Source organism: Melanostigma gelatinosum (assembly GCF_949748355.1).
Source record: "Melanostigma gelatinosum genome assembly, chromosome: 24".
NCBI lineage: Eukaryota > Metazoa > Chordata > Actinopteri > Perciformes > Zoarcidae > Melanostigma > Melanostigma gelatinosum.
The window spans coordinates 9,686,818-10,260,211 of NC_136657.1; the positions used below are offsets into that span (position 1 = coordinate 9,686,818).

At 44.9% G+C, this 573,394-nt stretch overlaps 25 protein-coding genes and 6 long non-coding RNA genes across 66 annotated transcripts; 14 read left to right on the forward strand and 17 right to left on the reverse strand.

Moving 5' to 3' along the window:
* Positions 1-90,815: 90,815 nt before the first annotated feature.
* LOC306797241 (protein NLRC3-like) lies at positions 90,816-103,596 on the reverse strand. Of its 2 annotated transcripts, XM_079296506.1 has the most exons (7): positions 103,462-103,596; positions 98,297-98,579; positions 96,006-97,803; positions 95,742-95,915; positions 95,023-95,196; positions 91,997-92,187; positions 90,816-91,859 (listed from the first exon to the last, which is right to left on the reverse strand). In XM_079296506.1, exons 1-7 carry the CDS (start codon positions 103,495-103,497, stop codon positions 91,276-91,278), a joined length of 3,240 nt encoding a protein of 1,079 aa, XP_079152632.1. In that variant the 5' UTR covers positions 103,498-103,596; the 3' UTR covers positions 90,816-91,275. The 2 variants fall into 2 exon arrangements, with proteins under 2 accessions (XP_079152632.1, XP_079152633.1); XM_079296507.1 differs by lacking the exon at positions 95,742-95,915.
* Positions 103,597-110,894: 7,298 nt separating this feature from the next.
* LOC306797487 (uncharacterized protein) lies at positions 110,895-119,358 on the reverse strand (the record flags this gene model as incomplete). Its single annotated transcript, XM_079296852.1, has 6 exons — positions 119,275-119,358; positions 117,711-117,841; positions 117,483-117,605; positions 116,401-116,511; positions 111,835-111,966; positions 110,895-111,009 (listed from the first exon to the last, which is right to left on the reverse strand). The coding sequence occupies exons 2-6, from the start codon at positions 117,728-117,730 to the stop codon at positions 110,895-110,897; spliced, it is 501 nt and encodes a 166-aa protein (XP_079152978.1). The 5' UTR covers positions 117,731-117,841; positions 119,275-119,358.
* Positions 119,359-122,520: 3,162 nt separating this feature from the next.
* LOC306797488 (von Willebrand factor D and EGF domain-containing protein-like) lies at positions 122,521-141,505 on the forward strand. Its single transcript, XM_079296853.1, has 33 exons — positions 122,521-122,719; positions 125,359-125,543; positions 125,721-125,949; positions 126,146-126,211; positions 126,557-126,789; positions 127,521-127,610; positions 127,716-127,857; positions 128,156-128,373; positions 129,010-129,083; positions 129,173-129,449; positions 129,659-129,852; positions 129,972-130,864; positions 130,995-131,131; positions 131,209-131,370; positions 131,452-131,556; positions 131,969-132,083; positions 133,294-133,556; positions 133,754-133,973; positions 134,048-134,185; positions 135,084-135,524; positions 135,681-135,851; positions 136,273-136,643; positions 136,715-136,765; positions 136,797-137,061; positions 137,138-137,233; positions 137,317-137,412; positions 137,685-137,780; positions 137,872-137,967; positions 138,096-138,191; positions 138,303-138,398; positions 138,616-138,711; positions 139,437-139,532; positions 139,647-141,505. Exons 1-33 carry the CDS (start codon positions 122,620-122,622, stop codon positions 139,763-139,765), a joined length of 6,027 nt encoding a protein of 2,008 aa, XP_079152979.1. The 5' UTR covers positions 122,521-122,619; the 3' UTR covers positions 139,766-141,505.
* A 16,542-nt stretch (positions 141,506-158,047) lies between these two features.
* On the reverse strand, positions 158,048-410,080 carry LOC306797239 (uncharacterized protein). Of its 15 annotated transcripts, XM_079296490.1 has the most exons (25): positions 409,982-410,080; positions 408,433-408,551; positions 408,205-408,327; positions 407,176-407,238; positions 375,435-375,482; positions 373,405-373,536; positions 316,936-317,046; positions 315,835-315,945; positions 314,570-314,701; positions 225,168-225,278; positions 223,920-224,051; positions 222,962-223,093; positions 179,583-179,693; positions 178,408-178,518; positions 177,307-177,417; positions 176,207-176,317; positions 174,934-175,065; positions 169,134-169,244; positions 165,585-165,663; positions 165,201-165,429; positions 163,236-165,039; positions 162,972-163,145; positions 162,252-162,425; positions 159,226-159,416; positions 158,048-159,088 (listed from the first exon to the last, which is right to left on the reverse strand). In XM_079296490.1, exons 2-25 carry the CDS (start codon positions 408,450-408,452, stop codon positions 158,508-158,510), a joined length of 5,034 nt encoding a protein of 1,677 aa, XP_079152616.1. In that variant the 5' UTR covers positions 408,453-408,551; positions 409,982-410,080; the 3' UTR covers positions 158,048-158,507. The 15 variants fall into 15 exon arrangements, with proteins under 15 accessions (XP_079152616.1, XP_079152626.1, XP_079152627.1 ...); XM_079296500.1 differs by lacking the exon at positions 315,835-315,945; XM_079296501.1 differs by lacking the exon at positions 179,583-179,693.
* On the forward strand, positions 186,304-205,450 carry LOC306797237 (von Willebrand factor D and EGF domain-containing protein-like). The gene is given in 33 exon segments (XM_079296484.1): positions 186,304-186,502; positions 189,377-189,561; positions 189,739-189,967; positions 190,164-190,229; positions 190,575-190,807; positions 191,556-191,645; positions 191,751-191,892; positions 192,191-192,408; positions 193,045-193,118; positions 193,208-193,484; positions 193,591-193,784; positions 193,904-194,796; positions 194,927-195,063; positions 195,141-195,302; positions 195,384-195,488; positions 195,900-196,014; positions 197,025-197,287; positions 197,485-197,704; positions 197,779-197,916; positions 198,815-199,255; positions 199,412-199,582; positions 200,007-200,155; positions 200,159-200,377; positions 200,449-200,932; positions 201,014-201,109; positions 201,193-201,288; positions 201,561-201,656; positions 201,748-201,843; positions 202,016-202,111; positions 202,223-202,318; positions 202,536-202,631; positions 203,357-203,452; positions 203,567-205,450. Coding segments are annotated over 33 exon segments (6,192 nt in total). The 5' UTR covers positions 186,304-186,402; the 3' UTR covers positions 203,686-205,450.
* LOC306797246 lies at positions 191,177-197,599 on the reverse strand. Its single transcript, XR_013773108.1, has 5 exons — positions 197,452-197,599; positions 196,990-197,279; positions 195,881-196,002; positions 191,720-191,899; positions 191,177-191,250 (listed from the first exon to the last, which is right to left on the reverse strand). It is a non-coding gene; the product is annotated as an uncharacterized lncRNA (long non-coding RNA).
* LOC306797249 lies at positions 197,775-206,111 on the reverse strand. The gene is made up of 3 exons (XR_013773111.1): positions 206,087-206,111; positions 205,529-205,555; positions 197,775-197,891 (listed from the first exon to the last, which is right to left on the reverse strand). It is a non-coding gene; the product is annotated as an uncharacterized lncRNA (long non-coding RNA).
* Positions 232,573-251,726, forward strand: LOC306797238 (von Willebrand factor D and EGF domain-containing protein-like). 5 transcript variants are annotated; one of them, XM_079296487.1, is made up of 33 exons: positions 232,573-232,749; positions 235,631-235,815; positions 235,993-236,221; positions 236,418-236,483; positions 236,829-237,061; positions 237,833-237,922; positions 238,027-238,168; positions 238,377-238,594; positions 239,231-239,304; positions 239,394-239,670; positions 239,880-240,073; positions 240,193-241,085; positions 241,216-241,352; positions 241,430-241,591; positions 241,673-241,777; positions 242,189-242,303; positions 243,314-243,576; positions 243,773-243,992; positions 244,067-244,204; positions 245,103-245,274; positions 245,320-245,534; positions 245,691-245,861; positions 246,292-246,662; positions 246,734-247,217; positions 247,299-247,394; positions 247,478-247,573; positions 247,846-247,941; positions 248,033-248,128; positions 248,221-248,316; positions 248,428-248,523; positions 248,741-248,836; positions 249,561-249,656; positions 249,771-251,726. In XM_079296487.1, exons 1-33 carry the CDS (start codon positions 232,650-232,652, stop codon positions 249,887-249,889), a joined length of 6,141 nt encoding a protein of 2,046 aa, XP_079152613.1. In that variant the 5' UTR covers positions 232,573-232,649; the 3' UTR covers positions 249,890-251,726. The 5 variants fall into 5 exon arrangements, with proteins under 5 accessions (XP_079152613.1, XP_079152611.1, XP_079152612.1 ...); XM_079296485.1 differs by having other exon boundaries at positions 245,103-245,534; XM_079296486.1 differs by having other exon boundaries at positions 245,103-245,534; positions 246,737-247,217.
* On the reverse strand, positions 237,454-243,863 carry LOC306797247. The gene is made up of 5 exons (XR_013773109.1): positions 243,740-243,863; positions 243,279-243,568; positions 242,170-242,291; positions 237,996-238,175; positions 237,454-237,527 (listed from the first exon to the last, which is right to left on the reverse strand). It is a non-coding gene; the product is annotated as an uncharacterized lncRNA (long non-coding RNA).
* Positions 244,033-252,304, reverse strand: LOC306797250. The gene is made up of 3 exons (XR_013773112.1): positions 252,280-252,304; positions 251,733-251,759; positions 244,033-244,179 (listed from the first exon to the last, which is right to left on the reverse strand). It is a non-coding gene; the product is annotated as an uncharacterized lncRNA (long non-coding RNA).
* On the reverse strand, positions 257,155-268,323 carry LOC306797242 (protein NLRC3-like). Of its 2 annotated transcripts, XM_079296508.1 has the most exons (7): positions 268,264-268,323; positions 264,652-264,934; positions 262,361-264,158; positions 262,097-262,270; positions 261,377-261,550; positions 258,351-258,541; positions 257,155-258,213 (listed from the first exon to the last, which is right to left on the reverse strand). In XM_079296508.1, the coding sequence occupies exons 2-7, from the start codon at positions 264,923-264,925 to the stop codon at positions 257,615-257,617; spliced, it is 3,210 nt and encodes a 1,069-aa protein (XP_079152634.1). In that variant the 5' UTR covers positions 264,926-264,934; positions 268,264-268,323; the 3' UTR covers positions 257,155-257,614. The 2 variants fall into 2 exon arrangements, with proteins under 2 accessions (XP_079152634.1, XP_079152635.1); XM_079296509.1 differs by lacking the exon at positions 262,097-262,270.
* LOC306797301 (uncharacterized protein) lies at positions 271,186-287,984 on the forward strand. The gene is made up of 28 exons (XM_079296587.1): positions 271,186-271,360; positions 274,030-274,214; positions 274,392-274,620; positions 274,817-274,882; positions 275,228-275,460; positions 276,210-276,299; positions 276,405-276,546; positions 276,845-277,062; positions 277,699-277,772; positions 277,862-278,138; positions 278,348-278,541; positions 278,661-278,752; positions 279,216-279,478; positions 279,675-279,894; positions 279,969-280,106; positions 281,427-281,858; positions 282,015-282,185; positions 282,615-282,985; positions 283,057-283,540; positions 283,622-283,717; positions 283,801-283,896; positions 284,169-284,264; positions 284,356-284,451; positions 284,542-284,637; positions 284,749-284,844; positions 285,056-285,151; positions 285,875-285,970; positions 286,085-287,984. The coding sequence occupies exons 1-28, from the start codon at positions 271,261-271,263 to the stop codon at positions 286,201-286,203; spliced, it is 4,866 nt and encodes a 1,621-aa protein (XP_079152713.1). The 5' UTR covers positions 271,186-271,260; the 3' UTR covers positions 286,204-287,984.
* LOC306797433 (stonustoxin subunit beta-like) lies at positions 294,755-296,950 on the reverse strand (the record flags this gene model as incomplete). The annotated part of the gene is made up of 4 exons (XM_079296799.1): positions 294,755-295,762; positions 295,900-296,148; positions 296,624-296,700; positions 296,799-296,950. The coding sequence occupies 4 exons, from the start codon at positions 296,948-296,950 to the stop codon at positions 295,215-295,217; spliced, it is 1,026 nt and encodes a 341-aa protein (XP_079152925.1). The 3' UTR covers positions 294,755-295,214.
* LOC306797245 (von Willebrand factor D and EGF domain-containing protein-like) lies at positions 323,760-353,995 on the forward strand. The gene is made up of 33 exons (XM_079296512.1): positions 323,760-324,219; positions 326,778-326,962; positions 327,140-327,368; positions 327,565-327,630; positions 327,976-328,208; positions 329,012-329,101; positions 329,207-329,348; positions 329,667-329,884; positions 330,521-330,594; positions 330,684-330,960; positions 331,170-331,363; positions 331,483-331,866; positions 343,832-344,340; positions 344,471-344,607; positions 344,685-344,846; positions 344,928-345,032; positions 345,462-345,576; positions 346,695-346,957; positions 347,154-347,373; positions 347,448-347,585; positions 348,907-349,338; positions 349,495-349,665; positions 350,090-350,460; positions 350,535-351,015; positions 351,097-351,192; positions 351,276-351,371; positions 351,644-351,739; positions 351,831-351,926; positions 352,103-352,198; positions 352,310-352,405; positions 352,617-352,712; positions 353,436-353,531; positions 353,646-353,995. Exons 1-33 carry the CDS (start codon positions 324,120-324,122, stop codon positions 353,762-353,764), a joined length of 6,183 nt encoding a protein of 2,060 aa, XP_079152638.1. The 5' UTR covers positions 323,760-324,119; the 3' UTR covers positions 353,765-353,995.
* Positions 328,633-347,244, reverse strand: LOC306797248. Its single transcript, XR_013773110.1, has 5 exons — positions 347,121-347,244; positions 346,660-346,949; positions 345,443-345,564; positions 329,176-329,355; positions 328,633-328,706 (listed from the first exon to the last, which is right to left on the reverse strand). It is a non-coding gene; the product is annotated as an uncharacterized lncRNA (long non-coding RNA).
* On the reverse strand, positions 347,444-356,181 carry LOC306797251. Its single transcript, XR_013773113.1, has 3 exons — positions 356,157-356,181; positions 355,608-355,634; positions 347,444-347,560 (listed from the first exon to the last, which is right to left on the reverse strand). It is a non-coding gene; the product is annotated as an uncharacterized lncRNA (long non-coding RNA).
* Positions 358,254-364,191, reverse strand: LOC306797434 (neoverrucotoxin subunit beta-like; the record flags this gene model as incomplete). The annotated part of the gene is made up of 4 exons (XM_079296800.1): positions 358,254-359,267; positions 359,405-359,653; positions 360,129-360,205; positions 364,082-364,191. 4 exons carry the CDS (start codon positions 364,189-364,191, stop codon positions 358,714-358,716), a joined length of 990 nt encoding a protein of 329 aa, XP_079152926.1. The 3' UTR covers positions 358,254-358,713.
* On the forward strand, positions 380,701-388,394 carry LOC306797435 (uncharacterized protein; the record flags this gene model as incomplete). The annotated part of the gene is made up of 14 exons (XM_079296801.1): positions 380,701-380,800; positions 383,463-383,647; positions 383,825-384,053; positions 384,250-384,315; positions 384,661-384,921; positions 385,469-385,839; positions 385,911-386,394; positions 386,476-386,571; positions 386,655-386,750; positions 387,023-387,118; positions 387,210-387,305; positions 387,412-387,507; positions 387,619-387,714; positions 388,354-388,394. 14 exons carry the CDS (start codon positions 380,701-380,703, stop codon positions 388,392-388,394), a joined length of 2,313 nt encoding a protein of 770 aa, XP_079152927.1.
* Positions 392,952-399,962, reverse strand: LOC306797244 (protein NLRC3-like). The gene is made up of 5 exons (XM_079296511.1): positions 398,118-399,962; positions 397,854-398,027; positions 397,134-397,307; positions 394,108-394,298; positions 392,952-393,970 (listed from the first exon to the last, which is right to left on the reverse strand). Exons 1-5 carry the CDS (start codon positions 399,809-399,811, stop codon positions 393,420-393,422), a joined length of 2,784 nt encoding a protein of 927 aa, XP_079152637.1. The 5' UTR covers positions 399,812-399,962; the 3' UTR covers positions 392,952-393,419.
* Positions 410,081-413,404: 3,324 nt separating the features above from the next.
* Positions 413,405-432,609, forward strand: LOC306797323 (von Willebrand factor D and EGF domain-containing protein-like). Of its 13 annotated transcripts, none has more exons than XR_013773115.1 (33): positions 413,405-413,619; positions 416,257-416,441; positions 416,619-416,847; positions 417,044-417,109; positions 417,455-417,687; positions 418,465-418,554; positions 418,660-418,801; positions 419,100-419,317; positions 419,954-420,027; positions 420,117-420,393; positions 420,500-420,693; positions 420,813-421,705; positions 421,836-421,972; positions 422,050-422,211; positions 422,293-422,397; positions 422,827-422,941; positions 424,152-424,414; positions 424,611-424,830; positions 424,905-425,042; positions 426,332-426,763; positions 426,920-427,090; positions 427,517-427,887; positions 427,959-428,442; positions 428,524-428,619; positions 428,703-428,798; positions 429,071-429,166; positions 429,258-429,353; positions 429,518-429,613; positions 429,725-429,820; positions 430,032-430,127; positions 430,784-430,946; positions 431,061-431,149; positions 431,427-431,477. XR_013773115.1 is itself a non-coding variant. In XM_079296634.1 (33 exons), exons 1-33 carry the CDS (start codon positions 413,520-413,522, stop codon positions 431,486-431,488), a joined length of 6,237 nt encoding a protein of 2,078 aa, XP_079152760.1. In that variant the 5' UTR covers positions 413,405-413,519; the 3' UTR covers positions 431,489-432,609. The 13 variants fall into 13 exon arrangements, 11 of the variants coding, with proteins under 11 accessions (XP_079152760.1, XP_079152766.1, XP_079152765.1 ...); XR_013773116.1 differs by having other exon boundaries at positions 431,408-431,454; XM_079296634.1 differs by having other exon boundaries at positions 430,851-430,946; positions 431,408-432,609.
* Positions 432,610-434,291: 1,682 nt separating this feature from the next.
* Positions 434,292-436,721, forward strand: LOC306797325 (uncharacterized protein). Its single transcript, XM_079296645.1, has 2 exons — positions 434,292-435,049; positions 435,627-436,721. The coding sequence occupies exons 1-2, from the start codon at positions 434,351-434,353 to the stop codon at positions 435,660-435,662; spliced, it is 735 nt and encodes a 244-aa protein (XP_079152771.1). The 5' UTR covers positions 434,292-434,350; the 3' UTR covers positions 435,663-436,721.
* A 285-nt stretch (positions 436,722-437,006) lies between these two features.
* On the reverse strand, positions 437,007-441,701 carry LOC306797380 (eIF5-mimic protein 2-A). 2 transcript variants are annotated; one of them, XM_079296719.1, is made up of 12 exons: positions 441,606-441,701; positions 440,529-440,602; positions 440,271-440,447; positions 439,999-440,093; positions 439,835-439,900; positions 439,575-439,710; positions 439,345-439,454; positions 439,074-439,244; positions 438,660-438,806; positions 438,210-438,348; positions 437,997-438,119; positions 437,007-437,667 (listed from the first exon to the last, which is right to left on the reverse strand). In XM_079296719.1, the coding sequence occupies exons 2-12, from the start codon at positions 440,590-440,592 to the stop codon at positions 437,636-437,638; spliced, it is 1,260 nt and encodes a 419-aa protein (XP_079152845.1). In that variant the 5' UTR covers positions 440,593-440,602; positions 441,606-441,701; the 3' UTR covers positions 437,007-437,635. The 2 variants fall into 2 exon arrangements, with proteins under 2 accessions (XP_079152845.1, XP_079152846.1); XM_079296720.1 differs by lacking the exon at positions 441,606-441,701 and having other exon boundaries at positions 440,529-441,557.
* A 587-nt stretch (positions 441,702-442,288) lies between these two features.
* On the reverse strand, positions 442,289-453,263 carry aox6 (aldehyde oxidase 6). Its single transcript, XM_079296167.1, has 35 exons — positions 453,175-453,263; positions 451,182-451,239; positions 450,986-451,082; positions 450,422-450,530; positions 449,961-450,087; positions 449,789-449,850; positions 449,615-449,692; positions 449,447-449,521; positions 449,232-449,376; positions 448,917-449,009; positions 448,678-448,829; positions 448,512-448,605; positions 448,321-448,430; positions 448,037-448,221; positions 447,621-447,783; positions 447,443-447,526; positions 447,177-447,346; positions 446,964-447,090; positions 446,650-446,772; positions 446,406-446,502; positions 446,101-446,225; positions 445,879-446,012; positions 445,584-445,671; positions 445,429-445,515; positions 445,170-445,361; positions 444,872-445,099; positions 444,678-444,773; positions 444,389-444,517; positions 444,221-444,295; positions 444,055-444,107; positions 443,863-443,977; positions 443,706-443,771; positions 443,215-443,403; positions 442,938-443,105; positions 442,289-442,697 (listed from the first exon to the last, which is right to left on the reverse strand). Exons 1-35 carry the CDS (start codon positions 453,235-453,237, stop codon positions 442,647-442,649), a joined length of 4,008 nt encoding a protein of 1,335 aa, XP_079152293.1. The 5' UTR covers positions 453,238-453,263; the 3' UTR covers positions 442,289-442,646.
* Positions 453,264-458,340: 5,077 nt separating this feature from the next.
* On the forward strand, positions 458,341-461,773 carry kynu (kynureninase; the record flags this gene model as incomplete). The annotated part of the gene is made up of 13 exons (XM_079296854.1): positions 458,341-458,512; positions 458,593-458,713; positions 458,797-458,879; positions 459,037-459,098; positions 459,206-459,277; positions 459,346-459,420; positions 459,536-459,682; positions 460,103-460,201; positions 460,278-460,351; positions 460,812-460,864; positions 461,034-461,119; positions 461,212-461,442; positions 461,654-461,773. Exons 1-13 carry the CDS (start codon positions 458,344-458,346, stop codon positions 461,771-461,773), a joined length of 1,392 nt encoding a protein of 463 aa, XP_079152980.1. The 5' UTR covers positions 458,341-458,343.
* A 3,021-nt stretch (positions 461,774-464,794) lies between these two features.
* Positions 464,795-465,379, reverse strand: LOC306797287 (ADP-ribosylation factor-like protein 4C; the record flags this gene model as incomplete). The annotated part of the gene is made up of 1 exon (XM_079296566.1): positions 464,795-465,379. The coding sequence occupies one exon, from the start codon at positions 465,377-465,379 to the stop codon at positions 464,795-464,797; it is 585 nt and encodes a 194-aa protein (XP_079152692.1).
* Positions 465,380-468,470: 3,091 nt separating this feature from the next.
* Positions 468,471-478,872, reverse strand: LOC306797346 (SH3 domain-binding protein 4-A-like). Of its 2 annotated transcripts, XR_013773118.1 has the most exons (6): positions 478,765-478,872; positions 476,800-476,966; positions 473,876-476,229; positions 469,071-469,259; positions 468,632-468,977; positions 468,471-468,483 (listed from the first exon to the last, which is right to left on the reverse strand). XR_013773118.1 is itself a non-coding variant. In XM_079296670.1 (5 exons), exons 2-5 carry the CDS (start codon positions 476,921-476,923, stop codon positions 468,753-468,755), a joined length of 2,892 nt encoding a protein of 963 aa, XP_079152796.1. In that variant the 5' UTR covers positions 476,924-476,966; positions 478,765-478,872; the 3' UTR covers positions 468,538-468,752. The 2 variants fall into 2 exon arrangements, 1 of the variants encoding a protein (XP_079152796.1); XM_079296670.1 differs by lacking the exon at positions 468,471-468,483 and having other exon boundaries at positions 468,538-468,977.
* A 10,949-nt stretch (positions 478,873-489,821) lies between these two features.
* s100b (S100 calcium binding protein, beta (neural)) lies at positions 489,822-491,913 on the forward strand. Its single transcript, XM_079296790.1, has 3 exons — positions 489,822-489,952; positions 490,434-490,591; positions 490,999-491,913. Exons 2-3 carry the CDS (start codon positions 490,454-490,456, stop codon positions 491,143-491,145), a joined length of 285 nt encoding a protein of 94 aa, XP_079152916.1. The 5' UTR covers positions 489,822-489,952; positions 490,434-490,453; the 3' UTR covers positions 491,146-491,913.
* A 7,588-nt stretch (positions 491,914-499,501) lies between these two features.
* ahr2 (aryl hydrocarbon receptor 2) lies at positions 499,502-536,553 on the forward strand. Of its 2 annotated transcripts, none has more exons than XM_079296649.1 (11): positions 499,502-499,947; positions 505,217-505,404; positions 528,416-528,579; positions 528,667-528,756; positions 529,774-529,900; positions 530,313-530,452; positions 530,536-530,738; positions 530,863-530,972; positions 531,205-531,346; positions 531,423-533,157; positions 533,295-536,553. In XM_079296649.1, exons 1-11 carry the CDS (start codon positions 499,889-499,891, stop codon positions 533,379-533,381), a joined length of 3,045 nt encoding a protein of 1,014 aa, XP_079152775.1. In that variant the 5' UTR covers positions 499,502-499,888; the 3' UTR covers positions 533,382-536,553. The 2 variants fall into 2 exon arrangements, with proteins under 2 accessions (XP_079152775.1, XP_079152774.1); XM_079296648.1 differs by lacking the exon at positions 499,502-499,947 and adding an exon at positions 504,741-504,858.
* Positions 536,554-537,855: 1,302 nt separating this feature from the next.
* Positions 537,856-545,563, forward strand: LOC306797490 (aryl hydrocarbon receptor-like; the record flags this gene model as incomplete). Its single annotated transcript, XM_079296855.1, has 10 exons — positions 537,856-537,896; positions 538,424-538,611; positions 540,211-540,320; positions 541,448-541,537; positions 541,620-541,722; positions 541,795-541,931; positions 543,351-543,556; positions 543,637-543,746; positions 544,060-544,201; positions 544,273-545,563. 10 exons carry the CDS (start codon positions 537,856-537,858, stop codon positions 545,561-545,563), a joined length of 2,418 nt encoding a protein of 805 aa, XP_079152981.1.
* An 11,759-nt stretch (positions 545,564-557,322) lies between these two features.
* On the forward strand, positions 557,323-558,453 carry LOC306797491 (uncharacterized protein; the record flags this gene model as incomplete). Its single annotated transcript, XM_079296856.1, has 1 exon — positions 557,323-558,453. One exon carries the CDS (start codon positions 557,323-557,325, stop codon positions 558,451-558,453), a length of 1,131 nt encoding a protein of 376 aa, XP_079152982.1.
* Positions 558,454-559,536: 1,083 nt separating this feature from the next.
* Positions 559,537-566,586, forward strand: LOC306797021 (major facilitator superfamily domain-containing protein 6-A-like). The gene is made up of 7 exons (XM_079296179.1): positions 559,537-559,696; positions 560,331-562,146; positions 562,841-562,938; positions 564,266-564,427; positions 564,520-564,618; positions 564,710-565,002; positions 565,719-566,586. Exons 2-7 carry the CDS (start codon positions 560,333-560,335, stop codon positions 565,824-565,826), a joined length of 2,574 nt encoding a protein of 857 aa, XP_079152305.1. The 5' UTR covers positions 559,537-559,696; positions 560,331-560,332; the 3' UTR covers positions 565,827-566,586.
* The last annotated feature ends 6,808 nt before the right edge of the window (positions 566,587-573,394 follow it).

A 573,394-nucleotide genomic window follows, 5' to 3' on the forward strand; every position in this document is an offset into this window, starting at 1 on the left:
TTCTACATCCTGCTCCAGAAATACTGTTTCAGGGTGAAACGAGTGACCGTTGTATCTGACTTTCATTCAAATCATTGTGAGGATTATCACCTAATTGAAAACTAAAAATAGATATTTAAATTTAGCTTATGGCTCAATGTTTTTTTTTTGGGGGGGGGGCTGATTGAGTCCAAAGATGAGGAACTTTTAAAACGTAACATTTGTTCATGGAGGCTGACCTGAGAGGAGCCGGTCACAGGTTTATATATTTATACATACAGAGCTCATTCTGTGGTGAAATACAACTCACTGTGTCACACACACGCACACACACACACACACGCCCTAACAGCTTCATAATTTAAATGTTAATGACATCACAGGTCTCACTTCTGCAGCTTTAGGAAGAGACGTTTGCGTGCCGACTGGCAGATACCAAACGCTAAACGAGTGGAACTCCCCTTTAAAATGCAAATGAGGGCCTGCTGAACTGTGTGTGTGTGTGTGTGTGTGTGTGTGTGTGTGTGTGTGTGTGTGTGTGTGTGTGTGTGTGTGTGTGTGTGTGTGTGTGTGTGTGTGTGTGTATTTGCAGCTTGTAAATGAACTCCCAGCTTTCAATACGATTACGCTATGTGACCTTTTAGAGGAACTGACACAATATGCAGGATTTAGTTCATTATTGTGCAACTCAGGCTTTTATTTTTAAACGAGTGGGATCACAATAAAGCTGGGAGAGGAGGTTTGACTGTCACATTTGTCTCACATGTTTATTATTAAAAACCAGCATAAGTTTTATTCTGCCAAAACGGTCTTTTTGATAATAAAGCCTTTTGTTTTCCGTCGGTTTCTCACAAATCGTTAATATGTCAGCCGATGTCCCCGCCGCCCGCCCACCCCCCTCGTGTTGGTTTGTCTCTGCATATGGCCGAAGTGGCCGCCGCCCACCGCTGACAGCCTCCCCGGCTTCCCAGAGAGCAGGCAAACATCTTGAGCGGGCACAAACGTGAAGCGACCCTCCCTTTGGCTGACGTCCAAACTCCGTCTCGCGTCTTCTGGGAGAACAAGAGGAGAAATGGAACAACTGGTTTTAATGAAACAATTACAAGACACTAATTATTATGTTAATGTTTTGCTACTATCATCAGCCACCGCTAACAGCCTCCTGCACCTAGAGGTTCAGAGCCTGCCGTGTGTGCGCTCCTGTGTGTCTTTTCTTTTCAGCTAGGTGGGAAGATGGACGTTGTTCAATAGGCAGCCGTGTGCACGGCAGGAATGTGTTGAAATGTAAAAAGGGCCACAAAGCGCCGGCTGCTGTCATTGAATGTCAGGTACATTAATTCCCATAATGCTCAGCGCAAATAAATTAGCAGCAGGGTTGCCAGTGAGTCAAAGCCATCAGTTTTAGGTGTGTGTGTGGGGGGGGGGGGGGCTCAGGAGACATGCCTGGAGGCGAGAACACACACACACACACACACGCAAATAAACACATGCATCACAGCCTCGCTGTGCCTCCACACACACACACACACGTGAAGCAGCAGTGTGTGTGGAGGCCATTGTTAATGGAGCAGCAGTTGTACATGTGTTGTGCATTAAAGGATAATTCCACTTCCTGCAGCGTGTGGACGCTCCAGGTACGACGACGTCCAGTAAACACAACAACAACGCGACCGAGCTTCTGAAGGAACCTCACGAGTTGTGTTTATCTCAGCGCTCGATGATTCGGGAACCAGGACAAGGAGCTCCAGGAGATTCTGAAACTAGATTCAGTAAGAACGTCAAGTGAAGGATTTATCAGCCGTGTGGTTGCAAATGTGCAGAGCTGTCGAGCTAAACATCCTCTGGTTGCAGCTTCTCCGTTTCCTGTTTTCTCACATTTAAAACACATCGATGGATAAACATCATCATTCTGTGCTTCTTGCGTTCTTCGTGCATTGAAAACAAGACTTTAAGAACTCCGATTGAGCCGATTTCATGCACAGAGCTCAGCAGGGACGTTGCTTGTTTCTGGAGAGATCTAAAATAATAATCCGTGCAGTTTGTCAGTTGGCTAATATTTGTAAGACTTCAAATGAAATCATGAAAAAGTGAAGTAAAACCAGGACTTTGTTTGTGGAACCGCATGATGCTGTTTCAGTTGTTTTTTGCAGAACAAACGCGCGTCTGTTCACCTCCGTTGCTGGTGTTGTGGTGGCGGCAGATCAAACAGGAATACTCTGCATGGCTTGCACCAACAGAAGGCATTGGAAAGCTATTCTTCAGTTTTGGTGAATTGACCCTTTAGTCACCTCCTTTGCTTCCGCTTGACTTTGAAGACGTCGCGTTTGTTGCCGTGGGCTGTTTGTTGGTGCGGCGGTCTCGGCCAGGTTTGTGAGTCTCAGTGGGACTACCTGGCTGAATGACGGCTCGATGAAAGGAGGAACAAAGTCCCAGACTGTCTGCCACAAGTCAGTGAAAGAGGTGATTCATGAACAGTGGGCACTAGGTCTTGGCTCTCACTCTTTGATTGAAACCTGTTTAGCAACAACTGCTAATTTCATTACATGGTGTCAGCGCACACTGAGCGGCTCCTCGAGGGCCCGCTTTGAACTCTCGGGTCCCAAACAATGACACGGGGCAGTCGGGGGGCCTGATGGGAGTGTGACGGGTCGGCGGTGGGAGGAAAAACAAAAACCTCCCCCTTCAAAAAAAAAGGGGGGGGGACGGCGTTTTTTCATAATGCTGAAGTCTGTCAAATATTTTGATATGTCCCACACACCATGGCGAGGCTCCTCCTGGGCTTTTTGCCTTTCAGCGGGGAAACAATTGACTTTCTTCACGATCAAGTCGTTCGCCTCCCCGCCTCCAGGCAAAAGCTTTCATGAGGAGCCACGGCTCGCCGCTGCAGCTGTTCCGCTGGGGTTCTTCCCATGGACACCGGGGATAAGATGTCTTTGAGGAAGCCACTTCAGTTGTGCGGCCTCGCAGGTTTCTCTTCTTTTCTTTTCTCGCTCGACCAAAACTTGGCTCACGAGAAACTTTTTGGTTGTTTTCTCTTTGTCGGACCGGGTTTGATCTTTTTGGTCTTTGTTAGCGATGATGATTAACCGGCGCAATCGCTGCTGGTGCGGTCGGCTCGTCGTCTTTGTGCGCTCTAGTTCTGGATACGCTGACAGTGTGGAAAGAGATCGAATTTGCGGTGGCAACACTATTTAATACACGAGTTCATAAGGCCTCTACATCATCAATAATTACCTGAAACCTCTTTACTACCCACATGTTATTCCCCTCTAGTGGATCATCAGTACAATGCAGGAAGCGTAGACGTCGCTTATTTAACAAATTCAAGATGGCTACCACTGTTACGATTCACGTCACATGTCTGTTAAGTATGAGGATTCAAACCTGTATTTTTACTTGCATCTTAAGATGGATTGCTGAATTTAAGCAGTATATTATCACCAAACACTGTGCGCTTTATTCACAATATGTTGAAAATGTAAATTGTTGTTTTTAATGACAATAATTAAGACATTTAAAGAAGAAAACGGGGTGTTTCTATGTTTCTATTGCTGGAGATATGTATAATATAAATGTAATTTAAGTACAGTATATGCATGAGAATAATATAATATTTGATATAAAATTTGAAAATTATAAATAAATAAATGCGTCCTGAAGTTCACATTTTTGCTTCTGACAAAACTGCAGTTAAGACCAATAAATTGCCATTAAAACGCCAAATGTATCCGTATTTGAAACAAACAAAAAATCAAACATGCTAACTTGAATAGCATATTATAATAATATACAGAATAATAAGTTATTTCATGCGTCAGGCTTCACAGGGTTGAAACGAGCCTGCTGCTCTAGTTTCCAGTAAAAACTAAATGACTTGGTGACACATCTTTTGCAGCGGTCCAATTTTTTACAGCGAGTGAACATCCTCTGTAACGGGGAAAGAGCAGCAGACTTCCAGAACATGCACCATGAAGGTAACTTTGTAAAGTTCACTGCGGATAGAGAAGCCGTATGAATATTCATGAAGAATTACCCGAGCTCGCTGTGCCTGATAGCGGGCCCTTTTCCTGCCGCGGTATTAGGCCTGTAAAAGAGATGAAAGGCTTGTGAACCATCCCCACTTCTTGGCCTTATACTGGGACACAATGGCCAACCAGCCGCTCAATTAGTCTGCCATCTTAGACCGACTGTTTGACAGGTCTAGCTAATTGTTAATCCCGCCATAACTGTTGCTCAGAGTAATTAATCATGTAACAAAAGGGCTCTCAGTGAGGCAACCCCACCAGTGCGGATGTGTGTCAACCCAGCGAGCGAGAGCTGAGACGGGGGGGAAAGAAGCTGCAGTAAAGGTTGTCCAATTTACAGCGGAGGTTGATCAACAAATACGTAATCTTCATTTGCGGCACCTTTTGCGGTGGACGAGCGTAAACAAGTGCGTGCGTGAGATCTCCCGGCGTATGTGAATGCGTCTCTGTGTGAGCGGGTTCCAGGGGTCAAGCGCCATTCATCACCAGACGGAGTGTAATTTTCTCCACTTCATACGCAGGCAGCTGCTGAAGGGGAGGAAGAGAAAAGGAGGTATTCTTTGAGGGGGAGAAAGAAAAGGCAGAGCCAAAGCACAATACCGGCTTCAGAGGGGAGACGGCGGGTGAATGAGGAACACAAGGTGCCACTGTGTCAGAATTCAAATGCGAGCACCACCGGTGATGTCATTCACCTCGCCAACCCCACCTCGAGTCACAAGACAAGCCGCATTCCTGGGAACAGGAAATGGACACAAAGAGCCACCGTGTTTTGCAAAACACTGACTCATTTCGCTGTGACCCGTACGTTATTTTTTCCTTTTTTCCCTCGGTGTGTCCAAATGATGATTAATATCTGTTTTCTATCTCTGTGCTGAATGGTCGCAGCGGCAAACAAGAGCACCTCTTGTTCGGATGAAAAAGGAATTCAAGGCTCCCGGGCTATGGGATCTCATAAAGGCCAAATTGGATAATTTGAGGGAAAATAGACAGAGGTCATAACTCATTTCCATCTTTCTTTCTTTTTAGATTTAAAGATAGTCACGCAAGTCTGTTGGTGTTTATGGGAGGCTCAAAGACCTTTCAGGGCTGCCAAGGATTTGTTTTTGCTTGATGCTCCTTCACAATGACGGCTCAAACTGCTGGAACAAAAGAGGAATAAGAAGTCGGGGCTGATGGCTCACCTCATCAACCGTCATAATCCTCATTGTACCAAACATTTCCCTCCACGAGTAACAATCGGAGCTTTGTTACGCCACGCCGATAAATGGAGAAAAACAGGATTCGAGCAACAACACAAATCCTCCGGGGAGCCACTGGCTGTCCCGCCGGTCGACCCACCTCCACCACCACCGAGCAGGACCGAAGCACAATGCCACACAAAACCTGCAGACAATAAACAGCAACAGTAGGAATCCTTCCCTAATTTGACTTGCTCCACAGGTGGTCACCAGCTGCTTGCGAACAGGTTACTGGGGGCCCCGACGGAGGAGAGGGGATTCTCATTTTAAGCGGAACAATAGGCAACCGCTCAGGTCCCAAAACCAGGAGGTCGTTTCTTTCTCCTTTTTTTTTATTTGGCAGTGCCTGGAGGTAAGTCGCAGCAGACAGTGAGGTATTTTGTCTCCACGTCTGTGCACCAAGATGGGGGCTATCAGAAATTCCCCCTGTCTTAGTTCACATGATTCAATGAGAGCCCTGTGTGTCAGTCTGATGGCTGTTCTTTTCTTGTCTATTCATGTCGTACACCGAAGGGGGAAAGACCCGGCTACGCTTAGGGCTGGAGGCCTGCTTTTACTCAGCCAATGAGAATACAAACTGCGGAATTCATTTAACTCATAATTACATGGCTTCTCATGTATCCGAGTCCAGATTCCTCGACCCAGAGATATTTAGAGCTGGTTTTGTCTGAATCCACAGTGAAAACTGGACTCCAGGACATTAAACTCTACTGGCGACCACTGGGATTGCAACACCATCTCTGGCACGTGGACTACAGTGAACAACAATTTGTTTTATGCAAACATAATGTTTTATGATATTGTCCAAAATTACAGGGAGAATTGTTGAAATTGTCATCGAAATAGCGTTGGAAAGAAACAGTTCTTCTTGGCAAAAGCAGAAACGGTGGTTGCTGGCACACGTTGGCCTCCACTAATGTCCGTTCTGTTTGGTTTAGAACAGAGTTTCTGTCTAATCCAACCAGACGGCTTCCAAAAGCGAATTAGACCAAAAGTGAAGAAAAAGAAGAATGACTCGGTCTTTCTCCGAGTCACTTCATTTATCTGCAGCAGCGCCACAAGAACAAACATTTACTGTTTGGCACCTTGGACATTGGAGGCCACTACGACCTTAAAATGGTTTTTCAATTTGAATTGTTTTTTATGGAAATTCTAAACCAAGTTTTCAAAATGGTGCAAGACTTGTTTTTCAGATCAATGTAAAAATTAATATTTTAGAAATATTCTTTCTATTTCTCACCATTGGAAAAGTAAAAAAGTTTACATTTCTATCGATGCTGCGAGTTGGAAACCTCTTAAAGTCTAAAATATTTGATATCTTGAGAACTTCAAAGACTATAGTAAAACTAAATGTAAAATAATTCTAAATACTCTTGTTGCCTGTAAACGCTGAAGTTCTACCACCTTTTAATTGATGTATTTTTGATATTTTTCATCCTTCCTTCACAGTTCATTCAGGGCTGCGCTTGATGAGCTGTGGCGGCGTCGCGCTGTCCCTCGGGGTCACCTTAAACCGCGGTCGGGGCGCTCGGCTTCTCCTCTCGCAGCCGAAAATAAAACGTTCATCTCCCTCGCCATCGCATCCTGAACTTGCCCCCGCGTCCCTTCATTTAAATTCACACAGCTGATGTTTGTTGTGAACAGGCGCTGTCAGAGAGGATAAAGAAAGGTTACCTGGTGGCTGAGCGCGAGACGCTGCACACCAGCAGATTTATCCACACTGATGTTTTGATGTCACCACCGGCTCCTCCGGGCGCTTTGCTGTTGTAACGAACCAAACCCCAATCAAATCTTTGAAGTAGTCATGTATGCATAAGCGCCGTCTACCTTAATGCTAAATAATTAGCAACGCGAGCGAGCGGCTCACTGGGATCGTTACCTCAGGGCTAAACTTGCTTTTCCTACTTTGATCATTACGTTAATTAAATCTGGCTCCCTTGACAGGTCGGGGGCTAAAAAACAGGTAGGTGTCATAGCACCTCGGCGGAGACGGAAGCACCTGGTGTGTGTGAGCGCTGCAGCTGTCAGCGGCGATGCCTTAAGAGTCAGGCGGCGGTGGCGTTAATTCGAACCGATGTCCCAAAAGGGGAGGGGAGGGGAACGACTCAATTGTAAGACAACCCGATTCTCCGGGTCTGGAGGCGGGCGAGGCTGCAGCTTCACGGCAGCTTCGGCCGGAGGAGGAAAGAAGTCATGTTGTCAGACCTCAGTGTCAGCTCGCGTCATAACCAGCGCCTCAGGGACAAATTAGAAGTGTTTCGAGAGATGTGTCAAAAGTGTTCTCGGTCCACATCACAGCAGAGAAAACTGTGCAAAGAGGGACCCAAACCAAAGTCAAATGCCAAGGGCAGCCCGAGCAGGGACTCACCTATGATTTATTTAAATCAAGATGGCTCCCAACGATGAATAATTACACAAGTGTGCATCCGTGTGCAGTCTTCTAATGTCATTATTCATGTATGGCTTGTACAGGCTGTCAACAGAAGACTGTAAACACCTCATGGAAAAAGAACTGTCGCTAATCATCGGTGTCGAAAGGTCCCAGTGTGTGAAGGGGCTCGATGAAGTCATGGGTCCCTCAACCATTTTCTGCATTAACATGTATTTTCGTTGCATACCTCAAGGCACATTTATTAATACGTTCGGAATTATTTCTAAGACACCAAAAGGGCCGGAACCCAACGAATCCCAACCACTGATGAGGCGTTGCAAAAGAATTGAAGGCAACGGAGATGAATGTATCTGCATATCTGCACTTCTATCTATTCTGGTCTGTTAGAAGGCACATGAGACGACTGAAGGATCCTCTGTACTCCAGGTGCATCGGTCCAAAAATCACTCCGATTGTTAATATTTCAAGTCTTTCCTTAATGCTCATGCTCTGGCTGGAAGAAAGTCTCTGCTCCGCAGAAGCTGACACAGGCTGCAGGGCAGAAAAATCTTCCCGTCCGTGATGAAAATAAGGAAAATTACATTAATTTCATATGAAATAATCTAGATTGTGTTTGTTGGATCAGCTCGAATTCAAAAAAACGACTTTCTGCCTGAGCCCAGCGGCCTTTCCTCCACATCTTCATCCAGCGCCCCGCACCACAGAGCGTTCAGTGGTAATTAGCGTCTTCAAGATGTTGAACCATCCCACATACCTGTGTAATCAAACCGTTTTCTGGGCATGTATTCAACCTTCAAAGGCAGCGTTTGAAAAGGACTCGGCAAACACGAAAGCGAGTCGTCTGTGAAGCTCCTTTTGATCTAGATCATTAACGTTTGGAATCAGAAGTTGACATAAGGCCCGGTTTCGTTGCCGCACTCCTGGATCCGTTTCTGTGCGGTGGAAGTTGAAGATGTTTGGAAAATTGCTCCGATTATAGTGTTCATGTGCCATTTGATACCGGCTCCAAGAACAAGGGGAGCTGCAGCCAAACCAGACTACACCAATAAGAGCTGGCGGAACTGGCCGCGCTTTCATAGACCACATGGTCTCTTCACCGACTGGACACGTTTTATTATCATGGTAATCGACTTTGTAATTTCGGTGTGAACAGCCCCACCCTGCTCCGGTTACAATGGAGAGATCTCAACACCAATTACAGCCAAGTGTATCAAGGAACAACAGTTCACTAGAAAGGACAAATGAACTGGACCCTGGCTATTTCAAAGGCGACAACTCTGTCACTGTCCATCAAAAACGTCTCGTGTCAGAGTCCATTAATCAACAGTTGTTGTTTACCGTCCTGAACGGCTCATTACAGCTCCGATAAAACCTTCACCGTAGTTGTAGACATGCCTGCCGTCAACATGCATCAGCTCAAGGTTTTGGCTCTTTACATCAAGGGTGGATTCCATCGCGGAAAAGTTGTCGCATCAAGGGATGCGTTCAAAGCAAGCCGATGGCCGTTCTTCATCGCGCTCCAACAGGAACATCAAACGACAACGCAATACAAAGACGGACGGGCCTCCCACACTGAAGCTCGCTCCATCTCCAGGCCTTTTCAACACGAGCCCGTCCTTGTCCTACCTTCTTTGAGACCGATCCTCTTTGCAGCATTGGAAACCAGAATAAGCGCTCATCGCCATCCACTGACTCTCCGGGTCTATTTCTGTCCTGCTCCTCCAGCCTTGAAGCGGCGGCGCCTGCGCCCGCGGGCAGCGTTTCTGAAAAATCACAAGAAATTCATTTCCTCCCTGGATGGAAAATAACAAAGGCATTCCTCATGACAGGCTCCTCTTCCTGTCATCTGCAGACCACAAGTCAACTCATCTATGAATAGAAACCCCCTCCTCTTTGCTTCTTTATCGAAACCAGACTGCAGAACTCTCATCAGGTGATTTGATTAACAATTTACAGACGGGCAGGAAGTCTGTGAGGAGTTTAGGCAAAGGTACAAACAGAGAGATACTCTACACTGTGGGTTTTTGGGGGGAATACAGCGTTAAATATTCATTTAGTACTTCCTCCGTAGTAGATTTCTGACCTAGTTCACAGTAATTAGGTTACGCTGTTCAGCCACTTTAGTAAACAAGGGTGTTTTCCTGGTGAGATAACTTCGCGCTCTGTGTGTTGGTGCAGAGACTCGGCAGGGATTATCTTCCATCTGAAGGAGGTACCGATCTGTTCTGTTGATGGTTCTGCTTCAACGCCGTCTCGCTGTCCCACCGGAAGAAGCACAGAGCGGCTTCTAGTCTCTGCATTGTCACTCGGAACAGAAACCCAAGTGACATAGATCGTGCTGTTTTATTGGGACAGGTTCTGAGATGTTGAAGACGTATCTGGACAATAAATAACAGCATTTATAGTTTGGGTGAACGACCTTTTAACCAATCAAATGATGCTCTGATCGTGTCAAAAGCATGTTAACGAGCCAAACAAGCTCAGCAGAGTGTGTGCACGTTTCAAACTCCTGCACTGAAATAATAAATGACAATCTGTCTTTCTCATTCACGTCGATACGAGTTCTTTCTCAGTTCAGTTTGAAAGTAAATCGTGCACATTGTTTGCATGTAGGTGTCTCGTCACCTTCAAATGTAAACACACGTGAACATGACGGAGTCTGTGCCGCCAGACGCTCCAGAACGTCCGTCACCCGTCGGCAAACTGACGGCCGTTCGGTCCGTCACAGCAGTCGATCGTACATTAATATCTCGGGGCATCGGCAGCTTTTCCAGAAGCAGAACTAACAAGTTAAGCCCAAACATTGGGTTTGCGTGGCAGTGGGGGGGCAGGGGGGGGCATGCATACATCAAACGGAGACGGTCGGTCAATATTGGGGGATGGAGAATCAACACGCTCTTTAAAAGGAGAGGCTTATGCTCAAACATCACAGTGCCGGTTGCCGGGCCTGATCATTTCCTGAGGCCCGGATCGCCATTTCTCATTTGTTGCATTAGCAGGAAAGACGGCGTCCAAATAAAATTTCCCAGAGCGAGAGAGGTGTCTCTGCATACAGAACAAGGCTGTGTGTAATTGTCAACGGGGCGAGAGGGCAAACGAAAGTGCACGGGGGGGGGGGGGGGGGGGGTGGGATATATGCGCTGCGGACGCAGTCGGCAAAACACATTTAGGAGATTAGCATTTTTGAAATAGTGCGTTTTAAGAACCAAGCTGTCTGAGGGTTAGAGGTTGGCGTTAGACATGAAGGTGGAATTTGGCACATAATGTGATTATTTGGTTGGTTTTCATTTACCTCTCTGGGTGTGAGTTCACCTGGAGGCACTTCTCTTTCCTCGCTTGCACAGAAAAGCTTCAATTTGATCCTTTTTGCCTCTTTAACTCACCTGAACTGAATGTTTTCATGGACATTTATGTATGAAGTGAGTCATTTGGTGTAAATGTGGCAGCGTGCACAGCTGCTTGTGCCATTCGGTTTCAAGAAGAAGTAATTTCTCCCCCAAAACAGACTCTCCTTTTGCTCACACTTCATTTTTAGAAGCCCAATTGAGCTTTATTGGCCATTCTCCGAAGCGCAAACACACGCAAACAGCCATTCCTCTTCAAAATATTAGAGTCTGCACTGATTGCCACCACCTGCGTTATCACACAGGCTACTAAACAGACGCAGGAGAACGACTCCGCTGTGGAAAGCACAGCTGAGACAAATCTGGCAAAGTGCAACCTGTTAGATCAGAAGCACAGAGAAGAAATCGGCTCCGTCTCCCAGAGAAAGACGTGGAAAAATATCCAGGCCCCGCCCACAATGGACGGTCGGGCCACAAAGTAGTTCACTGCTGGTCAAATACAGTGCAGTAGCTGCAGACCGGGACGAAACGGGGTTCAACACATCACAGATGCTTTCCTCATGCAAGAACACAAAATCCCACATTTCAAATCAAGTTGACACAAACCCACGGCTTGCTGCTTAAACAGCATTTCAACGGCTATGTTTAATATGTCGGCCCCTCCCTGCAGCCCACTTCCCCGATCTCATTCATTGCCATTCTCCTCCTGTCCACCAGATGCCCTCTGAGGCCAAATCCCCAATGTCCCCCCTGAGGCTTTCATCCCTGAACCCTCAGAGACGTGGTCCAGACGTCACGTTTGTACTGGCCAAGTCAGAAGATATGGTTGATGAATAAACCAGGGCTGTAAGATATCGTCAACGCTTGCATTCCTCTGATTTCATGTGTTTGTGTACCATCTTAATCCTCAATGTTTCTGTCTAAATTTAATTTAGATGTTTACGGGCTTCACAGTGAAAGAAGCTTGACCAAACATTCCTTTTTTTCCTCCAAATGAATTCTTACTGATCTCGGTCGTGAGCTCGTTTCATCTTTTTCATGCGTTTTAATTTATAGCTGATAAGAGATGAAACACAAATCCTTTTCTCTCACGTCTTTTACGAGACTCGTCGCTTTGCATTCAGGTGTGCAAGACAATAAAAGAGAGTGAGTGACTTCTGCAGATTCAGGCCGGTTGGAGCTTCGCTGCCCGTTGGAACGGCGACACGCTGCCGTCGATGAAACACTCTCCCTCCACCGCCAAATTGTGTTTTACAGCATCTGTTCATTATAGATGGCCGACATGATGGATATGGTCATAATATTAATGTAAGACTGACACAGCAGAGACATGAATCATGGCCGACTTTATTTCAAAGCCGGCGTTTCATTGGCCCGCCACTAAAAAGTGATATATAAATGTCAGCGAATGGCAGCCGTAAAGCATTATGAAGTACATTTGATGGTGCATTTTCACCGTTATCAACCCGCTGTTATTTACTCGTGTGTCTTCTTCATCCGACAGCCGCTGTGGAGGTCCGTGTCAGTGGACTGAGAGACTCCACCTTTTGTCTCTTCCAGGTGCTGCTTCAGCAGTGAGAAGGTGACGAAGGTAAGAACAAGCAGACAGAAGGATGTTCTCGTATGCGGTGTGCGCCGTTGGGTACGGAAGTCCAGGAGGGACTTTAAATTGAAAGCGTTCAATCAAATTGAAATGTAATTTCCCATATGTGTATAGGATGTATGACAAGCGGTCGTTATTCATTTCAAACCATGGATTCATTGTTTATTTTTGTTGTCAAAAGCAGGTTTGAAAACGTAGAAAAAATCAAGTTAAGGAACACTTTATTTTATCTATCAATAAAGTGGAAAAAACATCATACACACATATAAATATATATTAATATATATATATATTTATATATATATATATATATATTAAAAAAGTTACATGGTGCTCCTTACATCTGTCTAAATTAATTAATCTATTTTTTTTTATTTGAACTTTGGCAGCCACCATGTTTTTTTCCAACATGGAGTGCAGGACGTTCATCTAGTCGAGCGTCATGCATTTACATCCTAAATGAAATCAGTTGAATGTAATGATGCGAGTTGGCTCACGGCTCCTCTGGACTTCCATATTCCACAAGCTGTCAGCCAATGATGGAATAACATCAGCGTCACATCGAGTTCCTACACGACTGAAGACGCTGGTGCTTTAAGTCCTGCAGGATTAAAAGTTAGAAGACACAGATTGTTTGTTTTGGGGCCGTGAGAGTCGGTTTTAACTTTCCATGAACATCGAGCGTCAGAATATCGTGTGTGTTTCTGCTCAGAGATGCTTCGACAGCTTCCGTCCCAATATTTGGCACAAACTTCTCAAAACCACTTGAAGTTGAACCCTTTCTCTGCCTGAATGAGTGATTCCTGAACTACTGGAACATGTGATCACCAAACAGCATTTAAATGCATCTTTTTTCTTATTTTCTGTCATTTTATCAACGAACCAATACTGGATTCCGGACTAGTACTGTAGTTGCAGCTTCACCGTTAACCCTTCAGAGTTTTCAACAATCTGGAGTTGAGTTCTTTGAGGTTTTAGTGACAGCGTGGTGACTCTCTCATATAATCACAGGTCTGTCAGATTGAAGCCATATGGATCTCCCAAAAGTATTTTCCTTTCTTGACTCTGGAAACGGAGCATGTATGTATTTTATCTGCACGTGGAAATAATGCGACAAATCACCTTTGAAGCAAAGACACCACAAAGTGTTCTGTTTTCTATCTAATGAAGACCGTGAGAAGTGGATGAAAGCTCTGGGGAAATAAACGGAGTGACGGGACCTTTTGTTTTAGCTTTTTTATCTTTTGGTCAAACAAAAACTACAAATGAACTTTTAAGATTACAAAACCGACATCAGAAAGACACAAATACACGATTTTAAAGCAGCGGCTGAAGAAACGTTCTGATCTGATCGGCCGCTTGTCTGCGACTGTGAATTGGCGGAAGGTTCATGTCAGTTCATGGCATCATCACTGCAACTTAAGTGGTCGAGTGGCCTGTCGGGTGTGTGTGTGTGTGTGAACAAATTCCCATCCTGCATCCTGGATTAAAAACAATCATCTGATATTTTTCCGTGACGTGGAGTAACGTAAATGACGGCGGGGTGTTGGTGTGTAGTCTGTAATTACGCGTCCCTCCCTCCTCCTCCTCCTCCTCCTCCTCGTCCTCTTCCTCGCAGAGCGTGAGCGGTTCTTGCGTTGAGGCCTGGACTTTCCTCCTCCAGCTCTCCTCTCCGCTCGGCTCGGCTCTGCGGCTGCTTCCAGCTCGTCCTGTTTGGAAGACGACTGCTGCACCCTACAGTTTGAAACCCTTCTCTCCGTGTTCGCTCAGCTCCCCCTCTCCTCTCCTCTCCTCGCGCTGACAACTCACCGTTGTGGATTATTTGTAACATCCGATACTAAGGAGGCTTTTCTGGCATCGCAGCAACACAGAAACAGTAAACTTACATTTTATTTGAATTGAGTAATGAATGAATAAAGAGCTCTACTGTTGTGCTGCAGCTTTAAAGTGCGTCCAACTCTTAAATAATTTCACCGGTCTGGTTTCAGTGTCCTGATGGTCTCAATGAAATATCAAAGGCTCTTCTTCCTTAATGAGGAGAATATTCTGGGGATAGAAACTGTGAATATTTGATCAACTTTAACAAAAATATTTTATTTTGCACTTAAAAATCTCCTTTTGGTTTAAATCTAAAATATAGATGTTGTGCTTTTACTCCATTTATTTAAGGTTTCACGCTCTTGTGTCAAATATCCATGAATTCTGTTCTCTAATACATTTTCTATTTTCTAAATCAAACCAGATATTATGCACAAACAGACTGTATTCACAGCCATAAATTCACATTAATCCACACATAGGAATGTCATAATATTTTTCACAAAATGGGACGACGTCACACACAAATACACGTTCTCAGATGATTTCATATTCACACATTCACAATCACTTGCATGGAGAATATGTTCTAAAGTAGGTCTTCGCAGCGATCACATCAGAATTAAAGTCCTTAAAGTATTAAAGTATATTTTCATTGTGTTTTCATGCTACATAATTTATTTATTCTCTTTATTCCGCCCATTTTTATATGATAGCTTTCGTTGGAAACTGCTTTGATTCCTTATTTTGGAAATATTTTTTAAATCGGTCCAAACGTCAATATCATCTCTGGAGCTTTCTGATGCTTTGAATGAGAGAAGTTATTTCATCTTCATCATTCTCTTCATCATATAAAATATTATCATCTGGAGCTTTTGTGTAACGTGATGCAGCTGAAATATTTCTCTTGAATGCTGAATTACAGTTTTGGTTTTATACGTTGTAAAATATCGCCACATTCGGTCAAATAATTGCGTTGTGTTCATATTTAGTGTTTTGACCCGGCACTGTTAGAGGCACCTGTGGGTCTGATTTGAGTTCAAGTGATGAATGAATGCTGCTCGCTTCTGGGTCGATAGCTTCTCCATCACTCCCGTTTTAGGATTGAAGATGTTGACGATCAGTATTTAGCAGCGCTCTTACGTTATTATTCAAACCATCAAATCCATCATGTGACCTATTTTACATTGTCCCAATATCAGCTAAGTGACAGACTCATCCGAAGCCAACTGAGTCACTCGACAGTCCACAATAACAGGGTTTAGCATGAACATTCAAATTGCGTCTTTGTGCTGACACATCAAATAACAATCGGTCACTGTTTCATCGGAGAAGATATTTCCACATTCGTTTTATTTAAATATTTTATCATTTAAACTTTAATTTTAGTTTTGTGCATGATTCTGCACATCGTATATACAGGAAACACAATATTCACGGTGCAGAACAATAATATCTGAGTCATGCAACATACATATTTATAACATACGGTTCCTATAATTTATCAAACATACAAACATTCTGTGAGTTTTATTTATTGACATCTCTACAATCAATCTATTTAAATCACAGATCAACACTCTCGTCAACGGATCATTATCATATATATATTATTAATGATGTAGTAATGACTGTTATATACACACATAATCACAATACACAGTTTATTACGTATAACTACAGTTTAAAGCCACATACTAAATGGTGACATGAACAATAAAAGTCTCTAATTATTCTGTATTATATTTTTAGAAATACCAAATATACCTGAGAAACAGGACGTCAAATCTCATCATTTCATCCCAGTGATATTGTTGAAGAAGAACACGTTCAGCTTCTTACCTGAAGTCCAGTTTACAGCAGAAGTGAAACTGGGACCAGAACAGACGGCGAGCGAGCCGGAATGGAGCGGTGCCACGAACAGAGACGACAACACGGGCGCATCAAAGCTTCTCATTTATTCTGCCAGCAAGCAAAAGTGAAATGACGTCTTCAAAGAAGCAATTGACGGCATGAAATATAACTTTTCTTTAAACAAAACAATCTGCAGATTGTTATCTTTAAAATCAGCGCAGCCGTCGTCACCTTGTTCTCCTGCAGTATAGAGACCGTTTGCATGTCTGGAGGTCAAAACTAGTCAAAAACGTTCATCTTCCATTGTCACTTATTTTTCCAAAATGCAGAAATGCATCTGTGTAAATATTTAGCTTTTGTCCTGAATCAGAACTTAAGATGTTGTTGTTTTTCTTTTCTGAAGGAATATACTCCTTTTTGGTCCTTGCGGGTTCCCGTAGTGTCAGAAGGAAGCGCAGGTGTGTGTAGTTCTGGTTTCACATCTCAGAAGACTTCATGTGCAGCATTTTGCTGCTAAAATGACAAAATAATCTGGCTAGTTTCCTAAAAACAACAACATATGACACAACAGTCCAAGACATAGAACAGCTCATGTTAGGATGCAAACATCTTTTAAATAAAGGCTCAAATCTTAATAATCTTTTTGGATGCGATCCCTGCAGATTATCTCCTAACGTGCTCTTTGAGAGCGACTTAACTTGAGCAATGATCCTTCATTTGTCTCCGTGCATGTGTTCGAAATAGTTCCCTGTCACTTGTGACAGTGGTTGAAGTTTCAGATTAAAAGCCGGGGCTCACAAGAATATCTGATTGTGCTCAAGTTTGAACTTAATCCAAGCTTTAGTGTCTGAGCACGACTGTGCAAACCCCCAATCTGCCCAAGGGAAGGGGGGGGGGGGTGAGAGTTGAAGATGGAGACGCTTTGACTTGACTTTTCTCTGGCTGCCTGAAGTGATCGCCGCAGCAAATAGAAAACGGCGATTGTCTCGCTCTGCCTCCCTCTCCGTAATCTGATTGGGCACGTTCCCCCGAATCGAGGGCGACGCCAAAACAAAAGATCACCAATCAGATAGAAGGGGCTCCCACTGAAGCTCTTGGCATGCTATGAATGCTTTGCCCTCTCATGTGCGCTAGTATCTAGCAGCGAGATTCCCCGTGTCGCTTTTATGTGTTAATCGTCACCGCTCAGTGAGACTATTGTGCTGTCTGCATCGCCGGGGGAGGAAACCGCAAAAAAGAAAGGGGGGGGGGGGGTGCTGGTTATATGGGGAATGAATGTGAGCGGCGGAGACTGCCAGCACCGTTTCACACGAGCTGAGAGTCGCCTCATCGCCCCGTTGACGGAGGTCCAAGAGTGCAATGTGGTGCTCTGCCTCCACAGACTTCTCTAATTGGTGGGAAAAGAAAACGGAGTTCAATTATCACCTGAAGTTCCTTTTCTACACATCTTCTAAGATACAGAAGAGCCAGGTGTTAGGAGCTGTGACTGGGTTTACCTGAGGTCCCGCCATCACCTTCAACCGTCTGCGTTTAATCACAAGCTGTATGGGGCATTTGTGGAAACACGATGCGTTTAATGTATATAAAGTATCTATAAAGTCACATAAAAGTGATACTTTTAGTCCCGTCGTTACTTCGTCACACGTTGCATGTTTAAGGAGAAGTGTACGGTTATCTAGAGGAACTCAAATGCCTGAACTTTACTCTGTAGTTTGTGATCTTAACGTCTTTAGCGTCGTTCCATCTGAAGAAATTAATATTGCGCAAACACAAAGTTTCCAAAAATACCAGATATGTCAGTTTGAAATGAATTGAATGAAATATTGCAGAAGGTGTCGAATATTTATATTTGATGTGATGATGCGCCATTAACAACATGCAGTCGCCCTGAATATAATTACCACGTGTTGTTTAACAGTTACTAAATGGTCCAAATTCATTTTAGTCCGTAGTGTGGGTCAGCCTCTAAAAACACCGGATCCTACATTTCCCACAATGCAAGTCGACAGCGTCTTTTCATACGACGAGTGTGTGGTTTCAAGCCCACACTGAGATGACGTTTTTTCGTGACAAATGAAACAAAAAAACAGAGAGAGCCCCTGAACATGTATGCTTCAATCAGCTTCAGACCTCACACATATAACACAGTAACACAGATGCATGGAATGGATTTCAATTTGTGACAAATATAATTATGATGAGCTTTATATTTTATATTTTAAAGAGCTTATTGTTACAAGGTGCTTCAGGAACTACTGCACCGTATTATGTCGGTGCACAGATAGCGAAGCATACAACAAAATAAAAATCAAACACGGAGAGATAAAACTAAATACGAAAGAAAAGAGAAAAGTCATGACATGAATGGCGTCCGTACAGGTGGAGCTACAATAGTAAGAGCTGATGTGAAAGGTTTAAATGTAAAGCGGAGCCAGACCCTGCAGGGATTCAACAATCAATAGAATCTTAAATGTAATGAATGAGGAGCCGGTTTAATGATTGAAGTCTTATGTATTCATATGTTGTCTTTGCTCATTAGTAACGGCCATTCATTCATTTGATTCTACTTTTATTTATATACAAACTACTGTATCCTGCATGACAACCTGAGGATGCTGAAGTGTATGCAGGTCAGTACAGATGTTTAACAGCTGCATCGTTGTTTCAGATGTAAAATTAAGATGAATCGAGACCTCGTTCTACACTTTTCTTAGCCGTGTATTTAGTTGTTTTCTTTTGGAAACTTTAGCATCAAATAAAGATGTAGAAGTTTGAGCAGCATGAGATTATACCGACGGAGGCAAAGAGGTTAAGAGGAACTTAAAGAGTCAAGTTAACTGAGGTTGCTCCCTTGCTGCTTAAAAAAATGAACAAATGCAGAGAGAAGCTGCTCAGTTGCAGCTCCGCTCTGAATACTAATATCTCAGCCGTGTGTGTGTGTGTGTGTGTGTGTGTGTGTGTGTGTGTGTGTGTAAAGCAGATGCCATTCTGCTGATCTCAGTCCACATCCATCCGTCTGCAACCCAAATCGTCCCGAAGGCCACCGGGACGAGCCGTCCTCTTCGCAGCCTTTCCCTCCGCGGGTCAGGCGGCATCCAAACTGTCTCGCAGGTCGACCGGCGCCTGACGGGGAACATCTGCCCGCCAAAACACTCACAAGCTGCCACGGAGACGACGTCAACAGTCGGTTTGTGTTTCTGCTGCCGCGCGGTGTCGTCGACAGTGTTGAATGGTGACGCATCTGCTGTGCTGCCGAGTTCGCTGCGTTTCAACACGTTCCCGTGTCTTCAGGGACTCAAACAACAACACAGGATATAAAATATAAAACTCTTCCATTGAACATGTAGACATCAGGTTGCAGTATAAATATGAATATATGGCAAATAGGACACTGACAAAATATAAGGTCCATAATTGTAGATATTATATGGAAAATATATTAAAAATAAGAACATATAAATTACAAATAAAATATTGATCAACAAAAAAATGATGTATTATAAAAATTTAAACTAATATAAAAAAGAAATACTTAAATAATTGTCTCATTTGGACCTGTACTTTGGCAGGTTTTTTTTCCACATTAAATAAAACTTTCTTCAACAAAAGAGCACTTTAACCCCGATCCGTTGTATGTGCTAAACCGAATAAACTTTTGGTTTTCCGAAAACACCATCCTGTTTTTGAAATGAGCTCTAAAAGTTGGTGTGCAGCAGCCGCACAAAAGGCAAGCTTGGAGAGGTTTAGAGGTTGCGTGGACTGTGTGGACGTGCAGCTCGTTATGACTCAAACTGCGAGTGCTCTCGTTTGCAGAAAGGAGTGTGCAGGAGGTTTAAAGGTCGCATACATTCAGCAGAAATGCAGCAAAAACGTTTGACTTTCCTGGAAAAGTACAGTCAATATTGTGGGAGGCTTTAATGGTCAAACATATGCATATTTTCTGCTCGAGTCCTCCCGCTTTGATAAAGCTCAAACACATTCGGTATCATCGATCAAACACGGAGGGAGGGAGGCGGCGGGGGGTGAAGCGGGGCGGCTGGAGAACAGAAGTTAGGTTGTGCCACGGTACCGAGCAGTTATTTTATTGACGTGGGAAGACACAGGAAACGAGCTGCTTTCACTCTCGCATGTCGAGTCCTTCTGTTGGCGCGCAAATCCAAAACAATTTCAGATTTTGAGAAATACGGGGGCAGCTGGCGTTCCCACAGCCGTGCCGGAATTAGCCGTTTACGCGCTGCAACCCTATCTGCTCTGCACCTGGGCGGCTAGCGTGGCAGCCCTGCACCTTTGACGTGGGCACACAGGCCACCGCTGCAGTGTGTGTGTGTGAGTGAGAGAGAGTGACTTTCTGGACCGGATTCCTGGATGTTTGACATTTTCTCTCTGTGAGCTGCATGTTTGCGTAGTGTGAGGCGTCATTGCAAGTCACAGAGGAATTTCAAGTTCTCAGTTGAACTTTGAGCTGAGATTTGTTTGTCTGAGGAACCTGAGAGCACCTACTCACAAAGAAGTGAGGATTTTAATGTACTGTATCGTTTGAAATAAGGAGACAACGAAACAAATCTGCATTAACGTTAACAAAGGGGAAAATGTTCAAAACGAGGGCAACAAAAAACTGAATATACAGTCCAAAATGTGCAGTTATTGAATTTTAACTGACGCTCTACTTATTAGCTTTCTCTCAAGCTTTTAACTGCTTCTTCATCTGTGGATGTCAGTTAAAATGACTGATGAGAAAGAGCAGGTTATGTGTGTTGGAAGGATCCTGCAACGAGTTGGTGTTTAATTAGCACGACTTCATTCGTTTTCTGTCGTAAACGCAGTTTGCGAGGCTTCTCCAGCGAAGTCGGCGTGAGCTCAGTGTCTGCTGAGACCTGTGCGAGCCGGACCTGACGGCCAGGCGTGGGGAACAGCGGCGAGGGGCGAACATGTTGTCGCTCGTGTCGAACATCTGACCTGGCTGGAACCTGCGGCGAGCGGCGCAGCTGAACAGGAGGCCGTCTGGATGGGAGAGGAAAGGGGGGAGGGAGGGGGAGGCTTGGCTGTACATGCTTGGCTCCTTGCCCCGGTCCCATTGACCAGACAGCTGAACTAGCGAGGGAGGGAGAGAGGGAAGGAGAAGAGGATGGATGGAGCCTCCGTTTTTCATGCATTACAAAATAATAATCAGCACAGTTCTCCATCATTCGACCTCCATCGCTGCTGATCAGCGCTCATGTATTTACTGCTCACACTCGGGGTGAAAAGATTAACGGACACATATCGAGAAACAAATAAGAATCGGAGATAAACAAGATGCAAAACACATTTTTGCGCACATCGCATCATCAAACATGCACCGAGCACCTCACACCTTGCTGCTAAGTAGGTGCTAGCATTAGCATTGGTACCAAGTCTATTTGACTCGCATTGTATCATATCGTTACAAATGTATCTGTTCGCGATGAACCGATATCGGGCCGATACAGACTCATTAATCTGTTTACTGGGGCACGATTTAATATGAAATATCAGAGAATCATCTGAGTCACTTCCACACAGTGAGGCATACAGCTCATTGACTATGTGTTGATTGTGCATCGTTAAAAAAGTTAGTTTATTGACTGAAACATGTTCATACATTGTCATGTGCAACACTTTGTTTTCTACATGCAAACATACAGAAACGTTTTCATTCACTTGTGTGTATTTGTGCGTCCGTGCTCGTGTGTGTACAGTACGTCTGTGTGCATGTCCGCATGTGACCGCCTCCGCTGGGTCCCGGTGGGTTGGGGGGTGCTGCGAGTGGCCCCGCCCACCCAAGGCCGGTTCCAGCCAATCAGGTGCTCATGTGCGGGAACAGGAGAGGGCTGCGCTGACAGATGGCGGGCTGACCTGGAAAACCTGCCCCCTTTTCAGGGTTCAGCAGTCGGCAGATGACAGGTATTATTTCATAACCCGGAGACCGGAGAGGGTCCGCTCACTGCTGTCCTGTTCACTTCTGTTCACTTTCACAAGTTAATCGAGCAGCTTCTAGCTCCGCTTCTTTTTTAGCATCACAGGCGAAGCACACGCTGGACATGAGCCTCACTTTTTACATTTTAAATTCATCTAACCCACGATTACCTCCATAGAGAGATGAGCACCAATAGTTAGCAACTGATCTAGAATCTTAATGTTGGAAAAAACATTTATAGCACATTCTAATCCAACCTGATGCACTTAAACATCATTTCTGTTAATTATTAACATCACTGTTTGTTTTATTTCGCCATTTATTTCCTTTATTGTGCTGTTATAGTTCACCAAACTCTTTAGAAAGCAACACACACAGTGCACACGTTACACACTGGTGTACAGTACACATCATTTCACACACACACATTTATCTGAGGCTCCAACCAGCCATGTAGCTCTGATGTCGGGGCGAATCTGTCTGGCAGAAAGTGCTTTTTGATGAAGTTGTTCATAAATTTTAATACAACATGTCAGCTAACATGATGTATAGACCGGCCGCTCATTCATATTTCACACAGCAGGCTGTACCTTGCGCTACCTTAGAGTGCTGTGTGGTTACGGCTGTCGGAGCGCGAGCAGAGAAACGCTGCTAGCTGTTTCACTTTTCATTCTTAGGACCTTATTGCAAATCAACCGTGTCCGGCTGCATCGCGGAGCCGCATTGGATAAGTTCTACTGCTCAATGAGACAAAAATATGATCCGTTTGGTCATGAAAAATACTTTTTTTTTGGTATGATTAATTTGTTTGTGCTTAAGAATTTAATAATTTTAAAAGCTCGAAATGTTTACAAAATATTTCACACAATGCTAGCTGAAGCTAGCCTCCACATGCTAGCTAGTGTCGTCATTAGATTGTGATTATTGATCCTAAAACAGCTGAGCACATCATATTCCTTATTTATCATATGTTACTTAATCAAGAGGAAGTAGTGCGTTTGTTGGGGACTATTTTCAGCGGCGGATTAATCTGCATTGGGTGCTCTAGTGAGTATTTTTGGCAGCAGGACGGTGTGAGTCAAAATAAAGTGTCTCAGTTGTTTTTGGTCTCTCAGTTGTTGTTTTGTGTCTGTTTGTGTTTGTTTTGCTCCTTTTCATAGTCCTGAATCTCTCTGCAGATGTTTTGCATCATTTTCGTGTCTTTGTGGTCATTTTGAGCTTCTTCCTGGTTGGTACGCGTGTCTTTGAGTGATGTGAAGTAGAAATAAGAGCAGACAAAAAGCAGCTGAGCATCATATCGAGTTCCCCTTCACGTAACTCCGTGTGATTCTCGCCCCGCTCAAAGGTAGCCGATATCTGATTTTTCCCAAACCGAAGACTCTCGCCTGGTATGAAAATGAGACGCATTACCGCTCCATTCATTGATCCGGCGCCGCTTTGAAATGTGGGCGTCCCTGAGAATCGTGAATTAGGGCCGACTCCGGGGCCAATTAGGCGAGCCTTCGCCGACGCGTCTCAATCAATCCGTTCCGTCCGCAGGTGAAATGCCAGACGCGGTCGCCGGCCGTCGTGGTGAATGCTAAAGTTATAATGCTATTCGTGTTTAAATCATGCCGTGCATACAGCACAGAGGCTAATAGTCTCTCATCGGCTGGTTTTACCTTTCATGATCCTCATGATGCTCTTCACTCAATATGTGAAACCAGCTTTCACCTTCCCCTGGTTCGTCTCTGCCAATAACAGCAATGAATAGCAAAGAAGAAGAGATGGGGAGCGAATTACCCCCGGCTAAAAGATCAACAGATAAACGTCTGTTTGCTCAACCTATGGAGAAGTCTCTGCTACTTTCAACGAAGCATGCAAGGTGTGAAATGCTGCAGGAATGTGTTCAAATAGTGTAGGAGTGAGTGGGAGTGCTGACATGAATATTCCTCTTCTTGAGATATAAAGGGAACACTGGGTGTTAAAGGATTAATTCAACTGTTTGAAGAAAAGGGTCAAGGGTCAAATTTGTTTCCAAAAGACTCGTTTTCTGTGCGGTTGCAAGAATGAGGCAATATTTAGAAAAAGAGACGGGTCATTGCACTCTATATATTGCAATTTTATTTTCAGACCCACAAAAGAAATGTTAGCATAATACGAAACACACTGAGATAATACTTAAAATTAAAAATATTAACATTATAATAAAAAATACGCTGTATTAAATATTTAGAAATATATTTTAAACTATTTTGACTTTTAATCAGTCCATTGTATTAATGTAATTGTATTTATTCCTTTACTTTTGTTGTAGGGTCAGTTAGCACCCTACAACAAAAGTAAAGGAATAAATACAATTACATTAATACAATGGACTGATTAAAAGTCAAAATAGTTAAAAATATATTACTAAATATACATTTGTATAGTGCTGTAGTGTGGATACTGATTATGACTCCCTGAGTGTCTCGTGTCAGCCACACATCATCTCTGGGAGCTGACAGTCTGTGTTCAGATGTGTCCTGCCTCTTTAAGCCCTGTTGTAATCCCGCTCAGCCAGCGTGAGCCTTAATTGAAATAATCCCTGCCGACGAGCCGGAGCCAGTGTCGTGATGGGTCCAGTTTAACCCACTGTGTGACTCTGACCTTTCCCTCGCTGCTCGCTGGGACCATCTGAACCCGACCCAGTGAGGACATCTGGTCGGATACTGGGGGGGTCGTTTCATTCGCCTGGCTGGTCCCAGAGGCCTCAGACTTACTGTACAGCGACAGCGGCACACTTCACTGTCAGTAACACCTTCTGACTCGTGCAGCCTACATTTAGAGAGAAAACCATCACATTTCAAATGTGAACAAAGGGCTCGCTCTCTCTCTCTCGCGCTCTTTTTGCGTGCTAGCCTTTAAATGTAGTTAGCAAGAAGCTAACAGCAAGAAAGAAAACAAGGAAAGTTATTAATCACGTTTTGAATGAAATGTGATGAATGAAATTGCTCCTGTGGGTTGGGAGGATATCCACGCGTGCCAAAAATAATAATAATCATTTATTGTATTTTGTTTAACTTTTGCAAAAGCAAGATGGAAACACTCGATATAGCAGGATATTTTAAAACCGTCATCAAGTTAAGACTGTTATTTTAGAGGAAAATCTGATGTTTTTTTAAGAATTAACTCAAGACACAACATTGATGAATGGTTAAAGCAAAATACCCCAAAACTGCATTCAAATATCTAGTAATTACTCAACTCAAGTCTCAGCATCAAATGTATATAAAAGATGCTTTTCTGCAGAATATACTGTCATTCTCCTATAAACATCAATAAAACTCTCAACTCTCTGTTTAATTCAGGCACAGGACACCTGTGACACACGGGCAACAGACGCAATGGAAAACTGCATATTTTATTTATTTAATATGAATGAAGGCCACCACTTTGAGATCCAAACGTCCTGACAGAAAGCCTCGTCTGACTCTGGATGTTTGAACACACAGATCTGTGAGACAGAAGTAAAAGCTGCACAAGATTTTAAACATGCCACCGTGTTTAAAGAGCACTGTTGATAATGCATCACCTCTGAATTATTATCCGCCGCGTGTTCTCCGCTAATGCATGCGTTTCTCTCTGTATTTAGTTATTCTGCGTCTGAATGGGTCCGTCTCTGCCTCTTTTTCCTGCCACTGTATCTAAAACAGTGCATTAACATCTGCAGCCCATTTAGTGCTGCTGACACCAGGCGTGTGTGCGTGCGTGTGCGTGTGTGCGTGTGCGTGTGTGTGTGTGTGTGTGTGAGCGCGTAGCTTAAGCAGCAGCCAGCTAGCACAGCTGAGAGGTGTCACCGAGGCTCCTACGCCTCCTCTAACAGTTACTGGTTCGGGGGCGCTTGCTTTTTCTTCTTCTGTTTTTTTGTCTGCGGCTTCAAGCTACCAGCTTTAAAGGAACATTCAGCAGAAATACTGTATGTGTTCGACATCCAGTTGGTTGTTACCAGACGTAATCAAACGCCTCAGAAGGCCGACGACGGCAACACCTGAGGGACTACTTCTTCGTATTTAAAAGCGGGAGTGACGAGGCGTGGCTGTTCAATACCTAAATAACAATCGCCCTCACCCCTCCCTCATTCTCCGCATTGTTATTTGTCCGTTTGACAATTATTGATCTTTTACAAATATTTTTCAAGGTATCTTAATTACCCGCAAAAGAAGCGGCGCCTTGGCCGTCGGACAACACAAATAAGTTAATTTGCATTTCTGTGTTGTGAGTGTTTTGGCAGCCGCCGTGCCGGTCCAGATTGTAACCCCTATTTCTGCCTCCAAAAACCTGCCTTGGAGGAGCGTCCACGGAGGGATTAGGGATTTAGTGGGGAAGGTAAGTGTGACTACAAGCTTTGGCTCGCCATCTGCTCCCCAGCAGAGTTGAGGCCAACCTGTGCAGCCTGCAGCAAAGACCTGGGCACTGTGCTAACTCTGGTTTGAGCCAACCTGGCGCCCGCGGCCCCAATCACCAACAGTCTGCTGATTAGTTGTAAGAAGCACTCCATATGTAGCAAAGTTTTTTTCCCCTCCCTCTGTCTGTCTCCTTCCCTTCCTTCCTCTCCTCCTTATGTATTCCCTCGCCGCATTAAATAAATATGGATGTATGGAATCTTCTTTTTTTTTTAGCAAATGGCGGATCGCCTTGGGTTGTCTGGCAGGGAGAAATGGAGCCTGTTCTTCGAGCTCTTTCTCCCTCTCACCTCTGACAGAATACCAAGCCAGGGAAGGGAAAAAAGATGAAGAAGAAGAAATCCTGGCTGTCCTCCTCTTCTTCTCCTTCCCTCCCTTGCTCTCTTTTGCCTGGCAGCGCCGGGAGACAGATGACAAGGGTTTGTGGCCGCCTGATCACCCCTGGGTGGGTATTTTCTAATTTATTTAACGGCAGCTTATTAAAGAAAAAACAAGATGAAGAGGAGGAGGAAGAATAGAGAACACAGGCGGAAGGCAGGTCTCTCGCCCCAGTGGCCAGGGGAGTCGACCCAGCCAAGGAGAAGGACCAACGAAGAAGAGGATGCACGACTCCCCTGGTAGAGATATCGGAGAAGATCAAACGACACCGGAGGAGGAGGAGAAAAAACACAAGAAACATAATGCTCATTATTTAATTGCAGCCATTCCTGTTGCCAGGAACCTATTTCTCAGTATTAATTATTCATATTTTATTTCAGTAATCCAATACTCAGGTGAGAGCGGCTGCTCTTGATAGAACATGTAATTTGGAAGCTTAATGGCAGCCGGGCGGCCTGAGCAAAGGAGTATAGGAACAGTATAAATCACTAATGGCTGCGCGGATGTACGGCGGCTTGAATCCGTCTTGCTTTGTGTTTACTTGTTTTATTGCGCTACGTTGCTCCGAGGGAAACACTTTGCCGTGACCTTTTCTCCACAAAGAGAGAGAGAGAGAGAGAGGGTGGGATAACAATGTGAAAATATCATGCTTTCCAGGCAAAAATAAGGCGGTGTAATGTCCTGATTTGTCTAAACAAAGAGTTCATCAGCATCTTTCTCTGGCTGACAGTGAATATACAAAAGCAGAGAGCAGAGGAGGCCTGACATGTTTGCAAATGCACACATGGCCTGATTCATACAAATTATGTTTTTCAAGCAGAATAGCACCATCACTTACTTTTGATCCGATTAGCTTCATTCTCTCGTCTCCCGGTTTTCCTCCTGCTGCATGAAATGCATCTCATCGTCTCCCCGGCACCTCCATTTGTCTGTTTGATGAAACACTTCACCATAATAACAATTTATGGACCTGCAGGAATTTGGGGAAGATTATAAACATGCAGCGTGTTTTGTCAGCTGACTGTGAAGCCCGAGGCCGTGCCTTTTTTTAATTTTATGCTCCGACATAAATGTCTCCGTCACCTCCTCATCGCTCAGACAGGCTGACATGTTCTCTGCTGAAATGTTTATTTTGATGCAAAAACAGATGATATAGTATCCCTGCTTGTTACAATAAGAACTGTTTCATCATATTTACTTGAGAAGGTTTTTCTAACCCTTGGACACGAGCTAGGCTAGCCGTTTCCCCTCGTTTCCATGCTTTATGCTAAGCTAAGCTAACGGAGCTCTCGGAAAGAAAGCAAATAAGCATATTTTTTTCGGAAAGGCGATGCTCGGCATCCTTATTTAACAAGTCACTCTGGCTAAAAACACCTCAGCCAACAGGAAGTGATGGAAGTGACGTCATCATTTTACATGTGTTGTCCAATAACACAACTGTTTATTTCAAACACTCACTCTTTCGATATTTTGATCTCCTGCCTCTCAGAAATAGAGGAGCAACCTCCGGCCTCCTCTGGTGTGAACCTCCTGTCCATGTAGTGACGGCTCTACTTTATCTTTACAGTGCACACGTGATGAGCATGTTTTTTTGACTTGTGGAGACAAGGCGCTGTGCAGCATTCAGCCAATGAGGTCATAGAGTATGCACACATCATGCATGCTCTCTGGTCTCCCGCAATTTGGGCAAAGAAAAAAAGTAAAGGTCAGCCACGTTAGTCGGATTGCGCTCGACAAATTCTAAAAAGGCTCAGTGGTCACGCCGAATGTATTCCCTGCAACATAATTAGCCCCCTCAATTCCCCGTCGTGCCAGGCTACCGGGTGTCTCAAATGCCCCGCCCCTTCCCCCAAAATGCCTTTCACCTCTGCCTGCTCTGCGGCGATGCCCCCCTCCCCCTCTCCGCTCCATCACACATTGTTGCTACCCTAAACTTGCTGCAGATGCGGTCGGCTGATGCATAAATTAGTCATCAACATTAGCATTAGCCGGCGCGTGGCACCCGGTGCCAACTGCTCTCCGAACGGCCATAAAAGGTCATGTTTTGATGACTGAATGCCACACAGGCACCTTGGCTCCCCGGAGGAGGGTTCCCCAGGTGCACGTGAAAGGTTAAAAATTACCTACCCGCCGCCGCCTGTCTCTGGCGAAGGAAATAATTAGGGGGTTTTTAGGGAGCGGCAGAATGCCTCGCTGTCAGATGACAGAGCGTTACCTAATGGTCGTATCTGGGGAAGAGTCAACCGGCCTGTCATTCTCTTGACAGGACAAATGAGCATAATGGTGGCAGGGAAATGGGCGCCTGTTCCCCCTTTTTTTCAGCCAGGGAGGTGGGGAGGAGGAGGAGGGGGGAGAAATGGCAGCGCCTGAGCAGAATAACACAAGGACGTTAACCTTTTCCATAAATCTGTTAACACGTGTATGAGTGCGGTTTAAAAGTGAGGCTTGATGCTCTCCTCCTCTGAGCCCGTTGGAGTTTTTTCACTCCTGTTTTCTGCTTCAATTACTCCGAGTATATTTTGATGTTATTGCTGCACCAAACTAGACTCCTGTCATGTAAACTTAGATTTGTCCTGGAGCTGCAAGAGAGCAGAAAAACCAGCACAAGTGCAACCGGAGCACGACGAAATACATTCTCTGTTTCCACTGACTTTCCAAACACAACACTTCCTGTAGATCCCTCGTAATAAATGATGAGTTTTAGTTTGAAGCTATTTTAGAAACTGTTGAGGTGACGAACATGGGAAGTCTGGGATTCAGGGCTGTGAAGTGCATGCAGCCGGTTTGTCCTCGTTGTATTTGGCCAGAGAGGATTGATTGTTCAACCCTCCGAGGCAGAAGGGGGCAGTAGTGCACCTCAATGTTGTTGCAGTTGGAGAAGAGCAGAAGAAGAAGAAGTGGTGAAGCACTCCTGTTGGTCGTTGCAGTAGATGAGCTCAGATGGACCTTTTTCCACTGCGGCGGTTTGTGGTTCACTTCCTGTTTGAGTGAAGCACAAAGAAGAAACACCTTCCACCTGCACAAACACTCCTCGAACTAGAACCCTACATGCTGTATGTACAGCTGTGTGATATCTGAAGGTGTCAGAGCGCCCACTGATGCAACTTATGAAGCATTTTAGACTTGAACTCACTTGTTTAAACTAACGGAAGTGAACAGAATGTAGATTTATGTTCTTTAACAAAAGTTTTGGAGCACTCGTGAACAAGCTTTCCAATCAAAGATTTCACTGCAACACTAAACGACACGATCTTATGAAAGCGATGACTTGATGCGATCCATGATCAAAGTTAGTGGTTTAAAGATGGCTCACAGTTTATAACATCACACCCTGTAGTAGTTTGGAAATCCCATAATCCTTTGCACTTTTAACTGAGAAAAAACCTGCAGATCATTTCCATGTTGAAGCGACGTTTATGAAACCGAATCATCTCTGAGGTCTAGATCTGAAACCGGGATCATGTTGTGGCCTGGATGAGGACTCAGGTGGATCTGGATTAGGCCCAGCTGTGCTGGTCTCGTCTCGACTGATCTCCTGTCAGCTCTTCACACCTCTGATCAGCCTCGGAGGTGCAGTTTAATCCTCCCTGTGCCACATCCTGCATGCTAACAGAGGGGTTATTAACATAACAAACTTAAATGCCCTATATAAATAATATGTTCGCAGAAATGCAAACCGGCTCAGCTGACACTGTTTAGGCAGCGCCTCCAACATCTGTTTATGAGCACTTTGCCTAATGATATCATCCGATATCATTAACTGTGGCAGTGCGCGCCGCAGCAGCAGGTGCAGCTGTTTGTGCCCCCCCAACACCTCCCCAGCACACACACACACACACACACACACACACACACACACACACACACACACACACACACACACTTGAAGAGAAAAGACTTTCACAGTCTCCTCCAGCACCAACCCTTCCCTCCCCTCCACCCCACCAATCGCCAAACCGCTCATTAGGACAATTTTCCTCAACAAAAAAGCGGCCCCTATGATTTCAATCTGTATATCACCTGTAATTGTAGTTTTTAGCGAGAGCCTGATTCCATACATTTAGCGGGAGTAAACTGCGACTGCGGATGCGAGCGCTGAAATGCGGCCGCCAGCTGCAGAAGCTGTTTTTAGATGGCAGCCGCTCTCACAGGCCTCGGTGTGTGTGTGTGTGTGTGCGCGTGTGTGTTTTCCTGGGGGAGGCGGAGCTTGGCGGGCCCCAGCTTTGTTTCCTGACTCGGTATTCGCTCTGTTTAGATGCTGGAAATTATAGAAAATTATTGAAATCATCATTTCTGGCAGCAACAATGAGGCGGCTTCCTCTTCCTGACCGGAAGGCCACGTTCAGGGTGTTCGCAGGTTCTCTGGAGCCCAGTTCGATCGTACACCGCTGTAATTAGTCAGATGGTCCATTCAGATGTTGTGCGACACAGAGCTATCTGTTGCATTAGCACTGCACCCGAGGCGAATGCAGTATTGTTATGTCCAAAACAAACAATGCAGTTCAGGGAAGGAACCAAAATAAGAGCTCTCTGCTGACTGGTTTATTTTAACCCTTTGTGCTAACTGATTGCAATGTGTTTCTTTCATTCTACAAAGGTCTGGTGGGGTGCAGGTCTGTGTGTCGTAGTTCAGCTGGTGCATCTTAAGTTCAGCATACATGACGTGCATTGTTCCTCTGCTGGATGGTGGAGCATCGTGCTGCTCTCGGTGTTCTCTCGTGCTTCGGATCGGCTGCATTTGTTCTGAGGATCTTTAAATGGATGCTTGTTGGGTTTTATGAGAATGAGCAGTGAAAGCTGTGACTAAGGGCCCAAAAGTTGCAAAAAATCCTGGTATGCTCCTTTTAAAAGGAGCTCATACAAATGGTGCTGATTTAAAATCCAACGTAAACGTAATGACAGGCTGTGATTTCCACTTATTCTTTGATACTTTGAAACTGTAAATATCAACATCCGTCTTGAGCGTTTCTTCTCTTGCAAATGTGAAATTCCTCGCTGTGACAGTTCAGCCCAAAGTGTGCATGTTGGCACCCAGAGGAGGAGGCAGAGACCCCGACACTGAACCCTCTGAGCGCTGAGGGCCAGCAGGGAATACACACCGACCACACACACTCACATCGACGCTAACGCTGCAGAGGCCGTTAACACGAGCACACACATACGAGAGATCAGATGTATCCGAACGTGAGAAAACACGCATCTACACACACACACACACACTCCTCCTCCTTCCAGCTGTTCTCTAAATGTTGATTACACGAGACACCGGGGGGGAGCTGCCTCCTCCTTCTCCTTCCTCCCTCCTCCTCAATCCGGTAGCCGGGCGATTCCCCCACGAGGAGGCCGAGCGGGACCGGCTGACCCGAGGTGTTCAGTGACCCGGGGTTGGGGGGTCCAGAGAGGGCCACGGCCCTGGGGCCTCTTGGCTGGGCTCTCCTTCCCCCTTTTCCTTCCTTGCCTCAGCTCTGTGAGCAGCACATCTCAGGACGGGAGACACGGGAGAGGCAGACAAACGGCCCGGGGAGCAAAAAACAAACGATTTAAATCATGAAAGTCGTCCTCTGTCGAGATGCTCGGGTAACTTTGTGTCAAGAGAAACGGAGACGGGGAGTGAAGTGAGATGATTAATATCTAATGTGAATGTTCTCAGCCGTTGGAGGCATTTATCCAGCAGGAGAACAAGATTAAACTGCACGAGGCAACATACTTTTCATCAGTCCAAATCACCAAGTGGAGATTTCACTCTTTGGACTCAAGTTACCTGCGACCTCATTGGCGACAACGAGCTGCAGCAACTTTATTTATTTCGGTGGAGTTGTAAAACGAGATGAAGGATTGTTACCTTACTGTGTGTGTGCACAGAGACGTCTTCTGATGAGAGAAGTTCAATCTGAAGCAATGCGGCGATGAAGGTTCCTGCAGGATGAGTCGTTTCTGTCCCCTTGCAGAAATGAACACGTTTTATTCAAAATACTTCCAGAATAAGAAGTCAAACTTTTATCTTCTGTGGTACAAGGGGAAAAGAAATGTGAAACCTTGTTTTGAGCAGACAGAATTAGCATCTACGTTCACTCAGCATTCAGTTCCTGCATCAGCGGTCTGTTGGCCTGAACTTGCTGCTGCTTAATGTATGCTCACTGTGCGTCTGCACGACCTGTCTGAAGAGATTCCTGACGGCCTTGTTTAATTAGCCGCGCGCGTGTGTACTTTTATACATATTCATCGGCTGCAGATTTCAACCCGATTGATGTTGTAATTGATTCAGAAGGTTTTATAATTCCCACAAAAGCAGACCAAGAATTTCAATGACTTTGCAATTTGGGGAGTGGGGGGGGGGGGGGGGGATCTGAGGGCGCTGCGTCGCCACCTGAGGACGGTGTGAATTCTATCGTTTTACAGAGGAAAAGAGGGCGAGAGGGGAATGTCAGCTGCTTTGTTCCTGTTTCACGAGTAAATTACACATTTAGGATTTATTAAGGCACGAAACGTGTTCCGATAGCTCGTTACTCTGTAGCCTCGGGCCATGTTCGCCGCCTCCAATGCATCCTCTGTCTCCCCTCTTCCCCTCCGTCTGTCTGTGCTTCGGCCTGATGCCGTAATGTCACAGCGGTTTGTTCAAAGCTGCGGCGATGATTTGGGCTCCCAGCAGGTGCCGCCCCGATGTCTGTTCAATTATTAAAGCGGGGGCCACGTGGATGCATTACAGCCGCCGCACCCATTAGATAAAAAGACGACGGCTTTTGACACGGCGCATATTTCCTCTCTGCCCACAAAGACGCCGCCGCCGCCGCCGCTGCAGCCCTTTCTTGTTGCTTCTTTTTGTTTTATTCATCACTGTTTCTTTTTTTCCTTTTTAGTATGCATGGAAATATTAAAGAGCCATTTGTTCCCTTTCAGTGTTGTGGGCACAAGAGCTATCGTGATCTTTTTGATTCCCTCTCGTCAAGCTGAGGTCATTTATGCTCCTTGTAGCTGCCTCTCCTCCTTTTAACTTCCCAGCAGCCCCCCCGTCGCCCCAATCTAACCATGAAAACGGCCGGCGTGTTGATAAATAAATCATGTGGTGGACACAAAGTTAAACCTCGACACAATCGCTTCCAGCAGCCGCCTTCCTTCCCTTTCTCCTCGTCCTCAGAAGTCCTCACTTTGTTCAGCAGTGATTGGTCATTACAGCGTCATCAAAGTCCTCGTGGCCGCATGAGCTCGAGACTAAAAGACGTAACCTATGAATTCTTTATCTGTTATTTCTTCTTCTTTACTCTTTCAAACTTTACTTTCCTTCTGTCAAAGTCCCAGATAAAATCCCAGAGAGTACCAAGTCTGGAAACATCTCCGGTAAAACCGTTCGGCCAATCACCGCCAGCGTTCTTGGATTTAATGTGACATGTGATTGGCCCACTTCAGCATATGTGGAATTTCAGACGGGCAGGTTCACTTCAAAATTAAACAAAAGTCAAATTTCTTATAAGTAATAAAAGTAGAGTAGAATCAGGCCACAGATGCATCTCTCAGCCCCCACACCAACACACCCCAACCTCTCTTCCTCTTCCTCCTCCTCCTCCTCGTTTGATTCTTCGCTGTGTGTTCCGTACATGCCAACAAATCCTAATTGCACCCCACACTCTTTTCTTCCCATCGATGCTGCGCGATTCGTGCCACCAAATTCCTTGTGTGCTAATTAGGCACGCAACCGCGGTGGATACACTCCTGACAGGTGCTGCTGGCCTGCCGGGGTCACACACACACACACACACACACACACACACACACACACACACACAGGGCGAGAGACAGTCGGAGAGAACGAGAGACGCTCATGCTCACGGCATTAAAAATAAATGGAGAGAGGAGAATAACAAGAGGCAAAACGTGTTAATTTCTAGCTTCCATCTGTTATTACATAAGCACTGCCAACAACGACGCATCTCTGGAAGAACAGCGACAGAGAAAGAGAGGAAGACGAGAGCTGGAGAAGCAAAGCAGCCATAGCTGGAGTCCTCCTGCATGGAAGAAGAATTCCTCAGGGATGAGTACAAATCAGATTGATCGAGCAAATGCACACTTGAAGATTCATTTGAAGGTTTCGCTTCCAAAACGGTTTGAACACACAACCTGGTGTTCCACGCTCCAAATGAGACGAAAGAAGAAGCGCCGTCTGAAATGATAAAGTTGAGGCCTCCAGAGAGACGGTGTCCTCACTCATGCTTCAAAGTGAGTTCTCAACAAGTTTGTAAAGAGAGAAAGAAAGAACAAGTCGTTTATGGATCCGCTTCTCATGTCTGTAAATGTGCAGCTGGTTTGGTTAGCTTAGCATAAAGACTGGAAACAGCTAGCACTGGACCTACATATTCATGTTCAGTGTTATTTCAGTTCGACACTGATCCACCTCTGCTGTGTTGAACCTTTTCCACCAGCTCTTTCCAGCTCCAGCTGTCCTGTAACAACAAATGCAGCGACAGAGAAGCCGTACCGTTCGTCATCGAACAAAAACAATCACCCGTCTGAAGGAACAATGGGACGAGCCGAGGAACAAAAGAGCTCCGCGGAGTGACGAGCACCCCAAAGGGCCGGGCCGGGTCTCTGCTGCCTGTTTTGGGTCGGGGATCTTTTTCCACCCCCGAGGCGCTGAGGCCCGAGACGCGTTGACGTCCTGAGGTGGCGTTGGTTTCCCGTCACGAGGTGCAGCAGACGGGAACGCTGTCTCTTTTTGTTGTTTTTTCTGGAAGGAAAGACACCAGGAGAGGCTGTGAATGTCTCGCATGTTTGCAGGGCAGATTCTTTCCCAGGACGGAGGGACGCTCGCTGCCAGAATCCACACACGAGTCGTAGATCTCTGCAGCATTTCAACACTCCTCCGGTGATATATTTGGGCTGCCTGTAGCTCTAACCGGCAGTGTGGGAACACATTATAATTGTTTGTTCAATTATTTTTCTTGGATGCCGCACCTGCACTTCACCAAGTGAACTCCTGAGACCGGAGCGCAATTAAGGCGCTCAGAGCGGCGCTGACGCCGGTTTAAGCGGCGGGGAGGGAGTCTGATAAATACCTTTTTAGTGCTCAAGGTAACAAGCAAAGGGTGACAGTGAGGAGGCTCGCCGGGAGCAATTTCCTATTTATTTGTCTTGTGATTTGACCTCTCGCTTGACAAGGTTCCAGAGCTTATTACCGCGTCCGTCCTGCGCTCTCATCGAGGCCCATTACAAATGCTCAGCAGGCTGGAAGTGCCAGATGTGGGCGAGGGATGAAGGAGGCAGCTCGTTGTGCTGACCGGCGTTGGCCTCCTCTGAATTGCATCGTGAGGTTGGAAATTTCACGGATAAGTAGCTCAGATGTTTGCAGGAATTGTAAATCGTGTGTCCTGACCTCCGCTGGTGGTTTTTAATGAGAGGTTGTGCAGAGGTGTGAAGTTGTTTCAGAGGGAGGAGAAGTCCTGCCGAGCTGAAAGTGGTTCGTGTTGCATCTTTTATCTCCGGCTGCAACTAACGAAGGTTTTTACCGTCAATGAATCTGTTTGTTCTTGATTGATGGATTAGTGTTTCCTAAAGACCAAGAGGACGTCCTCAAAGTCCAGAACATCTTCACCTTTTTTAAGAAGATGGAATTAATCAATCCGGTGAATCAATTATCAAAATCGTTGTCAACTGATGGAGCTCGTCTTTTATTAGTTGAAGTCAGAAGATGAATCCTTCAACATCGTGTTGTTCCAGAGGATTTGCTGCTTTTCTGTGATTCACATCATTGTGATGATTATAATAATTAGATCGTTTTGGCTTTTAGCCGGTTAATCAGACAAAATAAGCACATTTTTAAAAAACGTTTTCACTTTTAAGCTCCACAATCATTCAGTTAATTACACACACATTTCCTTCGTTTTCGACCTCCTGCTCCACAAACAGTCACTTCCTCTTTACTCTGGCGATCGTTCACGTCGAGTTCAACTCCGTGTCTCTGTTGGTGTGTTTGGGAATGACCGTTTACGTTGGCGCTCAGCTCCTGCACAGAGATGCCAGTCAGTGTTCCTCTGCCTTCAGTCACACAGCTATCACCGCAGCCATGCGTACCTCCCTCTATGCTCTCCATGCTCAGCGCCTGCATGCATTATTCACAGCCAAATTAAAATACCGGGCCGAGAGCGAGAGTTGCATGTTAAGGCAGCTGAATCGAGGAGGTGCCGTCACAACAGCTGAAAGTGTCTGTCACAGAGTTATAACTTCTTCTTTTTTTCCCATAGTTCCCGGCAGTGCAGCTGCCGAAATGAGAGGGATTAAGTTAACTCCCTGCTCAGAGGAAGAGCAGGCCCTGGATTAGGGCACTGGGCATGGACACAGAGAGCATTCAAGCAAGAGCCCCAGCTTTTTAAAGAAGAGACGAGGGGGAGAGAGGAGGCGGCGGTGCACGGCCCTCGCAGGCACCGGCGGCCGCGTCGCTCGAACAAATACATCGACATGTGCGACGTGTGTCGGAGCAAAGAGGGGGAACACTGTTCGACACGCCGACAATCACTTCTCTTTTGTACTTCTTCCACTTTACGAGAGCTCTCCTCCGTCTCCTGTCATAACCTGAGACAGGCTCTCCTAGAAGCACGTCCTCGCCTACAGCCGGGCAGCAATAGATGTTCTGCAGATCAATACGGCAGCATTCCTCCCGTTTCAAGCTTCTCATTTACAATCCTCAGTTTTTATCATCAGATTAGAGTGTACAGGTCATTGAATGCATCACAGCATCCCGTGTTATATTTAGGTTTTTTCAGCAAATACTCCAAGAGTGAAACTAGAAGTGCTTCCTGCATGTTTTTGTAAAATCAGGACCGAAATATCTTCCTCTCCAAAGCTGTATTCGTCGAGACTTTTACTTTTTGAACTCGTCCTTCTGTTGCTGTTCAACAACCGATCAACGGTCAAAGACCTTGTGCTAATTCAGATAAAAATAAATGTATGCACCTGATAGAGTATTAATCCAAGCTGCATGTTTGCGCACTCTGCTCTCTGACGAACCCTTCACGGAGAGGAAAAAAAAAAAAAAAACCTGGGAAGGAGTGGAGATGAGAACAGGTGGTGACACAGTGTGAGAAACGCGAGGGAGAAAAACAACAGACACCTGCTCATGAAACCCAACCTGGTTCCTCCATCACATTCCAGCAGAGTTGAGCTGAGACGATCCACTCGATCTCCTCCACTAAATCATACGGCTGACGGTGTGAACTCACCAGGCAGACGGACGCAACTCTTTCTTATACAGACCCTTTAGATAAGTACGCTCGGGTTAAAGTGGCCTGACTCCAAATGTAATGCTAGCTGTGTGGCTATCCCCATTCCATACAGTATGTATAAGCACATGTAATATATAAGTGTATCATTGTCATCCATGTCTCCTGTGTTTGGTGTTTGAGGGAGTCGTCGCTCTGTTTGTCGTACTATTTTAGGTGATGTGAAACCAACTTAATGAAACTTCTGTTTCAAGACTACGTTTAAACGACTGGTGTTGAAATGGACAAGTGGATGATTTTCACTTTCCCAGAAAGCTGCCATGTAGATTCAGAGTCGGTGGCATCAAGCCGGACATTTGAGTAAATAATATTCTTCTTCTCTTGTCGTCTTCTGGCTGCAGGGAGACGAACCTCGGTCACGTCGGCTCCGTGACATCGAAGCGACCGCGACGCCGCAGCAAACCGGCGGTGACGGACGCCTTTTTGTCTTCTGCGGTCGGGCCGGAGCGGCTGGCCCGCGGGCGACTGTAATTGCACCGACAGGTGACACGTATGTGGAAACCAGAAGATGATGTGGGAGACTCCTTGAATCACGTGACCTGCACCTCACATGCCTCCTCGGAGTACCGTAAGTGTCCAAAGAGCTCCGCTGTGACATTAGATGACATGTAGGAAAGGAAATGGAGACGCTGCTGCGGTTTGCACAAAAACGCTGCACATTGAAGACACGTAGGATGATAATCAAGGACAAATTCCTTCCATTTCTAAAGATGAAACACCTCAGCAGAATCAATGACAACATCAGTGTCATTTTGTGACTTTTGTAGCTCTGAAACTAGCAACTTTGAGCCATCAAGCCGATTTATTTTGAAATCTAAAGTGGATTACAAAGTAAAGGGACAAGCGCCTGGAGAGGCAGTGTTCATTGTGTATCGTAGTGAATGGGTTAAAGATCCTTCCATTCAGGATTAGTTTTAACACACGGCTTCAATACAAACTGTAAACACAGTAAATAGTTCACTTTACAAACTGATAGCGTTGAAATAATCAGTATGTATTTGAACTTGACCTATTTCCTCCTGTTTGGCATCACTTACTCCCTTGAAATATCACATTTTCATGTCTTGGTTCAACAATCGTCGTCGGCTTATTATGACCACTTCCCCTTGAATTGTCCTCTGAACCTTGACAGCAAAGTGCAGCGTTTGAAGCACACGCGTGTCGTTTGCTCGACAAGCTTCAGAGGAACTTTTGTCGAGCTCTTCGTCATCCGAGGACCAATTAGCAAACAAATGTCCCAGCAAACGAAAGAGAGAGAGAGCACATATGCTCGTGTAGGTAGATCATTAGAATCCCCATCGCACCCCGACTGTTTCAAGGAGCTGGTTTTGTGCAGTCGAATCCCCTCGTTGTTTATTAGTCGAATCTCATATCTTCGCCCCAGCGTCTGTCTCAAACACATCTAAGCTGGCGGAGCTTGTGATCGCCCTCTCCTCCTCCAAACAGAGCGAAGGACCCGCAGGCCGACGATGGGGATGCAGCTCGGTCTGAGCCCAGGGGAGGCGGGATCCGCTCGTATCCGTCACAGCTTTTGCATCGTCACTTTTCATCGGAGTGGGGGGGGGGGGGGCCGTCTTCCTGCCTGCATGAGTGTTTTCTGTTTGGCTGCTGTCACTGAGAAAAGACACATAAGCACTCGCCCCGCATCTTTTCACACACACTTTCTCTCTGAAACACACGATGTGCTCTCCAGGGCTGAGGGTTCTCGCCTCTCTGTCTTTATCTGCTGGTAAATGTTGACGGGCCACTGAGCCCTGATGTCGGACTGTGACAGGCTTGGCTGTTTGATTCTCCTTTTTTCTCAGCCCCACACTTGACAAAGGGGCCTCTGGTGTGGTGGTTAGCCATCATGGCTGCTCAGCTCGCAGCGAGAGGACCTCTAGGAGGCGAGCGCTCGGCTGCGCCCGGGTCGGCCGGCTCGCAGACCATTAGGGAAATGGCTGAAGGGGTTTCTGGTGTTTCAAACCCGGCTGCACTGGTCACATTAATGAGGGGATCGTCAGCATATCAGAGCCGATGGGTGTGACGAGCGAGGCCCCAGTACGGTCCCGAAAACAGGACAGAACTCACTTCAGTGGAAAGCTGGAGGGACTGCGGTCTTTGGCCAAGTTTGTGCTGCTGCTGTAAACTTAAGTTTTCAGATGTGCATGCAGATGAATGACCTCCATCACATCGTACCACCGGACTGTGATTCAGGACCACGAGAAAGTCAACGAAGGATCAGAAATGTCGGTAATTTATCGCTATCTCGTTTATTCTTCAGGTCCTGACAGACGCATGTACGCGTGTTCTGTCATGTTCCTTAAATGAATATAACAGAATAAATATATGTGGCACTTGGCGGCTCACGTTACTGCAGTGTTTAACGGGGACATCTGTGTTGTGAGATTGATCCAACCTTGCAAAGTGAAGCGTTGTTCTTTGACAAAATGTACTTTTCCGGTTTTTTTCCTTGTACATTCATGACTTTATAATCTCAGAGAATATAAGTTTTTTTACAGTAACTTATAATAATATTACCCCTTTATTTGTGGCGTCCCCTGGCTTCATAACATGCATATATATCTATATATTTTTAACACGATTTCCCTGATACACCGTCGTCTGTTGGAGACTCTCGCTTCGCTGCAGTTATGCTGGACGTGTGGCGGCGCTCGCCTCTCCTCCTTTCTGCTTCCCCTCATCTTTTCCCCCTCCTGACTTCCTGTGGGAACTGCGTTTGTTGAGCGGTCACGTCTGAACAACCCGCCGATGCGACGGTCCATAAAAGACACAAAGACACAAAGGTGAGGACAGACAATGAGGTTGCGTCGCTCGCGGGGTCTCGACCCGCCGGGGGCCACCGAGCGTTGACGGTGACGGCGTCTTCCATGGAGGATGTCGCCCGACACATCGGGAGAAACAATGGAGGCCGGGAGGATGCAACTAAGCAGATTAAATGGGAGTCATCGGGGTTCCTTTGAAAGGAGATGAAAACATGTCGCACACCTCTGTGTTGCAGCTCTGTGGCATTAAGTCGGCCTACAGGGACGCAGGAGCGAAGATTGGATTTCAGACCGGAGGAGAATTTGAATGGCGTCCTCTGTGTCCGTCCCTGGTGACGTGCCCTTGAGCAAGACCCTGCCTGCTTGAGCTTTTTGGTTCAAGAAAAAACAACCACTTCAAGTGAATTAAACAAAGTGACTTATCTGCTGCTCTTCGGCTCTGAGAGGACAGCGAGTCTAGGACCCGAGCTTCTCTTACTGTCTTCAGTGTAAATGCTTCTTCAATACTCTCTTTTATTTTTCTAATTAAGTTTGAATAATCAGTATCTAATCCAAACCATGGTCTTTGTGGATCAGTTTTGTTTCCTAAATCTAAAGTGTAAACGAAGACATTTCGAGACGTCGTGGTCGTTCCACGTGAGCTTTTTCTGTGAGATCACGTCGCAGTGGACAGAAAGTTGATCGTAGTGGAATAAAACTAAGGTCCTAGAGATCTTTTTGCATGAAGAAAATATTCCTTATTTTACCAACTTGACATGCACACGCGTGCTTCTTTCCTCTCGTCATCTACGACCTGCCGTCTTCACTGTCTTTCTGCACTTTGCTGTAGTTTGCATGATCAGAAGTTTGCGGCTGATTTTGCGCCAGGATGTTGACATACTTTACAGTCTTCTAATAAGACAAAGACACCTGTGTCCACCTGCAGTTACGGTTCCATGTTTTCAAAGTTATGTATTGGAGCAGAGATAACAGGAAGTGAGCATGTGCAACACATCTAAAGAGTGCTGTGTGTGCGTAAAGCCAGCTGATTAGAGACGGGGGGATGCAGAGTTAAATGTAAAGACTCCTGACCTGAGCTCATCGTTTCCTCTCCTCGTCCTCTCACACGTTTCCAGGCCCGTCCACTTGTTTCTCTCTCTCTCTCTCGCTCTCTCTCTCTCGCTCTCCTCCCCCCCCCCCTCTTCTCAGGGAGTTCACTTCACTTTAATTGTTTGACAGTCTTTTCCTGACTTTATGCCGCGGCCGCAGAAGGTGCCGAGGATTTTTCCCTGCTTTTTGAGGCATTAATAACATTCCGCTCCACTGATTCCCCAGGGCACCACCTCATTATGGCTTACAGGCAGAAGAAATAAACTGTCTGCACCGCCTGGCAGCTTTTTTTCTCCTCCTCTTCTCAGAGAAACGAGGAGTCGGTGTAAAGTGCCCGCTTATGAAACGGTGTTCTTGTTGCTAACTGAAACACATGTCCAGGGTGTTATATCTGTTTCCGTGGCAGGAAGTGACTGCCGGCTGCTGTTGACGGCGGCCTGCACTGGGTGGCAGCACTTCATTTACCCCCCGTCCCCTATTTAGCATTCATAAGCATTATAACAGTAATAAATGCTTTATAACAACCCACTTAAAATAGTCGTGGAGCTTGGGAACAGATTCCTGATTATGGTGCGATTTGGTCGAAAGCTCTGGGAAAAGTGGATCTTGAGCTCGTGTTGTTTTGTCAAACTGGTGTTTAGACGATTATTTTAAGCTAAAGAAATGTATCACTCGAGTTCAAAACCTCTCTTTGTTTGTGTGTTTCTTTATTAATCTCGAAGATGCAAGAAGTATTTAGTTTGAAGTGAGAAACAAGTTGAATCCAAACTTCTCTAAGTTTGTTTAGTCAATCATCTGAGGGTTGAGAGAGCACATCAGTATTTTCATCTCTTATTTATTTATCTAAACTGGAAGCCGGCCAGTCGTCTTCTGCTGCTGGACACCCAGCAGCCCGGGGTCAAGTGCCTTGCCCAAGGGCAGCAGGTCGAGTCAGAGAGTACGTCTTCACTGACACAGACGTGCGGCTTTAACAGCAGCAAGGCCAGATGTGCAGACGGCTTTGAATTGTACAAGTGACGTCACCTCTGTGACTTTACAGACGTGAAGACTTTCACATGAGAGCAACTTCATGAAAGAAGGTTTTATCAGAGACGAGACCCTCAGGCTGCAGCAACACAGAGAAGACTCAAGTAACACCTGAGATACTCTGTTCATGACAAGCTAACATCCATTTAAACTCTTTCAAAATGAATAAAATGTTATTGTGCATAAAGTATTAATCGAGTTGTGAATGGGAAAGTCCCTGTTTCAGAGAGATGTGATCTAATGGTCCATAGAAACAACACAAGAAGTAGAACATCGACGGTTACAGCCCTTTATGATAATGCAGCTTGATATTTTGTGACGTCTCGGCACTAACACGGAATGACTGATCCTCTGCAACGCATTAAAGTCTGAACTCTCTCCTCCTCCGCAGCAGCCACAATGTGCTGCTGCCTGAATGCACACAGTGATGGAATATTCAATATAAAAGAGCAGATTTATCATATATATTCATATATATATATATAAATAAGCACGCTATGTGAGTCATGTGCAGTCTGTCTTCTTGTCTCAGTCGTCAGCGTCTCTGCTGCACAAACCCGGCGACACTAAAGGCAGGTTCTGTTGATAAAAGCCTTTCCTTGCTCTCACTTTGTATTCATTCAGTTCAACCTCAGGGTTTGGTGTGTTGCTGAGGAGTCAACACGACATCCAGGCGAGGTCCGCATCAAATCCCACCAATGTGGCTCCCGACCAGATTTCAGCGTTGGCGTTATTGAGTGAAAGGTTGTAATTAAAGGCGGGTTCACGTCGATGAATGTGGGTTATTTAGCTCAAAAGATCATTTCTGGTGATGCTTAACATAATCCTTAAGATACACAAGGAAGCCCTGCTCTTGAGGAATAAATATAAATGAATGGAAAGCTAATGGACATGTTGATGGCATTTCGGTAAACCTAATAAGAATTGATTCTCGGTTGTGAGAACATTCTCATCCCCCCCCGCTTTACATGTGTAATGAACCTGCCGGAGCATTGATCAAAAACAAAAATTGGACGAGTAAATCTGCTTAAAAAGCCCCCCCCCCCCCCCTCGTCTGCCTGCTTTGTCTTGGCAGCGGCTGGCCAGCACTTACAGAGGTGCTATATGTCTCTTAAATGACTAAATTGCCTTCTGGCCCCCGTGCTTTATTTTTCTTTCCCCTCACGATGGTTTGCGGGCATTAGTCGAAAGTTTTTCCCGCAAATATTTAATCCTTGCCGTGACTGACAATGTTGTCAGACCTCTGGACGGTTTTACGCCGTTATTACAAGCGCTGCTCCGTCCGTGGCACTTTGGATTATTCAAGATTATGTTGTAATCCCTTTAATCCTCATTGCATTAAGATTTCAGTCAAAATACGGCAACAGTAAAGTACCACTCGGAAGCAATGAGGTCTTAAGCAGGCGTGATGATTGGGCAGCCGCCTTCATTTCCTCCCTTTTCTCTCGTTATTCATTCTCCGGTCTCTCCACGTTGTCAATAAACTGAGCAACAGATACGTATTTGCTTTTGGAGAAGCCGCGATGATTTATTCCTGGCGGTGAAACCCATCTCCAATCACCGCAGAGGAAAACACATATTTACCAGCTCGCAGTGTCGCGGCGAGGCGAAGACAAACTGAGGCCGGGGTGCGTTCACAGGCGGCCTGTCTGGGAACTTTGCTGATGAAATATTTGCCTCCGCCTGGTTCCTGCTCAACTAGTTTCCTTCCAACTGATGTTCTCCTGCTGCCCCGTACAGCCCTTATCTCGCCACGCTTGACTTGCCGCCATGCCGGAGAGCTTCCGGCAGACTCCTGCATGAATAAAACAACCTCCAGCTTTGAAACCACGGCTTCTTCTTCTCTGTATCTATAAAAACCAAATCGGCACCGTGCAGCTGCGCGAGTCTTGACTGAGCTGCAGCCACTTCATTTACAAATCAATACTTTCCACCGAGGAACTTTGAGTTACTCTTTAGCACCTTTTAACCGTTTGGACGATTGTTTGTGGTGAATTGGTACCCGACGTTTTACTCCTGTAAATGGAAAACCCTTCTCGTGAAAAGTTACGGAATTTAAAAAGTGAGAAATGTAAGTAAAAGCTACTCGTTTGCGTTTTTAAAAATACTTTTTAATTCAAACAAGATTTAAATTTGAAAGGTGAAGATCACTCGTCAGTTTCTGAGGCACGTATAGAAGATGTTCTTATCCGCACTGACGTGTTTCTACCGGTATAGAAGAGCTCCAAGGCCAGAGGAAAGAGGGCGATCGGGTTTTAACAGCATCATCCTCAATGTGATCGCTGACGCTCCACTGATCCTCACCAACCACAAGAAGAAAGCGTTCCTGCCTCCTGGAGATGTTCTGTGCTTGTCTTTTTCCTTCCCGCTTGATCTGGAAGATGCCAGACGATGTTGTTGCGTTTGTTTCTGGAGGCAGAAACGCTGGGAGGTGGAGGGAGAAGTTCTCGACTTCAAACCCGATAAGATCTCCGAACGCGCCTCAGAGTCAAACTTCAAACCGGCAGCGAGTCGCAGAGACGAGACGGGCCGGATGATCCTGAGTGGAGCAGATCTGGTGCTCGGTGCTACAGGCCAGCCGTGTGTGTGTGTGTGTGTGTGTGTGTGTGTGTGTGTTTGCTGCTCTGAGCTTGGGGGGGGGGGGCAGCACGCAGAACAGAAACAGAACAACCTCGTCTCCAATACAATGTTTTTTTTGTGCTTCTAATTCTTTGCTTTGGAAGAAAGGTAATGGCTGCGAGGACTTCTTCCTCCATGCAGGTGTGACGATGTTGTAGCGCGCGGTTAGTTCATATCACCGACACGTTAATATTCACTGTTTGTTGATAAAAACAATGTGTCTTATGAAACTTATTTACTGTTTGTTGTGTATGCACGAACAGACATCACCATGAAAATTCCCCAGTTGATGACTTACATTCAGACAATTATTTATATTTCATGTTTTCTGAAATTGATGTCTAAATATGCAAAAAGGGCATTATGTTATTAAATATGATCTAATTTGCATTCATTTCCAGAACTTAAATCTGAACATTGTCAGGTTCAAAAGTCTTGTTCCAGTTTGTTGACATGTTGGACTCAAAGGTTTTTGTATTACTCCAAATACATTTGCAAAGATGCAAATATAAAAACGAAACGCCGACATTCACGTGTCGAACGTTTTCTTTCCTCTCGTCTGAATCGGTTCTTGAACCGGTTCGTGAGAAACTGGACTTTGTGTCTCACTGGTTCTGCTTGAATCAAGTTCATTTCTGCAGCGTCTGGTGAAAGATGTAATCACGTTGCATTGTGGGAAGTGTAGGATCCAGTCTTCTTGGAGCTTGACCCTCTTACAGCCACTCTGATTTGAACACTTCTTTCTTTCTAAACACGGACATTTTAAACTGAAATCTGCGGTTTAACACCATCTCATCATCGTGGTGTATATAAAATGTATACTTTAGCTGCAGTTCTGCAAATGACAGTAACACTGCAGGGCTGAGGGATCGGAGACGCCCACACTGGAACCAACGGCACTCTGGGAACTCTGAGGCACTTTTGTTAGATGCCCCAAAGTTTGTGGTGAACTACCTCTTCTCTCTTGTGGCCTTTTGACTTTGCAAACAGACCGACAAGAGTGGACTCCGTGGCTGGATGTCTGAGTGGCTCACTGTAGAGTGTGTGTGGGGGGGGGGGGAAAGTAGGTTACAGTTTGCTTTTAGGACATGTAGCTCACCCCCTGACCCTGGCTTGGATCCCGCTCCCAGACCCCTTCAGCAGCAACAAACGCTGACTTCTCCCTGTCGGTCGGGGCCTCCGGGACTTGGCTACCGGTGTCAAAGTGCACCGGCAGCCCGGAGAAGCTTTCACATAGTGGCAACGCTCAAACCGCCGCCCGTCCCTTCTTCCTCTCCTTCCAACCGCCACCCTGCACATGTGGGTTTCTATTTATTTCTTCCACGGCTTGTCGCCGTATCGACCGTCCTCGCGCTCTCCGCCGGTTGAGGCTGAAGCGGTTTGAGTGTCGTTGAGTCGGAGCTGCGGCGAAGCCTCCGATGCCCCTGACGTTTGGCCCGTGGACAACCCGCATCGTGTTGACAAAAACAACCTCGGAGACCCACAAGTCACTCCGGGACGTCCCCGCGATGATCTGAAGGGTTAAACTGACATGAAGACTATCACGGAGTGTGTGTGTCACTGTGCCAGCTTCCATGAACTCTTCTGTCGTCAAACTAAAACTTTATTATCCTGCTCAGGTTGTGAGGGCCGAGCACGGTTTAGTTTCAGAGAGAATTGTACACATTTAATGAGCGTTTATACGTTTAGCTGTGAACAGATCGTCTGCGTTGACGTTTGCAGCCAGCAGATGCATACAGAATAAATTGGCCTTTTATTCTTTCTTGATTTAAGGAAGGGACACTTATTGTTAGAAATGTTGTGGAGCAAGTTGACATCTAGAGGAGTGATCGTTTCTCTGGAGAAAATAACGTTTTTACAAAAGATTTAACGAGATGGAAGTGTTTTATTAGTCAGTAAATCTCAATCAAACTGCTGCTAGTCCGGCTTCATGCGTTTCTCCTTTAATATGATGCTGTATGATCAGATGTATGATCAGATGTATGATCAGATGTATGATCAGATGTATGATCAGATGTATGATGTATGTATGATCAGATGAGGCATTGTAATCTTTTTTTTATAATTTTCTGCAAGTTTTAAACACTGAAAAAAGGGTGAAACATCTTTACAGGTCATTTTGGATGATCTAAAATCAAGTTATAGTTTTCTAGTGAAGTGACTTCTTCAGACACTAAAGTCTTGAAGCCGATGATCCGCATCGGATAACGGTTTCAATATTCTTCTATATTACGTTTTAAGAAACACGGCGATAGATTGTCCTTGAGGTTTCTTCCAGATTCTCCTTCATCCTCGTGCTTGGGAGAAGTGCAGCAGTAGGTTTGGACTCGAGCTGAGACTCTCTGCATGTCTGAGGTTTTACTCTGAAGGGTTTCTAAGTCCGGAGATCCGGAGATCTTTCTAGGGAGCACTTGCATGAAATGGCCGAGATGTTCCCGGCAGCACACTCGTGATTCTTTTCCAGTTTATACGAGTCGCAGTATACACATGCCATAACACAGGAATATTTTGTCAATAGGCATATACAAAGCACTCGTCGGGCCACAGGAGAGCCATGAGAGAGTGTCCAATGTTTTTAAGAGGTCGATTCTGTGTTAAAAACAATGGGCAGTAAAACAAAAATCCCCTCGCCGGAGGAAAACAGCCACTTTCACCGCAGCTCCCAGGACGAGTGTTTACACATGCTCAGCTGGATCCGTCGGACCCCACCTCGCTGCCGACCTGCGCCGCCGCGCAAATAAACAGGAAGGCCGCAGGCACTTGGATGAAGGCCACACTCATAAGTCACCAAAAGCAGTATATTTTACAGGACCGGGCCGCTTTGGTGTGGCTCCAGCAAAAGGAATAAACTGTTAATCCATAAAAAGGCACGTTGGTTATGCGATACAGCACTTAGGTGCCATCTGAAAGCTCCACATCCTTTTAGCGCTGGGCCTGGATGAAGGCTAACGGAGAACTGTTAACAGTGGGGATCGTATAACGTGGATGTTTGGTAGAAGCGTGTTAATGTGGGGGAGCGCTGCAGTTATCAAGGAAAGCTGGACACTTTATTGCCGGGTTCAGAAGATGTAAAACAGTCCAAAACAGCTGGCAGTCACTACTTTGTCCGACCGCTGACTGTTACCGCGGGTAATTTAGCACCATGTTGAAATCTGACACCTTCTGAAGAAGCTCTGATTGACAGGAAGTGTTTATCTCGTTAGCGTTAAACAATAGCGGGAAATTGCCTCTAAAGCCGCCGTTTTCAGACGCTTCAAGTTGTCTCGGAGTGACTTCTTCTCTTTTTTTCTTCCTCCTCAATTTAAGAAGCCGAACTGCGCCACAAAAGAGAAAACCGTCCAGATCTCCTCCGCTACACTTAGACAAACGTAGCGAACATGAAAAGCAATCTTCAAAAGCTATCTTTATCCCTCTGCAGTTTGAAGTGCTGAAATTAAAGTTGCATATGGATGCCATCGAGACGCGAGCCACTCGGGGAGATTAACGACAACGCGAGGCATCTGTGCGTCCTGGTAGTATCCACACGCAGCTGACAGCGGCACAGATCAGGACGTGATCTTCTGAAATTGCTTCTTTTCAAAGAAGTCCAGGCCGTGTTACTGCAGGAAGTCATGTTGGTCAATGTAGCACGGAAGCGCTCTGGATTATCCCGCCAATCAGCATCAAGAGCAACTCCGACTGAATAAAGTAAAGTCCAGCCAAGTAGAACTTAAGAAGCGCCGTGATGAGGATAAACCGGCTTTTCACAAAAGCGCCAACGCTGAAAAATCCCATCTCTGCACACCTGATGTGCATCGGCGAGCAGCAATACATGCCTTGCTTAGTGCTGGTTTATTTCATCCATTTTGAATGCAGCATTTCAATCTAAATGACTTTCTTTGGATGCATGAGCAATATTACAAGCTGCTAAATTGATCTAATCAGACATGAGCTCAATTGGTGCTTGAAAAGAGCTCGAGCTGTCGTCTAATATATTTTACTGAAATAGCACAAAATAACAAATTTGGATAAGCTCCAAAAAAATAAAACTTTCACAGAAAGGTGAAGACCGTCACAGGTCCAACTCGCTGTGCACAACCAGAACAGGACTCACTGGATATGAAAGTTGGCATCGCCCACGTCACAAAATCGTGAAAACGTTGGCGCTGAACTGAGTCCAGAATCCTTTAATATCGATGTTGTTGACAGACGATGGAGTCAAAGGTGTTATTAGGAGTTGAGGGGTTCTGTGGAGACCGCCACCTCGAGGAACCCGAAAATAATACGTCCAAAATACATTTTTTGTTTGTTTATGTAATCCATAAAGCACCCCACTGTCAGAGGACACCAGTGGTCATAAATGGTGGTCAATAAATCCATAATTAATGACTGATCAACCCTTCATAGAGAGCGCCCTGTTAAAGTGGGACCAAATGTTCTGACATGTGAATCCACAGCTCAAGGTGCATTCTGGGATATATGAGGCCCGACAGGACACACCGGCAGCAGGAAAATATTTCCCAATGAAAAGTACAGCACTATGGGGAGAGAGGCTTACAGAATACACCTCTTTTGCAATGTAAACAGGATTTTCATCTAAATTGTGTACACAGCCGCAGCAGCTCAGCTGGAGCGCCTCAGGTCTTAGCTCACTAATATGGCAAACGGCATCAATGCGGAGATCACTCACGCGGACCCCAAAGTAAATACAACCCGGCCATTCGTCCAAGGTAACAATTGAGGTTGTGTACGATATGATGGAATGCACAAACCCCCCCCCCCATTAAACGCTAGTTCAAATATTTATATTTCTTTTTGGTATAAATATAACAGAAAGTTTCACAGCTCTGGCATTGTTTGGAAGGCCGAGCAACCCGCTCGTGTTATAAATGAGAGCTCGGTGACAGGTGGCCACGCAAAAATGAAGAGCGTCGGGCCTGAAGGTAAACACGGCGCTGGAACAATACGGACTGATGTGTTTGGAGGCGGAGCGGCGAGGCAGCACATTTCACCAGTCCGAGGTTTATCGCCTCCGTCAGGCTGTGAAGGAGCCTCAGAGACGGCTCCTCCGGCCTGGATGGAGTTTCTCTTTTCTCCTCCACGGCCGCAGATTTAAACGCTTCTAAAGGGAGACGTGTGTGTGTGTGTGTGTGTGTGTGTGTGAGATGCTTCTCTTAAAGAAGTGCACACACACGTCTCAGGAATCTTAAAACACCACATTTGTGTCTCTTTGCGGTTGCTTTTGTGAGGCTCTTCTGAGTTGGTTCGCGTCTCTTTGAGGGACACTTGTAGGTGAAGGCCAGAGTGCTTTTGGCCGCTGGGCCTGTTCAGTAATCCATCCTTGATTAGTTTGAGTTAACTAAACCTAATCAACAAAACGAGCAGATTTTTGTAGCAGATTTTAGTGTTCAACCTGAAATCAAATCCTTACAAATCCCCTTAAAAACACGAACTGTCCAAATCCTTTCGCCTCCTCACCTTCCTATTCTTGTGAGAATGTTATGATCTTTAGAAATACAAACACAATCACATCTGTTTAAAGCTGCAGAGCAACACCAGCTCAAATGAGCTCAGACGACGGCCGACACCCTGACATGCGTTTCCACGATGCCGAGTCCGCGTAATGAACCGGAGCTATAAAAAAAAAAAGACTTAAAATCCGTCTGGCCGACCTCGAACGAAGCGGAGATCAATAGGAGGCCGCTTTGATAATTGCTCAGCGCTTCATTAAAAGCTCGGCGAGGATGCCCCCCCCCCCCCCCTTCTCCACGTCACATCAGAGGCAGATTAAAAAGCCAGAAACACACGTTTAAACGTCTTCCCTTCTGTGGCCGTGATGGTAAACATGCTCTGATTGGCTTTAGGAGGAGATGAGCGAGCTATCAAAGCCAGTTCATTTGGCCTGTTAGGAAAATCTGTCAGCTCTTAGAAAACCTTGAGGAGGAAGACGGCGTCGGCTTAAATACGACGCGACGCGTCCAAAAGCCATGAGCGACCATCTCCATCTGGTAGAGCAGCAGAAAAGGTCTTTCTGTGCTGCAGAATCACGTTAATCAGCGACGCTTTCTCTTGAATTCTTTGAAAATTAGATTTCATTTGCTTAAAAAAAGAAGAAAACTCATTCAGGTTCATTCAGGTTTTGATGTGACCTCATTGGTAATGCAGAACTTGAACACTGGCGACTGAAGAGGCTTGACGTGCCGAGGTGTCATGTCAGCTATCGATTGGTCGGCGGTCGGGTGTCTCCGCGTCGGGCCCCATTGACATTCTCTCATCTTACGACGGAGGGAACCTGTTATATCTGTTTATGTGCCAGGAACTCGTCGCTCGTCTTCTTCTCCTCTTCTTCTGGGAAGGAATCGTAACAGATCTTCCGGCGTGTTAGCCGCGGCTCGGGCTGTTGACTGTAAGTGCAAAGGCAATTGATCACCACACACACACACACACATGCAACATACATGCAAACACACACAGTGAGGTTCTCCCATATCCCCATCAGTAGTTGTGTAATGATTGAACATTAATGCATCAGATATTGTTTAACAAACGAGCACCTGAACCTGCCCCCCCCCCTCTGTACAGGAATAAACACACACAGAGAGGTGGCGGGTGTCTGCAGCCCCCCCCGGTCCATCGCTCTCAGCAGGGGTTATTGATTGTGACGTGCGCTCGCAGTGCACCTTCCCAGTCGCCTGTCAGCCAGATGCATGCTGGCAGGTCCGGTCCTCCTCCCCCCCCCCCTCCCCCGTGACAGCTCCCGCGCGGCGGGGAGGTTGTTGGGGAGGCGATGGTGTTGGAGGGGGGAGGCGTTTGTCAGAGAGCCAAACGGAGGGAGAAAGACAGCTGGCCCTCGCTTTCTCCCCGAGCCTGCTGAAGGTGAACCTCGACCTCTCGGCCTCTGCTCTTGTTTGCGGCGGCGGCGCTACGAGGTGAGTGGAGCTGCCGGGGCGGGTTAGCTTCTGTGTGAGGGGACCCGGGTCTGTCGCAGTGCGTTTTTGCTGGGTTTTCACCCCCAAAGAGCCCCTCTGGATGAGGATGAACCGTTTCAGTCTGTTCTCCGCATTACTGTCGCTTTTCACCGCCACGTTTAGTACGACAAACCCTCCCCCTCCTTTTGCTGCCCTTCCTCTAACAACCTGCCAACCCCCCCCCCCCCCCCCCCCCCCCACCTGCGCAGCTTGTTTAACGCCGGCGTCTCCAGAAGGTGCATCCTGTGCACGCTCGGCGGCAGAGACAGGTAATGAGTTAGCTCGGGGGAGGCCGACATGACTGCACGCGTGTGAGAGTGTGAAATTACCTGACACAGCTTTCATCGGCGCAAGGTGCCCCCCCCCCCCCCCCCCCCCCCGTCGGTGTGTCTGCAGCCGTGGGATTTGTACACACATGTTCACACACACAGAGAGCGAGGGAGGTGGGAGAACATAACATATGCCACTTGGTGAACGCTTTAATCCTAAAGGCGCTGTTGCTGTGAGGCTCCACTGGCAGCGTGGACGAGTTAAACAGGTAGCAACCCCCCCAATATTTAACCACAGCTAGAAACTCACCACGCCATGTTCACCATCAACAACCTAGCAGCTCTCTTTGTCCGTCACACATTAACATCAAACATTAGTGTTGCATAAGATGTCGGCCATATTGCCCGGACCATTCTTGCAAATTAAAACGATGCAGAGGAATGACCTGTTGTTGTTTGTCATGTTTTCTTGCTACAGCTGCATTTCGTTGTGCAACTCTCTGTTGCATCATGACACAATGATAATTAACTAAACGTTTGACTTTCCTGACCCGTGACAACCAAACTGAACAGTTTGCTGACATTTCTACGTCATGAACAAAGTTCAATCCACTTTTCGTGACGCAGAGTGTTCGAGTCTTCAGCACGGAGTTTTGCTGAACTTCCTGGGTTGAAGCTGCTCTGTATGAACATCACAGGGTTCCACAGGAAGGTGGACTGAGAGTAAAAACCAGCGCGTGTCGGGACGAGCCCGAAATACTAAATGGATCATAAGTAATAATCACCCCGAGGTTGCAGACAATAAGCCCCCTCCTCCCCTCAGTATCTCAATCCATTTGTCTTGGAAAAGGAAATTACTAAATCCAATACAGTTCGATAAAAATCTGGCCTGTCTGGGTCGGCCGCTGGAGGATAATGCGGCCTGATAAAGGCGCTCGTTTCCGGCCGCGCGACATCCGTCATCCGGGGGGGTCGCTCCCCTGGTCAAGCTGTCTGCTGCTCCAATAGATGGCTGCGGCGGTTCAGCCGCTCGCTCCGCCGAGGTTACGAAGTTTAGTTGTTTGTGAAAGCCCACTCTGTGCAAACTGATTGGGTAACAATGACAGGCAGGCTCACTGCAGGATGCAGAGCTGTGAGACACTTCCTGACTTTGTCCCTGCAAGTCTTACTGCTGGTTCGTTGTGACGATGACGATGAAAGAATGTCAGCTTCTTCTTCTGTTCTGCTCTTTGTGCGTTGCTCTTGATACAGTGACACGTCTCGGTTTACATGCAGCGTCTTGAGTTGTGAGCAGTTTCGTTGATGGCGACGCAAAAGTGAAGTTGCTGACTTAAAAAAAGTTGCTCTGATGTCGTTAGAGTCCAAAAAACTGCCTTAAAGATATATGTTAATATTTTTAACACTTTCACAGATTGAAGTCATTCAACCAACGTCAGTCGTGATCATAAATTCCAAATATTCATCAATTTTCTTATGTTAATTCCTTCAAATGCCACTTTTGGTTTTTAGGAAAATGTAATCTTTTTTCACAGCATTGATTGTGTCAGATTTAAATAAAAAAAAAAAAAACTTGATACCTTTAGAGGACAAAAACGACCAAAAACTGCTAAAAATATTATATTTTATTGTTATTTTCCACTTTTCCACTCAGCTATACTATGACTGTTTTTACCTTTTCCTACACGCTATACTATGACTGTTTTTACCTTTTTCGACACGCTATACTATGACTGTTTTTACCTTTTTCGACACGCTATACTATGACTGTTTTTACCTTTTTCGACACGCTATACTATGACTGTTTTTTTACTTTTTCGACACGCTATACTATGACTGTTTTTTCACTTTTTTCGACACGCTATACTATGACTGTTTTTACTTTTTTCGACATGCTATACTATGACTGTTTTTACCTTTTTCGACACGCTATACTATGACTGTTTTTTTACTTTTTTCGACACGCTATACTATGACTGTTTTTACCTTTTTCGACACGCTATACTATGACTGTTTTTACTTTTTTCGACATGCTATACTATGACTGTTTTTACCTTTTCCTACACGCTATACTATGACTGTTTTTACCTTTTTCGACACGCTATACTATGACTGTTTTTACCTTTTTCGACACGCTATACTATGACTGTTTTTACCTTTTCCTACACGCTATACTATGACTGTTTTTACCTTTTTCGACACGCTATACTATGACTGTTTTTACCTTTTTCGACACGCTATACTATGACTGTTTTTACCTTTTTCGACACGCTATACTATGACTGTTTTTTTACTTTTTCGACACGCTATACTATGACTGTTTTTTCACTTTTTTCGACACGCTATACTATGACTGTTTTTACTTTTTTCGACATGCTATACTATGACTGTTTTTACCTTTTTCGACACGCTATACTATGACTGTTTTTTTACTTTTTTCGACACGCTATACTATGACTGTTTTTACCTTTTTCGACACGCTATACTATGACTGTTTTTACTTTTTTCGACATGCTATACTATGACTGTTTTTACCTTTTCCTACACGCTATACTATGACTGTTTTTACCTTTTTCGACACGCTATACTATGACTGTTTTTACTTTTTTCGACATGCTATACTATGACTGTTTTTACCTTTTCCTACACGCTATACTATGACTGTTTTTACCTTTTTCGACACGCTATACTATGACTGTTTTTACCTTTTTCGACACGCTATACTATGACTGTTTTTACCTTTTTCGACACGCTATACTATGACTGTTTTTACTTTTTTCGACATGCTATACTATGACTGTTTTTTTACTTTTTCGACACGCTATACTATGACTGTTTTTTCACTTTTTTCGACACGCTATACTATGACTGTTTTTACTTTTTTCGACACGCTATACTATGACTGTTTTTTTACTTTTTTCGACACGCTATACTATGACTGTTTTTACCTTTTTCGACACGCTATACTATGACTGTTTTTACTTTTTTCGACATGCTATACTATGACTGTTTTTACCTTTTTCGACACGCTATACTATGACTGTTTTTTCACTTTTTTCGACACGCTATACTATGACTGTTTTTTCACTTTTTTCGACACGCTATACTATGACTGTTTTTTCACTTTTTTCGACATGCTATACTATGACTGTTTTTACCTTTTTCGACACGCTATACTATGACTGTTTTTTCACTTTTTTCGACATGCTATACTATGACTGTTTTTTCACTTTTTTCGACATGCTATACTATGACTGTTTTTACCTTTTTTCGACATGCTATACTATGACTGTTTTTACCTTTTTTCGACACGCTATACTATGACTGTTTTTTCACTTTTTTCGACACGCTATACTATGACTGTTTTTTCACTTTTTTCGACACGCTATACTATGACTATTTTTACCTTTTTTCGACATGCTATACTATGACTGTTTTTACCTTTTTCGACATGCTATACTATGACAGTTTTTTCACTTTTTCCGACACGCTATACTATGACTGTTTTTTCACTTTTTTCGACATGCTATACTATGACTGTTTTTTCACTTTTTTCGACACGCTATACTATGACTGTTTTTTCACTTTTTTCGACATGCTATACTATGACTGTTTTTTCACTTTTTTCGACATGCTATACTATGACTATTTTTACCTTTTTTCGACATGCTATACTATGACTGTTTTTACCTTTTTCGACACGCTATACTATGACTGTTTTTTTACTTTTTTCGACACGCTATACTATGACTGTTTTTACCTTTTTCGACACGCTATACTATGACTGTTTTTACTTTTTTCGACATGCTATACTATGACTGTTTTTACCTTTTTCGACACGCTATACTATGACTGTTTTTTCACTTTTTTCGACACGCTATACTATGACTGTTTTTTCACTTTTTTCGACACGCTATACTATGACTGTTTTTTCACTTTTTTCGACATGCTATACTATGACTGTTTTTACCTTTTTCGACACGCTATACTATGACTGTTTTTTCACTTTTTTCGACATGCTATACTATGACTGTTTTTTCACTTTTTTCGACATGCTATACTATGACTGTTTTTACCTTTTTTCGACATGCTATACTATGACTGTTTTTACCTTTTTTCGACACGCTATACTATGACTGTTTTTTCACTTTTTTCGACACGCTATACTATGACTGTTTTTTCACTTTTTTCGACACGCTATACTATGACTATTTTTACCTTTTTTCGACATGCTATACTATGACTGTTTTTACCTTTTTCGACATGCTATACTATGACAGTTTTTTCACTTTTTCCGACACGCTATACTATGACTGTTTTTTCACTTTTTTCGACATGCTATACTATGACTGTTTTTTCACTTTTTTCGACACGCTATACTATGACTGTTTTTTCACTTTTTTCGACATGCTATACTATGACTGTTTTTTCACTTTTTTCGACATGCTATACTATGACTGTTTTTACCTTTTTTCGACATGCTATACTATGACTGTTTTTACCTTTTTTCGACACGCTATACTATGACTGTTTTTTCACTTTTTTCGACACGCTATACTATGACTGTTTTTTCACTTTTTTCGACACGCTATACTATGACTATTTTTACCTTTTTTCGACATGCTATACTATGACTGTTTTTACCTTTTTCGACATGCTATACTATGACAGTTTTTTCACTTTTTCCGACACGCTATACTATGACTGTTTTTTCACTTTTTTCGACATGCTATACTATGACTGTTTTTACTTTTTTCGACATGCTATACTATGACTGTTTTTTCACTTTTTTCGACATGCTATACTATGACTGTTTTTTTTACCTTTTTCGACACGCTATACTATGACTGTTTTTTCACTTTTTTCGACACGCTATACTATGACTGTTTTTTCACTTTTTCGACACGCTATACTATGACTGTTTTTTCACTTTTTTCGACATGCTATACTATGACTGTTTTTTCACTTTTTCGACACGCTATACTATGACTGTTTTTTCACTTTTTTCGACATGCTATACTATGACTGTTTTTTCACTTTTTTCGACATGCTATACTATGACTGTTTTTTCACTTTTTTCGACATGCTATACTATGACTGTTTTTATTTTCAGAATTGTAGCCCTTTAGAAATGTCTCAAAAGTGAGCTTCATTTCGTCTTGTTGCAGTTCATCGTCTTGCAGCCCCTTAAATATACGTCCAGCATTTAAATCATCCCTGATGTTCTGTCACGTTGACCTCTGACCCTTGCAGGTCCTTTTCACCGTTCATGTTCCACATCTGTGAGCACATCTCTCTGTCGCTGCAGCGTTCAGTGTCTCCGGGCGAGAGGCTCCGCTGAATACCTGAGATGTGATGTCATCGAAGGCGTCCTGCAGTCTGTCGGCCTGCGTTGTTGTTGGCGGGAGAAACGCACCAACAGTGATCTCAGAGAGGCTGTGCGCTCGTAAAAAGGTGTAAATATTGGGACCCCATCACAGACGAGGAGGGGTGTGTTCGCTTCATAGAGGGAAGGAGGATTTAGTCATAAACGGTCCTGATGGAGGTTTAGTTCCACGTCCTGTCTGTCAGATGAAGCAGGACGTCAACCTTTAAACGGAGTCGAGTCTTTAAAGAGACGATAGATAACGGCCGAATGACGTCCACAGCAGTACATTGCTTTGCTCCAGTGTTGCGACGACAGTCTATACGTCTTTAAATTAGAATTGTGCTGAGTCTTCTTTACATATGATGAGCAGTCATGCAGGTATTCCTTTTATATTGTCACTCATTAAGTTTGTGTACATGTGAATAGCTTTCCGAGGGCAGTGAGTGATGGAGGAGGAGGAGGAGGAGGAGGAATTAGAATATCTTTCACGCTCTCGAGGAGATAAGAGAAACACGACCGTTAAGAAACAGTGCAAAACATAATGACCTCCTGATCTCACACCACCAGAGAGCATGTGTGAAGTTGAGATTTGTAAATCTTCAAAACGGTAATGCAGATGTGTCCTAATGCTTCAGACATGATCTTGGTTGTCAAAGGTTGGAGAAACCTTCCTGCTCGGAGGAGTCCACACACACGACCATCGGCCTCCGCGCGGCTGTTTGGTTGCCGTTCTTCCTTATTATCCCAGATAATTACAAATATGTCGGCCGTGTCGCCGCGTGACGTCTGGTGGCGAGCCGCGTGGCTGAAGTGACACGGCGATGCATCTCTCCCTCTCTCAATTAGCTCCCGGTGCTCCAGGTTAATGGAACTTTTGATTGGGGGAAACTGTGGTTTCCTGGATGTATGGGGGGTCGACCCCGTCCTTATCTGCTGCTGCAGAAAGGCGACTTACTCTTATGTGTGTTTTCCAGTCTGGCCGAGAAGAGCACCAAACGCTATTTATTTGGCTTCCTTTACATTCTACTCTGACGTTTGTGAAGTGAAAGCAAACTACTCAAAACTGTAATAAAGCCGACTGTTATAGACTTAAAGTTAATCTGTTGCCCTTAATAATGTTGATGTCACAATAAGTTATTACATCATAACTCCACATACTGTGATCTGACTCCTCGCTGCAAAGTTTATATATTGTAAAATGATTTTGTGCTTTTTAATGTTTCTATGTGAGGTTTTAATTGGCTTTGTTGATTTCAATATTCATTTTTAGCAATCATGGTCCTATTGTTCTGTCCATTAAGCAATAACGTTAAAATGTTGAACTTTAAAGGATCAAAACGTCTGAATCAAGACAACTCGACAGCAGTCAAAGTTGTTCAAGCCATTTTCTGCTTCAGCCACAAAATGATTGTGGAAGAACAGTCCAGGGAGACGAACAGGATGTGAGCTGGAATTTGTCTTCAGTGAGAGTCGAAGTGAAAATACTTAATTCTGCGATTCCCTGCGTCTCACATTTTCAGGAACTTTGAAAGTTTTAATAATTTCTGTGATTGGAAAAGTGAGTGTCTCAGACATGCTCCACGTAACAATCGGGTTAAATGTGCTTTCTGTCCTGTGGTCCATCCTCCAAATGTGTCTTTTTAAGATGAAACCCCAGAGTTTGGAGAGAGAGAGAGAGAGAGAGAAATAACTGGACTCCCAGTCAGCCTCGCGTCCCTCTGCACAGAACCCTCCTCCGGCCAAACAAAACCCGCGATCAGAGGATGACACCAAACACCAGCCCGCCGGGCATCTTCCTCCTCCTCCTCCCTCCACAAACGCACCAGTGAGTTTCACTTTAGCTCGTTTGCGGCCATGTTGGAGGCAAGGTGACAAGAGAAACATTCCTGTAATTTCCAGAAAACAAGACGGTGGAATTGTTCTCCAATGGGGGGAGCTGCCACCTCTCTTTCTTCTTCCCCTCAGTTTATCTAACTCACCACAAAAAAGGGGGGAGATTTATCCACACACACACACACACACACACCATCCTCCTGAGGAATGGCTGGCGAGCAGAGAAGAAATGCGCCCTGACAATCTCCTCTTCCCTCCGGCGGCTGGATGCCAGAAACGAGCGCCGTTTCTTCTGAGAGATCTTTTACCGAAGATGCCAGGGATTAAGAAAGAAAAGACTGCAGGACACTGCTGTGTCACCTAGCATTAAACAGCCATGAACTCTCCGCTTATGAGATACTCTGCGCAAAATAGGCCAGAAGAGAGAGAGGGAAAAGAGAGGTTTTGATTTCTTATCTCTTTTTTCTCTCTCGCCGGTTTCCTCCGAGCCCTGATGCCCCTGGTCTCTACTCTTGGTGGTTGGTGCCTTCACACACACACACACACACACAGTCAGGCACATGCAAATCATGATAAACAATTTTTATGAGGAAAGATGGAAATACCGGTCGTTCAAAAGACATACAACAAATGAAGATCTGTAAAAATGAAATTCAGCTAAATTGTCTTCAAATTGACAGAATCCTGCGTGAAAAACAACGCATGTAAAGGTTAGATTCATCTGAACTGAAAGTGAGAGTTGAAGATGCATTTGAGTGTTTGAAACAGGACTCTATTCAAGGAGGGAAAGAGAGAAAATACTTTATTAAATGACGAATATTAACTGCAGTGTTCTACAGCTCAGATTAACTTCCTGTTTGTAAAACATCCTCGCCGGATACAACTCACATTTCAGGTCTTTACAGATTCATATTCGTCAGGTCCGGTGAGAAACGTCTCCTTCTTGAACTCGGCTCGTCACAGAAATGTGGTTGAAATGTAACATTTCAGGTTTCACATGTAATTCAAGTCAGCCGGTTCTCACATTTCAGAACCTGAAGCCATCAAATTATTTTGCATTTTTGCTTTGATAATTGGCGATTGACGGCCGATCGATGCTGCTTCTCTTCTCAAACTGCTCATTTCAGAAACAAACTCTCTACATTGGAGGTCAATGAAAGCTGTTGACATGTCTGCAGCAGATATACTGTCGGCCACCAGGATGCCCTGGAATCAACTCGGTCGTCGTTCCCGTCGCTGCTCTTTCAACAAGCGTCTGACAATCTGAAAGAAAAGCCGCCAAAAGTTTCCCGTCGTCTTTGTCTTCTTCTTCGAAGCGGGCTCGGCCCGCTCTGAATAATTCAGCGGCTGCCTGGTCGAATGCAAACAAACGGAATAAAACATAGATAGTTATGAGGCATAAATATGAACAAACAGCATCTAAAAGCGTTAAGGAAACACGGAGCGTCTGGGGTTTGGAGCGACGGATGAGGACAGTGTGTTGGACTGGCTGGACGGAGCCGTTACCCCCCCACATCTCGTTCACCCCTCTAATGATGTGTGGCCTGTCAGAGAGACGCCGCCAAATTACATTCAGGACTACAAAGCCTTCGTCCGAGGTTTTCTCTCTGTGTGCAACACCCTGCAAAACAATAACTGGGATTCAGCAGCTGCAAATTGCACTAAAATTTCCCATTCTCTCTCTGTGAATTATTAATGAGAGCCAAACCAAAAAAGACAAAAAAAAAGGGAAAGGGGGGGGGGGGAGAAATATCTACAGCATGCCCGAGCGGTGGAGAATGCTATAAAGCCGTAATTATGCCAGAGAATGAGAAATGGAACAAAGTTGTTGGAGCCAGAAAAAAGCGAGGCAGAAACTGAAACTAAGAGCTCAGAGGGAGAAAAGAAAAGTCGTTTTATTACACATGCAAAACGCCAGAGCTGCAGGATCGACACACAATTAAAACGGGGACAAACAACAGCGTTTGCATCAGGTCTGCTCTGTGAGAAAGTGTAACTCCATATATACACGTGGAACGAAAATGTCACTCCACGCATGAAACCGTTTCACAGACTGAAGCGTCCGTCAAGCGCAGACAGACGGCGCTGCTTGAAGGGTTTCTCTTGAGTCACCCACCTTCTCTTTGATGTTTCTGATCGATCACAAAACAGCTGCAACATTTATGCAACGAAGACAATTTACGTTAAAGTGCACAGCAGCAAGGAGCACATGAAAATATGAATGATGGATGATGGATGGATAGAAAGGTGAAGAAACGGATTAGATAACAGAGCTGGTGGTGCTTTTATTAAATATTAGTACTCACAACTTTTACTCATGTAAAATATGAATAACGCATTGTAGAAGTGCTTTTAAAGTATCAACAGGAAGTGTTCATTGTAGTTATGTTTATTGTCACATTCTATTATTTGTTATATTGTTAATAATGCTCTAGCATGAAAATAGTATTGTATGTTTCATGTTAAAAAGCTGATCCCATGTTCCAGATATTTAAGATAACAAGTAAACATATCAAGTAAAGCAATAAATAGCAGTGAGTAAATACATACAATTTATCGACATACATGTTAAATAACCTCAAACAGTCCGGTCATGAAATAAATGTATTGATTGGCATGAAAGTACAGGGATTGAGTAAAAGTATATCACTCATGCTATGAATTAATATCAATTGTATTTAATAATGCGATTCAGGTTCCAGCTCCATTAAATACATTTCAGATTTGTTATCTCAATTGATTTATAGGCTTTAAAGAGCAACTTTTTTCTGAATTTATACTTAACTTATAATACATTTGATAGATTTTCTGAGTGCTATAAGCCATTATTAAGGAAATTCAGAAAGAAAATAAGCAGTCTGAGCAATTGTGTCACATCCTGTTAGATCACCAAAGAACGAGCTCAGGCTTCATAGTTCCACACATTTAACCTCAACGTTGGTGTTTGAAAATATATCGTAAAAAAATCTGCTTACAAAAAGTAAATATTTTCAGATGATGAATACAGAATGCAAAGATTGTAAAGCTGTTCTTCTGTTGTCTTATCCTGTGGAATGAATCACAGCTGCCCAGTGGTAGATGTTGTCCAATAGATGGCTGATGTCTGCTCCCAGGAAAGTGTTTGAACCGCGTCGCAAACGCACAATATTTCTCCTTTTTTTTCACGCTTAAAAATGCTGAAATTGCAGGATGATTCATTTCAGGATTTGTTATTTAAATACTCTAGAAATCTCTTTTCATTCAGTGTTTCTGTTGTTTTTGAGCAGAAGCCACAAACATCCTCACTGTTGTAGTCTTTCACTGAATATTTGAGAAAGTGCCAACCAGAAAATGTCTCTTATACACACACACACACACACACACACACACACACACACACGTGGTTCGATCGAGGGCCTGGCATGGATCCTCTGCTCACAGGAGGCAGCGGCGTCCCTCAGGGATCCACAGCCCGGCACATAGCTCTGAGAGAGCACAGCTAGCTCGCCCAGCTGGGCCTCTGCACTCTCTCTCTCTGTGTGTGTGTGTGTGTGTGTGTGTGTGTGTGTGTGTGTGTGTGTGTGTGTGTGTGAGAGGGGGAGGAGGATAGTGGACCAGATGACTCAGGCAACTCCCAGAATTCTGTGGGTGACGTGATCCCCTGATCTGGAGAGAGACGGCTCAAGAGTTGAACGATTAAACTGTAGAATATATATATTTATATTAATATATGTTAATATGCTGCTTGAACAACCTCCACTCTTCTGCTTTCAGGCTCTCCGCCAGATGTTGGAAGCTGGTTCTGTGCTCCAGTTCATCCCAACCGTGTCGGGTGGAGTTTAGGTCACGTCTTCATATTGTTTGTGACTTTGTTGGATGGAATGCCTGATGGGTTTTAATAAGTGTTGACAGCGGCATTTTTGGGGGTTTTCTGCAGAAAAAAACAGGCAGCAAAGAAAATCAACGGCCCAAAGCAACAAACAAAGCAGCACGAAGGCCCTTCCACATCAGGGGGAGATTTATTTGTGCAATCTATTCATTTAAACTTTTTGTCATGAGTACTTTCACACGGAACGTGAATATTATGCGGCACAAAACATTTTTAGGAGCAGGGTTGAGTTTTTTTGCAATTCATTTTTTGGCATCAACCAACCACGTTGTGCAGAGCGAGTCCAGTTGCGTCCTTATTGGAGAACACTGAGGCTCTGTGGTCCGAATCAAGACGTCAAACTCTGTTGCTCCTTTCAACCTGGACAGTCAGCTCACAGTTCTTACCTTTCACAATAAAAGCCCTCGATATATAGTGTTGGCAGCCGAGTATTTCACATGTTTGTGTGGTTTATTTGTGTTTATTTGTGTTTATTTATCACTTCTTTTTTCTTTTTTTTCCTGAATATGACTGGAATAAGTTACTCAAATGCTTTACATGAATTGATCGTGAAAAATAAGTTAAACTTGACTCTTGGTTGTAAATGAAACAATTTCATGTTAATGCAGAGCAACATGTCTTATCATTTTTATCAAATGAGGACACCACAGTGTCGCAGGCAGACACTTTTAGGAATAAATGATGTTTCCATGGTTCAAACGAGCTTCTCTGCAGCTTTTTGTTTCCCAGTAAAACGAGATGCTGTTTTAAGGATTATAATGAGAAGAGTTTAAGTATTTGAGGCCGACATTAATTGTCTTTGCTTCCTGTTTGTGTGTCCAAATCGTTTCCTGTTCAAAGATGTGTGTAATGACTCGTATAGCTCAGTCTGTTGAACGTGTCAACGTCTTAACTCGACCTGGTCGGGGTTGAAGGTCGTGCGTGTGACTTGGGATTGAAGACGTCTGCTGTGGATGCTGCTGCTGCTGCTGGTCGAGGTGGATTCGCGTGTTTCCTGGTGCTGTTCTACCCTCTGCTGGCTGCTGGGAGGAAGCTACTGCACTAAATAATGCTCATTTGAAACAAGAACGGTTCATAACCAGGGTTCTGCTTTCTTTCAGCCTGTTTGCTGCATTTTTGTGAAGTCATTTGTTTTTTTACACATTCATACACGTTTGTCTTTAAATCTGCTGACACAAATGTTATAGAAATGTAAAATCTCCAGAGCAATTATAGTGTGTACATTCATGCTGTTTACTGCAAGATTTTCAGTTTCCTTCTTCCAGTATTTGTTTATTATGTTGTAGAAAGATCCGGCATAACTTGAAGAAATGCAACCGCTTTGACTTTCTATTTCTAATATTAGGTCCACGAATGTAAACGTCTGAATGCATGAACCTGTGTGTGTTTGAGAGCTCCCGTCACCCCGTCTGCTCCTCAGAGTTCAAGGTTTTGCCGCGCGGGGTTATTTTCAGCTCGTCTTCACTTTGATCCGTGTCGCAAAATGACAAGGTAACGCAACTCGGGGGGTCAGCTGTGTTACAGGAATGCTTCCACGGATCGGGAAAGAGGAAATCAATCCTGCCTGACGGTGTCTTCAGGATACTCCGACCTGACTGGACCACGACGACTGCACACAGACAGACAGAGGAAAGTGGATGGATAAACACTTAAACTCACACAAACAAACACTCGTAGTACACACAAACACAACCAAATGTAGCATGCGCTCCAGCTGCCCCTCTGTCTCACACGGAGGACTTCTGTCAGCCCCGGTTTGTCCGTCGTCTTGTCCAAGGTGCATCGGAGAGACGGGGCGTCGGCCCAAAAGGTGCATCGACGCGCGGCTTCTGAAAAGTTCTGCTCCAAAACGAGAGGATAGATGGAGATCAGCGGTGGTGACGCACGGATTTCAAAGTCCAACGTGCCTCGGCCCACGAGAGACGCACCTCCAGCAGCTCCGCTGTCCTTCGCCAGATGATCTCCGGGTCTGAAAAGTGGAGCCAATGCCGAAGTGTCTTAAAGCTGCATTCTCTCTAGTGACCACCAGGGGGCGACTCCTCTGGTTGTATAGAAGTCTATAGAAAATGACTCTACTTCTCTCTTGATTTATTACCTCAGTAAACATTGTAAACATGAGTTTATGTCTCAATCTCTAGTTTCAAGTCTTCTTCAATACAGCATGATGTTCATTTAGTACATTTAGCAGCACGAGAGGTTTTGGGTTCAACCCTTATAAGTTACGATTTGTTTTGAGGCTTGCGGTGCGATCGCAGAATCAAATACGACCAAAAAACAAATCACGCGTGGCGTGGAATAGCTCAGGCGGATGGCAGACAGGCCCCAGCCCTAGAGAGTGTGGTATCGCTCCTTATACGATGCCAGTTTTGAGGTTTGACAGGCGATCGCAGAGTCAAATACGCCAAGACACGGTTGATATGTGTGGGGGGTCGAATAGCTCAGGAGGCTGGCAGATGGGCTAGAACCCGAGAGATTGTGGAATCGATCTTTATAAGGTTCGAAACCGGTCGGTTTTGAGGTTTGACAGGCAATCGCAGAGTCAAAGTCGAGAAGACTTCCAAATGCGAAAGTGAAATACGCACAGAGACCAGAGTCTGGTCTCGGGCCAGATAGGTTAGGGTGATAGAAGAGTGGTTAGGAGGTTGTGGGTTCAATCCTTATACGGTGTGACAGATTTTGGGGCTTGATGTGCGATCGCAGAGTCAAATACGAGCGAAAAACCCTTGACATGTGTGTGGGGAATAGCTCAGTTGGATGGCAGACGGGCTGCAGCCTGAGAGATTGTGGGATCGATCCTCATGAGCTGTCTGTTTTGAGGTTTGACGCGCGATCGCAGAATCAAATACGACCAAAAACCAAAATCAAGTGTGGCGTGGAATAGCTCAGGTGGATGGCGGAAGGGCTGCTAGTATAGCATGTCGAACAAAGTGTAAAAACAGTCATAGTATAGCGTGTCGAAAAAGGTAAAAACAGTCATAGTATAGCGTGTCGAACAAAGTGTAAAAACAGTCATAGTATAGCGTGTCGAAAAAGGTAAAAACAGTCATAGTATAGCATGTCGAAAAAGGTAAAAACAGTCATAGTATAGCGTGTCGAAAAAAGTGAAAAAACAGTCATAGTATAGCATGTCGAACAAAGGGTAAAAACAGTCATAGTATAGCATGTCGAAAAAGGTAAAAACAGTCATAGTATAGCATGTCGAACAAAGTGTAAAAACAGTCATAGTATAGCATGTCGAAAAAGGTAAAAACAGTCATAGTATAGCGTGTCGAAAAAAGTGAAAAAACAGTCATAGTATAGCATGTCGAACTAAGTGAAAAAACAGTCATAGTATAGCGTGTCGAAAAAGGTAAAAACAGTCATAGTATAGCGTGTCGAAAAAGGTAAAAACAGTCATAGTATAGCGTGTCGAAAAAGGTAAAAACAGCCATAGTATAGCGTGTCGAAAAAGGTAAAAACAGTCATAGTATAGTGTGTCGAAAAAAGTGAAAAAACAGTCATAGTATAGTGTGTCGAAAAAAGTGAAAAAACAGTCATAGTATAGCGTGTCGAAAAAAGTGAAAAAACAGTCATAGTATAGCGTGTCGAAAGTCATAGTATAGCGTGTCGAAAAAAGAGAAAAAACAGTCATAGTATAGCGTGTCGAAAAAAGTGAAAAAACAGTCATAGTATAGTGTGTCGAAAAAAGTGAAAAAACAGTCATAGTATAGCGTGTCGAAAAAGGTAAAAACAGACATAGTATAGCGTGTCGAAAAAGTGTAAAAACAGTCATAGTATAGCGTGTCGAAAAAAGTGAAAAAACAGTCATAGTATAGTGTGTTGAAAAAAGTGAAAAAACAGTCATAGTATAGCGTGTCGAAAGTCATAGTATAGCGTGTCGAAAAAAGTGAAAAAACAGTCATAGTATAGTGTGTCGAAAAAAGTGAAAAAACAGTCATAGTATAGTGTGTCGAAAAAAGTGAAAAAACAGTCATAGTATAGCGTGTCGAAAGTCATAGTATAGCGTGTCGAAAAAAGTGAAAAAACAGTCATAGTATAGCATGTCGAACAAAGGGTAAAAACAGTCATACTATAGCGTGTCGAAAAAAGTAAAAACAGTCATAGTATAGCATGTCGAACAAAGTGTAAAAACAGTCATAGTATAGCGTGTCGAAAAAGGTAAAAACAGTCATAGTATAGCGTGTCGAACAAAGTGTAAAAACAGTCATAGTATAGCGTGTCGAAAAAAGTGAAAAAACAGTCATAGTATAGCATGTCGAACAAAGTGTAAAAACAGTCATAGTATAGCGTGTCGAAAAAGGTAAAAACAGTCATAGTATAGCGTGTCGAACAAAGTGTAAAAACAGTCATAGTATAGCGTGTCGAAAAAGGTAAAAACAGTCATAGTATAGCGTGTCGAAAAAGGTAAAAACAGTCATAGTATAGCGTGTCGAAAAAAGTGAAAAAACAGTCATAGTATAGCGTGTCGAACAAAGTGTAAAAACAGTCATAGTATAGCGTGTCGAAAAAGGTAAAAACAGTCATAGTATAGCGTGTCGAAAAAGGTAAAAACAGTCATAGTATAGCGTGTCGAAAAAAGTGAAAAAACAGTCATAGTATAGCGTGTCGAAAAAGTGTAAAAACAGTCATAGTATAGCGTGTCGAAAAAAGTGAAAAAACAGTCATAGTATAGCGTGTCGAAAAAAGTGAAAAAACAGTCATAGTATAGCGTGTCGAAAAAAGTGAAAAAACAGTCATAGTATAGCGTGTCGAAAAAAGTGAAAAAACAGTCATAGTATAGCGTGTCGAAAGTCATAGTATAGCGTGTCGAAAAAAGTGAAAAAACAGTCATAGTATAGCATGTCGAACAAAGGGTAAAAACAGTCATACTATAGCGTGTCGAAAAAAGTAAAAACAGTCATAGTATAGCGTGTCGAACAAAGTGTAAAAACAGTCATAGTATAGCGTGTCGAAAAAGGTAAAAACAGTCATAGTATAGCGTGTCGAACAAAGTGTAAAAACAGTCATAGTATAGCGTGTCGAAAAAAGTGAAAAAACAGTCATAGTATAGCGTGTCGAACAAAGTGTAAAAACAGTCATAGTATAGCGTGTCGAAAAAGGTAAAAACAGTCATAGTATAGCGTGTCGAACAAAGTGTAAAAACAGTCATAGTATAGCGTGTCGAAAAAGGTAAAAACAGTCATAGTATAGCGTGTCGAAAAAGGTAAAAACAGTCATAGTATAGCGTGTCGAAAAAAGTGAAAAAACAGTCATAGTATAGCGTGTCGAACAAAGTGTAAAAACAGTCATAGTATAGCGTGTCGAAAAAGGTAAAAACAGTCATAGTATAGCGTGTCGAAAAAGGTAAAAACAGTCATAGTATAGCGTGTCGAAAAAAGTGAAAAAACAGTCATAGTATAGCGTGTCGAACAAAGGGTAAAAACAGTCATAGTATAGCATGTCGAAAAAGGTAAAAACAGTCATAGTATAGCATGTCGAACAAAGTGTAAAAACAGTCATAGTATAGCATGTCGAAAAAGGTAAAAACAGTCATAGTATAGCGTGTCGAAAAAAGTGAAAAAACAGTCATAGTATAGCGTGTCGAACAAAGTGAAAAAACAGTCATAGTATAGCGTGTCGAAAAAGGTAAAAACAGTCATAGTATAGCGTGTCGAAAAAGGTAAAAACAGTCATAGTATAGCGTGTCGAAAAAGGTAAAAACAGTCATAGTATAGCGTGTCGAAAAAAGTGAAAAAACAGTCATAGTATAGTGTGTCGAAAAAAGTGAAAAAAACAGTCATAGTATAGCGTGTCGAAAGTCATAGTATAGCGTGTCGAAAAAAGAGAAAAAACAGTCATAGTATAGTGTGTCGAAAAAAGTGAAAAAACAGTCATAGTATAGTGTGTCGAAAAAAGTGAAAAAACAGTCATAGTATAGCGTGTCGAAAAAGGTAAAAACAGACATAGTATAGCGTGTCGAAAAAGGTAAAAACAGTCATATTATAGCGTGTCGAAAAAGTGTAAAAACAGTCATAGTATAGCGTGTCGAAAAAAGTGAAAAAACAGTCATAGTATAGCGTGTCGAAAAAAGTGAAAAAACAGTCATAGTATAGCGTGTCGAAAAAAGTGAAAAAACAGTCATAGTATAGCGTGTCGAAAAAAGTGAAAAAACAGTCATAGTATAGCGTGTCGAAAGTCATAGTATAGCGTGTCGAAAAAAGTGAAAAAACAGTCATAGTATAGCATGTCGAACAAAGGGTAAAAACAGTCATACTATAGCGTGTCGAAAAAAGTAAAAACAGTCATAGTATAGCATGTCGAACAAAGTGTAAAAACAGTCATAGTATAGCGTGTCGAAAAAGGTAAAAACAGTCATAGTATAGCGTGTCGAACAAAGTGTAAAAACAGTCATAGTATAGCGTGTCGAAAAAAGTGAAAAAACAGTCATAGTATAGCATGTCGAACAAAGTGTAAAAACAGTCATAGTATAGCGTGTCGAAAAAGGTAAAAACAGTCATAGTATAGCGTGTCGAACAAAGTGTAAAAACAGTCATAGTATAGCGTGTCGAAAAAGGTAAAAACAGTCATAGTATAGCGTGTCGAAAAAGGTAAAAACAGTCATAGTATAGCGTGTCGAAAAAAGTGAAAAAACAGTCATAGTATAGCATGTCGAACAAAGTGTAAAAACAGTCATAGTATAGCGTGTCGAAAAAGGTAAAAACAGTCATAGTATAGCATGTCGAAAAAGGTAAAAACAGTCATAGTATAGCGTGTCGAAAAAAGTGAAAAAACAGTCATAGTATAGCATGTCGAACAAAGGGTAAAAACAGTCATAGTATAGCATGTCGAACAAAGTGTAAAAACAGTCATAGTATAGCATGTCGAAAAAGGTAAAAACAGTCATAGTATAGCGTGTCGAAAAAAGCGAAAAAACAGTCATAGTATAGCATGTCGAACAAAGTGAAAAAACAGTCATAGTATAGCGTGTCGAAAAAGGTAAAAACAGTCATAGTATAGCGTGTCGAAAAAGGTAAAAACAGTCATAGTATAGCGTGTCGAAAAAGGTAAAAACAGTCATAGTATAGCGTGTCGAAAAAGGTAAAAACAGTCATAGTATAGCATGTCGAACAAAGTGTAAAAACAGTCATAGTATAGCATGTCGAAAAAGGTAAAAACAGTCATAGTATAGCATGTCGAACAAAGTGTAAAAACAGTCATAGTATAGCATGTCGAAAAAGGTAAAAACAGTCATAGTATAGCATGTCGAACAAAGGGTAAAAACAGTCATAGTATAGCATGTCGAAAAAGGTAAAACCAGTCATAGTATAGCGTGTCGAAAAAGGTAAAAACAGTCATAGTATAGCGTGTCGAAAAAAGTAAAAACAGTCATAGTATAGCATGTCGAAAAAGGTAAAAACAGTCATAGTATAGCGTGTCGAACAAAGGGTAAAAACAGTCATAGTATAGCGTGTCGAAAAAGGTAAAAACAGTCATAGTATAGCGTGTCGAAAAAGGTAAAAACAGTCATAGTATAGCGTGTCGAAAAAAGTAAAAACAGTCATAGTATAGCATGTCGAAAAAGGTAAAAACAGTCATAGTATAGCATGTCGAACAAAGGGTAAAAACAGTCATAGTATAGCGTGTCGAAAAAGGTAAAAACAGTCATAGTATAGCGTGTCGAAAAAGGTAAAAACAGACATAGTATAGCGTGTCGAAAAAGGTAAAAACAGACATAGTATAGCGTGTCGAAAAAGGTAAAAACAGTCATATTATAGCGTGTCGAAAAAGTGTAAAAACAGTCATAGTATAGCGTGTCGAAAAAGGTAAAAACAGTCATAGTATAGCATGTCGAAAAAGGTAAAAACAGTCATAGTATAGCGTGTCGAAAAAGGTAAAAACAGTCATAGTATAGCGTGTCGAAAAAAGTGAAAAAACAGTCATAGTATAGCGTGTCGAAAGTCATAGTATAGCGTGTCGAAAAAAGTGAAAAAACAGTCATAGTATAGTGTGTCGAAAAAAGTGAAAAAACAGTCATAGTATAGTGTGTCGAAAAAAGTGAAAAAACAGTCATAGTATAGTGTGTCGAAAAAAGTGAAAAAACAGTCATAGTATAGTGTGTCGAAAAAAGTGAAAAAACAGTCATAGTATAGCGTGTCGAAAGTCATAGTATAGCGTGTCGAAAAAAGTGAAAAAACAGTCATAGTATAGCGTGTCGAAAGTCATAGTATAGCGTGTCGAAAAAAGTGAAAAAACAGTCATAGTATAGTGTGTCGAAAAAAGTGAAAAAACAGTCATAGTATAGTGTGTCGAAAAAAGTGAAAAAACAGTCATAGTATAGCGTGTCGAAAGTCATAGTATAGCGTGTCGAAAAAAGTGAAAAAACAGTCATAGTATAGCATGTCGAACAAAGGGTAAAAACAGTCATACTATAGCGTGTCGAAAAAAGTAAAAACAGTCATAGTATAGCATGTCGAACAAAGTGTAAAAACAGTCATAGTATAGCGTGTCGAAAAAGGTAAAAACAGTCATAGTATAGCGTGTCGAACAAAGTGTAAAAACAGTCATAGTATAGCGTGTCGAAAAAGGTAAAAACAGTCATAGTATAGCGTGTCGAACAAAGTGTAAAAACAGTCATAGTATAGCGTGTCGAAAAAGGTAAAAACAGTCATAGTATAGCGTGTCGAACAAAGTGTAAAAACAGTCATAGTATAGCGTGTCGAAAAAGGTAAAAACAGTCATAGTATAGCGTGTCGAAAAAGGTAAAAACAGTCATAGTATAGCATGTCGAACAAAGGGTAAAAACAGTCATAGTATAGCGTGTCGAAAAAAGTAAAAACAGTCATAGTATAGCATGTCGAACAAAGGGTAAAAACAGTCATAGTATAGCATGTCGAACAAAGGGTAAAAACAGTCATAGTATAGCATGTCGAACAAAGGGTAAAAACAGTCATAGTATAGCATGTCGAACAAAGGGTAAAAACAGTCATAGTATAGCGTGTCGAAAAAGGTAAAAACAGTCATAGTATAGCATGTCGAACAAAGGGTAAAAACAGTCATAGTATAGCATGTCGAAAAAGGTAAAAACAGTCATAGTATAGCATGTCGAACAAAGGGTAAAAACAGTCATAGTATAGCGTGTCGAAAAAGGTAAAAACAGTCATAGTATAGCGTGTCGAAAAAGGTAAAAACAGTCATAGTATAGCGTGTCGAAAAAAGTAAAAACAGTCATAGTATAGCATGTCGAAAAAGGTAAAAACAGTCATAGTATAGCATGTCGAACAAAGGGTAAAAACAGTCATAGTATAGCGTGTCGAAAAAGGTAAAAACAGTCATAGTATAGCGTGTCGAAAAAAGTGAAAAAACAGTCATAGTATAGCGTGTCGAAAAAGGTAAAAACAGTCATAGTATAGCATGTCGAAAAAGGTAAAAACAGTCATAGTATAGCGTGTCGAAAAAGGTAAAAACAGTCATAGTATAGCGTGTCGAAAAAAGTGAAAAAACAGTCATAGTATAGCGTGTCGAAAAAGGTAAAAACAGTCATAGTATAGCGTGTCGAAAAAAGTGAAAAAACAGTCATAGTATAGCGTGTCGAAAAAAGTGAAAAAACAGTCATAGTATAGCGTGTCGAAAGTCATAGTATAGCGTGTCGAAAAAAGTGAAAAAACAGTCATAGTATAGTGTGTCGAAAAAAGTGAAAAAACAGTCATAGTATAGTGTGTCGAAAAAAGTGAAAAAACAGTCATAGTATAGTGTGTCGAAAAAAGTGAAAAAACAGTCATAGTATAGCGTGTCGAAAGTCATAGTATAGCGTGTCGAAAAAAGTGAAAAAACAGTCATAGTATAGCGTGTCGAAAGTCATAGTATAGCGTGTCGAAAAAAGTGAAAAAACAGTCATAGTATAGTGTGTCGAAAAAAGTGAAAAAACAGTCATAGTATAGTGTGTCGAAAAAAGTGAAAAAACAGTCATAGTATAGCGTGTCGAAAAAAGTGAAAAACAGTCATAGTATAGCGTGTCGAAAAAGGTAAAAACAGTCATATTATAGCGTGTCGAAAAAGTGTAAAAACAGTCATAGTATAGCGTGTCGAAAAAAGTGAAAAAACAGTCATAGTATAGTGTGTCGAAAAAAGTGAAAAAACAGTCATAGTATAGCGTGTCGAAAGTCATAGTATAGCGTGTCGAAAAAAGTGAAAAAACAGTCATAGTATAGCGTGTCGAAAGTCATAGTATAGCGTGTCGAAAAAAGTGAAAAAACAGTCATAGTATAGTGTGTCGAAAAAAGTGAAAAAACAGTCATAGTATAGTGTGTCGAAAAAAGTGAAAAAACAGTCATAGTATAGCGTGTCGAAAGTCATAGTATAGCGTGTCGAAAAAAGTGAAAAAACAGTCATAGTATAGCATGTCGAACAAAGGGTAAAAACAGTCATACTATAGCGTGTCGAAAAAAGTAAAAACAGTCATAGTATAGCATGTCGAACAAAGTGTAAAAACAGTCATAGTATAGCGTGTCGAAAAAGGTAAAAACAGTCATAGTATAGCGTGTCGAACAAAGTGTAAAAACAGTCATAGTATAGCGTGTCGAAAAAAGTGAAAAAACAGTCATAGTATAGCATGTCGAACAAAGTGTAAAAACAGTCATAGTATAGCGTGTCGAAAAAGGTAAAAACAGTCATAGTATAGCGTGTCGAACAAAGTGTAAAAACAGTCATAGTATAGCGTGTCGAAAAAGGTAAAAACAGTCATAGTATAGCGTGTCGAAAAAGGTAAAAACAGTCATAGTATAGCGTGTCGAAAAAAGTGAAAAAACAGTCATAGTATAGCATGTCGAACAAAGTGTAAAAACAGTCATAGTATAGCGTGTCGAAAAAGGTAAAAACAGTCATAGTATAGCATGTCGAAAAAGGTAAAAACAGTCATAGTATAGCGTGTCGAAAAAAGTGAAAAAACAGTCATAGTATAGCATGTCGAACAAAGGGTAAAAACAGTCATAGTATAGCATGTCGAAAAAGGTAAAAACAGTCATAGTATAGCATGTCGAACAAAGTGTAAAACAGTCATAGTATAGCATGTCGAAAAAGGTAAAAACAGTCATAGTATAGCGTGTCGAAAAAAGTGAAAAAACAGTCATAGTATAGCATGTCGAACAAAGTGAAAAAACAGTCATAGTATAGCGTGTCGAAAAAGGTAAAAACAGTCATAGTATAGCGTGTCGAAAAAGGTAAAAACAGTCATAGTATAGCGTGTCGAAAAAGGTAAAAACAGTCATAGTATAGCGTGTCGAAAAAGGTAAAAACAGTCATAGTATAGTGTGTCGGAAAAAGTGAAAAAACAGTCATAGTATAGTGTGTCGAAAAAAGTGAAAAAACAGTCATAGTATAGCGTGTCGAAAGTCATAGTATAGCGTGTCGAAAAAAGAGAAAAAACAGTCATAGTATAGTGTGTCGAAAAAAGTGAAAAAACAGTCATAGTATAGTGTGTCGAAAAAAGTGAAAAAACAGTCATAGTATAGCGTGTCGAAAAAGGTAAAAACAGACATAGTATAGCGTGTCGAAAAAGGTAAAAACAGTCATATTATAGCATGTCGAAAAAGTGTAAAAACAGTCATAGTATAGCGTGTCGAAAAAAGTGAAAAAACAGTCATAGTATAGTGTGTCGAAAAAAGTGAAAAAACAGTCATAGTATAGCGTGTCGAAAGTCATAGTATAGCGTGTCGAAAAAAGTGAAAAAACAGTCATAGTATAGTGTGTCGAAAAAAGTGAAAAAACAGTCATAGTATAGCGTGTCGAAAGTCATAGTATAGCGTGTCGAAAAAAGTGAAAAAACAGTCATAGTATAGCATGTCGAACAAAGGGTAAAAACAGTCATACTATAGCGTGTCGAAAAAAGTAAAAACAGTCATAGTATAGCATGTCGAACAAAGTGTAAAAACAGTCATAGTATAGCGTGTCGAAAAAGGTAAAAACAGTCATAGTATAGCGTGTCGAACAAAGTGTAAAAACAGTCATAGTATAGCGTGTCGAAAAAAGTGAAAAAACAGTCATAGTATAGCATGTCGAACAAAGTGTAAAAACAGTCATAGTATAGCGTGTCGAAAAAGGTAAAAACAGTCATAGTATAGCGTGTCGAACAAAGTGTAAAAACAGTCATAGTATAGCGTGTCGAAAAAGGTAAAAACAGTCATAGTATAGCGTGTCGAAAAAGGTAAAAACAGTCATAGTATAGCGTGTCGAAAAAAGTGAAAAAACAGTCATAGTATAGCATGTCGAACAAAGTGTAAAAACAGTCATAGTATAGCGTGTCGAAAAAGGTAAAAACAGTCATAGTATAGCATGTCGAAAAAGGTAAAAACAGTCATAGTATAGCGTGTCGAAAAAAGTGAAAAAACAGTCATAGTATAGCATGTCGAAAAAGTGTAAAAACAGTCATAGTATAGCGTGTCGAAAAAAGTGAAAAAACAGTCATAGTATAGTGTGTCGAAAAAAGTGAAAAAACAGTCATAGTATAGCGTGTCGAAAGTCATAGTATAGCGTGTCGAAAAAAGTGAAAAAACAGTCATAGTATAGCGTGTCGAAAGTCATAGTATAGCGTGTCGAAAAAAGTGAAAAAACAGTCATAGTATAGTGTGTCGAAAAAAGTGAAAAAACAGTCATAGTATAGTGTGTCGAAAAAAGTGAAAAAACAGTCATAGTATAGCGTGTCGAAAGTCATAGTATAGCGTGTCGAAAAAAGTGAAAAAACAGTCATAGTATAGCATGTCGAACAAAGGGTAAAAACAGTCATACTATAGCGTGTCGAAAAAAGTAAAAACAGTCATAGTATAGCATGTCGAACAAAGTGTAAAAACAGTCATAGTATAGCGTGTCGAAAAAGGTAAAAACAGTCATAGTATAGCGTGTCGAACAAACTGTAAAAACAGTCATAGTATAGCGTGTCGAAAAAAGTGAAAAAACAGTCATAGTATAGCATGTCGAACAAAGTGTAAAAACAGTCATAGTATAGCGTGTCGAAAAAGGTAAAAACAGTCATAGTATAGCGTGTCGAACAAAGTGTAAAAACAGTCATAGTATAGCGTGTCGAAAAAGGTAAAAACAGTCATAGTATAGCGTGTCGAAAAAGGTAAAAACAGTCATAGTATAGCGTGTCGAAAAAAGTGAAAAAACAGTCATAGTATAGCATGTCGAACAAAGTGTAAAAACAGTCATAGTATAGCGTGTCGAAAAAGGTAAAAACAGTCATAGTATAGCATGTCGAAAAAGGTAAAAACAGTCATAGTATAGCGTGTCGAAAAAAGTGAAAAAACAGTCATAGTATAGCATGTCGAACAAAGGGTAAAAACAGTCATAGTATAGCATGTCGAAAAAGGTAAAAACAGTCATAGTATAGCATGTCGAACAAAGTGTAAAAACAGTCATAGTATAGCATGTCGAAAAAGGTAAAAACAGTCATAGTATAGCGTGTCGAAAAAAGTGAAAAAACAGTCATAGTATAGCATGTCGAACAAAGTGAAAAAACAGTCATAGTATAGCGTGTCGAAAAAGGTAAAAACAGTCATAGTATAGCGTGTCGAAAAAGGTAAAAACAGTCATAGTATAGCGTGTCGAAAAAGGTAAAAACAGTCATAGTATAGCGTGTCGAAAAAGGAAAAAACAGTCATAGTATAGTGTGTCGAAAAAAGTGAAAAAACAGTCATAGTATAGTGTGTCGAAAAAAGTGAAAAACAGTCATAGTATAGCGTGTCGAAAGTCATAGTATAGCGTGTCGAAAAAAGTGAAAAAACAGTCATAGTATAGCGTGTCGAAAGTCATAGTATAGCGTGTCGAAAAAAGAGAAAAAACAGTCATAGTATAGTGTGTCGAAAAAAGTGAAAAAACAGTCATAGTATAGTGTGTCGAAAAAAGTGAAAAAACAGTCATAGTATAGCGTGTCGAAAAAGGTAAAAACAGACATAGTATAGCGTGTCGAAAAAGGTAAAAACAGTCATATTATAGCGTGTCGAAAAAGTGTAAAAACAGTCATAGTATAGCGTGTCGAAAAAAGTGAAAAAACAGTCATAGTATAGTGTGTCGAAAAAAGTGAAAAAACAGTCATAGTATAGCGTGTCGAAAGTCATAGTATAGCGTGTCGAAAAAAGTGAAAAAACAGTCATAGTATAGTGTGTCGAAAAAAGTGAAAAAACAGTCATAGTATAGTGTGTCGAAAAAAGTGAAAAAACAGTCATAGTATAGCGTGTCGAAAGTCATAGTATAGCGTGTCGAAAAAAGTGAAAAAACAGTCATAGTATAGTGTGTCGAAAAAAGTGAAAAAACAGTCATAGTATAGCGTGTCGAAAGTCATAGTATAGCGTGTCGAAAAAAGTGAAAAAACAGTCATAGTATAGTGTGTCGAAAAAAGTGAAAAAACAGTCATAGTATAGTGTGTCGAAAAAAGTGAAAAAACAGTCATAGTATAGCGTGTCGAAAGTCATAGTATAGCGTGTCGAAAAAAGTGAAAAAACAGTCATAGTATAGCATGTCGAACAAAGTGTAAAAACAGTCATAGTATAGCATGTCGAAAAAGGTAAAAACAGTCATAGTATAGCATGTCGAACAAAGGGTAAAAACAGTCATAGTATAGCATGTCGAAAAAGGTAAAAACAGTCATAGTATAGCGTGTCGAAAAAGGTAAAAACAGTCATAGTATAGCGTGTCGAAAAAAGTAAAAACAGTCATAGTATAGCATGTCGAAAAAGGTAAAAACAGTCATAGTATAGCATGTCGAACAAAGGGTAAAAACAGTCATAGTATAGCGTGTCGAAAAAGGTAAAAACAGTCATAGTATAGCGTGTCGAAAAAGGTAAAAACAGTCATAGTATAGCGTGTCGAAAAAAGTAAAAACAGTCATAGTATAGCATGTCGAAAAAGGTAAAAACAGTCATAGTATAGCATGTCGAACAAAGGGTAAAAACAGTCATAGTATAGCGTGTCGAAAAAGGTAAAAACAGTCATAGTATAGCGTGTCGAAAAAGGTAAAAACAGACATAGTATAGCGTGTCGAAAAAGGTAAAAACAGACATAGTATAGCGTGTCGAAAAAGGTAAAAACAGTCATATTATAGCGTGTCGAAAAAGTGTAAAAACAGTCATAGTATAGCGTGTCGAAAAAAGTAAAAACAGTCATAGTATAGCATGTCGAAAAAGGTAAAAACAGTCATAGTATAGCATGTCGAACAAAGGGTAAAAACAGTCATAGTATAGCGTGTCGAAAAAGGTAAAAACAGTCATAGTATAGCGTGTCGAAAAAGGTAAAAACAGTCATAGTATAGCGTGTCGAAAAAAGTAAAAACAGTCATAGTATAGCATGTCGAAAAAGGTAAAAACAGTCATAGTATAGCATGTCGAACAAAGGGTAAAAACAGTCATAGTATAGCGTGTCGAAAAAGGTAAAAACAGTCATAGTATAGCGTGTCGAAAAAGGTAAAAACAGACATAGTATAGCGTGTCGAAAAAGGTAAAAACAGACATAGTATAGCGTGTCGAAAAAGGTAAAAACAGTCATATTATAGCGTGTCGAAAAAGTGTAAAAACAGTCATAGTATAGCGTGTCGAAAAAGGTAAAAACAGTCATAGTATAGCATGTCGAAAAAGGTAAAAACAGTCATAGTATAGCGTGTCGAAAAAGGTAAAAACAGTCATAGTATAGCGTGTCGAAAAAAGTGAAAAAACAGTCATAGTATAGCGTGTCGAAAAAAGTGAAAAAACAGTCATAGTATAGTGTGTCGAAAAAAGTGAAAAAACAGTCATAGTATAGTGTGTCGAAAAAAGTGAAAAAACAGTCATAGTGTGTCGAAAAAAGTGAAAAAACAGTCAAGGTATAGCGTGTCGAAAGTCATAGTATAGCGTGTCGAAAAAAGTGAAAAAACAGTCATAGTATAGCGTGTCGAAAGTCATAGTATAGCGTGTCGAAAAAAGTGAAAAAACAGTCATAGTATAGTGTGTCGAAAAAAGTGAAAAAACAGTCATAGTATAGTGTGTCGAAAAAAGTGAAAAAACAGTCATAGTATAGCGTGTCGAAAGTCATAGTATAGCGTGTCGAAAAAAGTGAAAAAACAGTCATAGTATAGCATGTCGAACAAAGTGTAAAAACAGTCATAGTATAGCGTGTCGAAAAAGGTAAAAAGAGTCATAGTATAGCGTGTCGAACAAAGTGTAAAAACAGTCATAGTATAGCGTGTCGGAAAAAGTGAAAAAACAGTCATAGTATAGCATGTCGAACAAAGTGTAAAAACAGTCATAGTATAGCGTGTCGAAAAAGGTAAAAACAGTCATAGTATAGCGTGTCGAACAAAGTGTAAAAACAGTCATAGTATAGCGTGTCGAAAAAGGTAAAAACAGTCATAGTATAGCGTGTCGAAAAAAGTGAAAAAACAGTCATAGTATAGCGTGTCGAACAAAGTGAAAAAACAGTCATAGTATAGCGTGTCGAAAAAGGTAAAAACAGTCATAGTATAGCGTGTCGAAAAAGGTAAAAACAGTCATAGTATAGCGTGTCGAAAAAGGTAAAAACAGTCATAGTATAGCGTGTCGAAAAAGGTAAAAACAGTCATAGTATAGCGTGTCGAAAAAAGTAAAAACAGTCATAGTATAGCATGTCGAACAAAGTGTAAAAACAGTCATAGTATAGCATGTCGAAAAAGGTAAAAACAGTCATAGTATAGCATGTCGAACAAAGTGTAAAAACAGTCATAGTATAGCATGTCGAAAAAGGTAAAAACAGTCATAGTATAGCATGTCGAACAAAGGGTAAAAACAGTCATAGTATAGCATGTCGAAAAAGGTAAAAACAGTCATAGTATAGCGTGTCGAAAAAGGTAAAAACAGTCATAGTATAGCGTGTCGAAAAAGGTAAAAACAGACATAGTATAGCGTGTCGAAAAAGGTAAAAACAGTCATATTATAGCGTGTCGAAAAAGTGTAAAAACAGTCATAGTATAGCGTGTCGAAAAAGGTAAAAACAGTCATAGTATAGCGTGTCGAAAGTCATAGTATAGCGTGTCGAAAAAAGTGAAAAAACAGTCATAGTATAGTGTGTCGAAAAAAGTGAAAAAACAGTCATAGTATAGTGTGTCGAAAAAAGTGAAAAAACAGTCATAGTATAGCGTGTCGAAAGTCATAGTATAGCGTGTCGAAAAAAGTGAAAAAACAGTCATAGTATAGCATGTCGAACAAAGGGTAAAAACAGTCATACTATAGCGTGTCGAAAAAAGTAAAAACAGTCATAGTATAGCATGTCGAACAAAGTGTAAAAACAGTCATAGTATAGCGTGTCGAAAAAGGTAAAAAGAGTCATAGTATAGCGTGTCGAACAAAGTGTAAAAACAGTCATAGTATAGCGTGTCGGAAAAAGTGAAAAAACAGTCATAGTATAGCATGTCGAACAAAGTGTAAAAACAGTCATAGTATAGCGTGTCGAAAAAGGTAAAAAGAGTCATAGTATAGCGTGTCGAACAAAGTGTAAAAACAGTCATAGTATAGCGTGTCGGAAAAAGTGAAAAAACAGTCATAGTATAGCATGTCGAACAAAGTGTAAAAACAGTCATAGTATAGCGTGTCGAAAAAGGTAAAAACAGTCATAGTATAGCGTGTCGAACAAAGTGTAAAAACAGTCATAGTATAGCGTGTCGAAAAAGGTAAAAACAGTCATAGTATAGCGTGTCGAAAAAGGTAAAAACAGTCATAGTATAGCGTGTCGAAAAAAGTGAAAAAACAGTCATAGTATAGCATGTCGAACAAAGTGTAAAAACAGTCATAGTATAGCATGTCGAACAAAGTGTAAAAACAGTCATAGTATAGCATGTCGAAAAAGGTAAAAACAGTCATAGTATAGCGTGTCGAAAAAGCTAAAAACAGTCATAGTATAGCGTGTCGAAAAAGGTAAAAACAGTCATAGTATAGCATGTCGAACAAAGTGTAAAAACAGTCATAGTATAGCATGTCGAACAAAGTGTAAAAACAGTCATAGTATAGCATGTCGAAAAAGGTAAAAACAGTCATAGTATAGCGTGTCGAAAAAGCTAAAAACAGTCATAGTATAGCGTGTCGAAAAAGCTAAAAACAGTCATAGTATAGCGTGTCGAAAAAGTGTAAAAACAGTCATAGTATAGCGTGTCGAAAAAAGTGAAAAAACAGTCATAGTATAGCGTGTCGAACAAAGTGAAAAAACAGTCATAGTATAGCGTGTCGAAAAAGGTAAAAACAGTCATAGTATAGCGTGTCGAAAAAGGTAAAAACAGTCATAGTATAGCGTGTCGAAAAAGGTAAAAACAGTCATAGTATAGCGTGTCGAAAAAGGTAAAAACAGTCATAGTATAGCGTGTCGAAAAAAGTAAAAACAGTCATAGTATAGCATGTCGAACAAAGTGTAAAAACAGTCATAGTATAGCATGTCGAAAAAGGTAAAAACAGTCATAGTATAGCATGTCGAACAAAGTGTAAAAACAGTCATAGTATAGCATGTCGAAAAAGGTAAAAACAGTCATAGTATAGCATGTCGAACAAAGGGTAAAAACAGTCATAGTATAGCATGTCGAAAAAGGTAAAAACAGTCATAGTATAGCGTGTCGAAAAAGGTAAAAACAGTCATAGTATAGCGTGTCGAAAAAGGTAAAAACAGACATAGTATAGCGTGTCGAAAAAGGTAAAAACAGTCATATTATAGCGTGTCGAAAAAGTGTAAAAACAGTCATAGTATAGCGTGTCGAAAAAGGTAAAAACAGTCATAGTATAGCGTGTCGAAAAAGGTAAAAACAGTCATATTATAGCGTGTCGAAAAAGTGTAAAAACAGTCATAGTATAGCATGTCGAAAAAGGTAAAAACAGTCATAGTATAGCGTGTCGAAAAAGGTAAAAACAGTCATAGTATAGCGTGTCGAAAAAGGTAAAAACAGTCATAGTATAGCGTGTCGAAAAAGGTAAAAACAGTCATAGTATAGCATGTCGAACAAAGTGTAAAAACAGTCATAGTATAGCATGTCGAACAAAGTGAAAAAACAGTCATAGTATAGCGTGTCGAAAAAGGTAAAAACAGTCATAGTATAGCATGTCGAAAAAGGTAAAAACAGTCATAGTATAGCATGTCGAACAAAGTGTAAAAACAGTCATAGTATAGCATGTCGAAAAAGGTAAAAACAGTCATAGTATAGCATGTCGAACAAAGGGTAAAAACAGTCATAGTATAGCATGTCGAAAAAGGTAAAAACAGTCATAGTATAGCATGTCGAACAAAGGGTAAAAACAGTCATAGTATAGCATGTCGAAAAAGGTAAAAACAGTCATAGTATAGCATGTCGAACAAAGTGTAAAAACAGTCATAGTATAGCATGTCGAAAAAGGTAAAAACAGTCATAGTATAGCATGTCGAAAAAGGTAAAAACAGTCATAGTATAGCGTGTCGAAAAAGGTAAAAACAGTCATAGTATAGCATGTCGAAAAAGGTAAAAACAGTCATAGTATAGCGTGTCGAAAAAAGTGAAAAAACAGTCATAGTATAGCGTGTCGAACAAAGTGAAAAAACAGTCATAGTATAGCGTGTCGAAAAAGGTAAAAACAGTCATAGTATAGCGTGTCGAAAAAGGTAAAAACAGTCATAGTATAGCGTGTCGAAAAAGGTAAAAACAGTCATAGTATAGCGTGTCGAAAAAGGTAAAAACAGTCATAGTATAGCGTGTCGAAAAAAGTAAAAACAGTCATAGTATAGCATGTCGAACAAAGTGTAAAAACAGTCATAGTATAGCATGTCGAAAAAGGTAAAAACAGTCATAGTATAGCATGTCGAACAAAGGGTAAAAACAGTCATAGTATAGCGTGTCGAAAAAGGTAAAAACAGTCATAGTATAGCGTGTCGAAAAAAGTAAAAACAGTCATAGTATAGCATGTCGAACAAAGTGTAAAAACAGTCATAGTATAGCATGTCGAAAAAGGTAAAAACAGTCATAGTATAGCATGTCGAACAAAGGGTAAAAACAGTCATAGTATAGCATGTCGAAAAAGGTAAAAACAGTCATAGTATAGCGTGTCGAAAAAGGTAAAAACAGTCATAGTATAGCGTGTCGAAAAAAGTAAAAACAGTCATAGTATAGCATGTCGAAAAAGGTAAAAACAGTCATAGTATAGCATGTCGAACAAAGGGTAAAAACAGTCATAGTATAGCGTGTCGAAAAAGGTAAAAACAGTCATAGTATAGCGTGTCGAAAAAGGTAAAAACAGACATAGTATAGCGTGTCGAAAAAGGTAAAAACAGTCATATTATAGCGTGTCGAAAAAGTGTAAAAACAGTCATAGTATAGCGTGTCGAAAAAGGTAAAAACAGTCATAGTATAGCGTGTCGAAAAAGGTAAAAACAGTCATATTATAGCGTGTCGAAAAGTGTAAAAACAGTCATAGTATAGCGTGTCGAAAAAGGTAAAAACAGTCATAGTATAGCATGTCGAAAAAGGTAAAAACAGTCATAGTATAGCGTGTCGAAAAAGGTAAAAACAGTCATAGTATAGCGTGTCGAAAAAGTGTAAAAACAGTCATAGTATAGCGTGTCGAAAAAGGTAAAAACAGTCATAGTATAGCATGTCAAAAAAGGTAAAAACAGTCATAGTATAGCGTGTCGAAAAAGGTAAAAACAGTCATAGTATAGCATGTCGAAAAAGGTAAAAACAGTCATAGTATAGCATGTCGAAAAAGGTAAAAACAGTCATAGTATAGCGTGTCGAAAAAGGTAAAAACAGTCATAGTATAGCATGTCGAAAAGTGTAAAAACAGTCATAGTATAGCGTGTCGAAAAAGGTAAAAACAGTCATAGTATAGCGTGTCGAAAAAAGTGAAAAAACAGTCATAGTATAGCGTGTCGAAAACGGTAAAAACAGTCATAGTATAGCGTGTCGAAAAAAGTGAAAAAACAGTCATAGTATAGCGTGTCGAAAAAAGTGTAAAAACAGTCATAGTATAGCGTGTCGAAAACGGTAAAAACAGTCATAGTATAGCGTGTCGAAAAAAGTGAAAAAACAGTCATAGTATAGCGTGTCGAAAAAGGTAAAAACAGTCATAGTATAGCGTGTCGAAAAAAGTGAAAAAACAGTCATAGTATAGCGTGTCGAAAAAAGTGAAAAAACAGTCATAGTATAGCGTGTCGAAAAAGGTAAAAACAGTCATAGTATAGCGTGTCGAAAAAAGTAAAAACAGTCATAGTATAGCATGTCGAAAAAGGTAAAAACAGTCATAGTATAGCATGTCGAACAAAGGGTAAAAACAGTCATAGTATAGCGTGTCGAAAAAGGTAAAAACAGTCATAGTATAGCGTGTCGAAAAAGGTAAAAACAGACATAGTATAGCGTGTCGAAAAAGGTAAAAACAGTCATAGTATAGCGTGTCGAAAAAGGTAAAAACAGTCATAGTATAGCGTGTCGAAAAAGGTAAAAACAGTCATATTATAGCGTGTCGAAAAAGTGTAAAAACAGTCATAGTATAGCGTGTCGAAAAAGGTAAAAACAGTCATAGTATAGCGTGTCGAAAAAGGTAAAAACAGTCATATTATAGCGTGTCGAAAAAGTGTAAAAACAGTCATAGTATAGCGTGTCGAAAAAGGTAAAAACAGTCATAGTATAGCGTGTCGAAAAAGGTAAAAACAGTCATATTATAGCGTGTCGAAAAAGGTAAAAACAGTCATATTATAGCGTGTCGAAAAAGTGTAAAAACAGTCATAGTATAGCGTGTCGAAAAAGGTAAAAACAGTCATAGTATAGCATGTCGAAAAAGGTAAAAACAGTCATAGTATAGCATGTCGAAAAAGGTAAAAACAGTCATAGTATAGCGTGTCGAAAAAGGTAAAAACAGTCATATTATAGCGTGTCGAAAAAGGTAAAAACAGTCATATTATAGCGTGTCGAAAAAGTGTAAAAACAGTCATAGTATAGCGTGTCGAAAAAGGTAAAAACAGTCATAGTATAGCATGTCGAAAAAGGTAAAAACAGTCATAGTATAGCGTGTCGAAAAAGGTCATACTTTTTTCACTTTGAGCTATTTCACCTTCGATGCATTCATACAGTTTCAGAAAAAGAGATAAAATTCATAATATAGTATGTCGAAAAAAGATGCCAAAAAAATTCTACAAATTCAGAATGTGCCTTAAAAATTCAATTTTATTTCAAAATAGTATTTATAAAATTAAAGGTCCTTTTTTTTAATGTTAACTTTTATATTTCCTTCCCTATCTTTCATTTTTTCCATGCTTTAAGTCGGCATTTACCTCGTAACCGCGATTACATGTATGGTACGAATGCCTACGTTCTGTGTACGATTGTCGACTTTGTTTCCCTTTACTTTATTCACGCAACTATTAACGCAGCTATTTATTGTGTTCACGCAGCTATTTTAGCATCTATTCCTGTTTTATTTATGGTCGCACATCCGCTGGTCCCGAGGAGGACTTGAACCCGACACGGGCGCCTTTCGTGTCGTGAACAAACCTCCTGCGCCACCAACGCAAGTACACACATCAAGCTTCTCTTTGCATATTTGACCTTTTCATTTTGAGATTTAGCCCTAAAAATAACTGAACCACATCGGGTTTGAACACACAACCTCAGGCTTTAGAACCCGTTTTATAACACTTTGAGCTATCTCACCTTCAACGCATTTCCATCGTTTCAGAGCTTTTTACTCCTCTTTGGGCGCTGAACTTCAAAAGTCACTGCACCTCACAAGGATTGACCACACAACCTCAGGTACTCTGTCCAGTTGTTTATCACTCTGAGCTCTGTCATCTTCATGATATTTTCTTTGACCTTCTGATCCTCCACATGGACCATTGAATCCACTGTAAGTTATTTTACCTGCAGCTGCTTTTTGGCTCATTGTTGTGGCAGAGACCACGTCCATCAACTATAGGCTTGAACATTTTAAAGTTGGATTTTTCAGTTCCTTTGTCACTTCTGATCTAAATATCTTTTCCAATCAAACTCATGAGGATTTACCTTTTTTTTTTCTCGCTCCCCTTTGATTAAAAATGTTCCTCTGAGACACAGCTTCTTAGTATTTTTTGCTCAGACAAACCAGCGAGCCTACAGCCGTCGTTAAGACAGTAAATCTGCATATTTCCCTCTTTTTCAACAGTACAGTCACTTTACGCACAAGTAGCCCAAGGAAAGACAATATCCAGCCTCTTTTCAATTATTTATTCCCACATCACTCCTAAAAGATGACAAATGATAATTCTGGTCCATTCCCCCAGCTGGGCATGCAAGTGCTCATTAGTTTTAAAGAAGGTTAATCCATTTAGGTTTTGCATATTGATATGCCAATTATGTCTAATCGTGGAATCGGCATCCGTCAAGGTAATAGTGCATAAACACATGCAAGAACATTCGGGAGAAGTCAACGTTATAATAAAGTAGGTGTTAATTGGACTGTCGGCTCACTCGTGTGTGTACAGCCGGGTGAGGAGGGAGGAAAAGGGGGTCTCATCACATTTTTCTCCCCCAAAATCGTGTCATTTTCAAACCCCATGCTGAGAACTCTGTGGGTGTCGCGCCTAAACACTCGGCTGGAGAGGAGGGTCACAGGGGCAAGGGATTGTGGGAGCTGTTATTTTGACTTTGCAGTGGCGAGAAAACGTTTACAAAACCAGAACAGATGCAATCTGTAGAGTGGAGTCAGTTTCTTGGTAAAACAACTGGACTGGACTTGTTTTTCAGATGGCCAGGTTACACATGACTTTTTGTTTTTTAAATATAATCCCTGAATTGCTGCCAAAACTGTTTTTTGTCATCTTTTTTATTTCAGGAGTGTAAAATAATCAGCACTCACCATATCCACGATGTCCTCAATTCATCTCTGGAAAAAGTTTAAGCAAAACTATAACGGGAACCAAAGGTCTTGATATTTGAATATAAAGAAGCAATGATACAAGATATTCAATCAAAAATGTGTTGTCAATGCAAACATTCATGGTAAACTGAGTGCTTTTTCGTGTTTTTTACTTTCAATCCTACAAATTTCATCCTAAACTATAATGATCAGGCTCTTTTTTTATGCATTGGGACGTACAAGAGTACATCTCGTTCGTTTTAAACACTTAACATTTTAAGACCGTGGGCATGAATGAGTTCACGGCAACACTGAGATCACACAAAACAAACACTGTCACAGTTTGTGTGTGAGGCATTTAACAACAGACACATGTGGAGAAATATGTGTCATCAATATTCAGAGTAGTGCAAAGTATGAATAATAGATGTAATCTCCAATGAGGCCACATGATGGCAGCAAACAGCAACTTTAAATCACATCAGTGGCTTCATGTCGCACTGCAGACTGCAGCTGTGTCATGTACAAATAACATTGTTTTCTTTACCGTTTTCATCAGGAACCAAGTTTTCAGATCACGTCCCACCATCCCAACAAGCTGCAGGAGACAGAAGTAGAACGTGATGTTCAAATAGATTTGCAGCTTTAGAGATGAAAGGGTTGGCTCACAGTTGTAAACAGTAGTTCACTGAAACAGGCTGAAACATTCCTTCTGTTCATATAACATCTATAATAATCATGTCACTGCCATGTTGTACACTTTTTAAAAGACACGACACAAATGTTTTATGTAATGTGCTTCACGATCAGAGCCCAAGCAGCTCACATACAATGCATGAACTGATATTTATCATATTTTTGGGGGGATTCCTCAGATGCAATAAGCAGCAAATACGCAACTAGTGTTAAGGGTCATGACTGTATTTTGAGGGAGTTCCTCAAGCAACGTTCTTAGTCCCTTTAAATAAGTCAGTGATTGTGTGAATGCAGGAGGTTTGACGGTTACACCTCCATACTGTAGGTCAGAGTACTGTGAGACCTTCGGCGTTTGCTTTTCTCACGCTGTCAAGATTGATGATGAGACATTTCCCAAACAGTGAGGTGTCCCTGATGTGATGTGAGGTTGCTGTGAGGAGAAAAAGATCCGTTGTACTCCAATATGGGTAATTAAAAACACCACTCATATATATATATAATATAAGTATATATTTATAGTGGAAGGTACAAGTACTGTGATATGGAGAGGCTCTCTGGAGGTAGAACTCTGATGTGGGACATGAACATGGTGCTTGAGGCTGATTTCATCTGGTGAACTGGGAGAGGATGAGTTCATTCAGAGGTGACTTTACTCGACCTGGAACCAGCCAGACTTGCTCCTCCCTCCTCTTCCTCTCAGGGATGTGGTCTTCTTCAGGGTCTCCTCTGATCCACCTCTCTGTGGAGAAACACTGCAGACAAATACAGCTGCTGCTGAGCATCTGTTTACAGATGTTACATAACACCATTTATAGAATGTTTGAAAACAGATGTGCTGTTGTACTTTTTACTAAGAAGTACAACATGTACCTCTGAGGTGTAGTACAGTATAAAGTACTACATGTACCTCTGAGGTGTAGTACAGTATAAAGTACTACATGTACCTCTGAGGTGTAGTACAGTATAAAGTACAACATGTACCTCTGAGATGTAGTACAGTATAAAGTACAACATGTACCTCTGAGATGTAGTACAGTATAAAGTACATGTACCTCTGAGGTGTAGTACAGTATAAAGTACTACATGTACCTCTGAGATGTAGTACAGTATAAAGTACAACATGTACCTCTGAGGTGTAGTACAGTATAAAGTACATGTACCTCTGAGGTGTAGTAGAGTATAAAGTACTACATGTACCTCTGAGGTGTAGTACAGTATAAAGTACTACATGTGCCTCTGAGATGTAGTACAGTATAAAGTACTACATGTACCTCTGAGGTGTAGTACAGTATAAAGTACTCCATGTACCGCTGAGATGTAGTACAGTATAAAGTACATGTACCTCTGAGGTGTAGTACAGTATAAAGTACTACATGTACCTCTGAGGTGTAGTACAGTATAAAGTACAACATGTACCTCTGAGATGTAGTACAGTATAAAGTACATGTACCTCTGAGATGTAGTACAGTATAAAGTACAACATGTACCTCTGAGATGTAGTACAGTATAAAGTACATGTACCTCTGAGGTGTAGTACAGTATAAAGTACATGTACCTCTGAGGTGTAGTACAGTATAAAGTACATGTACCTCTGAGGTGTAGTACAGTATAAAGTACTACATGTACCTCTGAGGTGTCGTACAGTATAAAGTACTACATGTACCTCTGAGGTGTAGTACAGTATAAAGTACTACATGTACCTCTGAGATGTAGTACAGTATAAAGTACTACATGTACCTCTGAGGTGTAGTACAGTATAAAGTACTACATGTACCTCTGAGATGTAGTACAGTATAAAGTACTACATGTACCTCTGAGATGTAGTACAGTATAAAGTACTACATGTACCTCTGAGGTGTAGTACAGTATAAAGTACAACATGTACCTCTGAGGTGTAGTACAGTATAAAGTACTACATGTACCTCTGAGATGTAGTACAGTATAAAGTACATGTACCTCTGAGATGTAGTACAGTATAAAGTACATGTACCTCTGAGATGTAGTACAGTATAAAGTACAACATGTACCTCTGAGGTGTAGTACAGTATAAAGTACTACATGTACCTCTGAGGTGTAGTACAGTATAAAGTACTACATGTACCTCTGAGGTGTAGTACAGTATAAAGTACTACATGTACCTCTGAGGTGTAGTACTGGTTCATTGGGTACATTCATTAAATACATATTCATGTTATCAGATATTCATCATATTCATAAATCTTAACTGGTTCTTTCATCATCGCAGTAGTTCTGAGGAAGACAACAAATACACAAATACACCAATTTAGTACTTTTATTGAGACCAAAACCATAATCCAATCCAAACACAGAAGGTACTTGATGAAATACAGCTTCCATCTTTAAAGCAGTAGAAGTACACGTTTACAATGTGAAGTACTGATCATTTCCATCAATATGAATCATTTGATGAACACATGTATTCTAATAACAGACAGATTAGAGTCACTGGGATCTGCTCAACAGCTGGTTCATTGCACAGAGAAAGTTTCTGTGAACTCAAAGTACACGAGTACACAGTTCCACATGAAGAACTCCTTCAACAGAAGATGATGCAGCACTGAACTGCTTCTGATCTTCATCTTTATGTTCTTTAACGTCACAAAGAGCTCAGGAAGAAACTCACCACCAGCATTATGAGTGTGAGCAGACTTATCAACTCATCTTTGTTCCATGATTAACATTTCACCGCATTATGATGCTTCAGACGCCCACAGACCTACAGAGACACCGAGGGACCAGAACCAGAACCAGAACCATAACCGAACCAGAACCCAAAGCCAGGATACAGAGGTTCAGTGAATGTGGTGTTGAAGGTGTGGATGTGGGTCAGTGTGTCTGAGGAGACTCTGTAGAAGGACAGAGAGCCAGCAGGACAGTCCACATACACTGCTACTCTACCAGAGGAGGAGGAGGAGGAGGAGGAGGAGGAGGAGGAGGAGGAGGTGGAGGAGGAGAAGGAGGTGCGTGTTGTTGTCTTATTGTGACAGACAGAGTAACGACCACCAGTGCACCACAGACTCCAGGACTGATCATTAAATCCAAACCTACAGTCTTCACTGACTCCTCTCCTGCTGATTCCTCTGTAACTCACTGATATATAAACGTCTCCTCTCCACTCGGCCTCCCAGTAACAGCGACCAGTCAGACCAGTTCTACACATCAGCTGAGGATACTCATCAAACCTGTCTGGATGATCAGGATATGACTGAACCTCCTCCACATATGTCACCTTCCTGTTGTTGTCAGACAGTTTGAGTTCTCTGTGCACTGTGTTTGTGTCGAGTGTGAGTTCACAGGAATCTGATGGAGAGAACAAGACAACACAGCTGCAGTTATTCATCTATCATGTGTTTGATGATGACATCAGAGATGTGAATGAGTGATGTCACAGTGTGAAGATGCTTTGTCTTCATGGATGGATCTCAATCAACACTTACATTTCCTCAGACCTGGTCTCAACCATCGGTCTCCAGCAGGCTCCACCCTGATGGGAGGATGGAGGTCAGACAGCAGCCTCAGTCCTGGACCATTGTAGCTCAGGTCCAGCACTCTCAGGTGGGAGGGGTTGGACCTCAGAGCTGAGTCCAGAGAAACACCGCCTTCCTCTGTGACCAGACAGCCTGACAGCCTGCAAACCACACACAGAAGAAGCCTCTGTGAACATGTGGCGCTACGTTCTGGTCCATCTTTAGTTCAGATACAAGTTCAGGATGAAGCTGGAACATCCTGCTGGAAGGTGATTCTGAGTCTAGACCAGGGGGGCAACTATTGTCCCCAAGGGGCCGCATGAGGAACAGGGAGTGTTGTGGAGGGCCGGACCAACAGACTGAACTCAGTCCTGCTCATCATGACTCCACCTCTTTATATCAAGCAGCATGTTGTTGGTGCTGATCAGCTGTGAGTGCTGAGAGTAAATGTTATGATCAGTGGTGGAATGCAACTCCTATATTTGCTGAAGTACTGTACTTAAGTACACATTCAAGGTACTTTGCTTGAGTATTTGTATTTGATTTAACGTTGTACTTCTACTCCACTTCACAGAGAATGTTTGTTCACAGATGTAGGTCGATCCAAAGAGAAGCAACATCTTCTGAGCACGCCTCCTCATGTGGAACCTTCTCCTCTTTGAGAGAAGAATACAAATCCAGCAGTGACACTGACTTAAAGTGCTCTGCAGGACCGCATCAGACTGCAGCTCAATGAGTTGGAGCTGAACATCACTGGGAGCATGATCCACACTGCACGTGAAGGAGAAGACGTCATGTTTCACTCTCAACTGTTGACGTCTTGAAATGGCCTTGAACTCACCACGCAGCGCCCCTAACATGGATGAGACCTGTGGAGATGTTCAACTGATGGAGTGGCTTCTTTCAGGGTGTGCAGGTGGGTGAGAGTGTTCCCTGCATCTGTCATGAAGGCCTTCACCAGGCTGTGCATGGCATGTGCAGAGAGGCCCTCGCCTTGCAGTTTGGTATTCAGATCATTCATTAGTGCCGTCACACCAACGGCAAATGAAAGATCTGTCATCCAGTTTACACCAGAGAGCTCTGGGATGTTCTTGCCTTCTCACAAAGCTCCTGAATCTCTGCTCTCAGGTCCTGAACTCTGAACTCTGGTCAGCACTTTGCCCAGGCTGAGCCACTGACCGCTGTGTTAGCCTGTCACTGTGTTCAGTCTCATGCTGCTCCAAGAGTGCAACAAGCTGTCTGTGCTTCAATGCTCGTGCCCCGATGACGTTAACTGTTTCAGTTACAGCATCAACAGCGTGCTTCAGTTTGAGCACTGACTCACACAACACATGTTGATGTGTCATGCAATGCAAACATACCAAGTTCAGTTCCGGGTTGATTTCAGTCACGTCATCTTGCATCCGCTTCAAAAGTCGACATTTCTCCCGTCAGATCTGGACAACCGTCGGTTGAGACACATGCCAGTTTGTCCCATTTCAGTCCCAGCTTGTGGAAGCATGCATTACCTCCGTGCACACGTCACTCCGCCGTCGTCCCTTTCATTGACTGCATTGCTGCAGCTCCTCTGTAATCACCAAGTCTTTCCTTATCCCACGTACAAAGATGAGTCACTTGCTGTGTCGGACATCGCAGCTCTGGTCCAGAGCCAAGGAGAAAAGTTGGAAATGGTCTGCTCTTCTTTGCAGCTGGAGCTCCAGATTCCCCTCCATGTCCTCGATCCTCCTCGTTACAGTGCGCCTGAGAGCTGCACATTCTCCAATGCCTCTTTTTTCTGGGGGCCTCGTAGTGCAGCAGAGTCCACCAAACACTCTTTGATGAACTCCCCATCAGAGAATGGCTGACTGGTTTTAGTGTGACATCACAAAGCCGGTCTTGGCGGCTGCATCCCTGGATGTGTGAAGCTCGGTAAAAAGGCCTCGTTGCTGTTGCAGCTTAGCTAGCAAAGCCTCAGACGTCCTGTCCGCTCTGCATCCGTCAGTGTTTCCTGTTTCTTCTCGTAATGACGATTCACATTGTAATCCTTCAACACTGACTTGTTCTCCACAAACTAAGCACACGGCTTTACCTTTGACTTCAGTGAAGAAACACTTTAAAGTCCATGTTTTGATGAAACTCTACTCTCTGTGTCAGTCTTTCTGTTTTAACACAGGCTGACATTGTTGAGGGCTAACAGCTGACTCACATCTCCCTAAACTCAGTTCACCAACACATTGCAGTGACGCTGCTGCTCACATACGTTCAGAACATACGTACATTGAGAAGAAAAAACACAACAAGTCGCCTTCAAAATAAAAGCCATGCAGCTCTATTCTGTGCATGAGGTACACTTATTTACCTTTTATTCCTAATTTCCCAATGACCTCTGCAAAAGGAAAAACTGTTTGTTTCATGCTCTCTGCATAGTTCTCTGGAGGAGGACAGCGCCCGCTGTGACATGAAACATCCATACGGGGCAAAGAGCACAGAAGAAGCATTTGCAGGCCATATATGGCCTCGGCAGAGAACCGGGCCTGTTCTTGTAATGCAGAGAACATAGCAGGCATTGCACAGTGCACACGTATGACTGTCCTCCACTTTCAGCCCCTCCCTTCTCTGCTCCTTTTCTCTGTCTCTGAGGTATAAATAAACATGTACGGAGATGATTCGTGGGGCATTCCTCACAAGACTCTGCAATACGTGTCTGTGAGATTTGCTCTCTGCTTGCCTGCAGGCAAATACATTAACATGGCAACTTTGTTCATTCATCAGACTCTGTATTATTTGATATTGACTCACAAACATATACTTTCTTCTCCCGACTAGTCTTAGGAATTTCCCAATGACCTCCCGCGGGCCGTACAATGCCCAGTCTGCTCTAGAAGCTAACGTTCAGTTAAAGGTCCTTTGACACATTCCTCCGCAGGTCTGCAGTTCATCATCTGATGTAAATCTGATTTAAATAGTCAAATAGTATGATAGTAATATAACAGTTGAATGGGTGAGTTAATCCTGACCTGAGAGTCTCCAGTTCACAGTGTGGACTCTCCAGTCCAGCAGACAGCAGCTTCACTCCTGAATCCTGCAGGTCGTTGTTACTCAGGTCCAGGTCTCTCAGACTAGAGGACTGGGAGCTGAGGACTGAGGACAGAGCTTCACAGCTTCTCTCTGAGAGGTTGCAGTGTGTCAGACTGAAGGAAACAATGACATCCATGTTAAAATGTTTGCTAAGCAGATGCATTTCTCAACCTGATTCCTATTTCTTTCCATGTTATCGTGTCTTGAGTGACTAACGGGGACAGCAGTTCCTGAACTTGGTCAAGTACTGAGAGAGAACACGAGGAAGTAAAACGTTGTTCTGACCTTTCTCATTCCGTTTCATGTTTCATGTGACTTGTTGCCAAAGTAGGAGAGAGGAGTGCCATTGGACACCGCTTTAGTCAGAGTTAGTTGTGTTGGAGTACAGAAAGTGAAGCTGAATATGTCCGTTACTTATAACAACAATCTGAGCCTGTCTGTGGCAACAACAAGCTCTATTTATGGACGTACGTTGACGAGTTGCCCGAGCGATGACATTGCAGACCGTTTAGCGGCTGCCGTCTGCAGCGTCCTCCCTCAATACTGGACCAACTTGTCCCCATTAGTCACTTAGACACAAGGACAAAGGTCCAAGTTACCCTCTAAAGTTAAGAGAGGTGTCTCAAATCATTTGAGACAAAGCGTAACGTGATCTGACCTGAGAGTCTCCAGTTCACAGTGTGGACTCTCCAGAACAGCAGACAGCAGCTTCACTCCTGAATCCTGCAGGTTGTTGTTACTCAGGTCCAGGTCTCTCAGACTAGAGGACTGGGAGCTGAGGACTGAGGACAGAGCTTCACAGCTTCTCTCTGAGAGGCTACAGCCACTCAGTCTGAAGAAGCAACAGAAAACAAGTAATACGTTATTTATATGGTCTCTCCTGTTGAAATATAGTCTTCATTGATTGTTAAAGTCTACCTACAGAGCTTTGTTGGAGGCTTTGACCACTGGCAGCAGCCTCAGAAGAGCCTCCTCTGAAGCAAAGTATTTCTTCAGGTCAAACACGTCCAGATCTTCTACTGATGACAGTAAGATGAAGACCAGAGCTGACCACTGAGCAGGAGACAGATTATATGCGTAGAGAAGTCCTGAACTCAGGGCCTGTTGGATCTGCTCCACTAGAGAACCATCATTCAGTTCATTCAGACAGTGGAACAGATTGATGCTTTTCTCTGGAGACACATCCTCACTGATCTTCTCCTTGATGTACTGGGCTGTTTCCTGATTGGTCTGTGAGCTACTTCCTGTCTGTGTCAGCAGACCTCGTAGGAGACTCTGATTGGTCTCCAGAGAAAGACCCAGGAGGAAGCGCAGGAACAAGTCCAGGTATCCATTTGGACTCTGTAAGGCCTTGTCCACAGCACTCTGGTAGAGACGTGTTGGTTTAGGTTCGTCTCTAGAGACTTCAGACCTCCGGGAGGTTGTTGGTTCTTCTGACAGCAGATTGACTCCAGAGTTGATGAAGGTCAGATGGACATGAAGAGCAGCCAGAAACTCCTGAACACTCAGATGGACGAAGCAGAAGACCTTGTCCTGGTACAGTCCTCTCTCCTCTCTAAAGACCTGTGTGAACACTCCTGAGTACACTGAGGCTGCTCTGATGTCGATGCCACACTCTGTCAGGTCGGATTCATAGAAGATCAGGTTCCCTTTCTGCAGCTGATCAAAAGCCAGTTTCCCCAGAGACTCGGTCATCTTCCTGCTCTCTGGACTCCAGTGTGGATCTGTCTCAGCTCCTCCATCATACTTGACCATCTTTTGTTTGGACTGAACCACCAGGAAGTGGATGTACATCTCAGTCAGGGTCTTGGGCAGCTCTCCTCCCTCTCTGGTCTTCAACACATCCTCCAGAACTCCAGCAGTGATCCAGCAGAAGACTGGGATGTGGCACATGATGTGGAGGCTTCGTGAGGTCTTGATGTGGGAGATGATCCTGCTGGCCTGCTCCTCATCTCTGAATCTCTTCTTGAAGTACTCCTCCTTCTGTCGGTCAGTGAACCCTCTGACCTCTGTCACCATGCCAACACACTCAGGAGGGATCTGATTGGCTGCTGCAGGTCGTGTGGTTATCCAGAGGCGAGCAGAGGGAAGCAGTTTCCCCCTGAAGAGGTTTGTCAGCAGCACATCCACTGAGGTGGACTCTGTAACATCAGTCAGGACCTCATTGTTGTTGAAGTCCAGACGAAGTCGAAACTCATCCAGACCGTCAAAGATGAACAGAACCAGGAACTTTTCAAAGCTGTAGATTCCTGCTTCTTTGGTTCCACTGAAGAAGTGATGAACAAGTTCCACCAAGCTGTACTTTTTCTGTTTCAGCACATTCAGCTCTCTGAAAGTGAATGGAAAGATGAACTCTATGTCCTGGTTGGCTTTGCCTTCAGCCCAGTCCAGAGTGAACTTCTGTGTTAAGACTGTTTTCCCAATGCCAGCCACTCCCTTTGTCATCACTGTTCTGATTGGTTCCTCTCCTCCAGGTGAGGCTTTAAAGAGGTCTTCTTGTCTGATGGTTGTTTCTGGTCTGTGTGGTTTCCTGGATGCTGTTTCAATCTGTCTGACCTCATGTTGATCATTGACCCCTGCAGTCCCTCCCTCTGTGATGTAGAGCTCTGTGTAGATCTCATTCAGAAGGGTTTTCTTTCCTAATTTAGCGATTCCCTCAAACACACTCTGGAACTTCTTGTGAAAGTTGGATTTGAGTTTCTGCTGACACTCCAGAATATCTGGATGAATAAAACAAAGACAAAAATCAATGAGGGGTTGTTTCAGTGAATGTGAGTCATTTCTAACAAGTGTACACATTTCTGTATCAATGAAATATATTTATCTCATTTGATAACTAAAGGCTCTGAATAGGTTAACGATTGTAGAATGACTTTGTATCATTTAACATCAACTGACATGTTGTGCTTCATGTGTGCATGAACTCTGTGGTCTCCAAATAACCAGAAGGTTTATTACTTCATTACAGAGGGAATCAATGACGTCCAAGCAGCATCTTACAGTCACACCAGTGTGCTACTTCTAAACATTAGAGGCAACAGAAACAGGATTGTCTGCCTTTATTTCGTTGACTTTTCTGAAATTTTTAACATATTTTCTCCGGTGGGCGTGTGTTTGGTAGCTTCTTCTGAAAGCCAAAGTGCAACTCACTTTTTTATGTTTAAAGTCTTTGTGAGATGTAAGTTTGATCTTTGTGTTCATACCATGACTTACCTTTGGGTTCTGATTTGGTTTTTGATAAACTCTTCACGAGATCATTCTCACCAATCTTCACTAAAACTATTCGGGCCACTTTATTAATATTGTCTATGCAGTAGTTGTTGACCATCTGATCCACTGTGTCCATCCGGTCTGCATTCTCCAGTCGACTCTTTGGGATTGCTGGGAAGTCTTCTATGACCTCCTCCAAAAACCACTTGAATTTTTTTAACTGGACGTCTCCTAACTTCTCCAAAGTGTCCAAGAGGACCTCTTTAGGTGTCTCCATCTGTCCTCTCTGTCAAGATACAAAAGAGATTGTTTCAAAATACTATTATTCTTACATTTTAAAGTCATGTGATGAAAGAATAATGATCATGCTGTACATATTTACTGACAATCAGCCACTTAAAGGAGAGCATGAAGGAGGTTGATTGATTGCGTAATGCACATGTGAGGACAGTGCGTCAAAACCTGTCCAACAGGTGGTAGATGTCAGCCTATCAGAGGTGTTTGTATTTCCTCATTCCTCTCCCTCACCTGCAGCTGACTCATGTTGTGTTGTTGAGTGTTGGAGACGGTTATTGTAATGTGTGTTATGCTTTCTTAAATCAAATCAAGTGTTCACTGAGTCCTTCCTTTCCTTTAGAACACGTCCTCACAGCGAGCCAATCAGACACATCACAGGTGAGGTGATGTAGTTCTCCTCTCTGTCCACTAGATGATGCTCACTAACCATCTAAAGAGATGAAGACCAGCTCAGTTCAGAAAGATTCAATGAAGCAGCAGCAACTTGGATCACATGCACGTCTCACTGATGAGACACAATGTGACGTTTACATGTATTTATCTATAAAAGTGTTATTGTGAATGAAGATTTGGTGAAACATGTTCATCAATCACATTCTTCTATAATGATTTATAACCAGTCAGGGTCAGCAGAGTCAGGGTCAGCAGAGTCAGAACCAGCAGAGTCGGGACCAGCAGAGTCAGAACCAGCAGAGTCGGGACCAGCAGAGTCAGAACCAGCAGAGTCAGAACCAGCAGAGTCAGGACCAGCAGAGTCGGAACCAGCAGAGTCAGAACCAGCGGAGTCAGAACCAGCAGAGTCAGAACCAGCAGAGTCAGAACCAGCAGAGTCAGGACCAGCAGAGTCAGAACCAGCGGAGTCGGGACCAGCAGAGTCGGGACCAGCAGAGTCGGGACCAACAGAGTCAGGACCAGCAGAGTCAGAACCAGCAGAGTCTGGACCAGCGGAGTCGGAACCAGCGGAGTCGGAACCAGCGGAGTCAGGACCAGCAGAGTCGGGACCAGCAGAGTCGGGACCAGCAGAGTCTGGACCAGCAGAGTCAGAACCAGCAGAGTCAGGACCAGCAGAGTCGGGACCAGCAGAGACGCCTCAGCGTTAAAAACAACTTGTAAAGAATCATTCAGTGTTTTTTCACAACATTCAAACATCAGTTTCCAAACTCATTTCCTGACTTTCAGTCTGCAGAAACTGAACTCAGCTTCAGTTTTAGTTTTGTTTGAATGCATAAATATCTTTAAACATGTTGATGATGATGAAGGTCTGTGAGTGTCTGAACTGGCTGTTTTTCTTTCTATGAGCAACATAACTTTCTGAATATCTCGCTCAGTCTGACTTCTCTATTTTAGTTTCCATTAGTTACTGCTGTTAGTATCACTTCTGATGCACTTTGTATTTTCACTCTTGCATTTAATCTTTGTTCTTGTATTTTACTTCTTCTATTTTAGTTGAATTCTGTTTCCCAAAGGTGTCAGAATGACTTCTTCTACACTTAATAATTGTTACTCTATTGTTTATTCTACTGTTTTTGTTCTGCTGTAATCTTTAATGAAAGAATATACTTCTGGATTAATAAAGTTCTATCTTATCTTTTCTTCTTTGCGATGCATTCAAAGACAATCTGAGACTTGAGACTCGACTGCTGCAGTGATGAGCCATCAGAAAATCAGACAAATCAAAAATAAAATAAAAAACAACAATGTACAACCTGAGGAGGATGATCTGAATAATAGTGAGGAAGATGTTAAATGTAATTTGATTTTGTGTTAAATAGTGAAGTGGAGACATTGAGAGGTCAAAGGCCTCCTGTATAAAAGTGACCAAGTTCATAGAATATGTACAAAATAAATATCACAAACCAGAAGATATTTGAGTTGATAAACAAGTTAAAAATCATTTCAATGCTTCAAAAACAGTTTAATTAATTAATTTAAATTCAATGTTTGAGCAGAAACAGTTTGTGTTTCAGACAAAACTTCAGGAATCTAAATGCAAAAACCCGACAGACTTCTTTTAGTTTAACGAGTTTGAGTTGCGGCTTTTCATCCAATCACGTCGCTGCATGAAAACGAGTCTCCAGCAGCTTCTCTGATCAGCTGATTTCACGCAAATCAAAGAGAAAAAAAAGAGAAAACCTCAGAGTCCACAGATCAGAGTGTGTCGCTTTGAATCAGAATGAAACTACAACGGTCAGTCTGCTACTGACGGTTTGACCTCCATGAGGAGGAGGAGGAGGAGGAAGATAAAGAGAAACAGGAGGAATTTTATTATTTAATGTTGTAATCATTTTGTATTTAATGTTGTGCTCAGTGATTGCTCTGTGCAGTGGGAGAGGCTTGGCTTCCACATCTCAAGGATATTTATAATCAGTCCAGTCAAGATTTCACTCCAGTGTGTATTCAACTAACTGGAGGGATATTGAACTACTAGACTCAGCTGGAATAGACTAAGTACACTATTCTAGTTTGTACACGTTTTGTTTGAGCTACCTTGCCTGGTTCAGTGTTAGAACTGTCTGCAGTCTTTGTGTGTGTGAGCCAGGTGTGATTAGAGGTCCAGCTGGCCGATTGCTCTGTGATTGCTCTGTGACGTGGGAGAGGCTTGGCTTCCACTCCTGGCAGACAATGAGCAATCAGTAGATTGCTGTCCTTAAGCACTGCTGGAGGCTGGAAGCGTCAGGCCAACAAAGGCAACAGGGCGACTTTTTCAAGCTAAGACTTCTCGAGCGTGTACTTACGGGGTTTCTGTTGTCTAACACGTGTTTGCATCCTGTTTCTGTCCGTTCCTCTGCCCGGTGGTCACGTAGACATTGGATCACTCCCAGGTGCCGTGACTCCACTAACCTCATCTATCCTACTCTCTCAGCTCATGGCGAGCAAGCGGTAGGGGGGCTTTGGAATTGCCAGTCGGCAGTGCCGAAAGCTGAGTTGATCTCAGGCTACGCTTCCTTTCTCTCCCTCAGCTTTCTTGCTCTAACTGAGACCTGGATCACACCAGAAAACACCACCACACCCTCAGCTCTGTCAGACGTGTACTCTTTCTCTCACACTCCCAGAGCTGCGAGGTGCTGGTACTGGCCTGCTAATTTCCCCAAAATGGAGATCCTCTCTTGTCTCTGTTCCACAGTTTTCCCCGTCCTCTTTTGAATTTCATGCTGTTACGGTCACTTATCCAGTCAAGCTCACCATTGCTGTTGTGTATCGCCCACTTGGTGAGTTCCTGGAAGAGCTCGACACATTAGTCTCACACTTCCATGACGATGGCTCCGCACTCATCCTGCTCAGCGACTTCAACATCCAGACTGATAAGTTAGATCCTCTTCTTTCCTTCCTCTCCTCCTTTAACCTCTACCTCTCCTCTTCTCGTCCTACCCACAAGGCCGGCAACCAGCTGGATCTTATCTTCACTAGACACTGTTCTACTGCTAACCTCTCCATCACTCCCCTCCAGCTCTCTGACTACTATTTCATGTCCTACTCTCTCTCCTCTCCCCCCGTACTTCCTCCATCTACCCACATGGATTCTCCCTGTAGTCATCTCCGCTCCCTCGCTGATCTTTCCTCTTCTGTTACCTCTGCTCTCCCTGAGTCCTTGTCTCTGCTATCCCCTGATACTGACACTGATCTTCTCCTCGGCACCCTTTCCTCTTCTTTGGACAACCTCTGTCCCTTCACCTCCAGGTCTGCAGGGCCAACTCCACCTGCCCCATGGCTGTCGGACTCAGTGCGTACTGATAGACTAAGAGAGGCTGAGCGTCAATGGAGAAAAGGCAAACTCCCGGAGGACCTTCTTAACTTCCAATCTCTTCTTTCCAATTTTCCTTCCTCTATCTACTGCTAAAGCTGCTTTCTTCTGCTGTAAAATCCTAACCTCTGCTTCCAATCCTAAAAAACTCTTCGAAACTTTCTCTTCACTCCTACTTCCTCCCTTCTCCCTGAAAACTCACCTCTTCAAGAAGTACGACCCTGAGCCTTCCACTCAGCACTGATTGTATTCATACTAGTTTGTTTCTGTACTTTTGCTCTGGTTTATGCTCTTAGATGCTTGTTTAAAGAAGGAGATGCACTCAGGACTTCTACTAGTTCTCTTGAATACCGATGTTGAATACACTTATTGTAAGTCGCTTTGGATAAAAGCGTCTGCTAAATGACTGTATTGTAATGTTGTATTCGATGTTGTTTTTAATGTATTTATGTTGTATTTTATGTTTTCAATGTGTGGTAAATAAAATGTTTCTTTTTAGAAATGACTCAAACTGCAGAATTTCATATATTTTGTTGAGTTGTGTACTTAGATTATCCCAAATCTTTCCTACGATCATAAACCGTATCACGTGTTCATCATAAACCATATCACGTGTTCATCATAAACCATATCACGTGTTATTTCTTTGATCAGTCTTATCTTTAGGAACCTTTGACCTCTCACTGCAGTTCCTCATATCTGTTCAGTTAACAAACGTGCACGATCATTGCTGTATACTCCCAGAAACACACTTTACCTTCATTTATACTCACAGAAACACACTTTACCTTCATTTTTACTCACAGAAACACACTTTACCTTCATTTATACTCACAGAAACACACTTTACCTTCATTTATACTCACAGAAACACACTTTACCTTCATTTTTACTCACAGAAACACACTTTACCTTCATTTATACTCACAGAAACACACTTTACCTTCATTAATACTCACAGAAACACACTTTACCTTCATTAATACTCACAGAAACACACTTTACCTTCATTAATACTCACAGAAACACACTTTACCTTCATTAATACTCACAGAAACACACTTTACCTTCATTTATACTCACAGAAACACACTTTACCTTCATTAATACTCACAGAAACGCACTTTACCTTCATGAGCTGAGCTCCGGCATGTTGATCTGCCATCAACACGCAGCGTCCCGATGCACTTTAACCCTGAATAAATAATGTGCAGTGGAAGCCGCGCAGCCTCAGGTAGAGCGGCCACACCTGGACCGACTTGACGTCATCCAAAGAGTCCAACATCCAGCAGAGATCCTCTCCGTGTCCGCTCCTCACCGCTCAAGTGTTTCCTCAGATCTGTATCAAACTCCAGGAGAAGTTACGAGGCTTCATGTCTGTGATTTGATTCCTTTCTTTCAAACTTAAACACCCGTTATATTTTGTCAAACGTTTTCTTCAAAATAAAAGTAACATTTAAAGGATATTTTCTCGAGGACTGCACTTGAGTACAAGAGATACTTGTACTCAGTGGTGTAAGAAGTATTCAGATCCTTTACCACACTAAGTACAAAGTACAATAATTACCTCTGAGATGTAGTACAGTATAAAGTACAACATGTACCTCTGAGATGTAGTACAGTATAAAGTACAACATGTACCTCTGAGATGTAGTACAGTATAAAGTACAACATGTACCTCTGAGATGTAGTACAGTATAAAGTACTATATGTACCTCTGAGATGTAGTACAGTATAAAGTACTACATGTACCTCTGAAGTGTCGTACAGTATAAAGTACATGTACCTCTGAGATGTAGTACAGTATAAAGTACTACATGTACCTCTGAAGTGTCGTACAGTATAAAGTGCATGTACCTCTGAGGTGTAGTACAGTATAAAGTACAACATGTACCTCTGAGATGTAGTACAGTATAAAGTACAACATGTACCTCTGAGATGTAGTACAGTATAAAGTACAACATGTACCTCTGAGGTGTAGTACAGTATAAAGTACAACATGTACCTCTGAGGTGTAGTACAGTATAAAGTACATGTACCTCTGAGATGTAGTACAGTATAAAGTACTACATGTACCTCTGAAGTGTAGTACAGTATAAAGTACAACATGTACCTCTGAGATGTAGTACAGTATAAAGTACTACATGTACCTCTGAAGTGTCGTACAGTATAAAGTACATGTACCTCTGAGATGTAGTACAGTATAAAGTACTACATGTACCTCTGAAGTGTCGTACAGTATAAAGTACATGTACCTCTGAGGTGTAGTACAGTATAAAGTACAACATGTACCTCTGAGATGTAGTACAGTATAAAGTACAACATGTACCTCTGAGATGTAGTACAGTATAAAGTACAACATGTACCTCTGAGGTGTAGTACAGTATAAAGTACAACATGTACCTCTGAGGTGTAGTACAGTATAAAGTACAACATGTACCTCTGAGGTGTAGTACAGTATAAAGTACATGTACCTCTGAGATGTAGTACAGTATAAAGTACTACATGTACCTCTGAGATGTAGTACAGTATAAAGTACAACATGTACCTCTGAGGTGTAGTACAGTATAAAGTACTACATGTACCTCTGAGGTGTAGTACAGTATAAAGTACATGTGCCTCTGAGATGTAGTACAGTATAAAGTACTACATGTACCTCTGAGGTGTAGTACAGTATAAAGTACTACATGTACCTCTGAGGTGTAGTACAGTATAAAGTACATGTACCTCTGAGATGTAGTACAGTATAAAGTACTACATGTACCTCTGAGGTGTAGTACAGTATAAAGTACAACATGTACCTCTGAGGTGTAGTACAGTATAAAGTACTACATGTACCTCTGAGGTGTAGTACAGTATAAAGTACAACATGTACCTCTGAGATGTAGTACAGTATAAAGTACAACATGTACCTCTGAGATGTAGTACAGTATAAAGTACAACATGTACCTCTGAGGTGTAGTACAGTATAAAGTACAACATGTACCTCTGAGGTGTAGTACAGTATAAAGTACAACATGTACCTCTGAGGTGTAGTACAGTATAAAGTACATGTACCTCTGAGATGTAGTACAGTATAAAGTACTACATGTACCTCTGAGATGTAGTACAGTATAAAGTACAACATGTACCTCTGAGGTGTAGCACAGTATAAAGTACAACATGTACCTCTGAGGTGTAGTACAGTATAAAGTACTACATGTACCTCTGAGGTGTAATACAGTATAAAGTACTACATGTACCTCTGAGGTGTAGTACAGTATAAAGTACTACATGTACCTCTGAGGTGTAATACAGTATAAAGTACTACATGTACCTCTGAGGTGTAATACAGTATAAAGTACTACATGTACCTCTGAGGTGTAGTACAGTATAAAGTACTACATGTACCTCTGAGGTGTAATACAGTATAAAGTACTACATGTACCTCTGAGGTGTAGTACAGTATAAAGTACTACATGTACCTCTGAGGTGTAGTACAGTATAAAGTACAACATGTGCCTCTGAGATGTAGTACAGTATAAAGTACTACATGTACCTCTGAGGTGTAGTACAGTATAAAGTACTACATGTACCTCTGAGGTGTAGTACAGTATAAAGTACTACATGTACCTCTGAGATGTAGTACAGTATAAAGTACTACATGTACCTCTGAGGTGTAGTACAGTATAAAGTACATGTACCTCTGAGATGTAGTACAGTATGTACTACAGTATAAAGTACTACATGTACCTCTGAAGTGTCGTACAGTATAAAGTACATGTACCTCTGAGGTGTAGTACAGTATAAAGTACAACATGTACCTCTGAGATGTAGTACAGTATAAAGTACAACATGTACCTCTGAGGTGTAGTACAGTATAAAGTACAACATGTACCTCTGAGGTGTAGTACAGTATAAAGTACAACATGTACCTCTGAGGTGTAGTACAGTATAAAGTACATGTACCTCTGAGATGTAGTACAGTATAAAGTACTACATGTACCTCTGAGATGTAGTACAGTATAAAGTACAACATGTACCTCTGAGGTGTAGTACAGTATAAAGTACTACATGTACCTCTGAGGTGTAGTACAGTATAAAGTACATGTGCCTCTGAGATGTAGTACAGTATAAAGTACTACATGTACCTCTGAGGTGTAGTACAGTATAAAGTACTACATGTACCTCTGAGGTGTAGTACAGTATAAAGTACATGTACCTCTGAGATGTAGTACAGTATAAAGTACTACATGTACCTCTGAGGTGTAGTACAGTATAAAGTACAACATGTACCTCTGAGGTGTAGTACAGTATAAAGTACTACATGTACCTCTGAGGTGTAGTACAGTATAAAGTACAACATGTACCTCTGAGATGTAGTACAGTATAAAGTACAACATGTACCTCTGAGATGTAGTACAGTATAAAGTACAACATGTACCTCTGAGGTGTAGTACAGTATAAAGTACAACATGTACCTCTGAGGTGTAGTACAGTATAAAGTACAACATGTACCTCTGAGGTGTAGTACAGTATAAAGTACATGTACCTCTGAGATGTAGTACAGTATAAAGTACTACATGTACCTCTGAGATGTAGTACAGTATAAAGTACAACATGTACCTCTGAGGTGTAGCACAGTATAAAGTACAACATGTACCTCTGAGGTGTAGTACAGTATAAAGTACTACATGTACCTCTGAGGTGTAATACAGTATAAAGTACTACATGTACCTCTGAGGTGTAGTACAGTATAAAGTACTACATGTACCTCTGAGGTGTAATACAGTATAAAGTACTACATGTACCTCTGAGGTGTAATACAGTATAAAGTACTACATGTACCTCTGAGGTGTAGTACAGTATAAAGTACTACATGTACCTCTGAGGTGTAATACAGTATAAAGTACTACATGTACCTCTGAGGTGTAGTACAGTATAAAGTACTACATGTACCTCTGAGGTGTAGTACAGTATAAAGTACAACATGTGCCTCTGAGATGTAGTACAGTATAAAGTACTACATGTACCTCTGAGGTGTAGTACAGTATAAAGTACTACATGTACCTCTGAGGTGTAGTACAGTATAAAGTACTACATGTACCTCTGAGATGTAGTACAGTATAAAGTACTACATGTACCTCTGAGGTGTAGTACAGTATAAAGTACTACATGTACCTCTGAGGTGTAGTACAGTATAAAGTACAACATGTACCTCTGAGATGTAGTACAGTATAAAGTACAACATGTACCTCTGAGATGTAGTACAGTATAAAGTACAACATGTACCTCTGAGGTGTAGTACAGTATAAAGTACAACATGTACCTCTGAGGTGTAGTACAGTATAAAGTACAACATGTACCTCTGAGGTGTAGTACAGTATAAAGTACATGTACCTCTGAGATGTAGTACAGTATAAAGTACTACATGTACCTCTGAGATGTAGTACAGTATAAAGTACAACATGTACCTCTGAGGTGTAGTACAGTATAAAGTACAACATGTACCTCTGAGGTGTAGTACAGTATAAAGTACTACATGTACCTCTGAGGTGTAATACAGTATAAAGTACTACATGTACCTCTGAGGTGTAGTACAGTATAAAGTACTACATGTACCTCTGAGGTGTAATACAGTATAAAGTACTACATGTACCTCTGAGGTGTAATACAGTATAAAGTACTACATGTACCTCTGAGGTGTAGTACAGTATAAAGTACTACATGTACCTCTGAGGTGTAATACAGTATAAAGTACTACATGTACCTCTGAGGTGTAGTACAGTATAAAGTACTACATGTACCTCTGAGGTGTAGTACAGTATAAAGTACAACATGTGCCTCTGAGATGTAGTACAGTATAAAGTACTACATGTACCTCTGAGGTGTAGTACAGTATAAAGTACTACATGTACCTCTGAGGTGTAGTACAGTATAAAGTACATGTGCCTCTGAGATGTAGTACAGTATAAAGTACTACATGTACCTCTGAGGTGTCGTACAGTATAAAGTACTACATGTACCTCTGAGGTGTAGTACAGTATAAAGTACTACATGTACCTCTGAGGTGTAGTACAGTATAAAGTACAACATGTACCTCTGAGGTGTAGTACAGTATAAAGTACATGTACCTCTGAGGTGTAGTACAGTATAAAGTACTACATGTACCTCTGAGGTGTAGTACAGTATAAAGTACATGTACCTCTGAGATGTAGTACAGTATAAAGTACTACATGTACCTCTGAGGTGTAGTACAGTATAAAGTACAACATGTACCTCTGAGGTGTAGTACAGTATAAAGTACTACATGTACCTCTGAGGTGTAATACAGTATAAAGTACTACATGTACCTCTGAGGTGTAATACAGTATAAAGTACTACATGTACCTCTGAGGTGTAGTACAGTATAAAGTACTACATGTACCTCTGAGGTGTAATACAGTATAAAGTACTACATGTACCTCTGAGGTGTAGTACAGTATAAAGTACTACATGTACCTCTGAGGTGTAGTACAGTATAAAGTACAACATGTGCCTCTGAGATGTAGTACAGTATAAAGTACTACATGTACCTCTGAGGTGTAGTACAGTATAAAGTACTACATGTACCTCTGAGGTGTAGTACAGTATAAAGTACATGTGCCTCTGAGATGTAGTACAGTATAAAGTACTACATGTACCTCTGAGGTGTCGTACAGTATAAAGTACTACATGTACCTCTGAGGTGTAGTACAGTATAAAGTACTACATGTACCTCTGAGGTGTAGTACAGTATAAAGTACAACATGTACCTCTGAGGTGTAGTACAGTATAAAGTACATGTACCTCTGAGGTGTAGTACAGTATAAAGTACTACATGTACCTCTGAGGTGTAGTACAGTATAAAGTACATGTACCTCTGAGATGTAGTACAGTATAAAGTACTACATGTACCTCTGAGGTGTAGTACAGTATAAAGTACAACATGTACCTCTGAGGTGTAGTACAGTATAAAGTACTACATGTACCTCTGAGGTGTAGTACAGTATAAAGTACAACATGTACCTCTGAGATGTAGTACAGTATAAAGTACAACATGTACCTCTGAGATGTAGTACAGTATAAAGTACAACATGTACCTCTGAGGTGTAGTACAGTATAAAGTACAACATGTACCTCTGAGGTGTAGTACAGTATAAAGTACAACATGTACCTCTGAGGTGTAGTACAGTATAAAGTACATGTACCTCTGAGATGTAGTACAGTATAAAGTACTACATGTACCTCTGAGATGTAGTACAGTATAAAGTACAACATGTACCTCTGAGGTGTAGTACAGTATAAAGTACAACATGTACCTCTGAGGTGTAGTACAGTATAAAGTACTACATGTACCTCTGAGGTGTAATACAGTATAAAGTACTACATGTACCTCTGAGGTGTAGTACAGTATAAAGTACTACATGTACCTCTGAGGTGTAATACAGTATAAAGTACTACATGTACCTCTGAGGTGTAATACAGTATAAAGTACTACATGTACCTCTGAGGTGTAGTACAGTATAAAGTACTACATGTACCTCTGAGGTGTAATACAGTATAAAGTACTACATGTACCTCTGAGGTGTAGTACAGTATAAAGTACTACATGTACCTCTGAGGTGTAGTACAGTATAAAGTACAACATGTGCCTCTGAGATGTAGTACAGTATAAAGTACTACATGTACCTCTGAGGTGTAGTACAGTATAAAGTACTACATGTACCTCTGAGGTGTAGTACAGTATAAAGTACATGTACCTCTGAGATGTAGTACAGTATAAAGTACTACATGTACCTCTGAGGTGTAGTACAGTATAAAGTACAACATGTACCTCTGAGGTGTAGTACAGTATAAAGTACTACATGTACCTCTGAGGTGTAGTACAGTATAAAGTACAACATGTACCTCTGAGATGTAGTACAGTATAAAGTACAACATGTACCTCTGAGATGTAGTACAGTATAAAGTACAACATGTACCTCTGAGGTGTAGTACAGTATAAAGTACAACATGTACCTCTGAGGTGTAGTACAGTATAAAGTACAACATGTACCTCTGAGGTGTAGTACAGTATAAAGTACATGTACCTCTGAGATGTAGTACAGTATAAAGTACTACATGTACCTCTGAGATGTAGTACAGTATAAAGTACAACATGTACCTCTGAGGTGTAGTACAGTATAAAGTACAACATGTACCTCTGAGGTGTAGTACAGTATAAAGTACTACATGTACCTCTGAGGTGTAATACAGTATAAAGTACTACATGTACCTCTGAGGTGTAGTACAGTATAAAGTACTACATGTACCTCTGAGGTGTAATACAGTATAAAGTACTACATGTACCTCTGAGGTGTAATACAGTATAAAGTACTACATGTACCTCTGAGGTGTAATACAGTATAAAGTACTACATGTACCTCTGAGGTGTAGTACAGTATAAAGTATAAAGGAGTTTCTGTTACCAATCGGTCGAGAGAATAAAAGCAGCATTTTTAATATAAATCAGGTGAGAATAGAGGCGTTCATGAACGCTCCACTGGTTCCCTGGATCATTCATTACCTGGACGTTTGGCCACTCTTTCTGAAATACAGCGGCGGATCCATGGACCCGTCACTCTTCATGGACACACAGCTGGGTTCAGGTTCATCTGAGTCCAGTTCCGTGAGGTTCCTGTCAGACAGACAGAAAGACCACCAGAGAAGGAGATCCACTTATTAAATCTTCAGCTCCAGAAGCTGCTGAAGACTAGAAGCTATCAACAAGAAGATAAAAGTCTGAAGCTCTTCACACTGAAAGATTTCTGTTCTATTATTCATCTTTCTGGGAGAACGAGTGTCACGATATTAAAGTTCTAGCGGTGCCTCTTCGTCCCTTTATCTACCCAGCTAGTGTTCTCATGCTGTTATTTAGTTCCACACCACCAGGGAGGTTTGGAACCAGAGCCTCGGACTCATAAAGGTCCCGGTACCCAAGAAGAGGAAGGACTCCAGACTGTATGTAAGAAGTGGACGTCGTCATGGTGACGTCTCTCATTGGTTTGTGGACTGATGTTTTGAAGCCTCAAGTTTGGCTATTTCACTGTCACAAACTTATTTTTTTGCAACCAGCGAACAGGAAGTGACCATATCTGGACGTAGTCGTCATGACGTAGAGACGCCGTACACGTCTCTGCTAGAGACCTGTCAATCAGCGTGTAGCCCCGCCCTAAAGCATCCCCTGCTTTATGGTCTGTGTGACTCTAAATGGACCATAATGTACTAAATGAACATCATGCTGTATTGAAGAAGACTTAAACTAGAGATTGAGACATAAACTCATGTTTACAATGTTTACTGAGGGAATAAATCAAGAGAGAAGTAGAGTCATTTTCTATAGACTTCTATACAACCAGAGGAGTCACCCCCTGGTGGACACTAGAGAGAATGCAGGTGTGAACCTGGTGTTTCTTGACATTTCCTCCGGGGTAAACGCTGGTTGTCCTGGATGATGACTTACCCGCGCTTTTGTGAAGGCTTCTTCTTTCTGAAGGACCTTCTTTTGAAATACAGCGGCGGCTCCATGGACCTGTCACTCTTCATGGACACACCGCTGGGTTCAGGTTGATCAGAGTCCAGTTCCGTGAGGTTCCTGTTAGACAGAGAGGAAGACCACCAGAGAAGGAGATCCACTTATTAAATCTTCAGCTCCAGAAGCTGCTGAAGACTAGAAGCTATCAACAAGAAGATAAAAGTCTGAAGCTCTTGTTAGGGTCTGCAGGGTTCATACACATTTGGACTAATGGATTTCCATGACTTTTCCATGACTTTAAGCCAAATTTCCATGACCAAACATTTTGTGAAATCTCGGTGTATACATGAAAGTGAGAAAATGTAGTATTTAAACTAAAAATGAGAATTCTAAAGCACACAGCATACCTTAAATTACACAAATGAATGAGAGACAATAGTTTGATTAGAATAACAACATTTATATCCTCTGACAGGCATTCAGTAGGATCCAGCTCGTGCACACATTGCGTTCCCTTTTAGTGCAAATTTTAACAAAACTAGTTGGCAACTAACTCTTCAAACATAAATCATCAAAAACAATTTCACATTTAAACAGGTTTATAAAGCAACATTCACATAACAAGAGCTTTTTTTGTGTGTTGGACTGACACACACTCACACAGACTTGTCCCTTGAGAGGCTCGCAAGAGAGAATAGCTCGTGGCAACCTGAACAAGTTGTAATGAAAGAAGAAGTTTGTGCTTTACTGTCCACGGGAACTCAAGTGAACTGTAGTGCCAGCTTAGCGTTTCATTTCTTCAAGCTCCGCATCTATCTGCTTTTCAATCTCCGGCAGAGATGCCTTCTTCTCTTTTGCAGTTCGGCGGAAGCTGTTCGATTTGGTGATGAAGGTCAGTTGGTTTGTAGCTTCTGCTTTCTCAGCATATTCATCTGCTGATCTCTCGAGTGCGCGAATATCCGTCTCCATTCTTGCCCTCTTCTTTTTTAAGTCATCCAGCTCATCAAATTGTGCCGCGATCTGGCTATCGGGCAACATCCGGCGAAATATCAGGCTGGCATCTTCTGATGATTTAAATGAAAAGTGGGAATTGGCAACCTTCAGTGCCCACATTACCTCCGCAGTAAGGACGTCATTTTTTGTTCCAGCGCCATCAGTTATCGCCGCCTGCTTGTTCACGGAAACGTCATGGGGGGGAGCTCTGATGTCGGCTCCCCCCCATGTTAGAAATATCGACGTTTTGCCTCCACACAACCTGCATTTGGCTCGTCCCGGGTCTTTGTCGGGTGTAACCCATGTCTTGTATTTGTCCATGTGTAGCCAAGCATTTTTTAATCGACACTTCCCCGGCACAGTGAATGATACCGACCGTTCGCGAACCGAGCTAATGTTGCTATCGCAGTAGCTCAGGGAAGCGGTCGGCATGTCACCTGTTAAGGTGCGTTCACTGGCAGCGCGAATAATTCGCACTGCGAGTTTGAGAGCGTATGCCTGTTTATATCTTTCTTTTAAAAGCATATTAATTATTTCAAACTCAGCGTAAATGTACGACATGAACATATGAATGTAAAAAAATTCCATGACTTTTCCAAAACTTTTGGGATTTTATTTTTTTTCCATGACTTATCCAGGCCTGGAAATAACCATTTTAAAATTCCATGACTTTTCCAGGTTTTTCATGACCGTACGAACCCTGGGTCTGACATGGTGTGCTACAAAGACTTGGGCCTACAGGCCTGCAGGGCCTGCAGAGCAGTCAAAAGCCTGATTTGAGTTTCAGATTGACACCAACCCCGGTAACGTTCAATCACACCTGGGTGTGACTTTTCATCCAGGCTCAACGCTGGGATCTAATTGGACGAGGGCCCCAGGACTTCCTGTGGTGCAACTCTGTCCCTGAAACCATCAAACTCTGCTTCACCCTCAGCTCTCGACCATTCCACGCAGTTCACTTCACTTGCGAGGAGGCACAGAAACATAGCGCTGCTGTTTGTAAAAAGAACATCCGAGGTCACGGTCTTAAATTCACTGGACGACAATGGACTCTGTTCTTGGATCCTGAAGAAGAGAAGTGGACAACTTACCTGCAGAAAGAAGAAAACACATCCTTCAGAGAAAGAGAAGAACAAATTCTCTTTCCAATCAAGTGCTTACAAGGAAGCAGAATACGCTTCCTCTCTGAGAAAACCCTCTCCGCCAACACACAGGTTCATCCACACAGCTTGGAGCTGATCAGCTTGAGTCGAACCAAGAAGCTCAGAAGGACCACGTCCACCATGAAGAAGTCATCTCACAGTAAGAGGCTGAGCTTAGTGTCTGGGCTGAGTGAGGTCATTGTGTTCTGTGATCTAGTTGGTGTTTTGTTTAAGTTACTCTGTTGTTATAACTGTGACTTCATCATTGAAGAAGAAGTGGAGAGCAGGGTCGTCCTTCAGTCAGAGGATCGGCGGTTCGATCCCCGGCTCCGCTCGTCCATGTCGATGTGTCCTTGAGCACTTAGCCCGTCATCAGAGTGTGAATGATGACAAGTAGTGTGAAAGTGCTTTGAGTGGTCGGAAAGACGAGGACCACATCCACACTAGTCCAGTTTTGCTACGTTCACACTGAGCAGCCACACCACGCCGGAGTTTTGGAGCAGCCTAAACGGAGGAACCTGAAAACTCCGCCGAGGTTGGAGGTATTTGAAAACTCCGGGGTTTTGGTTCAGTGTAGACGTTGGATACGGATGTCTGTTAGAAAAAAATGAGCCCACAGCCGTGCTCGCTACTGGATTGGTTATTACCAGCCATGACGTCTCCGTCCCTGATTCGTCACACTCGCTATCACGTGACCCGTACCCGGAAGAAAACAAACAGCCGGCGACCAGCAGCGATTCATTTCAACACGGATAACGAATGGCAAGCCTTGCTTGCTGTGTTGTCTGTACTAGCAGCTATTGTGGAGTTAAATGTGTCATTTTACAATGCTGCTAATGCCTACAGGCGGAGGAGGCGAGCTGTTCTTCGAACGATGAGTGACAATTCCCGAGTCCAGAGACGCTATCAGCCCCGGTTTTGTGCACGCTGTATTACCTGTTGCGTACGAGCAGCTGTTGTGCAGTAAAAAGTCTGCATTTATGTGGAGGAAGCAGCTGTTATTCCAGCTGCTTGACCATCGGCGATCAGCCCCCACGCAGCGGCTGTCTGAAGCTACAGTTAGCAATAAATGCTATTCAGAGCTACAGCTACAAACAGACAACACAGAGGAGACGAGTGAGAGACGAGTGAGAGACGAGTGAGAGACGAGTGATCGACGCTGATTCATTTTACTTCTTCCATTTGGTAGCCTTGAGAGACCTTAGTCTGTAAGTATTTCTTCATGGAGCATGAAAATATGTACGAAGATATATTATATTCGCCAATTAGCGGTTAGCATTTCCCCATTGGCGGTAATGTTAAAATTAGCTTAGAAGCTAGCGAGTCGGACCTGTTGCATGATGTTGTGCCCTAAAAGATGGAGCAAATGCCCTAAAGAATTGATAGAGGGCGGAGATGATGTCCCTGTTTCTCTGCTGGGTGACCAGCTTATCCCCTGATGCCGGATCTCATGAAGGAATACCCCGATGGAGCTAACGCTACATTCATCAGCCCCACGGCAACAACACATGGAAGCGAGTGATAGACGTGTGTTCACCACATTTATGGACCATAATCGAGTAAACGTTTCCGTGTAAGTGTTGATTTTAAAGTAAAGTTGATGTGAGAGAGAGAGAGAGAGGAGGAGAGGAGGGAGGAGAGGAGAGGAGAGGAGAGGAGAGGAGAGGAGAGGAGAGGAGAGGGGGAGAGGAGAGAGGAGAGGAGAGGGGGAGAGGAGAGAGGAGAGGAGGGGAGAGGAGGAGGGGAGGGAGAGAGGAGAGGAGGAGGGGAGGGAGAGAGGAGAGGAGAGGAGAGGAAAGGAGAGGAGAGGAGGGGAGAGCGGAGGAGAGGAGAGGAGAGGAGAGAGGGGAGGAGAGGAGGGAGGAGGGGAGGAGAGAAGAGGAGGGGAGGGAGAGAGGAGGAGAGGAGGGAGGGAGGGAGAGAGGAGAGGAGAGAGAGAGAGAGAGAGAGAGCCGCAGTGCTGTAACTACGTCTGAAAAATAAAACTTTCCACGAACTTTGTCTGTTTGAGTTTATAGAGGAAGATCTTAAGTATCAAATACAACCTTTCATTGTTAAAGACTACTTTATTACTCTGTCATATTTTTTTTAACTGAGCAAGCAATCCACTTCCTGTTTACACCGTCACGCGCATGCCCAGTGTACGTTAATGGCCACGTGCTGTCCGTCTTCGAAGGCTGCCGTGTGGATGCAGATCAACTTGAGAATAATGCTGAAAATTCCCGTGTGGACGGAGATCGGTTCTATTTGACAACTCTGCATCCAACGAGACACGGACTAGTGTGGATATGGCCTAGAAAAGAGCTATACAAGTACAGACCATTTACCATTTACACTCACACACACACACATTATATTAAATCAGGTGAGAATAGAGGCGTTCATGAACGCTCCACTGGTTCCATGGATCATTCATTACCTGGACGTTTGGCCACTCTTTCTGAAATACAGCGGCGGCTCCATGGACATGTCACTCTTCATGGACACACAGCTGGGTTCAGGTTGATCAGAGTCCAGTTCCGTGAGGTTCCTGTCAGACAGAGAGGAAGACCACCAGAGAAGGAGATCCACTTATTAAATCTTCAGCTCCAGAAGCTGCTGAAGACTAGAAGCTATCAACAAGAAGATAAAAGTCTGAAGCTCTTCACACTGAAAGATTTCTGTTCTATTATTCATCGTCTTTCTGGGAGAACGAGTGTCACGATATTAAAGTTCTAGCGGTGCCTCTTCGTCCCTTTATCTACCCAGCTAGTGTTCTCATGCTATTATTTAGTTCCACACCACCAGGGAGGTTTGGAACCAGAGCCTCGGACTCATAAAGGTCCCGGTACCCAAGAAGAGGAAGGACTCCAGACTGTATGTAAGAAGTGGACGTCGTCATGGTGACGTCTCTCATTGGTTTGTGGACTGATGTTTTGAAGCCTCAAGTTTGGCTATTTCACCGTTGCCAACTTGTTGTTTTTTGCAACCAGTGAACAGGAAGTGACCATATCTGGACGTAGTCGTCATGACGTAGAGACGCCGTACACGTCTCTGGTAGAGACCTGTCAATCAGCGTGTAGCCCCGCCCTAAAGCATCCCCTGCTTTATGGTCTGTGTGACTCTAAATGGACCATAATGTACTAAATGAACATCATGCTGTATTGAAGAAGACTTGAAACTAGAGATTGAGACATAAACTCATGTTTACAATGTTTACTGAGGGAATAAATCAAGAGAGAAGTAGAGTCATTTTCTATAGACTTCTATACAACCAGAGGAGTCGCCCCCTGGTGGACACTAGATAGAATGCAGGTGTGAACCTGGTGAAGCAGGTGACAAACGAGCCAGTTTGAAGGAGCCTACAACTTAGTTTAGCGTCTCAGAAAACGACGTAATCACAAATTAGTTTTTTGACGCTTTAGAAACAGGAAGGAGTTTCTGTTACCAATCAGTCGAGAGAATGAAAGCAGCATTTTAAATGTAAATCAGGTGAGAATAGAGGCGTTTATAATTCATTACCTGGACGTTTGGCCACTCTTTCTGAAAAACAGCGGCGGCTTCATGGACCTGTCACTCTTCATGGACACACAACTGGGTTCAGGTTGATCAGAGTCCAGTTCAGGGTCCGGTTCCCTGAGGTCCCTGTTAGACAGAGAGGAAGACCACCAGAGAAGCTTCAGTGTGCAGTTTCTACTTGAAGAAGGTTTGTTCTTTCGCATGTTTTGTGACTAACTGATGATGACTTACGTTACAAATGGCTCCTCCATGGACCCGTCGCTCCTCAAGGACCTGCAGCTGGGTTCAGGTTCAGATCCAGGCTCAGGTTCAGGTTCAGGTTCAGGTCCAGGTCCAGGTGCAGGTGCTCTAAAAATATTTTTCTAAATAATTCCAAACAATGACTAATGTTCAGGACAAAAAGGCGAATATCACAATATTTTAGGTACCATAAGAATAGATTTTCTAAATAATTCCAGACAATGACTGATGTAAATGTGTTGAACACATCTCTGACTCCATCCACACAGAAAATATGACATTTTTACAATACGAATTAAGAGATATTTCAAAGTAAAAATCATACATTTGTACAGAGAAACAGGTACATTTCTGAATATTTTAAGTGTTATAAAAAGTATTTTCTCAATAATTCTAAACTATAACTGATGCATATGTGTTCAAGAAAAGTCTGATTACAACCCTACAAAAAACAATAGATTTTTACTGTAACAATAGATTTTTCAAAGTAAATGTCTGACATTTGTACATTAAAGAAGTAAATCAGGACATCTGTACAACAGAGTTTATTTTATTTTTTCTATGTGATGATGAATAAAATGGCAGACATGCGCATTTCAGAGGTCAAAGTTGAGTCTTTTTATTATTTTATATTTAACATCTTACATTTTTTCCATACATTCCTGATGTTCAGAGAAGAGGTGTGTGATTATATGTTCTTAGGTTTTGACAGCACCTTCAAGACTTTAGACTTTTACTTTGGAACATCTCTTCTTACAGTAAAAATGTCTGATTTTCAGTCTGGGTGAGTCAACGATGGCCTGAACACATACACATCAGTCATTGTCTGCAATTATTGAGAAGAATATCTTTAGAGCACCAGATATTTGAAGTACAATTTCAGTTCAGTTTGTACTTCATAAAATATCTGAATTGGTAAAGTTAAGATGTTTGATTTTTGTTTGGATGTGGTCAGAAATGTCCTGAACAAATACATATCAGTAAGTCAGATATTATTAATTTCATTATCTTTCTATCAATCCTCAAATCAAAGAATAAGACACTTCATCTTATTTTGGAAACCGGATGTTGTCTCACGTTACAACTTTCTCGCTTCGTCGACATCTTATTTTGGAAACCGGATGTTGTCTCACGTTACAACTTTCTCGCTTCGTCGACATCTTATTTTGGAAACCGGATGTTGCCTCGCGTTAATCTTTCCGCTGACTTTGCAAAGTCCTCTAACTTTGTAGTACAGTACAGTACAAAGTCCACTAACAGTCACGAGTCTGCTGAGTTGAGCGCAGTTTTGTCAAAGTGACGTCAGTGAAGTCAAACAGTCCTCAACCTGAAATAAAGAGCTTTACATGAGCTCCTAAAACAAGGAGACGGACATGTTTGTAAAGTCATCATCATCACAGGTTCATTATCAACACGATGAGTCTTTGGACAATGCCACGTAGTAACAGCAGAGTAGCCTCTGTGTCTGTTCCTCTTGCTCTCCCTTTAAAAACACGCTTCTTCTCTTCTTCCTCACTAGAAACGCGCTCTACAACAACAGTCCATGAGCAGTTACCTCTCCTGTGAGGCCCAGTGGGAGCCTCTCATCCCCCGGGGAGGTGGACTGGGTTTCTCTCTGTGTCCGCAGGTCCGAACCCAACAGCCTTCATGCACATTACCTGTCTGAACGTTTCCTGCTTTGATTTCACCTTCACTTCATTTGACACTCCCCATGCTGCGAGAGGCCACAAGAGGCCACAAGGTGTCGCTGTTGACCAGCAGACAACAAGCTGAGACTCCAGACTCTGAACCACGAAACAAACCAGAAGTTATCCTCCAGTTATTATTGGCTTTTGTGTTTATTCATGTATCTTTACCGTTATAAATGACACAAATGTATTTATTGTACTTATACTGCACTACACCTCAGAGGTATTCATTGTACTTCTACTGCACTACACCTCAGAGGTATTCATTGTACTTCTACTGCACTACACCTCAGAGGTATTCATTGTACTTCTACTGCACTACACCTCAGAGGTATTCATTGTACTTCTACTGCACTACACCTCAGAGGTATTTATTGTACTTCTACTGCACTACACCTCAGAGGCATTTATTGTACTTCTACTGCACTACACCTCAGAAGTATTTATTGTACTTCTACTACACTACACCTCAGAGGTGTTTATTGTATTTCTACTACATCTCAGAGGTATTTATTGTACTTCTACTGCACTACATCTCAGAGGTATTTATTGTACTTCTACTGCACTACATCTCAGAGGTATTTATTGTACTTCTACTGCACTACACCTCAGAGGTATTTATTGTACTTCTACTGCACTACACCTCAGAGGTATTTATTGTACTTCTACTGCACTACACCTCAGAAGTATTTATTGTACTTCTACTACACCTCAGAGGTATTCATTGTACTTCTACTGCACTACACCTCAGAGGTATTTATTGTACTTCTACTGCACTACACCTCAGAAGTATTTATTGTACTTCTACTGCACTACACCTCAGAAGTATTTATTGTACTTCTACTGCACTACACCTCAGAAGTATTTATTGTACTTCTACTGCACTACACCTCAGAAGTATTTATTGTACTTCTACTACATCTCAGAGGTATTTATTGTACTTCTACTGCACTACACCTCAGAGGTATTTATTGTACTTCTACTGCACTACACCTCAGAAGTATTTATTGTACTTCTACTGCACTACACCTCAGAAGTATTTATTGTACTTCTACTGCACTACACCTCAGAAGTATTTATTGTACTTCTACTGCACTACACCTCAGAGGTATTTATTGTATTTCTACTACATCTCAGAGGTATTTATTGTACTTCTACTGCACTACACCTCAGAGGTATTTATTGTACTTCTACTGCACTACACAGAGGTATTTCTTGTACTTCTACTGCACTACACAGAGGTATTTATTGTACTTCTACTGCACTACACAGAGGTATTTATTGTACTTCTACTGCACTACACAGAGGTATTTATTGTACGTCTACTGCACTACACAGAGGTATTTATTGTACTTCTACTGCACTACACAGAGGTATTTATTGTACTTCTACTGCACTACACAGAGGTATTTATTGTACTTCTACTGCACTACACAGAGGTATTTATTGTACTTCTACTGCACTACACAGAGGTATTTATTGTACTTCTACTGCACTACACAGAGGTATTTATTGTACTTTATTTGTTTTAAGGGTGCAGAAGCATTGTGGTTGCAAGACGTTTGTGTTGCAGCTGCCGACATGCCTCTTGTGTTCCTCTCTGTTTTGTTCTCACATTAAAGGAGGATGTGTGACATCTGGAAGCGCTCAGGGGGCGGGACTTAAACCCCCGAGTTGTACCTCAGGGCAGAAACATCAAAGGGAATGACAGATAATGTTAGGACGCTTCGGTCACTGCTGTCTCAAGCGCAGGGAGGTTTCCAGGAGGATGATATGGCAACTTCTGAACACATGCAGGACAAGTCGGGAAGTTAAGAGACAAACCTTCGTCCAGGAGCAGCAGGGAGGTGTATAAAAGGAGAAAAGCTTCAGTTTATGTCCACGTGTCCTGTCGGGTTGGCCAACATAAGGAGATAAGTCGTCCAAAGAAACCAATAATTCTCCAAAGTTGCTGTTTTGATGTCACACATCCTCCTTTACACTCCCCCTGTTTTCAGGCACATGTCGAGGTCATGAACTCAGTGGTGCTTTAGGATGAGAGAGAGGACAGCACTCTGCAGTTATTGACAGAAGATGAGAAAATTTTGTGTCTTTGTTTAGTCATTTTGCATCTTTGTAGTCATTTTGCATGTCGTTCAGACCTTTTTGCGTCCGTTTGCATCCCTTTAAAGTCGTCTTGCATCACTTTGTAGTTGTCTTGCATCACTTTGTCATGATGCATCTGGTTTTTGTCATTCTGTTTGTTTAATAATTCCTTCTGTATAACTTTATATAGCAGCATAAGATACACAAGTACGATGATAAAATACAACATAAACACACTATACACTGCTTTAGATCTCCCCCCATCCCAAAAAACACTTCTCTGTATTTAAAGGAAGCCTTTCAGTCCCATACTGTTAACAATTCATTTCATGTGCATTATTTTATCCTCGTGTTTCTCCAAATTAAAGCCTGAGGCTGCACGAACTTCCTCTACAGCTGCAGACATGCTGTGAGTGTACAAGTACAATACACTGAGTACTAACAGCTGTAGAGTCCTGCCTGTCTGTACAATGTATACTGCAGATGTCTGAAGTGAATGTTTTTCTTTGGGTTTTTTACACTAAATCCATGTTTGTCCTCTTGGTGATTTTAGTGATTTGCAGAAAGTCTTCCAACATGAGTCAGACATTTGGCTTCAGGAGTCCTGGTTGTTGTAGAGACGCACGTGGCAGCAGCACATGCGTCTCTGATTATCTTCATCTGACGTTTTCACGTACATTTCGTTCACTTTCACGCACGGATCCGTGCCTCGTGGTTCCATAGCAGCGAGTCGAGACAGTTCAGACGTGTTTATTTACCGTGTTGGAGACGCTGCTGGGACGAGTTCCGCTTTCATTAGCACGGAAGACATGGCGCACTTACTGATGTCTGCACGTGATGTGGATGGAGAGACTGGGATCACAGAGGACCCACCTACAGGCGCACACTCCTCGGTGGTTTAGTGCCTCCTCCCGCCTCTTTTTTGGTCATATTGCGCCGTCTGCACAGCAAAGCCGCAGTTGTCCGGCGAGCGGAGCGCAAATCGAAAGCTTTTTTTTTCTGTACTCATCAAACGGGAGAAGGGGCGATAACTACAGTTTGCGCCACTTTCGCACCGTTTCTCCAAACTCTCAATGGAACCCGAAGACTGAAGCCAGCCTCCATCTCTGAACCCCGGGCCACCAGCCATGGAGTGTTGCGCATTTGGCTCGGAGCGCATGCTGTTCTCTGGATATTTACGCATCGCGTTGCTGTGGCTCGTGCAATTAGGAGCGTTCGCGCAACATGGTAGGTGGAAAGCAAACTTTTTATGGCTCAAGTTATGGCTTCAAACAAAAGAAAAAACCTTATGATTTCCAAATGGTTCAGCTGCCATGAAGACACAAAACGACTTCATCTTCATGATCAGGGACATAAAGTGGATGGAGATGACTAAAGCAACCCAGAGTCTCCGCTTCACATCGTTATTTGAAAGAAAAGTAAAAACAACAAAATGAAATAAAGCAACATCAGTTCTCAAACATGCAGCATGTCATCGAAACATGAACATAATCCAGTAAACTCATCTCCCATCATGCCTTCTGGCTGATAACCTTTGTTTGACTTGAACATAAAGCTGCTGTCTCGGTCAGTCAAACATGCCACCCTGTCTTCCGTCTTGCTCATGTCTCTGTCTCCGGGGCGTCCGGCGACACATCAAAGCTCTGCGGTCGTAAGCTTTGAGGCAGGCCGTCGTAAAAGGAGACTCCGTGGGTCCTCGCACAGCTTTGCTACAAGAAAGACATTTGTGTTCCAAAATAAAGTCTACTGACACTCCTGTACCTCCGGGGGACACATTTCAAACTGTTTGGGTGTGACTTGCTGAAAGAAATGTGCTTATTCCCTCTGGTTTATAAGATGCCTTCAGCCCCATTCTCCAGTTTTCTGGTATTTTTAATTTTCTCTTACGCACAAACACGATTTATGAGTGATGTGCAGTTACTCTGCTTTGGTTGGCTGACGCGAGTTTACAGAACGTCTACAGCACTAAGGGTTGGAAACGCTAACAGGGTTAGGTTACCATGGTCACCATCTTATTTTAGCACGTTAGCACGCTCACACTGATTACAAATCATCTCGAGTGGGATTTCAATTTTGTCCACTGCATTTCTTAAATCCATCCGATGCTTTGAGATATTTTAGTATTGGTCAATCAGCCGCGAGCATGTCAGAAATTCTAATGTCTTACAGTTTTGTCTCTTTTTGTCCTCTTGTGCAGAGTTTAGTTTGAGACATTTTACTGCTTTTCCACCTCGTCAAGAATACAAAGAAAAGTTATGAAGCCGTCAGGAGCTCCATCCTAAAATCTTTAGTGATCGTGCTTTAAAAACCCTCCAAACCCTCCGAAGTACGAGCGTGTCGAGTGTTTCCGAACTGCTTTGATAATGAGTCGGTCTGACTGTTTGTTTCCGTGGTGAGCGACAGGCCGTCGGGGGGAAAAGACCCGTGGCCTCAGTTGTGTTAACGCCACGCTCTTTCAAATGAATCTTATTTCCTGAGAACCTGCAGAAGTCCCTGCACATCTGGGCTGCTGAGGGCCTCCCTCCCAGTGGGACCCCCCTCCTGGGGGCCGCTTCATTAGCTCAGCGCCCCCTCCCCTTCGGCTCTGTAAACTCATTAAGCCGCCAAGTGGACCAGTTTAGCCAGCAGCCAAAGCCTCGCCGATTGTCCTCCTGCCTGGAAAACCTGGATGTTTGGACAACCTGTGACCCGGAGTCTCGTCGGTGGAGCTTCCAGACGAGGTGAACACGCAGACATGAGGCGACGTAAACAAGAGATTTCGCTTTCAAGGGGCCTGTGAAGAAAAGCCTCCGTTGACGACTTTGACCCTTTTCACTTGACAGATGTGGAGCTTTTGAGTGTGCTGGTGTGGAAAACGACATGTTCTGCTCAAATAAACTCAGCCTGCAGCTGCAGAGGTCATGTGCCATTGGCTTGATCGTCCTTTCCCGGGGGGGGGGGCGAGTTTAGAGCGGCTCACAGGAATGTCTGTTATTCTTAGCAATTTAGATAACCTCCGGGGGTGAAATGATCCTTCCTGCTCATCTCCTCAATGCCCACTGAGCATTAAGGAGCAAACGTGCCAACACTCCTCTGATAATAGAGTTCCTCGGGAACAAATCACCAATGTATGACAGTTACAGGTGTATAGAAACTCAAAATGTAGCTTGTTAAAATAGACTCAGTTACAACCTTTATCCGGGCACTCAAGAGCACAGCTGTGCTGGACCTTATGTCGAAGGTTTAGGACGATCTGTTGGTAGTGTTGCGTCCCTTTGTGGTGGTAATCCGTCTCTTAGAGGTCGTATTCTGTCTCTTTGTAGACCTGTGGCGTCTCTGCGTGGTTGTATCTCTTTTAGGTAGTGTTACGTCTCTTTGTAGATGTTTTGTGTCTCTTCTTGGTCGTATTCAACCCTTTGTTGTCCTTCTGTATTATTTTGGTCATTTCATGTCTCAGTGGTAGTTCTGTGTCTCTTTTTTGGTATTTTCATCAATTTGTGATTTTCCAACAGCAGGATTGAGCAGCTGCGTGGTTTTGCTTTCCAAGAGTGCAGGAGAGTTGACCATAAAGATTGTTTTGTCAAATTACGAATCCCAAGGCCAAGAATAAAGGTCCACACCCTTCAAGCCTTTTGCCTCCAGTGCACTGAGAGAGAAAACTCAGTGAAGCCGAGGACAGTCTGACTCAGTCCTGCAGTTTGTGATAAAGATCGATGAAGCGTCGTGGGGAACTAAAGTCTCAGATAAGACATGACTCCAGGGTCAACCTGCCGAGGTTCTCGTTTTCATTTCCTCCTCGTTAAACTGCATCCAGAAAGATGTTTTTTAACCAACTTAAACACATATCTGCTAAATCAGTGTGTAATTCCCACCACCCTTGCTCTCAGCTCCGGAGTGTTACCCGGGAGGTCATCGGACTTTGCGTAATCCCCATCGCAGCGTCGACTTCGACTCCACGGAGATCCAGGACACGGCCATCCAGGACCTGATCTGTGACCACTCGCTGTCTCCGGGCTGGTACAGATTCAGGATCAACAACAAGCCGGCGGAGATGCCGACCACCTGCGTTGAGGTAAGAGGCCAAACATGGCAGGTGAGCTCTGCCAAAGAAGTCGTTCCCATAAAACCGCCTGCCTGCACAAACATCACCCAGCAGGTCGGGTTGATAAGCACCTTCAGCTCAGGTGGAGAGTTTAATGACCCCCTCGCTGCAGGTAATGACTGTTTCTGTTGACGCCCCCCCCTGCAGATGAACCGCTGTGGTACACAAGCTCCGGTGTGGCTCTCTCTGAAGGACTCCCCCCTGCCGCGGCCCGGCGAGGTCCGCCAGCTCTCTGCCTGCGCCACCTGGCAGTTCTTCCACGGCAGCACCAAGGACTGCTGCCTCTTCCGCATCCCCATCACGGTGCGGAACTGCGGCGAGTTCCTGGTCTACCGGCTGCAGCCCACACAGGGGTGCATGGGATACTGCGCTACAGGTGAACATGCTGGGAGGGTCCACGAGTCCACTCCAGGAGCGTCTGAGCTGGCCGTAACGTCTTCTCAAAGTGCTCTGTGCCATTAGGAACCACTTCCTGACGTTTTAGTTTTGAGGCCGATAACTACATTTATAATTAAGATGTACCGGCCAATGTTCGTGCACCTTAATAATGAGAAAAACATCTGATGTTTCAGTTACTCCAGATGTGGGACCCAGACTCTGCCCGCCAGGTGAGGTAGAAGTCAACGGCCGATGCAAAGGTGAGAGTCTGAGAATGTTGGCTTCTGCTTAAACCACAGATTCTCTTTTGATCTTACTGTAGCATGAAGAATTTTATAATTCATTTACTGGAGAGTTGTACCGTTAAGTTAGCTTCCAGCTCTAAGCAGATTATAATACATAATATTTTAAATCAAAGCAAATTTTTCAATAGAAATGCAATTATTTATTCAAAATGATGCGTTTTTTTTGCAAATAACTTAGATAGATGAGCATAACATTTCGAATTTTTGACCTTATTTTAAAGTGCGACACAAATAAAATAAAATGTATTGAGTCAAATCCTCACCAGGGTTGTTTCGGGTAACTGCTGTCCGGGTTTTCAGCTGCCGTCCCGTCCTTGCCGTCCCGGCCCGTCATCACCCCGGAGCTCATCGGCCACAGCGTCCACCTGAGGTGCTCTTTCATCCCGCCGCCGTGGAACCAGCCACTGGGCTTCCAGGTGGTCTGGGCCAGACACATCGGCCACAGCATGAAGGCTGAGATCAGGCAGGAAGCCACACTGAAGCCCTTCTCTGTGGTGGAGATGGATGGCGTCCACTTCAGGCTCGGCGAAACGGTAATTCCTGCCAGAGAGTTTTCTGAGAGTGTGTGTGTGTGTGACCCCTGAAAGTGGGGAACGTAAGCTGCGGATCATGCTGACCTCTTTCTGCCTGGGTTCATCCTTAAAGGCAACGGCAGAGAGGCGTGTGTCATATCCAGTTGGAAGGAAAGAGGAGGGTGGGGAAGTTAAATCAGTTGCAGGTTGTGAAAGCCTCGCTCCACATGCTTCACATTTAATCTCTGATTTCAGTTACGTGAACACGGACAAATGCACACATGTACAATAAAGCTGCTTCTTTACACCGTTTTCTTCGACAACTTGCACAACAGAGTTGCCATTTTCTTTGGAACTTACACAGATTTAATGCCGACACGTTCAGTTCCAGTTCCCTGCCTTCAGACGGGAAGCTGGAAGATGTGGGCGGTTGGAGCGTCGGCTCTTCTGCAAGCAGACAAAGCGCAGAAAAGGCAAAGCAGATTCATGGTGGCGTTTGAATACAGCCTCAGAGGCCAGAGGCTGCAGACGGCTCTCGTTTCCTGGAGGAATTATTCACCAGAGTGATGCTGTGTGAAAGTGAGGCGATGCCCCTCGGTACAGCTGTGGACCATTGTGCTCCTCGTCCATGTTTGGGTTGTGTTAGTCGTTAGTCGGGCTGTGCTCGCTCACGGAGCCTTTCTACGATAACTTTTATCTTTAACTTCTCTTTCGTGTTATTTCATGGATTAACGCTGACGTCTTTCTTGCAGTTCTCCTGCAGCGTGTCGACTTTTAGAGCCGACTCCAGCCACAGCAGGTCTCCTCCAAAAGAAAGCGAGGGTTTCTACGCTGGACTGAAGGTAAACATCTCTGTGTTATGCTTCTACTCCGATCCAATCCAACGCATTTGTAGAAAAAGCCAAGTCAAACTCACCAAAGCCTCTTTGTTCCCTCTTCGTCTTCAGTTTTCTCCAGACTCGCTCCGCATAGCGGAGAACAGCAAAGAGCACGAGGTGACCGTGCACAGCACAGTGCCCATCCCCTGCTACGGCGCCGACCGCGGTCGCCAGTGTGGACTCCCTCTGGCTCTGAGTGTCCACGAGCCAGGTCAGACCTGCAGGGTTAGGAGACAAAATCTAAATGTTGGCAACAGGATGAGCCTGCAGCAACCACCACAGCTGACCAAACATACCATTCTGTTCGCCTTAAAATCCCTTTATTCGTGTAATTATTTGTAAATTTGTGCAGAAACCTCTGCACGCTTGTCTTGGGGTTCCTCATCTGTTGTGCTCCGACTTGCCCCGTACATCATCACATGAAAGCCAGCTCAGGGAGACATAACGGTTCTGCAGGCAGCTGTGTGCCGTCCGTCAACACTAACTCACTGCTGTGTTGACATCCACAGACGGTCTTGAACACGAGGCCCCAAATGTGGCGCTGTCCGCCTGCCAGGTGGAGCTCCAGCCCAACGCCTGCAGAGAAGGCAGCTGCGGCCGGGCAGCGGTTTTCGTCAGCGCCGTCACAGACTTTACGCCGGACGGGAATCGCCCGAGTCTGATCGGCGTTTTGCCCGGACCCGGCGCACCGCGACTCTGGAGAAGCTACGTCCCGACGTCTCTGAAAGTGAGTTAACAGGAATTTCCTTCCACGTTCAAAGACGATTCAAAGATTCTCCGTGCAGTGAGACACGTAATGATCATCTCGATCGAATTTATGGTGATTCAAAGTATTTTTTATATCAAACCACAATGCAGACGTTCCAGGGATTCAGTGGCCCTTATGGTCCTGTGGTATGCAAACTGCATATTACTTGGTCCTTACGGGGGTTCCTGGACTCCTTGAGGATGCCCAAGGGGTCTTTGAGGAGGTTCCAGTGGGCCCTTGGGTATTCCAGGAATCCTAGAGGGAATTTCTTAAGAGGGCACCAAAACTGAATGAAGAAAACAGCAGAGTCATATAATTATCCAAGTACGACTTTAATGAGAAAGACGGCTGTAATTACAGGTGTCTCTGTGAAACTGTTTATGTATACACACAGTTGTACAGTGCTTTATGAAGACGGGGGGGTTGTGTGCCCGTTTAATGGGTTGACATGTTTAAAGAGCACAAGCTGCAGCGTTACGCAAGACATGATGTCAGCCCTCCAGACAGTGCGTCTCTGAAGGGAGTTTCCCATCTGTGTTTGGTGAAAACATCAAAGCCCAGGGTCAGAGGGTGGAGCCCCCCCCACACATCTTTGCTCTCCTAACCTCCCCCCAGGTCACGGTCCAGGACGTTCCTACTTCCATCTGCTACTCTCTGACTGACCCACATGTCATTACTCTGGACGGCAGGTAATTGACCCCTTGAATTGGTTATTCGCAGGCGTTCAAGAGAAGTTGAAGTTTGTCCCGGTAAAACATCTGTATGTCCTTCTGTGCAGGCGTTATGAAAACCACCAGACTGGCACCTTTGTCCTCTGCCGGAGCCTGGTCAGGGAGTTCGAGGTCCACTCTCGCCAGTGGGACTGCGGCAGCCGTCACTACGCCGTCGCCTGCAACTGCGGCGTTGCGGCGCGAGAGGGGAACGATCTCGCCGTCTTTGACATGTGCAACGGCCAGCCGCAGGAGACCAGGCCGCAGCTCACCCTCAGGACCCTCGGCGACAGGGAGGGCAGTCGGGTCAGGGTGCTGGAGTCCCACCAGGGGAAGAAGGTCACCGTAGGTATCCCAACATTTTGACACTGGTGCAGTTTGGAAAATCTTCACACGCTATTTTGCTTCCCGGGAAACATCATCGGCTGCGTTCACGCTTGAACCGTCAATCATTGAATCAAGAATGCGCAGCTATTCCAGTTTAAATGTTAGCTTTTTCTTGCATGAGGAGATTATTGTTAATGACGCTGTTGGATGTGACTCTCCTCTCGTAGTTGATCTTTCCCTCCGGGGCCTTTGTTAGGGCCGATGTTGGCGATTGGGGGATGAGCCTGTCCGTGCGCGTGCCCAGCGTCGACTACAGCAACACGCAAGGTCTCTGCGGCACCTTCGACCACAACGGCAACAACGACTTCCACGGCTCGGACGGGAGCCCCGATGACCTGCATCGCTTCATAGAGGACTGGAGGTCAGTCTGGGACAAATACAAATGATTGTGATTCAAGTTTAGCTTCGTTAGGACCTGATTTGGCTGAAATGGGAGATTCTACACAGAGCCGTTTCTTTCTTTCTCTGCGTGTGGGCTAGGATTGCTCCCGGCGAGAGTTTGTTTGACAGGACACCTCCCGGGACGATGGAAGAGGTCAGGAGGCCTTTCTGTCAGTGCCAGAAAGGATACAGCGCTTCTCATCACGCCGGCAGAGCGATGAGGAACTTGTACAATCCGTCCGCCCACTCCAACTGCATAGCGCACGATGATGTGGATTACACATCTGTGTTTCCCTCTCTGGACACAACAGTGGAATACATCGAGAGTCCGGAGAGAGAGGAGAGCATCCTGGATATGTCCGCCTTTAACGCTCATCCTCTGGAGAGGAGACACGCCGAGCACCATCAAAACGACGATCTTGAACTGGACGGGGAGTTCAGGGAGGATCTTCTGCTTTCCACTGGCAGGCCGAGGAGGCAGGCGTCATTTGGATTCGAGCCCGTCTTCGCTGCTCAGAGCCTCAGCCAGGCGGATCTGGAGAACTTTGCCTACTTCTTCCCCGAGGATCACCTGGCGGAAGCCCGGCCGGAGGTGCGACCGCAGTGGCCGACGCCGAGCGGCCTGACCTCGGCCAAAGCTCTCGAGGTGTGCCAGATGGCTTTGGCCAACTCCACCGTTGGTGCAGTGTGCCGGGGGCTGCTGGGACGCCGCCTGGAGGAGGCAGTGGATCTCTGCATTCTGGACCTGCAGCTCAAAGACGACCTGGGCTGGGAGGAGGCACTGCTGCCCTACCTGGAGAATGAGTGTGAGAGGAGGCTGTTGGAAAACCGGACCCAGAGAGCCTTGGAGGTGGCCGGTCCTCCGGGAACGGCCAGGGAGGTGGTGACAGCTCTGCGATGCCCCAATTTTTGCAACGGTAACAGAGAGTGTACAGAGTGGGGCTGCCAGTGCTTTCCCAGCCACAGCTTCTACGACTGCAGCCTGGCCATCAGTGAGTATCCGGGGACGGTTGCTCCAATCCGGAATGGGTTCAGCAGGTTGATTCTTCTGTTTTTGCCGTGCAGACTTCTGCTGAACTAATGTTCTCTCTTTCCGTTGATCAATAATCTCTCGTCTGACAGGCCAGCCAGTAGAGCTGACAGATTTGGAGAACAGTGGACTGTGTGACATCCGAGCCTTCAACTGTCGCAGCGTTCGAGTCTTCGGCCTCGGCTTCATCGACTCTCCCGACCTCAGCTGCCATGCCAACAGACTGAAGGTGAGGAAAAGCTAAGGTCAAAGGTTTCTTTTCCCCAAACAATGTTTCCTCTGAGGTGTGTTGATCTGCCTCCACAGTACATGAACGGAGTTTGGGTTCAAGGGGAGAAACAGAGAAGCAAAGCCACCTTCCTCAGCTCCAAAGCTCTAGACTGTGCTGTTCCATCTCTGAGCAACACGGCCGTCAACACAGAGGACTTCATGATGGACGACAAACCATACGCACGCTGGGAGATTAAAGTAACGCCTCTCGTTTGTTGGCTGTTTTGTTTTAAGGCCCCGCCCCCCCGCCCATGTCAGCTCCTCTCTTTCCTGTTGCAGGTCACCAATGACGGCTCCCAGTACAGCCAGGCCCTGGTGCTGACCATCTACGATGGCGTTTGCCAGGTCTGCGAGGCATCGCGCTCAGGACTCTGTAAGTTAAAGGTAACTCGCATACAAAAAGAAATCCTCCACACTGACGGATCCAGACGGATGAATCACTGCGCCTCGAGTAAAAACTGTTAAAAACGAACAAATTGTTTGTAAGTAAGATAAGTCAGATCTTTCACCAACCTTTTTAGGGAGGAAAGCCATCATTCACATGACAATTCAACACAGGAAAACTTGGACTCTAGATTCAGGAGACAGATGTGATTCAGTGGGTTTTTATAAGTTATGAATAAACCAGACTGTGTGGTTTCCGTTGCTCTAAACGCGCAGCAGCTGGCTCTTTAGAAGCCCAACAAAGGTGCAGAGGCTCCTGTTGTTTATGGGAAAGGAGGCAGAACAACATGTAACAACATGTCAGCATTTTAAAAGATTGTAAATATGAGAAACCTTTGTCTGTGGTTGGCAGGAGAGGACGTGTAACATCGACGGGATGTGTTTTGCAGAGGGCGTCTCCAGTCCCAGCAGCCCTTGCCTCCTCTGCGACCCGGAAACCTCCAAATTCAGCTGGTCTGTGAATCAAGGTACAAACCACTTATCTTAGAAAGAATAAACTTTCCCCCCATGCATCATCAAAATTACCAGAGATAATCTGCTTCATTTCAGTCACATATGTCCGGCAAAAAGCAGACGTCGTCAAAAACAAAGTGCACGCAAATGGCCATAAATATGTGGACAATGTATTCCTACTCCACAATCCTTCAATTGAAGATATTCTACAAGATTCCTGCTCCTAAAAAAACATGTTGAGCAATCATCAATAAGTAGATTCTGTAATGACAAAGTGTTTTCATTTTGTCCACATGTTGCAAGTTCATAGACCAATACCCAAAAGTCGCCACTCAGCATTTATTTAATATTTACTCCTTTAAACTTTATGTTTGGGGTCCTGGTAAGTAAACATCCAAACCTCTTTTGGTAAAGTTGTATTGTCATGTTTACGTGTATTCTTTGCCTGTGTTGAGTAAAGATAAGACAATACTTAATGCTCCACCAGCAGTGATGTTTTCTAGACAACATTGTTCCTCCAGGACGTGTTTTCGACTCAGCTTGTAGCCCGCTAATGATGACGAGCAGGAAGAAGAGTATTTATCTTTCCGTTACCGCTTTGGTCATGTTTGTCCCCATTAGCGGATCAAAGGAGCGGAGGTCTAGGTTTCCCAGCATGCCCTGACCTGTCGCTGAACCAGCCTGAGGCGGGGGTCGGGGGGGAATCACACGGTTGATCACCACAGCTACACAGACTGACACTCAACAAACCCATCAGTTGGAAGAGTGTCAGACTGCATCCAGAGTTTTCTCAGGAATAATCCTCCCAGTGGGTTGAAATGGTTGCTCTTGATTTGATTGAAACATTATTATGAACGGCAGACATGTTTCTGGCCGGTTAGGATTTCTTATCAGTCATGCTGAGCAGGTGTTTCCTGGGATTATTGCATTCTTTTAAACATCTGTTTGGAGGGAGTGATCTCAGCAGGCGGATGATACATGATCTCAATGAGAAGAGAAAGCTGGAAACACGCGTGTTTACAGTGATCCTTCCAGGACACGGCTGGGGGAATGTTTTTGGCCAAACCGAGCTCTCTTGTAAGAGTTCATTTGAGGACGGGAACCAAAACACGAAGACTTGTAGACGTAACGTTAATAAGAATAACTGAGAAAGAGCGAGTTGCGTTGTTGGTGAGTTGCGAACACTCACTTAAGTTTCTCAAGAGTTTCCTCCTCTGTCTTCAGTCAACGAGCCGCCGGCCTTCCACCAGCCTCAAAGCGACCTGCGGACATTCGGCGGGGAGAACTTTGTCTTCCAGTTTGCGGCCTCGGACCCCGAGGGCTCGGCCCTCCTCTTCCAGCTGGAGGAGGGGCCGAGGGGGGCCCTCCTCTCCCCTGCCGGCCTCCTTATCTGGAGGGTCCCGTCGCTTCCTGAGGAGGAGGGACGTCAGACCTTTCGCTTCACGCTGTCAGACGAGTGCAACGCCCAGAGCTCCTTCACTGTGGAGGTAGAGTTGGAGAGCCATAACTTATTTATTGAACCTTTATTTAGCCAGGATGGTCCCCCTCTGGAGTACTTTTAAGTGTCTAACGACTGTCTAGGTGCTTAGTAACTCTCTAGAAGAGTCCAATGCTGCTTGTTAGAGATTATTTCAATAAAAACAGGACCCACCTGAGCCGCCTCTCTGTTCCACCTGTAATACAGATGGCCGTGGTGCCGTGTGGGTGTCAGAACGGCGGGACGTGTGTGACGGACGTTCATTTCCCTGCTGGAAGCGGGAAGCACCTGTGCGTATGTCCCGAGGGGAAGCAGGGCGACCTCTGCGACCAGGATGTGGACGAATGCCGGTCGGCTCCGTGCGCAGCCGGCAACTGCATCACCACCGCCGGCGGGTACAGATGCGAGTGTCCTGCGGGGTTGAAAGGTGAGATGTTGGTAAATCCTGTTTGAAGAGGATCAGTTTATGATCGTGGAAACATCTCACCGTGTGTTCGGCAGGTGTCGCATGCCTGGACGATGTCAACGAGTGTGAGAGGAAGCCGTGTTTCCAAGGAGTCCCGTGCTTCAACAGCTTTGGCTCCTATAGCTGCGGCTCGTGCCCCAAAGGCATGCTGGGAAATGGGACAATATGCACAGGTAGGAATGAGAATACAGAGAACACGTTTCAGGTGTTTAAAAGGACAGCAGCTCAGACAATATTCTCCGTTAAACAGCAGCAGTTGTGGGCATAAAAAACAATATACTGCATCCTGTCAAAGTAGCCTTGAGCAAGGTACTGAATCATTCCATGTTTTAAAAGATATTCAGTTTCAGGTTTGCCAAATCATCTGTTGGCCAAAGATCTGGTCTGATCGTTAGACGTGAGTAAAATGAGAACTGAACAGATGCATTTTAAAATACGTGAGATATTTCACTCAGTTTTAATGAACATTTTTCTTGATAAATTGCAAAAAACATTATTTTAAACTGCCGATTATGATTTTTACATAAGATTTTAAAGTGCGCACAGACGAGACCCGTTATACATGATGACAGAGCTCAGGCCCTCACACCTGGATCTCATCAGCCGGCGTAACATGACTTCATCAGATGCTGCTGTTCTTTGGAATGTTGCAGCCATTCTGAAGTCGTTCTAAGGTCTTGCAAAATTTAAAAAGTGAAATCTTTCTCCACGGGACAATTTGCATGCAAATATTTCAAGCGGTTGTACAGTGACTTTGGATAAGAGCATCTGCTAACTGTCCAGAAGGTGACGGTGCATTTGTTCACCGCTCGTGGCTTGTAAATGTGTTCATAGGCTGTGACTGGTGCTCATGCCTCGTTGAGATCTTGACACAAACTCGTTCCAAAGTCTGGTCTCTTGCTGAGCGTCTGTCTTTCTAGGACAACAACCTTTTGACCCTTCCAGGCTACAGTATATTCTTCAATCCTTTGCTGTTGGTTCATTGCAATGTGGACGGGGGAAGTAGTTCCAGAGCATCAGATAAAGTCTTTATTTGGCAGAACAAAATATAATCTGTTCTTCTTCATACAGCAGTCGCCCCCGTCTCCACCACATCTGCTCCTCGTACCACGGTCTACAAGACACCACATGTTCTGCTGCAACCACCCGAAATGAAGACAGACACTTTCCAGAAGACCGCAAGTGGCTCACCGCAGACGAGGGCTGAGGCGAGGGAGACCATTCCAAGGACCGACCCTAACCGGTCCCGAAGTAAGACCACCGCTCTGAGACGCATTCCAGGGATGAGCCTGAACCCAGAGTTCACCGAGGCGGAAAGTGACAAAAGCATCACGGCAGGTGCACCAATCGTTTCCCAAATAAAGAATGATGCTTTGAGAGAAAGCCAAGGAATTAAACTCAACCCATCCACCACCGACACAGACACTTTCAAGAACATCTCAGGAGTTGGCAACACTATTGCAAAGACGTCCACTCCCGCCCAGCCGCCAGGAAGTGGCAGACCAGCTTCAGGTACGGCTTCCAACAATGTCTGCCAATTTAAAAAGTTCATGGTTTGTAGTGGACTCTACTGAGCATTCAAAAACTTGCTAAAGGATGCTTAGGAGGACCCATTAGGGCCGTTGATCCAGCTCATAGAGAGCACTGACCACAGTTTGTGTCTCTCAGGATCTGGTCCGTCTCCGGCTGTGAATGTGTCGGCTACGTGTGCCAGCAGGCCCTGCTTCCCCGGCGTTCAATGCATCAACCGCAGGCCGCCACATGTCGGATACGTCTGCGCCCGTTGCCCGCCCGGCCTTTACGGCAACGGACGCGTCTGCATGAAGAACGCCAAGGAAGGTAACGTCCGTCTGAACATTTCATTTAGCAAATAGACCTGCAGCTCTGCCTTGTGACTTCTCTGTTGGCATAATAACAGAATGCAAGCATGGATATCAACATGCAGGATTAAATACAAAGGATCCAGATGAAAACATCTGTCAGTAATGGGAAATCCCTCCAAACATTGTGGGCTACTTTTATTTAGTTCTGGTCCCCTGATGTTTCATGTGGTTTTTTGGTTGGAATGAATGTCATTTATTGCAGCAGATGAATCACTTTAACTGGTTGGAAACCACATTTTGGTGCTTTGATTCTTGGATCAGCTCCCGGCCGCAAAGTTTGAACAGGAGAAGTTATTTTCCAACAAGGGGAGCAGGGGGGGGGGTCCTGATACTGATACTCCTTTACTGTGGTCCTGAACCCTGCTGTCTTTCCTCAGCATCCAATCACCTTCCTCGGCAGCAGACGCTCGGCAAGACCATCCGATCCCCGCAGGGAAGCAGCAGCAAAGTCTCTCAGCTCCACTTGCCCAACCTGCCCAGCAGGCACGGCATCAAACACCTGTCCTGGGCTGTCACCAGAGAGAACCGAGACAACGCGCCACGCCAGGTTCCCACCTCAGGGAGGGGCGGCGGGACCGGGAGGAGAGAGGCGGTCGCCGTCTCCAGAGATGTCCCTAGAACGTCGATCGGTGCCCTCCACGTCACTGCAAACACCCACAACCCCCGCCACAGTACCAACCTCAGGACGGACGGCAGATCTAGCACGGCCATCTCCAGGGCCTTTGTTCCTCACGCGACGTCCTCCAAGGTGAGTTTTGGTGCCGTGCGTCGTCTTGATCTGTAGACATGAATGTCCTTCACTCTGTGATCATCTCCCAGCAGTCCGAAGCAGCATTCACTGGTGCCACACCTGCGAAGGTAACGCCGCCTGCTCCTCACCTATCCACTCAGTCTGGCAAAGGGACGCGAGCCTGGATCTGAAGAACCGGAGACGGTCCCTGCATTGACCTTCACAACGCCGAGCAAGACGGCGTACAGCTCCCCGCTACGAAGAGCTACCTCCATCCAGGCAGCGGTGAGGAGCGGCACGACGGCGGACAAACACGCGCCGACCTGCGCCGACCGGCCGTGTTTTCCCGGTGTCCCCTGTGAACCAACCACGGACGAGGGTTTCCACTGTGGGCGGTGTCCCGGAGGATACACTGGAGACGGACGAGCATGCAGAGGTACGGCTCCGTGTGCCTTCATCCCTCGTTTGATGATAACATTCACTTTAAGGTAAACATCTGTCTGTTTATCCAGCTGTTTGCAGGCATATGTGTGGAAGGAACATGGAGTGTGCTGCGCCAAACACGTGCCGCTGCAAACCCGGCTACACCGGATTCGACTGTCAGACAGGTAAACAAATAAGTGGCTGACATAGATTATTATAGCCGTTTATGTGTTCTTATATCGTTTGTTTGTGACCCACATTTTCTCAGCAATCTGTGAGCCGGACTGTGTGAACGGGGGCGTCTGCGTTGCTCCGGGTGTGTGTCACTGTCTCCGAGGGTTTCATGGAGAAAGCTGTCAGGAAGGTAAAGCAGTCGTGTCTCCGAGCACCAGAGTCCCTTCAGAAAACACCTCAGCAGGGTCCGACAGTCTGCCCTGCTCGTGGACGTATGGAGGTCAAAAAGAGGAATCAGTTTTAAGCCGTTCCATCACCAGTTAAAGTTCCACATCATCAGTAAAAACGTGTATTAACAGCGATGCATCTTCCAATAATATCACAGATGAATCGTCTTGATTTTCTTCAATTTGTTCATTGACATTATGAATGAACTATAACAAATGAAATGCCTCTCTGCAGCTCTGTGCCGGTCCCCATGTGAGAACGGAGGCCGCTGTGTGGGACTGCAGACTTGTTCGTGTCCTTATGGGTTTGTCGGACCTCGATGTGAGACCAGTGAGTTCGCAGTGACTTCAGTTTCTTTGCTTTAAAAAACAAAAAGGTGATTTCTGTTACCAGCCCGTGATGGATGTTGTTTTCCTCGTAGTGGTGTGCAGCCGTCACTGTCACAACGGAGGCCAGTGTGCGTCTCCAGACGAGTGCATGTGTCTTACAGGCTGGAGCGGACCGTCCTGTGAGACAGGTGTGTGTGTGTGTGTGTGTGTGTGTGTGTGTGTGTGTGTGTGTGTGTGTGTGTGTGTGTGTGTGTGTGTGTGTGTGTGCGCGTGTCCTCACCTCTGTAACGCTGACGTCGTCGTCTCCCCCCTGCAGCTCTCTGCTCTCCCGTCTGCCTCAACGGAGGTTCGTGCACTCGGCCGAACATCTGCGAGTGTCCTCGCGGTTTCTACGGCGCACAGTGTCAGAATGGTACGACGTCAGCCGTCAACGAGTCAACAAGCAGCTCAAGCGTTCATGGAGTTCATTTGAGAGGTTGTCTCGTGGTTGCTTTTAGTATTTTCTTTGTTCTTTTCCCTCCAGCCGTCTGCAGTCCTCCCTGTAAGAACGGCGGTCTGTGCGTAAGGAACAACGTCTGCTCCTGTCTGCAGGGACACACCGGGAGGAGATGCGAGAAAAGTCAGTCCTTCTTCCTCCTCATCGTCACTTGTTTGACGCATTTATTTCCTTCTCTCACCACCGGTGCATCCTCATATTTCTCCATCCTTCCTCACATCTTATCCTCTTCATCCTTTTCTTACTTTGCCATCATGATGTCCTTTAACCTTCCGTCTCTTTATCTTTCTTTCATCAATAAGCTGAATATGTTGTTCTCTCTCTCTCTCTCTCTCTGCAGGTGTGTGTGAGCGCATGTGTATGAACGGCGGCAGGTGTGTCAGCCCAGATGTGTGCGATTGTCCGTCGGGTTGGCGAGGAAACAGATGCGATAGACGTAAGGGCCGTGACGCGGGAATCACGTCCCGTACAGATGTTTTTACATTTACAACTGGACCTGTTAGCTCCCATGATGCATCAGTGCAAATGTCTGACAGCCTTTCCCGCAGTGTCATCCACATCAAAACTTGTTTTAGCACAACGTTGTCCAGAAACTATCCAGCCAACAAACACTCAAACTCATAAGTTGAGGCAAAAAAAAACAACTAGAAAGATTCATCATGAGATCACCAAACAGTGAAACTAATAATGAAAACATAGTTAAATAAAACGGAGAAAAACAGCAAAGCCTCTCACGTGAGCAGCTGTAATTAGAGAATATTTGCTTGATAACTACGTCCCTTTACTGTAAAACTCACCACACTGAAGCAGGAACAGTCTGCGACACAAAGTTTCTGCTGACAGAAGCTTCCCTCAAAGACACCTCCCGTGTGGAAACCGTGGAAACAGTTTCAGACATCAGAGGAGACGGATTCAGAGTTATCTGTTGAAGCTGTGTGTCCTCAGCCTCCTCCTCTTCGTCAGGCGACAGCTCAACACCTGTGGCTCATAGAGGGGCTGTCCTCCATCAGGAGGCAACTGCACATCTCCACGGTGTTACACGGCATTTGGTTTCCTTTCTACCTCTTTTGCTGTTGTCACTTCCTGTTTTCCAGGTCATGCTTTTGCTCTCAGCAGTCATGTCCAAGTCTCTAACGCGTTGATCCGTGTGTCGCCTCGCAGCCAGCTGCCTGCAGCAGTGTCTGAACGGAGGGGAGTGTGTGGGAGCCAACACCTGCCACTGCACGCCGGGCTGGCTCGGCACGCTGTGTCAGATCCGTGAGTGTCCCGGCGAAACGAGGAAATGACGCGCTTCACGAATATCCCGCCGTTTTCCAAACTGAACGGAGACGTTTGTCTCTTGTCCGTGTCTGTCGTTGTGTCACTCCTCAGCTCACTGTGAACACAAGTGTCTGTACGGCAGCCGATGTGTCCGGCCAAACGTCTGCGCTTGTCGGAGCGGATCTCTTTGCTCCAGAAGGGTAAGAAGGACGGGTTATTTTAGTATTTAGGACTTTTCAATGACTTCCAATTTAGTAGCATTATTTAGTGCAGTAGCTTCCTCCCAGCAGCCAGCAGAGGGTAGAACAGCACCAGGAAACACGCGAATCCACCTCGACCAGCAGCAGCAGCAGCATCCACAGCAGACGTCTTCAATCCCAAGTCACACGCACGACCTTCAACCCCGACCAGGTCGAGTTAAGACGTTGACACATTCAACAGACTGAGCTATACGAGTCATTACACACATCTTTGAACAGGAAACGATTTGGACACACAAACAGGAAGCAAAGACAATTAATGTCGGCCTCAAATACTTAAACTCTTGCATACGTTCTGTGTTCGATTGTCGACTTTGTTTCCCTTTACTTTATTCACGCAACTATTAACGCAGCTATTTATTGTGTTCACGCAGCTATTTTAGCATCTATTCCTATTTTATTTATGGTCGCACATCCGCTGGTCCCGAGGAGGACTTGAACCCGACACGGGCGCCTTTCGTGTCGTGAACAAACCTCCTGCGCCACCAACGCAAGTACACACATCAAGCTTCTCTTTGCATATTTGACCTTTTCATTTTGAGATTTGGCCCTAAAAATAACTGAACCACATCGGGTTTGAACACACAACCTCAGGCTGTAGAACCCGTTTTATAACACTTTGAGCTATCTCACCTTCAACGCATTTCCATCGTTTCAGAGCTTTTTACTCCTCTTTGGGCGCTGAACTTCAAAAGTCACTGCACCTCACAAGGATTGACCACACAACCTCAGGTACTCTGTCCAGTTGTTTATCACTCTGAGCTCTGTCATCTTCATGATATTTTCTTTGACCTTCTGATCCTCCACATGGACCATTGAATCCACTGTAAGTTATTTTACCTGCAGCTGCTTTTTGGCTCATTGTTGTGGCAGAGACCACGTCCATCAACTATAGGCTTGAACATTTTAAAGTTGGATTTTTCAGTTCCTTTGTCACTTCTGATCTAAATATCTTTTCCAATCAAACTCATGAGGATTTACCTTTTTTTTTTCTCGCTCCCCTTTGATTAAAAATGTTCCTCTGAGACACAGCTTCTTAGTATTTTTTGCTCAGACAAACCAGCGAGCCTACAGCCGTCGTTAAGACAGTAAATCTGCATATTTCCCTCTTTTTCAACAGTACAGTCACTTTACGCACAAGTAGCCCAAGGAAAGACAATATCCAGCCTCTTTTCAATTATTTATTCCCACATCACTCCTAAAAGATGACAAATGATAATTCTGGTCCATTCCCCCAGCTGGGCATGCAAGTGCTCATTAGTTTTAAAGAAGGTTAATCCATTTAGGTTTTGCATATTGATATGCCAATTATGTCTAATCGTGGAATCGGCATCCGTCAAGGTAATAGTGCATAAACACATGCAAGAACATTCGGGAGAAGTCAACGTTATAATAAAGTAGGTGTTAATTGGACTGTCGGCTCACTCGTGTGTGTACAGCCGGGTGAGGAGGGAGGAAAAGGGGGTCTCATCACATTTTTCTCCCCCAAAATCGTGTCATTTTCAAACCCCATGCTGAGAACTCTGTGGGTGTCGCGCCTAAACACTCGGCTGGAGAGGAGGGTCACAGGGGCAAGGGATTGTGGGAGCTGTTATTTTGACTTTGCAGTGGCGAGAAAACGTTTACAAAACCAGAACAGATGCAATCTGTAGAGTGGAGTCAGTTTCTTGGTAAAACAACTGGACTGGACTTGTTTTTCAGATGGCCAGGTTACACATGACTTTTTCTTTTTTAAATATAATCCCTGAATTGCTGCCAAAACTGTTTTTTGTCATCTTTTTTATTTCAGGAGTGTAAAATAATCAGCACTCACCATATCCACGATGTCCTCAATTCATCTCTGGAAAAAGTTTAAGCAAAACTATAACGGGAACCAAAGGTCTTGATATTTGAATATAAAGAAGCAATGATACAAGATATTCAATCAAAAATGTGTTGTCAATGCAAACATTCATGGTAAACTGAGTGCTTTTTCGTGTTTTTCTCTTGTTCTTTACTTTCAATCCTACAAATTTCATCCTAAACTATAATGATCAGGCTCTTTTTTTATGCATTGGGACGTACAAGAGTACATCTCGTTCGTTTTAAACACTTAACATTTTAAGACCGTGGGCATGAATGAGTTCACTGCAACACTGAGATCACACAAAACAAACACTGTCACAGTTTGTGTGTGAGGCATTTAACAACAGACACATGTGGAGAAATATGTGTCATCAATATTCAGAGTAGTGCAAAGTATGAATTATAGATGTAATCTCCAATGAGGCCACATGATGGCAGCAAACAGCAACTTTAAATCACATCAGTGGCTTCATGTCGCACTGCAGACTGCAGCTGTGTCATGTACAAATAACATTGTTTTCTTTACCGTTTTCATCAGGAACCAAGTTTTCAGATCACGTCCCACCATCCCAACAAGCTGCAGGAGACAGAAGTAGAACGTGATGTTCAAATAGATTTGTAGCTTTAGAGATGAAAGGGTTGGCTCACAGTTGTAAACAGTAGTTCACTGAAACAGGCTGAAACATTCCTTCTGTTCATAGAACATCTATAATAATCATGTCACTGCCATGTTGTACACTTTTTAAAAGACACGACACAAATGTTTTATGTAATGTGCTTCACGATCAGAGCCCAAGCAGCTCACATACAATGCATGAACTGATATTTATCATATTTTTGGGGGGATTCCTCAGATGCAATAAGCAGCAAATACGCAACTAGTGTTAAGGGTCATGACTGTATTTTGAGGGAGTTCCTCAAGCAACGTTCTTAGTCCCTTTAAATAAGTCAGTGATTGTGTGAATGCAGGAGGTTTGACGGTTACACCTCCATACTGTAGGTCAGAGTACTGTGAGACCTTCGGCGTTTGCTTTTCTCACGCTGTCAAGATTGATGATGAGACATTTCCCAAACAGTGAGGTGTCCCTGATGTGATGTGAGGTTGCTGTGAGGAGAAAAAGATCCGTTGTACTCCAATATGGGTAATTAAAAACACCACTCATATATATATATAATATAAGTATATATTTATAGTGGAAGGTACAAGTACTGTGACATGGAGAGGCTCTCTGGAGGTAGAACTCTGATGTGGGACATGAACATGGTGCTTGAGGCTGATTTCATCTGGTGAACTGGGAGAGGATGAGTTCATTCAGAGGTGACTTTACTCGACCTGGAACCAGCCAGACTTGCTCCTCCCTCCTCTTCCTCTCAGGGATGTGGTCTTCTTCAGGGTCTCCTCTGATCCACCTCTCTGTGGAGAAACACTGCAGACAAATACAGCTGCTGCTGAGCATCTGTTTACAGATGTTACATAACACCATTTATAGAATGTTTGAAAACAGATGTGCTGTTGTACTTTTTACTAAGAAGTACAACATGTACCTCTGAGGTGTAGTACAGTATAAAGTACAACATGTACCTCTGAGATGTAGTACAGTATAAAGTACAACATGTACCTCTGAGATGTAGTACAGTATAAAGTACATGTACCTCTGAGGTGTAGTACAGTATAAAGTACTACATGTACCTCTGAGGTGTAGTACAGTATAAAGTACTACATGTACCTCTGAGATGTAGTACAGTATAAAGTACTACATGTACCTCTGAGATGTAGTACAGTATAAAATACTACATGTACCTCTGAGGTGTAGTACAGTATAAAGTACTACATGTACCTCTGAGGTGTAGTACAGTATAAAGTACATGTACCTCTGAGGTGTAGTACAGTATAAAGTACAACATGTACCTCTGAGGTGTAGTACAGTATAAAGTACAACATGTACCTCTGAGATGTAGTACAGTATAAAGTACAACATGTACCTCTGAGGTGTAGTACAGTATAAAGTACAACATGTACCTCTGAGATGTAGTACAGTATAAAGTACAACATGTACCTCTGAGGTGTCGTACAGTATAAAGTACAACATGTACCTCTGAGGTGTAGTACAGTATAAAGTACAACATGTACCTCTGAGATGTAGTACAGTATAAAGTACAACATGTACCTCTGAAGTGTCGTACAGTATAAAGTACATGTACCTCTGAGATGTAGTACAGTATAAAGTACATGTACCTCTGAGGTGTATTACAGTATAAAGTACATGTGCCTCTGAGATGTAGTACAGTATAAAGTACTACATGTACCTCTGAGATGTAGTACAGTATAAAGTACAACATGTACCTCTGAAGTGTAGTACAGTATAAAGTACAACATGTACCTCTGAAGTGTAGTACAGTATAAAGTACAACATGTACCTCTGAAGTGTCGTACAGTATAAAGTACATGTACCTCTGAGATGTAGTACAGTATAAAGTACATGTACCTCTGAGGTGTATTACAGTATAAAGTACATGTGCCTCTGAGATGTAGTACAGTATAAAGTACTACATGTACCTCTGAGATGTAGTACAGTATAAAGTACTACATGTACCTCTGAGGTGTAGTACAGTATAAAGTACAACATGTACCTCTGAGATGTAGTACAGTATAAAGTACTACATGTACCTCTGAAGTGTCGTACAGTATAAAGTACATGTACCTCTGAGATGTAGTACAGTATAAAGTACATGTACCTCTAAGGTGTAGTACAGTATAAAGTACTATATGTACCTCTGAGATGTAGTACAGTATAAAGTACATGTACCTCTGAGGTGTAGTACAGTATAAAGTACAACATGTACCTCTGAGGTGTAGTACAGTATAAAGTACTACATGTACCTCTGAGGTGTAGTACAGTATAAAGTACATGTACCTCTGAGGTGTAGTACAGTATAAAGTACAACATGTACCTCTGAGGTGTAGTACAGTATAAAGTACAACATGTACCTCTGAGGTGTAGTACAGTATAAAGTACTACATGTACCTCTGAGGTGTAGTACAGTATAAAGTAGTACATGTACCTCTGAGATGTAGTACAGTATAAAGTACAACATGTACCTCTGAGATGTAGTACAGTATAAAGTACAACATGTACCTCTGAGATGTAGTACAGTATAAAGTACAACATGTACCTCTGAGGTGTAGTACAGTATAAAGTACAACATGTACCTCTGAAGTGTCGTACAGTATAAAGTACTACATGTACCTCTGAGATGTAGTACAGTATAAAGTACATGTACCTCTGAGGTGTATTACAGTATAAAGTACATGTGCCTCTGAGATGTAGTACAGTATAAAGTACTACATGTACCTCTGAGATGTAGTACAGTATAAAGTACTACATGTACCTCTGAGGTGTAGTACAGTATAAAGTGCAACATGTACCTCTGAAGTGTCGTACAGTATAAAGTACATGTACCTCTGAGATGTAGTACAGTATAAAGTACTATATGTACCTCTGAGATGTAGTACAGTATAAAGTACTACATGTACCTCTGAGATGTAGTACAGTATAAAGTACATGTACCTCTGAGGTGTAGTACAGTATAAAGTACAACATGTACCTCTGAGGTGTAGTACAGTATAAAGTACTACATGTACCTCTAAGGTGTAGTACAGTATAAAGTACTATATGTACCTCTGAGATGTAGTACAGTATAAAGTACTACATGTACCTCTGAGATGTAGTACAGTATAAAGTACATGTACCTCTGAGGTGTAGTACAGTATAAAGTACAACATGTACCTCTGAGGTGTAGTACAGTATAAAGTACTACATGTACCTCTGAGGTGTAGTACAGTATAAAGTACATGTACCTCTGAGGTGTAGTACAGTATAAAGTACAACATGTACCTCTGAGGTGTAGTACAGTATAAAGTACAACATGTACCTCTGAGGTGTAGTACAGTATAAAGTACTACATGTACCTCTGAGGTGTAGTACAGTATAAAGTACATGTACCTCTGAGGTGTAGTACAGTATAAAGTACAACATGTACCTCTGAGGTGTAGTACAGTATAAAGTACAACATGTACCTCTGAGGTGTAGTACAGTATAAAGTACTACATGTACCTCTGAGGTGTAGTACAGTATAAAGTAGTACATGTACCTCTGAGATGTAGTACAGTATAAAGTACAACATGTACCTCTGAGATGTAGTACAGTATAAAGTACAACATGTACCTCTGAGATGTAGTACAGTACTACGATAATTCATCAGCCGCATTCATCCCCTACAAGCAACACCAGCTCCCCCTGGCGGCATGGAGGATCTCCAGCCTCTAACGTAACTTCCACTCCACGACCCATGAACATTCCCGTGAGAATCACAGACTCGCGCTCACGCCCTAGTTATGGTCGGTTTCGAGGTGCTGCACGAGTGATCCGTCCTATTGCACATACCCCCAAAGCTTCCTGTGCTGATGACGACACAGTGTCTTCCCCCATCAAAATGTGTCTGATTAATGCACGCTCTATAACAAACAAGGCTCACATTTTAAATGACTTGTTCACAAGTCATAATTTGGCTTTTTTATTTCTGACCGAGACCTGGCAACAGAATATGGAATGCATCCATTTCAATGAACTCTGCCCTGTGGACTGTTCTTATGTTGGGACACCGCGTCTGACAGGCCGCGGTGGAGGCCTCGCCGTGGTCTGGAAGAATCAGTTTTCCTGCCACTTGGGGAGCACAGAATCCTATGCTACTTTTGAACTACAGCTGACTAAAGTGGGCCGGCAAAAGCCGTTTTACTGTTTTTTAATTTACCGACCTCCAGGTCCTGCAGGTCAGTTTTTATCAGAATTCACAGACTTTCTGACCTCTATTATCAAGCTAGACAAAGTGCTTCTGGTTGGTGATTTTAATCTGCATGTCAATGATACCACAGACTGTATAGCTACTGAGTTTCTCAATATTACTGAATCTTTTAATTTCACCCAACATGTTTCTGGCGCCACTCACAGGGGTGGTCACACCTTGGACCTTGTGTTTTCTCTGGGTCTTGATGTTGATAATACCTGTTGTGAGGACCTATTGATCAGTGACCATAAATGTATTTTCTTTGATCTTTCTGTCAATGCTGACCCCTTGTGTCTGAAACAAACATTCCACTCACGCATTATTACTCAGAGTACAGCTCATCATTTCTCTATGCACTTCTGCTGTGATATGAACACAAATCTCAATGATGTTGAACACTTGATACAGTCCTTTAATGAACATTGCACCACTTTGCTGGATAAAGTGGCACCTCTTAAGGAAAGGACCAGGGCTGCCTATAACACTACTCCGTGGATGACAGAAGCTGTGTGCAGCGTGAGACAGAAGTGTCGCAGGGCAGAGCGACTCTGGAAAGCTACTGGGCTAGAAGTGCATCGTTTATATCTCAAAGACCTCAGAGTTTCTTTTAATACCACAGTAAAGGAAGCTAGAACTGCTTATTTTGCCAACCTAATCTCTTCTTCAAAGAAAAATCCCAAGATTCTGTTTGACACAATTAGAGGAATTGTTTCACCACCTGTCTCCACTGTACCATGCTATTCTGTTGACGATTGCAACAAATTCCTGATCTATTTTAATGATAAGGTAACAGGTATTAGGTCTGGCATTCGGCCTGGGATCTGTTCGGCTACTTGTAGCTCCTCGCAATCTCCTGCTGTTATGGGCTCTTTCCAGCCTATCAGCCTTCAAGACCTGATGGACTTAATTAACAATACAAAGCCATCAACTTGCCCTCTGGATATAATTCCATCCTCTCTATTTAAGAACGTTCTGTTAACTATTGGCCCTGCAGTAACATCTATTGTCAATTCCTCATTGTCTACAGGAATTGTCCCTTCCTATTTCAAACATGCCACTATCCAGCCCATATTAAAGAAACCTAACTTAGATCCAGCTTTGCCCATGAACTACAGGCCCATATCAAAACTGCCTTTCTTGTCCAAACTTTTAGAGAAAGTGGTGGCCAAACAACTTACTGCTGCACTGGAGAGGCACAACTTGTATGACAAGTTCCAGTCTGGGTTTCGTAAGCAACACTCTACTGAAACCGCTCTCCTGAGGGTTTCAAATGACATTCTCATGTGTGCTGATGCAGGTGACTGCTCTGTGTTAGTTCTTCTGGATCTCAGTTCTGCATTTGACACTGTAGACCATGACATCCTGATTAAGAGGCTACGTGATTGGGTGGGCATAACTGGCATAGCGTTAGACTGGTTTACATCTTACCTCAGTGACAGAAGTTTCAATGTCTCTGTGGGTGCTTTTGTGTCTGTTACCTCTCCACTGTCTTGTGGTGTACCGCAGGGCTCGGTTCTGGGGCCTCTGTTATTTTCACTTTATCTGTTACCTTTGGGACCGATCATAAAAAGCTATAATGTGTCCTATCACTTATATGCAGACGACATCCAACTTCATCTGTCATTCAAACCCAGCGAGACATTCACATTAACTAGGCTCCTGGACTGTGTCAATGCCATCAGAGACTGGACGGCAGAAAACTGCCTGCAACTCAACGACTCTAAGACGGAGGTCCTAGTTATTGCTCCAGAGGAGTTTGTCCCCATGATCAGGCAGATTATTAGTCCTCTCTCCTCTGCTTCCCATTGCAACCTGCGCAATCTTGGGATTTTCTTTGATCGCTCCATGTCATTTGACCCTCATGTTAAGCAGCTGTCCAGGTCATGTTTCTTCCATCTAAGAAATATCAGTAAACTGAGATCTGTATTATCAACGCCTGAATTAGAGATGATCATACACACATTTATCTCCTCTCGCATTGACTACTGCAACTCACTTTTTACATCACTCAGTGTATCTGCTCTTAACCGTCTGCAGGTCATCCAAAATGCTGCCGCCAGATTACTCACCAGGACAAACCGACGGTCTCACATCACCCCCGTACTCCGATCTCTCCACTGGCTTCCTGTAGCATCTCGGATACACTTCAAAATTCTCACCATCACTTACAGAGCACTTCACGGTCAGGCTCCGACTTATGTAGCTGATCTACTTCGCCCCTATTCACCCGCCCGCACTCTCAGGTCAAATGCTCTAGGTCTTCTGTCAGTCCCACGCACACGATTTAAGACCCGTGGTGACCGAGCCTTTGAGGCAGTGGCCCCGAGGCTCTGGAATGCTCTGCCTGCAACTCTGCGCCTCGCAGATACTGTGGATACTTTTAAAAGCCAGCTAAAAACCCACCTGTTTAGGCTGGCGTTTGTGTAAAAGTAAACCCATGTCCTAGACCTGCTCTTAACATTTGTTTTACATTTTTATTTTATTTTAATTTTATTTTTTAACATTTTTTATTCACTCTGTGTATGTAATTTATTGACCGTAGGGTCACATTGTGTTTTTTATGCTTTTAAATGTCTGCTCTGTTAAGCACTTTGTGATAGTACTGTCTGTGAAAAGCGCTATATAAATAAAATTCATTCATTCATTCATACAGTATAAAGTACAACATGTACCTCTGAGGTGTAGTACAGTATAAAGTACAACATGTACCTCTGAAGTGTCGTACAGTATAAAGTACTACATGTACCTCTGAGATGTAGTACAGTATAAAGTACATGTACCTCTGAGGTGTATTACAGTATAAAGTACATGTGCCTCTGAGATGTAGTACAGTATAAAGTACTACATGTACCTCTGAGATGTAGTACAGTATAAAGTACTACATGTACCTCTGAGGTGTAGTACAGTATAAAGTGCAACATGTACCTCTGAAGTGTCGTACAGTATAAAGTACATGTACCTCTGAGATGTAGTACAGTATAAAGTACTATATGTACCTCTGAGATGTAGTACAGTATAAAGTACTACATGTACCTCTGAGATGTAGTACAGTATAAAGTACATGTACCTCTGAGGTGTAGTACAGTATAAAGTACAACATGTACCTCTGAGGTGTAGTACAGTATAAAGTACTACATGTACCTCTAAGGTGTAGTACAGTATAAAGTACTATATGTACCTCTGAGATGTAGTACAGTATAAAGTACTACATGTACCTCTGAGATGTAGTACAGTATAAAGTACATGTACCTCTGAGGTGTAGTACAGTATAAAGTACAACATGTACCTCTGAGGTGTAGTACAGTATAAAGTACTACATGTACCTCTGAGGTGTAGTACAGTATAAAGTACATGTACCTCTGAGGTGTAGTACAGTATAAAGTACAACATGTACCTCTGAGGTGTAGTACAGTATAAAGTACTACATGTGCCTCTGAGGTGTAGTACAGTATAAAGTACTACATGTACCTCTGAGGTGTAGTACAGTATAAAGTAGTACATGTACCTCTGAGATGTAGTACAGTATAAAGTACAACATGTACCTCTGAGGTGTAGTACAGTATAAAGTACAACATGTACCTCTGAGGTGTAGTACAGTATAAAGTACTACATGTACCTCTGAGGTGTAGTACAGTATAAAGTACATGTACCTCTGAGGTGTAGTACAGTATAAAGTACAACATGTACCTCTGAGGTGTAGTACAGTATAAAGTACTACATGTGCCTCTGAGGTGTAGTACAGTATAAAGTACTACATGTACCTCTGAGGTGTAGTACAGTATAAAGTACAACATGTACCTCTGAGATGTAGTACAGTATAAAGTACATGTACCTCTAAGGTGTAGTACAGTATAAAGTACTATATGTACCTCTGAGATGTAGTACAGTATAAAGTACATGTACCTCTGAGGTGTAGTACAGTATAAAGTACAACATGTACCTCTGAGGTGTAGTACAGTATAAAGTACTACATGTACCTCTGAGGTGTAGTACAGTATAAAGTACATGTACCTCTGAGGTGTAGTACAGTATAAAGTACAACATGTACCTCTGAGGTGTAGTACAGTATAAAGTACAACATGTACCTCTGAGGTGTAGTACAGTATAAAGTACTACATGTACCTCTGAGGTGTAGTACAGTATAAAGTAGTACATGTACCTCTGAGATGTAGTACAGTAAAGTACAACATGTACCTCTGAGATGTAGTACAGTATAAAGTACAACATGTACCTCTGAGATGTAGTACAGTATAAAGTACAACATGTACCTCTGAGGTGTAGTACAGTATAAAGTACAACATGTACCTCTGAAGTGTCGTACAGTATAAAGTACTACATGTACCTCTGAGATGTAGTACAGTATAAAGTACATGTACCTCTGAGGTGTATTACAGTATAAAGTACATGTGCGTCTGAGATGTAGTACAGTATAAAGTACTACATGTACCTCTGAGATGTAGTACAGTATAAAGTACTACATGTACCTCTGAGGTGTAGTACAGTATAAAGTGCAACATGTACCTCTGAAGTGTCGTACAGTATAAAGTACATGTACCTCTGAGATGTAGTACAGTATAAAGTACTATATGTACCTCTGAGATGTAGTACAGTATAAAGTACTACATGTACCTCTGAGATGTAGTACAGTATAAAGTACATGTACCTCTGAGGTGTAGTACAGTATAAAGTACAACATGTACCTCTGAGGTGTAGTACAGTATAAAGTACTACATGTACCTCTAAGGTGTAGTACAGTATAAAGTACTATATGTACCTCTGAGATGTAGTACAGTATAAAGTACTACATGTACCTCTGAGATGTAGTACAGTATAAAGTACATGTACCTCTGAGGTGTAGTACAGTATAAAGTACAACATGTACCTCTGAGGTGTAGTACAGTATAAAGTACTACATGTACCTCTGAGGTGTAGTACAGTATAAAGTACATGTACCTCTGAGGTGTAGTACAGTATAAAGTACTACATGTGCCTCTGAGGTGTAGTACAGTATAAAGTACTACATGTACCTCTGAGGTGTAGTACAGTATAAAGTAGTACATGTACCTCTGAGGTGTAGTACAGTATAAAGTACAACATGTACCTCTGAGGTGTAGTACAGTATAAAGTACAACATGTACCTCTGAGGTGTAGTACAGTATAAAGTACTACATGTACCTCTGAGGTGTAGTACAGTATAAAGTACATGTACCTCTGAGGTGTAGTACAGTATAAAGTACAACATGTACCTCTGAGGTGTAGTACAGTATAAAGTACTACATGTGCCTCTGAGGTGTAGTACAGTATAAAGTACTACATGTACCTCTGAGGTGTAGTACAGTATAAAGTACAACATGTACCTCTGAGATGTAGTACAGTATAAAGTACATGTACCTCTGAGATGTAGTACAGTATAAAGTACATGTACCTCTGAGGTGTAGTACAGTATAAAGTACAACATGTACCTCTGAGGTGTAGTACAGTATAAAGTACTACATGTACCTCTGAGATGTAGTACAGTATAAAGTACTACATGTACCTCTGAGGTGTAGTACAGTATAAAGTGCAACATGTACCTCTGAAGTGTCGTACAGTATAAAGTACATGTACCTCTGAGATGTAGTACAGTATAAAGTACTATATGTACCTCTGAGATGTAGTACAGTATAAAGTACTACATGTACCTCTGAGATGTAGTACAGTATAAAGTACATGTACCTCTGAGGTGTAGTACAGTATAAAGTACAACATGTACCTCTGAGGTGTAGTACAGTATAAAGTACTACATGTACCTCTAAGGTGTAGTACAGTATAAAGTACTATATGTACCTCTGAGATGTAGTACAGTATAAAGTACTACATGTACCTCTGAGGTGTAGTACAGTATAAAGTACATGTACCTCTGAGATGTAGTACAGTATAAAGTACTACATGTACCTCTGAGGTGTAGTACAGTATAAAGTACTATATGTACCTCTGAGATGTAGTACAGTATAAAGTACATGTACCTCTGAGGTGTAGTACAGTATAAAGTACAACATGTACCTCTGAGGTGTAGTACAGTATAAAGTACTACATGTACCTCTGAGGTGTAGTACAGTATAAAGTACATGTACCTCTGAGGTGTAGTACAGTATAAAGTACAACATGTACCTCTGAGGTGTAGTACAGTATAAAGTACAACATGTACCTCTGAGGTGTAGTACAGTATAAAGTACTACATGTACCTCTGAGGTGTAGTACAGTATAAAGTAGTACATGTACCTCTGAGATGTAGTACAGTATAAAGTACAACATGTACCTCTGAGATGTAGTACAGTATAAAGTACAACATGTACCTCTGAGATGTAGTACAGTATAAAGTACAACATGTACCTCTGAGGTGTAGTACAGTATAAAGTACAACATGTACCTCTGAAGTGTCGTACAGTATAAAGTACTACATGTACCTCTGAGATGTAGTACAGTATAAAGTACATGTACCTCTGAGGTGTATTACAGTATAAAGTACATGTGCCTCTGAGATGTAGTACAGTATAAAGTACTACATGTACCTCTGAGATGTAGTACAGTATAAAGTACTACATGTACCTCTGAGGTGTAGTACAGTATAAAGTGCAACATGTACCTCTGAAGTGTCGTACAGTATAAAGTACATGTACCTCTGAGATGTAGTACAGTATAAAGTACTATATGTACCTCTGAGATGTAGTACAGTATAAAGTACTACATGTACCTCTGAGATGTAGTACAGTATAAAGTACATGTACCTCTGAGGTGTAGTACAGTATAAAGTACAACATGTACCTCTGAGGTGTAGTACAGTATAAAGTACTACATGTACCTCTAAGGTGTACAGTATAAAGTACTATATGTACCTCTGAGATGTAGTACAGTATAAAGTACTACATGTACCTCTGAGATGTAGTACAGTATAAAGTACATGTACCTCTGAGGTGTAGTACAGTATAAAGTACAACATGTACCTCTGAGGTGTAGTACAGTATAAAGTACTACATGTACCTCTGAGGTGTAGTACAGTATAAAGTACATGTACCTCTGAGGTGTAGTACAGTATAAAGTACAACATGTACCTCTGAGGTGTAGTACAGTATAAAGTACTACATGTGCCTCTGAGGTGTAGTACAGTATAAAGTACTACATGTACCTCTGAGGTGTAGTACAGTATAAAGTAGTACATGTACCTCTGAGATGTAGTACAGTATAAAGTACAACATGTACCTCTGAGGTGTAGTACAGTATAAAGTACAACATGTACCTCTGAGGTGTAGTACAGTATAAAGTACTACATGTACCTCTGAGGTGTAGTACAGTATAAAGTACATGTACCTCTGAGGTGTAGTACAGTATAAAGTACAACATGTACCTCTGAGGTGTAGTACAGTATAAAGTACTACATGTGCCTCTGAGGTGTAGTACAGTATAAAGTACTACATGTACCTCTGAGGTGTAGTACAGTATAAAGTACAACATGTACCTCTGAGATGTAGTACAGTATAAAGTACATGTACCTCTAAGGTGTAGTACAGTATAAAGTACTATATGTACCTCTGAGATGTAGTACAGTATAAAGTACATGTACCTCTGAGGTGTAGTACAGTATAAAGTACAACATGTACCTCTGAGGTGTAGTACAGTATAAAGTACTACATGTACCTCTGAGGTGTAGTACAGTATAAAGTACATGTACCTCTGAGGTGTAGTACAGTATAAAGTACAACATGTACCTCTGAGGTGTAGTACAGTATAAAGTACAACATGTACCTCTGAGGTGTAGTACAGTATAAAGTACTACATGTACCTCTGAGGTGTAGTACAGTATAAAGTAGTACATGTACCTCTGAGATGTAGTACAGTATAAAGTACAACATGTACCTCTGAGATGTAGTACAGTATAAAGTACAACATGTACCTCTGAGATGTAGTACAGTATAAAGTACAACATGTACCTCTGAGGTGTAGTACAGTATAAAGTACAACATGTACCTCTGAAGTGTCGTACAGTATAAAGTACTACATGTACCTCTGAGATGTAGTACAGTATAAAGTACATGTACCTCTGAGGTGTATTACAGTATAAAGTACATGTGCCTCTGAGATGTAGTACAGTATAAAGTACTACATGTACCTCTGAGATGTAGTACAGTATAAAGTACTACATGTACCTCTGAGGTGTAGTACAGTATAAAGTACAACATGTACCTCTGAGGTGTAGTACAGTATAAAGTACTACATGTACCTCTGAGGTGTAGTACAGTATAAAGTACAACATGTACCTCTGAGATGTAGTACAGTATAAAGTACATGTACCTCTAAGGTGTAGTACAGTATAAAGTACTATATGTACCTCTGAGATGTAGTACAGTATAAAGTACATGTACCTCTGAGGTGTAGTACAGTATAAAGTACAACATGTACCTCTGAGGTGTAGTACAGTATAAAGTACTACATGTACCTCTGAGGTGTAGTACAGTATAAAGTACATGTACCTCTGAGGTGTAGTACAGTATAAAGTACAACATGTACCTCTGAGGTGTAGTACAGTATAAAGTACAACATGTACCTCTGAGGTGTAGTACAGTATAAAGTACTACATGTACCTCTGAGGTGTAGTACAGTATAAAGTAGTACATGTACCTCTGAGATGTAGTACAGTATAAAGTACAACATGTACCTCTGAGATGTAGTACAGTATAAAGTACAACATGTACCTCTGAGATGTAGTACAGTATAAAGTACAACATGTACCTCTGAGGTGTAGTACAGTATAAAGTACAACATGTACCTCTGAAGTGTCGTACAGTATAAAGTACTACATGTACCTCTGAGATGTAGTACAGTATAAAGTACATGTACCTCTGAGGTGTATTACAGTATAAAGTACATGTGCCTCTGAGATGTAGTACAGTATAAAGTACTACATGTACCTCTGAGATGTAGTACAGTATAAAGTACTACATGTACCTCTGAGGTGTAGTACAGTATAAAGTGCAACATGTACCTCTGAAGTGTCGTACAGTATAAAGTACATGTACCTCTGAGATGTAGTACAGTATAAAGTACTATATGTACCTCTGAGATGTAGTACAGTATAAAGTACTACATGTACCTCTGAGATGTAGTACAGTATAAAGTACATGTACCTCTGAGGTGTAGTACAGTATAAAGTACAACATGTACCTCTGAGGTGTAGTACAGTATAAAGTACTACATGTACCTCTAAGGTGTAGTACAGTATAAAGTACTATATGTACCTCTGAGATGTAGTACAGTATAAAGTACTACATGTACCTCTGAGATGTAGTACAGTATAAAGTACATGTACCTCTGAGGTGTAGTACAGTATAAAGTACAACATGTACCTCTGAGGTGTAGTACAGTATAAAGTACTACATGTACCTCTGAGGTGTAGTACAGTATAAAGTACATGTACCTCTGAGGTGTAGTACAGTATAAAGTACAACATGTACCTCTGAGGTGTAGTACAGTATAAAGTACTACATGTGCCTCTGAGGTGTAGTACAGTATAAAGTACTACATGTACCTCTGAGGTGTAGTACAGTATAAAGTAGTACATGTACCTCTGAGATGTAGTACAGTATAAAGTACAACATGTACCTCTGAGGTGTAGTACAGTATAAAGTACAACATGTACCTCTGAGGTGTAGTACAGTATAAAGTACTACATGTACCTCTGAGGTGTAGTACAGTATAAAGTACATGTACCTCTGAGGTGTAGTACAGTATAAAGTACAACATGTACCTCTGAGGTGTAGTACAGTATAAAGTACTACATGTGCCTCTGAGGTGTAGTACAGTATAAAGTACTACATGTACCTCTGAGGTGTAGTACAGTATAAAGTACAACATGTACCTCTGAGATGTAGTACAGTATAAAGTACATGTACCTCTGAGATGTAGTACAGTATAAAGTACATGTACCTCTGAGGTGTAGTACAGTATAAAGTACAACATGTACCTCTGAGGTGTAGTACAGTATAAAGTACTACATGTACCTCTGAGATGTAGTACAGTATAAAGTACAACATGTACCTCTGAGGTGTAGTACAGTATAAAGTACAACATGTACCTCTGAGGTGTAGTACAGTATAAAGTACTACATGTACCTCTGAGGTGTAGTACAGTATAAAGTACATGTACCTCTGAGGTGTAGTACAGTATAAAGTACAACATGTACCTCTGAGGTGTAGTACAGTATAAAGTACTACATGTGCCTCTGAGGTGTAGTACAGTATAAAGTACTACATGTACCTCTGAGGTGTAGTACAGTATAAAGTACAACATGTACCTCTGAGATGTAGTACAGTATAAAGTACATGTACCTCTGAGATGTAGTACAGTATAAAGTACATGTACCTCTGAGGTGTAGTACAGTATAAAGTACAACATGTACCTCTGAGGTGTAGTACAGTATAAAGTACTACATGTACCTCTGAGGTGTAGTACAGTATAAAGTACAACATGTACCTCTGAGGTGTAGTACAGTATAAAGTACTACATGTACCTCTGAGGTGTAGTACAGTATAAAGTACTACATGTACCTCTGAGGTGTAGTACAGTATAAAGTACATGTACCTCTGAGGTGTAGTACAGTATAAAGTGCAACATGTACCTCTGAAGTGTCGTACAGTATAAAGTACATGTACCTCTGAGATGTAGTACAGTATAAAGTACTATATGTACCTCTGAGATGTAGTACAGTATAAAGTACTACATGTACCTCTGAGATGTAGTACAGTATAAAGTACATGTACCTCTAAGGTGTAGTACAGTATAAAGTACTATATGTACCTCTGAGATGTAGTACAGTATAAAGTACTACATGTACCTCTGAGGTGTAGTACAGTATAAAGTACTACATGTACCTCTGAGGTGTAGTACAGTATAAAGTACAACATGTACCTCTGAGGTGTAGTACAGTATAAAGTACTATATGTACCTCTGAGGTGTCGTACAGTATAAAGTACAACATGTACCTCTGAGGTGTAGTACAGTATAAAGTACTATATGTACCTCTGAGGTGTCGTACAGTATAAAGTACTACATGTACCTGAGGTGTAGTACAGTATAAAGTACTACATGTACCTGAGGTGTAGTACAGTATAAAGTACTACATGTACCTCTGAGGTGTCGTACAGTATAAAGTACATGTACCTCTGAGGTGTAGTACAGTATAAAGTACAACATGTACCTCTGAGGTGTAGTACAGTATAAAGTACTACATGTACCTCTGAGGTGTAGTACAGTATAAAGTACTACATGTACCTCTGAGATGTAGTACAGTATAAAGTACAACATGTACCTCTGAGGTGTAGTACAGTATAAAGTACTACATGTACCTCTGAGGTGTAGTACAGTATAAAGTACTACATGTACCTCTGAGGTGTAGTACTGGTGTACTGGTTCATTGGGTACATTCATTAAATACATATTCATGTTATCAGATATTCATCATATTCATGAATCTTAACTGGTTCTTTCATCATCGCAGTAGTTCTGAGGAAGACAACAAATACACAAATACACCAATTTAGTACTTTTATTGAGACCAAAACCATAATCCAATCCAAACACAGAAGGTACTTGATGAAATACAGCTTCCATCTTTAAAGCAGTAGAAGTACACGTTTACAATGTGAAGTACTGATCATTTCCATCAATATGAATCATTTGATGAACACATGTATTCTAATAACAGACAGATTAGAGTCACTGGGATCTGCTCAACAGCTGGTTCATTGCACAGAGAAAGTTTCTGTGAACTCAAAGTACACGAGTACACAGTTCCACATGAAGAACTCCTTCAACAGAAGATGATGCAGCACTGAACTGCTTCTGATCTTCATCTTTATGTTCTTTAACGTCACAAAGAGCTCAGGAAGAAACTCACCACCAGCATTATGAGTGTGAGCAGACTTATCAACTCATCTTTGTTCCATGATTAACATTTCACCGCATTATGATGCTTCAGACGCCCACAGACCTACAGAGACACCCAGGAACCAAAACCAAGACCAGAACCAGAACCAGAACCAGACCGGAACCCAAAGCCAGGATACAGAGGTTCAGTGAATGTGGTGTTGAAGGTGTAGATGTGGGTCAGTGTGTCTGAGGAGACTCTGTAGAAGGACAGAGAGCCAGCAGGACAGTCCACATACACTGCTACTCTACCAGAGGAGGAGGAGGAGGAGGAGGAGGAGGAGGAGGAGGAGGAGGAGGAGGTGCGTGTTCTTGTCTTATTGTGATAGACAGAGTAACAACCACCAGAGCACAACAGACTCCAGGACTGATCATTCCTTCCAAACCTACAGTCATCACTGTCTCCTCTCCTGCTGATTCCTCTGTAACTCACTGATATAGAAACGTCTCCTCTCCACTCGACCTCCCAGTAACAGCGACCAGTCAGACCAGTTCTACACATCAGCTGATGACACTCATCAAACCTGTCTGGATGATCAGGATATGACTGAACCTCCTCTCTCACACATGTCACCTTCCTGTTGTTGTCAGACAGTTTGAGGTTTCTGTTCACTGTGTTTGTGTCGAGTGTGAGTTCACAGGAATCTGATGGAGAGAACAAGACAACACAGCTGCAGTTATTCATCTATCATGTGTTTGATGATGACATCAGAGATGTGAATGAGTGATGTCACAGTGTGAAGATGCTTTGTCTTCATGGATGGATCTCAATCAACACTTACATTTCCTCAGACCTGGTCTCAACCATCGGTCTCCAGCAGGCTCCACCCTGATGGGAGGATGGAGGTCAGACAGCAGCCTCAGTCCTGGACCATTGTAGCTCAGGTCCAGCACTCTCAGGTGGGAGGGGTTGGACCTCAGAGCTGAGTCCAGAGAAACACCGCCTTCCTCTGTGACCAGACAGCCTGACAGCCTGCAAACCACACACAGAAGAAGCCTCTGTGAACATGTGGCGCTACGTTCTGGTCCATCTTTAGTTCAGATACAAGTTCAGGATGAAGCTGGAACATCCTGCTGGAAGGTGATTCTGAGTCTAGACCAGGGGGGCAACTATTGTCCCCAAGGGGCCGCATGAGGAACAGGGAGTGTTGTGGAGGGCCGGACCAACAGACTGAACTCAGTCCTGCTCATCATGACTCCACCTCTTTATATCAAGCAGCATGTTGTTGGTGCTGATCAGCTGTGAGTGCTGAGAGTAAATGTTATGATCAGTGGTGGAATGCAACTCCTATATTTGCTGAAGTACTGTACTTAAGTACACATTCAAGGTACTTTGCTTGAGTATTTGTATTTGATTTAACGTTGTACTTCTACTCCACTTCACAGAGAATGTTTGTTCACAGATGTAGGTCGATCCAAAGAGAAGCAACATCTTCTGAGCACGCCTCCTCATGTGGAACCTTCTCCTCTTTGAGAGAAGAATACAAATCCAGCAGTGACACTGACTTAAAGTGCTCTGCAGGACCGCATCAGACTGCAGCTCAATGAGTTGGAGCTGAACATCACTGGGAGCATGATCCACACTGCACGTGAAGGAGAAGACGTCATGTTTCACTCTCAACTGTTGACGTCTTGAAATGGCCTTGAACTCACCACGCAGCGCCCCTAACATGGATGAGACCTGTGGAGATGTTCAACTGATGGAGTGGCTTCTTTCAGGGTGTGCAGGTGGGTGAGAGTGTTCCCTGCATCTGTCATGAAGGCCTTCACCAGGCTGTGCATGGCATGTGCAGAGAGGCCCTCGCCTTGCAGTTTGGTATTCAGATCATTCATTAGTGCCGTCACACCAACGGCAAATGAAAGATCTGTCATCCAGTTTACACCAGAGAGCTCTGGGATGTTCTTGCCTTCTCACAAAGCTCCTGAATCTCTGCTCTCAGGTCCTGAACTCTGAACTCTGGTCAGCACTTTGCCCAGGCTGAGCCACTGACCGCTGTGTTAGCCTGTCACTGTGTTCAGTCTCATGCTGCTCCAAGAGTGCAACAAGCTGTCTGTGCTTCAATGCTCGTGCCCCGATGACGTTAACTGTTTCAGTTACAGCATCAACAGCGTGCTTCAGTTTGAGCACTGACTCACACAACACATGTTGATGTGTCATGCAATGCAAACATACCAAGTTCAGTTCTGGGTTGATTTCAGTCACGTCATCTTGCATCCGCTTCAAAAGTCGACATTTCTCCCGTCAGATCTGGACAACCGTCGGTTGAGACACATGCCAGTTTGTCCCATTTCAGTCCCAGCTTGTGGAAGCATGCATTACCTCCGTGCACACGTCACTCCGCCGTCGTCCCTTTCATTGACTGCATTGCTGCAGCTCCTCTGTAATCACCAAGTCTTTCCTTATCCCACGTACAAAGATGAGTCACTTGCTGTGTCGGACATCGCAGCTCTGGTCCAGAGCCAAGGAGAAAAGTTGGAAATGGTCTGCTCTTCTTTGCAGCTGGAGCTCCAGATTCCCCTCCATGTCCTCGATCCTCCTCGTTACAGTGCGCCTGAGAGCTGCACATTCTCCAATGCCTCTTTTTTCTGGGGGCCTCGTAGTGCAGCAGAGTCCACCAAACACTCTTTGATGAACTCCCCATCAGAGAATGGCTGACTGGTTTTAGTGTGACATCACAAAGCCGGTCTTGGCGGCTGCATCCCTGGATGTGTGAAGCTCGGTAAAAAGGCCTCGTTGCTGTTGCAGCTTAGCTAGCAAAGCCTCAGACGTCCTGTCCGCTCTGCATCCGTCAGTGTTTCCTGTTTCTTCTCGTAATGACGATTCACATTGTAATCCTTCAACACTGACTTGTTCTCCACAAACTAAGCACACGGCTTTACCTTTGACTTCAGTGAAGAAACACTTTAAAGTCCATGTTTTGATGAAACTCTACTCTCTGTGTCAGTCTTTCTGTTTTAACACAGGCTGACATTGTTGAGGGCTAACAGCTGACTCACATCTCCCTAAACTCAGTTCACCAACACATTGCAGTGACGCTGCTGCTCACATACGTTCAGAACATACGTACATTGAGAAGAAAAAACACAACAAGTCGCCTTCAAAATAAAAGCCATGCAGCTCTATTCTGTGCATGATGTACACTTATTTACCTTTTATTCCTAATTTCCCAATGACCTCTGCAAAAGGAAAAACTGTTTGTTTCATGCTCTCTGCATAGTTCTCTGGAGGAGGACAGCGCCCGCTGTGACATGAAACATCCATACGGGGCAAAGAGCACAGAAGAAGCATTTGCAGGCCATATATGGCCTCGGCAGAGAACCGGGCCTGTTCTTGTAATGCAGAGAACATAGCAGGCATTGCACAGTGCACACGTATGACTGTCCTCCACTTTCAGCCCCTCCCTTCTCTGCTCCTTTTCTCTGTCTCTGAGGTATAAATAAACATGTACGGAGATGATTCTTGGGGCATTCCTCACAAGACTCTGCAATACGTGTCTGTGAGATTTGCTCTCTGCTTGCCTGCAGGCAAATACATTAACATGGCAACTTTGTTCATTCATCAGACTCTGTATTATTTGATATTGACTCACAAACATATACTTTCTTCTCCCGACTAGTCTTAGGAATTTCCCAATGACCTCCCGCGGGCCGTACAATGCCCAGTCTGCTCTAGAAGCTAACGTTCAGTTAAAGGTCCTTTGACACATTCCTCCGCAGGTCTGCAGTTCATCATCTGATGTAAATCTGATTTAAATAGTCAAATAGTATGATAGTAATATAACAGTTGAATGGGTGAGTTAATCCTGACCTGAGAGTCTCCAGTTCACAGTGTGGACTCTCCAGTCCAGCAGACAGCAGCTTCACTCCTGAATCCTGCAGGTCGTTGTTACTCAGGTCCAGGTCTCTCAGACTAGAGGACTGGGAGCTGAGGACTGAGGACAGAGCTTCACAGCTTCTCTCTGAGAGGTTGCAGTGTGTCAGACTGAAGGAAACAATGACATCCATGTTAAAATGTTTGCTAAGCAGATGCATTTTTCAACCTGATTCCTATTTCTTTCCATGTTATCGTGTCTTGAGTGACTAACGGGGACAGCAGTTCCTGAACTTGGTCAAGTACTGAGAGAGAACGCGAGGAAGTAAAACGTTGTTCTGACCTTTCTCATTCCGTTTCATGTTTCATGTGACTTGTTGCCAAAGTAGGAGAGAGGAGTGCCATTGGACACCGCTTTAGTCAGAGTTAGTTGTGTTGGAGTACAGAAAGTGAAGCTGAATATGTCCGTTACTTATAACAACAATCTGAGCCTGTCTGTGGCAACAACAAGCTCTATTTATGGACGTACGTTGACGAGTTGCCCCGAGCGATGACATTGCAGACCGTTTAGCGGCTGCCGTCTGCAACGTCCTCCCTCAATACTGGACCAACTTGTCCCCATTAGTCACTTAGACACAAGGACAAAGGTCCAAGTTACCCTCTAAAGTTAAGAGAGGTGTCTCAAATCATTTGAGACAAAGCGTAACGTGATCTGACCTGAGAGTCTCCAGTTCACAGTGTGGACTCTCCAGAACAGCAGACAGCAGCTTCACTCCTGAATCCTGCAGGTCGTTGTTACTCAGGTCCAGGTCTCTCAGACTAGAGGACTGGGAGCTGAGGACTGAGGACAGAGCTTCACAGCTTCTCTCTGAGAGGTTGCAGCCACTCAGTCTGAAGAAGCAACAGAAAACAAGTAATACGTTATTTATATGGTCTCTCCTGTTGAAATATAGTCTTCATTGATTGTTAAAGTCTACCTACAGAGCTTTGTTGGAGGCTTTGATCACTGGCAGCAGCCTCAGAAGACCCTTCTCTGAAGCAGAGTATTTCTTCAGGTCAAACACGTCCAGATCTTCTTCTGATGACAGTAAGATGAAGACCAGAGCTGACCACTGAGCAGGAGACAGATTATCTGTGGAGAGACGTCCCGACCTCAGGGACCATTGGATCTGCTCCACGAGAGAACCATCATTCAGTTCATTCAGACAGTGGAACAGATTGATGCTTTTCTCTGGAGACACATCCTCACTGATCTTCTCCTTGATGTACTGGACTGTTTCCTGATTGGTCTGTGAGCTACTTCCTGTCTGTGTCAGCAGACCTCGTAGGAGAGTCTGATTGGTCTCCAGAGAAAGACCCAGGAGGAAGCGCAGGAACAAGTCCAGGTGTCCATTTGGACTCTGTAAGGCCTTGTCCACAGCACTCTGGTAGAGACGTGTTGGTTCAGGTTTGCCTCTAGAGACTTCAGACCTCCGGGAGGTTGTTGGTTCTTCTGACAGCAGATTGACTCCAGAGTTGATGAAGGTCAGATGGACATGAAGAGCAGCCAGAAACTCCTGAACACTCAGATGGACGAAGCAGAAGACCTTGTCCTGGTACAGTCCTCTCTCCTCTCTAAAGACCTGTGTGAACACTCCTGAGTACACTGAGGCTGCTCTGATGTCGATGCCACACTCTGTCAGGTCGGATTCATAGAAGATCAGGTTCCCTTTCTGCAGCTGATCAAAAGCCAGTTTCCCCAGAGACTCGATCATCTTCCTGCTCTCTGGACTCCAGTGTGGATCTGTCTCAGCTCCTCCATCATACTTGACCTTCTTCAGTTTGGACTGAACCACCAGGAAGTGGATGTACATCTCAGTCAGGGTCTTGGGCAGCTGTCCTCTCTTTCTGGTCTTCAACACATCCTCCAGAACTGTAGCAGTGATCCAGCAGAAGACTGGGATGTGGCACATGATGTGGAGGCTTCGTGAGGTCTTGATGTGGGAGATGATCCTGCTGGCCTGCTCCTCATCTCTGAATCTCTTCCTGAAGTACTCCTCCTTCTGTGGGTCAGTGAACCCTCTGACCTCTGTCACCATGCCAACACACTCAGGAGGGATCTGATTGGCTGCTGCAGGTCGTGTGGTGATCCAGAGGCGAGCAGAGGGAAGCAGTTTCCCCCTGAAGAGGTTTGTGAGCAGCACATCCACTGAGGTGGACTCTGTAACATCAGTCAGGACCTCATTGTTGGTGAAGTCCAGAGGAAGTCGACACTCATCCAGACCGTCAAAGATGAACAGAACCAGGAACTCTTCAAACCTGCAGATTCCTGCTGCTTTGGTTTCACTGAAGAAGTGATGAACAAGTTGCACCAAGCTGAACTGTTTCTCTTTCAGCACATTCAGCTCTCTGAAGGTGAATGGAAATGTGAACAGTATGTCCTGGTGGTCTTTGTCTTCAGCCCAGTCCAGAGTGAACTTCTGTGTTAGGACTGTTTTCCCAATGCCAGCCACTCCCTTTGTCATCACTGTTCTGATTGGTTCCTCTGCTCCAGGTGAGGCTTTAAAGAGGTCTTCTTGTCTGATGGGTGTTTCTGGTCTGTGTGGTTTCCTGGATGCTGTTTCAATCTGTCTGACCTCATGTTGATCATTGACCCCTGCAGTCCCTCCCTCTGTGATGTAGAGCTCTGTGTACATCTCATTCAGAAGGGTTGGGTTTCCTGCTTTAGCGATCCCCTCAAACACACACTGGAACTTCTTCTTCAGGTTAGATTTGAGTTCACGCTGACAAACTGCAGCAGGAAGTCCTGAATGAACACAACAAAGAAGATCAATGAGTCAAAGAACAGACTTCAACATGTCATTTCCTCACAGAATGAGTCGATGAATACATGTTGGTCCATCTCTTGAGACTTCAGTAAACGTCACATTTATCCAGCATGTTGAATCTTTAGAGAAATCCTCTTACTGCTCTGCAGACAGTCAGCCAGCTCCTCCTGCTTCATTCTCCTCAGGAAGTTTATTGTGATCTTCACAAACGCCTCTCTGCTGCTCCTCCTCTGCTCTTCATCCTCACCGTCCAGCACCTCCTCATCCTCCCTCTGACTCTCTAAGCATTCTGGGTAATCTGAACTCAGTCCCTTCTGGATCTTCTTCAGCTCGTTCTTCACAAAAGTGACGATGTTCTCCTCCAGCAGCTGGAACAGAAGATTCTATGAATGACACAAACTAAAAGCATGGAAGCAAACATCAGATCCATGTTGGACAGACTGACGATCCACTGGTCTACAGAGTGCAGCACGGAGATGATTGTGAACACAAGAGATGTAACAGCAGTTGTACATGTACAGACCATGAATATGGAGTCCAGGTGTGTTTGATGCTGCTGGGCAGACGGACCTCTGGGAACCTCTGAGCTCTGCTGGTCCTCTCTGTGGAGGAATCATGAACAATCATCTCACACTGTGTCTGTCCACACAGAGACCAACACAAGGACGGTTCCTCCAGACCAGGGGTGTCAAACATACGGCCCGCCACGTCATTTTATGTGGCCCGCGAATCTGCCAGCAAAAATGAAAAGTTAGATGTGAAAATAAAAGTATCCCCATGGTCGAAATGATGAGATAGAAAGTGGAAGTGATGAGACAGCATGTTGTCTGTGTGCCGACATTAAAACGATCACAACAGGTGGACAGGAGCTGCAACAACCCATGAAGAGGATTCCAACGAGTGATGGTGTCTTTCTCAACATGTGTACTTCTCTGTACTTGTGAACTCGTGGACTTGTGAAACGTCATCAGTCTCAGCCCAAGTACTGTTCCAATTCAAAGTCCACATCCAGCCAAGCACGGTCCTAATGCCCGGATGTGGCTCCGCCCATTTTACCGGGGATGCATCGGAGGTGACTTGTCTGTACTTGGGACAGCCAAATATCCCAGAATGCATTTTGCACCAGCAACAGGAAACAATGGCGGAGGAGAAATCACACAACTGGAAGTTGAAACTTTCGAAATAATACTGTTGTTAAGTCACAGAAAGTCATTTTAGGATGTTTTGAGGGAAGAAGTTAGTTGTTTAACCTCTTTCACGCCCCCTATTTGTAGGCTTCTGCTCAAAAACAGCATAGCCATCCTAAAGAGACCACAGTTCTGTACCACAAGGTCTATTTTAATACTTTGTGAGGCTATAATCAGATCACAACACTGGTGATATATTTATTTATACATGTATATGTATATATATGTAAATAATAATATATCATTTTTGGTTTCAAATGAAAACGAAAACAGCAGGGTTGTCATATTTAGTTTGATTGTGAAAATACTTTACAGAACAAAACGGATGAAAGTCATGAGACCAGCTGAGGTGATGATGTCATCAAGTAAGCTGCTGTTCCAATTGTCTGTCGAGCTGCAACAACGAAGCGATAAAATCGATTCATAAAAGAGTTGGCAACGAATTTCATGATCGATTCGTTGTGTCGCGCGATTCTTACGCCACTCAATAAGTCGCGGAGATGTTTGAGTGTAAAACAGAAGTTGAGTTCAGCCGTTCACGCCGCCGGTCTCTCCGGGGCTATTTGTGTTCATTCGCACTGGACGCGCCGGAGAGGGGGCGGGGCTTATCGCCCTGAAAGCCGTTCAACTGTCCGCCATTAACCATGGAAACAATAACCTCTATGTCTGCTGAGTACGTGTTGTGGAAGTCACAGATATCCCGGAAACTAAACTGAAGATGTTCGGAGTCGTTACATTTACACGTCTGACATTTACAACCGGCCCTTTGAGGACCGTGATGCTGATGTGGCCCCAGAGTGAAGATGAGTTTGACCCCCCTGCTCCACACAGTGAAGTCTTGATCGTGCTGCTGATCCCACTGTCCCGGCTGCATTTCTTTGCAGTTCCGTGTGTAAAAACACCTTCAAACACTGCACCAAACCAGGGTTAGAAAGACACAACAGACCAAACCCTGTTTTAAAGAAAGCAACTCTTCCGATGTAAAGAATTATAGGCCAATGCGTACCTCAACCAGAACAAGCTTCTTGACCCACACCAGTCTGGTTTCATTCAGGCTACTCAACCGAGACCGCCCTCCTTGCCGTCACAGAGGAACCCCACATTGCCGGATCAGCCTTCCCACTCCCCTCGGCCGTCCTCCTGCTGGACCTTTCAGCGTTGTTGACACAGTGAACCACCAGATCAGTGCGTGGTGTGCAGCGAGGTTCTGGCTAACAGTCTGAAGCTCTTATTTACACTGCCAGCTGAACACCAAGCATGCCAGTGCAAGTCAGAAGCCCCTTACATTCTTTATATCGAAATCAGAGGAGTTACAAAACAGCCCAAACAACTGCAGTCTCATTGATGTGTTGGGTCTACAAAACACGCACTACGGGCTTCATGTCTGGTCACAGAATAGCAAGAAAGGGGATAAATATACCGCACACAATCACTGAAGACGTGAGCTCACCAGCTGCCACAGAGATGGTGGAATGTATGACTGGAGAGAGAGAAGCAAACAAGTTGGACGTGATCCCGCGTCCAACAACACTGTGTCGCCGCATCGATGCTTTGTCCGAAGACATCCTGGCTACATTAGTCGGTCGCGTGAAGAAGAGTGAGTTTCACTCTCTGCAAGTAGACGAGTCTACAGATGTGGCCAATCTGGCCAATCGTCTGGTGAACGTCCGTTACCTTTCAGAAGGCACGGTGCAGGAAGAGCTTTTGTCTTTTTTATCTTGTAAACAAACTGTTCTCTAATTGGTCCGATTTTTATGCGGCTATAAATAGGCTCTGTTGCTTTTTTGTTTTAAGGTGAGGGGGGGGGGGTGCATGGCCTAAAAAGTTTGGGAACCGACGTATTAAGGGAACTGGATACAGCGTTCGGAGGCAGCGCTCCGTTCATTCCTATGAAAGTGGACTTACGAGTCAAGATTTCAGAGGAAAATACCCGGATCTTTCATCAATCAGATTTCTGCTCCATTATTCGTCTTTCTGGGAGAACGAGTGTCACGATATTAAAGTTCTAGCGGTGCCTCTTCGTCCCTTTATCTACCCAGCTAGTGTTCTCATGCTATTATTTAGTTCCACACCACCAGGGAGGTTTGGAACCAGAGCCTCGGACTCATAAAGGTCCCGGTACCCAAGAAGAGGAAGGACTCCAGACTGTATGTAAGAAGTGGACGTCGTCATGGTGACGTCTCTCATTGGTTTGTGGACTGATGTTTTGAAGCCTCAAGTTTGGCTATTTCACTGTCACAAACTTATTTTTTTGCAACCAGTGAACAGGAAGTGACCATATCTGGACGTAGTCGTCATGACGTAGAGACGCCGTCTACGTCTCTGGTAGAGACCTGTCAATCAGCGTGTAGCCCCGCCCTAAAGCATCCCCTGCTTTATGGTCTGTGTGACTCTAAATGGACCATAATGTACTAAATGAACATCATGCTGTATTGAAGAAGACTTGAAACTAGAGATTGAGACATAAACTCATGTTTACAATGTTTACTGAGGGAATAAATCAAGAGAGAAGTAGAGTCATTTTCTATAGACTTCTATACAACCAGAGGAGTCGCCCCCTGGTGGACACTAGAGAGAATGCAGGTGTGAACCTGGTGTTTCTTGACATTTCCTCCGGGGTAAACGCTACATGGCTGCCCGATCCAAAGTTGTGGCTAACTTCGAGGCTAGCACCCTTCACTTTAAAGAGCAGCAGGTGACAAACGAGCCAGTTTGAAGGAGCCGACAACTTCGTTTAGCGACTCAGAAAACGACGTAATCACGAAATAGTTTTAGACGCTTTAGAAACAGGAAGGAGTTTCTGTAACCAATCGGTCAAAAGAATGAAAGCAGTGAGAATAGAGGCGTTTATGAACGCTCCACTGGTTCCCTGGATCATTCATTACCTGGGCGTTTGGCGAGTGTTTCTGAAAGACAGCGGCGGCTCCATGGACATGTCACTCTTCATGGACACACCGCTGGGTTCAGGTTGATCAGAGTCCGGTCTCTTAAGAGTCCTGTTAGACAGAGAGAACAAAAAGGAAATTCACTTTTTGATCTTCAGCTACAGAAGCTGCTGGAAGACAAGAAACTATCAACAAGAGAATGAAAGTAGGCCATGAATATGAGATATGAGATTACAGATAATTTAAATCCCCAAACTGTCGGTCACATCAATACAGCATCACAGAAAGAGGAGCGTCTGTGTTCATGACGCCATCGACCATCATACCGTCTGCATTCATAAATACCAGCCAGTGGTGGCCGGCCAATAGAGGGCCACGGGGCCACGGCCCCACCCACCTTGAGCCACAAAAATAAATAAATAAATAAAAATAAAATAATATTAATAAATTGTCAATATTTGTGTTTTTGAGCTATGTAATATACCCAGTAATATTTGTAAAATAGGATATCTGCGCAAAATAAATGCTTTTCCCTGGTTGTCCTCTCAGCTGTCCCCGTGCCAATCACTGATTAAAGAAATAAATGAGTGACTTACAATCTAGCCAATCAGTGCCCTAAAAAAGACTTCCGGGAGGACCATCCTCATCTGGCCCACGGCTGCGAGTGCTCGTTCTCATCTCGCGTGTTCTCATCTGCTCGTCCCTCGCACCGCCATTTTAACGGCATGACAATGGAACAGCCAAGCACTAGTGCTACTCTTGCAAGTAGACTCAACCCTAACTCGTCAAATCTCTCCTCCAAGACCCGTTTGAGAGAAGAACTTTGGCGGAGAAACTCCAGGTGAAACAACTGGGCCCAGATCAGCCTCCTGAACTCAGCATAAAACAGCAGACGGGAGTAAAAGGGAAGCAGCACATTCGAAGCTTCTGTAAAGACTGGTACACGAGGAAGGCTTGGCTAGCTGAATGCACTCATGCTAACGCTGTATTTTGCTTTCCATGCGTGCTTTTTAAGTCGACGGGGTCAGAGACATGAAACACTTGTCAGAAAAAATAAGAAAGCACGAGAACACCAGAACGCACATTGATAACTCTGTCAAGCTCGCCATATGAGGCAAAGTGAACATCGCTACCCAGCTGGACGACGGTAAAGAAACAACGAGGAGGTGGATAAAAACCGGCACGTTTGATCAAAAATAATTGATTGTGTGAAGTTTTGTGGGGCTTTTGAGTTGGCTTTGCGTGGGCATGACGAGACCGACTCCTCGGACAACCCTGGCGTGTTCAAGGGACTGGTGGATTATGTTGCCAGCTGGTGCTTGTGCTACGCTACATCGATGCTAACGGTAACGTACAAGAGCGTTTTCTCGAGTACATCACCATCCAGAACGCGACCGCTGACACCATCGCTGCAGCGCTCACGGAGAGGCTGAGCACCATCCTCCCAAACGGACAAACCGACAAACGTATCGCCCGAGCGTACGACGGGGCTGCCGTCATGAGGGGAGCCACCGGCGGAGTGCAGCGGAAGATACTGGATGTCTACGACAACGCTCGCTACGTCCACTGCTACGCGCACCAGCTGAACCTCATCATGCAGCAGGCCACAGCACGCATCCCCAGGATCCACACCTTCTTTTCGGACCTCGGTGGATTCTCTGCCGTCTTCTCCAGGTCACCCAAGCGAACCACCGTGCTGGACCAGATGGTTGCGCACAGACTTCCTCGAGCCTCCACAACACGGTGGAACTTCCAGAGTCGCGCTGTAAACACTGTGTACGAGCACCAGGACGACCTCCTGAAGTGTTTCCAGAACATCAGAGACTCTGGGAACTTTGATCCACAGCTGTCAGAGAGGCCGGGGGCTTCGTGAGGATGCTTGAAGACGAGACTTTCTGTTTTTTCCTGGCATTGTTCCACAAGATCATGCCAAATGTGGACATGCTCTTCAGCCAGCTGCAGAAGAGGAGCATCGACCCCGTCTTCATTGAAGGACTTGTCCAGAGGTTCACAGACAGCATTCAAAAAATCAGATCAATAACGATATTTACTACGAGCTGATAAAGCTTTTGTTGTTGGAAAGATGAGTTGCTCACGTCCAACAGTCTGTAAAAGCCGAAATGGGCCGAGTCATCAAAGTGAATGATTATGATAGAAAGCATCACAATGATATTTGTTTCAATATTTTAAAGGAAAAAGATCAGATTTCTATGAAAATGCAGGTAGTTATTAAACACAATTTGTAATAACAGGCTTATTCAGGTGTCCACCAAGTCCGTTTGTAGAAGAGGCCGAGTTGTTTTTGAAGATGTCAAGTTAGAAACTGGAACTTTATTTGTTGGAACAGGGCGTCCATGTCCTCTGTGTGGGGACAGTGGATCTGACCAGCAGGACGCTGGGACATGGGGAACAACAGAGGCTGGCTACAGAGGTTGTTGTGTTGTAGTTGTCAATATTAATACTTTATACACTCGCACACATACATGTACTATGTGGGTGTGTATGCACAGCACATGCTAACTACAGGAAGTAGTCAAATATTCAACAACATACTCGACCGTCTCCTGAAAAGGGAGGACAAGCTGCTAACTGACCGTCTGATACATTTTGATGATGTCGTTATAATTTCCCATCATCTGAAGTTGTTTGTCAGACTTTACACATTGTTTTTTTAATACTTGACTTTATCACAGAAGCATGTGTTCAATCAGAATCACTTTCATCAAAATAGCTTCATTGCAAATTGAAGTTGATTTCTTTTTGACAGGTATGTGACACCATCCTGATGCAAGCCAAGGAGCGGTTCTCCTTCAGCCAGCACCTCGTCAGCACAACACTGCTGCATGGAGCGTTGTTCCCACAACACAGTGTGGCGTTCCCTGAGTCGCTGCTTGAAACCACAGTGGAGGCTTACCCCATGTTGGACCAGGCCAAGCTCAAAACAGAGCTGTCCCTCATCTATGAGAAGAGTGAGTGCAAGGCCTGCAGTGGTGCAGTGCCTATGTACCAGTTCTTCATGGAGAACAACCTTCACAGAGTGTCACTCTGCTCAGGATCCTCATCACCACACCGTGACCACAGCTGAACCCGAGAGGTGTTTCTCCACTGTGAAGAGGATCAAGACCTTCCTGAGGAGCACCATGACACAGGATGGCCTGAATGCTCTGGCTGTGCTCTCCATGGAGAAGGAACTTGTCAGGGACATGCCTGACTTCAGTGAGAAGGTCATTGAGAGGTTTGCCACTCAGAAGAGCAAAGTTCCTTTTCAAATAACTTCCTCATCATGAAAACATGCAGGTTTCCTCCCCGCACTGATGGGTGTTTCTCCAACAAACAAGGTTCATCGGGGCATCTTCAAATATACTTCTTCTATCAGACTATATATGATATTTACATTTTATTATAATATGTTCATGATATTTATATTGTATATTTATGATTATATGGTATTTATATTTTATTATAATATATTCATGATATTTATATTGTATATTTATGATTATATGATATTTACATTTTATTATAATATATTCATGATATTTATATTGTATATTTATGATTATATGGTATTTACATTTTATTATAATATATTCATGATATTTATATTGTATATTTATGATTATATGGTATTTATATTTTATTATAATATGTTCATGATATTTATATTGTATATTTATGATTATATGATATTTACATTTTATTATAATATATTCATGATATTTATATTGTATATTTATGATTATATGGTATTTACATTTTATTATAATATATTCATGATATTTATATTGTATATTTATGATTATATGGTATTTATATTTTATTATAATATGTTCATGATATTTATATTGTATATTTATGATTATATGATATTTATATTTTATTATGATATATTCATGATATTTATATTGTATATTGATGATTATATGATATTTACATTTTATTATAATATATTCATGATATTTATATTGTATATTTATGATTATATGGTATTTACATTTTATTATAATATATTCATGATATGTATATAGTATATTTATGATTATATGGTATTTATATTTTATTATAATATATTCATGATATTTATATTGTATATTTATGATTATATGGTATTTATATTTTATTATAATATATTCATGATATTTATATTGTATATTTATGATTATATGATATTTACATTTTATTATAATATATTCATGATATTTATATTGTATATTTATGATTATATGGTATTTATATTTTATTATAATATATTCATGATATTTATATTGTATATTTATGATTATATGGTATTTATATTTTATTATAATATATTCATATTTATATTGTATATTTATGATTATATGATATTTACATTTTATTATAATATATTCATGATATTTATATTGTATATTTATGATTATATGATATTTATATTTTATTATAATATATTCATGATATTTATGTTGTATATTTATGATTATATGGTATTTATATTTTATTATAATATATTCATGATATTTATATTGTATATTTATGATTATATGGTATTTATATTTTAGTATAATATATTCATGATATTTATGTTGTATATTTATGATTATATGGTATTTATATTTTATTATAATATATTCATGCTATTTATATTGTATATTTATGATTATATGATATTTATATTTTATTATAATATATTCATGATATTTATATTGTATATTTATGATTATATGGTATTTATATTTTATTATAATATATTCATGATATTTATGTTGTATATTCATGATTATATGGTATTTATATTTTATTATAATATATTCATGATATTTATATTGTATATTTATGATTATATGGTATTTACATTTTATTATAATATATTCATGATATTTATGTTGTATATTTATGATTATATGGTATTTATATTTTATTATAATATATTCATGATATTTATATTGTATATTTATGATTATATGGTATTTATATTTTATTATAATATATTCATGATATTTATATTGTATATTTATGATTATATGGTATTTATATTTTATTATAATATATTCATGATATTTATATTGTATATTTATGATTATATGGTATTTATATTTTATTATAATATATTCATGATATTTATATTGTATATTTATGATTATATGATATTTACATTTTATTATAATATATTCATGATATTTATATTGTATATTTATGATTATATGGTATTTATATTTTATTATAATATATTCATATTTATATTGTATATTTATGATTATATGGTATTTATATTTTATTATAATATATTCATATTTATATTGTATATTTATGATTATATGGTATTTATATTTTATTATAATATATGCATGATATTTATATTGTATATTTATGATTATATGGTATTTATATTTTATTATAATATATTCATGATATTTATGTTGTATATTTATGATTATATGATATTTACATTTTATTATAATATATTCATATTTATATTGTATATTTATGATTATATGGTATTTATATATCATATTATACTGAATATTATTATTATATGACATATATATATTAATATACTGAATTGTATGAATAAGATGTCCTTATTATGTCAGTGTTGGAATAAATGATAACAATGTAACTGCAAAGTACGAATGCGTTTTTGATACTTTTTTTTTTTTTGCATTGAATTATACTATTTGCTGAAATTGATTGGATGGCCCGACCCAACAAACAATCCACCAGCCGCCACTGGCTGAACCTCTTCTCTAGTGCTTTGAACCCCATTCAGCCTCTGCTGCCCTGCAGCCGAACCTTCCGCTGGTTGTCCTGGATGATGACTTACCCGCGCTTTTGTGAAGGCTTCTTACTTCCGAAGGACCTTCTTTTGAAATTCAGCGGCGGCCCCATGGACATGTCACTCTTCATGGACACACAGCTGGGTTCAGGTTGATCAGAGTCCAGTTCCATGAGGTTCCTGTTAGACAGAGAGGAAGACCACCAGAGAAGGAGATCCACTTATTAAATCTTCAGCTCCAGAAGCTGCTGAAGACTAGAAGCTATCAACAAGAAGATAAAAGTCTGAAGCTCTTGTTGGGGTCTGACATGGTGTGCTACAAAGACTTGGGCCTACAGGCCTGCAGAGCAGTCAAAAGCCTGATTTGAGTTTCAGATTCACACCAACCCCGGTAACGTTCAATCACACCTGGGTGTGACTTTTCATCCAGGCTCAACGCTGGGATCTAATTGGACGAGGGCCCCAGGACTTCCTGTGGTGCAACTCTGTCCCTGAAACCATCAAACTCTGCTTCACCCTCAGCTCTCGGCCATTCCACGCAGTTCACTTCACTTGCGAGGAGGCACAGAAACATAGCGCTGCTGTTTGTAAAAAGAACATCCGAGGTCACGGTCTTAAATTCACTGGACGACAATGGACTCTGTTCTTGGATCCTGAAGAAGAGAAGTGGACAACTTACCTGCAGAAAGAAGAAAACACATCCTTCAGAGAAAGAGAAGAACAAATTCTCTTTCCAATCAAGTGCTTACAAGGAAGCAGAATACGCTTCCTCTCTGAGAAAACCCTCTCCGCCAACACACAGGTTCATCCACACAGCTTGGAGCTGATCAGCTTGAGTCGAACCAAGAAGCTCAGAAGGACCACGTCCACCATGAAGAAGTCATCTCACAGTAAGAGGCTGAGCTTAGTGTCTGGGCTGAGTGAGGTCATTGTGTTCTGTGATCTAGTTGGTGTTTTGTTTAAGTTACTCTGTTGTTATAACTGTGACTTCATCATTGAAGAAGAAGTGGAGAGCAGGGTCGTCCTTCAGTCAGAGGATCGGCGGTTCGATCCCCGGCTCCGCTCGTCCATGTCGATGTGTCCTTGAGCACTTAGCCCGTCATCAGAGTGTGAATGATGACAAGTAGTGTGAGAGTGCTTTGAGCGGTCGGAAAGACGAGGAAAGAGCGATACAAGTACAGTCCATTCACTCACACACACACACACACACACACACGCACACACACACACATACACACACGCACGCACACACACAAATATAAATCAGGTGAGAATAGAGGCGTTCATGAACGCTCCACTGGTTCCCTGGATCATTCATTACCTGGACGTTTGGCGACTGTTTCTGAAATACAGCGGCGGCTCCATGGACATGTCACTCTTCATGGACACACAGCTGGGTTCAGGTTGATCAGAGTCCAGTTCCATGAGGTTCCTGTTAGACAGACAGGAAGACCACCAGAGAAGGAGATCCACTTATTAAATCTTCAGCTCCAGAAGCTGCTGAAGACTAGAAGCTATCAACAAGAAGATAAAAGTCTGAAGCTCTTCACACTGAAAGATTTCTGTTCTATTATTCATCTTTCTGGGAGAACGAGTGTCACGATATTAAAGTTCTAGCGGTGCCTCTTCGTCCCTTTATCTACCCAGCTAGTGTTCTCATGCTGTTATTTAGTTCCACACCACCAGGGAGGTTTGGAACCAGAGCCTCGGACTCATAAAGGTCCCGGTACCCAAGAAGAGGAAGGACTCCAGACTGTATGTAAGAAGTGGACGTCGTCATGGTGACGTCTCTCATTGGTTTGTGGACTGATGTTTTGAAGCCTCAAGTTTGGCTATTTCACTGTCACGAACTTATTTTTTTGCAACCAGTGAACAGGAAGTGACCATATCTGGACGTAGTCGTCATGATGTAGAGACGCCGTCTACGTCTCTGGTAGAGACCTGTCAATCAGCGTGTAGCCCCGCCCTAAAGCATCCCCTGCTTTATGGTCTGTGTGACTCTAAATGGACCATAATGTACTAAATGAACATCATGCTGTATTGAAGAAGACTTGAAACTAGAGATTGAGACATAAACTCATGTTTACAATGTTTACTGAGGGAATAAATCAAGAGAGAAGTAGAGTCATTTTCTATAGACTTCTATACAACCAGAGGAGTCGCCCCCTGGTGGTCACTAGAGAGAATGCAGGTGTGAACCTGGTGAAGCAGGTGACAAACGAGGCAGTTTGAAGGAGCCGACAACTTCGTTTAGCGTCTCAGAAAACGACGTAATCACAAATTAGTTTTAGACGCTTTAGAAACAGGAAGGAGTTTCTGTTACCAATCGGTCGAGAGAATAAAAGCAGCATTTTTAATATAAATCAGGTGAGAATAGAGGCGTACATGAACGCTCCACTGGTTCCATGGATCATTCATTACCTGGACGTTTGGCCACTCTTTCTGAAATACAGCGGCGGATCCATGGACCCGTCACTCTTCATGGACACACAGCTGGGTTCAGGTTCATCTGAGTCCAGTTCCGTGAGGTTCCTGTCAGACAGACAGAAAGACCACCAGAGAAGGAGATCCACTTATTAAATCTTCAGCTCCAGAAGCTGCTGAAGACTAGAAGCTATCAACAAGAAGATAAAAGTCTGAAGCTCTTCACACTGAAAGATTTCTGTTCTATTATTCATCTTTCTGGGAGAACGAGTGTCACGATATTAAAGTTCTAGCGGTGCCTCTTCGTCCCTTTATCTACCCAGCTAGTGTTCTCATGCTATTATTTAGTTCCACACCACCAGGGAGGTTTGGAACCAGAGCCTCAGACTCATAAAGGTCCCGGTACCCAAGAAGAGCAACGACTCCAGACTGTATGTAAGAAGTGGACGTCGTCACGGTGACGTCTCTCATTGGTTTGTGGACTGATGTTTTGAGCCTCAAGTTTGGCCATTTCGCCGTTGCCAACTTGTTGTTTTTTGCAACCAGTGAACAGGAAGTGACCATATCTGGCCGTAGTCGTCATGACGTAGAGACGCCGTATACGTCTCTGGGAGAGACCTGTCAATCAGCGTGTAGCCCCGCCCTAAAGCATCCCCTGCTTTATGGTCTGTGTGACTCTAAATGGACCATAATGTACTAAATGAACATCATGCTGTATTGAAGAAGACTTGAAACTAGAGATTGAGACATAAACTCATGTTTACAATGTTTACTGAGGGAATAAATCAAGAGAGAAGTAGAGTCATTTTCTATAGACTTCTATACAACCAGAGGAGTCGCCCCCTGGTGGTCACTAGAGAGAATGCAGGTGTGAACCTGGTGAAGCAGGTGACAAACGAGCCAGTTTGAAGGAGCCGACAACTTCGTTTAGCGTCTCAGAAAACGACGTAATCACAAATTAGTTTTAGACGCTTTAGAAACAGGAAGGAGTTTCTGTTACCAATCGGTCGAGAGAATAAAAGCAGCATTTTTAATATAAATCAGGTGAGAATAGAGGCGTACATGAACGCTCCACTGGTTCCCTGGATCATTCATTACCTGGACGTTTGGCCACTCTTTCTGAAATACAGCGGCGGATCCATTGACCCGTCACTCTTCATGGACACACAGCTGGGTTCAGGTTCATCTGAGTCCAGTTCCGTGAGGTTCCTGTCAGACAGACAGAAAGACCACCAGAGAAGGAGATCCACTTATTAAATCTTCAGCTCCAGAAGCTGCTGAAGACTAGAAGCTATCAACAAGAAGATAAAAGTCTGAAGCTCTTCACACTGCAAGATTTCTGTTCTATTATTCATCTTTCTGGGAGAACGAGTGTCACGATATTAAAGTTCTAGCGGTGCCTCTTCGTCCCTTTATCTACCCAGCTCGTGTTCTCATGCTATTATTTAGTTCCACACCACCAGGGAGGTTTGGAACCAGAGCCTCGGACTCATAAAGGTCCCGGTACCCAAGAAGAGGAAGGACTCCAGACTGTATGTAAGAAGTGGACGTCGTCATGGTGACGTCTCTCATTGGTTTGTGGACTGATGTTTTGAAGCCTCAAGTTTGACCATTTCGCCGTTGCCAACTTGTTATTTTTTTGCAACCAGTGAACAGGAAGTGACCATATCTGGACGTAGTCGTCATGACGTAGAGACGCCGTACACGTCTCTGGTAGAGACCTGTCAATCAGCGTGTAGCCCCGCCCTAAAGCATCCCCTGCTTTATGGTCTGTGTGACTCTAAATGGACCATAATGTACTAAATGAACATCATGCTGTATTGAAGAAGACTTGAAACTAGAGATTGAGACATAAACTCATGTTTACAATGTTTACTGAGGTGATAAATCAAGAGAGAAGTAGAGTCATTTTCTATAGACTTCTATACAACCAGAGGAGTCGCCCCCTGGTGGTCACTAGAGAGAATGCAGGTGTGAACCTGGTGTTTCTTGACATTTCCTCCGGGGTAAACGCTACATGGCTGCCCGATCCAAAGCTGTGGCTAACTTCGAGGCTAGCACCCTTCACTTTAAAGAGCAGCAGGTGACAAACGAGCCAGTTTGAAGGAGCCGACAACTTCGTTTAGCGCCTCAGAAAACGACGTAATCACAAAATAGTTTTAGACGCTTTAGAAACAGGAAGGAGTTTCTGTTACCAATCGGTCGAGAGAATGAAAGCAGTGAGAATAGAGGTGTTTATGAACGCTCCACTGGTTCCCTGGATCATTCATTACCTGGCCGGTTGGCCACTCTTTCTGAAATACAGCGGCGGCTCCATGGACATGTCACTCTTCATGGACACACAGCTGGGTTCAGGTTGATCAGAGTCCAGTTCCATGAGGTTCCTGTTAGACAGAGAGGAAGACCACCAGAGAAGGAGATCCACTTATTAAATCTTCAGCTCCAGAAGCTGCTGAAGACTAGAAGCTATCAACAAGAAGATAAAAGTCTGAAGCTCTTCACACTGAAAGATTTCTGTTCTATTATTCATCGTCTTTCTGGGAGAACGAGTGTCACGATATTAAAGTTCTAGCGGTGCCTCTTCGTCCCTTTATCTACCCAGCTAGTGTTCTCATGCTATTATTTAGTTCCACACCACCAGGGAGGTTTGGAACCAGAGCCTCGGACTCATAAAGGTCCCGGTACCCAAGAAGAGGAAGGACTCCAGACTGTATGTAAGAAGTGGACGTCGTCATGGTGACGTCTCTCATTGGTTTGTGGACTGATGTTTTGAAGCCTCAAGTTTGGCTATTTCACTGTCACGAACTTATTTTTTTGCAACCAGTGAACAGGAAGTGACCATATCTGGACGTAGTCGTCATGACGTAGAGACGCCGTACACGTCTCTGGTAGAGACCTGTCAATCAGCGTGTAGCCCCGCCCTAAAGCATCCCCTGCTTTATGGTCTGTGTGACTCTAAATGGACCATAATGTACTAAATGAACATCATGCTGTATTGAAGAAGACTTGAAACTAGAGATTGAGACATAAACTCATGTTTACAATGTTTACTGAGGGAATAAATCAAGAGAGAAGTAGAGTCATTTTCTATAGACTTCTATACAACCAGAGGAGTCGCCCCCTGGTGGTCACTAGAGAGAATGCAGGTGTGAACCTGGTGTTTCTTGACATTTCCTCCGGGGTAAACGCTACATGGCTGCCCGATCCAAAGCTGTGGCTAACTTCGAGGCTAGCACCCTTCACTTTAAAGAGCAGCAGGTGACAAACGAGCCAGTTTGAAGGAGCCGACAACTTCGTTTAGCGCCTCAGAAAACGACGTAATCACGAAATAGTTTTCGACGCTTTCGAAACAGGAAGGAGTTTCTGTTTCCAATCGGTCTGTTGACGGCTGCGCCGGTCAGGATATGAAAACACTGATCACCCAAATGAACCCCCACCCTTGCTGATCCTCGACCGCAGAGCTCGCTGATAGAGGCGGGAAACGCTGACTACCCATATATGGTGAGCCCCCACCTTTTCTGCTCTCATACTCAGCAGAGCGCGTCCCCGCTCCCGCGGCCACGCATTAGAGGCAGGCGCCTCCTACATCCGCATTCAGCGGAGGACAGGATGTAAGCAGTGACATTTCACTCTTCACTTCAACTTTTGCTCCCTTGCATCAGCTTTGGACCACACACTCCAACAGGTTTCCTATTGGAGTGTGGTTTCACCCCTCGATACACTTCTCTGAAGGGTTCCTTTGGTTGGAAGTATCGAACATTTCAACACAACACCGTGAAGGGTTCCTTTGCTCGGTATTCTAAAACGACTCTCGAGAGGTATTTTGCCTCCGGTAGGAGTCTAAACTATCCATTTCTTTCCTTTGTATTTCACACAAAACCATTCTGCCTTCAACTGTATTCATCTTTGTATCATAACCTGAATCTTACTTTCATAAAATAAAACCAACAACCTCTGTAATACCAGGTTGGAAATCCGTGTCTGTCATCCCACTGCTTCACATAACGGAGAACATAGGATGCTCACGCGGGTTATTCAGAGTTACGTTTTATGCAGAAATCCATCTGTCGTAAAGTAATCTTGAAGCTGGAGCTTCCCCAGGCAGCATAGAATGTAAGTAAAAAATATACTTTCAAACACTGGACTGTACGACCACTAAGCCGACCCAGGGAGCTCGTGGCTGGTAATACAGCACAGCAGGTCGCATCCCGCTACAGGTCGAGAGAATAAAAGCAGCGTTTTTAAGATAAATCAGGTGAGCATAGAGGCGTTTATAATTCATTACCTGGACGTTTGGCCACTCTTTCTGAACCACAGCGGCAGATCCTTGGACCTGTCACTCTTCATGGACACACAGCTGGGTTCAGGTCCAGGTCCAGGTCCAGGTCCAGGTTTAGTTGGACCAGGTCCTTCCATGGCGAATGGGAACTCCTAATAGATCATTCAACAGATTTTTAACAGAGTATTTGTCAAAATGTAAACAAATATCGACTAAAACAATGGGTCAGAAGTAGGAAGTTGTCTTGCTGTTTCCAGATTTTCACAATAAGAGAGAGAGCTTTGTTTTGAAGCGTTGTGAGTCGTCACGCTCTGAAAACCAGTTTAACCAGTTTAACCAGTTACAATGTTCCATCAACAGCAGACACACTGGAGGAGTTTATTCAAGCACAGTAACAAGTACACTGTTGAGGTACTAATACTCCATTTGAGTATTTTGTAGTGTTAACTGTACTACATCACAGAGGTACATGTCGTACTTTATACTGTACTACATCTCAGAGGTACATGTGGTACTTTATACTGTACTACATCTCAGAGGTACATGTTGTACTTTATACTGTATTACAACTCAGAGGTACATGTTGTACTTTTTACTGTACTACACCTCAGAGGTACATGTTGTACTTTATACTGTACTACACCTCAGAGGTACATATTGTACTTTTTACTGTACTACATCTCAGAGGCACATGTACTTTATACTGTACTAAAACCTCAGAGGTACATATTGTACTTTTTACTGTACTACACCTCAGAGGTACATGTTGTACTTTATACTGTACCACGTGTATCTGACAGCTTTAACTACTTTAGTCAGATTAATATAAAATTAAATCTATAATAAATTATGACGTATTATTATAGGATATAATACACGTATATATACACTCATTAAATGTGTTTTTTGTATTTTACTGTGTAATCTGTGTTCACTACTAACATGTAGTTTACTTTTGTTCCAGCAGATGGCACCACGTGACTGTTTTTTGCAGCACGAGGGACTTTCCCAGTGTTTGTTCTGACACGTGGTGCGATGACGTAATGCGGGCCAACGGCTCTTCCTCATTTAGTTATTTTACAGGTTAAAATAAAAACACTTTTATTTTTATTATTTTATTGCTGCGTTCGAAAAATAAATCCGATAAATTCAAACACTTAATGTATTGTTTAATTCATTTTTATTTGAATACATATTTAATTGGTAAATAACAAATATATATTTTAATTGTATTTATGATGCCTTCACGGTTGTAACGTTAAAGTAAGTTCAGATCTTGTTCTGGTAAACTCTCTTCAACATCAACACAAATAAAGATAAATGAACCGTTTTTAATCCGCTTCTTTCATTAACTTTATATATTATATTATTATCTTTGGTGTGACGTTCAGAGAATGACGGAGCGACTCTCGGTAACAACGTCTTCATGTTCAAACCAGCGCACAATAACTCTCTTAATACTCTCATGTTCACACACAACTGTGACTACAGTAAAGACGGCTCACACCAGTCTACCAGGTACTTCATTTAATGTACTTTATACTTTACCTTCAGAAGGAGTACACACGGAGGACTCGACGTTCAGAGGAAGTTACAGGAAGATAAAGTTTAACCAGGAAACTCCAAGAAGAGGCGAGGCTGTTAAAGAGACATACACCCAGTACTGCTGCGAGTACTACCGCAGGATTTATACAGTAATACAGTCTGTTTTATACTGTGAACACAGAGATATGAGGGTCCAGACCAGCAGCGAGACCAGGACCAGGTCCGAGACCAGGACCAGCAGCGAGACCAAGACCGGCAGCGAGACCAGGACCAGATGAGAGACCAAGACCAGCAGCGAGACCAAGACCAGCAGCGAGACCAAGACCGGCAGCGAGACCAAGACCGGCAGCGAGACCAAGACCGGCAGCGAGACCAAGACCGGCAGCGAGACCACTAATCCAGAAAGAAAAGAGTCAGAAGTCCACACGGAGAACTACTAGTACTTCTACTTCAGTGAGGTAGTACGTAGTGGTACTGTCACTGGTCGTGGAGTATTTTCACAGTGTGTTTGTACTTTTCCTGAAGTAATGTTTCAGTGCAGTACATTTAGTTGTAGTAGAGTTTTGTAACAGAGTTATGTTGTACCTGGGCCTTCACTGCTGTCCTGCAGCTGAAACACAGCTACGTTATTATTTGTTTCCTGTCAAAATGAAGCTCAACACCTAAAAATACACGAACTGCAGAGAATACGCAGAGAGTGACCTGTGAGACTGACCTGTGAGACTGACCTGTGAGACTGACCTGTGAGAGTGACCTGTGAGTGACCTGTGAGCATGACCTGAGAGACTGACCTGTGAGCATGACCTGAGAGTGACCTGTGAGACTGACCTGTGAGACTGACCTGAGAGACTGACCTGTGAGCATGACCTGAGAGACTGACCTGTGAGAGTGACCTGAGAGTGACCTGTGAGACTGACCTGTGAGACTGACCTGTGAGACTGACCTGTGAGACTGACCTGTGAGAGTGACCTATGAGAGTGACCTGTGAGTGTGACCTGTGAGTGACCTGTGAGAGTGACCTGTGAGACTGACCTGAGAGATTGACCTGTGAGACTGACCTGTGAGAGTGACCTGTGAGCCTGACCTGTGAGAGTGACCTGTGAGAGTGACCTGAGAGTGACCTGTGAGCCTGACCTGTGAGAGTGACCTGTGAGCGTGACCTGTGAGAGTGACTTGTGAGAGTGACTTGTGAGAGTGACTTGTGAGAGTGACTTGTGAGAGTGACTTGTGAGAGTGACCTGTGAGACTGACCTGTGAGACTGACCTGTGAGAGTGACCTGTGAGAGTGACCTGTGAGAGTGACCTATGAGAGTGACCTGTGAGTGACCTGTGAGACTGACCTGTGAGAGTGACCTATGAGAGTGACCTGTGAGACTGACCTATGAGAGTGACCTGTGAGACTGACCTGTGAGAGTGACCTGTGAGAGTGACCTGTGAGAGTGACCTGTGAGAGTGACCTGTGAGACTGACCTGTGAGAGTGACCTGTGAGAGTGACCTATGAGAGTGACCTGTGAGTGTGACCTGTGAGTGACCTGTGAGACTGACTTGTGAGACTGACTTGTGAGAGTGACCTGTGAGCCTGACTTGTGAGACTGACCTGAGAGTGACCTGAGAGTGACCTGAGAGTGACCTGTGTGAGTGACCTGTGAGAGTGACCTGAGAGTGACCTGTGAGACTGACTTGTGAGACTGACTTGTGAGACTGACCTGTGAGTGACCTGTGAGGTGTATAAAAGGAGAAAAGCTTCAGTTTATGTCCACCGTGTCCTGTCGGGTTGGCCAACATAAGGAGATAAGTCGTCCAAAGAAACCAATAATTCTCCAAAGTTGCTGTTTTGATGTCACACATCCTCCTTTACACTCCCCCTGTTTTCAGGCACATGTCGAGGTCATGAACTCAGTGGTGCTTTAGGATGAGAGAGGACAGCACTCTGCAGTTATTGACAGAAGATGAGAAAATGGGCCCCTGGGCACAGAAATGTTAAGGGACCCCATGCACCTCACTACAAGAGCCACGAGAAGGAGCAAAGAGATGTCTTTGCTGCATTTGCATTATTCTTTTGCATCTCTTTGTAGTTGTTTTGTGTCTTTGTTTAGTCATTTTGCATCTTTGTAGTCATTTTGCATCTAGTTTTGGTCCTTTTGCATGTCGTTCAGACCTTTTTGCGTCAGTTTGCGTCCCTTTAAAGTCGTCTTGCATCACTTTGTAGTTGTCTTGCATCACTTTGTAGTTGTCTTGCATCACTTTGTAGTTGTCTTGCATCACTTTGTCATGATGCATCTGGTTTTTGTCATTCTGTTTGTTTAATAATTCCTTCTGTATAACTTTATATAGCAGCATAAGATACACAAGTACGATGATAAAATACAACATAAACACACTATACTCTGCTTTAAATCTCCCCCCATCCCAAAAAACACTTCTCTGTATTTAAAGGAAGCCTTTCAGTCCCATACTGTTAACAATTCATTTCATGTGCATTATTTTATCCTCGTGTTTCTCCAAATTAAAGCCTGAGGCTGCACGAACTTCCTCTACAGCTGCAGACATGCTGTGAGTGTACAAGTACAATACACTGAGTACTAACAGCTGAGTCCTGCGTGTCTGTACAATGTATACTGCAGATGTCTGAAGTGAATGTTTTTCTTTGGGTTTTTTACACTAAATCCATGTTTGTCCTCTTGGTGATTTTAGTGATTTGCAGAAAGTCTTCCAACATGAGTCAGACATTTGGCTTCAGGAGTCCTGGTTGTTGTAGAGACGCACGTGGCAGCAGCACATGCGTCTCTGATTATCTTCATCTGACGTTTTCACGTACATTTCGTTCACTTTCACGCACGGATCCGTGCCTCGTGGTTCCATAGCAGCGAGTCGAGACAGTTCAGACGTGTTTATTTACCGTGTTGGAGACGCTGCTGGGACGAGTTCCGCTTTCATTAGCACGGAAGACATGGCGCACTTACTGATGTCTGCACGTGATGTGGATGGAGAGACTGGGATCACAGAGGACCCACCTACAGGCGCACACTCCTCGGTGGTTTAGTGCCTCCTCCCGCCTCTTTTTTGGTCATATTGCGCCGTCTGCACAGCAAAGCCGCAGTTGTCCGGCGAGCGGAGCGCAAATCGAAAGCTTTTTTTTTCTGTACTCATCAAACGGGAGAAGGGGCGATAACTACAGTTTGCGCCACTTTCGCACCGTTTCTCCAAACTCTCAATGGAACCCGAAGACTGAAGCCAGCCTCCATCTCTGAACCCCGGGCCACCAGCCATGGAGTGTTGCGCATTTGGCTCGGAGCGCATGCTGTTCTCTGGATATTTACGCATCGCGTTGCTGTGGCTCGTGCAATTAGGAGCGTTCGCGCAACATGGTAGGTGGAAAGCAAACTTTTTATGGCTCAAGTTATGGCTTAAAACAAAAGAAAAAACCTTATGATTTCCAAATGGTTCAGCTGCCATGAAGACACAAAACGACTTCATCTTCATGATCAGGGACATAAAGTGGATGGAGATGACTAAAGCAACCCAGAGTCTCCGCTTCACATCGTTATTTGAAAGAAAAGTAAGAAAAAGTGCAGTAAAAACAACAAAATGAAATAAAGCAACATCAGTTCTCAAACATGCAGCATGTCATCGAAACATGAACATAATCCAGTAAACTCATCTCCCATCATGCCTTCTGGCTGATAACCTTTGTTTGACTTGAACATAAAGCTGCTGTCTCGGTCAGTCAAACATGCCACCCTGTCTTCCGTCTTGCTCATGTCTCTGTCTCCGGGGCGTCCGGCGACACATCAAAGCTCTGCGGTCGTAAGCTTTGAGGCAGGCCGTCGTAAAAGGAGACTCCGTGGGTCCTCGCACAGCTTTGCTACAAGAAAGACATTTGTGTTCCAAAATAAAGTCTACTGACACTCCTGTACCTCCGGGGGACACATTTCAAACTGTTTGGGTGTGACTTGCTGAAAGAAATGTGCTTATTCCCTCTGGTTTATAAGATGCCTTCAGCCCCATTCTCCAGTTTTCTGGTATTTTTAATTTTCTCTTACGCACAAACACGATTTATGAGTGATGTGCAGTTACTCTGCTTTGGTTGGCTGACGCGAGTTTACAGAACGTCTACAGCACTAAGGGTTGGAAACGCTAACAGGTTTAGGTTACCATGGTCACCATCTTATTTTAGCACGTTAGCACGCTCACACTGATTACAAATCATCTCGAGTGGGATTTCAATTTTGTCCACTGCATTTCTTAAATCCATCCGATGCTTTGAGATATTTTAGTATTGGTCAATCAGCCGCGAGCATGTCAGAAATTCTAATGTCGTACAGTTTTGTCTCTTTTTGTCCTCTTGTGCAGAGTTTAGTTTGAGACATTTTACTGCTTTTCCACCTCGTCAAGAATACAAAGAAAAGTTATGAAGCCGTCAGGAGCTCCATCCTAAAATCTTTAGTGATCGTGCTTTAAAAACCCTCCAAACCCTCCGAAGTACGAGCGTGTCGAGTGTTTCCGAACTGCTTTGATAATGAGTCGGTCTGACTGTTTGTTTCCGTGGTGAGCGACAGGCCGTCGGGGGGAAAAGACCCGTGGCCTCAGTTGTGTTAACGCCATGCTCTTTCAAATGAATCTTATTTCCTGAGAACCTGCAGAAGTCCCTGCACATCTGGGCTGCTGAGGGCCTCCCTCCCAGTGGGACCCCCCTCCTGGGATGCCGCTTCATTAGCTCACCGCCCCCTCCCCTTCGGCTCTGTAAACTCATTAAGCCGCCAAGTGGACCAGTTTAGCCAGCAGCAGCCAAAGCCTCGCCGATTGTCCTCCTGCCTGGAAAACCTGGATGTTTGGACAACCTGTGACCCGGAGTCTCGTCGGTGGAGCTTCCAGACGAGGTGAACACGCAGACATGAGGCCACGTAAACAAGAGATTTTGCTTTCAAGGGGCCCGTCAACGTGAAGACCAGCCTGTAAGACCTTGTTTGGGATCACCAGCAGTAACTCTGCCCAGTCTGACAGTCTCAAAACACCCTAAATACCCCGACTGTTTGTTTTCCCCGATGCGGCTTTGCTCAGCCGCCACAATCAAACTCAAACAGGGGAAAGTAGAAAGAGCAGCCCGCTTGTTTTTTTTGTTTCGCTTTGTGAAGAAAAGCCTCCGTTGACGACTTTGACCCTTTTCACTTGACAGATGTGGAGCTTTTGAGTGTGCTGGTGTGGAAAACGACATGTTCTGCTCAAATAAACTCAGCCTGCAGCTGCAGAGGTCATGTGCCATTGGCTTGATCGTCCTTTCCCGGGGGGGCGAGTTTAGAGCGGCTCACAGGAATGTCTGTTATTCTTAGCAATTTAGATAACCTCCGGGGGTGAAATGATCCTTCCTGCTCATCTCCTCAATGCCCACTGAGCATTAAGGAGCAAACGTGCCAACACTCCTCTGATAATAGAGTTCCTCAGGAACAAATCACCAATGTATGACAGTTACAGGTGTATAGAAACTCAACATGTAGCTTGTTAAAATAGACTCAGTTACAACCTTTATCCAGGCACTCAAGAGCACAGCTGTGCTGGACCTTATGTCGAAGGTTTAGGACGATCTGTTGGTAGTGTTGCGTCCCTTTGTGGTGGTAATCCGTCTCTTTGTAGAAGTTTTACGTCTCTTAGAGGTCGTATTCTGTCTCTTTGTAGACCTGTGGCGTCTCTGCGTGGTTGTATCTCTTTTAGGTAGTTTTACGTCTCTTTGTAGATGTTTTGTGTCTCTTCTTGGTCGTATTCTGCGTCCCTTTGTTGTCGTTCTGGATTATTTTGGTCATTTCATGTCTCAGTGGTAGTTCTGTGTCTCTCTTTTTTGGTATTTTCATCAATTTGTGATTTTCCAACAGCAGGATTGAGCAGCTGCGTGGTTTTGCTTTCCAAGAGTGCAGGAGAGTTGACCATAAAGATTGTTTTGTCAAATTACGAATCCCAAGGCCAAGAATAAAGGTCCACACCCTTCAAGCCTTTTGCCTCCAGTGCACTGAGAGAGAAAACTCAGTGAAGCCGAGGACAGTCTGACTCAGTCCTGCAGTTTGTGATAAAGATCGATGAAGCGTCGTGGGGAACTAAAGTCTCAGATAAGACATGACTCCAGGGTCAACCTGCCGAGGTTCTCGTTTTCATTTCCTCTTCGTTAAACTGCATCCAGAAAGATGTTTTTTAACCAACTTAAACACATATCTGCTAAATCAGTGTGTAATTCCCACCACCCTTGCTCTCAGCTCCGGAGTGTTACCCGGGAGGTCATCGGACTTTGCGTAATCCCCATCGCAGCGTCGACTTCGACTCCACGGAGATCCAGGACACGGCCATCCAGGACCTGATCTGTGACCACTCGCTGTCTCCGGGCTGGTACAGATTCAGGATCAACAACAAGCCGGCGGAGATGCCGACCACCTGCGTTGAGGTAAGAGGCCAAACATGGCAGGTGAGCTCTGCCAAAGAAGTCGTTCCCATAAAACCGCCTGCCTGCACAAACATCACCCAGCAGGTCGGGTTGATAAGCACCTTCAGCTCAGGTGGAGAGTTTAATGACCCCCTCGCTGCAGGTAATGACTGTTTCTGTTGACGCCCCCCCCTGCAGATGAACCGCTGTGGTACACAAGCTCCGGTGTGGCTCTCTCTGAAGGACTCCCCCCTGCCGCGGCCCGGCGAGGTCCGCCAGCTCTCTGCCTGCGCCACCTGGCAGTTCTTCCACGGCAGCACCAAGGACTGCTGCCTCTTCCGCATCCCCATCACGGTGCGGAACTGCGGCGAGTTCCTGGTCTACCGGCTGCAGCCCACACAGGGGTGCATGGGATACTGCGCTACAGGTGAACATGCTGGGAGGGTCCACGAGTCCACTCCAGGAGCGTCTGAGCTGGCCGTAACGTCTTCTCAAAGTGCTCTGTGCCATTAGGAACCACTTCCTGACGTTTTAGTTTTGAGGCCGATAACTACATTTATAATTAAGATGTACCGGCCAATGTTCGTGCACCTTAATAATGAGAAAAACATCTGATGTTTCAGTTACTCCAGATGTGGGACCCAGACTCTGCCCGCCAGGTGAGGTAGAAGTCAACGGCCGATGCAAAGGTGAGAGTCTGAGAATGTTGGCTTCTGCTCAAACCACAGATTCTCTTTTGATCTTACTGTAGTATGAAGAATTTTATATTTCATTTACTGGAGAGTTGTACCGTTAAGTTAGCTTCCAGCTCTAAGCAGATTATAATACATAATATTTTAAATCAAAGCAAATTTTTCAATAGAAATGCAATTATTTATTCAAAATGATGCGTTTTTTTTGCAAATAACTTAGATAGATGAGAATAACATTTCGAATTTTTGACCTTATTTTAAAGTGCGACACAAATAAAATAAAATGTATTGAGTCAAATCCTCACCAGGGTTGTTTCGGGTAACTGCTGTCCGGGTTTTCAGCTGCCGTCCCGTCCTTGCCGTCCCGGCCCGTCATCACCCCGGAGCTCATCGGCCACAGCGTCCACCTGAGGTGCTCTTTCATCCCGCCGCCGTGGAACCAGCCACTGGGCTTCCAGGTGGTCTGGGCCAGACACATCGGCCACAGCATGAAGGCTGAGATCAGGCAGGAAGCCACACTGAAGCCCTTCTCTGTGGTGGAGATGGATGGCGTCCACTTCAGGCTCGGCGAAACGGTAATTCCTGCCACAGAGTTTTCTGAGAGTGTGTGTGTGTGTGTGTGTGTGTGACCCCTGAAAGTGGGGAACGTAAGCTGCGGATCATGCTGACCTCTTTCTGCCTGGGTTCATCCTTAAAGGCAACGGCAGAGAGGCGTGTGTCATATCCAGTTGGAAGGAAAGAGGAGGGTGGGGAAGTTAAATCAGTTGCAGGTTGTGAAAGCCTCGCTCCACATGCTTCACATTTAATCTCTGAGTTCTGGGGTCAGTTACGTGAACACGGACAAATGCACACATGTACAATAAAGCTGCTTCTTTACACCGTTTTCTTCGACAACTTGCACAACAGAGTTGCCATTTTCTTTGAAACTTACACAGATTTAATGCCGACACGTTCAGTTCCAGTTCCCTGCCTTCAGACGGGAAGCTGGAAGATGTGGGCGGTTGGAGCGTCGGCTCTTCTGCAAGCAGACAAAGCGCAGAAAAGGCAAAGCAGATTCATGGTGGCGTTTGAATACAGCCTCAGAGGCCAGAGGCTGCCGACGGCTCTCGTTTCCTGGAGGAATTATTAACCAGAGTGATGCTGTGTGAAAGTGAGGCGATGCCCCTCGGTACAGCTGTGGACCATTGTGCTCCTCGTCCATGTTTGGGTTGTGTTAGTCGTTAGTCGGGCTGTGCTCGCTCACGGAGCCTTTCTACGATAACTTTTATCTTTAACTTCTCTTTCGTGTTATTTCATGGATTAACGCTGACGTCTCTCTTGCAGTTCTCCTGCAGCGTGTCGACTTTTAGAGCCAACTCCAGCCACAGCAGGTCTCCTCCAAAAGAAAGCGAGGGTTTCTACGCTGGACTGAAGGTAAACATCTCTGTGTTATGCTTCTACTCCGATCCAATCCAACGCATTTGTAGAAAAAGCCAAGTCAAACTCACCAAAGCCTCTTTGTTCCCTCTTCGTCTTCAGTTTTCTCCAGACTCGCTCCGCATAGCGGAGAACAGCAAAGAGCACGAGGTGACCGTGCACAGCACAGTGCCCATCCCCTGCTACGGCGCCGACCGCGGTCGCCAGTGTGGACTCCCTCTGGCTCTGAGTGTCCACGAGCCAGGTCAGACCTGCAGGGTTAGGAGACAAAATCTAAATGTTGGCAACAGGATGAGCCTGCAGCAACCACCACAGCTGACCAAACATACCATTCTGTTCGCCTTAAAATCCCTTTATTCGTGTAATTATTTGTAAATTTGTGCAGAAACCTCTGCACGCTTGTCTTGGGGTTCCTCATCTGTTGTGCTCCGACTTGCCCCGTACATCATCACATGAAAGCCAGCTCAGGGAGACATAACGGTTCTGCAGGCAGCTGTGTGCCGTCCGTCAACACTAACTCACTGCTGTGTTGACATCCACAGACGGTCTTGAACACGAGGCCCCAAATGTGGCGCTGTCCGCCTGCCAGGTGGAGCTCCAGCCCAACGCCTGCAGAGAAGGCAGCTGCGGCCGGGCAGCGGTTTTCGTCAGCGCCGTCACAGACTTTACGCCGGACGGGAATCGCCCGAGTCTGATCGGCGTTTTGCCCGGACCCGGCGCACCGCGACTCTGGAGAAGCTACGTCCCGACGTCTCTGAAAGTGAGTTAACAGGAATTTCCTTCCACGTTCAAAGACGATTCAAAGATTGTCCGTGCAGTGAGACACGTAATGATCATCTCGATCGAATTTATGGTGATTCAAAGTATTTTTTATATCAAACCACAATGCAGACGTTCCAGGGATTCAGTGGCCCTTATGGTCCTGTGGTATGCAAACTGCATATTACTTGGTCCTTACGGGGGTTCCTGGACTCCTTGAGGATGCCCAAGGGGTCTTTGAGGAGGTTCCAGTGGGCCCTTGGGTATTCCAGGAATCCTAGAGGGAATTTCTTAAGAGGGCACCAAAACTGAATGAAGAAAACAGCAGAGTCATATAATTATCCAAGTACGACTTTAATGAGAAAGACGGCTGTAAGTACAGGTGTCTCTGTGAAACTGTTTATGTATACACACAGTTGTACAGTGCTTTATGAAGATGGGGGGGTTGTGTGCCCGTTTAATGGGTTGACATGTTTAAAGAGCACAAGCTGCAGCGTTACGCAAGACATGATGTCAGCCCTCCAGACAGTGCGTCTCTGAAGGGAGTTTCCCATCTGTGTTTGGTGAAAACATCAAAGCCCAGGGTCAGAGGCTGGAGCCCCCCCCACACATCTTTGCTCTCCTAACCTCCCCCCAGGTCACGGTCCAGGACGTTCCTACTTCCATCTGCTACTCTCTGACTGACCCACATGTCATTACTCTGGACGGCAGGTAATTGACCCCTTGAATTGGTTATTCGCAGGCGTTCAAGAGAAGTTGAAGTTTGTCCCGGTAAAACATCTGTATGTCCTTCTGTGCAGGCGTTATGAAAACCACCAGACTGGCACCTTTGTCCTCTGCCGGAGCCTGGTCAGGGAGTTCGAGGTCCACTCTCGCCAGTGGGACTGCGGCAGCCGTCACTACGCCGTCGCCTGCAACTGCGGCGTTGCGGCGCGAGAGGGGAACGATCTCGCCGTCTTTGACATGTGCAACGGCCAGCCGCAGGAGACCAGGCCGCAGCTCACCCTCAGGACCCTCGGCGACAGGGAGGGCAGTCGGGTCAGGGTGCTGGAGTCCCACCAGGGGAAGAAGGTCACCGTAGGTATCCCAACATTTTGACACATTTCCAGTTTAAATGTTTGCTTTTTCTTGCATGAGGAGATTATTGTTAATGACGCTGTTGGATGTGACTCTCCTCTCGTAGTTGATCTTTCCCTCCGGGGCCTTTGTTAGGGCCGATGTTGGCGATTGGGGGATGAGCCTGTCCGTGCGCGTGCCCAGCGTCGACTACAGCAACACGCAAGGTCTCTGCGGCACCTTCGACCACAACGGCAACAACGACTTCCACGGCTCGGACGGGAGCCCCGATGACCTGCATCGCTTCATAGAGGACTGGAGGTCAGTCTGGGACAAATACAAATGATTGTGATTCAACTTTAGCTTCGTTAGGACCTGATTTGGCTGAAATGGGAGATTCTACACAGAGCCGTTTCTTTCTTTCTCTGCGTGTGGGCTAGGATTGCTCCCGGCGAGAGTTTGTTTGACAGGACACCTCCCGGGACCATGGAAGAGGTCAGGAGGCCTTTCTGTCAGTGCCAGAAAGGATACAGCGCTTCTCATCACGCCGGCAGAGCGATGAGGAACTTGTACAATCCGTCCGCCCACTCCAACTGCATAGCGCACGATGATGTGGATTACACATCTGTGTTTCCCTCTCTGGACACAACAGTGGAATACATCGAGAGTCCGGAGAGAGAGGAGAGCATCCTGGATATGTCCGCCTTTAACGCTCATCCTCTGGAGAGGAGACACGCCGAGCACCATCAAAACGACGATCTTGAACTGGACGGGGAGTTCAGGGAGGATCTTCTGCTTTCCACTGGCAGGCCGAGGAGGCAGGCGTCATTTGGATTCGAGCCCGTCTTCGCTGCTCAGAGCCTCAGCCAGGCGGATCTGGAGAACTTTGCCTACTTCTTTCCCGAGGATCACCTGGCGGAAGCCCGGCCGGAGGTGCGACCACAGTGGCCGACGCCGAGCGGCCTGACCTCGGCCAAAGCTCTCGAGGTGTGCCAGATGGCTTTGGCCAACTCCACCGTTGGTGCAGTGTGCCGGGGGCTGCTGGGACGCCGCCTGGAGGAGGCAGTGGATCTCTGCATTCTGGACCTGCAGCTCAAAGACGACCTGGGCTGGGAGGAGGCACTGCTGCCCTACCTGGAGAATGAGTGTGAGAGGAGGCTGTTGGAAAACCGGACCCAGAGAGCCTTGGAGGTGGCCGGTCCTCCGGGAACGGCCAGGGAGGTGGTGACAGCTCTGCGATGCCCCAATTTTTGCAACGGTAACGGAGAGTGTACAGAGTGGGGCTGCCAGTGCTTTCCCAGCCACAGCTTCTACGACTGCAGCCTGGCCATCAGTGAGTATCCGGGGACGGTTGCTCCAATCCGGAATGGGTTCAGCAGGTTGATTCTTCTGTTTTTGCCGTGCAGACTTCTGCTGAACTAATGTTCTCTCTTTCCGTTGATCAATAATCTCTCGTCTGACAGGCCAGCCAGTAGAGCTGACAGATTTGGAGAACAGTGGACTGTGTGACATCCGAGCCTTCAACTGTCGCAGCGTTCGAGTCTTCGGCCTCGGCTTCATCGACTCTCCCGACCTCAGCTGCCATGCCACCAGACTGAAGGTGAGGAAAAGCTAAGGTCAAAGGTTTCTTTTCCCCAAACAATGTTTCCTCTGAGGTGTGTTGATCTGCCTCCACAGTACATGAACGGAGTTTGGGTTCAAGGGGAGAAACAGAGAAGCAAAGCCACCTTCCTCAGCTCCAAAGCTCTAGACTGTGCTGTTCCATCTCTGAGCAACACGGCCGTCAACACAGAGGACTTCATGATGGACGACAAACCATACGCACGCTGGGAGATTAAAGTAACGCCTCTCGTTTGTTGGTCGTTTTGTTTTAAGGCCCCGCCCCCCCGCCCATGTCAGCTCCTCTCTTTCCTGTTGCAGGTCACCAATGACGGCTCCCAGTACAGCCAGGCCCTGGTGCTGACCATCTACGATGGCGTTTGCCAGGTCTGCGAGGCATCGCGCTCAGGACTCTGTAAGTTAAAGGTAACTCGCATACAAAAAGAAATCCTCCACACTGACGGATCCAGACGGATGAATCACTTGTCGAGTAAAAACTGTTAAAAACGAACAAATTGTTTGTAAGTAAGATAAGTCAGATCTTTCACCAACCTTTTTAGGGAGGAAAGCCATCATTCACATGACAATTCAACACAGGAAAACTTGGACTCTAGATTCAGGAGACAGATGTGATTCAGTGGGTTTTTATAAGTTATGAATAAACCAGAGACTGTGTGGTTTCCGTTGCTCTAAACGCGCAGCAGCTGGCTCTTTAAAAGCCCAACAAAGGTGCAGAGGTTCCTGTTGTTTATGGGAAAGGAGGCAGAACAACATGTAACAACATGTCAGCATTTTAAAAGATTGTAAATATGAGAAACCTTTGTCTGTGGTTGCCAGGAGAGGACGTGTAACATCGACGGGATGTGTTTTGCAGAGGGCGTCTCCAGTCCCAGCAGCCCTTGCCTCCTCTGCGACCCGGAAACCTCCAAATTCAGCTGGTCTGTGAATCAAGGTACAAACCACTTATCTTAGAAAGAATAAACTTTCCCCCCATGCATCATCAAAATTACCAGAGATAATCTGCTTCATTTCAGTCACATATGTCAAGACCAATACCCAAAAGTCGCCACTCAGCATTTATTTAATATTTACTCCTTTAAACTTTATGTTTGGGGTCCCGGTAAGTAAACATCCAAACCTCTTTTGGTAAAGTTGTATTGTCATGTTTACGTGTATTCTTTGCCTGTGTTGAGTAAAGATAAGACAATACTTAATGCTCCACCAGCAGTGATGTTTTCTAGACAACATTGTTCCTCCAGGACGTGTTTTCGACTCAGCTTGTAGCCCGCTAATGATGACGAGCAGGAAGAAGAGTATTTATCTTTCTGTTACCGCTTTGGTCATGTTTGTCCCCATTAGCGGATCAAAGGAGCGGAGGTCTAGGTTTCCCAGCATGCCCTGACCTGTCGCTGAACCAGCCTGAGGCGGGGGTCGGGGGGGAATCACACGGTTGATCACCACAGCTACACAGACTGACACTCAACAAACCCATCAGTTGGAAGAGTGTCAGACTGCATCCAGAGTTTTCTCAGGAATAATCCTCCCAGTGGGTTGAAATGGTTGCTCTTGATTTGATTGAAACATTATTATGAACGGCAGACATGTTTCTGGCCGGTTAGGATTTCTTATCAGTCATGCTGAGCAGGTGTTTCCTGGGATTATTGCATTCTTTTAAACATCTGTTTGGAGGGAGTGATCTCAGCAGGCGGATGATACATGATCTCAATGAGAAGAGAAAGCTGGAAACACGCGTGTTTACAGTGATCCTTCCAGGACACGGCTGGGGGAATGTTTTTGGCCAAACCGAGCTCTCTTGTAAGAGTTCATTTGAGGACGGGAACCAAAACACGAAGACTTGTAGACGTAACGTTAATAAGAATAACTGACAAAGAGCGAGTTGCGTTGTTGGTGAGTTGCGAACACTCACTTAAGTTTCTCAAGAGTTTCCTCCTCTGTCTTCAGTCAACGAGCCGCCGGCCTTCCACCAGCCTCAAAGCGACCTGCGGACATTCGGCGGGGAGAACTTTGTCTTCCAGTTTGCGGCCTCGGACCCCGAGGGCTCGGCCCTCCTCTTCCAGCTGGAGGAGGGGCCGAGGGGGGCCCTCCTCTCCCCTGCCGGCCTCCTTATCTGGAGGGTCCCGTCGCTTCCTGAGGAGGAGGGACGTCAGACCTTTCGCTTCACGCTGTCAGACGAGTGCAACGCCCAGAGCTCCTTCACTGTGGAGGTAGAGTTGGAGAGCCATAACTTATTTATTGAACCTTTATTTAGCCAGGATGGTCCCCCTCTGGAGTACTTTTAAGTGTCTAACGACTGTCTAGGTGCTTAGTAACTCTCTAGAAGAGTCCAATGCTGCTTGTTAGAGATTATTTCAATAAAAACAGGACCCACCTGAGCCGCCTCTCTGTTCCACCTGTAATACAGATGGCCGTGGTGCCGTGTGGGTGTCAGAACGGCGGGACGTGTGTGACGGACGTTCATTTCCCTGCTGGAAGCGGGAAGCACCTGTGCGTATGTCCCGAGGGGAAGCAGGGCGACCTCTGCGACCAGGATGTGGACGAATGCCGGTCGGCTCCGTGCGCAGCCGGCAACTGCATCACCACCGCCGGCGGGTACAGATGCGAGTGTCCTGCGGGGTTGAAAGGTGAGATGTTGGTAAATCCTGTTTGAAGAGGATCAGTTTATGATCGTGGAAACATCTCACCGTGTGTTCGGCAGGTGTCGCATGCCTGGACGATGTCAACGAGTGTGAGAGGAAGCCGTGTTTCCAAGGAGTCCCGTGCTTCAACAGCTTTGGCTCCTATAGCTGCGGCTCGTGCCCCAAAGGCATGCTGGGAAATGGGACAATATGCACAGGTACGAATGAGAATACAGAGAACACGTTTCAGGTGTTTAAAAGGACAGCAGCTCAGACAATATTCTCCGTTAAACAGCAGCAGTTGTGGGCATAAAAAACAATATACTGCATCCTGTCAAAGTAGCCTTGAGCAAGGTACTGAATCATTCCATGTTTTAAAAGATATTCAGTTTCAGGTTTGCAAAATCATCTGTTGGCCAAAGATCTGGTCTGATCGTTAGACGTGAATAAAATGAGAACTGAACAGATGCATTTTAAAATACGTGAGATATTTCACTCAGTTTTAATGAACATTTTTCTTGATAAATTGCAAAAAACATTATTTTAAACTGCCGATTATGATTTTTACATAAGATTTTAAAGTGCGCACAGACGAGACCCGTTATACATGATGACAGAGCTCAGGCCCTCACACCTGGATCTCATCAGCCGGCGTAACATGACTTCATCAGATGCTGCTGTTCTTTGGAATGTTGCAGCCATTCTGAAGTCCTTCTAAGGTCTTGCAAAATTTAAAAAGTGAAATCTTTCTCCACGGGACAATTTGCATGCAAATATTTCAAGCGGTTGTACAGTGACTTTGGATAAGAGCATCTGCTAACTGTCCAGAAGGTGACGGTGCATTTGTTCACCGCTCGTGGCTTGTAAATGTGTTCATAGGCTGTGACTGGTGCTCATGCCTCGTTGAGATCTTGACACAAACTCGTTCCAAAGTCTGGTCTCTTGCTGAGCGTCTGTCTTTCTAGGACAACAACCTTTTGACCCTTCCAGGCTACAGTATATTCTTCAATCCTTTGCTGTTGGTTCATTGCAATGTGGACGGGGGAAGTAGTTCCAGAGCATCAGATAAAGTCTTTATTTGGCAGAACAAAATATAATCTGTTCTTCTTCATACAGCAGTCGCCCCCGTCTCCACCACATCTGCTCCTCGTACCACGGTCTACAAGACACCACATGTTCTGCTGCAACCACCCGAAATGAAGACAGACACTTTCCAGAAGACCGCAAGTGGCTCACCGCAGACGAGGGCTGAGGCGAGGGAGACCATTCCAAGGACCGACCCTAACCGGTCCCGAAGTAAGACCACCGCTCTGAGACGCATTCCAGGGATGAGCCTGAACCCAGCGTTCACCGAGGCGGAAAGTGACAAAAGCATCACGGCAGGTGCACCAATCGTTTCCCAAATAAAGAATGATGCTTTGAGAGAAAGCCAAGGAATTAAACTCAACCCATCCACCACCGACACAGACACTTTCAAGAACATCTCAGGAGTTGGCAACACTATTGCAAAGACGTCCACTCCCGCCCAGCCGCCAGGAAGTGGCAGACCAGCTTCAGGTACGGCTTCCAACAATGTCTGCCAATTTAAAAAGTTAATGGTTTGTAGTGGACTCTACTGAGCATTCAAAAACTTGCTAAAGGATGCTTAGGAGGACCCATTAGGGCCGTTGATCCAGCTCATAGAGAGCACTGACCACAGTTTGTGTCTCTCAGGATCTGGTCCGTCTCCGGCTGTGAATGTGTCGGCTACGTGTGCCAGCAGGCCCTGCTTCCCCGGCGTTCAATGCATCAACCGCAGGCCGCCACATGTCGGATACGTCTGCGCCCGTTGCCCGCCCGGCCTTTACGGCAACGGACGCGTCTGCATGAAGAACGCCAAGGAAGGTAACGTCCGTCTGAACATTTCATTTAGCAAATAGACCTGCAGCTCTGCCTTGTGACTTCTCTGTTGGCATAATAACAGAATGCAAGCATGGATATCAACATGCAGGATTAAATACAAAGGATCCAGATGAAAACATCTGTCAGTAATGGGAAATCCCTCCAAACATTGTGGGCTACTTTTATTTAGTTCTGGTCCCCTGATGTTTCATGTGGTTTTTTGGTTGGAATGAATGTCATTTATTGCAGCAGATGAATCACTTTAACTGGTTGGAAACCACATTTTGGTGCTTTGATTCTTGGATCAGCTCCCGGCCGCAAAGTTTGAACAGGAGAAGTTATTTTCCAACAAGGGGAGCGGGGGGGGGGGGGGTCCTGATACTGATACTCCTTTACTGTGGTCCTGAACCCTGCTGTCTTTCCTCAGCATCCAATCACCTTCCTCGGCAGCAGACGCTCGGCAAGACCATCCGATCCCCGCAGGGAAGCAGCAGCAAAGTCTCTCAGCTCCACTTGCCCAACCTGCCCAGCAGGCACGGCATCAAACACCTGTCCTGGGCTGTCACCAGAGAGAACTGAGACAACGCGCCACGCCAGGTTCCCACCTCAGGGAGGGGCGGCGGGACCGGGAGGAGAGAGGCGGTCACCGTCTCCAGAGATGTCCCTAGAACGTCGATCGGTGCCCTCCACGTCACTGCAAACACCCACAACCCCCGCCACAGTACCAACCTCAGGACGGACGGCAGATCTAGCACGGCCATCTCCAGGGCCTTTGTTCCTCACGCGACGTCCTCCAAGGTGAGTTTTGGTGCCGTGCGTCGTCTTGATCTGTAGACATGAATGTCCTTCACTCTGTGATCATCTCCCAGCAGTCCGAAGCAGCATTCACTGGTGCCACACCTGCGAAGGTAACGCCGCCTGCTCCTCACCTATCCACTCAGTCTGGCAAAGGGACGCAGACCCCCCAGCCCAAGCTGTCCACCCACGCCAAACCCCGGACCCCTCCGAGACCTGCCTTCCCTCAGACAGCGGCCCTCACCGCTCTGTCGTACTCGCTCCCTGAGTCAGAGTCCTCCGCTGATGGAGATGAGGCCGAGCCTGGATCTGAAGAACCGGAGACGGTCCCTGCATTGACCTTCACAACGCCGAGCAAGACGGCGTACCGCTCCCCGCTACGAAGAGCTACCTCCATCCAGGCAGCGGTGAGGAGCGGCACGACGGCGGACAAACACGCGCCGACCTGCGCCGACCGGCCGTGTTTTCCCGGTGTCCCCTGTGAACCAACCACGGACGAGGGTTTCCACTGTGGGCGGTGTCCCGGAGGATACACTGGAGACGGACGAGCATGCAGAGGTACGGCTCCGTGTGCCTTCATCCCTCGTCTGATGATAAGAAAACATTCACTTTAAGGTAAACATCTGTCTGTTTATCCAGCTGTTTGCAGGCATATGTGTGGAAGGAACATGGAGTGTGCTGCGCCCAACACGTGCCGCTGCAAACCCGGCTACACCGGATTCGACTGTCAGACAGGTAAACAAATAAGTGGCTGACATAGATTATTATAGCCGTTTATGTGTTCTTATATCGTTTGTTTGTGACCCACATTTTCTCAGCAATCTGTGAGCCGGACTGTGTGAACGGGGGCGTCTGCGTTGCTCCGGGTGTGTGTCACTGTCTCCGAGGGTTTCATGGAGAAAGCTGTCAGGAAGGTAAAGCAGTCGTGTCTCCGAGCACCAGAGTCCCTTCAGAAAACACCTCAGCAGCGTCCGACAGTCTGCCCTGCTCGTGGACGTATGGAGGTCAAAAAGAGGAATCAGTTTTAAGCCGTTCCATCACCAGTTAAAGTTCCACATCATCAGTAAAAACGTGTATTAACAGCGATGCATCTTCCAATAATATCACAGATGAATCGTCTTGATTTTCTTCAATCTGTTCATTGACATTATGAATGAACTATAACAAATGAAATGCCTCTCTGCAGCTCTGTGCCGGTCCCCATGTGAGAACGGAGGCCGCTGTGTGGGACTGCAGACTTGTTCGTGTCCTTATGGGTTTGTCGGACCTCGATGTGAGACCAGTGAGTTCGCAGTGACTTCAGTTTCTTTGCTTTAAAAAACAAAAAGGTGATTTCTGTTACCAGCCCGTGATGGATGTTGTTTTCCTCGTAGTGGTGTGCAGCCGTCACTGTCACAACGGAGGCCAGTGTGCGTCTCCAGACGAGTGCGTGTGTCTTACAGGCTGGAGCGGACCGTCCTGTGAGACAGGTGGGTGTGTGTGTGTGTCTGTGTGTGTGTGTGTGTGTGTGTGTGTGTGTGTGTGTGTGTGTGTGTGTGTGTGTGTGTGTGTGTGTGTGTGTGTGTGTGTGTGTGTGTGTGTGTGTGTGTGTGTGTGTGTCCTCACCTCTGTAACGCTGACGTCGTCGTCTCCCCCCTGCAGCTCTCTGCTCTCCCGTCTGCCTCAACGGAGGTTCGTGCACTCGGCCGAACATCTGCGAGTGTCCTCGCGGTTTCTACGGCGCACAGTGTCAGAATGGTACGACGTCAGCCGTCAACGAGTCAACAAGCAGCTCAAGCGTTCATGGAGTTCATTTGAGAGGTTGTCTCGTGGTTGCTTTTAGTATTTTCTTTGTTCTTTTCCCTCCAGCCGTCTGCAGTCCTCCCTGTAAGAACGGCGGTCTGTGCGTAAGGAACAACGTCTGCTCCTGTCTGCAGGGACACACCGGGAGGAGATGCGAGAAAAGTCGGTCCTTCTTCCTCCTCATCGTCACTTGTTTGACTAATTTATTTCCTTCTCTCACCACCGGTGCATCCTCATATTTCTCCATCCTTCCTCACATCTTATCCTCTTCATCCTTTTCTTACTTTGCCATCATGATGTCCTTTAACCTTCCGTCTCTTTATCTTTCTTTCATCAATAAGCTGAATATGTTGTTCTCTCTCTCTCTCTCTCTCTGCAGGTGTGTGTGAGCGCATGTGTATGAACGGCGGCAGGTGTGTCAGCCCAGATGTGTGCGATTGTCCGTCGGGTTGGCGAGGAAACAGATGCGATAGACGTAAGGGCCGTGACGCGGGAATCACGTCCCGTACAGATGTTTTTACATTTACAACTGGACCTGTTAGCTCCCATGATGCATCAGTGCAAATGTCTGACAGCCTTTCCCGCAGTGTCATCCACATCAAAACTTGTTTTAGCACAACGTTGTCCAGAAACTATCCAGCCAACAAACACTCAAACTCATAAGTTGAGGCAAAAAAAAAAAACTAGAAAGATTCATCATGAGATCACCAAACAGTGAAACTAATAATGAAAACATAGTTAAATAAAACGGAGAAAAACAGCAAAGCCTCTCACGTGAGCAGCTGTAATTAGAGACTATTTGCTTGATAACTACGTCCCTTTACTGTAAAACTCACCACACTGAAGCAGGAACAGTCTGCGACACAAAGTTTCTGCTGACAGACGCTTCCCTCAAAGACACCTCCCGTGTGGAAACCGTGGAAACAGTTTCAGACATCAGAGGAGACGGATTCAGAGTTATCTGTTGAAGCTGTGTGTCCTCAGCCGCCTCCTCTTCGTCAGGCGACAGCTCAACACCTGTGGCTCATAGAGGGGCTGTCCTCCATCAGGAGGCAACTGCACATCTCCACGGTGTTACACGGCATTTGGTTTCCTTTCTACCTCTTTTGCTGTTGTCACTTCCTGTTTTCCAGGTCATGCTTTTGCTCTCAGCAGTCATGTCCAAGTCTCTAACGCGTTGATCCGTGTGTCGCCTCGCAGCCAGCTGCCTGCAGCAGTGTCTGAACGGAGGGGAGTGTGTGGGAGCCAACACCTGCCACTGCACGCCGGGCTGGCTCGGCACGCTGTGTCAGATCCGTGAGTGTCCCGGCGAAACGAGGAAATGACGCGCTTCACGAATATCCCGCCGTTTTCCAAACTGAACGGAGACGTTTGTCTCTTGTCCGTGTCTGTCGTTGTGTCACTCCTCAGCTCACTGTGAACACAAGTGTCTGTACGGCAGCCGATGTGTCCGGCCAAACGTCTGCGCTTGTCGGAGCGGATCTCTTTGCTCCAGAAGGGTAAGAAGGACGGGTTATTTTAGTATTTAGGACTTTTCAATGACTTCCAATTTAGTAGCATTATTTAGTGCAGTAGCTTCCTCCCAGCAGCCAGCAGAGGGTAGAACAGCACCAGGAAACACGCGAATCCACCTCGACCAGCAGCAGCAGCAGCATCCACAGCAGACGTCTTCAATCCCAAGTCACACGCACGACCTTCAACCCCGACCAGGTCGAGTTAAGACGTTGACACGTTCAACAGACTGAGCTATACGAGTCATTACACACATCTTTGAACAGGAAACGATTTGGACACACAAACAGGAAGCAAAGACAATTAATGTCGGCCTCAAATACTTAAACTCTTGCATACGTTCTGTGTTCGATTGTCGACTTTGTTTCCCTTTACTTTATTCACGCAACTATTAACGCAGCTATTTATTGTGTTCACGCAGCTATTTTAGCATCTATTCCTATTTTATTTATGGTCGCACATCCGCTGGTCCCGAGGAGGACTTGAACCCGACACGGGCGCCTTTCGTGTCGTGAACAAACCTCCTGCGCCACCAACGCAAGTACACACATCAAGCTTCTCTTTGCATATTTGACCTTTTCATTTTGAGATTTGGCCCTAAAAATAACTGAACCACATCGGGTTTGAACACACAACCTCAGGCTTTAGAACCCGTTTTATAACACTTTGAGCTATCTCACCTTCAACGCATTTCCATCGTTTCAGAGCTTTTTACTCCTCTTTGGGCGCTGAACTTCAAAAGTCACTGCACCTCACAAGGATTGACCACACAACCTCAGGTACTCTGTCCAGTTGTTTATCACTCTGAGCTCTGTCATCTTCATGATATTTTCTTTGACCTTCTGATCCTCCACATGGACCATTGAATCCACTGTAAGTTATTTTACCTGCAGCTGCTTTTTGGCTCATTGTTGTGGCAGAGACCACGTCCATCAACTATAGGCTTGAACATTTTAAAGTTGGATTTTTCAGTTCCTTTGTCACTTCTGATCTAAATATCTTTTCCAATCAAACTCATGAGGATTTACCTTTTTTTTTTCTCGCTCCCCTTTGATTAAAAATGTTCCTCTGAGACACAGCTTCTTAGTATTTTTTGCTCAGACAAACCAGCGAGCCTACAGCCGTCGTTAAGACAGTAAATCTGCATATTTCCCTCTTTTTCAACAGTACAGTCACTTTACGCACAAGTAGCCCAAGGAAAGACAATATCCAGCCTCTTTTCAATTATTTATTCCCACATCACTCCTAAAAGATGACAAATGATAATTCTGGTCCATTCCCCCAGCTGGGCATGCAAGTGCTCATTAGTTTTAAAGAAGGTTAATCCATTTAGGTTTTGCATATTGATATGCCAATTATGTCTAATCGTGGAATCGGCATCCGTCAAGGTAATAGTGCATAAACACATGCAAGAACATTCGGGAGAAGTCAACGTTATAATAAAGTAGGTGTTAATTGGACTGTCGGCTCACTCGTGTGTGTACAGCCGGGTGAGGAGGGAGGAAAAGGGGGTCTCATCACATTTTTCTCCCCCAAAATCGTGTCATTTTCAAACCCCATGCTGAGAACTCTGTGGGTGTCGCGCCTAAACACTCGGCTGGAGAGGAGGGTCACAGGGGCAAGGGATTGTGGGAGCTGTTATTTTGACTTTGCAGTGGCGAGAAAACGTTTACAAAACCAGAACAGATGCAATCTGTAGAGTGGAGTCAGTTTCTTGGTAAAACAACTGGACTGGACTTGTTTTTCAGATGGCCAGGTTACACATGACTTTTTGTTTTTTAAATATAATCCCTGAATTGCTGCAAAAACTGTTTTTTGTCATCTTTTTTATTTCAGGAGTGTAAAATAATCAGCACTCACCATATCCACGATGTCCTCAATTCATCTCTGGAAAAAGTTTAAGCAAAACTATAACGGGAACCAAAGGTCTTGATATTTGAATATAAAGAAGCAATGATACAAGATATTCAATCAAAAATGTGTTGTCAATGCAAACATTCATGGTAAACTGAGTGCTTTTTCGTGTTTTTCTCTTGTTTTTTACTTTCAATCCTACAAATTGCATCCTAAACTATAATGATCAGGCTCTTTTTTTATGCATTGGGACGTACAAGAGTACATCTCGTTCGTTTTAAACACTTAACATTTTAAGACCGTGGGCATGAATGAGTTCACTGCAACACTGAGATCACACAAAACAAACACTGTCACAGTTTGTGTTTGAGGCATTTAACAACAGACACATGTGGAGAAATATGTGTCATCAATATTCAGAGTAGTGCAAAGTATGAATTATAGATGTAATCTCCAATGAGGCCACATGATGGCAGCAAACAGCAACTTTAAATCACATCAGTGGCTTCATGTCGCACTGCAGACTGCAGCTGTGTCATGTACAAATAACATTGTTTTCTTTACCGTTTTCATCAGGAACCAAGTTTTCAGATCACGTCCCACCATCCCAACAAGCTGCAGGAGACAGAAGTAGAACGTGATGTTCAAATAGATTTGTAGCTTTAGAGATGAAAGGGTTGGCTCACAGTTGTAAACAGTAGTTCACTGAAACATTCCTTCTGTTCATAGAACATCTATAATAATCATGCCACTGCCATGTTGTACACTTTTTAAAAGACACGACACAAATGTTTTATGTAATGTGCTTCATGATCAGAGCCCAAGCAGCTCACATACAATGCATGAACTGATATTTATCATATTTTTGGGGGGATTCCTCAGATGCAATAAGCAGCAAATACGCAACTAGTGTTAAGGGTCATGACTGTATTTTGAGGGAGTTCCTCAAGCAACGTTCTTAGTCCCTTTAAATAAGTCAGTGATTGTGTGAATGCAGGAGGTTTGACGGTTACACCTCCATACTGTAGGTCAGAGTACTGTGAGACCTTCGGCGTTTGCTTTTCTCACGCTGTCAAGATTGATGATGAGACATTTCCCAAACAGTGAGGTGTCCCTGATGTGATGTGAGGTTGCTGTGAGGAGAAAAAGATCCATTGTACTCCAATATGGGTAATTAAAAACACCACTCATATATATATATAATATAAGTATATATTTATAGTGGAAGGTACAAGTACTGTGACATGGAGAGGCTCTCTGGAGGTAGAACTCTGATGTGGGACATGAACATGGTGCTTGAGGCTGATTTCATCTGGTGAACTGGGAGAGGATGAGTTCATTCAGAGGTGACTTTACTCGACCTGGAACCAGCCAGACTTGCTCCTCCCTCCTCTTCCTCTCAGGGATGTGGTCTTCTTCAGGGTCTCCTCTGATCCACCTCTCTGTGGAGAAACACTGCAGACAAATACAGCTGCTGCTGAGCATCTGTTTACAGATGTTACATAACACCATTTATAGAATGTTTGAAAACAGATGTGCTGTTGTACTTTTTACTAAGAAGTACAACATGTACCTCTGAGGTGTAGTACAGTATAAAGTACAACATGTACCTCTGAGATGTAGTACAGTATAAAGTACAACATGTACCTCTGAAGTGTCGTACAGTATAAAGTACATGTACCTCTGAGATGTAGTACAGTATAAAGTACAACATGTACCTCTGAAGTGTCGTACAGTATAAAGTACATGTACCTCTGAGGTGTAGTACAGTATAAAGTACTACATGTACCTCTGAGGTGTAGTACAGTATAAAGTACATGTACCTCTGAGATGTAGTACAGTATAAAGTACAACATGTACCTCTGAAGTGTCGTACAGTATAAAGTACATGTACCTCTGAGGTGTAGTACAGTATAAAGTACTACATGTACCTCTGAGGTGTAGTACAGTATAAAGTACATGTACCTCTGAGGTGTAGTACAGTATAAAGTACAACATGTACCTCTGAGGTGTAGTACAGTATAAAGTACAACATGTACCTCTGAGGTGTAGTACAGTATAAAGTACTACATGTACCTCTGAGATGTAGTACAGTATAAAGTACTACATGTACCTCTGAGGTGTAGTACAGTATAAAGTACTACATGTACCTCTGAGGTGTAGTACAGTATAAAGTACAACATGTACCTCTGAGGTGTAGTACAGTATAAAGTACAACATGTACCTCTGAGGTGTAGTACAGTATAAAGTACTACATGTACCTCTGAGATGTAGTACAGTATAAAGTACTACATGTACCTCTGAGGTGTCGTACAGTATAAAGTACTACATGTACCTCTGAGGTGTAGTACAGTATAAAGTACAACATGTACCTCTGAGGTGTAGTACAGTATAAAGTACAACATGTACCTCTGAGGTGTAGTACAGTATAAAGTACAACATGTACCTCTGAGGTGTAGTACAGTATAAAGTACTACATGTACCTCTGAGATGTAGTACAGTATAAAGTACTACATGTACCTCTGAGGTGTAGTACAGTATAAAGTACTACATGTACCTCTGAGGTGTAGTACAGTATAAAGTACTACATGTACCTCTGAGGTGTAGTACAGTATAAAGTACAACATGTACCTCTGAGGTGTAGTACAGTATAAAGTACTACATGTACCTCTGAAGTGTAGTACAGTATAAAGTACAACATGTACCTCTGAGGTGTAGTACAGTATAAAGTACAACATGTACCTCTGAGGTGTAGTACAGTATAAAGTACAACATGTACCTCTGAGGTGTAGTACAGTATAAAGTACAACATGTACCTCTGAGGTGTAGTACAGTATAAAGTACTACATGTACCTCTGAGATGTAGTACAGTATAAAGTACTACATGTACCTCTGAGGTGTAGTACAGTATAAAGTACTACATGTACCTCTGAGGTGTAGTACAGTATAAAGTACTACATGTACCTCTGAGGTGTAGTACAGTATAAAGTACTACATGTACCTCTGAGGTGTAGTACTGGTGTACTGGTTCATTGGGTACATTCATTAAATACATATTCATGTTATCAGATATTCATCATATTCATAAATCTTAACTGGTTCTTTCATCATCGCAGTAGTTCTGAGGAAGACAACAAATACACAAATACACCAATTTAGTACTTTTATTGAGACCAAAACCATAATCCAATCCAAACACAGAAGGTACTTGATGAAATACAGCTTCCATCTTTAAAGCAGTAGAAGTACACGTTTACAATGTGAAGTACTGATCATTTCCATCAATATGAATCATTTGATGAACACATGTATTCTAATAACAGACAGATTAGAGTCACTGGGATCTGCTCAACAGCTGGTTCATTGCACAGAGAAAGTTTCTGTGAACTCAAAGTACACGAGTACACAGTTCCACATGAAGAACTCCTTCAACAGAAGATGATGCAGCACTGAACTGCTTCTGATCTTCATCTTTATGTTCTTTAACGTCACAAAGAGCTCAGGAAGAAACTCACCACCAGCATTATGAGTGTGAGCAGACTTATCAACTCATCTTTGTTCCATGATTAACATTTCACCGCATTATGATGCTTCAGACGCCCACAGACCTACAGAGACACCGAGGAACCAGAACCAGAACCAGGACCAGAACCGAACCAGTAGAACCCAAAGCCAGGATACAGAGGTTCAGTGAATGTGGTGTTGAAGGTGTAGATGTGGGTCAGTGTGTCTGAGGAGACTCTGTAGAAGGACAGAGAGCCAGCAGGACAGTCCACATACACTGCTACTCTATCAGAGGAGGAGGAGGAGGAGGAGGAGGAGGAGGAGGAGGAGGAGGAGGAGGAGGAGGAGGAGGAGGAGGAGGAGGTGAGTGTTCTTGTCTTATTGTGCCAGACATCGTAACAACCACCAGCGCACTCCAGACTCCAGGACTGATCATTCCATCCAAACCTACAGTCTTCACTGTCTCCTCTCCTGCTGATTCCTCTGTAACTCACTGATATATAAACCTCTCCTCTCCACTCGACCTCCCAGTAACAGCGACCAGTCAGACCAGTTCTACACATCAGCTGATGACACTCATCAAACCTGTCTGGATGATCAGGATATGACTGAACCTCTCTCACACGTGTCACCTTCCTGTTGTTGTCAGACAGTTTGAGTCTTCTGTGCACTGTGTTTGTGTCGAGTGTGAGTTCACAGGAATCTGATGGAGAGAACAAGACAACACAGCTGCAGTTATTCATCTGTCATGTGTTTGATGATGACATCAGAGATGTGAATGAGTGATGTCACAGTGTGAAGATGCTTTGTCTTCATGGATGGATCTCAATCAACACTTACATTTCCTCAGACCTGGTCTCAACCATCGGTCTCCAGCAGGCTCCACCCTGATGGGAGGATGGAGGTCAGACAGCAGCCTCAGTCCTGGACCATTGTAGCTCAGGTCCAGCACTCTCAGGTGGGAGGGGTTGGACCTCAGAGCTGAGTCCAGAGAAACACCGCCTTCCTCTGTGACCAGACAGCCTGACAGCCTGCAAACCACACACAGAAGAAGCCTCTGTGAACATGTGGCGCTACGTTCTGGTCCATCTTTAGTTCAGATACAAGTTCAGGATGAAGCTGGAACATCCTGCTGGAAGGTGATTCTGAGTCTAGACCAGGGGGGCAACTATTGTCCCCAAGGGGCCGCATGAGGAACAGGGAGTGTTGTGGAGGGCCGGACCAACAGACTGAACTCAGTCCTGCTCATCATGACTCCACCTCTTTATATCAAGCAGCATGTTGTTGGTGCTGATCAGCTGTGAGTGCTGAGAGTAAATGTTATGATCAGTGGTGGAATGCAACTCCTATATTTGCTGAAGTACTGTACTTAAGTACACATTCAAGGTACTTTGCTTGAGTATTTGTATTTGATTTAACGTTGTACTTCTACTCCACTTCACAGAGAATGTTTGTTCACAGATGTAGGTCGATCCAAAGAGAAGCAACATCTTCTGAGCACGCCTCCTCATGTGGAACCTTCTCCTCTTTGAGAGAAGAATACAAATCCAGCAGTGACACTGACTTAAAGTGCTCTGCAGGACCGCATCAGACTGCAGCTCAATGAGTTGGAGCTGAACATCACTGGGAGCATGATCCACACTGCACGTGAAGGAGAAGACGTCATGTTTCACTCTCAACTGTTGACGTCTTGAAATGGCCTTGAACTCACCACGCAGCGCCCCTAACATGGATGAGACCTGTGGAGATGTTCAACTGATGGAGTGGCTTCTTTCAGGGTGTGCAGGTGGGTGAGAGTGTTCCCTGCATCTGTCATGAAGGCCTTCACCAGGCTGTGCATGGCATGTGCAGAGAGGCCCTCGCCTTGCAGTTTGGTATTCAGATCATTCATTAGTGCCGTCACACCAACGGCAAATGAAAGATCTGTCATCCAGTTTACACCAGAGAGCTCTGGGATGTTCTTGCCTTCTCACAAAGCTCCTGAATCTCTGCTCTCAGGTCCTGAACTCTGAACTCTGGTCAGCACTTTGCCCAGGCTGAGCCACTGACCGCTGTGTTAGCCTGTCACTGTGTTCAGTCTCATGCTGCTCCAAGAGTGCAACAAGCTGTCTGTGCTTCAATGCTCGTGCCCCGATGACGTTAACTGTTTCAGTTACAGCATCAACAGCGTGCTTCAGTTTGAGCACTGACTCACACAACACATGTTGATGTGTCATGCAATGCAAACATACCAAGTTCAGTTCCGGGTTGATTTCAGTCACGTCATCTTGCATCCGCTTCAAAAGTCGACATTTCTCCCGTCAGATCTGGACAACCGTCGGTTGAGACACATGCCAGTTTGTCCCATTTCAGTCCCAGCTTGTGGAAGCATGCATTACCTCCGTGCACACGTCACTCCGCCGTCGTCCCTTTCATTGACTGCATTGCTGCAGCTCCTCTGTAATCACCAAGTCTTTCCTTATCCCACGTACAAAGATGAGTCACTTGCTGTGTCGGACATCGCAGCTCTGGTCCAGAGCCAAGGAGAAAAGTTGGAAATGGTCTGCTCTTCTTTGCAGCTGGAGCTCCAGATTCCCCTCCATGTCCTCGATCCTCCTCGTTACAGTGCGCCTGAGAGCTGCACATTCTCCAATGCCTCTTTTTTCTGGGGGCCTCGTAGTGCAGCAGAGTCCACCAAACACTCTTTGATGAACTCCCCATCAGAGAATGGCTGACTGGTTTTAGTGTGACATCACAAAGCCGGTCTTGGCGGCTGCATCCCTGGATGTGTGAAGCTCGGTAAAAAGGCCTCGTTGCTGTTGCAGCTTAGCTAGCAAAGCCTCAGACGTCCTGTCCGCTCTGCATCCGTCAGTGTTTCCTGTTTCTTCTCGTAATGACGATTCACATTGTAATCCTTCAACACTGACTTGTTCTCCACAAACTAAGCACACGGCTTTACCTTTGACTTCAGTGAAGAAACACTTTAAAGTCCATGTTTTGATGAAACTCTACTCTCTGTGTCAGTCTTTCTGTTTTAACACAGGCTGACATTGTTGAGGGCTAACAGCTGACTCACATCTCCCTAAACTCAGTTCACCAACACATTGCAGTGACGCTGCTGCTCACATACGTTCAGAACATACGTACATTGAGAAGAAAAAACACAACAAGTCGCCTTCAAAATAAAAGCCATGCAGCTCTATTCTGTGCATGAGGTACACTTATTTACCTTTTATTCCTAATTTCCCAATGACCTCTGCAAAAGGAAAAACTGTTTGTTTCATGCTCTCTGCATAGTTCTCTGGAGGAGGACAGCGCCCGCTGTGACATGAAACATCCATACGGGGCAAAGAGCACAGAAGAAGCATTTGCAGGCCATATATGGCCTCGGCAGAGAACCGGGCCTGTTCTTGTAATGCAGAGAACATAGCAGGCATTGCACAGTGCACACGTATGACTGTCCTCCACTTTCAGCCCCTCCCTTCTCTGCTCCTTTTCTCTGTCTCTGAGGTATAAATAAACATGTACGGAGATGATTCTTGGGGCATTCCTCACAAGACTCTGCAATACGTGTCTGTGAGATTTGCTCTCTGCTTGCCTGCAGGCAAATACATTAACATGGCAACTTTGTTCATTCATCAGACTCTGTATTATTTGATATTGACTCACAAACATATACTTTCTTCTCCCGACTAGTCTTAGGAATTTCCCAATGACCTCCCGCGGGCCGTACAATGCCCAGTCTGCTCTAGAAGCTAACGTTCAGTTAAAGGTCCTTTGACACATTCCTCCGCAGGTCTGCAGTTCATCATCTGATGTAAATCTGATTTAAATAGTCATACAGTATGATAGTAATATAACAGTTGAATGGGTGAGTTAATCCTGACCTGAGAGTCTCCAGTTCACAGTGTGGACTCTCCAGTCCAGCAGACAGCAGCTTCACTCCTGAATCCTGCAGGTCGTTGTTACTCAGGTCCAGGTCTCTCAGACTAGAGGACTGGGAGCTGAGGACTGAGGACAGAGCTTCACAGCTTCTCTCTGAGAGGTTGCAGTGTGTCAGACTGAAGGAAACAATGGCATCCATGTTAAAATGTTTGCTAAGCAGCTGCATTTTTCAACCTGATTCCTATTTCTTTCCATGTTATCGTGTCTTGAGTGACTAACGGGGACAGCAGTTCCTGAACTTGGTCAAGTATTGAGAGAGAACACGAGGAAGTAAAACGTTGTTCTGACCTTTCTCATTCCGTTTCATGTTTCATGTGACTTGTTGCCAAAGTAGGAGAGAGGAGTGCCATTGGACACCGCTTTAGTCAGAGTTAGTTGTGTTGGAGTACAGAAAGTGAAGCTGAATATGTCCGTTACTTATAACAACAATCTGAGCCTGTCTGTGGCAACAACAAGCTCTATTCATAGACGTACGTTGACGAGTTGCCCCGAGTGATGACATTGCAGACCGTTTAGCGGCTGCCGTCTGCAGCGTCCTCCCTCAATACTGGACCAACTTGTCCCCATTAGTCACTTAGACACAAGGACAAAGGTCCAAGTTACCCTCTAAAGTTAAGAGAGGTGTCTCAAATCATTTGAGACAAAGCGTAACGTGATCTGACCTGAGAGTCTCCAGTTCACAGTGTGGACTCTCCAGAACAGCAGACAGCAGCTTCACTCCTGAATCCTGCAGGTCGTTGTGACTCAGGTCCAGGTCTCTCAGACTAGAGGACTGGGAGCTGAGGACTGAGGACAGAGCTTCACAGCTTCTCTCTGAGAGGTTACAGCCACTCAGTCTGAAGAAGCAACAGAAAACAAGTAATACGTTATTTATATCGTCTCTCCTGTTGAAATATAGTCTTCATTGATTGTTAAAGTCTACCTACAGAGCTTTGTTGGAGGCTTTGACCACTGGCAGCAGCCTCAGAAGAGCCTCCTCTGAAGCAAAGTATTTCTTCAGGTCAAACACGTCCAGATCTTCTTCTGATGACAGTAAGATGAAGACCAGAGCTGACCACTGAGCAGGAGACAGTTCATCTGTGTGGAGACGTCCTGACCTCAGGGCCTGTTGGATCTCCTCCACTAGAGAACCATCATTCAGTTCATTCAGACAGTGGAACAGATTGATGCTTTTCTCTGGAGACACATCCTCATTGATCTTCTTCTTGATGTACTGGACTGTTTCCTGATTGGTCTGTGAGCTACTTCCTGTCTGTGTCAGCAGACCTCGTAGGAGACTCTGATTGGTCTTCAGTGAAAGACCCAGGAGGAAGCGCAGGAACAAGTCCAGGTGTCCATTTGGACTCTGTAAGGCCTTGTCCACAGCACTCTGGTAGAGACGTGTTGGTTCAGGTTTGCCTCTAAAGACTTTAGACCAACGGGAGGTTGTTGGTTCTTCTGACAGCAGATTGACTCCAGAGTTGATGAAGGTCAGATGGACATGAAGAGCAGCCAGAAACTCCTGAACACTCAGATGGACGAAGCAGAAGACCTTGTCCTGGTACAGTCCTCTCTCCTCTCTAAAGACCTGTGTGAACACTCCTGAGTACACTGAGGCTGCTCTGATGTCGATGCCACACTCTGTCAGGTCGGATTCATAGAAGATCAGGTTCCCTTTCTGCAGCTGATCAAAAGCCAGTTTTCCCAGAGACTCGGTCATCTTCCTGCTCTCTGGACTCCAGTGTGGATCCGTCTCAGCTCCTCCATCATACTTGACCTTCTTCAGTTTGGACTGAACCACCAGGAAGTGGATGTACATCTCAGTCAGGGTCTTGGGCAGCTCTCCTCCCTCTCTGGTCTTCAACACGTCCTCCAGAACTGTAGCAGTGATCCAGCAGAAGACTGGGATGTGGCACATGATGTGGAGGCTTCGTGAGGTCTTGATGTGGGAGATGATCCCTCTGGCCTGCTCCTCATCTCTGAATCGCTTCCTGAAGTACTCCTCCTTCTGTGGGTCAGTGAACCCTCTGACCTCTGTCACCATGCCAACACACTCAGCAGGGATCTGATTGGCTGCTGCAGGTCGTGTGGTGATCCAGAGGCGAGCAGAGGGAAGCAGTTTCCCCCTGAAGAGGTTTGTCAGCAGCACATCCACTGAGGTGGACTCTGTAACATCAGTCAGGACCTCATTGTTGGTGAAGTCCAGAGGAAGTCGACACTCATCCAGACCGTCAAAGATGAACAGAACCAGGAACTCTTCAAACCTGCAGATTCCTGCTGCTTTGGTTTCACTGAAGAAGTGATGAACAAGTTGCACCAAGCTGAACTGTTTCTCTTTCAGCACATTCAGCTCTCTGAAGGTGAATGGAAATGTGAACAGTATGTCCTGGTGGTCTTTGTCTTCAGCCCAGTCCAGAGTGAACTTCTGTGTTAGGACTGTTTTCCCAATGCCAGCCACTCCCTTTGTCATCACTGTTCTGATTGGTTCCTCTGCTCCAGGTGAGGCTTTAAAGAGGTCTTCTTGTCTGATGGTTGTTTCTGGTCTGTGTGGTTTCCTGGATGCTGTTTCAATCTGTCTGACCTCATGTTGATCATTGACCCCTGCAGTCCCTCCCTCTGTGATGTAGAGCTCTGTGTACATCTCATTCAGAAGGGTTGGGTTTCCTGCTTTAGCGATCCCCTCAAACACACACTGGAACTTCTTCTTCAGGTTAGATTTGAGTTCACGCTGACAAACTGCAGGAAGTCCTGAATGAACACAACAAAGAAGATCAATGAGTCAAAGAACAGACTTCAACATGTCATTTCCTCACAGAATGAGTCTATGAATACATGTTGGTCCATCTCTTGAGACTTCAGTAAACGTCACATTTATCCAGCATGTTGAATCTTTAGAGAAATCCTCTTACTGCTCTGCAGACAGTCAGCCAGCTCCTCCTGCTTCATTCTCCTCAGGAAGTTCATTGTGATCTTCACAAACTCCTCTCTGCTGCTCCTCCTCTGCTCTTCATCCTCACCGTCCAGCACCTCCTCATCCTCCCTCTGACTCTCTAAGCATTCTGGGTAATCTGAACTCACAACCTTCTGGATCTTCTGCAGCTCGTTCTTCACAAAAGTGACGATGTTCTCCTCCAGCAGCTGGAACAGAAGATTCTATGAATGACACAAACTAAAAGCATGGAAGCAAACATCAGATCCATGTTGGACAGACTGACGATCCACTGGTCTACAGAGTGCAGCACGGAGATGATTGTGAACACAAGAGATGTAACAGCAGTTGTACATGTACAGACCATGAATATGGAGTCCAGGTGTGTTTGATGCTGCTGGGCAGACGGACCTCTGGGAACCTCTGAGCTCTGCTGGTCCTCTCTGTGGAGGAATCATGAACAATCATCTCACACTGTGTCTGTCCACACAGAGACCAACACAAGGACGGTTCCTCCAGACCAGGGGTGTCAAACATACGGCCCGCCACGTCATTTTATGTGGCCCGCGAATCTGCCAGCAAAAATAAAAAGTTAGATGTGAAAATAAAAATATCCCCATGGTCGAAATGATGAGATAGAAAGTGGAAGTGATGAGACAGCATGTTGTCTGTGTGCCGACATTAAAACGATCACAACAGGTGGACAGGAGATGCAACAACCCATAAAGAGGATTCCAACGAGTGATGGTGTCTTTCTCAACATGTGTACTTCTCTGTACTTGTGAACTCGTGGACTTGTGAAACGTCATCAGTCTCAGCCCAAGTACTGTTCCAATTCAAAGTCCACATCCAGCCAAGCACGGTCCTAATGCCCGGATGTGGCTCCGCCCATTTTACCGGGGACGCATCGGAGGTGACTTGTCTGTACTTGGGACAGCCAAATATCCCAGAATGCATTTTGCACCAGCAACAGGAAACAATGGCGGAGGAGAAATCACACAACTGGAAGTTGAAACTTCTAAATACTACTGTTGTTAAGTCACAGAAAGTCATTTTAGGATGTTTTGAGGGAAGAAGTTAGTTGTTTAACCTCTTTCACGCCCCCTATTTGTAGGCTTCTGCTCGAAAACAGCATAGCCATCCTAAAGAGACCACAGTTCTGTACTACAAGATCTATTTTAATACTTTGTGAGGCTATAATCAGATCACAACACTGGTGATATATTTATTTATACATGTATATGTATATATATGTAAATAATAATATATCATTTTTGATTTCAAATGAAAACGAAAACAGCAGGGTTGTCATATTTAGTTTGATTGTGAAAATACTTTACAGAACAAAACGGATGAAAGTCATGAGACCAGCTGAGGTGATGATGTCATCAAGTAAGCTGCTGTTCCAATTGTCTGTCGAGCTGCAACAACGAATCGATAAAATCGATTCATAAAAGAGTTGGCAACGAATTTCATGATCGATTCGTTGTGTCGCGCGATTCTTACGCCACTCAATAAGTCGCGGAGATGTTTGAGTGTAAAACAGAAGTTGAGTTGAGCCGTTCACGCCGCCGGTCTCTCCGGGGCTATTTGTGTTCATTCGCACTGGACGCGCCGGAGAGGGGGCGGGGCTTATCGCCCTGAAAGCCGTTCAACTGTCCGCCATTAACCATGGAAACAATAACCTCTATGTCTGCTGAGTACGTGTTGTGGAAGTCACAGATATCCCGGAAACTAAACTGAAGATGTTCGGAGTCGTTACATTTCCACGTCTGACATTTACAACCGGCCCTTTGAGGACCGTGATGCTGATGTGGCCCCAGAGTGAAGATGAGTTTGACCCCCCTGCTCCACACAGTGAAGTCTTGATCGTGCTGCTGATCCCACTGTCCCGGCTGCATTTCTTTGCAGTTCCGTGTGTAAAAACACCTTCAAACACTGCACCAAACCAGGGTTAGAAAGACACAACAGACCAAACCCTGTTTTAAAGAAAGCAACGCTTCCGATGTAAAGAATTATAGGCCAATGCGTACCTCAACCAGAACAAGCTTCTTGACCCACACCAGTCTGGTTTCATTCAGGCTACTCAACCGAGACCGCCCTCCTTGCCGTCACAGAGGAACCCCACATTGCTGGATCAGCCTTCCCACTGTAGTCTGACGAGTCTACAGATGTGGCCAATCTGGCCAATCGTCTGGTGAACGTCCGTTACCTTTCAGAAGGCACGGTGCAGGAAGAGCTTTTGTCTTTTTTATCTTGGAAACAAACGCCACGCGCGAGCAAACTGTTCTCTCATTGGTCCGATTTTTATGCGGCTATAAATGGCTCTGTTGTTTTAAGGTGAGGGGGGGGGGGTGCGTGGCCTAATAACTTTGGGAACCGATGTATTCAGGGTACTGGATACAGCGTTCGGAGGCAGCGCTTCGTTCATTCCTATGAAAGTGGACTTACGAGTCAAGATTTCAGAGGAAAATACCCGGATCTTTCATCAGTCAGATTTCTGCTCCATTTTTCGTCTTTCTGGGAGAACGAGTGTCACGATATTAAAGTTCTAGCGGTGCCTCTTCGTCCCTTTATCTACCCAGCTAGTGTTCTCATGCTGTTATTTAGTTCCACACCACCAGGGAGGTTTGGAACCAGAGCCTCGGACTCATAAAGGTCCCGGTACCCAAGAAGAGGAAGGACTCCAGACTCTATGTAAGAAGTGGACGTCGTCATGGTGACGTCTCTCATTGGTATGTGGACTGATGTTTTGAGCCTCAAGTTTGGCCATTTCGCCGTTGCCAACTTGTTGTTTTTTGCAACCAGTGAACAGGAAGTGACCATATCTGGACGTAGTCGTCGTGACGTAGAGACGCCGTACACGTCTCTATTAGAGACCTGTCAATCACCGTGTAGCCCCGCCCTAAAGCATCCCCTGCTTTATGGTCTGTGTGACTCTAAATGGACCATAATGTACTAAATGAACATCATGCTGTATTGAAGAAGACTTGAAACTAGAGATTGAGACATAAACTCATGTTTACAATGTTTACTGAGGGAATAAATCAAGAGAGAAGTAGAGTCATTTTCTATAGACTTCTATACAACCAGAGGAGTCGCCCCCTGGTGGTCACTAGAGAGAATGCAGGTGTGAACCTGGTGTTTCTTGACATTTCCTCCGGGGTAAACGCTACATGGCTGCCCGATCCAAAGTTGTGGCTAACTTCGAGGCTAGCACCCTTCACTTTAAAGAGCAGCAGGTGACAAACGAGCCAGTTTGAAGGAGCCGACAACTTCGTTTAGCGCCTCAGAAAACGACATAATCACAAAATAGTTTTAGACGCTTTCGAAACAGGAAGGAGTTTCTGTTACCAATCGGTCAAGAGAATGAAAGCAGTGAGAATAGAGGTGTTTATGAACGCTCCACTGGTTCCCTGGATCATTCATTACCTGGGCGTTTGGCAAGTGTTTCTGAAAGACAGCGGGATATCCTTGGACCTGTCACTCCTCATGGACACACCGCTGGGTTCAGGTTGATCAGAGTCCGGTCTCTTAAGAGTCCTGTTAGACAGAGAGAACAAAAAGGAAATTCACTTTTTGATCTTCAGCTACAGAAGCTTCTGGAAGACAAGAAACTATCAACAAGAGAATGAAAGTAGGCCATGAATATGAGATATGAGATTACAGATAATTAAAATCCCCAAACTGTCGGTCACATCAATACAGCATCACAAAGAAAGAGGAGCGTCTGTGTTCATGACGCCATCGACCATCATACCGTCTGCATTCATAAATACCAGCCAGTGGTGGCCGGCCAATAGAGGGCCACGGGGCCACGGGGCCACCCACCTTGAGCCACAAAAAAAAGAAGAAAAAAAAAGAATTATAATATTATTAATTTAAAAAATAAATTATATTAATAAATTATACAAATTGTCAACATTTGTGTTTTTGAGCTGTGTAATATACCCAGTAATATTTGTAAAATAGGATATCTGCTTGTCCTCTCAGCTGTCCCCGTGCACGTCTCTCCTGCGTGTGCACGTGCTGGGGCCAGATCGATTTGGCCCAAGGAAGACGGGTCTAATAAGCAGCTTAGCCAATCACTGATTAAAGAAATAAATGAGTGACTTACAATCTAGCCAATCAGCGCCCTAAAAAAGACTTCCGGGAGGACCATCCTCATCTGGCCCACGGCTGCGAGTGCTCGTTCTCATCTCGCGTGTTCTCGTGTTCAGACAGCAGACTCGCGGGAAAGGGAAGCAGTACATGAAGCTTCTGTACTAGCTGAACACCAGACAGGTTAGCTAGCTGCATGACGTCATGCTAATCATTTATTTAGCTTTAAAACAACGGGACGGATCCAGCACGGACAGTTACAGGAGTGAGGGATGAGGAGGTAAGGAAACATGAGAACACCAGGGTAGGGAGTGAGGGATGAGGAGGTAAGGAAACATGAGCACACCAGGGTAGGGAGTGAGGGATGAGGAGGTAAGGAAACATGAGAACACCAGGGTAGGGAGTGAGGGATGAGGAGGTAAGGAAACATGAGAACACCAGGGTAGGGAGTGAGGGATGAGGAGGTAAGGAAACATGAGAACACCAGGGTAGGGAGTGAGGGATGAGGAGGTAAGGAAACATGAGAACACCAGGGTAGGGAGTGAGGGATGAGGAGGTAAGGAAACATGAGAACACCAGGACACACATGAGAACTCTGTCAAGCTACATATTAGACAAAGTGAACATCTTTTCTTCTACATATTGTCCTCAGTCTCATCTGCTTAACTTGGTCATGGAGGCATCAACATGTAATAGAGATGTTAAATTAACAGTGAAAACTCATCATAGCTTAATTTAACATCAGTATTCATAATAGTCTTTTTCTCCCGGAGTGCCCGTGTCTCGTTCTCATCTCGCGTGTTCTCGCTACCCAGCTGGACGACGGTCACCGGCTTGCGGTAAAGAAACAACGAGGAGGTGGATAAAAACCGGCACGTTTGATCAAAAAGAATTGATTGTGTGAAGTTTTGTGGGGCTTTTGAGTTGGCTTTGCGTGGGCATGACGAGACCGACTCCTCGGACAACCCTGGCGTGTTCAAGGGACTGGTGGATTCTGTTGCCAGCTGGTGCTTGTGCTACGCTACATCGATGCTAACGGTAACGTACAAGAGCGTTTTCTCGAGTACGTCACCATCCAGAACGCGACCGCTGACACCATCGCTGCAGCGCTCACGGAGAGGCTGAGCACCATCCTCCCAAACGGACAAACCGACAAACGTATCGCCCGAGCGTACGACGGGGCTGCCGTCATGAGGGGAGCCACCGGCGGAGTGCAGCGGAAGATACTGGATGTCTACGACAACGCTCACTACGTCCACTGCTACGCGCACCAGCTGAACCTCATCATGCAGCAGGCCACAGCACGCATCCCCAGGATCCACACCTTCTTTTCGGACCTCGGTGGATTCTGTGCCTTCTTCTCCAGGTCACCCAAGCGAACCAGTGCTGGACCAGATGGTTGCGCATAGACTTCCTCGAGCCTCCACAACACGGTGGAACTTCCAGAGTCGCGCTGTAAACACTGTGTACGAGCACCAGGACGACCTCCTGAAGTGTTTCCAGAACATCAGAGACTCTGGGAACTTTGATCCACAGCTGTCAGAGAGGCCGGGGGCTTCGTGAGGATGCTTGAAGACAAGACTTTCTGTTTCTTCCTGGCATTGTTCCACAAGATCATGCCAAATGTGGACATGCTCTTCAGCCAGCTGCAGAAGAGGAGCATCGACCCCGTCTTCATTGAAGGACTTGTCCAGAGGTTCACAGACAGCATTCAAAAAATCAGATCAATAACGATATTTACTACGAGCTGATAAAGCTTTTGTTGTTGGAAAGATGAGTTGCTCACGTCCAACAGTCTGTAAAAGCCAAAATGGGCCGAGTCATCAAAGTGAATGATTATGATAGAAAGCATCACAATGATATTTGTTTCAATATTTTAAAGGAAAAAGATCAGATTTCTATGAAAATGCAGGTCGTTATTAAACACAATTTGTAATAACAGGCTTATTCAGGTGTCCACCAAGTCCGTTTGTAGAAGAGGCCGAGTTGTTTTTGAAGATGTCAAGTTAGAAACTGGAACTTTATTTGTTGGAACAGGGCGTCCATGTCCTCTGTGTGGGGACAGTGGATCTGACCAGCAGGACGCTGGGACATGGGGAACAACAGAGGCTGGCTACAGAGGTTGTTGTGTTGTAGTTGTCAATATTAATACTTTATACACTCGCACACATACATGTACTATGTGGGTGTGTATGCACAGCACATGCTAACTACAGGAAGTAGTCAAATATTCAACAACATACTCGACCGTCTCCTGAAAAGGGAGGACAAGCTGCTAACTGACCGTCTGATACATTTTGATGATGTCGTTATAATTTCCCATCATCTGAAGTTGTTTGTCAGACTTTACACATTGTTTTTTTAATACTTGACTTTATCACAGTAGCATGTGTTCAATCAGAATCACTTTCATCAAAGTTCCTTTTCAAATAACTTCATCATCATGAAAACATGCAGGTTTCCTCCCCGCACTGATGGGTGTTTCTCCAACAAACAAGGTTCATCGGGGCATCTTCAAATATACTTCTTCTATCAGACTATATATGATATTTACATTTTATTATAATATATTCATGATATTTATATTGTATATTTATGATTATATGGTATTTACATTTTATTATAATATATTCATGATATTTATATTGTATATTTATGATTATATGGTATTTATATTGTATTATAATATATTCATGATATTTATATTTCATATTACACTGAATATTATTATTATATGACATATATATATTAATATCCTGAATTGTATGAATAAGATGTCCTTATTATGTCAGTGTTGGAATAAATGATAACAATGTAACTGCAAAGTACGAATGCGTTTTTGATACTTTTTTTTTTTTGCATTGAATTATACTATTTGCTGAAATTGATTGGATGGCCCGACCCAACAAACAATCCACCAGCCGCCACTGGCTTTGAACCCCATTCAGCCTCTGCTGCCCTGCAGCCGAACCCTCCGCTGGTTGTCCTGGATGATGACTTACCCGCGCTTTTGTGAAGGCTTCTTCTTTCCGAAGGACATTCTTTTGAAAAACAGCGGCGGCCCCATGGACCTGTCACTCTTCATGGACACACAGCTGGGTTCAGGTTGATCAGAGTCCAGTTCCATGAGGTTCCTGTCAGACAGAGAGGAAGACCACCAGAGAAGGAGATCCACTTATTAAATCTTCAGCTCCAGAAGCTGCTGAAGACTAGAAGCTATCAACAAGAAGATAAAAGTCTGAAGCTCTTCACACTGAAAGATTTCTGTTCTATTATTCATCTTTCTGGGAGAACAAGTGTCACGATATTAAAGTTCTAGCGGTGCCTCTTCGTCCCTTTATCTACCCAGCTAGTGTTCTCATGCTATTATTTAGTTCCACACCACCAGGGAGGTTTGGAACCAGAGCCTCGGACTCATAAAGGTCCCGGTACCCAAGAAGAGGAAGGACTCCAGACTGTATGTAAGAAGTGGACGTCGTCATGGTGACGTCTCTCATTGGTTTGTGGACTGATGTTTTGAAGCCTCAAGTTTGGCTATTTCACCGTCACAAACTTATTTTTTTGCAACCAGTGAACAGGAAGTGACCATATCTGGACGTAGTCGTCATGACGTAGAGACGCCGTATACGTCTCTGGTAGAGACCTGTCAATCAGCGTGTAGCCCCGCCCTAAAGCATCCCCTGCTTTATGGTCTGTGTGACTCTAAATGGACCATAATGTACTAAATGAACATCATGCTGTATTGAAGAAGACTTGAAACTAGAGATTGAGACATAAACTCATGTTTACAATGTTTACTGAGGTAATAAATCAAGAGAGAAGTAGAGTCATTTTCTATAGACTTCTATACAACCAGAGGAGTCGCCCCCTGGTGGACACTAGAGAGAATGCAGGTGTGAACCTGGTGTTTCTTGACATTTCCTCCGGGGTAAACGCTGGTTGTCCTGGATGATGACTTACCCGCGCTTTTGTGAAGGCTTCTTCTTTCCGAAGGACATTCTTTTGAAATTCAGCGGCAGCTCCATGGACACGTCACTCTTCATGGACACACAGCTGGGTTCAGGTTGATCAGAGTCCAGTTCCATGAGGTTCCTGTTAGACAGAGAGGAAGACCACCAGAGAAGGAGATCCACTTATTAAATCTTCAGCTCCAGAAGCTGCTGAAGACTAGAAGCTATCAACAAGAAGATAAAAGTCTGAAGCTCTTGTTGGGGTCTGACATGGTGTGCTACAAAGACTTGGGCCTACAGGCCTGCAGGGCCTGCAGAGCAGTCAAAAGCCTGATTTGAGTTTCAGATTCACACCAACCCCGGTAACGTTCAATCACACCTGGGTGTGACTTTTCATCCAGGCTCAACGCTGGGATCTAATTGGACGAGGGCCCCAGGACTTCCTGTGGTGCAACTCTGTCCCTGAAACCATCAAACTCTGCTTCACCCTCAGCTCTCGGCCATTCCACGCAGTTCACTTCACTTGCGAGGAGGCACAGAAACATAGCGCTGCTGTTTGTAAAAAGAACATCCGAGGTCACGGTCTTAAATTCACTGGACGACAATGGACTCTGTTCTTGGATCCTGAAGAAGAGAAGTGGACAACTTACCTGCAGAAAGAAGAAAACACATCCTTCAGAGAAAGAGAAGAACAAATTCTCTTTCCAATCAAGTGCTTACAAGGAAGCAGAATACGCTTCCTCTCTGAGAAAACCCTCTCCGCCAACACACAGGTTCATCCACACAGCTTGGAGCTGATCAGCTTGAGTCGAACCAAGAAGCTCAGAAGGACCACGTCCACCATGAAGAAGTCATCTCACAGTAAGAGGCTGAGCTTAGTGTCTGGGCTGAGTGAGGTCATTGTGTTCTGTGATCTAGTTGGTGTTTTGTTTAAGTTACTCTGTTGTTATAACTGTGACTTCATCATAGAAGAAGAAGTGGAGAGCAGGGTCGTCCTTCAGTGAGAGGATCGGCGGTTCGATCCCCGGCTCCGCTCGTCCATGTCGATGTGTCCTTGAGCACTTAGCCCGTCATCAGAGTGTGAATGATGACAAGTAGTGTGAGAGTGCTTTGAGCGGTCGGAAAGACGAGGAAAGAGCGATACAAGTACAGTCCATTCACACACGCACACACACACACACACACACACACAAATATAAATCAGGTGAGAATAGAGGCGTTCATGAACGCTCCACTGGTTCCCTGGATCATTCATTACCTGGACGTTTGGCGAGTCTTTCTGAAATTCAGCGGCGGCCCCATGGACCCGTCACTCTTCATGGACACACAGCTGGGTTCAGGTTGATCAGAGTCCAGTTCCATGAGGTTCCTGTTAGACAGAGAGGAAGACCACCAGAGAAGGAGATCCACTTATTAAATCTTCAGCTCCAGAAGCTGCTGAAGACTAGAAGCTATCAACAAGAAGATAAAAGTCTGAAGCTCTTCACACTGAAAGATTTCTGTTCTATTATTCATCTTTCTGGGAGAACGAGTGTCACGATATTAAAGTTCTAGCGGTGCCTCTTCGTCCCTTTATCTACCCAGCTAGTGTTCTCATGCTGTTATTTAGTTCCACACCACCAGGGAGGTTTGGAACCAGAGCCTCGGACTCATAAAGGTCCCGGTACCCAAGAAGAGGAAGGACTCCAGACTGTATGTAAGAAGTGGACGTCGTCATGGTGACGTCTCTCATTGGTTTGTGGACTGATGTTTTGAAGCCTCAAGTTTGGCTATTTCACTGTCACAAACTTATTTTTTTGCAACCAGTGAACAGGAAGTGACCATATCTGGACGTAGTCGTCATGACGTAGAGACGCCGTACACGTTTCTGGTAGAGACCTGTCAATCAGCGTGTAGCCCCGCCCTAAAGCATCCCCTGCTTTATGGTCTGTGTGACTCTAAATGGACCATAATGTACTAAATAAACATGCTGCATTGAAGAAGACTTGAAACTAGAGATCGAGACATAAACTCATGTTTACAATGTTTACTGAGGTAATAAATCAAGAGAGAAGTAGAGTCATTTTCTATAGACTTCTATACAACCAGAGGAGTCGCCCCCTGGTGGTCACTAGAGAGAATGCCGGTGTGAACCTGGTGTTTCTTGACATTTCCTCCGGGGTAAACGCTACATGGCTGCCCGATCCAAAGTTGTGGCTAACTTCGAGGCTAGCACCCTTCACTTTAAAGAGCAGCAGGTGACAAACGAGCCAGTTTGAAGGAGCCGACAACTTCGTTTAGCGCCTCAGAAAACGACGTAATCACGAAATAGTTTTAGACGCTTTCGAAACAGGAAGGAGTTTCTGTTTCCAATCGGTCTGTTGACGGCTGCGCCGGTCAGGATATGAAAACACTGATCACCCAAATGAACCCCCACCCTTGCTGATCCTCGACCGCAGAGCTCGCTGATAGAGGCGGGAAACGCTGACTACCCATATATGGTGAGCCCCCACCTTTTCTGCTCTCATACTCAGCAGAGCGCGTCCCCGCTCCCGCGGCCACGCATTAGAGGCAGGCGCCTCCTACATCCGCATTCAGCGGAGGACAGGATGTAAGCAGTGACATTTCACTCTTCACTTCAACTTTTGCTCCCTTGCATCAGCTTTGGACCACACACTCCAACAGGTTTCCTATTGGAGTGTGGTTTCACCCCTCGATACACTTCTCTGAAGGGTTCCTTTGGTTGGAAGTATCGAACATTTCAACACAACACCGTGAAGGGTTCCTTTGGTTGGAAGTATCGAACATTTCAACACAACACCGTGAAGGGTTCCTTTGCTCGGTATTCTAAAACGACTCTCGAGAGGTATTTTGCCTCCGGTAGGAGTCTAAACTATCCATTTCTTTCCTTTGTATTTCACACAAAACCATTCTGCCTTCAACTGTATTCATCTTTGTATCATAACCTGAATCTTACTTTCATAAAATAAAACCAACAACCTCTGTAATACGAGGTTGGAAATCCGTGTCTGTCATCCCACTGCTTCACATAACGGAGAACATAGGATGCTCACGCGGGTTATTCAGAGTTACGTTTTATGCAGAAATCCATCTGTCGTAAAGTAATGTTGAAGCTGGAGCTTCCCCAGGCAGCATAGAATGTAAGTAAAAAATATACTTTCAAACACTGGACTGTACGACCACTAAGCCGACCCAGGGAGCTCGTGGCTGGTAATACAGCACAGCAGGTCGCATCCCGCTACAGGTCGAGAGAATAAAAGCAGCGTTTTTAAGATAAATCAGGTGAGCATAGAGGCGTTTATAATTCATTACCTGGACGTTTGGCCACTCTTTCTGAACCACAGCGGCAGATCCTTGGACCTGTCACTCTTCATGGACACACAGCTGGGTTCCGGTTGATCAGAGTCCAGTTCAGGGTCCGGTTCCCTGAGGTCCCTGTTAGACAGAGAGGAAGACCACCAGAGAAGCTTCAGTGTGCAGTTTCTGCTTTAAGAAGGTTTGTTCTTTCACATGTTTTGTGACGAACTGATGATGACTTACGTTACAAATGGCTCCTCCATGGACCCGTTGCTCCTTAAGGACCCGCAGCTGGGTTCAGGTCCAGGTCCAGGTCCAGGTTTAGTTGGACCAGGTCCTTCCATGGCGAATGGGAACTCCTAATAGATCATTCAACAGATTTTTAACAGAGTATTTGTCAAAATGTAAACAAATATCGACTAAAACAATGGGTCAGAAGTAGGAAGTTGTCTTGCTGTTTCCAGATTTTCACAATAAGAGAGAGAGCTTTGTTTTGAAGTGTTGTGAGTCGTCACGCTCTGAAAACCAGTTTAACCAGTTTAACCAGTTACAATGTTCCATCAACAGCAGACACACTGGAGGGGTTTATTCAAGCACAGTAACAAGTACACTGTTGAGGTACTAATACTCCATTTGAGTATTTTGTAGTGTTAACTGTACTACATCACAGAGGTACATGTAGTACTTTATACTGCACTACATCTCAGAGGTACATGTGGTACTTTATACTGTACTACATCTCAGAGGTACATGTTGTACTTTATACTGTATTACACCTCAGAGGTACATGTTGTACTTTATACTGTACTACACCTCAGAGGTACATGTTGTACTTTATACTGTACTACACCTCAGAGGTACATGTGGTACTTTATACTGTACTACATCTCAGAGGTACATGTTGTACTTTATACTGTATTACACCTCAGAGGTACATGTTGTACTTTATACTGTACTACACCTCAGAGGTACATGTTGTACTTTATACTGTACTACACCTCAGAGGTACATGTGGTACTTTATACTGTACTACATCTCAGAGGTACATGTTGTACTTTATACTGTACTACATCTCAGAGGTACATGTTGTACTTTATACTGTACTACATCTCAGAGGTACATGTGGTACTTTATACTGTACTACACCTCAGAGGTACATGTTGTACTTTATACTGTACTACACCTCAGAGGTACATATTGTACTTTTTACTGTACTACACCTCAGAGGTACATGTTGTACTTTATACTGTACTACACCTCAGAGGTACATATTGTACTTTTTACTGTACTACACCTCAGAGGTACATGTTGTACTTTATACTGTACTAAAACCTCAGAGGTACATGTTGTACTTTATACTGTACTACACCTCAGAGGTACATGTTGTACTTTATACTGTACCACGTGTATCTGACAGCTTTAACTACTTTAGTCAGATTAATATAAAATTAAATCTATAATAAATTATGACGTATTATTATAGGATATAATACACGTATATATACACTCATTAAATGTGTTTTTTGTATTTTACTGTGTAATCTGTGTTCACGACTAACATGTAGTTTACTTTTGTTCCAGCAGATGGCACCACGTGACTGTTTTTTGCAGCACGAGGGACTTTCCCAGTGTTTGTTCTGACACGTGGTGCGATGACGTAATGCGGGCCAACGGCTCTTCCTCATTTAGTGACGCAGTTATTTTACAGGTTAAAATAAAAACACTTTTATTTTTATTATTTTATTGCTGCGTTCGAAAAATAAATCCGATAAATTCAAACACTTAATGTATTGTTTAATTTATTTTTATTTCAATACATATTTAATTGGTAAATAACAAATATATATATTTAATTGTATTCATGATGCCTTCACGGTTGTAACGTTAAAGTAAGTTCAGATCTCGTTCTGGTAAACTCTCTTCAACATCAACACAAATAAAGATAAATGAACCGTTTTTAATCCGCTTCTTTCATTAACTTCATATATTATATTATTAGCTTTGGTGTGACGTTCAGAGAATGACGGAGCGACTCTCGGTAACAACGTCTTCATGTTCAAACCAGCGCACAATAACTCTCTTAATACTCTCATGTTCACACACAACTGTGACTACAGTAAAGACGGCTCACACCAGTCTACCAGGTACTTCATTTAATGTACTTTATACTTTACCTTCAGAAGGAGTACACACGGAGGACTCGACGTTCAGAGGAAGTTACAGGAAGATAAAGTTTAACCAGGAAACTCCAAGAAGAGGCGAGGCTGTTAAAGAGACATACACCCAGTACTGCTGCGAGTACTACCGCAGGATTTATACAGTAATACAGTCTGTTTTATACTGTGAACACAGAGATATGAGGGTCCAGACCAGCAGCGAGACCAGGTCCGAGACCAGGACCAGCAGCGAGACCAAGACCGGCAGCGAGACCAGGACCAGATGAGAGACCAAGACCAGCAGCGAGACCAAGACCGGCAGCGAGACCAAGACCAGCAGCGAGACCAAGACCGGCAGCGAGACCAAGACCGGCAGCGAGACCAAGACCAGCAGCGAGACCAAGACCGGCAGCGAGACCAAGACCGGCAGCGAGACCACTAATCCAGAAAGAAAAGAGTCAGAAGTCCACACGGAGAACTACTAGTACTTCTACTTCAGTGAGGTAGTACGTAGTGGTACTGTCACTGGTCGTGGAGTATTTTCACAGTGTGTTTGTACTTTTCCTGAAGTAATGTTTCAGTGCAGTACATTTAGTTGTAGTAGAGTTTTGTAACAGAGTTATGTTGTACCTGGGCCTTCACTGCTGTCCTGCAGCTGAAACACAGCTACGTTATTATTTGTTTCCTGTCAAAATGAAGCTCAACACCTAAAAATACACGAACTGCAGAGAATACGCAGAGAGTGACCTGTGAGTGACCTGTGACTGACCTGTGAGACTGACCTGTGAGAGACCTGTGAGACTGACCTGTGAGAGTGACCTGTGAGACTGACCTGTGAGTGACCTGAGAGTGACCTGTGAGACTGACCTGTGAGAGTGACCTGTGAGCGTGACCTGTGAGCGTGACCTGTGAGAGTGACCTGTGAGAGTGACCTGTGAGCGTGACCTGTGAGCGTGACCTGTGAGAGTGACCTGTGAGCGTGACCTGTGAGCGTGACCTGTGAGCGTGACCTGTGAGTGACCTGTGAGTGACCTGTGAGACTGACCTGTGAGCGTGACCTGTGAGCGTGACCTGTGAGCGTGACCTGTGAGCCTGACCTGTGAGCCTGACTTGTGAGCCTGACTTGTGAGCCTGACTTGTGAGCCTGACTTGTGAGACTGACTTGTGAGACTGACTTGTGAGCCTGACTTGTGAGCCTGACTTGTGAGCCTGACTTGTGAGCCTGACTTGTGAGCCTGACTTGTGAGCCTGACTTGTGAGCCTGACTTGTGAGCCTGACTTGTGAGCCTGACTTGTGAGCCTGACTTGTGAGACTGACTTGTGAGACTGACTTGTGAGACTGACTTGTGAGCCTGACTTGTAAGCCTGACTTGTGAGCCTGACTTGTGAGCCTGACTTGTGAGCCTGACTTGTGAGCCTGACTTGTGAGACTGACTTGTGAGACTGACTTGTGAGACTGACCTATGAGAGTGACCTGTGAGAGTGACCTGTGAGAGTGACCTGTGAGACTGACCTGTGAGACTAACCTGTGAGAGTGACCTGTGAGAGTGACCTATGAGAGTGACCTGTGAGAGTGACCTGTGAGAGTGACCTGTGAGACTGACCTGTGAGACTAACCTGTGAGAGTGACCTGTGAGACTGACTTGTGAGACTGACTTGTGAGACTGACTTGTGAGACTGACTTGTGAGACTGACCTGTGAGAGTGACCTGTGAGAGTGACCTGTGAGTGATCTGTGAGAGTGACCTGTGAGAGTGACCTGTGAGTGACCTGTGAGCCTGACCTGTGAGTGACCTGTGAGGTGTATAAAAGGAGAAAAGCTTCAGTTTATGTCCACCGTGTCCTGTCGGGTTGGCCAACATAAGGAGATAAGTCGTCCAAAGAAACCAATAATTCTCCAAAGTTGCTGTTTTGATGTCACACATCCTCCTTTACACTCCCCCTGTTTTCAGGCACATGTCGAGGTCATGAACTCAGTGGTGCTTTAGGATGAGAGAGAGGAGGACAGCACTCTGCAGTTATTGACAGAATATGAGAAAATGGGCCCCTGGGCACAGAAATGTTAAGGGACCCCATGCACCTCACTACAAGAGCCACGAGAAGGAGCAAAGAGATGTCTTTGCTGCATTTGCATTATTCTTTTGCATCTCTTTGTAGTTGTTTTGTGTCTTTGTTTAGTCATTTTGCATCTTTGTAGTCATTTTGCATGTCGTTCAGACCTTTTTGCGTCAGTTTGCGTCCCTTTAAAGTCGTCTTGCATCACTTTGTAGTTGTCTTGCATCACTTTGTCATGATGCATCTGGTTTTTGTCATTCTGTTTGTTTAATAATTCCTTCTGTATAACTTTATATAGCAGCATAAGATACACAAGTACAATGATAAAATACAACATAAACACACTATACTCTGCTTTAAATCTCCCCCCATCCCAAAAAACACTTCTCTGTATATAAAGGAAGCCTTTCAGTCCCATACTGTTAACAATTCATTTCATGTGCATTATTTTATCCTCGTGTTTCTCCAAATTAAAGCCTGAGGCTGCACGAACTTCCTCTACAGCTGCAGACATGCTGTGAGTGTACAAGTACAATACACTGAGTACTAACAGCTGTAGAGTCCTGCCTGTCTGTACAATGTATACTGCAGATGTCTGAAGTGAATGTTTTTCTTTGGGTTTTTTACACTAAATCCATGTTTGTCCTCTTGGTGATTTTAGTGATTTGCAGAAAGTCTTCAACATGAGTCAGACATTTGGCTTCAGGAGTCCTGGTTGTTGTAGAGACGCACGTGGCAGCAGCACATGCGTCTCTGATTATCTTCATCTGACGTTTTCACGTACATTTCGTTCACTTTCACGCACGGATCCGTGCCTCGTGGTTCCATAGCAGCGAGTCGAGACAGTTCAGACGTGTTTATTTACCGTGTTGGAGACGCTGCTGGGACGAGTTCCGCTTTCATTAGCACGGAAGACATGGCGCACTTACTGATGTCTGCACGTGATGTGGATGGAGAGACTGGGATCACAGAGGACCCACCTACAGGCGCACACTCCTCAGTGGTTTAGTGCCTCCTCCCGCCTCTTTTTTGGTCATATTGCGCCGTCTGCACAGCAAAGCCGCAGTTGTCCGCGAGCGGAGCGCAAATCGAAAGCTTTTTTTTCCTGTAATCATCAAACGGGAGAAGGGGCGATAACTACAGTTTGCGCCACTTTCGCACCGTTTCTCCAAACTCTCAATGGAACCCGAAGACTGAAGCCAGCCTCCATCTCTGAACCCCGGGCCACCAGCCATGGAGTGTTGCGCATTTGGCTCGGAGCGCATGCTGTTCTCTGGATATTTACGCATCGCGTTGCTGTGGCTCGTGCAATTAGGAGCGTTCGCGCAACATGGTAGGTGGAAAGCAAACTTTTTATGGCTCAAGTTATGGCTTCAAACAAAAGAAAAAACCTTATGATTTCCAAATGGTTCAGCTGCCATGAAGACACAAAACGACTTCATCTTCATGATCAGGGACATAAAGTGGATGGAGATGACTAAAGCAACCCAGAGTCTCCGCTTCACATCGTTATTTGAAAGAAAAGTAAGAAAAAGTGCAGTAAAAACAACAAAATGAAATAAAGCAACATCAGTTCTCAAACATGCAGCATGTCATGGAAACATGAACATAATCCAGTAAACTCATCTCCCATCATGCCTTCTGGCTGATAACCTTTGTTTGACTTGAACATAAAGCTGCTGTCTCGGTCAGTCAAACATGCCACCCTGTCTTCCGTCTTGCTCATGTCTCTGTCTCCGGGGCGTCCGGCGACACATCAAAGCTCTGCGGTCGTAAGCTTTGAGGCAGGCCGTCGTAAAAGGAGACTCCGTGGGTCCTCGCACAGCTTTGCTACAAGAAAGACATTTGTGTTCCAAAATAAAGTCTACTGACACTCCTGTACCTCCGGGGGACACATTTCAAACTGTTTGGGTGTGACTTGCTGAAAGAAATGTGCTTATTCCCTCTGGTTTATAAGATGCCTTCAGCCCCATTCTCCAGTTTTCTGGTATTTTTCATTTTCTCTTACGCACAAACACGATTTATGAGTGATGTGCAGTTACTCTGCTTTGGTTGGCTGACGCGAGTTTACAGAACGTCTACAGCACTAAGGGTTGGAAACGCTAACAGGGTTAGGTTACCATGGTCACCATCTTATTTTAGCACGTTAGCACGCTCACACTGATTACAAATCATCTCGAGTGGGATTTCAATTTTGTCCACTGCATTTCTTAAATCCATCCGATGCTTTGAGATATTTTAGTATTGGTCAATCAGCCGCGAGCATGTCAGAAATTCTAATGTCTTACAGTTTTGTCTCTTTTTGTCCTCTTGTGCAGAGTTTAGTTTGAGACATTTTACTGCTTTTCCACCTCGTCAAGAATACAAAGAAAAGTTATGAAGCCGTCAGGAGCTCCATCCTAAAATCTTTAGTGATCGTGCTTTAAAAACCCTCCAAACCCTCCGAAGTACGAGCGTGTCGAGTGTTTCCGAACTGCTTTGATAATGAGTCGGTCTGACTGTTTGTTTCCGTGGTGAGCGACAGGCCGTCGGGGGGAAAAGACCCGTGGCCTCAGTTGTGTTAACGCCACGCTCTTTCAAATGAATCTTATTTCCTGAGAACCTGCAGAAGTCCCTGCACATCTGGGCTGCTGAGGGCCTCCCTCCCAGTGGGACCCCCCTCCTGGGGGCCGCTTCATTAGCTCACCGCCCCCTCCCCTTCGGCTCTGTAAACTCATTAAGCCGCCAAGTGGACCAGTTTAGCCAGCAGCAGCCAAAGCCTCGCCGATTGTCCTCCTGCCTGGAAAACCTGGATGTTTGGACAACCTGTGACCCGGAGTCTCGTCGGTGGAGCTTCCAGACGAGGTGAACACGCAGACATGAGGCCACGTAAACAAGAGATTTTGCTTTCAAGGGTCCCGTCAACGTGAAGACCAGCCTGTAAGACCTTGTTTGGGATCACCAGCAGTAACTCAGTCCATTCAAGGCTCTGACAGTCTCAAAACACCCTAAATACCCCGACTGTTTGTTTTCCCCGATGCGGCTTTGCTCAGCCGCCACAATCAAACTCAAACAGGGGAAAGTAGAAAGAGCAGCCCGCTTGTTTTTTTTGTTTCGCTTTGTGAAGAAAAGCCTCCGTTGACGACTTTGACCCTTTTCACTTGACAGATGTGGAGCTTTTGAGTGTGCTGGTGTGGAAAACGACATGTTCTGCTCAAATAAACTCAGCCTGCAGCTGCAGAGGTCATGTGCCATTGGCTTGATCGTCCTTTCCCGGGGGGGCGAGTTTAGAGCGGCTCACAGGAATGTCTGTTATTCTTAGCAATTTAGATAACCTCCGGGGGTGAAATGATCCTTCCTGCTCATCTCCTCAATGCCCACTGAGCATTAAGGAGCAAACGTGCCAACACTCCTCTGATAATAGAGTTCCTCGGGAACAAATCACCAATGTATGACAGTTACAGGTGTATAGAAACTCAAAATGTAGCTTGTTAAAATAGACTCAGTTACAACCTTTATCCGGGCACTCAAGAGCACAGCTGTGCTAGACCTTATGTCGAAGGTTTAGGACGATCTGTTGGTAGTGTTGCGTCCCTTTGTGGTGGTAATCCGTCTCTTTGTAGAAGTTTTGCGTCTCTTAGAGGTCGTATTCTGTCTCTTTGTAGACCTGTGGCGTCTCTGCGTGGTTGTATTCTCTCTTTTAGGTAGTTTTACGTCTCTTTGTAGATGTTTTGTGTCTCTTCTTGGTCGTATTCTGCGTCCCTTTGTTGTCCTTCTGGATTATTTTGGTCATTTCATGTCTCAGTGGTAGTTCTGTGTCTCTTTTTTGGTATTTTCATCAATTTGTGATTTTCCAACAGCAGGATTGAGCAGCTGCGTGGTTTTGCGTTCCAAGAGTGCAGGAGAGTTGACCATAAAGATTGTTTTGTCAAATTACGAATCCCAAGGCCAAGAATAAAGGTCCACACCCTTCAAGCCTTTTGCCTCCAGTGCACTGAGAGAGAAAACTCAGTGAAGCCGAGGACAGTCTGACTCAGTCCTGCAGTTTGTGATAAAGATCGATGAAGCGTCGTGGGGAACTAAAGTCTCAGATAAGACATGACTCCAGGGTCAACCTGCCGAGGTTCTCGTTTTCATTTCCTCTTCGTTAAACTGCATCCAGAAAGATGTTTTTTAACCAACTTAAACACATATCTGCTAAATCAGTGTGTAATTCCCACCACCCTTGCTCTCAGCTCCGGAGTGTTACCCGGGAGGTCATCGGACTTTGCGTAATCCCCATCGCAGCGTCGACTTCGACTCCACGGAGATCCAGGACACGGCCATCCAGGACCTGATCTGTGACCACTCGCTGTCTCCGGGCTGGTACAGATTCAGGATCAACAACAAGCCGGCGGAGATGCCGACCACCTGCGTTGAGGTAAGAGGCCAAACATGGCAGGTGAGCTCTGCCAAAGAAGTCGTTCCCATAAAACCGCCTGCCTGCACAAACATCACCCAGCAGGTCGGGTTGATAAGCACCTTCAGCTCAGGTGGAGAGTTTAATGACCCCCTCGCTGCAGGTAATGACTGTTTCTGTTGACGCCCCCCCCTGCAGATGAACCGCTGTGGTACACAAGCTCCGGTGTGGCTCTCTCTGAAGGACTCCCCCCTGCCGCGGCCCGGCGAGGTCCGCCAGCTCTCTGCCTGCGCCACCTGGCAGTTCTTCCACGGCAGCACCAAGGACTGCTGCCTCTTCCGCATCCCCATCACGGTGCGGAACTGCGGCGAGTTCCTGGTCTACCGGCTGCAGCCCACACAGGGGTGCATGGGATACTGCGCTACAGGTGAACATGCTGGGAGGGTCCACGAGTCCACTCCAGGAGCGTCTGAGCTGGCCGTAACGTCTTCTCAAAGTGCTCTGTGCCATTAGGAACCACTTCCTGACGTTTTAGTTTTGAGGCCGATAACTACATTTATAATTAAGATGTACCGGCCAATGTTCGTGCACCTTAATAATGAGAAAAACATCTGATGTTTCAGTTACTCCAGATGTGGGACCCAGACTCTGCCCGCCAGGTGAGGTAGAAGTCAACGGCCGATGCAAAGGTGAGAGTCTGAGAATGTTGGCTTCTGCTTAAACCACAGATTCTCTTTTGATCTTACTGTAGTATGAAGAATTTTATATTTCATTTACTGGAGAGTTGTACCGTTAAGTTAGCTTCCAGCTCTAAGCAGATTATAATACATAATATTTTAAATCAAAGCAAATTTTTCAATAGAAATGCAATTATTTATTCAAAATGATGCGTTTTTTTTGCAAATAACTTAGCTAGATGAGAATAACATTTCGAATTTTTGACCTTATTTTAAAGTGCGACACAAATAAAATAAAATGTATTGAGTCAAATCCTCACCAGGGTTGTTTCGGGTAACTGCTGTCCGGGTTTTCAGCTGCCGTCCCGTCCTTGCCGTCCCGGCCCGTCATCACCCCGGAGCTCATCGGCCACAGCGTCCACCTGAGGTGCTCTTTCATCCCGCCGCCGTGGAACCAGCCACTGGGCTTCCAGGTGGTCTGGGCCAGACACATCGGCCACAGCATGAAGGCTGAGATCAGGCAGGAAGCCACACTGAAGCCCTTCTCTGTGGTGGAGATGGATGGCGTCCACTTCAGGCTCGGCGAAACGGTAATTCCTGCCAGAGAGTTTTCTGAGAGTGTGTGTGTGTGTGTGTGTGTGTGTGTGTGTGTGTGTGTGTGTGTGTGTGTGTGACCCCTGAAAGTGGGGAACGTAAGCTGCGGATCATGCTGACCTCTTTCTGCCTGGGTTCATCCTTAAAGGCAACGGCAGAGAGGCGTGTGTCATATCCAGTTGGAAGGAAAGAGGAGGGTGGGGAAGTTAAATCAGTTGCAGGTTGTGAAAGCCTCGCTCCACATGCTTCACATTTAATCTCTGAGTTCAGTTACATGAACACGGACAAATGCACACATGTACAATAAAGCTCCTTCTTTACACCGTTTTCTTCGACAACTTGCACAACAGAGTTGCCATTTTCTTTGAAACTTACACAGATTTAATGCCGACACGTTCAGTTCCAGTTCCCTGCCTTCAGACGGGAAGCTGGAAGATGTGGGCGGTTGGAGCGTCGGCTCTTCTGCAAGCAGACAAAGTGCAGAAAAGGCAAAGCAGATTCATGGTGGCGTTTGAATACAGCCTCAGAGGCCAGAGGCTGCCGACGGCTCTCGTTTCCTGGAGGAATTATTCACCAGAGTGATGCTGTGTGAAAGTGAGGCGATGCCCCTCGGTACAGCTGTGGACCATTGTGCTCCTCGTCCATGTTTGGGTTGTGTTAGTCGTTAGTCGGGCTGTGCTCGCTCACGGAGCCTTTCTACGATAACTTTCATCTTTAACTTCTCTTTCGTGTTATTTCATGGATTAACGCTGACGTCTCTCTTGCAGTTCTCCTGCAGCGTGTCGACTTTTAGAGCCAACTCCAGCCACAGCAGGTCTCCTCCAAAAGAAAGCGAGGGTTTCTACGCTGGACTGAAGGTAAACATCTCTGTGTTATGCTTCTACTCCGATCCAATCCAACGCATTTTTGAAAAAGCCAAGTCAAACTCACCAAAGCCTCTTTGTTCCCTCTTCGTCTTCAGTTTTCTCCAGACTCGCTCCGCATAGCGGAGAACAGCAAAGAGCACGAGGTGACCGTGCACAGCACAGTGCCCATCCCCTGCTACGGCGCCGACCGCGGTCGCCAGTGTGGACTCCCTCTGGCTCTGAGTGTCCACGAGCCAGGTCAGACCTGCAGGGTTAGGAGACAAAATCTAAATGTTGGCAACAGGATGAGCCTGCAGCAACCACCACAGCTGACCAAACATACCATTCTGTTCGCCTTAAAATCCCTTTATTCGTGTAATTATTTGTAAATTTGTGCAGAAACCTCTGCACGCTTGTCTTGGGGTTCCTCATCTGTTGTGCTCCGACATTGTGTTGACATCCACAGACGGTCTTGAACACGAGGCCCCAAATGTGGCGCTGTCCGCCTGCCAGGTGGAGCTCCAGCCCAACGCCTGCAGAGAAGGCAGCTGCGGCCGGGCAGCGGTTTTCGTCAGCGCCGTCACAGACTTTACGCCGGACGGGAATCGCCCGAGTCTGATCGGCGTTTTGCCCGGACCCGGCGCACCGCGACTCTGGAGAAGCTACGTCCCGACGTCTCTGAAAGTGAGTTAGCAGGAATTTCCTTCCACGTTCAAAGACGATTCAAAGATTCTCCGTGCAGTGAGACACGTAATGATCATCTCCATCGAATTTATGGTGATTCAAAGTATTTTTTATATCAAACCACAATGCAGACGTTCCAGGGATTCAGTGGCCCTTATGGTCCTGTGGTATGCAAACTGCATATTACTTGGTCCTTACGGGGGTTCCTGGACTCCTTGAGGATGCCCAAGGGGTCTTTGAGGAGGTTCCAGTGGCCCCTTGGGTATTCCAGGAATCCTAGAGGGAATTTCTTAAGAGGGCACCAAAACTGAATGAAGAAAACAGCAGAGTCATATAATTATCCAAGTACGACTTTAATGAGAAAGACGGCTGTAATTACAGGTGTCTCTGTGAAACAGTTTATGTATACACACAGTTGTACAGTGCTTTATGAAGATGGGGGGGTTGTGTGCCCGTTTAATGGGTTGACATGTTTAAAGAGCACAAGCTGCAGCGTTACGCAAGACATGATGTCAGCCCTCCAGACAGTGCGTCTCTGAAGGGAGTTTCCCATCTGTGTTTGGTGAAAACATCAAAGCCCAGGGTCAGAGGGTGGAGCCCCCCCCACACATCTTTGCTCTCCTAACCTCCCCCCAGGTCACGGTCCAGGACGTTCCTACTTCCATCTGCTACTCTCTGACTGACCCACATGTCATTACTCTGGACGGCAGGTAATTGACCCCTTGAATTGGTTATTCGCAGGCGTTCAAGAGAAGTTGAAGTTTGTCCCGGTAAAACATCTGTATGTCCTTCTGTGCAGGCGTTATGAAAACCACCAGACTGGCACCTTTGTCCTCTGCCGGAGCCTGGTCAGGGAGTTCGAGGTCCACTCTCGCCAGTGGGACTGCGGCAGCCGTCACTACGCCGTCGCCTGCAACTGCGGCGTTGCGGCGCGAGAGGGGAACGATCTCGCCGTCTTTGACATGTGCAACGGCCAGCCGCAGGAGACCAGGCCGCAGCTCACCCTCAGGACCCTCGGCGACAGGGAGGGCAGTCGGGTCAGGGTGCTGGAGTCCCACCAGGGGAAGAAGGTCACCGTAGGTATCCCAACATTTTGACACTGGTGCAGTTTGGAAAATCTTCACACGCTATTTTGCTTCCCGGGAAACATCATCGGCTGCGTTCACGCTTGAACCGTCAATCATTGAATCAAGAATGCGCAGCTATTCCAGTTTAAATGTTTGCTTTTTCTTGCATGAGGAGATTATTGTTAATGACGCTGTTGGATGTGACTCTCCTCTCGTAGTTGATCTTTCCCTCCGGGGCCTTTGTTAGGGCCGATGTTGGCGATTGGGGGATGAGCCTGTCCGTGCGCGTGCCCAGCGTCGACTACAGCAACACGCAAGGTCTCTGCGGCACCTTCGACCACAACGGCAACAACGACTTCCACGGCTCGGACGGGAGCCCCGATGACCTGCATCGCTTCATAGAGGACTGGAGGTCAGTCTGGGACAAATACAAATGATTGTGATTCAACTTTAGCTTCGTTAGGACCTGATTTGGCTGAAATGGGAGATTCTACACAGAGCCGTTTCTTTCTTTCTCTGCGTGTGGGCTAGGATTGCTCCCGGCGAGAGTTTGTTTGACAGGACACCTCCCGGGACGATGGAAGAGGTCAGGAGGCCTTTCTGTCAGTGCCAGAAAGGATACAGCGCTTCTCATCACGCCGGCAGAGCGATGAGCAACTCGTACAATCCGTCCGCCCACTCCAACTGCATAGCGCACGATGATGTGGATTACACATCTGTGTTTCCCTCTCTGGACACAACAGTGGAATACATCGAGAGTCCGGAGAGAGAGGAGAGCATCCTGGATATGTCCGCCTTTAACGCTCATCCTCTGGAGAGGAGACACGCCGAGCACCATCAAAACGACGATCTTGAACTGGACGGGGAGTTCAGGGAGGATCTTCTGCTTTCCACTGGCAGGCCGAGGAGGCAGGCGTCATTTGGATTCGAGCCCGTCTTCGCTGCTCAGAGCCTCAGCCAGGCGGATCTGGAGAACTTTGCCTACTTCTTCCCCGAGGATCACCTGGCGGAAGCCCGGCCGGAGGTGCGACCGCAGTGGCCGACGCCGAGCGGCCTGACCTCGGCCAAAGCTCTCGAGGTGTGCCAGATGGCTTTGGCCAACTCCACTGTTGGTGCAGTGTGCCGGGGGCTGCTGGGACGCCGCCTGGAGGAGGCAGTGGATCTCTGCATTCTGGACCTGCAGCTCAAAGACGACCTGGGCTGGGAGGAGGCACTGCTGCCCTACCTGGAGAATGAGTGTGAGAGGAGGCTGTTGGAAAACCGGACCCAGAGAGCCTTGGAGGTGGCCGGTCCTCCGGGAACGGCCAGGGAGGTGGTGACAGCTCTGCGATGCCCCAATTTTTGCAACGGTAACGGAGAGTGTACAGAGTGGGGCTGCCAGTGCTTTCCCAGCCACAGCTTCTACGACTGCAGCCTGGCCATCAGTGAGTATCCGGGGACGGTTGCTCCAATCCGGAATGGGTTCAGCAGGTTGATTCTTCTGTTTTTGCCGTGCAGACTTCTGCTGAACTAATGTTCTCTCTTTCCGTTGATCAATAATCTCTCGTCTGACAGGCCAGCCAGTAGAGCTGACAGATTTGGAGAACAGTGGACTGTGTGACATCCGAGCCTTCAACTGTCGCAGCGTTCGAGTCTTCGGCCTCGGCTTCATCGACTCTCCCGACCTCAGCTGCCATGCCACCAGACTGAAGGTGAGGAAAAGCTAAGGTCAAAGGTTTCTTTTCCCCAAACAATGTTTCCTCTGAGGTGTGTTGATCTGCCTCCACAGTACATGAACGGAGTTTGGGTTCAAGGGGAGAAACAGAGAAGCAAAGCCACCTTCCTCAGCTCCAAAGCTCTAGACTGTGCTGTTCCATCTCTGAGCAACACGGCCGTCAACACAGAGGACTTCATGATGGACGACAAACCATACGCACGCTGGGAGATTAAAGTAACGCCTCTCGTTTGTTGGTCGTTTTGTTTTAAGGCCCCGCCCCCCCGCCCATGTCAGCTCCTCTCTTTCCTGTTGCAGGTCACCAATGACGGCTCCCAGTACAGCCAGGCCCTGGTGCTGACCATCTACGATGGCGTTTGCCAGGTCTGCGAGGCATCGCGCTCAGGACTCTGTAAGTTAAAGGTAACTCGCATACAAAAAGAAATCCTCCACACTGACGGATCCAGACGGATGAATCACTTGTCGAGTAAAAACTGTTAAAAACGAACAAATTGTTTGTAAGTAAGATAAGTCAGATCTTTCACCAACCTTTTTAGGGAGGAAAGCCATCATTCACATGACAATTCAACACAGGAAAACTTGGACTCTAGATTCAGGAGACAGATGTGATTCAGTGGGTTTTTATATGTGATGAATAAACCAGAGACTGTGTGGTTTCCGTTGCTCTAAACGCGCAGCAGCTGGCTCTTTAAAAGCCCAACAAAGGTGCAGAGGCTCCTGTTGTTTATGGGAAAGGAGGCAGAACAACATGTAACAACATGTCAGCATTTTAAAAGATTGTAAATATGAGAAACCTTTGTCTGTGGTTGCCAGGAGAGGACGTGTAACATCGACGGGATGTGTTTTGCAGAGGGCGTCTCCAGTCCCAGCAGCCCTTGCCTCCTCTGCGACCCGGAAACCTCCAAATTCAGCTGGTCTGTGAATCAAGGTACAAACCACTTATCTTAGAAAGAATAAACTTTCCCCCCATGCATCATCAAAATTACCAGAGATAATCTGCTTCATTTCAGTCACATATGTCAAGACCAATACCCAAAATTAGCCACTCAGCATTTATTTAATATTTACTCCTTTAAACTATATGTTTGGGGTCCTGGTAAGTAAACATCCAAACCTCTTTTGGTAAAGTTGTATTGTCATGTTTACGTGTATTCTTTGCCTGTGTTGAGTAAAGATAAGACAATACTTAATGCTCCACCAGCAGTGATGTTTTCTAGACAACATTGTTCCTCCAGGACGTGTTTTCGACTCAGCTTGTAGCCCGCTAATGATGACGAGCAGGAAGAAGAGTATTTATCTTTCTGTTACCGCTTTGGTCATGTTTGTCCCCATTAGCGGATCAAAGGAGCGGAGGTCTAGGTTTCCCAGCATGCCCTGACCTGTCGCTGAACCAGCCTGAGGCGGGGGTCGGGGGGGAATCACACGGTTGATCACCACAGCTACACAGACTGACACTCAACAAACCCATCAGTTGGAAGAGTGTCAGACTGCATCCAGAGTTTTCTCAGGAATAATCCTCCCAGTGGGTTGAAATGGTTGCTCTTGATTTGATTGAAACATTATTATGAACGGCAGACATGTTTCTGGCCGGTTAGGATTTCTTATCAGTCATGCTGAGCAGGTGTTTCCTGGGATTATTGCATTCTTTTAAACATCTGTTTGGAGGGAGTGATCTCAGCAGGCGGATGATACATGATCTCAATGAGAAGAGAAAGCTGGAAACACGCGTGTTTACAGTGATCCTTCCAGGACACGGCTGGGGGAATGTTTTTGGCCAAACCGAGCTCTCTTGTAAGAGTGCATTTGAGGACGGGAACCAAAACACGAAGACTTGTAGACGTAACGTTAATAAGAATAACTGACAAAGAGCGAGTTGCGTTGTTGGTGAGTTGCGAACACTCACTTAAGTTTCTCAAGAGTTTCCTCCTCTGTCTTCAGTCAACGAGCCGCCGGCCTTCCACCAGCCTCAAAGCGACCTGCGGACATTCGGCGGGGAGAACTTTGTCTTCCAGTTTGCGGCCTCGGACCCCGAGGGCTCGGCCCTCCTCTTCCAGCTGGAGGAGGGGCCGAGGGGGGCCCTCCTCTCCCCTGCCGGCCTCCTTATCTGGAGGGTCCCGTCGCTTCCTGAGGAGGAGGGACGTCAGACCTTTCGCTTCACGCTGTCAGACGAGTGCAACGCCCAGAGCTCCTTCACTGTGGAGGTAGAGTTGGAGAGCCATAACTTATTTATTGAACCTTTATTTAGCCAGGATGGTCCCCTCTGGAGTACTTTTAAGTGTCTAACGACTGTCTAGGTGCTTAGTAACTCTCTAGAAGAGTCCAATGCTGCTTGTTAGAGATTATTTCAATAAAAACAGGACCCACCTGAGCCGCCTCTCTGTTCCACCTGTAATACAGATGGCCGTGGTGCCGTGTGGGTGTCAGAACGGCGGGACGTGTGTGACGGACGTTCATTTCCCTGCTGGAAGCGGGAAGCACCTGTGCGTATGTCCCGAGGGGAAGCAGGGCGACCTCTGCGACCAGGATGTGGACGAATGCCGGTCGGCTCCGTGCGCAGCCGGCAACTGCATCAGCACCGCCGGCGGGTACAGATGCGAGTGTCCTGCGGGGTTGAAAGGTGAGATGTTGGTAAATCCTGTTTGAAGAGGATCAGTTTATGATCGTGGAAACATCTCACCGTGTGTTCGGCAGGTGTCGCATGCCTGGACGATGTCAACGAGTGTGAGAGGAAGCCGTGTTTCCAAGGAGTCCCGTGCTTCAACAGCTTTGGCTCCTATAGCTGCGGCTCGTGCCCCAAAGGCATGCTGGGAAATGGGACAATATGCACAGGTAAGAATGAGAACACAGAGAACACGTTTCAGGTGTTTAAAAGGACAGCAGCTCAGACAATATTCTCCGTTAAACAGCAGCAGGTGTGGGCATAAAAAACAATATACTGCATCCTGTCAAAGTAGCCTTGAGCAAGGTACTGAATCATTCCATGTTTTAAAAGATATTCAGTTTCAGGTTTGCAAAATCAACTGTTGGCCAAAGATCTGGTCTGATCGTTAGACGTGAGTAAAATGAGAACTGAACAGATGCATTTTAAAATACGTGAGATATTTCACTCAGTTTTAATGAACATTTTTCTTGATAAATTGCAAAAAACATTATTTTAAACTGCTGATTATGATTTTTACATAAGATTTTAAAGTGCGCACAGACGAGACCCGTTATACATGATGACAGAGCTCAGGCCCTCACACCTGGATCTCATCAGCCGGCGTAACATGACTTCATCAGATGCTGCTGTTCTTTGGAATGTTGCAGCCATTCTGAAGTCGTTCTAAGGTCTTGCAAAATTTAAAAAGTGAAATCTTTCTCCACGGGACAATTTGCATGCAAATATTTCAAGCGGCTGTACAGTGACTTTGGATAAGAGCATCTGCTAACTGTCCAGAAGGTGACGGTGCATTTGTTCACCGCTCGTGGCTTGTAAATGTGTAAATAGGCTGTGACTGGTGCTCATGCCTCGTTGAGATCTTGACACAAACTCGTTCCAAAGTCTGGTCTCTTGCTGAGCGTCTGTCTTTCTAGGACAACAACCTTTTGACCCTTCCAGGCTACAGTATATTCTTCAATCCTTTGCTGTTGGTTCATTGCAATGTGGACGGGGGAAGTAGTTCCAGAGCATCAGATAAAGTCTTTATTTGGCAGAACAAAATATAATCTGTTCTTCTTCATACAGCAGTCGCCCCCGTCTCCACCACATCTGCTCCTCGTACCACGGTCTACAAGACACCACATGTTCTGCTGCAACCACCCGAAATGAAGACAGACACTTTCCAGAAGACCGCAAGTGGCTCACCGCAGACGAGGGCTGAGGCGAGGGAGACCATTCCAAGGACTGACCCTAACCGGTCCCGAAGTAAGACCACCGCTCTGAGACGCATTCCAGGGATGAGCCTGAACCCAGAGGCGGAAAGTGACAAAAGCATCACGGCAGGTGCACCAATCGTTTCCCAAATAAAGAATGATGCTTTGAGAGAAAGCCAAGGAATTAAACTCAACCCATCCACCACCGACACAGACACTTTCAAGAACATCTCAGGAGTTGGCAACACTATTGCAAAGACGTCCACTCCCGCCCAGCCGCCAGGAAGTGGCAGAGCAGCTTCAGGTACGGCTTCCAACAATGTCTGCCAATTTAAAAAGTTCATGGTTTGTAGTGGACTCTACTGAGCATTCAAAAACTTGCTAAAGGATGCTTAGGAGGACCTATTAGGGCCGTTGATCCAGCTCATAGAGAGCACTGACCACAGTTTGTGTCTCTCAGGATCTGGTCCGTCTCCGGCTGTGAATGTGTCGGCTACGTGTGCCAGCAGGCCCTGCTTCCCCGGCGTTCAATGCATCAACCGCAGGCCGCCACATGTCGGATACGTCTGCGCCCGTTGCCCGCCCGGCCTTTACGGCAACGGACGCGTCTGCATGAAGAACGCCAAGGAAGGTAACGTCCGTCTGAACATTTCATTTAGCAAATAGACCTGCAGCTCTGCCTTGTGACTTCTCTGTTGGCATAATAACAGAATGCAAGCATGGATATCAACATGCAGGATTAAATACAAAGGATCCAGATGAAAACATCTGTCAGTAATGGGAAATCCCTCCAAACATTGTGGGCTACTTTTATTTAGTTCTGGTCCCCTGATGTTTCATGTGGTTTTTTGGTTGGAATGAATGTCATTTATTGCAGCAGATGAATCACTTTAACTGGTTGGAAACCACATTTTGGTGCTTTGATTCTTGGATCAGCTCCCGGCCGCAAAGTTTGAACAGGAGAAGTTATTTTCCAACAAGGGGAGCAGGGGGGGGGGGGGGGGGGGTCCTGATACTGATACTCCTTTACTGTGGTCCTGAACCCTGCTGTCTTTCCTCAGCATCCAATCACCTTCCTCGGCAGCAGACGCTCGGCAAGACCATCCGATCCCCGCAGGGAAGCAGCAGCAAAGTCTCTCAGCTCCACTTGCCCAACCTGCCCAGCAGGCACGGCATCAAACACCTGTCCTGGGCTGTCACCAGAGAGAACCGAGACAACGCGCCACGCCAGGTTCCCACCTCAGGGAGGGGCGGCGGGACCGGGAGGAGAGAGGCGGTCACCGTCTCCAGAGATGTCCCTAGAACGTCGATCGGTACCCTCCACGTCACTGCAAACACCCACAACCCCCGCCACAGTACCAACCTCAGGACGGACGGCAGATCTAGCACGGCCATCTCCAGGGCCTTTGTTCCTCATGCGACGTCCTCCAAGGTGAGTTTTGGTGCCGTGCGTCGTCTTGATCTGTAGACATGAATGTCCTTCACTCTGTGATCATCTCCCAGCAGTCCGAAGCAGCATTCACTGGTGCCACACCTGCGAAGGTAACGCCGCCTGCTCCTCACCTATCCACTCAGTCTGGCAAAGGGACGCAGACCCCCCAGCCCAAGCTGTCCACCCACGCCAAACCCCGGACCCCTCCGAGACCTGCCTTCCCTCAGACAGCGGCCCTCACCGCTCTGTCGGACTCGCTCCCTGAGTCAGAGTCCTCCGCTGATGGAGATGAGGCCGAGCCTGGATCTGAAGAACCGGAGACGGTCCCTGCATTGACCTTCACAACGCCGAGCAAGACGGCGTACAGCTCCCCGCTACGAAGAGCTACCTCCATCCAGGCAGCGGTGAGGAGCGGCACGACGGCGGACAAACACGCGCCGACCTGCGCCGACCGGCCGTGTTTTCCCGGTGTCCCCTGTGAACCAACCACGGACGAGGGTTTCCACTGTGGGCGGTGTCCCGGAGGATACACTGGAGACGGACGAGCATGCAGAGGTACGGCTCCGTGTGCCTTCATCCCTCGTCTGATGATAAGAAAACATTCACTTTAAGGTAAACATCTGTCTGTTTATCCAGCTGTTTGCAGGCATATGTGTGGAAGGAACACGGAGTGTGCTGCGCCCAACACGTGCCGCTGCAAACCCGGCTACACCGGATTCGACTGTCAGACAGGTAAACAAATAAGTGGCTGACATAGATTATTATAGCCGTTTATGTGTTCTTATATCGTTTGTTTGTGACCCACATTTTCTCAGCAATCTGTGAGCCGGACTGTGTGAACGGGGGCGTCTGCGTTGCTCCGGGTGTGTGTCACTGTCTCCGAGGGTTTCATGGAGAAAGCTGTCAGGAAGGTAAAGCAGTCGTGTCTCCGAGCACCAGAGTCCCTTCAGAAAACACCTCAGCAGGGTCCGACAGTCTGCCCTGCTCGTGGACGTATGGAGGTCAAAAAGAGGAATCAGTTTTAAGCCGTTCCATCACCAGTTAAAGTTCCACATCATCAGTAAAAACGTGTATTAACAGCGATGCATCTTCCAATAATATCACAGATGAATCGTCTTGATTTTCTTCAATTTGTTCATTGACATTATGAATGAACTATAACAAATGAAATGCCTCTCTGCAGCTCTGTGCCGGTCCCCATGTGAGAACGGAGGCCGCTGTGTGGGACTGCAGACTTGTTCGTGTCCTTATGGGTTTGTCGGACCTCGATGTGAGACCAGTGAGTTCGCAGTGACTTCAGTTTCTTTGCTTTAAAAAACAAAAAGGTGATTTCTGTTACCAGCCCGTGATGGATGTTGTTTTCCTCGTAGTGGTGTGCAGCCGTCACTGTCACAACGGAGGCCAGTGTGCGTCTCCAGACGAGTGCATGTGTCTTACAGGCTGGAGCGGACCGTCCTGTGAGACAGGTGTGTGTGTGTGTGTGTGTGTGTGTGTGTGTGTGTGTGTGTGTGCGTGTCCTCACCTCTGTAACGCTGACGTCGTCGTCTCCCCCCTGCAGCTCTCTGCTCTCCCGTCTGCCTCAACGGAGGTTCGTGCACTCGGCCGAACATCTGCGAGTGTCCTCGCGGTTTCTACGGCGCACAGTGTCAGAATGGTACGACGTCAGCCATCAACGAGTCAACAAGCAGCTCAAGCGTTCATGGAGTTCATTTGAGAGGTTGTCTCGTGGTTGCTTTTAGTATTTTCTTTGTTCTTTTCCCTCCAGCCGTCTGCAGTCCTCCCTGTAAGAACGGCGGTCTGTGCGTAAGGAACAACGTCTGCTCCTGTCTGCAGGGACACACCGGGAGGAGATGCGAGAAAAGTCGGTCCTTCTTCCTCCTCATCGTCACTTGTTTGACGCATTTATTTCCTTCTCTCACCACCGGTGCATCCTCATATTTCTCCATCCTTCCTCACATCTTATCCTCTTCATCCTTTTCTTACTTTGCCATCATGATGTCCTTTAACCTTCCGTCTCTTTATCTTTCTTTCATCAATAAGCTGAATATGTTGTTCTCTCTCTCTCTCTCTCTCTGCAGGTGTGTGTGAGCGCATGTGTATGAACGGCGGCAGGTGTGTCAGCCCAGATGTGTGCGATTGTCCGTCGGGTTGGCGAGGAAACAGATGCGATAGACGTAAGGGCCGTGACGCGGGAATCACGTCCCGTACAGATGTTTTTACATTTACAACTGGACCTGTTAGCTCCCATGATGCATCAGTGCAAATGTCTGACAGCCTTTCCCGCAGTGTCATCCACATCAAAACTTGTTTTAGCACAACGTTGTCCAGAAACTATCCAGCCAACAAACACTCAAACTCATAAGTTGAGGCAAAAAAGAAAACTAGAAAGATTCATCATGAGATCACCAAACAGTGAAACTAATAATGAAAACATAGTTAAATAAAACGGAGAAAAACAGCAAAGCCTCTCACGTGAGCAGCTGTAATTAGAGAATATTTGCTTGATAACTACGTCCCTTTACTGTAAAACTCACCACACTGAAGCAGGAACAGTCTGCGACACAAAGTTTCTGCTGACAGACGCTTCCCTCAAAGACACCTCTCGTGTGGAAACCGTGGAAACAGTTTCAGACATCAGAGGAGACGGATTCAGAGTTATCTGTTGAAGCTGTGTGTCCTCAGCCGCCTCCTCTTCGTCAGGCGGCAGCTCAACACCTGTGGCTCATAGAGGGGCTGTCCTCCATCAGGAGGCAACTGCACATCTCCACGGTGTTACACGGCATTTGGTTTCCTTTCTACCTCTTTTGCTGTTGTCACTTCCTGTTTTCCAGGTCATGCTTTTGCTCTCAGCAGTCATGTCCAAGTCTCTAACGCGTTGATCCGTGTGTCGCCTCGCAGCCAGCTGCCTGCAGCAGTGTCTGAACGGAGGGGAGTGTGTGGGAGCCAACACCTGCCACTGCACGCCGGGCTGGCTCGGCACGCTGTGTCAGATCCGTGAGTGTCCCGGCGAAACGAGGAAATGACGCGCTTCACGAATATCCCGCCGTTTTCCAAACTGAACGGAGACGTTTGTCTCTTGTCCGTGTCTGTCGTTGTGTCACTCCTCAGCTCACTGTGAACACAAGTGTCTGTACGGCAGCCGATGTGTCCGGCCAAACGTCTGCGCTTGTCGGAGCGGATCTCTTTGCTCCAGAAGGGTAAGAAGGACGGGTTATTTTAGTATTTAGGACTTTTCAATGACTTCCAATTTAGTAGCATTATTTAGTGCAGTAGCTTCCTCCCAGCAGCCAGCAGAGGGTAGAACAGCACCAGGAAACACGCGAATCCACCTCGACCAGCAGCAGCAGCAGCATCCACAGCAGACGTCTTCAATCCCAAGTCACACGCACGACCTTCAACCCCGACCAGGTCGAGTTAAGACGTTGACACGTTCAACAGACTGAGCTATACGAGTCATTACACACATCTTTGAACAGGAAACGATTTGGACACACAAACAGGAAGCAAAGACAATTAATGTCGGCCTCAAATACTTAAACTCTTGCATACGTTCTGTGTTCGATTGTCGACTTTGTTTCCCTTTACTTTATTCACGCAACTATTAACGCAGCTATTTATTGTGTTCACGCAGCTATTTTAGCATCTATTCCTATTTTATTTATGGTCGCACATCCGCTGGTCCCGAGGAGGACTTGAACCCGACACGGGCGCCTTTCGTGTCGTGAACAAACCTCCTGCGCCACCAACGCAAGTACACACATCAAGCTTCTCTTTGCATATTTGACCTTTTCATTTTGAGATTTGGCCCTAAAAATAACTGAACCACATCGGGTTTGAACACACAACCTCAGGCTTTAGAACCCGTTTTATAACACTTTGAGCTATCTCACCTTCAACGCATTTCCATCGTTTCAGAGCTTTTTACTCCTCTTTGGGCGCTGAACTTCAAAAGTCACTGCACCTCACAAGGATTGACCACACAACCTCAGGTACTCTGTCCAGTTGTTTATCACTCTGAGCTCTGTCATCTTCATGATATTTTCTTTGACCTTCTGATCCTCCACATGGACCATTGAATCCACTGTAAGTTATTTTACCTGCAGCTGCTTTTTGGCTCATTGTTGTGGCAGAGACCACGTCCATCAACTATAGGCTTGAACATTTTAAAGTTGGATTTTTCAGTTCCTTTGTCACTTCTGATCTAAATATCTTTTCCAGTCAAACTCATGAGGATTTACCTTTTTTTTTTCTCGCTCCCCTTTGATTAAAAATGTTCCTCTGAGACACAGCTTCTTAGTATTTTTTGCTCAGACAAACCAGCGAGCCTACAGCCGTCGTTAAGACAGTAAATCTGCATATTTCCCTCTTTTTCAACAGTACAGTCACTTTACGCACAAGTAGCCCAAGGAAAGACAATATCCAGCCTCTTTTCAATTATTTATTCCCACATCACTCCTAAAAGATGACAAATGATAATTCTGGTCCATTCCCCCAGCTGGGCATGCAAGTGCTCATTAGTTTTAAAGAAGGTTAATCCATTTAGGTTTTGCATATTGATATGCCAATTATGTCTAATCGTGGAATCGGCATCCGTCAAGGTAATAGTGCATAAACACATGCAAGAACATTCGGGAGAAGTCAACGTTATAATAAAGTAGGTGTTAATTGGACTGTCGGCTCACTCGTGTGTGTACAGCCGGGTGAGGAGGGAGGAAAAGGGGGTCTCATCACATTTTTCTCCCCCAAAATCGTGTCATTTTCAAACCCCATGCTGAGAACTCTGTGGGTGTCGCGCCTAAACACTCGGCTGGAGAGGAGGGTCACAGGGGCAAGGGATTGTGGGAGCTGTTATTTTGACTTTGCAGTGGCGAGAAAACGTTTACAAAACCAGAACAGATGCAATCTGTAGAGTGGAGTCAGTTTCTTGGTAAAACAACTGGACTGGACTTGTTTTTCAGATGGCCAGGTTACACATGACTTTTTGTTTTTTAAATATAATCCCTGAATTGCTGCCAAAACTGTTTTTTGTCATCTTTTTTATTTCAGGAGTGTAAAATAATCAGCACTCACCATATCCACGATGTCCTCAATTCATCTCTGGAAAAAGTTTAAGCAAAACTATAACGGGAACCAAAGGTCTTGATATTTGAATATAAAGAAGCAATGATACAAGATATTCAATCAAAAATGTGTTGTCAATGCAAACATTCATGGTAAACTGAGTGCTTTTTCGTGTTTTTTACTTTCAATCCTACAAATTTCATCCTAAACTATAATGATCAGGCTCTTTTTTTATGCATTGGGACGTACAAGAGTACATCTCGTTCGTTTTAAACACTTAACATTTTAAGACTGTGGGCATGAATGAGTTCACTGCAACACTGAGATCACACAAAACAAACACTGTCACAGTTTGTGTGTGAGGCATTTAACAACAGACACATGTGGAGAAATATGTGTCATCAATATTCAGAGTAGTGCAAAGTATGAATTATAGATGTAATCTCCAATGAGGCCACATGATGGCAGCAAACAGCAACTTTAAATCACATCAGTGGCTTCATGTCGCACTGCAGACTGCAGCTGTGTCATGTACAAATAACATTGTTTTCTTTACCGTTTTCATCAGGAACCAAGTTTTCAGATCACGTCCCACCATCCCAACAAGCTGCAGGAGACAGAAGTAGAACGTGATGTTCAAATAGATTTGTAGCTTTAGAGATGAAAGGGTTGGCTCACAGTTGTAAACAGTAGTTCACTGAAACAGGCTGAAACATTCCTTCTGTTCATAGAACATCTATAATAATCATGTCACTGCCATGTTGTACACTTTTTAAAAGACACGACACAAATGTTTTATGTAATGTGCTTCACGATCAGAGCCCAAGCAGCTCACATACAATGCATGAACTGATATTTATCATATTTTTGGGGGGATTCCTCAGATGCAATAAGCAGCAAATACGCAACTAGTGTTAAGGGTCATGACTGTATTTTGAGGGAGTTCCTCAAGCAACGTTCTTAGTCCCTTTAAATAAGTCAGTGATTGTGTGAATGCAGGAGGTTTGACGGTTACACCTCCATACTGTAGGTCAGAGTACTGTGAGACCTTCGGCGTTTGCTTTTCTCACGCTGTCAAGATTGATGATGAGACATTTCCCAAACAGTGAGGTGTCCCTGATGTGACGTGAGGTTGCTGTGAGGAGAAAAAGATCCGTTGTACTCCAATATGGGTAATTAAAAACACCACTCATATATATATATAATATAAGTATATATTTATAGTGGAAGGTACAAGTACTGTGATATGGAGAGGCTCTCTGGAGGTAGAACTCTGATGTGGGACATGAACATGGTGCTTGAGGCTGATTTCATCTGGTGAACTGGGAGAGGATGAGTTCATTCAGAGGTGACTTTACTCGACCTGGAACCAGCCAGACTTGCTCCTCCCTCCTCTTCCTCTCAGGGATGTGGTCTTCTTCAGGGTCTCCTCTGATCCACCTCTCTGTGGAGAAACACTGCAGACAAATACAGCTGCTGCTGAGCATCTGTTTACAGATGTTACATAACACCATTTATAGAATGTTTGAAAACAGATGTGCTGTTGTACTTTTTACTAAGAAGTACAACATGTACCTCTGAGGTGTAGTACAGTATAAAGTACAACATGTACCTCTGAGGTGTAGTACAGTATAAAGTACTACATGTACCTCTGAGGTGTAGTACAGTATAAAGTACATGTACCTCTGAGATGTAGTACAGTATAAAGTACTACATGTACCTCTGAGGTGTAGTACAGTATAAAGTACATGTACCTCTGAGATGTAGTACAGTATAAAGTACTACATGTACCTCTGAGGTGTAGTACAGTATAAAGTACATGTACCTCTGAGATGTAGTACAGTATAAAGTACTACATGTACCTCTGAGGTGTAGTACAGTATAAAGTACAACATGTACCTCTGAGGTGTAGTACAGTATAAAGTACAACATGTACCTCTGAGGTGTAGTACAGTATAAAGTACAACATGTACCTCTGAGGTGTAGTACAGTATAAAGTACAACATGTACCTCTGAGGTGTAGTACAGTATAAAGTACTACATGTACCTCTGAGGTGTCGTACAGTATAAAGTACTACATGTACCTCTGAGGTGTAGTACAGTATAAAGTACTACATGTACCTCTGAGGTGTAGTACAGTATAAAGTACTACATGTACCTCTGAGGTGTCGTACAGTATAAAGTACAACATGTACCTCTGAGGTGTAGTACAGTATAAAGTACTACATGTACCTCTGAGGTGTAGTACAGTATAAAGTACTACATGTACCTCTGAGGTGTAGTACAGTATAAAGTACAACATGTACCTCTGAGGTGTAGTACAGTATAAAGTACATGTACCTCTAAGGTGTAGTACAGTATAAAGTACTATATGTACCTCTGAGATGTAGTACAGTATAAAGTACAACATGTACCTCTGAGATGTAGTACAGTATAAAGTACTACATGTACCTCTGAGGTGTAGTACAGTATAAAGTACAACATGTACCTCTGAGGTGTCGTACAGTATAAAGTACATGTACCTCTGAGATGTAGTACAGTATAAAGTACATGTACCTCTAAGGTGTAGTACAGTATAAAGTACTATATGTACCTCTGAGATGTAGTACAGTATAAAGTACAACATGTACCTCTGAGATGTAGTACAGTATAAAGTACTACATGTACCTCTGAGGTGTAGTACAGTATAAAGTACAACATGTACCTCTGAGGTGTCGTACAGTATAAAGTACATGTACCTCTGAGATGTAGTACAGTATAAAGTACATGTACCTCTAAGGTGTAGTACAGTATAAAGTACTATATGTACCTCTGAGATGTAGTACAGTATAAAGTACAACATGTACCTCTGAGATGTAGTACAGTATAAAGTACATGTACCTCTAAGGTGTAGTACAGTATAAAGTACTATATGTACCTCTGAGATGTAGTACAGTATAAAGTACTACATGTACCTCTGAGATGTAGTACAGTATAAAGTACAACATGTACCTCTGAGATGTAGTACAGTATAAAGTACAACATGTACCTCTGAGATGTAGTACAGTATAAAGTACTACATGTACCTCTAAGGTGTAGTACAGTATAAAGTACTATATGTACCTCTGAGATGTAGTACAGTATAAAGTACAACATGTACCTCTGAAGTGTCGTACAGTATAAAGTACAACATGTACCTCTGAAGTGTAGTACAGTATAAAGTACAACATGTACCTCTGAGGTGTCGTACAGTATAAAGTACATGTACCTCTGAGATGTAGTACAGTATAAAGTACATGTACCTCTAAGGTGTAGTACAGTATAAAGTACTATATGTACCTCTGAGATGTAGTACAGTATAAAGTACAACATGTACCTCTGAGATGTAGTACAGTATAAAGTACTACATGTACCTCTGAGGTGTAGTACAGTATAAAGTACAACATGTACCTCTGAGGTGTCGTACAGTATAAAGTACATGTACCTCTGAGATGTAGTACAGTATAAAGTACATGTACCTCTAAGGTGTAGTACAGTATAAAGTACTATATGTACCTCTGAGATGTAGTACAGTATAAAGTACAACATGTACCTCTGAGATGTAGTACAGTATAAAGTACATGTACCTCTAAGGTGTAGTACAGTATAAAGTACTATATGTACCTCTGAGATGTAGTACAGTATAAAGTACTACATGTACCTCTGAGATGTAGTACAGTATAAAGTACAACATGTACCTCTGAGATGTAGTACAGTATAAAGTACAACATGTACCTCTGAGATGTAGTACAGTATAAAGTACAACATGTACCTCTGAGATGTAGTACAGTATAAAGTACTACATGTACCTCTAAGGTGTAGTACAGTATAAAGTACTATATGTACCTCTGAGATGTAGTACAGTATAAAGTACAACATGTACCTCTGAAGTGTCGTACAGTATAAAGTACAACATGTACCTCTGAAGTGTAGTACAGTATAAAGTACATGTACCTCTAAGGTGTAGTACAGTATAAAGTACTATATGTACCTCTGAGATGTAGTACAGTATAAAGTACTACATGTACCTCTGAGATGTAGTACAGTATAAAGTACATGTACCTCTGAGATGTAGTACAGTATAAAGTACATGTACCTCTGAGATGTAGTACAGTATAAAGTACAACATGTACCTCTGAGGTGTCGTACAGTATAAAGTACAACATGTACCTCTGAGATGTAGTACAGTATAAAGTACAACATGTACCTCTGAGATGTAGTACAGTATAAAGTACTACATGTACCTCTGAGATGTAGTACAGTATAAAGTACATGTACCTCTGAGATGTAGTACAGTATAAAGTACAACATGTACCTCTGAGGTGTAGTACAGTATAAAGTACAACATGTACCTCTGAGGTGTCGTACAGTATAAAGTACAACATGTACCTCTGTGATGTAGTACAGTATAAAGTACTACATGTACCTCTGAGGTGTAGTACAGTATAAAGTACTACATGTACCTCTGAGGTGTAGTACAGTATAAAGTACAACATGTACCTCTGAGGTGTAGTACAGTATAAAGTACAACATGTACCTCTGAGGTGTCGTACAGTATAAAGTACAACATGTACCTCTGAGGTGTAGTACAGTATAAAGTACTACATGTACCTCTGAGGTGTAGTACAGTATAAAGTACTACATGTACCTCTGAGGTGTAGTACAGTATAAAGTACAACATGTACCTCTGAGGTGTCGTACAGTATAAAGTACTACATGTACCTCTGAGGTGTAGTACAGTATAAAGTACAACATGTACCTCTGAGGTGTCGTACAGTATAAAGTACAACATGTACCTCTGAGGTGTAGTACAGTATAAAGTACTACATGTACCTCTGAGGTGTAGTACAGTATAAAGTACTACATGTACCTCTGAGGTGTAGTACAGTATAAAGTACAACATGTACCTCTGAGGTGTCGTACAGTATAAAGTACTACATGTACCTCTGAGGTGTAGTACAGTATAAAGTACAACATGTACCTCTGAGGTGTAGTACAGTATAAAGTACTACATGTACCTCTGAGGTGTAGTACAGTATAAAGTACTACATGTACCTCTGAGGTGTCGTACAGTATAAAGTACTACATGTACCTCTGAGGTGTCGTACAGTATAAAGTACTACATGTACCTCTGAGGTGTCGTACAGTATAAAGTACAACATGTACCTCTGAGGTGTATTACAGTATAAAGTACATGTACCTCTGAGGTATAATACAGTATAAAGTACTACATGTACCTCTGAGGTGTAGTACAGTATAAAGTACTACATGTACCTCTGAGGTGTAGTACTGGTTCATTGGGTACATTCATTAAATACATATTCATGTTATCAGATATTCATCATATTCATAAATCTTAACTGGTTCTTTCATCATCGCAGTAGTTCTGAGGAAGACAACAAATACACAAATACACCAATTTAGTACTTTTATTGAGACCAAAACCATAATCCAATCCAAACACAGAAGGTACTTGATGAAATACAGCTTCCATCTTTAAAGCAGTAGAAGTACACGTTTACAATGTGAAGTACTGATCATTTCCATCAATATGAATCATTTGATGAACACATGTATTCTAATAACAGACAGATTAGAGTCACTGGGATCTGCTCAACAGCTGGTTCATTGCACAGAGAAAGTTTCTGTGAACTCAAAGTACACGAGTACACAGTTCCACATGAAGAACTCCTTCAACAGAAGATGATGCAGCACTGAACTGCTTCTGATCTTCATCTTTATGTTCTTTAACGTCACAAAGAGCTCAGGAAGAAACTCACCACCAGCATTATGAGTGTGAGCAGACTTATCAACTCATCTTTGTTCCATGATTAACATTTCACCACATTATGATGCTTCAGACGCCCACAGACCTACAGAGACACCCAGGAACCAGGACCAGAACCAGAACCAAAACCAGACCAGAACCCAAAGCCAGGATACAGAGGTTCAGTGAATGTGGTGTTGAAGGTGTAGATGTGGGTCAGTGTGTCTGAGGAGACTCTGTAGAAGGACAGAGAGCCAGCAGGACAGTCCACATACACTGCTACTCTACCAGAGGAGGAGGAGGAGGAGGAGGAGGAGGAGGAGGAGGAGGAGGAGGAGGAGGAGGAGGAGGAGGAGGAGGAGGTGAGTGTTCTTGTCTTATTGTGACAGACATAGTAACGACCACCAGTGCACCACAGACTCCAGGACTGATCATTCCCTCCAAACACACAGTCTGCACTGTCTCCTCTCCTGCTGATTCCTCTGTAACTCACTGATATAGAAACCTCTCTTCTCCACTCGACCTCCCAGTAACAGCGACCAGTCAGACCAGTTCTACACATCAGCTGAGGCCACACATCAAACCTGTCTGGATGATCAGGATATGACTGAACCTCCTCCTCCACACATGTCACCTTCCTGTTGTTGTCAGACAGTTTGAGGTTTCTGTTCACTGTGTTTGTGTCGAGTGTGAGTTCACAGGAATCTGATGGAGAGAACAAGACAACACAGCTGCAGTTATTCATCTATCATGTGTTTGATGATGACATCAGAGATGTGAATGAGTGATGTCACAGTGTGAAGATGCTTTGTCTTCATGGATGGATCTCAATCAACACTTACATTTCCTCAGACCTGGTCTCAACCATCGGTCTCCAGCAGGCTCCACCCTGATGGGAGGATGGAGGTCAGACAGCAGCCTCAGTCCTGGACCATTGTAGCTCAGGTCCAGCACTCTCAGGTGGGAGGGGTTGGACCTCAGAGCTGAGTCCAGAGAAACACCGCCTTCCTCTGTGACCAGACAGCCTGACAGCCTGCAAACCACACACAGAAGAAGCCTCTGTGAACATGTGGCGCTACGTTCTGGTCCATCTTGAGTTCAGATACAAGTTCAGGATGAAGCTGGAACATCCTGCTGGAAGGTGATTCTGAGTCTAGACCAGGGGGGCAACTATTGTCCCCAAGGGGCCGCATGAGGAACAGGGAGTGTTGTGGAGGGCCGGACCAACAGACTGAACTCAGTCCTGCTCATCATGACTCCACCTCTTTATATCAAGCAGCATGTTGTTGGTGCTGATCAGCTGTGAGTGCTGAGAGTAAATGTTATGATCAGTGGTGGAATGCAACTCCTATATTTGCTGAAGTACTGTACTTAAGTACACATTCAAGGTACTTTGCTTGAGTATTTGTATTTGATTTAACGTTGTACTTCTACTCCACTTCACAGAGAATGTTTGTTCACAGATGTAGGTCGATCCAAAGAGAAGCAACATCTTCTGAGCACGCCTCCTCATGTGGAACCTTCTCCTCTTTGAGAGAAGAATACAAATCCAGCAGTGACACTGACTTAAAGTGCTCTGCAGGACCGCATCAGACTGCAGCTCAATGAGTTGGAGCTGAACATCACTGGGAGCATGATCCACACTGCACGTGAAGGAGAAGACGTCATGTTTCACTCTCAACTGTTGACGTCTTGAAATGGCCTTGAACTCACCACGCAGCGCCCCTAACATGGATGAGACCTGTGGAGATGTTCAACTGATGGAGTGGCTTCTTTCAGGGTGTGCAGGTGGGTGAGAGTGTTCCCTGCATCTGTCATGAAGGCCTTCACCAGGCTGTGCATGGCATGTGCAGAGAGGCCCTTGCCTTGCAGTTTGGTATTCAGATCATTCATTAGTGCCGTCACACCAACGGCAAATGAAAGATCTGTCATCCAGTTTACACCAGAGAGCTCTGGGATGTTCTTGCCTTCTCACAAAGCTCCTGAATCTCTGCTCTCAGGTCCTGAACTCTGAACTCTGGTCAGCACTTTGCCCAGGCTGAGCCACTGACCGCTGTGTTAGCCTGTCACTGTGTTCAGTCTCATGCTGCTCCAAGAGTGCAACAAGCTGTCTGTGCTTCAATGCTCGTGCCCCGATGACGTTAACTGTTTCAGTTACAGCATCAACAGCGTGCTTCAGTTTGAGCACTGACTCACACAACACATGTTGATGTGTCATGCAATGCAAACATACCAAGTTCAGTTCCGGGTTGATTTCAGTCACGTCATCTTGCATCCGCTTCAAAAGTCGACATTTCTCCCGTCAGATCTGGACAACCGTCGGTTGAGACACATGCCAGTTTGTCCCATTTCAGTCCCAGCTTGTGGAAGCATGCATTACCTCCGTGCACACGTCACTCCGCCGTCGTCCCTTTCATTGACTGCATTGCTGCAGCTCCTCTGTAATCACCAAGTCTTTCCTTATCCCACGTACAAAGATGAGTCACTTGCTGTGTCGGACATCGCAGCTCTGGTCCAGAGCCAAGGAGAAAAGTTGGAAATGGTCTGCTCTTCTTTGCAGCTGGAGCTCCAGATTCCCCTCCATGTCCTCGATCCTCCTCGTTACAGTGCGCCTGAGAGCTGCACATTCTCCAATGCCTCTTTTTTCTGGGGGCCTCGTAGTGCAGCAGAGTCCACCAAACACTCTTTGATGAACTCCCCATCAGAGAATGGCTGACTGGTTTTAGTGTGACATCACAAAGCCGGTCTTGGCGGCTGCATCCCTGGATGTGTGAAGCTCGGTAAAAAGGCCTCGTTGCTGTTGCAGCTTAGCTAGCAAAGCCTCAGACGTCCTGTCCGCTCTGCATCCGTCAGTGTTTCCTGTTTCTTCTCGTAATGACGATTCACATTGTAATCCTTCAACACTGACTTGTTCTCCACAAACTAAGCACACGGCTTTACCTTTGACTTCAGTGAAGAAACACTTTAAAGTCCATGTTTTGATGAAACTCTACTCTCTGTGTCAGTCTTTCTGTTTTAACACAGGCTGACATTGTTGAGGGCTAACAGCTGACTCACATCTCCCTAAACTCAGTTCACCAACACATTGCAGTGACGCTGCTGCTCACATACGTTCAGAACATACGTACATTGAGAAGAAAAAACACAACAAGTCGCCTTCAAAATAAAAGCCATGCAGCTCTATTCTGTGCATGAGGTACACTTATTTACCTTTTATTCCTAATTTCCCAATGACCTCTGCAAAAGGAAAAACTGTTTGTTTCATGCTCTCTGCATAGTTCTCTGGAGGAGGACAGCGCCCGCTGTGACATGAAACATCCATACGGGGCAAAGAGCACAGAAGAAGCATTTGCAGGCCATATATGGCCTCGGCAGAGAACCGGGCCTGTTCTTGTAATGCAGAGAACATAGCAGGCATTGCACAGTGCACACGTATGACTGTCCTCCACTTTCAGCCCCTCCCTTCTCTGCTCCTTTTCTCTGTCTCTGAGGTATAAATAAACATGTACGGAGATGATTCTTGGGGCATTCCTCACAAGACTCTGCAATACGTGTCTGTGAGATTTGCTCTCTGCTTGCCTGCAGGCAAATACATTAACATGGCAACTTTGTTCATTCATCAGACTCTGTATTATTTGATATTGACTCACAAACATATACTTTCTTCTCCCGACTAGTCTTAGGAATTTCCCAATGACCTCCCGCGGGCCGTACAATGCCCAGTCTGCTCTAGAAGCTAACGTTCAGTTAAAGGTCCTTTGACACATTCCTCCGCAGGTCTGCAGTTCATCATCTGATGTAAATCTGATTTAAATAGTCATACAGTATGATAGTAATATAACAGTTGAATGGGTGAGTTAATCCTGACCTGAGAGTCTCCAGTTCACAGTGTGGACTCTCCAGTCCAGCAGACAGCAGCTTCACTCCTGAATCCTGCAGGTCGTTGTTACTCAGGTCCAGGTCTCTCAGACTAGAGGACTGGGAGCTGAGGACTGAGGACAGAGCTTCACAGCTTCTCTCTGAGAGGTTGCAGTGTGTCAGACTGAAGGAAACAATGACATCTATGTTAAAATGTTTGCTAAGCAGATGCATTTTTCAACCTGATTCCTATTTCTTTCCATGTTATCGTGTCTTGAGTGACTAACGGGGACAGCAGTTCCTGAACTTGGTCAAGTACTGAGAGAGAACACGAGGAAGTAAAACGTTGTTCTGACCTTTCTCATTCCGTTTCATGTTTCATGTGACTTGTTGCCAAAGTAGGAGAGAGGAGTGCCATTGGACACCGCTTTAGTCAGAGTTAGTTGTGTTGGAGTACAGAAAGTGAAGCTGAATATGTCCGTTACTTACAACAACAATCTGAGCCTGTCTGTGGAAACAACAAGCTCTATTCATGGACGTACGTTGACGAGTTGCCCCGAGCGATGACATTGCAGACCGTTTAGCGGCTGCCGTCTGCAGCGTCCTCCCTCAATACTGGACCAACTTGTCCCCATTAGTCACTTAGACACAAGGACAAAGGTCCAAGTTACCCTCTAAAGTTAAGAGAGGTGTCTCAAATCATTTGAGACAAAGCGTAACGTGATCTGACCTGAGAGTCTCCAGTTCACAGTGTGGACTCTCCAGAACAGCAGACAGCAGCTTCACTCCTGAATCCTGCAGGTCGTTGTTACTCAGGTCCAGGTCTCTCAGACTAGAGGACTGGGATCTGAGGACTGAGGACAGAGCTTCACAGCTTCTCTCTGAGAGGTTACAGCCACTCAGTCTGAAGAAGCAACAGAAAACAAGTAATACGTTATTTATATGGTCTCTCCTGTTGAAATATGGTCTTCATTGATTGTTAAAGTCTACCTACAGAGCTTTGTTGGAGGCTTTGACCACTGGCAGCAGCCTCAGAAGAGCCTCCTCTGAAGCAGAGTATTTCTTCAGGTCAAACACGTCCAGATCTTCTTCTGATGACAGTAAGATGAAGACCAGAGCTGACCACTGAGCAGGAGACAGATTATCTGTGTAGAGATGTCCTGAACTCAGGGACTGTTGGATCTGCTCCACTAGAGAACCATCATTCAGTTCATTCAGACAGTGGAACAGATTGATGCTTTTCTCTGGAGACACATTCTCACTGATCTTCTTCTTGATGTACTGGACTGTTTCCTGATTGGTCTGTGAGCTACTTCCTGTCTGTGTCAGCAGACCTCGTAGGAGACTCTGATTGGTCTCCAGAGAAAGACCCAGGAGGAAGCGGAGGAACAAGTCCAGGTGTCCATTTGGACTCTGTAAGGCCTTGTCCACAGCACTCTGGTAGAGACGTGTTGGTTCAGGTTTGCCTCTAGAGACTTTAGACCTCCGGGAGGTTGTTGGTTCTTCTGACAGCAGATTGACTCCAGAGTTGATGAAGGTCAGATGGACATGAAGAGCAGCCAGAAACTCCTGAACACTCAGATGGACGAAGCAGAAGACCTTGTCCTGGTACAGTCCTCTCTCCTCTCTAAAGACCTGTGTGAACACTCCTGAGTACACTGAGGCTGCTCTGATGTCGATGCCACACTCTGTCAGGTCGGATTCATAGAAGATCAGGTTCCCTTTCTGCAGCTGATCAAAAGCCAGTTTTCCCAGAGACTCTGTCATCTTCCTGCTCTCTGGACTCCAGTGTGGATCCGTCTCAGCTCCTCCATCATACTTGACCTTCTTCAGTTTGGACTGAACCACCAGGAAGTGGATGTACATCTCAGTCAGGGTCTTGGGCAGCTCTCCTCCCTCTCTGGTCTTCAACACATCCTCCAGAACTCCAGCAGTGATCCAGCAGAAGACTGGGATGTGGCACATGATGTGGAGGCTTCGTGAGGTCTTGATGTGGGAGATGATCCCTCTGGCCTGCTCCTCATCTCTGAACCTCTTCCTGAAGTACTCCTCCTTCTGTGGGTCAGTGAACCCTCTGACCTCTGTCGTCATGTCAACACACTCAGTCGGGATCTGATTGGCTGCTGCAGGTCGTGTGGTGATCCAGAGGCGAGCAGAGGGAAGCAGTTTCCCCCTGATGAGGTTTGTCAGCAGCACATCCACTGAGGTGGACTCTGTAACATCAGTCAGGATCTCAGTGTTGTTGAAGTCCAGAGGAAGTCGAAACTCATCCAGACCGTCAAAGATGAACAGAACCAGGAACTTTTCAAAGCTGTAGATTCCTGCTTCTTTGGTTCCACTGAAGAAGTGATGAACAAGTTCCACCAAGCTGTACTTTTTCTGTTTCAGCACATTCAGCTCTCTGAAAGTGAATGGAAAGATGAACTCTATGTCCTGGTGGTCTTTGCCTTCAGCCCAGTCCAGAGTGAACTTCTGTGTTAAGACTGTTTTCCCAATGCCAGCCACTCCCTTTGTCATCACTGTTCTGATTGGTTCCTCTGCTCCAGGTGAGGCTTTAAAGAGGTCTTCTTGTCTGATGGTTGTTTCTGGTCTGTGTGGTTTCCTGGATGCTGTTTCAATCTGTCTGACCTCATGTTGATCATTGACCCCTGCAGTCCCTCCCTCTGTGATGTAGAGCTCTGTGTAGATCTCATTCAGAAGGGTTTTCTTTCCTAATTTAGCGATTCCCTCAAACACACTCTGGAACTTCTTGTGAAAGTTGGATTTGAGTTTCTGCTGACACTCCAGAATATCTGGATGAATAAAACAAAGACAAAAATCAATGAGGGGTTGTTTCAGTGAATGTGAGTCATTTCTAACAAGTGTACACATTTCTGTATCAATGAAATATATTTATCTCATTTGATAACTAAAGGCTCTGAAGAGGTTAACGATTGTAGAATGACTTTGTATCATTTAACATCAACTGACATGTTGTGCTTCATGTGTGCATGAACTCTGTGGTCTGCAAATAACCAGAAGGTTTATTACTTCATTACAGAGGGAATTAATGACGTCCAAGCAGCATCTTACAGTCACACCAGTGTGCTACTTCTAAACATTAGAGGCAACAGAAACAGGATTGTCTGCCTTTATTTCGTTGACTTTTCTGAAATTTTTAACATATTTTCTCCGGTGGGCGTGTGTTTGGTAGCTTCTTCTGAAAGCCAAAGTGCAACTCACTTTTTTATGTTTAAAGTCTTTGTGAGATGTAAGTTTGATCTTTGTGTTCATACCATGACTTACCTTTGGGTTCTGATTTGGTTTTTGATAAACTCTTCACGAGATCATTCTCACCAATCTTCACTAAAACTATTCGGGTCACTTTCATAGTGTCTCTGCTGTATTTCTCGACCATCAGATCCACTGTGTCCATCCGGTCTGCATTCTCCAGTTGACACTTTGGGATTGCTGGAAAATCTTCTAGGCACCCTTGTTTCTGCAAAATCCACTTGAATTTTTTAAACTGGACGTCTCCTAACTCCTCCAAAGTGTCCAAGAGCTCTTTAGGTGTCTCCATCTGTCCTCTCTGTCAAGATACAAAAGATATTGTTTCAAAATACTATTATTCTTACATTTTTAAGTCATGTGATGAAAGAATAATGATCATGCTGTACATATTTACTGACAATCAGTCACTTAAAGGAGAGCATGAAGGAGGTTGATTGATTGCGTAATGCACATGTGAGGACAGTGCGTCAAAACCTGTCCAACAGGTGGTAGATGTCAGCCTATCAGAGGTGTTTGTATTTCCTCATTCCTCTCCCTCACCTGCAGCTGACTCATGTTGTGTTGTTGAGTGTTGGAGACGGTTATTGTAATGTGTGTTATGCTTTCTTAAATCAAATCAAGTGTTCACTGAGTCCTTCCTTTCCTTCATAACACGTCCTCACAGCGAGCCAATCAGACACATCACAGGTGAGGTGATGTAGTTCTCCTCTCTGTCCACTAGATGATGCTAACTAACCATCTAAAGAGATGAAGACCAGCTCAGTTCAGAAAGATTCAATGAAGCAGCAGCAACTTGGATCACATGCACGTCTCACTGATGAGACACAATGTGACGTTTACATGTATTTATCTATAAAAGTGTTATTGTGAATGAAGATTTGGTGAAACATGTTCATCAATCACATTCTTCTATAATGATTTATAACCAGTCAGGGTCAGCAGAGTCAGAACCAGCGGAGTCGGGACCAGCAGAGTCGGGACCAGCAGAGTCGGGACCAACAGAGTCAGGACCAGCAGAGTCAGAACCAGCAGAGTCAGAACCAGCAGAGTCTGGACCAGCAGAGTCGGAACCAGCGGAGTCGGGACCAGCAGAGTCGGGACCAGCAGAGTCTGGACCAGCAGAGTCAGAACCAGCAGAGTCGGGACCAGCAGAGTCTGGACCAGCAGAGTCAGAACCAGCAGAGTCAGGACCAGCAGAGTCAGAACCAGCAGAGTCGGGACCAGCAGAGTCGGGACCAGCAGAGTCAGAACCAGCAGAGTCGGGACCAGCAGAGTCAGAACCAGCAGAGTCGGGACCAGCAGAGTCAGAACCAGCGGAGTCGGGACCAGCAGAGTCGGGACCAACAGAGTCAGGACCAGCAGAGTCGGGACCAGCAGAGTCGGAACCAGCAGAGTCAGAACCAGCAGAGTCAGAACCAGCAGAGTCAGGACCAGCAGAGTCAGAACCAGCGGAGTCGGGACCAGCAGAGTCGGGACCAGCAGAGTCGGGACCAACAGAGTCGGGACCAGCAGAGTCAGAACCAGCAGAGTCTGGACCAGCAGAGTCTGGACCAGCAGAGTCGGAACCAGCGGAGTCAGAACCAGCAGAGTCTGGACCAGCAGAGTCGGAACCAGCGGAGTCAGGACCAGCAGAGTCAGAACCAGCAGAGTCCACTGCACATTATTTATTCAGGGTTAAAGTGCATCGGGACGCTGCGTGTTGATGGCAGATCAACATGCCGGAGCTCAGCTCATGAAGGTAAAGTGTGTTTCTGTGAGTATAAATTAAGGAAAAGTGTGTTTCTGTGAGTATAAATTAAGGTAAAGTGTGTTTCTGTGAGTATAAATGAAGGTAAAGTGTGTTTCTGTGAGTATAAATGTAGGTAAAGTGTGTTTCTGTGAGTATTAATGAAGGTAAAGTGTGTTTCTGGGAGTATTAATGAAGGTAAAGTGTGTTTCTGTGAGTATAAATGAAGGTAAAGTGTGTTTCTGTGAGTAAAAATGAAGGTAAAGTGTGTTTCTGTGAGTATAAATGAAGGTAAAGTGTGTTTCTGTGAGTATAAATGAAGGTAAAGTGTGTTTCTGTGAGTATTAATGAAGGTAAAGTGTGTTTCTGGGAGTATTAATGAAGGTAAAGTGTGTTTCAGTGAGTATTAATGAAGGTAAAGTGTGTTTCTGTGAGTATAAATGAAGGTAAAGTGTGTTTCTGTGAGTATTAATGAAGGTAAAGTGTGTTTCTGGGAGTATTAATGAAGGTAAAGTGTGTTTCAGTGAGTATTAATGAAGGTAAAGTGTGTTTCTGTGAGTATAAATGAAGGTAAAGTGTGTTTCTGGGAGTATACAGCAATGATCGTGCACGTTTGTTAACTGAACAGATATGAGGAACTGCAGTGAGAGGTCAAAGGTTCCTAAAGATAAGACTGAGCATATGATCAAAGAAATAACACGTGATATGGTTTATGATGAACACGTGATATGGTTTATGATAAACACGTGATATGGTTTATGATGAACACGTGATATGGTTTATGATGAACACGTGATATGGTTTATGATGAACACGTGATATGGTTTATGATGAACACGTGATACGGTTTATGATCGTAGGAAAGATTTGGGATAATCTAAGTACACAACTCAACAAAATATATGAAATTCTGCAGTTTGAGTCATTTCTAAAAAGAAACATTTTATTTACCACACATTGAAAACATAAAATACAACATAAATACATTAAAAACAACATCGAATACAACATTACAATACAGTCATTTAGCAGACGCTTTTATCCAAAGCGACTTACAATAAGTGTATTCAACATCGGTATGTTGTACTTTATACTGTACTAAAACCTCAGAGGTACATATTGTACTTTATACTGTACCACTTGTATCTGACAGCTTTAACTACTTTAGTCAGATTAATATAAAATTAAATCTATAATAAATTATGACGTATTATTATAGGATATAATACACGTATATATACACTCATTAAATGTGTTTTTTGTATTTTACTGTGTAATCTGTGTTCACCACTAACATGTAGTTTACTTTTGTTCCAGCAGATGGCACCACGTGACTGTTTTTTGCAGCACGAGGGACTTTCCCAGTGTTTGTTCTGACACGTGGTGCGATGACGTAATGCGGGCCAACGGCTCTTCCTCATTTAGTTATTTTACAGGTTAAAATAAAAACACTTTTATTTTTATTATTTTATTGCTGCGTTCGAAAAATAAATCCGATAAATTCAAACACTTAATGTATTGTTTAATTTATTTTTATTTGAATACATATTTAATTGGTAAATAACAAATATATATTTTAATTGTATTTATGATGCCTTCACGGTTGTAACGTTAAAGTAAGTTCAGATCTCGTTCTGGTAAACTCTCTTCAACATCAACACAAATAAAGATAAATGAACCGTTTTTAGTCCGCTTCTTTCATTAACTTTATATATTATATTATTATCTTTGGTGTGACGTTCAGAGAATGACGGAGCGACTCTCGGTAACAACGTCTTCATGTTCAAACCAGCGCACAATAACTCTCTTAATACTCTCATGTTCACACACAACTGTGACTACAGTAAAGACGGCTCACACCAGTCTACCAGGTACTTCATTTAATGTACTTTATACTTTACCTTCAGAAGGAGTACACACGGAGGACTCGACGTTCAGAGGAAGTTACAGGAAGATAAAGTTTAACCAGGAAACTCCAAGAAGAGGCGAGGCTGTTAAAGAGACATACACCCAGTACTGCTGCGAGTACTACCGCAGGATTTATACAGCAATACAGTCTGTTTTATACTGTGAACACAGAGATATGAGGGTCCAGACCAGCAGCGAGACCAGGACCAGCAGCGAGACCAAGACCGGCAGCGAGACCAAGACCAGCAGCGAGACCACTAATCCAGAAAGAAAAGAGTCAGAAGTCCACACGGAGAACTACTAGTACTTCTACTTCAGTGAGGTAGTACGTAGGGGTACTGTCACTGGTCGTGGAGTATTTTCACAGTGTGTTTGTACTTTTCCTGAAGTAATGTTTCAGTGCAGTACATTTAGTTGTAGTAGAGTTTTGTAACAGAGTTATGTTGTACCTGGGCCTTCACTGCTGTCCTGCAGCTGAAACACAGCTACGTTATTATTTGTTTCCTGTCAAAATGAAGCTCAACACCTAAAAATACACGAACTGCAGAGAATACGCAGAGAGTGACCTGTGAGAGTGACCTGTGAGTGACCTGAGACTGACCTGTGAGTGACCTGTGAGACTGACCTGTGAGTGACCTGAGAGTGACCTGTGAGACTGACCTGTGAGCGTGACCTGTGAGCGTGACCTGAGAGCGTGACCTGTGAGAGTGACCTGTGAGAGTGACCTGTGAGACTGACCTGTGAGAGTGACCTGTGAGAGTGACCTGTGAGCGTGACCTGTGAGACTGACCTGTGAGTGACCTGTGAGACTGACCTGTGAGTGACCTGAGAGTGACCTGTGAGACTGACCTGTGAGCGTGACCTGTGAGCGTGACCTGTGAGACTGACTTGTGAGACTGACTTGTGAGACTGACTTGTGAGCATGACCTGTGAGCATGACCTGTGAGCATGACCTGTGAGCATGACCTGAGAGACTGACCTGTGAGAGTGACCTGTGAGAGTGACCTGAGAGACTGACCTGTGAGTGACCTGTGAGACTGACTTGTGAGACTGACTTGTGAGACTGACTTGTGAGACTGACTTGTGAGACTGACTTGTGAGACTGACCTGTGAGACTGACCTGTGAGAGTGACCTATGAGAGTGACCTGTGAGACTGACCTGAGAGTGACCTATGAGACTGACCTCTGAGACTGACCTGTGAGAGTGACCTGTGAGAGTGACCTGTGAGACTGACCTGTGAGAGTGACCTGTGAGAGTGACCTATGAGAGTGACCTGTGAGACTGACCTGAGAGTGACCTATGAGACTGACCTCTGAGACTGACCTGTGAGAGTGACCTGAGAGTGACCTGTGAGACTGACCTGTGAGAGTGACCTGTGAGAGTGACCTGTGAGAGTGACCTGTGAGTGACCTGTGAGAGTGACCTGAGAGTGACCTGTGTGAGTGACCTGTGAGTGACCTGTGAGTGACCTGTGAGCCTGACCTGTGAGGTGTATAAAAGGAGAAAAGCTTCAGTTTATGTCCACCGTGTCCTGTCGGGTTGGCCAACATAAGGAGATAAGTCGTCCAAAGAAACCAATAATTCTCCAAAGTTGCTGTTTTGATGTCACACATCCTCCTTTACACTCCCCCTGTTTTCAGGCACATGTCGAGGTCATGAACTCAGTGGTGCTTTAGGATGAGAGAGAGGAGGACAGCACTCTGCAGTTAGTGACAGAATATGAGAAAATGGGCCCCTGGGCACAGAAATGTTAAGGGACCCCATGCACCTCACTACAAGAGCCACGAGAAGGAGCAAAGAGATATGTTCTTTTGCATCTCTTTGTAGTTGTTTTGTGTCTTTGTTTAGTCATTTTGCATCTTTGTAGTCATTTTGCATCTAGTTTTGGTCCTTTTGCATGTCGTTCAGACCTTTTTGCGTCAGTTTGCGTCCCTTTGCATCACTTTGTAGTCGTCTTGCATCACTTTGTAGTTGTCTTGCATCACTTTGTCATGATGCATCTGGTTTTTGTCATTCTGTTTGTTTAATAATTCCTTCTGTATAACTTTATATAGCAGCATAAGATACACAAGTACGATGATAAAATACAACATAAACACACTATACTCTGCTTTAGATCTCCCCCCATCCCAAAAAACACTTCTCTGTATTTAAAGGAAGCCTTTCAGTCCCATACTGTTAACAATTCATTTCATGTGCATTATTTTATCCTCGTGTTTCTCCAAATTAAAGCCTGAGGCTGCACGAACTTCCTCTACAGCTGCAGACATGCTGTGAGTGTACAAGTACAATACACTGAGTACTAACAGCTGTAGAGTCCTGCCTGTCTGTACAATGTATACTGCAGATGTCTGAAGTGAATGTTTTTCTTTGGGTTTTTTACACTAAATCCATGTTTGTCCTCTTGGTGATTTTAGTGATTTGCAGAAAGTCTTCAACATGAGTCAGACATTTGGCTTCAGGAGTCCTGGTTGTTGTAGAGACGCACGTGGCAGCAGCACATGCGTCTCTGATTATCTTCATCTGACGTTTTCACGTACATTTCGTTCACTTTCACGCACGGATCCGTGCCTCGTGGTTCCATAGCAGCGAGTCGAGACAGTTCAGACGTGTTTATTTACCGTGTTGGAGACGCTGCTGGGACGAGTTCCGCTTTCATTAGCACGGAAGACATGGCGCACTTACTGATGTCTGCACGTGATGTGGATGGAGAGACTGGGATCACAGAGGACCCACCTACAGGCGCACACTCCTCGGTGGTTTAGTGCCTCCTCCCGCCTCTTTTTTGGTCATATTGCGCCGTCTGCACAGCAAAGCCGCAGTTGTCCGGCGAGCGGAGCGCAAATCGAAAGCTTTTTTTTTCTGTAATCATCAAAGGGAGAAGGGGCGATAACTACAGTTTGCGCCACTTTCGCACCGTTTCTCCAAACTCTCAATGGAACCCGAAGACTGAAGCCAGCCTCCATCTCTGAACCCCGGGCCACCAGCCATGGAGTGTTGCGCATTTGGCTCGGAGCGCATGCTGTTCTCTGGATATTTACGCATCGCGTTGCTGTGGCTCGTGCAATTAGGAGCGTTCGCGCAACATGGTAGGTGGAAAGCAAACTTTTTATGGCTCAAGTTATGGCTTAAAACAAAAGAAAAAACCTTATGATTTCCAAATGGTTCAGCTGCCATGAAGACACAAAACGACTTCATCTTCATGATCAGGGACATAAAGTGGATGGAGATGACTAAAGCAACCCAGAGTCTCCGCTTCACATCGTTATTTGAAAGAAAAGTAAGAAAAAGTGCAGTAAAAACAACAAAATGAAATAAAGCAACATCAGTTCTCAAACATGCAGCATGTCATCGAAACATGAACATAATCCAGTAAACTCATCTCCCATCATGCCTTCTGGCTGATAACCTTTGTTTGACTTGAACATAAAGCTGCTGTCTCGGTCAGTCAAACATGCCACCCTGTCTTCCGTCTTGCTCATGTCTCTGTCTCCGGGGCGTCCGGCGACACATCAAAGCTCTGCGGTCGTAAGCTTTGAGGCAGGCCGTCGTAAAAGGAGACTCCGTGGGTCCTCGCACAGCTTTGCTACAAGAAAGACATTTGTGTTCCAAAATAAAGTCTACTGACACTCCTGTACCTCCGGGGGACACATTTCAAACTGTTTGGGTGTGACTTGCTGAAAGAAATGTGCTTATTCCCTCTGGTTTATAAGATGCCTTCAGCCCCATTCTCCAGTTTTCTGGTATTTTTAATTTTCTCTTACGCACAAACACGATTTATGAGTGATGTGCAGTTACTCTGCTTTGGTTGGCTGACGCGAGTTTACAGAACGTCTACAGCACTAAGGGTTGGAAACGGTTACCATGGTCACCATCTTATTTTAGCACGTTAGCACGCTCACACTGATTACAAATCATCTCGAGTGGGATTTCAATTTTGTCCACTGCATTTCTTAAATCCAGCCGATGCTTTGAGATATTTTAGTATTGGTCAATCAGCCGCGAGCATGTCAGAAATTCTAATGTCTTACAGTTTTGTCTCTTTTTGTCCTCTTGTGCAGAGTTTAGTTTGAGACATTTTACTGCTTTTCCACCTCGTCAAGAATACAAAGAAAAGTTATGAAGCCGTCAGGAGCTCCATCCTAAAATCTTTAGTGATCGTGCTTTAAAAACCCTCCAAACCCTCCGAAGTACGAGCGTGTCGAGTGTTTCCGAACTGCTTTGATAATGAGTCGGTCTGACTGTTTGTTTCCGTGGTGAGCGACAGGCCGTCGGGGGGAAAAGACCCGTGGCCTCAGTTGTGTTAACGCCACGCTCTTTCAAATGAATCTTATTTCCTGAGAACCTGCAGAAGTCCCTGCACATCTGGGCTGCTGAGGGCCTCCCTCCCAGTGGGACCCCCCTCCTGGGGGCCGCTTCATTAGCTCACCGCCCCCTCCCCTTCGGCTCTGTAAACTCATTAAGCCGCCAAGTGGACCAGTTTAGCCAGCAGCCAAAGCCTCGCCGATTGTCCTCCTGCCTGGAAAACCTGGATGTTTGGACAACCTGTGACCCGGAGTCTCGTCGGTGGAGCTTCCAGACGAGGTGAACACGCAGACATGAGGCCACGTAAACAAGAGATTTCGCTTTCAAGGGGCCTGTGAAGAAAAGCCTCCGTTGACGACTTTGACCCTTTTCACTTGACAGATGTGGAGCTTTTGAGTGTGCTGGTGTGGAAAACGACATGTTCTGCTCAAATAAACTCAGCCTGCAGCTGCAGAGGTCATGTGCCATTGGCTTGATCGTCCTTTCCCGGGGGGGGGGCGAGTTTAGAGCGGCTCACAGGAATGTCTGTTATTCTTAGCAATTTAGATAACCTCCGGGGGTGAAATGATCCTTCCTGCTCATCTCCTCAATGCCCACTGAGCATTAAGGAGCAAACGTGCCAGCACTCCTCTGATAATAGAGTTCCTCGGGAACAAATCACCAATGTATGACAGTTACAGGTGTATAGAAACTCAAAATGTAGCTTGTTAAAATAGACTCAGTTACAACCTTTATCCGGGCACTCAAGAGCACAGCTGTGCTGGACCTTATGTCGAAGGTTTAGGACGATCTGTTGGTAGTGTTGCGTCCCTTTGTGGTGGTAATCCGTCTCTTTGTAGAAGTTTTGCGTCTCTTAGAGGTCGTATTCTGTCTCTTTGTAGACCTGTGGCGTCTCTGCGTGGTTGTATTCTCTCTTTTAGGTAGTTTTACGTCTCTTTGTAGATGTTTTGTGTCTCTTCTTGGTCGTATTCTGCGTCCCTTTGTTGTCCTTCTGGATTATTTTGGTCATTTCATGTCTCAGTGGTAGTTCTGTGTCTCTCTTTTTTGGTATTTTCATCAATTTGTGATTTTCCAACAGCAGGATTGAGCAGCTGCGTGGTTTTGCTTTCCAAGAGTGCAGGAGAGTTGACCATAAAGATTGTTTTGTCAAATTACGAATCCCAAGGCCAAGAATAAAGGTCCACACCCTTCAAGCCTTTTGCCTCCAGTGCACTGAGAGAGAAAACTCAGTGAAGCCGAGGACAGTCTGACTCAGTCCTGCAGTTTGTGATAAAGATCGATGAAGCGTCGTGGGGAACTAAAGTCTCAGATAAGACATGACTCCAGGGTCAACCTGCCGAGGTTCTCGTTTTCATTTCCTCTTCGTTAAACTGCATCCAGAAAGATGTTTTTTAACCAACTTAAACACATATCTGCTAAATCAGTGTGTAATTCCCACCACCCTTGCTCTCAGCTCCGGAGTGTTACCCGGGAGGTCATCGGACTTTGCGTAATCCCCATCGCAGCGTCGACTTCGACTCCACGGAGATCCAGGACACGGCCATCCAGGACCTGATCTGTGACCACTCGCTGTCTCCGGGCTGGTACAGATTCAGGATCAACAACAAGCCGGCGGAGATGCCGACCACCTGCGTTGAGGTAAGAGGCCAAACATGGCAGGTGAGCTCTGCCAAAGAAGTCGTTCCCATAAAACCGCCTGCCTGCACAAACATCACCCAGCAGGTCGGGTTGATAAGCACCTTCAGCTCAGGTGGAGAGTTTAATGACCCCCTCGCTGCAGGTAATGACTGTTTCTGTTGACGCCCCCCCCTGCAGATGAACCGCTGTGGTACACAAGCTCCGGTGTGGCTCTCTCTGAAGGACTCCCCCCTGCCGCGGCCCGGCGAGGTCCGCCAGCTCTCTGCCTGCGCCACCTGGCAGTTCTTCCACGGCAGCACCAAGGACTGCTGCCTCTTCCGCATCCCCATCACGGTGCGGAACTGCGGCGAGTTCCTGGTCTACCGGCTGCAGCCCACACAGGGGTGCATGGGATACTGCGCTACAGGTGAACATGCTGGGAGGGTCCACGAGTCCACTCCAGGAGCGTCTGAGCTGGCCGTAACGTCTTCTCAAAGTGCTCTGTGCCATTAGGAACCACTTCCTGACGTTTTAGTTTTGAGGCCGATAACTACATTTATAATTAAGATGTACCGGCCAATGTTCGTGCACCTTAATAATGAGAAAAACATCTGATGTTTCAGTTACTCCAGATGTGGGACCCAGACTCTGCCCGCCAGGTGAGGTAGAAGTCAACGGCCGATGCAAAGGTGAGAGTCTGAGAATGTTGGCTTCTGCTTAAACCACAGATTCTCTTTTGATCTTACTGTAGTATGAAGAATTTATATTTCATTTACTGGAGAGTTGTACCGTTAAGTTAGCTTCCAGCTCTAAGCAGATTATAATACATAATATTTTAAATCAAAGCCAAATTTTTCAATAGAAATGCAATTATTTATTCAAAATGATGCGTTTTTTTTGCAAATAACTTAGATAGATGAGAATAACATTTCGAATTTTTGACCTTATTTTAAAGTGCGACACAAATAAAATAAAATGTATTGAGTCAAATCCTCACCAGGGTTGTTTCGGGTAACTGCTGTCCGGGTTTTCAGCTGCCGTCCCGTCCTTGCCGTCCCGGCCCGTCATCACCCCGGAGCTCATCGGCCACAGCGTCCACCTGAGGTGCTCTTTCATCCCGCCGCCGTGGAACCAGCCACTGGGCTTCCAGGTGGTCTGGGCCAGACACATCGGCCACAGCATGAAGGCTGAGATCAGGCAGGAATCCACACTGAAGCCCTTCTCTGTGGTGGAGATGGATGGCGTCCACTTCAGGCTCGGAGAAACGGTAATTCCTGCCAGAGAGTTTTCTGAGAGTGTGTGTGTGTGTGTGTGTGTGTGTGTGTGTGACCCCTGAAAGTGGGGAACGTAAGCTGCGGATCATGCTGACCTCTTTCTGCCTGGGTTCATCCTTAAAGGCAACGGCAGAGAGGCGTGTGTCATATCCAGTTGGAAGGAAAGAGGAGGGTGGGGAAGTTAAATCAGTTGCAGGTTGTGAAAGCCTCGCTCCACATGCTTCACATTTAATCTCTGAGTTCAGTTACGTGAACACGGACAAATGCACACATGTACAATAAAGCTGCTTCTTTACACCGTTTTCTTCGACAACTTGCACAACAGAGTTGCCATTTTCTTTGGAACTTACACAGATTTAATGCTGACACGTTCAGTTCCAGTTCCCTGCCTTCAGACGGGAAGCTGGAAGATGTGGGCGGTTGGAGCGTCGGCTCTTCTGCAAGCAGACAAAGCGCAGAAAAGGCAAAGCAGATTCATGGTGGCGTTTGAATACAGCCTCAGAGGCCAGAGGCTGCCGACGGCTCTCGTTTCCTGGAGGAATTATTCGCCAGAGTGATGCTGTGTGAAAGTGAGGCGATGCCCCTCGGTACAGCTGTGGACCATTGCGCTCCTCGTCCATGTTTGGGTTGTGTTAGTCGTTAGTCGGGCCGTGCTCGCTCACGGAGCCTTTCTACGATAACTTTTATCTTTAACTTCTCTTTCGTGTTATTTCATGGATTAACGCTGACGTCTCTCTTGCAGTTCTCCTGCAGCGTGTCGACTTTTAGAGCCGACTCCAGCCACAGCAGGTCTCCTCCAAAAGAAAGCGAGGGTTTCTACGCTGGACTGAAGGTAAACATCTCTGTGTTATGCTTCTACTCCGATCCAATCCAACGCATTTGTAGAAAAAGCCAAGTCAAACTCACCAAAGCCTCTTTGTTCCCTCTTCGTCTTCAGTTTTCTCCAGACTCGCTCCGCATAGCGGAGAACAGCAAAGAGCACGAGGTGACCGTGCACAGCACAGTGCCCATCCCCTGCTACGGCGCCGACCGCGGTCGCCAGTGTGGACTCCCTCTGGCTCTGAGTGTCCACGAGCCAGGTCAGACCTGCAGGGTTAGGAGACAAAATCGAAATGTTGGCAACAGGATGAGCCTGCAGCAACCACCACAGCTGACCAAACATACCATTCTGTTCGCCTTAAAATCCCTTTATTCGTGTAATTATTTGTAAATTTGTGCAGAAACCTCTGCACGCTTGTCTTGGGGTTCCTCATCTGTTGTGCTCCGACTTGCCCCGTACATCATCACATGAAAGCCAGCTCAGGGAGACATAACGGTTCTGCAGGCAGCTGTGTGCCGTCCGTCAACACTAACTCACTGCTGTGTTGACATCCACAGACGGTCTTGAACACGAGGCCCCAAATGTGGCGCTGTCCGCCTGCCAGGTGGAGCTCCAGCCCAACGCCTGCAGAGAAGGCAGCTGCGGCCGGGCAGCGGTTTTCGTCAGCGCCGTCACAGACTTTACGCCGGACGGGAATCGCCCGAGTCTGATCGGCGTTTTGCCCGGACCCGGCGCACCGCGACTCTGGAGAAGCTACGTCCCGACGTCTCTGAAAGTGAGTTAGCAGGAATTTCCTTCCACGTTGAAAGACGATTCAAAGATTCTCCGTGCAGTGAGACACGTAATGATCATCTCGATCGAATTTATGGTGATTCAAAGTATTTTTTATATCAAACCACAATGCAGACGTTCCAGGGATTCAGTGGCCCTTATGGTCCTGTGGTATGCAAACTGCATATTACTTGGTCCTTACGGGGGTTCCTGGACTCCTTGAGGATGCCCAAGGGGTCTTTGAGGAGGTTCCAGTGGGCCCTTGGGTATTCCAGGAATCCTAGAGGGAATTTCTTAAGAGGGCACCAAAACTGAATGAAGGAAACAGCAGAGTCATATAATTATCCAAGTACGACTTTAATGAGAAAGACGGCTGTAATTACAGGTGTCTCTGTGAAACTGTTTATGTATACACACAGTTGTACAGTGCTTTATGAAGATGGGGGGGTTGTGTGCCCGTTTAATGGGTTGACATGTTTAAAGAGCACAAGCTGCAGCGTTACGCAAGACATGATGTCAGCCCTCCAGACAGTGCGTCTCTGAAGGGAGTTTCCCATCTGTGTTTGGTGAAAACATCAAAGCCCAGGGTCAGAGGGTGGAGCCCCCCCCACACATCTTTGCTCTCCTAACCTCCCCCCAGGTCACGGTCCAGGACGTTCCTACTTCCATCTGCTACTCTCTGACTGACCCACATGTCATTACTCTGGACGGCAGGTAATTGACCCCTTGAATTGGTTATTCGCAGGCGTTCAAGAGAAGTTGAAGTTTGTCCCGGTAAAACATCTGTATGTCCTTCTGTGCAGGCGTTATGAAAACCACCAGACTGGCACCTTTGTCCTCTGCCGGAGCCTGGTCAGGGAGTTCGAGGTCCACTCTCGCCAGTGGGACTGCGGCAGCCGTCACTACGCCGTCGCCTGCAACTGCGGCGTTGCGGCGCGAGAGGGGAACGATCTCGCCGTCTTTGACATGTGCAACGGCCAGCCGCAGGAGACCAGGCCGCAGCTCACCCTCAGGACCCTCGGCGACAGGGAGGGCAGTCGGGTCAGGGTGCTGGAGTCCCACCAGGGGAAGAAGGTCACCGTAGGTATCCCAACATTTTGACACTGGTGCAGTTTGGAAAATCTTCACACGCTATTTTGCTTCCCGGGAAACATCATCGGCTGCGTTCACGCTTGAACCGTCAATCATTGAATCAAGAATGCGCAGCTATTCCAGTTTAAATGTTTGCTTTTTCTTGCATGAGGAGATTATTGTTAATGACGCTGTTGGATGTGACTCTCCTCTCGTAGTTGATCTTTCCCTCCGGGGCCTTTGTTAGGGCCGATGTTGGCGATTGGGGGATGAGCCTGTCCGTGCGCGTGCCCAGCGTCGACTACAGCAACACGCAAGGTCTCTGCGGCACCTTCGACCACAACGGCAACAACGACTTCCACGGCTCGGACGGGAGCCCCGATGACCTGCATCGCTTCATAGAGGACTGGAGGTCAGTCTGGGACAAATACAAATGATTGTGATTCAACTTTAGCTTTGTTAGGACCTGATTTGGCTGAAATGGGAGATTCTACACAGAGCCGTTTCTTTCTTTCTCTGCGTGTGGGCTAGGATTGCTCCCGGCGAGAGTTTGTTTGACAGGACACCTCCCGGGACGATGGAAGAGGTCAGGAGGCCTTTCTGTCAGTGCCAGAAAGGATACAGCGCTTCTCATCACGTCTTTGATTGAAACATTATTATGAACGGCAGACATGTTTCTGGCCGGTTAGGATTTCTTATCAGTCATGCTGAGCAGGTGTTTCCTGGGATTATTGCATTCTTTTAAACATCTGTTTGGAGGGAGTGATCTCAGCAGGCGGATGATACATGATCTCAATGAGAAGAGAAAGCTGGAAACACGCGTGTTTACAGTGATCCTTCCAGGACACGGCCTGGAAGGATCACTGTAAACACGCGTGTTTCCAGTGATCCTTCCAGGACACGGCTGGGGGAATGTTTTTGGCCAAACCGAGCTCTCTTGTAAGAGTTCATTTGAGGACGGGAACCAAAACACGAAGACTTGTAGACGTAACGTTAATAAGAATAACTGACAAAGAGCGAGTTGCGTTGTTGGTGAGTTGCGAACACTCACTTAAGTTTCTCAAGAGTTTCCTCCTCTGTCTTCAGTCAACGAGCCGCCGGCCTTCCACCAGCCTCAAAGCGACCTGCGGACATTCGGCGGGGAGAACTTTGTCTTCCAGTTTGCGGCCTCGGACCCCGAGGGCTCGGCCCTCCTCTTCCAGCTGGAGGAGGGGCCGAGGGGGGCCCTCCTCTCCCCTGCCGGCCTCCTTATCTGGAGGGTCCCGTCGCTTCCTGAGGAGGAGGGACGTCAGACCTTTCGCTTCACGCTGTCAGACGAGTGCAACGCCCAGAGCTCCTTCACTGTGGAGGTAGAGTTGGAGAGCCATAACTTATTTATTGAACCTTTATTTAGCCAGGATGGTCCCCTCTGGAGTACTTTTAAGTGTCTAACGACTGTCTAGGTGCTTAGTAACTCTCTAGAAGAGTCCAATGCTGCTTGTTAGAGATTATTTCAATAAAAACAGGACCCACCTGAGCCGCCTCTCTGTTCCACCTGTAATACAGATGGCCGTGGTGCCGTGTGGGTGTCAGAACGGCGGGACGTGTGTGACGGACGTTCATTTCCCTGCTGGAAGCGGGAAGCACCTGTGCGTATGTCCCAAGGGGAAGCAGGGCGACCTCTGCGACCAGGATGTGGACGAATGCCGGTCGGCTCCGTGCGCAGCCGGCAACTGCATCAGCACCGCCGGCGGGTACAGATGCGAGTGTCCTGCGGGGTTGAAAGGTGAGATGTTGGTAAATCCTGTTTGAAGAGGATCAGTTTATGATCGTGGAAACATCTCACCGTGTGTTCGGCAGGTGTCGCATGCCTGGACGATGTCAACGAGTGTGAGAGGAAGCCGTGTTTCCAAGGAGTCCCGTGCTTCAACAGCTTTGGCTCCTATAGCTGCGGCTCGTGCCCCAAAGGCATGCTGGGAAATGGGACAATATGCACAGGTAAGAATGAGAATACAGAGAACACGTTTCAGGTGTTTAAAAGGACAGCAGCTCAGACAATATTCTCCGTTAAACAGCAGCAGTTGTGGGCATAAAAAACAATATACTGCATCCTGTCAAAGTAGCCTTGAGCAAGGTACTGAATCATTCCATGTTTTAAAAGATATTCAGTTTCAGGTTTGCAAAATCATCTGTTGGCCAAAGATCTGGTCTGATCGTTAGACGTGAGTAAAATGAGAACTGAACAGATGCATTTTAAAATACGAGAGATATTTCACTCAGTTTTAATGAACATTTTTCTTGATAAATTGCAAAAAACATTATTTTAAACTGCTGATTATGATTTTTACATACGATTTTAAAGTGCGCACAGACGAGACCCGTTATACATGATGACAGAGCTCAGGCCCTCACACCTGGATCTCATCAGCCGGCGTAACATGACTTCATCAGATGCTGCTGTTCTTTGGAATGTTGCAGCCATTCTGAAGTCCTTCTAAGGTCTTGCAAAATTTAAAAAGTGAAATCTTTCTCCACGGGACAATTTGCATGCAAATATTTCAAGCGGTTGTACAGTGACTTTGGATAAGAGCATCTGCTAACTGTCCAGAAGGTGACGGTGCATTTGTTCACCGCGGGGTTAAAGTACTTGTGTTGAATGGAAACCAGATGGCAGCTGATACGCTTTGAGTTGAGTTAATGCTTTGAAAACACTGCCGCTGTGGGAGAAACGCTGCTTGCAGCTCATGTTTGTGTACATGCACGTGTACGGATGACCGTTAACTCATCACTAATAGTTGTAATGTGTTTATAAAGCTGAACACCTCCCAGCAGCTAAGAATCTGTAGAGATGTCAAGTTGTTGTCCTTTGAGGAAATAAGAGGTGTATGTTGCAAGACATACCATTCGGCATAAATTACAGTCAGTGATGTATTGTTTGTCTTTTATTAGTAGACTCATGAGGACAGATCCTTGGATGTCCTCATCCCCTTTTGTTTACTGCTTACTCATCAGGTTTGCTTGACTTGCTGCCAATCACTGAGTGTTTCCTGCTCCGCTCGTGGCTTGTAAATGTGTTAATAGGCTGTGACTGGTGCTCATGCCTCGTTGAGATCTTGACACAAACTCGTTCCAAAGTCTGGTCTCTTGCTGAGCGTCTGTCTTTCTAGGACAACAACCTTTTGACCCTTCCAGGCTACAGTATATTCTTCAATCCTTTGCTGTTGGTTCATTGCAATGTGGACGGGGGAAGTAGTTCCAGAGCATCAGATAAAGTCTTTATTTGGCAGAACAAAATATAATCTGTTCTTCTTCATACAGCAGTCGCCCCCGTCTCCACCACATCTGCTCCTCGTACCACGGTCTACAAGACACCACATGTTCTGCTGCAACCACCCGAAATGAAGACAGACACTTTCCAGAAGACCGCAAGTGGCTCACCGCAGACGAGGGCTGAGGCGAAGGAGACCATTCCAAGGACTGACCCTAACCGGTCCCGAAGTAAGACCACCGCTCTGAGACGCATTCCAGGGATGAGCCTGAACCCAGAGGCGGAAAGTGACAAAAGCATCACGGCAGGTGCACCAATCGTTTCCCAAATAAAGAATGATGCTTTGAGAGAAAGCCAAGGAATTAAACTCAACCCATCCACCACCGACACAGACACTTTCAAGAACATCTCAGGAGTTGGCAACACTATTGCAAAGACGTCCACTCCCGCCCAGCCGCCAGGAAGTGGCAGAGCAGCTTCAGGTACGGCTTCCAACAATGTCTGCCAATTTAAAAAGTTCATGGTTTGTAGTGGACTCTACTGAGCATTCAAAAACTTGCTAAAGGATGCTTAGGAGGACCCATTAGGGCCGTTGATCCAGCTCATAGAGAGCACTGACCACAGTTTGTGTCTCTCAGGATCTGGTCCGTCTCCGGCTGTGAATGTGTCGGCTACGTGTGCCAGCAGGCCCTGCTTCCCCGGCGTTCAATGCATCAACCGCAGGCCGCCACATGTCGGATACGTCTGCGCCCGTTGCCCGCCCGGCCTTTACGGCAACGGACGCGTCTGCATGAAGAACGCCAAGGAAGGTAACGTCCGTCTGAACATTTCATTTAGCAAATAGACCTGCAGCTCTGCCTTGTGACTTCTCTGTTGGCATAATAACAGAATGCAAGCATGGATATCAACATGCAGGATTAAATACAAAGGATCCAGATGAAAACATCTGTCAGTAATGGGAAATCCCTCCAAACATTGTGGGCTACTTTTATTTAGTTCTGGTCCCCTGATGTTTCATGTGGTTTTTTGGTTGGAATGAATGTCATTTATTGCAGCAGATGAATCACTTTAACTGGTTGGAAACCACATTTTGGTGCTTTGATTCTTGGATCAGCTCCCGGCCGCAAAGTTTGAACAGGAGAAGTTATTTTCCAACAAGGGGAGCAGGGGGGGGGGGGGGGGGGTCCTGATACTGATACTCCTTTACTGTGGTCCTGAACCCTGCTGTCTTTCCTCAGCATCCAATCACCTTCCTCGGCAGCAGACGCTCGGCAAGACCATCCGATCCCCGCAGGGAAGCAGCAGCAAAGTCTCTCAGCTCCACTTGCCCAACCTGCCCAGCAGGCACGGCATCAAACACCTGTCCTGGGCTGTCACCAGAGAGAACCGAGACAACGCGCCACGCCAGGTTCCCACCTCAGGGAGGGGCGGCGGGACCGGGAGGAGAGAGGCGGTCGCCGTCTCCAGAGATGTCCCTAGAACGTCGATCGGTGCCCTCCACGTCACTGCAAACACCCACAACCCCCGCCACAGTACCAACCTCAGGACGGACGGCAGATCTAGCACGGCCATCTCCAGGGCCTTTGTTCCTCACGCGCCGTCCTCCAAGGTGAGTTTTGGTGCCGTGCGTCGTCTTGATCTGTAGACATGAATGTCCTTCATTCTGTGATCATCTCCCAGCAGTCCGAAGCAGCATTCACTGGTGCCACACCTGCGAAGGTAACGCCGCCTGCTCCTCACCTATCCACTCAGTCTGGCAAAGGGACGCAGACCCCCCAGCCCAAGCTGTCCACCCACGCCAAACCCCGGACCCCTCCGAGACCTGCCTTCCCTCAGACAGCGGCCCTCACCGCTCTGTCGTACTCGCTCCCTGAGTCAGAGTCCTCCGCTGATGGAGATGAGGCCGAGCCTGGATCTGAAGAACCGGAGACGGTCCCTGCATTGACCTTCACAACGCCGAGCAAGACGGCGTACAGCTCCCCGCTACGAAGAGCTACCTCCATCCAGGCAGCGGTGAGGAGCGGCACGACGGCGGACAAACACGCGCCGACCTGCGCCGACCGCCCGTGTTTTCCCGGTGTCCCCTGTGAACCAACCACGGACGAGGGTTTCCACTGTGGGCGGTGTCCCGGAGGATACACTGGAGACGGACGAGCATGCAGAGGTACGGCTCCGTGTGCCTTCATCCCTCGTCTGATGATAAGAAAACATTCACTTTAAGGTAAACATCTGTCTGTTTATCCAGCTGTTTGCAGGCATATGTGTGGAAGGAACATGGAGTGTGCTGCGCCCAACACGTGCCGCTGCAAACCCGGCTACACCGGATTCGACTGTCAGACAGGTAAACAAATAAGTGGCTGACATAGATTATTATAGCCGTTTATGTGTTCTTATATCGTTTGTTTGTGACCCACATTTTCTCAGCAATCTGTGAGCCGGACTGTGTGAACGGGGGCGTCTGCGTTGCTCCGGGTGTGTGTCACTGTCTCCGAGGGTTTCATGGAGAAAGCTGTCAGGAAGGTAAAGCAGTCGTGTCTCCGAGCACCAGAGTCCCTTCAGAAAACACCTCAGCAGGGTCCGACAGTCTGCCCTGCTCGTGGACGTATGGAGGTCAAAAAGAGGAATCAGTTTTAAGCCGTTCCATCACCAGTTAAAGTTCCACATCATCAGTAAAAACGTGTATTAACAGCGATGCATCTTCCAATAATATCACAGATGAATCGTCTTGATTTTCTTCAATTTGTTCATTGACATTATGAATGAACTATAACAAATGAAATGCCTCTCTGCAGCTCTGTGCCGGTCCCCATGTGAGAACGGAGGCCGCTGTGTGGGACTGCAGACTTGTTCGTGTCCTTATGGGTTTGTCGGACCTCGATGTGAGACCAGTGAGTTCGCAGTGACTTCAGTTTCTTTGCTTTAAAAAACAAAAAGGTGATTTCTGTTACCAGCCCGTGATGGATGTTGTTTTCCTCGTAGTGGTGTGCAGCCGTCACTGTCACAACGGAGGCCAGTGTGCGTCTCCAGACGAGTGCATGTGTCTTACAGGCTGGAGCGGACCGTCCTGTGAGACAGGTGTGTGTGTGTGTGTGTGTGTGTGTGTGTGTGTGTGTGTGTGTGTGTCCTCACCTCTGTAACGCTGACGTCGTCGTCTCCCCCCTGCAGCTCTCTGCTCTCCCGTCTGCCTCAACGGAGGTTCGTGCACTCGGCCGAACATCTGCGAGTGTCCTCGCGGTTTCTACGGCGCACAGTGTCAGAATGGTACGACGTCAGCCGTCAACGAGTCAACAAGCAGCTCAAGCGTTCATGGAGTTCATTTGAGAGGTTGTCTCGTGGTTGCTTTTAGTATTTTCTTTGTTCTTTTCCCTCCAGCCGTCTGCAGTCCTCCCTGTAAGAACGGCGGTCTGTGCGTAAGGAACAACGTCTGCTCCTGTCTGCAGGGACACACCGGGAGGAGATGCGAGAAAAGTCAGTCCTTCTTCCTCCTCATCGTCACTTGTTTGACGCATTTATTTACTTCTCTCACCACCGGTGCATCCTCATATTTCTCCATCCTTCCTCACATCTTATCCTCTTCATCCTTTTCTTACTTTGCCATCATGATGTCCTTTAACCTTCCGTCTCTTTATCTTTCTTTCATCAATAAGCTGAATATGTTGTTCTCTCTCTCTCTCTGCAGGTGTGTGTGAGCGCATGTGTATGAACGGCGGCAGGTGTGTCAGCCCAGATGTGTGCGATTGTCCGTCGGGTTGGCGAGGAAACAGATGCGATAGACGTAAGGGCCGTGACGCGGGAATCACGTCCCGTACAGATGTTTTTACATTTACAACTGGACCTGTTAGCTCCCATGATGCATCAGTGCAAATGTCTGACAGCCTTTCCCGCAGTGTCATCCACATCAAAACTTGTTTTAGCACAACGTTGTCCAGAAACTATCCAGCCAACAAACACTCAAACTCATAAGTTGAGGCAAAAAGAAAACTAGAAAGATTCATCATGAGATCACCAAACAGTGAAACTAATAATGAAAACATAGTTAAATAAAACGGAGAAAAACAGCAAAGCCTCTCACGTGAGCAGCTGTAATTAGAGAATATTTGCTTGATAACTACGTCCCTTTACTGTAAAACTCACCACACTGAAGCAGGAACAGTCTGCGACACAAAGTTTCTGCTGACAGAAGCTTCCCTCAAAGACACCTCTCGTGTGGAAACCGTGGAAACAGTTTCAGACATCAGAGGAGACGGATTCAGAGTTATCTGTTGAAGCTGTGTGTCCTCAGCCTCCTCCTCTTCGTCAGGCGACAGCTCCACACCTGTGGCTCATAGAGGGGCTGTCCTCCATCAGGAGGCAACTGCACATCTCCACGGTGTTACACGGCATTTGGTTTCCTTTCTACCTCTTTTGCTGTTGTCACTTCCTGTTTTCCAGGTCATGCTTTTGCTCTCAGCAGTCATGTCCAAGTCTCTAACGCGTTGATCCGTGTGTCGCCTCGCAGCCAGCTGCCTGCAGCAGTGTCTGAACGGAGGGGAGTGTGTGGGAGCCAACACCTGCCACTGCACGCCGGGCTGGCTCGGCACGCTGTGTCAGATCCGTGAGTGTCCCGGCGAAACGAGGAAATGACGCGCTTCACGAATATCCCGCCGTTTTCCAAACTGAACGGAGACGTTTGTCTCTTGTCCGTGTCTGTCGTTGTGTCACTCCTCAGCTCACTGTGAACACAAGTGTCTGTACGGCAGCCGATGTGTCCGGCCAAACGTCTGCGCTTGTCGGAGCGGATCTCTTTGCTCCAGAAGGGTAAGAAGGACGGGTTATTTTAGTATTTAGGACTTTTCAATGACTTCCAATTTAGTAGCATTATTTAGTGCAGTAGCTTCCTCCCAGCAGCCAGCAGAGGGTAGAACAGCACCAGGAAACACGCGAATCCACCTCGACCAGCAGCAGCAGCAGCATCCACAGCAGACGTCTTCAATCCCAAGTCACACGCACGACCTTCAACCCCGACCAGGTCGAGTTAAGACGTTGACACGTTCAACAGACTGAGCTATACGAGTCATTACACACATCTTTGAACAGGAAACGATTTGGACACACAAACAGGAAGCAAAGACAATTAATGTCGGCCTCAAATACTTAAACTCTTGCATACGTTCTGTGTTCGATTGTCGACTTTGTTTCCCTTTACTTTATTCACGCAACTATTAACGCAGCTATTTATTGTGTTCACGCAGCTATTTTAGCATCTATTCCTATTTTATTTATGGTCGCACATCCGCTGGTCCCGAGGAGGACTTGAACCCGACACGGGCGCCTTTCGTGTCGTGAACAATCCTCCTGCGCCACCAACGCAAGTACACACATCAAGCTTCTCTTTGCATATTTGACCTTTTCATTTTGAGATTTAGCCCTAAAAATAACTGAACCACATCGGGTTTGAACACACAACCTCAGGCTTTAGAACCCGTTTTATAACACTTTGAGCTATCTCACCTTCAACGCATTTCCATCGTTTCAGAGCTTTTTACTCCTCTTTGGGCGCTGAACTTCAAAAGTCACTGCACCTCACAAGGATTGACCACACAACCTCAGGTACTCTGTCCAGTTGTTTATCACTCTGAGCTCTGTCATCTTCATGATATTTTCTTTGACCTTCTGATCCTCCACATGGACCATTGAATCCACTGTAAGTTATTTTACCTGCAGCTGCTTTTTGGCTCATTGTTGTGGCAGAGACCACGTCCATCAACTATAGGCTTGAACATTTTAAAGTTGGATTTTTCAGTTCCTTTGTCACTTCTGATCTAAATATCTTTTCCAATCAAACTCATGAGGATTTACCTTTTTTTTTTCTCGCTCCCCTTTGATTAAAAATGTTCCTCTGAGACACAGCTTCTTAGTATTTTTTGCTCAGACAAACCAGCGAGCCTACAGCCGTCGTTAAGACAGTAAATCTGCATATTTCCCTCTTTTTCAACAGTACAGTCACTTTACGCACAAGTAGCCCAAGGAAAGACAATATCCAGCCTCTTTTCAATTATTTATTCCCACATCACTCCTAAAAGATGACAAATGATAATTCTGGTCCATTCCCCCAGCTGGGCATGCAAGTGCTCATTAGTTTTAAAGAAGGTTAATCCATTTAGGTTTTGCATATTGATATGCCAATTATGTCTAATCGTGGAATCGGCATCCGTCAAGGTAATAGTGCATAAACACATGCAAGAACATTCGGGAGAAGTCAACGTTATAATAAAGTAGGTGTTAATTGGACTGTCGGCTCACTCGTGTGTGTACAGCCGGGTGAGGAGGGAGGAAAAGGGGGTCTCATCACATTTTTCTCCCCCAAAATCGTGTCATTTTCAAACCCCATGCTGAGAACTCTGTGGGTGTCGCGCCTAAACACTCGGCTGGAGAGGAGGGTCACAGGGGCAAGGGATTGTGGGAGCTGTTATTTTGACTTTGCAGTGGCGAGAAAACGTTTACAAAACCAGAACAGATGCAATCTGTAGAGTGGAGTCAGTTTCTTGGTAAAACAACTGGACTGGACTTGTTTTTCAGATGGCCAGGTTACACATGACTTTTTGTTTTTTAAATATAATCCCTGAATTGCTGCCAAAACAGTTTTTTGTCATCTTTTTTATTTCAGGAGTGTAAAATAATCAGCACTCACCATATCCACGATGTCCTCAATTCATCTCTGGAAAAAGTTTAAGCAAAACTATAACGGGAACCAAAGGTCTTGATATTTGAATATAAAGAAGCAATCATACAAGATATTCAATCAAAAATGTGTTGTCAATGCAAACATTCATGGTAAACTGAGTGCTTTTTCGTGTTTTTCGCTTGTTCTTTACTTTCAATCCTACAAATTTCATCCTAAACTATAATGATCAGGCTCTTTTTTTATGCATTGGGACGTACAAGAGTACATCTTGTTCGTTTTAAACACTTAACATTTTAAGACTGTGGGCATGAATGAGTTCACTGCAACACTGAGATCACACAAAACAAACACTGTCACAGTTTGTGTGTGAGGCATTTAACAACAGACACATGTGGAGAAATATGTGTCATCAATATTCAGAGTAGTGCAAAGTATGAATTATAGATGTAATCTCCAATGAGGCCACATGATGGCAGCAAACAGCAACTTTAAATCACATCAGTGGCTTCATGTCGCACTGCAGACTGCAGCTGTGTCATGTACAAATAACATTGTTTTCTTTACCGTTTTCATCAGGAACCAAGTTTTCAGATCACGTCCCACCATCCCAACAAGCTGCAGGAGACAGAAGTAGAACGTGATGTTCAAATAGATTTGTAGCTTTAGAGATGAAAGGGTTGGCTCACAGTTGTAAACAGTAGTTCACTGAAACAGGCTGAAACATTCCTTCTGTTCATATAACATCTATAATAATCATGTCACTGCCATGTTGTACACTTTTTAAAAGACACGACACAAATGTTTTATGTAATGTGCTTCATGATCAGAGCCCAAGCAGCTCACATACAATGCATGAACTGATATTTATCATATTTTTGGGGGGATTCCTCAGATGCAATAAGCAGCAAATACGCAACTAGTGTTAAGGGGCATGACTGTATTTTGAGGGAGTTCCTCAAGCAACGTTCTTAGTCCCTTTAAATAAGTCAGTGATTGTGTGAATGCAGGAGGTTTGACGGTTACACCTCCATACTGTAGGTCAGAGTACTGTGAGACCTTCGGCGTTTGCTTTTCTCACGCTGTCAAGATTGATGATGAGACATTTCCCAAACAGTGAGGTGTCCCTGATGTGATGTGAGGTTGCTGTGAGGAGAAAAAGATCCGTTGTACTCCAATATGGGTAATTAAAAACACCACTCATATATATATATAATATAAGTATATATTTATAGTGGAAGGTACAAGTACTGTGATATGGAGAGGCTCTCTGGAGGTAGAACTCATGTCTGATGTGGGACATGAACATGGTGCTTGAGGCTGATTTCATCTGGTGAACTGGGAGAGGATGAGTTCATTCAGAGGTGACTTTACTCGACCTGGAACCAGCCAGACTTGCTCCTCCCTCCTCTTCCTCTCAGGGATGTGGTCTTCTTCAGGGTCTCCTCTGATCCACCTCTCTGTGGAGAAACACTGCAGACAAATACAGCTGCTGCTGAGCATCTGTTTACAGATGTTACATAACACCATTTATAGAATGTTTGAAAACAGATGTGCTGTGGTACTTTTTACTAAGAAGTACAACATGTACCTCTGAGGTGTAGTACAGTATAAAGTACTACATGTACCTCTGAGGTGTAGTACAGTATAAAGTACAACATGTACCTCTGAGATGTAGTACAGTATAAAGTACTACATGTACCTCTGAGATGTAGTACAGTATAAAGTACTACATGTACCTCTGAGATGTAGTACAGTATAAAGTACAACATGTACCTCTGAGGTGTAGTACAGTATAAAGTACAACATGTACCTCTGAGATGTAGTACAGTATAAAGTACAACATGTACCTCTGAAGTGTCGTACAGTATAAAGTACATGTACCTCTGAGATGTAGTACAGTATAAAGTACATGTACCTCTGAGGTGTATTACAGTATAAAGTACATGTGCCTCTGAGATGTAGTACAGTATAAAGTACTACATGTACCTCTGAGATGTAGTACAGTATAAAGTACTACATGTACCTCTGAGGTGTAGTACAGTATAAAGTACTACATGTACCTCTGAGGTGTAGTACAGTATAAAGTACAACATGTACCTCTGAAGTGTCGTACAGTATAAAGTACATGTACCTCTGAGATGTAGTACAGTATAAAGTACATGTACCTCTAAGGTGTAGTACAGTATAAAGTACTATATGTACCTCTGAGATGTAGTACAGTATAAAGTACTACATGTACCTCTGAGGTGTAGTACAGTATAAAGTACTACATGTACCTCTGAGATGTAGTACAGTATAAAGTACTACATGTACCTCTGAAGTGTCGTACAGTATAAAGTACATGTACTTCTGAGGTGTAGTACAGTATAAAGTACATGTGCCTCTGAGGTGTAATACAGTATAAAGTACTATATGTACCTCTGAGATGTAGTACAGTATAAACTACTATATGTACCTCTGAGGTGTAGTACAGTATAAAGTACTACATGTACCTCTGAAGTGTAGTACAGCATAAAGTACTACATGTACCTCTGAGGTATAGTACAGTATAAAGTACTACATGTGCCTCTGAGGTGTAGTACAGTATAAAGTACTACATGTACCTCTGAGGTGTAGTACAGTATAAAGTACAACATGTACCTCTGAGATGTAGTACAGTATAAAGTACAACATGTACCTCTGAGATGTAGTACAGTATAAAGTACATGTACCTCTGAGATGTAGTACAGTATAAAGTACATGTACCTCTGAGATGTAGTACAGTATAAAGTACATGTACCTCTGAGATGTAGTACAGTATAAAGTACTACATGTACCTCTGAGATGTAGTACAGTATAAAGTACAACATGTACCTCTGAGATGTAGTACAGTATAAAGTACATGTACCTCTGAGATGTAGTACAGTATAAAGTACTACATGTACCTCTGAGATGTAGTACAGTATAAAGTACATGTACCTCTGAGATGTAGTACAGTATAAAGTACTACATGTACCTCTGAGGTGTAGTACAGTATAAAGTACAACATGTACCTCTGAGATGTAGTACAGTATAAAGTACAACATGTACCTCTGAGGTGTAGTAGAGTATAAAGTACTACATGTACCTCTGAGGTGTAGTACAGTATAAAGTACTACATGTACCTCTGAGGTGTAGTACAGTATAAAGTACTACATGTACCTCTGAGGTGTAGTACAGTATAAAGTACTACATGTACCTCTGAGGTGTAGTACAGTATAAAGTACAACATGTACCTCTGAGGTGTAGTACAGTATAAAGTACTACATGTACCTCTGAGGTGTCGTACAGTATAAAGTACAACATGTACCTCTGAGGTGTAATACAGTATAAAGTACTACATGTACCTCTGAGGTGTAGTACAGTATAAAGTACAACATGTGCCTCTGAGATGTAGTACAGTATAAAGTACTACATGTACCTCTGAGGTGTAGTACAGTATAAAGTACTACATGTACCTCTGAGGTGTAGTACAGTATAAAGTACAACATGTACCTCTGAGGTGTAGTACAGTATAAAGTACTACATGTACCTCTGAGGTGTAGTACAGTATAAAGTACTACATGTACCTCTGAGATGTAGTACAGTATAAAGTACTACATGTACCTCTGAGGTGTAGTACAGTAGAAAGTACAACATGTACCTCTGAGGTGTAGTACAGTATAAAGTACTACATGTACCTCTGAGGTGTAGTACAGTATAAAGTACTACATGTACCTCTGAGGTGTAGTACAGTATAAAGTACAACATGTACCTCTGAGGTGTAGTACAGTATAAAGTACAACATGTACCTCTGAGGTGTCGTACAGTATAAAGTACTACATGTACCTCTGAGGTGTAGTACAGTATAAAGTACTACATGTACCTCTGAGGTGTCGTACAGTATAAAGTACTACATGTACCTCTGAGGTGTAGTACAGTATAAAGTACAACATGTACCTCTGAGGTGTAGTACAGTATAAAGTACTACATGTACCTCTGAGGTGTAGTACAGTATAAAGTACTACATGTACCTCTGAGATGTAGTACAGTATAAAGTACTACATGTACCTCTGAGGTGTAGTACAGTATAAAGTACAACATGTACCTCTGAGGTGTAGTACAGTATAAAGTACTACATGTACCTCTAAGATGTAGTACAGTATAAAGTACTACATGTACCTCTGAGGTGTAGTACAGTATAAAGTACAACATGTACCTCTGAGGTGTAGTACAGTATAAAGTACAACATGTACCTCTGAGGTGTAGTACAGTATAAAGTACAACATGTACCTCTGAGGTGTCGTACAGTATAAAGTACTACATGTACCTCTGAGGTGTAGTACAGTATAAAGTACTACATGTACCTCTGAGGTGTCGTACAGTATAAAGTACTACATGTACCTCTGAGGTGTAGTACAGTATAAAGTACAACATGTACCTCTGAGGTGTAGTACAGTATAAAGTACTACATGTACCTCTGAGGTGTAGTACAGTATAAAGTACAACATGTACCTCTGAGGTGTCGTACAATATAAAGTACTACATGTACCTCTGAGGTGTAGTACAGTATAAAGTACTACATGTACCTCTGAGGTGTAGTACAGTATAAAGTACTACATGTACCTCTGAGGTGTAGTACAGTATAAAGTACAACATGTACCTCTGAGGTGTCGTACAGTATAAAGTACTACATGTACCTCTGAGGTGTAGTACAGTATAAAGTACTACATGTACCTCTGAGGTGTAGTACAGTATAAAGTACTACATGTACCTCTGAGGTGTAGTACAGTATAAAGTACTACATGTACCTCTGAGGTGTAGTACAGTATAAAGTACTACATGTACCTCTGAGGTGTAGTACAGTATAAAGTACTACATGTACCTCTGAGGTGTAGTACAGTATAAAGTACTACATGTACCTCTGAGGTGTAGTACAGTATAAAGTACTACATGTACCTCTGAGGTGTAGTACAGTATAAAGTACTACATGTACCTCTGAGGTGTAGTACAGTATAAAGTACAACATGTACCTCTGAGGTGTCGTACAGTATAAAGTACTACATGTACCTCTGAGGTGTAGTACAGTATAAAGTACTACATGTACCTCTGAGGTGTAGTACAGTATAAAGTACTACATGTACCTCTGAGGTGTAGTACAGTATAAAGTACAACATGTACCTCTGAGGTGTAGTACAGTATAAAGTACAACATGTACCTCTGAGGTGTAATACAGTATAAAGTACTACATGTACCTCTGAGGTGTCGTACAGTATAAAGTACTACATGTACCTCTGAGGTGTCGCACAGTATAAAGTACAACATGTACCTCTGAGGTGTAATACAGTATAAAGTACTACATGTACCTCTGAGGTGTCGTACAGTATAAAGTACAACATGTACCTCTGAGGTGTAGTACAGTATAAAGTACATGTGCCTCTGAGATGTAGTACAGTATAAAGTACTACATGTACCTCTGAGGTGTAGTACAGTATAAAGTACATGTGCCTCTGAGATGTAGTACAGTATAAAGTACTACATGTACCTCTGAGCTGTAGTACAGTATAAAGTACTACATGTACCTCTGAGGTGTAGTACAGTATAAAGTACATGTACCTCTGAGATGTAGTACAGTATAAAGTACTACATGTACCTCTGAGGTGTAGTACAGTATAAAGTACAACATGTACCTCTGAGGTGTAGTACAGTATAAAGTACAACATGTACCTCTGAGGTGTAGTACAGTATAAAGTACAACATGTACCTCTGAGGTGTAGTACAGTATAAAGTACAACATGTACCTCTGAGGTGTAGTACAGTATAAAGTACTACATGTACCTCTGAGGTGTAGTACAGTATAAAGTACTACATGTACCTCTGAGGTGTCGTACAGTATAAAGTACTACATGTACCTCTGAGGTGTAGTACAGTATAAAGTACTACATGTACCTCTGAGGTGTAGTACAGTATAAAGTACTACATGTACCTCTGAGGTGTCGTACAGTATAAAGTACAACATGTACCTCTGAGGTGTAGTACAGTATAAAGTACTACATGTACCTCTGAGATGTAGTACAGTATAAAGTACTACATGTACCTCTGAAGTGTAGTACAGTATAAAGTACTATATGTACCTCTGAGGTGTAGTACAGTATAAAGTACTACATGTACCTCTGAGGTGTAGTACAGTATAAAGTACAACATGTACCTCTGAGGTGTAGTACAGTATAAAGTACTACATGTACCTCTGAGGTGTAGTACAGTATAAAGTACAACATGTACCTCTGAGGTGTAGTACAGTATAAAGTACAACATGTACCTCTGAGGTGTAGTACAGTATAAAGTACTACATGTACCTCTGAGGTGTAGTACAGTATAAAGTACTACATGTACCTCTGAGGTGTAGTACAGTATAAAGTACAACATGTACCTCTGAGGTGTAGTACAGTATAAAGTACAACATGTACCTCTGAGGTGTAGTACAGTATAAAGTACAACATGTACCTCTGAGATGTAGTACAGTATAAAGTACTACATGTACCTCTGAGGTGTCGTACAGTATAAAGTACTACATGTACCTCTGAGGTGTAGTACTGGTTCATTGGGTACATTCATTAAATACATATTCATGTTATCAGATATTCATCATATTCATAAATCTTAACTGGTTCTTTCATCATCGCAGTAGTTCTGAGGAAGACAACAAATACACAAATACACCAATTTAGTACTTTTATTGAGACCAAAACCATAATCCAATCCAAACACAGAAGGTACTTGATGAAATACAGCTTCCATCTTTAAAGCAGTAGAAGTACACGTTTACAATGTGAAGTACTGATCATTTCCATCAATATGAATCATTTGATGAACACATGTATTCTAATAACAGACAGATTAGAGTCACTGGGATCTGCTCAACAGCTGGTTCATTGCACAGAGAAAGTTTCTGTGAACTCAAAGTACACGAGTACACAGTTCCACATGAAGAACTCCTTCAACAGAAGATGATGCAGCACTGAACTGCTTCTGATCTTCATCTTTATGTTCTTTAACGTCACAAAGAGCTCAGGAAGAAACTCACCACCAGCATTATGAGTGTGAGCAGACTTATCAACTCATCTTTGTTCCATGATTAACATTTCACCGCATTATGATGCTTCAGACGCCCACAGACCTACAGAGACACCGAGGAACCAGAACCATAACCAGAACCAGAACTGAACCCAAAGCCAGGATACAGAGGTTCAGTGAATGTGGTGTTGAAGGTGTAGATGTGGGTCAGTGTGTCTGAGGAGACTCTGTAGAAGGACAGAGAGCCAGCAGGACAGTCCACATACACTGCTACTCTACCAGAGGAGGAGGAGGAGGAGGAGGAGGAGGGGGTGAGTGTTTCTGTATTATTGTGACAGACAGAGTAACAACCATAATAGCACCACAGACTCCAGGACTGATCATTCCCTCCAAAACAACAGTCTTCACTGTCTCCTCTCCTGCTGATTCCTCTGTAACTCACTGATATAAGAGCGTCTCCTCTCCACTCGACCTCCCAGTAACAGCGACCAGTCAGACCAGTTCTACACATCAGCTGAGGATACTCATCAAACCTGTCTGGATGATCAGGATATGACTGAACCTCCTCCACACGTGTCACCTTCCTGTTGTTGTCAGACAGTTTGAGTTCTCTGTTCACTGTGTTTGTGTCGAGTGTGAGTTCACAGGAATCTGATGGAGAGAACAAGACAACACAGCTGCAGTTATTCATCTATCATGTGTTTGATGATGACATCAGAGATGTGAATGAGTGATGTCACAGTGTGAAGATGCTTTGTCTTCATGGATGGATCTCAATCAACACTTACATTTCCTCAGACCTGGTCTCAACCATCGGTCTCCAGCAGGCTCCACCCTGATGGGAGGATGGAGGTCAGACAGCAGCCTCAGTCCTGGACCATTGTAGCTCAGGTCCAGCACTCTCAGGTGGGAGGGGTTGGACCTCAGAGCTGAGTCCAGAGAAACACCGCCTTCCTCTGTGACCAGACAGCCTGACAGCCTGCAAACCACACACAGAAGAAGCCTCTGTGAACATGTGGCGCTACGTTCTGGTCCATCTTTAGTTCAGATACAAGTTCAGGATGAAGCTGGAACATCCTGCTGGAAGGTGATTCTGAGTCTAGACCAGGGGGGCAACTATTGTCCCCAAGGGGCCGCATGAGGAACAGGGAGTGTTGTGGAGGGCCGGACCAACAGACTGAACTCAGTCCTGCTCATCATGACTCCACCTCTTTATATCAAGCAGCATGTTGTTGGTGCTGATCAGCTGTGAGTGCTGAGAGTAAATGTTATGATCAGTGGTGGAATGCAACTCCTATATTTGCTGAAGTACTGTACTTAAGTACACATTCAAGGTACTTTGCTTGAGTATTTGTATTTGATTTAACGTTGTACTTCTACTCCACTTCACAGAGAATGTTTGTTCACAGATGTAGGTCGATCCAAAGAGAAGCAACATCTTCTGAGCACGCCTCCTCATGTGGAACCTTCTCCTCTTTGAGAGAAGAATACAAATCCAGCAGTGACACTGACTTAAAGTGCTCTGCAGGACCGCATCAGACTGCAGCTCAATGAGTTGGAGCTGAACATCACTGGGAGCATGATCCACACTGCACGTGAAGGAGAAGACGTCATGTTTCACTCTCAACTGTTGACGTCTTGAAATGGCCTTGAACTCACCACGCAGCGCCCCTAACATGGATGAGACCTGTGGAGATGTTCAACTGATGGAGTGGCTTCTTTCAGGGTGTGCAGGTGGGTGAGAGTGTTCCCTGCATCTGTCATGAAGGCCTTCACCAGGCTGTGCATGGCATGTGCAGAGAGGCCCTCGCCTTGCAGTTTGGTATTCAGATCATTCATTAGTGCCGTCACACCAACGGCAAATGAAAGATCTGTCATCCAGTTTACACCAGAGAGCTCTGGGATGTTCTTGCCTTCTCACAAAGCTCCTGAATCTCTGCTCTCAGGTCCTGAACTCTGAACTCTGGTCAGCACTTTGCCCAGGCTGAGCCACTGACCGCTGTGTTAGCCTGTCACTGTGTTCAGTCTCATGCTGCTCCAAGAGTGCAACAAGCTGTCTGTGCTTCAATGCTCGTGCCCCGATGACGTTAACTGTTTCAGTTACAGCATCAACAGCGTGCTTCAGTTTGAGCACTGACTCACACAACACATGTTGATGTGTCATGCAATGCAAACATACCAAGTTCAGTTCCGGGTTGATTTCAGTCACGTCATCTTGCATCCGCTTCAAAAGTCGACATTTCTCCCGTCAGATCTGGACAACCGTCGGTTGAGACACATGCCAGTTTGTCCCATTTCAGTCCCAGCTTGTGGAAGCATGCATTACCTCCGTGCACACGTCACTCCGCCGTCGTCCCTTTCATTGACTGCATTGCTGCAGCTCCTCTGTGATCACCAAGTCTTTCCTTATCCCACGTACAAAGATGAGTCACTTGCTGTGTCGGACATCGCAGCTCTGGTCCAGAGCCAAGGAGAAAAGTTGGAAATGGTCTGCTCTTCTTTGCAGCTGGAGCTCCAGATTCCCCTCCATGTCCTCGATCCTCCTCGTTACAGTGCGCCTGAGAGCTGCACATTCTCCAATGCCTCTTTTTTCTGGGGGCCTCGTAGTGCAGCAGAGTCCACCAAACACTCTTTGATGAACTCCCCATCAGAGAATGGCTGACTGGTTTTAGTGTGACATCACAAAGCCGGTCTTGGCGGCTGCATCCCTGGATGTGTGAAGCTCGGTAAAAAGGCCTCGTTGCTGTTGCAGCTTAGCTAGCAAAGCCTCAGACGTCCTGTCCGCTCTGCATCCGTCAGTGTTTCCTGTTTCTTCTCGTAATGACGATTCACATTGTAATCCTTCAACACTGACTTGTTCTCCACAAACTAAGCACACGGCTTTACCTTTGACTTCAGTGAAGAAACACTTTAAAGTCCATGTTTTGATGAAACTCTACTCTCTGTGTCAGTCTTTCTGTTTTAACACAGGCTGACATTGTTGAGGGCTAACAGCTGACTCACATCTCCCTAAACTCAGTTCACCAACACATTGCAGTGACGCTGCTGCTCACATACGTTCAGAACATACGTACATTGAGCAGAAAAAACACAACAAGTCGCCTTCAAAATAAAAGCCATGCAGCTCTATTCTGTGCATGAGGTACACTTATTTACCTTTTATTCCTAATTTCCCAATGACCTCTGCAAAAGGAAAAACTGTTTGTTTCATGCTCTCTGCATAGTTCTCTGGAGGAGGACAGCGCCCGCTGTGACATGAAACATCCATACGGGGCAAAGAGCACAGAAGAAGCATTTGCAGGCCATATATGGCCTCGGCAGAGAACCGGGCCTGTTCTTGTAATGCAGAGAACATAGCAGGCATTGCACAGTGCACACGTATGACTGTCCTCCACTTTCAGCCCCTCCCTTCTCTGCTCCTTTTCTCTGTCTCTGAGGTATAAATAAACATGTACGGAGATGATTCTTGGGGCATTCCTCACAAGACTCTGCAATACGTGTCTGTGAGATTTGCTCTCTGCTTGCCTGCAGGCAAATACATGAACATGGCAACTTTGTTCATTCATCAGACTCTGTATTATTTGATATTGACTCACAAACATATACTTTCTTCTCCCGACTAGTCTTAGGAATTTCCCAATGACCTCCCGCGGGCCGTACAATGCCCAGTCTGCTCTAGAAGCTAACGTTCAGTTAAAGGTCCTTTGACACATTCCTCCGCAGGTCTGCAGTTCATCATCTGATGTAAATCTGATTTAAATAGTCATACAGTGTGGTGAACACTAGATGGAGGCATCTCACCTCAGAATGGACACTGGTTGGGTGGTAAGGGGCGGAGCCTGAGAGGGTACATAGGAACACACCTGTACCTGTATGCGTTTGATTTTGTTTGGAAGTAAATCTCAGAGACTCCATACTCCTGTCTGTTCGTCTCATTTACACACTTCCACAGTGGTGACCCTAACGTGAGCTGAACAATGTCAGATAGTGAGGGTAACGCAGCTGCTGTCGCTCCTGCCGTGTATGCAGCGACAGTCAAGTTGCCCGAGTTTTGGCAGCATGACCCAGCCCCGTGGTTCCAACATATTGAGGCGCAGTTTCACCTCCGCGGGATCAGGGTGGAGGATACTAAATACTATCATGTGGTGGCGGCGTTGGATTCCTCCACTACTCGCCGGATGATGGGATTGCTGAGAGATCCACCGGCATTGGGGAAATACAACGCTCTCAAAACACAGCTGTTGCGCTTGTTTCAGCTATCGGACGAGGAGCGCGCAGATCGCCTGCTGTCACTCAACGGATTGGGGGACAGCAAACCTACTGAACTAATGGAGAATATGTTGGCACTGCTCGGTTCAGGTGACACCGCCTTTCTTTTTGTCCAACTGTTCCTACGGCAGCTCCCGACGCCGGTGCGCACGGCGTTGGCCACCTCGCCGTTTGTGCGCACCAAGGATTACCGTGGGCTGGCAGAGGAGGCAGACAGGATACTGCTGGCCTCTCGTCAATATGTGGCTGCGGTGTCAGACCCCGAGCAAACTGTGGCTGCTGTGTCGGGCCGGTCGTCCGAGCGCAGGGATCAGGCGCAAAGAGAGGACAGCGGGCTGTGTTATTATCATCGCCGTTTTGGCTCCAAAGCAAAGCGCTGTATTCCACCATGTTGTTATGGCAACCAGGGAAACGCCAGAGCCGGCGCTCGTTAGCGGCTATGAGCGCTGGCGTCATCAATGAGCTGCTGTTTATTGAGGACACGTCTTCTGGTCGGCGTCTGCTGGTGGATTCGGGGGCACAGAGGAGCATCCTACCTGCATCGGCCGTGGACGCTTTGGGAAATGCACATGGACCACCGCTGGATGCGGCTAATGGGACTTCCATTCGTACATTTTGCACCAGGTATGTCAAGGTGTGTTTCAATGGACATCAGTTTGAGTGGGAATTTATTATTGCTTCAGTGTCGGTGCCTATACTGGGCGCGGATTTTCTGTGTGCCCACAGACTGTTAGTGGACGTTGCGAATCGTCGGCTGATTGACTCTGTGTCCTTTGACACATATCCGTGCACACTGGGGGGTCCAGGGCCGCCTGCCCTGGCCAATATGCTTGCCACCGGGGATGCGTACCAGCGTCTCCTCTCTGATTTCCCTGCCCTGACTGTCCCCGCCTTCTCTGCCGCTGTCGCCAAGCATGGTGTGGAACACTACATCACAACTGTTGGGCCGCCAGTTTTTGCACGAGCACGCCGCCTGGACGCTGTTAAACTGGCAATAGCCAAGGAGGAGTTCTCCACAATGGAGCGGCTTGGCATTGTGCGCCGTTCTAATAGTCCCTGGGCATCTCCTCTCCACATGGTCCCCAAGGCGGACGGTAAGTGGCGCCCGTGTGGTGATTTCCGGCGCTTAAATAATATTACCACGCCTGACCGGTACCCGGTTCCACACATCCAGGATTTTTCTGTCCACCTGGCGGGAGCCACTATCTATTCTAAAATAGATTTGGTGCGTGGCTACCACCAGGTGCCGGTCCACCCACTCGATATTCCCAAGACCGCCGTTATCACCCCGTTTGGGCTGTTGGAATTCCTGCGGATGCCATTTGGCCTTAAAGGGGCAGCACAGACTTTTCAGCGGCTTATGGATTCCGTTCTGCGGGGTATGTCGTTTTTGTTCGTTTATCTGGATGACATCCTCGTAGCCAGCACATCGGCAGAGGAGCATCGGAGACATCTCCAGCAATTATTCGAGCGGCTCAACGAGCATGGATTAATTGTGAACCCGGCCAAATGTCAGTTTGGCCTGCCGGCAATGGATTTCCTGGGACATCGTGTCTCCCCCCAGGGGGCTGTTCCTCTACCCGCCAAGGTGGAGGCTATTGTTGTTTTCCCCCGCCCCCTCACCGCTAAGCCTCTCCAGGAGTATCTAGGAATGGTGAACTTTTACAATCGTTTTCTACCCCATGCGGCTCACCTGATGAGTCCCCTGTACGAGGCGTTAAAGGGGAAGAAAGACAGCGAGGACGTGGACTGGTCCCCGGAGCGGGTCCTGGCATTCGAGAACTCCAAGAGGGCTCTGGCCAACGCTGCCATGCTGGCACACCCATCGCCGGCTGCTCCTATAGCTCTCACAACGGATGCCTCCGATTACGCAGTCGGGGCGGTGTGTGAGCAGTGGGTGGCTGGCGCCTGGCAGCCCCTGGCCTTTTTCAGCAAGAAGTTGCGGGACAACGAGAGGAAGTATAGCACGTTTGACAGGGAGCTCCTGGCCCTCTTCCTCGCCATACGTCATTTCAGGTTCCTGCTGGAGGGCCGGGGGTTCACAGTGTTCGTTGATCACAAGCCCCTGACTTTTGCCATGGCCAAGATCACAGAGCCGTGGTCGGGGCGTCAACAGCGCCAACTTTCCGCCATATCGGAGTACACTACGGACATTCAACACGTGGCTGGTAAATACAACCAGGTGGCGGACTGCCTCTCCCGGGCACAGGTCAGCCCTGTGCACCTGGGCATTGATTATGCAGCCATGGCCGCTGACCAGCTCACGGACATGGACCTTCAGGCTTTCAGGACAGCTGTGACGGGACTGCGACTGGAGGATGTGGCGTTTCAGGACAGCGGCGCCATGCTCCTCTGCGACGTTTCCACTGGCCGGCCTCGGCCCATGGTTCCGACTGACTGGCGACGACGGGTGTTCGACACCATGCATGGCCTTTCACACCCGGGGGTGAGGGCGTCGGTGAAGCTGGTGGGGGCCAAGTTCGTCTGGCCAGGCCTAAGAAAGGACATTAGGCAATGGGCAGCCTCCTGTGTGGCGTGTCAGCGGGCCAAGATACACCGTCACACTAAGGCCCCCCTGGAGCCGTTTCTCATTCCGGAGAGGCGGTTTGACCATGTCCACGTGGACCTGGTGGGCCCACTTCCCCCGTCTCAGGGTTTCACTCACCTCCTCACTATGGTGGACAGGACCACCAGGTGGCCGGAGGTTGTTCCTCTGTCATCCACAATGGCTGCAGAAGTGGCTCGGGCGTTCATCTCTGCTTGGGTGACCCGCTTGGGCACCCCATTAGACCTGACTTCTGACCGGGGTTCTCAGTTCACCTCTGAGCTGTGGAATGCAGTGGCAGAGAGACTGGGTGTGAAACTCCACCGCACCACGGCATATAACCCGAAGGCCAACGGAATGTGTGAACGTTTCCATCGCTCCATGAAGGCTGCTCTCCGGGCCTCTCTCACAGACAGCAATTGGATCGACCGTCTGCCATGGGTGATGTTGGGCCTGCGTTCCGCCCCCAAAGAAGACCTGCAGGCCTCTTCGGCAGAGCTGGTTTTCGGTCAACCTCTGAGGGTCCCTGGGGAGTTCCTCCCGAGTTCCTCTACTCCTTGGTCCATTGCAGCTCACCAGTCCACCTTCCGGGATGCAGCGAGTGCTTTGGCCCCGGTTCCTACACATCACTGCCTTCCGCAGTCCTACATCCCAAAGGACCTGATGGCTGCCAGCTATGTGTTTATCCGTCATGAGGCTCACCGTTCTCCACTGCAGGCTCCCTACGACGGGCCTTTCCGTGTCCTTGAGGCGGGCCCGAAGAGTTTTGTCGTGGACAGGGGGGGGAAAAAGGAGCTGATTTCGGTCGACCGTCTTAAGCCTGCCCATGTGGTTCCAGACGAGCCTGTGGAACTGGCTCAAGCCCCACGTCGCGGCCGGCCACCTAAGTCTGCACCTGTCCCAGGCCCCCCGTCCGTCGGGACCCCTACTGGTCCCCGTCGACGACGGGGACGCCCTCCTGCCCCTGCCGAGTTGCCTGTGACTGTGAAATATAGCCGTTATGGCCGCAGGGTCAGACCTCCTGAGAGAGACTATTGATACTGGGTGTAATGTTGTTTGGGGGGTTTGTACGGGGATAATGTAATGTTTTGCACATGCTGTCAATTCTGAAGGTTCTGGGGGGGCCTGTGTGGTGAACACTAGATGGAGGCATCTCACCTCAGAATGGACACTGGTTGGGTGGTAAGGGGCGGAGCCTGAGAGGGTACATAGGAACACACCTGTACCTGTATGCGTTTGATTTTGTTTGGAAGTAAATCTCAGAGACTCCATACTCCTGTCTGTTCGTCTCATTTACACACTTCCACAACAGTATGATAGTAATATAACAGTTGAATGGGTGAGTTAATCCTGACCTGAGAGTCTCCAGTTCACAGTGTGGACTCTCCAGTCCAGCAGACAGCAGCTTCACTCCTGAATCCTGCAGGTCGTTGTTACTCAGGTCCAGGTCTCTCAGACTAGAGGACTGGGAGCTGAGGACTGAGGACAGAGCTTCACAGCTTCTCTCTGAGAGGTTACAGCCACTCAGTCTGAAGAAGCAACAGAAAACAAGTAATACGTTATTTATATGGTCTCTCCTGTTGAAATATAGTCTTCATTGATTGTTAAAGTCTACCTACAGAGCTTTGTTGGAGGCTTTGACCACTGGCAGCAGCCTCAGAAGAGCCTCCTCTGAAGCAGAGTATTTCTTCAGGTCAAACACGTCCAGATCTTCTTCTGATGACAGTAAGATGAAGACCAGAGCTGACCACTGAGCAGGAGACAGATTATGTGTGTGGAGACGTCCTGAACTCAGGGACCGTTGGATCTCCTTCACGAGAGAACCATCATTCAGTTCATTCAGACAGTGGAACAGATTGATGCTTTTCTCTGGAGACACATCCTCATTGATCTTCTTCTTGATGTACTGGGCTGTTTCCTGATTGGTCTGTGAGCTACTTCCTGTTTGTGTCAGCAGACCTCGTAGGAGACTCTGATTGGTCTCCAGTGAAAGACCCAGGAGGAAGCGCAGGAACAAGTCCAGGTGTCCATTTGGACTCTGTAAGGCCTTGTCCACAGCACTCTGGTAGAGACGTTTTGGTTTAGGTTTGCCTCTAGAGACTTTAGACCAACGGGAGGTTGTTGGTTCTTCTGACAGCAGGTTGACTCCAGAGTTGATGAAGGTCAGATGGACATGAAGAGCAGCCAGAAACTCCTGAACACTCAGATGGACGAAGCAGAAGACCTTGTCCTGGTACAGTCCTCTCTCCTCTCTAAAGACCTGTGTGAACACTCCTGAGTACACTGAGGCTGCTCTGATGTCGATGCCACACTCTGTCAGGTCGGATTCATAGAAGATCAGGTTCCCTTTCTGCAGCTGATCAAAAGCCAGTTTCCCCAGAGACTCGGTCATCTTCCTGCTCTCTGGACTCCAGTGTGGATCTGTCTCAGCTCCTCCATCATACTTGACCTTCTTCAGTTTGGACTGAACCACCAGGAAGTGGATGTACATCTCAGTCAGGGTCTTGGGCAGCTCTCCTACCTTTCTGGTCTTCAACACATCCTCCAGAACTGTAGCAGTGATCCAGCAGAAGACTGGGATGTGGCACATGATGTGGAGGCTTCGTGAGGTCTTGATGTGGGAGATGATCCTGCTGGCCTGCTCCTCATCTCTGAATCTCTTCCTGAAGTACTCCTCCTTCTGTGGGTCAGTGAACCCTCTGACCTCTGTCACCATGCCAACACACTCAGGAGGGATCTGATTGGCTGCTGCAGGTCGTGTGGTGATCCAGAGGCGAGCAGAGGGAAGCAGTTTCCCCCTGAAGAGGTTTGTCAGCAGCACATCCACTGAGGTGGACTCTGTAACATCAGTCAGGACCTCATTGTTGGTGAAGTCCAGAGGAAGTCGACACTCATCCAGACCGTCAAAGATGAACAGAACCAGGAACTCTTCAAACCTGCAGATTCCTGCTGCTTTGGTTTCACTGAAGAAGTGATGAACAAGTTGCACCAAGCTGAACTGTTTCTCTTTCAGCACATTCAGCTCTCTGAAGGTGAATGGAAATGTGAACAGTATGTCCTGGTGGTCTTTGTCTTCAGCCCAGTCCAGAGTGAACTTCTGTGTTAGGACTGTTTTCCCAATGCCAGCCACTCCCTTTGTCATCACTGTTCTGATTGGTTCCTCTCCTCCAGGTGAGGCTTTAAAGAGGTCTTCTTGTCTGATGGTTGTTTCTGGTCTGTGTGGTTTCCTGGATGCTGTTTCAATCTGTCTGACCTCATGTTGATCATTGACCCCTGCAGTCCCTCCCTCTGTGATGTAGAGCTCTGTGTACATCTCATTCAGAAGGGTTGGGTTTCCTGCTTTAGCGATCCCCTCAAACACACACTGGAACTTCTTCTTCAGGTTAGATTTGAGTTCACGCTGACAAACTGCAGCAAGAAGTCCTGAATGAACACAACAAAGAAGATCAATGAGTCAAAGAACAGATTTCAACATGTCATTTCCTCACAGAATGAGTCTATGAATACATGTTGGTCCATCTCTTGAGACTTCAGTAAACGTCACATTTATCCAGCATGTTGAATCTTTAGAGAAATCCTCTTACTGCTCTGCAGACAGTCAGCCAGCTCCTCCTGCTTCATTCTCCTCAGGAAGTTTATTGTGATCTTCTCAAACGCCTCTCTGCTGCTCCTCCTCTGCTCTTCATCCTCACCGTCCAGCACCTCCTCATCCTCCCTCTGACTCTCTAAGCATTCTGGGTAATCTGAACTCAGTCCCTTCTGGATCTTCTTCAGCTCGTTCTTCACAAAAGTGACGATGTTCTCCTCCAGCAGCTGGAACAGAACATTCTATGAATGACACAAACTAAAAGCATGGAAGCAAACATCAGATCCATGTTGGACAGACTGACGATCCACTGGTCTACAGAGTGCAGCACGGAGATGATTGTGAACACAAGAGATGTAACAGCAGTTGTACATGTACAGACCATGAATATGGAGTCCAGGTGTGTTTGATGCTGCTGGGCAGACGGACCTCTGGGAACCTCTGAGCTCTGCTGGTCCTCTCTGTGGAGGAATCATGAACAATCATCTCACACTGTGTCTGTCCACACAGAGACCAACACAAGGACGGTTCCTCCAGACCAGGGGTGTCAAACATACGGCCCGCCACGTCATTTTATGTGGCCCGCGAATCTGCCAGCAAAAAATAAAATTAAAAAAATTCTTCTTTTTGTTTTTACAAAAATAAAAAGTTAGATGTGAAAATAAAAGTATCCCCATGGTCGAAATGATGAGATAGAAAGTGGAAGTGATGAGACAGCATGTTGTCTGTGTGCCGACATTAAAACGATCACAACAGGTGGACAGGAGATGCAACAACCCATAAAGAGGATTCCAACGAGTGATGGTGTCTTTCTCAACATGCGTACTTCTCTGTACTTGTGAACTCGTGGACTTGTGGAACGTCATCAGTCTCAGCCCAAGTACTGTTCCAATTCAAAGTCCACATCCAGCCAAGCACGGTCCTAATGCCCGGATGTGGCTCCGCCCATTTTACCGGGGATGCATCGGAGGTGACTTGTCTGTACTTGGGACAGCCAAATATCCCAGAATGCATTTTGCACCAGCAACAGGAAACAATGGCGGAGGAGAAATCACACAACTGGAAGTTGAAACTTTCTAAATACTACTGTTGTTAAGTCACAGAAAGTCATTTTAGGATGTTTTGAGGGAAGAAGTTAGTTGTTTAACCTCTTTCACGCCCCCTATTTGTAGGCTTCTGCTCGAAAACAGCATAGCCATCCTAAAGAGACCACAGTTCTGTACCACAAGGTCTATTTTAATACTTTGTGAGGCTATAATCAGATCACAACACTGGTGATATATTTATTTATACATGTATATATATATATATATATGTAAATAATAATATATCATTTTTGGTTTCAAATGAAAACGAAAACAGCAGGGTTGTCATATTTAGTTTGATTGTGAAAATACTTTACAGAACAAAACGGATGAAAGTCATGAGACCAGCTGAGGTGGTGATGTCATCAAGTAAGTTGCTGTTCCAATTGTCTGTCGAGCTGCAACAACGAAGCGATAAAATCGATTCCTAAAAGAGTTGGCAACGAATTTCATGATCGATTCGTTGTGTCGCGCGATTCTTACGCCACTCAATAAGTCGCGGAGATGTTTGAGTGTAAAACAGAAGTTGAGTTGAGCCGTTCACGCCGCCGGTCTCTCCGGGGCTATTTGTGTTAATTCGCACTGGACGCGCCGGAGAGGGGGCGGGGCTTATCGCCCTGAAAGCCGTTCAACTGTCCGCCATTAACCATGGAAACAATAACCTCTATGTCTGCTGAGTACGTGTTGTGGAAGTCACAGATATCCCGGAAACTAAACTGAAGATGTTCGGAGTCGTTACATTTACACGTCTGACATTTACAACCGGCCCTTTGAGGACCGTGATGCTGATGTGGCCCCAGAGTGAAGATGAGTTTGACCCCCCTGCTCCACACAGTGAAGTCTTGATCGTGCTGCTGATCCCACTGTCCCGGCTGCATTTCTTTGCAGTTCCGTGTGTAAAAACACCTTCAAACACTGCACCAAACCAGGGTTAGAAAGACACAACAGACCAAACCCTGTTTTAAAGAAAGCAACGCTTCCGATGTAAAGAATTATAGGCCAATGCGTACCTCAACCAGAACAAGCTTCTTGACCCACACCAGTCTGGTTTCATTCAGGCTACTCAACCGAGACCGCCCTCCTTGCCGTCACAGAGGAACCCCACATTGCTGGATCAGCCTTCCCACTCCCCTCGGCCGTCCTCCTGCTGGACCTTTCAGCGTTGTTGACACAGTGAACCACCAGAAAGTTCTAGCGGTGCCTCTTCGTCCCTTTATCTACCCAGCTAGTGTTCTCATGCTGTTATTTAGTTCCACACCACCAGGGAGGTTTGGAACCAGAGCCTCGGACTCATAAAGGTCCCGGTACCCAAGAAGAGGAACGACTCCAGACTGTATGTAAGAAGTGGACGTCGTCATGGTGACGTCTCTCATTGGTTTGTGGACTGATGTTTTGAGCCTCAAGTTTGGCCATTTCGCCGTTGCCAACTTGTTGTTTTTTGCAACCAGTGAACAGGAAGTGACCATATCTGGACGTAGTCGTCATGACGTAGAGACGCCGTATACGTCTCTATTAGAGACCTGTCAATCAGCGTGTAGCCCCGCCCTAAAGCATCCCCTGCTTTATGGTCTGTGTGACTCTAAATGGACCATAATGTACTAAATGAACATCATGCTGTATTGAAGAATACTTGAAACTAGAGATTGAGACATAAACTCATGTTTACAATGTTTACTGAGGTAATAAATCAAGAGAGAAGTAGAGTCATTTTCTATAGACTTCTATACAACCAGAGGAGTCGCCCCCTGGTGGTCACTAGAGAGAATGCAGGTGTGAACCTGGTGTTTCTTGACATTTCCTCCGGGGTAAACGCTACATGGCTGCCCGATCCAAAGTTGTGGCTAACTTCGAGGCTAGCACCCTTCACTTTAAAGAGCAGCAGGTGACAAACGAGCCAGTTTGAAGGAGCCGACAACTTCGTTTAGCGCCTCAGAAAACGACGTAATCACGAAATAGTTTTAGACGCTTTAGAAACAGGAAGGAGTTTCTGTAACCAATTAGTCAAGAGAATAAAAGCAGTGAGAATAGAGGTGTTTATGAACGCTCCACTGGTTCCCTGGATCATTCATTACCTGGCCGGTTGGCAAGTGTTTCTGAAAGACAGCGGCGGCTCCATGGACCTGTCGCTCTTCATGGACACACAGCTGGGTTCAGGTTGATCAGAGTCCAGTCTCTTAAGAGTCCTGTTAGACAGAGAGAACAAAAAGGAAATTCACTTTTTAATCTTCAGCTACAGAAGCTTCTGGAAGACAAGAAACTATCAACAAGAGAATGAAAGTAGGCCATGAATATGAGATATGAGATTACAGATAATTTAAATCCCCAAACTGTCGGTCACATCAATACAGCATCACAGAAAGAGGAGCGTCTGTGTTCATGACGCCATCGACCATCATACCGTCTGCATTCATAAATACCAGCCAGTGGTGGCCGGCCAATAGAGGGCCACGGGGCCTGGCCCCACCCACCTTGAGCCACAAAAAAAAGAAGAAAAAAAAAGAATTATAATATTATTAATTTAAAAAATAAATTATATTAATAAATTATACAAATTGTCAACATTTGTAATATTTGTAAAATAGGATATCTGCTTGTCCTCTCAGCTGTCCCCGTGCACGTCTCTCCTGCGCGTGCACGTGCTGGGGCCAGATCGATTTGGCCCAAGGAAGACGGGTCTAATAAGCAGCTTAGCCAATCACTGATTAAAGAAATAAATGAGTGACTCACAATCTAGCCAATCAGTGCCCTAAAAAAGACTTCCGGGAGGGCCATCCTCATCTGGCCCACGGCTGCGAGTGCTCGTTCTCATCTCGCGTGTTCTCATCTCGCGCGTTCTCGTCTGCTCGTCCCTCGCACCGCCATTTTAACGGCATGACAATGGAACAGCCAAGCACCAGTGCTACTCTTGCAAGTAGACTCAACCCTAACTCGTCAAATCTCTCCTCCAAGACCCGTTTGAGAGAAGAACTTTGGCGGAGAAACTCCAGGTGAAACAACTGGGCCCAGATCAGCCTCCTGAACTCAGCATAAAACAGCAGACGGGAGTAAAAGGGAAGCAGCACATTCGAAGCTTCTGTAAAGACTGGTACACGAGGAAGGCTTGGCTAGCTGGATGCACTCATGCTAACGCTGTATTTTGCTTTCCATGCGTGCTTTTTAAGTCGACGGGGTCAGATTCAGCATGGACCGAAACGGGAGTAAGAGACATGAAACACTTGTCAGAAAAAATAAGAAAGCACGAGAACACCAGAACGCACATTGATAACTCTGTCAAGCTCGCCATATGAGGCAAAGTGAACATCGCTACCCAGCTGGACGACGGTAAAGAAACAACGAGGAGGTGGATAAAAACCGGCACGTTTGATCAAAAAGAATTGATTGTGTGAAGTTTTGTGGGGCTTTTGAGTTGGCTTTGCGTGGGCATGACGAGACCGACTCCTCGGACAACCCTGGCGTGTTCAAGGGACTGGTGGATTCTGTTGCCAGCTGGTGCTTGTGCTACGCTACATCGATGCTAACGGTAACGTACAAGAGCGTTTTCTCGAGTACATCACCATCCAGAACGCGACCGCTGACACCATCGCTGCAGCGCTCACGGAGAGGCTGAGCACCATCCTCCCAAACGGACAAACCGACAAACGTATCGCCCGAGCGTACGACGGGGCTGCCGTCATGAGGGGAGCCACCGGCGGAGTGCAGCGGAAGATACTGGATGTCTACGACAACGCTCGCTACGTCCACTGCTACGCGCACCAGCTGAACCTCATCATGCAGCAGGCCACAGCACGCATCCCCAGGATCCACACCTTCTTTTCGGACCTCGTGGATTCTCTGCCTTCTTCTCCAGGTCACCCAAGCGAACCACCGTGCTGGACCAGATGGTTGCGCACAGACTTCCTCGAGCCTCCACAACACGGTGGAACTTCCAGAGTCGCGCTGTAAACACTGTGTACGAGCACCAGGACGACCTCCTGAAGTGTTTCCAGAACATCAGAGACTCTGGGAACTTTGATCCACAGCTGTCAGAGAGGCCGGGGGCTTCGTGAGGATGCTTGAAGACGAGACTTTCTGTTTCTTCCTGGCATTGTTCCACAAGATCATGCCAAATGTGGACATGCTCTTCAGCCAGCTGCAGAAGAGGAGCATCGACCCCGTCTTCATTGAAGGACTTGTCCAGAGGTTCACAGACAGCATTCAAAAAATCAGATCAATAACGATATTTACTACGAGCTGATAAAGCTTTTGTTGTTGGAAAGATGAGTTGCTCACGTCCAACAGTCTGTAAAAGCCGAAATGGGCCGAGTCATCAAAGTGAATGATTATGATAGAAAGCATCACAATGATATTTGTTTCAATATTTTAAAGGAAAAAGATCAGATTTCTATGAAAATGCAGGTCGTTATTAAACACAATTTGTAATAACAGGCTTATTCAGGTGTCCACCAAGTCCGTTTGTAGAAGAGGCCGAGTTGTTTTTGAAGATGTCAAGTTAGAAACTGGAACTTTATTTGTTGGAACAGGGCGTCCATGTCCTCTGTGTGGGGACAGTGGATCTGACCAGCAGGACGCTGGGACATGGGGAACAACAGAGGCTGGCTACAGAGGTTGTTGTGTTGTAGTTGTCAATATTAATACTTTATACACTCGCACACATACATGTACTATGTGGGTGTGTATGCACAGCACATGCTAACTACAGGAAGTAGTCAAATATTCAACAACATACTCGACCGTCTCCTGAAAAGGGAGGACAAGCTGCTAACTGACCGTCTGATACATTTTGATGATGTCGTTATAATTTCCCATCATCTGAAGTTGTTTGTCAGACTTTACACATTGTTTTTTTAATACTTGACTTTATCACAGAAGCATGTGTTCAATCAGAATCACTTTCATCAAAATAGCTTCATTGCAAATTGAAGTTGATTTCTCTTTGACAGGTATGTGACACCATCCTGATGCAAGCCAAGGAGCGGTTCTCCTTCAGCCAGCACCTCGTCAGCACAACACTGCTGCATGGAGCGTTGTTCCCACAACACAGTGTGACGTTCCCTGAGTCGCTGCTTGAAACCACAGTGGAGGATTACCCCATGTTGGACCAGGCCAAGCTCAAAACAGAGCTGTCCCTCATCTATGAGAAGAGTGAGTGCAAGGCCTGCAGTGGTGCAGTGCCTATGTACCAGTTCTTCATGGAGAACAACCTTCACAGAGTGTCACTCTGCTCAGGATCCTCATCACCACACCATGACCACAGCTGAACCCGAGAGGTGTTTCTCCACTGTGAAGAGGATCAAGACCTTCCTGAGGAGCACCATGACACAGGATGGCCTGAATGCTCTGGCTGTGCTCTCCATGGAGAAGGAACTTGTCAGGGACATGCCTGACTTCAGTGAGAAGGTCATTGAGAGGTTTGCCACTCAGAAGAGCAAAGTTCCTTTTCAAATAACTTCCTCATCATGAAAACATGCAGGTTTCCTCCCCGCACTGATGGGTGTTTCTCCAACAAACAAGGTTCATCGGGGCATCTTCAAATATACTTCTTCTATCAGACTATATATGATATTTACATTTTATTATAATATATTCATGATATTTATATTGTATATTTATGATTATATGGTATTTATATTTTATTATAATATATTCATGATATTTATATTGTATATTTATGATTATATGGTATTTATATTTTATTATAATATATTCATGATATTTATATTGTATATTTATGATTATATGGTATTTACATTTTATTATAATATATTCATGATATTTATATTGTATATTTATGATTATATGGTATTTATATTTTATTATAATATGTTCATGATATTTATATTGTATATTTATGATTATATGATATTTACATTTTATTATAATATATTCATGATATTTATATTGTATATTTATGATTATATGGTATTTACATTTTATTATAATATATTCATGATATTTATATTGTATATTTATGATTATATGGTATTTATATTTTATTATAATATGTTCATGATATTTATATTGTATATTTATGATTATATGATATTTATATTTTATTATGATATATTCATGATATTTATATTGTATATTGATGATTATATGATATTTACATTTTATTATAATATATTCATGATATTTATATTGTATATTTATGATTATATGGTATTTACATTTTATTATAATATATTCATGATATGTATATAGTATATTTATGATTATATGGTATTTATATTTTATTATAATATATTCATGATATTTATATTGTATATTTATGATTATATGGTATTTATATTTTATTATAATATATTCATGATATTTATATTGTATATTTATGATTATATGATATTTACATTTTATTATAATATATTCATGATATTTATATTGTATATTTATGATTATATGGTATTTATATTTTATTATAATATATTCATGATATTTATATTGTATATTTATGATTATATGGTATTTATATTTTATTATAATATATTCATATTTATATTGTATATTTATGATTATATGATATTTACATTTTATTATAATATATTCATGATATTTATATTGTATATTTATGATTATATGATATTTATATTTTATTATAATATATTCATGATATTTATGTTGTATATTTATGATTATATGGTATTTATATTTTATTATAATATATTCATGATATTTATATTGTATATTTATGATTATATGGTATTTATATTTTAGTATAATATATTCATGATATTTATGTTGTATATTTATGATTATATGGTATTTATATTTTATTATAATATATTCATGCTATTTATATTGTATATTTATGATTATATGATATTTATATTTTATTATAATATATTCATGATATTTATATTGTATATTTATGATTATATGGTATTTATATTTTATTATAATATATTCATGATATTTATGTTGTATATTCATGATTATATGGTATTTATATTTTATTATAATATATTCATGATATTTATATTGTATATTTATGATTATATGGTATTTACATTTTATTATAATATATTCATGATATTTATGTTGTATATTTATGATTATATGGTATTTATATTTTATTATAATATATTCATGATATTTATATTGTATATTTATGATTATATGGTATTTATATTTTATTATAATATATTCATGATATTTATATTGTATATTTATGATTATATGGTATTTATATTTTATTATAATATATTCATGATATTTATATTGTATATTTATGATTATATGGTATTTATATTTTATTATAATATATTCATGATATTTATATTGTATATTTATGATTATATGATATTTACATTTTATTATAATATATTCATGATATTTATATTGTATATTTATGATTATATGGTATTTATATTTTATTATAATATATTCATATTTATATTGTATATTTATGATTATATGGTATTTATATTTTATTATAATATATTCATATTTATATTGTATATTTATGATTATATGGTATTTATATTTTATTATAATATATGCATGATATTTATATTGTATATTTATGATTATATGGTATTTATATTTTATTATAATATATTCATGATATTTATGTTGTATATTTATGATTATATGATATTTACATTTTATTATAATATATTCATATTTATATTGTATATTTATGATTATATGGTATTTATATATCATATTATACTGAATATTATTATTATATGACATATATATATTAATATACTGAATTGTATGAATAAGATGTCCTTATTATGTCAGTGTTGGAATAAATGATAACAATGTAACTGCAAAGTACGAATGCGTTTTTGATACTTTTTTTTTTTTTGCATTGAATTATACTATTTGCTGAAATTGATTGGATGGCCCGACCCAACAAACAATCCACCAGCCGCCACTGGCTGAACCTCTTCTCCAGTGCTTTGAACCCCATTCAGCCTCTGCTGCCCTGCAGCCGAACCCTCCGCTGGTTGTCCTGGATGATGACTTACCCGCGCTTTTGTGAAGGCTTCTTACTTCCGAAGGACCTTCTTTTGAAATTCAGCGGCGGCCCCATGGACATGTCACTCTTCATGGACACACAGCTGGGTTCAGGTTGATCAGAGTCCAGTTCCATGAGGTTCCTGTTAGACAGAGAGGAAGACCACCAGAGAAGGAGATCCACTTATTAAATCTTCAGCTCCAGAAGCTGCTGAAGACTAGAAGCTATCAACAAGAAGATAAAAGTCTGAAGCTCTTGTTGGGGTCTGACATGGTGTGCTACAAAGACTTGGGCCTACAGGCCTGCAGAGCAGTCAAAAGCCTGATTTGAGTTTCAGATTCACACCAACCCCGGTAACGTTCAATCACACCTGGGTGTGACTTTTCATCCAGGCTCAACGCTGGGATCTAATTGGACGAGGGCCCCAGGACTTCCTGTGGTGCAACTCTGTCCCTGAAACCATCAAACTCTGCTTCACCCTCAGCTCTCGGCCATTCCACGCAGTTCACTTCACTTGCGAGGAGGCACAGAAACATAGCGCTGCTGTTTGTAAAAAGAACATCCGAGGTCACGGTCTTAAATTCACTGGACGACAATGGACTCTGTTCTTGGATCCTGAAGAAGAGAAGTGGACAACTTACCTGCAGAAAGAAGAAAACACATCCTTCAGAGAAAGAGAAGAACAAATTCTCTTTCCAATCAAGTGCTTACAAGGAAGCAGAATACGCTTCCTCTCTGAGAAAACCCTCTCCGCCAACACACAGGTTCATCCACACAGCTTGGAGCTGATCAGCTTGAGTCGAACCAAGAAGCTCAGAAGGACCACGTCCACCATGAAGAAGTCATCTCACAGTAAGAGGCTGAGCTTAGTGTCTGGGCTGAGTGAGGTCATTGTGTTCTGTGATCTAGTTGGTGTTTTGTTTAAGTTACTCTGTTGTTATAACTGTGACTTCATCATTGAAGAAGAAGTGGAGAGCAGGGTCGTCCTTCAGTCAGAGGATCGGCGGTTCGATCCCCGGCTCCGCTCGTCCATGTCGATGTGTCCTTGAGCACTTAGCCCGTCATCAGAGTGTGAATGATGACAAGTAGTGTGAAAGTGCTTTGAGCGGTCGGAAAGACGAGGAAAGAGCGATACAAGTACAGTCCATTCACACACACACACACACGCACACACACACGCACACACGCACACACACACGCACACACACGATTATAAATCAGGTGAGAATAGAGGCGTTCATGAACGCTCCACTGGTTCCCTGGATCATTCATTACCTGGGCGTTTGGCCACTCTTTCTGAAATACAGCGGCGGATCCATGGACCTGTCACTCTTCATGGACACACAGCTGGGTTCAGGTTGATCAGAGTCCAGTTCCATGAGGTTCCTGTCAGACAGACAGAAAGACCACCAGAGAAGGAGATCCACTTATTAAATCTTCAGCTCCAGAAGCTGCTGAAGACTAGAAGCTATCAACAAGAAGATAAAAGTCTGAAGCTCTTCACACTGAAAGATTTCTGTTCTATTATTCATCTTTCTGGGAGAACGAGTGTCACGATATTAAAGTTCTAGCGGTGCCTCTTCGTCCCTTTATCTACCCAGCTAGTGTTCTCATGCTGTTATTTAGTTCCACACCACCAGGGAGGTTTGGAACCAGAGCCTCGGACTCATAAAGGTCCCGGTACCCAAGAAGAGGAAGGACTCCAGACTGTATGTAAGAAGTGGACGTCGTCACGGTGACGTCTCTCATTGGTTTGTGGACTGATGTTTTGAGCCTCAAGTTTGGCCATTTCGCCATTGCCAACTTGTTGTTTTTTGCAACCAGTGAACAGGAAGTGACCATATCTGGACGTAGTCGTCATGACGTAGAGACGCCGTATACGTCTCTGGTAGAGACCTGTCAATCAGCGTGTAGCCCCGCCCTAAAGCATCCCCTGCTTTATGGTCTGTGTGACTCTAAATGGACCATAATGTACTAAATGAACATCATGCTGTATTGAAGAAGACTTGAAACTAGAGATTGAGACATAAACTCATGTTTACAATGTTTACTGAGGTAATAAATCAAGAGAGAAGTAGAGTCATTTTCTATAGACTTCTATACAACCAGAGGAGTCGCCCCCTGGTGGACACTAGAGAGAATGCAGGTGTGAACCTGGTGAAGCAGGTGACAAACGAGCCAGTTTGAAGGAGCCGACAACTTAGTTTAGCGTCTCAGAAAACGACGTAATCATGAAATAGTTTTAGACGCTTTAGAAACAGGAAGGAGTTTCTGTTACCAATCGGTCGAGAGAATAAAAGCAGCATTTTTAATATAAATCAGGTGAGAATAGAGGCGTACATGAACGCTCCACTGGTTCCATGGATCATTCATTACCTGGACGTTTGGCCACTCTTTCTGAAATACAGCGGCGGATCCATGGACCCGTCACTCTTCATGGACACACAGCTGGGTTCAGGTTCATCTGAGTCCAGTTCCATGAGGTTCCTGTCAGACAGAGAGGAAGACCACCAGAGAAGGAGATCCACTTATTAAATCTTCAGCTCCAGAAGCTGCTGAAGACTAGAAGCTATCAACAAGAAGATAAAAGTCTGAAGCTCTTCACACTGCAAGATTTCTGTTCTATTATTCATCTTTCTGGGAGAACGAGTGTCACGATATTAAAGTTCTAGCAGTGCCTCTTCGTCCCTTTATCTACCCAGCTAGTGTTCTCATGCTATTATTTAGTTCCACACCACCAGGGAGGTTTGGAACCAGAGCCTCAGACTCATAAAGGTCCCGGTACCCAAGAAGAGGAACGACTCCAGACTGTATGTAAGAAGTGGACGTCGTCATGGTGACGTCTCTCATTGGTTTGTGGACTGATGTTTTGAAGCCTCAAGTTTGGCTATTTCACTGTCACGAACTTATTTTTTTGCAACCAGTGAACAGGAAGTGACCATATCTGGACGTAGTCGTCATGACGTAGAGACGCCGTACACGTCTCTGCTAGAGACCTGTCAATCAGCGTGTAGCCCCGCCCTAAAGCATCCCCTGCTTTATGGTCTGTGTGACTCTAAATGGACCATAATGTACTAAATGAACATCATGCTGTATTGAAGAAGACTTGAAACTAGAGATTGAGACATAAACTCATGTTTACAATGTTTACTGAGGTAATAAATCAAGAGAGAAGTAGAGTCATTTTCTATAGACTTCTATACAACCAGAGGAGTCGCCCCCTGGTGGACACTAGAGAGAATGCAGGTGTGAACCTGGTGTTTCTTGACATTTCCTCCGGGGTAAACGCTACATGGCTGCCGATCCAAAGTTGTGGCTAACTTCGAGGCTAGCACCCTTCACTTTAAAGAGCAGCAGGTGACAAACGAGCCAGTTTGAAGGAGCCGACAACTTCGTTTAGCGCCTCAGAAAACGACGTAATCACGAAATAGTTTTAGACGCTTTCGAAACAGGAAGGAGTTTCTGTTTCCAATCGGTCTGTTGACGGCTGCGCCGGTCAGGATATGAAAACACTGATCACCCAAATGAACCCCCACCCTTGCTGATCCTCGACCGCAGAGCTCGCTGATAGAGGCGGGAAACGCTGACTACCCATATATGGTGAGCCCCCACCTTTTCTGCTCTCATACTCAGCAGAGCGCGTCCCCGCTCCCGCGGCCACGCATTAGAGGCAGGCGCCTCCTACATCCGCATTCAGCGGAGGACAGGATGTAAGCAGTGACATTTCACTCTTCACTTCAACTTTTGCTCCCTTGCATCAGCTTTGGACCACACACTCCAACAGGTTTCCTATTGGAGTGTGGTTTCACCCCTCGATACACTTCTCTGAAGGGTTCCTTTGGTTGGAAGTATCGAACATTTCAACACAACACCGTGAAGGGTTCCTTTGGTTGGAAGTATCGAACATTTCAACACAACACCGTGAAGGGTTCCTTTGCTCGGTATTCTAAAACGACTCTCGAGAGGTATTTTGCCTCCGGTAGGAGTCTAAACGATCCATTTCTTTCCATTGTATTTCACACAAAACCATTCTGCCTTCAACTGTATTCATCTTTGTATCATAACCTGAATCTTACTTTCATAAAATAAAACCAACAACCTCTGTAATACGAGGTTGGAAATCCGTGTCTGTCATCCCACTGCTTCACATAACGGAGAACATAGGATGCTCACGCGGGTTATTCAGAGTTACGTTTTATGCAGAAATCCATCTGTCGTAAAGTAATCTTGAAGCTGGAGCTTCCCCAGGCAGCATAGAATGTAAGTAAAAAATATACTTTCAAACACTGGACTGTACGACCACTAAGCCGACCCAGGGAGCTCGTGGCTGGTAATACAGCACAGCAGGTCGCATCCCGCTACAGGTCGAGAGAATAAAAGCAGCGTTTTTAAGATAAATCAGGTGAGCATAGAGGCGTTTATAATTCATTACCTGGACGTTTGGCCACTCTTTCTGAAAGACAGCGGCGGATTCATGGACCTGTCACTCTTCATGGACACACAGCTGGGTTCAGGTCCAGGTCCAGGTCCAGGTTTAGTTGGACCAGGTCCTTCCATGGCGAATGGGAACTCCTAATAGATCATTCAACAGATTTTTAACAGAGTATTTGTCAAAATGTAAACAAATATCGACTAAAACAATGGGTCAGAAGTAGGAAGTTGTCTTGCTGTTTCCAGATTTTCACAATAAGAGAGAGAGCTTTGTTTTGAAGTGTTGTGAGTCGTCACGCTCTGAAAACCAGTTTAACCAGTTTAACCAGTTACAATGTTCCATCAACAGCAGACACACTGGAGGAGTTTATTCAAGCACAGTAACAAGTACACTGTTGAGGTACTAATACTCCATTTGAGTATTTTGTAGTGTTAACTGTACTACATCACAGAGGTACATGTTGTACTTTATACTGTACTACATCTCAGAGGTACATGTTGTACTTTATACTGTACTACATCTCAGAGGTACATGTGGTACTTTATACTGTACTACATCTCAGAGGTACATGTTGTACTTTATACTGTATTACACCTCAGAGGTACATGTTGTACTTTTTACTGTACTACACCTCAGAGGTACATGTTGTACTTTATACTGTACTACACCTCAGAGGTACATATTGTACTTTTTACTGTACTACATCTCAGAGGCACATGTTGTACTTTATACTGTACTACACCTCAGAGGTACATGTTGTACTTTATACTGTACTAAAACCTCAGAGGTACATATTGTACTTTTTACTGTACTACACCTCAGAGGTACATGTTGTACTTTATACTGTACTAAAACCTCAGAGGTACATATTGTACTTTTTACTGTACTACACCTCAGAGGTACATGTTGTACTTTATACTGTACCACGTGTATCTGACAGCTTTAACTACTTTAGTCAGATTAATATAAAATTAAATCTATAATAAATTATGACGTATTATTATAGGATATAATACACGTATATATACACTCATTAAATGTGTTTTTTGTATTTTACTGTGTAATCTGTGTTACTACTAACATGTAGTTTTCTTTTGTTCCAGCAGATGGCACCACGTGACTGTTTTTTGCAGCACGAGGGACTTTCCCAGTGTTTGTTCTGACACGTGGTGCGATGACGTAATGCGGGCCAACGGCTCTTCCTCATTTAGTTATTTTACAGGTTAAAATAAAAACACTTTTATTTTTATTATTTTATTGCTGCGTTCGAAAAATAAATCCGATAAATTCAAACACTTAATGTATTGTTTAATTTATTTTTATTTCAATACATATTTAATTGGTAAATAACAAATATATATTGTAATTGTATTTATGATGCCTTCACGGTTGTAACGTTAAAGTAAGTTCAGATCTTGTTCTGGTAAACTCTCTTCAACATCAACACAAATAAAGATAAATGAACCGTTTTTAATCCGCTTCTTTCATTAACTTTATATATTATATTATTATCTTTGGTGTGACGTTCAGAGAATGACGGAGCGACTCTCGGTAACAACGTCTTCATGTTCAAACCAGCGCACAATAACTCTCTTAATACTCTCATGTTCACACACAACTGTGACTACAGTAAAGACGGCTCACACCAGTCTACCAGGTACTTCATTTAATGTACTTTATACTTTACCTTCAGAAGGAGTACACACGGAGGACTCGACGTTCAGAGGAAGTTACAGGAAGATAAAGTTTAACCAGGAAACTCCAAGAAGAGGCGAGGCTGTTAAAGAGACATACACCCAGTACTGCTGCGAGTACTACCGCAGGATTTATACAGTAATACAGTCTGTTTTATACTGTGAACACAGAGATATGAGGGTCCAGACCAGCAGCGAGACCAGGACCAGGTCCGAGACCAGGACCAGCAGCGAGACCAAGACCGGCAGCGAGACCAGGACCAGCAGCGAGACCAAGACCGGCAGCGAGACCAGGACCGGCAGCGAGACCAAGACCAGCAGCGAGACCAAGACCGGCAGCGAGACCACTAATCCAGAAAGAAAAGAGTCAGAAGTCCACACGGAGAACTACTAGTACTTCTACTTCAGTGAGGTAGTACGTAGTGGTACTGTCACTGGTCGTGGAGTATTTTCACAGTGTGTTTGTACTTTTCCTGAAGTAATGTTTCAGTGCAGTACATTTAGTTGTAGTAGAGTTTTGTAACAGAGTTATGTTGTACCTGGGCCTTCACTGCTGTCCTGCAGCTGAAACACAGCTACGTTATTATTTGTTTCCTGTCAAAATGAAGCTCAACACCTAAAAATACACGAACTGCAGAGAATACGCAGAGTGACCTGTGAGAGTGACCTGTGAGTGACCTGTGAGACTGACCTGTGAGACTGACCTGTGAGTGACCTGTGAGTGACCTGTGACTGACCTGTGAGACTGACCTGTGAGTGACCTGTGAGAGTGACCTGTGAGACTGACCTGTGAGCATGACCTGAGAGTGACCTGTGAGAGTGACCTGTGAGAGTGACCTGTGAGAGTGACCTGAGAGAGTGACCTGTGAGACTGACCTGTGAGACTGACCTGAGAGACTGACCTGTGAGAGTGACCTGTGAGAGTGACCTGTGAGAGTGACCTGTGAGAGTGACCTGTGAGCCTGACCTGTGAGAGTGACCTGTGAGCGTGACCTGTGAGCGTGACCTGTGAGAGTGACCTGTGAGAGTGACCTGTGAGCGTGACCTGTGAGACTGACTTGTGAGACTGACTTGTGAGACTGACCTATGAGAGTGACCTATGAGAGTGACCTATGAGAGTGACCTGTGAGACTGACCTGTGAGACTGACCTGTGAGAGTGACCTGTGAGAGTGACCTGTGAGCCTGACCTGTGAGCCTGACCTGTGAGAGTGACCTGTGAGAGTGACCTGTGAGACTGACCTGTGAGACTGACCTGTGAGAGTGACCTGTGAGAGTGACCTGTGAGTGTGACCTGTGAGTGTGACCTGTGAGTGACCTGTGAGACTGACTTGTGAGACTGACTTGTGAGACTGACCTGTGAGCCTGACCTGTGAGACTGACTTGTGAGACTGACTTGTGAGACTGACCTGTGAGAGTGACCTGTGAGACTGACCTGTGAGAGTGACCTGAGAGTGACCTGAGAGTGACCTGTGAGAGTGACCTGTGAGAGTGACCTGTGAGTGACCTGTGAGTGACCTGTGAGCCTGACCTGTGAGAGTGACCTGAGAGTGACCTGAGCCTGACCTGTGAGAGTGACCTGAGAGTGACCTGTGAGTGACCTGTGAGCCTGACCTGTGAGCCTGACCTGTGAGACTGACTTGTGAGACTGACCTGTGAGAGTGACCTGTGAGACTGACCTGTGAGAGTGACCTGAGAGTGACCTGAGAGTGACCTGTGAGAGTGACCTGTGAGCCTGACTTGTGAGACTGACCTGTGAGACTGACCTGTGAGAGTGACCTGAGAGTGACCTGAGAGTGACCTGTGAGAGTGACCTGTGAGTGACCTGTGAGCCTGACCTGTGAGAGTGACCTGAGAGTGACCTGAGCCTGACCTGTGAGAGTGACCTGAGAGTGACCTGTGAGTGACCTGAGAGTGACCTGTGAGGTGTATAAAAGGAGAAAAGCTTCAGTTTATGTCCACCGTGTCCTGTCGGGTTGGCCAACATAAGGAGATAAGTCGTCCAAAGAAACCAATAATTCTCCAAAGTTGCTGTTTTGATGTCACACATCCTCCTTTACACTCCCCCTGTTTTCAGGCACATGTCGAGGTCATGAACTCAGTGGTGCTTTAGGATGAGAGAGAGGAGGACAGCACTCTGCAGTTATTGACAGAAGATGAGAAAATGGGCCCCTGGGCACAGAAATGTTAAGGGACCCCATGCACCTCACTACAAGAGCCACGAGAAGGAGCAAAGAGATGTCTTTGCTGCATTTGCATTATTCTTTTGCATCTCTTTGTAGTTGTTTTGTGTCTTTGTTTAGTCATTTTGCATCTTTGTAGTCATTTTGCATCTAGTTTTGGTCCTTTTGCATGTCGTTCAGACCTTTTTGCGTCCGTTTGCATCACTTTAAAGTAGTCTTGCATCACTTTGTAGTTGTCTTGCATCACTTTGTCATGATGCATCTGGTTTTTGTCATTCTGTTTGTTTAATAATTCCTTCTGTATAACTTTATATAGCAGCATAAGATACACAAGTACGATGATAAAATACAACATAAACACACTATACTCTGCTTTAGATCTCCCCCCATCCCAAAAAACACTTCTCTGTATTTAAAGGAAGCCTTTCAGTCCCATACTGTTAACAATTCATTTCATGTGCATTATTTTATCCTCGTGTTTCTCCAAATTAAAGCCTGAGGCTGCACGAACTTCCTCTACAGCTGCAGACATGCTGTGAGTGTACAAGTACAATACACTGAGTACTAACAGCTGTAGAGTCCTGCGTGTCTGTACAATGTATACTGCAGATGTCTGAAGTGAATGTTTTTCTTTGGGTTTTTTACACTAAATCCATGTTTGTCCTCTTGGTGATTTTAGTGATTTGCAGAAAGTCTTCCAACATGAGTCAGACATTTGGCTTCAGGAGTCCTGGTTGTTGTAGAGACGCACGTGGCAGCAGCACATGCGTCTCTGATTATCTTAATCTGACGTTTTCACGTACATTTTGTTCACTTTCACGCACGGATCCGTGCCTCGTGGTTCCATAGCAGCGAGTCGAGACAGTTCAGACGTGTTTATTTACCGTGTTGGAGACGCTGCTGGGACGAGTTCCGCTTTCATTAGCACGGAAGACATGGCGCACTTACTGATGTCTGCACGTGATGTGGATGGAGAGACTGGGATCACAGAGGACCCACCTACAGGCGCACACTCCTCGGTGGTTTAGTGCCTCCTCCCGCCTCTTTTTTGGTCATATTGCGCCGTCTGCACAGCAAAGCCGCAGTTGTCCGGCGAGCGGAGCGCAAATCGAAAGCTTTTTTTTTCTGTAATCATCAAACGGGAGAAGGGGCGATAACTACAGTTTGCGCCACTTTCGCACCGTTTCTCCAAACTCTCAATGGAACCCGAAGACTGAAGCCAGCCTCCATCTCTGAACCCCGGGCCACCAGCCATGGAGTGTTGCGCATTTGGCTCGGAGCGCATGCTGTTCTCTGGATATTTACGCATCGCGTTGCTGTGGCTCGTGCAATTAGGAGCGTTCGCGCAACATGGTAGGTGGAAAGCAAACTTTTTATGGCTCAAGTTATGGCTTAAAACAAAAGAAAAAACCTTATGATTTCCAAATGGTTCAGCTGCCATGAAGACACAAAACGACTTCATCTTCATGATCAGGGACATAAAGTGGATGGAGATGACTAAAGCAACCCAGAGTCTCCGCTTCACATCGTTATTTGAAAGAAAAGTAAAAACAACAAAATGAAATAAAGCAACATCAGTTCTCAAACATGCAGCATGTCATCGAAACATGAACATAATCCAGTAAACTCATCTCCCATCATGCCTTCTGGCTGATAACCTTTGTTTGACTTGAACATAAAGCTGCTGTCTCGGTCAGTCAAACATGCCACCCTGTCTTCCGTCTTGCTCGTGTCTCTGTCTCCGGGGCGTCCGGCGACACATCAAAGCTCTGCGGTCGTAAGCTTTGAGGCAGGCCGTCGTAAAAGGAGACTCCGTGGGTCCTCGCACAGCTTTGCTACAAGAAAGACATTTGTGTTCCAAAATAAAGTCTACTGACACTCCTGTACCTCCGGGGGACACATTTCAAACTGTTTGGGTGTGACTTGCTGAAAGAAATGTGCTTATTCCCTCTGGTTTATAAGATGCCTTCAGCCCCATTCTCCAGTTTTCTGGTATTTTTAATTTTCTCTTACGCACAAACACGATTTATGAGTGATGTGCAGTTACTCTGCTTTGGTTGGCTGACGCGAGTTTACAGAACGTCTACAGCACTAAGGGTTGGAAACGCTAACAGGGTTAGGTTACCATGGTCACCATCTTATTTTAGCACGTTAGCACGCTCACACTGATTACAAATCATCTCGAGTGGGATTTCAATTTTGTCCACTGCATTTCTTAAATCCATCCGATGCTTTGAGATATTTTAGTATTGGTCAATCAGCCGCGAGCGTGTCAGAAATTCTAATGTCTTACAGTTTTGTCTCTTTTTGTCCTCTTGTGCAGAGTTTAGTTTGAGACATTTTACTGCTTTTCCACCTCGTCAAGAATACAAAGAAAAGTTATGAAGCCGTCAGGAGCTCCATCCTAAAATCTTTAGTGATCGTGCTTTAAAAACCCTCCAAACCCTCCGAAGTACGAGCGTGTCGAGTGTTTCCGAACTGCTTTGATAATGAGTCGGTCTGACTGTTTGTTTCCGTGGTGAGCGACAGGCCGTCGGGGGGAAAAGACCCGTGGCCTCAGTTGTGTTAACGCCACGCTCTTTCAAATGAATCTTATTTCCTGAGAACCTGCAGAAGTCCCTGCACATCTGGGCTGCTGAGGGCCTCCCTCCCAGTGGGACCCCCCTCCTGGGGGCCGCTTCATTAGCTCACCGCCCCCTCCCCTTCGGCTCTGTAAACTCATTAAGCCGCCAAGTGGACCAGTTTAGCCAGCAGCCAAAGCCTCGCCGATTGTCCTCCTGCCTGGAAAACCTGGATGTTTGGACAACCTGTGACCCGGAGTCTCGTCGGTGGAGCTTCCAGACGAGGTGAACACGCAGACATGAGGCCACGTAAACAAGAGATTTCGCTTTCAAGGGGCCTGTGAAGAAAAGCCTCCGTTGACGACTTTGACCCTTTTCACTTGACAGATGTGGAGCTTTTGAGTGTGCTGGTGTGGAAAACGACATGTTCTGCTCAAATAAACTCAGCCTGCAGCTGCAGAGGTCATGTGCCATTGGCTTGATCGTCCTTTCCCGGGGGGGCGAGTTTAGAGCGGCTCACAGGAATGTCTGTTATTCTTAGCAATTTAGATAACCTCCGGGGGTGAAATGATCCTTCCTGCTCATCTCCTCAATGCCCACTGAGCATTAAGGAGCAAACGTGCCAACACTCCTCTGATAATAGAGTTCCTCGGGAACAAATCACCAATGTATGACAGTTACAGGTGTATAGAAACTCAAAATGTAGCTTGTTAAAATAGACTCAGTTACAACCTTTATCCGGGCACTCAAGAGCACAGCTGTGCTCGACCTTATGTCGAAGGTTTAGGACGATCTGTTGGTAGTGTTGCGTCCCTTTGTGGTGGTAATCCGTCTCTTTGTAGAAGTTTTGCGTCTCTTCTTGGTCGTATTCAACCCTTTGTTGTCCTTCTGGATTATTTTGGTCATTTCATGTCTCAGTGGTAGTTCTGTGTCTCTCTTTTTTGGTATTTTCATCAATTTGTGATTTTCCAACAGCAGGATTGAGCAGCTGCGTGGTTTTGCTTTCCAAGAGTGCAGGAGAGTTGACCATAAAGATTGTTTTGTCAAATTACGAATCCCAAGGCCAAGAATAAAGGTCCACACCCTTCAAGCCTTTTGCCTCCAGTGCACTGAGAGAGAAAACTCAGTGAAGCCGAGGACAGTCTGACTCAGTCCTGCAGTTTGTGATAAAGATCGATGAAGCGTCGTGGGGAACTAAAGTCTCAGATAAGACATGACTCCAGGGTCAACCTGCCGAGGTTCTCGTTTTCATTTCCTCTTCGTTAAACTGCATCCAGAAAGATGTTTTTTAACCAACTTAAACACATATCTGCTAAATCAGTGTGTAATTCCCACCACCCTTGCTCTCAGCTCCGGAGTGTTACCCGGGAGGTCATCGGACTTTGCGTAATCCCCATCGCAGCGTCGACTTCGACTCCACGGAGATCCAGGACACGGCCATCCAGGACCTGATCTGTGACCACTCGCTGTCTCCGGGCTGGTACAGATTCAGGATCAACAACAAGCCGGCGGAGATGCCGACCACCTGCGTTGAGGTAAGAGGCCAAAAATGGCAGGTGAGCTCTGCCAAAGAAGTCGTTCCCATAAAACCGCCTGCCTGCACAAACATCACCCAGCAGGTCGGGTTGATAAGCACCTTCAGCTCAGGTGGAGAGTTTAATGACCCCCTCGCTGCAGGTAATGACTGTTTCTGTTGACGCCCCCCCCTGCAGATGAACCGCTGTGGTACACAAGCTCCGGTGTGGCTCTCTCTGAAGGACTCCCCCCTGCCGCGGCCCGGCGAGGTCCGCCAGCTCTCTGCCTGCGCCACCTGGCAGTTCTTCCACGGCAGCACCAAGGACTGCTGCCTCTTCCGCATCCCCATCACGGTGCGGAACTGCGGCGAGTTCCTGGTCTACCGGCTGCAGCCCACACAGGGGTGCATGGGATACTGCGCTACAGGTGAACATGCTGGGAGGGTCCACGAGTCCACTCCAGGAGCGTCTGAGCTGGCCGTAACGTCTTCTCAAAGTGCTCTGTGCCATTAGGAACCACTTCCTGACGTTTTAGTTTTGAGGCCGATAACTACATTTATAATTAAGATGTACCGGCCAATGTTCGTGCACCTTAATAATGAGAAAAACATCTGATGTTTCAGTTACTCCAGATGTGGGACCCAGACTCTGCCCGCCAGGTGAGGTAGAAGTCAACGGCCGATGCAAAGGTGAGAGTCTGAGAATGTTGGCTTCTGCTTAAACCACAGATTCTCTTTTGATCTTACTGTAGCATGAAGAATTTTATAATTCATTTACTGGAGAGTTGTACCGTTAAGTTAGCTTCCAGCTCTAAGCAGATTAAAATACATAATATTTTAAATCAAAGCAAATTTTTCAATAGAAATGCAATTATTTATTCAAAATGATGCGTTTTTTTTGCAAATAACTTAGATAGATGAGAATAACATTTCGAATTTTTGACCTTATTTTAAAGTGCGACACAAATAAAATAAAATGTATTGAGTCAAATCCTCACCAGGGTTGTTTCGGGTAACTGCTGTCCGGGTTTTCAGCTGCCGTCCCGTCCTTGCCGTCCCGGCCCGTCATCACCCCGGAGCTCATCGGCCACAGCGTCCACCTGAGGTGCTCTTTCATGCCGCCGCCGTGGAACCAGCCACTGGGCTTCCAGGTGGTCTGGGCCAGACACATCGGCCACAGCATGAAGGCTGAGATCAGGCAGGAAGCCACACTGAAGCCCTTCTCTGTGGTGGAGATGGATGGCGTCCACTTCAGGCTCGGAGAAACGGTAATTCCTGCCAGAGAGTTTTCTGAGAGTGTGTGTGTGTGTGTGTGTGTGTGTGTGTGTGTGTGTGTGTGTGTGTGTGTGTGTGTGTGTGTGTGTGTGTGTGTGTGTGTGTGTGACCCCTGAAAGTGGGGAACGTAAGCTGCGGATCATGCTGACCTCTTTCTGCCTGGGTTCATCCTTAAAGGCAACGGCAGAGAGGCGTGTGTCATATCCAGTTGGAAGGAAAGAGGAGGGTGGGGAAGTTAAATCAGTTGCAGGTTGTGAAAGCCTCGCTCCACATGCTTCACATTTAATCTCTGAGTTCAGATACGTGAACACGGACAAATGCACACATGTACAATAAAGCTGCTTCTTTACACCGTTTTCTTCGACAACTTGCACAACAGAGTTGCCATTTTCTTTGAAACTTACACAGATTTAATGCCGACACGTTCAGTTCCAGTTCCCTGCCTTCAGACGGGAAGCTGGAAGATGTGGGCGGTTGGAGCGTCGGCTCTTCTGCAAGCAGACAAAGCGCAGAAAAGGCAAAGCAGATTCATGGTGGCGTTTGAATACAGCCTCAGAGGCCAGAGGCTGCCGACGGCTCTCGTTTCCTGGAGGAATTATTAACCAGAGTGATGCTGTGTGAAAGTGAGGCGATGCCCCTCGGTACAGCTGTGGACCATTGTGCTCCTCGTCCATGTTTGGGTTGTGTTAGTCGTTAGTCGGGCCGTGCTCGCTCACGGAGCCTTTCTACGATAACTTTTATCTTTAACTTCTCTTTCGTGTTATTTCATGGATTAACGCTGACGTCTCTCTTGCAGTTCTCCTGCAGCGTGTCGACTTTTAGAGCCAACTCCAGCCACAGCAGGTCTCCTCCAAAAGAAAGCGAGGGTTTCTACGCTGGACTGAAGGTAAACATCTCTGTGTTATGCTTCTACTCCGATCCAATCCAACGCATTTGTAGAAAAAGCCAAGTCAAACTCACCAAAGCCTCTTTGTTCCCTCTTCGTCTTCAGTTTTCTCCAGACTCGCTCCGCATAGCGGAGAACAGCAAAGAGCACGAGGTGACCGTGCACAGCACAGTGCCCATCCCCTGCTACGGCGCCGACCGCGGTCGCCAGTGTGGACTCCCTCTGGCTCTGAGTGTCCACGAGCCAGGTCAGACCTGCAGGGTTAGGAGACAAAATCTAAATGTTGGCAACAGGATGAGCCTGCAGCAACCACCACAGCTGACCAAACATACCATTCTGTTCGCCTTAAAATCCCTTTATTCGCCTTAAAATCCCTTTATTCGTGTAATTATTTGTAAATTTGTGCAGAAACCTCTGCACGCTTGTCTTGGGGTTCCTCATCTGTTGTGCTCCGACTTGCCCCGTACATCATCACATGAAAGCCAGCTCAGGGAGACATAACGGTTCTGCAGGCAGCTGTGTGCCGTCCGTCAACACTAACTCACTGCTGTGTTGACATCCACAGACGGTCTTGAACACGAGGCCCCAAATGTGGCGCTGTCCGCCTGCCAGGTGGAGCTCCAGCCCAACGCCTGCAGAGAAGGCAGCTGCGGCCGGGCAGCGGTTTTCGTCAGCGCCGTCACAGACTTTACGCCGGACGGGAATCGCCCGAGTCTGATCGGCGTTTTGCCCGGACCCGGCGCACCGCGACTCTGGAGAAGCTACGTCCCGACGTCTCTGAAAGTGAGTTAACAGGAATTTCCTTCCACGTTCAAAGACGATTCAAAGATTCTCCGTGCAGTGAGACACGTAATGATCATCTCCATCGAATTTATGGTGATTCAAAGTATTTTTTATATCCAACCACAATGCAGACGTTCCAGGGATTCAGTGGCCCTTATGGTCCTGTGGTATGCAAACTGCATATTACTTGGTCCTTACGGGGGTTCCTGGACTCCTTGAGGATGCCCAAGGGGTCTTTGAGGAGGTTCCAGTGGGCCCTTGGGTATTCCAGGAATCCTAGAGGGAATTTCTTAAGAGGGCACCAAAACTGAATGAAGAAAACAGCAGAGTCATATAATTATCCAAGTACGACTTTAATGAGAAAGACGGCTGTAATTACAGGTGTCTCTGTGAAACTGTTTATGTATACACACAGTTGTACAGTGCTTTATGAAGATGGGGGGGTTGTGTGCCCGTTTAATGGGTTGACATGTTTAAAGAGCACAAGCTGCAGCGTTACGCAAGACATGATGTCAGCCCTCCAGACAGTGCGTCTCTGAAGGGAGTTTCCCATCTGTGTTTGGTGAAAACATCAAAGCCCAGGGTCAGAGGGTGGAGCCCCCCCCACACATCTTTGCTCTCCTAACCTCCCCCCAGGTCACGGTCCAGGACGTTCCTACTTCCATCTGCTACTCTCTGACTGACCCACATGTCATTACTCTGGACGGCAGGTAATTGACCCCTTGAATTGGTTATTCGCAGGCGTTCAAGAGAAGTTGAAGTTTGTCCCGGTAAAACATCTGTATGTCCTTCTGTGCAGGCGTTATGAAAACCACCAGACTGGCACCTTTGTCCTCTGCCGGAGCCTGGTCAGGGAGTTCGAGGTCCACTCTCGCCAGTGGGACTGCGGCAGCCGTCACTACGCCGTCGCCTGCAACTGCGGCGTTGCGGCGCGAGAGGGGAACGATCTCGCCGTCTTTGACATGTGCAACGGCCAGCCGCAGGAGACCAGGCCGCAGCTCACCCTCAGGACCCTCGGCGACAGGGAGGGCAGTCGGGTCAGGGTGCTGGAGTCCCACCAGGGGAAGAAGGTCACCGTAGGTATCCCAACATTTTGACACTGGTGCAGTTTGGAAAATCTTCACACGCTATTTTGCTTCCCGGGAAACATCATCGGCTGCGTTCACGCTTGAACCGTCAATCATTGAATCAAGAATGCGCAGCTATTCCAGTTTAAATGTTTGCTTTTTCTTGCATGAGGAGATTATTGTTAATGACGCTGTTGGATGTGACTCTCCTCTCGTAGTTGATCTTTCCCTCCGGGGCCTTTGTTAGGGCCGATGTTGGCGATTGGGGGATGAGCCTGTCCGTGCGCGTGCCCAGCGTCGACTACAGCAACACGCAAGGTCTCTGCGGCACCTTCGACCACAACGGCAACAACGACTTCCACGGCTCGGACGGGAGCCCCGATGACCTGCATCGCTTCATAGAGGACTGGAGGTCAGTCTGGGACAAATACAAATGATTGTGATTCAACTTTAGCTTCGTTAGGACCTGATTTGGCTGAAATGGGAGATTCTACACAGAGCCGTTTCTTTCTTTCTCTGCGTGTGGGCTAGGATTGCTCCCGGCGAGAGTTTGTTTGACAGGACACCTCCCGGGACCATGGAAGAGGTCAGGAGGCCTTTCTGTCAGTGCCAGAAAGGATACAGCGCTTCTCATCACGCCGGCAGAGCGATGAGGAACTTGTACAATCCGTCCGCCCACTCCAACTGCATAGCGCACGATGATGTGGATTACACATCTGTGTTTCCCTCTCTGGACACAACAGTGGAATACATCGAGAGTCCGGAGAGAGAGGAGAGCATCCTGGATATGTCCGCCTTTAACGCTCATCCTCTGGAGAGGAGACACGCCGAGCACCATCAAAACGACGATCTTGAACTGGACGGGGAGTTCAGGGAGGATCTTCTGCTTTCCACTGGCAGGCCGAGGAGGCAGGCGTCATTTGGATTCTGTTGAAGAAAATCAGCATTATAACTGAACTGAACTAGACTTGAACTAAAAACAAGTTACGTAACGTGTTATTGTGAATTCGAAGGAGATATCGGGAAATTGTTCTGTCTCTGTTAGCTTTCGGGAAATGCCTCCCTCAGACAGATAGTGTGATTAATCTCTCAAAAGGACGAAAACAACACCATACATAGAGTTGTTCTCTGTAAAAACGAAATGGAACCCTCCCAGATTAGAAGCCCAGATGTGTCCTGTTTGAATTGAACAGACAGGTTTGATTGATGAACCACAGCTGAAAAAGGCGTGTGTTAGGTTTATAAAAGAGTTGGTCAGACAGTTAGATTTGGAATCTGTCTCCATATGCCACCTCGCATGTTCGACTGTGCATTAAACGATTCCCGCTGGATTGCAAACTCCGATTCGTCCTGTCTCCATCCTCATTTCACGCTTCTACATAATTGGCGCCTCAACGTGGTTCGGGTCGAGACCTTCGACATCTCCTCTACGCCAGCCAACCGACAATCACGCTTCAGGCGCCGACAGGTGAGATCTTCATATCTCACCATAGTATATTTCTGTACAGCGTGATTCTCGCTTGAGTGATAGAGAGGGAGTGTTTGGGGTCCCCTCGACAGGATCCGCGCTGTTTAGCGGGAGGAGGAGAGAGGCGGATTGGTGTGTGCTGGAAAAAATGCAAAAAAGATGTTGATATGATTCAATTTGATCTCCAGCTGTAAAAAGAGAGCTCTCTCGTGTGCAGGCGTACGCAGCATTCTGTTGGCGTGACGCCTGGTTGTGGCCAAGATAAACTCAAATGCGGAGCGCTCCGTGATCTCTCAAGCTCAAGAGACTTTTTGTACGCTGATGACAAAGCGACTGGGTGCTATTGATAAAGCAATTTCTGCAAATAAGTGTAAGGCACTCCTGTGTGAGTTCCAGTGTGAGATACGTAGGTCTGGAAACATATCCTTTCTCGAGAAGGAAGAGACGAAAAGACTGGCTTAGATTTAAATAATAATCCTATAATGTGGGTCTGTCACGAGTGAGCGCTGTTTAAGGCAGGACACTGCGCTGACGAGACTCAGAAATTTTGTGCAGAAATCTAAATGAGCAGGAAAAGTAATATCTAACTAGACAATAAGATTAATAGTACGGTTTGAAAAGGTGTGCACACGACTGTAACTTATTGACATTACTGATAAAGTAATACTATAAAGGAGTGATTCATAGACGAATAAAGGGAAGAGACAATACTCCCTGTTAAACCCCCAAGAAGATAAAACAATATGAGCCTCTGGTGAAATAAAGAGGACATTTGTAAACTGTGAAACAGCCCAACAATAAGAATCTCTCCTTAACAAAGCCTTGAGTACAAGCAATACTGTTAAAAAACTCCCACATAGTCAAAGTCTGACATTAGAAAGAGAAATAAAAAATACCTGGACAAAAAACGGACTGACAGACTGTGACCGCTGACTTTTGATGTGATAAACACCTGGGTGGCTTTGCATGTATATGAAATATTGGCTTTGTATGTTTTTTTGGCATGCTCTCCCAGTGATAACGCTTTTGCAAATGTTCAATCGAGCCTCTGTGAAACCCCTCATAAGAAATATACATCATTGGATAAGTGCGTATAGCAAATAAGTGAGTTGTGATTTTGGCAGTTTCTTTGTGAGTTTATTAATTTGTTCTAGTACAAAGAGAATCTTGGCAGTACACAAGCGTCTAAACATTGTAGTTAAAATTGTCACTTAAAGCGTATAAAGTTTATAGTATTAGTGTCATAGTGTTGTGTAGTTGTATAGATTAAGGCTATTCCTCTCTATTCTTCCTTTTTTCTCTCTGTGTCGAAAATAGCCCTCCCTTTCTCGCTCCGTTTGCTGTGTCTTGGCAGGACTGCCAAACAGTTTGGCTCCGTAGTGATAGCCTTGGCCGAACGCCCAGAAATTGTTGAGTGAGAGCCTTGGCCAAACGCCCAGAAATTGTTGAGTGACACAGGCTGCAAGAGGAGAAGTAACTGTATGATACAAACATTGATCAGAGTATGTGTCTAAATAACCTAAAGTAAAGAATCTTAATATTCTACAGTATCGAACAATAATATTTCGAGTTAATAAAAGCAATCTTATTATTTGTCACAATAAACATTACAAGTGTAACCGGTATAAATGTATCAGTAGCATAATCATTTAAACCAGAACTAGTTTTGACTTCTTGATTTGAAATTATGCGAGGTTGTGAGTTTAAATAAAATAAACTAAACATGAGTGTGACACCAGTAGCTCTCGTGGCGATCAAAAACTTAGAGCATGCAAAGGATGTCCAGAGACTTTCAGAGAAATGGGCAAAACGCACTAAAGGACTCGATCCATCTTGGCCTAAAGAGGGCACATTTGATGTGGGTTTGTGTGAGGATATGGAACTGAGAATCAAGGATTACAAACCAAAAGATAAAAGCAAGAAACGTTTGACGAAAAGAGAACTAGAACTAGAAACAATTAAATTGTTTAAGGTTGAAGGTCATCGCTACAGGAAAAATGTAAGAGACGGGTTCGTTGAACTGAAAGAAAGAAAAGCAAAAGCAGATCAAAAGGAACAGCTGCAGGACTTTTCGAAAACTGCAGGAATCTATCCATCAATTGCAGGAACTGTTAACATTAAAGGAGACTTCGAAGTTGAAAACAACAACAGATCTTTAATGACGCACCAAACTCCCCCACAGGGTGAACCGAGCAGGTCAACCAGCCCAAGACTCGATGCGACCCCAGCATCACAAATAGGAGATAAACCCCCAAAATACTGCAGCACTGGCCGAAAACAAAGAGAAGCAAAAGGATCAGAAATACTAGATTGCTATGCAGAACGAAATGAGACCGTAGGGAGAGATAGAGGAGAGTCTTACTGGCTGGGTGTGGAACAACATGTAAGAGGAAGAGAGAGAGACTTGAGAGGCGATGTAATTCGGACCGTAATTCAAGAAATGGAGGAGGACGCAGAGCACTGTCGCAAACAGGCACACGCCACGATTGGAGAACTAGAGAGAGAGATAGACAAAAGCCACAGGCTGATATGCGGGGAACAGGGGGAAGAAGAAGGAGTGGAAGGAGCGTTAAGAGGACAACCAGGGTTAAACAAAAGGGGAGGGGTAACAAAGGACAGACCTTATGATCTGAGATACAGACCTGGCATACACCCACCAGACAGGTATGGGCAATGGCCAATTTTGATAAGAGGAACTCAGGGGCATTATACACCTTGGCAAACACTCGACCTTGCAGGACTGATTTCCAGGCTGCCTGACATTCATGAGGGGGCTGGTAAGTGGATCAAGGCTTTTGAGGAGGAAACAGTCGGTAAAATGTTAGCCTTGGGAGACATTAAGGCAGTGTGGGCACAAAGTCTTGGAGTATCCACGATGGAGAATATTTTGCGCAATAGCGGAAATACTTGGATGGCCAATCCGATGGCAGATGGAACTGAGCTCAATGCATACAGAGCTGAGTTATGGATGGCCCTGAGGGGGGAATACCCTACCAAAATAGATCCCAAATCATTAAAGGGGGAACCTCTGGCAGAGACTGAGAATGCAGCTGGATATATTAACAAACAGCTGAAGAGATGGAAGCAGGAGACAGAGGAAGAGGCTGAGAGCAGCCCCGTCCTAATGACTTTGTTCAGGAATGCAGTTATTGAAGCCCTGCCAACTCCGGTGCAGAGCAGACTGGAGGATGTGGTGGGACTGACTTCAATGCCTCACAGACAATTCCGTGACCACGTGGTACACGCAATTGAAAAATACAGGAAGGATGAGGAGAAAACTAAAGAACAAGAGAGGAATTTGCAGCGAAAGTTAACACAGCTGCAACTCACTGACTTGCAAAATAAAAGTAAAATAAAGACGCAAGCTCCAATGGTAAATGACACTACTAACCATGCAATGCCAACTGCACCTGAGGCACAACCATCACCTGTGCAGCCACCCGCTGTTGTCAATGTTTATTCACAACAGCCAAATCCACAACAACGAAATGGAGCAATGAGACCTCCGTTCACTCGCCCTCGCTGGGAAGGTCAAAGAGGACCACCTTCTTTCCAGAATGGACAACGACGTCCGCCACAGAAGGAGTGCTGGGGGTGTGGAGACACAGGCCATTTCCGAGCCAACTGTCCGAGACCACAGCCAGGCACAGAGTGGAGAGAGGGGGGTCGCGGGTCTCAGTCCATGCAACGTGGAGGTAGAGGTCCTGTCAATCCATGGGCAGGTCCGAAATATGGTTACTAGGGGGGCCCAGAGAATCCTAACGGGGAGGGTCAGCATCCAATTATCACCATAGGAGCTGATAAAGAACCCATGCTACAGGTTCAATTAGAAGGCAAGCCAACACCGATGATGGTTGACACTGGAGCTACTTATACATGTGTAAGTCCAGAATATGCCACACACCTCCCCTTGTCAGGAAAATTTGTTAAAACAGTAGGATTCTCGGGAATGACACAAATGATTCCAATAACAGCTCCAGTGAGATTAACAACTGAAGGTGGTGAAACTAAAATTCCAATTTTAGTATCTGATCAAACTCCAATCAACTTGTTAGGAAGGGATGCACTGTGTAAATTACAAATAAAAGTCTGGTGTTCACCTGATGGAGTATTTGTTGATAGATCCGGATTGGATTTTCAAATGTACACACAATCTGAATGTGCAAAAGTTTATTGGCTAGGTGATGTTATGGAACCTATAACAAAGGTATTCAGCCAATGGGAAAAACTAATTCGAGCCCAAATCCCAGAAGCAAAGCAACCATTATCTGACTATCATTGCACAATGTTCTATGATGCATCATGCAGTTCGGTATTTGAGAAGAAATGGGATGAGAAAACGAAAAATGTGACTGTTGAGTTGGTAACACAGGATATTGTAGTAGGCCAACAGGGAGCAGCACTGAGCGTGCAACCAAATTCATTCATTTCAGAGTGGTACGCTGTACCAGAGTCGGTTCCACATATCACCCTATTGGTGAATGAACCGTTTGAATCAAAAGACCTCGGTCCAATGATGCATGTTGCTACACAGATTGAGTGGCAAGAAACAGACAACCCACTCATTTTTTCATCACAAGATAAAAAGATGATCAAAATCCTTTGTGGAACATCAATGATGGCAAAACCGCAGGTAGTAACGATACCAACGCGAAAAATACTAAAAACAGCAACTAAAAGTGAAGAAAGCAGAAACACTTTTATGGAAGACATGTTGACGCACGTGCCAGATCAAGTGTGGTCAAAACATGACAGTGATGTAGGGTTGGTAAAGTCTGCCAATCCTGTAAAAATTGAATTAAAACCAAACGTGAAACTGCCGTATCGCCCACAATATCCTTTAAAGCCTGAAGCTGAAGAAGGGATAAGTAAGACAATTGAAGGTCTGATAAACGCAGGAGTGTTGGTTGAGACATACAGCAACTGCAACACTCCCATACTACCAGTGCCAAAAAACGACAAATCAAAATATCGACTTGTGCATGACTTGCGAGCAGTAAATGATGTAGTACAAGATTGGCCAGCCGAGGTGCCAAATCCACATACACTCCTCACGAATGTGCCACATAATGCTAAATTTTTTACAGTAATTGATTTGTGCTCAGCATTCTTCAGCATTCCATTGGCTGAAGACTCTCGACATCTGTTTGCCTTTACATACAGAGGACGAAAACTCAGTTACACACGTATTCCACAGGGCTTCAAGCATAGCCCTCACGTGTTTAATCAGATTTTGAGACAGGATCTTGAAAATATTGTTATTAATAGCACATTAATACAGTATGTTGATGATTTGTTGATCTGCTCATCTACAATCGATGATTGTCATCGAGACTCAATCAAAGTACTCCAGAGTTTAGCAGAAGGAGGACATAAAGCCTCTCAGACAAAACTACAGTACTGCCAACCGCAAGTAGAGTATCTGGGGAGAATGATCTCCCATGGAACCATTGCAATGTCACCCTCCCAGCTAGAGGGAGTGAGTAAAGCGCCACGTCCTCGAACAGTGGGCCAGTTAATGACATTTCTAGGAATGACTGGATTTTGTTCCGAGTGGATTGAAAGCTATGCTGAAAAAACTGCTCCACTAAGAGAAATCATGAAGGACGCAGGAACCCAGACGTTAAGAGCTCCGTTACAATGGACAGACAAGTCCTTGGTAGCATTTGAAACAATCAAACAAGAGATGCAGAGAGCTCCGGCTCTTGCAACACCTGATTATGACAAACCATTTCTGCTTTATGTATCTAATCGACAGGACATGTACGTTTCAGCAGTATTGATGCAGGAGACGTGTAGTGGTCGTCCAAAACAACCGATTGCATATTACAGTACAAAACTGGACAATGTAGCACAAGGGTGGCCTCCATGTTATCAAGGGCTGGCAGCAGTGCATTATGCATATGAGAAAGCAGCAACGGTAACGATGGGGTATCCTGTAGTCATACACACACATCACAAAATCACTGAGTTGATAAACCAAGGAAAGTTTGTGGTGACACAAGCAAGGTGTTTGCAGTACATGCCGCTCTTGACATATCCAGATGTGACAATAAAGAAATGTATAACTACAAATCCAGCAAATGTTATTCCATTTGAATTTGAAGGAGAGCCACATGAGTGTGTGGCAGAGACAATGAAGTATACCAAGTTGCGACCTGACCTAGAGTCTACTCCGTTAATAAACGCAGATGTGACGTACTTTGTGGATGGGTCCTGCTACAGGGACTACTTAGGTAATCATGCCGGATTTGCCGTGATTGAGCAAATAGGCAGTGACTTTGTGACAGTGAAAGCTGAAGGTTGTGATCAGCCATGTTCAGCACAGCTAGCCGAATTAAAAGCATTGACTGAGGCGTGCAGACTCGCTAAAGGCAGAGTCGCAAACATTTACACTGACAGCCAGTATGCACTAGGCGTCACACAACTCTTTGGAGCATTGTGGAAACAGAGAGGTTTCAGAAAAACAGATGGAAGTCCAATACAGCATGAAAAACAGATAATGGACCTGATATCAGCAATGATGGGCCCGACGAGGCTTGCGATCATTAAATGTCAGGCACACCGGAAAGGGAATGATGACATTATAACAGGAAATAATGCTGCAGATGAGGCTGCAAAAGCAGCTTCCAAGTGTAAAGTAGCTATTCTATCACCAGTGGTGTCACTAGAGCCTGTAGTCACGCCCGAAGACATTATCCAGATACAACAAAAAGCAGACCAAAGTGAACATAACATGTGGATGCAAAGGGGGGCAACAATTGATGATAAGGGGTTGTGGAGAACACATCAAGGATTGTTGGTAGCACCTGTTGCATTGTTGACCATTCTCATTTCAGAATCGCACAGTGATGATCACTGTTCGAGGGGGGAAGTCCTGAAAAGATTGAGGAGACAAGGATATTGGTCACCATTTATGCAAGCAATGGTGGATGAAGTGTTGAACCAATGTGAAATCTGTGCCCAAAATAATGTGCGCAAAAGCATAAAAACACCTGTGGGACACATTCCTGTCCCAGAAGGGCCATTTAAACACTTAGTCATAGACTATGTGGACATGATAAAATCAGCATATGGAAAGAGATATATGCTAGTGGTAATTGACCGATTCAGTCGCTGGGTGGAAGCAACTCCATCAAAGAACCTAGGAGCTGACACAGTTATTAAATTTCTGACTAAGGAAGTCATACCACGATTTGGCATACCATCAGAAATAAGCTCAGATAATGGTTCAGCATTTGTGCAGAAAATAGCCAAGGGGATTTTACAACAGTTGAGAATCAAACAGAGATTGGGCGCCGTGTATCACCCACAAAGCCAAGGGTTAGTGGAACGAATTAACGGAACGCTAAAGGCAAAGTTGAATAAGATCTGTGCTAGTACTACGCTAAACTGGGTAGATGCATTACCACTTGCGCTAATGAGCTATCGCATGCAAACTCACAGAAGCACGCACTTAACGCCGCATGAAATGCTAACAGGCAGACCTATGCCAGCACCTCAACTGAGGGGGCCCTACAAGGGGCCCCCACTTGAGCAACTGCAAATAGAGTTAAAGGACTATATGAAGCAACTAACTGCCATACATAGATCCATCTATTTACAGGAGAAAGGAAAGGAGCCGGGGGCTGACCAGAAACCAGAGAAACCAGTGGTTCCAGGGGACCACGTGTACATTAAAGTCTTCAGACGAAAGTGGCACGAGCCAAGACGAGAAGGTCCCTACAGAGTGGTGCGAGCGACGCCAACAGCTGTCCAAGTCGAGGGAAGTACAACGTGGTATCACCTGAGTCATTGCACGAAAGTCCAAGACAAAAATAAGGACGGTGTAAAGTCAGAAGAAAATGACAAACAAGGTGAGCCTGGAACAAATGTTGAAACTAATCAGCTTTCTGATATGGATGCTGTCGGGAAGCATGGGACAGGAGACGCTGACGATGGAGAAACCTGCGATGACGTCAAAGAGCATGCAGGACAGCGGCCAAATGATGACTCAGCCATCCTGGAAGAGAGCCAGATACCATGAATCAGTTGAGTACGATGCAACCACATATATTCCATCCCATGTTAGACCGAGACCTATGCCAGCATTGTCATTAAAGCTCAAACCAGCACATCAAGTGTTTAGACAGTTGCATGCTAAAATACGTAGAAAGAGACAACTTCACCCCATGTGGGGATGGGAAGAGGTGATAGAAGACCAAAATGTAACTGCCAAATTGATAAATAAGGAAACAAAAGGTACAACTCCATCTGCTAAAATAACCAAAACCAATCCAACAGCTATACCATTGATGAACCCTATCGACAATAATGACAACCATACAGTTACCCCCAAGCCAGTTAAGTCTGAGAGTGAGATAAAGGTAACAACCGTTATCACTACAACCTTAAGAGTTAATTTGAGCAGCGGTACAACCGCCGTTACAACTACTCCAAAACCATGGCCAATCAAAGTTCCAAGCACTCCTGTGCACGTGACAGTGCCAAGTGAGGTTAGCACAAAACCAAGCCATTCATTAGTAACAACAACTGGAAAACAAGTAGACACGATGAACACGACAGTAATTCCTAATGTAGTGGTAACGAACTCGACTATCGTTCCAACGGTAAAGAAAGCCGAAGGAGCTACAAAAATAGGTAAAAACATGAGTTATGATTATGATAATTATGACAGTCATGACCCAGAGGAGGGATGGAACAGAATGGTAGATGATGTAGAAGACTCAGGGAGAAAATTCAAGCCAATGCAGAGAAGTGTTAAAATAACAGAAGATGAAGACTGGGAGCATGCTAATCAGAATGGGTGGTATAGATGGGCATGGTACTCAGTAAAAGAGATGACCTCTATTGAATGCATAATGTGCTCAGAAGCTCCAACAACATTGCCTGTAGTAGTCGCGGAAAAGCATACTTTCAAAGAGTGCGCAAGGACACAACAGCATGAATGCAGAGAGGGAAGATTCATCCCCAGAGAAGGGTTGGCTTCAATCTTCAGACTTCCTATGTGTGGTGTTCAATGTAGACTCTTGTATGGATCCCAAAAGAAGCACAACTATTTAGATCTGTATCCTGAATATCAACTACGAAATGCATGTGCAGAATTTATGATTTCCACAACGCAGAACGAGCCTCCCACTAATTATAAAGTAGATCAATTACAAGAATATGAATGTTTTGCCAGTGGTGGATTTGCGTCAGACAAAAGAAGGGTTGACTTAGGTAATACTACCGTGTACTGTAAAGTAACTTGGGTGGTGTCCTGGTTCCCACAGGCTAATATGACTTCTTTGTTCATCAGGAGACCAGTATGGTATGAGAACCCAATACCACTTGACCAAAACTGTGATAACATAACTATGACCATTCCCACTCTTCATTTGTTGAGTGAACAGACAACAGGAATAGCCGACAGCTATTGGATGTGTGGTGAAAATGTTTTACTAAATATTCTGCCGCCCAGATGGGTAGGGCTGTGCGCGTTAGTTCGAATGAGATTACCGGTAGTAGTAATATATAACGGGGCAGGGGAAACAATTAAAATGATGGAAGTGCCCGACGAGAAGCGTAGGTATAAGAGACAATCCACGCTGGACCAAAGTATCCAGTTAGACGCTATAGGACAGCCTAAAGGGATTCCAAAGGAATTTAAAGCACAAGATGAGATTAAGGCAGGATTTGAATCTATATTACCCTGGATTACTATCAACAAAAACGTTAACTGGATCAATTATATCTACTACAATCAGCAGAGGTACCTGAATTACAGTAATGAGGCCTTTAAGGGGTTGGGTGAGCAGCTACACCAGACCAGTACAATGGCATGGCAAAACAGACAAGCATTAGATTGGATTCTAGCTGAAAAAGGTGGGGTATGTCAAATGTTTGGGAAACAGTGTTGTACATTCATTCCCAATAACACTGCACCTGATGGGACATTTGCTGTTGCAATGGGGAAAATTCGGGGTTTGAGACAGGAAGTTAAGGACAACGCTGGCAAGGGGGGGTGGTCATGGGATTGGTTAGACCAAATTTTGGGACAATGGGGGTCTGTGTTGGTAAAAGCAGGAATTGGCGCACTAATAGTTTTAATTGTGGCTTTTCTATTGGCATGTTGCATCGTACCCATCCTGAGGAGACAGTGCCAGAGGAGCATGGACAAACAGATGGGTGTCATGGCAAATCTCCAACTGGCTCAGATGATGAACATGATGACGATGGAGCAAGGGACAAAGGCCCAGTTCGCTCAAATGGTGGTTGGACGACCGGACCTGTTTCCGGACCTGTTTCCCATTCCGGATTATCTGGAGGACTCAGAGGACATGGGGGAAACAGGACTTGGGGGCAACTCACCATAAGAACGAGAGCCCGAACTTTGTTGAAAGTACACACGTCCAAGAAACACCACGTCACATGTTTTATCATCTGTTCAAACAGTTTCACTATAAATTTGAATGTATTGTAATCAGATATTTCTATATTCACGTATATTCATAGTCATGATTTATATAATCAGTGCACAAGTATTATAGCATATAGGTTTATCACAGACGTTGCATCTAATGAATACTGATATATTGTTCAATATTTTGCAGAAATTAAATGTGTGATGTATCTGTTAATACATGGTTGTAAGCAAGAACAGATTCACTTCATACCAAAAAGGTGGTCGCTTGGCGGGAAAGGACCATAAGGGAGTTTTTCCTGCATTGCAATCTGCTGGTTTTTTCGCCCTTATATGAAGGTGAATCTGAGCATTGAATGATGTTATTTGAATTATCTTACGAACTCAAATGTTCTGTATTGTATTGTTACTGTATTGGTATATAATCAATCACATATAATTTACAAAAATCACTTGTGTTGTTGCAATGAAGGCAGGGATCAAAATTTTAGGTTCCAGTTTCGCAAATTGACAAAAGTTATAAAAAGTTAGGATGAGGGTTAAGAAACCCTCAGAGGAGGGATGTGTTGAAGAAAATCAGCATTATAACTGAACTGAACTAGACTTGAACTAAAAACAAGTTACGTAACGTGTTATTGTGAATTCGAAGGAGATATCGGGAAATTGTTCTGTCTCTGTTAGCTTTCGGGAAATGCCTCCCTCAGACAGATAGTGTGATTAATCTCTCAAAAGGACGAAAACAACACCATACATAGAGTTGTTCTCTGTAAAAACGAAATGGAACCCTCCCAGATTAGAAGCCCAGATGTGTCCTGTTTGAATTGAACAGACAGGTTTGATTGATGAACCACAGCTGAAAAAGGCGTGTGTTAGGTTTATAAAAGAGTTGGTCAGACAGTTAGATTTGGAATCTGTCTCCATATGCCACCTCGCATGTTCGACTGTGCATTAAACGATTCCCGCTGGATTGCAAACTCCGATTCGTCCTGTCTCCATCCTCATTTCACGCTTCTACAATTCGAGCCCGTCTTCGCTGCTCAGAGCCTCAGCCAGGCGGATCTGGAGAACTTTGCCTACTTCTTCCCCGAGGATCACCTGGCGGAAGCCCGGCCGGAGGTGCGACCGCAGTGGCCGACGCCGAGCGGCCTGACCTCGGCCAAAGCTCTCGAGGTGTGCCAGATGGCTTTGGCCAACTCCACTGTTGGTGCAGTGTGCCGGGGGCTGCTGGGACGCCGCCTGGAGGAGGCAGTGGATCTCTGCATTCTGGACCTGCAGCTCAAAGACGACCTGGGCTGGGAGGAGGCACTGCTGCCCTACCTGGAGAATGAGTGTGAGAGGAGGCTGTTGGAAAACCGGACCCAGAGAGCCTTGGAGGTGGCCGGTCCTCCGGGAACGGCCAGGGAGGTGGTGACAGCTCTGCGATGCCCCAATTTTTGCAACGGTAACGGAGAGTGTACAGAGTGGGGCTGCCGGTGCTTTCCCAGCCACAGCTTCTACGACTGCAGCCTGGCCATCAGTGAGTATCCGGGGACGGTTGCTCCAATCCGGAATGGGTTCAGCAGGTTGATTCTTCTGTTTTTGCCGTGCAGACTTCTGCTGAACTAATGTTCTCTCTTTCCGTTGATCAATAATCTCTCGTCTGACAGGCCAGCCAGTAGAGCTGACAGATTTGGAGAACAGTGGACTGTGTGACATCCGAGCCTTCAACTGTCGCAGCGTTCGAGTCTTCGGCCTCGGCTTCATCGACTCTCCCGACCTCAGCTGCCATGCCACCAGACTGAAGGTGAGGAAAAGCTAAGGTCAAAGGTTTCTTTTCCCCAAACAATGTTTCCTCTGAGGTGTGTTGATCTGCCTCCACAGTACATGAACGGAGTTTGGGTTCAAGGGGAGAAACAGAGAAGCAAAGCCACCTTCCTCAGCTCCAAAGCTCTAGACTGTGCTGTTCCATCTCTGAGCAACACGGCCGTCAACACAGAGGACTTCATGATGGACGACAAACCATACGCACGCTGGGAGATTAAAGTAACGCCTCTCGTTTGTTGGTCGTTTTGTTTTAAGCCCCCGCCCCCCCGCCCATGTCAGCTCCTCTCTTTCCTGTTGCAGGTCACCAATGACGGCTCCCAGTACAGCCAGGCCCTGGTGCTGACCATCTACGATGGCGTTTGCCAGGTCTGCGAGGCATCGCGCTCAGGACTCTGTAAGTTAAAGGTAACTCGCATACAAAAAGAAATCCTCCACACTGACGGATCCAGACGGATGAATCACTGCGCCTCGAGTAAAAACGGTTAAAAACGAACAAATTGTTTGTAAGTAAGATAAGTCAGATCTTTCACCAACCTTTTTAGGGAGGAAAGCCATCATTCACATGACAATTCAACACAGCAAAACTTGGACTCTCTGGTGTTTTAGACTCTAGATTCAGGAGACAGATGTGATTCAGTGGGTTTTTATATGTGATGAATAAACCAGACTGTGTGGTTTCCGTTGCTCTAAACGCGCAGCAGCTGGCTCTTTAAAAGCCCAACAAAGGTGCAGAGGCTCCTGTTGTTTATGGGAAAGGAGGCAGAACAACATGTAACAACATGTCAGCATTTTAAAAGATTGTAAATATGAGGAACCTTTGTCTGTGGTTGGCAGGAGAGGACGTGTAACATCGACGGGATGTGTTTTGCAGAGGGCGTCTCCAGTCCCAGCAGCCCTTGCCTCCTCTGCGACCCGGAAACCTCCAAATTCAGCTGGTCTGTGAATCAAGGTACAAACCACTTATCTTAGAAAGAATAAACTTTCCCCCCATGCATCATCAAAATGACCAGAGATAATCTGCTTCATTTCAGTCACATATGTCAAGACCAATACCCAAAATTAGCCACTCAGCATTTATTTAATATTTACTCCTTTAAACTTTATGTTTGGGGTCCCGGTAAGTAAACATCCAAACCTCTTTTGGTAAAGTTGTATTGTGATGTTTACGTGTATTCTTTGCCTGTGTTGAGTAAAGATAAGACAATACTTAATGCTCCACCAGCAGTGATGTTTTCTAGACAACATCGTTCCTCCAGGACGTGTTTTCGACTCAGCTTGTAGCCCGCTAATGATGACGAGCAGGAAGAAGAGTATTTATCTTTCTGTTACCGCTTTGGTCATGTTTGTCCCCATTAGCGGATCAAAGGAGCGGAGGTCTAGGTTTCCCAGCATGCCCTGACCTGTCGCTGAACCAGCCTGAGGCGGGGGTCGGGGGGGAATCACACGGTTGATCACCACAGCTACACAGACTGACACTCAACAAACCCATCAGTTGGAAGAGCGTCAGACTGCATCCAGAGTTTTCTCAGGAATAATCCTCCCAGTGGGTTGAAATGGTTGCTCTTGATTTGATTGAAACATTATTATGAACGGCAGACATGTTTCTGGCCGGTTAGGATTTCTTATCAGTCATGCTGAGCAGGCGTTTCCTGGGATTATTTCATTCTTTTAAACATCTGTTTGGAGGGAGTGATCTCAGCAGGCGGATGATACATGATCTCAATGAGAAGAGAAAGCTGGAAACACGCATGTTTACAGTGATCCTTCCAGGACACGGCCTGGAAGGATCACTGTAAACACGCATGTTTACAGTGATCCTTCCAGGACACGGCCTGGAAGGATCACTGGAAACATGCGTGTTTACAGTGATCCTTCCAGGACACGGCTGGGGGAATGTTTTTGGCCAAACCGAGCTCTCTTGTAAGAGTTCATTTGAGGACGGGAACCAAAACACGAAGACTTGTAGACGTAACGTTAATAAGAATAACTGACAAAGAGCGAGTTGCGTTGTTGGTGAGTTGCGAACACTCACTTAAGTTTCTCAAGAGTTTCCTCCTCTGTCTTCAGTCAACGAGCCGCCGGCCTTCCACCAGCCTCAAAGCGACCTGCGGACATTCGGCGGGGAGAACTTTGTCTTCCAGTTTGCGGCCTCGGACCCCGAGGGCTCGGCCCTCCTCTTCCAGCTGGAGGAGGGGCCGAGGGGGGCCCTCCTCTCCCCTGCCGGCCTCCTTATCTGGAGGGTCCCGTCGCTTCCTGAGGAGGAGGGACGTCAGACCTTTCGCTTCACGCTGTCAGACGAGTGCAACGCCCAGAGCTCCTTCACTGTGGAGGTAGAGTTGGAGAGCCATAACTTATTTATTGAACCTTTATTTAGCCAGGATGGTCCCCTCTGGAGTACTTTTAAGTGTCTAACGACTGTCTAGGTGCTTAGTGACTCTCTAGAAGAGTCCAATGCTGCTTGTTAGAGATTATTTCAATAAAAACAGGACCCACCTGAGCCGCCTCTCTGTTCCACCTGTAATACAGATGGCCGTGGTGCCGTGTGGGTGTCAGAACGGCGGGACGTGTGTGACGGACGTTCATTTCCCTGCTGGAAGCGGGAAGCACCTGTGCGTATGTCCCGAGGGGAAGCAGGGCGACCTCTGCGACCAGGATGTGGACGAATGCCGGTCGGCTCCGTGCGCAGCCGGCAACTGCATCAGCACCGCCGGCGGGTACAGATGCGAGTGTCCTGCGGGGTTGAAAGGTGAGATGTTGGTAAATCCTGTTTGAAGAGGATCAGTTTATGATCGTGGAAACATCTCACCGTGTGTTCGGCAGGTGTCGCATGCCTGGACGATGTCAACGAGTGTGAGAGGAAGCCGTGTTTCCAAGGAGTCCCGTGCTTCAACAGCTTTGGCTCCTATAGCTGCGGCTCGTGCCCCAAAGGCATGCTGGGAAATGGGACAATATGCACAGGTACGAATGAGAATACAGAGAACACGTTTCAGGTGTTTAAAAGGACAGCAGCTCAGACAATATTCTCCGTTAAACAGCAGCAGTTGTGGGCATAAAAAACAATATACTGCATCCTGTCAAAGTAGCCTTGAGCAAGGTACTGAATCATTCCATGTTTTAAAAGATATTCAGTTTCAGGTTTGCAAAATCATCTGTTGGCCAAAGATCTGGTCTGATCGTTAGACGTGAATAAAATGAGAACTGAACAGATGCATTTTAAAATACGTGAGATATTTCACTCAGTTTTAATGAACATTTTTCTTGATAAATTGCAAAAAACATTATTTTAAACTGCTGATTATGATTTTTACATAAGATTTTAAAGTGCGCACAGACGAGACCCGTTATACATGATGACAGAGCTCAGGCCCTCACACCTGGATCTCATCAGCCGGCGTAACATGACTTCATCAGATGCTGCTGTTCTTTGAAATGTTGCAGCCATTCTGAAGTTGTTCTAAGGTCTTGCAAAATTTAAAAAGTGAAATCTTTCTCCACGGGACAATTTGCATGCAAATATTTCAAGCGGTTGTACAGTGACTTTGGATAAGAGCATCTGCTAACTGTCCAGAAGGTGACGGTGCATTTGTTCATCGCGGGGTTAAAGTACTTGTGTTGAATGGAAACCAGATGGCAGCTGATACGCTTTGAGTTGAGTTAATGCTTTGAAAACACTGCCGCTGTGGGAGAAACGCTGCTTGCAGCTCATGTTTGTGTACATGCACGTGTACGGATGACCGTTAACTCATCACTAATAGTTGTAATGTGTTTATAAAGCTGAACACCTCCCAGCAGCTAAGAATCTGTAGAGATGTCAAGTTGTTGTCCTTTGAGGAAATAAGAGGTGTATGTTGCAAGACATTACCATTCGGCATAAATTACAGTCAGTGATGTATTGTTTGTCTTTTTTTAGTCGACTCATGAGGACAGATCCTTGGATGTCCTCATCCCCTTTTGTTTACTGCTTACTCATCAGGTTTGCTTGACTTGCTGCCAATCACTGAGTGTTTCCTGCTCCGCTCGTGGCTTGTAAATGTGTTAATAGGCTGTGACTGGTGCTCATGCCTCGTTGAGATCTTGACACAAACTCGTTCCAAAGTCTGGTCTCTTGCTGAGCGTCTGTCTTTCTAGGACAACAACCTTTTGACCCTTCCAGGCTACAGTATATTCTTCAATCCTTTGCTGTTGGTTCATTGCAATGTGGACGGGGGAAGTAGTTCCAGAGCATCAGATAAAGTCTTTATTTGGCAGAACAAAATATAATCTGTTCTTCTTCATACAGCAGTCGCCCCCGTCTCCACCACATCTGCTCCTCGTACCACGGTCTACAAGACACCACATGTTCTGCTGCAACCACCCGAAATGAAGACAGACACTTTCCAGAAGACCGCAAGTGGCTCACCGCAGACGAGGGCTGAGGCGAGGGAGACCATTCCAAGGACCGACCCTAACCGGTCCCGAAGTAAGACCACCGCTCTGAGACGCATTCCAGGGATGAGCCTGAACCCAGAGGCGGAAAGTGACAAAAGCATCACGGCAGGTGCACCAATCGTTTCCCAAATAAAGAATGATGCTTTGAGAGAAAGCCAAGGAATTAAACTCAACCCATCCACCACCGACACAGACACCTTCAAGAACATCTCAGGAGTTGGCAACACTATTGCAAAGACGTCCACTCCCGCCCAGCCGCCAGGAAGTGGCAGAGCAGCTTCAGGTACGGCTTCCAACAATGTCTGCCAATTTAAAAAGTTCATGGTTTGTAGTGGACTCTACTGAGCATTCAAAAACTTGCTAAAGGATGCTTAGGAGGACCCATTAGGGCCGTTGATCCAGCTCATAGAGAGCACTGACCACAGTTTGTGTCTCTCAGGATCTGGTCCGTCTCCGGCTGTGAATGTGTCGGCTACGTGTGCCAGCAGGCCCTGCTTCCCCGGCGTTCAATGCATCAACCGCAGGCCGCCACATGTCGGATACGTCTGCGCCCGTTGCCCGCCCGGCCTTTACGGCAACGGACGCGTCTGCATGAAGAACGCCAAGGAAGGTAACGTCCGTCTGAACATTTCATTTAGCAAATAGACCTGCAGCTCTGCCTTGTGACTTCTCTGTTGGCATAATAACAGAATGCAAGCATGGATATCAACATGCAGGATTAAATACAAAGGATCCAGATGAAAACATCTGTCAGTAATGGGAAATCCCTCCAAACATTGTGGGCTACTTTTATTTAGTTCTGGTCCCCTGATGTTTCATGTGGTTTTTTGGTTGGAATGAATGTCATTTATTGCAGCAGATGAATCACTTTAACTGGTTGGAAACCACATTTTGGTGCTTTGATTCTTGGATCAGCTCCCGGCCGCAAAGTTTGAACAGGAGAAGTTATTTTCCAACAAGGGGAGCAGGGGGGGGGGGGGTCCTGATACTGATACTCCTTTACTGTGGTCCTGAACCCTGCTGTCTTTCCTCAGCATCCAATCACCTTCCTCGGCAGCAGACGCTCGGCAAGACCATCCGATCCCCGCAGGGAAGCAGCAGCAAAGTCTCTCAGCTCCACTTGCCCAACCTGCCCAGCAGGCACGGCATCAAACACCTGTCCTGGGCTGTCACCAGAGAGAACCGAGACAACGCGCCACGCCAGGTTCCCACCTCAGGGAGGGGCGGCGGGACCGGGAGGAGAGAGGCGGTCACCGTCTCCAGAGATGTCCCTAGAACGTCGATCGGTGCCCTCCACGTCACTGCAAACACCCACAACCCCCGCCACAGTACCAACCTCAGGACGGACGGCAGATCTAGCACGGCCATCTCCAGGGCCTTTGTTCCTCATGCGACGTCCTCCAAGGTGAGTTTTGGTGCCGTGCGTCGTCTTGATCTGTAGACATGAATGTCCTTCACTCTGTGATCATCTCCCAGCAGTCCGAAGCAGCATTCACTGGTGCCACACCTGCGAAGGTAACGCCGCCTGCTCCTCACCTATCCACTCAGTCTGGCAAAGGGACGCAGACCCCCCAGCCCAAGCTGTCCACCCACGCCAAACCCCGGACCCCTCCGAGACCTGCCTTCCCTCAGACAGCGGCCCTCACCGCTCTGTCGTACTCGCTCCCTGAGTCAGAGTCCTCCGCTGATGGAGATGAGGCCGAGCCTGGATCTGAAGAACCGGAGACGGTCCCTGCATTGACCTTCACAACGCCGAGCAAGACGGCGTACAGCTCCCCGCTACGAAGAGCTACCTCCATCCAGGCAGCGGTGAGGAGCGGCACGACGGCGGACAAACACGCGCCGACCTGCGCCGACCGGCCGTGTTTTCCCGGTGTCCCCTGTGAACCAACCACGGACGAGGGTTTCCACTGTGGGCGGTGTCCCGGAGGATACACTGGAGACGGACGAGCATGCAGAGGTACGGCTCCGTGTGCCTTCATCCCTCGTCTGATGATAAGAAAACATTCACTTTAAGGTAAACATCTGTCTGTTTATCCAGCTGTTTGCAGGCATATGTGTGGAAGGAACATGGAGTGTGCTGCGCCCAACACGTGCCGCTGCAAACCCGGCTACACCGGATTCGACTGTCAGACAGGTAAACAAATAAGTGGCTGACATAGATTATTATAGCCGTTTATGTGTTCTTATATCGTTTGTTTGTGACCCACATTTTCTCAGCAATCTGTGAGCCGGACTGTGTGAACGGGGGCGTCTGCGTTGCTCCGGGTGTGTGTCACTGTCTCCGAGGGTTTCATGGAGAAAGCTGTCAGGAAGGTAAAGCAGTCGTGTCTCCGAGCACCAGAGTCCCTTCAGAAAACACCTCAGCAGGGTCCGACAGTCTGCGCTGCTCGTGGACGTATGGAGGTCAAAAAGAGGAATCAGTTTTAAGCCGTTCCATCACCAGTTAAAGTTCCACATCATCAGTAAAAACGTGTATTAACAGCGATGCATCTTCCAATAATATCACAGATGAATCGTCTTGATTTTCTTCAATTTGTTCATTGACATTATGAATGAACTATAACAAATGAAATGCCTCTCTGCAGCTCTGTGCCGGTCCCCATGTGAGAACGGAGGCCGCTGTGTGGGACTGCAGACTTGTTCGTGTCCTTATGGGTTTGTCGGACCTCGATGTGAGACCAGTGAGTTCGCAGTGACTTCAGTTTCTTTGCTTTAAAAAACAAAAAGGTGATTTCTGTTACCAGCCCGTGATGGATGTTGTTTTCCTCGTAGTGGTGTGCAGCCGTCACTGTCACAACGGAGGCCAGTGTGCGTCTCCAGACGAGTGCATGTGTCTTACAGGCTGGAGCGGACCGTCCTGTGAGACAGGTGGGTGTGTGTGTGTGTGTGTGTGTGTGTGTGTGTGTGTGTGTGTGTGTGTGTGTGTGTGTGTGTGTGTGTGTGTGTGTGTGTGTGTGTGTGTGTGTGTGTGTGTGTGTGTGTGTGTGTGTGTGTGCGCGTGTCCTCACCTCTGTAACGCTGACGTCGTCGTCTCCCCCCTGCAGCTCTCTGCTCTCCCGTCTGCCTCAACGGAGGTTCGTGCACTCGGCCGAACATCTGCGAGTGTCCTCGCGGTTTCTACGGCGCACAGTGTCAGAATGGTACGACGTCAGCCGTCAACGAGTCAACAAGCAGCTCAAGCGTTCATGGAGTTCATTTGAGAGGTTGTCTCGTGGTTGCTTTTAGTATTTTCTTTGTTCTTTTCCCTCCAGCCGTCTGCAGTCCTCCCTGTAAGAACGGCGGTCTGTGCGTAAGGAACAACGTCTGCTCCTGTCTGCAGGGACACACCGGGAGGAGATGCGAGAAAAGTCGGTCCTTCTTCCTCCTCATCGTCACTTGTTTGACGCATTTATTTCCTTCTCTCACCACCGGTGCATCCTCATATTTCTCCATCCTTCCTCACATCTTATCCTCTTCATCCTTTTCTTACTTTGCCATCATGATGTCCTTTAACCTCCCGTCTCTTTATCTTTCTTTCATCAATAAGCTGAATATGTTGTTCTCTCTCTCTCTCTGCAGGTGTGTGTGAGCGCATGTGTATGAACGGCGGCAGGTGTGTCAGCCCAGATGTGTGCGATTGTCCGTCGGGTTGGCGAGGAAACAGATGCGATAGACGTAAGGGCCGTGACGCGGGAATCACGTCCCGTACAGATGTTTTTACATTTACAACTGGACCTGTTAGCTCCCATGATGCATCAGTGCAAATGTCTGACAGCCTTTCCCGCAGTGTCATCCACATCAAAACTTGTTTTAGCACAACGTTGTCCAGAAACTATCCAGCCAACAAACACTCAAACTCATAAGTTGAGGCAAAAAGAAAACTAGAAAGATTCATCATGAGATCACCAAACAGTGAAACTAAAAATGAAAACATAGTTAAATAAAACGGAGAAAAACAGCAAATCCTCTCACGTGAGCAGCTGTAATTAGAGAATATTTGCTTGATAACTACGTCCCTTTACTGTAAAACTCACCACACTGAAGCAGGAACAGTCTGCTACACAAAGTTTCTGCTGACAGAAGCTTCCCTCAAAGACACCTCCCGTGTGGAAACCGTGGAAACAGTTTCAGACATCAGAGGAGACGGATTCAGAGTTATCTGTTGAAGCTGTGTGTCCTCAGCCTCCTCCTCTTCGTCAGGCGACAGCTCCACACCTGTGGCTCATAGAGGGGCTGTCCTCCATCAGGAGGCAACTGCACATCTCCACGGTGTTACACGGCATTTGGTTTCCTTTCTACCTCTTTTGCTGTTGTCACTTCCTGTTTTCCAGGTCATGCTTTTGCTCTCAGCAGTCATGTCCAAGTCTCTAACGCGTTGATCCGTGTGTCGCCTCGCAGCCAGCTGCCTGCAGCAGTGTCTGAACGGAGGGGAGTGTGTGGGAGCCAACACCTGCCACTGCACGCCGGGCTGGCTCGGCACGCTGTGTCAGATCCGTGAGTGTCCCGGCGAAACGAGGAAATGACGCGCTTCAGGAATATCCCGCCGTTTTCCAAACTGAACGGAGACGTTTGTCTCTTGTCCGTGTCTGTCGTTGTGTCACTCCTCAGCTCACTGTGAACACAAGTGTCTGTACGGCAGCCGATGTGTCCGGCCAAACGTCTGCGCTTGTCGGAGCGGATCTCTTTGCTCCAGAAGGGTAAGAAGGACGGGTTATTTTAGTATTTAGGACTTTTCAATGACTTCCAATTTAGTAGCATTATTTAGTGCAGTAGCTTCCTCCCAGCAGCCAGCAGAGGGTAGAACAGCACCAGGAAACACGCGAATCCACCTCGACCAGCAGCAGCAGCAGCATCCACAGCAGACGTCTTCAATCCCAAGTCACACGCACGACCTTCAACCCCGACCAGGTCGAGTTAAGACGTTGACACCTTCAACAGACTGAGCTATACGAGTCATTACACACATCTTTGAACAGGAAACGATTTGGACACACAAACAGGAAGCAAAGACAATTAATGTCGGCCTCAAATACTTAAACTCTTGCATACGTTCTGTGTTCGATTGTCGACTTTGTTTCCCTTTACTTTATTCACGCAACTATTAACGCAGCTATTTATTGTGTTGACGCAGCTATTTTAGCATCTATTCCTGTTTTATTTATGGTCGCACATCCGCTGGTCCCGAGGAGGACTTGAACCCGACACGGGCGCCTTTCGTGTCGTGAACAAACCTCCTGCGCCACCAACGCAAGTACACACATCAAGCTTCTCTTTGCATATTTGACCTTTTCATTTTGAGATTTGGCCCTAAAAATAACTGAACCACATCAGGTTTGAACACACAACCTCAGGCTTTAGAACCCGTTTTATAACACTTTGAGCTATCTCACCTTCAACGCATTTCCATCGTTTCAGAGCTTTTTACTCCTCTTTGGGCGCTGAACTTCAAAAGTCACTGCACCTCACAAGGATTGACCACACAACCTCAGGTACTCTGTCCAGTTGTTTATCACTCTGAGCTCTGTCATCTTCATGATATTTTCTTTGACCTTCTGATCCTCCACATGGACCATTGAATCCACTGTAAGTTATTTTACCTGCAGCTGCTTTTTGGCTCATTGTTGTGGCAGAGACCACGTCCATCAACTATAGGCTTGAACATTTTAAAGTTGGATTTTTCAGTTCCTTTGTCACTTCTGATCTAAATATCTTTTCCAATCAAACTCATGAGGATTTACCTTTTTTTTTTCTCGCTCCCCTTTGATTAAAAATGTTCCTCTGAGACACAGCTTCTTAGTATTTTTTGCTCAGACAAACCAGCGAGCCTACAGCCGTCGTTAAGACAGTAAATCTGCATATTTCCCTCTTTTTCAACAGTACAGTCACTTTACGCACAAGTAGCCCAAGGAAAGACAATATCCAGCCTCTTTTCAATTATTTATTCCCACATCACTCCTAAAAGATGACAAATGATAATTCTGGTCCATTCCCCCAGCTGGGCATGCAAGTGCTCATTAGTTTTAAAGAAGGTTAATCCATTTAGGTTTTGCATATTGATATGCCAATTATGTCTAATCGTGGAATCGGCATCCGTCAAGGTAATAGTGCATAAACACATGCAAGAACATTCGGGAGAAGTCAACGTTATAATAAAGTAGGTGTTAATTGGACTGTCGGCTCACTCGTGTGTGTACAGCCGGGTGAGGAGGGAGGAAAAGGGGGTCTCATCACATTTTTCTCCCCCAAAATCGTGTCATTTTCAAACCCCATGCTGAGAACTCTGTGGGTGTCGCGCCTAAACACTCGGCTGGAGAGGAGGGTCACAGGGGCAAGGGATTGTGGGAGCTGTTATTTTGACTTTGCAGTGGCGAGAAAACGTTTACAAAACCAGAACAGATGCAATCTGTAGAGTGGAGTCAGTTTCTTGGTAAAACAACTGGACTGGACTTGTTTTTCAGATGGCCAGGTTACACATGACTTTTTGTTTTTTAAATATAATCCCTGAATTGCTGCCAAAACTGTTTTTTGTCATCTTTTTTATTTCAGGAGTGTAAAATAATCAGCACTCACCATATCCACGATGTCCTCAATTCATCTCTGGAAAAAGTTTAAGCAAAACTATAACGGGAACCAAAGGTCTTGATATTTGAATATAAAGAAGCAATGATACAAGATATTCAATCAAAAATGTGTTGTCAATGCAAACATTCATGGTAAACTGAGTGCTTTTTCGTGTTTTTTACTTTCAATCCTACAAATTTCATCCTAAACTATAATGATCAGGCTCTTTTTTTATGCATTGGGACGTACAAGAGTACATCTCGTTCGTTTTAAACACTTAACATTTTAAGACCGTGGGCATGAATGAGTTCACTGCAACACTGAGATCACACAAAACAAACACTGTCACAGTTTGTGTTTGAGGCATTTAACAACAGACACATGTGGAGAAATATGTGTCATCAATATTCAGAGTACAGTGCAAAGTATGAATTATAGATGTAATCTCCAATGAGGCCACATGATGGCAGCAAACAGCAACTTTAAATCACATCAGTGGCTTCATGTCGCACTGCAGACTGCAGCTGTGTCATGTACAAATAACATTGTTTTCTTTACCGTTTTCATCAGGAACCAAGTTTTCAGATCACGTCCCACCATCCCAACAAGCTGCAGGAGACAGAAGTAGAACGTGATGTTCAAATAGATTTGTAGCTTTAGAGATGAAAGGGTTGGCTCACAGTTGTAAACAGTAGTTCACTGAAACATTCCTTCTGTTCATAGAACATCTATAATAATCATGTCACTGCCATGTTGTACACTTTTTAAAAGACACGACACAAATGTTTTATGTAATGTGCTTCATGATCAGAGCCCAAGCAGCTCACATACAATGCATGAACTGATATTTATCATATTTTTGGGGGGATTCCTCAGATGCAATAAGCAGCAAATACACAACTAGTGTTAAGGGTCATGACTGTATTTTGAGGGAGTTCCTCAAGCAGCGTTCTTAGTCCCTTTAAATAAGTCAGTGATTGTGTGAATGCAGGAGGTTTGACGGTTACACCTCCATACTGTAGGTCAGAGTACTGTGAGACCTTCGGCGTTTGCTTTTCTCACGCTGTCAAGATTGATGATGAGACATTTCCCAAACAGTGAGGTGTCCCTGATGTGATGTGAGGTTGCTGTGAGGAGAAAAAGATCCGTTGTACTCCAATATGGGTAATTAAAAACACCACTCATATATATATATAATATAAGTATATATTTATAGTGGAAGGTACAAGTACTGTGATATGGAGAGGCTCTCTGGAGGTAGAACTCTGATGTGGGACATGAACATGGTGCTTGAGGCTGATTTCATCTGGTGAACTGGGAGAGGATGAGTTCATTCAGAGGTGACTTTACTCGACCTGGAACCAGCCAGACTTGCTCCTCCCTCCTCTTCCTCTCAGGGATGTGGTCTTCTTCAGGGTCTCCTCTGATCCACCTCTCTGTGGAGAAACACTGCAGACAAATACAGCTGCTGCTGAGCATCTGTTTACAGATGTTACATAACACCATTTATAGAATGTTTGAAAACAGATGTGCTGTTGTACTTTTTACTAAGAAGTACAACATGTACCTCTGAGGTGTAGTACAGTATAAAGTACTACATGTACCTCTGAGGTGTAGTACAGTATAAAGTACATGTACCTCTGAGGTGTAGTACAGTATAAAGTACTACATGTACCTCTGAGGTGTAGTACAGTATAAAGTACTACATGTACCTCTGAGGTGTAGTACAGTATAAAGTACTACATGTACCTCTGAGGTGTAGTACAGTATAAAGTACTACATGTACCTCTGAGGTGTAGTACAGTATAAAGTACTACATGTACCTCTGAGGTGTAGTACAGTATAAAGTACAACATGTACCTCTGAGGTGTAGTACAGTATAAAGTACAACATGTACCTCTGAGGTGTAGTACAGTATAAAGTACTACATGTACCTCTGAGGTGTCGTACAGTATAAAGTACATGTACCTCTGAGGTGTAGTACAGTATAAAGTACTACATGTACCTCTGAGGTGTAGTACAGTATAAAGTACATGTACCTCTGAGGTGTAGTACAGTATAAAGTACTACATGTACCTCTGAGGTGTAGTACAGTATAAAGTACTACATGTACCTCTGAGGTGTAGTACAGTATAAAGTACATGTACCTCTGAGGTGTAGTACAGTATAAAGTACTATATGTACCTCTGAGGTGTCGTACAGTATAAAGTACTACATGTACCTCTGAGGTGTAGTACAGTATAAAGTACATGTACCTCTGAGGTGTCGTACAGTATAAAGTACTACATGTACCTCTGAGGTGTAGTACAGTATAAAGTACATGTACCTCTGAGGTGTAGTACAGTATAAAGTACAACATGTACCTCTGAGGTGTCGTACAGTATAAAGTACTACATGTACCTCTGAGGTGTAGTACAGTATAAAGTACATGTACCTCTGAGGTGTAGTACAGTATAAAGTACTACATGTACCTCTGAGGTGTAGTACAGTATAAAGTACTACATGTACCTCTGAGGTGTAGTACTGGTGTACTGGTTCATTGGGTACATTCATTAAATACATATTCATGTTATCAGATATTCATCATATTCATAAATCTTAACTGGTTCTTTCATCATCGCAGTAGTTCTGAGGAAGACAACAAATACACAAATACACCAATTTAGTACTTTTATTGAGACCAAAACCATAATCCAATCCAAACACAGAAGGTACTTGATGAAATACAGCTTCCATCTTTAAAGCAGTAGAAGTACACGTTTACAATGTGAAGTACTGATCATTTCCATCAATATGAATCATTTGATGAACACATGTATTCTAATAACAGACAGATTAGAGTCACTGGGATCTGCTCAACAGCTGGTTCATTGCACAGAGAAAGTTTCTGTGAACTCAAAGTACACGAGTACACAGTTCCACATGAAGAACTCCTTCAACAGAAGATGATGCAGCACTGAACTGCTTCTGATCTTCATCTTTATGTTCTTTAACGTCACAAAGAGCTCAGGAAGAAACTCACCACCAGCATTATGAGTGTGAGCAGACTTATCAACTCATCTTTGTTCCATGATTAACATTTCACCGCATTATGATGCTTCAGACGCCCACAGACCTACAGAGACACCCAGGAACCAGGACCAGAACCAGAACCGAACCAGTAGAACCCAAAGCCAGGATACAGAGGTTCAGTGAATGTGGTGTTGAAGGTGTAGATGTGGGTCAGTGTGTCTGAGGAGACTCTGTAGAAGGACAGAGAGCCAGCAGGACAGTCCACATACACTGCTACTCTACCAGAGGAGGAGGAGGAGGAGGAGGAGGAGGAGGAGGAGGTGAGTGTTGTATTATTGTGATAGACATCGTAACAACCATCATAGCACCTCAGACTCCAGGACTGATCATTCCCTCCAAACATACAGTCTACACTGTCTCCTCTCCTGCTGATTCCTCTGTAACTCACTGATATAGAAACTCCTCCTCTCCACTCGACCTCCCAGTAACAGCGACCAGTCAGACCAGTTCTACACATCAGCTGATGCCACTCATCAAACCTGTCTGGATGATCAGGATATGACTGAACCTCTCTCACATGTGTCACCTTCCTGTTGTTGTCAGACAGTTTGAGTTCTCTGTGCACTGTGTTTGTGTCGAGTGTGAGTTCACAGGAATCTGATGGAGAGAACAAGACAACACAGCTGCAGTTATTCATCTATCATGTGTTTGATGATGACATCAGAGATGTGAATGAGTGATGTCACAGTGTGAAGATGCTTTGTCTTCATGGATGGATCTCAATCAACACTTACATTTCCTCAGACCTGGTCTCAACCATCGGTCTCCAGCAGGCTCCACCCTGATGGGAGGATGGAGGTCAGACAGCAGCCTCAGTCCTGGACCATTGTAGCTCAGGTCCAGCACTCTCAGGTGGGAGGGGTTGGACCTCAGAGCTGAGTCCAGAGAAACACCGCCTTCCTCTGTGACCAGACAGCCTGACAGCCTGCAAACCACACACAGAAGAAGCCTCTGTGAACATGTGGCGCTACGTTCTGGTCCATCTTTAGTTCAGATACAAGTTCAGGATGAAGCTGGAACATCCTGCTGGAAGGTGATTCTGAGTCTAGACCAGGGGGGCAACTATTGTCCCCAAGGGGCCGCATGAGGAACAGGGAGTGTTGTGGAGGGCCGGACCAACAGACTGAACTCAGTCCTGCTCATCATGACTCCACCTCTTTATATCAAGCAGCATGTTGTTGGTGCTGATCAGCTGTGAGTGCTGAGAGTAAATGTTATGATCAGTGGTGGAATGCAACTCCTATATTTGCTGAAGTACTGTACTTAAGTACACATTCAAGGTACTTTGCTTGAGTATTTGTATTTGATTTAACGTTGTACTTCTACTCCACTTCACAGAGAATGTTTGTTCACAGATGTAGGTCGATCCAAAGAGAAGCAACATCTTCTGAGCACGCCTCCTCATGTGGAACCTTCTCCTCTTTGAGAGAAGAATACAAATCCAGCAGTGACACTGACTTAAAGTGCTCTGCAGGACCGCATCAGACTGCAGCTCAATGAGTTGGAGCTGAACATCACTGGGAGCATGATCCACACTGCACGTGAAGGAGAAGACGTCATGTTTCACTCTCAACTGTTGACGTCTTGAAATGGCCTTGAACTCACCACGCAGCGCCCCTAACATGGATGAGACCTGTGGAGATGTTCAACTGATGGAGTGGCTTCTTTCAGGGTGTGCAGGTGGGTGAGAGTGTTCCCTGCATCTGTCATGAAGGCCTTCACCAGGCTGTGCATGGCATGTGCAGAGAGGCCCTCGCCTTGCAGTTTGGTATTCAGATCATTCATTAGTGCCGTCACACCAACGGCAAATGAAAGATCTGTCATCCAGTTTACACCAGAGAGCTCTGGGATGTTCTTGCCTTCTCACAAAGCTCCTGAATCTCTGCTCTCAGGTCCTGAACTCTGAACTCTGGTCAGCACTTTGCCCAGGCTGAGCCACTGACCGCTGTGTTAGCCTGTCACTGTGTTCAGTCTCATGCTGCTCCAAGAGTGCAACAAGCTGTCTGTGCTTCAATGCTCGTGCCCCGATGACGTTAACTGTTTCAGTTACAGCATCAACAGCGTGCTTCAGTTTGAGCACTGACTCACACAACACATGTTGATGTGTCATGCAATGCAAACATACCAAGTTCAGTTCCGGGTTGATTTCAGTCACGTCATCTTGCATCCGCTTCAAAAGTCGACATTTCTCCCGTCAGATCTGGACAACCGTCGGTTGAGACACATGCCAGTTTGTCCCATTTCAGTCCCAGCTTGTGGAAGCATGCATTACCTCCGTGCACACGTCACTCCGCCGTCGTCCCTTTCATTGACTGCATTGCTGCAGCTCCTCTGTAATCACCAAGTCTTTCCTTATCCCACGTACAAAGATGAGTCACTTGCTGTGTCGGACATCGCAGCTCTGGTCCAGAGCCAAGGAGAAAAGTTGGAAATGGTCTGCTCTTCTTTGCAGCTGGAGCTCCAGATTCCCCTCCATGTCCTCGATCCTCCTCGTTACAGTGCGCCTGAGAGCTGCACATTCTCCAATGCCTCTTTTTTCTGGGGGCCTCGTAGTGCAGCAGAGTCCACCAAACACTCTTTGATGAACTCCCCATCAGAGAATGGCTGACTGGTTTTAGTGTGACATCACAAAGCCGGTCTTGGCGGCTGCATCCCTGGATGTGTGAAGCTCGGTAAAAAGGCCTCGTTGCTGTTGCAGCTTAGCTAGCAAAGCCTCAGACGTCCTGTCCGCTCTGCATCCGTCAGTGTTTCCTGTTTCTTCTCGTAATGACGATTCACATTGTAATCCTTCAACACTGACTTGTTCTCCACAAACTAAGCACACGGCTTTACCTTTGACTTCAGTGAAGAAACACTTTAAAGTCCATGTTTTGATGAAACTCTACTCTCTGTGTCAGTCTTTCTGTTTTAACACAGGCTGACATTGTTGAGGGCTAACAGCTGACTCACATCTCCCTAAACTCAGTTCACCAACACATTGCAGTGACGCTGCTGCTCACATACGTTCAGAACATACGTACATTGAGAAGAAAAAACACAACAAGTCGCCTTCAAAATAAAAGCCATGCAGCTCTATTCTGTGCATGAGGTACACTTATTTACCTTTTATTCCTAATTTCCCAATGACCTCTGCAAAAGGAAAAACTGTTTGTTTCATGCTCTCTGCATAGTTCTCTGGAGGAGGACAGCGCCCGCTGTGACATGAAACATCCATACGGGGCAAAGAGCACAGAAGAAGCATTTGCAGGCCATATATGGCCTCGGCAGAGAACCGGGCCTGTTCTTGTAATGCAGAGAACATAGCAGGCATTGCACAGTGCACACGTATGACTGTCCTCCACTTTCAGCCCCTCCCTTCTCTGCTCCTTTTCTCTGTCTCTGAGGTATAAATAAACATGTACGGAGATGATTCGTGGGGCATTCCTCACAAGACTCTGCAATACGTGTCTGTGAGATTTGCTCTCTGCTTGCCTGCAGGCAAATACATGAACATGGCAACTTTGTTCATTCATCAGACTCTGTATTATTTGATATTGACTCACAAACATATACTTTCTTCTCCCGACTAGTCTTAGGAATTTCCCAATGACCTCCCGCGGGCCGTACAATGCCCAGTCTGCTCTAGAAGCTAACGTTCAGTCAGTTAAAGGTCCTTTGACACATTCCTCCGCAGGTCTGCAGTTCATCATCTGATGTAAATCTGATTTAAATAGTCAAATAGTATGATAGTAATATAACAGTTGAATGGGTGAGTTAATCCTGACCTGAGAGTCTCCAGTTCACAGTGTGGACTCTCCAGTCCAGCAGACAGCAGCTTCACTCCTGAATCCTGCAGGTCGTTGTTACTCAGGTCCAGGTCTCTCAGACTAGAGGACTGGGAGCTGAGGACTGAGGACAGAGCTTCACAGCTTCTCTCTGAGAGGTTGCAGTGTGTCAGACTGAAGGAAACAATGACATCCATGTTAAAATGTTTGCTAAGCAGATGCATTTTTCAACCTGATTCCTATTTCTTTCCATGTTATCGTGTCTTGAGTGACTAACGGGGACAGCAGTTCCTGAACTTGGTCAAGTACTGAGAGAGAACACGAGGAAGTAAAACGTTGTTCTGACCTTTCTCATTCCGTTTCATGTTTCATGTGACTTGTTGCCAAAGTAGGAGAGAGGAGTGCCATTGGACACCGCTTTAGTCAGAGTTAGTTGTGTTGGAGTACAGAAAGTGTAGCTGAATATGTCCGTTACTTATAACAACAATCTGAGCCTGTCTGTGGCAACAACAAGCTCTATTCATGGACGTACGTTGACGAGTTGCCCCGAGCGATGACATTGCAGACCGTTTAGCGTCTGCCGTCTGCAGCGTCCTCCCTCAATACTGGACCAACTTGTCCCCATTAGTCACTTAGACACAAGGACAAAGGTCCAAGTTACCCTCTAAAGTTAAGAGAGGTGTCTCAAATCATTTGAGACAAAGCGTAACGTGATCTGACCTGAGAGTCTCCAGTTCACAGTGTGGACTCTCCAGAACAGCAGACAGCAGCTTCACTCCTGAATCCTGCAGGTCGTTGTTACTCAGGTCCAGGTCTCTCAGACTAGAGGACTGGGAGCTGAGGACTGAGGACAGAGCTTCACAGCTTCTCTCTGAGAGGTTACAGCCACTCAGTCTGAAGAAGCAACAGAAAACAAGTAATACGTTATTTATATCGTCTCTCCTGTTGAAATATAGTCTTCATTGATTGTTAAAGTCTACCTACAGAGCTTTGTTGGAGGCTTTGACCACTGGCAGCAGCCTCAGAAGAGCCTCCTCTGAAGCAGAGTATTTCTTCAGGTCAAACACGTCCAGATCTTCTTCTGATGACAGTAAGATGAAGCCCAGAGCTGACCACTGAGCAGGAGACAGATTATATGTGGAGAGACCTCCTGAACTCAGGTACTGTTGGATCTCCTTCACTAGAGAACCATCATTCAGTTCATTCAGACAGTGGAACAGATTGATGCTTTTCTCTGGAGACTCATCCTCACTGATCTTCTTCTTGATGTACTGGGCTGTTTCCTTATTGGTCTGTGAGCTACTTCCTGTCTGTGTCAGCAGACCTCGTAGGAGAGTCTGATTGGTCTCCAGAGAAAGACCCAGGAGGAAGCGGAGGAACAAGTCCAGGTGTCCATTTGGACTCTGTAAGGCCTTGTCCACAGCACTCTGGTAGAGACGTGTTGGTTCAGGTTTGCCTCTAAAGACTTTAGACCAACGGGAGGTTGTTGGTTCTTCTGACAGCAGGTTGACTCCAGAGTTGATGAAGGTCAGATGGACATGAAGAGCAGCCAGAAACTCCTGAACACTCAGATGGACGAAGCAGAAGACCTTGTCCTGGTACAGTCCTCTCTCCTCTCTAAAGACCTGTGTGAACACTCCTGAGTACACTGAGGCTGCTCTGATGTCGATGCCACACTCTGTCAGGTCGGATTCATAGAAGATCAGGTTCCCTTTCTGCAGCTGATCAAAAGCCAGTTTCCCCAGAGACTCGGTCATCTTCCTGCTCTCTGGACTCCAGTGTGGATCCGTCTCAGCTCCTCCATCATACTTGACCTTCTTCAGTTTGGACTGAACCACCAGGAAGTGGATGTACATCTCAGTCAGGGTCTTGGGCAGCTCTCCTCCCTCTCTGGTCTTCAACACCTCCTCCAGAACTGTAGCAGTGATCCAGCAGAAGACTGGGATGTGGCACATGATGTGGAGGCTTCGTGAGGTCTTGATGTGGGAGATGATCCTGCTGGCCTGCTCCTCATCTCTGAACCTCTTCCTGAAGTACTCCTCCTTCTGTGGGTCAGTGAACCCTCTGACCTCTGTCACCATGCCAACACACTCAGGAGGGATCTGATTGGCTGCTGCAGGTCGTGTGGTGATCCAGAGGCGAGCAGAGGGAAGCAGTTTCCCCCTGAAGAGGTTTGTCAGCAGCACATCCACTGAGGTGGACTCTGTAACATCAGTCAGGACCTCATTGTTGGTGAAGTCCAGAGGAAGTCGACACTCATCCAGACCGTCAAAGATGAACAGAACCAGGAACTCTTCAAACCTGCAGATTCCTGCTGCTTTGGTTTCACTGAAGAAGTGATGAACAAGTTGCACCAAGCTGAACTGTTTCTCTTTCAGCACATTCAGCTCTCTGAAGGTGAATGGAAATGTGAACAGTATGTCCTGGTGGTCTTTGTCTTCAGCCCAGTCCAGAGTGAACTTCTGTGTTAGGACTGTTTTCCCAATGCCAGCCACTCCCTTTGTCATCACTGTTCTGATTGGTTCCTCTGCTCCAGGTGAGGCTTTAAAGAGGTCTTCTTGTCTGATGGTTGTTTCTGGTCTGTGTGGTTTCCTGGATGCTGTTTCAATCTGTCTGACCTCATGTTGATCATTGACCCCTGCAGTCCCTCCCTCTGTGATGTAGAGCTCTGTGTACATCTCATTCAGAAGGGTTGGGTTTCCTGCTTTAGCGATCCCCTCAAACACACACTGGAACTTCTTCTTCAGGTTAGATTTGAGTTCACGCTGACAAACTGCAGCAAGAAGTCCTGAATGAACACAACAAAGAAGATCAATGAGTCAAAGAACAGACTTCAACATGTCATTTCCTCACAGAATGAGTCTATGAATACATGTTGGTCCATCTCTTGAGACTTCAGTAAACGTCACATTTATCCAGCATGTTGAATCTTTAGAGAAATCCTCTTACTGCTCTGCAGACAGTCAGCCAGCTCCTCCTGCTTCATTCTCCTCAGGAAGTTCATTGTGATCTTCTCAAACGCCTCTCTGCTGCTCCTCCTCTGCTCTTCATCCTCACCGTCCAGCACCTCCTCATCCTCCCTCTGACTCTCTAAGCATTCTGGGTAATCTGAACTCAGTCCCTTCTGGATCTTCTTCAGCTCGTTCTTCACAAAAGTGACGATGTTCTCCTCCAGCAGCTGGAACAGAACATTCTATGAATGACACAAACTAAAAGCATGGAAGCAAACATCAGATCCATGTTGGACAGACTGACGATCCACTGGTCTACAGAGTGCAGCACGGAGATGATTGTGAACACAAGAGATGTAACAGCAGTTGTACATGTACAGACCATGAATATGGAGTCCAGGTGTGTTTGATGCTGCTGGGCAGACGGACCTCTGGGAACCTCTGAGCTCTGCTGGTCCTCTCTGTGGAGGAATCATGAACAATCATCTCACACTGTGTCTGTCCACACAGAGACCAACACAAGGACGGCTCCTCCAGACCAGGGGTGTCAAACATACGGCCCGCCACGTCATTTTATGTGGCCCGCGAATCTGCCAGCAAAAATGAAAAGTGAGATGTGAAAATAAAAGTATCCCCATGGTCGAAATGATGAGATAGAAAGTCGAAGTGATGAGACAGCATGTTGTCTGTGTGCCGACATTAAAACGATCACAACAGGTGGACAGGAGATGCAACAACCCATAAAGAGGATTCCAACGAGTGATGGTGTCTTTCTCAACATGCGTACTTCTCTGTACTTGTGAACTCGTGGACTTGTGAAACGTCATCAGTCTCAGCCCAAGTACTGTTCCAATTCAAAGTCCACATCCAGCCAAGCACGGTCCTAATGCCCGGATGTGGCTCCGCCCATTTTACCGGGGATGCATCGGAGGTGACTTGTCTGTACTTGGGACAGCCAAATATCCCAGAATGCATTTTGCACCAGCAACAGGAAACAATGGCGGAGGAGAAATCACACAACTGGAAGTTAAAACTTTCGAAATACTACTGTTGTTAAGTCACAGAAAGTCATTTTAGGATGTTTTGAGGGAAGAAGTTAGTTGTTTTACCTCTTTCACGCCCCCTATTTGTAGGCTTCTGCTCGAAAACAGCATAGCCATCCTAAAGAGACCACAGTTCTGTACTACAAGGTCTATTTTAATACTTTGTGAGGCTATAATCAGATCACAACACTGGTGATATATTTATTTATACATGTATATGTATATATATATGTAAATAATAATATATCATTTTTGATTTCAAGTGAAAACGAAAACAGCAGGGTTGTCATATTTAGTTTGATTGTGAAAATACTTTACAGAACAAAACGGATGAAAGTCATGAGACCAGCTGAGGTGATGATGTCATCAAGTAAGCTGCTGTTCCAAATGTCTGTCGAGCTGCAACAACGAATCGATAAAATCGATTTTTAAAAGAGTTGGCAACGAATTTCATGATCGATTCGTTGTGTCGCGCGATTCTTACGCCACTCAATAAGTCGCGGAGATGTTTGAGTGTAAAACAGAAGTTGAGTTGAGCCGTTCACGCCGCCGGTCTCTCCGGGGCTATTTGTGTTCATTCGCACTGGACGCGCCGGAGAGGGGGCGGGGCTTATCGCCCTGAAAGCCGTTCAACTGTCCGCCATTAACCATGGAAACAATAACCTCTATGTCTGCTGAGTACGTGTTGTGGAAGTCACAGATATCCCGGAAACTAAACTGAAGATGTTCGGAGTCGTTACATTTACACGTCTGACATTTACAACCGGCCCTTTGAGGACCGTGATGCTGATGTGGCCCCAGAGTGAAGATGAGTTTGACCCCCCTGCTCCACACAGTGAAGTCTTGATCGTGCTGCTGATCCCACTGTCCCGGCTGCATTTCTTTGCAGTTCCGTGTGTAAAAACACCTTCAAACACTGCACCAAACCAGGGTTAGAAAGACACAACAGACCAAACCCTGTTTTAAAGAAAGCAACTCTTCCGATGTAAAGAATTATAGGCCAATGCGTACCTCAACCAGAACAAGCTTCTTGACCCACACCAGTCTGGTTTCATTCAGGCTACTCAACCGAGACCGCCCTCCTTGCCGTCACAGAGGAACCCCACATTGCTGGATCAGCCTTCCCACTCCCCTCGGCCGTCCTCCTGCTGGACCTTTCAGCGTTGTTGACACAGTGAACCACCAGAAAGTTCTAGCGGTGCCTCTTCGTCCCTTTATCTACCCAGCTAGTGTTCTCATGCTATTATTTAGTTCCACACCACCAGGGAGGTTTGGAACCAGAGCCTCGGACTCATAAAGGTCCCGGTACCCAAGAAGAGGAACGACTCCAGACTGTATGTAAGAAGTGGACGTAGTCATGGTGACGTCTCTCATTGGTTTGTGGACTGATGTTTTGAGCCTCAAGTTTGGCCATTTCGCCGTTGCCAACTTGTTGTTTTTTGCAACCAGTGAACAGGAAGTGACCATATCTGGACGTAGTCGTCATGACGTAGAGACGCCGTACACGTCTCTGGTAGAGACCTGTCAATCAGCGTGTAGCCCCGCCCTAAAGCATCCCCTGCTTTATGGTCTGTGTGACTCTAAATGGACCATAATGTACTAAATGAACATCATGCTGTATTGAAGAATACTTGAAACTAGAGATTGAGACATAAACTCATGTTTACAATGTTTACTGAGGTAATAAATCAAGAGAGAAGTAGAGTCATTTTCTATAGACTTCTATACAACCAGAGGAGTCGCCCCCTGGTGGTCACTAGAGAGAATGCAGGTGTGAACCTGGTGTTTCTTGACATTTCCTCCGGGGTAAACGCTACATGGCTGCCCGATCCAAAGTTGTGGCTAACTTCGAGGCTAGCACCCTTCACTTTAAAGAGCAGCAGGTGACAAACGAGCCAGTTTGAAGGAGCCGACAACTTCGTTTAGCGCCTCAGAAAACGACGTAATCACGAAATAGTTTTAGACGCTTTAGAAACAGGAAGGAGTTTCTGTAACCAATTAGTCGAGAGAATAAAAGCAGTGAGAATAGAGGTGTTTATGAACGCTCCACTGGTTCCCTGGATCATTCATTACCTGGGTGTTTGGCGAGTGTTTCTGAAAGACAGCGGCGGCTCCATGGACATGTCACTCTTCATGGACACACAGCTGGGTTCAGGTTGATCAGAGTCCGGTCTCTTAAGAGTCCTGTTAGACAGAGAGAACAAAAAGGAAATTCACTTTTTAATCTTCAGCTACAGAAGCTTCTGGAAGACAAGAAACTATCAACAAGAGAATGAAAGTAGGCCATGAATATGAGATATGAGATTACAGATAATTTAAATCCCCAAACTGTCGGTCACATCAATACAGCATCACAGAAAGAGGAGCGTCTGTGTTCATGACGCCATCGACCATCATACCGTCTGCATTCATAAATACCAGCCAGTGGTGGCCGGCCAATAGAGGGCCACGGGGCCACGGCCCCACCCACCTTGAGCCACAAAAAAAAGAAGAAAAAAAAAGAATTATAATATTATTAATTTTAAAAATAAATTATATTAATAAATTATACAAATTGTCAACATTTGTAATATTTGTAAAATAGGATATCTGCTTGTCCTCTCAGCTGTCCCCGTGCACGTCTCTCCTGCGCGTGCACGTGCTGGGGCCAGATCGATTTGGCCCAAGGAAGACGGGTCTAATAAGCAGCTTAGCCAATCACTGATTAAAGAAATAAATGAGTGACTTACAATCTAGCCAATCAGCGCCCTAAAAAAGACTTCCGGGAGGACCATCCTCATCTGGCCCACGGCTGCGAGTGCTCGTTCTCATCTCGCGTGTTCTCGTGTTCAGACAGCAGACTCGCGGGAAAGGGAAGCAGCACATGAAGCTTCTGTACTAGCTGAACACCAGACAGGTTAGCTAGCTGCATGACGTCATGCTAATCATTTATTTAGCTTTAAAACAACGGGGACGGATCCAGCACGGACAGTTACAGGAGTGAGGGATGAGGAGGTAAGGAAACATGAGAACACCAGGGTAGGGAGTGAGGGATGAGGAGGTAAGGAAACATGAGAACACCAGGGTAGGGAGTGAGGGATGAGGAGGTAAGGAAACATGAGAACACCAGGGTAGGGAGTGAGGGATGAGGAGGTAAGGAAACATGAGCACACCAGGGTAGGGAGTGAGGGATGAGGAGGTAAGGAAACATGAGAACACCAGGGTAGGGAGTGAGGGATGAGGAGGTAAGAAAACATGAGAACACCAGGGTAGGGAGTGAGGGATGAGGAGGTAAGGAAACATGAGAACACCAGGGTAGGGAGTGAGGGATGAGGAGGTAAGGAAACATGAGAACACCAGGGTAGGGAGTGAGGGATGAGGAGGTAAGGAAACATGAGCACACCAGGGTAGGGAGTGAGGGATGAGGAGGTAAGAAAACATGAGAACACCAGGGTAGGGAGTGAGGGATGAGGAGGTAAGGAAACATGAGAACACCAGGGTAGGGAGTGAGGGATGAGGAGGTAAGGAAACATGAGAACACCAGGGTAGGGAGTGAGGGATGAGGAGGTAAGGAAACATGAGAACACCAGGACACACATGAGAACTCTGTCAAGCTACATATTAGACAAAGTGAACATCTTTTCTTCTACATAGCTGTCCTCAATCTGCTTAACTTGGTCATGGAGGCATCAACATGTAATAGAGATGTTAAATTAACAGTGAAAACTCATCACAGCTTAATTTAACATCAGTATTCATAATAGTCTTTTTCTCCCGGAGTGCCCGTGTCTCGTTCTCATCTCGCGTGTTCTCGCTACCCAGCTGGACGACGGTGAAGAAACAACGAGGAGGTGGATAAAAACCGGCACGTTTGATCAAAAAGAATTGATTGTGTGAAGTTTTGTGGGGCTTTTGAGTTGGCTTTGCGTGGGCATGACGAGACCGACTCCTCGGACAACCCTGGCGTGTTCAAGGGACTGGTGGATTCTGTTGCCAGCTGGTGCTTGTGCTACGCTACATCGATGCTAACGGTAACGTACAAGAGCGTTTTCTCGAGTACATCACCATCCAGAACGCGACCGCTGACACCATCGCTGCAGCGCTCACGGAGAGGCTGAGCACCATCCTCCCAAACGGACAAACCGACAAACGTATCGCCCGAGCGTACGACGGGGCTGCCGTCATGAGGGGAGCCACCGGCGGAGTGCAGCGGAAGATACTGGATGTCTACGACAACGCTCACTACGTCCACTGCTACGCGCACCAGCTGAACCTCATCATGCAGCAGGCCACAGCACGCATCCCCAGGATCCACACCTTCTTTTCGGACCTCGGTGGATTCTCTGCCTTCTTCTCCAGGTCACCCAAGCGAACCACCGTGCTGGACCAGATGGTTGCGCACAGACTTCCTCGAGCCTCCACAACACGGTGGAACTTCCAGAGTCGCGCTGTAAACACTGTGTACGAGCACCAGGACGACCTCCTGAAGTGTTTCCAGAACATCAGAGACTCTGGGAACTTTGATCCACAGCTGTCAGAGAGGCCGGGGGCTTCGTGAGGATGCTTGAAGACGAGACTTTCTGTTTCTTCCTGGCATTGTTCCACAAGATCATGCAAATGTGGACATGCTCTTCAGCCAGCTGCAGAAGAGGAGCATCGACCCTGTCTTCATTGAAGGACTTGTCCAGAGGTTCACAGACAGCATTCAAAAAATCAGATCAATAACGATATTTACTACGAGCTGATAAAGCTTTTGTTGTTGGAAAGATGAGTTGCTCACGTCCAACAGTCTGTAAAAGCCGAAATGGGCCGAGTCATCAAAGTGAATGATTATGATAGAAAACATCACAATGATATTTGTTTCAATATTTTAAAGGAAAAAGATCAGATTTCTATGAAAATGCAGGTCGTTATTAAACACAATTTGTAATAACAGGCTTATTCAGGTGTCCACCAAGTCCGTTTGTAGAAGAGGCCGAGTTGTTTTTGAAGATGTCAAGTTAGAAACTGGAACTTTATTTGTTGGAACAGGGCGTCCATGTCCTCTGTGTGGGGACAGTGGATCTGACCAGCAGGACGCTGGGACATGGGGAACAACAGAGGCTGGCTACAGAGGTTGTTGTGTTGTAGTTGTCAATATTAATACTTTATACACTTGCACACATACATGTACTATGTGGGTGTGTATGCACAGCACATGCTAACTACAGGAAGTAGTCAAATATTCAACAACATACTCGACCGTCTCCTGAAAAGGGAGGACAAGCTGCTAACTGACCGTCTGATACATTTTGATGATGTCGTTATAATTTCCCATCATCTGAAGTTGTTTGTCAGACTTTACACATTGTTTTTTTAATACTTGACTTTATCACAGAAGCATGTGTTCAATCAGAATCACTTTCATCAAAATAGCTTCATTGCAAATTGAAGTTGATTTCTCTTTGACAGGTATGTGACACCATCCTGATGCAAGCCAAGGAGCGGTTCTCCTTCAGCCAGCACCTCGTCAGCACAACACTGCTGCATGGAGCGTTGTTCCCACAACACAGTGTGACGTTCCCTGAGTCGCTGCTTGAAACCACAGTGGAGGCTTACCCCATGTTGGACCAGGCCAAGCTCAAAACAGAGCTGTCCCTCATCTATGAGAAGAGTGAGTGCAAGGCCTGCAGTGGTGCAGTGCCTATGTACCAGTTCTTCATGGAGAACAACCTTCACAGAGTGTCACTCTGCTCAGGATCCTCATCACCACACCGTGACCACAGCTGAACCCGAGAGGTGTTTCTCCACTGTGAAGAGGATCAAGACCTTCCTGAGGAGCACCATGACACAGGATGGCCTGAATGCTCTGGCTGTGCTCTCCATGGAGAAGGAACTTGTCAGGGACATGCCTGACTTCAGTGAGAAGGTCATTGAGAGGTTTGCCACTCAGAAGAGCAAAGTTCCTTTTCAAATAACTTCCTCATCATGAAAACATGCAGGTTTCCTCCCCGCACTGATGGGTGTTTCTCCAACAAACAAGGTTCATCGGGGCATCTTCAAATATACTTCTTCTATCAGACTATATATGATATTTATATTTTATTATAATATATTCATGATATTTATGTTGTATATTTATGATTATATGGTATTTACATTTTATTATAATATATTCATGATATTTATATTGTATATTTATGATTATATGGTATTTATATTTTATTATAATATATTCATGATATTTATGTTGTATATTTATGATTATATGGTATTTATATTTTATTATAATATATTCATGATATTTATATTGTATATTTATGATTATATGGTATTTATATTTTATTAGAATATATTCATGATATTTATATTGTATATTTATGATTATATGGTATTTATATTGTATTATAATATATTCATGATATTTATATTGTATATTTATGATTATATGGTATTTATATTTTATTATAATATATTCATGATATTTATATTGTATATCAATGATTATATGGTATTTACATTTTATTATAATATATTCATGATATTTATATTGTATATTTATGATTATATGGTATTTATATTTTATTATAATATATTCATGATATTTATATTGTATATTTATGATTATATGGTATTTATATTTTATTATAATATATTCATGATATTTATATTGTATATTTATGATTATATGGTATTTATATTTCATATTATACTGAACATTATTATTATATGAGATATATATATTAATATCCTGAATTGTATGAATAAGATGTCCTTATTATGTCAGTGTTGGAATAAATGATAACAATGTAACTGCAAAGTACGAATGCGTTTTTGATACTTTTTTTTTTTTTTGCATTGAATTATACTATTTGCTGAAATTGATTGGATGGCCCGACCCAACAAACAATCCACCAGCCGCCACTGGCTGAACCTCTTCTCCAGTGCTTTGAACCCCATTCAGCCTCTGCTGCCCTGCAGCCGAACCCTCCGCTGGTTGTCCTGGATGATGACTTACCCGCGCTTTTGTGAAGGCTTCTTACTTCCGAAGGACCTTCTTTTGAAATTCAGCGGGATATCCTTGGACCAGTCACTCTTCATGGACACACCGCTGGGTTCAGGTTGATCAGAGTCCAGTTCCAGGAGGTTCCTGTTAGACATAGAGGAAGACCAACAGAGAAGGATATCCACTTATTAAATCTTCAGCTCCAGAAGCTGCTGAAGACTAGAAGCTATCAACAAGAAGATAAAAGTCTGAAGCTCTTCACACTGAAAGATTTCTGTTCTATTATTCATCTTTCTGGGAGAACGAGTGTCACGATATTAAAGTTCTAGCGGTGCCTCTTCGTCCCTTTATCTACCCAGCTAGTGTTCTCATGCTGTTATTTAGTTCCACACCACCAGGGAGGTTTGGAACCAGAGCCTCGGACTCATAAAGGTCCCGGTACCCAAGAAGAGGAAGGACTCCAGACTGTATGTAAGAAGTGGACGTCGTCATGGTGACGTCTCTCATTGGTTTGTGGACTGATGTTTTGAAGCCTCAAGTTTGGCTATTTCACTGTCACGAACTTATTTTTTTGCAACCAGTGAACAGGAAGTGACCATATCTGGACGTAGTCGTCATGACGTAGCGACGCCGTACACGTCTCTGGTAGAGACCTGTCAATCAGCGTGTAGCCCCGCCCTAAAGCATCCCCTGCTTTATGGTCTGTGTGAGTCTAAATGGACCATAATGTACTAAATGAACATCATGCTGTATTGAAGAAGACTTGAAACTAGAGATTGAGACATAAACTCATGTTTACAATGTTTACTGAGGTAATAAATCAAGAGAGAAGTAGAGTCACTTTCTATAGACTTCTATACAACCAGAGGAGTCGCCCCCTGGTGGTCACTAGAGAGAATGCAGGTGTGAACCTGGTGTTTCTTGACATTTCCTCCGGGGTAAACGCTACATGGCTGCCCGATCCAAAGCTGTGGCTAACTTCGAGGCTAGCACCCTTCACTTTAAAGAGCAGCAGGTGACAAACGAGCCAGTTTGAAGGAGCCGACAACTTCGTTTAGCGCCTCAGAAAACGACGTAATCACGAAATAGTTTTAGACGCTTTCGAAACAGGAAGGAGTTTCTGTTTCCAATCGGTCTGTTGACGGCTGCGCCGGTCAGGATATGAAAACACCGATCACCCAAATGAACCCCCACCCTTGCTGATCCTCGACCGCAGAGCTCGCTGATAGAGGCGGGAAACGCTGACTACCCATATATGGTGAGCCCCCACCTTTTCTGCTCTCATACTCAGCAGAGCGCGTCCCCGCTCCCGCGGCCACGCATTAGAGGCAGGCGCCTCCTACATCCGCATTCAGCGGAGGACAGGATGTAAGCAGTGACATTTCACTCTTCACTTCAACTTTTGCTCCCTTGCATCAGCTTTGGACCACACACTCCAACAGGTTTCCTATTGGAGTGTGGTTTCACCCCTCGATACACTTCTCTGAAGGGTTCCTTTGGTTGGAAGTATCGAACATTTCAACACAACACCGTGAAGGGTTCCTTTGCTCGGTATTCTAAAACGACTCTCGAGAGGTATTTTGCCTCCGGTAGGAGTCTAAACGATCCATTTCTTTCCATTGTATTTCACACAAAACCATTCTGCCTTCAACTGTATTCATCTTTGTATCATAACCTGAATCTTACTTTCATAAAATAAAACCAACAACCTCTGTAATACGAGGTTGGAAATCCGTGTCTGTCATCCCACTGCTTCACATAACGGAGAACATAGGATGCTCACGCGGGTTATTCAGAGTTACGTTTTATGCAGAAATCCATCTGTCGTAAAGTAATCTTGAAGCTGGAGTTTCCCCAGGCAGCATAGAATGTAAGTAAAAAATATACTTTCAAACACTGGACTGTACGACCACTAAGCCGACCCAGGGAGCTCGTGGCTGGTAATACAGCACAGCAGGTCGCATCCCGCTACAGGTCGAGAGAATAAAAGCAGCGTTTTTAAGATAAATCAGGTGAGCATAGAGGCGTTTATAATTCATTACCTGGACGTTTGGCCACTCTTTCTGAAAAACAGCGGCGGATTCATGGACCTGTCACTCTTCATGGACACACAACTGGGTTCAGGTTCATCAGAGTCCAGTTCAGGGTCCGGTTCCCTGAGGTCCCTGTTAGACAGAGAGGAAGACCACCAGAGAAGCTTCAGTGTGCAGTTTCTGCTTTAAGAAGGTTTGTTCTTTCACATGTTTTGTGACGAACTGATGATGACTTACGTTACAAATGGCTCCTCCATGGACCCGTTGCTCCTTAAGGACCCGCAGCTGGGTTCAGGTCCAGGTCCAGGTCCAGGTTTAGTTGGACCAGGTCCTTCCATGGCGAATGGGAACTCCTAATAGATCATTCAACAGATTTTTAACAGAGTATTTGTCAAAATGTAAACAAATATCGACTAAAACAATGGGTCAGAAGTAGGAAGTTGTCTTGCTGTTTCCAGATTTTCACAATAAGAGAGAGAGCTTTGTTTTGAAGTGTTGTGAGTCGTCACGCTCTGAAAACCAGTTTAACCAGTTTAACCAGTTACAATGTTCCATCAACAGCAGACACACTGGAGGGGTTTATTCAAGCACAGTAACAAGTACACTGTTGAGGTACTAATACTCCATTTGAGTATTTTGTAGTGTTAACTGTACTACATCACAGAGGTACATGTAGTACTTTATACTGCACTACATCTCAGAGGTACATGTGGTACTTTATACTGTACTACATCTCAGAGGTACATGTTGTACTTTATACTGTATTACACCTCAGAGGTACATGTTGTACTTTATACTGTACTACACCTCAGAGGTACATGTTGTACTTTATACTGTACTACACCTCAGAGGTACATGTGGTACTTTATACTGTACTACATCTCAGAGGTACATGTTGTACTTTATACTGTACTACATCTCAGAGGTACATGTTGTACTTTATACTGTACTACATCTCAGAGGTACATGTGGTACTTTATACTGTACTACACCTCAGAGGTACATGTTGTACTTTATACTGTACTACACCTCAGAGGTACATATTGTACTTTTTACTGTACTACACCTCAGAGGTACATGTTGTACTTTATACTGTACTACACCTCAGAGGTACATATTGTACTTTTTACTGTACTACACCTCAGAGGTACATGTTGTACTTTATACTGTACTAAAACCTCAGAGGTACATGTTGTACTTTATACTGTACTACACCTCAGAGGTACATGTTGTACTTTATACTGTACCACGTGTATCTGACAGCTTTAACTACTTTAGTCAGATTAATATAAAATTAAATCTATAATAAATTATGACGTATTATTATAGGATATAATACACGTATATATACACTCATTAAATGTGTTTTTTGTATTTTACTGTGTAATCTGTGTTCACGACTAACATGTAGTTTACTTTTGTTCCAGCAGATGGCACCACGTGACTGTTTTTTGCAGCACGAGGGACTTTCCCAGTGTTTGTTCTGACACGTGGTGCGATGACGTAATGCGGGCCAACGGCTCTTCCTCATTTAGTGACGCAGTTATTTTACAGGTTAAAATAAAAACACTTTTATTTTTATTATTTTATTGCTGCGTTCGAAAAATAAATCCGATAAATTCAAACACTTAATGTATTGTTTAATTTATTTTTATTTCAATACATATTTAATTGGTAAATAACAAATATATATATTTAATTGTATTCATGATGCCTTCACGGTTGTAACGTTAAAGTAAGTTCAGATCTCGTTCTGGTAAACTCTCTTCAACATCAACACAAATAAAGATAAATGAACCGTTTTTAATCCGCTTCTTTCATTAACTTCATATATTATATTATTAGCTTTGGTGTGACGTTCAGAGAATGACGGAGCGACTCTCGGTAACAACGTCTTCATGTTCAAACCAGCGCACAATAACTCTCTTAATACTCTCATGTTCACACACAACTGTGACTACAGTAAAGACGGCTCACACCAGTCTACCAGGTACTTCATTTAATGTACTTTATACTTTACCTTCAGAAGGAGTACACACGGAGGACTCGACGTTCAGAGGAAGTTACAGGAAGATAAAGTTTAACCAGGAAACTCCAAGAAGAGGCGAGGCTGTTAAAGAGACATACACCCAGTACTGCTGCGAGTACTACCGCAGGATTTATACAGTAATACAGTCTGTTTTATACTGTGAACACAGAGATATGAGGGTCCAGACCAGCAGCGAGACCAGGTCCGAGACCAGGACCAGCAGCGAGACCAAGACCGGCAGCGAGACCAGGACCAGATGAGAGACCAAGACCAGCAGCGAGACCAAGACCGGCAGCGAGACCAAGACCAGCAGCGAGACCAAGACCGGCAGCGAGACCAAGACCGGCAGCGAGACCAAGACCAGCAGCGAGACCAAGACCGGCAGCGAGACCAAGACCGGCAGCGAGACCACTAATCCAGAAAGAAAAGAGTCAGAAGTCCACACGGAGAACTACTAGTACTTCTACTTCAGTGAGGTAGTACGTAGTGGTACTGTCACTGGTCGTGGAGTATTTTCACAGTGTGTTTGTACTTTTCCTGAAGTAATGTTTCAGTGCAGTACATTTAGTTGTAGTAGAGTTTTGTAACAGAGTTATGTTGTACCTGGGCCTTCACTGCTGTCCTGCAGCTGAAACACAGCTACGTTATTATTTGTTTCCTGTCAAAATGAAGCTCAACACCTAAAAATACACGAACTGCAGAGAATACGCAGAGAGTGACCTGTGAGTGACCTGTGAGTGACCTGTGACTGACCTGTGAGACTGACCTGTGAGAGACCTGTGAGACTGACCTGTGAGAGTGACCTGTGAGACTGACCTGTGAGTGACCTGAGAGTGACCTGTGAGACTGACCTGTGAGAGTGACCTGTGAGCGTGACCTGTGAGCGTGACCTGTGAGAGTGACCTGTGAGCGTGACCTGTGAGAGTGACCTGTGAGCGTGACCTGTGAGCGTGACCTGTGAGCGTGACCTGTGAGTGACCTGTGAGTGACCTGTGAGACTGACCTGTGAGCGTGACCTGTGAGCGTGACCTGTGAGCCTGACTTGTGAGCCTGACTTGTGAGCCTGACTTGTGAGCCTGACTTGTGAGCCTGACTTGTGAGCCTGACTTGTGAGACTGACTTGTGAGCCTGACTTGTGAGCCTGACTTGTGAGCCTGACTTGTGAGCCTGACTTGTGAGACTGACTTGTGAGCCTGACTTGTGAGCCTGACTTGTGAGCCTGACTTGTGAGCCTGACTTGTGAGCCTGACTTGTGAGCCTGACTTGTGAGCCTGACTTGTGAGACTGACTTGTGAGACTGACTTGTGAGCCTGACTTGTAAGCCTGACTTGTGAGCCTGACTTGTGAGCCTGACTTGTGAGCCTGACTTGTGAGCCTGACTTGTGAGACTGACTTGTGAGACTGACTTGTGAGACTGACCTATGAGAGTGACCTGTGAGAGTGACCTGTGAGAGTGACCTGTGAGACTGACCTGTGAGACTAACCTGTGAGAGTGACCTGTGAGAGTGACCTATGAGAGTGACCTGTGAGAGTGACCTGTGAGAGTGACCTGTGAGACTGACCTGTGAGACTAACCTGTGAGAGTGACCTGTGAGACTGACTTGTGAGACTGACTTGTGAGACTGACTTGTGAGACTGACTTGTGAGACTGACCTGTGAGAGTGACCTGTGAGAGTGACCTGTGAGTGATCTGTGAGAGTGACCTGTGAGAGTGACCTGTGAGTGACCTGTGAGCCTGACCTGTGAGTGACCTGTGAGGTGTATAAAAGGAGAAAAGCTTCAGTTTATGTCCACCGTGTCCTGTCGGGTTGGCCAACATAAGGAGATAAGTCGTCCAAAGCAACCAATAATTCTCCAAAGTTGCTGTTTTGATGTCACACATCCTCCTTTACACTCCCCCTGTTTTCAGGCACATGTCGAGGTCATGAACTCAGTGGTGCTTTAGGATGAGAGAGAGGAGGACAGCACTCTGCAGTTATTGACAGAAGATGAGAAAATGGGCCCCTGGGCACAGAAATGTTAAGGGACCCCATGCACCTCACTACAAGAGCCACGAGAAGGAGCAAAGAGATGTCTTTGCTGCATTTGCATTATTCTTTTGCATCTCTTTGTAGTTGTTTTGTGTCTTTGTTTAGTCATTTTGCATCTTTGTAGTCATTTTGCATGTCGTTCAGACCTTTTTGCGTCAGTTTGCGTCCCTTTAAAGTCGTCTTGCATCACTTTGTAGTTGTCTTGCATCACTTTGTCATGATGCATCTGGTTTTTGTCATTCTGTTTGTTTAATAATTCCTTCTGTATAACTTTATATAGCAGCATAAGATACACAAGTACAATGATAAAATACAACATAAACACACTATACTCTGCTTTAAATCTCCCCCCATCCCAAAAAACACTTCTCTGTATATAAAGGAAGCCTTTCAGTCCCGTACTGTTAACAATTCATTTCATGTGCATTATTTTATCCTCGTGTTTCTCCAAATTAAAGCCTGAGGCTGCACGAACTTCCTCTACAGCTGCAGACATGCTGTGAGTGTACAAGTACAATACACTGAGTACTAACAGCTGTAGAGTCCTGCCTGTCTGTACAATGTATACTGCAGATGTCTGAAGTGAATGTTTTTCTTTGGGTTTTTTACACTAAATCCATGTTTGTCCTCTTGGTGATTTTAGTGATTTGCAGAAAGTCTTCAACATGAGTCAGACATTTGGCTTCAGGAGTCCTGGTTGTTGTAGAGACGCACGTGGCAGCAGCACATGCGTCTCTGATTATCTTCATCTGACGTTTTCACGTACATTTCGTTCACTTTCACGCACGGATCCGTGCCTCGTGGTTCCATAGCAGCGAGTCGAGACAGTTCAGACGTGTTTATTTACCGTGTTGGAGACGCTGCTGGGACGAGTTCCGCTTTCATTAGCACGGAAGACATGGCGCACTTACTGATGTCTGCACGTGATGTGGATGGAGAGACTGGGATCACAGAGGACCCACCTACAGGCGCACACTCCTCGGTGGTTTAGTGCCTCCTCCCGCCTCTTTTTTGGTCATATTGCGCCGTCTGCACAGCAAAGCCGCAGTTGTCCGGCGAGCGGAGCGCAAATCGAAAGCTTTTTTTTTCTGTAATCATCAAACGGGAGAAGGGGCGATAACTACAGTTTGCGCCACTTTCGCACCGTTTCTCCAAACTCTCAATGGAACCCGAAGACTGAAGCCAGCCTCCATCTCTGAACCCCGGGCCACCAGCCATGGAGTGTTGCGCATTTGGCTCGGAGCGCATGCTGTTCTCTGGATATTTACGCATCGCGTTGCTGTGGCTCGTGCAATTAGGAGCGTTCGCGCAACATGGTAGGTGGAAAGCAAACTTTTTATGGCTCAAGTTATGGCTTAAAACAAAAGAAAAAACCTTATGATTTCCAAATGGTTCAGCTGCCATGAAGACACAAAACGACTTCATCTTCATGATCAGGGACATAAAGTGGATGGAGATGACTAAAGCAACCCAGAGTCTCCGCTTGACATCGTTATTTGAAAGAAAAGTAAGAAAAAGTGCAGTAAAAACAACAAAATGAAATAAAGCAACATCAGTTCTCAAACATGCAGCATGTCATCGAAACATGAACATAATCCAGTAAACTCATCTCCCATCATGCCTTCTGGCTGATAACCTTTGTTTGACTTGAACATAAAGCTGCTGTCTCGGTCAGTCAAACATGCCACCCTGTCTTCCGTCTTGCTCATGTCTCTGTCTCCGGGGCGTCCGGCGACACATCAAAGCTCTGCGGTCGTAAGCTTTGAGGCAGGCCGTCGTAAAAGGAGACTCCGTGGGTCCTCGCACAGCTTTGCTACAAGAAAGACATTTGTGTTCCAAAATAAAGTCTACTGACACTCCTGTACCTCCGGGGGACACATTTCAAACTGTTTGGGTGTGACTTGCTGAAAGAAATGTGCTTATTCCCTCTGGTTTATAAGATGCCTTCAGCCCCATTCTCCAGTTTTCTGGTATTTTTAATTTTCTCTTACGCACAAACACGATTTATGAGTGATGTGCAGTTACTCTGCTTTGGTTGGCTGACGCGAGTTTACAGAACGTCTACAGCACTAAGGGTTGGAAACGGTTACCATGGTCACCATCTTATTTTAGCACGTTAGCACGCTCACACTGATTACAAATCATCTCGAGTGGGATTTCAATTTTGTCCACTGCATTTCTTAAATCCAGCCGATGCTTTGAGATATTTTAGTATTGGTCAATCAGCCGCGAGCATGTCAGAAATTCTAATGTCTTACAGTTTTGTCTCTTTTTGTCCTCTTGTGCAGAGTTTAGTTTGAGACATTTTACTGCTTTTCCACCTCGTCAAGAATACAAAGAAAAGTTATGAAGCCGTCAGGAGCTCCATCCTAAAATCTTTAGTGATCGTGCTTTAAAAACCCTCCAAACCCTCCGAAGTACGAGCGTGTCGAGTGTTTCCGAACTGCTTTGATAATGAGTCGGTCTGACTGTTTGTTTCCGTGGTGAGCGACAGGCCGTCGGGGGGAAAAGACCCGTGGCCTCAGTTGTGTTAACGCCACGCTCTTTCAAATGAATCTTATTTCCTGAGAACCTGCAGAAGTCCCTGCACATCTGGGCTGCTGAGGGCCTCCCTCCCAGTGGGACCCCCCTCCTGGGGGCCGCTTCATTAGCTCACCGCCCCCTCCCCTTCGGCTCTGTAAACTCATTAAGCCGCCAAGTGGACCAGTTTAGCCAGCAGCAGCCAAAGCCTCGCCGATTGTCCTCCTGCCTGGAAAACCTGGATGTTTGGACAACCTGTGACCCGGAGTCTCGTCGGTGGAGCTTCCAGACGAGGTGAACACGCAGACATGAGGCCACGTAAACAAGAGATTTCGCTTTCAAGGGGCCTGTGAAGAAAAGCCTCCGTTGACGACTTTGACCCTTTTCACTTGACAGATGTGGAGCTTTTGAGTGTGCTGGTGTGGAAAACGACATGTTCTGCTCAAATAAACTCAGCCTGCAGCTGCAGAGGTCATGTGCCATTGGCTTGATCGTCCTTTCCCGGGGGGGCGAGTTTAGAGCGGCTCACAGGAATGTCTGTTATTCTTAGCAATTTAGATAACCTCCGGGGGTGAAATGATCCTTCCTGCTCATCTCCTCAATGCCCACTGAGCATTAAGGAGCAAACGTGCCAACACTCCTCTGATAATAGAGTTCCTCGGGAACAAATCACCAATGTATGACAGTTACAGGTGTATAGAAACTCAAAATGTAGCTTGTTAAAATAGACTCAGTTACAACCTTTATCCGGGCACTCAAGAGCACAGCTGTGCTCGACCTTATGTCGAAGGTTTAGGACGATCTGTTGGTAGTGTTGAGTCCCTTTGTGGTGGTAATCCGTCTCTTTGTAGAAGTTTTGCGTCTCTTAGAGGTCGTATTCTGTCTCTTTGTAGACCTGTGGCGTCTCTGCGTGGTTGTATCTCTTTTAGGTAGTTTTACGTCTCTTTGTAGATGTTTTGTGTCTCTTCTTGGTCGTATTCTGCGTCCCTTTGTTGTCCTTCTGGATTATTTTGGTCATTTCATGTCTCAGTGGTAGTTCTGTGTCTCTTTTTTGGTATTTTCATCAATTTGTGATTTTCCAACAGCAGGATTGAGCAGCTGTGTGGTTTTGCTTTCCAAGAGTGCAGGAGAGTTGACCATAAAGATTGTTGTCAAATTACGAATCCCAAGGCCAAGAATAAAGGTCCACACCCTTCAAGCCTTTTGCCTCCAGTGCACTGAGAGAGAAAACTCAGTGAAGCCGAGGACAGTCTGACTCAGTCCTGCAGTTTGTGATAAAGATCGATGAAGCGTCGTGGGGAACTAAAGTCTCAGATAAGACATGACTCCAGGGTCAACCTGCCGAGGTTCTCGTTTTCATTTCCTCTTCGTTAAACTGCATCCAGAAAGATGTTTTTTAACCAACTTAAACACATATCTGCTAAATCAGTGTGTAATTCCCACCACCCTTGCTCTCAGCTCCGGAGTGTTACCCGGGAGGTCATCGGACTTTGCGTAATCCCCATCGCAGCGTCGACTTCGACTCCACGGAGATCCAGGACACGGCCATCCAGGACCTGATCTGTGACCACTCGCTGTCTCCGGGCTGGTACAGATTCAGGATCAACAACAAGCCGGCGGAGATGCCGACCACCTGCGTTGAGGTAAGAGGCCAAACATGGCAGGTGAGCTCTGCCAAAGAAGTCGTTCCCATAAAACCGCCTGCCTGCACAAACATCACCCAGCAGGTCGGGTTGATAAGCACCTTCAGCTCAGGTGGAGAGTTTAATGACCCCCTCGCTGCAGGTAATGACTGTTTCTGTTGACGCCCCCCCCTGCAGATGAACCGCTGTGGTACACAAGCTCCGGTGTGGCTCTCTCTGAAGGACTCCCCCCTGCCGCGGCCCGGCGAGGTCCGCCAGCTCTCTGCCTGCGCCACCTGGCAGTTCTTCCACGGCAGCACCAAGGACTGCTGCCTCTTCCGCATCCCCATCACGGTGCGGAACTGCGGCGAGTTCCTGGTCTACCGGCTGCAGCCCACACAGGGGTGCATGGGATACTGCGCTACAGGTGAACATGCTGGGAGGGTCCACGAGTCCACTCCAGGAGCGTCTGAGCTGGCCGTAACGTCTTCTCAAAGTGCTCTGTGCCATTAGGAACCACTTCCTGACGTTTTAGTTTTGAGGCCGATAACTACATTTATAATTAAGATGTACCGGCCAATGTTCGTGCACCTTAATAATGAGAAAAACATCTGATGTTTCAGTTACTCCAGATGTGGGACCCAGACTCTGCCCGCCAGGTGAGGTAGAAGTCAACGGCCGATGCAAAGGTGAGAGTCTGAGAATGTTGGCTTCTGCTCAAACCACAGATTCTCTTTTGATCTTACTGTGGCATGAAGAATTTTATATTTCATTTACTGGAGAGTTGTACCGTTAAGTTAGCTTCCAGCTCAAAGCAGATTATAATACATAATATTTTAAATCAAAGCAAATTTTTCAATAGAAATGCAATTATTTATTCAAAATGATGCGTTTTTTTTGCAAATAACTTAGATAGATGAGAATAACATTTCGAATTTTTGACCTTATTTTAAAGTGCGACACAAATAAAATAAAATGTATTGAGTCAAATCCTCACCAGGGTTGTTTCGGGTAACTGCTGTCCGGGTTTTCAGCTGCCGTCCCGTCCTTGCCGTCCCGGCCCGTCATCACCCCGGAGCTCATCGGCCACAGCGTCCACCTGAGGTGCTCTTTCATCCCGCCGCCGTGGAACCAGCCACTGGGCTTCCAGGTGGTCTGGGCCAGACACATCGGCCACAGCATGAAGGCTGAGATCAGGCAGGAAGCCACACTGAAGCCCTTCTCTGTGGTGGAGATGGATGGCGTCCACTTCAGGCTCGGCGAAACGGTAATTCCTGCCAGAGAGTTTTCTGAGAGTGTGTGTGTGTGTGTGTGTGTGTGTGTGTGTGTGTGTGTGTGTGTGTGTGTGTGTGTGAGACCCCTGAAAGTGGGGAACGTAAGCTGCGGATCATGCTGACCTCTTTCTGCCTGGGTTCATCCTTAAAGGCAACGGCAGAGAGGCGTGTGTCATATCCAGTTGGAAGGAAAGAGGAGGGTGGGGAAGTTAAATCAGTTGCAGGTTGTGAAAGCCTCGCTCCACATGCTTCACATTTAATCTCTGAGTTCAGTTACGTGAACACGGACAAATGCACACATGTACAATAAAGCTGCTTCTTTACACCGTTTTCTTCGACAACTTGCACAACAGAGTTGCCATTTTCTTTGAAACTTACACAGATTTAATGCCGACACGTTCAGTTCCAGTTCCCTGCCTTCAGACGGGAAGCTGGAAGATGTGGGCGGTTGGAGCGTCGGCTCTTCTGCAAGCAGACAAAGCGCAGAAAAGGCAAAGCAGATTCATGCAGCAGGTCCTGATACTGATACTCCTTTACTGTGGTCCTGAACCCTGCTGTCTTTCCTCAGCATCCAATCACCTTCCTCGGCAGCAGACGCTCGGCAAGACCATCCGATCCCCGCAGGGAAGCAGCAGCAAAGTCTCTCAGCTCCACTTGCCCAACCTGCCCAGCAGGCACGGCATCAAACACCTGTCCTGGGCTGTCACCAGAGAGAACCGAGACAACGCGCCACGCCAGGTTCCCACCTCAGGGAGGGGCGGCGGGACCGGGAGGAGAGAGGCGGTCACCGTCTCCAGAGATGTCCCTAGAACGTCGATCGGTGCCCTCCACGTCACTGCAAACACCCACAACCCCCGCCACAGTACCAACCTCAGGACGGACGGCAGATCTAGCACGGCCATCTCCAGGGCCTTTGTTCCTCACGCGACGTCCTCCAAGGTGAGTTTTGGTGCCGTGCGTCGTCTTGATCTGTAGACATGAATGTCCTTCACTCTGTGATCATCTCCCAGCAGTCCGAAGCAGCATTCACTGGTGCCACACCTGCGAAGGTAACGCCGCCTGCTCCTCACCTATCCACTCAGTCTGGCAAAGGGACGCAGACCCCCCAGCCCAAGCTGTCCACCCACGCCAAACCCCGGACCCCTCCGAGACCTGCCTTCCCTCAGACAGCGGCCCTCACCGCTCTGTCGTACTCGCTCCCTGAGTCAGAGTCCTCCGCTGATGGAGATGAGGCCGAGCCTGGATCTGAAGAACCGGAGACGGTCCCTGCATTGACCTTCACAACGCCGAGCAAGACGGCGTACAGCTCCCCGCTACGAAGAGCTACCTCCATCCAGGCAGCGGTGAGGAGCGGCACGACGGCGGACAAACACGCGACGACCTGCGCCGACCGGCCGTGTTTTCCCGGTGTCCCCTGTGAACCAACCACGGACGAGGGTTTCCACTGTGGGCGGTGTCCCGGAGGATACACTGGAGACGGACGAGCATGCAGAGGTACGGCTCCGTGTGCCTTCATCCCTCGTCTGATGATAAGAAAACATTCACTTTAAGGTAAACATCTGTCTGTTTATCCAGCTGTTTGCAGGCATATGTGTGGAAGGAACATGGAGTGTGCTGCGCCAAACACGTGCCGCTGCAAACCCGGCTACACCGGATTCGACTGTCAGACAGGTAAACAAATAAGTGGCTGACATAGATTATTATAGCCGTTTATGTGTTCTTATATCGTTTGTTTGTGACCCACATTTTCTCAGCAATCTGTGAGCCGGACTGTGTGAACGGGGGCGTCTGCGTTGCTCCGGGTGTGTGTCACTGTCTCCGAGGGTTTCATGGAGAAAGCTGTCAGGAAGGTAAAGCAGTCGTGTCTCCGAGCACCAGAGTCCCTTCAGAAAACACCTCAGCAGGGTCCGACAGTCTGCCCTGCTCGTGGACGTATGGAGGTCAAAAAGAGGAATCAGTTTTAAGCCGTTCCATCACCAGTTAAAGTTCCACATCATCAGTAAAAACGTGTATTAACAGCGATGCATCTTCCAATAATATCACAGATGAATCGACTTGATTTTCTTCAATCTGTTCATTGACATTATGAATGAACTATAACAAATGAAATGCCTCTCTGCAGCTCTGTGCCGGTCCCCATGTGAGAACGGAGGCCGCTGTGTGGGACTGCAGACTTGTTCGTGTCCTTATGGGTTTGTCGGACCTCGATGTGAGACCAGTGAGTTCGCAGTGACTTCAGTTTCTTTGCTTTAAAAAACAAAAAGGTGATTTCTGTTACCAGCCCGTGATGGATGTTGTTTTCCTCGTAGTGGTGTGCAGCCGTCACTGTCACAACGGAGGCCAGTGTGCGTCTCCAGACGAGTGCATGTGTCTTACAGGCTGGAGCGGACCGTCCTGTGAGACAGGTGGGTGTGTGTGTGTGTGTGTGTGTGTGTGTGTGTGTGTGTGTGTGTGTGTGTGTGTGCGTGTCCTCACCTCTGTAACGCTGACGTCGTCGTCTCCCCCCTGCAGCTCTCTGCTCTCCCGTCTGCCTCAACGGAGGTTCGTGCACTCGGCCGAACATCTGCGAGTGTCCTCGCGGTTTCTACGGCGCACAGTGTCAGAATGGTACGACGTCAGCCGTCAACGAGTCAACAAGCAGCTCAAGCGTTCATGGAGTTCATTTGAGAGGTTGTCTCGTGGTTGCTTTTAGTATTTTCTTTGTTCTTTTCCATCCAGCCGTCTGCAGTCCTCCCTGTAAGAACGGCGGTCTGTGCGTAAGGAACAACGTCTGCTCCTGTCTGCAGGGACACACCGGGAGGAGATGCGAGAAAAGTCAGTCCTTCTTCCTCCTCATCGTCACTTGTTTGACGCATTTATTTCCTTCTCTCACCACCGGTGCATCCTCATATTTCTCCATCCTTCCTCACATCTTATCCTCTTCATCCTTTTCTTACTTTGCCATCATGATGTCCTTTAACCTTCCGTCTCTTTATCTTTCTTTCATCAATAAGCTGAATATGTTGTTCTCTCTCTCTCGGGAATCACGTCCCGTACAGATGTTTTTACATTTACAACTGGACCTGTTAGCTCCCATGATGCATCAGTGCAAATGTCTGACAGCCTTTCCCGCAGTGTCATCCACATCAAAACTTGTTTTAGCACAACGTTGTCCAGAAACTATCCAGCCAACAAACACTCAAACTCATAAGTTGAGGCAAAAAAGAAAACTAGAAAGATTCATCATGAGATCACCAAACAGTGAAACTAATAATGAAAACATAGTTAAATAAAACGGAGAAAAACAGCAAAGCCTCTCACATGAGCAGCTGTAATTAGAGAATATTTGCTTGATAACTACGTCCCTTTACTGTAAAACTCACCACACTGAAGCAGGAACAGTCTGCGACACAAAGTTTCTGCTGACAGACGCTTCCCTCAAAGACACCTCCCGTGTGGAAACCGTGGAAACAGTTTCAGACATCAGAGGAGACGGATTCAGAGTTATCTGTTGAAGCTGTGTGTCCTCAGCCGCCTCCTCTTCGTCAGGCGACAGCTCCACACCTGTGGCTCATAGAGGGGCTGTCCTCCATCAGGAGGCAACTGCACATCTCCACGGTGTTACACGGCATTTGGTTTCCTTTCTACCTCTTTTGCTGTTGTCACTTCCTGTTTTCCAGGTCATGCTTTTGCTCTCAGCAGTCATGTCCAAGTCTCTAACGCGTTGATCCGTGTGTCGCCTCGCAGCCAGCTGCCTGCAGCAGTGTCTGAACGGAGGGGAGTGTGTGGGAGCCAACACCTGCCACTGCACGCCGGGCTGGCTCGGCACGCTGTGTCAGATCCGTGAGTGTCCCGGCGAAACGAGGAAATGACGCGCTTCACGAATATCCCGCCGTTTTCCAAACTGAACGGAGACGTTTGTCTCTTGTCCGTGTCTGTCGTTGTGTCACTCCTCAGCTCGCTGTGAACACAAGTGTCTGTACGGCAGCCGATGTGTCCGGCCAAACGTCTGCGCTTGTCGGAGCGGATCTCTTTGCTCCAGAAGGGTAAGAAGGACGGGTTATTTTAGTATTTAGGACTTTTCAATGACTTCCAATTTAGTAGCATTATTTAGTGCAGTAGCTTCCTCCCAGCAGCCAGCAGAGGGTAGAACAGCACCAGGAAACACGCGAATCCACCTCGACCAGCAGCAGCAGCAGCATCCACAGCAGACGTCTTCAATCCCAAGTCACACGCACGACCTTCAACCCCGACCAGGTCGAGTTAAGACGTTGACACGTTCAACAGACTGAGCTATACGAGTCATTACACACATCTTTGAACAGGAAACGATTTGGACACACAAACAGGAAGCAAAGACAATTAATGTCGGCCTCAAATACTTAAACTCTTGCATACGTTCTGTGTTCGATTGTCGACTTTGTTTCCCTTTACTTTATTAACGCAACTATTAACGCAGCTATTTATTGTGTTCACGCAGCTATTTTAGCATCTATTCCTATTTTATTTATGGTCGCACATCCGCTGGTCCCGAGGAGGACTTGAACCCGACACGGGCGCCTTTCGTGTCGTGAACAAACCTCCTGCGCCACCAACGCAAGTACACACATCAAGCTTCTCTTTGCATATTTGACCTTTTCATTTAGAGATTTGGCCCTAAAAATAACTGAACCACATCGGGTTTGAACACACAACCTCAGGCTTTAGAACCCGTTTTATAACACTTTGAGCTATCTCACCTTCAACGCATTTCCATCGTTTCAGAGCTTTTTACTCCTCTTTGGGCGCTGAACTTCAAAAGTCACTGCACCTCACAAGGATTGACCACACAACCTCAGGTACTCTGTCCAGTTGTTTATCACTCTGAGCTCTGTCATCTTCATGATATTTTCTTTGACCTTCTGATCCTCCACATGGACCATTGAATCCACTGTAAGTTATTTTACCTGCAGCTGCTTTTTGGCTCATTGTTGTGGCAGAGACCACGTCCATCAACTATAGGCTTGAACATTTTAAAGTTGGATTTTTCAGTTCCTTTGTCACTTCTGATCTAAATATCTTTTCCAATCAAACTCATGAGGATTTACCTTTTTTTTTTCTCGCTCCCCTTTGATTAAAAATGTTCCTCTGAGACACAGCTTCTTAGTATTTTTTGCTCAGACAAACCAGCGAGCCTACAGCCGTCGTTAAGACAGTAAATCTGCATATTTCCCTCTTTTTCAACAGTACAGTCACTTTACGCACAAGTAGCCCAAGGAAAGACAATATCCAGCCTCTTTTCAATTATTTATTCCCACATCACTCCTAAAAGATGACAAATGATAATTCTGGTCCATTCCCCCAGCTGGGCATGCAAGTGCTCATTAGTTTTAAAGAAGGTTAATCCATTTAGGTTTTGCATATTGATATGCCAATTATGTCTAATCGTGGAATCGGCATCCGTCAAGGTAATAGTGCATAAACACATGCAAGAACATTCGGGAGAAGTCAACGTTATAATAAAGTAGGTGTTAATTGGACTGTCGGCTCACTCGTGTGTGTACAGCCGGGTGAGGAGGGAGGAAAAGGGGGTCTCATCACATTTTTCTCCCCCAAAATCGTGTCATTTTCAAACCCCATGCTGAGAACTCTGTGGGTGTCGCGCCTAAACACTCGGCTGGAGAGGAGGGTCACAGGGGCAAGGGATTGTGGGAGCTGTTATTTTGACTTTGCAGTGGCGAGAAAACGTTTACAAAACCAGAACAGATGCAATCTGTAGAGTGGAGTCAGTTTCTTGGTAAAACAACTGGACTGGACTTGTTTTTCAGATGGCCAGGTTACACATGACTTTTTGTTTTTTAAATATAATCCCTGAATTGCTGCCAAAACTGTTTTTTGTCATCTTTTTTATTTCAGGAGTGTAAAATAATCAGCACTCACCATATCCACGATGTCCTCAATTCATCTCTGGAAAAAGTTTAAGCAAAACTATAACGGGAACCAAAGGTCTTGATATTTGAATATAAAGAAGCAATGATACAAGATATTCAATCAAAAATGTGTTGTCAATGCAAACATTCATGGTAAACTGAGTGCTTTTTCGTGTTTTTTACTTTCAATCCTACAAATTTCATCCTAAACTATAATGATCAGGCTCTTTTTTTATGCATTGGGACGTACAAGAGTACATCTCGTTTGTTTTAAACACTTAACATTTTAAGACCGTGGGCATGAATGAGTTCACTGCAACACTGAGATCACACAAAACAAACACTGTCACAGTTTGTGTTTGAGGCATTTAACAACAGACACATGTGGAGAAATATGTGTCATCAATATTCAGAGTAGTGCAAAGTATGAATTATAGATGTAATCTCCAATGAGGCCACATGATGGCAGCAAACAGCAACTTTAAATCACATCAGTGGCTTCATGTCGCACTGCAGACTGCAGCTGTGTCATGTACAAATAACATTGTTTTCTTTACCGTTTTCATCAGGAACCAAGTTTTCAGATCACGTCCCACCATCCCAACAAGCTGCAGGAGACAGAAGTAGAACGTGATGTTCAAATAGATTTGTAGCTTTAGAGATGAAAGGGTTGGCTCACAGTTGTAAACAGTAGTTCACTGAAACAGGCTGAAACATTCCTTCTGTTCATATAACATCTATAATAATCATGTCACTGCCATGTTGTACACTTTTTAAAAGACACGACACAAATGTTTTATGTAATGTGCTTCACGATCAGAGCCCAAGCAGCTCACATACAATGCATGAACTGATATTTATCATATTTTTGGGGGGATTCCTCAGATGCAATAAGCAGCAAATACGCAACTAGTGTTAAGGGTCATGACTGTATTTTGAGGGAGTTCCTCAAGCAACGTTCTTAGTCCCTTTAAATAAGTCAGTGATTGTGTGAATGCAGGAGGTTTGACGGTTACACCTCCATACTGTAGGTCAGAGTACTGTGAGACCTTCGGCGTTTGCTTTTCTCACGCTGTCAAGATTGATGATGAGACATTTCCCAAACAGTGAGGTGTCCCTGATGTGATGTGAGGTTGCTGTGAGGAGAAAAAGATCCGTTGTACTCCAATATGGGTAATTAAAAACACCACTCATATATATATATAATATAAGTATATATTTATAGTGGAAGGTACAAGTACTGTGACATGGAGAGGCTCTCTGGAGGTAGAACTCATGTCTGATGTGGGACATGAACATGGTGCTTGAGGCTGATTTCATCTGGTGAACTGGGAGAGGATGAGTTCATTCAGAGGTGACTTTACTCGACCTGGAACCAGCCAGACTTGCTCCTCCCTCCTCTTCCTCTCAGGGATGTGGTCTTCTTCAGGGTCTCCTCTGATCCACCTCTCTGTGGAGAAACACTGCAGACAAATACAGCTGCTGCTGAGCATCTGTTTACAGATGTTACATAACACCATTTATAGAATGTTTGAAAACAGATGTGCTGTTGTACTTTTTACTAAGAAGTACAACATGTACCTCTGAGGTGTAGTACAGTATAAAGTACTACATGTACCTCTGAGGTGTAGTACAGTATAAAGTACTACATGTACCTCTGTGATGTAGTACAGTATAAAGTACATGTGCCTCTGAGGTGTAGTACAGTATAAAGTACTACATGTACCTCTGAGGTGTAGTACAGTATAAAGTACTACATGTACCTCTGAGGTGTAGTACAGTATAAAGTACAACATGTACCTCTGAGGTGTAGTACAGTATAAAGTACATGTACCTCTGAGGTGTAGTACAGTATAAAGTACAACATGTACCTCTGAGATGTAGTACAGTATAAAGTACAACATGTACCTCTGAGATGTAGTACAGTATAAAGTACAACATGTACCTCTGAGATGTAGTACAGTATAAAGTACATGTACCTCTGAGGTGTAGTACAGTATAAAGTACTACATGTACCTCTGAGGTGTAGTACTGGTGTACTGGTTCATTGGGTACATTCATTAAATACATATTCATGTTATCAGATATTCATCATATTCATAAATCTTAACTGGTTCTTTCATCATCGCAGTAGTTCTGAGGAAGACAACAAATACACAAATACACCAATTTAGTACTTTTATTGAGACCAAAACCATAATCCAATCCAAACACAGAAGGTACTTGATGAAATACAGCTTCCATCTTTAAAGCAGTAGAAGTACACGTTTACAATGTGAAGTACTGATCATTTCCATCAATATGAATCATTTGATGAACACATGTATTCTAATAACAGACAGATTAGAGTCACTGGGATCTGCTCAACAGCTGGTTCATTGCACAGAGAAAGTTTCTGTGAACTCAAAGTACACGAGTACACAGTTCCACATGAAGAACTCCTTCAACAGAAGATGATGCAGCACTGAACTGCTTCTGATCTTCATCTTTATGTTCTTTAACGTCACAAAGAGCTCAGGAAGAAACTCACCACCAGCATTATGAGTGTGAGCAGACTTATCAACTCATCTTTGTTCCATGATTAACATTTCACCACATTATGATGCTTCAGACGCCCACAGACCTACAGACCTACAGAGACACCCAGGGACCAGAACCAGAAGCAAGACTAGGACCGAACCACAAGAACCCAAAGCCAGGATACAGAGGTTCAGTGAATGTGGTGTTGAAGGTGTGGATGTGGATCAGTGTGTCTGAGGAGACTCTGTAGAAGGACAGAGAGCCAGCAGGACAGTCCACATACACTGCTACTCTATCAGAGGAGGAGGAGGAGGAGGAGGAGGTGAGTGTTTCTGTCTTATTGTGACAGACATAGTAACGACCACCAGTGCACCTCAGACTCCAGGACTGATCATTCCTTCCAAACATACAGTCTTCACTGTCTCCTCTCCTGCTGATTCCTCTGTAACTCACTGATATAAGAACTCCTCCTCTCCACTCGACCTCCCAGTAACAGCGACCAGTCAGACCAGTTCTACACATCAGCTGAGTCCTCTCATCAAACCTGTCTGGATGATCAGGATATGACTGAACCTCTCTCACATATGTCACCTTCCTGTTGTTGTCAGACAGTTTGAGGTTTCTGTTCACTGTGTTTGTGTCGAGTGTGAGTTCACAGGAATCTGATGGAGAGAACAAGACAACACAGCTGCAGTTATTCATCTATCATGTGTTTGATGATGACATCAGAGATGTGAATGAGTGATGTCACAGTGTGAAGATGCTTTGTCTTCATGGATGGATCTCAATCAACACTTACATTTCCTCAGACCTGGTCTCAACCATCGGTCTCCAGCAGGCTCCACCCTGATGGGAGGATGGAGGTCAGACAGCAGCCTCAGTCCTGGACCATTGTAGCTCAGGTCCAGCACTCTCAGGTGGGAGGGGTTGGACCTCAGAGCTGAGTCCAGAGAAACACCGCCTTCCTCTGTGACCAGACAGCCTGACAGCCTGCAAACCACACACAGAAGAAGCCTCTGTGAACATGTGGCGCTACGTTCTGGTCCATCTTTAGTTCAGATACAAGTTCAGGATGAAGCTGGAACATCCTGCTGGAAGGTGATTCTGAGTCTAGACCAGGGGGGCAACTATTGTCCCCAAGGGGCCGCATGAGGAACAGGGAGTGTTGTGGAGGGCCGGACCAACAGACTGAACTCAGTCCTGCTCATCATGACTCCACCTCTTTATATCAAGCAGCATGTTGTTGGTGCTGATCAGCTGTGAGTGCTGAGAGTAAATGTTATGATCAGTGGTGGAATGCAACTCCTATATTTGCTGAAGTACTGTACTTAAGTACACATTCAAGGTACTTTGCTTGAGTATTTGTATTTGATTTAACGTTGTACTTCTACTCCACTTCACAGAGAATGTTTGTTCACAGATGTAGGTCGATCCAAAGAGAAGCAACATCTTCTGAGCACGCCTCCTCATGTGGAACCTTCTCCTCTTTGAGAGAAGAATACAAATCCAGCAGTGACACTGACTTAAAGTGCTCTGCAGGACCGCATCAGACTGCAGCTCAATGAGTTGGAGCTGAACATCACTGGGAGCATGATCCACACTGCACGTGAAGGAGAAGACGTCATGTTTCACTCTCAACTGTTGACGTCTTGAAATGGCCTTGAACTCACCACGCAGCGCCCCTAACATGGATGAGACCTGTGGAGATGTTCAACTGATGGAGTGGCTTCTTTCAGGGTGTGCAGGTGGGTGAGAGTGTTCCCTGCATCTGTCATGAAGGCCTTCACCAGGCTGTGCATGGCATGTGCAGAGAGGCCCTCGCCTTGCAGTTTGGTATTCAGATCATTCATTAGTGCCGTCACACCAACGGCAAATGAAAGATCTGTCATCCAGTTTACACCAGAGAGCTCTGGGATGTTCTTGCCTTCTCACAAAGCTCCTGAATCTCTGCTCTCAGGTCCTGAACTCTGAACTCTAGTCAGCACTTTGCCCAGGCTGAGCCACTGACCGCTGTGTTAGCCTGTCACTGTGTTCAGTCTCATGCTGCTCCAAGAGTGCAACAAGCTGTCTGTGCTTCAATGCTCGTGCCCCGATGACGTTAACTGTTTCAGTTACAGCATCAACAGCGTGCTTCAGTTTGAGCACTGACTCACACAACACATGTTGATGTGTCATGCAATGCAAACATACCAAGTTCAGTTCCGGGTTGATTTCAGTCACGTCATCTTGCATCCGCTTCAAAAGTCGACATTTCTCCCGTCAGATCTGGACAACCGTCGGTTGAGACACATGCCAGTTTGTCCCATTTCAGTCCCAGCTTGTGGAAGCATGCATTACCTCCGTGCACACGTCACTCCGCCGTCGTCCCTTTCATTGACTGCATTGCTGCAGCTCCTCTGTAATCACCAAGTCTTTCCTTATCCCACGTACAAAGATGAGTCACTTGCTGTGTCGGACATCGCAGCTCTGGTCCAGAGCCAAGGAGAAAAGTTGGAAATGGTCTGCTCTTCTTTGCAGCTGGAGCTCCAGATTCCCCTCCATGTCCTCGATCCTCCTCGTTACAGTGCGCCTGAGAGCTGCACATTCTCCAATGCCTCTTTTTTCTGGGGGCCTCGTAGTGCAGCAGAGTCCACCAAACACTCTTTGATGAACTCCCCATCAGAGAATGGCTGACTGGTTTTAGTGTGACATCACAAAGCCGGTCTTGGCGGCTGCATCCCTGGATGTGTGAAGCTCGGTAAAAAGGCCTCGTTGCTGTTGCAGCTTAGCTAGCAAAGCCTCAGACGTCCTGTCCGCTCTGCATCCGTCAGTGTTTCCTGTTTCTTCTCGTAATGACGATTCACATTGTAATCCTTCAACACTGACTTGTTCTCCACAAACTAAGCACACGGCTTTACCTTTGACTTCAGTGAAGAAACACTTTAAAGTCCATGTTTTGATGAAACTCTACTCTCTGTGTCAGTCTTTCTGTTTTAACACAGGCTGACATTGTTGAGGGCTAACAGCTGACTCACATCTCCCTAAACTCAGTTCACCAACACATTGCAGTGACGCTGCTGCTCACATACGTTCAGAACATACGTACATTGAGAAGAAAAAACACAACAAGTCGCCTTCAAAATAAAAGCCATGCAGCTCTATTCTGTGCATGAGGTACACTTATTTACCTTTTATTCCTAATTTCCCAATGACCTCTGCAAAAGGAAAAACTGTTTGTTTCATGCTCTCTGCATAGTTCTCTGGAGGAGGACAGCGCCCGCTGTGACATGAAACATCCATACGGGGCAAAGAGCACAGAAGAAGCATTTGCAGGCCATATATGGCCTCGGCAGAGAACCGGGCCTGTTCTTGTAATGCAGAGAACATAGCAGGCATTGCACAGTGCACACGTATGACTGTCCTCCACTTTCAGCCCCTCCCTTCTCTGCTCCTTTTCTCTGTCTCTGAGGTATAAATAAACATGTACGGAGATGATTCTTGGGGCATTCCTCACAAGACTCTGCAATACGTGTCTGTGAGATTTGCTCTCTGCTTGCCTGCAGGCAAATACATTAACATGGCAACTTTGTTCATTCATCAGACTCTGTATTATTTGATATTGACTCACAAACATATACTTTCTTCTCCCGACTAGTCTTAGGAATTTCCCAATGACCTCCCGCGGGCCGTACAATGCCCAGTCTGCTCTAGAAGCTAACGTTCAGTTAAAGGTCCTTTGACACATTCCTCCGCAGGTCTGCAGTTCATCATCTGATGTAAATCTGATTTAAATAGTCAAATAGTATGATAGTAATATAACAGTTGAATGGGTGAGTTAATCCTGACCTGAGAGTCTCCAGTTCACAGTGTGGACTCTCCAGTCCAGCAGACAGCAGCTTCACTCCTGAATCCTGCAGGTCGTTGTTACTCAGGTCCAGGTCTCTCAGACTAGAGGACTGGGAGCTGAGGACTGAGGACAGAGCTTCACAGCTTCTCTCTGAGAGGTTGCAGTGTGTCAGACTGAAGGAAACAATGACATCCATGTTAAAATGTTTGCTAAGCAGATGCATTTTTCAACCTGATTCCTATTTCTTTCCATGTTATCGTGTCTTGAGTGACTAACGGGGACAGCAGTTCCTGAACTTGGTCAAGTATTGAGAGAGAACACGAGGAAGTAAAATGTTGTTCTGACCTTTCTCATTCCGTTTCATGTTTCATGTGACTTGTTGCCAAAGTAGGAGAGAGGAGTGCCATTGGACACCGCTTTAGTCAGAGTTAGTTGTGTTGGAGTACAGAAAGTGTAGCTGAATATGTCCGTTACTTATAACAACAATCTGAGCCTGTCTGTGGCAACAACAAGCTCTATTTATGGACGTACGTTGACGAGTTGCCCCGAGCGATGACATTGCAGACCGTTTAGCGTCTGCCGTCTGCAGCGTCCTCCCTCAATACTGGACCAACTTGTCCCCATTAGTCACTTAGACACAAGGACAAAGGTCCAAGTTACCCTCTAAAGTTAAGAGAGGTGTCTCAAATCATTTGAGACAAAGCGTAACGTGATCTGACCTGAGAGTCTCCAGTTCACAGTGTGGACTCTCCAGTCCAGCAGACAGCAGCTTCACTCCTGAATCCTGCAGGTCGTTGTTACTCAGGTCCAGGTCTCTCAGACTAGAGGACTGGGAGCTGAGGACTGAGGACAGAGCTTCACAGCTTCTCTCTGAGAGGTTACAGCCACTCAGTCTGAAGAAGCAACAGAAAACAAGTAATACGTTATTTATATCGTCTCTCCTGTTGAAATATAGTCTTCATTGATTGTTAAAGTCTACCTACAGAGCTTTGTTGGAGGCTTTGACCACTGGCAGCAGCCTCAGAAGAGCCTCCTCTGAAGCAGAGTATTTCTTCAGGTCAAACACGTCCAGATCTTCTTCTGATGACAGTAAGATGAAGCCCAGAGCTGACCACTGAGCAGGAGACAGATTATATGCGTAGAGACGTCCCGACCTCAGGTACTGTTGGATCTGCTCCACTAGAGAACCATCATTCAGTTCATTCAGACAGTGGAACAGATTGATGCTTTTCTCTGGAGACACATCCTCATTGATCTTCTCCTTGATGTACTGGACTGTTTCCTGATTGGTCTGTGAGCTACTTCCTGTCTGTGTCAGCAGACCTCGTAGGAGAGTCTGATTGGTCTCCAGAGAAAGACCCAGAAGGAAGCGCAGGAACAAGTCCAGGTGTCCATTTGGACTCTGTAAGGCCTTGTCCACAGCACTCTGGTAGAGACGTGTTGGTTTAGGTTTGCCTCTAGAGACTTTAGACCTCCGGGAGGTTGTTGGTTCTTCTGACAGCAGGTTGACTCCAGAGTTGATGAAGGTCAGATGGACATGAAGAGCAGCCAGAAACTCCTGAACACTCAGATGGACGAAGCAGAAGACCTTGTCCTGGTACAGTCCTCTCTCCTCTCTAAAGACCTGTGTGAACACTCCTGAGTACACTGAGGCTGCTCTGATGTCGATGCCACACTCTGTCAGGTCGGATTCATAGAAGATCAGGTTCCCTTTCTGCAGCTGATCAAAAGCCAGTTTTCCCAGAGACTCGGTCATCTTCCTGCTCTCTGGACTCCAGTGTGGATCCGTCTCAGCTCCTCCATCATACTTGACCTTCTTCAGTTTGGACTGAACCACCAGGAAGTGGATGTACATCTCAGTCAGGGTCTTGGGCAGCTCTCCTCCCTTTCTGGTCTTCAACACGTCCTCCAGAACTGTAGCAGTGATCCAGCAGAAGACTGGGATGTGGCACATGATGTGGAGGCTTCGTGAGGTCTTGATGTGGGAGATGATCCTGCTGGCCTGCTCCTCATCTCTGAATCTCTTCCTGAAGTACTCCTCCTTCTGTGGGTCAGTGAACCCTCTGACCTCTGTCACCATGCCAACACACTCAGCAGGGATCTGATTGGCTGCTGCAGGTCGTGTGGTGATCCAGAGGCGAGCAGAGGGAAGCAGTTTCCCCCTGAAGAGGTTTGTCAGCAGCACATCCACTGAGGTGGACTCTGTAACATCAGTCAGGACCTCATTGTTGGTGAAGTCCAGAGGAAGTCGACACTCATCCAGACCGTCAAAGATGAACAGAACCAGGAACTCTTCAAACCTGCAGATTCCTGCTGCTTTGGTTTCACTGAAGAAGTGATGAACAAGTTGCACCAAGCTGAACTGTTTCTCTTTCAGCACATTCAGCTCTCTGAAGGTGAATGGAAATGTGAACAGTATGTCCTGGTGGTCTTTGTCTTCAGCCCAGTCCAGAGTGAACTTCTGTGTTAGGACTGTTTTCCCAATGCCAGCCACTCCCTTTGTCATCACTGTTCTGATTGGTTCCTCTGCTCCAGGTGAGGCTTTAAAGAGGTCTTCTTGTCTGATGGTTGTTTCTGGTCTGTGTGGTTTCCTGGATGCTGTTTCAATCTGTCTGACCTCATGTTGATCATTGACCCCTGCAGTCCCTCCCTCTGTGATGTAGAGCTCTGTGTACATCTCATTCAGAAGGGTTGGGTTTCCTGCTTTAGCGATCCCCTCAAACACACACTGGAACTTCTTCTTCAGGTTAGATTTGAGTTCACGCTGACAAACTGCAGCAAGAAGTCCTGAATGAACACAACAAAGAAGATCAATGAGTCAAAGAACAGACTTCAACATGTCATTTCCTCACAGAATGAGTCTATGAATACATGTTGGTCCATCTCTTGAGACTTCAGTAAACGTCACATTTATCCAGCATGTTGAATCTTTAGAGAAATCCTCTTACTGCTCTGCAGACAGTCAGCCAGCTCCTCCTGCTTCATTCTCCTCAGGAAGTTCATTGTGATCTTCACAAACGCCTCTCTGCTGCTCCTCCTCTGCTCTTCGTCCTCACCGTCCAGCACCTCCTCATCCTCCCTCTGACTCTCTAAGCATTCTGGGTAATCTGAACTCAGTCCCTTCTGGATCTTCTTCAGCTCGTTCTTCACAAAAGTGACGATGTTCTCCTCCAGCAGCTGGAACAGAACATTCTATGAATGACACAAACTAAAAGCATGGAAGCAAACATCAGATCCATGTTGGACAGACTGACGATCCACTGGTCTACAGAGTGCAGCACGGAGATGATTGTGAACACAAGAGATGTAACAGCAGTTGTACATGTACAGACCATGAATATGGAGTCCAGGTGTGTTTGATGCTGCTGGGCAGACGGACCTCTGGGAACCTCTGAGCTCTGCTGGTCCTCTCTGTGGAGGAATCATGAACAATCATCTCACACTGTGTCTGTCCACACAGAGACCAACACAAGGACGGTTCCTCCAGACCAGGGGTGTCAACCATACGGCCCGCCACGTCATTTTATGTGGCCCGCGAATCTGCCAGCAAAAAATAAAATTAAAAAAATTCTTCTTTTTTTTTTACAAAAATGAAAAGTTAGATGTGAAAATAAAAGTATCCCCATGGTCAAAATGATGAGATAGAAAGTCGAAGTGATGAGACAGCATGTTGTCTGTGTGCCGACATTAAAACGATCACAACAGGTGGACAGGAGATGCAACAACCCATAAAGAGGATTCCAACGAGTGATGGTGTCGTTCTCAACATGCGTACTTCTCTGGACTTGTGAACTCGTGGACTTGTGAAACGTCATCAGTCTCAGCCCAAGTACTGTTCCAATTCAAAGTCCACATCCAGCCAAGCACGGTCCTAATGCCCGGATGTGGCTCCGCCCATTTTACCGGGGATGCATCGGAGGTGAGTTGTCTGTACTTGGGACAGCCAAATATCCCAGAATGCATTTTGCACCAGCAACAGGAAACAATGGCGGAGGAGAAATCACACAACTGGAAGTTGAAACTTTCTAAATACTACTGTTGTTCAGTCACAGAAAGTCATTTTAGGATGTTTTGAGGCGAGAAGTTAGTTGTTTAACCTCTTTCACGCCCCCTATTTGTAGGCTTCAGCATAGCCATCCTAAAGAGACCACAGTTCTGTACCACAAGGTCTATTTTAATACTTTGTGAGGCTATAATCAGATCACAACACTGGTGATATATTTATTTATACATGTATATGTATATATATGTAAATAATAATATATCATTTTTGATTTCAAATGAAAACGAAAACAGCAGGGTTGTCATATTTAGTTTGATTGTGAAAATACTTTACAGAACAAAACGGATGAAAGTCATGAGACCAGCTGAGGTGATGATGTCATCAAGTAAGCTGCTGTTCCAATTGTCTGTCGAGCTGCAACAACGAATCGATAAAATCGATTCATAAAAGAGTTGGCAACGAATTTCATGATCGATTCGTTGTGTCGCGCGATTCTTACGCCACTCAATAAGTCGCGGAGATGTTTGAGTGTAAAACAGAAGTTGAGTTGAGCCGTTCACGCCGCCGGTCTCTCCGGGGCTATTTGTGTTCATTCGCACTGGACGTGCCGGAGAGGGGGCGGGGCTTATCGCCCTGAAAGCCGTTCAACTGTCCGCCATTAACCATGGAAACAATAACCTCTATGTCTGCTGAGTACGTGTTGTGGAAGTCACAGATATCCCGGAAACTAAACTGAAGATGTTCGGAGTCGTTACATTTACACGTCTGACATTTACAACCGGCCCTTTGAGGACCGTGATGCTGATGTGGCCCCAGAGTGAAGATGAGTTTGACCCCCCTGCTCCACACAGTGAAGTCTTGATCGTGCTGCTGATCCCACTGTCCCGGCTGCATTTCTTTGCAGTTCCGTGTGTAAAAACACCTTCAAACACTGCACCAAACCAGGGTTAGAAAGACACAACAGACCAAACCCTGTTTTAAAGAAAGCAACTCTTCCGATGTAAAGAATTATAGGCCAATGCGTACCTCAACCAGAACAAGCTTCTTGACCCACACCAGTCTGGTTTCATTCAGGCTACTCAACCGAGACCGCCCTCCTTGCCGTCACAGAGGAACCCCACATTGCCGGATCAGCCTTCCCACTCCCCTCGGCCGTCCTCCTGCTGGACCTTTCAGCGTTGTTGACACAGTGAACCACCAGAAAGTTCTAGCGGTGCCTCTTCGTCCCTTTATCTACCCAGCTAGTGTTCTCATGCTATTATTTAGTTCCACACCACCAGGGAGGTTTGGAACCAGAGCCTCGGACTCATAAAGGTCCCGGTACCCAAGAAGAGGAAGGACTCCAGACTGTATGTAAGAAGTGGACGTCGTCATGGTGACGTCTCTCATTGGTTTGTGGACTGATGTTTTGAAGCCTCAAGTTTGGCCATTTCACCGTTGCCAACTTGTTGTTTTTTGCAACCAGTGAACAGGAAGTGACCATATCTGGACGTAGTCGTCATGACGTAGAGACGCCGTACACGTCTCTGCTAGAGACCTGTCAATCAGTGTGTAGCCCCGCCCTAAAGCATCCCCTGCTTTATGGTCTGTGTGACTCTAAATGGACCATAATGTACTAAATGAACATCATGCTGTATTGAAGAAGACTTGAAACTAGAGATTGAGACATAAACTCATGTTTACAATGTTTACTGAGGGAATAAATCAAGAGAGAAGTAGAGTCATTTTCTATAGACTTCTATACAACCAGAGGAGTCGCCCCCTGGTGGACACTAGAGAGAATGCAGGTGTGAACCTGGTGTTTCTTGACATTTCCTCCGGGGTAAACGCTACATGGCTGCCCGATCCAAAGTTGTGGCTAACTTCGAGGCTAGCACCCTTCACTTTAAAGAGCAGCAGGTGACAAACGAGCCAGTTTGAAGGAGCCGACAACTTCGTTTAGCGACTCAGAAAACGACGTAATCACGAAATAGTTTTAGACGCTTTAGAAACAGGAAGGAGTTTCTGTTTCCAATCGGTCAAGAGAATGAAAGCAGTGAGAATAGAGGTGTTTATGAACGCTCCACTGGTTCCCTGGATCATTCATTACCTGGGCATTTGGCGAGTGTTTCTGAAAAATAGCGGCGGCTCCATGGACATGTCACTCCTCATGGACACACCGCTGGGTTCAGGTTGATCAGAGTCCGGTCTCTTGCGCTTCCTGTTAGACAGAGAGAACAAAAATGAAATTCACTTTTTGATCTTCAGCTACAGAAGCTGCTGGAAGACAAGAAACTATCAACAAGAGAATGAAAGTAGTCCATGAATATGAGATATGAGATTACAGATAATTTAAATCCCCAAACTGTCGGTCACATCAATACAGCATCACAGAAAGAGGAGCGTCTGTGTTCATGACGCCATCGACCATCATACCGTCTGCATTCATAAATACCAGCCAGTGGTGGCCGGCCAATAGAGGGCCACGGGGCCACGGCCCCACCCACCTTGAGCCACAAAAATAAATAAATAAATAAAAATAAAATAATATTAATAAATTGTCAATATTTGTGTTTTTGAGCTATGTAATATACCCAGTAATATTTGTAAAATAGGATATCTGCGCAAAATAAATGCTTTTCCCTGCTTGTCCTCGTGCCAATCACTGATTAAAGAAATAAATGAGTGACTTACAATCTAGCCAATCAGTGCCCTAAAAAAGACTTCCGGGAGGACCATCCTCATCTGGCCCACGGCTACGAGTGCTCGTTCTCATCTCGCGTGTTCTCGTCTCGCGTGTTCTCGTCTGCTCGTCCCTCGCACCGCCATTTTAACGGCATGACAATGGAACAGCCAAGCACTAGTGCTACTCTTGCAAGTAGACTCAACCCTAACTCGTCAAATCTCTCCTCCAAGACCCGTTTGAGAGAAGAACTTTGGCGGAGAAACACCAGGTGAAACAACTGGGCCCAGATCAGCCTCCTGAACTCAGCATAAAACAGCAGACGGGAGTAAAAGGGAAGCTTCTGTAAAGACTGGTACACGAGGAAGGCTTGGCTAGCTGAATGCACTCATGCTAACGCTGTATTTTGCTTTCCATGCGTGCCTTTTAAATCGACGGGGTCAGATTCAGCATGGACCGAAACGGGAGTAAGAGACATGAAACACTTGTCAGAAAAAATAAGAAAGCACGAGAACACCAGAACGCACATTGATAACTCTGTCAAGCTCGCCATATGAGGCAAAGTGAACATCGCTACCCAGCTGGACGACGGTGAAGAAACACAACGAGGAGGTGGATAAAAACCGGCACGTTTGATCAAAAAGAATTGATTGTGTGAAGTTTTGTGGGGCTTTTGAGTTGGCTTTGCGTGGGCATGACGAGACCGACTCCTCGGACAACCCTGACGTGTTCAAGGGACTGGTGGATTCTGTTGCCAGCTGGTGCTTGTGCTACGCTACATCGATGCTAACGGTAACGTACAAGAGCGTTTTCTCGAGTACATCACCATCCAGAACGCGACCGCTGACACCATCGCTGCAGCGCTCACGGAGAGGCTGAGCACCATCCTCCCAAACGGACAAACCGACAAACGTATCGCCCGAGCGTACGACGGGGCTGCCGTCATGAGGGGAGCCACCGGCGGAGTGCAGCGGAAGATACTGGATGTCTACGACAACGCTCGCTACGTCCACTGCTACGCGCACCAGCTGAACCTCATCATGCAGCAGGCCACAGCACGCATCCCCAGGATCCACACCTTCTTTTCGGACCTCGGTGGATTCTCTGCCTTCTTCTCCAGGTCACCCAAGCGAACCACCGTGCTGGACCAGATGGTTGCGCACAGACTTCCTCGAGCCTCCACAACACGGTGGAACTTCCAGAGTCGCGCTGTAAACACTGTGTACGAGCACCAGGACGACCTCCTGAAGTGTTTCCAGAACATCAGAGACTCTGGGAACTTTGATCCACAGCTGTCAGAGAGGCCGGGGGCTTCGTGAGGATGCTTGAAGACGAGACTTTCTGTTTCTTCCTGGCATTGTTCCACAAGATCATGCCAAATGTGGACATGCTCTTCAGCCAGCTGCAGAAGAGGAACATCGACCCCGTCTTCATTGAAGGACTTGTCCAGAGGTTCACAGACAGCATTCAAAAAATCAGATCAATAACGATATTTACTACGAGCTGATAAAGCTTTTGTTGTTGGAAAGATGAGTTGCTCACGTCCAACAGTCTGTAAAAGCCGAAATGGGCCGAGTCATCAAAGTGAATGATTATGATAGAAAGCATCACAATGATATTTGTTTCAATATTTTAAAGGAAAAAGATCAGATTTCTATGAAAATGCAGGTCGTTATTAAACACAATTTGTAATAACAGGCTTATTCAGGTGTCCACCAAGTCCGTTTGTAGAAGAGGCCGAGTTGTTTTTGAAGATGTCAAGTTAGAAACTGGAACTTTATTTGTTGGAACAGGGCGTCCATGTCCTCTGTGTGGGGACAGTGGATCTGACCAGCAGGACGCTGGGACATGGGGAACAACAGAGGCTGGCTACAGAGGTTGTTGTGTTGTAGTTGTCAATATTAATACTTTATACACTCGCACACATACATGTACTATGTGGGTGTGTATGCACAGCACATGCTAACTACAGGAAGTAGTCAAATATTCAACAACATACTCGACCGTCTCCTGAAAAGGGAGGACAAGCTGCTAACTGACCGTCTGATACATTTTGATGATGTCGTTATAATTTCCCATCATCTGAAGTTGTTTGTCAGACTTTACACATTGTTTTTTTAATACTTGACTTTATCACAGAAGCATGTGTTCAATCAGAATCACTTTCATCAAAATAGCTTCATTGCAAATTGAAGTTGATTTCTCTTTGACAGGTATGTGACACCATCCTGATGCAAGCCAAGGAGCGGTTCTCCTTCAGCCAGCACCTCGTCAGCACAACACTGCTGCATGGAGCGTTGTTCCCACAACACAGTGTGACGTTCCCTGAGTCGCTGCTTGAAACCACAGTGGAGGCTTACCCCATGTTGGACCAGGCCAAGCTCAAAACAGAGCTGTCCCTGATCTATGAGAAGAGTGAGTGCAAGGCCTGCAGTGGTGCAGTGCCTATGTACCAGTTCTTCATGGAGAACAACCTTCACAGAGTGTCACTCTGCTCAGGATCCTCATCACCACACCGTGACCACAGCTGAACCCGAGAGGTGTTTCTCCACTGTGAAGAGGATCAAGACCTTCCTGAGGAGCACCATGACACAGGATGGCCTGAATGCTCTGGCTGTGCTCTCCATGGAGAAGGAACTTGTCAGGGACATGCCTGACTTCAGTGAGAAGGTCATTGAGAGGTTTGCCACTCAGAAGAGCAAAGTTCCTTTTCAAATAACTTCCTCATCATGAAAACATGCAGGTTTCCTCCCCGCACTGATGGGTGTTTCTCCAACAAACAAGGTTCATCGGGGCATCTTCAAATATACTTCTTCTATCAGACTATATATGATATTTACATTTTATTAGAATATATTCATGATATTTATATTGTATATTTATGATTATATGGTATTTACATTTTATTATAATATATTCATGATATTTATATTGTATATTTATGATTATATGGTATTTATATTGTATTATAATATATTCATGATATTTATATTTCATATTACACTGAATATTATTATTATATGACATATATATATTAATATCCTGAATTGTATGAATAAGATGTCCTTATTATGTCAGTGTTGGAATAAATGATAACAATGTAACTGCAAAGTACGAATGCGTTTTTGATACTTTTTTTTTTTTGCATTGAATTATACTATTTGCTGAAATTGATTGGATGGCCCGACCCAACAAACAATCCACCAGCCGCCACTGGCTGAACCTCTTCTCCAGTGCTTTGAACCCCATTCAGCCTCTGCTGCCCTGCAGCCGAACCCTCCGCTGGTTGTCCTGGATGATGACTTACCCGCGCTTTTGTGAAGGCTTCTTCTTTCCGAAGGACATTCTTTTGAAAAACAGCGGCGGATCCATGGACCTGTCACTCTTCATGGACACACAGCTGGGTTCAGGTTGATCAGAGTCCAGTTCCGTGAGGTTCCTGTCAGACAGAGAGGAAGACCACCAGAGAAGGAGATCCACTTATTAAATCTTCAGCTCCAGAAGCTGCTGAAGACTAGAAGCTATCAACAAGAAGATAAAAGTCTGAAGCTCTTCACACTGAAAGATTTCTGTTCTATTATTCATCTTTCTGGGAGAACGAGTGTCACGATATTAAAGTTCTAGCAGTGCCTCTTCGTCCCTTTATCTACCCAGCTAGTGTTCTCATGCTGTTATTTAGTTCCACACCACCAGGGAGGTTTGGAACCAGAGCCTCGGACTCATAAAGGTCCCGGTACCCAAGAAGAGGAAGGACTCCAGACTGTATGTAAGAAGTGGACGTCGTCATGGTGACGTCTCTCATTGGTTTGTGGACTGATGTTTTGAAGCCTCAAGTTTGGCTATTTCACCGTCACAAACTTATTTTTTTGCAACCAGTGAACAGGAAGTGACCATATCTGGACGTAGTCGTCGTGACGTAGAGACGCCGTACACGTCTCTGGTAGAGACCTGTCAATCAGCGTGTAGCCCCGCCCTAAAGCATCCCCTGCTTTATGGTCTGTGTGACTCTAAATGGACCATAATGTACTAAATGAACATCATGCTGTATTGAAGAAGACTTGAAACTAGAGATTGAGACATAAACTCATGTTTACAATGTTTACTGAGGGAATAAATCAAGAGAGAAGTAGAGTCATTTTCTATAGACTTCTATACAACCAGAGGAGTCGCCCCCTGGTGGACACTAGATAGAATGCAGGTGTGAACCTGGTGAAGCAGGTGACAAACGAGCCAGTTTGAAGGAGCCTACAACTTAGTTTAGCGTCTCAGAAAACGACGTAATCACAAATTAGTTTTTTGACGCTTTAGAAACAGGAAGGAGTTTCTGTTACCAATCAGTCGAGAGAATGAAAGCAGCATTTTAAATGTAAATCAGGTGAGAATAGAGGCGTTTATAATTCATTACCTGGACGTTTGGCCACTCTTTCTGAAAAACAGCGGCGGCTTCATGGACCTGTCACTCTTCATGGACACACAACTGGGTTCAGGTTGATCAGAGTCCAGTTCAGGGTCCGGTTCCCTGAGGTCCCTGTTAGACAGAGAGGAAGACCACCAGAGAAGCTTCAGTGTGCAGTTTCTACTTGAAGAAGGTTTGTTCTTTCGCATGTTTTGTGACTAACTGATGATGACTTACGTTACAAATGGCTCCTCCATGGACCCGTCGCTCCTCAAGGACCTGCAGCTGGGTTCAGGTTCAGATCCAGGCTCAGGTTCAGGTTCAGGTCCAGGTGCAGGTGCTCTAAAAATATTTTTCTAAATAATTCCAAACAATTACTAATGTTCAGGACAAAAAGGCGAATATCACAATATTTTAGGTACCATAAGAATAGATTTTCTAAATAATTCCAGACAATGACTGATGTAAATGTGTTGAACACATCTCTGACTCCATCCACACAGAAAATATGACATTTTTACAATACGAATTAAGAGATATTTCAAAGTAAAAATCATACATTTGTACAGAGAAACAGGTACATTTCTGAATATTTTAAGTGTTATAAAAAGTATTTTCTCAATAATTCTAAACTATAACTGATGCATATGTGTTCAAGAAAAGTCTGATTACAACCCTACAAAAAACAATAGATTTTTACTGTAACAATAGATTTTTCAAAGTAAATGTCTGACATTTGTACATTAAAGAAGTAAATCAGGACATCTGCACAACAGAGTTTATTTTATTTTTTCTATGTGATGATGAATAAAATGGCAGACATGCGCATTTCAGAGGTCAAAGTTGAGTCTTTTTATTATTTTATATTTAACATCTTACATTTTTTCCATATATTCCTGATGTTCAGAGAAGAGGTGTGTGATTATATGTTCTTAGGTTTTGACAGCACCTTCAAGACTTTAGACTTTTACTTTGGAACATCTCTTCTTACAGTAAAAATGTCTGATTTTCAGTCTGGGTGAGTCAACGATGGCCTGAACACATACACATCAGTCATTGTCTGCAATTATTGAGAAGAATATCTTTAGAGCACCAGATATTTGAAGTACAATTTCAGTTCAGTTTGTACTTCATAAAATATCTGAATTGGTAAAGTTAAGATGTTTGATTTTTGTTTGGATGTGGTCAGAAATGTCCTGAACAAATACATATCAGTAAGTCAGATATTATTCATTTCATTATCTTTCTATCAATCCTCAAATCAAAGAATAAGACACTTCATCTTATTTTGGAAACCGGATGTTGTCTCACGTTACAACTTTCTCGCTTCGTCGACATCTTATTTTGGAAACCGGATGTTGTCTCACGTTACAACTTTCTCGCTTCGTCGACATCTTATTTTGGAAACCGGATGTTGCCTCGCGTTAATCTTTCCGCTGACTTTGCAAAGTCCTCTAACTTTGTAGTACAGTACAGTACAAAGTCCACTAACAGTCACGAGTCTGCTGAGTTGAGCGCAGTTTTGTCAAAGTGACGTCAGTGAAGTCAAACAGTCCTCAACCTGAAATAAAGAGCTTTACATGAGCTCCTAAAACAAGGAGACGGACATGTTTGTAAAGTCATCATCACAGGTTCATTATCAACACGATGAGTCTTTGGACAATGCCACGTAGTAACAGCAGAGTAGCCTCTGTGTCTGTTCCTCTTGCTCTCCCTTTAAAAACACGCTTCTTCTCTTCTTCCTCACTAGAAACGCGCTCTACAACAACAGTCCATGAGCAGTTACCTCTCCTGTGAGGCCCAGTGGGAGCCTCTCATCCCCCGGGGAGGTGGACTGGGTTTCTCTCTGTGTCCGCAGGTCCGAACCCAACAGCCTTCATGCACATTACCTGTCTGAACGTTTCCTGCTTTGACTTCACCTTCACTTCATTTGACACTCCCCATGCTGCAAGAGGCCACAAGAGGCCACAAGGTGTCGCTGTTGACCAGCAGACAACAAGCTGAGACTCCAGACTCTGAACCACGAAACAAACCAGAAGTTATCCTCCAGTTATTATTGGCTTTTGTGTTTATTCATGTATCTTTACCGAAATAAATGACACAAATGTATTTATTGTACTTCTACTGCACTACACCTCAGAGGTATTCATTGTACTTCTACTGCACTACACCTCAGAGGTATTCATTGTACTTCTACTGCACTACACCTCAGAGGTATTTATTGTACTTCTACTGCACTACACCTCAGAGGTATTTATTGTACTTCTACTGCACTACACCTCAGAGGCATTTATTGTACTTCTACTGCACTACACCTCAGAAGTATTTATTGTACTTCTACTACACTACACCTCAGAGGTGTTTATTGTATTTCTACTACATCTCAGAGGTATTTATTGTACTTCTACTGCACTACATCTCAGAGGTATTTATTGTACTTCTACTGCACTACATCTCAGAGGTATTTATTGTACTTCTACTGCACTACACCTCAGAGGTATTTATTGTACTTCTACTGCACTACACCTCAGAGGTATTCATTGTACTTCTACTGCACTACACCTCAGAGGTATTCATTGTACTTCTACTGCACTACACCTCAGAGGTATTTATTGTACTTCTACTGCACTACACCTCAGAGGCATTTATTGTACTTCTACTGCACTACACCTCAGAAGTATTTATTGTACTTCTACTACACTACACCTCAGAGGTGTTTATTGTATTTCTACTACATCTCAGAGGTATTTATTGTACTTCTACTGCACTACATCTCAGAGGTATTTATTGTACTTCTACTGCACTACATCTCAGAGGTATTTATTGTACTTCTACTGCACTACACCTCAGAGGTATTTATTGTACTTCTACTGCACTACACCTCAGAGGCATTTATTGTACTTCTACTGCACTACACCTCAGAAGTATTTATTGTACTTCTACTACACTACACCTCAGAGGTGTTTATTGTATTTCTACTACATCTCAGAGGTATTTATTGTACTTCTACTGCACTACATCTCAGAGGTATTTATTGTACTTCTACTGCACTACATCTCAGAGGTATTTATTGTACTTCTACTGCACTACACCTCAGAGGTATTTATTGTACTTCTACTGCACTACACCTCAGAGGTATTCATTGTACTTCTACTGCACTACACCTCAGAGGTATTCATTGTACTTCTACTGCACTACACCTCAGAGGTATTTATTGTATTTCTACTACATCTCAGAGGTATTTATTGTACTTCTACTGCACTACACCTCAGAAGTATTTATTGTACTTCTACTGCACTACACAGAGGTATTTATTGTACTTCTACTGCACTACACAGAGGTATTTATTGTACTTCTACTGCACTACACAGAGGTATTTATTGTACTTCTACTGCACTACACAGAGGTATTTATTGTACTTCTACTGCACTACACAGAGGTATTTATTGTACTTTATTTGTTTTAAGGGTGCAGAAGCATTGTGGTTGCAAGACGTTTGTGTTGCAGCTGCCGACATGCCTCTTGTGTTCCTCTCTGTTTTGTTCTCACATTAAAGGAGGATGTGTGACATCTGGAAGCGCTCAGGGGGCGGGACTTAAACCCCCGAGTTGTACCTCAGGGCAGAAACATCAAAGGGAATGACAGATAATGTTAGGACGCTTCGGTCACTGCTGTCTCAAGCGCAGGGAGGTTTCCAGGAGGATGATATGGCAACTTCTGAACACATGCAGGACAAGTCGGGAAGTTAAGAGACAAACCTTCGTCCACGCCAGCAGGGAGGTGTATAAAAGGAGAAAAGCTTCAGTTTATGTCCACCGTGTCCTGTCGGGTTGGCCAACATAAGGAGATAAGTCGTCCAAAGAAACCAATAATTCGCCAAAGTTGCTGTTTTGATGTCACACATCCTCCTTTACACTCCCCCTGTTTTCAGGCACATGTCGAGGTCATGAACTCAGTGGTGCTTTAGGATGAGAGAGAGGAGGACAGCACTCTGCAGTTATTGACAGAATATGAGAACATTTTGTGTCTTTGTTTAGTCATTTTGCATCTTTGTAGTCCTTTTGCATGTCGTTCAGACCTTTTTGCGTCAGTTTGCTCCGTTTGCATCCCTTTAAAGTCGTCTTGCATCACTTTGTAGTCGTCTTGCATCACTTTGTAGTTGTCTTGTGTCTTTGTTTAGTCATTTTGCATCTTTGTAGTCATTTTGCATCTAGTTTTGGTCCTTTTGCATGTCGTTCAGACCTTTTTGCGTCAGTTTGCGTCCCTTTGCATCCCTTTAAAGTCGTCTTGCATCACTTTGTAGTTGTCTTGCATCACTTTGTCATGATGCATCTGGTTTTTGTCATTCTGTTTGTTTAATAATTCCTTCTGTATAACTTTATATAGCAGCATAAGATACACAAGTACGATGATAAAATACAACATAAACACACTATACTCTGCTTTAAATCTCCCCCCATCCCAAAAAACACTTCTCTGTATTTAAAGAAAGCCTTTCAGTCCCATACTGTTAACAATTCATTTCATGTGCATTATTTTATCCACGTGTTTCTCCAAATTAAAGCCTGAGGCTGCACGAACTTCCTCTACAGCTGCAGACATGCTGTGAGTGTACAAGTACAAGTACACTGAGTACTAACAGCTGTAGAGTCCTGCCTGTCTGTACAATGTATACTGCAGATGTCTGAAGTGAATGTTTTTCTTTGGGTTTTTTACACTAAATCCATGTTTGTCCTCTTGGTGATTTTAGTGATTTGCAGAAAGTCTTCCAACATGAGTCAGACATTTGGCTTCAGGAGTCCTGGTTGTTGTAGAGACGCACGTGGCAGCAGCACATGCGTCTCTGATTATCTTCATCTGACGTTTTCACGTACATTTCGTTCACTTTCACGCACGGATCCGTGCCTCGTGGTTCCATAGCAGCGAGTCGAGACAGTTCAGACGTGTTTATTTACCGTGTTGGAGACGCTGCTGGGACGAGTTCCGCTTTCATTAGCACGGAAGACATGGCGCACTTACTGATGTCTGCACGTGATGTGGATGGAGAGACTGGGATCACAGAGGACCCACCTACAGGCGCACACTCCTCGGTGGTTTAGTGCCTCCTCCCGCCTCTTTTTTGGTCATATTGCGCCGTCTGCACAGCAAAGCCGCAGTTGTCCGGCGAGCGGAGCGCAAATCGAAAGCTTTTTTTTTCTGTACTCATCAAACGGGAGAAGGGGCGATAACTACAGTTTGCGCCACTTTCGCACCGTTTCTCCAAACTCTCAATGGAACCCGAAGACTGAAGCCAGCCTCCCTCTCTGAACCCCGGGCCACCAGCCATGGAGTGTTGCGCATTTGGCTCGGAGCGCATGCTGTTCTCTGGATATTTACGCATCGCGTTGCTGTGGCTCGTGCAATTAGGAGCGTTCGCGCAACATGGTAGGTGGAAAGCAAACTTTTTATGGCTCAAGTTATGGCTTAAAACAAAAGAAAAAACCTTATGATTTCCAAATGGTTCAGCTGCCATGAAGACACAAAACGACTTCATCTTCATGATCAGGGACATAAAGTGGATGGAGATGACTAAAGCAACCCAGAGTCTCCGCTTGACATCGTTATTTGAAAGAAAAGTAAGAAAAAGTGCAGTAAAAACAACAAAATGAAATAAAGCAACATCAGTTCTCAAACATGCAGCATGTCATCGAAACATGAACATAATCCAGTAAACTCATCTCCCATCATGCCTTCTGGCTGATAACCTTTGTTTGACTTGAACATAAAGCTGCTGTCTCGGTCAGTCAAACATGCCACCCTGTCTTCCGTCTTGCTCATGTCTCTGTCTCCGGGGCGTCCGGCGACACATCAAAGCTCTGCGGTCGTAAGCTTTGAGGCAGGCCGTCGTAAAAGGAGACTCCGTGGGTCCTCGCACAGCTTTGCTACAAGAAAGACATTTGTGTTCCAAAATAAAGTCTACTGACACTCCTGTACCTCCGGGGGACACATTTCAAACTGTTTGGGTGTGACTTGCTGAAAGAAATGTGCTTATTCCCTCTGGTTTATAAGATGCCTTCAGCCCCATTCTCCAGTTTTCTGGTATTTTTAATTTTCTCTTACGCACAAACACGATTTATGAGTGATGTGCAGTTACTCTGCTTTGGTTGGCTGACGCGAGTTTACAGAACGTCTACAGCACTAAGGGTTGGAAACGCTAACAGGGTTAGGTTACCATGGTCACCATCTTATTTTAGCACGTTAGCACGCTCACACTGATTACAAATCATCTCGAGTGGGATTTCAATTTTGTCCACTGCATTTCTTAAATCCAGCCGATGCTTTGAGATATTTTAGTATTGGTCAATCAGCCGCGAGCGTGTCAGAAATTCTAATGTCTTACAGTTTTGTCTCTTTTTGTCCTCTTGTGCAGAGTTTAGTTTGAGACATTTTACTGCTTTTCCACCTCGTCAAGAATACAAAGAAATGTTATGAAGCCGTCAGGAGCTCCATCCTAAAATCTTTAGTGATCGTGCTTTAAAAACCCTCCAAACCCTCCGAAGTACGAGCGTGTCGAGTGTTTCCGAACTGCTTTGATAATGAGTCGGTCTGACTGTTTGTTTCCGTGGTGAGCGACAGGCCGTCGGGGGGAAAAGACCCGTGGCCTCAGTTGTGTTAACGCCACGCTCTTTCAAATGAATCTTATTTCCTGAGAACCTGCAGAAGTCCCTGCACATCTGGGCTGCTGAGGGCCTCCCTCCCAGTGGGACCCCCCCTCCTGGGGGCCGCTTCATTAGCTCAGCGCCCCCTCCCCTTCGGCTCTGTAAACTCATTAAGCCGCCAAGTGGACCAGTTTAGCCAGCAGCAGCCAAAGCCTCGCCGATTGTCCTCCTGCCTGGAAAACCTGGATGTTTGGACAACCTGTGACCCGGAGTCTCGTCGGTGGAGCTTCCAGACGAGGTGAACACGCAGACATGAGGCCACGTAAACAAGAGATTTCGCTTTCAAGGGGCCTGTGAAGAAAAGCCTCCGTTGACGACTTTGACCCTTTTCACTTGACAGATGTGGAGCTTTTGAGTGTGCTGGTGTGGAAAACGACATGTTCTGCTCAAATAAACTCAGCCTGCAGCTGCAGAGGTCATGTGCCATTGGCTTGATCGTCCTTTCCCGGGGGGGGGGGGGAGTTTAGAGCGGCTCACAGGAATGTCTGTTATTCTTAGCAATTTAGATAACCTCCGGGGGTGAAATGATCCTTCCTGCTCATCTCCTCAATGCCCACTGAGCATTAAGGAGCAAACGTGCCAACACTCCTCTGATAATAGAGTTCCTCGGGAACAAATCACCAATGTATGACAGTTACAGGTGTATAGAAACTCAAAATGTAGCTTGTTAAAATAGACTCAGTTACAACCTTTATCCGGGCACTCAAGAGCACAGCTGTGCTGGACCTTATGTCGAAGGTTTAGGACGATCTGTTGGTAGTGTTGCGTCCCTTTGTGGTGGTAATCCGTCTCTTAGAGGTCGTATTCTGTCTCTGCGTGGTTGTATCTCTTTTAGGTAGTTTTACGTCTCTTTGTAGATGTTTTGTGTCTCTTCTTGGTCGTATTCAACCCTTTGTTGTCCTTCTGTATTATTTTGGTCATTTCATGTCTCAGTGGTAGTTCTGTGTCTCTTTTTTGGTATTTTCATCAATTTGTGATTTTCCAACAGCAGGATTGAGCAGCTGCGTGGTTTTGCTTTCCAAGAGTGCAGGAGAGTTGACCATAAAGATTGTTTTGTCAAATTACGAATCCCAAGGCCAAGAATAAAGGTCCACACCCTTCAAGCCTTTTGCCTCCAGTGCACTGAGAGAGAAAACTCAGTGAAGCCGAGGACAGTCTGACTCAGTCCTGCAGTTTGTGATAAAGATCGATGAAGCGTCGTGGGGAACTAAAGTCTCAGATAAGACATGACTCCAGGGTCAACCTGCCGAGGTTCTCGTTTTCATTTCCTCTTCGTTAAACTGCATCCAGAAAGATGTTTTTTAACCAACTTAAACACATATCTGCTAAATCAGTGTGTAATTCCCACCACCCTTGCTCTCAGCTCCGGAGTGTTACCCGGGAGGTCATCGGACTTTGCGTAATCCCCATCGCAGCGTCGACTTCGACTCCACGGAGATCCAGGACACGGCCATCCAGGACCTGATCTGTGACCACTCGCTGTCTCCGGGCTGGTACAGATTCAGGATCAACAACAAGCCGGCGGAGATGCCGACCACCTGCGTTGAGGTAAGAGGCCAAACATGGCAGGTGAGCTCTGCCAAAGAAGTCGTTCCCATAAAACCGCCTGCCTGCACAAACATCACCCAGCAGGTCGGGTTGATAAGCACCTTCAGCTCAGGTGGAGAGTTTAATGACCCCCTCGCTGCAGGTAATGACTGTTTCTGTTGACGCCCCCCCCTGCAGATGAACCGCTGTGGTACACAAGCTCCGGTGTGGCTCTCTCTGAAGGACTCCCCCCTGCCGCGGCCCGGCGAGGTCCGCCAGCTCTCTGCCTGCGCCACCTGGCAGTTCTTCCACGGCAGCACCAAGGACTGCTGCCTCTTCCGCATCCCCATCACGGTGCGGAACTGCGGCGAGTTCCTGGTCTACCGGCTGCAGCCCACACAGGGGTGCATGGGATACTGCGCTACAGGTGAACATGCTGGGAGGGTCCACGAGTCCACTCCAGGAGCGTCTGAGCTGGCCGTAACGTCTTCTCAAAGTGCTCTGTGCCATTAGGAACCACTTCCTGACGTTTTAGTTTTGAGGCCGATAACTACATTTATAATTAAGATGTACCGGCCAATGTTCGTGCACCTTAATAATGAGAAAAACATCTGATGTTTCAGTTACTCCAGATGTGGGACCCAGACTCTGCCCGCCAGGTGAGGTAGAAGTCAACGGCCGATGCAAAGGTGAGAGTCTGAGAATGTTGGCTTCTGCTTAAACCACAGATTCTCTTTTGATCTTACTGTAGCATGAAGAATTTATATTTCATTTACTGGAGAGTTGTACCGTTAAGTTAGCTTCCAGCTCTAAGCAGATTATAATACATAATATTTTAAATCAAAGCCAAATTTTTCAATAGAAATGCAATTATTTATTCAAAATGATGCGGTTTTTTTGCAAATAACTTAGATAGATGAGAATAACATTTCGAATTTTTGACCTTATTTTAAAGTGCGACACAAATAAAATAAAATGTATTGAGTCAAATCCTCACCAGGGTTGTTTCGGGTAACTGCTGTCCGGGTTTTCAGCTGCCGTCCCGTCCTTGCCGTCCCGGCCCGTCATCACCCCGGAGCTCATCGGCCACAGCGTCCACCTGAGGTGCTCTTTCATCCCGCCGCCGTGGAACCAGCCACTGGGCTTCCAGGTGGTCTGGGCCAGACACATCGGCCACAGCATGAAGGCTGAGATCAGGCAGGAAGCCACACTGAAGCCCTTCTCTGTGGTGGAGATGGATGGCGTCCACTTCAGGCTCGGCGAAACGGTAATTCCTGCCAGAGAGTTTTCTGAGAGTGTGTGTGTGTGTGTGTGTGTGTGTGTGTGTGTGTGTGTGTGTGTGTGTGTGTGTGTGTGACCCCTGAAAGTGGGGAACGTAAGCTGCGGATCATGCTGACCTCTTTCTGCCTGGGTTCATCCTTAAAGGCAACGGCAGAGAGGCGTGTGTCATATCCAGTTGGAAGGAAAGAGGAGGGTGGGGAAGTTAAATCAGTTGCAGGTTGTGAAAGCCTCGCTCCACATGCTTCGCATTTAATCTCTGAGTTCAGTTACGTGAACACGGACAAATGCACACATGTACAATAAAGCTGCTTCTTTACACCGTTTTCTTCGACAACTTGCACAACAGAGTTGCCATTTTCTTTGGAACTTACACAGATTTAATGCCGACACGTTCAGTTCCAGTTCCCTGCCTTCAGACGGGAAGCTGGAAGATGTGGGCGGTTGGAGCGTCGGCTCTTCTGCAAGCAGACAAAGCGCAGAAAAGGCAAAGCAGATTCATGGTGGCGTTTGAATACAGACTCAGAGGGCAGAGGCTGCCGACGGCTCTCGTTTCCTGGAGGAATTATTAACCAGAGTGATGCTGTGTGAAAGTGAGGCGATGCCCCTCGGTACAGCTGTGGACCATTGTGCTCCTCGTCCATGTTTGGGTTGTGTTAGTCGTTAGTCGGGCCGTGCTCGCTCACGGAGCCTTTCTACGATAACTTTTATCTTTAACTTCTCTTTCGTGTTATTTCATGGATTAACGCTGACGTCTCTCTTGCAGTTCTCCTGCAGCGTGTCGACTTTTAGAGCCAACTCCAGCCACAGCAGGTCTCCTCCAAAAGAAAGCGAGGGTTTCTACGCTGGACTGAAGGTAAACATCTCTGTGTTATGCTTCTACTCCGATCCAATCCAACGCATTTGTAGAAAAAGCCAAGTCAAACTCACCAAAGCCTCTTTGTTCCCTCTTCGTCTTCAGTTTTCTCCAGACTCGCTCCGCATAGCGGAGAACAGCAAAGAGCACGAGGTGACCGTGCACAGCACAGTGCCCATCCCCTGCTACGGCGCCGACCGCGGTCGCCAGTGTGGACTCCCTCTGGCTCTGAGTGTCCACGAGCCAGGTCAGACCTGCAGGGTTAGGAGACAAAATCTAAATGTTGGCAACAGGATGAGCCTGCAGCAACCACCACAGCTGACCAAACATACCATTCTGTTCGCCTTAAAATCCCTTTATTCGTGTAATTATTTGTAAATTTGTGCAGAAACCTCTGCACGCTTGTCTTGGGGTTCCTCATCTGTTGTGCTCCGACTTGCCCCGTACATCATCACATGAAAGCCAGCTCAGGGAGACATAACGGTTCTGCAGGCAGCTGTGTGCCGTCCGTCAACACTGACTCACTGCTGTGTTGACATCCACAGACGGTCTTGAACACGAGGCCCCAAATGTGGCGCTGTCCGCCTGCCAGGTGGAGCTCCAGCCCAACGCCTGCAGAGAAGGCAGCTGCGGCCGGGCAGCGGTTTTCGTCAGCGCCGTCACAGACTTTACGCCGGACGGGAATCGCCCGAGTCTGATCGGCGTTTTGCCCGGACCCGGCGCACCGCGACTCTGGAGAAGCTACGTCCCGACGTCTCTGAAAGTGAGTTAGCAGGAATTTCCTTCCACGTTCAAAGACGATTCAAAGATTCTCCGTGCAGTGAGACACGTAATGATCATCTCCATCGAATTTATGGTGATTCAAAGTATTTTTTATATCAAACCACAATGCAGACGTTCCAGGGATTCAGTGGCCCTTATGGTCCTGTGGTATGCAAACTGCATATTACTTGGTCCTTACGGGGGTTCCTGGACTCCTTGAGGATGCCCAAGGGGTCTTTGAGGAGGTTCCAGTGGCCCCTTGGGTATTCCAGGAATCCTAGAGGGAATTTCTTAAGAGGGCACCAAAACTGAATGAAGAAAACAGCAGAGTCATATAATTATCCAAGTACGACTTTAATGAGAAAGACGGCTGTAATTACAGGTGTCTCTGTGAAACTGTTTATGTATACACACAGTTGTACAGTGCTTTATGAAGATGGGGGGGTTGTGTGCCCGTTTAATGGGTTGACATGTTTAAAGAGCACAAGCTGCAGCGTTACGCAAGACATGATGTCAGCCCTCCAGACAGTGCGTCTCTGAAGGGAGTTTCCCATCTGTGTTTGGTGAAAACATCAAAGCCCAGGGTCAGAGGGTGGAGCCCCCCCCACACATCTTTGCTCTCCTAACCTCCCCCCAGGTCACGGTCCAGGACGTTCCTACTTCCATCTGCTACTCTCTGACTGACCCACATGTCATTACTCTGGACGGCAGGTAATTGACCCCTTGAATTGGTTATTCGCAGGCGTTCAAGAGAAGTTGAAGTTTGTCCCGGTAAAACATCTGTATGTCCTTCTGTGCAGGCGTTATGAAAACCACCAGACTGGCACCTTTGTCCTCTGCCGGAGCCTGGTCAGGGAGTTCGAGGTCCACTCTCGCCAGTGGGACTGCGGCAGCCGTCACTACGCCGTCGCCTGCAACTGCGGCGTTGCGGCGCGAGAGGGGAACGATCTCGCCGTCTTTGACATGTGCAACGGCCAGCCGCAGGAGACCAGGCCGCAGCTCACCCTCAGGACCCTCGGCGACAGGGAGGGCAGTCGGGTCAGGGTGCTGGAGTCCCACCAGGGGAAGAAGGTCACCGTAGGTATCCCAACATTTTGACACATTTCCAGTTTAAATGTTTGCTTTTTCTTGCATGAGGAGATTATTGTTAATGACGCTGTTGGATGTGACTCTCCTCTCGTAGTTGATCTTTCCCTCCGGGGCCTTTGTTAGGGCCGATGTTGGCGATTGGGGGATGAGCCTGTCCGTGCGCGTGCCCAGCGTCGACTACAGCAACACGCAAGGTCTCTGCGGCACCTTCGACCACAACGGCAACAACGACTTCCACGGCTCGGACGGGAGCCCCGATGACCTGCATCGCTTCATAGAGGACTGGAGGTCAGTCTGGGACAAATACAAATGATTGTGATTCAACTTTAGCTTCGTTAGGACCTGATTTGGCTGAAATGGGAGATTCTACACAGAGCCGTTTCTTTCTTTCTCTGCGTGTGGGCTAGGATTGCTCCCGGCGAGAGTTTGTTTGACAGGACACCTCCCGGGACGATGGAAGAGGTCAGGAGGCCTTTCTGTCAGTGCCAGAAAGGATACAGCGCTTCTCATCACGCCGGCAGAGCGATGAGGAACTTGTACAATCCGTCCGCCCACTCCAACTGCATAGCGCACGATGATGTGGATTACACATCTGTGTTTCCCTCTCTGGACACAACAGTGGAATACATCGAGAGTCCGGAGAGAGAGGAGAGCATCCTGGATATGTCCGCCTTTAACGCTCATCCTCTGGAGAGGAGACACGCCGAGCACCATCAAAACGACGATCTTGAACTGGACGGGGAGTTCAGGGAGGATCTTCTGCTTTCCACTGGCAGGCCGAGGAGGCAGGCGTCATTTGGATTCGAGCCCGTCTTCGCTGCTCAGAGCCTCAGCCAGGCGGATCTGGAGAACTTTGCCTACTTCTTCCCCGAGGATCACCTGGCGGAAGCCCGGCCGGAGGTGCGACCGCAGTGGCCGACGCCGAGCGGCCTGACCTCGGCCAAAGCTCTCGAGGTGTGCCAGATGGCTTTGGCCAACTCCACTGTTGGTGCAGTGTGCCGGGGGCTGCTGGGACGCCGCCTGGAGGAGGCAGTGGATCTCTGCATTCTGGACCTGCAGCTCAAAGACGACCTGGGCTGGGAGGAGGCACTGCTGCCCTACCTGGAGAATGAGTGTGAGAGGAGGCTGTTGGAAAACCGGACCCAGAGAGCCTTGGAGGTGGCCGGTCCTCCGGGAACGGCCAGGGAGATGGTGACAGCTCTGCGATGCCCCAATTTTTGCAACGGTAACGGAGAGTGTACAGAGTGGGGCTGCCAGTGCTTTCCCAGCCACAGCTTCTACGACTGCAGCCTGGCCATCAGTGAGTATCCGGGGACGGTTGCTCCAATCCGGAATGGGTTCAGCAGGTTGATTCTTCTGTTTTTGCCGTGCAGACTTCTGCTGAACTAATGTTCTCTCTTTCCGTTGATCAATAATCTCTCGTCTGACAGGCCAGCCAGTAGAGCTGACAGATTTGGAGAACAGTGGACTGTGTGACATCCGAGCCTTCAACTGTCGCAGCGTTCGAGTCTTCGGCCTCGGCTTCATCGACTCTCCCGACCTCAGCTGCCATGCCACCAGACTGAAGGTGAGGAAAAGCTAAGGTCAAAGGTTTCTTTTCCCCAAACAATGTTTCCTCTGAGGTGTGTTGATCTGCCTCCACAGTACATGAACGGAGTTTGGGTTCAAGGGGAGAAACAGAGAAGCAAAGCCACCTTCCTCAGCTCCAAAGCTCTAGACTGTGCTGTTCCATCTCTGAGCAACACGGCCGTCAACACAGAGGACTTCATGATGGACGACAAACCATACGCACGCTGGGAGATTAAAGTAACGCCTCTCGTTTGTTGGTCGTTTTGTTTTAAGCCCCCGCCCCCCCGCCCATGTCAGCTCCTCTCTTTCCTGTTGCAGGTCACCAATGACGGCTCCCAGTACAGCCAGGCCCTGGTGCTGACCATCTACGATGGCGTTTGCCAGGTCTGCGAGGCATCGCGCTCAGGACTCTGTAAGTTAAAGGTAACTCGCATACAAAAAGAAATCCTCCACACTGACGGATCCAGACGGATGAATCACTGCGCCTCGAGTAAAAACTGTTAAAAACGAACAAATTGTTTGCAAGTAAGATAAGTCAGATCTTTCACCAACCTTTTTAGGGAGGAAAGCCATCATTCACATGACAATTCAACACAGCAAAACTTGGACTCTCTGGTGTTTTAGACTCTAGATTCAGGAGACAGATGTGATTCAGTGGGTTTTTATATGTGATGAATAAACCAGACTGTGTGGTTTCCGTTGCTCTAAACGCGCAGCAGCTGGCTCTTTAAAAGCCCAACAAAGGTGCAGAGGTTCCTGTTGTTTATGGGAAAGGAGGCAGAACAACATGCATCAACATGTCAGCATTTTAAAAGATTGTAAATATGAGAAACCTTTGTCTGTGGTTGGCAGGAGAGGACGTGTAACATCGACGGGATGTGTTTTGCAGAGGGCGTCTCCAGTCCCAGCAGCCCTTGCCTCCTCTGCGACCCGGAAACCTCCAAATTCAGCTGGTCTGTGAATCAAGGTACAAACCACTTATCTTAGAAAGAATAAACTTTCCCCCCATGCATCATCAAAATTACCAGAGATAATCTGCTTCATTTCAGTCACATATGTCAGGCAAAAAGCAGACGTCGTCAAAAACAAAGTGCACACAAATGGCCATAAATATGTGGACAATGTATTCCTACTCCACAATCCTTCAATTGAAGATATTCTACAAGATTCCTGCTCCTAAAAAAACATGTTGAGCAATCATCAATAAGTAGATTCTGTAATGACAAAGTGTTTTCATTTTGTCCACATGTTGCAAGTTCATAGACCAATACCCAAAAGTCGCCACTCAGCATTTATTTAATATTTACTCCTTTAAACTTTATGTTTGGGGTCCTGGTAAGTAAACATCCAAACCTCTTTTGGTAAAGTTGTATTGTCATGTTTACGTGTATTCTTTGCCTGTGTTGAGTAAAGATAAGACAATACTTAATGCTCCACCAGCAGTGATGTTTTCTAGACAACATTGTTCCTCCAGGACGTGTTTTCGACTCAGCTTGTAGCCCGCTAATGATGACGAGCAGGAAGAAGAGTATTTATCTTTCCGTTACCGCTTTGGTCATGTTCGTCCCCATTAGCGGATCAAAGGAGCGGAGGTCTAGGTTTCCCAGCATGCCCTGACCTGTCGCTGAACCAGCCTGAGGCGGGGGTCGGGGGGGAATCACACGGTTGATCACCACAGCTACACAGACTGACACTCAACAAACCCATCAGTTGGAAGAGCGTCAGACTGCATCCAGAGTTTTCTCAGGAATAATCCTCCCAGTGGGTTGAAATGGTTGCTTTTGATTTGATTGAAACATTATTATGAACGGCAGACATGTTTCTGGCCGGTTAGGATTTCTTATCAGTCATGCTGAGCAGGCGTTTCCTGGGATTATTGCATTCTTTTAAACATCTGTTTGGAGGGAGTGATCTCAGCAGGCGGATGATACATGATCTCAATGAGAAGAGAAAGCTGGAAACACGCGTGTTTACAGTGATCCTTCCAGGACACGGCTGGGGGAATGTTTTTGGCCAAACCGAGCTCTCTTGTAAGAGTTCATTTGAGGACGGGAACCAAAACACGAAGACTTGTAGACGTAACGTTAATAAGAATAACTGACAAAGAGCGAGTTGCGTTGTTGGTGAGTTGCGAACACTCACTTAAGTTTCTCAAGAGTTTCCTCCTCTGTCTTCAGTCAACGAGCCGCCGGCCTTCCACCAGCCTCAAAGCGACCTGCGGACATTCGGCGGGGAGAACTTTGTCTTCCAGTTTGCGGCCTCGGACCCCGAGGGCTCGGCCCTCCTCTTCCAGCTGGAGGAGGGGCCGAGGGGGGCCCTCCTCTCCCCTGCCGGCCTCCTTATCTGGAGGGTCCCGTCGCTTCCTGAGGAGGAGGGACGTCAGACCTTTCGCTTCACGCTGTCAGACGAGTGCAACGCCCAGAGCTCCTTCACTGTGGAGGTAGAGTTGGAGAGCCATAACTTATTTATTGAACCTTTATTTAGCCAGGATGGTCCCCTCTGGAGTACTTTTAAGCGTCTAACGACTGTCTAGGTGCTTAGTAACTCTCTAGAAGAGTCCAATGCTGCTTGTTAGAGATTATTTCAATAAAAACAGGACCTACCTGAGCCGCCTCTCTGTTCCACCTGTAATACAGATGGCCGTGGTGCCGTGTGGGTGTCAGAACGGCGGGACGTGTGTGACGGACGTTCATTTCCCTGCTGGAAGCGGGAAGCACCTGTGCGTATGTCCCGAGGGGAAGCAGGGCGACCTCTGCGACCAGGATGTGGACGAATGCCGGTCGGCTCCGTGCGCAGCCGGCAACTGCATCAGCACCGCCGGCGGGTACAGATGCGAGTGTCCTGCGGGGTTGAAAGGTGAGATGTTGGTAAATCCTGTTTGAAGAGGATCAGTTTATGATGGTGGAAACATCTCACCGTGTGTTCGGCAGGTGTCGCATGCCTGGACGATGTCAACGAGTGTGAGAGGAAGCCGTGTTTCCAAGGAGTCCCGTGCTTCAACAGCTTTGGCTCCTATAGCTGCGGCTCGTGCCCCAAAGGCATGCTGGGAAATGGGACAATATGCACAGGTAGGAATGAGAATACAGAGAACACGTTTCAGGTGTTTAAAAGGACAGCAGCTCAGACAATATTCTCCGTTAAACAGCAGCAGTTGTGGGCATAAAAAACAATATACTGCATCCTGTCAAAGTAGCCTTGAGCAAGGTACTGAATCATTCCATGTTTTAAAAGATATTCAGTTTCAGGTTTGCAAAATCATCTGTTGGCCAAAGATCTGGTCTGATCGTTAGACGTGAGTAAAATGAGAACTGAACAGATGCATTTTAAAATACGAGAGATATTTCACTCAGTTTTAATGAACATTTTTCTTGATAAATTGCAAAAAACATTATTTTAAACTGCTGATTATGATTTTTACATAAGATTTTAAAGTGCGCACAGACGAGTCCGTTATACATGATGACAGAGCTCAGGCCCTCACACCTGGATCTCATCAGCCGGCGTAACATGACTTCATCAGATGCTGCTGTTCTTTGGAATGTTGCAGCCATTCTGAAGTCCTTCTAAGGTCTTGCAAAATTTAAAAAGTGAAATCTTTTTCCACGGGACAATTTGCATGCAAATATTTCAAGCGGCTGTACAGTGACTTTGGATAAGAGCATCTGCTAACTGTCCAGAAGGTGACGGTGCATTTGTTCAAACCAGATGGCAGCTGATACGCTTTGAGTTGAGTTAATGCTTTGAAAACACTGCCGCTGTGGGAGAAACGCTGCTTGCAGCTCATGTTTGTGTACATGCACGTGTACGGATGACCGTTAACTCATCACTAATAGTTGTAATGTGTTTATAAAGCTGAACACCTCCCAGCAGCTAAGAATCTGTAGAGATGTCAAGTTGTTGTCCTTTGAGGAAATAAGAGGTGTATGTTGCAAGACATTACCATTCGGCATAAATTACAGTCAGTGATGTATTGTTTGTCTTTTTTTAGTCGACTCATGAGGACAGATCCTTGGATGTCCTCATCCCCTTTTGTTTACTGCTTACTCATCAGGTTTGCTCGACTTGCTGCCAATCACTGAGTGTTTCCTGCTCCGCTCGTGGCTTGTAAATGTGTTCATAGGCTGTGACTGGTGCTCATGCCTCGTTGAGATCTTGACACAAACTCGGTCCAAAGTCTGGTCTCTTGCTGAGCGTCTGTCTTTCTAGGACAACAACCTTTTGACCCTTCCAGGCTACAGTATATTCTTCAATCCTTTGCTGTTGGTTCATTGCAATGTGGACGGGGGAAGTAGTTCCAGAGCATCAGATAAAGTCTTTATTTGGCAGAACAAAATATAATCTGTTCTTCTTCATACAGCAGTCGCCCCCGTCTCCACCACATCTGCTCCTCGTACCACGGTCTACAAGACACCACATGTTCTGCTGCAACCACCCGAAATGAAGACAGACACTTTCCAGAAGACCGCAAGTGGCTCACCGCAGACGAGGGCTGAGGCGAGGGAGACCATTCCAAGGACTGACCCTAACCGGTCCCGAAGTAAGACCACCGCTCTGAGACGCATTCCAGGGATGAGCCTGAACCCAGAGGCGGAAAGTGACATCAGCATCACGGCAGGTGCACCAATCGTTTCCCAAATAAAGAATGATGCTTTGAGAGAAAGCCAAGGAATTAAACTCAACCCATCCACCACCGACACAGACACTTTCAAGAACATCTCAGGAGTTGGCAACACTATTGCAAAGACGTCCACTCCCGCCCAGCCGCCAGGAAGTGGCAGAGCAGCTTCAGGTACGGCTTCCAACAATGTCTGCCAATTTAAAAAGTTCATGGTTTGTAGTGGACTCTACTGAGCATTCAAAAACTTGCTAAAGGATGCTTAGGAGGACCCATTAGGGCCGTTGATCCAGCTCATAGAGAGCACTGACCACAGTTTGTGTCTCTCAGGATCTGGTCCGTCTCCGGCTGTGAATGTGTCGGCTACGTGTGCCAGCAGGCCCTGCTTCCCCGGCGTTCAATGCATCAACCGCAGGCCGCCACATGTCGGATACGTCTGCGCCCGTTGCCCGCCCGGCCTTTACGGCAACGGACGCGTCTGCATGAAGAACGCCAAGGAAGGTAACGTCCGTCTGAACATTTCATTTAGCAAATAGACCTGCAGCTCTGCCTTGTGACTTCTCTGTTGGCATAATAACAGAATGCAAGCATGGATATCAACATGCAGGATTAAATACAAAGGATCCAGATGAAAACATCTGTCAGTAATGGGAAATCCCTCCAAACATTGTGGGCTACTTTTATTTAGTTCTGGTCCCCTGATGTTTCATGTGGTTTTTTGGTTGGAATGAATGTCATTTATTGCAGCAGATGAATCACTTTAACTGGTTGGAAACCACATTTTGGTGCTTTGATTCTTGGATCAGCTCCCGGCCGCAAAGTTTGAACAGGAGAAGTTATTTTCCAACAAGGGGAGCAGGGGGGGGGGGGGGGTCCTGATACTGATACTCCTTTACTGTGGTCCTGAACCCTGCTGTCTTTCCTCAGCATCCAATCACCTTCCTCGGCAGCAGACGCTCGGCAAGACCATCCGATCCCCGCAGGGAAGCAGCAGCAAAGTCTCTCAGCTCCACTTGCCCAACCTGCCCAGCAGGCACGGCATCAAACACCTGTCCTGGGCTGTCACCAGAGAGAACCGAGACAACGCGCCACGCCAGGTTCCCACCTCAGGGAGGGGCGGCGGGACCGGGAGGAGAGAGGCGGTCACCGTCTCCAGAGATGTCCCTAGAACGTCGATCGGTGCCCTCCACGTCACTGCAAACACCCACAACCCCCGCCACAGTACCAACCTCAGGACGGACGGCAGATCTAGCACGGCCATCTCCAGGGCCTTTGTTCCTCACGCGACGTCCTCCAAGGTGAGTTTTGGTGCCGTGCGTCGTCTTGATCTGTAGACATGAATGTCCTTCATTCTGTGATCATCTCCCAGCAGTCCGAAGCAGCATTCACTGGTGCCACACCTGCGAAGGTAACGCCGCCTGCTCCTCACCTATCCACTCAGTCTGGCAAAGGGACGCAGACCCCCCAGCCCAAGCTGTCCACCCACGGCAAACCCCGGACCCCTCCGAGACCTGCCTTCCCTCAGACAGCGGCCCTCACCGCTCTGTCGTACTCGCTCCCTGAGTCAGAGTCCTCCGCTGATGGAGATGAGGCCGAGCCTGGATCTGAAGAACCGGAGACGGTCCCTGCATTGACCTTCACAACGCCGAGCAAGACGGCGTACAGCTCCCCGCTACGAAGAGCTACCTCCATCCAGGCAGCGGTGAGGAGCGGCACGACGGCGGACAAACACGCGCCGACCTGCGCCGACCGGCCGTGTTTTCCCGGTGTCCCCTGTGAACCAACCACGGACGAGGGTTTCCACTGTGGGCGGTGTCCCGGAGGATACACTGGAGACGGACGAGCATGCAGAGGTACGGCTCCGTGTGCCTTCATCCCTCGTCTGATGATAAGAAAACATTCACTTTAAGGTAAACATCTGTCTGTTTATCCAGCTGTTTGCAGGCATATGTGTGGAAGGAACATGGAGTGTGCTGCGCCCAACACGTGCCGCTGCAAACCCGGCTACACCGGATTCGACTGTCAGACAGGTAAACAAATAAGTGGCTGACATAGATTATTATAGCCGTTTATGTGTTCTTATATCGTTTGTTTGTGACCCACATTTTCTCAGCAATCTGTGAGCCGGACTGTGTGAACGGGGGCGTCTGCGTTGCTCCGGGTGTGTGTCACTGTCTCCGAGGGTTTCATGGAGAAAGCTGTCAGGAAGGTAAAGCAGTCGTGTCTCCGAGCACCAGAGTCCCTTCAGAAAACACCTCAGCAGGGTCCGACAGTCTGCGCTGCTCGTGGACGTATGGAGGTCAAAAAGAGGAATCAGTTTTAAGCCGTTCCATCACCAGTTAAAGTTCCACATCATCAGTAAAAACGTGTATTAACAGCGATGCATCTTCCAATAATATCACAGATGAATCGTCTTGATTTTCTTCAATTTGTTCATTGACATTATGAATGAACTATAACAAATGAAATGCCTCTCTGCAGCTCTGTGCCGGTCCCCATGTGAGAACGGAGGCCGCTGTGTGGGACTGCAGACTTGTTCGTGTCCTTATGGGTTTGTCGGACCTCGATGTGAGACCAGTGAGTTCGCAGTGACTTCAGTTTCTTTGCTTTAAAAAACAAAAAGGTGATTTCTGTTACCAGCCCGTGATGGATGTTGTTTTCCTCGTAGTGGTGTGCAGCCGTCACTGTCACAACGGAGGCCAGTGTGCGTCTCCAGACGAGTGCATGTGTCTTACAGGCTGGAGCGGACCGTCCTGCGAGACAGGTGTGTGTGTGTGTGTGTGTGTGTGTGTGTGTGTGTGTGTGTGTGTGTGTGTGTGTGTGTGTGTGTGTGTGTGTGTGTGTGTGTGTGTGTGTGTGTGTGTGTGTGTGTGTGTGTGTGTGTGTCCTCACCTCTGTAACGCTGACGTCGTCGTCTCCCCCCTGCAGCTCTCTGCTCTCCCGTCTGCCTCAACGGAGGTTCGTGCACTCGGCCGAACATCTGCGAGTGTCCTCGCGGTTTCTACGGCGCACAGTGTCAGAATGGTACGACGTCAGCCGTCAACGAGTCAACAAGCAGCTCAAGCATTCATGGAGTTCATTTGAGAGGTTGTCTCGTGGTTGCTTTTAGTATTTTCTTTGTTCTTTTCCCTCCAGCCGTCTGCAGTCCTCCCTGTAAGAACGGCGGTCTGTGCGTAAGGAACAACGTCTGCTCCTGTCTGCAGGGACACACCGGGAGGAGATGTGAGAAAAGTCAGTCCTTCTTCCTCCTCATCGTCACTTGTTTGACGCATTTATTTCCTTCTCTCACCACCGGTGCATCCTCATATTTCTCCATCCTTCCTCACATCTTATCCTCTTCATCCTTTTCTTACTTTGCCATCATGATGTCCTTTAACCTTCCGTCTCTTTATCTTTCTTTCATCAATAAGCTGAATATGTTGTTCTCTCTCTCTCTCTGCAGGTGTGTGTGAGCGCATGTGTATGAACGGCGGCAGGTGTGTCAGCCCAGATGTGTGCGATTGTCCGTCGGGTTGGCGAGGAAACAGATGCGATAGACGTAAGGGCCGTGACGCGGGAATCACGTCCCGTACAGATGTTTTTACATTTACAACTGGACCTGTTAGCTCCCATGATGCATCAGTGCAAATGTCTGACAGCCTTTCCCGCAGTGTCATCCACATCAAAACTTGTTTTAGCACAACGTTGTCCAGAAACTATCCAGACAACAAACACTCAAACTCATAAGTTGAGGCAAAAAAAAACAACTAGAAAGATTCATCATGAGATCACCAAACAGTGAAACTAATAATGAAAACATAGTTAAATAAAACGGAGAAAAACAGCAAAGCCTCTCACGTGAGCAGCTGTAATTACAGAATATTTGCTTGATAACTACGTCCCTTTACTGTAAAACTCACCACACTGAAGCAGGAACAGTCTGCTACAAAGTTTCTGCTGACAGACGCTTCCCTCAAAGACACCTCCCGTGTGGAAACCGTGGAAACAGTTTCAGACATCAGAGGAGACGGATTCAGAGTTATCTGTTGAAGCTGTGTGTCCTCAGCCTCCTCCTCTTCGTCAGGCGACAGCTCAACACCTGTGGCTCATAGAGGGGCTGTCCTCCATCAGGAGGCAACTGCACATCTCCACGGTGTTACACGGCATTTGGTTTCCTTTCTACCTCTTTTGCTGTTGTCACTTCCTGTTTTCCAGGTCATGCTTTTGCTCTCAGCAGTCATGTCCAAGTCTCTAACGCGTTGATCCGTGTGTCGCCTCGCAGCCAGCTGCCTGCAGCAGTGTCTGAACGGAGGGGAGTGTGTGGGAGCCAACACCTGCCACTGCACGCCGGGCTGGCTCGGCACGCTGTGTCAGATCCGTGAGTGTCCCGGCGAAACGAGGAAATGACGCGCTTCACGAATATCCCGCCGTTTTCCAAACTGAACGGAGACGTTTGTCTCTTGTCCGTGTCTGTCGTTGTGTCACTCCTCAGCTCACTGTGAACACAAGTGTCTGTACGGCAGCCGATGTGTCCGGCCAAACGTCTGCGCTTGTCGGAGCGGATCTCTTTGCTCCAGAAGGGTAAGAAGGACGGGTTATTTTAGTATTTAGGACTTTTCAATGACTTCCAATCTCTTAAACTCAAAAGACAAGTACAGCCTGGAAATGTTTCTGGGTTTTAAGTCTTCTAGTTTTCACTTGTTAGAAGTGACATCGAGGTCTGAACATCTTTTAACGTGCCGAAATTGAGCCTCAAGGACTCCATAATGTCCTCATTTTTGTCATGAAAGTCAAAGCAGGAAACTCCTCTTTGCTACATTTGTTGTTGTTGATTTTCAGTGTGGACCTGTGTTTGCAGCTCCCTGTTGGCCGCGGTTGAGACCCCCTCACGGCCAGACAGACACCAAAGAGTCAGAGTGAAAGCAGCGCCGATGAATCCTCCAGATGCAACGGAGCCATCAGAGCAGAGTTCCGTCACGAAGGAAAGGTTCTCTCCACCGGGAAACAAACCACAGTCTGCACTCAGCAAAACCACTCAAAGCAGCGGGAGTTTAGGTTTCTACAGCTTGATAGCATGCAAAAGAATATTAACAGCAGTTATACAACTGCACTTACTTCTGAACAAACGACTATTTATTTGTTCTCTGCTAAGCATCTGCAGTAATCCGGCTTCTTGAGTGCATATTTATGCAGAAACACTACAATACTGCCTCCGCCGTCACAGATCTAGGCTAACGGTTTCCCCCTGCTTCCAGTCTTTGTGCTAAGCTAGGCTAATGAGACAGTGACTTGTTGTAGAGCTACACATTCTGCAGACAGGAAATCATTTCACAACATTATAAAAGTCTGTAACACTACTTCTTATTGTATACATGAAACATAGTTGTTGATCAGGACGTTACAAGCAGCTATTATTATTGGGGAACATTTTGAAATGCTACGACACAAACCCAAACCTCTGTGTGAGTATTTATTTATTTGGTTGTTTTATATTGGCGCATATTTCTTGGTGTATATATCTTAATCACTGTATTATCTGTTCTTTCTCATTAAGGCATTGTTTATTGGTTGTTTTGTAAGAAAACAAATAAATATCCTTTCAAGGTTTTCAGGTTTCTTTTTAGCTAAAGTACGAATAATCTGCCAGGATTGGTTGGAAAAAGTCAGAAGACAAGTTCCAGCTTGAGACTTTAAGATCAATGTTTTAAATGTTTTACAACCATTTTGTTTAGGAGATTCTTTCAGTGTGCAGAAGTTCCCTCAGGGTTTTTTTGGGGGGGTTGGAGTGGGCAGCAGCAGAGAAACATTGGACTTTGCTCCAGAGTCCAGACAAATTCACGGCCAGCGGGTCGGAGAGGAAACGAGGATTAAAAGATGAACGAGGCCGCGTTAGCGCCGCACCAATAGGATTCCTCCCGTCCCGAGCACCGAAGAGCCGGCTGACGTCTTACCGCTGACGAGGCCGGTTTGTTCAGACGCAGCAGGAGCAGCCAGCTGCGTCTGCTGTTGATGTTTGTTGCCGTCACTGTAATCCCTGAGAGTCGGTCTCAAAACCTGGAGGAGACACGACAGACAGGTGAACACTTCAATTCAATTCATTTTTGTACAGCCCAAAATCACAAATTATAAATTTGCCTCAGAGGGCTTTACAATATGGTACCAGACAATAGGGTCCCGGGACCCTCACATCGCAACACTTGAACCTTCCCCCAGCTGATTACGCACAGGAAGTTTTTCTGAGAATACATTAAATGTGTCTTTTAGATGTTTTTCCGCTGGACGACATGTGATGGAAGTAAAATAGCGAAAAAGATAAAAGCAATGTTTATCTGCTGAATCTGTTCCTGTTTCAAGCTTAACCCTGAAGGAAGACTTTGACATCAAGAGATGAGTCCGTATCTTGTGGGGAGAAAAGAAAAAACCTTCTAGAACTGATCATTAGGGTTTTACTGCCCTCTGGTGGCGAAACAACAATATCAAGAACATAAAAACTGCACAATAATGCAGATGAACTTGAGAGAACGTCAACACGTTTCAGTTTTAAGTTCATGATGTGATTGAAATGAAATAAACAACCTGAAGTGAAGGAGGGTATGAGCAACGCACACAAGGCATCGTCCGTTCACAGATATTTATATCCACCCCCAAAGATGGCACTGGGCAAGAGGGGGGGGGGGGGGGGGGGGGAGGGGGGGTCCATCCTGGTGGGCACACTCTGGACGGGACGTTCCACCTGGACTGGTCACTCAATGGAAGCTTCAAGGCAGCAAAGTTAACCTCCATCCTGGACGTCAACAGGCAGGAAGCACACAAACACACACACAGTTATTAGTTATTAAACTGAAATATTTGTGATTTAATTTGTGCTGAAGGAGCACTGGCTTCACTGGAATAATTAAAGTGACTGTTCATGAAACGTCAGCATTTTCTTGATGAAGAAGTACTGACGTAATGCATAGTGTACAAATACTGCTTTAAGTCCTGCATTCCAAAATGTAGTATTTAGTAATTTAAAGAATAAAGTAGCTGAAAATGGAAAGTAACTCAAAATTGTTTCTTTCTGGTTTCAGAGATGAAAATATATTGTAATCGCGAGGTAACAAAGTATATGTCTCTAAAACACGAACACATTCTCCAGTTTTAATGTCGATTAAAAGAAGATACAAAAATCTAATTTGTAAACTTTGAATGAGGACACAAATATAAATATATATACATATATATATATATATAAATAAAAATACAAATATCATAAAATACTGTTTTTCTAATAATACAATGAGTAGAATACATATTGAGTTGAGGGCAGCAGTCAGCAGAGGTCATTGCTAAAAATATTTTATCAAATTATTAAATTTTCTTCTGCTCTGGTGAAATAAGTTGAACGTTTCTGGTGCACATTTTTACATTTGTTTCTTTAAACTGCACTTGTATTGATGAAAGAAGGTGAAGCACAACATGTACTTTAATTATTTTAAGTGTTTTAGCAAATGCATTGAAAGAAGTGTTTTGAACTATTCTGAAATATTTAACACATTTAATAAATTCCTGCATGAGGAGTTTGTTGTTTTTATGTAACACTGAATGTTGGCCAAAAAAAAAAAATCAATATTTCTTCAGTGAAATTGGCCTTGAAGGCAGCCCCATATCAGGGGAGCCTAATTTAACCCTGCTGCTCCAGACCACAACAGGTGCCCCCTCCTCCCTTTAGGCTCCACCTGTCTTCCCTTTTCCGCAGAGGGCTGGCGACCCAGAAAGCAGCCGTCATTTATTAGAATTGGTATGCCGATCCGCAGGGGGCCGGACGGCGCAAACCCCCTCGGTCACCGGATCGGCGGCAGCTGCTCGGCCACCCGGTGCTATTTTCACCCTCAGGATAAGGTGATGTGCAGCCGCCCGCGCGCACGGCCCCAGCAGATCCAGTCCGACCAGAGCAGAGCCAGGATGAGGTCCACCGGCAGCGAGCGCAGCGCGCAGCCCGACAGCTTCGCCTCCGACCTGGACGACCTGGACGACCTGGACAGCGGCAGCGACAGCTCCGACGGGAAGTCCAGCAGAGACTGCAGCCCCCACGGGGAGCTGGCATCGGAGGAGGCTGGAAACGGCTCCCGGAGGGGCAGACGGAGGAGGATGCGGAGACGCGGCGGAGGCGGAGACGCGTGCGTCGCCGGTGCGAGCAAACAGAGGCAGGCAGCAAACGCGCGGGAGCGGGACAGGACGCACAGCGTGAACACGGCCTTCACGGCGCTCCGCACGCTCATTCCCACCGAGCCCGTCGACAGGAAGCTCTCCAAGATAGAGACGCTGCGCCTGGCCTCCAGCTACATCTCACACCTGGCCAACGTGCTGCTGCTCGGGGAGGACTGCCGGGACGGACAACCGTGCCTCGGCTACCCAAGCATCCTGCACGGCGCCGCGGCGCACAGCGCGCCCTCGCTGCGGCCCATCTGCACTTTCTGCCTCAGCAACCAGAGGAAACTGGTGAGCGGCCTCTTGCACCTGTTGCTCCAGGGTGACATCTGACATGGTGTCTCGTGCATTGCACAATGCTCGGGGCTGTTTTTTACGCAGCGTAATGTGCAGGCCGCATCCTCTCTATGATGGAAATAGAATTCCAGGTGGTGTTCAGGTCAAAACCAGTGGATCACTGTAGTTTGGTAAAGGTGAACATGACAGCAGAAAGAGTTTGTAGATGAAAAAGTAGCTTTAAAAAGGGATGAAAAGAAACTATAAAAAGCAACATGTTTATGGAAAAGTGCTGCAAATATTAAAAATAGTATTCATATTTAAAGACTGATCAGTTATATCCTTTACACACGTGTTGTGGATTGTGGACGTGTGTTTACAGAAGTCTGCCTGCACATCTTGCAGTTGGACTAATATTATGTCACTGAGTTGTAAATAATCGTAATATATTAAAGCAGACTTTAAATACATATTTTACAATTGAATAAATCAATAAATAATTGAAATTGGGGGCTAAAATGAGTGTTATTAGGATTCATCTCGTGGTGCATTCACTACTCTGGTAAAAATGACCGTCTCTTTGCCTCCACAGCTCAGAGACGGAGGGAAGCACTCGTCTGCTGTGTGAAGCGAAGCGGCAGCGGACAGACGGGGGAGTCCGCCTTCATGCTGTTTACATGTTGATGTATATATGTGTGTATATATATATATATATATATATATATATACACACATACATACATACATTTATTTTGGGACGAGAGAAAGAAATGAACACTGAAAAGCACTTTCTGTTCACGTCGCTGTGTTTTGGTTGAGCTGTAACCTGAGTTCATCATGTGTAAAGTTGCACCTGACGGGGGGCTATTTTGATACCACAAATAGTACAAACTACCCCCCCCCCCCCCCCCACACACACATCTCCTAAAAAAACACATGAAGTAACATGAAGTAAACTGAAGAGCAGCTACTGCAGCGGTTGCTGTCAGTTGAGGCTCCAACGATGCCTTCAAGGCGATTGAATACGACAAAAAGCCCAAAATGTGTACATCTCCTGCAGCTTTTGAAATGTCTTTAACAACCAGCGACGGGAAGAAAAAGACAGCATGCATATTTGTTGTTTTGGATAAACTCAGGAGATTTCAGAGCTTTATGTAAATATTAAGTAATTTTATTGGACCTGATATTTACTTCTTTAACAATCCAAACAGTTTTAAATCCTAATCATTGCTGCTTGAATGCAGAGGTGGAAATCAATCATCTTACACAACCTTATAAATAAGTAAAATGTCAGGTTTCAGCGACGCTTTGTTAGCCTTTAAAGTGAACGGGATACTTCACCTCTGTCTCTCAGCTGTTTCAGACATTTGCAGCGTGGTGAAATGTTTACTTTTGCATTGTTGCACACTCGCTTTTAACATTTGGTAAAGTGCATCAGGTTGCCTTCTGCACTCATCTGGAGAGTCTAAACCTTCTACATGCGGGATCCCTTGATATTCATGATACAGCACATAGGGATGGAAACGTTGCACACTACCTCAGACCGATGTTTTAAATATGAACTATGAAGGCCTACCTCTAACCTAATGTGTAACATGACTGTATAAACGTGTACTTGAATACAGGACGCTTGTGTCCTTTGCACATCGCAAGTACTGAAGCTGCTTGAAGAGAAATGTATTTTTGTACAATACAAATAAAAATGAGAATAATATCAAAGCATCTTTTTGTTTTCTGTCTGCAAACATTCATAATGTTTCTACTTTATGTCAACGAACACTTTAACAGCTACGGGTGATTTTAGACCGATGGCGATAAGTTATTTGTACTAAAATAAAGAGTTCTAACATAATTAAATGTTTAAAAACAGTCGACTCATCACATTCCTACAAAGTGAAGTTAAGTTTAAGAAGCAAGTTATGGCCAATAACAATGAATAATAGATCCATTCAAAACAGAAGAACACAGTGGAAGCATTTCAATGATCTTTATTTTCATAAAAAGTCAGTTCATATGCGATTGAAGAAAGTAGAAACCAATAATAACCAGTTAGCTGGCGAGGCATCTTACAGGGGGCGTGTCTTCTGACACGTGTAACAGGTAAATACCCTGAAAGTCAAGAAAGGAGGCGGAGTTTAGGACCCAACTGCAGCCAAACCATGAGCCGGGCAAAAGTCAAAAAGGGGAGAAGAAGAAGTGAAAGAAAAACGTTGGTAAAAATCGCAGTTTTGTCGGCGAAAGAACGCAATCCCCAAATCGCCGTCGCGGATCGTACGAGCAGCGGCCGTCGACGTCACGTGGAATGTTTCGTATCCAAACTACAGAGGAAGTACAACAATAACACCCAAAATATAATAACGAAGGAGCGGAGTATTCATCGCCTTCTGCTTCCACTGTGAGGCACGACGAACAAACGTTTTACGGATCAGGACTTTAGAAATTTAGTTTAGTTTTTAGAGTGGTGGAAGCGTGTGTGTGTGTGTGTGTGTGTGTGTGTGTGTGTGTGTGTGTGTGGGATAGAAGACAGAGGAGGTAAAAGGAAAAGAAGCTCCTGCTGCTATCTTTGAGAAGAAGGAAAGAGCTGGTCTGGCGTCGGAGGTTTTAGTCCGTCTCCTCTTCCTCAGACTCAGACTCTGCAGAGAGGAATCAGATCAATCCTTCGTTAACTTGTTGCATTAACATCCTAATTAGTGTTCAATGTGAAGACTTTATGCATCTCTTCGTTACATTTTCCTAATTGTGATTTGCATTTATGGCAAACGTACAGTTCCAACGGAGTGGATTTTTCTCCATGTTTTGTTTTTTAATCCCTCGTCTTTTATTAACGTACTCGAGCAAAGAATAAACTATCCAACTCGCTTTTAAATGAAATAAAGAATAATCGAAGTATTTGTAAAGTTAAAGACGTCACAGCTCGATTAAAGCTGCTGTTAAACGGCTTCATTGCATCAGGGTGTCTTACCTTCCTCGGCGTTCTTCAGCCACTCCACGAACTTCTTCATCTGCTCGAGGAAGACGCTCTTCCCCTTGGCAATGTGCGTGTCGGTGTACCACTTCAGTATGGCCTCTTCGCTCAGCACGTCGGCTGCGAGGAGGAGAAAACGGCAAACATTCAACGCGTTTAGTTGTCAACGGTGATCCTAAAACAGAGCGGTTCGGTTATCGGGACACAGACCTTTGTAGAGGAGCACCACGATCTTCTGGAAGGCCTTCATGAAGTGGATGTTGTCGTAGCAGTACTCCTGGATCTTCAGCAGCAGGCTGAGCTCGGACAGACCCTGGGAGGTGAAGGCTTTCAGAAGAAGGCTGTATTGCTGCGGAGAGAAAGTTGCAAAGCGTGTCGTCGTTCCTCCTGCTGTACTTTCCAGAGTTCTGCTACTTTCACACCTTCCGTGATAATCACAGCAACAGTTAACTTCACACAAGCGCTACCACGTCAGGGTGGACCCCGCCAAAATAAAACAAGTTTCATACCGTGAAAGTTCCTCCGAAATTCAGTCACTATATTCCTCGATTAAACATCGTTGTACTCCATAAACTTTATGTGCTTTAATAAAACCTGAGCTGTATTTATCTGTATTCAGAGCATGTAAAGGACTTCCAGGACCACAGCGGTGTGGTTTACCTTCAAGAGTTTGATGGCTTGTTCGGTCACCAGCTCCTCCTTCTTGGTCCACTCCACGGAGCTCATCACGCTGGTCCAGATGATGCCGATCATGGCCTGCTCCGAGAGGTTGGACTTCTTCATCTCCTCTTTGGTGAAGACGATAATCTGAACCAACGGGGAGGAAAACCCACACAGGGCCGGAGTCAAGAGCTGCTGTGTCATTTACAAACGATGCAGTTTGGGCAACAATGATCTCGTCTGAACGCTGACAAATGTGTTAATAATGAGGAAGTTTGTGAAACACAGAACGCTGTTAACAAACAGGAACAATGACATTCACACCTTCACCAACTGAGACATTTAACACGATAATAACACTCAGAACGACACTTTAAACTGGGCTTGCGGACAAGAGGAAGTGGTCAGTTTCACCTCCTTCTGAGGGTCACCGCGGGACATCTGCTCCTGCAGCTCCTTCTGCAGCTCCTTGCGGGCACCGATGGATTGCTGGTTGCGGGCGAAGTCGGACAGCTCCTTCAGCCCGGCGTCGGTGAAGTACTTAGAAAAATGCTCGCAGCTCCGTTTGTTGGCAGGAAAGAGCTCCTGCGGGGGCGGAGATATTTTTAGGTGAGGAGTTAAAAGCAGAGGAAACTGACACAAAAACAAAACACGTGTGACATTTTGTGCAGGACAGTTGCTTTACCATCAGCCTGTTGTCCATGCCGACTTTGCGGAGACTGCCAGCCACAGAGTTGATGTCCTTCTCGTGGATCCACGACTTGAAGAGCTTGACAGCGAAGGCTGCAGACACTCCTAAAGAAAAACGAGACACATCGTGTCACTCTCACTGAACACGAGAGTCTCTCGTGCCGACTGCGGAGCCAGAACAAACATTTTGCGGAGGACCTAAAGAGAAGGAAGCCGTCTCCTCACCCTCCTTGACGAGGTTCTCGTTGTAGAGGCTGTTAAGGATGGAGGCTGATATGTTGCCGTTGGCCAGCAGGATGCCGGTAAGCATGGCCAGCTTGTTGCGCTCAGACTCTGTGAACCCTTTTAGAAAGAGCAGCAACTACAGAGCACAGAAAGACAAGACTGTAGGTGTGGCTTTAGCTTCAACTTTTATCTTTTACAGCTGGAAACAATCTGCTTTATAGATTCATGAACACTTTTAAAAACAAACTACAGACACCCACCTTCTTGATCTCCTCTTCGAACCCCTTCTCCAGGTACTTGTAACGCCTGATTAGCTTGTTAAAAACCTGTTTTTTGGTGTGAAAAAGACATAAAAGTTAATTCTGTCCATGAACGTATGCATGAAATCAAACGTCTTGTAAAAAGGAGTCCTCGTGCTTTCTACCTGAGCATATGCTTGCATGGTCTCCAGGTCTTCTGGTGCCGTAAAGAGGCAGAACTCAGTGCGGGTCATGTCGTCGGATAGAGTCCCACCCGGGGCTGCAGGAGAGAGAGAAACCACCATATCAGCAAAAAGAAAACAGCAGCGGCATGCGTCAATAACTACATCATATTTATATGAATATTATTCATCAGCAAAACAGTGTTAATATCTATTTATTTACAGGAAAACTCAAGACTTGAAGGCACACGTAAACAACGTATTTCTTAACTCACCCAGCATGCCGCCGGCCACCAGGATGTCAAAGAGCGTCTCTGCATACCGCCGGTAGTCAAGCTTGCCGCCAGTGCCATCGAGGAACTTAGCGACCGCGTCCAAATCAGAGCCACTTTGATTCAAGCCTTGCACGATACTTTCTTGAAACTGAGTAGGGTCAAATCTCTCCTTTTCATCTGTGGAGCACGTGTTGGATCAGTAAACGACAAACACGTTCCAGGAATAATACGACGACAAACACGACAAACAGCACAAACCTCTTTTCCTCGTTTTGAACCGCTGGCCAGTTAGCGTCGGCTTTTGCTGCTTTTGATTACTCATAAAAGACACTCTGAAGAAGTTTAATTACAGATGTTTACACACGAGTGAACAATACACAGCGCTCCCTTCAGTTATGCCAGCTGTGGGTGTAACTTGGTTGAGCGCCATGTCATGAGATCACGACTGTAAATTATTCTTACACAAGTTTAAACGTTAAAGCCTGAAGACAAATAGAAGTATATGTAGTGTATATGCTCTTTAAAAGTAGTTGACAGTGCAGTATAATGTTGCATAACTTTGTACATTTAATCTTATATTCTGTTTTTAGGTTGACTTTGTAACATACAGGTGAAAAATAGCCTCTCTTATTTATGTGCACTGTCCCTTATCAAATAAACCAATAAGTAAATAATTATATCTATCGATATATAGCTAAATAAATAACATATGTTGTACATGTGTAAAAACTACCAGTTATTAAGGAATTTAATCAGCCTTCTAATGAATACATTCAATATAGTTGTAACCTATATATAAATATGTAAATGTCAAATATATATTTTTGAGACTATTTATTTTTGGGATTTATTTGGGAATATGCAGAATATTTTATCTCCATCTTTATACAATATGGATTTTGTTTTGTTTTTTGAAATTGATTTTGTCATCAGAGCCAGATTAGAGGGTTTTAAAAATGTCCAACTCACGCGGAAATGAAGACAAAACAGACAAAAGACAGTTCGAGGTGGTACAATGGAGCTGTTGTGTTTTTAGTTTAAATAAATCAAAAATGTTGCAGAAATAAAACCGCCATCAGCAGTGTTTATGTGAATCTGTGAGGGGTGGCGGACAAGAGACATCAAGGATTCTCCACTCTACAGCTGGCTAAATGTAGCATTAGCAGCGGTTAGCTCTGGGCCTCACCATGCGCCGCTTAGCCACAATGTGGCTAACGCTAAGCTAACATTCCCCCAAAAACGTTATTTTACAGTCCCCAAAACGACATTTTAGCGTCTACGTGCCGAGGTTGAGCTGCGATACAGCAGCGAGAAGGTGACAATACGAGTACTCACCGAAAGTAGTGCAGATAAAAACCGATTTAACCAGGTGACTGAAACTACACTGTCGAGTCTCTCAGCAGCCAAAACAAAAGACCTCTTCGTCAGGACTTCCGCAGACTCCGCCCGCTGCGCATGCGCGAGTTAAAGGGACTTTCCGGTCCATAAAAACAAAACATAATAAAATATATATTTTTAAATAAATATATATATATATAAATATATTATAAAAATATACAATACAATAATATGTATGTATTTTAAATACACATATATATAATAAAAAATATATAATATATTTTGTATTGTTTTTGGGCGCAAGGAAGCACAAGTAGACTATTTATTATCCCTTATTTTACAACTATATCACTGAATATTTAATTTGATAGATTTACAATGCAATTTATTTATTTTTAAATATAACTGAATTACTGTTTTCTATCTGTATGTGTAGTTTTTATGCTTATATATTTTGAGAGAGAGTAATTGTATTTATTTATTGCCAATTCTAATTTAAACTGCCATCTACGAACCATAGATAAGCACCTCACACAACCATATATTTAACAAACAGTAATCCGTGTCATTGTTGGACCACAAGCCCCAATTTAGCTTGAACTGTTGACGTATACCAATATCAATTTCCCAAATGTTTTCAACCAGCACTCTCTCCTGACTTCCTCCTGCCAAACGCCTGACTAACAGCACTTCCTGTCGCAGTCCATAACTGTCCACAACTGTTATGGACTGCCAGGCAGTGTGGCTGTACAGTGACACTTCAGTTCTTTGTGGTTCTGTAATGCTACTGAATGAATATACTGAGTATATTTAATGTTTTCAACAACTTCTCAATTATTTATTAGTGTATTTTTGAAATATTGACGCTGCAGGATGTGATAAGAATAGATGTGCAATTAAGTATAATTTGGTTGTTTCAAATGTCAATACAAATGTGTTTTGCACAAGTGTATGAGTTACATTACGTTAACAGTTACATTCAGTTCACAGTCGAGCTTTCGATTGATCAAATAGAAAGAAAGAAGCAGAGATTCAGTCTTAGATGTTTAAGGCCCACGGTTTGAACGATCCTGGTTTGCTGGCTGGAATCTGGAACAAAATAAAAGAAATGAATGGCGATCATGTTGATTATTTAGTTTGTATTATTGTTATACGTTTGCCTTATTTTACAAGAACAGTTTACACCGACACACAAAAAAAACAACAGTAAAAGATAATAAACAATATCAGACACAGGTGTCAGTTTTCCAATTAACCTTTCATTAAAAAACAGGATCTTTTACTTTCCTCTAACATTTATTAAATTAAATAGTTAAATTTCATCTTTACCTTCTGAGTGAACGGGGAGGCACAAGCCAGACACGCCCTCTCTGGTGTCGCAGGGCTGTCGAGGGAAAACGGGCCGACTAAACCGGACTCGGAGCGAGCTGCAGCCACGGCGTCTTTGATGGCGAAGAACACCGAACTGCCCAGGAAGAGCGCCGCTTCTCCAATACCCTGCGCAGCCAAATCAGCCGAAGCATTATGGATCGACGCAAACACAAACAGAATAGTCGAGGGAGTCTGAGACAAGAAAGGATGAACAGACGGGGGGCCGCGCTCTGACCTTTGAGGAGTAGATGGCGTGGGGGTTGTGGGAGTCCGGCAGCAGATAGACGTTGAAGCGAAGCGGCACGTCGCAGACCGCGGGGATCTTGTACTGAGACGGGCCGCGAGTGTACAGGAGCCCGGAGGGGGAAAACTTCAACTCCTCCATGGTGTAGAGGCCCAAACCCTGCATGAACGCTCCTTCAATCTGAGAGGAAGGAGCGAGGAGACAGGAAAGGAAGGGGGAGAGAAGATGGAGGGCAGGGAGGAAGGAAAGGAAGTGCAAAAAAAGAAAAACCAGTAAAGAAATTAGTAAACTTTATTCTTTGGACAAAGAACAGAGTGATGCAAATAATACACGCCTTTCTGTGTCGGGTTCCTTTTGGATTGTTAATTATATGTATAATAGAGACTTTTAATCCCTTATTGGTTTCAGTCATTTTCATTTGCCAATTAGCATCTTTGGTTCATTTTACAATGAAAGATTTTTCTTCTTCAGACGAGACTCACCTGTCCGATGTCCACTGAGGGGTTCACACTTCTGCCGATGTCCATCACGATGTCCGTCCTCACCGTCTACAAGACAACATCAACAGAATTATTTTAGGAATTCAGAGCATGTCTCTCTGCAGCACGGAGATGAAAGAGGAAGTGGTTCCGTTCGGACCCTGTAGTCTCCTGTGAGGCAGTCCAGCTCCACCTCGCAGCAAGACACTCCGAACGTGAAGTAAGCGAAAGGCTGCCCCTCCTTCTTGTCCCAGTCCATGTACATGTCTGGACCTCTGAGGACACACAGGAGGCCGTTACCGTCTCGATAAATTCACTCATTCAATCAAATCAGACGACACATCTTGCATACCTGTAGAATCCAGTTGCTGATAAACTGATTTTCTCAAAAAAGGCAGCCTGGGCCTGAGTGCAGATTGACAAAATACTTTCATTAAAATGCTGTAAATGATCAAATTTACCACAAAAAAAGAGAAAATCTCAGATAATTGAAGTTTTCCTTTCTTATCAAATCTTACCCAACTCTCCCATGATCCTTTGGGGTGCTTCTGCCTGATTGGCTCCAGTCGCTGGTACAGAGTCTGGCAGGCATCCTGAATGAAAGAATTAGTAGTAATTCAGAATTTAAAAAAAAACTTAGTATTGCTGAAAAAGAAGCACCAGAAAATGCAGGATCTGGACTTCACCTTGACGGCCATGCCGTTGGCGTCGGTACCGTAGGAGGCAGCAGAGGGGCAGGTGTTGGGAACCGTGCTGGTGCTGGTTTCACTGATGTAGATCTTAGAGGGAGGGATACGAAGCTCCCGACTCGCCACCTAACAGGAAACAGGAAACAAACCCAGAGCTGAAAGGACGGCAGCACCAGAAATGTTCTGTAACAAATCGCATGAAAAGACTCGTGGAGGTAATGAACGGGTCAGAGATTTAATTTACAGACAAAGTAGATCCAGAGAACTTGCTGCTTTGTCACAGTACCTGTTGCATTTTAGTGTGGAGTCCCTGACCCAGCTCCGCCCCGCCGTGAGCGACCAGAACAGAGCCGTCTTGGTAGATGTGGACCAGAGCAGCGGCCTTTTGCACACACAAACACGCACACAGTCACATATGGAAAGAACCACGAAAAACACGAGTCAAAACGTCGAAAAAAGACCGAACTGAATCCCACAGACCTGATTCATGCTGCCCTCTGAAAACGCAATCCCAAATTTAATGGGGATGATGGCCATCCCCCTCTTCTTCCAGCGGTTCTGCTGGTTGAACTGGTCCACGGCTGCGCGGCTTGCGCCGTAGTCGGACTTGGCCTTGCATTCCTCCCAGCAGCGCAGCATGCTCTCCGGGCTGAACTCAAACTTGTAGTGGGTGACCGACGGCCCCTTGTACATGTTGATCTCCCGAATCTGACGAAGAATTCAAAAAATCAAACACTAACGGCGTTACTGGCCGAGCGTACGGCGGGGGACGCGTCACCTGGTCCGCGGGGCGCCGCAGCAGCGCGGCCACGTCGCTGACCAGGTTCTCCACGACCGCGAGGCCCTGCGGCACGCCGAAGCCCCTGAAGGCGGTGTTGGAGGGCAGGTTGGTCCTGCAGGCGGCAGCGTGGCCCCTCAGGTTGGGGATGTTGTAGGCGTTGTCGATGTGAAGAAGGATTCTTTCTGCTACCTGCAAGAAGACGACGATCAATAACATGCTTTGTATCATCATCATAAACATCACCGCGTGTACGCACCAGGAGAGAGTCATCCACCGTGTTGCCAGCATTGGCGTAGTACTGGAGATCCGCAGCCACGATGCGGCCGTCGTTCATGAAACCGACCTGAAACACACACCAGTTTAAAGACGCCCCTTGAGATAAACCGCTCAAATGGAAGAGAGTTGTCCTACTTTGTATTTCCCCAGGACAGGGTGACGGGCTCCTGTGATCAACATGTCCTCTCCTCGCTCCAGGACGCAGCGGACTGCACGATTGGTCCTGAACAGAAATTTAGAAACAATTATAAGAACGAGAAAGAAGAATTAAATCTGTTACGAGTGCGTCTCACTTTGACGCGCTGAGGAACAGACCCGGTGTTTGCAAACGGAGGCGGTGTTGGTGTTTATTTGCGTACAGAGCGGGGAAGTGAGATCTGCTCACAGGTGTATGTGGGGCTGATAATGGCAGGTGTGAACAGGGCCTTACTTCCACGCAGCCACAGCGGTAACACACGCCAGTATCGCCGTTTTAGTGACCTTCCCGCCGAAAGCGCCGCCCACCCTTTTGACGTGACAGGTGACTCTGTTGGACGGGATGCTCAGCGTCTCCGCTATTGCATCCTGCAGTCAGTGAGGAGATGAGACAAAGCAGACAACCTGTGATCGCCAAAATAAAAGAGGAAGATATTTACGGAGTCAGTCGAAATACCTGAGTCAGTGTCGGCCACTGAGTGGAGACGTACGCGTGGAACTCCGTCTCCTCACCTACAGGAACGACCAGCATGCTCTGGGTCTCCATGTAGAAATGCTCCTGGCCACCGATTCGAAGCTCTCCTGCGGAAACATAGAAAAGAAAAAGGTGAAAACACGTTGGCCGAACGGACAAAACCAAAAGCTGGTTCTGTTGTCTGTGGGATGAGGAACAAAAGTCAAATAGAATAGATATTTGACCACCTGCTCTCACATTGTGTGAATAAAACCCACATGTTCTACGAATAGAAAACAGACGTTCACCTTCGTGAACCTGATCAACCGTTTCAAAGGCTTCCGTCACGTTTCCTCTCTCGATCGTCCTCCGAGGCTCAAAGAACGACGACTTCTCAACGGCTTCCTGTCACAGCGGGACACGGCAAACACAAGCGCGGTGAAGAAAGTGTTTACAGATAATAACAGAAGGCACCGTGGACGAAATGATGCACAAAACCAGCTTTGAGGTGGTGGCACGAGCACGGAAAAAGCAGAGCCGGACTCCACAGACCTCGGCGGTAAGAACCGGGTCAGGCAGGTCCTCGTAGCCGACCTTCACAGCTGCTGCTCCTCGTCTGGCGTGGGCCCTCGTATCGGCGACCACCGCGCATAACATCTGACCGACGCAGGACACCTGCAGACAAATTAAACCCGAGATCAGAATCAGGACGAGCCCTGAAAACACTTCTCAAAGTACAGTCCTGCAGAATATATTGACTAATATAGTTGCAACATGTTAAATAATAATACATCATTTATAACTTTTTAGAGCTGAATTATATCCATCTATCTGCACACACACACACACACACACTCACGCTCTACCTCGGTCTCAGCCAGCAGCTCCTCTTCGTAACCAGATATTTTACGAACTTTCTTCCCCGGAATATCTTTTGCCGTGACGACGTCGACGACGCCGGGAAGCCGCAGAGCCTCGCTGACGTCCAGCCCTCTGTGGGATAAAAAAAAGAAAGATTCAAAGACGAGAAGTGGAGGAAAAGAAAAAGAGCGCCGGAGATCAAACTCCCGTCTCCTTACGTTATTTTAGCGTGCGCTCGAGAGCTGGTGACCAGAGCCAGGAAGAGCTCTCCGTCTGTCGCGGGGATGTCGTCACAGTACACGGCCTCGCCTGTGGCGTGGCCGAGGGCAGAGCGATGCATGATGGGACGCCCCACTGGGTCCTGGTCGCTCTGGTCCTTTGACACATGCTGATGAAGAGGAAGAGGAAGCAGTGACGTTTATTTACCGGGAATTGCGGGTGGACGAAAAGTCACAAACGGTTAATTTCTCGTCGATTGTCTGACCTGGAACTCCTGCAGGCTGGGTTGGATCTCTCTGGGTAAAGGACGCATCTGCATCTTCTCAGGAAGCTCATCTGTAATCACATTCTGCACACAAACTCTCCCATAACACCTCTTACAGCATCGTTATGACAGCTGAAAAGCTACAAACAATGCAATGTTTTTAGTATCTGTGTCTTACCATTTCTCTCAGTTTCTGCAGGACCTCCAGGTTAAATTTGAAGAGGAGGCTGAGAGTCAAAGAGCGACGGAACTCCACTTGTCCTCCAGGAGCCGACGGGGGGAGGACCAACTCGTCCAGGAGGACGTCGTAGGCCCGACTGAGGGTCTCATCGTTCCACGGCCTGAAGGAAACACTCTCAGGTTGTTGGTTTTATTCATATTTTTGCCTACACTGAAAAACAAGATGCTGCCGGGTTAAGTTAGAGAACAAGTGGACAGAAGAAAGACAAAGCAGGACACGAGCAAATGGAAAAGAAGGAAGACAAAGAAACAGAAACGGAGAAGAAGAAAGGAAATGAACGGCAAGAAATGAAGGATTCAAGCAAGAAGACGGCAAAACTAAAACACAGATGAGACAAAGTGTGGGTGATAAACCTTGTGACGATAGCTGCGCAGGTTCTGGTGGCGCTAACGGTGGTCGGTCCCATTCCTCCGTAGTAAATACTGACATCCTGAACCACCCGGGACCCCTCGCAGAAAAACACTCTCATGCCGGTGGTCACTGTGGGGAAGGAGCTCTCCTTCCTCGGAGCCTGGCGGAAAGCTCCAACAAACTCCCCCTGCAGGGCAGACAATGTAGTTTCATCTGTCGAAGTTCCACCTGCGCGCACGTAAGACAGTTACGAACTAAACGGGAGCGCGCTCGGAGAGAATAGTACCTTTCTGGAGAAGGGAATGAAGACGGAAACAACGATCTCTTCTGGCTTCAGGATGGTTTTCCCAAAGCTCACAAAGAAGTCTTGATTCAGAGGAAGCTCTCGTCTTCCTCCTGGTGGATTCAGACACAACCTCTTAAGAGTCAACGCGTCGCCACGTGAATCTACGGCAGCAGAGGTTCACGGCAGCTTACCGTCACAAATGACGCTCACTTTGCAGTTGCCTGCAGCCAAAACAGGGTTGAGGTCTGAGTTTGGGTACGCACTCATGATGTTGCCCCCGAGAGACTAAACAAAGCAAAAGAAAGAATCAACACATCTGTTGAACATTAACATTCGTGGAGTTGTGACGTTACTGACAGCGACGTTGCGGATCTGCTGGCTTCCCAGCTCGCCCAGCTGTCGGCTCAGCGCTCGGAACAGTTCGGTCCGGTCCTCCGGAAACTGAGGAACCAGCTTCTCCAAAAGGGACCGGACCTCCGTGAGACTGCAGCCCGCCCCCACCCAAACACCTGGAGGGGAGCCAGCATGTCAACAAAAAGCTGCAGGTTTGGTGCCGGGGAGTTTTAAAAAGAGAAAGCTAGAAGTCTGCTCCTCACCCTCCGGTGTCTGAGTGACCTGAAACAGCTCCGTGACTCTGGTTGGAGATATTATCAGCGGATGCAGGATCCCTTTGAACTTTATATCTGGACCTTGAACACAAAGCAGACCAGAGCTAGTTACAGTCAGGTATCAGGTAAGAGAGCCATTGTAGTGAAAAGAATAAAGATTACGGAGCCGGAGGAAGAGGGGAATATTCCAAGGAAAAGCTCGGACATTCTCCAAAACTAAAGTGTTGGATTCATGAGAAGACAATGGCATGAATTCCTATAAATGCATTGAAGCGACTCCGGCCTGTCTCTCTGTACACTGACCGATGTTGGTGTTCCCCACGACCAGCGGAGCTTTGGGGTTGCTGGTCTTCAGCTGGACCAGCTCCTCCAGGGAGGGGGGGGACACCCAGCTCATCCTCTCCCCACGAAAGGTGAGCGTCTTTGGGTTGGCCGCCTCTGCCATCAGCTGTGGAGAAAGTGCAGCACTGACAGCGCAAGACCTCAGATGACTCCGTGTGTGCAATCTCAGGACTTACCATCAGCTCCGGGGGGAAGATGAGCTCCTGTGTCGGGTCCAGAGGAAGAAACTCTTCTCTGTCAAACAACTGAGGCTTTAGAGAAAAAGAAATAAACACAGCGACCGATGAAGCTTTAAATAAGGAACATATTTGAAGAAAAATACGTACAAATAACAAATCACTCACATGCTCTGCTTCATCAGCACTCTGCCCTCCATTGAGGCAACAGCCTCCGCCTCCATTGGCTTGGCAGCAGTCGGCTTCCTGTTGGGATTGACCGATCGTCACGTTGTCCTTTCAACCATCACCGTGTGTGTTATCGTGTTCCCTGTTTATTGGCTGCAGAGCCGAGCGTCGTACCTGACAGAAGGTCCTGCAGCCGTCGACGATGGGTCGATATCCAGTGCACCTGCACAGATTACCTGAGCAGCAACAACACACACACAGAGGAGAGGGTTTCATAATCACATGCATATGAATGAGTGGACTCGTTACCTCTAAACGTTACACTACATAGATATAACAGACAAACCAGCTAGAGCCTGAGTGATGTCCTCCATGGTGGGCTGAGGCTTGTTCCTCAGCAGAGCGTACATGGACATCACCATCCCTGGAGTGCAGAAGCCGCACTGGGAGCCATGAGCCTTCGCTATTCGCTCCTACAAACACAGCAGCCACAGTTTAAGGCCCCTTCAAACGGCTTTGGAATCACATTTACTCTTCAGCTCGTTGGCTTTCTGCGTTAAACAGGAAGTTGAATTGGGGGCTGTACATCCGAAGGGATCTTGAAGACAAAAACAGTACTTTTACTACTTACAACAAAGCAGCTGCTGGTGTACTGCTGCCTCCACCGGTGAGTTAGTTTGTGCTATTGTGTGACTTCGGTGTTTTAAAGGGTTTAATTTGGATTCACCAAACTGTTAAAGTTAACACAAAGAGACGCGACAATATAAGGAGGAAAAAATAATCCAACAATCTCGGAAAAGCCCTGACCTGCACAGGGTGGACCCTGGTCTTGGTGCTGCCGATGCCCTCCACCGTGGTGACGGCGGCTCCGTGAAGCTGGCAGAGCGGCAGCAGGCAGGCGTTGGCCGAGTAATGTCTGATGGTACGGTGAAGGGAAACAGTGGCGCTCAACATCCTGCAGATAAAACATTCCTTTATCTCCCAAGCACACTATGAACCTACAAAGCATCCCCTGCTTTATGGTCTGTGTGACTCTAAATGGACCATAATGTACTAAATGAACATCATGCTGTATTGAAGAAGACTTGAAACTAGAGATTGAGACATAAACTCATGTTTACAATGTTTACTGAGGGAATAAATCAAGAGAGAAGTAGAGTCATTTTCTATAGACTTCTATACAACCAGAGGAGTCGCCCCCTGGTGGACACTAGAGAGAATGCAGCTTTAACACATGAAGCGTTCTACCGCCAGGTTGGGAACCAGTGGCGTGCACTTCATAAGCTGGGACACAGAGCTGACATCGACTCCAAATTCCTCAAATACCTGTGGACAGTTGAGGACCAGACTGTGGTTTATCAGAAAGGATACGTGATGGTTTTGGTGGCCGGCTGGTGGCGTGACACCATGACCGTGCACGCCCCGCAGCCTCCGCCGCCGCAGCCGTACTTGGTTCCAGTTAACCTCACTGACGTCACAAGTCAAGGACGTCACCAGAGGTGTTGGGACCTGTAGGTGGCGCGCTCACATCAACGTAACGTCATAAAAAAACATGTTTAAAGGATACGCTTCTCTCGGAGGAAGGACAGCAGCGTGGTTTCAGGGTCCGCATTGCTCTCGGTTACCTGTTTTAGGAAGAAGGAGGAGAAACATTTCACCTGTTCCCTCTGTTGGGTTAACACAAAATAACATCTATATATAATAATACATAATGTCTTTTTTAAGTGGTATGCCTCCACTGCAGACCAACAATGTGTGCAGAGATTACTGTACCTCGCATTAGTTTAACATTTATCCAAACACCAACACTGAAGAAAAACTGTTGGGGAAAAAATCTAAATGATGAATTAGCATGCGTTCAAATGATTAAGGAATGTTATACATTGAACAGAGGCTCATGTCCTCTGTAGTCTGTCTGGGACACCAGGCGTCTTCGTACATCCTTATGGCTACAAGAGTCCCCCATTTGGACGCACTCGGGCTCAGGCCACTTGAAAATATTGTTCGAAAAATGCCCTTATTGTTCGCCAGTATTGTGGATTTCTAGTTGTTTTTCCGGATTAAACAGCAACGTATGGCAACACTATCATCTAAGTCACTTCTTACACACTCCAAGCACAACGATAGACTCCTAATAAGCATCTAGAAAACGCGTCATAACAGCATGAAATCATGGGCAGAAATCGCCGTTATCTGTACCGCAAATCATGATTTGCACCCTGATGCTAGCAGCTAGCGAGCTAACCAATGCCTTTAATAGCAGTAGAACTCGTGGCCGAACGCGTACATACCTCCGGTTTTTCTCTCCGTGGAACCACTAGAAAGCTGTGAGAGGACAACGGTACCATGGCACTGCCCTTCGCCGAAATAAATCGTGGGTTTTTGGTCCAGTTTCATGAAAAATGAGTAAAATATCGTCGCAGATTATCCGTTTCAAAGCTCGAATCATTGATGCCAACTGCATCCGGTTTAGTGCCGAGCTGTTTCCAGAATAAGAGCGGTCAAGACCACGAACCTGTTGTGCTATGACACTGGAGTATTTCTAGGGTTCATTCGGCATTATTTCAAAAGAAATGTTCAAAGAAAGTGCTTTTTTTTCAGGCGAACCTGAAACTTTTCAATTTGAGCTGTGTGCCATCTTCATTCACCATTAACATATACACAATATTTACACAATTGAACACATCTCACAAGTGTTACCTGTATTAGACCATCACAATTATTAAAATAGACCTTGTAGTTAGAGCTGTGGACTCTCTTGAGTATGGGTATGCAATTTTCGAGCAGAAGCCTAAAAATAGGGCTGGAAGCAGTTGACTACCGAAAGAACACTTCAGCTGCTTGTCCTGAATATGAATGATAATAAACTTGTAGAAAGCGTCAATGGCTTACGAGGAAGTGACCTTTGTACTGGAACGGAGTGTCCAGATACGCAGACGCCTGTGTGAACCGCTAAATGCGTGTGTGCTGTGCAGCCCACTGCACGTTGTTTACTGAGTATCAATACCAGAGACTCAGAGATCTTGATGTACATTCTGAATGTGAATCAACCCTGCTGTCTCCTTCTTTGCAAAGAACAAATCTCCTGTGATTAATGATTTTCACGTCGGCCTCGAGTGAATTTTTCTAACAAAAACAAACATCGAAAACACTGAAAAGTATATTTTAGAGTTATTACCTCTTCTGTGGAGAATGACGGGAACTCGTTGATCCGTTCTTGCTTTTGTATAAACTCTTACACTCAACTTCAACAGTTGTTAAACGAATAAATGTGCAAAAAAATAAATACGTAGAAACAACTAGATGCAACTAAAGATTAAATATGATATACAGTCAGAATAAAACACATTTGAGAGACTGGAATCATTAAAAAACTAAAAACACAAACTCTACTTCAAACTTCCTGCATCAAAACTTCAGAACTAGTTCACAAAGTGGCTCATGGTGACTGGTTTGCATCTGTCTGCATGTTATTGAGATTTATTGCTCTTCCTGCAGCACTCGGATACTTTAACGTACTTATTAAAACAACACGACAAACTGTTCGATGTGAAACTCACCTTTTTCCCGTTGATAAAGAAGCACAAACTATCTCCTTCTTTCTCCGACATCTTTGAAGACATCGCTGAAGAATAAGACACGACTTTGTCAAAACAAAAGATCAAGTTAGTCTGAATGTGCAGCACTTCCGCCTGTCAGGACTTTCAAAATAAAACAAATGGAGGCATGAATTTTAATTTACGTTGCTATAGTATTACCTTTTTAGTGACATTATGCACACAGTACAATAGCCAATTTAGACACATCTGAAGGCAGTTATTACTTTGAATATTGCAATTTTTTCATTAAAAACCATTATATCACAATATATATATTTCATGCTTATAATAAATCAATTTTGATTTCTCATGAATCATAATGATTACCCACTAAAATCAAATCCTTAAAAGCTGCAGTACAACTAAAAGCAAAACACCAACAATCCACTGAACATAAATATTACTCAATAAGCACATATGATCCAATTCTTTGATCGCGCACAGACAGCCTCTGTAAATACAACATGTTGCTGCCATCTAGTGGAACTTTCCACATCTGGCTGGCAGACTGGCTGTCAACGCTCCACTGCTTTATTTTATCATTTACATTATTATTAGCGAGTAAGTTAAAGATAAAAACAGATATATGAAATATATATATATATATATTTCATATATATATGGTCAACAGTAGTTTGCACGAAAGGGAAGCCTCAGAAATGGGGAACTAGCTCTCGTCTGTTAACACCGCAGGTATCGGTCTGATGGCAGAGTTACAGGACTTGTTGTGCTGATTCGGAACGTCGTCGTTAGTTTTATCGAAAGGTTGGTTCATGAGAACAATAATTAACTTGAGGCTGAAAACAGGTCAAAGGGTGTTTCCAGAGCAGAGGACTCACTCTGAGAGGAAGCGCATCTGCAAACAGTGAGTCCACCACATGCTGCTGCATGAAAGAATGACTGTTGAGTTGATTGTCGTGTTTGAGTAAAACGACATAATATTCTGCATATTTAGAGCAGAACCTGTTGTACTTTAAGGTCAACATAGTTTAAAGGTTTCTTTAATTCATTCAGGTGAACTCACAGATTGTAAAGACCTTTAAAAGTAAACTGATGTTCTATACAGAGTAGACTATTGTGAGCAGTGCTTTATAAAACAGTAATTATTGTGAGGAGTAGAGAAGTCTGGAGGGCAGATTGTGCTTTTAAGTCGAGTGACAGATCACAGCCAGAGGGAATACTGCTGTTTAAATAGATGCAAAACATTTAAAACTGAAGTTTTAAAGTAAATAAGTGAGGTTACATTTGACTTTTCTTCCCTCACAAACATGTTTGATACAGAATATGATGTACAATATGCTTCTTGAGTTCAGAAATGTTTCTTCATTCTGGAGACTATTGTAAGCAGTGCAAGCAGTCTACTCTCATGTTGGCGGCGCGAGCAGTCGCAGCGGCCCCTCGCGGTCCCGGAAAAACAGTGTTTTCGTCTTTTTCGTCTTTTTCGTCTAGTTTGTCTAGTCTGCCGCTGTGTTCGTCATGCCCGACGGACTTATATCGCAAAACACAACAATACAGCCGTGAGTTTCTTCTTGGAAAAAGTACAACTTTCTTCAACTTGGAAGCCAAACTCTCCGTGGATCTTAGCAGCTTGGGACTTCTCTGCTCCCCCCATTGTGTCAACCCCCACCCGGTAAGGAGACAGCGCAAGCGGTGCGAAAGGAAGCAAAAGCGGGGAAAGCGTGGAGGTATCCGGGCTAGGCTAGCGGCTAGCCCACACAAGCCGGCAATTCCAACATTACTCATGGCAAATGTCCGTTCACTGGACAACAAGATGGACAATATACGGCTACTCAGAACCAAGCGTGAGGTGAGGGACTGCTGTGTTTACGTGTTCACGGAAACATGGCTCCACCACAACATCCCGGACTCCGCTATTCAACTGGACAAGCTAACATGCTACCGAGCAGACAGAGACATAGTTAGCGTGGGAAAGTCCCGCGGCGGCGGTGTGTGTGTTTACATCAGTGATGCTTGGTGTCGAGACGCTATTGTTGTTAACCAACACTGTTCCCCGCTGGTGGAGTTTATGGTTTTAAAGTGCCGCCCTTTTTACCTGCCGAGGGAGTTTTCAGCCATTCTACTGGTGGCTGTTTATATACCTCCGAGCCCCAACAACAAGGACAGAGAGGAGGCACTCAGTGAACTTTACAGAGCCATCAGTGAGCAACAGACAGCACACCCAGACGGCATTCTCATCGTTGCTGGAGACTTCAACCATGCTAACCTAAAAACTGTTCTGCCTAAAATATACCAGCATGTTGATTTTCCAACCAGGGAAAACAACAAATTAGACCTAGTCTACACATCGATCAAGGGAGCGTACAAGGCGTCCCCCCTCCCCCACATTGGCCTCTCCGACCACCTCACGGTCTTGCTGAAACCGGCCTACAGAGCAAGGGTAAAGGTTACCAAACCGGTTTCAAAACAGGTACGGGTGTGGCCAGAGGACAGTACTGCTGCACTTCAGGACTGCTTTGGCACTACAGACTGGGACATGTTCAAGCAGGCAGCCACCTACAACCATCACATTAACATTCAAGAATACACAGAGACAGTCACAGGTTACATCACCAAGTGCATTGATGATGTAACTACCACCAGAGCCATCACCATCCGAGCCAACCAGAAGCCATGGCTGACAGGGGAGGTCCGCACACTGCTCAAGGCTCGCGACACCGCCTTCAGAGCTGGAGACCCAGCTGGGCTGGGAGCAGCCAGGGCTGACCTGTGCCGTGGCATCAGGAAAGCTAAACGACTGTACACCAGGAAAATCACAGGACATTTCAAAGACAGCAGGGACTCACGGAGCCTGTGGCAGGGCATTAGGACCATAACGGACTACAAACTACCGCCACAGACCTGTGACAGTCACACCTCCCTGCTTAACAACCTCAATGGCTTCTTTGCACGCTTCGAAGCACAGAACAACACACCTGCGCAGAAACCCCCCCCCCCCCACCGACGACCAGGCTCTGTGCCTGTCCCCAGCCAGTGTGAGGAGCACACTGCTGAGGATTAATACCCGCAAGGCTGCGGGACCTGACAACATTCCTGGTCGTGTGCTGAGGGACTGCGCAGAGGAGCTCACGGATGTCCTCACCGACATCTTTAACACCTCCCTGAGCCAGGCTGTTGTTCCCACGTGCTTCAAGGAAACCACCATCATTCCTGTGCCGAAGAAGTCATCTCCAGCCTGCTTCAACGACTACCGCCCCGTCGCATTGACTTCTACCATCATGAAGTGTTTCGAAAGGCTGGTCATGAAGCAGATCAAATCCACCCTTCCTCCCTCCCTGGACCCGTTTCAGTTTGCTTACCGAACTAAACGGTCCACAGAGGATGCAATCTCCTCCGCTCTACACCCAGCCCTCACACACCTGGACACTAAGAACTCCTACGTCAGAATGCTGTTCATAGATTTCAGCTCAGCATTCAATACAATCATCCCCCAGCAGCTTGTGTGTAAACTTACAGACCTGGGCCTCAGCCCCTCTCTCTGCAACTGGTTGTTGGACTTCCTCACAGAGAGACCACAAGCTGTTCGGGTCAACAACAACACTTCGAACACACTAACACTGAGTACGGGGGCCCCCCAAGGTTGTGTGCTCAGCCCCCTTCTCTTCACCCTGCTGACCCATGACTGTAAACCCAACTACAGCTCCAACCACATCGTGAAGTTCGCTGACGACACTACCGTGGTAGGTCTCATCAGCCACAACGATGAGACTAACTACAGGAAGGAAGTGAACCAGCTGGTCCATTGGTGCCAAAATAACAATCTCTTCCTCAATGTGGGGAAAACAAAGGAGATTGTTGTTGACTTCAGGAGAACCCACTCCCAACCCCCCCTCCCTCTGACCATCAATGGTGCTGCTGTGGAACAGGTGAGCAGCACCAAATTCCTGGGTGTGACAATCACAGATGACCTCACCTGGAACAGCAACACCACTGCACTGGCAAAGAAGGCCCAGCAACGCCTGTACTTCATCAGGAAGCTCAAGCGAGCAGGAGCCCCCCCCCCCATCATGCTCTCATTCTACCGAGGCGCCACTGAGAGCATCCTCAGCAGCTGCATCACGCTGTGGTTCGGAAGCTGCACCGCCTCCAACCGCAAGAGCCTGCAGCGCATTGTGAACTCTGCCCAGAGGATCATCGGAGTCTCACTCCCTACACTACAGGACATTTACAACACCCGCCTCACCCGCAAAGCGCTCGGCATTGCGGGTGACCCCACCCACCCCTCCAACAGCCTCTTCAGCCTCCTGCCTTCAGGGAGAAGGTTCCGCAGTCTCCGTTCGAGCTCTACCCGGCTGAGGAACAGCTTCTTCCACCAGGCGGTCAGGATGCTGAACTCTCTCCCTCCCTCTCTCCTCTCGCTCCCCCTCTCTCCCCCCCTGCCATCTCTGCCATCTCTCCCCTGACCTCTCTACCCTCCCCCTCACCCACCTTTCCCCACTGCCTCAAATGGAACATGCCAGGACATCTACTCCCCCTCACACCCTTCCCTCATCCAGCACCAGTCACTTTTATTCTCTGCTGCTACTTGTTAATCCTTTATCTAGGCCCTTATGTTCTTAACTTTATTCTATTTTATTCTATTATATGTTATATGTTCATGTCTATATTACACTGTGGGACTGCGAGAAACGGCATTTCGAATTTTCTGTATGCATAACACATGTGGAAACTTTGACAATAAAGTGAACTTTGAACTTTGAACTTTGAGAAGGTATTTTGGACCCTTGAACATTATCCTCCTGTTTGCTCTTTGTACACATTTACACATTACAGATAAAAACAACAGTGTTATGATGTGGTGTGTTCATTGACCCGAATGCAGACTCAGACAGCAGAGTTCTATTTCAAAACCACAATCATTTATTTCTCAGTATACTGAGGGAAATACAGCCGAGCTAGACACAAATCCTCACATAAAGAGAGAAATTAAATAGATTTAGATGACAATTGCAATCCTTTGAAGAAAGAAATGTCTTTGTGACTTACATTGTAAGGTTCAGATGTGAAATATAATCATATATTTGGGTAAATTTACAAAAATATACATTTTAAATATTGTTGTTATTGGTGTACTTCCCCTCTCTGCAGCCCAGCAGCCTCCGTCCCACAGTAATGGACCCGTTTGTTGGCTCCAATCCGAGAGAAACTCTGGAGCGAGTTGCAGCTTTGCTGGGCTGCAGCCCGACCTCCGCAGACGTGGCTGCGTACCTGGACAAAGCGGACGGCCTGAGGCATCTCCGGGAGGAGTTCCTGGTGCCCCGAATTGCAGATTTGCCTCATTGTGAGGAAAAAAACTAACATTAAAAGATACGAATGTTCAATATCTGAGATCAGTTTGGAAAACTACGTCTGATGTTTCAGCCGATCTCTCGCTGGTCGATGGCACCAAGGACTGCATCTACCTAGTGGGGAACTCGTTGGGGCTTCAGCCCAAAATGGCCCGGAAGTACCTGGAGGAGGAGCTGGAGAAGTGGGCCAAAACGTATGTCACGCCTCTTTATGTTTCACATTTTACCAACGAAGACGAATGTTGAGTGACCCACATGGAACAAACTCTTTCCATAGGGGTGCCCATGGTCACACAGGAGGCTCTCGGCCTTGGGCGTGGGCTGAAAACAACATCGAGGACCTCATGGCTGATGTTGTTGGTGAGGTTTACTGGTTCTGTGAAGCAGCTGTTGAGGTCACTGCACGTTCTGTTCAAACACACATGAACAAACCTGCAGTTAGGAAACAGCCTTTATTTCACTTCTTCATCAGCGTTCTCTTTTATTTCCACAATAAAACGTGAAATGTTTCTTACAGGAGCTAAAACGGAGGAGGTGGCGCTGATGAACGGGCTGACAGTTAACTTACATCTTCTCCTGGTAACGTTTGAGTCTAAAGGGAGGACAACAGGTTCATCGATCGACCTGCATCCACTGTGCACATTGAATCAAGTCCAATCTAACCGTCCTGTCACGTCCTTCTGCAGCTTTCCTTCTACAAACCCACAGCAGCTCGGCACAGAATCCTTCTAGAGGACAAGGCCTTCCCGTCAGACCACGTGAGTAGACCTGCAGACCTGTAGACCTGCAGACCTGAATGTTTCTCTGAACTTCTCTCAACCCTCAGTATGCTGTAGAGTCTCAGATCCGGCTGCGAGGGTTCGAGCCTCAGCAGAGCATGCTGCCGCTGTCCCCCAGACGGGTACAGTCACCGTCATCCAGAGCTTACGTCACACATTTTGGGGACAGAAAGTGCTTTCATGGTCCTATCTGCATGTGATCACTGAGGAGGATGGTGAAATGATGCTTCTGCTCAGGGAGAAGACTCTCTGAGAACCGAGGACATCCTGGAGGTGATCGAGAAGCAGGGCGACTCCATCGCTGTGGTGATGTTCAGCGGGGTCCAGTATTACACCGGCCAGCTCTTCGACATGGCCGCCATCACTGAGGCCGGCCAGAGGAAGGTAACAAACACCAAATCTATCCCCCTTTACTCAAGTACTTTGTCAGGTACTTGTACTTGAGTATTTCTATTTTGTTCTACTTTATACTGCACTACATCTCAGAGGGAAGCTTACTTTGCATTTAGTTACTTTGCAGAGTCAGATTATGGATGGAAAATATCCATAAATATGATATAATTACATATTAAGTTACCCGTTACAAGCTGCAACACAAAAGTGATGCACAGGTGGATGCATTACATACTTTAATGATACTTTCATGCTGATAATTAATAGAGTATTTCTACACTGCTGTGTTGTCACTTTCACTTGTTCATTTACATGTAAACACTGTTTTCTTTTGCTTGCAATGACTTGTTCTCGCTGTAATGTTTCGATCACACAGTGGGAACAACATGGCGGTCTCTTTCTGTCTGTCAGGGCTGTTATGTGGGCTTTGATTGCGCCCACGCTGTGGGGAACGCAGAGCTGAAGCTGCACGACTGGGGGGTGGACTTTGCCTGCTGGTGCTCCTATAAGGTCAGCAGACGGGACCTCTGTTACCGGGGGGGGGGGGACTGCACAGTGCATGTATCAGTGATGACTCTTCTCACAGTATGTAAACTCAGGCGCTGGAGGACTAGCCGGGGCGTTTATCCACGAGAAACACAAAGACACCATCAAGCCTGCGTGAGTCCTCGCAGCGTTTAAAGAGCTCAGTCAGCTGATTTCATTGTTAGAACAATACAATCATATTCAGGAACCAACTCAAACAAAAGCTGAGACTCAGGAATGTATATGGAATCATAGCAGTGCAAAAGAACGATAAAATAAACGTGCAAATATGAAGAGAAATGAATAATAGAATGAACTGAATCGGGCAACGAAGGAAATATATATGAAATCAAATACATTTGAGTAAATATACAGAGTACCCGACAGTATTTTCCTCTTTTTTATTCATTTATTGTTGCTGTATATACTTATGTATGTCTTCTTAAAGACATACATGAGCATACACACGAGTCAAATGTTAATCTTGTCTTGATGGAGATACTTTAACACTGAGAAGCGAGCAGTATAATGTCTCTAAATATAGAAATATGATTATTGATTATTTTACATCATTCACATCTTCTGCTTCCTGCAGGCTGCTGGGATGGTGGGGTCATGATCTGAAAACTCGCTTCCTGATGGATAACGGTGAAGGAACTCATATTTCTCATGTTTGTATGCGACACACAGCTGCACCCTGCGGTGCATCCATTCATACTCAGCACTACTCTGAATATTGATGACATATTTCCCCACAGTGTCTGTTCTTAAATGGCTCAAACACAAACTGTGACGTGTTTGTTCCGTGTGATCTCAGAGTTGGAGCTGCAGCTTGGAGTGAACGGCTTCAGACTGTCCAACCAGCCCATCCTGCTGGTCTGCCCCCTGCAGGCCAGTCTGGAGGTACTGCAGCGATCCCACATTTTCACCGCACGTCAATGACACGAACGTCAGATGAAATCGTCTTCTTGAGACGTGATTGAATATCTTTCCAGGTGTTTAAGATGACCAGTATGCAGGCGCTGCGCAGTAAGTCGCTCCTGTTGACGGGCTACCTGGAGTACCTGATCCAGCACCACTACACCGAGGACCCAACTCAGCCTCTCAAAGCTCACGTCCGCATCATCACGCCCTCTGACCCGCAGCAGAGAGGCTGTCAGCTCTCACTCTGCTTCTCCATCCCCATCAGAAAGGTCTACCAGGAGCTGGAGAAGAGGGGCGTCGCTGTGAGTGTCCAATAGCTTTTACTAGAGGAGTGTTGTGATGGAAGAACACCAAGAAAACCAACATCGCATCAGTCGGAACCTGAGATTAGAAGCAGTGCTGTGTGCCCTCGAGTTTATAAAACCTTTGTTTGATTCTTCAGCAACTACTAAAACAAAAGATATTGATCTTAAGCTGTTTATGAACTCTGTTGTTGTCTTTGGTGTTGTTCAGTGTGACATGAGGGAGCCCAGCGTGCTCAGGATCGCTCCGGTGCCGCTCTACAACTCCTTCAGCGACGTCCATCGCTTCATAGAATCACTGGGATCAGCTCTCACTGCCAGCAGCCGATGAACGCGGAGCAGATTCAACCCGCGCACACCTTGCTTCAGGGACAACGTGTGGAACCTTTCCAACAGTGGCTGCATTTGACTGTACGTTATCTCAGCCAGCACTGTGGAACAACGGCCTGTCCTGTTTCTGTGCATCTGTGGGAATTAAACTCCACCAATTAAAACAAAGTTTAAAAGTATTGACAGTAACTATGTATTTTGACTTCAGGAGGATGCTTCATGCAGGACCTCTACTTGAAGGTGGAGGAATGATAAGAGAGAAGAGCATCACAATCAGGGAAACACGTTCAACGTCACGACATGAATTCATACAAACGTTCAGTCACAGCTGATCACTTTGTTCATTTTCTGCTCCAACATTTTATCCTCCAGTTAATATTTAGAGTTTATGTAATAAGCGACAACATGGAAGTTTGAATTCCACTGAGAATGTATCGATAACAGATGATTTGACAAACATTCATTTGTTTGACCTGAATACTTTCCTCCTTTAGAAGTCTCATAACGTTCTAAGAACAAACATCTGCTGTGTGCGCGTCAGCTCTGTGGCAGTACCGGCAGGTCGTTTGTCACAATCCTGTTTCAAAGCGCCTGAAGCGCTCAAGTTCTAGGCCACCAGGACAGAACGCTGCAGAAGCTGCTCACTCGAAGTTTGGTTTTACTCAAATCACATCAGGTGAATATGTCACGAAAGCATCATATCCAATCACAGCCTCATCGGGAGCTCAGACCTGTTGGAGTGATTTGTGTAACAATAACTGACCTCGTGGCAACATTCAAATATCATGATCATATCTCGTGTCAGTCCATGAAGAGAAGAGAGCGTGCACATGTGTAGGACAACAGATCAAGTCTTACGTTACATTAAACGGAGGGAACCTGTTTGATGGAGTGAGAGAAGACTTCTGGCTACGTGATATTTTTATGATTGTTCGTGTCATTTGTAATTGTCGCTTTTGTCCAATCCTTAGAAACGTTTGCAGATAAGGGAGCAGTAATTACATAATAGTTCCATAACTGCACCTGAAATCACCTCAGGTTATTAATAAGCAGCTAACAATGAAGGAATCGAGTCGGAGGATTTCTGAAGCCCTTGATCGGCAGGTGAACGTGGAGGACAGACGTCAGACGCCAAAGAAGACAATCACACGTGCAGAAACTCAGACACACGTGTTGGAATAGTTTGCAGAATGGAAAATGTTGACGCAGATGTGTAGATACATTGGCAAATATGTTTGGAGCAGCACAACAGGTTCCAGCCCGTTGGTTTGTTTCACGACATCGTTGAAACAGGAAGACTCACTCATAACGCGTTCTCAACAACGCAGACAAACCGATGACCACAAAACTATTCATGTTGGCATTTAACAGAGAAAGAGAATCTCACTTTGTGCCGTCATGTGCAATGCACCACTTGACGTTCACTTGTTTGGCAGCCAATGATGGAACTATAACTTGGCACTGTCATTTACACATGTGTTGCTCCGTCATGACGCTGAAATGGATATTTGGTACACAAATAAAATAAACATCTACATTTCAATATAAAAGAGGAAACTAGCAGCAAGTCTGGCATATTTTGTTCGAGCCACTGGAAAGATTGTTCATGCTCTGTGTGTCCGGCAGCCGGACATTTGTACGCTCTGATTGGCTGCAGCAAATGCCGGTTTATGCAGCGATGAACTAACACATGGTGTCCACTGGCTACTTATTCAGCAACTAGTTGTTCGTTTTCATGGAAGAAACGTGGTGACGCTGCACCGAGGATAAAACCAACAGAGCCACATGTTCATAGATCCAAGGTGAGCAGTCAAAATCAGATCGACTGACTTCTGTAAGACACAAAACGAGCCGAGCTCAAGACCTCCACTATGGCTTCTGGAGGAGATCTCATCAAAGGAGGTTTCTCTGGGAGAGAAAGTGCAAAATCAGCAGAGAGTCCATTATTCCATCATCTTAGTCAGAGAATGTTGATGCCACACATTATTGCATCAAATGCAGCATTTTGCAAGGATGCACAATATGCATCGGGCCCATGATTTATATTGTTTCAATCATGAAATGATAGACAATAAATGTTCCCACTCTTAAAAGCTGGCTTGTGATCCGCCAACAAAGAAGAAGAAGAAGAAGAAGCTAAACATGGCGTCGCAGGTTTGGACTTTTTTCACAGTTTTCAGAGGAAGACAACGTGATTGCAACACAAATTTTTTTCTTATGTACTTTACAAGAAAAAAATGAACAATTGGAAGAGTCAGAAGTTGTTTTTGTCATGACAACAACAGTAAATGAGTTTTGGTTTGGTCAGAGCTATTTGGACGATTAAAACATCCATCTTTGCTCATTATCCTTCCTTACTCTCAGGTGTGCATGAACCTATTTTCAAAAGACGAAAGCCTGAAATTATCGGTAGAAGCAGGCAATTATCAGTATCGGCTGAAAAAAATCCATATCGGTGCATCCTACACTTTGTGTTAGCGTATTAACTTGTGCTAAAACGTAGAAGTTAACTGAAGTTAAAGTGAGAAAGTAAAAACAAAGTCATGGCTGTAATCTCGGCCTCGTCTCAACTCAATGGCTTGCAGGTTTACACGTTGGCCTCGGAGCGTCAGGGACGGTTGTAACAATGGAGGAGAGCTTTGTCTTCTCAGGGGAATCGTCTTTGGTGTAACACCATCTCACAGACTCAGTGCAGCACGAACAGTCTGGCATGTGTGTGCACAGCACAACACGGCAGCAGCAGTATGAAACAGTCCTATTAATAATCACACTCACAGAGACACAACCTGCCTGTTGGGAGGGTTAAAACTGCTGAACAAGGCAAAGCATCACGATATTTTCCCAGATGTTTGAGATTATTATGATTGTTTTATGAGACTCCTATTATGATTATCTTCTCTGTCTTCGTGTCCCTTCATAACATTCAGCTAGCATCACTATAAATCTGTCATACATGGAGATCAATAATGCTATTTATGCCTTAAACTGCTATATAATTCTAGATTTCTAAGGAATATCTGCATCACTGCCTCTTCTTCTTCTGCTTCAGTGACTTCCTCCTCTTCACTATCATCTCATACAGCTTGTCCATGCCCTCATCCAGCCCCTCTCCTATGATGGCGCAGGCCGGCTGGACGTGGTACGAGGTGGAGGGGCTCAGCTCGGACAGAGCCAGCTGCCGCTCTATCTCCCCGACATCCAGCGCGCGGGGCAGGTCCTGCTTGTTGGCGATAACCAGCAGAGGGGTCCCCTGGTTCTCCGAGAAGCGGGTGATCTTGTGCAGTTCGGTGCGCGCCTCCTCCAGCCTCTCCGCGTCCACGGAGTCCACCACGTACACGATGCCGTCCGTGCAGCGACTGTAGGGCTTCCACAGGGGCCGCAGCTTCTCCTGGCCCCCGACGTCCCAGAAGTGGCAGCTGATACCCCTGGAGGCCCCCGCTCCGCCCAGCCGGATCCTCTCCGTGTTGAAGCCGATGGTGGGCACCGTGTTGACGAACTCGTTGAATTTCAGCCGGTATAGCACGGTGGTTTTGCCCGCAGAGTCCAAGCCCAGCATGACTATGTGCAAGGACTGGAAGGCACCCAAATTGGTCAAACTGTTCCCCATGTTGCAGCCTTGGAGCTGTATACGCACTCCCACAGGCGAGATGCTTAAATGTCCCAGGAGCGATCCATGGCGCGTAATTCAACTGAGAGTCAAGAGACGCCTGATCCGCCCCGCTCCTACTCAGCGAGTGTGGAGGGCGCAGCCCCGCATTGCGCGGCGGCACTCCGGCAGCCAGACAAGCCGCAGCATCCCTGGACTTACTCCTACAGCAGCAGTCGTCCGCAAACAGTCAAATCATCACACAGCGGCGCATTCCTCGCGCCCGCCGCTTTTTCCAAATGCGCAAATTACGCGTGGCCAAATGTCATATCATGTCTCTCCATCGCCCCCCACCAAGTGCGTAGCAGCTGTCTGCATGTAGTAACACGAGTGATGGTGTGTGACGCGTGGATCAACCTCTAAATGATGCCATGAGACGACGCGTCAAGTTCAGGCAGAGGAATACAAAATAAGACTTCCGTTTAAGCCTAAACAAATAAAAGCCTCTCCTGTTCTGATCGGACTTCTATCCAGTAAAACCGCGTGATGCATCCCGGTGAGGCCGAGGATGGTTTTATTTTGAAGAGTTTTCATTCGTGTTTTGGTTTTTGTGTTTCCTCTGCGCACTGGCTGCACGAGCTGCTGAAACTGTGACACCTCGCGAGGAAATATGACAACTCCGTGTCTTTACACATCAACAGCAGGCTGCAGAGAGAGATAGTAACACTTGTGTCCGTGACAAAGTCAGGAAGCCATGTGTGCGAAAACGTAACATTTTGCACATCTGGGCAGATTTAAAATATATAATATATTTATGATATTTACTGTTAACCCAGCTCTCCAGGTTCATCTGAACTACAGGGAACTGTAGCTGTTCATGTTTAGTTACTTTCAGAATGGTTTTGCAAATATAATTTCAAAATTACAAGGCATGTTTGCATAAGAAAAAAAGGCAAACATTCATGCAAATAATGCAGCAAAAACATCCATCATCATCCTTTAACAACCGCCACTAGATGGCAGCACAATGTTGCATGACAACAAACTAAACCTTAAAGTTCAGACTTTCAAGACAATTTTGTGAAAGCAATAAAACATGCGAGTTCAGCACCTGCTGCTCTGAAGCGTTCTCGTCCAGGTCTCTGAGGATGGAGGCTGCAGATCATAAACCTCTCCAAGGCCGGAGAAATGACATTAACTGGACCTTTACGTGACTTAACACACGCACACACAGGTGTTTCCTTCTGTGGCTGATTAGACTTCCGCTCATGACTTTGTGGGCGTGGTCAGACCGGGCTTGATCGACAGCTCCCTGACTCACCTGTTACCTCTGCTGCATCGGCAACCAACAGGTGTTATGTATATGAATCTTTATTGTAGATTGTTTGTTGCTTTTACGGTAAGAAATCAGCACACTAACCGTTTTATGTGTGACCACATTAAACTCAACAATTAAATTCAGGAAACAGCTGAATCTTTTTACAAAAATGCATGAGATAGATTTTCATTCCCACTGCGAGCTAATTCTCAGTTTTCTTTTGTGCATTGCATTGTGGGAGGACAGTAACCATCAACAGCGTGCTGAAGTAATCTTTTTTAGATTTGACACACAAAATGTCACGCTGATCTAATGCCACACCAGGAAACACGACGCATTAGGATCCAAATGAGGAGAACTAACTGTACTCCCACTGAAAAGATGGCTGCACAGACATGTTCATAATTGTGAGCTGCTGCACACAGTGTGAGATGCTTTAAAACAGCAGCTTGTTTTATTCCCTTGTAGTGTCATGTTGTAAAGATAAATACTGAGTTTGGAGACGTATCCAGGAGACGAGCAGGAATGTGGAGGGTGAGTCATCGTGGAAAGGTGGTCCGTCCTCCGAGGGTGAATAATTCTCTGCTTTAATTAAAGCGTGTGTGTGTGTGTGTGTGTGTGTGTGTGTGTGTGTGTGTTTGTCTGGGAAAGAGATGCATTGGAGTGCGTTCATGTGTGGCGTTTCCATGTTTACACGAAGGAACCTTCTGAACTCAGCATCTTTGCAGCATTTGTCACCGAAAAGGAAAAGGCCAATCTATTTTAAAGAAACCTGTGTTTGTGTGTGATTAGCGTAGCTTAGCACAAAGACAGGAAGCAGAGGGTAACTCTGGGTTTGACATTCCAAAAGTGTTTTAATGTCTAAACATACTTAAATGAAAATCATACTTTCTGGTCCGCACAAGTTGTTTTAGATTTTCAGTTTGAAAGCATCCGAGCAGAAACAGAACGTGTATATAAATATATAAACTCCGCACATTTTCTGTTCAGAGCGTGTTCATATTCCGAACAGCAGTCACAAAACATATGGAAACAAAACAGGAAGGAACACAGAATGAAGGACTGAAATGAAACAATAAAAGCATCAAAGCCGACTGATATTTGATCACAAATCAAAAGACAAAAAGCTTCTTTAAATATAAATTGAACAAAAACGTGATATTTGTTTCACAGTTTCAAGTCACTTATTTAAGAAGTACACTGTGGTTTACAGGTTTACAGTTGATATTTAATTTAATACCTTCCAGTAAAATGTAACACAAGAAAATATTCATATTTATGCTGCACTTTGAACCAAAAGACAGAAGCAAAATGTGGCTTAACAGCATGATCATTATTCTGAAACACATTTTAGGTCCATCTTCATCTCATCTTTGATACAACTTGTGTTTGTACAACAGTATTCAATTCAGACAATACTGGATGCACTTTGGATGTTTGACTGAAATATGATGGAAATGAGTTTCTCACAAAACCAAACCAAGAAAAGAATAACACTGTTGGTAAAACTGTGTTGTTTTCCAAGTATAAATAATACATCTTCACAAACAGACATACTGAGCCTTTAGTGCATGAACGACACTGAGTCACATGTGAAGTTAGCATTGGGCTAGCTGCATTGGGCTAGCTCATTACTGACTTAACGTTTATCTCATCACCTGCTCTGCCTTCTTTTGCAATAAAAGAATCAAAACTGAGTCAGAAGAGGAGGGAAGAGTTGTTTTTGTGCCACCAAACGGTTCAGTTCAGTGTGGACGGGGAGCATGTGTGGTTATGTACTGCAGTGGTTGAGGTCGCTGATGTTGTCCTGAGGGAGATGAACAAAATCACTGGAATCAATTAGAGCGAAATTAAACAGGAAGTGAAAATCTGAAGCAAAAAAGAGAAGACATATACGCCATAAAAGAGACAAAGACAGTACAAAAGACATGAAGAAGAAAGCAGGAGGAACAAACATCTGGCGATGGAAGACGCCCAACAAGAGATGGGACGTGCAGATCCCGAACTGTCCAAGACACTCCTCCAGGAAGTCCCACCAAGACCAGAAGACGTTAACTCTTTTAAACAAACAGAAGTTCACACAGCAAAGTCTCCGTATCCGGTGGGGCAGAAGGCGGCGCCGCGGAGCGCGTCCAGGCAGTTGACGAGGATCAGCGTGCCGGTCAGGTGCTTCCACCTTCTGGTGATGGGGTTCCTCATCTTGTCCAGGCCGAGGTGGAGCTCCTGGATCACGTCTCGGTAGCTGTCCCCGACGTGGGCGGCCCACGTCAGGAGGAAGTCGTAGGCCGGCTTCCACATGGACTGAAGGGGTCAAAGAGAGAACGAAAAAGGAAGGAAAAACATTGAATGGTGGTTCTTGTAGTCCAGTGGACGTAAAGACACCAGGTCTCTCACCTCATGGTCCAGCAGTCCGTTCTTGTCGCGGTGCGGAGCCTCGTAAGCCTCCATCTGCTGTCTGGACACTCGAGCGAGTTTCTCGGCCAGTTCCCTCCACCGGAACGCCACCTCCACCGCCGTGGTCAGCAAGACGAAGTCCAGGACCAGCTTGGCAACCAGACCCTGGCAGTCCAGCTTCAGCAGCGCCTGATGGGGGACGGAGGAACGGTGGAAAGGGGTTTCATTATAAAGGACGTTTGTACGATCTCTTTTGCTTTCGTTATTTTTTGATTCACGAGCAGAAATATGTGGACCAATGAGGATCTTTATCTAGATCTTCATCTGGATCTTTATCAGATTTGTCTTAATGGCCTTCAGACAGACAGAACAGCAGCACCCTGAACGTCACACGATGTGATTCACAGCCACGAGAATATGGAAAATGTATTTCAGGTTCTGTGCCTTTTATATGAATTACATCTCAGAGATTTCCCTCTGAGGATAAACCCTCAAACTGTGGAGCCTGGACTTAATCTAACGGACCTCAATTAGCTTTATCTCCTCTTTCATGAGCTGCAGCATCATAATAAATAACCTGGATAACCAACAGCGTGCAAGTTTCTGGAGGTGACACGATTCACCTCCCTCCTCTTCCTCCTCCTCCTCCTCCTCTTCCTCTCTGACCTCCGACTGTGCCGTGATTCAGGCTTCACACGGGGCTCAGGCTAAATATAAGGTCAGGGTTCACCGCTGCTGTCTGGAGAGGAGCGCGACGTGGAGCTCTTCGTGCAGGAGGGATGTGCTGTTTGAAGCCGGACAGGATTAAAGTGCGTCAGGAAGGAGTTTTTGCTTCAAAATAAAGGTCTTTAATCCTGTCAGAAAAAACACATCAAACTGCACCAGGTCAAAGGTCAGCGTTGGGACTTAAGGCCTTTACACACCGGTGGAGACTCATTTGCATGTTAATACACTTTTAACGTGAAAACTTTCACTCTTCATGAAATGTAGACTTGATGGCACCACAACACGTTGTTGCTGTTCCCAGCCCGGCTTTGGTCGATGTTTCCACATTAATAACCACCAACATGATTCTGCTCTAAAAATATGAAACACTCTGCTCCGTGAGAGACCAAAGTGTCTGAAAATGTATTTTGTCCTTCTGGTATTTTCAATCTCCCATTCCACCTTTACAAGTACGATGAAGCCACATGACAGTTTCCTCTTCAAGGTTCTCCTGAAATATTCAGCTTCGGATTTGTTCAAGAGTTTGGTTCCTGGTTTACATGTCCCATCACGGGGAGTTTAAGAAGTTGAGGAAACACTTTTGGTTTCAGTTTCGATCGATCGATCGAGCAGACGTTCCTGCAGGATCTGTGTGCAGTCTAGACTCTCTGCAACTATTTCATCAAAAGATCAGCTGCTCAGGAGCTCAGACGTTGATTTCTACTGGCTGCATGTTTGTAAAGAAGTTTAATTTCCTGAGCCAGCTGACGAGTAAAGACCTTGGTTTTAGATGGGAGTCTATAGCAGGGGATTGAATTCGTCCCCTGGAGGAGTGCTCGGCCCGTCCTCACTGCACGGATCTATAATTTAACAACACTCTCCCGGCCTTTCAGACACCGACAGTCCGGCTCTCGTTTGTCCTCTGCCTCCGTAACTCGAGCCTCGGCGTTAAAATATCTGCGGGGCGGTGTCGGATGCCCTCGAGTCCTCCAGATCCGTCCTGATCGATGCATGCTCACATTTCATGAGAACACCTGTCGGCTGGTGTGGACGAGAGAGGGGCAGACTAAACCATGAGCGCTGGTTCACTGCTGCAACACTTTGTGTTTCACACCGAGCTGCAATTAAAGCCGGCAGGGTTGCAGCTTCCACTTTTGCAGAAGCAAGAATTGAATTCATGTGTGGTTGTGCTGCAGACTGAAGACAGCAAGATCAGCGAAGCTTTGTTTGTGCTGCAGCTGGAAACAAAAAGATATGGCTTTAATTATTGCAAAGGGAGAAAGACACAGTGAGCTCCCTCTTACTATTACTGCAGCTTGTGTCCACCATCAAGCTGAAATAACACCTCTCCTGTCCCATCACAGACAAAGTCCAGGTATGTACCGATCCAGCGGACAAATGAAATAAAAGTGGATATCTTTTATTAGGGAAACCTTGGACTCAAGTAAAAGCTGCTACAACTGGATCAATGAAGACTGTAGGACGTGAGCTTCATGGATGAAGTGATAAATTGCCCAAGATTGAGGAGACTTAATCAAAAAGAGACAATAAAGGGAACTTTCATCTCTCGCTTTCCTCCCTGTTCTAGCTCTGGCCTATGCTGCCCTTTAGAAAGTCAGGAACAGGGATTTCACTTCATATAGAACATCAGCTGATAATGGTGAGATGCTGAATTTAAGTCATGACATGGTTAGCGTAGCTTAGCATAAAAACAGGAAGCAGGAGGGGAGACACAGCGAGCCTGGCTCTGTTGAACTCTACCAGCCAGGAGGCGTTGGTACCGTTCTGCAAAACACGGACACGTTGCACGTGGAGGTTTTTGCGTTTGAGCGAGCGACGCAAAGAGCAAATGACGGAGTAAATATAACGAACATTATTGAAAGTGACATGGCGTAAAAATGATGACAGGAGGTAAAACAAACACGGGACTTTCACCCTGGACACAGGAATGAAAAGTTGACTTTGACTTTACGCTTTTTACGTAACGCTGTTACACTTGTTGAGTTACGTAAGACAGTCTGCTCATGGCGGTTGCTATTTCTTAACACTAGTAAACATTATCTTACATTTTAACTATTATTTGAACAAAAAACATATTTATTCAAATTTTAACCATTGTGTTGCCTAAACTTAACCATCGTTGCACAATGTTAACCACGTAGCATTGTGAACGTACAAAGCTCTTTCTTCTTCATGGATTCAAGGATCATTTATTGTTATTGTGCAACACAGGGATGCAAAGAGAAATGAGAAAAAACATGACAACAAATGAGTAAAGTCAGTGCAATGGGGCAGGGAAACAAAGCCCACAGCTCGTTCATATTACAGTATATAATGTGTCTAAACTCTTTCTTTTCCACTTCCCTCCCACCAAACCTATTTTCTCTGCCTCCTGTCTCATTACAGAAACCACAGGGGGGAAATGAAGCTCCCTCATCGAGACTTTGCCAACACTTCTTTCCAATGAGCAAATCTGCATACGTAAGTGTGGTCTTACTAGACCAACATATTGTGTACAATGTTTCTTTGTGATGCTTGAATAAGACACTTTTATTTGGAAGATTTCACAGATTTGTGTCCTATTTTTGTCCTAAAAAGGAGCAGATCTTGGCTGGATAAAAGCCTCATTATTAGGAGAATGAATGCCTTGTTTGCTAATCGAGGATTTTGTAGCCAGAGGTTCTCAACGTAGGAATGTTTTATTGAGTAACAGTTATATAAGGAAGGCTTATTGTTTGGCGTCTCATCAAATGTGTTTCATGAATTCATTGATTGCATTTTAGCCTCGAACATTTCTATATGGTCCTTGAGGATGAAAGTGTCTCCGACTTCAGAAGAAAATTGCTAGACTTCAGTGAAGGACACCCGAGTGTGTGCTGGTTTCATTTTTCCAGTTAATATGAAAAGAAAGGACATCAGAGGAGTCAAAGGATGGAGCCTGGTTCAGAGATAAGAAAGCCAAGGCGCTCTTTGTGCACACAGTAAGTTTAAAAGCCTCAGCAGGAGTTGAAGGTATACCCGCCAGAATAAAAGCCTTTAATAGAACATAAAAGGCTCCTTTGCTTTAGACCTTGAGAGATTATGGGCAGGGTCACATGACGTACAGCCAAACAGGGAAAGTTATTTGCAGGTGTGTTTTTCTGGATAACCGTGAAAGGTTAAAAAAGGCATGGACATCAAATGAGTAACACTCCTTTACCTTAACAGTTACTGTCAAAGTCCCATTTAGCATGGCACTTTACCACCAGCTGCTCCGGAGGCCGCACTGAGCATGTCGCATGCACGCTTCGTCAACTCCGCCTGGATAAACAGCAGTTGGAGAAAGTACTTTGCTAAAGTACTTTTTGAATGATGGCGCCTGGCGAGGGAAATGTCTCGGGACTATTTTTGCTCCCCCCAGGGTGCCGGCGCTGTCGGCGGTGAAAAACACATCGAGGCCGGCGTGTGTTTGCTTGACAGAGTTGTTTACGATCAAACTGCAGATGTTAAGTTTTATTTCTATGCTTCTTTTGACAGGATTTTCTCCTCCAAACCCCCCTTCACTTTTCATGTGGTGGCTGTTCATGCTGTGAGCCGCCTCAGGCTGTAGGACAAGTTGTTTACCATTCAGGTGACTGGGCATAAGGACTCAAACGCTTCCAGCTCACACTCAACACAGGCTGAAGTGGAAAGAAATCAAACAAAGACACCTATGTGCTATGGTAATGCTCGACTGTGTAACAGTTGGAGGACAAGGGCGAATGGCCCTCATATTGTCTGTTTCCAGCTTCTAAGATGTGAAAATTTATTTATTTTCTCTGTTTTTTTATCATCAAATTCAGAATATTTGTTTTTTGGACTGTTGGTCAGCTAAAACAAGCAATCCAAAGACACTAAAAACTTGATATCGACCTTTTCACTGTTTTTACGGATTGAAATGTAGACATCATGTTCTTTGTCTTAGGGGCAGTGACAGATTTTCATCCCACTGATAACAGGATCCCAATCCAACAGGACTGGCTTGTTTCTCCAGAAACATTGGAGGGATGGAGGAGAGAATCAAGTCAAATTCAAAATTATGAACAGAAATCAATGAAAAATGAAAACATGATTGGTCTCACCATCATGAGTTCCCTCTGGAAGGACTTCCTCTCCTTGTTCTCCATGTTCGTACACTCCTCTTTGAGTTTCTCCAGAACCGACGCCACCTTCTCCGGCTCGTTGTCCAGCTCGGTCCGGCAAAAGTAATTCAGTGGCAAATTCCCATTACCCAGGGCGTCTGCGAACGCCCTCCAGTTGCCCACATTCTCCATTAAAACCGTCCTCACTGTCGCGTAGATGTACGTGAGAAATTTGCAAGGCTTCAGGATCTGCTCCAGCAGGATTGTGGTCGTTAGGTCCGGCCCACACCAATAAATGGGCTTGACCTTACCCAGAACCAAAACATTCTTGGCGTGGATGAGGCCCACCTTCCCCTGATAGTATCCAATGTACCACTCTTTGGTCCGCAGCTGCCCTCGCAGTTTGATTTTCTCCTCGCTGAGCAAAGCGATAACATCCCCCTTTTTGTACTCCAACAGATAAGTGCTCTTGTGCTGCCTGATCACTGTTTTGATCAACTTGCCGAATTTAAGGTTGGTGATGCACCGGTCCTGAAACTTTGGGTATTTGGAAGTGACGGCCAGCGGTGAGAGGACGATCTTATCCACCTCTTTCTTTTTCAGGAACCTCCTCTGGCCTGTTGTCCTCGGTCCGGTCGTTGGCGGCGGCGGCGGCGTTTGGACGCAGAACTGGGTGAGGATGCAGTCAAGGGCGTCCTTGACTTGGACCCTGAGAGTGAAGTCTGAAATGCTGTCGGGGTTGTGCGATGTGATCATGTACAGGAGCCTGCTGACTTTTCCTAGTTTGACCTGAAATCCCCGAATCAACCCCGCACCCTCGTTCACCCTCACCTGGTAGTTGGACATGTTGGAGTACAAACCCACCTGGAGGTCCTGAGGGTACCCCAGTGCAAACTGGTGCTTCCCCCATAGCTGCAGGGCCACGGGCGGGCTGGAGCTAGCCTGTCGGCCCACCTCGTTAACCAACAAGGTATTTGGGGCGCAGTCATGCCCAAACATGGCCACAACTGTCTTAAAGGAAGGGTGAATGTGCTTGGGTCCGTAAACACCCAGAGTTACTTTCCTATGCACATGGTCCCAAACGGTGGTATTGGGGCTGATGTACTGAGACTGAACCACAACAGCCACATACATACAAGGCTCTAGACCATCCAGCTGCACCTGGACTGTATCATTGTAAAGGTAAGCATTCGGGATGGGCGTGTAAGGCCCTTCTTTGCAGTCACTTCGAACACAAAGCACCTCTGCAGTGTGACAACTGTCCTTCTTGACAGCGACCATTACCTTCATCTCCAACGTGATGAAAGACTTGGTCTCCATGTTGCTCAGCTTGATCTCCACCACGGGGCTGACAGTGGAGCAGTGGTCACTGTTGAGCTCCAGAGGAGGATCTAGTAAGGCTTTCATGGAGATCTGCTGGTGGTCTCCTTGGCTGACGTGGCCCTGGGGAATGTGGATGCTGATTTGGGTGTCCGGGAGCTGAACAACTCCTCCGTTACTGTCCAACCTGCACACAATGTTGGTCTCCACTGGCTGCGTTTGGCCCCATCCGGGACTCTGGCCCAGGGAGTCAAGGTCATGGCAAGACCTGGCTAGCTTTCTGTGGTTCAACCACGCAGTCCTGAAGTCCTCCCTGCTCTGAAACTGATCCGGTGAAGGAGCCTTAAGGCCTGTGAAGAACCCCGAAGAAGGTAACGTTGGATTCGACTGCGCCTGCAGTACTGACAGTTCTGAGAGACTGTGGGAACGTTTACTCCTGAAAAACGGGTTATCCCTGTGGAGGTTAGGTGCAACCTCTTGGTTTGGGCTGGTGGGGGTGGTTTTGTTCATGTGGCAGCTGCTGAACCCATTGGTCATGATTGTACTGGTGTTAAAGTTTGAGCAAGACGATGGAGAGGCCAGTGCATCAAGCAGAATAAGGTCTGTTGAGTTCCTCACACTTACATCTTTGCAGTTTTGATCTAATGGACGGATAAAAGGGTTCACAGAGAACAGGCTGTTGTTGTAAATTGGTGAGGGCTTCAGGGTCATCCCTGTCCACTCCCCCAAACCTCCAAACTCCTTCGACCCATCCTCGTATCCTTCCCCAAGACTGTCAATCATCCCACTGTCGCTAAGCGAGGAGTTCCTGAAGTTGACCGGCTGGACGTAGGCGGCTGGGATGTAGCCCATTTCCATGTTGTTGTGGGCGTACCACCACTCTCCTCCTGACGTGTCCAACACATAAAGCCGATCGCCTTTGGCGAACTTTAGCGTGGTGAAGCTGCTGGGGCAATAATCCTTTATGGCAACCACTTCCTGCGCGGCTCCATAGGAGGCTGTCGTGTCCAGCCTCAAGGCACTGGGAGAAGGCACTGAAAAGGAAGAAGATGTCAGAGAATCTCTTAAAACCATTCGTGGTGCTCTTCCGCCCCTGATTGCAAAGTGGTTTTGTAACTGGTTGTTCACTGTTTTAGGTAAGTGCACTTATGGTAATCACTCAATGGCTGATTATTCTAAAATACTGCTGTTAACAGCACTTATCTCATAATCAGACATGTAATGGGTCAGTTGGAATAATGAGGTGATGGTACTACAGATCGGACATCAATCTAAAATAGCCCCCAAAATAACCTTTAATAATTCTAAAAGCAACAACAAAATGTTCAGATCACTGAGTTAACATATGAGCAGATGAACTGCATAATTCCCTGCATCATTTTCTATTTTTAGTTCGCACCATTAGCGTATATAGAGCATGTAAACATAGCTGTAATGAAGTGCAGCCAGTGAAGCGAAAGAGCCAGAGAAAGAATAATACCGTTTACATATGACTGAATTAGAAAAGATGAAAAGCACAAAATTACAACATCAGATTCTAGAGATCTTGAACTTTGACTGATCAGCTAATCAAATGAAGTGTGTGAATACAGTGAAGCACTGACCTTTGACATCGTTGAGACTGGCCCCAGTGATCCCTTCGCTGAGGTCGATGAGCGTCCCCTCAGACTTGCAGCGAGGGAGGATGTGATTGTTGTTCGTCACTCTGATGATGCGATGGGCAGCCATGGCCGGTGCTTGAAATACAATTCGCTCATTGGCAGCTTTTCATCTGGATGGGGAACAAGCAAAGCACTTCAGGGTCCAGCCATTTAGCAGATGCTAAATGCTAATTTTCCAGATCATTGACCCAGTTAAAGGCCACACAGGTCAAAGCTGCAGCAGCAGAAAATAAGGTCTCCACACCTCCACACCTTCCTGTCTTAGTCAGGCTAAATAAAACCTGTTTCCATTGACTTCTGTCTCCTGTGGTCTTGCGTTTGGGTCCTACCTGTGAACTCCCGTGACAATTCATGCAGCACGTTTTCAGGGATCGTGGTGTCTGGTGAAAGCACTGATTTGATGAATATGAAACCCAGAAAACATCCTTGAAACGCTTGAACGCATCATTGAGGGCGATTATCTAAACCGTCCCTGATCGCTTCGGAAACACTGAACGGCCAGAAATCAGGCTGCAGGAAGATCACATGACTACTGCCGAGACATTTAATGTGAGAGAACCAATGAATGACATGAGCACGCGCCTCGTCTCACAGATATTCAGAAGTAATTCAGTTTAAAATGAATTGTTCTGTGAACTCTGACTTCCTGCTGGCTGGTACTTTAACGATGTAATCAAGATGTTATTTGGTTCTGACTTTTATATCAATACAGCGTGCAACAGGTGAAGGACAGAGTGGTGATTCAAGACGATACATTTGCAAGAGTGTGTGTGTGTGTGTGTGTGTGCTGAGAAGCCATTAATTACAAAATGGAGCACACCTTCGGTGCTGGAAAACGATGACATGCTAGTTTTCAGGCTTAGCCTGGGGGGGGGGGGACAACAGTGTGTGTGTGTGTGTGTGTGTGTGTGTGTGTGTGTGTGTGTGTGTGTGTGTGTGTGCGCAATACAGAATGAGTTGTCAGGTTTGTGTGCATGTGTTTGTGAGGACGAGGAAGAGGTGACAAAAGCATTGGAAGCAGAGGAAGAGGAGGAACAAGGAAGGGAGGAGACATAGAGGAGGTAGCAGATAGGAGAGGAAGAGGGAAGGGACATGAGGACAAACAGGGAGACAAAAGGGAGAGAAGATGAAGAATAGGAGGAAGGATTATGAACAAGGGAAAGGAAAGGAAGAAGGAAGCAAGAGGAGGTAGGCGAGGTGAAGAGGAAGAGGAGTAAGGGAGGAAAAGAAGAAGAGGAAACAGCAGAAAGGGGGAGGAAGAGGAGGGAATAACAGCAGAAGGAGGAAGAAGAAAAGAAGAAGAAATAAAAGTGAGGGTGAGGAACAAGGACAGGAGGAAGAGGAGTTTGTGTTTCGAACCCGAGGCTGCCTGATAGAGGGAAGGGGGGGGGGGGGATTTTCAGCTTATCAGATGACCTTATTGGCATGGTTGAGGAGGCGCACACGCGCGTGGCCGGCGTGCGCACACGTGACAATATCGCGCTAATTGTCTTTTCTTTCCTCAATGTTTCTATGCAACATATTTGAATGAATATGTTATTGATACAACAGATCAATAAAAAGAGTGAAAGATTGTAAAAAAAGGACCAGAAAGGCTTTTAATTTAATCCTGGAATTAATATAATATTAATACAGCATAAAACACGAAATAACCATAAACCTGGACCACAATAGAAAACCAGCACATGTAAAAAGACACTTTAAAAGTCATGATGTACAGTACATGCCATTATAAACACAGCAGACACCAGCGTGTACAACAGAGCAGCAAATATAGAAATATCACATAATACTGCTCAGATGTTTTCTTTTGATGCAGCCGAATTCCTTCCCGCACATTTTTTCTGCTAAATTAGCGAAAGATCGTCAGAAGAAACGAAGTGTAAAGTGGATCGTAATTGAACTGACCTGCTGGCTGGAAGCCGGACTGATGAGGCTGAGAGGAAAAGGTGAGGAGCTGATGGAGATGCTTCTTTTTCTTGTTCCCCGTCTCTTTTGCCTTGAAGCTCACAAAAATAAAAATAAGTAATAAAAGGGTTCAAATAAGATGATCGGTCCTCAGTCCAACAAGTTGTTAACGGGGACAGACGCGCAGACACGCCGGCTCACGTCCGTCTCTGCTCCGGTCTGCCGGAGGACTGGAGGAGGGCTGCTCTGATGGATGTATGACGTCACTGGGAGGGGGCGTGGCCACACACACACACACACACAGTCCATGCACATTGTACTTGTACTCCTCCATGTGTGTACTTCCAATGATGGAGTACAGCTACGTTCATTAAATCAAACACTGAACTCAGGGTTCATATTTTGTGCTTCTTTCATTCGCAAAAACTGAACTTTTTACTCTATTTATCTGTTATTGGACTATTAATACAATGTATTATTGTAGGTTAAGCCACCCAGTCAATGGTGCAACTACAACAGCTGCCACCATTTTGGATTCTCTGGCTCTCCGTCCCTTTAAAGGTCAACGGAGTGAACTTATGACAAAGTTCAAAGTTCAAACTGGCCTCGTTCCCGTCTGCTCTTCTTCTACTTGTTAATATGTTGTTCTCTTTTAAATTGGGAACACGAGTCATTCAATTCGTTCCATTAGAGGAAACACAGACAATAAAGTCAAGCTGCACGCAGACCTTTTGTTGCTTCTTATTGTTCCATAATCAATCAAGATATCATTGCCACAAACAGAGCATTAAAGCAGCAAATAAACACAATAAAACACATTGTGTCCCTGTCAATAAAGCCGAGTGGAGCTGCAGAGGAAATGACTTGTGCAGCAGGTCATTAATAATAATGGTCATAATAATAACAGCAGATTTATTTGAAAGTGTGGCGCAAAAAGGATGTGAATTTCACAATAAGATATCCCAAAAACGTTCGAAGTGCATGGAGATGTGTTTTTACCGCTCTGTATCTGATGGAGATTTATTGGCTTTAAATGACAGTCAGGATATTTCAAAAGAGAGTATTTCTTTCTTCCACGCTCAGAGAAAAACAGCTTCCTTCAGTCTAATAGACCTTCCTCTTTCATCTCATTGACAAAACGTCCTCCCCGTAAAGCTTGCCGAGCTCAAGCTTTGCAGCTGTCACCCTGCAGAGTCAAAGAGTCACAGCCTTTGCTGCTTTGCATGCGTTTGACTCTGAATCCTGACTTGGATCTTTGCAGAAGTCGGAAGCTCTGCGTGCATTTTGGTTCACTTGAGTTTAAAAATGAAATCTCTCACAAAAGGAGTCAAATATGAAAAAGAAAAGTTCAAAAGTCAGATTGGAGTTCATGCGTGAATGCGATGACCTCAAAGACATCAACAAGCTGAAAGGGAACGTCCTGCTCTACTCGGGGAAGTTGTAAAGTCCAGACCTGAGCATCATGCTGCCGCTTTGTTCTCCCTCTCAGCGACGCCTCGGGGAGCTTTTAAAGGCAGCAAACAAAGTTCCCTAATTAGACCGACAGTAACAGCTGGAGAGAACCAACGAGCGGCTCCTCTTACAGCTCTCAGTGTGCATCGTCCTACTTACTCACGTAAGAATCTGGAGCCAGTGCAGCTTCGTCTCATTGTGATCGATTCAGTTCGTCAACTCCTCTCCTTCAGGTTCTCTTTATCGTTTTCCTGCATTTGACTTGTATTCTAATATTTGCTTTTAAAAGTTCGACATCGAAGGGGAAAAAGTCTCTTCTTCTCTCGCTGTTTGTTGTCAATTCATGAGCTCTCATCTTATGCAGCTCATGCTTTTGAGTTTGGCCTCAGAGGGTTCAGTCACATCCCAAAATCGGAGGGCCTTTAGAACCCATCAGGCTTCTCTCCGCCTTTCTCTGCATGATGAATGCTACAGCAGCAGCTTCAGAGAAGTGAAAGCGTGGTGATTTATCTGACCGCCCTGAACACGCTCTTTCATTCTGCACCGTCAGGGGCCGAGGGGGGATATGATGGATATCCGCGAGGCGACTTATTGACTGACTGGAGATCAGTGCAGGGCTCTGATCTCCATCCAGCGGGCCGGAGTCACCTTGGACGTGTGCTTTTAGAAAAGGATTTCTCAAACTCTTCAGCGTCTCAGGCTGCAGAGAGCACCAGCTAAATCACACAGGCTGAGGTTTTCATTTATTCCACATGAAGAAGAGCCCGACGCCGTTCAACAGACTGAAGCTGAACCAATAATCTGCACAATGCATCAGCCAGTTACGTCTTTATTCAAAGGTTTGTTTTGTATATTCACTTTAAAACATCCTCTGAAAGCTGTTGAAAACATACGTTTATTATTATACGATCTCCATCTCAAAGGAAGACCACAACATGTGGAGGAGAACTTTGGGAAACGTTGTCAGACTTCCTCCTCCTTTAATCATTTACTTTCATTCCCTGGAAGGGTTTTATTCTGCATAAACGATTCGTTAAGTATTCGTCACAAGTAACTCTCAAGCTTCTTAAATGTGAAGATCTTCTGCTTTTCTTACTTCGAGAACATGCAACGTTTTGGGGAATTTTTGATCTTATGGTGGCGCTGCAGGAAAAGTCAGAGGATCACCAAAGTCAGAGGGATTCATCCTCTGAGGACCAAGAGTATTAGCACCGCATTTCACGGCAATCTATCCAATAGTAGTTGAGATAAGAGTTGGAATGGTGAGCTGAGTCGTTATCCTGTCGTATGTTGTGTTTTAATCATATCGCCACAGAAGAAGACTTGTGCAGCGATGTCTCTGCAGGATGAACTGGTTTTAACAACATTTTCCTGCAGAAAGCTTCATATTTGCAACGTGAGATTCTGTTTGATGATATTTTAACGTTTGCACATTAATCAGAATTCAAGAAAATAAGAGAAAGTTCAAATCTGGAATGCAGACGCCTTCTGAGAACACAAGAAGCAGCCGTGTTTGTATAAAGAGGTAAATGTTTTCCGTTGCTGCCCCGAAGTTCAGCTCTTTTTGGAGACTCAGACTGGATTCGACGCGTCTATTCATCGGGCTGAATGGGAACAGTGGGGTCTGAAAAGGAGCCCTTCTATTCAGCGCTTTATCGAGGACCCTCGCTATCAGCCCGGCTCGCTTTGCATCAGAATAACGGAGCGTTCGCTTGTCGGCCAGGTTGGTGAAGAGACGCCAGGAATGCATTTCAGATGCGGCCAGAATTCCTGAAAACGTGGTGAGAATTGTCTTTCTTGTCAGTTGAGTATTTGCAGCATTTGAAAAAAGGACATTGTCCGACAAACTTTCGAAAATGACTTCAATCGGCAGTAACTTCTTCCAAATGAAGTAAACAAGTTAGATTAACACAGCTGCTTTAAGTCGGATGTAATTAATAATCAGATTCCTTTCAGATCAACAGTTTGCATTAATGGAACTTAAAGTTTCCAATTTCCACGACTAATTAACAATAAGAGTCTAGTTTCTGTCATCTTCCTAGTGCGACATTTTAGTTTAAAGTAAAATGATGAAGCTGCAGAGACAACAGAGACTTCTTCTCCCTCTTCTCCTCCTCTCACCTCCATCCGTCCGTTCACTTCATCTCCACACTCCAGGCTCCCCAACCTGTTCACGGGAAAATGACTCGTTCATCCTCTTCTCCGTGGCAGCAGCGGGAAAAGGCCACGGATTAGCCGTCTGTATCTTCAGGCAAACACACCTGAAGTCTGCAGCCTCGTCGGTCCTGAGGCAGCGTGTTCACGGGTTTTGTGTTCATTCCTGATGATGAATGTATAAAATGTGCATTCGTGCAAATCATAAATCCTGTGAGGGGTTTGGTCAGTTTCAGGAAAAAGCTTTGTTTTCATACAGCTGAAGAAACTCTGTTTGACAACCCGATGGAACCAAATGATGCTGCTCTCTGAAGGGCGGCCTTCCAATCCTTAAATCCTCAAATCCCTGGTTACTGGCTGATGACCACTTCACCGCCTGGATCCTCTGCATCATCTGCTGCTGCTCTTATCCACACAAACGTACAAAGACAGTCTCGCTGAAGGACGGAGCTGCAGGATGATCAGCGGAGGGCGATGGCGTCTTTCCTTCACAGATCAGTGTTTTGGCAGATGATGCAAATTCATCTTGTGAGATGAAAACGAGTGATGTCTGTCATTGACGAGGTTGAGTCATTTATTGCTCACTCAATTCAAATCCCGCTCTGAAAATAGACACAATAACCTTGTGAACGGACTATTTAGATGCACTGTACTTTTAATGTATTTGATAGAAATACAGCGTTTATTCATAACTCACTGTTTCTGCAGCAGAGTGAAGCTTTAATCCTTGTTCGTCTGACTTAAAGTTCACTTTTAAATCCATATTTCCTGCAAACAAGTCCTCCAAACTAAACTCCTGAATATCTCATAACTCTCCCAGCTTCAGGCAGATAACAACACTTTAGTTCGAGCAACTAAAGTGTTTCTTTTGTGCTGTATTTTCTGGTAGAAAATGATAAAAAAACATCTATTTCCTTACGTAGGACCACGGTTTAAAAAACTACAAAAAGCGAATAAATAAATGTAATTCAGTGCGTGGAGAGACTTTGTTTTGTATGAAGCATAAAGAAAATGTTTACATGTGCAGCTTTAAATTCATGACTAATATGAAAACACTTGTCGCTTCCAGACGTCTGCAGCTTTGAGTTGAGTTTTAGGTGAAAGAGTTTGAGTCTCTGCAGCTTTGAGTTGAGTTTTAGGTGAAAGAGTTTGAGTCTCTGCAGCTTTGAGTTGAGTTTTAGGTGAAAGAGTTTGAGTCTCTGCAGCTTTGAGTTGAGTTTTAGGTGAAAGAGTTTGAGTCTCTGCAGCTTTGAGTTGAGTTTTAGGTGAAAGAGTTTGAGTCTCTGCAGCTTTGAGTTGAGTTTTAGGTGAAAGAGTTTGAGTCTCTGCAGCTTTGAGTTGAGTTTTAGATGAAAGAGTTTGAGTCTCTGCAGCTTTGAGTTGAGTTTTAGGTGAAAGAGTTTGAGTCTCTGCAGCTTTGAGTTGAGTTTTAGGTGAAAGAGTTTGAGTCTCTGCAGCTTTGAGTTGAGTTTTAGGTGAAAGAGTTTGAGTCTCTGCAGCTTTGAGTTGAGTTTTAGGTGAAAGAGTTTGAGTCTCTGCAGCTTTGAGTTGAGTTTTAGGTGAAAGAGTTTGAGTCTCTGCAGCTTTGAGTTGAGTTTTAGGTGAAAGAGTTTGAGTCTCTGCAGCTTTGAGTTGAGTTTTAGGTGAAAGAGTTTGTCTCTGCAGCTTTGAGTTGAGTTTTAGGTGAAAGAGTTTGAGTCTCTGCAGCTTTGAGTTGAGTTTTAGGTGAAAGAGTTTGAGTCTCTGCAGCTTTGAGTTGAGTTTTAGGTGAAAGAGTTTGAGTCTCTGCAGCTTTGAGTTGAGTTTTAGGTGAAAGAGTTTGAGTCTCTGCAGCTTTGAGTTGAGTTTTAGGTGAAAGAGTTTGAGTCTCTGCAGCTTTGAGTTGAGTTTTAGGTGAAAGAGTTTGAGTCTCTGCAGCTTTGAGTTGAGTTTTAGGTGAAAGAGTTTGAGTCTCTGCAGCTTTGAGTTGAGTTTTAGGTGAAAGAGTTTGAGTCTCTGCAGCTTTGAGTTGAGTTTTAGGTGAAAGAGTTTGAGTCTCTGCAGCTTTGAGGCTGCGTGTGTCTGACTGAGAACTCCGGTCCGGAGGCTGAACCTCATCCTGGCCGATCGATGGACACAGAGATAGATGCAGCCTTCTGAATGCTCTCTGCAGGGCCTCCTTCGGTGAAATCGTTATCTCCGAACCCTCTTCACTTCAGCGCAACGCTAATTATCCACAAACCCCTCTGTCCACAGGGTCCCCATGGCAACGGAAGCTTGCCTGGGAGACTTTAAAAAGGTTGAGTGTTTTCATTAACACGCGGTTATTTGAAATGTGTGAATCACAGGGAGACACCTTTACACCTTTACCCTTCAACAACAAGACAGAGAAAGCTTTACATAACAACGCATGAAGACAAGAAAGAAATATAAAAGTCTGTGAGTTGAAGCGTGGATTTCATCTGCAAAGTGAATCTGAAGCCAGTTCATCAAAAGACTTTCTCTCTTTTTGTTTCAGCTGAGAGTCCTGTGGTTCTCACAGGACAGAGACGCTACAAACATATGATGTTATAGAACATGATGCATATTAAGTGTATGCATTGCTGTAGATTCAACCAGCCAACAGGATATGAAGGAGAAAACACTGACAGGGAACATTTCACGGTGGTTTGGTTGAAATAAACCTTTAATTCGCAGAGAGATGTGAAACAGCTGCTAACAGACACAAGACTCCATTGACAGACACAGTAACGATCACTGGTATTCTTGGTTGGTCTTTCACGATTCCAGCAATCAGCAACTCCTGTTTGATGTTTGAAAGAGACTGAATGTGGAACAGAAGTACCCGAAACATTTTCACTGTTTACGAACCACGTTTTCTGGCGTGTTCGGGATGTGGAACACACATGTTTAAGCATGTTTTCCTGTGAAAAACCTGCATCAACATGCATGGGTAAAATATTAAAAGTCTTCGAGATGCACCCTCAAAGACAGGAGATATTAGTCGTCGGGCAGTATTTACTTTTCCTCCTGAAGATGTTTTGAACAGATTTGTTTCAGCTTCATTTTCTAAAAGTCACAGCACGAGCCGATTCTTGCTCCAACTCTTTGGTTTTGACTCCGAACTGTTTCTTACTTTGACAGACTAAATCTTTACTTTACTGGTATTTTGGCAACGTTTGTCATATTTATATTCGTGGGAAACTTGAAGGATGAAGTATAGAAGTTCCTAATGTGTCCTGATTTGACCCAGGATTCTTTCAGAAACAGGATTACCTCTTTGGGCCGGTGTATTTCATTTTATTGAGCTCGATGAAGTGCAGTTCGACACCAGTAATCCCCTCTGAAGTGCAGTGGAGTCGGAGCAGTCTGAGTTTCAAGCCTTGCTGTTATGACCAGCTTAGCGTTCACCATATGGTGTTGTGGTTTTAGTGTGTGCGCGGGGGGAAAGATTAGCTCTGTGTGGTCGCAACACGGAGCAAGAAGACGTCTTCAGTGCTGCGTGAACAGACCGACGTTACTTTGGTTTCATGCAAACAGAAACAGAGATTCAGAGAAAATGATCTCAACAACAGGAAGACACAAAACTACCGCTAAAAGACACCAAACAACAACAGGAAGACACAAAACTACACTCAAACTACTGCAAAGAGACACAAAACAGCACAAAGAGGCTGCTCTGTATTAGACGTGATGGGGCCCATTGTCTCATCATCCACCCGTGATTAGCTGCTACTAGCATTCCACACCTGAATCTCCAGTTTAATTGTCAAGTTGCATTGTGGGTAATGTAGGCGGCAGCTTTTAACGAGTGAAAATGAATGCAGGAGGTGGAGTCAAGTCACAAATCTGGCATGGCCGACACTCTGCTTTAGATTTAACAGTTTACGATGTTGTGAGTCATCGCTGACCTCCAGTCAATCGGTTCCCTTTATTGTCTCGTTTCCCGTCAGCCCAATTAGCCCGGACACTGGAAAAGAGGAAGTAGGGCAGCAGGTAGGCCGTGTGGCGGGGATACGGCGCTCTGATCCAGGAGCCGCTAATCCGATAGAGAGGGGGGGGTGAGAGTGGTGGCAGAAGAGGATTATGGGATTAGATGTGACATGAGATGGCCACTCTGCAGCAGAGAGGGCGCCGGTTCAAATCCACCACAGTGGCGCCAAAAAAAAAGCATTCAGTTGATGCGTTTCTACGAAAGCTTAACTTCTACATGTACTGCGGTTGTCCGTCTGTATTTTCCACCATTTTTGTAGTTTTATCTTGTGACATTACAGCAAAACGTAGTAAATCAAGTCATCAGTGCTTCCTCCATGTTTTAAAATGCAGAGGACGAATGTTTTTCTGCAGACCGCCGACCGTGCAACTTGATTGGCGCCATAACTCAGGGCGCCAACGCTCACAGGGGCCCCGACCCGCCAGAAAAACACTTTCCCCCCTCGTGTAATCCAGGTTTCATGGTCCGACGCCGTGTGATCAACCGAAATGAGCCAGATGGGATTGGACAGATTGAGGATCTGTCCAGATTACGCTGTGATCGTCCGCCAGGCGAGCGGACGCAACGCCAGGAAGTGATCCAGCGGAGGGAAACGTCCAGAGACAGACCGCGTGTTTTTCCATCAGCAGCAGACTGTTGGGAGATGTTTGTTCCACCATCTTTGTCGTTTTTATTTCCTGCAGCAGTGGTTTCATTTTGCAACTATTTGTACACTGTGGTATCAGTACTTTTACTGAAGTACAGCATCTGAATACTTCCTTCATGAGTCTTAAAGGAATCAATGCAACCGATGGATGAGAGAAGATTCAACAGATTTGACCCTGATGGCTCCAAGACTGCCCCCGAGAGGTAGAAACCCAGAACTACAACAACAAAACAGATATTTCTTTCTCCTATTTAACGATGAAAATTGCTTTTCTGAGTCTCATGGTGCCTTAAATTCATTTAATCTATTTTAACTTGCTCTTTGGAGATAATTGAATCAGTCAGAAGACATTTTAAAGACTTAATAAACCTGTAAAATATCAAAAAGAGGTGCAATAAAAGCCCTGAACTACACCTCCATAAGAAACAGTTTTAAAGAGGTGACTTTTTGATCAAGTTTAAGAGAAAAAAGAGTTTTGCTTCACTGAGATTATTGATTATCGACATGTTTAAAGACATTAACGTGGATATAGTTCTGAGATGAGGTTGCATGATGAACTGCTGCCCTCTCGTGGTGAATCCTCGATTCCTTTTCCTCGCCTCCTCTCGTTGCATCCAGAATAATCGGTTGGATATCAAAAGGTCAGAGGTCAGAGTAGGTTGACGGTAAATGCAGCAACTTCTGTGTTTGTAAAAACAGAGGAACACAAAAATAACAACAAATGTAATTAAAAATACTTGAAGAGAGAAATAAAAAAGGCCCCAAATCTAATGCTGCCAGTTGATGACTCAGCGGCCTGGCAAAACCTTTCACACGTTGCCACCGCGACGGCTCAGCTCAGGGGCCCCGGGGCCCCGGCTGTGAGGAGGCCTCGGCCATTTGAGGACGCCGTCTCCCAGGAGACAAAGAAAAGCTGGAAGAGACACAACAGAGGAGACGAAAGAAAGTCTGACTACTGTTTTTAATGCCGTCGTGTTTTCTTTCATTTGCAATATATGTCATGACATTAAAGTCAAATCAATCACTTCAAAGCTGTGAAATATTAGAAGCAAAAATAAATCTAAAAATGTATTTTTTAAATTATTTTTAGTTATGTTTTTTACATTTTTTATTTATTCATTTATTTATATATTTATTACTATTTTTATTTAATTTTTTATTCATCCGTATTATTATTAATAATATTAAATTGATATTTATTTTATTTTTATATATTTACAAACCCTCATCTTCCACATATCTTAACAGGTATTCTGCCAGATAAAAAAAACACACATTTGTATAGTCAGTCAGTCAAAGTTATTATACAATAACAAAAACAATCTGCTGTATAATTCGTGTTATTTGCATAGTCAACATAAAAAACATGAAATTAAGACATAATTTCAATTTTTTTCTTTCCTCCATGCAGAAAAAAAGTCAAAATTAGGAGTTAAAATATAGATTTTCTGTAATATTTTGTATATATGAGATACGATGACTCAAGCTACATTTGTATCGTCATTATTTTGAGATGGTAAGTAAAAAATATGTAAAAATATGTGAAAATAAGTCAAAAAGATGACTTATCATACAAAAATAATGAGGTGTCACTGCTGCCGTGCAGACAGACCAGAAGTCAGGCTGACGGATGAAAGAAGAGAGAGAGAGAAACGATGGATGTTTTCCAGGAGCTTCGCTTGTTTTCTCCTCACAGAGTTTCAGTGTTTGAAGCGAACAATGAGATGTTCATCACCGAGACAAAGAGTCAGTTTATCGAGTAGGAAACGGGAAAACACAAAGAGTGGAGGAGGTCATCTGGGGAATATAGCACATTGTGGGGATCTTTCATATCAATGAGCAAGATATATGAAGTAATCTACATATTGAAGCAGCTTTTAGTCTCCTCGTGTTTCCGTCTGAACCAGCAGAACTTCATGTAATAATCACCTGTGTCGTTTCTATACATCTTTTGTGAGGAATGATGAGAGGAGCCTGTGCATTCTGGGAATACTTGTTCTCTGAAGCTTGTACAGCATGTTCGGAGTAAACCTGGCTCCTGGACGTCTCCTCTTCTGTGTTTGTGTGAGCTCTCTTTTGGCTGCAGAGGGCACACGTCTGGCCAACTCCACCGGTGAAAAGATGGTCTTCATTAACATGCACGGCCAGCCGCTTCCTCTGAAACGGGCCTTTGTGTCCCAGCAGCAACACGACGCGGAGCAGCAGATCCGGATCAGATAGGCGGTGGATGATGAGCGGACATGCAGACGGAGCTGTACCATCCCACAAGTGCTTGGCAAGGTTTTCTAAATACATCTCAGCTGAGAAGAACCTCTAGTTCATCCTGCAATTCATAGAAAGTAACCAAATCATCTGGAGGTGAAGACGTGTCCGTAGCACTGATTTATCACAAGATGTTGGAAGTTTATTTACAAATCAATGACTTCATAAACCCAACACAACTTCCTTGTAATTTAAACTAAAGTACATATATTTTCCTGTAAAGTACAGCTTATTGTATGATGTTTTCTCTGAAGAATAATAAAGCAACAAGTAACTAAAGCTCTCAAACTAAATGAAGTAAAAAGTGTGATATTTCTCTCTGAATTGCGGTACAAAAATCTGTCTGTAAAATCATAAAAAGGTTTTTCAGTGGAACTATTTTCTCTTGAAAGTCACTCAAAATATCTTATGAGTATTTAACACGTCATTACAGCTGCAATAACACAATAATGTTCATTTAGAGTCCTTATTTGTGTGATTTATGCAGATTTGAATCCACATATCAAACCAAACAGTTACTTATTACATGAGTCAGGTGGCCGGTGCTGGTTAGCAGAGCTGCGGTGGAGTGAGGGGAGGTGCACACTCGGGATTGGTCGGTGGTTTGGATGACCTCAGCTCTGCTCCCTCCACCCTGCTGCACTATAAAGTCCGCTGTGCATCCTCGTCCTCCATCAGCTTCTGCCTGAACTCCCTCTGAGGTAAGATCGTCTTTCTTAATAAACGCAGAAAATACTCACAATAACTTGCAGTCCCTGAATCCAACGATGTAAATCATAAGTCTGATTCGGTATAGGGTAAAAAATGTAACGAATAGAAATCACCATGAAACTTCCCCAGTTGATGACTGACATTAAGACAAGTGTTTTTTGTGATACAAGTTTTCTGAAATGCTGTATTTAAATATGCAAATTAGGCACAATCGGAAGGATGCAAATAGACAACGTAGTGAAATAAAAACCGAAATGTGTATTTTGGATGTTTTGTTTCCACCAGTTTGACGTGTTATAGAGGCAAAATATCCAAAAGTTACTTTGTAACAATGCTTTGTCTTATTATCATTCAAGACAGTACATCATGTGAGACCGGTTTATATTCATTTATATTTTATCTTATCATTTGAAGTTTGCATCCTGAAATGTAAAAAAGAACGCTTGTGATTCTATTGTTTCTGATGATGAGGTGAAAGGAAGAAGAAGAAGATGACCGACCTGGAGACCTCGATGGCGACCATCATCGCCGTGTTTCAGAAGTATTCAGAGAGAGAAGGAGACAAACACAAACTGAAGAAGAGCGAGCTGAAGGATCTGCTTCGCGACGAGCTGCCGGATCTGATGGAGGTGAGACAGAAACATTCAAATCCTTTATATCTAATATGCAAAACACAATAGCAATGGAAAAACTACTTCACTGCAAGTACAAGTACTGCACAGAGGGGTTTGTTCACACATTTACTGGAGTACTCACTGCAGCTTTGAGGTACTTTCTACTCATTCAAAACATCAGCTTAGTGGTGGAAGAAGTACTCAGATATTTGACTGATGTAAAAGTAGCAAGTGGCTGCCAGTACTGTTGTACTTCTACTTGTAAAAGAGTATTTCTTCACCGCTGAGGATCTCTCTCCCACCGGCGAATGGAAACACTGAAGTAGGAGCAGTGGCAGCTGTTCTCGCTGTGATGAAGTTTGAGATACTGTGGTGAGTGGTGCAACTGTCCCGCTGTGACGTGTCCGTCCGTCCTCCTGCAGCACGTGAAGGACCAGGCCGCCCTCGACAGCCTGATGGAGAGCCTGGACGCCGACGGCGACGCCGAGTGCGACTTCCAGGAGTTCATGACATTCGTGTCTGTGGTTACCGTCTGTTGCCACGACTTCTTCGAGCACGAGGACGAGTGAAGGAGGAGGCCAGACAAAAGAGGGGAGCTACAGTAAATGATGAAGAAGAAGAAGAAGAAGAAGCCTAGCAACAAGCAGCCAACAGTCCTTTGGCTGGTGGCTGGCAAACAGGCAGACTAGTTCAAATGTTCTTTTCTATCCGAGGCGAGATGTCTCGATGCTACTAATGTCTTCACGACGGCTTTGGGATTTATCTGTTGTGTGGCTCCGAGGTTTGGTACAAAACTAGCCACTGATTTCTAATCACTTTAACAACATTGTTTGAGCTGCAAATGTTTTTGTACTTTTTAAATTCAGCATGACACATTTTATGAATCAAACTGAAACATTTGGGTGTGGTCACCAATCAATCATTGAAGGTTCTTCTGATGAAAAGGGCCAGTAAAGCTGGAAAGATGACAACTGAAAAATTAGGATTATTATCGAGGGGAATTTATTTTCTCCTGGATTACGGTCACGTTTTTAAACGTTAACGTTGTAAAATTTATACAAAACTATTTGGTTTTGTTCTTAAAACGAATCAAGATTTGGCTTTAAATAAGTGCGATTGTTGCTTTATTTAAGTTAAACATTTATTTAAATAAGTCAACTTTTTGTTTCAAAAGGTGTCACGAGAACTGATCCACGCAGAATACTGTTTTTCATGTAACATCTTGAATTGAAAAGTAACTGAAGCTATGAAATAGCATTACATACTCAAGTAAAGTACCTGAAATGTGTACTGAAGTGTTTCTGTTTAAAATGTAATTATATTCATCATGTTTCTGATGTTGTCTTCCTCATATTTTTCCTGCTTCTTTGGCTCCTACGTTAATAAATTAAATAAACGAGGAAGAGGAACCTCTCCGACATAAATTCAAACATTTATAAGTTCAATTTTTAGCTTTCAGAAAACCTGAGGCAAGAAAACTACAACACCGCTCCAGTGTGGAAACATGTCTGTAATACCAGCAGCGGCCTGCGGGTGGTGCTGTTGGACCGAAACGTGGCTTCACAGCAAACTGTCAGATTCCTGATCAATAACAATCAATAGGCGGTATTTCTAATCCATGTATGTGTCATCATAAACTCATAAACTTCCCTGAATCAATAACAATAAATTCATCTCTTTCTGTAAACTAAAATAAATAGATTTTCAATCAAATAAAAAACTAAAAACAATCTCGATAGTGTAATAATACATTTGTTTTGGTTGTTTTATACTCAACAGGAATCCAAATATTTATGTATATGAATTACAAAATAACAGTTCCAAAAGTACATGTGGTGGAGTATACGTAAGAGGAAATACAAGTACTTTGAATTAGCACTTGAGTAACTGTACTAATTCCAGCTGCTGAGGTGCAGATGTTTGTTTTACCTAAAACTCACAGCTGACTCATGTGGTGGTTGACTAACTCTTAGTTTCATGCAGCTGCGTGTCTCGTTTTTTGGGAGTCGAGCAGGTGAGGACATAAAACCAGAATAAGTTCAAAGGGAAGAATTGGACCTCGTCAGGTTTTTCCCTCCTCTTCATCTCAACCATAATACGTCCATTAAAGCCCAAACAATCGGGGAGCCGAGGGGCCCGGAGCTCCGCCAAGGTGGGAAATTTCATCTGTGACTCACATCCTCGCTTGGTTGTCAAATCAATTTGAGTCACCAGCGCTGCGGCGGCCAAGGAAAGAATGAGCCCACATTATGGTGATGGAAGAAATCAAAGATGTAAAATACACTGTGAAGTTCCCCCAAGAGCCGGAGCTTTTTGGCAGAGTCCAGTTCCCCACCCGGCAGATCCCACAAGATCATTACTGGAATATGAAAATATATCCATTTGAAATGTGATTTATTTGACCTGGTATTGAGTCAAAAAGGACGTCTCGAGCTTGGCTGTAGCGTCTGCTCGTTTCCTGCAGCCTCCTCTTGTTTTCCATCACTTTTGTGCACTTTTATTTTTTGTAGAAATGTTCCCTCGTTCTCTAAAGCGTAAATGAAAATCTTAGTTTTACAGTCATAATTATAACTTAGATGTTGACGTAGATGCTGTTTATTTAAAGCTACCATGAGGAAATTTAAAGTGTTTATTTTGGCGGCGCCTGTGGACGAAAGTGCTAGTGTTTCCCATTCGAGTCCCATTAGAAAAATGTTGCTTTCAGCAGGATTGCAGATCAAACTACAAGGCAGATTTTTATGCAACTTGGTGGAAGAATGCAGCATGGGTCAAGGAAGAACTCAACGTATTTTGGAGCGGATCCGAATCACAGGATTTGTTCACTTTCACTAAGAATGTGAGATTTTGGCCTTGAGGTCTGCGCTCATTGTGAAACAGTTGTTCTTGTGAAATAGAGAGTGTATACTTTTCATTTCTACTGCTTTTCAACAAGGCAGGAAACCGGGCTCTTCGGTTGCCCATGTTACACTTCTCATCCACTGGCTTTCCCAACCACGAAGAAGTAAATGTCGGCTTTCTATTTAGTAAAACCCGACACAATTAGCCTGAGCTGAGTCGTTGTCATCTGTGTGGGTTCGAGAAGCAATTAAGGCAGAAATAGAGGAAAATGTAGATGTTTAAAGACCTCAAACTAATCACGCACATCAGAGACGAAATGTAGACAAATTTCACCAGCCTTGACTTCTGAAGTTCTTCCTGGAAAGTCGAGGAAATTATTTGAAAAACAGAGAAAAGGTTTTATTTTGAAAGGGTGATTGAGTTCATGGGAATCCGCCATCACATCGTTCATAAGTGTGTGCTTGTGTGTGTGTGTGTGCGTGTGTATGTAGGGAAGTGGGAACGCTAATCAACCCCAGATGAGCAAAGAGGCCAGACGAGTCGAATCACTCTGTGTGTGCGTGTGTGTGCGTGTATGTGTGTGTGTGTATGTGCGTGTGTGTGCGTGTGTGTGTGTGTGTGTGTGTGTGTGTGTATGTGCGTGTATGTGCGTGTATGTGCGTGTGTGTGTGTGTGTGTGTGTGTGTGTGTGGCAGTAATAACAGTCTGGGGCTGCCGGGGTCCGACTTGAGGGCCGGTTACCCAAAATCTCGGGGCCGACACACACACACACACCCACCCACACACACACACACACACACACGGTGAAGTCACCGTCTGTGGGGACAAAGATGGCCGTAGCGGCACCTTCGCGTGCGAATGAAGCTTACCGAGTGTGTGTGCGTACATTTACTCAAGTACTGCTTTTTCAAGGTACTTGTACTCCACCTGAGTATTTGCAATCCATGCTACTTCTACTCCACCATCTCAGAGGGAAGTATTGTACTTTTTGCTACATTTATTAGCAACATATAGTTACGTTTTGCATCATACTTTCTACTTTTGATACTTTAAGTATTGCTAATAATACTTCTGTATTTCTAAACTTTAGATGGTACTTTTACTCAATGTAAAGGTGTACTTCTTCCAATACTGGTGTCAATAAGTAAAAATGTTCTAATGTACTTGTACTTTACTTGCTACATTACATGACTTATAATTACTTTTTACATACAAAAACATGTGATACAAATCTTTTATCATTATGTGTAGTTCATTGCACAAATCAATCGGGATCAAAACAATATTTGTTGACCACTGTCCATATTTTTTCGGAAGTATTTCCACCTCTCAATTATATAAACCAACAGGAATGATGACAATAAGCAGCAACATATTGTGTTTTTGCTGTTGGATGTGTCAGAGTAACAGGAGGTCATTACTCATATGTGTCAGCCAGCTTAAACCTGATGTGGCTGAAGGTCCAAGTGGAGTTTTTGGTTCTTTTTATATTGGATTAACAGTGTGTTCCTTTTCTCTCCAAACGCTTTCATTCCATCGCATACCAAAAAACACCAGTGTTGGTTTCCATGTCGGCCCGCGAGTGAGTCATCAAAAAACAACACGTTTCCCAGAATGCTCGGTTAGTCACATAGCAGGATGATGGAGTTTAAAGCTCTGCCAAACAAATACGTGAAAACAAATCTGTGCTTTCAACCCCTATTTATTCAACAATGGCTCAACAATGATTCACTTTCTGACCATCTTAGTTCTACGTTGTACTCGACTGTATTTCGTTAATAAATTGAATCTGATTTGAAAGCAGCTTTCTTGTGTTCAGTCAGCTTCTTGTTGTGATCAGATTGATTGATTCAGCTGATTGTCATCACCGGAGTGAGCGCTGGTTATTTTGTGTTGTTTGCTGAACAAAGAAGTCGTGAAAGCGATACGTTTCATAATCCAGCGTGCGGATCCTTTGTTTCCTTTTGTTTCTGCCCAGTTTGTGATCTATTGATGGGCAGTGAAGTGTGTGGGATGTTTGATATCCCAGGAATGAAGTGAGAAGAGGATCCATCATATTGTGATATCATATAGACACATTATTGGGGTCAAAGCTGGTAGAATAATGTGATTTAATTCACAGATGACAGAAAGATTATGAATTGTTTGGTTTTGCTCCAGATACGATTGTTTTATAATCTGAACACAAACGTTCTGCTGTTTACCTCAAGATCGCTGCGACACAAGATTAGTTGCACATCAATTTAACAAATGTTTTTAAACACATGGTAGAAGCATCTTTTAAAATAAAGCCTCAGTAAATAAACTATAAAGGCACAATAACAAAACAAGCCACAAGCTGCCGGAAGATACAGACACAATGTGCAAACAGCGGCCTCATAAAGGTGTGAGAAGCATCATCTCAGGTCAAACCCTCTGTTTGGGTTCAGAAAGTTGTGCTAATGAAGCTCTTTTACTTCCTGGACATTTTGAAGATGCAGGAAATCGTTACTTGCGATTCAGCCATCAAAAACGCTCTCGGATGTAACGATACTGTGCCAACGATACTCTATTCAACATTTGACTTTGACAACACGTGGTGCCAAATTGAGGTCCAATGGTCTCATGAAGTCCCCACAAACTGAAGGTCCTCACAGCATCACTGAAGAGGACTTTGCATTGGATGTTTGGCATCTTAACTGTGGCCTCCATTTCTGATGGAGGCTTTATTTAAAGGGTTCCATGTAGAAACGGCCAATCATCTGAATTCCAGTGATGAAAAGCACTTGACACAAACCAACATCTGCCACCGATTTGCCAGAACACGCCGGCCCCGGATGCGACTGTTAACCAGAGCTGCAGCCTGCCGTGTTTCCTCCGGCTGCGTTCACCACTAACCAGGGCTGAAGGATGAGCCGCAGGTCCGAGTCCTTCCAGACCTGGAGGACCTGGCAGTGGAAAGTAACATGGCTGCAGCAGGCCTGTAATTGTGAGTGGCTGCAACCTTTAATCATATCTTGATCTACGTCCTTTGTCCCCGCGTCTGTCGGTGGCCCGATGCTAATTTGAGACCTGGCGCGTCTATAATGGTTCGATCTGATCTCCGTCCCGTGTTTGGTTTCATATTTTGGAGACGAGGACGAACGGACGGAAATATTTCTTGCCAACCGTCTGTGAAACCAAAAAACAGTGGCGTTTGTTTACGAGAGCAGATCTGAGAGATCCTGCAGCAAACGTCAGAACCACGAGGTCAACACCATTGTCTAAAATATCATCATTTAAGGACCAAAAGCACACTAAAGTAGGTGGACTCCCTTTAACTGGAAGGTTTCACAGCAATGCTTTATTTTATTCTGTCATTTTTTGAAAAAGGGCCATAACTTTGTAATTTGGTGCTAATTACATGCAGAATGAATTAATCACAGCTGAACACGCAGCAATCAGAAGTGTGTCTGTCTTTTGGGGAAATGTTCAACCAGGGCTTCAATTTGATTCGATTTACACTCATTGTTGTGAGTCGTGATAATGCATATTACATGTATTCGGGTTATTTATGTCAAATGCATGCGAACCAAACCACATGTTAAAAATATAAATTTTCAGGAAGGATATGATCGACAATAAAAGCATAAACTTAATGCTGTAAAGTGAATGCAGCCCTCCTCTGCTTGCAGAATGATGCATAGATGCAAAGTCATGCATTCATGCAGCATGCAGCTGACTAATCAAGCTTAAAAACAACATGGTGGCACAGCTCGGCTCCATTAGCATCTCCGGATCAGAGTCATTCAATTGACGCTTTGCAGGCACAAATCAACCTGTCATCCTCCTCGCAGTCGTACAGCCTAAAGAAAGTGAGAGAAGAGCGGCAGACACAGAAGAAGCTGCTTTTAAAAAGCGTCTCGCGAAGAGAAGCGAGGCTGCCAGATGCTGCCGGTCTGAGCCAAGTATTAAAACAGGGTGTATTTGAAACGAAGGTTGCATTTGAATGAAGGCCAGAGGGTGGCATATCGCAGATAGCTGGTGTGTTTCGCGTTAAACACAACGTCGTGCCATGGCAACATGGAGGCCAAGACCTCCCCCTCGGGCTGCCAGCCAGCCGGGAACGGTTTGATATGCAAAAGCATCCACGAAATGAGAAGTCGATTTTAATTACAGGGGAAGAATAACAAGGCTTTATATAAGATGGTTTACAGAACTGCATCAGTCTGCAGGTATAAAACCTGCTGTTTTATTTGGTCTAAACTAACTGACACAGTTTGGGAATATGTACCAATATAACACATCTTAATATCTCTGAAAGGACTTGTTATTTGAATGACCTACATCCTTAATGCATGAAGTGAATGATTGTGTGACAGAACAGTTGCACACATTATCAGATGTGCTTTTGATGAAACTTTGCATTTAAAAAACTGCGCTGATGGACTTTAAGATGACGATGTTTCCAGCACAGAATCGAGGTCCACTCACATTTACAACATCGTTAAATTGCGCTGCAGCTTCAGTTGACGCTTCTTTGTTTCTCTCCATCGTTATAGAAGCTTTCAATTTCTGCTTTCTTTTGTGTAAAATAATGAACATGAAATGGGGTTTCTCTTCATCGTGCCACTGCAGCGCAGGGAAGCTTTGAACCTCTTGGTCTGAACTCCAAAAACAAATAAAAACCCAGCTTCTCGTCATCATTTCCATCCAGAGGAATCCTGACGACGCTTCATATTTACAACTGGGAGCGCTTCATACGAGAAGTCACATGTGAAAGAATTCCAGCTTACTTTATAATGTCATCAGATGTTTGATGATGAATATTGGGAGCGAACCAATGCAGCCCCTGACCTTTGACCTTTATTTCACTTGGATTCAGTTCGTGTGCTTTTCAGTTCTGTAAATTTGGTTCTGTGGCGTGCCGGAGCAAGTCGCTCACCAAGAACAGGAGCACACGGAGACCGACTGCCAAACGGCCGAAACATTAGTTAAATATGTGCATGCACTTTGGCTGTTTCATGGCGTAATACATGCAAACTTTTGCCCGAACAGTGTGAAGCAACATGGGGGGGGGAAGGTCAACCTTCACCTGGAGAAAAACACTCACAGAGTGAGAGTTTGTGCAGCAGAATCATGTGATTCTGTCCTGAAGAAACGTCCCAAATGTCCGTTTTTCAGTGAGTGTTTGTATTCGAAGGCTAAGAGAGATGAGTCCCGATTCAGGGTCATATTCTCAGGGTCTGGGATCATCTGGAGGACACGAGGGTCCGGCTGAACCTGTGTTCAAGTGCTCGTTTGAGGTCCTTGTCCCTTTTATGCAACTTTATAATACTACTCTACTACAATTCAGAGGCAAATATTGTTATTTTTACTCCACAGGATTGAGAGCTTCTTTGCAGCATCAGATTAATAATTCAAAATATAAATGAACTGATGCATTAAGATGTGTTATTAGAGATTAAACTACTCAGCAGTTTGAAATGGGCCATTCTGCACAAGATGCAGAATTAATACTTGTTATTGTTACACAGGAGTATTTACTTTTACTCAAGTAAATCATCTGAATGCTTCTTGCACTACAGAAAAACTGGGATTATTTTTGCATAATAATAATAATAATAACAATAGAGAGCCATGCTGAATAAAAGTATTCATTAAATGAGTTGAATACATTGTAATATTTGTAAATTGCTTTATTATGACTACATTACAGTACATGTTTAATACAACCATTAAAACTATTATAATTATTTGAATTATTATTATTAATAATTAAATGTAATGGCATTATCATCATCGATAATTTGTTTATTTTTATCAGCATAAAAAATCAAATATAAATAAAAATAATAACTACTTCTATATGCCAAGCAAATTATTTAAATACTGTAATATAAAAGGATGACAATGAAAGAACTGCTCCTTAAGGTCTCCCCGGTGTGAACGCACTTTTCCAGTCTTTCCCGGTCTGCGGTGTGAGTCTCAGTTGGCCCAAAATCAGTCCACCTTAAAAGAATATCTGCTCTCGCGTTACATTGTCACGCGGATACACCGCGGGGGCGCGCACAGCACCAGCACGAGCAGCAGCAGCCCTGTCAAATCACACAACGAGGGTGACGCGCAGGCGGAGGACTGTACGTAAAAACGCCTCCGAGGACTTTTTCTTTAACGCGTAGAAGTCACGGTGTTTGCGGTAAATCGGTGTGAAATGCGTGTGGACTATAATACAACAGTTGTGGTAGTTAGCCAACGTCTCGCTGGCGTTTGCAGCAACTAAAGTACCCAAAAAGTGGGTATTGTTTGGCTCAGTCTCGCACGAGACGCACACCAACCGAGGACTGACGTCAGGGGGATTTTACGGTCTCTTTTTACACTTTGTTTCACCGGTTATTGTTTTTCTGAGGGATGTAAGTTTACTGATTTGGAGCTGGTAACGTGTCCACGAATAACCGGGATAAAGCCACTTTTATTTCGTTGATTCTTCAGCCCGTCACTTTGTCTGCGTCCACCATGCTGGCGAACACGGCGCTTTATGCAGCGAAGAAACGGAAGAAGCCGGTCCAGAAAATGTAAGTAAACAACCATAAACTCATAGAAAAGTCACTGTAGTCACTATTCATATCATACCTCACAGTGTGTCTGTGGTACAATAGTTTTATTGTACTTTCTGATCGTATTTCTTCTTTATACTCTTATTCTATTCCTGAAGGTACTCTGAGTCACTATTGTACTGCCTATTGTACTTTTACTGCACTACTACAATACCACCATTGCTTGTGGTTCAGTTTGTTATATATTCATAATGTTTCCATAAAAACACAATGCATTAATACGTTTCTGATGCTGTTATTGCAGAAACATATATATATATATATATATATATATATATATATTATATATATATATTATTCATACATGTTATATAAACCAGATATGGTATTTCTATAGGTGGTTACAGCTGTGCAAACATCCCCGTGGAGTGAGACAGTGTGCATTAAAGCCGTTGTTACATGGTAATAAGAGTAGTTATAAGTTGCATGTGTTTGCAGTAATAGCTACTTTGTCCTGAATGAATAAAGGCAATAAAGTTTATTTTCCCTGCTGTGGTTATGCAACGCTGGCCAGCCAGACCGAGGTAGGTGCTGAAGTCCAACGAGCCTGCAGGCCTCTGCAGCATGGAAAATCAAGGAATATTTAAATCTAATTATACCACCGGAGACAGCTGGCCTTCCCAAACTCATCCTGCACGTGCTCTAAACTGGTGCGTTTGAGTCGATGTATTGACTTTATTATTGATGCAGAGTTGTTGTTTGAGTGTGCTCTGTAGGCGGGGAGGAACAAAAGGAAATCATTGTAATCATCGAGCCACATTCTTATGAGTTTATTTTTGACTGTATATTTAAACTGCCTCTTGTTTTCCCCTGAAATCTCCCTCGAGACCCCCTGGAGGGCCCCAAGCCACGGTTTGAGAACCACCCTACTGTAGCGCCAGAAACAGATTTTTCAGGCTCTGATGTACGGAAGAAAAAATGCTTCTTGTGCAAAGAGGGCGCTTTTTATAACTGTTGTTTATAACAAACTGTTCTTCAGGGAACCTTATCTGTGCTGTAAAAACCTTTTTTAGAGGGGTTCCTTAATGCACCGTGCTCAAAGCTCTTCCAAAGACCTTTGATGCTGCTGTAAACTCTTCACAAAAGTTCTCCATTGCATTTTTGTGGTTTCAAACCATAAGTAGGGCTTTAAAGAACCTTCTGCAGAAGTATTGGAAAGCACCACAGACAAAGTGTTCTCCTGAGAACCTTAACAATGGTGAAGCACCATGGTAAAGGGGCTCTTCTTAGACCCTCAGAACTAATAGAGAAACAGTTTGTCATGAAATGGGGTTTCCTGAACCCGTCACGGTTCTGTAAAGAACCCTTTCAGAACATTACAGTGAGCGCTGCTCTGAGCCTCACAGTCTTCCTCACCGTGAAGTTGTGATTTTTAACTTTAACAAGCCAGACGGGGAGTGTTAACCGCCCCGTACAGAACCACAGGCCCACGCAGAGAACCACGGCCAGAACCGTGGTTTCTGTGTGTGTGTGTGTGTGTGTGTGTGGTACTACCTGCATTAATCATAATCAGGACGTGGAGCGAGAGCGCTCTCACGCTATGTTTCCACGAGGGAGGGAGGGAGGGAGGGAGGGAGGGAGGATGGCGTAATCTGAGACTCGCTGTGTGTTTTTCCTCCTCCTTCCACAACATACTCTCTCTCTCTCTGTCTCTCTCTCCTCTCTCTCTCTCTCTCTCTCTCTCTCTCTCTCTCTCTCTCTCTCTCTCTCTGTCTCTCGCTCCTCTGTCTCTCTGTCTCTCTGTCTCTCTCTCTCTCTCTCTCTCGCTATGTCTCTCTCTCTCTCTCTCTCTCTCTCTTCTCTCTCTCTCTCGCTATGTCTCTCTCTCTCTCTCTCTGTCTCTCTGTCTCTCTCTCTCTCCTCTCTCTCTCTCGCTATGTCTCTCTCTCTCTCTCTCTCTCTCTCTCTCTCTCTCTCTCTCTCTCTCTCTCTCTCTCTCTGGGTGTTTTTTTTTGGGGGGGGTTGTTTCTTTCCTCAACACAAATTAACATCGTTCTGTGTCACGCAAATGCTTACATAACTCTGCCATGTTCGCTCCCAGGGAGTTTATCTTTCCTTTCTTTTTGTTTGGGAAAGTGTGTGTGTGTGTGTGTGTGTGTGTGTGTGTGTGTGTGTGTGTGTGTGTGTGTGTGTGTGTGTGTGTGTGTGTGTGTGTGTGTGTGTGTGTGAGCTTTACCTTCAGGTTTACTCTGTCGTACGAGGAGAGAGGAGAACATTTACATTCATGGTTTTTCTGAGTGTGCGTGAGAGAAAAAGTCACGAGACAAACAGGAAGCTGTTGATGCACGACGGCCAGAAGTATGTGGACGTGTGTACACCTGGGCGAGTATCGGGTTGAGGTTGGGAATGGATTCCACTGTTCTGTTTCTACTCGAGCTGAGCTGGAGGCTCTGTGTGACCGGTTGGCTTTGTCATTGCATGCTGCAGCATTTCACATGGAACGTAGTATGAATCAGGGACCCGCGACAACTCCAGACTTTGGGGGGAAAAGAGGTCGCTAACCTTGAACAGACAAACCTAAATGTAGTCATCGAAATCAAAGTGGAACCAAAATAAAAACTGGCTTGAAAGTACACCAGTGTGTTGACAGGGTTGTCAAGTTGGATCGAGAGGACTTTGATCATCTTTGTTTGGTTCAGTGTAACTAATTTAAACCCTGAAAAGAAGTGATCAGTCAAAGATGGATTCCCACTTGTTGTGATGTTTTTAAAGAGTTGTGATGCTTTCTCCACAGTGTTCTGTATATATATATATATATATGTGTGTGTATATATATATATATATATATATATATATATGTGTGTATATATATATGTGTGTGTGTGTATGTATATATATACACACGCCCCTTCCAGGGCAGATTTGGCAGATAGAAGGAGAAGCAACAACACTGGGCGCTCATTGTTCTTGCAGCGAGTTGTGCCGTCAGGAATGCAGCGATAACATCTCGCCTCGATTTCAGATATGTTTCTGGAGTATTATTGAAAACAGATGTGTTATTCACAGGGGGGGGGGCTCTGTTTACACATTCATGCTACAGTTCAGGCTTTCAGCTCGCAACCTTTTTAGACTTTTAGCAGTTAAAAGCATCACAAGACATTTAGCGTGTGGAATCATGCATTTGCAAGTAAAGTTTGCAGGTTTGTTTGAACTCAACACTGCTGTTATATTTATATTTATTTAGTCTGAAATGTATTTTCTTCACATTTCTGTTGTTTTTACCAGACTTGTTGTTATACTCCATCTAAATGTCACATTATGTTTCAGGCGGCTGCTCTTAAAGTCCAGGCACGAGTTTCCACGCAAGTGAAATCATGCATCAAACTAAAACTGCGTCCTGCTGGCTCTCGATATTTTACTGCACCGGTTGTTATATTTCATTTAAATGTCACATATTTTGCAGCAGACTTCTTTCTTAGATCAAAATCATCATATTTCACATTACAGTCCGCTCACAAGTTGTTCTTTTGCAGTTTTTCCTTCCTTCCTTTATTTGCAGCTACATTTTGGTGCTTTCTGAGCAGTTGACGTTGGTGAAGTCTTGTACTCGTACAGTCCAGACATTCGTCCTCTTACTGGTGTTTTTAGAGGCAGTTAAGTGTAAAAGTTAGGATTAAGATTAGCAAATAAAACCCCAGCTGTTCACATTTCATGAACATGTCTTTCTGTTGGAGCAGGTGCTGAGGAGAGCGCTTGTTCTGCATTAACTTCCTGTTTTAATCAGTGTTTCCAGTGAAATGTGTGACAGATTCAAAAAATGTTTCATGAACTTCTTTTCTTTGTGCTGGAACGAGAAGTTTCTCTCTTCAAGACAACTATTTCCACACTCTCGTTGGTAAATCTTGTTGCCGAAGTTGGTCAATGTTTTCTGCACATTGTGGCGACTGCAGCTCTCAGTAATGTGGAGGTCAGAGGTCACAGGGCCTAGGAGGTATGCAGGTATGCAGGTGCACACAGAGTTAGCTCCACTGGCCTCACCTAAACGAAAGAAATCCCCGGCGGAGTCAGCAGCAGCATCTGAACCTGATCTAACTTGAGCAGCAGACATGCAGCTGCTCTGTGTGAGGCCGACCTGTAACTGGAGGGTCACCGGTTCAATTCCCACAACAACCAGATGCTCTGCTGAAGGGTTCTTGTGCAAGACACAGACCATTCTTTATTTCTACAGTTTCATTTTGGGGGACGGGGGACTGTGGTCGTCATGTGATCAACTGCACTTCAAAGATTCATTGAGAGCAGAAGTCAGACACAACCATCTGGAAACGTTGGTGTGTTTTCTTCAAGTGGAAAGCAGAAGTAAAGACGACTTGTGATGAGAATCATCGAGAGCAGAACTTGTCTCTATTCTGGTATTTCTGGTTTGTTTTTGTTTTTAGTGCTGATTTGGAAATAAATGGTTTTATCTGTTTCTGTGTTCAAGCAGGTTATGGACATACAAATATGAGTATTGCATGTGTGGAAAGACGGGGTTCTTTATACTGATGCTTATTTTCACTGTCAGACTCAGTTTATTTGTGCACAAAGAACGAGGTGACGGTAAACAGGAACAGGTGGCATCAGGCTGATGGAGAGGACAGGTGGTCCACACCCACTCTGCAAAACATTTAACCCTTTTAATCCGTTCAGTTAAGTCTGAAAATGTCAACTTTTCACACAGGAAATACTTTAGTATGATAGGATATCATGTTTTCCAGACGTGCGACAGCATGGAGGCTGCAAAAGCCAAGTTTCCGTCCAAATGAAGCGCAGATTTTATGCGAATTTCCAGAAAACTCTGCAAAAGAAAAAGGGAATGAATGCACGTTTCAGTCCTCTGCTGTTGTGTGAACATCAGGCGTCAGAAGAAGAGGACGGAATTAAAGTATGCAGGTCAAACATGGTGGAAATATTGTATTTAAACTTGACATGTCTTAAAACTACATACTGTTATAAATTGAATGTATTTGGGTTGTAAAAGTTGCTCCGGTGCTGTAAACATTTGTTTTTAGGAGCATAGATAAGTGTGCAGACTTTCTGCCGCAGTGTGAGTGTGTAATCCGTCTCACTGCATCCCAGCTGCTGTCACACTGATTCACACAACACATTCAGCCTCCAGCCTCTCTGTCGTACGTCTCATGACCTCTTTCAGAGAAACGTGTTCGACCTTTTTCTCCTCCGTCAGTGTGTGAAGCTCCGTTCTGTGAAATCTTCCTTCTTGTGTTTTACCGTCTTCTTTCTGCTTCCACAGACCCAAACCGCCACCTCCCGATGGCATCAAGTCCAACCCGTCCAAACGGCACCGCGACCGGCTCAACGGCGAGCTGGACAAGCTCACCAGCCTGCTGCCCTTCACCGAGGACGTCCGGGCTCGGCTGGACAAGCTGTCGGTGCTCCGCCTCAGCGTCGGCTACCTGAAGGTGAAGTGCTTCTTCAGCGGTGAGTGACGTCCTCTCGTGTCCTGCTGACGCTCCGGAATACGAACGCACGTTTACAGGACTTTACTCCCTCCAGCTTCATTCAGACAGTATTGAGACATGCAAGGATTTAATCAGTTCAGTGAAGTTGGGACTTCGTGCATGCTGAATCTAAAAGGTTTCTCTGGATATTCTTTTGTTCAGACATGCAACTGAAAGTTGACAATGTCTCGCTGCGGTTGCACAAACGTTTTTTCGAGGGTTTTGAAACCGATTCTGAGTCTTAAAAACGTTTTTATTTCCTCTGCACCACAAGTCATTTTCGTTGATTTTATGAACTCAATGTGAGTTGTAGTTTATTCTCAGACTATTCTTTCACCAGGTTTAGTTTCAGTAGGTGTCCTAAACCAGAGAGGATCATGGGTACAAACATCCTGTGTGCATTCAGCCCAGAGGCTAAATCAGTGACTGACATGTGTCCCTTCTGGCTCTCCGTATCTATTTGGAGCTGACCTCCTCTTCAGCAGTGTGAAGCTGACAGTACAGCTGCTGGTGTGCAGTGTGTGAATACCAGACACAACTTATGAGGTTATGTTTCTCGAAAAAGCACCAAAGAAAAACATTCAAGACTAAATTATAAATGGAATTCTGAATCTAGCTGATTCTGAACTATTTTTAAATTCCTTCTTATATTTCCACATTTATTTTCTTGCTCTTTTCCAGATGCATTCTTTTATATGACTCCGTCATCAAGCAGGTGATCAGAGATCCAGCAGGAACGTCTTGTGAGGAGGTGATCAATCTCCCATCTCAATAAAAACCGCTCAAGCGTTCGCTTTATTGGCTCGAAAGTGTTCGTCTCTGGAATCAAAGAGGCTTTTTGTTCTGAAACCGGCTGCAAAGGGAGCCAGGATGAGTAATCAATGAGTCACTCAACCTGATCAACCCCCTGCAGACCTGTCACGCTCTAAACACGCCTCTTCAACACACAAGCATCTGTAGAAACAGCGCGTTGTTAAGTTGCCTCGACCTGTTGCCAAAGGAAACAGACCCGTTGCCCGTTGCTCTGGAGTCATCAATTATTTGGCAGCGGCGGTCGCTTCGTGTCGGCTGAACAAATGTGTTTGGAGTCTGGTTTCTCTCAAACCACACCGTCGGCGAGGGGCGAGGTCGTGCGTTCAGCGCTTTTATTTTGAAAGAAGAGTTTTTTAATCATAGAGCGCAACAACGTGTATAATCGATTCGTTAACAATCAAAAATCAAATGTAAAGGGAAGCCCTACAATTCAGTGAAGAGAAGACAATGGCACAATAACTACAAAAGGTTAAAAACCAGATGTTACACAAAATGAACTTAAAGAGCCAATTAAACTCTGTTTTACAGAATAAAAAATGCATTCAAACACAGACGCACACTGTAAAAAGTCAGTTAAAACAGTAATGAAGTGACTGTACATATAATTTACTCACTCAAAAAGTGGATTTAGTGTTGAGTTTCTTGGTTTAACGACTTTGAGAAGTACATTTTATATAAAACTTTGACACTTTTTATTCAACCCTCTGAAACAGACGTTTTGGGGCATTGTTTGCATTTTTCTCTCTGTGGTCTTGATTTTTTAACGCAATAAAAAAAGTTTCTGGAAACAGAACAATCATAGCTTCAAGTAGAGAGAACTCAAGCATGTCAATACAATGTTTTTGATTAAAATTTTAAGCTTTCTTTTTCTGATGGAAGCGTTCCCCACATGGTGTGTTCAAGGGCGGTTGGAAAGATGAAAACCTGAAGACACTGACAGTTTTCACAGCTTGTTGTTTGGATAAACGGTGTAGTTTTGGTGATTGTTGAGATCGTTTTTAATCGTTGTTTCCTTCGGTGGATAGTGACAGTGGAGAAGATGAATGAAGGATGACATGCAACAACAATTGAGCGTAAAGAGCTCAAAGCGTCCACATGAACTGATCTTTCTGCTCAGAGTGGAGCTCCGTAACCACGCTGAATGGTTCTGCTGAGGCAGCGGGTTGCTCGATGCAGTTGACGTAACATTTGGCTGATTTAAGACTTCTCCGTCAGGCCGACTACCTGCACAGCTGCGTTGATCTCACCCTCGCTTGGTGCCGTTTCTCTGGAAGGTGACACCTTTTATTCTGAAAAGCTCCCAGAAATATACAAATGAAAGATGATCTGACTTCCTGCAGCCAGTGATTCGCTTGTTGATTGCAGGCTGAGGAGAAGATGAAGTCTTTGCCTGTGAGGAACATATTAGAGAGCTTCATGAGGAGGACATAGATCTGACTGTTGAGGACACATACGTACCCCCCCCCCCCCCCGAGCCCCACCCATTTCCTGTTGTGGGCCCCTGCAGCACCCCGGGGCCCCTTTTCCTTCGACTGTTCCGCCTTTTTCCTCCTCGGCTCGTCCGTCTGAAGTTCACAGCTCCTCCGGTGTGTTGTTGCAGCCGGGAGGCCTGTTCTACCTCTTCTTGCCTCTTCTGTCCGGCTTCAAAGGACTCTCAGGCGTGCATCAGACCTCCACTCTGCTGCACGTGAGCGTCCCGTCTGAGGCGTGTTCCTTTACGTCCTCATTGCTGTTCATTTAGGGGTTTTATTCTGCAATGACCCGTCGGTTGGTCGTCCCTGAGATGAATCCAGAGAGCATTATGGGTATAACCCGTTGTCCCTTCATCTCCTGGTTCCTCTTTTATAGTTGCTTTAGCTTTTGTCTGCAGAAAACGCTCCTTTTATTTCATCATGTGATGTATTATCTCTGGAAAGTGGATATTTTGATGAGTTAAGAATGATATTTCTCTCTTTTTATCTGCTGCTTCCTAATTGTGACGGTAAATCTTATTTGTTTAAGCATCTTTTGAAACATTTAATATGATATAAAGCACTTAAACATTCACAGAAATGAAAAAGAGCACAAAGACAGGAAAGTGGAGCGGGCAGCTCGAGATCAAAGGACGAGGACAGGGAGTCAGCAATAACAGTGAAGGCAATAAAATACATGTCACAGCAACTCCATCAAATTCAGTTTTACAAGGCGATTTAAAAAGGTAATACCGACGCTGATACCACACAGCTGCTGTGTGGTTTAGAAAGCTTTCAGTTCTAAAACCGAAACATGCCGGATGGTCTCTGAGAGAACAAGCGCTGCGTCTTCATCACTTGAGTCTTTTCCCAAAGCATCCCATCAACGTGTCCTCTGAGCCGCTGACCTGCTGCTGTGTGTGGCCTCTCAGGCCAGACGCCGACGCCAGCGGGAGTTTCTCAATTCGATTATTCCTCGTGAGGAATCCGGACGAACCACAAGACCTCCGAGGGCTGAGAACGCCTGGCGCTCGCCAACAAACACGTCCTCCACTGTCACTGAAACGCACGCCGGAGTCCTAGAGCACAACAGGACCACCAGATGGGTGATCGAGTCCTGCAGAGGAGCAGTAAGCAATGCAGATATCTTTCAATGCTACTTTCAGCTGTTGCACTTTGCCTGAATGAAATATTCTACCGTGTGACTCAAAGCAGGAACTATCAAATCAAAGAAGGAAACCTGACCAGACCTTCATTCAAAGAGTCCGTCTGTGAGACACAAAGACGCTCTCAGTGTCTGCGGCCTCGGTGAACCCCTTGTGATTGTGCGGCGTTACCAAAACACACCAGTCAGGGTCTAATGGTGGATTTCCCAGCATGCCTTTCACTGAACAAAGACGACCCGGGAGTGTAAAGGCTCATGGGGAGGCCGCCGCGTCGCTCCAGCAGGATGTGGCTGAGAAAGGAAGGCTCTGTGTCCGTCCTCTCGTCCTCTCGTCTGTCCCGGGCCGATGGGAAACACCCGGGGGTTCGATCCCATGGCCGACGCTCACAACACCGCCATTGTTCACCACTTTCTGAACCAGACCTCATCTTCAGACACAGCTCTGTTTTTATCCTGTCTGTCTGTCTGTCTGTCTGTCTGTCTGTCTGTCTGTCTGTCTGTCTGTCTCATACAGAACTTAACATGTTCTTCTGTCACTGGAATTACTGTTAAAACACATTTGCTCTACTGTTGTTCACACAAGATAAACACCATGGGAGACACAGAGACACAATACATCCGTAAAGAGACACAAAACGAGCTCACAGAGATGCAAAACGACTGCAAAATATGCAAAACAACCACAAAGAGACAGAAAAGGACCACGAGGAGATGTGAAACAACCACAGAAAGATGCACGAACAAGCACTAAGAGATGCAAAATGACTACACAACATGCAAAACAGCCGGAAAATGACCACAAAGATGTAGAATGACGCAAGAGGCAACTTAAGACCACGGCTTCTCCTGTTGATCAATGAAATGGTTGCCGTGAAAGTGTCCACATTGCCGTGAAAGGTTGCCACATTCCTCCACATTCCTGCAGAGTGGATGTTATTCCTCCGTCTCAGACTTCATTGTGCTGTTGATGAGGCCCAGCAGAGGAGCGCTCTGACTGCGGACAGTCCTAGTTTGTGGTCTTATAATAACTCGGCTGAACTTCCCTCCTCTGCTGGGCCTCAGGAAGCACACACACATGCATGTACACGCACTCTTCTCTTTGTTACACATTCTGTATTTTCTCCTCGTCCTCCATGCTTTTTCCAGATGTGTTTCCAGTCGGCCAGCTTCAGTCACTTTTCCTGCAGTTTGAAGCAGAGCTTCCGCCGTCTGGCCCCTCGGGACCTCTGAGTAGAAGCCTTCTGGGAGTTTATGTCACTGTAAAGCTGCTTTATTTCCATGATTCGGTTGATACATTTAGTCTATAACTTGTTAAACATAATTAAAAGGCGACGCTGTTAAATCACTTTGTTTTGTCGAAGAAACACTCAAAACAACAGAAAAGCAGCAAAGCTGTGAAGCATTTGTTGTTTCACGTGATGAATGACAGAAGCAGCTAATTATCTGAGCTGCTGTTGACTAATTCAGCATGTGAGCTTTACAGAGTGTAACAGCAGTACATGCACTATAAAAACAGAATGCTATGTTCACCCGCCGGACCCGCCGGACCCCGAACCCGCCGGACCTCGAACCCGCCGGCGGGATTAAAAAGCATGTTTTCTTTAAACTATCGACAAAACTACAAAACTGTAAAAAGCTGTAAAAAACGTCTTTATCGTTTCATGTTTCCGACGGTCCTTGAATGCATCACGTGTGACGAACGCTTCCATCAGAAAAAGCAACATGGTGATACCTCAAGAACATTTTACTCCACGTGTCTCATTTAAAGCCTCGTCACAAATGAACCGTTGACTTTAAACAGATTGCGTGACAAACATTAACGTGTGAGCTCCTCAGCGCCACCATGAAGCCATGATTGATAAATCCGGTGTAATTATCTCCGGCCATGAGCCAGGACTCATGGGAGTGTGGACTTTGTGCCCCCCCCCCCTCTCTTCCTGCCGTTGGAGTGACATCTCTGACACGAGGCGTCGACAGACACAAACCGGTACAGAGCAGCACGAGTGGGTCCTGCTGCACATTCACTGCTTGGCAGGACTCCCACGCCGGCTCACTGCCGTCAGGAAACAGATGCTGCTTTAACCGCAGAGATGCTGTGGAGCTAAATCACAGCTCCAGATCAGTTGAGTCATGCTGCTTAAGGAACACCCGGAATATTAGGGACTTACAGAGATCACAAGAAACATTTCCCGCCTCGTGAACATGAAATAAAGTTCACGCTGCACAGCTGCCATGTTGCCATGTTGCCACAGTATTGTGACCTCACGATCGTCTTTTTAAATAAACCGGCAACACTTTCACCAATTCATCCATATTTTTGCTGTTTTTCTCGATTGTTGCATCTATTGTTTCTACTTCATCCACTTTCACCGAAGAGGAAGAAGGCAAAGAAAAGACAGGAGAACTGGTTTGTAGCAGCATCAATATTTTTACTGGCAGGAGAGACAGAAAGTCCAACAGAGAAACCTTTTGAAACGCCGCAACAAACCGGTTCTGTCGACAGGATGAAAGAAAATACGAGGAGAGAAGAAAAGGGAGGAACGATGTGAGGAACGAGCCAATCGGAGAGCAGACAGTGTGCAAGCGATCAGTAATGGAGAGCAGAGGCCTTCTTTGTGCCGGAGGAAGTTCTTGGACGTCTCCAGTGTGATAACATCGGACCTGCAGACCCTCTGTGTGGAGGATCGCAGTCAAAACATGGCGGTCGTGTAGAAACCTGTGTGTGTGTGTGGAAACATGCTCTCTTTGTCTCTGGGATTCACCTTTAACCCGCTGTCGTGAATGAAGGTATTCTTCTTCTACGCCTTTTTGTTTGTTGGACTTCACCACTGGAGATGAATCGAACCAGAAACCAAAGCGACGACATTCACAACTAAAACCTGCGTGAAAATATGGTGAAAGTTACAGAGACGGTTTCTATTGAGAGTAAGAATCCCAAACCACAGAGCACGTACTGAAACCCAGCAGAGGCTTTCTGTCCTCTCTGTGAGGCAACTTCTGAAGCACAGGTGGTTACCGGCGCTTCATGGATGACATTGACGTGAAAGAGTGAAGAAAATGAAACGGCAGGAGAAGTTAAACAGGCCAACGTTTCACAGAAAGGCAGCGTGTGCTGCTGGCGAGGCACGCAGCTTCGCTGAGCTCCACGTGCTTCGGGAAACCTGTAAAACACGTCGACTCATCGCTCCTCTGCGTCTAACAGGAAGTGAATGTTTGTCAGAGGAAGTCGGGGCGGGAGGAAGCGCCTGGGGCGGAGAGAAAGGTGTCTGCTGACCTCTGGTCCGGCCGCCGCCGGGGCCCAACGGCAGCTCTAAACCTGCAGTGTTATCGGACTCTGAGATACCAGCGCGATGAAGACGGAGAGCGAAGATCGAGCAAACGCTGCCAGAACCAAACGTGAAACCGCAGAAACCGCAGAAAAAGAGGATTCCTCTGCAGCAGCAGCTGATCTCAGTCTTCAACACGGCTTCAGAGCAGCAGCGAGGTAACAACACGAGCCTCTGGTTGTGCTGCAAACTTCCCCCCCGATGCATGCAGTCGAACTCAAAGCTCTTTCTTTAGAACCGAGGGATACTTTTTGCCACTTTTAAGTTCCTTATCAGTCGGAAACATTCTGTAAAATGATGTTTGAGTTTCATCTTCCGTAGAAAGTCACGCTCACTCTAAACAACGTTAAAAAGAATGACCACAGCTTCCTGCAGCAAGAGGAACTAAAGACGAGCTCCACCGATTTATATTAAGCTTCTCAGAACTCATTTCAGCAGCAGATCCGTATCATCACAGGTCGGCTTTAATCCGAGCTGCACTCCTGCTGCTGATGGAGACGTTTAACGTCAGCTCGTCAGCTCGAACGGAGACAGAAAGACGTTCTTTCGTCACGTTAAAGCCTGTTTACAGCGCCGACATTCCCGGAGTCAGGAGAGCGTTACTGAGCTCGTCTTCCTCAGAGGAACAAGCTGCTTCCTGACTTCACTTCCCCTTCATGGACCCCGACGCCTGGGTCAAAGGTCGCGTCTCGTTTCTTCAGACAACCCGTCGACGGACGAGACTTTCATGAACGACGAGGAGCTCCAGACGAGGCGATAAATCCATCGTGAAACCTTTTAATGTGTATTGTTTTGTCACTCGTTGCCAGTCAAACGCCGTAAACCTTTGAGCAAATTCTACATTATGCTACACGATAATAATAATACAGAACAGAGGAAAGCTGCTAAACAGTTCTGCTATGCTCAATGATGTTTTTGCCGTTCTTCCATAAACACATTCCCAACATTGTTTTGAGTCGTTTAACTCGTATTTCTGGGGGATTCACAGCTGCTCAGTCATGATTGATGTGGTAACGGATGAACTTCCTTTATTTGTTGAATCCCTGAGTCATCTTTCTTTCTGCAGCTTTGTTTTTGAGAAGTGACACAAAGGAACATCTGAACTGAATGCTCTGGCAAACGTAGACGCAAAAATGAATGAAAGGTTCGTGAAAAAGAGCACATCAGCTGTTTTATTACGTTTCCTGAACATCAAGGTCGTGGCTTTAATTTCCCCGCTCGTTCAAGACGAGATCAACACTCGCCTGCGCGCGCTGCACGTCGTTCTTAACGAAGTGAGTTCGGTGGGAAATGACTGGCAGCGTCTCGGCCCCGCCCCCGTCCTTATGAGTGAGCGTTTACATCGGCGGCGAGGAGAGAGTGGAAATACAAGTGGAAATATCTGAGAACAACACAGATCAAGTGTCTTCATCTCCTCTCTTTCTCTTCTTCTTCTCTTCAGTTACTTGAAGCCAAAGCATGAAAAAGACAAATGCCTTTCAGAGCAGACCCCCCCCCCCCAAACCTCCCACGTCTCCCAGCTGTTTCTGGGAATATTCCTAATCTCTGGAATCAAAGATAGGGTTATGTGCCACAAGGGGCAGACGAGGTGGTTTACAGTAAAAGCCAACATCTTCCAAAGAACTCCAGCGGCTGTGATCGGACGCCAGAGGAGCGAGACAAAAGAAAAATAACAATATAATACAATATAATAATAAATGGATGTCCCCTCCGGCAGAGAGGTGTGAAGGGAGATGACCAAGCGTCGCTTTTATCTGAATAAAGATCAGTTTCACATCTGTTTCCACTTTGACTTTTACTTCCAAGACTGAATGTTTTCACAGTTCCTCATGAAATCAAAGGTCGACGTTCAGCGCTCGCGTTTGTCGCGATGCCTCGGCTGCCGCGTCGTCGCTTTATGTGTGTGGATGTGACTGAGCTCAAGATGAGACCTCTGAGGGCTGCAGCTGACTGTTGTTTTCATTTACATTTGGATTTATTGATCCATTTATGCGTCTGAGTATGTGCGACAGCATTAAACGTCTAAAAACATTCAAACAGATAGAAGCTGAAACTATGACATTTATCCACCTGTTGATGCTGAACAGTGAGCACGAACTTCACAGATGCACCGACAAGTTGCGTTTAATTCCAAATGCTGAGTCAGTAAAAATAAGACCGTAAAACACACACACACACACACACCGCAGGTATTACTGCTGCAGCTGTCGCGGTGTGTGTGTGTGTGCGTTCATGTGTGTGTGATGGTTCACAGTCGATACTCCCTGCTGCAGGATTCACTGTGACACATAAAGTCAACACGTAACATCATCTGTGGAATATCACCACGATCACATTTGTCCTGAAGCAAACAGGAACAGTTCATTTCAGTAACTTTAAGAAATGAGGGTGCAACTTTTTTCATAAAGGTACTCCTCATTTTTCGTGCGTTTTCCTACAAAAGTCCAGAAACGTGTGAATTTGTGCTCCTTATTTGAATGCAGTCTTTTCAAAATAAAGTTCCGTCTTTCCAGGAAACAACTCAGTTTTAGGCAACAAAAATACTTGGTTAGGTTTGGAAAGAGAGTGAAAGGTGTGCAGCATCTTACTTGTCATTTGTTCATAATTAAATGAAGCTTCTCACCGTTCTTTGGTTCAGCTCCTGGTTTTCTTTCTCTACTATGAGAGAAAACTTTGGCTGGAAAACAAGACATTTGAACACGTCATCGTTTGTGTTTGTCATTGAGGCGTTCATAATGAGCTGCAGCGTTTCAGTAGCTGCTGCTTGCAGCGGGACAGCGTCACTTGCTGCAGGTATTGTCTGCACGGTGTCCGACACGATTGGAGACGATGACCTCACGTCTGGTGTTCTCTCAGCACATCTTCAGGCCCGGTGATGCTCGTCTTGTTTACATACTTGAGCTGCTGCAGATGAAAGAGGAGCTTCGTTTCCAGCTCGTTCAGACATGTCGGCCCCGACTCCTAAACAATGGCTCCGGTTGTGTAATCGCTCGACACGCAGCAGGGCGCTGCGTTAACCCCTTCATGTCCTCCGCAGACAAAGCACATGTTGAAGACATGTTTGTGGGATTGTTGCAGAAGAGATGTTGAGTTGAGATGATTAGAAACAGCAGATGTCCTGGATTCAGTCTTAAAATCATATTTATTGGAAATAATTGTGAACCGATATAAACTCTTTTGCTTGTTGTAGGGCCGCATATCTTCCGTCACATGGAGGTCAGAGGTCAGGGTGTAGCGGGGTTAGCTCGAGGACTCTTTTATCAGAAGGAACATTGAATCGATGACAGCACTAGTCATGGTAGATCTCTCTCGATGCTGCAGAGCCGACGTTGTTTGTCACGTGTTTGGGCTTGCAGCAGCTGACGGAGCTCTTGAAGCCGTCGGCGTCCTCGACCGAAGTATTTTTAGCGCGTTCGTTGTATATTTAGGAGCCAAATCGCCCTCCTGGAGGCCAGAGATTCCCGGCCGCCCGACGAACAGATCCAGTGTCTCACATTCGATCTTTGACACCCGGAATACTCATTTAAACAGCTGTTTCATGTCGAGCACGTTGATACATTTCCAATAAAGATAATTCAAGATAAATCAGTTCCAAAGCTGAAATTAAGTTCATTTTGACAAAATATAATTCCCAGCTTAAAGATGGATATTTTTTTAATTAAACACGACGTCCAGCGTCCACAAAGTCAAATAAAGAAGAAAATTCATCTGAAAAGGTGCATGTTGTCCCTTCTAATCAAATTAGTATTGTAATTATCAGTCAAGCTAAAGTTGTTATGTTGTCATACCATCGGTCCTAAACACAAAGATATTAGTTTAACATCAAGAACCAATAAGTGCACATGAAACAGCAAATGAATGTCCCTTTAATGGCTCTCGTGAGAGTCGGTTGACAGAGTTTTAACGAACGGAAGAACCACAAAGTGTTTTCACAGAAGAAGAGATGAAAGTGAGGAGGGAGAAGAGAGCCAGAGGCTGAATCCTCATGAATGAATGCAGAGAGGAGGAGCAACGAGATGCATTTGATGCCTCGATGTGTTTTTAACGTAAAGATCTACAAACATCCTCGTTCCAGCTTCTCAAATGTCAGGATTTCATGCTTTTCAAATTGCATATTTTGGGGTTTTGCACAAATACGATATTTCCTTTGGTTGCAGAAATTCATGGAGAAATAACAATGAAACCCAAATGAACTCCACAGTGAGGACTCGGCGACTTCTTTCCGTTGCGGTCGGCGTGACGTAAAGACGCCGTCTTTCTTTTGGGGGGGGGGGGGGGGGGGGGGTAAAGACTTGCTGATGGAAAACGAGCTTTTCCTGCTGCCCAGAAACCTCTTTCTCTTTGGACCACCAGTGTTTACCGGCAGCATGGAGTCACGCTCGGCTTGTGATTCCCTGAGCCTGATTTCTGTGCTGATGCCGTCCAGAGGCTGTCGCTGCATCTGGGGACGAGCAGCTCGCCTCCGGTCCCACTTTGGACTGTTTAGGTTCTGTGGCCGGAGTTTACATTTGAAGAGTTTCATTCCTAAACACTGTAAATCTATTTAGGAGAAGAAAATGGATGCCCGATGTCTGTTGCTCAATAACAATTAAAGAAAACGTCTGAGTGATGCTCTCTGGAGAGAAGATAGCTTGAAGCTTCGGGCTATTTGCTTCTACTTTGATGTCAGCAGCGAGTTTGGCAGAGAAAGGTGTCTTTTCTCTTCAAATGACTCCAGATTTCTTCATAGTTTCCACTTTATTGTCATTTTGTGACAAGATGTGGAGATTAATGCCGCAAAGAAATGGAAAATCCATTTTTCTGCCAGTTGTCTGTGACCAAAAAAAGACGCACAAAATATTTACTTTCTTGTATTTTGATGTAAAACTCACATTTGTGGTCGAATATGAAAGCAGAGTTTTCATAACAGGCTCTCGCAGCCAAACGAAGCAAAGTTCAATATCTATAATCAAGCTGTTGATGAGCAATATGTTAAAACCTTCCTCAAATTTAGTAGTTTCCTTTTATTATTATTATTATTATTATAAGGTTTTTTACGAGTTTACGAGTTTTAAATCCTTCAGCGTACAGTTTGACACCTTTTTTTAATTTACCAGCAGTAGATTTAATGTCGGAAAAATCATCGTATTGCACGCTGGCATACATACATGTACACATACATATATATATGCATATATACATACATTCTGTTTCTACATTTAAAGAGACAGTGTAGCGATCTATGTGGGTTTCTAATCTGCTTGATGTGCAGAAGAAAACTGCAGACTACTTAAACTAAAACATAAATAAATAATAAGAATTACATCATTAACATGCAAGCTGTGATTTTCAAGTTGAAATATTTTCCTCTCTCGTTGCGTTCGACATCTTCAAAGAATCAAAACAAACTCTGCAGGAGGCCTTCAAGAGCCCTGCAGATATGTAGCCGCCCCGGGTGGTGACTGCAGTGTGAACGCGTTGTCCGACTACATGTGTAACCTGATTCCTCTCCACTGCTGACTCGGTATTGTGTGTACATATAAACACAGTGGATGTGAAAGGTGAGCTTCAGACTCTGAAAGCGATCCCTGGAGTGTGATCATTCTGCAGCAGAGTCTTTCTCTTTGCACAGATTATTGGCGCCGAGGCTTTCGTCAGGAAGAGGAAGGTACTCCAGCAGCTGCAGTGCTTTGTGCAGCAGAAGGTGTCATTGCATTGGCAGTACTAGCAGTAGTTGTAGTACGAAGTTAGTACTTTGAGTAACATTCCTGCAGACGTGCTGGAACAAAGCGACCCGACCTGTTCGACTGCATTCACTGACAGAAACAAAGCAGCTACAGTCTCCGTTTATTTACATCAAGCTTCTTCTCACACGAAACACACTGTGAAACACTACAGTTTATTATGTTACAGTTTATTATATTACAGTTTATTATATTACAGTTTATTACATTACAGTTTATTACATTACAGTTTATTACATGACACTTTATTATATTACAGTTTATTATGTTACAGTTTATTATATTACAGTTTATTATATTACAGTTTATTACATTACAGTTTATTACATGACACTTTATTATATTACACTTTATTATATTACAGTTTATTATATTACACTTTATTACATGACACTTTATTGTATTACACTTTATTATATTACACTTTATTACATGACACTTTATTGTATTACAGTTTATTATATTACAGTTTATTATATTACAGTTTATTATATTACACTTTATTACATGACACTTTATTGTATTACACTTTATTATATTACAGTTTATTATATTACACTTTATTACATGACACTTTATTGTATTACAGTTTATTATATTACAGTTTATTATATTACAGTTTATTATATTACACTTTATTACATGACACTTTATTGTATTACAGTTTATTATATTACAGTTTATTACATTACACTTTATTATATTACACTTTATTATATTACACTTTATTATATTACAGTTTATTACATTACAGTTTATTATATTAAACTTTATTATATTACAGTCTATTATATTACAGTTTATTATATTACAGTTTATTATATTACACTTTATTACATGACACTTTATTATATTACACTTTATTATATTACAGTTTATTATATTACACTTTATTACATGACACTTTATTGTATTACACTTTATTATATTACACTTTATTACATGACACTTTATTGTATTACAGTTTATTATATTACAGTTTATTATATTACAGTTTATTATATTACACTTTATTACATGACACTTTATTGTATTACACTTTATTATATTACAGTTTATTATATTACACTTTATTACATGACACTTTATTGTATTACAGTTTATTATATTACAGTTTATTATATTACAGTTTATTATATTACACTTTATTATATTACAGTTTATTATATTACAGTTTATTATATTACAGTTTATTATATTACACTTTATTATATTACACTTTATTATATTACAGTTTATTATATTACAGTTTATTATATTACACTTTATTATATTACAGTTTATTATATTACAGTTTATTATATTACACTTTATTACATGACACTTTATTACATGACACTTTATTACATGACACTTTATTACATGGCACTTTATTACATGACACTTTATTATATTACAGTTTATTAAATTACAATTTATTATATTACAGTTTGTTATATTACACTTTATTATATTACACTTTATTATATTAAACTTTATTATATTACAGTTTATTATATTACACTTTATTATATTAAACTTTATTATATTACAGTATATTATATTACACTTTATTATATTAAACTTTATTATATTACAGTATATTATATTACACTTTATTATATTACATTTTATTATATTACACTTTATTATATTACACTTTATTATATTACACTTTATTACATTACACTTTATTATATTACAGTTTGTTATATTACACTTTATTATGTTACAGTTTATTATGTTACACTTTATTATATTACACTTTATTACATTACACTTTATTATATTACAGTTTGTTATATTGGAGTCTATTATATTACTGGAGAAAATCTTTGTCACTTTGCAAATTAAATTGGTGCAACATTTAGTTTTTTGCTTGTATGCTGTCTAGACAATAAAGACACAGTTCAGATCTGAGCTCCAGACATTCAACTCAAGTGAGAGTCAACGTGACTCTCTTCATCAAATACTGTGGGAAAGCTGAGATCAAGAGTTTTCTTTATTAAGCGTCAGTAAGTCACTTGTGTCAGGTTTCCAGACTGTCTTTCTGCAGCTGTGATCACCTCCGATGATATCTAATATTCAAATAAAGATAAATATCAGCTCTGTGTTCACAGGTGTACAGTCTGGATTTGATTGTTCGGGGAGAAACTGAATCTTTGTGCCGTTACTCCTCCACTTGAACCTCAAACATCCGTCCTTCATCGGCTGTCTCCGAAATCATACGTCGAACCGTTTAAAATGTTGTGTGATCTGATTAGTGTGTTGTTTCTGCTCGGGAGACTTTACGTGCTTCAGAACTCAACCCGCTTCTCGATTATATGGATGGAAATAATGAACCCTCACCAGCATTTACATTGTGTGTGTGTGTGTGTGTGTGTGTGTGTGTGTGTGTGTGTGTGTGTGTGTGTGTGTGTGTGTGTGTGTGTGTGTGTGTGTGTGTGTGTGTGTGTGTGTGTGTGTGTTTCACCACAGTGGCAGCCAAGTGTGACCACTTCCGCCTCGTGGCACCCGCAACACATGGCATCGCCTATGAAAAGAAATCTGCTCGCTTGAGGGTTTTAAAGGCGCAGTACGAGATCGGCCCGATTGGCGTTCCAAAGGAGCTCCTGTTTCACCGGAGTTAAGCCACGCAGTTTAAATGCCCCTTTTTGCAATGAGATCTGGTGAAGTACCACTAATGTTTAGTCAAAATTTAGACAAAATCTACTCTGACAAGCAACCCGAAGGAACAATGAAGTTGCATTTATCTAAATATCTCATCTTATTTCTGTCATTTTGATCAAAGTCAACACAAACAAGCAGAGTAAAGCACCACGTAAAATACAACTGAAACCAAAGTTTATTCCAAGACGACCTCAAATTCAGCCTGTTATTTTACCTGATAGCTACTTTAAATACAGCAGAAGAAGACTCTTCTTCACGTGTTCGTCCACCTTATCGTTGACTGGATGCCGATGGTGAAAGCTGAATCACGGCCATGATGGTGTCATTTTGCAGAAGCTGCTTTTGGGGTTTCACCGCCCGCCGCTGAGCGATGGGCAGGAAGCTGCTGAGGTCGGCGGGTTTTCCTCTGATTCACCAGGTTTCTAAAAAAGGTGACGCAACAGCTCAGAACAGACCTCAGAACAGACCTCCAGCATTCGGGGAAAAACCTCCTGAAGACGACACCTCAAGTGGCTTATATTTATATATAGATATATATTTATATATATATAAATATATGATGTGTAGGTAGTTTACTGGCTGAGTAACTGGTTTACTGACTCACTAACTGTCCGATTGACTGACAGAGTTACTGGTTCACTGACTGTTTGCTGCTTTATTAACGGTGCCTGTAAAGGGGAGTTAAAGGGGAGTAAAGGTGGATAAAGGTGGATAAAGAGGGAGTAAAGGGGAGTCAGGGGGAGAGGAGATGGGTGAGAGCAACACGAGATGAAGACAGACAGTCTCTGGCAGAGGGAACTTATCACTCAGACATGATCAGACACACATTAGATCAACTCCTCTGATCCAACTGATAGTGTGTCCATGTAACACACACACACACACACTCCTCGACCAGGAACACGGCGTATCAGTCGTGGTTGTTTTTGTGTGTGTGTACTTTACTTCTTTTCCCTTGTTTGTGTGTATTTGTACATGTATTTTGAGAGTTATATCTGTGTGCAACAACTTCATGCATGCACAATATGTTTATGCATGTGTGTGTTTTTGTGCTTGAGTGTGCAGCTGCATGCATGTGCACACTTGTGTAAGTGTGTGTGTGTGTGTATAAAAGTCTGTAGTGCTATGTAAACTGTATCTGGCTCACACACACACACACACACACACACACACACACACACACACACAGAGAGAGTTTATAGAAGACTGGTTCTCCTCTTCTTTCCTTTGAGTTCTTGAGTTCTGACAGGAGTGAGACCTCCCCCCCTCTCTGCAGCAGAAATGATCCCTCAGGCCTGAACAAAACATCTTTGAACAGCCAGCCCCCCCCCCCCCCTCTCTTGTCTAAATAAACTCTTTACACGCAACTCTGCTGGCCGCCTGCCGTACACTGCTGAGAGCGCCTGTCCGTCAGCGGTCAGGGATACAACAGGCCTGCCAGGCTGGGCTCGGGGCCATCGACTGGTCTACGCCCTGACTTACTGCCGAGTCGACTGACTTTAAAACTTTCCCTGCCTTGGGTTCAACAACAGATGAAACAGAAGTTCCATTTAAAAAGTGTTGAATTGAGGAATCACACGCGTGGCGTATTCTCACAAGATCAAAGTCTTTCTTTCCCTCAAATCACATCATGAGTCATGGTAATACGGCTTTACTGGATTAAAACTACAGCTGCCACCGGCAACAGTAACAGTTACTGAACCTCCTCCAGCAACACTTGAAGTTGTCGCCGTGCTTTTGCGTCAAGACGGATGAGCGGATGAATGGCGGTTAAGTAGAAAGGCTGATGTGGCTCACATGTTCTGGGCATAAGCTTATTATTTCTGGCAGTTTTCTTGCAGGTTGTGTTGTTTCCAGAGCCGCAATCCTTTGGGTTTGAGGTCGTAATGCCTCGGAGATATTTTGAGAAGAGATAATAAGATGAAACCCGAAAGTTTGTTTGTTTCATTCATCATTTCTTCAATCAGGTTTGGTGCAGACGGACGCTTGTTTATCCAAAAATAACCTTTACGCCTACTTCCAGCTCCATTATTCTGTAGCTTGTGTGTGTGTGTGTGTGTGTGTGTGTGTGTGTGCGTGTGCGTCTGTGTGTATGTGTGTGTGTGTGTGTGTGAATCGTTTCCTGTTCTCAATGGTTCCACGGCACGACAGCGATAAGAGCACCGGAGCTACATTATGCTTAAAACTCCATTACAGATTACTGGCTGTTGCTCAGTTTCTCTTCCTCCCCCTCTTCCTGCCACCTCCCCCTGTCTCTCCTCACCCCCTCCTCACATTTCTTTCCTCCCCCTCGTACGAAATCTCCTCCATCTGCTTCTTACCTCTCTTTCCATCTCACTTTACCTCCCTCCTCCATCGCTGCCCTCCCACCTCCTCTGCTCTGGTCTCTTCTCACCCCTCTCCACTTTCTCCCCCTCCTCCTACTCCAGTTTATCTCCTCCTTACATCTCCCTTTACCTGTTCTCTGTTTGCATCTCTCCTCTCTCGCCTCCCTCCTCCTCCCTTGCTCCCCCTCTCCTCCCCCCTCATCAGTATCTGCTGTATAATAACATTTAGCAGTTCCAAATTGGAGAACATGTCATCATGCAAACCATTTAAAAGCCAGTGAAGGCATATCGGACGCTTTGGCAGCCGTCTCCATTGTGTGTGTGTGTGTGTGTGTGTGTGTGTGTGTGTGTGTGTGTGTGTGTGTGTGTGTGTGTGTGTGTGTGTGTGTGTGTGTGTGTGTGTGTGTGTGTGTGTGTGTGTGTGTGTGTGCGTGGGTGTGGGTGTCTCTCATGCACACACACACACACACACACACAATAATCATACTTAATGTTTTCCCTCTCTCTCCTTGTCTTTTTTCTCCACCGGCCTCCTTCCTCTCCTTTCTCAGCTCAGGATGCCGGGAATTGAAAGTTCGCACGCGAGGCTAAGTTTGTGTGTGTGTGTGTGTGTGTGTGTGTGTGTGTGTGTGTTGGGGGGGGTAATTTTAAAATGAAGCAGCAACTACAGCAAATTAGCCGTATTTCCCTCGGTTGTGTGGAAAGCGAGTACAGTTCCCTCCTGAACGTTTCTTAACCTTCCGGATGTTTTCTTTCTTTCATTCCTGTGTTTCGGTAATTTGCCGCTCTGCTTGTGGATCAACTTCACAACCTTCTTCTTTCTTTCTTTTTTTTTTGCTCGTTTCTTTGTGCAAACTCGTCTTTTGAAACGTGTTGCTGCATTTTCACTTTTGAAAGCAATGCATCCATCAACTTCTGGCTTTATTCTCTGCACCTGCTACATGTGTACGCTGTCTTTTCAACATAGACTTCTGTGTTCACACAGAAAACAACTCATTTATTGTTTTCACACTAATTCTGTCAGAACATAATGTTGTTTTTCTCATCGTGCTCGGTGTTCGCCAAAAGAAAAGTAACTTTATAAAAGATGATATGAAGCAGGAAGCTTAAAGAAGACACTTTTCAGTTTTTAGAAATAGTAATAACTCCAGAATGTGTATTGGGTTTGGGGATTAACTCCTGAAGTTGCCCTTCGTTTATTGAGTGATCGGTATGATCTCAGTGTGTGTGTGTGTGTGTGTGTGTGTGTGGTGGGTCGTGTGCAGTATCAGCGGAGGCACCCGAGGGTGACCTGCTGTTCAGAGGAGAAGGAATGTAAACGTTGAGACGTCTCCTCCAGACCCGGCCTTATCGTAGCAGCATGAGGTCAGGGGTCAACGCTGTGGTAGGAGGAGCAGGGTCATGGCTGGAGCAGTGTGTGTGTGTGTGTGTGTGGTGCATGAACTTTCACAGAATGTAGTGTGTTGTCTCCGAGTCTGAATGCAGCCAGTGTGTGTGGAAGTTAATAGCCTAAAAGTCCATGAATCTAAGAGCATTTAGACACATTTTCCTCAGTAATATCATTTAAATAAACTGCTTACATTTGTGTGTTTTCACCTGTAATAGTCGGGATATCCTGTTGTTTTTCTGTAATCTTGCCATTTGGGTGCGGCCATGTGTGAAATAGTTGTGGTTATCGACATGAGACTTTTAACAGCAGAACAGGAAGTGTCAGTTACGACAACCGTGGAACGGAGAGAAGAAGTGAGAAAACGCAACACAACACCCTGTTGATACATTACTTGCCGAGATGAGTGACAGGTGTCAAAAGTGGGGAGAAAAGCTGCAAAATGAGGCTTAAAAAGAGAGATGATAAAGAGATGCATGTATGTTTCAAATGTCTAAAAGTCCAGGTGATTGATGGACAAGTCGTATAGATTATTACAGCACCCCCTAATGGACAAATATGATGTTTGTGGTGCAGCTCACATCTGCACAGAATGTCATTGATCAAGTAACATAACAGGAAACGACACACACTAGACAACAGATGATACACTAGACAACAGATGATGCGTGTTTAAAAAACACAGATCTGAAGCCAGAGGACAAATGAAGAAGCACTCAGAGTCTGAAACTCTTCTCCATTTCAAAACCACACAAGGTCTTTTCTGTGCTTTCGTCCTCGCCGTTCGTTCATGTCCAAACCTGCACAGAGAGGATCAGAGAGAGAGAGAGAGAGACGGGGCAGAGTGAGCTTAAACTGAGAGTGAAAGGGAGAGAGAGAGAGAGAGAGAGAGAGTGTGTCGGTGATTCTGATCTCCCGTCACCCCTCCTCCTCCCCCCCCCCCCTCCACCCTGCAGTCCAAAGGGATGAAGAACAATGACTCCATTCAGCTCTTGGGTTTCAAAGTCGACAGAAACCGCAAGTGCTTCAGAGCGGGTGTTTGGAGACGGAGGGCGGGCGGGTTTGTGTTCGCAAATATGATAGAAAAGATTAAAAAATGGAGGAGGTAGTTGCACCGAAATGTACTGTGACTTTGTCAGCGTAAAGGATCTACAGCAAGCTCTTTGAAGCTTCTGATTCATGAGTATTTTAATTAGTTGCGATGTTTTGATCCTAGAGCTGAAATGATCAGTCAATTTATATATTTGTTAATTGGAATACTTTATTTCATTTGATAGATTTGATATCTTTTTGTGTTCGACTGTTGGTCAGATAAAAGAAGATATCTGAAGACATGACTGTACGATGAGCACGATGTTCTTGTATTTTGCTCCTTATTTTCTCCAGTTTTAGAAGCTTTCTGACACATTGGTAAAAGTCAGCTGTTCCTTCTTAAAACATCAGCGTTTGGGGTCGTGGTGTGAATGAAGTGTTTTTCACCCCATCACAAAAAGAGCTCGGAGTTCCCCAGGGCACCGATGTAGGTCCTCTCAGGTTCCCTTTTATTTAATCATTTGAGCCCTTATTGCTCTTTTTGTTCAGCACTTTCACAGCTTTTCTATTAATACCTCACGTGCTTCTTTCATTTCTTCCTCCTCATCTTAATCAATCTTCTGGGGACTAAAATAGTTCATTGTTGCTGCACTGAAACGCTGAAACGCTGAACCACTAAACCAGATCTCCTCCGGCTATGAGTGGTGGGTATATGAGTGTGTTAGAGGCCCTCACTCTGAGCATGCCCAGACAGCCCCCCTCCTTCAAACACACACACACACACACACACACACACACACACACACACACACACACACCAAAACCACACTAAGGCAACAGTGAAAGCGAAGACAAAGACGTACACTCTTGAAAAATTCTTGCATCTAGTTTTTGGGTAACACATCTTTACTCAATATCTGTTAACAACCCCCACACACGCCACATACTGTTTGTGTCATGTTTGTGAACAAATGTTCCATATTTGCACTTATAGTCATTTTTCAGTCTCTTAAAATGTGTAAAAGGTTTCTCCCTTAGTCAACGGAGAACACAAGTTTGATCCTGTGCAGTTTCTGTTCGGGCTGCAGAGCATTTTATTGCCGTAATGCTCTTCTTTCAGCCGGTGGATGTATAAAGTTGTCTAAAGTTAGAGTTGCAGTCTTCATCAGAAATTGTATTTGGGTGAGACGATCCTTGACAAGCGTCGGTTATTAAATAGCAGCTTTAATCCCATGATGCTTTGCTTTCTCTCCTTCTCCAACTATCATTCCAACATCGTGAGAGAATGTTTGACGGTTACGGGAAATATACACACACACTTTTCACGTTATTGGCAGAAATAAATGTCTTTTGTAAAAGTTATAAGAAAGACGTTTGTTTAGAATAAAACGGCACTTATTAGTCGATTCATTGATCAGTAGATCGTTAAAAAACGTGAGAATCTTGGGACGATTGATACCACTCTGATGTGTGTACGGTAAATATGAAGCAGCTGGTTAGCTTAGCTTAGCATAAAGACTGGAAACAGGGGGAAACTGCTAGCCTGACTCTCTCCAAAAGTAACAAAATCTGCCTTCTAACATGTTAAAGCTCATTAATTATTATATCTTGTTTGTTCACTTTCTTTGCACTTAAAGTTGATCAAAAACAATAAATAGAACAAATTGGATGTCAAAACCTAAAGGTGGCCTTTTCATCTTTTTAGTTGTGAGACATTTTAAAGCTCCTGTTTCAGAGTAAAACTTGAGCTTGTCACATATAATCAGCTCTGTTTAACTTGTGTCGTGGAGTTATAAACTTATAATCAGAGGGTTGTGATCCAGTGTCTCTAAATTACACATGAAACGCTCTTCATGATGGTTTTCTTGGAGAAGACGCTGCACGTTTCCGTCTGCACACATGAGCACTGTTAGAAAACCAGCTCGATCCGGATCGATCGAGTCTCCGAGGCCGGCGTCGACCACTTCACAAGACTCTGGTCCTCCAGAGAGTCGGCCTCCCCGCTGCGCTCGGTCCGCTTTGGGAAAACGCAACGGCCAACGGGTCATTTTGTGGCTCTGCCTGTTATCCTCGTTTGGCCTGGAGGGCTGAGTCAGCCGTGTGTGTGTGTGTGTGTGTTTTTTGAGGCATTGAATTCCAAACCCAGTGCTTGAATTGGTTCAGCATATGTGCCAGTACTCCAAACCAGCATCCTGCAACTGATTATATTCTATTGATGATTCAGTTATTTTTTGGTCAATTCAAATAACTTTATTGGCATGACATCACTTCATTTTCATCATTTTTTTGTCTTTAAAAGTTTTCAGAGCTCAAAGTGACGTCTTCAGACAATCAAAAGTCCAAAACAAATTGCCCAAACGATTACTCTGTTATCAAAATATTTGCAGATTCGGGGCAAAATAGTGTGCAAAATGTATTATTTGAAGAGTTCAAAGTACTCATAATATAAAACACGCAGAGTTCTATGAAACAAAGCATCCTCGCTGTACAGAGGGCAGAGAATCTACAAAGCGTAGTTCTTCCTCCTTTGAGGACTTATTTTAGTCTGTAAACCAGAAATCCATGAAAGATTGAAGTTTATATATTGATTCATTCCATTTCCTCGTGTTTTTACTGGTTTCCTCCACCTGCTTCCTCTCTAAAAGGATATTTGAAGGTTATTTTTCTCTTGTTTTTCTGCTGCTGATAAGCACTGCTTGATAAGTGCCAGAGGAGGAAGAGGAAGAGGAGGAAGAGTTGAGTGACAGTGTTGTAAGACGGCAGGAAACCTCAGGCGGCTCCACCCTGACAGAAAGAGACGGAGATGTTCCTCTTTCTCTTCGTCCTCGCTTCTCTTTTCTCTCCATCTTTTGTAAACACAATCAGCTGTTTGTTGCTGCATCGTTATTGAAATGCTGCGCAAACTTTGTACAGAGATCCGCACACTGGGTGGAGAAAAGTAAAAGTTTCACTTCCTGTCTGTGCTTCTGTTTTTATCAGGAATGTGTGTTAAAACAACACAAATCTGCCTTTTCTTTGTCCCAAAATGCAGCTCATTCGTTTCTTCTCAACCTCAAAAGTTTCTTCTTCTGTGGATCAAAACGCTGACAGTTTTCTTCTTCTTCTTCTTCACCTCCAGCCACCATGAAGAAAGGCCAGAACAGCTCCAGCCGGACCAGCGAGCGGAGCCTCATGTTCGGGGGAAACGTCCCGAGCGCGCCGACTCCGTCCACCTCCTCTTCCTCCTCCCAGGTGGCCTCCATCGACGGCGTGGGCTTCAGTGAGGGCGACCTGCTGCTTCAGGTAACACCTGAGCGGCGTTTAGTGTTGAAGAGGAGAAGCAGCCTGAAGCTCTGGGTGACGTTTTGTTTTTTATTCTTGGTGTTTCAGGCGCTGAACGGCTTCGTGTTGGTGGTGACGGCTGAAGGCTACGTCTTCTATTCGTCTCCCACCATCCAGGACTTCCTGGGCTTCCACCAGGTAAACATGAGCTGATGATCAATAACAGCAGAAGAAGAATGAAGTTTGAACCAAATTAAGAGATTAAGATTAAGAACCAAATACAAAGGGACACTTCTTGTACACATTAACTGTAAAAAGAACACTTTAACGTTTCTTTTGCATAAATAGAACCACATTAAACCGAAATGAGCCCCAATAAAGAAGAGAGCTCATGTTAATATATATATATATATATATACATGTATAAAGATTTCTAGATTTGGGAGATTTAAATGTTAAAATACAAATCGTTGCCTGGGGAGAGTGCAACACGCCCTTACACACACAGGATTTATTTACTGCAGATTTGCATATTGAGGAGCAGACATGTGACGCCTTATATATCTTAATAAGTACACACAGTACTAGCAGTGCAAGTTTTAACAGTACTACAGTCGACCTTTCACAATAAAGTGTCGGATAAACATTAGATCATAATCTTAGAGGCGCGTTTTGTTGCAGAACTCCAGTTTTTCTTCTTTTGTTCTGGCCAGCTGCGTTCAAGAGCGATGATGCAAGTGTAAACACACACACTCACACACACACACACACACTCTCACACACACACACACACACGGTGAGGAGTCGAGTGGATGAATGCCACCGTTGTGCTGAAGGCACCTCTCGTCTTTCGACACAAACCCTCCTTTGTCAACGGCGCTGATCCGAACTGCTCGGCAGGCTTTGTTGAGTTCAAAGACACCCTGAAGTCAGGATTTGTGAGCTCCAGAGGTTTTTTTAACCACGACAGATGATTGTTTTATCTATTTTATCCAGAAGATATTCAAATTATGATTTAATGTTTCTTTAAATGTCTCGACAAACTCTAATCTGAACGATACAGATTTAGTTTAACTGAAAGAAAGAAGGCAGGATGGATTATCTCCTTTGTATTTTTCCAGTCCTAAGTGTGCATGTGTTTTACTCATAATACCTCCAGCATTGCTGTAATTTCGTTCTCAGTAGATCGACGCATACTGGTTTGTTTCTCTGCAGTCGGATGTCGTCCACCAGAGCGTGTTTGAGTTGATCCACACAGACGACCGAGCTCTCTTCAGACGGCAGCTTCACTTCGCTCTCAACCCGAATACCAGCCAGCAGGACGGCGACGCGGAGAGTCTCAGTGAGCTCACGACAACATAGCGATGTGTTTTACACCTCAGCAACACAGTGACAGACAGAGACGCTTATCCTCCGAAATACACTGGAAATACGTGACTTACCTGCAGATGAATATCAATAAGTGCAAAGAACAACAGAGGTTCACGTGTGTGGCTTTACGTCATGCATGTTTAATAAGCAGAGTAATCTTCACAGATTCACACGTTTGTCATTTACGTGTTTTATAAAAATAGATGATACTAAAAGGCGTTTCTGATATCCACTCTGTTTATTATACAAGGAAGTTATTATTCATCCTGATTTGTACCATACTTTCTTTTTGCTTGCGAAGCTCTTTCTAAATATAGATAACAATATAAATGATTGTCAACATCAGATGGAAGTAAACGTTAAATATGTCCTCGCTGCTGCAGGCGAGCAGAGCTCGGCGGAGGTCAGCACCAACGTGATGACCTACGACCCCCAGGCCATCCCTCCCGAGAACTCGTCCTTCCTGGAGAGGAACTTCTGCTGCCGATTCCGCTGCCTGCTCGACAACTCCTCCGGCTTCCTGGTACAAACACCGTCTTTACCGGTTGATCCGCCAGCACAAACAACAACAACAGATGTTCAAAGGTGTGCTTTGTTGTCTCCAAGGCCCTGAACTTCCGCGGCCGCCTGAAGTTCATCAACGGCCAGAACCGGCTGTCGGAGGACGGGTCGCTGGTTCCGCCGCAGCTCGCTCTGTTCTCCATCGCCACGCAGATGCAGTCGCCGACCATCCTGGAGATCCGCACCAAGACGCTGATCTTCCAGACCAAACACAAGCTGGACTTCACTCCCATGGGCATCGACAGCAGGTGGACACACACACACACTCAGCAGATTTATGTTGTATTTCCTTTACAACTCTGTAACTATTCGGACTCTCGGACCTTTAATTCCAACATGTTTGTATTTGAATGTGGCTCTTCATTTGCGCAGAGGGAAGGTGGTTCTGGGTTACAATGAAGTGGAGCTCTGCATGAAAGGTTCCGGCTACAACTTCATCCACACTGCAGACATGATGTACTGCGCCGACAGCCACTTGAAGAGTGAGTCACCGATGAAGCTCATCAGAGGCCTTCAAATGAGCAATTTGAAGACTTTATCTTCAGACTAACCACGCTTTGAACCTGACCTGACATGAAAAGATCAATCTCCTCAATAACTTTCAATTTTTACATTCATCTGACTGCGTTTCTTCGCGTTGGAAGTGACACAGACACGTTTCTAGGTCTGTTATATCGTGATGCATATGTGCGACTCTCTCTGTGTCGTTCTCAGTGATGAAAACCGGAGAAACCGGCTTCACCGTCTTCAGACTTCTGGCCAAGGCTGGCGTGTGGATCTGGGTCCAGGCCAACGGCAGGCTGGTCTTTAAAGCCGGGAAACCGGACTTCATCGTGGTCCGGCAGAGAGTTTTGATGTAAGTTAAAACGCTGTTTTCTTTTGTGTGATGGTTTACATGAGGAGCAGAGACCTACTCTTGTTTTTTGCCACAGAAATGAAGAAGGGGAAGATCAGCTCCGGCGCCGTCGGCTCCAGTTGCCGTTCAACTTTGCCACTGGAGAGGCGCTGCTTTACGATGTCGCTCCAACCGTCGACGTCCCCGACCCTTGCTCCGGCCCCAAGCAAAGGAAGTTGGACGATTACACCGTCAGCCGCGAATCCATCCTGGGCTGCATGCTGAGTCAGGACCAGTCTCTGTACTGTGAACACAACAAGAACAACGTCTTCAACGCCATCAACGATGCCGCCTTCAAAGACACCCACGCCACGGTCAGCGTTCCCAGAGATACGTGGGAGCTGGCGACACCCAAACCCCCCGTGGGGAGCCTGGTGAAGTCCGAGAGCACGGTTCAGGACATGATGGAGACCCTGCAGCAGATCATCGGGGAGAACGACCTCAGCGACACCCTGGACGTCGGGCCCGAGGAGCTGAAGAGCTGGGAGAGCACCCTGCTGAAGATGAGCAGCAGCAGCTGCGAGATAAACGAAAACCTGGACGACATTCTCAGCAACGACATCCTGATGTACGTGGAGGAGCAGCTGCAGAGGGAGGGCGGGTTCAAGCTGCCGGACGTCATGCCGGACTACCTTTCCACTTTGGACCTCCAGAACCAGAATCCGGAGCAGGAGCAGAACTTCGGCTGGCCCCTGGAGCCCCAGAACCAGCTGATACCAAATGGAGGGCAGATGGTCGCGGGACAAGCGCCTCCAGTCTTGGGCCACATGAAACTGACCCACATGGATGTTCCTCAGCTGGGTTTAAACAGTCCAGCCCTTCAGCAGACCACTTCTGTTGGTCTCCAGCTGGGTCCAGCCCTTCAGCAGACCACTTCTGTTGGTCTCCAACTGGGACCTCCTGGTGCTCCAGTTACCTTCAGCCCCTCCATGGCGGCTCAGACGCAGAACCAGCTCAGAACCCTGCAAGTTGCAGCCAAAGACAACAACCGCGGATCATTCTCGCTCAGGCAACCTTCAGCCAATCAGATTCACCCCAACCAAACGGCTCAACCAATGCAGAGCCAGCTTCAGATGAGGACGGCGAACGTACCGACCGGCCTGCAGGACCAAGGCGCTACAAGACAGTTAAATCCTGGGTTCAACGTTCAGGGAAACCAGTGGAACTCCTCCTCCAACGCAAGCCGAGCAGACAACTTTGTAGAAACGTATGCCCAAAATATTTCAACTTTCCCCGCAAGTTTGTCCTCGCCGAGCTGCGTGCAGGGCCGCTTTGCACTTAAGACACAAAACAACGTCAACCAGAGGCCGCCTTGGTCGCTGGACCAGCAGCTGATCTCAGGTGGACCCCAACAAATGGCCCGCCTCCACCAAACCTCAGGATTTCAAAGGAATCCTCCGCACGCCGTTAACAGCGGTCCGATGTTCAGGACTCCGGAGACTTCAAACGTGCCGTTTCCCGTTCAGAACATCCCGGAGCCGCCGCCTCCTGCCGCTCCTCCCAGCAGCTGCATGTTCACAAACGGCCCCACGGCCGTGCCCGTGAACGGAGTCCACATCAGCCAGACGCTGAACCCCGTCGGACACCAGATTCCGTCCAACCCCTCCTGCTTCTATCAGGGTCTGCCCAGAGGGGCGTCCGTGCCGGGCATGACGACCGTCCCGGATCCGGATGAGGCGCAGCTGTCCTTCCAAGTGACGGCCGGACTCGACCCGGACGGCCTGCTGCTGCAGCAACAGCAGCAGTACCGAAACTTCAGTGAGCAGACGCAGGTAAGTCGGTGACAGCAAGACCAATTGTTCCTGGAAATCCTACTTTTTTATTTCTTTTCTTTATTTCCAACCATCCAGCTTTGTTTGATGTATTTTTTTAAATCATAAAGTCGTCTTTGTCTTCTCTGATTTCACAGATCAACAGCCGTCCAGTCGCCGGGAACGGAGGCGTCCCGTTCTCCTCGCTGCCCAACCGGAACACCTACTACTCAGAGAACCAATAGGAACCTGCCGCCGTGACTTCTGGACGGCAGAGGATCCCGACCACAGGAAACAGAAGGACTCGTGTGGATCCGACTGACGAACAGAAGGAGGACGAGGAGACCCAGCAGGACGCCTCTCCTTCCTCCTTCCTCTTCTTACTAGGGAACAGTGATGGAGGCTGTGTGGTTCACGATATCTGGTCTGTGAGGAGGAAACAATTCATTTGTGTGGAGTTTAATCAAAGGAAAAGGAGCTGGTTGGATTATACCAAATAAAACAAGCTGGTCTGGGTTTTCGACCACGTTGATGGAAGTCTGCAGCTCATCGGCGTCTCTTTAGACCTCAGGCCTCATCCCTGAAGTCTTTTCTTTAACCACACACACACTGTACAAAAACACAAATCGGACTCTTGTGTGTCCAAGTACGTCATCGAGCTGCAGTGGGCTCATCACTGCCCCCTGTGGCCGGAGAACAGAAGACACCCACTGCAACTACAGTAGCTTTTAGTAAACGCTTCACACACGAAATCCACCAGCAGATTCATGCTGTCTGGCTTTTGAGTCTTCCCTCCTGTGACGGATGAAGTTAGTATGTGTGGAACATGCTGGGGTTGGACGAACATGTTGGATGTTGTAAAAACGACCACAACGTACTGACTCTCTGCGACCGCCGCAGCGAGGACGCATGAAGCGCTTCATAGCAGCCGAGCATTGCACCAAACTTTACTTCTTCAGAGGGAAATGCATCATTTAATGTCCTGGATCAAACAAGGGAAAGGACTTAGAGACCTGAGTGAACCTGGATGAGAGAATCCTCTGCCGTCTCCTACGCACAAACGCCGTACTCCCTAAAAACCTGTTTTCTAATCTGAGCGCTCAGAAGGATAAAATACATCCATGAATATCTTTTGAAAATGCGTCTGATTACGTCAATGTCAACTCTTTGCTGTCCCAGTGAGGGAGATTTAGATCTGCAGACAACACACAACAAACTCTTTCCTGTGTTTGAAGAGCGTTCAGTCAGAGCGCTTATCGCTGAGCCAGCTCTTCTTTCCTCTTTGATGTTTCTGTGTTGTTGTTTTCCTGTTGTAGGGAGAAAGATACAGACGGTGCCTTAATGACAGGACGCAAAACCTCAAAATGACATTTTAATATTTGCATAAAAAAAGGTGGAGTGGAAATTTGATATTTGATTGAAACCAAACTTGCCTTAAACTTCACGTGGCCAACTTGTGTGAGATTGTTTTTGCACTGTTCCTTTAAAGTGTTTACCAAAGCACAGTCAAGAGGAGTAATTCACAAAAATAAGAGCTTCATCCCCCAGATTATGTCTTATTTTAATATGAGCCAACTTTACATTCATGACAAGTAAAGAGATTTATTTCAAAGTAGGTTTTATTAGATCCAAGCCTGGAAGTTAGAGACCAGGATGGTAATCAATCTCTGATCACTGAGACTGGACCCTTTATTCATTTCTCCGTCCTCTTTCCTCTTTCCTCTTTCCTCTTTCCTCTTTCTGTCCTTGTGGTTAATTTATCGACGTTCTTGCTCGGACGTCCGGCAGCAAGAAACACAGAAGTAAAACAGTTTAAAGGCAGCTATTGTATTTTATTTTTTAAATGGGGAAAAGAAATGAACTCTTCACAAGTGCCTTCAATTGACGTCTTTTCGATCGTCTGATTATTTTAAAATCAGCACTTCGATTGAAAAGAAACACGAAAGAGCCTCAAACTGCAAGAGATGTGCGTCGCTTCCTCCGATACTGAGCCATGAAATCTGATTCATCAGCACTTTTTAAAGAATCAATTCTTCGAGAATAAGTAGGTTTCAGCTGATTTCTAGAAGCTGCAAAAGACCAAAGTAGTGACAGCGGACTTAAATGCCAAAAAGAGAGCCATCTGTGATGTTTAACTGCAGGATACCAAAGGGAAAAGACGGTTTCATGAGCATAAAGCAGCAGGAAACGGACCACAACGACTGTACCTGAAGACGGTTCGACATTCTAAGCATAAGATGCGTTCATGTCCCAAGTTTCCAGTCGCACTTAAATCTGCCATATTTAGATTTTTCTGACAGCTTCTAAATGTCCGACTTGTTGCTCAACAGTGCAGCAAAAGGCAAACAAATGCGTAAGTCTGTCGTTAAAAAATGTCTCCAGTTGCTGCTTTTCTTTGTCACGTCATTTTAAACAGAATATATTTATGTTTTAGACATTTTAAAACAGGAAGCAATCAATGTTTTTAATATTTTATAGACTTTGATGAGAGAAATCATTGTTTTGTAGTTTTAATTATGACTTGGTGGTTGACATGAACACTTTGTCCCAAATACACACGAATCATCACAGTACACTGTTCAAACAGGAAGTAGTATGGATTTGGGACACCCCTTGTGACTTGCTGCAAGGCATTCTGGGTAATGTAGTGAACCCCTGACTGCAGTAGGAAAGCAGGCAGGTTGGGTTACAGTTTGTTATGATTGCTTTGGCTCACTTTTTACAACATAACGTGCAAAACCTTTCATTTTAAGGATGATCAAATTCTCATTAAAGTTGTGTTGTTTTTCTCAAATATATCTAAAACAATGAGGAAAAAGTATTTAAAATGATGCAACACTTTCCTTTAAAATCATGTCGTTTATTCAACATAGTGTACAATGTATTCACAGTAAATACAGAATGTGAAGATGAAGCGCATCAGTCTGAACGTTGAGCCAGAGAAAGAACAGCAGATTCACCAAAAACCAACCAAATGAGATCATCACAGATGGATTCATGTCCATCACAAAGTCAAGCTCTTGTTTCCGCCTCTTTGAAGCCCCGAGTGCTTCCAATCACAAAGTGTTCATGTAGAAATATCAAATATATCGTGTTGCTTCTAGATTTGTACTTTATTATACTTCTCAATCCCCGGGAGGCCGAGGCTCCTGGTCGCAGTATCTTTGTGTCCCTGTCTATAAATATATATATTTGTCTTTTCTTCATTTGGCTATTGTCCTATATTGTGTATTTTAATGTCACATTGCCTTAACCTGACTCACGCCGCCTTTATATTTTGTACATTCTCTGCACAGCATAAACATATGTTAACCTCTTGTTGTGATGTTTTTGTAACTTTTCAACAAATTATATCTTGTGAGTTTTGCCTGTAACAGTGTATCGAGTGCTCACCGTATTAAAGGTGATCTGATCACACGTGGTGCTTCAGTGCTTTGTCTTCTCCGCTCCAGAGAAATGTTTTATTCTAATATTTTAACGGAAGAATTTAGGAAAATCTGAGAAGACAATTTGGTGAGAAGGGAAAAAGTATTTTCTTTTTCTTTAAAGAATGATTAAAAAAAAAATACAGGTTAAAACAAATCGATTAATAGGAGACGACAAGAAAACTGCAAACATTTTAGTTTTATAGCATTTTGTGGTCTATTTGAGTCGAAAATAATTAGAAAATATGAAGAAAATGTACATGAAAGTAAATTTGTATAAACTATTTAAAAATGATTCGATTTTGGATACACATTAATCATTTTCTCCATGTTGTTCTTGTCGTTTCTTGTAGTTTTGATCAATGTGATTGTCTCAAGTGGCCACCAGATGGCGCTGTGAATACATGGTTGCTCTTTAAAGCCTCTGCTGCTGTTGGACGATCTGCTCCCAGTTAAGCCTTTGATGGTTTTCGCTGCAGGACTAAACCACTGACAGTGAAGTAATGACTGTAAAGCACTCAAAACATTTAAGGATCTATCAACTCATAGAAACAAATAATAACATAAGACATATTTACAGCCTTAACTGAAGGAAAAATACAAAAACACACAGTATATATATTATAATGTAAACATTGAACTCTTCTTCCCCCGCAGAAGTCCACTGGGCTGTAACCTGACATCCATAATCTCATTTAAATCAATCAAAGATGTGTATTCACTGCTTTATATTCATTGTAATAACCAGATACTATCATCATGTTTTCATTCAGGAAGAAGCGCGCATAAGTTCGGCATGCACCATCACAACAGGAAGTGTTAAAAAGGTTTCTGTCACTGTCGTTGTTCCTGACGTGACCTGTGACCCGCTGCGCGCTACCGACGTTAAATCAATGCCCTGGAAGCGCGCTCTGGTCCGGGAGAGAGCAGCAGCAGCGCGAGGCAAGAGGAGAGGAAAGAGGGGAGGAAAGAGGGGAGGAAAGAGGAGGGGACGAGGACGAACATTCAACTTTCTGGCGGTGTGATTTTTAATGAAATTTGGGCTGAAAGTCTCTCGCAGGATGTGAAGTTTATAAGGATTTGACGGATTTGACGGATGGTCCCGTTACTCTCGCGCGTCTGGTCTACAGTGTGTCGGTTTGAATCACGTGCTTGTTATCCCGGGAAAAGCTGCAGGTTTCTACTGGACTCTGCTGGACTCAACTGGACTCTGCTGGACTCTACTGGACTCTGCTGGACTCTACTGTCTGATATGAGTGGAGAGTTGATGGATCTTCAGTGGGAATAAATCAACATGTACTCTGCACGGAAGAGAAGGAAACCGGCTCAGAAGGGGTAACGTTACGTCTGTGATTCAGCATTATAACTAACTTCATCTCCTTTTATGAATACATAATTACACTGATTGTATTTAAATATACATAAAGAAAATAGCATTTTTGATAAATAGTCTTTATATTTTTGTAGTTGATACCAATATGGATGATTGAGAATAATAAAACAAGATAATAAAGATAAACTCATAAATATACATGCTTATCCACACCTATATATCTGTCATTAATAATGCTAATATACCAACCATGCTCTAATTAGCACCACGTTAAATAACAAGAAACAGGAAGTCATGAATATGTGAATAATCCAATTTCAGTGGAAATAAATCATAATTTGTGGGGAAGAAATTGCAATATCTGTGCAATATTTTCATGGCTTTTGATGAAATTTCCCTAAAATTCAGCCTCACAGATGTTGGTTTAGATCTGTATGCACTGACAATAGAACCTCAGTATTTGCCCCACACGTCAGTTATTATTCACTTGATAATGATGAAAAGTGTTGAATATCACGGCCCCCTGCAGGGTGAAGCCGACCCAAACCGAAAGCGCCAAGTCCAACCCGTCCAAACGGCACCGCGACCGGCTGAACTCGGAGCTGGACCGGCTCGCCAGCATGCTGCCGTTCCCCGAAGACGTCGTCTCCGGCCTGGACAAGCTGTCCATCCTCAGGCTCAGCGTCAGCTTCCTGCGCACCAAGAGCTTCTTCTCCGGTAAGCCAACACTGAAATTAGTGAGCGTGTTACTTTACACCACGAGACATTTTCTGAGATAAAGTCACAAAGTAAAACACCTTCATGTCCGAGACATCAAACCACAGCAACTGTGAGGGAACAAACTGGTGTTATTCACGTTTAAGTGCATCAAATATGAAGTGTGCATTACTTCTACTTCACCCATTTTCTAAAAACATTCCGTATTAAGACTGTTGTTGCCCTCAGGCCGCCACGCGTTTCCTTTTTATTCTGCTTTCCTTGCAGAGATATGATTGATATTTGACAGTCAGTCGCCAGAAATGACTTTTAAATGTAATCTCAACCACAAATGTATCCGATATATATATTTAAATGTCTCCATTCATTGTATAAATGTAGTATCTTTCGTCTGACTTGGTGCTGGGTCCATGTGGGTCCATGTGGGTCCACATGGGTCCATGTGGAGGCTTGTGGAGGTTTAATCCGCCCCGAGGCTGCTGCACACAAAGACTCCATTGAAGATAATAAAGTGATACGATGGAGCTTTATTGATCCCGGAGTGGAATCTGGGTCGCGACCAGAAGAAGCCGTCTGAGTGGTGGAACCTGGAGCGCTCAGAGACTTCCTGTTCCATTAATGTCTCAGAGAAGCTCTTTGTTTGTCCTCAACCAGAGGCAGAGGCACTGTCTCAGGGGTCAGAGGTGACAGAGAAGCCCCTGTGTGAGGCGTTTCATCTGCCCGACGACAGGAAAGGTTTTAGTCACAGTAGCGTCACAGTAGCCTTAAATCCTCTCTCTCTCTCTCTCTCTCTCTCTCTCTCTGTCTCTCTCTCTCTGTCTCTCTCTCCTCTCCTCTCCTCTCCTCTCTCTCTCTCTCTGTCTCTCTCTCTCTTTCTGTCTCTCTCTCTCTCTCTCTCTCTCTCTCTGTCTCTCTCTCTTTCTGTCTCTCTCTCTGTCTCACTGTCTCTCTCTCTGTCTCTCTCTCTCTCTCTCTGTCTCTCTCTCTGTCTCTCTCTCTCTGTCTCTCTCTCTCTTTCTGTCTCTCTCTCTGTCTCACTGTCTCTCTCTCTCTCTCACTGTCTCTCTCTCTTTCTGTCTCTCTCTCTGTCTCACTGTCTCTCTCTCTGTCTCTCTCTCTCTCTCTCTGTCTCTCTCTCTGTCTCTCTCTCTCTCTCTCTGTCTCACTGTCTCTCTCTCTGTCTCTCTCTCTCTCTCTGTCTCTCTCTCTGTCTCTCTCTCTCTCTCTCTGTCTCACTGTCTCTCTCTCTCTTCTCTCCTCTCCTCTCCCTCTCTGTCTCTCTCTGTCTCTGTCTCTCTCTCTCTCCCTCTCTGTCTCTCTCTCTCTCTCTCTCTCTCTCTCTCCTCTCTCTCTCTCTCTCTCTCTCTCTCTCTCTATCCTCTCCTCTCTCTCTCTTTCTGTCTCTCTCTCTCTCTCTCTCTCTCTTTCTTTTGCATGTAAAATCAGTGAAGAAGACTTCTGTGTTGTCTCCATTAATACGGTGTACGTTCTTCAAGGAGACCCTTGTAATCATCCATATAATGAGCAGATGTCAGACTTTAATCAGGATATATGTGACAGAGACACTCTCTCTCGTCCTCTCTGTCCGTCTCTCCGCAGTGACGCTGAGGAACCAGCTGTCCGCCGGCGGGGAGAAGAGCAGCGACCACGGGGACGGCGGCGGAGCGTCGGTGGACGGCGGCGTACCCGAGGGGGAGCTGCTGCTGCAGGTCGGTCACCTTCAGACTTATTACACATATTGATCCCAGAGGAGTAAGTGGGTCATTGCAGCAGCTTCCTTCTGTTCCATTACGGACACCGACTGTCCCATGAATTATACAGAGCCGTGGACTCATCCATTATGCAGCACAGAGGGGGGTGGGAGTCAACTCGAAGCATTGGGAGTATTCTTGTTTGACGCGTACCTCCAGATCTTCAGCCCTCGCGGCTTCCTGTCGTCCGCTTATGGACCCGTGAACTGGGTCACTGAGCTTCTTCTTCTGTGGTGAATGCACTTCCTGTGTGTGGTCACGTGGTCATGTGACAGAAACAACAAACACATGCATCTACAGTAAATATGCATCCACAGTGCCAGTGTGCTGCTCCACTCTGCTGCACACTGTGTCTGAAACCAGAGGATGGTTCGTGCTTTTGCTTCATGACAACAAATTAATGACAAAATCGCTGATTATTTTTTACTAAATAACCTAAAAATCAAAATCAATGTAAGTTGGGTGGCAATGAAAGTTTCTGCCATTTTCCTTTTGACAATAAATACAATAAATACATGTTTCTACTTGATGATTGAGGTATTTTATTCATATTTATGGGCAGTACACCTTTAATAAACATCAGATCTGTGCAGTGATCACGATGATGTAATCAAACCTCTGCAACAGTACAAAAGAGTCAATTTTGGCGTTTTCTACTCACAAGTTGCCGCTGTCGAGTAAGACCCGCCTCCCTAAATGTCAATTATTCATCAGCTGAGAGAAGATTGTTGTTTCCAGCCTGAAGCGGATGGATTTTTGACGTCATGTAATGGATTTCCAAAGAGGCTTCACAAGAACAATGTAAAGTTTTGACCCAACAGCAGCGACATATGAACCTTATAAAGACTCTTTGTGGTGTCGGGACGCGATGTCATCGCCTCCTCAGCGACCCCCGAGGCCGTCAGACCTCCTCCTCCTCGTCTTCCTCTCTTTCTGCCCGGAGGAGCAGTTTCATGTCTTCCCTTTGTTTTAAAGCCTTTGTTGTCTTGAACATGAGCGTTCCAGTGCTTCCAGTGACCACGCGGTTTAATCAGGATTATGATTCAATGCAACATGAACGAGTGTGAAACGTTTCCTCTCTGCAGGCCCTGAACGGCTTCGTCCTGGTGGTGACCGCTGAAGGAACCGTCTTCTTCTGCTCTCGCACCATCCAGGACTACCTGGGCTTCCACCAGGTAGATGCTCATTTATTCAACAAGAGTTCTTCTTAGCCGAGCCACATGTAGCTCCCCTCACTCATTGTCTGTGTAACTTCAGACCGACGTGATGCACCAGAGTGTGCTGGAGCTGATCCACACTGAAGACCAGCAGGAGTTCAGGAGCAACCTGCACTGGGCCCTCAACCCAGATCCCTCAACAGGTGCGTGAAGACAACATGGCTCTACTGCATTACGTCGCCAATAGAGGAATAAAACGTGTTGTTTGACGTCAGGTGGCGAGTCGGTGTCGAGCTCTTCCTGCCTGCTGAGCTACAACCCCGAGCAGCTTCCTCCTGAGAACTCCTCCTTCCTGGAGAGAGGCTTCGTCTGCCGCTTCCGCTGTTTGTTGGACAACTCCTCCGGCTTCCTGGTAAGACCGGAATTTAGTTTCGCAGTATGGCGTGCCACCTCAGAGTCCCTCAGAGTCCCTCAGCCATCAGAAGCCATCAGAAGCCATGTAGTCCTGTAATCCGCCTTAGAGCGCCTCGGGGTCGTGGGGAAACGGGCCTTAATCCTCCCGGAGCAGAGGGGGAAACTTGCTGAGTCAGGGTTGTTGGCTCCAGACCCGGCGACTCCCACTCAGGCAATCGGCTGCAGATGGAGAGAGACGCGCGCTGTGTTCAGTGGCAGCGGAAAATCCCTCGACCCTGCTGGGAAAACTGGGGCGGTCGCCCATGAGCAAGTCACTGCAGGGGCAGAAAAATCCTTCATTTATCAAGCCGAACACCAAACACTTCACTTACCTTCAGCCGCTCATTTCTGAGGATTTTATGCTTTAATTCTGTTTCATATTTTCAGAGATTTAATCTCTCATTTGAAGCCAGTTTGATGGTCATTTTACAGACGAAACGATTCGTGTTTCAGCTCGTTAACGGTGCTTCCTTCGCGCTGTGAAAGTCAACCAGCAGAAGCTTGAAAGTTTCTTAAAGCATCTGAAAGCATACATGTCTAACAAACATCTTATTTATTAAGAGTGCGTCTTTGTCAGTGAAGTCAGTTGTGGTTGGAGTTGTTATCGTCTTGCTCAAGGACTCTCCGGCAGCTCTCCGGCAGGGGTTTGAACCTGCGACTCTCTCCTCCCTCCCACTGCGTTTGCGTGAGCGTTAAGCCAGGTTCCTGCTTCTGTCTCCCGCTCGCTCTGGCTTTGTTTTGCTTAATCCCTCTTGCTATTCAGGGCTAGATTCCTGACGTCACGGCTGCCGGCTCTTAAAGCCACTCGGGTCAATTAAGCAGAGCTGACAGAGGAGGTGGGGGTCCTCACACGAGATGCCACAGGGGGAGAGGAGGACAGAAAGTCTTTTCTTTACAGGTTATCGTACCATCGACACATTTACGTGAGAAGAACGGACCCAGAAAACGTCTAAATTCCCCCAAGAAACACAAGTGTTTGTGGTTCCAACAATTCATGACTTTCTTAAATCGTATTAAACGTAACCTCAACATGAAGGAGATCATCGCACGCAACATCACAGGCAGACCAATGAACGTCCAGATGGACAGATCCCCCCCAAAGAGCTGACCTGAGCCTTGGACATGACTCCGAATCCACTCTGTGTTGATCTGGACCACATGAGCCTCATGGAGCTCACACTGATGATGGTGAGGCCTGTGATTTGTCTACAAAAAGAGAGTCTTAGTTTGGATGATCGTCAGTCATGCATGAAGTCCCGGCCACTTAGAACCTGTTGTCCAACGAGTCACGTGACCCGAGGGCGAGCGGCTGGAGGGTCCCGGTGGAGACACCGGTGGGAGCGCTGTGTTTACGCGTCCATGGTGCTTCTCCTCTCAGGTGTTGAACATCCAGGGTCGTCTCAAGTTCCTCCGCGGGCAGAGCCGCCGGCGGTGCGACGGCGAGGCCGGCGCTCCGCCTCAGCTCGCCCTGTTCGCCATCGCCACCCCTCTCCAGTCTCCGGCCATCTTGGAAATCAGGACCAGGAACATGATCTTCAGGACCAAACACCAGCTGGACTTCACACCCATGTCCTGCGACGCGAAGTGAGTCCTCAGAGACCGCCTCGCATGTCTTCAGAGTGCTGTTGAATGAACTGGGTTGTTAAAGCGTGTCGTTCTTTCAGGGGTAAGATTGTTCTGGGCTACACGGAGGCGGAGCTGAGAGTTCGAGGCTCGGGTTACCAGTTCATTCACGCTGCCGACATGCTGTACTGCGCCGAGAACCACGTCCGAAGTAAGTCACCGTCCGAGTGTCGTAGTTAGGAAAATACGCATCAAGATTTGGGCGGGTTCGCATGTCATTCTGGATGCATGTAGTCATGCATCCAGAAAACGGACATACATGCGTGTGCATTTGGAAACATACAACACAGAGATGTGCACACGCACACGCAGGGATGGGAAGGCAGGTTTCCACATGAGAACAACAACACACGAGGCCTTTGTGAAGATATGTCAGTGCAGGACGTGCAACATGTGCACGTTTTAAAGTGGCGGCGCTGCAGAGCGTGAACAGCAGTGACACGGAGCCTCTGATGTGATTCCAGTGATGAAGACGGGCGAGAGCGGCCTCACCGCCTTCAGGCTGCTCACCAAGGACAACCGGTGGAAGTGGGTCCAGGCCAACGCCCGGCTCGTCTACAAGAACAGCAAGCCCGACTACATCATCGCCACCCAGAGGCCGCTGGTGTAAGTGGACGGCGGTTCCAGCTTTGAGCGTCCGCTGATTGATCTGTTCATGTGTTCTGTGTGGTTCACAGGGATGAGGAAGGAGGGGAGCACCTGAGGAAGCGTTCGATGCACCTTCCCTTCACCTTCGCCACCGGAGAGGCGACTCTGTACCAGACCGCTTTCCCGCTGCACGGCTTCCCCGACTCCTTCCAGGGAAAAGCCAAAGGCGGCAAGTCCAAGAAGGGGAAATTGGACAAGAGCTGTTCAGAGGATCTGGACCCGAAGTCCCTGCTGGGGGCGCTGATGAGCCAGGACGAGTCCGTGTACGTCTGCCAGCCGGACCCGGAGCCGAAGGTGTCGTACCACAGCAGCCTCTTCAGCCAGCAGCAGAGCGACGCCGATGGTTTTGGCGGCTTGTTAAGCGGCGACAGCTGGCATATGGAATCCGACGGGGAGATGGGGAGATGCAGCAACAAAACACCGAGCTGTGACCCCCTGCTGGCCACTTTGGACTCTCTGTCTCTGGAAGGAGAGGAGCCGTGCTCCAACAGCGAGCTCTTCAGCGCCCTGGAGAACCTGGGCCTGAACGCCGAAGACCTGGAGCTCCTGCTGCTGGACGAGAGGATGATCCAGGTGGAGCTGGGCCCAAACCGCGTCCCCACACTTGGCGACCTCCTCACCAACAACGAAATCCTCTCCTACATCCACGACTCCCTGGAGACTGGGACAGAGGCGGGGGGGCAAGGAGACGGAGCCCAACGCGTCTCCCAGCAGCCACAGACCTGTCTCACAGCCGCTGTCCCTCCAGCTGCTGCCATCAGCCAGCTGTCGCAGCAGATGCTGCAGCACATCGGTGCTGAAGGGAAAGCTCACCCGGAGCAGATTCAGCCCGGGGCAGCGGACACCAGGACCTCAACCGGGACAGAGAGCCGCCGTCACCCACATGCAGCGCTCAGAGCCTCGCAGCTCAACGGAGAACACAAACTCCTTCTGGAGTCCAGTCCACAGTGGCAGCTTCAGCAGGACCAGCACCCGGTCCACCTCCAGCCCCACCAGCAGGCCAGCAGCCAGAGCTTCCCTTTGCTGCCCGGCTTCCACAATCAGCTCACAACAAGCGGGTCTTACGTCCCAAACGGACACGTGGAGGTCGGCCACCCGGGTTGCAACATCTCAGGTGCTACAACCCCGGAGGTGGGTCACTACCAGACCTCCTACCAGCTGCAGGGTGACCACAAACACCGGCAGCTTCCACCGCCGTCTTTCTCCCAGTGTCCCACCCAGAGCTCTGCGCTGGAGTTGGAGCAGCTGCCGGGTCTGTCCCAGCCTCAGCGCAGCCGGCCGTCGTTAGAGGCCGACGCACCTTCAGCACCGCCACGCTAGACTCCGCCCACAGCCAGGTAAGAGAGCATTTACATGACAAAAAGTCATTTCAATGACGTGCTTTAAATCGTGTTTTGTACACAAACACAGAAATGTTTGTTCCTAACTCATAGCTGAAAGGTCAATCGACTTGACGCCATGAAGTAAACCCACAGCGACCCTCAGCCCTGCGCTGTTCTCTTTCACTGTCGTGGAAATAGATTTTCTTCTCTTATTTCTTGGCGTGGGCACACAGAGGCCCCGGGCCGGCATGGAGCTCAGCAGAGACTGTGATGATGCGAGCAGACACGGCCTGTAAATAAGACGAGGGCGAGACGGCCTGAGAGCAGAGACGAGAGGACTCTGCTCCTACTGTGTGCTGTTAATCTCATCACTCAGTCCTCAGAAGGGTTCATTTGAATTGTTCAACACTTACCAGCTTCTCAAATGTGAATGTTTTTCTATTTTCTGCGTTTTGAACTGTTGGTCGAACAAAACCAGCCATTTTAAAATGTAAATATGGTCTTTTTTGACCATTTTCAACATATTTTATGCTCTAAATGATAAATCGAGAAAGTAATAAACCGATGTTGCCCGAACCAAACATTGAAAGGAACATTTTAAGAATTATTTTCAGATTGAATTGATGCACCAGACTCACTGCAGCCCAGCATAAACTCAGGTCCCAGTCGCATTACTTGTGTTGGCTCTTCTACTCGACTCGACTCTACTCTCAGCTCGGATAGAAGCAGGACTCCACTGTGGAAACCTGCAGCAGGAGAGGAGGAGGAAACTGCTGATCATGTTTGTTTGTCTTGATAGAACCTGTCTGTGCTGCAGTGAACCACTAGAAAGCACAGCTGCTGCTCTCTGTGCACAGTATCCAACTAACAATGCACAAGCAGCAGTTGTGATAGCTCATGAAGGAAAAAGATGAATAAAACCACACTGTGCTTTCACGCTTTCTGTTTCCCAGCTGGAGAACGGTCGCCTCCTCAGTGCCACCGACGCAGCGTCCATCAGGACCCCACGAAGCCTTTCTGCTGTGAAGCGAGACGAGGAGGGACAGAAGGATGAACGGAGATGTCCAATGTCACCACGTCTTCTGAGCAGTGCAAGGGGAGAGGACAGGACTCGACATCCGGCTTGTTCTGCTGCTGGTTGTGTATCCGTCACACTGCGTGTTATAACATATTCATGTTCCTCCGTATCTGTAAATACACTGTTAACGTCCTGAGGAGGAGAGACACACTTTACTCTAACAGTCTCTTTGTCTGTGTACGCCAGTAACGGGATAAAAAGAACCACGATACGAATCTCTGAAAAGAACAGCGTTCCATTGCAATGGTTGATACGTTGAGATGAGATTCAAACAGACGGTGAAAGGTTTTTATCAGAGGAAACACGTTCACACTGATGCTGCATTTCAGCCTGCTTCGGCTCTTATTATTATTACAGACCCCATCAGAGAGGCTCTGGTCATAAATAAGCATTTCAGTGTGTGAGAGTCCCATGGATGCCTGGTCCTTCCTTCATCCTGCAGTCGTTGCGTGCACACATCCATTAAGGACCAGCTGTACATGATAGAAGACAACGGAAGGCCCGAGAGGAAGCGCATGGAAGTATGTACGTCTTATTCTTTTGATCACAGATGATTGAGAGAAGATATGCACTTAGATGTTGGAAGCAGTGTGTTTATGTTCATGTGTGTAAACTCATTTAAAGTAAGAAGCAAACCAAACGTGACGAACAGACACGAGCTCTCATCGGACATGATCTTTGTTCAGCTGATGCTGCGTTCACATCACGTGTAGTGCACCTCACACAGCCCCACGACATCCAAACGACCCTTTAACAGGTGTGGAGTCTCCAAACACCAAGATGTCTCTCCACACAGCTGTGATGTGACATGAACGCAGCACTGCTCACGTTTCAAAGACCTGAACCGTCAAAAAGCTGCACGACAGCATTCAGCATTCAGCATTCAGCATTTAGCATTCAGCATTCAGCATTCAGCATTCAGCATTCAGCATTCAGCATTCAGCATTTAGCATTCAGCATTCAGCATTTAGCATTCAGCATTCAGCATTCAGCATTCAGCATTCAGCATTTAGCATTTAGCATTTAGCATTTAGCATTCAGCATTCAGCATTTAGCATTCAGCATTCAGCATTCAGCATTCAGCATTCAGCATTCAGCATTTAGCATTTAGCATTCAGCATTCAGCATTCAGCATTTAGCATTCAGCATTCAGCATTCAGCATTCAGCATTTAGCATTCAGCATTTAGCATTCAGCATTCAGCATTTAGCATTTAGCATTCAGCATTTAGCATTCAGCATTCAGCATTCAGCATTTAGCATTCAGCATTTAGCATTTAGCATTCAGCATTCAGCATTCAGCATTCAGCATTCAGCATTTAGCATTCAGCATTTAGCATTTAGCATTCAGCATTTAGCATTCAGCATTTAGCATTCAGCATTTAGCATTCAGCATTCAGCATTCAGCATTCAGCATTTAGCATTCAGCATTCAGCATTCAGCATTTAGCATTCAGCATTCAGCATTCAGCATTTAGCATTTAGCATTCAGCATTTAGCATTCAGCATTCAGCATTCAGCATTCAGCATTTAGCATTCAGCATTTAGCATTCAGCATTTAGCATTCAGCATTCAGCATTCAGCATTTAGCATTCAGCATTCAGCATTTAGCATTTAGCATTCAGCATTTAGCATTCAGCATTCAGCATTCAGCATTTAGCATTTAGCATTCAGCATTTAGCATTCAGCATTTAGCATTCAGCATTCAGCATTTAGCATTCAGCATTTAGCATTTAGCATTCAGCATTTAGCATTCAGCATTTAGCATTCAGCATTCAGCATTTAGCATTCAGCATTTAGCATTCAGCATTCAGCATTCAGCATTTAGCATTTAGCATTCAGCATTTAGCATTCAGCATTTAGCATTCAGCATTTAGCACAGACTCAAAGACCAAGTGACAGACATGTGACCACACGCGTGTCTGCAGTTGTTGAATGTGAGAACATGAAGCTTTCACTTCACTGTGGAACGGTGCAGACGAGCGATTGCATTTACAGATTTGCCTCTCTTTCTTTTTGTAAACTTTTCTTATAAAACTGAATATTTAAAACCAGTTGTGAGATGAAATGCTGTATGAAAGATTATGAGGTGACAATCATTTACCAAGGCGCTTTAAAAACAAGCTGCTCGTGTGTGTGTGTGTGTGTGTGTGTGTGTATAACTGTGTTTTTTAACTACTTTAAAATCACTTACAAACTCTTTCTCCAGCACTGAAAACAGCATTTTATGACCCCATGTTGTGTGAATATTGTTCCCTTGTGTTTTATCTTCGTCACTCAGAACAGAAGCAGTGCCATCAGTCTGGATCCACTTTGTCCACCAGATGACGTTTAAAAGCCTTTTATACATTTTCATTGTGTCATTTTGTCAAACTTTGGAACCCAACTCTCCGTAAGCTGTTATTTTCTCGTGGTTATGTTCTTATTTTAAAGCACACAGACTTTATTTTGCTACTTTTATCACTGACGGTTGTAGTTGTATGTCAACAACTCTTTTTAAAAAGCAGTTTGTCTTGAAGCAGTGTGTTCAAAATGTGCTCTTGGATCCTGGAAATAAAGGATTTTGTGCAATCGCACCGAGCGGCCTCTCTCTGCGTGATTGTGCTCACCTGTCTCCTGTCTTTTCAGAAGCTGACCTTCCTCACCTGTCCACCGGGTGTCAGTGTAGCTCCGCCTCCTCCGCCTCACATCCCCTGAGCTGCTCACCTGTTCTCCCCACAGTCAGCTGTAGCCAGCCAGACTGTGACAGGACGGTTCGGTAAGAAAGAACTCTGATCAGAAACCAGAGAGACGGATGTTCATGTACCTTTAATATTTGACTGACAGACGCTAACGCACTCTAATACTGTCAATATTAAAGGTATAATATGTAACTTCTCCACATTAAAATGAGTAAATAAACAAGTAGACTGTTAACGAGAACAACGTGAGGAAGAATTCAATTTAATACCACAAATAACAAGAATAAGAAATATATCTCTTGATGTTTATAGAAACAATGAGGTGAGCTGCATCATGGGACCTCAGAGTGAAGTGATGCACGCCATCGATAACCTGAGGAAGCTTTTAGCTGCTGTCACTGAACCGACAACACACACACACACACACACACACAGCATTGCCCCCCCCCCCCCCCCCTTCTTATGCTTTTTGCACCAGCAGATGTGTGAAGTCGTGCCAGATCAAAGCCTGACCGTGAAGGTGTTTTAAACGACATATTTCAGCTGCACACACACACAGGCTGCCTCTCCCGAGTGCCCAACGCTGACATCTTTCATGAATCATTTATGAGAGTTTCTCTTCTCCCGCAGTCTCCAGCCGGTTAACTTTGCCCGCTTGTGACGTGACCAATCATCCGGGCGACATGTTGTGTCCCACTTTAGCCCGCAGCCAATCACAGAGCAGCACGGGGCCTTCCTGCTCTGTTGAAGAGCTCTGAGGGCTGTTTGGACTCTGCTGGTGTTCATCATGTCGGGATGTTGTTTCTTCTGCAACAAAAGATGTTCACTGTTCCTGTATTCATTTTAAAAAAGACAAAAGATTCATTTTTTCTCAAAACGTATTTACACACTGTAGCACGTTTACTTACGAGTGCGCTCTGCTTCATTGCACATTAAACACACAATATATTCACAAAACGTCTCGCCAATGCATGGATGTAAATGTCAAAATCAAGCAATAACACAAACAAGTCCAATCAAAGATGATATTTTGCCTCATAATCCCACCAGAGGCTTGGAGAGCTCACCTGTCAGGTAAACGCCGGTTGTTCTCTGATTGTCACTGTGGAGGTTAAAGCTCTGTTTTCTTTACCTGCATGTTTGAAGTCCGGACCGTACTGCTTCTGTTTCTGCTACCGTCCGATATTTAACACCTCCATCGGGAGGATATGACCTGTGACACTCAGACCTTCTGCTGATGGACGCTCTGCTGTTTCTGATGCTGACCTGCTTTCACGACCTGAATCTTTCTGTCTCAGTCTGTTCCTGTTCATTTCATGAGAGCTTTTATTCGTCCTCATGCAGAGCTGCAGCAGGAAGCAGCGATCTCTCCCCGTCTCCACCCGCCGGGCTGTCAGTGAGCATTACCTCCGCCCGACCGACAGCTCCACCACTTCCTGCTAAGAAGGTAAAACACACTCCTCCTCAGGGAGAAAGGCAACGATAACCAACGCACCTCATATCGACCGATTCACGGACGACAGAACATGAAGAAATAAAGTCAAAACAAGGAAAGCAGAGATTCAAATGAGAGGAAAAATAATCATTTTCTCTCATGCATCTCCTCTGAGTGACTCAGAAACATCCAGATGGCGGAGCGGAGCGCGGCGTACGCTGCCATGAAGGGTCAAACAGCGAATGGCCGGTGTCAACAGGCAGGACACACACACACACACACACACACACACACACACACACACACACACACACACACACACTGTAACCCAGATCTGAGTCGTCCCACTCAGAAATGAAGTGTTGAATAAGAAGACGGTGTTTAAGAAGTCTGCACACGAAGAGCTCTGTTACATGCGGAGGTAATGAGCACACAAATAGCAGGAATGTTAAATCACACATTATAGGTGAGTTCATAACGTGTGAACAGCTGCAGACTGTTTACTTTCTCCTGTGATTTAGTTTGACAGCAAAACGTTTGTTCGTTTTCTCTCCGTGTGTCGCTTCACTGAGCACCTTCACCCGCACGGTTTGACCTGTGACCCCCAGCCGTCAACACACCATCCACCTGTGTGTGTGTGTGTGTGTGTGTGTGTGTGTGGGTGACACGGCTGCCTTTACCTCGTCCTCCATGTCAATATGCCAAAACAGGTTGGATCAGTGCGTTTGTTTTGTTGACCCCGGCAGATGAGGCGGGTGGAGCGGGCGTCAAATATTGAAGCCAGAAGCTGAAACACACAACTGCTCCCCTCTGAAGAAGACGTTAAGTTTCACTTTATGTTTATTTATTTCACAAAGATGGACGTTGTGTTCTGTAAACTCAAGTTTTACTTTCAGCCGGATAAAAATCTGTTCAAATCGATCTGCAAATTAAAAAAATTCCGGGAATTTTTGGGTGGAAAACGAAAAGAACGATCCTCGAAAATGCGGCATCAGTGGCAGATTATAATATTAGGTTTTATATTATATCTATTTTATTGCCAGAGTCTCTTGACGCTGAAGATTAATTGTAGAATCAACAGCAGAATTAAATGCAAACGCTTAAAAAAAACAAATTACTTTCAATTTTATGTTGATTTTAACTTTCAGAAAGTATTTAACCTGGTTTGAGGAAAACCATCTTAGATTTAAAGCTCTCTTGTTCGTGAACATAAGCAGATTACTATTATTATTATGTAATTATATGTGTTCATTACGTCTGTTGTGTAGATTTTAGATGCTTTTGTATCATTCAGAGTATTTTTCGGCGTCCTGCTGCCGTTTTTCTCTTTTTTTTAAGCTCACAGATCTGCCTGACCTAAAAGCTCTGACATCTCAAGGGGCGATCACACACTGAGCTGTGTGTGTGTGTGTGTGTGTGTGTGTGTGTGTGTGTGTGTGTGTGTGTGTGTGTGTGTGTCAGTCGTCCACACTAGAGAGCTGAAACACTATCTCGACCTAGATACTGAAGGAACACAAGAGGATAAACAACAGACGAGAGGAAGAGATGACAAAAGAAAAGGATAAAAAGAAAAAGGAAAGAATGGGATGATGATGATGAAGAGGAGGAGGAGGAGGAAGAAGAGAAAAGAGGATGAAAAGTGGAGGAGAGGGACAGGAGGAGAGTGGAGTTGGTTTCGAGGTCACGGCCTCCCTCCTGTTGGTCTGATGGATCCACACTGACAACCAGAGACCACTGAGACTGTGTGTGTGTGTGTGTGTGTGTGTGTGTGTGTGTGTGTGTGTGTGTGTTCAAGCTCAATCAAACACACACACACATGCTGCACAAGTTTACACCCACACACGCGCACACACACACACACAAGTTCACTGCTCAGCTTCATGTCAGAAGAGGTTTGGTAAATACATTTGAATTTTCTTTGTTGGTCAGAGGTGTGAGGGACGGAGAGCGGGATGATTGACAGCTGAAGGGCGGGACCTGTCATCAGGTTCTAACAAGGAGTGAGTGTGTGTGTGTGTGTGTGTGTGTGTATATTACTAAAGTACTACTAGTACTTCCACCACCACTGTGCGTACCATGGCTTCCACACCTTTAGTAATACCACCCATAAAACCGCTACTCCTACTTTTACCTGCACTACTACTACTACTACTACTACTACTACTACCAGCATTACTACTTGATATGACTAAATATGATATATATAAATACATAAATAAGTAAAATACACACAAAATAAATAATACTAGAAGGTACACTAGCTAATATCAAGGAGGAAGTTGTTGTGCTTTCATATTTCAATAACTTTATTCATTTTAATATCATATATTTAGGTACTACTACTCCTGATACGAGTACTTTCACTACTGCTGCTACAACTATTATTTTCTCTGCTTATACAGTTAGCACTGTATGTGTCATTACTTCTACTACGAGTACTACTCTCACACTCCTCTGGTTTCAGACAGACCGGCTCCGCCCCCTGCTGGCCGCTCTGAATACTGCACGCACGAGTCCGACTGATGACATCACAATGACCTCACCTGCTCACAGGTGAGACACACTGTCACTTCTCATAATGGATTAAGATATGATGGTGTTCATTAGAAGTGAAAGAAGTAGTTGATTCCATCACCTCAACCTTTTCTCTCTTGTGCACAATTCATATCTTCGGGTTTTGGTCATTTTGGGATTTTTCACTATTTTCTGACACTTAACTGACACAACAATTAATCAGTGAATGTAGAAAACAATCGATGAAGTCTACAATCGTCAGTTGAAGCCCGATGTTAGATTGTTCAGCCCGTAAATTGAAAACAAGACACAAAGAAACGTGAGATGAAGGTTTAAATGTTCCGCAGCAGAACGTGGAGGTAATCCCTGTCGTCTGCAGGGATTACCGATCAGCGTCTTCATTTCATGGACTTCATGTCTCACTGTAATCCTGCTGATACTGCCGGGCTCAGGAAACTACCACAGACTGAATCTACGTATACTGAGTACACACACACACACACACACAAACATCTGTAGTTCACAAACAGACATCAAAACACCCTCTGATGGGAGATTATTCCTTCCTCAGGAATCTACTTTATATTCTACTTGTAATGTTGTGTTTTTACATCCTGGTAGAAGTACTTTGACTGAAGTAAATGATCTGAATTTGTATGTAAAGCAACTAAACTAATGTCTTGAACACAGTTCAGGTTTTGGGGAGATGTATTCACGCTGTGATCCCTGAATGGATGGAGGATTTGAGCGTATTAGTGTAATCTGTCCCTCTGCGACCAACAGGTCCGCTGATCTTCATCAGTCCGATGCGCCCCGCTTCATCCTGCAGATGAGAATCAAACATCTGTCGCTGACGAGCTTCAGCGTCACAGAATAAACACCTTTTAATCGCTCGGTGCTCTCGGGTTTCTCATGTTTCTTTCTTTTAGCTGCTGATTTGTCGTCTTTAATCCACGAAATCCCTCGAAAATCACACCCAAAAGAGCCGCCTGTGACCTGTGACCTGTGACCTGTGACCTGTTGTCAGATGGAGGAGCTGAAGTTTACTAGACTACAATTCACCTTTCTCCAACTGTTCTTCTGTTTAAATAGAAACTCAAATCTTGTTTTGGGATAAAAATATATTTATAAATGAAAAATATACACAGTTCAATATAAAAAACAATTATTCCATCACAATGAAATGATCAATCTATAAAATTATGAATATTGTTAAAAAAACAAATGAAACAGTGGCAAGTCTCAGAAATGGTAAATCATGATAAAAACGTCATTTAATTACATGTTTACAACCTAAATACAATAAAATAATGTAGATAGAGTTTATGAATCATTCTAAATCAACAGAATATTAGGGGGTGAAAAGGTGTGATTAAATGTGTACAGATCCATAAATAAACTATTCCGCCTGCAATCAAATCCGTCCAGACCTTCTAATTCCCAGCTCGTGGCCCAGTTTGTCTTCAATCTCTTAAAGCTCTCCTCCTGACGCCCTCCCTCCTAACCGCCTCCCTCCTAACATCCTCCCTCCTAACCGCCTCCCTCCTAACCGCCTCCCTCCTAACCGCCTCCGTCCTAACACCCTCCCTCCTAACCGCCTCCCTCCTAACCGCCTCCCTCCTAACATCCTCCCTCCTAACCGCCTCCCTCCTAACACCCTCCCTCCTAACCGCCTCCCTCCTAACGCCCTCCCTCCTAACCGCCTCCCTCCTAACACCCTCCCTCCTAACCGCCTCCCTCCTAACCGCCTCCCTCCTAACCGCCTCCCTCCTAACCGCCTCCCTCCTAACGCCCTCCCTCCTAACCGCCTCCCTCCTAACGCCCTCCCTCCTAACCGCCTCCCTCCTAACCGCCTCCCTCCTAACACCCTCCCTCCTAACCGCCTCCCTCCTAACACCCTCCCTCCTAACCGCCTCCCTCCTAACGCCCTCCCTCCTAACCGCCTCCCTCCTAACACCCTCCCTCCTAACCGCCTCCCTCCTAACACCCTCCCTCCTAACCGCCTCCCTCCTAACGCCCTCCCTCCTAACCGCCTCCCTCCTAACACCCTCCCTCCTAACCGCCTCCCTCCTAACCGCCTCCCTCCTAACCGCCTCCCTCCTAACGCCCTCCCTCCTAACCGCCTCCCTCCTAACGCCCTCCCTCCTAACCGCCTCCCTCCTAACCGCCTCCCTCCTAACACCCTCCCTCCTAACCGCCTCCCTCTTAACGCCCTCCCTCCTAACCGCCTCCCTCCTAACACCCTCCCTCCTAACCGCCTCCCTCCTAACGCCCTCACTCCTAACCGCCTCCCTCCTAACCGCCTCCCTCCTAACACCCTCCCTCCTAACCGCCTCCCTCCTAACGCCCTCCCTCCTAACCGCCTCCCTCCTAACACCCTCCCTCCTAACCGCCTCCCTCCTAACCGCCTCCCTCCTAACGCCCTCCCTCCTAACCGCCTCCCTCCTAACGCCCTCCCTCCTAACCGCCTCCCTCCTAACACCCTCCCTCCTAACCGCCTCCCTCCTAACGCCCTCCCTCCTAACCGCCTCCCTCCTAACGCCCTCCCTCCTAACCGCCTCCCTCCTAACGCCCTCCCTCCTAACCGCCTCCCTCCTAACCGCCTCCCTCCTAACACCCTCCCTCCTAACCGCCTCCCTCCTAACACCCTCCCTCCTAACCGCCTCCCTCCTAACGCCCTCCCTCCTAACCGCCTCCCTCCTAACACCCTCCCTCCTAACCGCCTCCCTCCTAACACCCTCCCTCCTAACCGCCTCCCTCCTAACGCCCTCCCTCCTAACCGCCTCCCTCCTAACACCCTCCCTCCTAACCGCCTCCCTCCTAACCGCCTCCCTCCTAACCGCCTCCCTCCTAACGCCCTCCCTCCTAACCGCCTCCCTCCTAACGCCCTCCCTCCTAACCGCCTCCCTCCTAACCGCCTCCCTCCTAACACCCTCCCTCCTAACCGCCTCCCTCTTAACGCCCTCCCTCCTAACCGCCTCCCTCCTAACACCCTCCCTCCTAACCGCCTCCCTCCTAACGCCCTCACTCCTAACCGCCTCCCTCCTAACACCCTCCCTCCTAACCGCCTCCCTCCTAACGCCCTCCCTCCTAACCGCCTCCCTCCTAACACCCTCCCTCCTAACCGCCTCCCTCCTAACCGCCTCCCTCCTAACGCCCTCCCTCCTAACCGCCTCCCTCCTAACGCCCTCCCTCCTAACCGCCTCCCTCCTAACACCCTCCCTCCTAACCGCCTCCCTCCTAACGCCCTCCCTCCTAACCGCCTCCCTCCTAACCGCCTCCCTCCTAACCGCCTCCCTCCTAACGCCCTCCCTCCTAACCGCCTCCCTCCTAACGCCCTCCCTCCTAACCGCCTCCCTCCTAACCGCCTCCCTCCTAACACCCTCCCTCCTAACCGCCTCCCTCCTAACGCCCTCCCTCCTAACCGCCTCCCTCCTAACACCCTCCCTCCTAACCGCCTCCCTCCTAACCGCCTCCCTCCTAACGCCCTCCCTCCTAACGCTCCCCCCCCCCCCCCCTCCCGACGCTGACTGGTGAATAATTGACGAGCTGTCCCTCCTCCCCGTGTCCCCGTGTCTCTTTCCATCACTGTGTCTCTTTGTGGTTTCGCTGGTCGGGTTCTGCGGCCCGTGACCACCTGCCCTCCCTCGCGCCCTCATGTCCAGTTTCCACCTGGCGCCGGTTACGCGTTGACGACCGTCAGAGCACCAAACCGGAGCAGCTGGTAAGAAACCACCTGAAACCGAGAGGAGGATCTGTTCCTCAATGATAACCGGATTCTCTTTTAAAAGAAGGAGCATTGCAAACTTCCCAAAGGTATATAAAGGTATATATATGTTCTACAGGACCGTCATGTTCCTTCAGCTTGAAACTAATTCTGCACCTTCTTGAAACCAATTAGAAACTCTGACATGTATTCATGATTGTCTGCATAGTCGATGCTTGTTGTGATGTGGAGTCTTCGTTGTTTGGGCAGAAGTCGGTCAACTAACAGCAGATCCAGCGAGTAATTCTATTCATTTTGATGCACCTTTTCTCCATTGAATCCGGTGATGAACTACAGTGATTTGGTGTTGGACCGCCTCTCTGTGTTGTTTTTAGACAGCTTTGAGGCCATGAAGGCGCTGCTCTTCCTCCTGCTGGTGGTGACGGAGGCGTCCTCCAGGTCTCACAGCAGCTGGTGCAAGCGTGGCTGCGACTGCCGGGGAGATCTGAAGTTCACCATCTGCTCTCGGGCGCACTTCACCCAGATGCCCGGCAGAGTCCCCCCCAACACCGAGCTCCTGGACCTGTCCGACAACCGCATCTCCGTCATCCCCGAGCGCTCCTTCGACAAAAACCGCAAGCTGAGATTCCTGCTGCTGCAGAACAACAACATCAGCGTGGTGGAGAACGGCGGCTTCTCGCAGATGGAGTTCCTGCAGAAGCTGGACCTGAACTGGAACCGGATCTCCACGCTCTCTGAAGGTTTCTCCGTCGGCTTGGCCTTGCTGCGCGAGCTGCAGCTCGCCCACAACCGCCTCACGGGCCTGGACAGCCGCAGCTTCCTGCACCTGGACGGCCTCCAGAGGTTGAACCTGAGCAGCAACAGCATCCGCACCATCCAGGTGAGGTCGTTCTCCTCCATGAGCAGCCTGCGGCAGCTCCACCTGCAGGGCAACCAGCTGAGGTCTCTGCGGAGCGGCATCTTCTCCATGCTGCGCTCCCTGGAGCTCCTCAACCTGGCCGGGAACCAGATCGGCGACATCGGGGTGGCCGTCTTCAAGCCGCTCACCAGCATGACGCTGCTCGACCTGGCCAACAACCAGATGTCCACCATCTACTTCAAGACGTTCCTCAGCATCCACACCTACAGCACCCACATCCTGCTGGAGGACAACCCGTGGCAGTGCGACTGCGACCTGCAGAGAGTTTTCTGGAAGCTGCGGAGCATCCAGAGGCTCTTCCTGGACGACTACTACAACCTGACCTGCGAGGAGCCGGCGGTCCTCAGGGACTACCGGCTGATAGACGTGGACACGGAGCTGTGCGTCGCCGAGACCGTCACCGTGCTCATCATCTCCCTCGCGGTGGTGATAACCCTGCTGGCCGCCATGCTGACGGGCGAGAGGAAGAGGAAGAAGGAGAAGAGGAGGAAGCACTGGACGCAGCAGGGAGAGGTTTCAGATGAGTCGGACTACTGAGTCTTTCCTTCTCAAATATATCACCATTAAGTCTTTTTAGGCTCTTTATTCTCACAGTAAGACGATATTAAACTACAGCATTTTGACTTTTGGGCAATATTTCTGTTTCCACATCGTTGCTTAAATCCCACAAAAACATCTGCTGGTCTGAGAAGAGATTTCAGATTCTGCGGTTCATTTTGTCGGATCTTCCATCTGCTTCACACCCACAAAAAACCAATGCTGTCGAGGAGATTATCCTAAAACTATAGTTGCATAATATGAACTTTATTCATCAACAGGTATATTAATAAAAAGGGTTTATTTCCTCTTCTTTACATGAGTGGATGTGGTACAATCACAGTGTGTTTTCAATGTTCCCGATGTGAAGTTTAGAAAACATTAAATTGCATGTTGTGATATTTTATTGACTAAAACATATTATTTAACGTTCACATCAACAGTTTCAATGTGACATGGAAGTCTACAGCGCCCCCTGCAGGTAAAACAGGTGTAATGCATTGAAAACAACATTATGACATAATATATATAAATATTGGTAAGTTGCTATAATGTCCCTATAATGTCCCTGTAGGGACATCTACCGACCCATTGTGGTGAGTTCAAGGTCTTATTTTTTACATTATTCTCTGTTGTTTGACAGTAAGAGTTCTACAGAGTCATTTTAAACTGAATTGTTGGAATGTTTTCATTGTGATTAATGGGAAGTTTCCCCTTCAATGGAAAGATTAGGTGGAGTCGCTCTGCTGTGTTATGGTGACGAAATTTAGCAAATAGGTGACCGGATATTAACTAAAATAAAAGCACAATATTGTCTCCGGAAACAAAATAAATAATTCCGAATTATATCAACACATGGAATCTGACATAAAGTGCGCTTGGGCAACAAATATATAAAACAATAATAAGTTACGATTCCAGCATCCAGTTTTGGGTTAAAATAATCTTCCATAAACAATGCGTTTTATTGTGAAAGCGTTTTCCGGAAGCAGTAACATCCATCATGGCGGACTTGATGGTTGGACAGGTGGGAGCTCCGGTTTGACGAGCTGCTGCTGTTCACAACACAAAGAAAGCGGAGCCGGAGAAACACTTTCATTCAACAGTAAAATAAAACCAACGCGTTGCGGTTATTGAAAACATTGTCCGCTAAATGAAAGCCTTATTTATGACGTGTTTTAAGTGAAACATGTCCGACAAAGAAGAGGGATATTCAACAGAAACTGCGCAGTGACCTGAGCAGGTGAGGATCATTTTGGATCATTTGCGTCACTTTCTCAATTCAAATGTGGTGAATTTTGGGTTATATTTCGGCTTAAATGAGCCGGCTTTGTTTGAGATAACAGTCACTTCCGTATAGGATCCTCAGTGACAGGCGGTGACGGGCAGACGGTGTTCAAACGGTGGTCCGGGGACCTGCAGCGGTCGTTAAAGGTCCACCAAACCTGACGTCGTGATGTTTACTTTAGAGGAGTATTCTGACTCCAGAGCTGTGTAGTTGTATTTAAGAAGGTACAAATAACTCTTGTAGTAGTGAAATGTCCCCTTTATGTGGTTTTCACGAATTAAATAAAGGTTTCACAGAACGTAGGGTTCAACCAGTACAACGATATGTAATGTTATAATAAGATGAGCTGATGTAACTCCTGTGTGTCCCTTAATCACAACCAGAATGATCACGCTCTTCATTTGTGTTACCACCCAAAACAATCAATTTAATGACTGTGTCAGCAGTGTTTAGAGCTGTTTGATTAATGCCATATATTTACAGGACGCCCTTATCGTGCATCATTTCGGTCTCGCAGAGCAGACACAATAGATTCAGCATCATTTGGTTACGTTGGTGCCGCTCTCGCCCTCATTTCCTTATCTTCCAGATATGGCAGACGACAAGGTTGCCATCCTGTCGGACGACGAGGAGGAGGAGGAGAAGATGAAGTACGCGTTGGCCGAGCCGTTCGACGCGCAGTCGAAGGGTTCTGCGACGCCGCCGCCCGCCTCGGACACGCCGCCCGAGCAGCCGACGGCCCTGCAGGTCGACTCGATAGACTTCTGCGAGAGGATGTGCCTCCGCATCAACACCCGCCTCCTCATCTCCAAAGTCTTCTACTTCTTCTTCTACGCCGCCTACGGCTCGCTGCACCCTCTGCTGGCCGTGTACTACAAGCAGCTCGGCATGTCGGCCAGCCGCAGCGGGCTGCTCGTCGGCATCCGCTACTTCATCGAGTTCTGCAGCGCCCCCTTCTGGGGGGTGGTGGCGGACCGCTACAGGAAGGGGAAGGTCGTGCTGCTGTTTTCCGTTCTGTGCTGGTTGGTCTTCAACTGCGGCATCGGCTTCGTGAAGCCGGCTGAGACGATATGTGTGCCGAAAGATGCTGCGACGACGGAGGCGCCCGTGATGACGACGACTCTGCAGCACGACAACTTCACGCAGCAGACCAACCACACCAGGAGACGCCGGAGCTTCCTCGACCTCGACTGGATTCCTAAACTCCTGGACTCTTATTTAAGCGTGCACCACAGGCACGAGCGGAGCACAGACACCAACGCCACCTCACCACTGGGTAACACCACCCAGCTCACACCGAACACCACCCTCCTCCTGCCGAACACCACCCTCCTCCTGCCGAACACCACCCTCCTCCTGCCGAACACCACCCTCCTCCTGCCGAACACCACCCTCCTCCTGCCGAACACCACCCTCCTCCTGCCGAACACCACCCTCCTCCTGCCGAACACCACCCTCCTCCTGCCGAACACCACCCTCCTCCTGCCGAACACCACCCTCCTCCTGCCGAACACCACCCTCCTCCTGCCGAACACCACCCTCCTCCTGCCGAACACCACCCTCCTCCTGCCGAATACCACCCTCCCCCCGCCGAACACCACACAGCCTATGCCGAACACCACCCTCCCAGTACCAAACACCACCCTCCCCCCGCCGAACACCACCCTCATCACCACCAAAATCCCCCCAGCTCCAACCGAAGCCAATGAGTACCAGACCATCTACAACAAGGACCAGGTGGAGAGCATCTTCCTGCTCATCCTGCTCGTCGTCATCGTGGGCGAGTTCTTCACCGCCCCCACCCTCACCATCGTGGACACCGTCACCCTGCAGAACCTCGGGAAGGCCCGCGACCGCTACGGCCTGCAGAGGATGTGGGGCTCTCTGGGCTGGGGTATGGCCATGCTGCTGGTGGGCATCTGGAGCGACCACACGTACACCAAGGTGGTGATCAGCGGCATCGGCTGCAAGGACCTCAATCTCCCCAACTACCAGATTGCCTTCATTGCCTTCGGCGTGCTGATGAGCGTGGCGTTCATCGTCGCCACTCAGTTTCACTTTGATAAAGGTGGCGACTTCCACCGGGAGCTTTCAGGGGAAGCTGGAGCCCCGAGAGCGCTACACGAGTCCACCTCGTCGGACCACAGTCCCACCGGCCCTGAAGCGGAGTTCCACTACAGCGACCTGCTGAAGCTCCTGTGCAGCGTGCGCTACGGCTCCGTGCTCTTCGTCGCCTGGTTCATGGGCTTCGGCTACGGCTTCGTCTTCACCTTCCTGTACTGGCACCTGGAGGACCTGAAGGGGACCACCACGCTGTTCGGGGTCTGCTCCGTCCTGAGCCACGTCGCCGAGCTCGGCGCCTACTTCACCAGCCACAAGTTCATCGAGCTGGTCGGACACATCCGGTAAGACTCTCACCTGGGAGGCCACACTGTATATAACCTGCAGACTCTTTCATTCATTCATTTGTTGTTCTCACCATTATTTATTCAGTCTGTCAAATAGAGAGAATTGGACACACATTGGACAGTAGATCAGAACATCTTGTGCTTCTAACTCCGTCCTGAGGTGAATCTTTGAGACAAAGCAGCCATTGATGCCCGCGGGCGGGGGGGACATTTGAGAGCGTGGTGTTAGGTTTCCGCTGCAGATCTGCACCTGCAACTGTTGCCTCGGGACTCGCTTCTGAGTCAACAGCAGATACACTTTCAGTTTTCTTTCAGCAGCTTCATCTCACGCGTTGTGTTGTTCGCTCGTCACAGGATGTGACACACTTTCTCCTGGAACGTCTGATTCGGAGCAGAAACCCAACGCTCTCGTCTCTAAATAGGATGTAGAGGTTTAGCTTTGAACCTGAATGTGTGTGTGTGCTCAGCACACACGGAGCTGATCCTCTCTGCTGCTCTTTTCAGGGTGTGATCTGTTTATTCTGTTGAGAGCAAAGACGCACTTTCAATGAAGGAAATGTCACGAGAACATCAGACAAACGCAGTATTATTAGTTGCAGACGTGCACTCATCCAGCTCTACTTTAAAGACTTGACTGTCGGTATCATAACGTTGTATATTGACACCTCGTCCTCCTTCTTGTCCCGCTCAGGGTTCTGTACATCGGCCTGGCCTGCAACACGACTCGCTACCTCTACATCTCGTACCTGCAGAACGCCTGGAGCGTGCTGCCCGTGGAGATCCTTCAAGGTAAGGGAGGCGGCGGGAGCTAGGACCCCGCGGACACCACAGGAAGTGGCAGGACAGGACGCCTATCAGGCCGACATTTTAATGTCAACATCAACATCAGGCTTCCTCTCAGCTCCATACTTGACCTGAACCGACCTCCAACACCTCAGGAAGCCCTCCTTATTACTGCAGAATCAGCACGTTTTTAAGGTTTATTCAGCGTCAAAATAATCCAGTGATGGTTGTGTCTATACATCACACACATACACTGCTAATGTTTAATTCAGCATGCTTTTAATTTGAAAAATAATGTAGATATCGGCTTAAAAAGCGTCATCGGAACTGTAGTTTCAAAACTGAAGGTGTGATTATCCCCCAAATAAGACAAAGAACATTTAGTGAAAAAGCCTCCAATAATACACTGTTGTACTATGATAAGTGTAACAAATTGGCACCAAATTAGGCCAACGTTTCCAGCAACCTTTCTGTGAAATCACAGCTCCTTTAAAGGGCGTAACAGGAAACTATGACACCTGTAAAGTTTTAGGAGTTTATTTTACACATAAGAATCCAACGAAAGAGGCACAAACGCTGATGCTGAAACATCAGGAAAACGATGTGATTTCTTAAAACCAAAGAAGAAATCATGAGATGAAAGTAAATGTAACTCGTGAAGCGTCTGTGTGTGTTTTGTTAGATTACCTTCCTGAGAAAACGCCGACGCCTCCAGAATAAACAAGTGAAAACCAGTTTGATACTCGAGCTTCTAGTTCGAGCAGCAAAACAATTAAAAAGTTTAAAACTTAATATGCAATGTCTTTTACATGGATGTGGAGTCACTGCAATGATCCAAATACACACACAAAGTACATCTGAACTACTGTAAGGACACTAAAGCGCTTTAAAATCGGTACGTTTGTGGCGTCTAAGACAAAAAACTGTTTTAAATGCAGTTTGAAGACTTTTATTTATATATAGATATATATCTATATATCACAGATTGTCATGGCAGTGCTGTGCTTTTTAAACAAAGCCGTGCTTATGATGCGTTAACAATCGTACCTCTGTTGAATGGTATTTCACGTTGCGTATGTTCATCACAGTCGCAGTGACCTGATAAATGAAGTGAGATTTTTAACACTCGAGTGTGGAGCCTCTCAGCTGTTCCCTCAGAGAACTAAAAGAGAAACAATACATTTAGCACGCCAGCTGCCGGGTACACACGTACAGCTTCCCACAGGTCTATAGAACCGGTTCACAAAGATCCACAGAGTGTGAATGTTCCGAGTGGTTTCGGACGTCTTCCTCCTCCAGCTGTGTCCCATGTCTGTCCCCGTGTGTCCTCCAGGTGTGACGCACGCCTCGGTTTGGGCAGCCTGCATCTCCTTCCTGAGTGCGGCGGTGCCGCCGGCCCTGAGGACGTCGGCGCAGGGCATCCTGCAGGGCCTCCACCTGGGCCTGGGCCGCGGCTGTGGAGCCATAGTGGGAGGAGTGTTCGTCAACTACTTCGGTACGATCCGACGGAGGCTCGAGTACCGAGTTCTAGTGAAGCTTCATACTGGCTGAAGATGGAGTCAAAGAGTCCTCCTCTTTGCTTTGCAGGTGCTGCAGAGGCCTTCAGAGGAATCGGCATGGCCTCCCTGATCATCCTCCTCATCTTCGCCCTGATCCAGTATCTGACCGGAGAGGCTGAGGGGAAAGGTGGGCCGCTTTTAGTTTACACGTTCTCTGGTTCCTCTACGAGTTAAATCTGTTCTAACAGAACGCTGGTTTTCCTCTCGTCTTCTCTCAGAGGACAAAATGCTGGCGGAGAACATCCCGGTTCCCTACAGCCCGGTTCCCATCGCCACCATCCACCTGATGCAGAACCGGTTCGCCGCCGAGAGCCTCGGGCCGGCTCGCAAGGCCTCCGCGTTCCCCGTCAAGAAGACCAAACACCAGGAGGACCAGGAGGACGCCAACCGGCCGGCCTGGATGCTCTCCGGAGCCCCCTGGGTCACCATCGCCTTCGCCATCGTCCAGATCATAGAGATGATGAACGAGAAGAAGAAAGGAGCTCCGCAGTCTGAGACTCACTCGCTGCAGGTGAACAACAGCACAAACACAACGAACAGCGTGTTCAGGGCGTTAAAAGAGTAAGAGCAGCAGCGATACGGTCCGTTTTACCAGATTAGATGAGATAGATAGATGGATGAAGTATTCAAGTCCTTTACTGAAGTAAAAGTACGACTGCTACACTTTCATCATACTCCGGTACAAGTGAAGTGCATTAAGTATTAATCTGCTGATGTTTTTAGTTGAAATGATTGATTTCATGCTTTAATCTTTGTTACTTTGTCATTAACCTGAACTCTCTGACACTTCCTCCTCTAACCGGCTGCACACACACACACACACACACACACACACTCACACTCACACTCACTCACTCACTCACACCCTGAAGACAGGTGAGATTTGTGTACAAAGGTAGATGGAAAGCTATCGTGTGTGTGTGTGTGTGTGTGTGTGTGTGTGTGTGTGTGTGTGTAGTGACTCATCTATTTGGGTGTGTGGGCGTGTTCATGCATGTTTGCGAGCCCCCCCCCCGGGTGATGTCACTGCCGGCGGCCATGTTTGGAGGCTGAAGACAGATTCGTGCAGCAGGTGAGGTTAGACATGAAGGAAGGTTTGGCTGTTTATCCAGTTAGCACCCTGAGGCTAGCACGTTAGCATTGATGTGACGTCCTGCTGGCTCTTTCCCCTGAACCACCTCAAAGACGTGTTCCTCCAGTCAGCTGTTGTGTTCCTCTCGTTGCCAGGCACCAAATGATCAGGCGTCGGACGAGGACGAGGCGGTGGCGACGTCGCACAGAAACCCGAGCGATGGCGGCACAGAAACACCCACGCAACCAAACACGGACTCTTAACAAGGACCGAGAGCAAACGCACCCGAACTCACACAGAGGAGAAGCCGGCCGGACACACGGCGTTCATTCACAGCTTTAAGCTCTGAGACAACATTCACCTGGACACGTGTGTTCAGCCCTACAGTCCGTCTGCAGCGCCACACGCCCATAAGAGAGACTGACGGTTCTGAGACCAGAGGGGAGTTTGGGTCGAATGTTTACTTAAAAACGGGATGAAATCTGACTAAATGGAGATTTAGAAGCATTTAAAAGAACACTAAATAGACACATTAAAGTGCATTTATTAATATCTCTACGGTAAATACCGTAACCCCTCTCACGTCCTCTGCATGTATTTATCACTGAGCCGCTTTCCTCACTGCTCAGCAGGAAACCTTCTGTGGCCTTTTTGTTTTTGGGAACCGTTGAAATACTTTCAGAAGTATTTAAAGATCTTTGATGAATGGATGTTGAGTTTGTTTCCAGCTTCAGAAGACTGTGTGACTCCTTTTCTTTCAGATTTCATCACTTTCACATCTGCAGGATGTCGTTTACTGAAGAAGTGCCTCTTTTTAGCCTGTATTCATCACGAACTGATGAATATTATGAGATGTTTCTGTGCTTCCTACTGAGGGTCTTCCAGTGTCTTCTGTTGAAGCTGCCGACCGCCGACACGCCGTCTGTTTTCTACTTCCACGCCAAAGAAAACGCAGCGAGACGAAGAACGGCTGCTGGTGTCTTCTGTAAATGAAACAATTAAAGGGCGTTTTTGTTTTTTCCCCTAACAAACTCCATCGGTGTCACTTAATGAAAAACATTATTAAATGTTTGTCGCACAAACACTCCAGATTGAGTTGAATGGCTGTGTGTGTTTTACTGGCCTTGTGAGGACCACAGACGTTTAGAAGGAGCTTCATCTACATTTAGCTGAGCACTTAGCATTCCTCATCTTATTTAAGTTATATTAGTATTTACACTGTAATAGATCATATAAACAAGTGTTTTTACTCAGAACACAATCAGTGCTGTGGAGTAGAACGTGACAGTACTTACAGTAAGTACAGTCGGAGCTTAAGCGCTGCAGGCCGCTTGTGAATGAGCCACTTGATGGCAGTAGCGTGTCGGGAGGTTTGCTGTGTTTCTGGCGTCTCGGGGCTGAAGCAGCCTCGGTGTGTGTGGAGGGTTATCGAGGTCGTGGTGCGCCTGCTACTGATGGGTGTGTGTGGGAGGACAGTAACAGGCTTCCTCAAAAAGTAGACTGAGCTGTCGTAAATATATATTTATACATGTAGAAAAGAAATGATCAAACCGTGTTGGCGCGCTCGTCCTGTCAGACCCGTGGAGGTTCCTGCAGCCCCTCAGCTGCTGCTTTGTCTGCTTCATGATGAACAGCGGAGTGTTTTATCCGGAGGAGTCACCACCAAAAGCTGCTGCACATTTTTAATTCAGAAGACACCCGGGGTGTACTGTCTTTCTCATCTGAGGTGGAAGATGTCAATAATTGTTCTTTGATTTCGATTTTTACACAACATCCAAAAGGCATTTGTCTTTAAATCCTCTGAGCTCCTCAGCACCCTGTTCTTCTTCTTTCCTCTCGTGTGCTTTTCTTTCTCTTTGACCCAAAGCAGCAACACACCTGAGGGTTCAAATCTGATGCTCCTTTCTCAGAACATGACCCAGACGTGGTCTCCCCAGAGCCCATTGTGTAAACTCTCCCTAATAACCATCATAAGAAGCATGACTGTTGTTCTAATCGCTCGCTGCCCGGATACAACCTGAAGCTATTTATATCTTCTTTTTCCTCGATGCAGAGGAGAGCCAGACGCCCCGAGGAGGCCGGATCTGAATGGAGGTGATGACGGCTCCTCCCCGGAGAGGTCAGAGGTCACTGTGGCCAAAACAAGACGTTCACATCACACAGACGCACCTCCAGAGCACTGAGCGGTGACGTGGAGAAACCAAAGGGTGTAACAACTCAATATATGAAGCTTGTAACCTTATAATTCCTAAACGTTACACCTCTTAAACATCCTCAAGAATTAACTTTTGTTTTCTTGGTTGTGTGTTTATAGTTTCAGAGGCTTTCTTTTCATAAGAAGAAAATAGATCAAAGTTCAAGAAAGAAAAGAAAATAAGAATTTATTTCATTCTTCATCCCTTTCATCATCTTGTGACCCCTCAGATTTATCTCGGGGACCCTTGAATGGGCCCTGACCCCTATGTTGGGAACCAGCGTCTTCAGCAATTGTCTCGATGGAGGTTTCCAAAACTCACAAATAGAATTCTGGCGCAGAAATCAGTCATTTGTGTGAATTTGGAGACAAATCAAGTCATTAACACAGTCGCACTTTCTAGATATAAAGACTGAAAGCTGTTTGAACTTGGTGAATCAGAGCTTGTTGTGGCGGTGCGGCGCCTCCCTGTGTTTCTAGTGAAACCACTGAAGCTGCTTCAGGCGAGCTGGATGACTGAACTGTGAGGTGTAACTGAGCGGGTCGAAGATGAGTCCTCCACAGACGAGCCGGGTCAGACCTCCTGCAGGACCACCTGAGTCAGGTCTGAGTCAGACAGCAGAGTCACGTTATTGGCAGGATGCTGCAGACTCATCCTCACATGGCCGCCTCCCTCTTGCTCTCTTTGTTCTGGATCCAGAGATCTGTGCCTATTTTAAAAACACATATGCTGATTTATATGAACAACAAGCGCTGCACGTTAGTGACACATGTTAGATGTGGTGCTTGTGTTCGTGCTCCACAGATTATCTCCGAAATCAGTGTCGGGGTCAATAACCTGCTTTTGCATGAGTGATATTTGTTCAGTATTCTTTGCCTCGTGGTTAATATTCAAACAGTAAATGATTAGTGAGCGTATAGGTGGTCTGCCTCGGCTATGAAACAACTCTTATGCCTTTGTAGTCATATTATTATTATTAGTTAGCGGCTAATGCTAACTGATTGTCTATAGCTTGCTTTGTTTCTAGCCGGCTAGTTGACGTGCTAACAGTTTATTCATTTCATTGTTGTAAAATATTTTGTTTGGTAAAACAAGCATTTAAAGACGTCATTATGAACATTTCTCTTCATATTTTGTGACATTTATTGATGAAATATTGATTTAAAGCCCCGCTAACTTAAATGATAATGGAAATATGTATTTATCGTTCAGTTTTTTGCTGATTTTCTGTTTTTACTGACTGAAAAAGAGTCAGTTTGTTGTATATAGATAGACCATGATGAACGCACGAAGCCTCTATTGATCGCTGCCTTTAGCCCCGTTAGCTGTTCGGTTTCACAGCAGCGCTGCAGTGTGAACCGTGTGCAGCAGACTAAGACTTATAGGAGCAGACAGCTGTCATGGTCGCTCTAACATCAGCCCACCGGCTGTGTTCATGCAGCCTCGCTGCCGTGCCACCTGTCCACGTACGGGACACATTTAAATCCTTATTTGATGAACTGATGTTTGTTTCAATGCAGGAGGCGGGTCGGGATGACGGATGTTTCTCTGGACCAAACGGAGGATCCACTTTGAGGTTTTTATTTATTATTTGCTGAACCAGGTGATCCAGGTCTCTGAGCTCCTGATCAGTCAGTTGCTCAGACATGTTGGTGTTTATTATTGCAAAACATGAAAATGAGTGGATTTATATGAGATCGGCACGCATTCCTAAAGAAATGTAACAAATAAAAAGAGAAACAGCTGTTAAATGTCGCAAATGACCAGATTTAACTGTAAATCCTTAATCCTGGGGTTCCTCAGGGAACCGTCCCGGTCCCGCTGTAGTTTTAATCTAAAGAAGAAAAACCTTCGAGGTTTCCTTCGGGGTCTTTTATGTTTCACAGTGTGCAGGCATGCTAATGTATTTTAAAACATCTTAAGCACATTACAAGCGTGTTACACACCATTCTGCTTGTGTAATCACATTTGGAAACGACACGCATCATTATCAAGAGAGGAAAATTAACATTTTTCATCCACCAGTCACAATGGGTGGCGCTTTCCAAAAATGTTTGCCTTTTCGCCGTCTCACCAGACAAATGTGATTTTGGAGAAAAGAGCAGCGTCAGCGGGATGGGAGGTTATTTCATATCGAATACCGTCAGCTGATCAGGAAGAGATGAGAGGGAGAATGTAAACAATCATTTATTCAGTTATACCCTCACGATGTAGATCAGAGAGCGCAGGCAGCGCGCTTGTTATATAATGGACCTGCGTTATTAATCATTAAAGATCAATGAGAGGCTGCCAGCAGCAGTGGAGGTCTATGATGTGGTTAATGATGGATTATGAGGATAATTACCGTGAGATGCAGAGTGAAGTGTCACTAACCGGACTAATTACAATAAAATCTCTTTCTCACAGATGCATCAACATCTGCGGACTCCAACAGATGCTGCTGTCAGACTGCATCTGTGACAAAAGTAAGATTGTTCCTAAGATTTCATATGAATGTAGAGGTTTAGTACATTATGTTGATGAAGGATGAGTCTGGGTTCACTTCAACATCATATATTTGTAGTTTTGATGATCGTAGTCTGACTTCTATTTCGTGACTTCAAGTATTTTGGAGAATTCAAAGTCCATTTCTTGACACCTGAGTTGTATGGATGTATATATAAGTAGGAATATTAACTTCTTAATCCTTTCAGTGGGATCAGAACACCTCCTCAGATCCGGACACGATGAATAGTTTCTGATTCCTGGTGTACCTGTAAACCTACAAAAAGACAACATCTCATTTCTGACCATGCATCTTTGCAGACGATATGAAAAGAGTTTCAGACCCGAAACTCCCTCAATGCCTAAAAGTCAACAGCAAACCTACAAACCGCTCCGCCGCTCCGCCGTGGTGATGAAGTGAGCGTGACCCTTGACCCTCTCTGGCAAACACCTCCACACTGAACCCACAGCAGCAGCAGAAACACCGGAGAAAGTCATGTACTAGCACAACGTCTTCTCCTCACAGCTTCCACAGTTGTCTCACGACTTCATGGAACTTCTAATGTGAGTAGTACACCTTGTATTTTCAGATCTCTGACCTCTTTCATAGGTTCATGTCTTGAGCTCTTCTCTGAATTATATTGGAGTAGTCCAGACCTTTTATCAGCAAATTGTCGGTAAAGTATCAAAGTAGTAAGTATCCCAGCGCATCTGATCCTATAAGCTGACTGGTAAAGAGGCAGCAGTACTGTTGAGTATTTTTAAACAGTGTACTCGTCGTAGTAGTAGTACAACGGTATATGTTGCAGTGACTTTTTGAGGTCTGCTGCTGGTGGAGCAGGACAACAGGGAGACTTTGTGTCCTGGCTGGGATCAATTGCTCCATAGATGACGCCCACCCAGCCAGGCCTCTCCGTGGGCGGCCGGTAGCCCAGCAGCCCAGCAGGCCGGCCCCGTCGGGCCCCGCCTGGGCCCTCCTCCGGCCCCCGCAGCCTGCGGGGCCAACACAACAGCAGAGCTGCACTTTACATCTGAAAGCTTTCAGCCGACACCCCGGCAAACTTTTAAAGTCGCTGTAGGAGAGTGCAGAGCCCTCGTGTTGTCATCTACTTCCTGCTGGAGGCGGGGCCACACTCTCAACCAATGAGATGTCAGTGGAAGTCACACAGTAACACAGAGATTTACACCTTGAATTTAATCGCACTTCAATCAAGCTTTTATTGGATTAATTACGAAGTGGCAGAAACGAGAAAAAGAAAGCGATCGTAAGAATCCGTTTTTGTTCCAGATTAAAGTCTTCTTGGAATTAAATCTGTTTTTGGATCTTTTTAAGGATTTCGTGTATCCAGCAGAAGCAGGCAGCTGTTTCCACTGTTCACTACCTACTTACAGTGAGCTGGTGAACATAGTGCAGCATTTAGCAGCTAAAGAGTTGCTGGTGGAGACCAAAGCAGAGCAAAAAGACAGAGAACACAGGACACAGGTGGTAAATCTGATTTGTAGGATTCCGGGGAAAAGGACTTTTAAATGTGTATTTTAGATGCTCGTATCTGACGCTTTGGTCCAGTGTGACTTCTGATAGGACCAGCTTTACAGGGAGCTGCTGGGCCACACCCAACATTTACATTTTAGTCATTTAAACGACGCCGTTGTCCAGAGTGCAGATTAAACTCGCTGATCGCCGTCACGACATTTGCATTTTACTCCAGAGTTTATTTTACCTGGAGCACATTTCCAGTCAGCGGCTCCGCTTCGCTTCCTAGTTCGCCGACGTGACCGGGAAGCAGTGACCTCACCGAATGTCTGTGGAAGTTATGACTCAGATTAATTCTGGGTTGACGGTTCAATTCCTTGTTTGGTTTTTGATTTTTTTGTCCCGTCAAGACTGAAGCGCAGGCAGAAACCTCCACGGATGATGTGCGATATTTAATTAAAGGCAGATAAGTCTTAATTTCCTCTGTGTGTTCGGCCCTGTTGTCTTATCAGTGTGTGTATTAATGTCACCGAGCCGAATCCCCGTGCACTCATTGTACCCTGTGATTCCAGGAGATGCTGGTTGCGATGTGCTGCAGAGACGTGGGCAGGCCGCTGTGGGTATTTGTGCGTGAGGAGCCCTAAGTTGCAGAGGTTTTTTTCTAATTGAGTCAGGGACTTATGCTGGCAAGGTAGGCGTGTGAGTGGGGGGGAGACTAATCCCAAGCTGCTGTTGTTTTTCGTGCCTGCTGGCTCGAGATCAAAAACTTAACAGCAATAATCATGCAAAATGTGTGGCTTCACTTCAAAGCCTGCCTCAACTTTGCTCACACCCTGAGCTCGCATTGTTTCATCATTTCTACCGGCTCTTCTTCTCCTCTCCTGCGAGGGACTTTTTGTTTTACTCCCCTTTCGTGTTCATGTCAGTCGGATCTGACCTTTCTGCAACAATTAATGCACTTAACAGATTAATCACACCTTCAGATGAGCTCAAGGTGGATGTCGTCACGCTGGTTTCTCTCTGACTGTGTGGTCGTCTGCCTCCGCCGGAGATAGCAGACATGTCACACGTCAGCAGCACTCTCGGGGTGAGGGCGGCGAGGGTCGCTGAGGCCCGTACGTGGCCAAAAAAGAAACCGGGCAAATCCCCTCCACGTCAGCCCACGGCCTGTCAGCAGGGAGCCACAGGGCTTAAAGGGCCAGCGCGTCGCCTTCTCACACCGCAACACATTCAAGTGATGCACAGCAGAAAGAGTGCAAATCATTTACAAACGTTGTGTTTTCTCTGCGCCAAATTGAATTCATTTTTTTGATGTTTTGAATTGCTTTGTTTTGTCATTGCAGATGTTCAGATGATCCGTTTTCTTGTTTTTTAAATGTCTCGTTCTGCAGGACCAACAGTCCAAAACCTAAATATATTTATTTTACAACTATATTAAACCAGAAAATAAGCGTTCTTTGCTTTATTATTGACTTGAATGCTGTAGAGATTATCAGAATAATAGTTCACTTGCGTTGGATCAACTAATTGTCAGTGGTGGAATGTACCTAAGTACATTAACTTAAGTACTGTTTTCAAGTACAATTTTGAGGTACTTGTACTTGAGTATTTCCATTTTATACTACAACATAAGTACTTAAAATTAGCTGCAACATTACAGCGATGAACACTTTAATAC

Bases quoted from the DNA above. Each gene is read 5' to 3' on its own strand.
- LOC306797241 (XM_079296506.1), bottom strand. From the start codon at position 103,497: ATGGCAGATCAACATGCCGGAGCTCAGCTCATGAAG. The intron at 95,916-96,005 runs GTAGGTAGACTT...TTGCTTCTTCAG, and splicing joins AAAGCCTCCAACAAAGCTCT to ACTGAGTGGCTGTAGCCTCT. The intron at 92,188-95,022 runs GTCAGGATTAAC...TGTGGTTTGCAG, and splicing joins TGTGAACTGGAGACTCTCAG to GCTGTCAGGCTGTCTGGTCA.
- LOC306797488 (XM_079296853.1), top strand. From the start codon at position 122,620: ATGGAGTGTTGCGCATTTGGCTCGGAGCGCATGCTGTTCTCTGGATAT. The intron at 127,858-128,155 runs GTCAGACCTGCA...TGACATCCACAG, and splicing joins TCTGAGTGTCCACGAGCCAG to ACGGTCTTGAACACGAGGCC. The intron at 132,084-133,293 runs GTACAAACCACT...CTCTGTCTTCAG, and splicing joins CAGCTGGTCTGTGAATCAAG to TCAACGAGCCGCCGGCCTTC.
- LOC306797238 (XM_079296485.1), top strand. From the start codon at position 232,650: ATGGAGTGTTGCGCATTTGGCTCGGAGCGCATGCTGTTCTCTGGATAT. The intron at 243,993-244,066 runs GTGAGATGTTGG...TGTGTTCGGCAG, and splicing joins GTGTCCTGCGGGGTTGAAAG to GTGTCGCATGCCTGGACGAT. The intron at 247,574-247,845 runs GTAAAGCAGTCG...GCCTCTCTGCAG, and splicing joins TGGAGAAAGCTGTCAGGAAG to CTCTGTGCCGGTCCCCATGT.
- LOC306797242 (XM_079296508.1), bottom strand. From the start codon at position 264,925: ATGGAGACACCTAAAGAGCTCTTGGACACTTTGGAGGAGTTAGGAGAC. The intron at 258,542-261,376 runs GTCAGGATTAAC...TGTGGTTTGCAG, and splicing joins TGTGAACTGGAGACTCTCAG to GCTGTCAGGCTGTCTGGTCA. The intron at 258,214-258,350 runs GTAAGTGTTGAT...TCTCTCCATCAG, and splicing joins GAGACCAGGTCTGAGGAAAT to ATTCCTGTGAACTCACACTC.
- LOC306797301 (XM_079296587.1), top strand. From the start codon at position 271,261: ATGGAGTGTTGCGCATTTGGCTCGGAGCGCATGCTGTTCTCTGGATAT. The intron at 274,215-274,391 runs GTAAGAGGCCAA...CCCCCCCTGCAG, and splicing joins TGCCGACCACCTGCGTTGAG to ATGAACCGCTGTGGTACACA. The intron at 283,897-284,168 runs GTAAAGCAGTCG...GCCTCTCTGCAG, and splicing joins TGGAGAAAGCTGTCAGGAAG to CTCTGTGCCGGTCCCCATGT.
- LOC306797245 (XM_079296512.1), top strand. From the start codon at position 324,120: ATGGAGTGTTGCGCATTTGGCTCGGAGCGCATGCTGTTCTCTGGATAT. The intron at 345,033-345,461 runs GTAACTCGCATA...TGTGGTTGGCAG, and splicing joins CAGGACTCTGTAAGTTAAAG to GAGAGGACGTGTAACATCGA. The intron at 351,193-351,275 runs GTAAACAAATAA...ACATTTTCTCAG, and splicing joins CGGATTCGACTGTCAGACAG to CAATCTGTGAGCCGGACTGT.
- LOC306797244 (XM_079296511.1), bottom strand. From the start codon at position 399,811: ATGTACACAGAGCTCTACATCACAGAGGGAGGGACTGCAGGGGTCAAT. The intron at 397,308-397,853 runs GTCAGATCACGT...TGTTTCCTTCAG, and splicing joins TGTGAACTGGAGACTCTCAG to TCTGACACACTGCAACCTCT. The intron at 393,971-394,107 runs GTAAGTGTTGAT...TCTCTCCATCAG, and splicing joins GAGACCAGGTCTGAGGAAAT to ATTCCTGTGAACTCACACTC.
- LOC306797239 (XM_079296490.1), bottom strand. From the start codon at position 408,452: ATGGAGGAGCCATTTGTAAC. The intron at 224,052-225,167 runs GTAATGAATGAT...TCTGTCTAACAG, and splicing joins AAGACTCGCCAAACGTCCAG to GAACCTCATGGAACTGGACT. The intron at 177,418-178,407 runs GTAATGAATGAT...TCTGTCTGACAG, and splicing joins AAGAGTGGCCAAACGTCCAG to GAACCTCACGGAACTGGACT.
- LOC306797323 (XM_079296634.1), top strand. From the start codon at position 413,520: ATGGAGTGTTGCGCATTTGGCTCGGAGCGCATGCTGTTCTCTGGATAT. The intron at 426,764-426,919 runs GTACGGCTTCCA...TGTGTCTCTCAG, and splicing joins AAGTGGCAGAGCAGCTTCAG to GATCTGGTCCGTCTCCGGCT. The intron at 431,150-431,407 runs GTAAGAAGGACG...GTTGATTTTCAG, and splicing joins GATCTCTTTGCTCCAGAAGG to TGTGGACCTGTGTTTGCAGC.
- LOC306797325 (XM_079296645.1), top strand. From the start codon at position 434,351: ATGCCGATCCGCAGGGGGCCGGACGGCGCAAACCCCCTCGGTCACCGG. The intron at 435,050-435,626 runs GTGAGCGGCCTC...TTGCCTCCACAG, and splicing joins TCAGCAACCAGAGGAAACTG to CTCAGAGACGGAGGGAAGCA.
- LOC306797380 (XM_079296719.1), bottom strand. From the start codon at position 440,592: ATGAGTAATCAAAAGCAGCAAAAGCCGACGCTAACTGGCCAGCGGTTC. The intron at 439,455-439,574 runs GTGAGGAGACGG...GTTTTTCTTTAG, and splicing joins CGAGAACCTCGTCAAGGAGG to GAGTGTCTGCAGCCTTCGCT. The intron at 437,668-437,996 runs GTAAGACACCCT...TCCTCTCTGCAG, and splicing joins GCTGAAGAACGCCGAGGAAG to AGTCTGAGTCTGAGGAAGAG.
- aox6 (XM_079296167.1), bottom strand. From the start codon at position 453,237: ATGTCTTCAAAGATGTCGGAGAAAGAAGGAGATAGTTTGTGCTTCTTT. The intron at 450,088-450,421 runs GTCAGGGCTTTT...CTGTGTTTGTAG, and splicing joins CCAGGGTCCACCCTGTGCAG to GAGCGAATAGCGAAGGCTCA. The intron at 449,377-449,446 runs GTAAGTCCTGAG...CTTTCTCCACAG, and splicing joins TCTTCCCCCCGGAGCTGATG to CTGATGGCAGAGGCGGCCAA.
- LOC306797346 (XM_079296670.1), bottom strand. From the start codon at position 476,923: ATGGCTGCCCATCGCATCATCAGAGTGACGAACAACAATCACATCCTC. The intron at 476,230-476,799 runs GTCAGTGCTTCA...CTTCCTTTTCAG, and splicing joins CAGTCTCAACGATGTCAAAG to TGCCTTCTCCCAGTGCCTTG. The intron at 469,260-473,875 runs GTGAGACCAATC...GTCCCCCATCAG, and splicing joins TCCAGAGGGAACTCATGATG to GCGCTGCTGAAGCTGGACTG.
- s100b (XM_079296790.1), top strand. From the start codon at position 490,454: ATGACCGACCTGGAGACCTCGATGGCGACCATCATCGCCGTGTTTCAG. The intron at 490,592-490,998 runs GTGAGACAGAAA...GTCCTCCTGCAG, and splicing joins AGCTGCCGGATCTGATGGAG to CACGTGAAGGACCAGGCCGC.
- ahr2 (XM_079296648.1), top strand. From the start codon at position 504,782: ATGAATGCACGTTTCAGTCCTCTGCTGTTGTGTGAACATCAGGCGTCA. The intron at 528,757-529,773 runs GTAAACATGAGC...GTTTCTCTGCAG, and splicing joins ACTTCCTGGGCTTCCACCAG to TCGGATGTCGTCCACCAGAG. The intron at 530,739-530,862 runs GTGGACACACAC...TCATTTGCGCAG, and splicing joins CCCATGGGCATCGACAGCAG to AGGGAAGGTGGTTCTGGGTT.
- LOC306797021 (XM_079296179.1), top strand. From the start codon at position 560,333: ATGGCAGACGACAAGGTTGCCATCCTGTCGGACGACGAGGAGGAGGAG. The intron at 562,147-562,840 runs GTAAGACTCTCA...TGTCCCGCTCAG, and splicing joins GAGCTGGTCGGACACATCCG to GGTTCTGTACATCGGCCTGG. The intron at 562,939-564,265 runs GTAAGGGAGGCG...TGTGTCCTCCAG, and splicing joins GCCCGTGGAGATCCTTCAAG to GTGTGACGCACGCCTCGGTT.